Source organism: Cyanistes caeruleus, chromosome 2, assembly GCF_971803275.1.
Source record: "Cyanistes caeruleus chromosome 2, bCyaCae1.hap1.1, whole genome shotgun sequence".
Lineage (NCBI taxonomy): Eukaryota > Metazoa > Chordata > Aves > Passeriformes > Paridae > Cyanistes > Cyanistes caeruleus.
Window position 1 is genome coordinate 31,250,277 of NC_141702.1, and position 545,410 is coordinate 31,795,686.

General features: G+C 37.7%; 5 protein-coding genes and 6 long non-coding RNA genes across 55 annotated transcripts; 6 read left to right on the forward strand and 5 right to left on the reverse strand.

Moving 5' to 3' along the window:
• Nucleotides 1-3,160: 3,160 nt before the first annotated feature.
• CDC50A (cell division cycle 50 P4-ATPase accessory subunit A) lies at nucleotides 3,161-15,861 on the reverse strand. 2 transcript variants are annotated; one of them, XM_086876347.1, is made up of 8 exons: nucleotides 15,685-15,861; nucleotides 14,797-15,190; nucleotides 9,401-9,517; nucleotides 8,658-8,765; nucleotides 8,307-8,394; nucleotides 7,694-7,837; nucleotides 6,344-6,550; nucleotides 3,161-5,455 (listed from the first exon to the last, which is right to left on the reverse strand). In XM_086876347.1, exons 1-8 carry the CDS (start codon nucleotides 15,813-15,815, stop codon nucleotides 5,262-5,264), a joined length of 1,383 nt encoding a protein of 460 aa, XP_086732473.1. In that variant the 5' UTR covers nucleotides 15,816-15,861; the 3' UTR covers nucleotides 3,161-5,261. The 2 variants fall into 2 exon arrangements, with proteins under 2 accessions (XP_086732473.1, XP_086732475.1); XM_086876349.1 differs by having other exon boundaries at nucleotides 15,532-15,832.
• A 669-nt stretch (nucleotides 15,862-16,530) lies between these two features.
• Nucleotides 16,531-18,141, forward strand: LOC111925802 (uncharacterized). The gene is made up of 3 exons (XR_015282968.1): nucleotides 16,531-16,757; nucleotides 17,282-17,425; nucleotides 17,863-18,141. It is a non-coding gene; the product is annotated as an uncharacterized LOC111925802 (long non-coding RNA).
• A 1,631-nt stretch (nucleotides 18,142-19,772) lies between these two features.
• On the reverse strand, nucleotides 19,773-156,740 carry FILIP1 (filamin A interacting protein 1). Of its 18 annotated transcripts, none has more exons than XM_023922344.2 (9): nucleotides 156,321-156,484; nucleotides 142,189-142,271; nucleotides 137,230-137,280; nucleotides 80,778-81,056; nucleotides 63,019-63,192; nucleotides 60,860-61,038; nucleotides 34,537-37,342; nucleotides 28,415-28,472; nucleotides 19,773-20,594 (listed from the first exon to the last, which is right to left on the reverse strand). In XM_023922344.2, exons 3-9 carry the CDS (start codon nucleotides 137,266-137,268, stop codon nucleotides 20,554-20,556), a joined length of 3,576 nt encoding a protein of 1,191 aa, XP_023778112.1. In that variant the 5' UTR covers nucleotides 137,269-137,280; nucleotides 142,189-142,271; nucleotides 156,321-156,484; the 3' UTR covers nucleotides 19,773-20,553. The 18 variants fall into 18 exon arrangements, with proteins under 18 accessions (XP_023778112.1, XP_023778107.1, XP_086732448.1 ...); XM_023922339.2 differs by having other exon boundaries at nucleotides 28,249-28,472; nucleotides 156,321-156,411; XM_086876322.1 differs by lacking the exon at nucleotides 142,189-142,271 and having other exon boundaries at nucleotides 156,321-156,706.
• On the reverse strand, nucleotides 40,403-42,195 carry LOC147654711 (uncharacterized). Of its 2 annotated transcripts, none has more exons than XR_015282969.1 (2): nucleotides 42,127-42,195; nucleotides 40,403-41,537 (listed from the first exon to the last, which is right to left on the reverse strand). It is a non-coding gene; the product is annotated as an uncharacterized LOC147654711 (long non-coding RNA). The 2 variants fall into 2 exon arrangements; XR_015282970.1 differs by lacking the exon at nucleotides 42,127-42,195 and adding an exon at nucleotides 41,730-41,820.
• Nucleotides 156,554-230,642, forward strand: SENP6 (SUMO specific peptidase 6). 17 transcript variants are annotated; one of them, XM_086876328.1, is made up of 26 exons: nucleotides 156,854-157,157; nucleotides 175,906-175,999; nucleotides 176,704-176,736; nucleotides 182,275-182,338; nucleotides 182,793-182,935; nucleotides 188,408-188,509; nucleotides 193,836-193,856; nucleotides 198,779-198,849; nucleotides 201,013-201,152; nucleotides 203,532-203,934; nucleotides 204,778-204,948; nucleotides 205,067-205,299; nucleotides 207,733-207,903; nucleotides 208,772-208,814; nucleotides 210,503-210,682; nucleotides 212,578-212,804; nucleotides 213,394-213,500; nucleotides 213,587-213,703; nucleotides 214,611-214,733; nucleotides 214,967-215,059; nucleotides 218,106-218,539; nucleotides 221,520-221,623; nucleotides 223,690-223,778; nucleotides 225,895-225,963; nucleotides 226,117-226,267; nucleotides 228,644-230,642. In XM_086876328.1, the coding sequence occupies exons 1-26, from the start codon at nucleotides 157,106-157,108 to the stop codon at nucleotides 228,842-228,844; spliced, it is 3,636 nt and encodes a 1,211-aa protein (XP_086732454.1). In that variant the 5' UTR covers nucleotides 156,854-157,105; the 3' UTR covers nucleotides 228,845-230,642. The 17 variants fall into 17 exon arrangements, with proteins under 17 accessions (XP_086732464.1, XP_086732465.1, XP_086732457.1 ...); XM_086876329.1 differs by lacking the exon at nucleotides 193,836-193,856 and having other exon boundaries at nucleotides 156,841-157,157; XM_086876330.1 differs by lacking the exon at nucleotides 176,704-176,736 and having other exon boundaries at nucleotides 156,850-157,157.
• Nucleotides 230,643-237,534: 6,892 nt separating this feature from the next.
• LOC111925800 (uncharacterized) lies at nucleotides 237,535-243,026 on the reverse strand. Of its 3 annotated transcripts, none has more exons than XR_015282967.1 (3): nucleotides 240,607-243,026; nucleotides 239,012-239,119; nucleotides 237,535-237,796 (listed from the first exon to the last, which is right to left on the reverse strand). It is a non-coding gene; the product is annotated as an uncharacterized LOC111925800 (long non-coding RNA). The 3 variants fall into 3 exon arrangements; XR_015282966.1 differs by having other exon boundaries at nucleotides 240,556-243,017; XR_015282965.1 differs by having other exon boundaries at nucleotides 240,431-242,985.
• A 41-nt stretch (nucleotides 243,027-243,067) lies between these two features.
• On the forward strand, nucleotides 243,068-345,677 carry MYO6 (myosin VI). 7 transcript variants are annotated; one of them, XM_086876307.1, is made up of 35 exons: nucleotides 243,068-243,214; nucleotides 271,809-271,947; nucleotides 277,911-277,980; nucleotides 282,573-282,646; nucleotides 284,644-284,773; nucleotides 285,785-285,890; nucleotides 287,760-287,815; nucleotides 290,015-290,112; nucleotides 291,970-292,134; nucleotides 296,353-296,433; nucleotides 299,033-299,213; nucleotides 301,341-301,485; nucleotides 307,197-307,354; nucleotides 307,880-307,971; nucleotides 308,450-308,522; nucleotides 309,397-309,524; nucleotides 310,585-310,680; nucleotides 312,726-312,899; nucleotides 316,587-316,625; nucleotides 318,277-318,370; nucleotides 319,687-319,817; nucleotides 319,935-320,012; nucleotides 320,938-321,067; nucleotides 322,467-322,557; nucleotides 323,744-323,894; nucleotides 325,213-325,421; nucleotides 325,800-325,878; nucleotides 327,610-327,770; nucleotides 331,053-331,082; nucleotides 331,616-331,654; nucleotides 334,853-334,956; nucleotides 336,231-336,362; nucleotides 338,517-338,543; nucleotides 340,643-340,861; nucleotides 342,260-345,677. In XM_086876307.1, the coding sequence occupies exons 2-35, from the start codon at nucleotides 271,831-271,833 to the stop codon at nucleotides 342,457-342,459; spliced, it is 3,858 nt and encodes a 1,285-aa protein (XP_086732433.1). In that variant the 5' UTR covers nucleotides 243,068-243,214; nucleotides 271,809-271,830; the 3' UTR covers nucleotides 342,460-345,677. The 7 variants fall into 7 exon arrangements, 6 of the variants coding, with proteins under 6 accessions (XP_086732433.1, XP_086732434.1, XP_086732436.1 ...); XR_015282964.1 differs by lacking the exon at nucleotides 338,517-338,543 and having other exon boundaries at nucleotides 331,053-331,143; nucleotides 342,260-344,864; XM_086876308.1 differs by lacking the exon at nucleotides 338,517-338,543.
• A 1,089-nt stretch (nucleotides 345,678-346,766) lies between these two features.
• Nucleotides 346,767-401,038, reverse strand: IMPG1 (interphotoreceptor matrix proteoglycan 1). 2 transcript variants are annotated; one of them, XM_086876345.1, is made up of 19 exons: nucleotides 400,894-401,038; nucleotides 388,665-388,898; nucleotides 385,724-385,890; nucleotides 385,499-385,527; nucleotides 383,025-383,092; nucleotides 381,944-382,029; nucleotides 380,768-380,914; nucleotides 379,393-379,451; nucleotides 377,659-377,679; nucleotides 376,018-376,271; nucleotides 374,478-374,554; nucleotides 373,151-373,652; nucleotides 357,169-357,734; nucleotides 356,184-356,403; nucleotides 352,815-353,025; nucleotides 350,940-351,116; nucleotides 350,659-350,840; nucleotides 350,263-350,346; nucleotides 348,046-348,134 (listed from the first exon to the last, which is right to left on the reverse strand). In XM_086876345.1, exons 1-18 carry the CDS (start codon nucleotides 400,958-400,960, stop codon nucleotides 350,315-350,317), a joined length of 3,099 nt encoding a protein of 1,032 aa, XP_086732471.1. In that variant the 5' UTR covers nucleotides 400,961-401,038; the 3' UTR covers nucleotides 348,046-348,134; nucleotides 350,263-350,314. The 2 variants fall into 2 exon arrangements, with proteins under 2 accessions (XP_086732472.1, XP_086732471.1); XM_086876346.1 differs by lacking the exons at nucleotides 350,659-350,840; nucleotides 350,940-351,116 and having other exon boundaries at nucleotides 346,767-348,134.
• Nucleotides 381,474-390,598, forward strand: LOC111925799 (uncharacterized). The gene is made up of 3 exons (XR_002862461.2): nucleotides 381,474-381,619; nucleotides 382,218-382,280; nucleotides 386,841-390,598. It is a non-coding gene; the product is annotated as an uncharacterized LOC111925799 (long non-coding RNA).
• A 16,691-nt stretch (nucleotides 401,039-417,729) lies between the features above and the next one.
• LOC111926079 (uncharacterized) lies at nucleotides 417,730-423,649 on the forward strand. The gene is made up of 5 exons (XR_015282971.1): nucleotides 417,730-417,846; nucleotides 418,570-418,664; nucleotides 419,044-419,070; nucleotides 423,032-423,078; nucleotides 423,503-423,649. It is a non-coding gene; the product is annotated as an uncharacterized LOC111926079 (long non-coding RNA).
• Nucleotides 423,650-502,982: 79,333 nt separating this feature from the next.
• On the forward strand, nucleotides 502,983-515,858 carry LOC111925796 (uncharacterized). Its single transcript, XR_002862459.2, has 3 exons — nucleotides 502,983-503,047; nucleotides 511,396-511,456; nucleotides 511,895-515,858. It is a non-coding gene; the product is annotated as an uncharacterized LOC111925796 (long non-coding RNA).
• The last annotated feature ends 29,552 nt before the right edge of the window (nucleotides 515,859-545,410 follow it).

Consider the following 545,410-nt stretch of genomic DNA (forward strand, 5'->3'; position numbering starts at 1 on the left):
CGTGTCCTGGGAGAGCAGCACCCTGCGCTGCGGCTGTCCGTACGGACTCGCTGGCCATCCCCGGGGGCCGCCGCTTCAGGCGAGGACGCCGAGCGAGGCAGAGCTAGGGGGTCTGACACCCCTGGGTGCATGTGGGTGCTATCCTGTGCTGAGCCACTACAATCGGAAAACCCCAAACTATCCCATGGAGGGCCTGCGCACTGCCTCAAGCTCTGTTAGTAGCGGGGATACAGAGCGCTCTGCATGAGAAAACCCTTCTTTCCCCAACTTCAGCTTCGTGTTTCACGATGTATAATTACATAGAGTGAAGCAATGCCGCAATTGTATGAAACCATACAACTGTATGAAATCAAACCTGCTTGATTACCAAGGAAGAATCATTTGCCCTTCAAGAACCTACTCTGAGAAGCCTTTTTTTTCTGCATTGCAGATTTAGCACCGTAATTGCATCTTCTCATGCCTCAACCTTCAGCTGAAATACAGTGCTGTCGGGAATGCCCTTTCCCGGCTTTGCTGCAGTTGAAGTGCACTTAGTTCTTGGCATTACAATGCTTTTGCACTGGTGCCAAACCTCACGATGAACAACATGTGTCAAACACGACAAATCAGTGCTCAATTCAGTATGAAAATAACAAGGATCGTATCTCAAAGCACTACACTTCTCAATCTGATGAGCTGTCCCAGAAAGAAACTAAAAATGCAATGGTGAGGAAGTATTTATAGGTACAGCCTTAGCTGTGCAGAATATTAAAAATAGCACTTAGAAAGCACAGTCATGGACAAACAGGTACTTTAACAGAGGAAACTGGATGCATTATTTAACAAATGGTTTTCAAACATCAAGCAGTGCTATCACAGAGTAACACTTAAAAATACACTACTACCACTGCAAGACAGATTTCCATTCATTCTTCTTGCAATCTTATGACGGTATACAGTATTTTATTCTGATTTTCATACACTCAGTTGTATTGAGATACTAGTAAAAAGGATTATAATTAACTGAGAAATTATTATTCCTGATTTCTGCTGGGTGGGCTGCTTTCTGGTATGTCTGAATCTAAGCGTCAGGGATATTTTCTGTAACAATACACTTTACAACAGAAAGGCCATACTTAAGGATTGGCATTTGAGTTACCTACCCATCAAAACGACATGACTGCTCAGAGCAAGCACAGCTGGTCTCTTCAGTGTTGAGTAATTAATGAAGAAATGAAAACTTGAGGGAACGAGAAATGGCAACTTGCTGCTTTAGGATGAAGATGTTTCATTAGAAACAAACACATTGCTTCTTCCTAACTGAATAGAGCAACTCTTGCATGTATTGCATTGTATAACAAAGTAGTTTATCAAAAGTCATTGTTGAACAGTTTTGTTTAAGCCAGAAAGAAAAGAGGGCTGTTAATTTAGCTGTTTAAAAGCATTCATCAGAAAAATGTATACTACCTCTTCAACCAGTAATACAAGGGTACATAAATCTAAAATACATAGGTATTTTACTTAGGTAAATGCTTTAGGTTATGTATTTTATTTATGTAGGTACATACATCTTACTAAAGTGATGACACACAAAATTAGGCCTCAGTAGGCAACTCTGGAGACAATCATATTTTCCTTTTTTCCAAGACTATCACAGTCCAGTCCTTCCCATTTTCATAATAGAACTAATGAAGTTATTAATTACATTCTTGCACCTCTAACACTAAGCATCTACCTTTTTACTCTGAAAAATCTGGGCAAAGTCCTCAGGTAAAAATTCAATTAGATTTGCACATAACTAGTATGCCATTTGCTCAAATTGTTTATTTTACATGATCTTTATCCAAGGTCCAGTGAGCAAGACCCCCACATACTTCAATTTATACTTTTTTAAAAACTTATTTAGCTTCCTTAATGATTGATTTATACTTTAATTCCTCTTTATTTCATCCCTATCACAAAATGAGAGATAATCCTCCAACTTCAGACATTATAGCAGCAGTTGATGTAACTCAAGTGGACAGTATCACTTTACTCTCAAGCACAGGCTAAGGATGTTCAAAACCGGAGGCTTATGGGGAAGTAGTTTCTTACTTGAGACTCAGGTCATGCAAGGACCTGCTAATTCTGATCAGGCCATTTCGTAATGGTCTTCAGTCTTAATTGAGACTGTCAAATAAGATTAGATTTCACATGTTAGGCACAGAAGGCACACAGTGATCAAACATTCTGTGAGCTAGAAGGGAGGGAATTTTTACATGAAAATACTCTTGGTGCTCTCAGGAAAATTTAATACTACTATTAGACAAACAAACAAAATCCCAAAACTTTTCACAGTTGGGCTTTCTGAAAATAAAGCTCAGTCTATTTTTACACTGACAGAAGCAGTCAGCCTCTTCCATGAATTGGCCACATTGCAAAGAAGAAAGCAAGAATAAAATTAACTTAGATTTTCATCATTTTTTCTTCTTTTGAAAGAGAGCATTTTGGGCAGGTTGTTCAATACATGTATGTCTTTTATATGTAGAACATTTTGGGATACTGGAGAGGTTTTATGTTGAGCTATTGAATAAAAAAAACAACTTAAGTAATACCATACCAAGGGTAGATCACATTTTCAGTAAAGATCAGAAACCATTGTCTTGTCACAGGAACTTTGAAGATCAGATTACTCAGTGTTTATGCAATGTTCTTTGTTTTCAGCAGTTGCATTCAAAAGTAATTTCTTTTTTTTTAATTTACTCTAGGTATTTGATTTAGACTTAAGTCACCTTTTTCCACTAAAAGCACTCTTCAACTCAGTCTAACTGTTCTTTTCCCACTGCAAATAAGGCACATGAGAGAAGGATGCAGTCAGTAACATTTCCTGTCAATCCAATCCAACCAGTCATGCTCATTGCTCTATTTGCAGACGGTACTTGACCTACACTGGCATGGCCTTTCCTCCCTCAGAGATTTCTATTACAAAAAGACAAGACTTGCATCCTTCAAGGTTTGATATTCATAATTCATCCTTGAAAGATTCCAAGGATCCTCCAAGGATCTCCATTGTTATCAACATGACATCCAGACAAATGAGCATGAGTGAAGGAATAGTTTCCAAATGTGACCAATATTTTAAACTCTTACAAGTGTTTTAAGCTCCAGGGGCACACTGTCCCATGTATTTACTGCTACAGAGTCTCAGAGAACCCATTTATTTGCAACAAAAACCAGACAGCAATTCTCACCCTGGTGCACTTCATTGAGATTGAAGATATATTGGCAGCTATAGTCAGTAAAAGAAAAAGGCATTGAAAAATATTACAAGGTGAAGACAGAAAAAGACTTTTTTTTTAATTTTAAGCACAGCCCAAAAAGCAACCTTTCCCACTTGGAAAAAAATAGGAATTACGAATGAAGCAGAATATATTTGCATTTCAAGTGACAAACACAAAGTTTAAAAATCAAAACATTTTAATCAGTAATTGTGAGACATCCCCTCGCTCATTTATCTTGGACTAGCAGCTAGTCTACAGCTGAATGCCAGTTTAACATGTTCTTCAAGTTTTCGAGGGTAACTGCCCTTATTCTGTAACTCCAGAAACATGAACATAACACTAAATAAAATCTTGAAAGGTACTATTTGAAAGCCATGTTCTGCCAGGCTGTACTATGCAAATAAATTATTATATGGAGTTACAGAAAGCTAGCACACTGGAAATGCTGCCTCATTCCACAGTTTATCCAGACTTACATATTTAAACTCTTAGGCTACACAAGTAATTAAGTAAAACCAATCACGATTATGTGATAAATTAATAATTTTGTTTAAAGTTGCCTGCAGATTAAGCTATTGGACCATGCATTTTTGTAATAAATATGCAATCTCAAAAATACAACTCATTTAAAACTGCATTTCCACTTAATGATGTCTTTTTATCCAGATAAAAATAAATGTATGTTCAAAAACAAAACCAAGTATCTAACTAAATGGTTTGCAGAATTTATTAGGTCTCTTTTAATATATTCCATACTTTATCAAGCTAGTTGCATATAAAGTGATCTCCACCATATACATTACAGTTTCTGTGCATCATCTAAAAAAAAAGTCACCAAAAAGTAATACTTTATAGGGTGCAGTTAACTTTTAATTAACCTAAAGGTGAATCCTTCTGTAATTTAAGACTCTAACCTGCACATTGCATCTATCTGCAGTATTTAAATTATGTTCCACAGCAAGCTAAATCTGCATTTCAGGGAAAAATGTCACTGCCATCTAAACTTCTGAACTTTTACTTCTTTAACACCTCAAAAAATTAATGTGGTGTTCACTCCAAATAAGGAAAAAGTAAACAATTCCCTTAAAACAAAGCCTGCTCAGAATATGTATGCTTTAAAAAAATTAGGAAACTCCTCCAGTAAAAGGAATTCACCCCAGTAAAAGGAATTCACCCCAAGGTATTACTGGGAAAAAAAATCTTTTAAGTTCTTCTTGATTAATGCTTGGTGCTGCTCATAAAAAGCAAAACCAGCAAAAATTGAACTAGTATTGGATATGACTTAAAGCGAAGAAAGAAATAAATTATACCTGCAACAAGTATGTCCCAATTTAGAACAATCTTTTAAAGGGCATCACGCAGATAATTAAGAAATAGGTTTTCTGGTATTTTCACAGAATGCTCATTTACTGGCCAGGCACATATATTGTAAATATACAAAGAATCCAGAGTGCTGAAGTTTACAGAGCACTTAAAGGATTTAATATAACAGAGGTGGGACACAAGAAAAATATTTAACAACTTGTATAAATATATTAAAATCTCAGCAAGAAATGTAGGAGCCCATGCACACAAGACAGTAAATCGAAGAAAACATTTAAGACTTGACTTCTTCCAACAGCACTGACACCTGAATTCTGGAAAGTCAACAATTTACAGTATCTTATAACCATCTTTCTCCAAACAATCTAAATGTACTGAATCATACCGACATTACATAGCATGTGAACAAGCAGCAGATGCATCAAGGGAACAGGAGCTATATGCATCATGTGGCCTGCCCATTTAGATGCAAACATCAGAAAAATTGTTTCTGACATAGGCAGAGATACAATCAATTGAGCTAATTGTATACCCATAATTTTCAAGAGTTTATCCACGGTATGAGAAAGGGCAGCTTTAGGTAAAAATTATGCACCCAGTCTCAGAAATGACAGAAGCAGAGGTTTGTCTTTCAAAAACTGGGCCCATTCTGGACTGGCCTTGATGCACATGCAGTACATTTATTTTCCGAATGCAAGATTAATTGGGAATGTCTGCACTCGTGTTCCGATTGCCGTATTTGTGATGAATGAACAGCAATACCACTCCTAAGAAGAAGCATATGGACCCAACAGTGATGTAAGCAATTCCCAGGAAGGGATTTTTGCCTCCCATCCACGAGATGGTGCTTAGGATCATCCTTTTTCGTCCATCAAAACTGTGTACAGGATAATCTGAAAAGCATTTAGGAAAACAAGAAGCAAGTTTCCAAACCCAGCTTGAAAAGGTCACATGAAAAATTTTGGGTAATTTCATTCAGGTTCCAAATACTAACTGCTGCCTTTGGAACTTGAATTGCAAATATGAAACATTCAGCTGTTCTTTTTGGCTAAAACTAATCAGGGCATTGTCGGCTACTTCAAAACAAAAGCCATGTTAGGAGACACTAATCCTGAAGAAGAGTAAAATGCATGATTTTGTGGGATTATGAAAGTAGCTTTGATAAAGTGAGGGAAATAAAAGTATCAGTCCTTGTGTCTATTTTACTACAGAATTTTTCTTTATGTTCATTCTGTTTTATATGTACTCCCCAGTTTTACAGCAAAGGAAAACACTGCAGTAGCTATATAAAAAGTATTGTTACTTGCTTTTGAATTTTAAGAATTCAGTAACTATGACAATCTTCCTTCTCTAGTCTCCTGTACTTCTACCCAATATTTAGTCTCCACAAAGAATAACAGACCTTCACCTGACCTACAGCTCTGTCATTTTTGTGACCTTTAGAGTCAGTCTGCCTTTTATTACATAATGTCATTTCACCTTGAAGTTACAGCTCATAAATTCCTTGGCTACCTCTGTTCTTACCTTTTTTCCTATGCTTTTCTCAATTCCTTCACAGCACCCAACCAATCTCATTTCCCTGTCTCTATGAAGCTATTAATGCTATAAAACTAGCACAGAAGTAAAAGATGGTAGCAATCTATCTAGGTCTCAGTGCCAGCTTTCAACCACAGCTCAATACCATCGTTTTTTAGAGATGGTAAGAAGAAAGGCTAGTTCAATCTGATAGCTTGCAAATCTATGCTTCTGTAATTCAGCTAAGGCCTGCTTTCAAAGGATACTGTATGCAATATCCAAAGAGTATTTTCCAGCCTGTAAGGTAGGCTGAAAGTTATTCTTCCTTTCGATGAGACGATAGAGCTTGCGAAATGTTGGCAGAGCAGCTGTGCGCATCCACACTATGAAGTCCTCATTGATAAAGCCGTTGTTGTCAGGCTCCGAGTCCAGCATATACACTGGCTTGGGCCAGTTCACAGGTTTTGTTGTGCCTAGGATTAAACAAAAATAATAAAGTATTTCAAATACAGGACTGAGTAACACACTGGCTCATCAAAATCCATTCTAATATCACAAAAAAACACATTAACTTTTAAACAGTACAAACAGGCTGACTCAATACTATTGCAACACACTGTGCTGTTTATAAACTTTTCATTTTGCAGTTCAAATAGTTTGAATTCTATAAATAAATAACAATTCATAACAGCACTGTCCATTTGTTTAAACAATTCATGCAGGTAGAAAGTCATGTCTCAAAGCACTGCTTGGTATGTAATTCTCCATTATGATGATAGGTTCTCTGCTCACTTGGTAGAATTTGAGAACCATTTCCTGAACCATGAGCAAGTAATATTGTAATCATCATTTCAGATTATGTCCAAACACTTTTGCTACTGTTGTTGGAAATACAATTCCACATTGTATTAGGGTAAGGGATCTGCTTTTCCAAGGGTAGCCATCACACTGTAACTTAGCTGTGACTAACAAGAAACCCACAGCAGGTTAAGCCTGAACTTATTATATATCTTGCATAAACACACATGTTATTAGAGCCCTAAGAAGATTTTTTAGACATAATAGCCAAAGGAAACTTTTATTTGCCAAATTGTAGATAACCTAAAAAATGAGACACATCAGTCACTTCTAATAACAAGAAAAAAAAAAATCAATTTTTTTTGAGAACAGCACAACCTAGCCACAGAAACATTTAAATGAAAACTCTGTATGAAGAGTTTCATTTAACAACTGCACGATTTCTTTGTAAGTTAAATCCAAGCACGACAGCACTTGTACTGGTCTTGACTGCAATAAAATTAAATTTCTTTACAGTGGCTGGTATGGGACAATGCTTTGGATCTGTGCTGGGCACAGTGTTGATAAAGAGTGATGTTTCTGTAATTGCTAAGCAGTATTTGCCAGCATTAAAGCCTCTTCTGCTCCTCACCTCACCCCACCTGTGAGGAGACTGGGGGTCCAGGAGAGACTGGAAGGGGACACAGATGGACACATTTATTTAGCACATTCAGTAAAATGTGAGTGAGGCAAAACTCTGAAATCAAACCGTGTGTACAATCAAAAGGTGTTTGAAGCATTTTGCCATTTTTAAAATTTCACTTTTTTCTTTTTTTTACCTTGGAAAAGTGCAGTTAAGTTGTTTCCATCTCCTGTAGGATTCCTGAACTTTACATTTTTATCTGTCCACCATGCAATGCCTTTTTTGATCAAAGTAATCGGAGTCCTTGTGTCATTATCAATGCGGTACAACTCCAGTGTATCTAAAGACAAAATCAAATTAGAAGACCAGCTGCAGAAACTTTCATTAGACAGATGGTCTTGATAAGCACTGAAACAATTATCTCCAGGAGAAAACAAAACAAAAATAACCGGGCAAGGCATTTACTATCTGCCTGACACGATCACAAGCGGTTCTGTAAGAATCAGTGTATATGAGATAGCAGTTTATTTTACATATATGGTATCTATGTTTCTACATCACACCAGTACCAGATTCTCACAACAGGTATTTCCATCCTTTGTGTGCTATGAGATTAAATTCATTCTCCTAGCAATTTTGAAACAAGTACAAGCAGTACAAGACATTTATTTTATTATGAACAATGAAAATGTGTCAATTCAAAACAAAAACCCCCATGGTATCTTTATTTGGAATAATGTGCAACACAACAGAAAACATACACTAGATCACAGACCCATATAAATGATAACTTAGAATTGTTACCATACCATTAAACATACTGTTGGCAATAGCTCCACAAGGAGCAATGGGTTTGTCCTCATTTGTGCGGTAAGGCTCACATTCCTTACTCGGATTCTGACAGTCAGAAAGAAAAAAGGCAAATGAGTCTGTGCTAGTTTATACAGCTAACCTGGTTTTTACTGTATGATCAACATGAAATTTTATATTACTTTATAATTATTTTCAGTAACAAATTCACAAAATATCAATTCCTTAGGTTGCCTTCTGTTATGCAAAAATTCTAGTACCTCTTTACAAACTGACTTAATACTCTATGTGGTGATTTATGCAGTAGTCAGAAATGAGTAGCTCATTCACATCCAAGCATGAATACCTACAAGTAGTGAACTGTTGTCTCCATTTAGCTGGCTGTCATCTCGAGATTTCACGTAACGACGGTGGTTTTGATAGAAGTTGGAAAGTCCGTAGTACATGAATACATTGCTCTACATGAAGCAAGACAGGGAGAGATTTTCATTCACACGAACCTTTAAGAGCAATTTTAATCCCTTAAACTCTATGTTTACAGCAACACTCAAAACATAAGAATGTCAATCCTTTCTTCATACTGAGTACATAAAAGTACTATCCTAACAAGGCTGAAGTCAAACAATACATCTGTGCCAACAACGACCAGAATGATATTCAACAGCACTAATCCAAATACCTATCTTGACCAATGTAGAACCCGCAAGACTCATTTGCCTCCAATCTGCCAGAAAGCAGATTTCCAATTTCTGGTATTTCCAATTCCTGTTGAACCAAGATTTTGTGAATCATGCAGGAATAGCTGATCTACTCTCCAGCTATGTGATACATAGGTAATTCTGAATGTGTAAAACACAAGCATTCCACTTAATGTTGCACATTTCCGGATAAAAAGTGGCATTAAGAAACATCTCATCCCTGCTAATGAAAAAGGGGACACAAAAATCAGATCCAAGTTCAAAAGAAAACTAAAAATAATCCTCTAAAATAGAAAAAAAAAAAAAAAACTTAAGGGACAAAGCTTTCATTCTCAATATGAAATAGATCATATAAACCATTCCGACTTCTTCATCCTGCATTCAGGGCAGCATACCTCAAATGAATGTTCCAGTGTGAAGTTGATGGTGCATGTACAAGGGGGTGTGCTGTCCCAGGACACATTTAAGCATTTGTTGCAGGGACTAGAAGGTTCTGTTCCCGTGTAGTCAATCTGTAACAGGAAAAATAGTCATTAACTTACAATGGGAGAGTTAAGAAAAATTACTATTAAGCCAAAGAGATGTTATGACATTTATTTTGAAATTACATCTAGACACCAAGAGCACATTCAGGCCTATCTGACAATCTCAAGAAGCCTTAACCGTTCTATGATTCTGTAAACCAGTTTTTGCTTCTGACTATATGCTTGATTTCAGATGCAAACAAATTTAACAGAGGTGAAATTACTCCTGGAGCAAAACCAAACAAAACCAACAAGCCCCTACAATGGCCCAGACTCCACCCCAAACCAACCAACCAAGAAAACACACCGAAACAAAACCAGCAGACACTCCAGACAATATGATGTTTCCAACCACACTTTGACATGCAGATCTCAGTTTTCATATGCTTTCCAGAGAGATTAAACTTTTAAAAGTCTAGGTATTAAAAAAATGAATTTATTTGCATTAGAAAACTTGCTTTGTTGACCATTTTTAGCCACCTAATTAGAAGATTAAAAAAAAAAATCACTTAATGCCTGAATTGTCCTAAAACAGGAAAGATTAATGCACCAATACTGTTTTGTCAGGAATGGTAAAATAACCCGTATATGGACAAGAAAGATAATCACAGTCCACACCAATTTGAGGAACTTGACCACTTCAGCTCTTTTTCACATGTAGCTGCAGGAGTGTGGCAGAAGAAAGCTTCCATCTGCCTATAAAAGATGTAGTTCCACAATTACAAATTACCTATTTTAGAATTTAGAATCAGATTGGTGAAATATATACCTTATACTTATTGCAAAAAAAAAAGGTTTAGCAGTAGTAGCATTTACAGTACATCTATACAGTTATATGAAAGGATGCTGCAAGTGGTTTGTCCTGATTTACATCTGTAGTAAAAGGAATAAACAAGAATTAATGATTTATGATCAGTCCTAATAACTTATTTAAGGTTAGTTAAAATAAACACACAAGGTGTGTCCAGGAAAGAACTGAAGCCTATTTTCCTCTGTATCTTCTTCAGGGTCTCTCTTCCTGTGATTTCTCAAGTATCTAATAAGCTGCAACCAGTTCCCTCAGCAAGCACTTTTATTGATTGGCATTTGCTCTGCTGCCAGATTTCTGACAGACAAAACCTACACGCTAATGAGCCTAGCTGAAACTAGACAGCAATCAGAAGCTCTTAGCTGGCAGAGAGAGAGGGAGATTGAGAGGGGATCACAATCTTTGTTCTTCAGCTGAACAAGATATTAAGTTTATGCTGAGCTAGAAATAGCACTGCTGCGGCAGCCATCTCTGTTTAGCTACAACGGACAGACCCACTGCTGCTCTCAATGAACAATGCAGATCATTTGCTGAAGGCTAACTCAGGGGTGGGTGTGTTCTGCTAAAGTAAGCACTTCCTTTAGAAAGAACCTGCCAGTGTGAGAAGTTTTAGAGAAGAGTGCAGGCTAAAGACTAAGGTTGCAAAAGACCTAAAGACTCCACTTTAAAAAACGTAATTGACTAAATTCTGTGGAGCATGAAATTGATGTACATTGATGCAGGACCACGCTTTGATGCACTGTTATCAGCTGTTATCAGCTTGCATGCTATCCTGTTACAGCTTTCCTGTACAGTTACACAAGTGATTTTTTTCCTGCATCCACATTTACAGATTACGTTCAAGAGAGAGCTCATTTAAAAGGATGAAGACTTCTACATTCATCTTCAACTCTTGACAAAGTAACACGGTAACTGGAAAAGCCAAGGACTTACTATGGAGCCCACAGCAAGAACCAACCTGACCCCACAGTTCTGTCCCCTGGGATCAGCCAACATCTGACAACCTGACACAGTGAGCCCTTCCAGATTTAAGGACATTGGGTATATCCAAATTATTCCACACTAATAGTTTTTCTGGCTGTTGATGTCTGTCAGTTGACATACACCTACAGAAATAACATAACTACTGCATACACATATTCTCCAAGCTATTTATGATTTTGCAGACTTCATACCTTGTCACATTTTTATCCTACTCTGCTTGACCATTTCTTGTATAAAAGGCAATCCATAAATCTGGTCCTCTTTGCTGTTCCTCTCTGTAGATTTTACTAATTTTTCTATCATTTCTGACATGGGACTACAGGAACTGTAGTAATGATGGAGGCAACAGGAATGCACTTACTTTCAGTTCTCCATTCCTAGCCACGCCTTAAGTCGATCTGATTTTTTACCTACCATTATGCATTTCACTGCAGCAGTCACAGCACAAAGATCTCTTTTCTACACATTTAATACTGTGTATATTCCTCAAATTTTATCATATATTAATATGCTCTGTCAATGCTTCTTATTCACTCTGTATATATAAAAAAAAAACAAACACAAAAAAAAAAAAACCAACCTCCAGGAAACACAGAACTCTCTCAGCCTTTAGTAACAGGCAAAAAGAAATTTACACAGCTGATTAATTTTCCACCCAAATGAACTATTTTCATGACAGACCCAAGATAAATGACTGATTAAACCCTTTCGAAACAATGAAAAATTGCTAGAGAAAACACAACAAAACCCCAATAATTCTAGCATACTTAAGTTTTGTTTTAAAAAAACTGTTGGAAATCTTCCACATTTGAATTCAAGACATCTTATAAAGGAAATCAATGGAAGAGGTACATTTTGCTGCTTACAAACAGTTCTTGCACCTGTAAAAGAACAGCACAGTCCACAGAAATACTAATGGCTACCATACCTCATTTCAGGAGTAACTTGAATATGTATTTAGGGTCACAAATTATACATCCTCTTCAATTCCAATACACTAAGTCATACACACACATTTAAGAGACACTGCCTAGGAGGTAGAGGTAAATAACCACCTGTGCTTCCTCCCCCGCTTACATTTCTAAAAAAGCTTAGTCACTGCATATAGCTTTTGGATGTCTAGTCTCCTACAACTAAACTTACAGCTGTTTGTGAGTAACTTTTGGAGGTTACAACAAAAGCCAGCATTCTAAGCAGGAACATATGTCATCTAAGCATATATGTGATACCAGTGTCTTACACTGCACCCCTCAGTGGTGTGTTTAGAGCACAGATGTTGGTCCTAATTGGTAAAATGCTTTATCTGTGTTCTGCAGCTGCAACTATAAAGCCTTTTTTGATTTAAACTTGCTTTTTTTCGAGATTGAGCTGCCTTTAGGATGATAATCTCACTTGCAGAATGTCACTGGATAAGCACTTCATAAAACATGTATAAGGATTAGGCAACAGAACACAAGATTCCCCCTTCTGACTTACCACAGACTCCAAAGTCCCTCCTATCCTCACAAAAAGCCTAACAATTTTTGAGAATTTCAAAAGGTGAAAGAGTAAATCCATACAACAAAACAAACAAATTAAACTATTTCCAGTGCTGAATATCTTGAAATGAGAGAGGGTTGAAGGCCTGTGCCTGCCAACTGGTCTCCAATACAAATGGTTACTGCTGCTGTATATACACAACCTGACTGTGTAGGGGAGTGTGGGCTGTGCTTCCAGCTAACCAACAACTTTTGTGCCAAATGTTAGGTGGGCACAGCTGGTTTTTGGGTTCTACTGGAACTTACCAGGAGTACTTGACTGAGCTGCTTAAGCAACAACAGTACATAAAAATCCTGTATATGCATACAGCAGCAATACAGGCAAAAGAAGACACGTACATTTTTGGACTCATGAAACATGCATTTCTTGCTCCCATAGATCAATGCAGATTCAGTCATAATGGAAAAAGGATATATTTGTCCAATAATGATCTAAAACTTCGTACTGCTTCACTACAGAAATGGCTATTTTAAATGCAGTTGCCAACAAAAATCAGAATTAGCAAGGATTTTTTTTTTACTTCTCTCCGTGGAGTGTTGAAAATGTGCAATTGTATTTACCTTAAATATGCTACAACATGACAATTAAAAAATCTATGTGCACATGACAAGTTGGCCATGTTCTCTGAAGCACTTGTGCCAGTTTTCAGATATTCAGTGTAACTCCAACACTCCATATAAAAAACAACTATTTTCTAAAAAATATTCTTACACACTAATTAGGATGCTCTAAAATACTCTTCAGCTTTTGGGTTTTTCCCTTCTGCCTTTCTCCTTGACTTTAACTGTAGATCTTAACATAAAAGGAAGTAAAACTGCTTTTATTATAACCTTATTTGCATTTTAACAGAAATATGGAAATACCATTAATTTCCTAGCTCATGATTTCTTTACTAATTTGGCTTCATGATAACTTACTGCCACCAGCCAAGCTATTGTCTTAAACACTACTGATTTGAACGTGGCAACATAGTCCAGTAACTGGAGTGATTTCATCCACAAAGACTCATATCCTCCAATAAAACAACAACGAACAACCACACACCTTCTTCCCCACAATCAATCTCAGTCCTATTAGCTCACCGAAACTAATAATAGCTGTCAATTGCTTCTCAAGGCTGTCCGTCCCTAAGCCCTGCAGGTTATTTCCTTACAACACAAACCGGTTCTGTTATCAAATGGATACATCTGTGATACAGATGATTTCTGTATCTGTGTACAGATAAAGAAAACTGAAACGGTTCCGTTTGCAGCTAACACTCAGCAACTTTTCACAGCAGGAGAATGACTGATTATCAGATGTAAATGACTTGAGTTTTTTAAGTATTAACTAGAATAAACCATACTCTTCAACCTTGTTTCCAAGTTTACTCTGGACACCCTGATCTCCCACACAACACCTGCGACATTAAATTATCGGCGCAGGTAAGAATTACAGCAACACATTCACCACAGAGCTTTGTCCTGAAAATACAATTACTCTGGAACATTTGAAGATAAATAATGGACTGTCACAGGCTATCCCACGTATGATGCGCACACCTTCTGTACTGCTGAGGGGAAAAAACGTGCACTGGGCTGTGTCGGTTAAATGCTAGCAGTAACTTCCCTGGAAGTTCCTGGAAGAACTCAGAGAAGGGCTGCAGCCTATGCGGAGATGACTGTCAGCTCGGTGTCTGCTCAGGGTAATTAATGAGCGCTTTGCTGACAAGCACAGACGTTAGGCCGGATCGGATCCGCCCGGGCGCCGTGTCCGCTCCTCACAGAGCCCGCCTGGGTCCCCGCCTGGGTCCCGGCAGGCCGGGAGGGGACCGGATTTCCCCGGAGTCGCAGCCGGCCTCCGAGCAGGCGATCCCCGCTCGCCCTGCCCGGCCCGGCCTCCCCGAGCGGGCCCCGGTGCTCCCAAAGCCCCGGCCTGGGCACACCGCCCCGCGCACCTCGTACTCGCGGATGTTGTTGGAGGTGACGAAGATGCCGATGCCGATGGGGATGAAGATGAGGCCGATGATGAAGAAGGCCGGCAGCACCGTGCCCGCCGTCAGGATGGGCTGCCAAGCCGGCAGCCGCTGCTGCTTGAACGCGGTGTTGTCGGGCTTGCGGGTCTTCACGGCGCCCCCGCCGCTGCCGCCCACCGCGCCGCCGCCCGGCACACCGACGCCGCCCGAAGGGTGCCCGTCCGCCTCCTCCTTGGCGCTGTAGTTCACCGCCATGGCGCCGCCGCCGCCGCCGCGGGACACGTGACCAGGGACACCGCGCCTGCGCACTCGGCCGCGGCGGCTGAGGGAGGGGGCGCGCCGGGCGCGCGGGTGGTGACGCGGCACGGCCGCGCGCCTGGCCAAATCATGGAGTCAGTCATAGAGTCAGTCACGGAGTCGTGGAATCGTCAATATTGGAAAAGACCCGCAAAATTATCTAGTCTGACCATCCACCCGGCACTGCCACTGTGACCCCATAACCACTAAGCTGCGTCACCCAGTGCCAGATCCAGTCGCCTCTTGAGCACCTCCAGGGATGGTGACTACCGCCTTCCTGGGCAACCTATTCCAACACCTGCCCACCCTAACAGTGAATTTTTTTTCTTATATCTAATTAGAATCTCCCTTGTCTCAGCTAAGGCCATTTCCTCTTGTCCTCACTGCAGGCACGGAAGAACAGAGCACTCCCCACCTCACCTCTCTTCTCAGAGAGTTGTAGTGAGAATGATGTCCCCTCCCAAAGCCTCCTTTTCTTCAGTCCAAACACCCCCAGGTTCCTAGCTGCTCCTCATAGGATATATTCTATGTGCTGGCCAGGCAGCTCTGCTGCACTTAGGGCAGGGGTCTTACCACCGTGTGCCTGGGGTTGAGGTAAGACCTGGGCCCACAGCCTTGTTATCTCCGCTCAGTGCTCCAGGACGGTCTCCCTGCCCTTCATCCTCCCTGTTGGCATGAGGGGCAGTGCTGACCCAAGGCACCATCCTTTGGGTCAAAAACTGAAAAGTCAGCTTAGGCTTCCTGCCCTCATAAATAGGATCAGTGCCACTGTAGAGATGTAATAATGCACAAGAATTTTGAGAGCTTCTCTCAATGGAGCCTTGTGTGCCAACCACCATTTTTGGGAGCTGTTCTGCTCTGCACTCCTGCTCTGCTGTCAGGAGGCATGAGTGAATCAGTGCAGTCAGTACAGAATCACAGAGTGGGTAAGACTGGAAGACAGCACAGCAGGTCATCTAGTCCAACCCCCTGCTCAGGGTCATCCCAGAGCACATGGCACAGGACTGCATCCAGACAGTTTTTGAATATTTCCAGTCAGGGAGACTCTGCAGACTTTCTGAGAAATCTGTTCTAGTCCTCAGTCATCCACACACTACAGTTCTTCCTCATATTCAGGTGGAACTTCCTGCACATCAGTTTCTGCTTGGTGCCTCTTGTTCTGTTGCTTGGCACCACTGAGAAGAGTGTGGCTCCCTCTGACTTGACACCCAGCCTTTAAATATTTATACATAGGGATGTTGTTGTTTTCCCCTAGGAGCTAATCTGACTGCCCTAAATAGAATGACAGAATCAGTTAGGCTGGGAAAGACCTCTGAGGTCAGAGTCCAACCTTTGACTAAACACCACCATGCCAACTACACCATGGCACCGGGTACCATTTACAGTCTTTTCTTAAGCACCTTCAGGCATGAGGACTCCACCCCCACCCAGGGCCACGGGTTCCAGTGGTTAACACCCTTCCTGTGGAGGAGCAATCACCGCGTGGAACACAGAGTGGGAGTATGTACTTGTGTTAGCAGGCACTGCTCAAGCTAATGCAACATTGAAAGTCCATATTTCTTACTTCATTGGCACTTCTGCGTTAAAGTCTGTTTTGTGAGGAACTCTCTAGTCCTTCCTATGCAGTCGCTCTAAATTTACATTCAGTAAGTATCTATGTATTTACTTGATTTCAAGGAAAAAAAGTAATTAGAACTTTTTAGTTAAATAACTTTATATTCATGTAGTCTAATCTGAAGACTTTTTAGCAGGCTGTGGAAGAGTTTTTGTAAAATAAATGGTTTTTAGTTCTCTGGAGCACCGAGAGTATCAGTCAAGACCACTGGGGGGAGCACATGACTTGTGCAAATGTATTTCACTTTGGAGAAACACAAGGCCTCTTTGACAGACAGCATAGGAGATTTGGATATATATATATAAACATCTAAAATGTAAGTATTCATTTGGTGCCTAAATAATTATATGGGTTACAATAGTTTATCATATTCCTTATGGCATCTGTGCTAAAACTGTATTTCATTCCTAATTTATCTTTTCCACTATCTCGTGGACCCCAACTTTTGCTGCTATTCCTCCCAGATAAGCCCCTTGTCACTAGTACCACCCTTCTTTTTTGCAGCTGTAGTAACCTTTTAACCTTCTACAGCTATAGTAACTTTTATTCCCACAGCCTTACAGAGAATCCAGGGAGATGCAACCTAGGATCCCAAGGGAACAAGACTGCTTGTAAACCTGTGATGAGAGATGACAAGACGTTCCTCTGGCAGCAGGATAACCAAGGGGCAATATTGAAGCTGGGACCTGATGCTCTCAGGTGTGAGAGGACTGGCAAGAAAGGGCATGTTACAGTTGCCCAATTATGTTTCACAACAAGACAGAAAGAAAACTCACAGGCTGAGTTTATCTCTAGAAATCTAAGTATTTGAGATTTTTTCATGGATTGAAACTATATATAAAATATATTTTATCACTCTAATTATAATACACAGGTCTTTCAGTTCTCTTTAGGTAGTAAGATTTTTAAGGGAAAAGTAGATCCTTCACTGGTTTTCTATTGCTTAAAAGCTACTGATGTCTATAGCCTCTACATTATCTTATTGTGAAAGCAATTCCCAATTACCTCCCTTAAAATTACAGTACTTGTAGAAATTAATCACATCATTATTCTATATGAATAGATTTCTTCCTGAGTGTCCCCAAAATAGAGGTTAGTTATGTGGCTAATGCACTTTTTTTATGTATTTGTTGTAGATACACATCCAGGTTGGGTAATGTAAAAAATTGACCAGGAACATAAATGCAAGATGAAATCACCAGTCTCCTAAGTGTTGCAGTTCATGAGAAATATTTTAAAAGCCAAATTATTTCAATATACCATGCTTGTATGTATGCTTTTAACAATGCTTTATTTTGGGAAACCTAAAGACTTAATGCAAGTGCAAAACCATAAATGTTTCTCTATTTGTTTATGAATCATAAACTTACACTCGTACTGAATTTGCTTTACATTAAAATTTAGACAAGGAAAAATATTTTCTACTTTGACTGGGGCTTTTTAAATCTAGACTCAGTTTTGGAATAAGATTTTACTTGTGTCCTACTCATATTTAAAAGCTGAAGTTTATTTCAGGCATGTCACCGTCACTTTCAAATAGCCAGGAATTTCAGTCCAGCTGAGCTCAGTGTAGATCTTAACATGGATAGGTTTTGATTTCCAAGTAATGTTTTGAAAATAGAAGATCTAGGTCACTACAGTGTTCATTCTGCTGCGCAGTAAACTGAAATGTGGCACACACTAGGCTTTATTCACCTCAGCTGTATTGCTCTCTAAAAGCTGGAATTCTTCTCAGCTTGCACTAAAATATGATCTACAGACACAGCTATGTTATTGGCAAACATTGTCTGCTGTACAAAAAAAAGCCCCACTCCTTAAGAAACATGGTGTACCAACTAAGTATATGCTATATCAACGAAATTACTCTGCTGCCAGGATATGCAGCACTTAATTTTGACTTCTCAGTATGGCTATATTAGTAAACACTTCACAGTGGAGATCAACTCCAAGAAAGTTCATATAGGTCCCAGAATATCCTGCTTCTCTAGAGTGTCAGCATTTCCTGCAGAACACATACGTAAGAGGAAAAACAGCTCCCGTGGCTCCCATGAAGACCAAATTGACTATGCAGCAGTGTGATACTCCAGCTTCAAAGATGGACCAACCTAACCATCCCAGTGGGATGCTGCATTAATGCACTCTTTCTGGCATCTTGCAGCACATCTCCTGCAAGCAACACTGTTTTCCTTTCCAAAAAAAGTAATTTCTCCCAGTAGCTTCTGCAGTTAAAAATCTGCAGTATTTTAAGTATGTGCCAATAACTTAGATTAAAAATCATTGGTTATGAAATGTGAAAAAAGACCCTGCCTGGATTGCATGTAGCTTTATTTATCATTCATTCAAAAATCGTCCTTAGTATAGCTGCCACAGAACTCTCTGGATGCTATTTGAGAAGCTACAACCACCAGTGTAAAAGGGGCCCCTCTCAGCATGTGGCCAAGTGCCTGGTGTTTAGTCCAGGTACTAGTCCCGGACTAAAGATTCTGACAATGCCAGTTGAACATCTCTGCCTGTGCTGTGAAAGCTCAGGGTTGGAAACAATTAAGTCATTAAGGGCTTGGTGATTGATCCATCTCTGTATCTTAACATCTTCTTCTAAAAGAAAGATGGAGAGATTTGCATGGGCATGTAGTGACAGGACAGGGAAGAATGGTTTCAAACTGACAGTAGGTTTAGATTAGATTTTAAGAAGAAATTCTTCACTGTGAGGGTGGTGAGACACTGGAACAAAATGCCCAGAGAAGTTGTTGAACAGCTTTCCTGGAAGTGTTCAAGGCCAGGTTGGATGAGGTTTTGAGAAACCTGATCCAGTGGAAGGCATCCCTGCCCATGGCAGGGGGATTGGAACTACATGATCATTAAGGGCCTTCCAATCCAAACCACTCTATGATTCTATGGTTCAGTTTCACCCTGTACATCACTGTGACACAGTATGAGACACCAGTCAGAAAAAGGAACTTCCAAACCCATATTCTGTCCCCATAAACAAATACATAGATGAGCACTGCCAACCCTAAGAAACTGGAGTTGAAATGCAAACACTTGATTATATTTGCATAGTTGTGAAAATTTATTAGTTACAGTGTAATGAAAATCGACTTTTTTGGTACAGGCAGAAGTAAAAACATACTTTATATAGAAAAAAAATCACAGCTTTAAAAACTGACTTACATTGTTTAAAATGAGTAAATCTGGTTGTATTTCAAGGCATTGGACTTTAATACTTAATTTTATGCCAAACCATCACACAGTGCAAGAAGTATTCTGCAACAAATTCCATACAGCAGTCTTCAGAGTATTTAGTCTCACAGAATCTCATGGTGGCAAAAAAATGTACTGAATACTTTTCCATTTAAAAAGAAAACATTGCTGAAGTTACATTTTTCTTTCTTCACATACTCTCTATTACAAAAATATCAAATTGTAAATTTGACAGTGTATTCTACAAATAAATGCATAATAAGCAACAGGAATTGCAACTTTGGCACAGCTACTTTACAAAGTGTATTATAAAAATAAATTATATGGCAAATATCAAGCAAAATCAAGCAGGTGCCTTAGGCTTTGCAATTAAAAGTGAAATTCAGCTGGCAGAAAGATTGCTGCTCTCTCTCTGATTAGATACTTTTAAAATACCAGCAAAGCCATTCATTTTTAAATCTCTACCAAGAAGAAAAAATATATAAAACCTAATGGAAGCACTAAAACTTCCACAAATAATCAGTAGCACAAGTGACCCTGGTGTTGCTGGCAGAGAGCTTCTACAGTGATCCATCCACAGGCATGGAGGAGGGTAGTGCACACAGAGAGCTCTAGCGGGTGGTAACTCATCTAGAGTTCACGCGTAACTGGTGAATGATGACACTCTCTAAAAGAAAAGAGAGCAAAACATTCGGGTTTATGAAACTACAAACGCATTGCAGCTTACTTTAAAGAAGAATTACAATGGCAGTGCAAGGCATTTTTCTAAAAAAGTCTCACAAACTTACTTCACTGCTTGAAAAAACTGGTTAATGCCACAATGGGAAACTAAATTAATACCTGTCGAGGGCTCAGAGGACCTTGGCTTCCACTTCAGTGTCAAGACCATGATTTGGTTGTCCATAGGAAAAAGGAGTAATACAGTTGAATGGATTAAAGCAGAGGGACACCAAAGTTCCAGTTCCACACCCAAACTAGGTAGAGAAAGACTTGGAGTTGGGTGTCTGATATCTTGTCTAAGTAACTTCATCATAAATCTGATGGCAATTCATAAATGAGGAAGAAGTATGGGATAATTTGTCTTTTTTTTAGAAACCTATAGAAGCCTATGCTGTGTTTATTCAGTGAGTCTTCTTGAATTTTGCTATTGACTTTAATGGGGATAAATTTCAGCCACAGCGTGCAAAACTATATGTTGGCATTTTCTTTAAAAGGCTGGATTTAATTTTGCCCAGTGTGTAGTGTCAGAGGTGCCTGATCCTGATTAACCCCTGGCCTCTGCTGAAGTACTAATGGCCTGATCTTCTGTTCTTCTACCTATATATACAGCTCACAGGCAACTTTTTTAATATAAGAATAACTTTTTAATATAAGAATTTACTGTCAATTAACATTTTTCTCTAAGGTGTATTTTATGCATTTCAAATAATGTAACTGTACCAAAACTAATTAAAGCATACAGTTATACATTTTCAGAAATATTCATCTTAATTGAAATTACTTTTGTTAACTTCCTTTTTTAATAGTATGAAGATTTTTCAGAATTTACATGACCCAAGAAATTACACTATTGGTATAACTTTTGCCTTTTACATTTGTATGGACTTTTGCCTTTATCTGCCTCCTAGCTAATATTTTCAAGGTGTTTCATGAAGTTAGATTGTAGAAAGAAAGAAAAATGAAAATATTTTCCGTGTGCTCTTATTGCCAGAACTTTGCCACTAGATGGCAGATCCCAGTGCTGCTTTTCATACGTGGTGAAGCAAGAGCAGGGCCGAAGCAACGTCCAATAAAATACATTAAGACAAATGAAATAATAGAATTTCCCGAATTGGAAGTATTTATTTTCCACAAAATTTATCAATAACAAATGGTTTTCAACAAGAAACGTACACCAGTTCTACCACATTTGAACAGTGAATGTGAAAGAACCAACTATTGTATGATTTTACCTTACAGCCAGTGCTGTTCTAGCTTGAAGCTCTTGTGGAATATGATGTTAAAAGCTACGTTTAGAAATTATTTTCTTAATATTAAAAATATTATTTTTTAAAGAATAAATATTTTCTTAATATTCACTGTGCACATTTAATAAGGAGTGTAGACACAAAATCCTAAAACAATGGGCAGCAGAAAAATGTCACGCTCCTTGTTAAGGCTTAGTCACTGAATGAACATCAAAACTGCAGCCAGTGTCTGGATTAAACACCTTTCTCCTACAGACCCAAACAGTAATTGTGCAGAAAATAGTAGGAGAAAAAGTCATTTTTAAAGAAATCAGATAGTTTCCACTGATATTTATCTTCCATTCATTTCTCACACACCTAAAAAACACATGCTTCAAGATTGTCTCAGTTGTTTGTATTTGAAATGCTTATATATATGTATGAATATATATATTACACACACACACACACACACACACACACGTGTAGTTACTAAAAGAGGTGTCTGAACAGTTACTAAGCTAAAATTAGAGTAGGGCAGATTTTGTCAGAGTTCTTTTGGGCCACCCTCTGGGGAATGGATATGATGTATTCATATCCATGGAATATGGTAGGAATATGATTCTGTTTGAAGGATATGATTAAATAATTTTTTCTAGGGTTCTAGATGGGAATCTTTCAAGGAGCTATGTATTCACTTAAACAAAACAATTTCTTTTAATGACAGAAAAAGAAAATTAAGTTAATGTAAAACAGCTAATTCTGCTTTCAGTCCTACTGATGTAAAGCAGAACTTCTTGAGGAAACACATCAAGATACCAGTTCATATAATGAAGCACATCAAGTGACATTTTAACATATAAAGTTTAATTTCTCCTTACAATATATACAAGTATCACCAGATAATACAAAAACAGATGTACCACAATTGCAGACAATGGACACCCAAGCAACAGAAGAATTTTCTATTTTTAAAATCCCAAGGAGAGGTTTTTCTTTTGTTTGGAGAACCATTCACACCTGAGTGTTTCATACCTGAGAGCTGATAGCTCTGCACCTGACAGTAGTTAACCCTGGTTACATTTTAAGGGAAAAAAAGAAGCCAAGGTAAGAGCAATGTGTAGGGAGTAAGATTCAAAGTGAAGTTAATATCTATAATGAAAAATATTGCATATAATTTTGCCCAAGAGCAAAATTAAGAGAAAGAGGATAACTCACACACAGGGGAGAAAACCATTCCCCTAAATAAAAACAAGTTCAAAAGATGAGCTCACAAAAACTCCTGCCAGCTAACTACGTGTTTCAAAGCAACTCAGTGAAATTGGCCACTGATGTGTGATGGGAACATATAATTGGTCTGAAAACTGTCCTGACTGTTGCAGCTTATGCCAAGTACCTGAAATCCAGCAGGACAGTAGCAAGCTCCATTTGAAGACATGCTGTTCCACATCTGATCAGAATTACTGAATATTCATGTAAACACCGAGTGTATTTTAGAAAGTGTTTGGCATATTTCAAGCAGGGACATATGACTTGGCGTCCTGTTGGCACGGATCAACATATTAATGTGACTTTAGAGATTACTCCCATGGTGGTAATTACTAAGAGCTTTAAGTGGTTTGAGGTTTAAATACAGTGATGTGTACTCTATGGGCCTACTACAAAGAGTCACAACATGTTTGGTTTTTGAAAAATCCCACTAACAGGTGTCACAAAAGGAAAAAAGGTGAGCAAAGTAAAGCAAAACCTCTATTTTTCTTCTGCCATTTACCTAGGATGTTTACTAATCTGAGAAAAATCCCCCCAGGCATTACAGCTGAAACTCTGTGCTCCTTCTTTTTCACTGGCACTTACTCAAATGTATTGATCTACTAATGACTACATTAGCAATACCCCTATGTAGCAGTAAGTCTGGTGATGGGCTCTAATTTCATGAACACAGTAGAAAACTTGTTAGGAACTAGACTTAAAATCAGGGAGATCATCTGGAGAACTAAGGGTGCATCTTCTCAGTCCACGTGTGCTGCTCGTGAATGGGCTGGCATTTTCCCTGCCCTTCCCCCTCTCTGCCTTACGGCTGGTGCTATGCCATATGTTACTGCTGATGGGCTTGAGTTATCACAACTGTTTATGTGGCCATGTCATCAGCCAAAACAGGGCTTCTCTCCAGCTGACACTGAATATGACTAAAAGTACAAAGATTGGTCAGTCATCTTAGTTCCTGACAAAGCACTGTAACTCTCATTACGATTCTGAGTACATTATTTTGCTACTGAAATTGTTCCACTTCATTATGAAAAAAATCCCAAACAAAATGACTAAGAAAAAAGGTAAGAGAGAGAAAGCATGAGAATGAGTGATTCCAAATGATCACTTAGTAAGGCTTAGTTTATGTATTATAATCCAGTAATGTAGAATACACGAAAGCCCTGTAAAAAAAGCCCTAATATTTTACTTTGGATTGATGTATCAGAGTTTAATTCTTTGGTGCCTAGTAAATTCTGAGGTCTGAACAAAGCTTGTCCTTATGGTATTTCTGACATCACTCTTGTGTTCATTCTTTGATGCTGTGTGAAGGTGAGCTCATGCCCTACTCTTCTACACAGTGAGGCACTGCTAAGGTCTTGCTTCTTTGCTCTGCCATCCTTTTCATTAAACTGGAACAACTTATTCTGGAGTCCCCTATTGCTTTGTCAGGTTTGGATGAAATTGGTTGGTGTGTTCGGTGCTATTCATTAGGGAAGGAGAGATGGAAGGATGGATGAACACAGACACTTCAACTTATAAGCCTCCTTTTCAAAAGGGCTAAGGCTCAAAGGCAGCCTTGGGAACAGGGACATGAATCTGGGGAAGCTCCCTCCTAGGTCAGTATCCTGACCCCTCAACCACTCTCTTGTTTCTGCTCAGTGAATACTGAAGCATTCCATGCAGAACAGCACAGTCTTTCCAGGAGGGAATGAGAATGCCACCTTCATCCCCCTCAGCTGCCAGTGCCACTAGTGAACCTGCCTGCAGCTGAAGTGGGTTTGAGTCTCCTCAGGTACAGCTGAAAAGGGGAACTTGTCTCCTACCTTTGAAAAAAGGTTTCAATCAAAACCTTTTGACAATAAGCAGCACTACCCCTGTGTTTGTGTGGTATTTGATGTACTAGAAGACATTCATGATCCTACATTCACTTTAAGACACCAACTGGTTTCCTATGCCCTCTGTTTTTTTTCTGGCCTGTAAGCTTGGCACAGAGTTATATTAAAGCCAGCCTCTGTGCTTTTTTGCCAGATTCCTTTTAATTCAGATCAGTTCCCCAGTTAAGTTCAAACACTTGTCCCACCACATAGTCAGTGACTACTTTCTTGGCTGGAGGTGACAGAGACAGGACTACAGCTTTTCAGTCCAGTGTGGAGTTAGAGCCTGACTTTAAGTGACCATGAAATAGTGGCTTGACTTAAAAGCCTCGGAGGAAATACAAGAATACCTGCATTACGGATCTCACTGAGGTACAGAGGCTGCAGTGCTACGTTTAAGTCATAACAGAAACACTGACTAGACAAGGGCTGTGGAAGAACATCAAGAAGATCTTCAGGATGCCTCTTGGGCTTAGGCACTGTTTTTAGATTTCATTGTTTAAATTACCTTTTGGAACTGACCTACTGAATGGAGAATCTTAGTGTAGTCACTAAACATAACTGTCTTCAGATTCAGAGGAAATTTCAGTGTCATACAAATAGTTAGCCTTGAACTTTTAAGATTTCTGAACTATAGGCTTTCTTTTCAAGTCATTTTACCCTTCTTCTACCTTTAGGAAATAAGAGTATTACATCAATTAAAACAGATGTCAAAAGTTTTGAGTATAACTAAATACCTGTTTTTAGCTAACAGTTTAACCAGCTGCCCGATTCCAACCCTTTAGACTTCTGCTGCAGAGCAAAAGTCCATTTTTGATGTGCAGCCCCTGGGGAAAAATAACAGGATCCTAAGTCTGACCTCTCTGGAATTTCTGAAGTTTGTCTCATCAAATCCTACTGACTCCACAGGAGCAATTCCTAGCCTGTGCCTGCATTTGTGGCTCTAGCTTTGCCAGTTTCTGTGCCCTAGATATCAGGTACTGTGAGGCTGGCTTGTTTCTTCAGGTGAATTAGTTTCTTAGACCTCAAACAAACAAAATTTTCAACAAGCACACATAGGATATTGAGCATGGTGACAGTCATGTCATTTTCTTTGACACAAGGAAAGCTTAAGACAGCTGTATCAATCCACACTTGATGCTTGGGGATCATGTTTGCAATGTTATTTCACTGGTTTGACCTTACAACTTCCTTCAGTAACAGTATTTAGGGTGAAAATCCAGAAAAAAATCCTGTTTGTTCTTTTAAATAGCTGTTAAAAAGTCTATGTTACAGTAAGAACAGTAAGATCTCAGCAACAATTTATTGACATACTGAGGCTTTTAAGTGATAAGAATTACTTGAGAGGATCTGATGTATTTCTGACATAGTAATTCACATTGCTTGCTAATTCCAGTTTCCAAGTTTAATCTGAAGTACTGGGAATAGGAGTTACAAAAAAATGCTACTAATACTAATCTGATTTTTGGATGTCATAGGAACAAAAACCTTAAAATTAACAACCATTTTAGGGGCTACACATGTGACAAACCAAAACCTCCTCTTTTTTTAATGTGGCAAAGAAAAAATCCCCTTCATGTGAATGATAAAATGTCAGCTTTACATTGGGAAAATTGCTGTATCTGGATTTAAAATTCTACAGCAATGCAAAGCAGACAGAAAACTGAACACTGCTTGGACTGAGTCTAATTTTGTTGACCTTCAGTGACAGAGTCTTCCATCAAATATCTTCTCCCACGCCAAATTTCGTATTTCAACCATAGGTGCATTTTCCTTTCTGGGAATTTTGTTTGTAATTTATTGGTGGATTTCCCACCTTTCTTTCTGTTTTAACCACTGGGCCCTTCACAGCTTGCTGAGGTGGTTGAAGCATTATACAACTTTAAACCCGTCATTTATTAGTCTGCTCAGCTTCATTTCTTTTGATTGTGACTTTCTTCTGTGCATATTGATCACTGAATGGAAATGTACTTTAATAATTCAACTGTCATTAAATAAACAATCATAACAACCATCGGCATCCACACTATTTCCATGCTGGAAAAATTCCTTAAAACATGCTTAAAAAATGCAAACATACAGATGAGGAAATCACAAAGAGGGAAGGAAAAATGATGAATCACCATGGTGTGTTGTAAGGTGGTCTGCATTTTATGACAAAATATTTTAAACAACTGAAAACTGGGAATAATTTCATTACCAAATCCTCTCTCTTTCTACCTGAGCTGTGCCTTTAGACAGCAATTCCTGCCACCAGCAGTCTATGCTGATTTGCCCTCTAAGACATAATAAGGATGCTTGGCAACTAAGGTTTAAATGTAAGACCCAACCAGGAAAACTGAAAGTCTAGTCAGATCAATGGAATGAGTTGCTTCATAGCCTTTAGTGGTCTTTGGAGCAGGCACAAATGGATTGTATCAATTTTTGCCAGACAGTGTTTCTCAAGTTTTTGCTGAAGACTAAACACCTTCTGGCTCACAAGCCTTCATCTGAGCCCTGAGCTGGCAGCATTCCAGTGTGCGTAAATCAGGAACCTGGTTCTAAGTGTTGTCTACAAGTGTTAACTCTCTCTGGAAGAATTAAGTTGCTGCCAAACATTATGCAACATCCCTATGCCCTTGAGTTTACTAACTATCTTGAGAAAGCAGCTCACCACTGAGAAATGGTGATTTTGATGGGACGCTCCTAGACAGAAGGCCACATGGTCACATGGTGCCCATCATTCCTCTCTTCCCCCCCCAAACACACGAGGTACTGACTTTCATTAAAACAGGACCTCAAGTGCACATGGCAAGTCTTCTGGCATTGCTTCCCTAGGCCATGTGGCATTTCAATAATGTGATCAAGGCAGGAAGGAAAGCAGACCATGCAGCAGCAAAAGTGGAAAGTGATCCGTTAAGGTGGAAAAACAATCTAGTACATGTGACCAAACTTCCTTTGATCTACTAAAAAGTGACCAAGTCTATCATTAAGAATTCCTGAACTAGATTAATAACCAGTTACCCCATTCTCACTTCCTAGACTGAAAATCTTCCTGGCATAAAATTGCCTTTTTGACAGCTCTATTTTTTTATTTTTTTTTTTTAACTTGAGTAAGGAAACAAAATGGTTTGGTTATTTAAGTAGTCAGTGCACACACTTATTAGTTTGTTGTTAAGTGACAGCTGCAGGACTTCATTAGTACAGGCAAACGTGAACAACTACAGACAGGGGAGCTGACTTCCATGGCAGCAGTAAAACCTGCAGAACGTACCCCCTGAGCCACGGCCATCAACCCTGACCCCCGCCCAGGGAGGCAGAGCTGCTGGCTGAAGATTTCTTCAGTTCTATTTTCATAGACTGAGTCTCAGCACGAGGCTCGAATTTTGTCACATTTCCTGCTCCTGGGGCTGCCACTACTGGCTTTCCTGCTTTCATACCTTTTGACACAGGAATGCGGGTGGGTGTAGGTCTCGGGGATAACCCGTCCTGTCCTGTCTGCAAAACAAAGAGACAGAAAAATGCTGTGAATTTAGGACTTCTTCTCATACATGCTCATCTTACACTTTTCTGTGGTTCTTCATTTATCTCTCAAACATCAATATCCCAAATAATACCTATTAGCAAAGTGATATTCACACTTGGAATATGGCCATGGCACATATTGCTAGAGTAGGGCCAAAGGCACAGTTGGGATCAAATGAGGTTCCAGAGCTGAAGTCCAGTGTTTTGAATCAAGGTGTCATAAGGATGGGAATTTATGCAAATCTCCCATTTTACAGCATGACACAGTGGAGGATGACCTTAGAGGCTACTACAACATTGGCTTGGCTGTCAAGACAGGTACAATATTAGCATCAATATTAGTACAAACACTCCCACAGACCCTCAGAACAGCATAGTCAGCTGAGGCTAATGATGAACACAGAGTACCTGCCAAATTTTAGGAGCTGGGGCATGGTCACTGAGCATTATAAATAAAATGGAATTTTACTTCCCAAAGTATGCTGAGCTCATGTCTGAGGCCACTTATCTCTGCACTGGGAAGAGCAGGGGGCTGGGAGAGAAAGAGACAGAGAAAAGATCTGGATTTCCTTTTCCTGTGTCTGCAGCAGGAGGGATGTGGGAAAGGGCTCTCTCCCTCCAAGCCCTAACCATGACCTGAGAAACTTTGATGAAGGTGAAGCTGCTAACCCAGATTTCCAAGGATACCTCAAGGCATTGTGGACATGGTCATTTTATTATCTCTGCCATTCTTCTGCCCTGGACAACAGCCTAACAAGCATATTTATCCTGAAGTTTCACTACTTCAGCATTAAGAAAACAAAGAACAGCCTAAGTGGTTGGCTTCGGGCTGGCAGACCCAACACCTCTCGTGTGCCCTTCTGGAGCCCCAGCTGGAGACCAGGCCAAAGCTATCCCATAGCTTTGAAACTGCAAGCAGCACATATGCTTCAGCTATGGAACCTCACCGTGTAAATGCACAAGGAGTACTTGGATAGGATGAAAAGACTCAAAAGGGCCAACTGCTATTTTCTGTCTCTCTTGGCCAGATAATGATGCATGTACTCTTCAAGGTCAAAACTGGAGCTACCCCATATGAATGATGGCTTAAAGAAAATACTTATAAACATGACAATTCTGAAAGGAAAATGGGGTTTATCTCCTGCAGCGTACAATACAGATAATGGTGACAAATGATGATGGTGACAACTTCAGTGACTCTGAATTTCATACGTGACTGACATTTCTGTTCAGATTATGGATGAAGACTTTAATCACACAAAAGAGAACAATTCTCATAAGATCCTGGAGACTTATAACATATAAGCAAAATAAAACTAAACAGCTGAAATATACCAGATTGGGGGCCCATGTCAGGGCAACATGCATTGTAGATTTACTTGAAAATGCTCTACAAATGTTTTTCAGCCAGTGGCATAAGAGCTTTCTGTCTGCATCCTGAGCATGCAAAAGAAAACCATTCCTTAATCTTCTAAGAACATTTCAAAACCCCATGTGTACACTCAAAAAAAATCACAATTGGAAAACTTGAATGCTGTCTGCCTGACAGGAAGGAAGCCATTTTCAATAACTAAAAGCAACATTTACAATAGCAGTCCAAAGGCTAATATGGAACTCACATGTAGATGTCAAAACAAGTTAGGCCCATACAATTCTGTAGGGCAAAACATGCAAATGCATTCCATCAGCCTTGGAAAATATGTCAACATCCCAGGGAACCCAAATGACAAACATCTTGTACTCCCTGAAAGAGTTCCACAGTGTGTAAACATGAGGCAATCAAATGGAGTAGCTGGAATCTCAGGCATTTCTTCAGCTCTATTCACATGTAAATTATTAACTAAGGATTTGGGCGCCTTCAAGTTACTCATTTCAAGCCTAAATCACTCAAAAGCACTTTGAAAAGAACTCTAACTTGCTTTAAATTTCTTAGTTGCCTTCATTCCAGCACACTAACGTGTTGATCGTTCGGAAGCTAATGCCTGCTTCCCAGGCAGCTGCAAAAGCATTTTGTGTTTGCCAAGTGCGATGGCACAAAGGTGCCTCCCCAGCCGGCTGTCCCCTTGGGCGCGGAAAGGGGCAGCAAGCAGAGAACATATCCAGTCCACGTCTGTAGCATCCTGTGGCACCCACAGGACTGCCTGTCTCTCCATCGTTTCTTCCAAGAATTCAAAGTCATTCCTTCCAGCCCTGTTTGTCTGTAGGCTGCTGTCTTCTGGTTGATCCAGGAATGTGGCTGCAACCAGAAACCAACCCTTATGCAGCTGGACTGGAGTGCCCGAGATGTGGCCCCATGGGACACTGGGTGATGCAAGCTGGATTTGAGCTGGCAAGGCAAGACATGGTGCTGGAACAGGGACCCAGTGAAGTTACACAAGACGTTACCAAGAGTGAAATTAACATGTGCAGCTGCATGGTGCAGCTCTCTCTGCAGACACAGGTGTATTAACCTGTGAAGTTGCATTAAGGTAGGGCAGTCCCATTAAAGAAAAAAAGGTGAACGGAACATACAGAACATGTAGCACATTTGAGAGGTTTGTAATAGGTCCTGTTTGGTGTGTTTTATTGACACACCAAGAGAATGCTTTCATGCACAAACTGGCTTCTGGAATACTTTAATTACAAAAGTGCTTTTTCAGCATTTGTTCTCAATCTGATCAGGCCCCAGCTTGCCCTGGACAGAAATGGTTCAATTCAGTGACCAACAGACACCTTGTGCAATTTGAAATGACCTGAGCTACTCAAGCAATGTGCATGGGGCTGGTAGAGGACAGATGACCCAAGGAGACCTAAAACTTCTTATAAAGCAGCTGGAAGGCAGGTAGACTACTTGACACCACTGAAAATGGCACTAAAATAAAGTATGTTTAGGTAACTTTACCTTGAAAGGGTGGGACTTAAGTTCTAGTCAATATAGTCAGCAGAGCTAGTGGGCAATTCAGCTCACACAGAAACTATCCCTGTCTCATCTGGATCATCCCCCGGTCACCACAGAGCCAGCACACAGTGCTGACACGGGGACAGTGCTGACTACAGACTAACTCAGCTGTCCACACTGAGGCATCTTGTGCCATCTGAGGTGTCCCAGCAGCTGCCACTGCAGAAAGGTACAGGTCTGTTATCACTCCCAGCCTCACACGTCTCAGTTGCCACAGGCACACAGCCAGCACCACAACACCTCTGCATGGGTGAGTGAGCTGCCCTGCACCTCCAGGAGCTTTAGCAGCAGCTTAGAGCATATATGGGACACCTACAAAGAGCTACATTTAGGTGCCAACCTCAAACTAAGAACTGTCCAATTGCAAGTGGCCTTCCAGCTGCATAAACACTTGTCCTGTTCGCTCTGGCACCCGACAGCTTCTCAGCGGGGCCCGGTCACAGGACGCTCTGCATGGTTGGTGCTGTGCCACCGTGCTGGCTCTGCTGCAGCCGGGATTCCCTCTGCTCCCTGCAGATTTGCTCAGCCCTGGAGTCACTGTGTACCCTGGCAGCATAAACAGTTGGCACTCAATGCCAAGCTTGTAGGAGGTGGGGAGCACAGGGATTAAGTGATTATAGAACTGACACCCATCCTGGTAGCCAAAGATCCACATTCACCAGCAGTCCTATAACCAACTGTAAGGCCTAAATCAAACAGGATGTAGGCACCACTGGTTTGGGGTTTTCCACAAAGAATACTTTGGTTTATTCTGTGTGATTTTTTTCTGCAAACTATATGAACTGTCCTGAGAAAATAAATTTGGGGCAATGTGCTAAGGGAAGACTAACAAACAGGCTCGTTTTGGTCTCCATATCCTCTGGTCCACTTGCAATAAAAAAATCATATCCTAGGTCTGCTACGATAGTCCAAGTATTTTCCTGGGAATGCGTTTAACTCTAATCAAGGTAAGGAGGACTAAATACCATTTTTTTCTGTTTCTGTGGGAACTATCCAAATCCATAGGCTGCCATAGAAAAGGCATTAATACACTGTACAAAGCATCTTGTGTGAGGAGAGTTAGGACAAAAATTAAAAAGTGAGCTAAGAAAGCAGCTGTGTATCAGTTCATCTTGTTCAATTTTATTAATTTAAACCCTCAAAATCGTATCTGTTGGTTTCATCTAGGGTTACTGAGTAATGATCACAGCTTGGGTTTTCTGACTAGGGGTAGTGAAGTGCGTTTGTAAAGTTGTCATTTGCAAAATAGATGATGAATACACTTTTTTTTTCCAAGAGGCTAGGGAGGAAAAGCCATATTTGAGCTTGTTCAAAGTTGCCTGCTCAGCTGACTAGGGACATTAAAAGGGAAGCATAAGATAAAGTAAATCTTATGGCTGAACTATTTTCCTTACATTCCAAATCAGGGAGGATAAAGTGAAGAAAGATGCCTGTTTTTAGCCAGAGAAAAAAACAAAACAACAAAAAAAACAAAATTATTTTTTTTATGTCATGGTTCACTGCATCATCACAGTAGAGACAGACATCTAGTTAAAAAGAAAAGTTTTTTAAAAAAAAGTTTTCCAGGCTTCTGAGAGACAAAGGAGTTTGTAAATTAATTCAAGACTTTAAAAAATGAACAGTTGCCTCTAATATGCAAAGACTGTACAATAAAGTATCTACAATACATTATATAGGCAGAAGAGAGAACGAGCCCATGTGCAGTCCCAGACAGATCTGTGTGATGAATGCAAGTTTTCTTAATTCAGAAGCTTTAAATGAGAATGGCAGCTTCTCTCCAAAAGTGTGAAAGTGTATCTTAAATACACTACAACATTTCAGCTTGGGAAGAGATGCCTGACAAGGCGTGTTGAAGGGCTCTGCTGACTCCAGAGCAGCATGGACAAATGAGTAGGGGATGACTATTCAGTATTTGTCAAGATACAAGAAAAAGGCTGTAACCAATGAAGGTATTGCATAAAAGGTATCAAACAAAAGAGCTTTTCCTAAAGCCCACAACTGAATTCACTGCCCCCTGATGTTGTGGAAACAACAGTGTAAATGAGTTCAAAAAGCAATTAAAAGAATAAATAGAAGAAAACTCTGCTATGGTCTATTAAAGACAATGATGCGGCTACAGGCTCTGGTTCAGAAATACCCACCTATTGCCAAAAATTGGGAACAGATGCTGAGGAAAACATTACTGTGTTTTACCCACTCAAAATAAGCATCTGTTGCAGACTCTGTCTAGCTAAGTTTTTGGACTAATACAGTACTGCTGGTTTTCTGTTTTGGTTAAATTCTTCTTTCCCAGGGTATTTCCAACTAAAGCAATAAAAACATATGTCCAATAATACACTGGGGAAGGACTATCAATAAATAGTGCCCACTATGGTTAAAGACAGAGGTGAGAAGTTCTTAAGTATGAAAAAGAAGCTGGGATACCACCACAGAAGCCCAAAGAGAAAGCAAAAAATAAAATATGCCACAGAAAGCTCTGTTGTAATTCAGCACTTAGAGAAGTTCTGAGGAACAGAAATATCTCTACTATTCATGGCTAAAGAGTCTTGGAGCTGTAAGCAATGATAACATGTCTGCTTATTTATTCCTTTGGAGTTTAGAAATATAGCAGGTATTAACTGAATTATATGGAGATCATGGGATTATATCAAAGAAATGCCAGTCTTCATAATTAAAATCTAAACACCTGCCAGCTGGGCCAAAAAAACATGAGGTGTGTTTTCAAAATTCAGAAATTGCATTAATCAAAAACGAAAATACAGCTTCCTGCTCTGTCATCCCAATCATTCTCTGTCCTTCTGTCTCTCACCTGTGATTTTACTGGGTTGCCATTATGAAAATAACTTTGAAGGGACTTCCTCTGGAAGTCAACTGCTTTGGGAGATAATACAAAAAGTATACCAGCATCCAACACTGGTACAAAAATACATGAATTGGGCAAATTCTGATTTTATGATTAAGCTTGAGCCTGGAAGAAATGTAGGGAAGACAGGAGCTTCCCTTCATTCCTCCCATTTTCCCTGCTGGTGTCTCAAACCCAAGCTACAGTTTGTCCTTCTCCCTGCCATGAAGACCACACAATGAGACTACACTGCTTACCATTGATTGTGTTCCTCGTGTGGAAGATGTTGTAACAGGCGTGATGGTGATAGTGCTTGTCACCTTGCTGGCTGCAGGTCGCGGGGACAGGTTGTTCCGAGGTGATCGAAGGACAGTGCCAGTCACCACCTCTTTGTCTGCCGCCATGTTCACCGGCCGGACTGTTATCACAGGGCTCGCACCGTCAGGCGCGGCATTGGGAGAACGTTTGAACTGGGAGCCCAAGTGGATGTGGATTTTGTTGTCCTCTGTTGTAATAATGTTGGCGTTGGCATTGTACTTGCGGATTGGAGTCGGGACGGTTTGCTTTTCTGGCGTGACTTTGAAGACAGCCCTTCCCATGGTCATATCTTGTGACTGTGGAGAGACTGAGATTTCTGCTGGCGCTGCAGATGTCGATACTGTCATAATCTGAATTGGCGATGCAGGTCTGTCAGCAAAGGGTGCTCTCCCTCCCTCTGGGGACTTTTCCCTGGAGAATGTTGTTATAGTGACTGGAGACATGGAACGATCTGGGCCCATGGGACTTTCACTGCCTTTTCCTTTTTGTGGCATAACATTTGGAGAGGGAATGATGGTTATTCGTGGCTTCTGATTTCCCAAAGTAGGAATGACAGTGGTACTTGAAAAAAATTCCTCTGCGGATGGACTGGTTATCTCCAAAGTTGCTGTACTGTTCTCATGGTCTGGTGTCACCCGAATATGAAGAGGCTGACCCTGCTTTGGTGAAAGGACAACCTCCCCAGGATGTGCTGGACTACTGTGGGTTCGGGCTCCTTTATCAGGAGTTGTCTGAGCCCCAGGTTCCCTCTTTTTCATCCACGGTATCCAGGATTTCCTCATAGCAAGCTCATTTGCTGCTGGAGGATATCTCTCAAGCACTGAAGAACGCTCCATGGGTTTTTTCAGACCTACCTGTCGCAGATTGCTCATGATATGATTCTCCTCTTGAAAGGATTTCCTTATAAACACTGCTGGAGTTTCTTCTTCTGCTGCTTCATTGCTTAAAGCATCTGTCTGCACGCCAGTGGACGTCACGGGAACATCGACCATTCTTCTCCCATTCATGCTGGGCCTCAGAGCGCGGCTGTAACGCTTAGAAAGCTCCAGCTCTCTTGTCAGGTTCAAGACTTCCTGCCCCATGCTCTTGTTTTTGTTTTCCTCTTCCATAAACCTTTGCTGTAGAACTGAATAATCGACTTGGAGCTGAGAAAGCTGGTCTTCTTTGTTCATGAGCTCATGGATTTTTTCCTTAAGTGCTTGAACTTCTGCTTTCAAATCTCTGCTTTTGGCCTCTTCCAGACGAAACCTGTGCCTAAACTCTGCCTCCTGGCTCACTACTTCACCTTTTTCTATTGCTTTCGTTTTGGCAATCTGGAGTTTCATCTCCTCCAATTGCTGAGAAAGAAAATTAGCTTTATCCTGCTCAGTCCTAAATTTCTGTTCTAGCTGATCATACTCATCTTCAGTCTTCATCAAATCTCCTTCAACCACTTCCAGTTGTTTGAGACGTTTTTTCAATCTTTCGATTTCAATGGTAAGTTCCTTAATCTTGTTGTCCTCATGACAACCATGCTCTGCTCCTTTCCTAGCTCGACCTCTTGTAATTTCTCTTTCTACTTCCTCCATACCATCAATTCTTTTCTTTAACAGGTCAACTCTACAGCTTAATTCAGATGATTTTTCTTCTTCACTTCTCAGTTTGCCAATTAACTCGTCTCTTTCCTTTGTCAAACTAGATACTTTTTCCTCCATTTCAGATTTCAGTTTCAAAAATTTCTTACTTTCTTCTATCAATTTCTCTGTTACATCCATAACTTTCCCTTGTTCAACTTTAAAATTCTTGTTTAAGCCCTCAACCTTTTTCTCCTCCTGTTTTATTTTTTCCATCATATTTTTTCGTTCATCAACCAGCATTACAGTAAATGACTTCAGCTTCGTAAGGTCATCTTTTAAGCTTATTTCAGCCTTTTCCAACTTGCTTTCAGATGTCTCAAGGTCCTTCACTCGAGTCTTCACCACTTCCAACTCATTTATCAAATCCTTAGTCAAATTTTTTTCTTTCTCCAAGTTTAAGTGTAGCTGAGTGCATTCTGACTTACTTTTACTGAAAGCCTCTTCCAGCTTCTCTAATTCTGACATTCTTTTCTGCAGTTTTTCCACTTCAAGTTTCAACTCTTTGCTATGATGCTCTTCCTCTTGCAGTTTATTTTTCAGCTCTTTGCACTGGGATTCAGTTTTTGTGATCTCTTCATCTTTCCCCTCCATTTCAAGCACGTGCTTGCGGAGGTTTTCCACTTCTGCCATTAAGCTAGAGTTCCCACATTCCCCTTTTGCTATTTTATCTCTTAGTTCTTGAAGTTCCTCCTCAGCTTTTTGAAGATTTTTGTTAGTTTCTTCTAGCTCCTCTATTCTGCGAGTCAACCCCACTAGCCTGAGCCTTAGCTGTCTATTATGTGACTCTTGATTAGCCAGTTTAGCAGTCATCTCCTCATGTTCTTGACAAAATGATAATGTTTTGTGTTCAAGTTCTGCCTCTAATTTCATCAGTTTTTGCCCATCTTCTTTTGTTTTTGCAGTAATAATTTTAAGCTTTTCTTCTTCTTCCTTTAGTTTTTGGGTCAAGTCTTGTATTTTCTGGCTTTGTTGACCAAGTTGTTCAATATGCATTTGTCTTTCATCCACCAGCATGAGTGCAAATGATTTGAGCTTGACTAGTTCTTCTCTTAGTTTATTAATTCTCTTTGTATGCTCCTTTTCCTTACGGGCTTGATAGATCTTCTCCTGTTCAAGAAGTTTCTTCAACCTGAAACAAGTTAGAAGAGATACATTAAGAGTAAAATATATATATATGTCTATGTGTGTATCTCTCTATTTCTAAAATCACCTTTGTTTTAGCTTCTTTCTTTTATTAATGGTAGCCTTCAAGAAATAACTACCTACTACAGTTATATTCCCAAACCAAGTATTTCGAATTACACAAGTTAAATGAAAGATACATCAAATCATCTAGAAATCTGAAATACAGTAAAATTTTATATGTGTATAGATAACAAATACATCAGGTTTTAATTTCTTCACATTTATTTCTCCGTTAGAATGTTGGTAAAAGTGTATAATGTCCCAAGGGGACAATTATTATTTACTCATTAATTCATTTATATTAAAATTGTTTTACAAGGTGGATTCCTCTCTATGTCTTGCATACAGAAAAACATGTAAAATAAGGTAAAATATTTAAACTAATTGCCATATGCAGCCACACATAAACAGAGCAATCCTGGTTACAAATAAACCAGAAGAACAGAAGATTACAGTAGCACACAACTGATAACCATCTGGGCATCACAGGCATATGAAATTAGCAGGAAGATAAATTTTCCAGCACAGTGACTATTATGTTAAAAGGTTTCTTCTTCTACATTTCCACTGTGAACCACAAGGATCAGATTAGTCAAACCATTGGCTACAGCTGACCTCATCTGGAAAGTGCTCTTCTCTGTATGGACTCTAAAGTTGTGTTTGCAGACAAAAATAAAGCTTGCCATATACAAATTAGGTGTCTCCTCAGAAAGATAACAAAGAGATACATTACCCAGCCTTAGCCATGCAGCATGGAGTAATATAACTATTTTATACCTGTAATTTATGTTCAGGATATGTTGCCATCAACATAGGAAGTTCCTGTACATGTTCTAAGCACAGATTTATGAGGATGGTGATCCACAATTGACAAAGAAGTACATATAACATGGGGATGTATCCCTGACCAATCTAAGAGCATTATTGTAAAAGCAGCAGTCTGATTTAGAAAGACACAGGTATGCATGCTGAATTTACTGTGAAATAGTTTTTCCAAACCGCTGTCACAGCGCCTACAGTTCCCACATCCTTGTCAAGACACAAAATGATTCAAATCCACTTGCTTTGCTTACCCTAAGTCTGAAGCTTTTCAACTTCCTTTTTATAACTGAGACACACATCCAGGTGGTAATAGCAGAGCAATTAATGCCTGGTAATTAACTTGCAGTAGCTGGAACGTCCATATCTTAGCAAAGACCAACTTTTATCAATATTTTTATCTTACATGTTGGATTGTAGATGACAGCAGGTGGAGCACAGATATATGTTCCTCTCTGCTACTCCAGCAATGAAGTGGTGCCAAGGGCCCCGGGGCACAATGTCATACACAAAGGATGTCTCCCAAGCCCTCCCTTAACTCTGCGCTCCTAGCAAGAGCCAGATTAACTCAGTACTCAGCAACTATTAATGTTTCACTCCTTGTTCCTGGGGGACCAGAACCAAAAGGAACTGGAAAGAAAAGCTATAAGAAAAGAGAAGGAAGTCAGAAAGCAGAACACAGGATGCAGTAGGTAGGGAAGGAGAAGGCTGAAGAATGCATTTGAAAACAAGCCTCGGATAGGATGTGGGAGTAAGAGAATAGTAGGAACCAGCAGTAGAGAGAAAAACAAACAAACATTGCAGCCAGCCTTGCAGGGTCACAGATTATTCTCAAAAAAATAAAAAGTCTCTTTAGTTGTGGCAGCTCTTTGGAAAGGACTGAAAAGGCGTGCTGGTGGATGCCTCATTATTGGTCAAGTTAGAATGTCAAAAGGTAAAAAAAGACCCACTGTCACTCACAAAGCATGCACTTTTCACACTGAAGAAGGAACTTTATTAGCATGCAATATATTCCCTGGCTGCTCTATCACACTTTGCTTAGTGCAAATTTTTCAGCCAAGGACTCTTCCTCATCTCCCCCAGGATGCATTTTTAAAGGAACAGCATCTATCCTTCCAGAAAAATATGTTTGCCATGACAGAACAGGGTAGCTGAACCTGGTGGTGCTCTAAATGACTCATCTTCCAAAGTCAAAAACATAGGAGAATGTTTCCAGCCTCCCTTGTCCCACAGGAAAATTTTAAGGTGACCCCTAAATATTAAAAAAACCCAGAAGACAGTTTTTTAAAAAAATAAAATAGAAAGAAATCTTGACACCCAAAAGCCTAGAGATGCTTAGAAAACTGTCTATGATTTTTAATTCCTAGGCCTGCACATGTGATTTTCCACCCAGCAGTTGCTCCAGGCAGTATGCAGCAGCCAGGCTGTTAAGCAGAGTGCAAAATAAAGCACTGACCACACATTGCTCCACATGATTACATGGGAGTCTACTGGGGAATACTGCCGAGAAAGCCACTGAAAAAAACCACAAATACCTGTTAAACTAAGACAAGAAAATGCCAGTCATGAGGCTGAGCAACAGAAAAAATTCCATGTTAGCCCTGTCACTGCCTTGCAGGAGTGCTAGCAGTGGGGAATAATCAGCTTGACCCCTCTGGGAAAATAAAGCAACATTCAGTATTTTATTCTGCCTCACCTTTAGCACAGGGAAACTACATGTCTTAGATATGACAAGCCAACTCGCAGAGAAGGTACTTGACAATACTTCTGTTTTTCATGTATATGGGAACTGCTTCTAAAATTTCTTTCTGTGAGGGAGGGATGGGAAGGTAGCACACAAATGTGTGTGCTAATTGCCAAAGTAATTTAAAAATCCACACCTTTTCAGTGTTACTTCTAGACACCAAAATAACGCTGAGTTTAAGCTTGCTCCAACTTTAACATCTTTGTACAAATTTCACACCTCAGTGGTTAAACTGTAATTTCAGCAGGACTGCAAGGTGAGATTGTCCCCTCTTGACCCTCACAGCACATTTGCTGCTATCGGGCTTCTCATCTGACTCCTGCTGCTAATGTTTGCTGAGTAACACCGATCTACATGGGCTCCTGTGCAACACTAAAAGCCCTCCAGTCTCCCAGCACCAGGTCTTCAATGTGTTAGCCAGAGCAACTGCATTCTGGATTGTCAAGAGGCTGAAAGCACCTATATTCAGGATCAAAATCAAAACAAAACCTTTAATAATGAAACATTAGATACAGCCAAAACACTGACAAATCAACAATTTAATATCCCCCCAGCCCAATCCCTGCATGTGGTATCTTGGTTGGTGTTATTTCTAGAAATGGGGAGAAATGTCTGGATACCACTGGATAACCTGCATTCATCAGTGAGAGTCTCAGGGGTTTGACATCTATACCCCAGCAGGGAAGGATGCAGACGTGATCCAGTTCCCTGCTGACAGAGGGACCACACTGCCTGCCCCTCTGTGGACAGCACTGCTGCAGTCTGTGTGGCACCTCTTTTCCCCATGGGTCACCACTTGTACCATGTCAAAGCACGCAGCCCGAGTCAGTCCCTGAATACATGGTCTTTTGCTGCCATGGGGGTCCTGGTGGTCTTTCCCTCTCCTTACTATCTGTCCTCCCCACAGTATGTGAGCAACAGGTCCAGCACTCAAGACAGGCATATTTCCCCTTGCACTACTGTATAAATAAGCAACAAAGCCTTAGGTGTGATGACTGTGTGCAAGCTGGTAACTGCCTCAGTTAAAAACAAACACCCCAGGAGGATGCTGCTCTGATTTTGTTCTGTAAAGAAAGATGCCTGACTGACATGGTGGAGGATGCTGGAGTACAGAAGGTACTGGTGCATGACATGATGCACAGGGAGCTGCCTCTCCTGGATCCCTGCCAGCCTTAGGTGTTCACAGCCACACCAGGCAGCGTTGAGGCAGCAGGAAAGCTCTGTTGGCAGCTGTCTGGGGGAGGCAGGAGCCTGAAGACTTTCAACAACCAATCTCAGTTGCAGAGAAGGCAGACATGAGACTGGAGGAAGAGCAACCATGGAGTTAGTTTTAAACACTTCCATGAATGGCGTGCTGGAAGTAGCCAGCAAGGAGGAATGTAGGAGCGGATGGGCAATAACCAGGTTCTCCCTCTTTCCTTCCTTTAGGTTTGGTGCTGAAGTGTTTCACTGCAGTCTTTCTGCTTCCCCTTCCCTCCTCCAAGCTGGGAACTGATCAACAGAAGTGCAATGGGATGCTGATAGTTACAACTCTATCCCTCCAGAGATGTGGCTTCATTTCTTTCCTCATGGCTCCCTTTAGAAAAACATTCATTTCCAAGTGTTTAAAACAGAGCATGCAAAAGCAAACAGCCCCCCAAACATTTATTGAAAAATATAGCAGTGTGTGTTTCTCCCCTTCTGCTTGTACTTTCATCAAGATGAGAACACATTACAGGTACCCATACAACCTTTTCCAACTCTATTATAGAAAAGAGCTTTCACCTACACAAGGAAATCCTGGGAAAGCAGAGCAAGCTAGAGGATGCCCTGAAAGGCCATAAGCTGCTCCCATGGTCTGCATACATCAACATTTCAGCACCATGTTTCAGCTGTGTTCGCCTGTTTTAGCACCCTGCTTTGCAAACAAATAAAGCCAAGCTTCCCAAGGTGTCTCCCAGTGTTTAATTAAGCATCCACAGGAGGGGCTAATGTGGAGGGCAATCTGGAGAAGTGGAGAGCTGTTTCTCCTACTATCAAAACTGGCAGCAGGAGGAACAGCAGTTACAAGAAAGAGGATGGAAAGGAGGCAAGCAGATAAGGTCTCTAGAGGACCTTATTATTGAATAGTCTGCAGACCCACAGAGTTTCTCATTGCTGCACTAGCACAAAACCATGTGACTTACCATATCCTGTAGTACCTTATTTTGCCATTTACATTCCAAAGAGTCTGTTGCTATGCGGTGTAATGACTTCTATCCCATTTCATGGATGGCCAGTAAGTGGGGGTTAAGGCAAATACATAAATGAGGACTCGGTCACTCTTAGGATCAGCTGACTGAGGGCTGATGAAGGCTGCTTCCTCCTGAGGGGCCAACAGCATTTTTGTGCCACTTGCACAGCAATCCCAAGGGAATTTCCACTGGGAAAACAAATGTCTTCGCAAACTCATCTTTCCACTTCAAAACCAAAGTTTTCTACCATACATGCAGAGAGAAACTGGACAACTTCCTAGCGGTAGCTAGAAAGCTGCTGCCCATTAAGTGATGTGAGAGTTTGTAATCCCAGGACAATGAAAACCAGCAAGAGGTGGTTTAACTCAATAAAGGAGTTCCCTTTTTTTTCCCCCTGTTTAATGTACAACAGCTGATTTTGAAGATTATTTCTACAGCCACTGGGAAATCCTCCACATGTCAGGACTCTTTCCCAGTGCTTCTGTGTTTGGGGCCAGGCTGAGATACCCAAAAGGCTGAATTTTGCTAGTTCTGAGTACTTACAACTTCAGCTGAAGTCAAAGAGAGCCAAAAGATGGTCAGGCTCTCTAAGAAACAAAACAGTTGGGCCTGAAACTTAAATTAGGCAATTAGGTCACACTTTTGAATCATCAGCTTCACTACTTCCCATATATCCATCTCAACTGGGAGAAGAAATATGTAAATGAGATCAGATCTCATGGCAATAAAAATAATAAAGCACATCTGTGTTACTTTCTGCTTTCTATACATTACATTTTAAAGGTAAGGAACGAGAAAAATGTTTGAATGACCTTACTACAGAACTTTTCAACTTCTTGTTCAGTTTATCAGAGGGTCAACTCTGAAAACAAATACAAGCTTGTTAAAAAAAGTCATTGATTCTAGTAAACCTGAAGACATTTTTTTGTTACTACCTAATATACAAACTCAAAGTGTAAAAAAGTGCATGTTCTTCCTTGCTGAATGAAAAAAAAAAAAAACTATGTAACAAGCAAATTAATATTCTTACTACTTCTAAACTACATGATAGTTTCCAAAATATACTGACAGTATCGGAAATGTTTTCTTCCTTAGGAGGATACATTGATGTAATCTAAAACAGTCTGTCTTCTGTTTCTAACACTGCTTTCGTAAAAAATTAAATCCAGTTTGCTGAAATAGTTCATTTGCGTTGAAAGTGTCTTACTCCAACAGCACAGCGACTAAAGGTAGTATTTTGGAATGAGAACACTTACTGGATTCAGTGTGCCCCCACCTTTCCAGCACGCTATTCTTGTAAGAAAAACCCCAAAGACCTTTAAGAACAAAACCCGACCGACCTCCTTTCAGACTACAAAACAGTATCACCCGCATTAATTCCGGAGGTTAGCAGAGGTGAAAGGGGATGCACAGAAAGCAGGCACACAGTATCTGCGAGCGCAGGAGAAGCAGCGCTCAGCTGAGAGATGGGAATTGCCAAACCTGTCTCCGGGCTGCGGTTATCCTTCCCTGACCCCTCGGTGCGCGGCTCGGGAGGGGAAGCCGCACGGCACAGCCCCGCCAGATGCACCTTCCAGGGCTCCAGCCTGCCCGGCTCCTCAGCGCTGTCCTGCTGGGTCCAGCATCCCCGCACACCCCGCTCCAGCCTCGCTCCGTCCCGCCCGCGCCTACGCCACTGCCCGCTGCGCTCACTGAGCCAGCGGATTGCGCATGTACGCAGCAATTAGCGGCGCTCAAATTAAAAATACAACTAAAGAAAAAATTCTCTTACCTTATAGCTAGACCTATTTTTTACTTATTCTTTTTTTTTCTAAGCAACCAAGTCAGCCAGGGAGAGGGGCACTGGCGGGGCCCGGCTCCGCGCCGCTGCCAGGTGAGGCTGCGCCCCGCGCTCTGCGCTCGCCCGGGCGGGCGGGGCTGGGGCTGGGGCTGGGCCGGGCTGGGGCTGAGCCGGGCTGGGGCTGGGGCTGGAGCCGGGCTGGGGCTGGGGCTGGGGCTGAGCCGGGCTGGGGCTGGGGCTGGGGCTGGGGCTGAGCCGGGCTGGGGCTGGGGCTGGGGCTGGGCCGGGCTGGGGCTGGGGCTGGGGCTGGGGCTGGGGCTGAGCCGGGCTGGGGCTGGGGCTGAGCCGGGCTGGGGCTGGGGCTGGGGCTGGGGCTGGGGCTGGGGCTGAGCCGGGCTGGGGCTGGGGCTGGGGCTGGAGCTGGGGCTGGGGCTGGGGCTGAGCCGGGCTGGGGCTGGGGCTGGGGCTGGGGCTGAGCCGAGGCTGGGGCTGGGGCTGAGGCTGAGCCGGGCTGGGGCTGGGGCTGGGGCTGGAGCTGGGGCTGGGGCTGGGGCTGAGCCGGGCTGGGGCTGGGGCTGGGGCTGGGGCTGAGCCGGGCTGGGGCTGGGGCTGGGGCTGGAGCTGGGGCTGGGGCTGGGGCTGAGCCGGGCTGGGGCTGGGGCTGGGGCTGGGGCTGGGGCTGGGGCTGAGCCGAGGCTGGGGCTGGGGCTGAGGCTGAGCCGGGCTGGGGCTGGGGCTGAGGCTGAGCCGGGCTGGGGCTGGGGCTGGGGCTGAGGCTGAGGCTGAGCCGGGCTGGGGCTGAGGCTGGGGCTGAGCCGGGCTGGGGCTGGGGCCGAGCCGGGCTGGGGCTGGAGCGGAGCCGAGCCGAGCCGAGGCTGGGGCTGGGGCCGAGCCTGGGGCTGGGGCTGGGGCTGGGGCTGGGGCTGGGGCCGAGGCTGGGGCTGGGGCTGGGGCTGAGCCGGGCTGGGGCTGGGGCCGAGCCTGGGGCTGGGGCTGGGGCTGAGCCGGGCTGGGGCTGGGGCTGGGGCTGGGGCTGGGGCTGGGGCTGGGGCTGGGGCTGGGGCTGGGGCCGAGCCTGGGGCTGGGGCTGGGGCTGAGCCGGGCTGGGGCTGGGGCCGAGGCTGGGGCTGGGGCCGGGGCTGGGGCCGGGGCTGGTGGCGGGCCGGGGCAGCCCCGCCGAGGCTCCCGCTGCCAGCGCTGCCCTCTGCCGCCCCCAGGGTCTGCTAGGGACAGCCCCGCCGGGCTCTTCACAGGTACAGCTCATAGGTGAACGATTAAGAAATAGTGATTTGATCGCAGAGAGCCGCCGGGAGTTGCTTTTGCTTAACTGGACTGGGATGCACGAAGCGCTGCTTCCCAGTCCCAGCTGCCGATTCATTCCGCTGGCTCAACAAAAGTTCCCGTTGCTTTCCTCTTGTCTTCCCGGTGTTTGAAGTGGCAGTACTACTGTTGGTACGCTCTGGCTGATCTTAAGATCGGCTGATAAAGGCATGAATACATGAAGAAAATCCCCTGGGGATTTAGTATACGGACGTGTTTGTTTTTGAAAATCCATGCATAGTGGCAAGCCTAACCAAGTCTGGTGAGGTCTGAAAAGCACCATTCTGCTAGCTCCCTGCTTTAAAGAAGTCCTAAAGCAGCCCTTTTGTTCCCAAAACAGCATAAAAGAATTTGGGATTCCTTCTGTTTCCCTAATGATTCCCTGGATTGCTCACAGTCACTTTTTCAGACTTTGTGAGGGGAACTAGGAAAAAGTCTTCCCTTTCTCTTTTGCCTTTGCTTTCCTCTTCCCCTTCCTGTTCACCTTCCACTTTTCTTAGGAAGCTTTCAATAGCCAAAAACACTAAAAGCATATCATTTCAAATATTATTATCCAATAAAAAAGGACCGATGTGATTTTATATTTTTGAGAAACTGTCTAATTTCATATTCTTTATTTTTCCTTAGGACCCTCACTCAGCACACAGGCTGGACAGAGCTCATTTGAAAAGCAGGTGCTTAGAGGCTGATTTTATGCTTTTTATTCAAGACATTATTTACCTCACCTTCTTCAGACTCTGCTGAGAAGAGAATTATTAATTTCTGGGTGGGAGATATAAGCACAAAGGGACCAAGGTTTTGCTTGGGACACCTGCTCTGGGGTACATTAGATGTGGGTTTCAGAGTGCTGCAGGGTGGGTGATGCATGCACATCACCAATCCCTGTGATTTTGCCTGTGCCCAGGAATGGATGCTCCATCCTGCACATCTGAGCCCGGATCCAATATGCTCCCCCAAAATGAGAACCATTCTTAGAGTGAAAAACTCTAAGAATTATTTACATTCACAATCCATGTAAATAATCCATGTAAAATATCTTAACATGACTTAACATGACACCATGTAGGAAACCTGTCACACCAGCACAACAGTAGAGTCGTATTTTCCAGGGAAATCTATACGAGTCATAATCATTCTCTCCCATTTCATGTTCTTTTACCACATTTACTAAATATTTTTCAAAAGATGAAGCTGGGGTCCTACAGAGAGATTGTTGCTTCCTATGTGCAAAGCTGATGTATCTTGATGTGTTTCTGTTTTTCCAGTGTCAGAGGAAAGGTTTCTCTACAAAATGTGTCTGATTGTGCAATTACAAATGGTCACATGCATTGAGCAGAGCAGTATTCTGCTTACTCTACTTACTGTCTCCTTTGCAATCCCAACAATTGTTGGGTAGGGCTAAATATTCTTTAAAAAGAGGAAATTGCATAGACAATGGAAAACACTAAGATATTAACCATTGAAATTTAATGATGTGGCATTATACGGGCGCTTTAAGAGATCGTCAGAAGAGTTTAGATTCTTTGTATGGCCTGCATAAAATCTGCACTCTAAGTTAACAAAATAATTTATAGCAATAGCAGGGTGTCAGCCTCGAGGCAGTTTGATACTAGAAAGGCATAGAGCACTTTGCAAGCAAGTTTCAAAACTATCTGCTGACAGATGGGTTTGGCTGTGATCAGCAGCCAGGAGCAAGGCTCTGTTCCACCGGCACTGCTGGCTCGGCAGGAGGATATCTGGTCACACACCCCATCCCAGCTGGCTCTGGGCTCTGAGCTCATTGCACAGCTTGTTCCAGTCTCACTGCACCCGCTGCTGAGTCCCAGGTTCTCCTCACCTCTGCACTCCATTTCTAAATCCCAAACCAACAACCCTTCTAGGTGTCCTCTCGTATCTGCTCTGGCTGTTCTTTTTTCTATGTTGCCATGCTTGGGCCAGGCTGGAGCTGCAAGCAACACATCTTCCCTCATCTGTGTTTTCATGGTCTCAACTCTGAGCAGATAGTTCAGGGATGTCAGGAGGAACTTAGAGCAAGTGCAGTGTGGTAGTTGTGAGCTTACACCCCTGCACTAGTTGAGATAAGTCTATACCACCATAAGATTTCACAATTAAAGTATTCTCCCATCACCATTTCAACTGCTCTGCGTTCCCATCACTGCACCAGTACCAGACCTGTAGGGGATATCAGAGGATGTTACAGCTGAGGTCAAACAGGCCTTTAATATTTAGAGCTTTTCTTTTACTGCTTAGAAATCACATTATGTGTCTATATAAAAATATAAAGGTACTCCATATGTTGTTATTTCTCAAGAGTACCTTCAACTTTAAATCACTTCAAAGGCTGGGAAAATTTAACTTGCTCATGAATTTTTTTGTTCACGCTTTCGTTGGGATGAAGCAGTTCAAGAAATGCATTCCTGAATAAAGCAGCACTTGCAACATTTTGTGACCAGATAAGAAAAACAATAAATAAAAGCAGCAGAGGGAATAGACAGGAATCAAATTTCAACTTACCTCTGAAAGTCAGAAATGATACTTTGCATCTGGTACAATTGCCTACTACAGAGGAGAGTAACTGGGAAGCAAAAGATGGAATTGGTTTAAAAATTTAATGGTGTGCTAATAGACCACACATTTCTTTGATAAGCTGCTTTCTTTAAAAATTTCCTAACTATGCACAGCAATAGATTCCTCTTGTGGATCTTAGAGACTTGTAACAAATTATTGCCTGATTATAAAATTCAGAGCCTTGTAACCTTCTCAGGAGACTGCCCTGCGCTTGGTTGCCTCTGTACCTTCAGTGCAGAAACACATCTTAAATTTATAGTGAAGGCAGAGAGCTTGCAACTCTCTCCAAGTTCTCAAACATGTTATAAAAAGCCCAAATATTTCTGTTTGTGCAAGCAAAGCTTTTCCTAAATTTGTGTTTACTTACATACATGAAAAGGTACACTGTGTGCTTGCCAGACTTTTTTATTTTTTGTTCATAAAAGCTTCAAAGCAGTGAAAACCTTCCATCATTATTTTGTTTTTCTTTTCTTCCCTTTTCTTGGTTAAGTCAAACTCATTTGGTAAGTCAGACCTGACCTGCACTTTCTGCTTACAGTTGTCTCCACTGAGTGCAACAGATAAAAATTAATTCAGTAAAAATGAGTCTTGATAGAACAAGAAAATTTTGAATATTTAGGGAGGGAAGAGGCTGATTTTAATTTGCTGCTGAAGATATAGTGAGCAAGGTGATCTACTGTGCCTTTTGGAGAGAGAGAAACAAATAATGAAGATAAACGCAGTAAATTCTTGAAACATGACTTTGTAGGAAAGGCCTGAGAAAAAGACTTCAAGTTGGACTGTGCTGTTGTATCTCAGGCAGTACACTTTATATGGCATACGTCATGCACATTAAAAAACTTCATTTGGTGAGCTGCGCTGACAGCTGGCTTTTTTCACCTTTGTTCTTATTTAAAACAGGTTGTTCCATGCAGCTGTTAAAGAAACTGTGCGCACACACGCGTTTGCACACAGGCTTTTTTATTGCTCCTCAGATCTTTCTAAATAAGTCGTGCTGCCGGGGTTTTAAATTATTTTTCTCTTTACTGCAGCATGAAAATCACCCTACACTGGCATCTGCTGCCTTTTGTGGAAGCATGATTCAAAAGTTTAACAAAAGCATTCCTGGCTGTTTGGTTTTTTTTTCATGTTGCACTCTACCCCCTTCCTTTTGGTTTTCTGCTTTCTTAACACTTGTGTGTATCCTTTTGATAGCTGGAAAGCTCAGCATCTCCAATACTGCTGGGATTCTTTTAAGCAGAAGTGATTACAGCTGAAGCAGGACCTGTCTGTGTCACGGTTATTGTTTCATAGTATGACTTGGTCATATTTGGACAATAAGCACCAGGAGTCTCATAGAAGCCTGTTATGGCCCTTCAACAAGAGAGTCTTGGGAGCCAAGGGAAAAGGTGTCCAGGAGCTTGGACAGGTGCACTTGGCAGGATGCCACTTGCTGCCCTCTGTGAAGCATTGTTGTTAGTGCTGGCTGTTTCACTTACCTGTGCTATATCACAGAACCTCTCCAATGCTGTCTGTCTGCTCTGGGCTCCACCCATGTTTTTCTAAATTACTCGCTTTGGAGGTGCTAGGTGTTCATGGGGAAAAATTAGCTGGAAGAGTGAGCTTGAGGCTTTAAAAGCAGGGAGAACCATGCCTATTCTCAGTAACCCAGAGAGAATTAGTCTTTTGGGAGTGTCTTGGCCTCTTTTGCTCCAGCTGGGTCTAGGATGTGAAATTAATCCTGACTGATTTTCTCCTTTCTGTTGCTTTTGTTCTGTTGGCCTAAACCCATCTCTTTGCTATTCCTCATTCTTTACAATCCAGGACCATCAGTTCAGTTCTTGCCCCATTGCTCTCACTCCTGCTGACCGTTCCTGGACTTCCTTTTCTTTTGTGCTTCTTCTCACTGACCCTTCCTTCAAGCAAGGTAACACAGTGACTGACTGTGAGTGAAGGGCACATGAGTCCTGCACCTAAAACTAAAGGATGTCTACCTCACTGCTCCCCATCTGATACACCACTGGAATATAGTATTTGCTAGAGTGAGTAAAACTAGTAAAACTAGTGGTCAGGAAAAATGAGAGAAAACAGAATCCAAAGAATTCCTGCTTCATTTTAGCATCAAACCATAAAAGTGATGGTGTGTCTGGAATCACCACAAGAGAGTCACAAACATTGGAAAGTGTACCAAAAGAATGACAAAGTTTAAAATCTGGATTTAGGAAAAACCATCAGTAATATAATTGCACACACTGGGCAGTCAAGCATGGAGAAGCTCACAGCTGTACAACAGCAATGCAGCTTGAGAGCAAGTAACTGTTCAAGTGGAGTCAATATAAAAACTCATCTGTCAGTGCAAGGTCTCAGACTTTTTTAGAAATACAGCCTTTGTGTGCACATGTTTATATCATATTCAGCCACCTTGGTCACAATGGCATAAGAATAATACAATACACACCTATAAAAGCAGGGAAGAATAAATAGTCTAACAAATATTATTTCTTGATTTTTAAATTACTTCCTGTGAGTGTCATATTATCAATGATTTAGCGTATAATGAATACTCAGAAAAAATTTCAAATGCTGTAAAAGAGCAGTCAGCAGCTACTTTTATGATCTAGAGAGGGACTGACAGATTTTAACAACATCAGCATTGAGTAATCCTGGCTGTCACACCACATCCTAATATGCCATATCCCAACTCTCAGTCTGAAAGGCTGTGAAGATATTTCCATTATTTTCCATGCCAGGACCCTCAGTTCTTGCCCTGAACACACTTCCCACTGTGTGGGAGCACACGCTTGCCCACCACATCCATCCCACAGCCCCACATTTGCTAGTGCTTTTTGCCTGTGCTCTGGAGGTGCAGCATAAATGGGCACCTCTCCCCTCACAAAAAAAAAACCAAAACAAACCAAACCAAACAAACAAAAAACCCAGCCCCCCAAACAAAAACCCCAATCCATCACAACTGTGAAAAATATACTCCCCTACACCTAAACAAAGCTTTCTGATTACCACATAGCTATTTACTACAGCTATCTATCTGGCTCAGTTCTAAGGTTTGCTGATTGCAGTAAATTTGTGTCTATTAAGAGGTAGTTAGAGAAGAGTCTGTCTTCTCTAGAAGAGTCTGATAGAAGAGCTATCCCCAGCCAACACATAGGGCCTTGACTCACCCAAGGTTTGAGCTTGCTATTTAACCTTTTACTTCTAGTTGCTTAGAGCAGAATCCAATAAAGACCCCCATAAATATCTGGATTGCAACCAATGGAGAACTTCAATCAAGGAAAAGATAAAGAAAACAAACAAAAAACAACAATAATAATAAAAAAATCCACCCAAACCAGTACACATATAAATATGGATGTTCACAGGCATCTGATTTTTGAGCAGATCCATATTTTGGTTGCCCAGATTTGCCACATCCTTAGTAGTCCCAGCACCTTGCCTGAACTGAACATCATTCCTCACCTGAAGTTGTTTGAGCCTTATGAAATACATGTCTTTAAAAGCAAGAGCTTTGTTCTGAAGGTGAGAGGAGGACAGGCTGATCACAGCCATTGCACAAGAACAGGAGATGTCAGTGCTTCCATTCAAAGAAACATTTCCTTGCACCAGCCCCTGTGCATCCCTTGCCTCAAAAACTGCATGTGTGGTTTTATTTCTCTCCTCCATCTGAAATAATTCTAGTTTGCACTACCCCTTTCCAAAATCGTGTCCTGACTGTAGCCTGTTGAGTATATGAAAAGCAAAAAAGAAAGGCCAGGGAAAACTCAGGTTCCAAGATGGAGAGCAAGCAAGGAGAAACTGAGCCAGTCTTATACAGTAAGTGGGAATTAGAAAGTGCTGAGCTTGCCTTTGTCTTCAAATTTCTTTCTTCATGTCTGTATTACCCTCTGAATAACTGCAGGGCTTATGCAATCTGGCCCTGTTGTTCTCTAATCAGGTATTCAGTCATTAGCTGTTGATGTCCACTGAGCACCCTCACTTACAAATCACTCTTATTTTTTAAAATCTTCTAGTGACATAAGTGCAAATGATGCTTCATGCACAAGGAAGCAAAAACTTACAGCCTCCTTGGTAGAATCAATAGGCAGTACTGACCAAAAATAATTCAAAACACAAAGGCATAATTTGGCTGTGCAAATTATGTAGAAAATTATTGTCATTAAAACTATTGCTATTATTATTGCTGTTATTATTATTGATTATTATTGTTACTGTTATTACTATTGTTATTACGATTACTATGATGAACCAAAATGCATATATAAGTTATATAAAAATATTGTTTTACAAGAAATATGTACTGCTGACAAGTTAATTTTCTGGAGAGCAGACTCCCATACAGAAGCTGTAATTCCACCCAAGAAGCTGCTGTACGTAATACATTTATATATGCATGCATAGACTTCTACAGGTACAAGCATACACACATTTCAGAATTCCTACTCTGATTCTATTAATCCCATTAATCAAGAGGAGCTCTACTGACTTCAAAGGAATTGCAACAATGCCAGCTTTGTGCTCGTAAAATCCAGCATGAGGAATAATTATTTCCTAAGACGTGAAGAAGATGGATGTAGAAAGTTTGGGTGTGCTAATGGTGCGCTTGCCACTGAAAGCAAGTTGCACTTGTTCTGTCAGGTGAGGACATGAGGCAGTGAAACCAGGACAGACTCTCCTCCATTGCAGGATTAGCCATGCCCACGTCACACCAGCTGTCCTCCACACTGCCCTCCTGCCTGCCTTTCACTGGGATGGACACTTCTGGAAACCATGGTTGTATCCCAGGCAGTAATTGTCGAAATGAAAAAATGTTGAAAGCTATGTATCATTTTCAAACAAGTTAAGTCATCTAGGAAAAGCCTGACATTTAAATGATGAAAGAGAATACATCTATCCTTTTCTGGTTCCTCTGAAAATGAACTTCTTAAATGTACAGGAAGTTTCATTCTATGATATATGTACTTGTCACCAAGAGATACTTTTTCAGCTATGACATAATTGCTATCATCAGAAAAGCATTGCTGTCATTCTGCTATAATTTAGCCTCATTTTCTGCTCATTTCATCTTTCCTCATTAGAGCATTACATATTCAGCTACATTACTATTAATCATTCCCTAACATAAGAAATTGCATAACAAAGCTGTGTAAATGATTTTTCAGTTTCAAAGCTAAACCAAAAATTTTAAAAATATATTAAGAAAAGCTTATTTTTTTTCTCTCTTTCAAGTGAAAAAAGTGTTTCATGTGGATTTCAGTGAAACATTTGTTTCAGATAACTAATTTAATTTCCATTTTTGTCATTTTAAGAAAAGAAGAGGATAGAAAGGACTGTATCTTAGCCCAATTCACCAAACCAACAAGTGAAAAATCCTCCCTTTTTTAGTAGATCAAGTGATCTGCCTAGACCAGTGAATTCCTCTGTCTGAAGTGAATTTCAAATGAAATTTGAATACTCAGACACTGACCTACAAGAAGATTTTCATCTCTTTGATGTAAAGAACCCAAAATTATGTAAGTGACTTGTAAAATAGAGCAATTTTTCCCAGGAAGAATGGGAACAGATACCCCAAGGAACCAGTGATGTGACCAGGAGGGCCTCCCCTGAGAGGTGGATTCAGGTCCCAACAAATTGACAGAAGGATTAAAAGTTTACCATGGTCCAGGTGAGTGGCATAATCACAGGGTTATTTGGTGTTTTTTTGACTAGCTGGTCTTGTGAATTAGGTCGCCAGATTTTCTTTGTTGACATTAATAATAGTCTTACACCCAAAATGGTATGTCCTACTGAGTTTTTAAAAACAAGTTACTGGAAATACTAACTATGGCAACACAATATTATAATCAGGCACATACTCAGGTATGTTACAAATATCTGATGAATTATACATTTTTTATTTCTCTGCCCTCACATTTGCACAGGCCTTGGCAAATTTCACAAAAACGCTTTGTCTGGATATTTGCACCCCCTGAATTTTTTATTTCTGCCTTAAGATCTCTTCACATACAAGCCGTAAAAAGAAATGAAAACTGAAATGACATAATATAAAACTCATTATTTCTGATCTCCAGTGATGCTGGAGATACAGCAGGAATGAGAAGAGGTGCACAACTTGGCACCCTTTTGGGGAAAGAAGATGGAAAAAGCATTACCTCTGTTTAGGGTTAGGAAAGCTTCCATACAGGCTCACTGATTCAGAATAACCTCCCTAGTCAGATGATGCCTTGAGGTTCTTCATACAATTTGTGGAAGTTATCAGACCATACAGAACAGGTCTTGGACACTAGTAGGGCATTAGGGGCAGTAGGTCATACACTTTGCTAATTGGACTGTGAATCTCTGCACAGGTAAACTTTCATTTAAACATAAAGCAAATATCCAACACATTCAAGCTTGAGTGCCTATTGTCATGTATTTATACTTATAAATAAGTGGTATTTATTTAATTTTTTTATGAATTCACTGAAACCTGGCATTTCAACTGAAACCTGTTTCTAATCTTTCTGAATGAGGAAGCAATTTTCCCTACATGACCCTGATTCAATTCTTGTTTTCTTTGCCTAAAAAAATGACAACTCAAAAAGATGGCCTCAGTAGAGCTGTGAACTGATATTTATTTCAGTAGTATAATAACTCTGAAACATGCCAAAAGCCTCTTAAATGTTAAAATTGTTACCTATTGCACCCTGGACAGAGTTTGAGTTCGTGAGTAGATTTTGAATGAAGTAATTTTTTCCCCCTGTCTGACCCTGGGAGCATTTGAATTGATGATTTTAGCAAGTAAACTTGCTAGGAATAATGAAGTACATATAGCTTTGTATAATAATTCTCTCTCAAGGGCTGTGAAGCTAATGCCTACTTAGAAAAAAATTTGGAAAAGTAGCTGAAACAACACATGATGCCATTTTATATAATCCCAGAAGTGACTGAAAGACTGGACAGTTTTGAGGACTATCCAAGTGTAAAGAGATGGATTTGGATTACTCCCAGCTCACATTGTGTAAGACTTGCAATACTTTCATATTGTTTCTTCACAATCAGATGTAACTGTTTGTAGTCTCGTTTTCAAATTACCTTTGGAACCATTTTCTTGGAAGTTGGGACCAGATTCATTAGTTAAAACATAAACTTTGAGTCATTGCTGCCTTGCAGTCAGCTAGAGCTCTAAAACAGGACCTGCAAAATGGATGACCTTCATATTTACTTAACTGTGCAGAAATTGTATTTGTCATTGCCAGGTTTTTTAATTAATTTGTTTTAATAGACTACCCCAGAATTTCTGTGACCTTGTGAATATATTACATTGACAGAAAATAGCCAGCTTTTCCAAACCATACTGATTGCATGTCAGCCTGAAAAGAACAAAAATGCACTGCTGCCCTTGTCTTCTACATTATAATATTAAAAGTTTAGAGATGCACTGACTGAAAAGTAGACAGAGTAACTCATTGCTTTAGTAAGGCTGGTAATGTGTGGTAAGATGAGTAACTGATATAGGCAGTGGTGAAGCACCATTGGGATGGCTTTTCCCTTTTTATGGTCACAGTTTGGAAACCAGGACATAGAAGCAATGTCACCATATGAGAAGAAAAAAAAAAAAAAAAAAGCCAGAGTAAAAATATGGCTAAAAACTCTTGGGGGGAAAAAATTAAAAAAAAATTTAAAGAAATAAAAAAAATCTGTAAAATAGCTTTATTTCCAGACTTTAGAGGAATCACCAACAGATTACAGTTACAGGCCAAAATCTGTGTTACATGTTCGGATCTTATACCTCACCCCAATATTTCTGTATGGGCCTATTCTAACTACAGAGTTTGGCTTTATGGTGGTAAATCACAGAAATTTATTAGTCCTGAGCACTTGAACACTTCATATTTTTGGCTTGATTGTTCTTTAAACAAGTAATTGACTGATGGATACTCTGCCCTGCTGTCTTCCTGCCAGCTCCTTTATTTTACAACCTTCATAAAAATCGAGGGAAAACACAAACTGAAAAGGCAACACACACAAAATCTCTAAACTATATCACACTCCAGCCTTTACACTTGCTTGAATCCATGAAATAAATACAGGGAAACAAAAAGGCAAGCACTTCCCAATGAAAAGCTTGGTGCTGCCGTCTCGTGGGAAAGGGGAGAAGGGAAGCTTTGGTAATAAAAGCAGAAATGCAAAAACGGGGGGGAAGGGGAGTTTGAAAACTTGTTAACATCAACACTCCCATTTTTGTTTCAGGAGGGCTGTGTGCTTTATTGCTCACAGATCAGTTTCCTTTGCAGGTGATGTGGGCCCAGAATTACATCACCAGCAGAGCAGCCAAGAGCATCTCGGTGCCAGCATGACTGAAGTAGAGAGGAATGTATTATCACAGACCTCTGAGGGACTTGCCAGTGCATTCCTTGCTGGGGGTGCTTCAATGGGGGAGGCAAAGAAGAGACAATTTTACGTGAAGGCTGAAAGGGAACTTTGTGGAGGAAAGAGCCGGGGTCACAGTCTTGCTGTCTCCTCTAGGCAGATCTAATTATGGCCAAGTACTTCAAAAAGAGGGTTTAACTAAAACCAGATTTAGCAGGGCAATGCTTAGGAAGTACAGACTGAATCCTCAGCCTTGCCTTTGAGGAAAATGTGAAATGCTTCAGCGCACCAAGAACACTTGCCATGGTTGTAAAGAATAATTCGAAGCACTGAGGAAAGGAAGAACCAATATTAAATCCTCATCACTTCAGTGAAGTCTTACAATAAAACATATCTATCCTTTAGCACAGACAACACTGAGATACGGGCTGTATGCTTCCTGATCACTGTGTTGTGGGGTGACAGAGTCTCAGCAGTCTCAGGGGTAGTGCTGGAAATGATCAAATTACTCACAAAGCAGTCACACGGATCCCCCATAACAGAGCTCCAACAAAGCCTTTCTGCCACATCACACCCTCTGTTTAGCAACCCATATCTCATCCATATAAAAGAAGTTCCCTCCTCCTCCCATTTTTGTAGGCTTTCAGGCTATTTCTTCAATCCATCCTGGGTAGCAGGACTGGCTCAGTGGTCCTCACCTCAAGCCTCTTTCTGAACCATTGAAATTAATGGGAGCTTTCCAGTGCTTTTAATAGGAGCAAAATGTGCTGTCAACCAACAGGATTAAAAGAAGGGCACAAGAAAAATTTTTCAGAGATTAGCACCTGTAAAAATGTCAGCATTTTAAGTCTCATCTCCTAGGTCAATCAAAATGTCAAAGAAACGCTGACATTACAAAGGTCTCCACCCTTTGTAATTTCCACCAGAAAAAAAAAGCCCTGCTGATCAAATGAAAAAGTATATATTTGATAAACTAAAGATTTCCCCCCAGTCTTACCCCAAGTTCCCTAAAAGGGAAGGCAAGAGGACTGGGACTAGGCAGCACAGAGAACAGCCAAATACCATTTCATGTTAAGCCTGCTTTACACAAGAATTTTTGGGGTCATGAAGTACCAATAGCTGGTTTAGCTGTGCCCAGCTCAGCCCAAAGTCACGCCACCAGCTCCCTCCCAAAAGCACAGCTGAAGTTTATGAGGGAGCCTGTGCTGGGAAAACTAATTTTATCCCTGAGGCTGCTGATGCCTGGTCTGCTGCTCTCCAAGCGCCCACTGCAAGCCACAGCATCAATGCAATTCTGACCAGACCCTTCATTCTCCACCTCTCAGACCAGAGACTCCTTACAGCACCATCTATCATCCCAGTCTTTGAGGGGGCCTGGGGGCCTTCAGCTCTTCTCCATATTCCTCAGCCTCCTCAGGAGGCTCCAGGAGGGTGTCTGCTTCTGTATGTCCCAGAACTGGAGATACCCAAGGACAACTTGATGTTAGAGGAACAGCAGCTGAGGTATGCAAGTGTTGGAAAGGGAAATTTGATTGCACTGAAAAATAGAAAATACTATCCATAACTTTCAAACATAATTAGATACTATTATAGAACACTATAAGGAAATTTGCAAATTTCCTTCAGCCACCAAATCTGTAGAAGCACCTTCCACTAAAACTACCATATTTTTTTCATCTCCACCTGGCAAATGGTCATCACTACTCTTTTTCTGTAACATGCCAACCTTTTCCACAGTCTTTCTTCAGGTCAGTTACACTTGGTCTTGCAGAGCCAGCACCAATAGCGAGGCCCTTCAGCTTTCTCCATTCACCCCCACGCCCCCAGCTGTCTACATTTTGAATATCCCAGTGCACAATTTTCTCTTTCTTGTACTTTTGTACTTTTGTACATTCATCATTATTTTTGAGAAATCATGTTTTCCTGTTACTTCCTTCCCTTATGAGGCTGACCTAATAATTAGTCATTCATAGGAACTGTTTGCTTTTCTATCATGTTGTTGTAGATGGATTAGAGATAATGTATGAAAGCGCATGTAAAAAATATTCCAAAGTAAATACATTAAGAGAGTGTTAGACATACATTAGAACCGAGGGATATTTGTTTCTTAAAGAATTAATTCCCTTTTTGCTTTGTTCAAACTTCCACAAGACAGCAAAAACAGATGTGGCCTGTGAAAGTTGATGTAGACAACAATGGTTAGGAAAGATTGATAAAATACTGTGAGGAAAGAAATTACTGAAATTACTTAGATCCAGTATAGAAATGATTGCTTCTCTCATTGTAGCAGACTGCTGTGGGATGGCCATCCTGCAGCACTGTTCTTCCTCTGGCTCACCCTGTCTCATTAACATTATAACTGCAAGTGCAGCAGAGTGGCTGACGGGCAGAGTTCAACTCTGTGTCCCTTTTCTTTTTCATGGAGACTACAAGTCTGTTCAGCTCTTAATAAAATAACCCTCAAAGTACCACAGTAAAATGAATTATATGTATAGTGGTACTTATAAAACAAGAATGCCTATGCAGGACCTTAAAAAAATGCCTTTGGGCAGGTCAGTTCTCTATCCCAAAGTGCAGATTGAGTATGAGTTTCTTCTATGCTTTAATCTGTTGCAAATTAATTTTTTCATTTCAAACTCTTTCTTTTTGACAAAATCTATTACCACGTTGGGGCTTTTCTAAGAAGTCATCCTATCACCCTCTCCTTCTTTGTAAAAGGCCCTCAAACAATACTACTGCTAGTTTTTAATACCCACAAAGACATGGATGCAGCCTCAGTTTCATGTGCACTCATAAAACCAAGGTAAGAAATTGAGGTAATTTAAGACTTTACACTTACTAAGTGGTTTCCAGCCCATCCTGATTTTGCTAATCTGATCTGTAAGTGATCTGAGAGGAGGAACCTGAAGAGGGAGGTATGTGCATCTTGGTTTTCTATGTTTAGCTACATGCCATGTTCTCTCTGCTTGGTCACTACTATCTTGGAACAAATTAGTGTCATAGACAAACAAAGTGGATTAAATAGCAAACACCAGATTTCTGGTGTTAACATAAATCTGAAGGGCTTCAGCACTGCAATTATTCCCCTGCAGCCACCAGTACAGAGGTGCTGGTGACTAAAGCCAGTGGATTTAATTGCTCTTAAAGATCTGCTTTCAAGAGAAATTCAAATTTTCCTTTCCTTATTGCTGTTTTTCCGAAAATTGTAGAATGTAGAAACCCTGAAGTTTGAGAGAGCAGGAAGGGTAAGAGAAAATGCCCACAGGTATGGGACATGATATCTTAGCAGTGGTAAGACAAAAAGCTCTTTAATCACTTCATTAAAGGAAGTCATTTCAACCCAGGTCATAATAGTAGACTATTTAGTGGTCTTCACAAATTGAGAGGGAATAATAAGAAGGCAACAATTGTCAAATAAATGTGAATATTAAAATGCAAAGATGTAAATGGTATTTTAATACCACTTTTGTAGCATTTTAGTGGCTGCATGTCACACATACATGGATATTCAGCAGAGAGACAAAATGTCTTCTATGAGAATCAGATGTGAAGTTGCTCCTTATTTGAAAATACATCTTTAATTTCTTAGAACATATTTATTTTTACATTTTTAATTTTCTACTGTGAGAATCAATTTTCTAAGGTGCAGAAGCATTTTTGTTCTTTAAAGTTTGCCACTCAACCCAGGAAAGTAAAGACAGAACAAAGCCAAAACCTATTAAATCAGGAAATATGGTCACTGTAGCTCATGTGCCACCTACTCAAAGTTGGCACTGAACTGAGTTCAGGAAATACACTAAACAGTTTCACTCCTGCCTTTTCGCAAATGTCTGCCACAAGCCTGTGGTTTCCACAAAAGCATTTCTTCTTTGAACTTGCCTTAAGTATTTTTCTTAGAGGCTTTTTTATTTTTTTTTTTAATAAAAAGAAACACAACATGGATTGATTTCAAGCAGTTTGGTATAAGGACAAAAATTTCATATTGAAAAACTGAGGCTGTTTCTGAGTGCTCAGTCATAAGCTAAGGTAGGTGATCTTTGTCTTCTTAGAGACACAGTTTACTCGTCCAACAAGCAGGATAAACACTCAGAAAAAAAGAAATGTGGGGTGTATGAGACTGTGAAATGAACACTGCAGATAGTCCACCACAGGCTGGACATATTTTGAAATGCATGATAATATTTTCATCCAGGGGAACAGATAACTTGCCTGAGGCACGCATCTTCAAAATATGAAAAAGAATGCAAATGGTTTGTGACTTTGCAAGCCTAAATGCAAAGGGCACGGCAGTATCCTAATGTGTGTTGTGGTTTTGCTTACCCTGCCCTCCTGCTGTGACAACAGCGCTCTGTCCTTCACAAAACTTTGCGCTTAGCTAAGCAAGCCAGTCCCAAACTTAGCCAACATAAATAACATCTGATCAAAAGCTACCTGGAGGTGAACCCAAAATGGGTATGACTAATTCAAAACAAATTTGTTTCTTAATTCAGGCTCACACTAGAGGAACATTCAGTGGTATCCCTCCATCTCCAGACTCGCACAGTAACGTGCTCACAAATGACATGAGTGGACCAACATTTACAGATGTTTAGTGTCATTTAAGCTCAGAAAATACCAGGCCATGCCACTGCTGAAGGCACAAGCACTGGGACACTGGGGTAGTCTTTTACTCACCTCTCCCGCTCCTGTTCCAAGAGGTTGGTAAAGTCATCGCTCTTGTTCATGTAATCTGTATGTTTATGCTTCTCATTTTCTAGCTCGTAAACGGTGCGACGATGGCACTTTTCTGCCAGCAGGAGCTGTTCCAGCATGCGCCGATATGTCTCTTTCTGCTTTTCTTCAAGTCTGTCCAGCTGGATTGCAGGAAAGGAGAACAGACTGTTTTAAAGGTCGCCATGCTTTACTTCATCTGGTTTATTAACCAACAGTGTTGTGCTCGGTAAATGCAACTCCCGTAATTTTACGTCTTGGGTTGTACATAAAGCAGTGACTAGAAATAAGAATAACTGCCCCATGAAAGTATTGATTTATTTGGATGACATATTAGCAATAAATGTATACATAGTTTTCAGATACACAAAAGACAGAACTTCACTTGGCTTTAGGGTAACAAGTAATATTGTTGCGGTGCCATATTTCCCCTGTGGTGTGGTGCTGTGCACACTTTCTTCATTTCACAGAGAAAAAGCTGTAGCTTAGAACTCAGAGCCTGGGAGTCTGAATTCACACCCCTGTCTGGGGACTAGATACTTGTATGTGTGGCATAAAATGTAATCTGAAGGCTGAAATTTGGGTTACGCATCTTTAATACGCCTCTAAGTCTGCTGAGATAAAAGAGACAAATTATTTCGATTCTGTCCAGATTCAGTTTTACATTACCAAGTACAATTAATTATAAGCCTTAGGAGTTTCTCCTCAGCCTGTTTTTTGACAGAAATTCTCTTTATTCACAACCGTTTACCCTTTTGGTTTTCTGCATTTTTTTTTGGCATATTAATTTAATATGCTGTTTATTATTCAAACAAACATTAAAACCAGGGAGGTGTGTCTAAAAAGTTGCCAGGGCACTCCAAATCCACCACAGCTATTCATGTTGCTCCTTTGGTGCAGATGACCAACTCCAGCCTTCTCCTGCCTTGGTACTTTTCTGGTTGCCTACCCCCGGCACAGTGGCTGGCAGAGCCTGCTCTGCCCATCCCCGTCTTCACCCTGTGAGAATCTCATCCTCCTCAACCCCAGCTTCCCTGGGCTGCTCTTGTTTCACAGAGTATCTCAGCAAACAGGGAAATAAGAGAGCAGGAGAACCATGGCAATTTGCTCTCCAAAAGCTGACCATAGAAGTCAAAGTGAAAAAATCATTGCATTTTATAAAAGAACCAGGTTGGCTTCAGCTTTTCAGAGTAGATCTTTTGCATTTATTTTTTCTATTTTATTTCAACATAAGCCTTGTGAATCTGCACATGATGAAAGCCTTGCTAAGCTCTTTTAATCTTGTTTGAGAGTGTATTATGTATGCTCCCACATACTAAGGGTTGATTTGCTTATTTACTATCATCACAAAAATTCCAGGAGATGCTTCAATGAGGACACACAGTACCAAGATATCCCATGGTAGACACAACTCCTGGTGAACAAATGAAATGTTCTAATTGGATGAACTATGAAGATTTGGACAGGCACTACAGTATGTTATATTGAATGTTGTTGCATGCTCCTTCCCCTGGACTGTTATGGAACTGTGAACAGGAGCAAAAGCTGTTTAATTTGGCATTCCTGCTGGCCTCAGACATTCTCAGGTCTATCTGACATTCATTTATTGCTTAAATTTTAAAGCAAGGAGTCCTGTGAGTCTTCTTTAGGTGTTGAACTGACTTTGCAGTCCTAGAGTTTAAGTGATGTAAAATTAATACAGATTTATGATCCCATAAATATGGTCAAAGTCAATCTCCAAAGGTCTTCTTTTCTTAACTACCCTCATGACAGTGTTCTAGTATGCCAAGAAAATCAAAGAGTAGTTACCAGTGCTGTGAGCAGTAGAGGTCGAAGCCTATAATTGAAAGGAATTTAAAAACCAGAAATTTAACACTCAAAGATTTGGGTCTTGCTTAACAGCACCAGCCCTAGGAAGTACACAACCTCTTTATGGTTTGTGTTCAAATCCAGTGACTTCACTTACAAATTCTACATATAAGTGAACAAGATTTTGTTTTCAGTGTATAAACTTTGTGTTATCCTCTTGCATGTTTTGCAAACATCCAAAATATATATGGAGCCTCACTTCTGGTTAGGCTTGCCCTGCACAGACACAGTGCTGTCAATCAAGAAGTTGTTACCTCTGAAATTGGTTTCTCATAGACGTCTTCCCCTATAGACTTTTCTTGGGCAAGAATGGCATCCCTGTGTAGCACTCGAAGCACATTCTCTGGAGTTGCAGACCCATAATGAGCTTCTAAAACTTCAGGTTTGGTTTTCTCTGTCTTCAGCATGTGGATCACATCCTCCCTTGCCTGTAATATTGCAAATCACTATCATGAGTCAACCTATTAACAAGGAACATGGGGAAAATTAGGGCATTTCATATGTGCAGACTGAATACACAAAAATAAAATAAATTAGAAAAATGACAGGCTGTCAATGCAAATATAAAGATTTTGGGAGATAAGAGATTAAACGTGATCTGTTTTTACACAAATATTGTACTTTAAAGGATGAATTATTCTGTTCCTGCAGGACATTACATTTGAATGGTATGAATTTTTCTCTGAGTTGCAACTATAGCCAGGGAACATCATTATTCTTCATATACTGGATTTTAGTTGTTGCCCATGCTGTTTCCTGAAGGGATAAGGAAATGTGTAGAACAAGCAGCACAAGAGAGCTGAACTAATATTTCTCAAACAGCTACTTCCTAGTCACTCCCTAACTGAATCTGTGACTAAATATTCTTTTCAAGTAACTTTTAAAAGAAAATTTTCTATTTTTTTTTTCTTTAAACAAAACCCTAGACATGTTGCAGGCCCCAGCTAATGAGATGTGGAAAGTGGGAGCAAATCCTCCCAGCAGTGGAGGATGGCTGTGCTGCTGGAGCTGGGGCTGGGAGCAGGGGTGCACCTGAGGCTGAGGGCAGCCTAGAGCTCCCTGCCCCAGGTGGAAGCCCCCAGTTTCAGGCAGCATGAGCAAACATCTGGGCATGATGGGACAGCTCTGCAAGGCCACCTGGCTATGAATAAGGAGCATTTTAGGGCTGTGATGTGGACAAACACTTAAGCCGCGGCTCTGTTTCTAATGACACTTGCCAACACCTGTTAAGCCATCTGTAAAATGGGGGCAGGGCACCTGCTTGTCTTTCAAGGCATGTTTATGAGGCCATAGTCCAGGGAGGGACTGTAAAACCTACAGGTTTTTGGTGGGCAAAGGGGAGCTCCTGGATTTCCTTAGAGAACATCTTTCCCACAAGTGCAAATGGATGGGGGAGCAGAAGTGTATGGGCATTTTTTTTCTTGCCTGTCTTTCTGACAACCATGTGAGCTTGGGAAGTAAATTAAGCACTAAGGAAGGGTTCAGACATTTTAGGAAAAAATCCTTTACAAAGCCTGCTGCTATGTAAGCAATGGCTGTTTTAAGATTTATGATCTGACCAACTCTTCATGCTTTCCCATGCTGTTCATAACAGCATTCAATTCATCCATCCCTGTAGCAAATCTTAAATCTTTACCCAGAACCATAGAGGCATCACAGCTCAGCAAAACCACCTGATTTTAAAATGAGCAAGAAAATAATTTTGGGAAATGGCAAAGACATTTTATTTTTTTTTTAATTTAAAACAGTGTAACATGAAAATAAATAATGAACTTCAGGCAAAGATCATGCTGTCTAATTAAGAACTAGCCCAATTGCACTCTATAACATTTTGTAACCTTAAGTAAAGTCTTTGCAGTTGTCTGCAAGATACAAAAAGCAAATTGGAATGGTATTCACATTATTTCAAAATGATAGTGGGAAAGGTTCATCACTTATGGATATTGCAACTAAGTGAATCATGTGGGCTAGTCCCAAAGAAAGGCAAAGAGCATGTACACCTCACTACATTACATCCTGAGACTGTGTCACTCTCAGGACAGGAAAAATGTTATTTTTGGCAAGTTCTAGGCAGGTTTGCGAATGTATTACTTTTCTCTAGCCCTGTAGAAATAACTGATGTCTTAGTGTCTTCATCACCACGAGGACAATGCTTCTATATTGAAGAAAAACCCTTTGAAAAGTCCAGTAGGATAGCATGGGAGTATGGAGGGATTTCTAAATATCCAGATTTCCTGATGCATTGTCTTAAGCCCTTTCAGGAAGAGGCAGTTTTGAGGCCATACATTTGTCCTGTCCCAAAGAACTAATTTGGTGTCCCTCTGTGTGCCTCCCAGGAGGGTCCCTGTGCCACAGGCATGCTCAGGGAGAGCTCTGTGCAAAGGGAGCACCAACACGGAGGGATGGGGATGAGGGAGCAGCTCCCTTCTACCCTCTGCACCAAGGGACACAGCCAATCACGTTGAAACGACTTTTTGTTTTGATTCTGAGCACACAAAGCTTCAGGCCCCACACAGCCCATTCCTCAGGGAACACCTCAGACCGTAAACTATTTGGGAGGGGAGGAGGATTGAGTACATTCTCATGTTGTAGCTGTTGGGTCCTGGATGGCATAATTAAACACTGACAAGGCAGACAGAGACAGCTTGGGATTGGGGATTTAACACTGTGAATAGGCAGAGCAAAAAGCTGGACTCCAGTCCCTGCAATGGTTATTTGATACAAAAATAGATGGTGGAGGCAGCTGCTCTGCCCAGCAAGTGCCCCGGCCCCTGGTCGGTTGTGCACTGCCTGACTTTCCTCCAGGCCTCATTAGTCTGTCATCACTTACAATTCAATGGGGCAACTTTAGCACAAGGGAGCAGGAATAAGAGTCCCTGAAACAGCTAAAAGTGTACCTGCTAAGAGAGGCTTCTGAATGCTGCATGTTTGGGTCCCCCAAAAGGCAGAGGGAGTCAAGCCAGAGGGAGCCAAGCCAGGGGAGTGGATGGTGCTGACTGGAGGAGCTGACACCCCAAGAAGAAAAATAGGTGACCAAGCTCAGTTGAGAGCTTTGAAGAAAAAAACCCATGAATTGTCACCTTGAAAACTAAAGCCTTCTGATAATGTTTTCATAGTTTTAGTTACTTTCCTAAGAAAATTCTATAAACATAAGTTGTTTATCACGTTCCTTCTAAGAAACGTCTTTTGATGGATGTTTTGCATGACCAGTGTGATTGGGATGGTGGTAACTTAATTATCCAATCCCTGGTGATTGTCAAGAATCTATAAATACTGGAGTCAGAGAATAAAGGTTGGTTCCTTCCTGTTCTAATGCTGAAAGGTGGACTTGTGAATCATTTTGTGCCCTTTAGTGACAATGAATTACTTCATCTTCAAAGGGAAGCAGTGACACACACACCTATCTCCAAGGGAACACAGTAGGACAGTCAGCACTGACCGTCCCTTGCTGCAGCCCATGGGGAGGGTACCTAGCCCAGAATCAGGCTGGCTGGCACCATCCCCAGAGGCACACTCAGCTGCCCTCTCCTGTACCCCTTCTTGGGTATCCCACACTCTGCTGGCGCTCTGGATTTGGATGGTGTTAATGTGATAAGCTGCCTTTTGCCTTTTCTGGGCTCAGCCATTTCTCCTATCGTTATCTTTTCGAGGGTATTGGTTAATTCACCAAGTACTTTGTTTCAGTTGTGATAACAGTTTGTGAAAAACAAATGACAAACAGACACACGGGTTGCTAGGAAGCATTGAACCAAAAAGGGAACCTAATGCTAATAATAAACTGGAGACAAATTTGCTTTTATTTGGTCAGAAACAAGCTCCATCATAGGGAGATTCTGAAGGGCAGCTAACCTAGGTCAGAGAGACATCCAGACAATGTCCTAACCTTCCATCAGCCTCAGGGTTTGTGAATTCCAGTTAGTCTCTCTGAAGCTCCTCAGGATAATATAGAGGGAAGGAGCTGAAACAGCATGCCTTTGTATCTCATGATTTCATGTTTCTCCAAATGACCAATTTTCCCCTGAAACAACTAGAAGAGAGGTCAGATAGCGATGTCTTCTTCCAATGTGTAGTGATCTGCAGGAAACAGACAGAAAACAAGTCTCCAGAAAACAAGTCAGAATAATCCTGCAGTGGAACACTGGGGCTACTTCAAAATCCATACCTGTGAAGAGGCATGAGAGGCTCAGAGAGGGGGGCCCTAGCTAAGAAGAGGGGACTTTGCTGGCAAGCTGTTTCTACTGATGGACATCTACTGCTGGTGCCACCCTTGCCCCAAAGCACAATGCTGTTTCTCATAAATTGTAAGCTAGGAGACAAACACAAGGAAGATATTTCAAACTGCAAGTAAACTTGCATATGAATCCCAGAGAACAGTTTTTAGCTGTTTTGGTAGAAGGGACATGATGTTTGGCACAGGAAAATCACCTCTCAAGTCCTGTTTTTGTTTTGTTTTGTTGGTGCTGTGATGAGAAAGAGCATCCAGGCTTGAGAAGACCGTATATTGCAACAGCTTGTAATACAATGAAATTTATTTGCAAAAGTCCAGAAGACTGCAATTAGTCAGAGAAGCTCTTTAAAGTCAAAATATGGCATTTAGAACATTTACTTTTATTGGTTCTTCATTACTTCAATTGTTCTATGGAAAACTCCAAGCTACCTTTTTATCTATACTGTTAAGACTGTGAGTTCTTGAAAATAAAGGGACTTTTCCATTAATAAAGTATCCTAAGCACCTGATTGTCTAAACAGTAAGAGCAATAAAGAGAGATTAGAGATGACCTAATTTAACTCCTTCAGTTGCTCCTGCTGATAGAGGAACTACAAAGTAGAACTATATCTAAGCCTTGTTTTATGCTTTACTGGAGGTGCCGAAACCTACAGGCTGATGACTTCAGTTCTTGAGTACACCCAAGTATGGAGGTCCTGAGGGGCTGTGGGGCACTGCTGTCCCACAAAGTTTTGCCTGTTCTCCTTTCCCTCCCCTCTATTCCCCACTCATGAGTGCACTTACCGAAGATGTGTGGTCTGAGTTAATACCTGGGAAATCCAAGACAATGCTCCCCTTCTCTCATGAGTGCACACTACTTGCCCAGATGGAAGGCTGACATGAGCCCACTCCTCACAGGGCTACCCTGAAACACTTCTTGGCAGAATAAAGTCGAAGGACTTTCTTTTGCTCACCAACTTGAGCGGAGCAGGGGGCTCTGCTCCAAACCTCACTTTACTATGTGCCTAGTAAAATATTTAAAAGATATAGAAAGGATGTAAAGAGGTTCCTGCATAAAATTGAAACCATTTAGGAAACAATAGCATGACTCTGCTGCTTGTAAAAGGGGTCTGGCAGCCTAGCAACCAGATTCTTGGTCAATGGAAAGACTGTTACACAAGCCGGGCGTTCAGACGTGCTTCTTCCTTGTGCCCTGCCCTGCCAATTTACTACAGCCCTCTCTCCCCATTCCCACAGTCTTTGGCCTCTCCCATGAGCCTGCTGACAAAACTCAGCACCCACTAAACGGGGAATTTTTGCCACAGGCCATTTGTCACCTGGGAAATGGGACTGAACTGATCAAACTCGTTTCATATAAGGCATCTAGTAAATCGGGAAAAAAATTCAGTTGTATTCAAGATGGGCTGAATGGAGTAGAAGTAATCACTGTCAGCTAGGAGTGAAACCCAACTCAAGATCATGTGGCAGTACATGTCCTAAACTGTTCTCCTGATTTTTTTTTTCAAAAGTAGCCTTCCTGCAAATTCACAATTGCTCTCAAAATCAGTTAGTGGTAACTATTACCTTCATAACTCCAATTTTGGAGGCATCTAACTACTTTACACCTAACTACTTTAGAGAAATCTCAGTATTTCAGTAACATGACAACAATCTCCTTAATTATATGAAAGAAGTTTTTAAAATGCAGGAGCAGGAATAGTGTTTACAAGAAATGCAATTATGTAATATTTTGGCAATCTGATATTCCCAGCTTTTGAATATTTCTTTTCTGGTTATGAAGACACTTTATTATACCTACACAAGGAAGTGCACTAAGTAGCAGATGTTTAATATTTATGAAGTTGTATTTTTCTTGCCAGTGATTAATGACAAAAAATAACTATGAAACCACAGGCAGGAACCTTTACTTCTACTTCTACTTGTGCTGTTTTTCCTTGCATTGCACACAGTTCAGGTTATTTATAGCACAACAGCTGCTCTGTTCAGCATCCGAAACTAGATAAGGTCACAGGTTATCCATGTAATGTTGGGATCTTACCAGTGACTGATTTCCTAAATGCCAGTAGGCTTTACAAATATTTCACCTAGAGTTAATAAACATCACACTCGAGGCATCCTGAGGGAGATCAGGAGAACGTTCTCACACTGCTTTCTGTGTAATCCAGGACATGATGTATTGCCATCAGGGCAGGAATAGCCTTATTTCTGAAAAGTTCCATTAGAGACCTCAGAAAGTGGATATCACTGGCTTGGTTAATTGACTTTAATGAAAGAAAGCATCTTTAAGCAGGAGTACTCAAACGCCTGTATCTGAAGAACTTTCCTAACACTACTCCACTAGTCCTTGTTTAAGACCAGTAACTTCCCTACTTTCTTATCTTAGGCGGAAACAAAAATAATTAAAAGGAAAGTGTACTTTCTTAATTTTGTCTCATAATACTATAAATATCTATACAGAATGTAATAAGAACTACTCCTGACTGATGGACTGACACTTTTCCTAAAGGCCTGATTGCTCACTCTAACCCTTCATACTGCTGCAATGACTTATTCTTCAAATACTTCTTTGAAACTTACGTTTCAAAGCAGGGAAGTTGTTTCCTCTACTGTGTATTGCATTGTACAGAACTCCTTTTTGTTAAAAACTCAATAAATATTTTTCTCTCCTATACCAGATACCTGAAGCAGCCTTGTTTGTATCACTCTCTCAGTGATGTCAGCTATGCAAAATGCTGGCTAATTACATAAAATCACAGAATCATAGAAGTCCTGAGTTGGAAGGGACCCACAGGGATCATCAAGTCCAAATCCTGGCCCTGCACAGAACAGCCCCGAGTTACCCCCTGTGCCTGCGAGCACTGTCCAAACATTTCTTGAACTCTGTCAGGCTGGTGCTGTGACCACTGCCCTGGGGAGCCTGTTCCAGTGCCCAGCCACCTCTGGGAGAGGAACATTTTTCTAATATCTAACCTAAATCCCCCTGGCACAACCTTCAGGCCATTCCCTCGGTCTTCTCACATCACCACAGAAAAGAGCTCAGTGTCTGCCCCTCCTCTTCCCCTAATGAGGGGCTAAGACTGTAGTGAGATCTCCCCTCAGACTCCTCCAGACAGAACAAACCAAGGGGTCCCCAGCTGCTCTATGGATTCCCCTCTAATCCCTTCACTATCTTCATAGCTGTCTTTCGGACATGCTCTAATAGCTTTATATCTTTCTTATATTGTGGCATGAAAACAACACACTTGAGCCAAAGTAAGGCTTCACCAGCAACAAGAATGCATAGGTTTTTTTGCAAGGAAGGCTTTATGTATAGCAAAGGTTTTTTCACACCTTTCATCTATCTTAACTTAATTTCCTAATACTTGAAACTCTGGATTTCAGTTGCATGAATTTCTTTTAGCTTTTCTGTGTTCAAGTTTCAGTACACAATGTACTCTGGAAGTAAAGAGAGATTACTTCAGTGATGAAAAGTGACCGTTGTTGATTGTTGATTTTGTACAAAGGGTAAGTGAAATATATATCCAGAAATGCAAGTGATGCCTCATGACCCTGAGGATATTAAACAGAACTGTCCTGTTTTCTCTATACCATGCAGAATTTTCTGACCTTGTATGAAGCCTTTGGAACTCTACACTGTATTTAATTTTAATGGGCACTATCTTTCAGTGATAACCCAGAAAGCTTTTCTAAAATCAATACAGGAGAAGAGGCACATGATAGACCAGCTCAGCCACTACATAAATCTTTTGAAGTGGCTCCAGAAGAATTATATCAGAATTTGGCCTCTTATGTTTGAAAAAGTCCCCACTAAAGATTGCAGAGCTGAGGAGAAGCTACACTGAGCGATGTATTACTTCTTCCAGCAAGTTTCGAAACAGATCAAATGAGCACTAGAAGACATCTGTCTGTTATTTCCTGCCCACACAGCTTTGTTCTGCTTTATTGCCAGAGTGCTCCATGGATGATGTCACTTTTTTCTGAAGAAAACAGGCCACCAGAGCCTTTCACTGACATAATTAATTATCTGTAGTTTGGGCCACAGCCAGCAAAATTCCCATGGCAAGGCCCTGAGAAGTATTAACTCCACACTGCTTGATGTTTTCAGAATTATTATGGTCTGGGATACCCTGTCTTGTCTTTTCACACTGAAAGAGTGCTTTGCTAGATATTATCAAGCCGTGGGGCAGTTGCTGCAGCATATAGAATTACAGTGTCATGATCCAGTCAGCACAGAGACACCAAGGCAAGGGGGTCACTGTCAAGTTATGTGCATGACTCTGCATGTTGGGATATGTTCTGCATGCTCCAGCAATGCCTTACAATGGCTAAACCCACTGTTTTGGGTTTGCTATATCCAGTCATAGAGTTTTTGTGTCAGCCAACATTAACTGTATAATATTTTTCACATAGCCTGAAGCCCAGAAGCAAGCAGAAACCACAGATTGATCCAAGTTGACATGTTCCTTTTGTAACCAGAACTTATTTGTGATCTGTTAGAAGCTCTTCAGGAGGAAAAGAAAAAGTGACTCCTGAAAGGGCAGTAACAGGAAAAGCATTTATTTTCCTCTTTCTTCTGTTATCATCTGGCCCTATTAGCAAGTCTGGACCAAGACACAAGAGACCCACGGATCATGGACCTCTTTCTTATGCTTTACACATAAAATTAACCCCACCATACTCCAATTTCCATTCCATAAAGGAAATAATATTTCTCACGAATGAGATTTAATTCCCAAGTGTATAGAAGATCTATGAATGCTACAAAAAATATGGCACTCTGACATCAATATGATTGTTCTCCTATTAAATTTTTCCCCATTTGTTATATTCTTTGATTTCCTCCAAGTTCATGTTCTTCTATACTATCATCCAGTTTGTTGAAATCCATTAGAAGCTAAAAAGTATCTTCATTAGATGTGTAACTCATCTAAATTGCTCTTTGCAAGTGCTACCTTGACAGTGTAAGGAGCAGAAGCATCTGAAATTAGGTGCTCTGACCTGAATTTCAGGGATGCACTTCAAGCTGCTGCTGAGTACCCTGTCTCCAAGAGGAACAAATCAGCCCAAGCATTTTTTTTTTTCACAGTGAGCTTGCTGCCTTCTGGCAGGAACAAGCACACAAGGAGCAGGATAGAGCAAGACAAGCTGGAGCCAGCAGGGCTGTAACCACCAGGATGATGAAGTCAGAGGCAGTCCTACTGCCTCCTCTGTGGAGACAGAAGCATGTGGGACACTAACAGACCTAAGTCTGTGTACATGTGTAATAAACTGTATACACAACTTTCTCTTGTCCAAGCATGTTGCTGGCTTCAACAAGATGTTTTTGAGTACTCTGTGCTGCACAATGTGCATCCAAGTTCCTGGTGGCTGATGAATGGGCAAAAACAGTAGGACTGCATTATAGCAAGCACTCACCAGCACAGCCAATTATCTGAGCAGAGGAGTTGTCAGAGGAAACGAGGGAAGTGGCCAAATGCCACTCGCTTTTTTCTTAGTGTGAAGCAACTAGGGAGGGTGGGCAATGGAAGGCACACAGTGAGACCTCCCAGCCATGCCCACGATGCCCTCAGTTGTCTACAAAATCCCCCTGATTCCCCCCCAGTGTCTGTCCTTCCCTTTGCCCTCCCCAGTCCCCACTTGGGAACATCCTTTCCCCTCTCTATCCTCCCACTGAATTTCCAGGAATGCCTCTGAAGCCCTTCAAAATGCTATTTTACCTGAACTGCTGAGAGTGCCCCAGCCAATACTGGAGAATTGGGGTTTCATTATGAAGTCACATTAATACTGCTGTTTCTGACTTGTTTAAACTTGAAGGTGACAAATGTCTGGAAGTTACCACACAACTGTATTTGAGTTAATTCAGTTCCACTCATTTTTCTGGCATGGAAGAGTTGATGCTAATTTTTTTGCAAAGAAAACAAATAATTTCCAGGATAAGAAAGACATCACTTGCAAAATCCAAACCCTTCCTGTCTCAGGAAAGGACTTCCCTTCATACTGCCTCTCTCAGCAGTGCATCATTTTGGGTGCCACATCTGCACAACCCTCTGAAATAAGTCAGAGTTCACTTTATTTTGGACATCACACAAACACTTAAGGCAACAATTTTGTAAGATGTGGCAAGACACAGGATGTTCAGTAGGACCTGCAGTCTTCTATGTGAAAATGTTACATCTCTCTCACTTTAGTCAACCAATAGGTGGAGCCTTTAACCCTAGAAACGATGTTTTCTCAGCCATGTTATCACAGTTATTATGTAAAGACTTATATTTGCATTTATTAAAACTTGTTTTGGATGAAAAATATTCTGGTTTGCTCTCAAGAGCTTATCTGATCCTCAGCTAGAGGACAACAGACAAAAACTTAATAAATACACAACTGGAGCATCAAAGTTAATAAAAACACATTCATCTACCGTTGCACTGTTAAATTAATAACTGGTGACTCAGAGTACTAGACAGTATTATGACACATAAGACATATGCTCGTTGCAAGCTCTCCAAAGAATCACAGATATTTTAAGGTCAGGGAGCTCATGCATTTAACATTGATTGCAAAAAGATTGGCCATGTGCTCTCCCACAGAGTGAACCTTCTCTCAAGAAAAATGAGATAAGATACAAACTTCCTCATTACTGTTGCACTGAATACACAGTTTCTAGTAAGTAAATGTAAAGAAAGAGAAAAATAGTCAAATTATACTATTATTTAAAATTCATTTTTAAAAGTTTTCAGGAGAGGATCAGTTTGGAACACCAAAACTTAAAAAGCTGGTTGTGGGCAATTCTTTTCTGTTTTGAATAGAAAACCAAAAAATTTTGGAAAAAAACTCCAAGCTGTTCATACTCTTTCTTCTGCCCTAGATAAGATGTTCAATGGATCAGAGACACTTGCCAATTATTCCTCTCTCTTCTCATCCTTCAAGCCTAACACAACAGATATAGCTCTGTTAAGTGCAGCTCAGGCACTAATAGAAAAGGATGTTAAAATGTCTTTGTGAAAGAGGTCTTCTCCCTACCCAGTGACAGTGACATTTTATTGAGGATCATTACTTTGAAAAGCATACAATTCTAAAGCAACTTTAGTACTAAAGAGATGGATGACTAGCATCCCTATGGTTGATAGTACCTCTGCCCTTTATTTCAGAGGGAGCAGGAAATTGCCCAAATAGCACAATTTAACTATGTTTCAGTATACTGTCTTACCTTTTTTTTTTCCTCTCTCTCACAAAACAGCCGGGTTCTATTTTAAAATTTATGATTTTGGGACTTGCTAGACAAGTTCTTCTTACCTCCTATGGTATATCCTGCACTTTGCACAGCACCAAATGTAAGCTGCAGAAAATAAAGCATACTATTCTGGACAAAATTAATCTCTGCTAATAAATTATTTAATAAAAATAGAAGAGAGCATATGTGGTCTGAAAACTTTTTAATTTTTTTCTGCTGTAAAAGCATTCTTCACCAGGAAAACACAAACAAACCAGGGGTCAGTAAGAGAGGAGAGAATTTTTTAACTCATTGTACTGATATGCCAGCCATTTTTAGGATTTGTTTTTAGACTCTTATTTTGCTACACTGTGGATACCATCTTTCATTTTCTTGCTTTTTTTGTGCCCACTTTCCATGGCTCTAGCTTGGCTCTATGTATCTCTGTTGTATTCCCCTTTTGCTTACACTCTTTTTCTTCTATTGGCCAGCCTCTTTCCCCTCATTCCATTCTCCTTAAGTCACCTCTCCCTCCTCACATTAACCCTATCTTCTCTTTTTCCCTTGGCTCTGTACTTGCCAAGGTTTTTCCCCTGGGGAATTTGTATTTCATCTGTATGATATGCTCATAAATCCTAAACTATTTCAATGCAATCAACAAGACTGCAGATACCCCACATGCACTTTTCTCTGGCTTTACCTATTTTTTCTGTCTTGGCTCATCTGCAGCTTGTTAATCTGTGCTATTTTGCTAAGGACCATTTGAAAACTCCTCTTCACTGCTTTCTTCGGTGCCAAGGCAACTTTCCCCAGCTTTCTCTTTTGATTTTAGTACCTGCACAAGAAACACATCTGGTTTCTACCCATCTATCGATCCCATATTCCTTGCTTGAGCTTTCAAGCAGATCCATATTTATTAATATTAATGCAAGAGTATAAAGAAAAGGCACTGAAGAAAAAAAATATAGAAGTTTGTACAGTATTTTTTACTAAACAGCAACTAGGTTGTTGTTTAGTCTCTAGCCTTTCCCAGTGTTGTTACAATATCTTGGAAAAGTCAATACAAACGAGTTTGAGGCATTACATGCAAGTTTACACATTGCAGCAAGAGGAAAAAGAGACAGAAAAACTTCACAACAGCAGCTACAGAATCAAATTATCTTGCTTATACTAGTCAGGATGACAAGTGATGGGAGGGCCAAGTAATTCCATGCCTTAAGAGAAAGAGAAATATGAAACCAAATGCACAAGGCACTAGAGAGCCCTCTCCCACAGCAAGCACCATGTGTCCTGCTACAGACACCAAGAAAGGGGGACCCAGGGTGTAAGGGGGACCACTGCTGCTGGTCAAGGGGTGATGAAGACATGGAGACCCTATTTTGCCAGAGGAAACTGAAAGGAGGTGCTACAGCTAGCACAGCAAAAACAAAGGCTCAGAGGATGCAAGACTGTTGTCTACAAACACATCAGGCATTAAAGACAGGAGGGAGAGTGGTGGGCTTTCAAAGCAGGATCACCATATAGAAGGTTTCACTAGACATAATTAAAATTGCATTAGAAATTAAAAGGGAGAAATCAGCTAAACATTAAAGCTTTTCAGTTCTGGGACTATTTTCCAACAGGTATAGTCAAAGTAAACAACCCACCTAATCTTAAAACACAACTTACTAAGTTACCAACAAGGGTTAAATGGAGCATTTGCCTAAAAAATCAGATGCTGGGATTTGATATACAGTAGATCTACAATTTTATCTCCAGAATTCTCAGGTCAGTTAATGCATCTGCAGTATAAGGATGAGGAAAGCCTGACTTGGGAAATGACAAAAAGGTAGAGTAAGAAAAAAGGTTACAACTAGAGAAATAAAGAATGGAAGAAAAGTGAGTAGGGAAATTTAGATCTTAAGAACAGAACAGAGTAAGTATAGAATAAAATGTATTATATAATATATAGTCCTACAAAAGGGAAAGTAGAAAGAAGAAAGATGGAAACAGTAAAGAATTTTCCTTTCCTTTACATTTACAAAGCATAGTTTTCTGCTAGAAAGACAGACAGAAAAATACTAAAATACCTTTAAAGTGCTAAAATGCAATGGGTAGTTGATCACCTATACCCATGTGAGTTGACTTTGTTAAGAGAGAGGGCTCACCTCATGGCAGGATGTGCAGCCACTGATATCTAAGTGTTTCATGAGGACCTTACTGGAGAGAACAAAAAACAGAGTCCTCTGCTAACCTTTCTGTGATATGCCTGAGAGGAAAATCTTGCAACCCTCCTGAAGGTGAGCTCCTCCTGTCTCTGTTGGATGAGAGAACTCCTTCCCCCACAACTGTCTTGTTTCAGCAACCAGCCTCCCATACCTGCCCTTCAACAAGCTATTGCTCTGGCACCTCGTGTAAGCACTCAAATGAACCATTAAATGCAGTCTTGGATGAATATTTATGAGGAAGGGACTTCTTTGACAGCAGAGTGATTTGGTCTCTCCCTTTGAAAAAGGGATGCTATATAAATAGGTTTACCTCTGAATATCTGCTACACAGTGTTTCCCTTCAAATATCAAACCAAACCCATTTGGAAGTCTGAGGACTTGTCAGAACTTGTGTCTCATAATTAATTTATTTATCACTTGTATATTACACATGCTGTTCCTCAAGACATCACATTTCACGTATTGCCCATCTGCACCCTCAGGCCTGCAGCAGAGGAAATGTGCAGCTGACAACTTAGCATGCATTTCCTTTACACCCCATGGCTGCATGGCTTTGAGGAGCTCTGCTCCTCAGCAGTGCCAGGCTCTCAGGAAGCATTTCCCTCAGCCCTAAAGCATGCAAGGGACTTCGACAGGAATGGGGGCCTGAGCTGCAGGGGGTGAATGCCATGTTGGCACTGGAGAAACAGTCAAACATGGGCTACAAGAAAGGCCTCGGGTGGAAAAATTGCTCCTTTTTAAATTGGCATGAAATATAGGAAACTGTCTCCCAGGCTTAACTTGTCCTCCAGCAATAGGCACAGAATCTGGATAATGAACTTTTTTTTAAAAAAAAAAAACTAATGATTTGTAGTGGGATGCAGTCTTTATAAATATACTTTTATTATTGTGGGTTTTTTTCCCAAACATGCAATAAAAGAGTGAGTCGTAAACATGTAGGAATACTGCTCCTCATTTCCTTTTGGGCCCCCAATCAGGAAATGTTGAAAATCAGTGTTGGTATTGCTGAAGATTAATGGCTGCTGCTCAGAAACCCTACAGAAAGGGAATATATTCCTGCCAGGACAAATACATAAGCCATTGCACAAAAATCTGTGACACAGATAGTATTATATCATCATTGTAAAAATCCACACTGCCTGTCTTGCTCTGTAATTAATAATATTCACCTGTGAGTTTGACTGAAATCACTGTAACAACCAGACAAATTAATGCCATGCCTTCATGCTCTAATTTATTCTACTGGTGTTTGAAGTTTTCTTTTCCAATCAGCTTTACAGTATTTAAAAATGAGATTTTTTTTTTTTTCCCCAGGTATAAGAAGCAATCCTTCATGGATTTTTTTGCCACTATATGTTCAATATGAGTTTAAAGACCATGTAATCATTACTTTTTTTATATGAGCAGTTAGATTTCACAAGAGAAAATACACTCAACTGAGCTATAGGGCCATTAAAATAAATCCCTGTCATCAGTTCATTTGCTTCCCACTCTCCTTCAGAGAGGCTGTACTTAAGAGCTCTCCTCCATGTATATTGGGACTCATTCTCATCACTGCAGCTTCTGTAAACTTTTTCTTCCCTTTTGTTTTCTTACAGAATAAGGCATAGGCTACGGTGACCTCAGATGTTTATGAAAAGCTTTCCTTCTCTTTATTCAGTAAATGCACAGGGTCCAGCCAGAAACATGAAGACAGGCAGAGCTGAGTCCAGCTTGCTTCTAGAAGCTAAAGCACAAGCAAGCTACCTGAGGGTACTATAATTTTAAAAACTAATCAAGGTAAAAATGCGGACATAAACATCATTGCTAGGGCATCTCTCAGATTGGCTTCAGAATGAAGAGCTGGGGCATCAAGTAATGAAGTGCTCAATATTGATACCAAGATTAATATGGTGTGGGTCTATGTTATCAGATGATGTGAGTAGTGATCTAAGCACATGATTCATATGAATACATTACCAGTCTACCTTGCTAACACCATAGTTATCATAATCAGATTACCCCCCATGGCTTAGCTCACTGTTTGAGGGTTCCAAGGCAGTGTCACCCTGGTGGTATGGGCATAAGGTGCCCCTTGCTCATGGCTGAGTAAACAATCATGGTATTTTATCCCATTTTTTTATTCACAAAATAACGCATCTCCCTACAGGTACAGCCTGATGTTATTCTCAAAACAAAATCTTCTTACATATGCCTAAATAACGTTTGCTTTGCCAGTATTGAAAGGGCTTCAAAGTAAACCCACAGTGTGACTTGTCAGTCCAACAAAATACCAGCCAGCCACCAGAGATGTCTGAACAGATCTGAAAATAAAAAGCCATGAAATTACTCAGTGCATTAGGTCACTGTGACAGCCAGGAGGTAATACCAGAGTATTTACTTTGGCTGGAGTCTTCCTTGGCTCATCTTCATTTGTAGTGTTAAAGCCAGGCTCTCATCTCAAGCCAAAGTGCTGTAGCTTGCCCCCTTCAGAAATGGGCCAACACAGGTACTAAAATATACTGAAAATATAATAACTAAATAACTAAAATGGGGGGTTTGACATGAAATTAAAAGCTTCTGTGGATTAAAAATAATGACTCTATCCCCTGCCTGGCTGCAAGGAGCAGAAGAACAGATGCTCTCTACAGCTATCAGTGTGGTTGTACCCATACTCTCCTGTCATGCTAGGAAGCTTCAGCAGTGTAACATCTCTTTGGGGTCTGTATGTCTAAAAGTATTGTCCAGGATCTATTCCCATCATCCCCACAGGGATAATGACAATATGGACAGTTCTTCAAAGGTTGTGTAACTACTCCACAAAGTAAGACTATGGTGAAGAACAGGAGAATTGCTGAAGCGATAAAGACCACATTTATTGCCATGCAGGAAACATTAGTGACTTACTTCACCTCCCCTTTCCAGACCACAAAGGTGATTTCAGGGTAAATCTTTCTGAACAACATGAGCATGATACATTTCTTCTGAGGTTTGGCTCCATTCACTGCAGAAGCTGCACTCTAGCACCATCTCCAAGGAAATTATATATACAAGTTTTTGAATAAAGTGAAATGAAGCAAAATAAAAATGGTTACTTCTCTGTAATGTTAATTTCTTTTTTCCTCTGCAAAATTGCACTCAACAGGTTTTCTTCCTTTTTTTTCCCCTGCAGTTTTTCATTGTAAAATGACCATTTTCTGTCTTTGACATTTTTTTTTTTGAATGCATACTTCTTGTAACTTGGGAGTAGTTTCTGACAAGCCAGAGGTGAATTATGTGCAGAAAAAGTGATACTTAATGATGCTTACTGAGATGGAATCTCAGAGTAATGGTGACTCATGTACCAGAGAAATTAACAGAACAATTGCTTCTTGTAATCAGATAAGATGGTAACAAGTTCAACATTAAAGTAATAATGTTATGATGTGGGTTTCAGGGGAAAAGTAAAGCCCTCTATGAAAAGCTAAATAGTAACGGTTAATTGGAATAAAGAGGTTAAGAAAAAATGTTTTCACACAGGGTGGGTGCCTTTTTTCTGCTTGTCCGTAGATTCAGTGAAAAAGGTCACTAAAGTACAACCAAAAGAATATATGAATTTGACAAGCAGTCCTACTACAAAAGGGGATAAGTTTTGAAAAGCCACAAGTCTTCATACTGACTTTTTGAAATACCATATTTCAACTTCTTATTTTGAAATTCTTTGAAGGCTTAAAGAGTTGAGTGATTTATTAGCATTAAAAAGAATCTCAAAGCTGGATGGACATTTGGGGACAAGTGCAAAATCAGGTTGACTGCCATCAAGGATTTACTACTGGGCTGAATTAACATGCAAACCAGGATAACTGAGAAAGCTTTCAAGCAAGCAAGCACTGCTCTAAGAAATAAAATTAATGGATCTTTGAAAGAGAAGGAATGTGCAAAGCACCAGATTTTCCAGAAATCAGACATGACAGGCAGAGCTTTGGCTGAGCTCTCAGTAACAACTAAATATGTGGAAGTTCCAGGGGACATCCTAAGTCCATTTTCAATATGCCTGACTTGTATATTTGCCTCTTGAATATTTTCAATAATGATTGTAATTGCATTCCCTATATTTACTTGTCTTCCCCTTCTTCCCACCCACCACTTATTGCCCTGTGGTTGTTTTCAGCCTCATCTGCAGATCCACATTTGTTTGTCAGGTGTTTCTTTGACAGGTGTTTATGATTTATTTTGTTTTGGTAGCTACAGTGGTAAATAAAGCATCACTTGAAACTATGACTGTTAAACCCTGCTCTCTCCTTGTGGTCCTTTGCCTTAAATATGCATGCTCCTTTTAGTTGAGCCCTGTACTCTTTGGACAACCTAAAAATAGATAGGTACATAGAAAATATGGTTTAGAATATGGTTTACCTGCAATTCTCCTTCCATTATACTGAGTAGTTTGATCAAGTCTTCTTTAGAAAGCTCTATGGACTTCTTGTTCTTTCGCTCACTAGGACCGGGTGATTTTGAGTGCCGTTTGACAGTTGCTGAAACCATGACCTCATCTTCCTTCCGATGAGGTTTGTTCTTTTTCTTGGCATCCTCCTGAAGTTTTTCATTCTCTGCATGGCTGATGACAGGCTTGGAACTGGAGAAGTGCCCGTTAGACGAGCTTTCTCCACCTTGGTTTCGGGATCTCATCCCTGCCTAGAAAGAAACAAACATAAAGGTGCATTTATAAACAAAATTACTTACAAAAAAAGAAAGCCACAGTGGAAATACTGTCTTTGGTAAGAACAACAGTCTTCTAAAAACTGAAGAACACTGTCATGCTCAACAGACTGTGGTAGAAAGCTCAACCATTTCAAAAACTCCGTGTGTGGCAGGAAAAAAGTCCTGAAGTAAGGTCAGCCATCTTTTTCAGCAAGCCAAATGCTGATATGAGTTTAAATGTATGGAACTTAAAAGTGATGTGGGATAACATGTTCCAGTGTTTCCTTTTCTTCAGTTGACATTTTGATAATTCACAATTCAACACTACAAAACAAAGCAGGTTGTCAAATAAATCTTAGTTTAACATGTGTCTTACTTGAGAAACAAAAATTAAATTAAATTTTTGAAAAGCATATTGCTGGAGTATAAATTCCCTATGAGAGTGAAGTGCCAATGCATGACAAATGTCAGTCTGCCATTTCTCTGAAATAAGCAATGATTTTATTGCAGGTAACCAAGAAAAATGGAGAATGCAGAGTAAATCAAGTGGCAAATACTGCACAGAAGTATTAGACAATAAGTTCAATAAAAAAAGTTGAAAAGAAGTTTGAAAAATGAGCACAAAGGATATGAAATCACTAACGGGTAAATGGGCAAGATCAACATATTCTTTCCAGAAGAGTCAGGGTTTCTCCAAAATGTCAGGTCATGATTTTTCAATGCTCACATTTCTGTCTTCTTAAGCACCTACTCTGAGTTTTAGACTACAACAGCAAACGTTCCTCAGCTCTGTCACTTGACCTACTGTACTGCTAAATTTTTATAGCAATAAATCTAATGAAAAATATTCGACTGCTTCCAAGTATTTCCTGTCATTTAGATTAATCTCTGCTGTTAGTCTGCAGTTTGTTCATTAGTCAAACAGATGCTTTTCAACATCAGTAACATCACACACTCTTCTGATAAGGAGTTCAGAGCAGCAGTTCACTAGTGATGGAGCAAAACCTAAAATACATTGACTAATCAGCTTTGCTAAATTACACTGGGTCTGCAATGACTTGCCTACATACTTTACTCAGGCCAGTGATATAAATCCCTTGCCACAATTAGCCTTGCACTTTTGTAGTTTCACACTTAGCATGAACATTGTCTTTTTATTATGATTGGTTACTCATGTCTTCACTAATTCAGTGGAATTCATCCAGCATCATAGAAAGGGAGAGAATTAGACCTTGTATTTTGGAGTGAGGGAGTTTCACAAAGAGATTCCTTGCATTGTAAGTCTGCTCTTATCCAAACAATATGTGATACAGGTATACAATGGCCTTTAGCTTTCTGAATGCTTATACAGGGTGTTTTTCATCAAACAGTTTGGATTAAATACATGAATTACAATTTCTAAAAACAGATCTCCATTATAAGCATGAACAATACCTGAGAACCTCAGGAAATCTTTTAGGTTTCAGATTTATAATGGAAAAATAAACACAGTACTATGTTTCCTCTCAGATAGGGCTTTTCAATTTGTTTAACTTTAATGGGTTTGAAACTTTCCAACCACGCTTCCTCTCAGGAGAGAGCACTCGGGATTCAATCTGTCTCTGTTTTCTAAGTGTTTCCTTCTGAGTCCCTGTGGGTCACAGCCTCCAGCCACTTTCATCTCTAAACCAAACCTATTTTTTATGGCTTACACTGAATAGCTTCATGGCTCCAGGACATCCTACATGTTTTAAAAGCAAATATTTGAAGACTGTCTTGTATATGTTTTTCAGTGGAAAACAGATTCTTGAATTACTGTATATTCTGCTTAGTAATGTGCCATGTTAGGGATTTCTCTCTAGTAAGGTGACTCAACTTATAGACCTAAAGGTCTATAATCAATGCTAAATTTAACTTATGACTAGTTGAGACACATCATCAACCTGAGACATTGCATAATCAACCAGATGCACTTAGCTGAGAATGTTAGGCTTCATGAAAGGTGGTGCGTCTCCCAGTCACATAGTAACTCAAGACAGCCACTTTGATTGATCTGTCCTTGTGGGAGTTGACATAACAATTCATGAAGCCATGTAAAGACTGAGAAGTTGACTATAGGCTTATCAATCTGTTAGCAGAGAAATTAGGAATGCAGATCTCAAGTGTGCTTATGCTCAATGTAAATCAATAGAGGCCCACAAAGGGCAAATGCAAAGCTATGTTTTTTCAAAATTCATTAAAACAGCAATAGAGAGGTTTAACCAATTGACCCGGTGTTTCAAGTCATCTGGCTAATTAACATATGATTACTGTTAAAGGAGACTGAACTTGGCCTCTTTCAAAATTTCTTTTAAACTTGTAGATTTATTTTGCAGCAAGCCTTACCTGACAGTGAGTGTGGCAGGCAGTCTGCCACACTCAGGAACACTACCCCTAGCAGCCTTTCTTTGTGTGAGAGCCTGCCAAAATCAGAGTAACGCTGACACTTCCTCTGTCTCCCCTTGTCATGTTGATACTTTTTCAACAAGTTACCCAAATGCAAAGGTTCATGTACTGAAGCCAGGGATGCAGGTGACAGAAGCTTAAATGGTGACAGAGAGGGCCAAGGTTTTGATATTCACACAGTAATTTCCAAGGAGTTTAAGGGCCAAAATCAACGGCATGATCCAGCTGTTGTGCAGTGCTCTAGGAACATAAAGCAGCTGTAAGGATGACTGAGTTTTAATTAGAGCAGCGTGAAGTAGCCAGAACATACCAGTGATGTTGGCTGAAATACTGTGTGCTGGAGTGTTCACTATTATCATTTTGCATATCCGTCTGCATTTCTGATGGCATTGTGATAAAGAAAAGTTTCTGAGTATTTGCATGACATTATTTCAGTATGCAAATATCCAAATCCCAAAAATTTGCTTATCTGTTGTTTCACCAGGGTTCCAAAACTGATTCTGGGGATGCTGCCAGTCTAACACTGGTAACAAATGACCTCCTGCTGTCAGTCCTGATCACATCTCCATATCTTACAGCATTCCTGATCTGCTGAAGGGATTGTGTTCCCTGAAGAAATAGCTGATATGATTCATAACAACTTTAGCATTTAACTCTTCTTTTTTTTCCCTACTCCTTCTCATATTGCATATTAAACTGGAAACCTTTCCTAACAGTTTCCAGTCAAACAAGAAGAATTTGTGTGATCAGTCACCTTGATTTTGACATTTATTGGCTACTCATTTCAATATTTGCTCGCAGAACTGGTACTTGGCATGAGAACTCTTCAGCCCCTCCTCTGGTTCAGTCATTTGTTAAGCTTTATGCACAAAGGATAAATGCTATGATTATTTACTTGAGCCTGTATTGTTGTTCTGGGCATGGATCCTTCAGTATTCAAAAGTAAGAATCCACACAAGATTTTATGAAATAACCTTTATGTTAGTTTTACTGACATCAGGAGGAAATCTGTGAGGAATTTGCTGAGTAGGATGTCAGGAGAGGACAGGCTGCATGCTATTCCAAGTCTTTCCCCCACTGATGGCAATTTGTTCTCCCTAAAGCTCTTGAAATGGCAGGTTAGATTAGGCTCTGTTACTAGTGCTGTTAGAATCAGATAACACAAAAGGGTTCTTTGAACTTCATGTGTAGCCCCTCTTGCTAATTGGACATGATGATTTTGGCTCCATAGTACTTTCCCTTAAAATAATAGTAATAATGTTATAATACACAAACACACACAAAAGTTGATTTAAAGCCATGATATGGTTGTTGCCATTGGCAATAAATTTGTAGTCTGGATCTCAGTTGCAGATCTAACTGATTAGAATCTGACATGAAAGTGGTGGGTTTCTGACAGCCTAACAAAGTATTATTGTAGGGACAGTGCAATTGGGTTAGTGAACCAAAACTGGAATTTGTTTCACTGCTGTGGCTTTGGGAACTGTATCTTTCAGGGGCTCTGCTGTGCAGGAATTTGGAGTGGAGCAAAGTGATGTGAAAGGGAAGGGAAGGGAAGGGAAGGGAAGGGAAGGGAAGGGAAGGGAAGGGAAGGGAAGGGAAGGGAAGGGAAGGGAAGGGAAGGGAAGGGAAGGGAAGGGAAGGGAAGGGAAGGGAAGGGAAGGGAAGGGAAGGGAAGGGAAGGGAAGGGAAGGGAAGGGAAGGGAAGGGAAGGGAAGGGAAGGGAAGGGAAGGGAAGGGAAGGGAAGGGAAGGGAAGGGAAGGGAAGGGAAGGGAAGGGAAGGGAAGGGAAGGGAAGGGAAGGGAAGGGAAGGGAAGGGAAGGGAAGGGAAGGGAAGGGAAGGGAAGGGAAGGGAAGGGAAGGGAAGGGAAGGGAAGGGAAGGGAAGGGAAGGGAAGGGAAGGGAAGGGAAGGGAAGGGAAGGGAAGGGAAGGGAAGGGAAGGGAAGGGAAGGGAAGGGAAGGGAAGGGAAGGGAAGGGAAGGGAAGGGAAGGGAAGGGAAGGGAAGGGAAGGGAAGGGAAGGGAAGGGAAGGGAAGGGGACTTTATCAAATGTCAGAAGGAGAGGAGGATGGGGGCATCAAATTGACCTTGTTGGCTTATAAGTCCTCAGCAAGTACCACCCCAGATGGGAATGAATGGTTTTAGCCCCGTGGGATCTGGATAGCCACAACTAAGTTTACATTGCTTCAGTGGTATGACTTCCATAGGACAGTCGTGTAGATACAACTGTTCATACCACCTCAGAGGCTGATTAAAATTACTAGTTTTCATATTGGTTATTCCAGGTGATTTTCCTGGACTTTGCAGGTGTTCATTATTATTATTTTGTCTGACTTGAGGAAATTAAAAGGAATCACATTCCCAAGAGGTTGTGATAGGACCAGGTAGGAGCTGTGGCTGCGCTAAAAGAGCAATGCTGTGTGGTTGGACTCCAATGCTGTGTGAAGCAGACTCTGGATGTGACAGGCTCTGTATCTGACTCTGGATTGTGTCAGACTCTGGACTGTGAATGAACTAGACCAAGGGAATGCAGATCTCATTTTTGGTTTTGCTTTTGCAGATGACTCCTGTGTTTGTTCCAGTCCTGATGGTCAGAGGAAATAAACCTAATGACTAATACAATGAAAAACAGAAAAAAACATCTGACCTTACTAATCCTGGAGTTTCCTGAATTTCTAAATTTTCAAGCCTAAAGTACTAATCCACTGTGCTGTCTAACCCCAGTCTCTTGTCCTCATATGCATCATGATTTGAGCAAACAAGAAAAGGTCTTTGTTCCTTTTGACAGAGTTATACTTTGCTAATGTGCTTTTCTGAAAGCACATGTTTGCTGCTTGCCCTTCTTGTCGGACTCTTGGCACAGAGCTATGGATACTCTTTGAATCAAGACAATTCTCTACTCAGTGAACAGCTTGAATAACCAAACCACATGGCTGTAATTCCTGTACAGACTAGGAGAGGACCTGTGGCTAGTCTAGCTATGTAAACCACTGCTGCCTTCATCCTTTGGCCTGCTCTGCTCACTGCACTGGAGAAGTGTTTGTCACACAGGTGTTAGGAGGAGCAGCACCCCAGTGCCGAGCCTCATGCACTGAAGAATAAATATTTGTTTCATCCTGTTGACAACATCCTGCTGCCATAGTGAGGTTTGCTATTTGCAAGTAGTGTAGAAAAGTAGCATTACAGCAGACATACTTGCTGAGGTGCACCATGAGAATCAGCAAGGCCTTTTTGCTTTATCAAAGACTTATTTTTTGCTTTTAAAATTGATTCAAATTGATTCTTGTAACAGTGGCACACAGGACTACGTTCACCAGGGACTATATTAACAATAGTTTCTTTGTTTGGGGGACAAAAAAAAAAAAAAAAAAAAAAGAGAGAGGCATAAGCATAAATGTACCCTCAGGAAGAAAATAGATTTCTGAAAAGTCCATATGTCCAGGTGTCTTTCTAAATAAGTCTAATCTGCATGAAAGTAGAAGAGGATTTCACAAAATTAAAAGAGGAAACAGTCATCACTAAGGCAGATTTACACCACTTTAACTCCATTTTCTTAATTCCAAGATAAACTCTTCTCTAGCTAAATTATGGCACAGATTTACAAAGAACAGAGTTTATGCTGGTATAATTCCATTAATTTTGTCATTTTCAGGAAAACTTGTGGTTTCATCTGGAATACTTTTACATGAGTAATGCATGCTGACCAGCTAAGGAGTAACATAGACTTGTTTCACAAAGATTCATGTTTCCCAGGCTTCATCTGGAAAAACATCTTGGATGCATGAGACATGAGGAATGATAAGCTATTAGATCATCACTGAGTCAAAAAAATAAACTTTTATATATCACCCTATCCATGTTTTGATTACTGTGCTTCCCAGCTGCCAGAAAGTACAAACAGGAGTCACAGAAGAGACCGTTCAAGTAGCTGACACCACTAGACAAACATGCCACGAGGTCTGGTGAGGGCTGTGACATTTATTCTCTGGAGTGGCCATGTGGCTGAAAGGGACTAGCCAGGAGCAAGGAGGGTGGCAGCAGTGCCAGCTTCCTTCAGTGCAGCCTTTCTAGCCCATTTCAGCTGAGCAGGGAGACGTGGAATCATCCCTCTTCCCAGCCCACTGGGGTGTTCCATGCCCAGGAATAGCTCTGATTTGAAGGAAAATTAGTCTTTGGAGGAAAGTAATGATGCTGCTTTCTGGGGCCTTGCACCCAGCTGATGAAGCCTGTCTTGAGACCCAGCCACTCTCAGAATGTTGGGCTGAGCACTGTGCCCTGTTATGATTCCTCACTTATTGTTTTACAGCTTTCTTCTCTTTTGAGTTAACTCGCTTCAAATCAAACCGTGAACTTCATGTGAAGACAACACTAGTGGTGTCACCATTAGTTCCAGTCCAAACCTCCTAGACATTTGTTTTATCACTTGACAGCCAGAACGTGCCTGGAAAATGGTAAGAGAGGTGATGCAGATTAGCTGGCCTACCAAAGATTTTTCACTCCTGCAGTTAGGAAATCTCTGCTGTTAGGTAAGCACTGGTCAATTCTTTCTGTTGGCAGCATAGAACCAAGCTGATGACCCACAAGGTGAAAAACACTATGGACATAGAAACAACACTCTAGTATCTCTAGTAAGTAGTTTCTAAAGACCACTGCTCCTGTAACAATGCACTGTCTCCTGCCAAGATGGTAGAAAACTGCTGAAAGCAGCAGAACACAGGAGCAGGTTGAAAATCATAATAGATCTTGCCTTCTTTGTATCCTTATTATGAACAAAGAAAATGCCTAAAAATTTTATATCACTGAGGGATGTACAGCATGGAAACTAAAGTCATTCTGTGGGCCCTGCTTTAACCTAGGAATGAACCATGGGGCAAATAGCAAATACAATTATGAAATGAAGAAACCCTCAGCTTTCTACAAAATAGGTTTCAACTTTTCACTTTAAAATTACTTTTTACTTCAAAATTAACTTGTATTTCTAACAAGTATGAGATCAGACAAAAAGATGAATGTCCCAAAAGCAAACTCTAAGTTTTGGGTAGAGGTAAATATTTTGCTGTCTCTTTCTGACCTGATGTGGATCTTGAATCTGTCTTCTTTTCAGTAGCCATAATTTGCACAGCTCTGATTTTGCTGAAACCTATAAACTATAGCTATATTTTACATGTGACTAATTTATCTTTCTTTTGTTTTAAAAAAATGCAAAAAATAATAACAATGTAGATCTGTAGATACAGATTTTACAGCAAAGGAAAAAAAAATTAGACAGAGGACCTGTATCTTCTACAAATATAGTCTCCAAGAGACAACAGTGTAAAAAAGAAGCCATCTGCAGCATCTCAAATTTCAACTGTCAACCAAAGCAGGGAACAAGTTCCAAATCTCTGTCAGTGACTCCTTTGTAGGAAGTTTCAGTTTTGATAGACACGGAGTACCAGCTTGCACATGAATGCCTTGTCATCTGGTGAGACCTGAATTTAAGCCACTCCATTAGACTGGGCTGCCTTCCACCTCCCAAAAGGTTTCTCCTCTGTGAAGTTTAATTGGTTTAAAAACAAGGAGTTAAAAATAGTGTCTGATACTAAACCTGCCCTTGGGTTTCACTATCAGTTTTGGTGGTTTTACAATAATATTTTTCCCACTGGGAAAAAAAATATTCTCTGGCTACATATAAACTGGAGAATAACCATGCCCAGGACTCCTCTCTGTGAGGCCAGCTGTCCTGGAAAATACTTCAGGCTCTTAAGCCCTCTTAGCATCCATAACATGTTGGCTGCTTCCACACTGCCCACGGGGAATTGCTCCTAGCCCATGCTGACTCCTGAAACGTGCTCTCAAATGGGTCAGAAGGGTGTTAAGTGGCCTGGCCAGAAGTGTGCCAAGGACCACTCCAAGAGTTTAGCATGAGTACAGATGTTCACCTTCCAGTATCTGTGCTCATGCCCCGTCACTGTTTAATTTACAATCTTTTCTTTCCACAGCCTTTACAAACAAAGGAAATGGAAAACTAATCAGCCCTGCTAAGGGAAAGTGCAACTCACCATAAATACACAGTCTGGAGAGAGAAAATAAGCAGTGGATGGTGGGAAAACAGAAAAAAACTCGAATTTTTCAAGTTAGATCAAGGCACACAGAGCTCTAGTACGTTCTAGAGGCACCTTTTTACAGTCTAGAGGCATATTTTTAAGTTGCTACTGAGGGGTATTTTGGTGATAGAGAGGTTCAGCAGGAGTCAGGAAGAGACAGGGAAGCAGAAGCACAGAGAGAGAGGTTGCACAACATCCCCATTTCACACCAGGCCTATTCTGGCTTTTGCTGGTCTTGGTGGCACAAACTTTGAGCTTTTCTGCCTCCTATCACTGATAGGGGGACTAGCACTGTGAGGCTCCAGAGTGGCCCTTGCGTTATTCAAAGCCCTGGCCTTCACTTGTCATTACTGTTTGCAAAGAGTTGAAAGGAAAGGAGAGTCTTACTTCATTCCTGGCAGTGCCAGCCCAGTGACTGTCATTATTTCCCAGTAATCCTGCAGGCTTTCCACTGACTTCAGAACTTGTGGCAAAGAAAGTAAAGAAGTAAATGTCAGCCTAAATGATTTAAATAATACCAATGTCTCACGCTGACAGGGAGCAGCACAAAAACCTGCAGATACCTCACCTGGGCATTGAGAATGGCCTCAGCCACTTTAATAGCTTTCATTTTTAGAAACCATATTTGCATGCCTCCTCTAATGTCATGGTTTCAAAATCCCTAGAGAACAATTTCTTCACTTGAAAAGAATGAAGTTAAAGAGTTATCCTGCATGTACAGGTTGAGCTGGTTTTGATGGGGTTTTTAAACAGCCTTTCAATGTTAATCTGCTTAAATCTTCACCTGGCTTTTTAATTCAGAGCAAAAATTCAGGCTAAGCTGAAAATAGAGCATAGCTACTTTGAGTAAGGAAGGAAAGGAGAAAGAAGAAGCAAATAAATATTTCTGCATGGACTTAGTCTTGCATTAGCATTACTAAAATTACCTGTTGCCAGATTCTTTAATGTCTGTGACATCTTAAAATCCAATTTCAGCGGGGGTAAAATAAAAGCTAATTGTGTTTGTCTTGTTGCAACTAGCCAAACACCCTACCTTTCCCAACTTCATTAAAATGGTTTAATTTTCTTTGTTTTCCACTAGGATAGAGAAAAACTTTCTCAGCTGCTTTTCTGATTTTACTTCATTGATAGTAATTTCAGTTCAGAGCCATGGAAAGATATTAAAAAGAGATCCAACAAATGGAGTGGGTGTTTCACAAGCCTCTGTGATGTTAAAGTTGTCTGCACTGGTATAAATTCATACTGCTCAGTTTTAAGTATTTCACTTGTGTGCCTTAGGTAGAAGTTTAGGTTTCATCCATAATCTGCAGTGTCTTTGAAATGGAGTCTGAGCTCTCTGAGGCTATGTTAGGACTTCAGGTCTGTCCTCCTCCTCAGTCATGCAGTTCCAGTGACTGCTGCTAAAGCCCACTATGATACCTATTTATCAAGGAAAGCATCCCCCGATTATCTTCCCATGGTAAAAGGTGCTGGGCAGAGGTTGTTGCAGTCTGTCTGTGAGAGGACAAGGCTGGAGGTCTCCGTTTTGCCCCTCTGAATCAGCCCTAATCTGTCTAAAGAGGTTGAGCTCTTAATTTGGGCACATCAGTGAACTGACTGATAAACTGGGGCTGGATCCAGAAATGCATCATCACAAAGGCTGATTTTGCTGATGGGTGGGGAGGCAAGAGCAGGTATTTGGCACCTCGTTATCAGCATCTGACACAGTGCCACACTTGGTGGCAAATGTTAGGAGACGACAGAGGCTGTGGGACTGTGTCCACCCCTCACAGTCCCTGCTATAACCAACCCTGCCAATTTTGTATTAATCAAGTCACAAACTGAAGTGTCTTGTGCTGTTGGGATGGGTTTTCTACAAGGCATCAGACCTCTGCTGCAGGCACACTTCTGCCCGAAAGGGGCAGAGAACAAAGTATCTCTAACAAGCACTAGAAAGAGTCAATAGGTGACCCTTTCTGAGCTCCCCAACTTGGAAATGAGCTCATTTGATATTCCAGCTACAACCTCTCATGCTAAACTTTTCTTGGGAGAGTGGGGAGAATTTGGTTGCAATTGTACAAAACAACTAATTTAAGAAAGAACAATAAAAATGGACCTAGATTAGCTTTCTTTTAGTTAAGGAGAGTGAAACTAGAAACTAATTTTTATTAATGAAAAATCTAAAAAAAATTAATCGTAAAATCTTCAAGTTTCTATTTCATGTGAGGAGCTGTATGACAGAAAAGCACTGGGGCTCTCTGTTGCTGAAGGGAATTGGTGGGATCTCTCTAAATATTAAGACATCACTGGGTCTTGGAATACAAATTTAAAAGAGTGATTTGACATTTCACAATAACGGCAAAATTTTGGTCACCATCCAAAAAAGAAAAAAAAGAAAGGAGAGAGGTGCATATACAGATGGCATATTATTGATATATCAAGTAAGAAAGCAGCATATAAGTACATTACTGGTTTTCTTTATTTAGTGAAAAGCTGTCTGACCCTGCAGTTATGCAGTGTCTCAGCATTCCTTATTTGCTTCCTTAAATATTTTTCATCTGCCTTCAAGGAAGTTTAGGTGACTGATAAATTACTTTGAGCTGCTCCTCCTATGTGGTGGACCCAGGGCCTTGGCAAATGCTGTTGCTGCTGGCAGCTCTGCTGGCTCCAAGCTGGAGAAAGCTGTGTTTGGGAAAAAGAAGATTAGCCAGTTTTCTTCCTTTGAGGAAGCAAATCCATCTCTTGTCATATTAAAGGTGCTATACTTATTTAATCTTAAGAAACAAGATTGCATTTGCTGTTTTACATTTCACATTTCAGTTACTGTCTCACTCCCAGTGAGAATAAACTTCACTCAGGTTTATATGCCTGGTGAAAGTATCTAAGTGAGCCTTCACTTACACTGCTAGCTGTGGTACTATTCACTACAAAGACCACAGCTTTTCCTTATCGGCATTTGTTCACATGCAGACTGCATGAATTTCAGAGGTAAGTGAGTTTTTTCAGACCTGCCCAGATGAAAGTTAAAGTGCAGCTCTCCAGATCATCCAATAGCCAACTGGTAAGCACAGCTGTCCCAGAAAAGCAAGGTCAAACTAAACAGCTGAGCCTCCACTGTATATACACTGAAAATATTTCCCAAGGCTTTCAAAAAGTCAGAACAAAGTCATCATTTGAATAAATATTTCTTTACTTTTACTAAATAAGAATATTTTATATCTTTGATGCCTTGAGAAGGCTGATCTAGAACAGAGGCTAGACAGTGTGAAGAATAAAGCAGGTATTTATTGAAAGGCCTTAAATGATACACCTTGGGCAGTACAAGAGCTTGGCCAGGGCTACACCCAAGATGGGCCTAAAAATGGTCTCACATTTATAAGTTTTGGTCCATCTACTTATCAGGATTAATTGTCCAATCACAGCTCCCAGTTGTGAGGTCCCATCCTTCTTGTTTTCTCTCTTCAGTCCACTGTTGTTTATGCTTTTGGGCCTGCAGCTTGTAACAATTGTCCTTGGTATCAAGCTAGAAAAGGAATTGTTTTGTCTACCTACTCTGTGAAGAGAGTTCACTAACACTTAATATGAAGCTCAAAACTACACACCTAGGAAACACAGAAATGAAAAATATGAAAGCTAAAACTTAAGGCATCACCTTTAAACCTAACTCTGCTTAATGAAATGGAATTTGAGGAATACATACACCCTATGCCTCTATATTAAATTGTGCAACTAGTTTAACCAAAGTAAATTAAAAAACTTTATATCCTACTAAGTTTTTTCAATTCATCCTGTGCAACACTATTGACTGAAAAAAAAAAAACAAAACAAAAAACCCATATATTTAAAAACAAAAAAAATGAAAAAATCAGTCAGAAGTTTGTCAGTGAATTCTAGGCCTGAAAAACCACTCTTCTATGAAATGGCCAGAGAATTTAGAGAAACTCTGTACAGCTGGAGTACAACACACAAGCTCAACCTAAGGTAGCTGTCATGCTTGCAAAAAATATCTTTATTCTGACTGTACTTTCTGACACTCTTATTACTTTTTGCCACCAAGAAAAACCAAAAGCCTGCATGGAAAATTGCTCAGCAGCACATCCCAGTGTTGTAGGATGACTTGGATGCGGCACTGGATTTCCAGGCACTAGAATTCACCCATCCATACCCTCTGGAAGCAGCAATCACCAAGGATTTGATTGACAAACCTTGGACTTGTTGAAATAAGCATGCAAATCAAAGACAAAGGGTTACAATCAAAGGGATAGGAAAGCCTAGAAAAGAAAAATATTGTCAGAACCTAACATTTAGGATTATGGTACAAAAGTCATGAACCGGTGTGGCAAGTCCCCTGTCCTCTGCTCAGCCAGGGTGTGCCACAAGGTCTCACAAAGGATTTCTGCAGGTAGCCAAACACATGACATTACAATCTGAGTAAGAAAGAGCAAGGCTGGGGAGTTCTGTGTAAATACTTGTCACTGACTGATCTCTTATACCTTGAAGATGCATTCCTAGAAAGGAAAAAAACCTGAAAATTGCTCTTCTCATTGTACGTGCAAAAAAAGCTGAGAAGTGCCATTATATTAGTCTTTCTCAGACCTAAGAGAAACTTTTCCAAATGTCTATAAAGGCAAATATTAAATAAATGGCTTGCTGAAATAATGGAACAGTTGTTGGACTTCATAACACATGCATATTTTTAAAAGAAAGAAAGAAAATACTGTGAGGGGGCGTAATTTTTTTTTTGTTCGTTGCTTTGGAGTCTATAACTAGAAACACATCGTTACCAGTTTGTACTCACATCAACTTTGTATCAGAGAAAAATAAAGTTTTGTTTATATAACATTGTTAGATAAAACAGTAACTATATAAATTTAAGAAAGCAAATCGCTTACGCCAAGTTAATGTCAATTAGCATTATGAATGACAATTTAAGGAGGATTATATGATGTATTGCAGGTTTGAAACAACTAAAAATAGAAAAGCTATACAAGCCATAAAAATTGCACAATGTACAACTTTCAATTCCAGGAAGATTAGGTTTGCAATCCTTGACTACAAATGGAGTTTCTTTCTGATTGTTGGGATAGATCTGCTGAGGCCATTATTAATTCAGACAGTCCCAAGCTTTCCGAATGACTCAGACATTTAAAAATATGACATGATGTTTGGCTTAAAGTTGTGAAATTTTTATAAAATCATTTAATTTTTGCCTTCCATTTTCTGAGCTGGGCTCACAGTTTCCAAGTATGTTCTAGCACCTTGAGGAACTTTAAAACTGCAAACAAAGAATGCTGTATAAACAATGTGATACTAGCAATGGGGCTTTTAAAAGACAGGAAAAATCCAAGATGAATATTGTAATATGGTGATAGGATTCCATAGTGCCTGCTGCAGAGTTCCTGGTTACACTAAGTCCTTAACTCAGGGTGCTGATTTTTAACTCATTATACTAAAAAAATTCAGAGAAAAGAATGTACATTGAAGATGTCCTTGGGAATCATCAACAGTCCCCGAGGGCTTTAACAGCTCTGCAATTCAGATGAGCCTTTGAAAAACTCTTGATTTTCATGTTCACATTTTCTTGCTTTGAAATAAGTCATTTTGGTTACCTCCTGGAGCTGACATCTGCAGAAAGCTCAGGTATAGCTTTCCAGCCATGCTATTGCAACAGCATCTCCTAAATGTTATTTATTTAGGAGTGTGGCTCCAGCTGGGAGCCATGTGTCAGCAGAACAGCCCGTAGTGTGCAGAAATACCTGTGTCGAGGGATGCTCCCAGGGCAGGGGCTTCACTAGAATCTAGGTCCGCAGTGGGGAGGAGGGAGTCGAGGGTAGAGGTGTCCCTGTGCCATGGCTCTGCTGCTCCCACCTGAGGCTGACTGGGGTCCCTGCTGCTCCCTAGAGAAGAGATAAGGCTCAGGGGCCGCATGCCAGGACAAAGAGAGAAGCAGCATGTTCTGCTTGTGTACCAGCCAGCCAGCAGGCCAGCTAGAAAACACAGGCTTCCAGACTTAAAGTGGCTGGAAAATACTTGTATCTTTAATTTAGACATTCCTGCTGTCTTTATCCACGTGTTTCCATGACAGTGCACAGTGGCCTGAAGAATCCAGAATACACAAGGCAGAATACACATTTGCAGGTATGATACAGTAGAGCAACCAGGTAGTGAAACCTCACACTCCCTTTGCCTCCAAAGAAGTAATTACAGCTTTCTGCTGTAATGTGGCAATCAACACCAAGAAACCCCTCCAACCCAAAAAAAGCAGCCATAATGAGGGAAGGAAAAAGTTAGTAGGTGATGTGCTGGGCTCCTCATTGAGTAGAGCAGATCTGCAGAATGTGTGCAGTGTAATGACACAACATGGTGACATGACAGCAGAGTACTGGTGACACTGCAGGCAGTCCTGCAGAGCCCTGCCTGCTCAGTGGGAACACAGGACTCCCATGGCTGGCTGAGCCAGCCAACCTACAGCACAGCAAGACATGCAGACCGGCTTCTCTCACAGCCTACAAAGCAAACAAAGGTTGGGACATGGTGGAAACTCCAAATCCTGGAGGTATAGAACACATGCAGGGAGCAAGGAGCTTTGCTCAGGGAGAGCTGGGGATGTTGCTGAGTACATGGGGGTCAGAGCCATTGCATTGGACAAAGGCAGGGTCTCATGTTGATAAAATCTCATTCATGCATTTGATTATGTTGCATAAACAAACAGAATTGTGGATTCCCTCAATTCTGCCCTGACCCTCTTGACTGAGCAGCATGGTTATGGCATAAAAGAAGTCTTGCAGGTCAAACATACTCCAGGCACAGCTGGCATGGAAACACCATAGCCAGTGGGTCTGAGCAATGCTGTGTCGAGCCAGGCTCAGTGGCAGGACTGGAGGGGTCACAGAGATTCTGAGGGCTGACCATGGAGGTCTTTCCTGAGAAAGGAAAACAGGGTGTTTTGGGAAGCTGCAATCTTTTAAAATAAGACAGTGACAATACTGTTCAACTCTACAAAATGACTGCCATTTAAATAATTTATATAGTTCTAATAATACTCCTTGTATAGTCATACAAAGAACATTACCATTCAAGGAACAAAGCAGGACTACTGCAGTATCTAAGTCAGTAGCAGTGTATGAACCCTTTGCCTATTATTTCTTAACAAACCGTATGCGAATTCTTGCGAAATAGTTACTATCAGCTTGGTATTTGTATCTTTTTTTCTTGCTCTGAGTGGAAAGAACAAGATCTATTTGATTATGAACAATATAAGGAGGGATGTAGTAATGAAATCTTACCCAGCTATAATTCCTGCATACATATTAAGGAAAACTTAGCTTTACAGTAAAGTTATTTTACTGATATGTATTTTCATTTTCTAGAAAATTTGCTTAGAGAATTTCAAGCTACTTCTTGGAAAAGATTGAGCAATTGCCCATCTATTTCTTTATTTATGAATAGCAGAAAACATTTCCTACATGTGCAAGAATTCAGGTTATCACACTGCTATCCCCACAAGCCCTGAATCACATCTCTCATGACAATTTACAAGAAGCAGAATAGAGATAACTTGCATGAGACACATGGGATTTTCAGCAATTAATTCTTTGGCCTATGAAAGGTTTGTCCTTCAAAGAAATTCAGAGAGAGTTTTTTTTCATTCATTTGAATGGAGGAATGATCAAGACTACTGTTTTTAAAAGTTAATAAGCAACTATCTAGACCTAAAAAAAGAAAGTGAGTCATGTTTTTGCAATGAAGAGCTGGATTTTCAGTGCAATTCACACAATGTAAGAAACAAAGAAGAATTTGCTGTCAACAAGCACATACGAATTAAGATAAAAAAAGGGTGGACCAAGGCTTAGTGGGTCAAATTCTGACCTCATTTGCCTTTAGTCTTCTGAGTTTAAAGATGTTACTCTGGATTTTCATCAGCCTAAATGAGACTGAAGTCCAATGCTCTGTAAGCAAACAAAAGTGGCATTATTCATGATTTGCAGAAAACTTTTCCACAGAAGATATTGTTTAAAAATAGGCCCTTAAGGGTACTTTGTTTCCACCATTTTTTGTTTTAAAGTCATTTTACAAGTGTATTAACTACACCTTTCCAAGAAGAGACATCCTGCAACACAGATAGAAGTAATTTCTATCCTCTGCTACTTGACCAAGCAGCAAGATAAGGTAGATATGGTATACTCTTTGGAAAAGCTTTTTCTTCATTAAGCACTAAAATATCTCAAGATAATATTTATACCTATATATGTCTTCTTCATTTTAATTAAGTGATGACACAGTAAATATACTGAGCAAAAGAAAGAGCCAAGGTGAATATCACTGTAATAGTTTAAATATTCCCCATTATACAACACTGTGTTGTATTAAAAAATGGGATTTTGCTGCTGATTTGAATACAGCTGGTATTTCACACAGGAACATCATTCAGGTGCATCAAAATGCTCCTAAACCCCTGTTAGGCTAATGAAAAACAAACCTTTGGTTGCAGACTTTTCCTTAAGAGCAACTTAAAGCTAGCAGGGTTTAACGTCACAGCCCTTTGCACAGCAAAGATTCTTGGGCTGCCTCTTCCATCCCAGTTGTTGAGAGTTTTATCATGTGCACTAAACAGAATAATTTTTGTTTGTTACTCTCAGCAGAGTAATAAGAAGCTATTGATTCTCTGTAGATTTGTTTTGGAGAAAGCCTCTCATCTCTCCTCGTTCACATACACATGCTCCCTCTCCCCCAGTGAAGCATGGATCAGGAAACCAAACGTAGCAGAATGCTGAAGTTTTCTTTGGCAAGTTTGCCAAGAAGCCCTAATGAAAGGGGTCAGTGAAAGTCCCCATATTCCCACTGATCTACAAGCCACCATTCCCAGGACTTTCAAAGGAAAATCCAAGGAAAGCAAAGAGCTCTCAAAGTTGCTTTTTACTTCAAGCTCCAAGCCCCAGCAGCCACACTGGGGATAGTACAACAAAGGGCAGGTCCTGAACAGACAGTTTGGTGGGCCACTGTGAAGGGCTGGCTCTGGACAGCCAATCAGAATGGGACATAAAATTAAGGTGATTTTTCCAAGCACCCTACACCACACCAGCATCACTGGACAAGGCTTTGGGATGCATGAAGGGGCACCTCTGTCCCACAACCCACAGGCCACCACAGGGGCAGGAGGCATGTGATGGCTTCCACTCCCAAATCGACTCTTTGACTATCACTGTTATCATCAGAAGAGTCTGTCAGAATTACAGTTCCATTTAATTTATTATCAGTGCCCCAAGAACCCAGGACCCCACATCAACCCCCCTGGGGCCACCAGCCCTAGCCCCAGGATTGCTACAGCAGGGCTGGTCTCCAGCTCCACACAGCCCAGCCCTGTCCTGCCCATTCATGGAGGCCACCAAGCTGGGCCTACAGCCCATCCTGGGCTCCTCCTGTCTCCAGCACTGTGCCTCATGCCAAGGTCTGGGGCTGTCCCCAACTGTCTCCCTCAGGTCTCTGTTCCCCAGGGGAATTGCCACCCCCAGTCCTCAGAAAGCAGTCATTCCTGCAGTGCCCTGACATCTATTTCTTTAATTGTCTACTTAGCTGCTTGTATTCACAGTTGGGATTCCCCTTTGCTCTGCTTCAAGTATTTTAAAAGCTTTTTCATTGTCATTGATCTTCATATGTGCATGTAGTAGCTTAAATTTGTGCTTTCCTTTTCCTACAGTCTATTACAAAAGCTCTTTTTGCCTTCTGCCACAGGGCAGAAAAATGCTAAAAAGGAAATCAGCCTGCTTATTCCCGAGAAAAGGACTATAAAAAAAACAAATTCTCCCCCAGTATCTCTCTTTTACTCTTACAGAGACATCTGGTTCTCCAGTGATCTTGATCCCAAGCACTGGGATATCAGGCTCAGCAGGACTGGGAAAAGTTTCTCTCTGAAGCTCCCCTTGAAACTTGATTAATCAACTCGGTAAGGATTAGAAGTCAAACAGCTAAAAAAAGATTGCTGTCACAGTCTTAACAGCTGGCAAACAAGAGTCTTCTGGAGTTTTCCAAGAAGCTATGGCACAAGAGACCAGGGGATATTGGATTTGACCAAGCATCCTTTACTCTGTGGTCCTGGGAGGTGGTGGGATCAACTGTACCCACATCCTCTTCTGCTTTTCATTGGCTCACACCAAGAGAACTCTGCAGAGGTAATTCCAGGGAACCAACCCTCTGAACTCTGTAACTGAAATTTCTTAAGGGCAACCTGTGAATGCAATTGTGCCTTCTCCAGGAAAGGTTCATCACACATTATACAGTGTTCATAGGAATTTTCCCAGTCAACAATTGTCACACTTTGTCAAACAAACTTTCAAAATGCCAGACCCATTTCTTTAATGATTACTGTCACAAATCTAATGAACTGCATACAATGGTGGCTGAAGTTGTCAACCAAATAAAAATTTTCATTGACTTCCTAGCTTTTGGTTGAAACCCTAGAACTTTTCATACTGCAATTTCAAGCAACTTGAAGGGGGGAAAACCCACATTATTTCAAATGAAAATCCCCTCAGAAGATTCAAAACCTTTACTCAACCTCCTAAATATTTGGCACAGCATATCCTTGCAAGCCTGAAATTATTAGTCTGTTCGCTCTGGTTTCTTTTATGGTGCTATTATACAAGACTGTTGTACTTTGTCATTTGTAGCACATTACCTCAGACTTGTTCAGGTACAAAGATGGACTTCTGGGATGATCAGGGTAATGGAGAGCCTATCATATGAGAAGACAGAATGAAGAGCTTGGCTTGTTTAACTTGGCAAAATAAAGGCTGTTAAGGGATCCAGTTGCTGTGTACAAATATATCACAGAGAGAAACATCAGGCAGATGGGAGAGCCATTTCAGTTAAATGAGTGTTGGCAATGGAACCCAATGGCATAGATTGGCCAGAATTTAACCTATGTTAGAAACCAAAAACAGGTTCTCACACAGGGCAATGAGATTTGGGAACAATTTTCCAGTTGGAGAAACAGCAGCAAAACACCTAAATGCACTCACAGTGGAACTTGGTAAATGTATGAAGGAGATTATGAAACATGATTCTTGCAATATTATAACAATAAATTTGATGACCCATTAGATCAAGTCTTGTGTTCCCATATAAAGCTGTATCATGCAGATTCTGTACACTTCAATCACGCATGCTTCAAAACAAGATATGCCAGCATACTTTATATGCTTCAAGCTATTTAAAAACAAACCAAACCAAACCAACAACTCTAAACAAATAGTTCAGTTAAGTAAGTGTGTTTGTTCAGGGTAGGCATAAAACTTAAGTCATTTTCTCCCCCACAATGACAATAAATTCAGTAGAACCCAAATATATTACAAAATAAACATCTTTTTGTGGACAACAAACATTCAGTTGTCTACCATCAAAATTCCTAAGATTATTGATAATTAGTTCTACTTGTCATCTAGAACTGTTTAAGGTTTATTACAATTTTTATAAAATATTTTTTCCATGGATTTAAAACCATTGCAGCTGAAGTTCAGCTGTAATTTATGGTATTCTGCTCTAAGCTATAAATTAATTAAGGACAAGAACATTTTTGTACTAATGCATTTTCTGTTGGAGGGTATCCAAAAGATATAGCCAAGGGAACAGAATTATGATTGTTTCTAATTTATGTTGGTCATAGCATGGGTTGAACATATGAGAAGGAAGAATTTTTTTTAAAATAGAGTTGTCTGGTTTTGGAGATACTTCATTTTTTTCCATGCTTAAAAGGTTTCTTATGCTGAGCTTGAAGTAAAAACCCATGGATTTCTACAAAGAAGAAAATTTCTTGGGTAAAAAAGGTTTGTAAAAATCTACTTCCACCAAAAGCAGTAAAACGGTTACATAAAAAGTAATAATTTACAAAAAATTCTTCTTTCTAAATGCAAACCCACACACGTACACACAGAGAGCCCCTGTGAATGGGACCAAATTATAGCCAGGATGGTACTACACATATTTGCACTTTTCTGTAGCTCTTACTTGAAATTTTGATGAAAATACCAGCATGCTATCTTCATATAAAGTATACTAGCTCAGTGATGGCAAATTTTACTACAACTGACTAAAGGGGCATCCCATACCATATGGTGTCACATTCAGGATATAAAGCTGGGGGAGGAAGAAGGAAAGGGGGGACATTTGGAGTGATGGTGTTTGTCCTCTCAAGTGACTGATGCCCATGATGGGTCCCTGCTCTCCTGAGGATGGCTGAACACCTGCCTGTCCACGGGAATTGATGAATTAATTCCTGGTTTTGCTTTCCTTGCATGTGCAGCTTTCGCTTTACCTGTTAAACTGTCTCTATTTCAACCCACAAATTTCCTCATTTTTACTCTTCTGATTCTCTCCCCAGTCCCACTGAGGGGAAGAATTGAGTGGCTGTGTGAGGCTGAGTTGCCAGTTGTGATTAAACCATGACACCATTATATATGATTAAAGATTTAATCAGAAGAGATATGCATTTTTTAAGTTCCTGATTTGCCTCAGCAGTCCATATGACACATATACATCAAAACAGCCATGTTTCCTCCTTAAACTCCTACTTTTGTCTCAAGCAAAATTAGTTCTTGATTTGAACAGAAACCATCCACATGCTTTTGAACTCTTTCACAAACAAATTGGTCATGAGTAAATGAAAACTGATCAGTTTTCAGAAGACTGATGTTCTGAAATATTTTCTCTTTCAGGGGGAAAATGTCCTTGCAAATTTTAAGAGAAAACTCAGTCTATATTAAAAAGAAAATGTTATATACTGTCTGACACTAGATTCTAGATTTACACATTTTTACTTCTGAGAAATTCTAATACAATCCTCATGGACCACATTATTTTGTTCATGTTTGTTTGTCAGAAACAAGAGATAGTTTCACCAAGGAATTTTCAGTCCCTGTTGTGACTGGTCAAATTATATTATAATTATATTAGGGCCTCTGTAAGGACTGCTAGTTTCACTGCTCCAATGAAATACTAGTGAGAAAGAGTGTAAGGACGGTCAGAAAGTGTATGATATTAACTCTAGGTTTAGAACCCTGAACAACAATTTCATATGTTTTTTTTTTTTAAATTCCTGTGGAAGACAAATCTATTCTCAATGATCTCTCAGTTAGCAGACTATTTCTGTGCATTGCAGCAGCCAGAGAGCATTTCCTTGGCTTTCCTTGTTCATCCACAGTTCAGGGATCTGAGCTCTGCAGGGCTCTGGCACTGACTGCCTTCCATGGTTGTGACTGGGAAGAAGCCAGAAAGGTGAGTGATGCTGACATCTTTCAAACCCATAGAGTTCTGATAGAAAACTAGTCTATGCTCCTGTCATATTCTGGCACCTGCTGTCTTTTGCTGATTATTGTTGCTTTACATGGGCTTTTAAGCAGTGTCCACCAACAAACAGAATGGGATGGTTCTTACACACTGAAGAGCAGAACTACAGAATGCCTTCTCCACGGATGCAGAAGTTAACATGACTTGGAAGGAGATATTCATGGCAGAAATATTCACTTATGCTTGCTAACCACATAAGGTTAGAGCAACCTCTTGAACTGAAAATAGCTGGAAACAGAGTGCTCAGGGGAAGTTTCAAATCCTTGCCATGCACTTGCTTTCCCCTGCTGGCAGTTTTCAGCCGCTGGTTTGTGTTGGTCGGTTTGTTTGCTTGCCCAGAGTGGAGCACAAATGCAATCCCCAGCTGCCACTAATTATGCTGCAGAGTTCCTTGCAGCTGATTGAATTTCAAGGGTTCACACCCTGAACCTCATTTTGGGAAAAGCAGTGGTGGCTTACTACTAATTCAGTAAACATCCCTCTCTTCATCTGATTGCTTTTGACAAGACGTGGAAGTAAAACTAAAGGACTTGATGCTCAGCTATTTTACCTTACTGTGGCTTGGTTGGTACCCTTGAAAGCAGGCTTCTTTGTCCCACTGCAGTTCTGACATGAAAAACATACTGTTATCTCGCCAAGGATGGTTTATTGAACTGTTTTGTTCAAATACAAAAGACTTCTATTTTTAGAAGCAAAATTGTAATTCATACCCTACAACAACAAAAGCCAACTGTATCCTGAGCTGAGGTACACAAAAAATTATAATACCTCCCTGCAGGTATCTGGAGCTGACTTATGTTAGTCTTAAGCCACAAAAATGTATTGCCATTACTAAGTGGTTCAAATGTGAAAGCTATTCTCGCAAAACAGTAACTAATGGGCCCACAAATAAGAACAGAGCAGCAGGGAACTGCAAAACATTATCTCAAAAGTACTTGCCTCACCCTTAAATGAAATCCAAAAGCAATTCTTCCCATGGACAGAAAAGAAGGGCAGAGCATGTTGCTTGCTGCTGAGCATGTGAACAAATTGCATGCCATAGCAAAGATGTCACAGCACTTTTTCAATAACATTTTTAAGCTTTTGCTAATGCTTCAAGCACCTAAAATTAAAGGTGAAATATCTGGGATAGGAAGATCTTACATATATTTAGATATTTATATTTATTGATGTAACAGTTGCTCCCCAGAAACTGTTCTGTTGAATTCGTGCTGGAGCTGCAAGCTTTTAAACAATCTGTATCCAAATTTTTGTAAAGCCAAAAAGACTATTTAAGATAAAAGTAATGGAAACATAATTTATGTCTTCAGATCTACAATTTGAAAGTGTATTGAGTTGCTTCTTAAGTGCTGAACAACCTTATGTCTGAAATCATTAGCAATGTTCACGTTGCATGTCACAACTAAAATTCCATTTAAGCACATTTTTAAAATTATCTCTTCTTTCTTAGCCATTCTATTCAAGAATCCCTTTCTCATAGATGGGTTGGTAAAATATGCATCACTCAAAGCTCTGTAAAGAATGCAGCCTCTGCTCTGCTTTATGTCAGATTATTTCATCACCCTTGGAGAAGGATATGAAAGGCATGTTGGCAGATGAAAGTCTCTTGGTTTGCTTTAAAACTGTGATTTTCAAATTTTAACAAAACATGCATTGAACACAGGACATTGAAAACTTATAGAAGAAAGGGGGTGGTCATTTTTATTTCATGCTATCATTTCAGGATGGAGTTGCCTCAGAGGTTCTGCTTCACTTACAGGAGTGAGTAACTCCTGGGGCTCTAAGGCACCACCACAGTCATTTCGCAGGAGAGGAATGCCAAGGAATCCATCTAGTCAGTCCTCATGAGCTGCAAATTCCAGTGCTCTGCTTCTGCATGGAACAGTGTAGAAGGCCATGCAAGGCCTGATACCCACACAACATAAGAGTTGTATGCTCTATTCTGCTGAAGACAAGGGCTCAAAGTGGTTCTTTGAATTTGTGTTCGGTTTGTTGGCTGTTTACAGTTTAGTTGTTGATATATCAAGAAGTTTTGGGTATGCTTTTTTTCTGACAGAGCTTAGAATTGCCTTGTATGAGTTTTTTGTGTTACTTACTGAACGGCAGTTCAATAAAAAACAGTTCTCCAAAACCACATTATGGTTAAAATAACTTTCTTTGCTGTCATTATTTTTTCTTGCTTACATATTGCCTTTTGAAAAGGAGGTAGTCCTGTGAAATCATGTGGCAAATTGTAGCTCTAAGCACTGCTTGTCCATAAGGAACTAAGAAGACCCAATGAGGTGTTATTAGCTTTGACTCATCTGACTGAAGTATCATCTGCTGTGCTCATTAATGAAGGTAGTTCAGGTGGAAACACTGATCCCTGAGCTTTCTTTAAATTGTCTGTGTTGGTTTTTCTCATCTAATGAAAACAGAAAAAGGAAAGTAGGTAGTAAAAAAAGATGCACACAGAGTATATATATTAAAATAATGCCTAAGGAACTAACTCAAAAAATCAGTTTAAACACATGTCACAAAACTTTTTCCAATGCTAGAATTTTCCAGTATTACAAGTTCAAAATATACTTGGAAAACAGTCACCCTAGCTGTAACCTTAGAGAAGTCTGATTCAATAATAATAAAGTATAGCTTTATAATGCAGATATGCTTTATGTGATTGTTCATATGATCCCAGGCACTTGGTGTGCTCAGATAAGTATGACATGAGGATTACATCTAAAGTAGGAGATTAAGCAGTGCCAGGGCTTGGTAATTTTGGCATGGACTAACCAGGGGTCTTCTGAGAATGGTTCAGAAGTTAGCCCTGCCTGGGGATTAGCCTAGCCAGAGTTTGGCAGCCTGAACACAGTCAACCTGTTTTCAAGTCTACATTTAATAATGCAGGTATGATCAGTCAGTGACAACAGGACTGAGGGTCAGAGAACCAACACTGGCATTGTTTTGTGTCACCCATATATTTTTAACTATTTCTATGTGGCTGTCAAACTGTGAGAAGTGGAAACACAGATTTTTGCTTTACAGAACTGCAAAGCCCTGGCTTTGGAGAGGAGGGCAAGCAAGAAACACTGAGACAGATGGCACAGTCAGATGGAATGAATTCCTGGAGGGGGAATGCAGCAGGGAGAAGAGGAACAGTGAGCATGGTAAAAATATGGGAACAACAGCTGCCATAGCTGTTTCTACAAGGGTAAAGCAGGTTGAGCAAATTGCCTTAGGAGCCTGCCCTGTGCCCAAATCCAAAGGGAAGAGCTAAGAAGACAGCTTTGCAGGGAAGTGTGGTACCATACTGATGGGTGAAGTTGGAGAGTTGCAGCTATTAGAGAGGGATTGGAGACTGAAAATTCCAAAGCTCACAGCTGGATGAGCCTGAGGTGGATTCTGGGACCTAGAGAGAAGTCCAACTTCCTTGTCAGGCAGCAGTGAATGCCAAACAGTGCAATGGCACAAATCTCACACCACAGAAAGACACAGACTGAGATAATTCTGAGTCCAAATGTGAATCAGATGAAGATTGAGACAAATTCCTAATAAAAGCATATTTACTCTGGCAAAGTGTTAGTGTGATTTTGATTATTCTCTGCCTTCCCAAAGGCAACAATTCCATCCCACAGCAAAGGTGATGGCCAATATTTATTGCTGGCAAAGAAATCCTAACAGACAGGTACAAAGGTATCACAAAAGGGCTTGTCACCATACTATTCCTCACCAGTGACCCTCCCTAGCAGCAAGAGCAATCATGTAACCCACACATCTCCTGCCACCATGGCATAGGTTCTGCTGAGGAAGTGTTGTTGAAACAATAAAAACAAGGCCTTTCATCTCATTTTGTTCTGTGCTGTAAACTGAGGCACCAGATGAAGGAGTAACAGTGGGAAGAGTGTTACTTAACCCTGTAAGTGTGAGGTGGAGGTGCTCTCTGGAAATGGCATGTGCCTAAGTCAGCTGCAATAGGTGAGATATGAGGAACTGGGACAGCTTTCAGCATGTGTGGGCTATTCTGAGTTACAAATCTCTACCAGGTATCTTTCCACAAGATATCCTTGGTGAAATGCTCTGTTCTGAGGCTCTTGGACTCCAGCATCATTTCCACAGGAATGGCAAAAGTCAATTTGCTGCCACAGAGCAGTTTCCTGGCTGAATTTCAGTAGATCACTCTGGAACACGGAGACATTAAAGCTCTTCAGCAAAATGGTTATGGGATTGTTTTCACATGGGCAAACAAGAATTTTCTCTCAACTAATTCTTGGAAATGCTCAAAGCATTCTAGTTGAAACTTCCAAAACCAATTCAGACTCAGCCAGACGTCCAGCCTGAACAACTGAAGTTTGGCAAAGCTGTAAACAACTGGGCTTCATACAAGACCAGATTTTTAATGAAAAGTGTCAGGCAAACTTAGATAGGGCTTTGTTATCAAATTGTTCTGCAGTATGTGTTCTTTTCTATATCCCAGCCTAACGTTTCACTTGTAAATCCATTGTCATGCATGTTATATTACAGTGGTTTGATATAGCATTTCGTATCTGTTCACATTTATACTTCAAATTTTCATCTCTTGTGAATTCCTGGTTGATTAGATATATTTTACTAATAGTAAAGCAAATCTTCAAACTAAGAGAAATCCATCAAATGCCACCATTAACAGAGTTTCAGGTTATTATCTAGATAAATCTGTCAGATGCATAAAAGTATCTCATGGAATACCTTGATTTTTACCAGTTTTTTCTTGGTTTTAAGGAAGGACTTGCAAAGAAAATTTAAGAGAAAGCTACTGAAGAGACTCAAAATGTACCTAATGTTGGTAAGACTGTCTATCAACAAATCCATTCCCTCCCTTCTGTGTTCTAAAAGAAGTATTTTTAAAGATGCTAAAAATAAAACCAGAGCTCTTATTAAATTAATTCTTTTTTTTTTTTTTTGTAATCAAAATATCAGAAGGGGTGTCTGTTCTGACTTACACTGTCTTATTCTTGGTGGATTTTGTGGTTTCTCAGAGAATACATGAAAAAAGGACATGATCATGATCTGTGAGCTGACATACACAGCATGTTCTCAGACATGCTCTAAGAAATTTCTAAATATTCCTTATTATTTCAGCCAAACTTGCTACATTTTTTTTTCTGAATTTGATTGTAATGATGCCTATTTTGGCAGCACTCAAAAAATATGTAAAAATAATATAAGGTCTGCAATTTGTGTTTTCCTGCCTCTATGACAGCATTTTTAAGATTAACTAGTCTGACACTGCCAGACTTTTGTGCAATGTCCTTGGGAATTTTGACCTATTAACTACAGCAGATTTTTAATGCAAGCTGTTTCAGGCAGTCTTGTTTCCATAAAGAAAGGGCTTTGATTTGAGGGGTCACACAGATGAAATACCACTCGTCAGAGTTAGAACCAGATGATTCCACTGAACTGCAGGACAGAACTGAGAAGTTTTGCTTTCCTTGAGAAACCTGTGGAAGAGGACCAAAGAAGAGCATTTGATTCATTTGCACCAAAGAAGAGCAAATGAATCCAGTATAACACAACAGTACTTACACTAGCATTTCTAGAACTGCCAAAGACTACATAATCTAATATCATCACCTGGCATAGAAAACTGATGTTCGCTGCTTTCTTCATAGTATAGTGACACTGTACTGTTTATTTGCATTGTATGTTTTTCAGTAGTTGCATTGTGCTTAAGTTCTCTCTCTGCAGAGAAGTGGGAATATGAGGTTATTCCAGTACTGTCCAGCCATCCCACAGGCCCTAGAGAAGGGCTAGGACACCTTCACACCACCTTTAAAGGCTCAAGGATGTGCTTTTCACAGCCTCTGGTGTTATAGCTATGCAACCACCCTGCTGCCTGCCTCTTGTGGATTCCCACCATAGGGGAACTGGAAGCAGAGAAGTCTGATTAGACCCCACATCTGAAATTATGCTGGGCTATTTCTCCTAGTAAAAAATTCATTCTGCCCTAAAGAATGGGTCTGAAGCAGATTTAGGTCAAATTCAGCATGAAGTTGAAAAGAAACAAGATATGGAAATGGAATATATGAACTGCAGAAACAGTTCCTTTTCCTATTTCTGATACTTTTTTCCCCACACTAAGATGACAAGAAGTCAGAGGTACTATGAAAGGAAGTAGAACAATTTCAAGAAACTTCTTTCTCTGCCTTCTTTTACCAAAAGTCCCAGTTTCCTGTCAAAGCCCAGTATTATCTTAATTTCTTACAATACAGAAACTGTTTTTAAAATTGACTGCAGGATTCAAAAATGGGTATTGAACAAAAATGTGTGAATTTTGGGTCACAGGGAATCAACCAACTCTATCACTTTGCATGTAGCTTTGGGTCTTCCCAAGTGTTAGCTCTAGCTCCAGTGAATATTTAAATATTTCACACAAAGTTGACTTTTTTCCTGCAAATTGAAACAGTGAAAGTATTTTCCTGGGAGATGGTTTAATGTCTATATGGTAGTAAAAAGGTACTGTAACCTTTTCCTTTCTGGGATGTTTTGGTGGGGTTTTTTTCATGGTTCCAAACTCCCACTTGTCTTTCTGCTCTTTAAATTTTGATAGATGAGCCCCATAATAAAAGCAGTATTTTAAAGTCTAGTAAAATATTAAATCCAAACAAAAGCTAATGGATCTCACTGCAAATCCCAAAAAAACCCCAAACAACAGAAAAAATAGCAAAGCATTGATTAGTTTTTCTGTTTGTTTGGGTGTTTTTTTCAGTCATCAGTCAAAAAAGCACAGCTATATCATAATTAATTTTCCTGAGAATTTCTCTGAATGACTAACTGAGCAATGCCTCCTTCTCACTTTTCTCTGTCTCTCTCTCTTACATGTAGACTGCTTACCTTTCCTCCAGCTTCTTCTTTCTAACAGATATGGATGTTCAAGGACAGAACTGGGAGCACTGTAAATGTTCTTGTTTTCTCTCAGGGAGGAAAACAGTCCTGCATTTGTGAAAAGTTCCTTTTGTGGGGGGATGACCACAGTATTACTGAGTGCTTGATTATGACCTGAAAACTCCTATGGACCAAGAAATCAAAGCCTGTTTGCTAGGGAATTATACATTAAGATGGATAAAATAACTTTTATATTGTCTATGGTAACAAATATAACTAAAACAAAAATATAAGGTGACAATTAATGTAAAATGTAAAATATCAGTTGACATACTGCAGAGCTATATATGCAAAATTATTTTTATTCTCAGGCTCAGGTGCCTATTTTCTTAGGATGTGGGAGAAGGAATGAAGAGAAAGAAAAGCTGTTACTGCAACCATTCACAGATGAAAGATGACTGATGTGCTCCCCCAGCACACGACCTGACTGCAGCCCTGTGTCTGCTGTGCCATTGCAAGTGGCCAGGGAATAATTGCACACTTGCAGAGGTGCACTGTGATGCAGGTAAAGCCACAAGGAAGGCAGCGTTTTCAGCCTAAGGGAGCCTTGAGACACAGTTGAAGTTGGGGTGAACTGAAATGTTATCTGTCAGCTGTAGCTGTCAGCAAAAAATATTAAAGGAATAGCAGCTGCATCATGCCACAAGCAGGGGAGTGGAGCAGCCGTAGCTCCAAAATAGCTTTCAGAGTCAGACAAGAGTTTTCTTTTAATGAACTCAAATAATAGTCAAGTACCATTTCTTTTCTAAGCTGATTTTAGCCAGTTGATAATGCTACTGATTTTAAAATGTTTTAAACAAATGCTTGAGATGAAAGTAAAGAAGAGCTATTTAGAATGGGACATATTGAAAGGTATGTTACTAAACCTTAAAAATTTATTTTTTCCTACTAATCGTTTTCTGCCTCTTTAGCTTTAAATTTGCCCTCACCATTTCGTTCTGTAAGTTCCGATACAGCAATAAAACTGATACAATAATAAAAGATCATGTTTCTCAGCTGGAAGAAAAATTATTAGTTTCATATAGCTTCTGTAGCATTTATTCTTCCTTTTCAGATAATTTAATTAATAAGATGCTAAGTTATCCTGAAGGTATTTATGAAAGGATAGCATCTTACATTCTTCTTGGATTGTCATTAAAGAAAATAATAATAAGCAGTGGTCTCTTCAGGATCTTGAATTCCAAGATAAATGTAATAAAGTTTGTGGCAGTATGTTATTGTTTACTGCTTGGAAAAACTCACGCAACAGCGGAATATTGCTCTGATTTTGAGCTGCTGCTAATGAAGTACAACCAGACAGGGTACAGTTGCCATGAGTCAGGAAATGTTGATGTTCCTGGACCGAGGCCAGGGGGGCTTAGACACAGAGATGAGATATATATGCATCTTCTGGAGGAAATACACTAAGTTGTTTTGAAGCATCTCAAGCTGCCTGATCCAAGAAACAACCAAATGACCACCCTGAAAAGAGGTTATTACCTCTCAGTTTCTCAGCGTCCCTTGTTTTTACATCAGGAAAACAACAATGAAGTAGGCTGTCCAGGGGAGCTTAGAGATCAGATATTAGGTTCAGCCATGAGACAGTAGGTTCAAAACCCTGAGGGCTTAACTTTGTTCTTTCACTATGAAAAGAAGAAAAAACAATCCCACAAAAAATCCCACTAATCCCATACCCCTAAAATTACAAAAAACCAAACAAACAACCCAACAACAGCAACAGCAAGAAAACACCAACCAACCAACAACTAACCAAAAAAAGCCCCCTGATGTGCTACAATTTGCTGTGAGATTTTAAACAAACCTTTTGAACTCATATTCTGCTATACTATGGTATGAGTTTTTGGTAAGAGAATGGGTGTTACCACTGTACTCATGGGGAGAAGCTCCGCTCTCCGCAAGGACAAGGCATCTGCTGAAATGCTGCTACATTTCAGCACATGCCACATATACAACTCCCTTCCCTTCTTTTGAGCATTCTAAATGCTGTCACTGTGGGTCACTATTTTTTAAGTGAAATTAACTAGAATCATTTAAAAGAAACTACCGGTTTCTTTTCCTTTCCACACCTCTTTCTTGCATCTGAATGTAACTGCCCCAGAAAATTGATTTTTTCACTCTTTTGGTAGGTGTCTTCTCCTATCTTTCCACAACCTCTCCCTGTGTCATTCCCCAAAATGGGACTACAGCTTTCACTCCTCTCCCAGCAGAACAGGACTTGCAGACCATTCTTCTGTGCTGGTTAACCCAGGATGTGGGTGGGTTCTTGGACTTCCACATTTCACACCATTTTTTGGGGGGAATCCTCACAATAAAGACCTGAGTCCCCTTTTATGAAATCCAAGGAAGGGTAATTTATTACCCCATTCTCTCCCCAATCTGAAAAGCTCACAACTAAACTAAGAAATCATTTTCAGACCTTTTGCTTTGATCTGGGCTAGTTTTGAGGCCAACTGTGCAGTTGTCACTGCTGTTCCACATGGCAGGGCACAGTGTGCCAGACAAAAGCTGCCCTCAGCTGCATTTCAGCAGCCATAGCTTCTTCTGAGCAGTGGCTCATACCTAAGGGTGAGAGTCTGCCCTGCTCCCAAATTCACCATTCCTTCTGTCTACTGGCACTGCCAAGCACACAGATTCAAAATCTCAAGGAAATCTTCCACAGTTATTTTTCAGGACATTTTAAAGCATTATGGCACCGGGTCATCTAGTGATCCGAGACTTCAACTTCCTTGAAGACATCAGAACTTTATTTTTTTCTAATTTTCTCTGGCTTTATTTGAAGCTGAGCATCATGTAATGGCAACTTAATTCCTTGGTAAGTTGTTATCCAAAATCCTACTCGACAAGAGTCACTTGGGCTGCCACCATTGCTTTAACAAAGCAGGCATGACTGGAGACACTGCTGACCTGCTGAGCTTGCAAGAGACAGGCAGCATCACAGGGCATTTCTGTTTTCCAGGTGCTCCCTCTTCCTCCCTCCCCACAGCCCCATAGCGGCTCCAGAGCTGCCAAACACCAGCTAATTTGGGCAGTCACATTCAGCTCACTCCTTCTCTCAAAGGTTCTTTTTCCTTCAGGATTTTTTCCCAGCAGTCTCCTTCTTGTACTAGGGAGCTTGTCTTGGGCATTCCCAAAATAACAACATGCTCACAAGCTGACAGCACCCTCTTTGCCCCGTGAATTACTTCTGGTACAACTGAACCCGAGGGAATGGTTTTGATTTTCCTGAAACATCTTGGTACTGACATTAGTTTGGTTTCTATTCTGATATGATTTTGTTCTTGAAGCTTTCTCATCACATCCCTGGTCCTCCTCCTTCCTTTTTTTGCTGTGCTTTACCAGAATAGCTGATTTATTGTGACCCACAGCTCAGGGCACAGCTAAGCTTCCCTCTGTGAGCTCCTCTAAAAATACATATTCTTGTCATGCAGACTAATTCAATTTCTATTCCTACTTCTCCCTGCAGAATCTGGTTTCCAAGGAGGGCTATTTAAGTCTTCTTATTCAAAGCTGTTGACATAATGTTCAATACTGCAACATCTCAGAGTGTCAAAGTTACTACTATGTTTATTCTTGTAACATTCCAAGTTGTTATTAAAAGTGGAAAAGTAACTTGCTGAGAGTCACAGAAGGAGTCACTGATGTGAAAGTGAGCCATTTAACCAGCATTCCTCCTCCCTGGTATGACAACTACCACCTCACATTTTAAGGTAACTTTATTTTAAACAACAAAATTCAAACATGACATGAATATTTTGGAGAGGGAACCTGAATTTAGCAAAATGTTTCTGGTGAATAAAGAATCTATAACATGTTCTGCCACTTACAGCCTTGCAGTTCAATCACACTCTTGCAGTGTGATTTAGACTTTGTTTACACAACTAGTGCTGGTGGTAACTAAATTAACTCTCCTTGTGTGCAATTATGCCTGTCTTATTTCTAGACACTTGCTTCTGTCCTGAAGGGATTTTTAGATCTGACACAAACAGCCTGTAGAATTGTTCCCACTCTACTTAAACTGTTACAAACGGTTGTGTTATGTTGAGGGTATTCACTGAACACTTCTGTAAATTATTCAGTTTATTTCTGTTTATTTTCCTAGGCTTCTTTTGTGCTAAGCTAAGGAGAAACTCATTACACTGTCTATAGCTCTCACATACTTCTCTAGCACACCATTAGTTCTCAGAGACCTGTAGGGATAAAGGCTGTGTTGCTGGTAGTGATACAGAGCAGGGGCTAGAAACTTGCATCAATGCAGGGAATTTGTTTTCTTGGAATGAGGCAGCTGTGTCACTGTCACAGAGAGGCTCTGAACAATTCCTCTGGGCCCACAAGTACCACAGCAGTACAATCCTGTCATGTAAATTCTGTAAATTTTCATTTGCAAATAGATGGAATTCTATACCAAAGATACTTACATTGCACCCCCACTATCATTCTAATAAAAAGCTGTTCAAAATAATCTGGGGTTTTAGAATATGAAAGCAAAGGAAAAATCAGTTTAGGTAATTTTTCTACAACACATGAGCTACTTTTGAAACTTCTGCCCATATAGATACACAGCAGGGTAGTTAAAGATGTTTGTTTACCTAGTAATTCATAGTTAAGGGGTTTAGAGTTTATCTTTAAAGTACTCAGCTTCTTAGCCTGCTGCTAAAGCACTTCTTGTCTGTCCTAGCCTGTTCTGGTGTCTTTCAAAGCATGAACTCTTCTTCCTAAATCTCACTACCTTTCTCATTAACTTAACCACACTGAAGCTTATTGGCAGCTCTTTTTATTAAAAAGGCTGCAAGGGTGTATAACATTTTTGTGCGTGTCTGTATTTGTGCATGCAAGATGTACCAGCTCCTCCAGTTCCTCTCTGCAGCCAATGCTGAGTTTGCTCCAGACAAGTACAATGGGATCTGAGACCTCTGTACACTGCCAGCTATGAGAATTCCCTCTCTTTTTCCCTCCATATGTAAAGATGATGACAATATTCTAGTTAAAGTTCCAGTTCTAGGAACATTATTTATCTAAAGAGAAGATTACCTGTCTTCAGTTGTTATTCTCAATAGGTATAAGAAATCCTATATGGAAAGACTGACTGACGCATCCCTTTGAGTGTCACAAGGCCTCTGCTTTTTCCTTGTTCCATGCTACAATAGCCACTAACAGGTAAATTAAGATGCTTTCACATATTTTTAAAGACGGGCTTTTTTAAAATTAGTCTTAGGTTAATTAGAATTCCACCTAGGAACCCTATTTGCCATATGTGCATCATGCTCTGCTCCTGATTAGGATACAATTGGAAAGAGATGTTCAGTGAGAAAAGGAAACTCAGCAGTGAAAACAACCTCCAGAGTTTCCTTCCTCAAAAGCAGCATCTCTGTTATCCTTCCTCACTTAACACTTATTTTCTTATTATTTACATTCTCAATGCTAGCCTTGCAGCTTATTGGACTACCAGGATAGAATATACTTAACATTTTTTTGGAATTGTTTTTACAGAAAGATGGCACCTCAACAGTGCCTAATTCTGTTTGGCTTTCAAACAGAATGTTGTAGGCAGAAGGAAGAGGGTGTGCACTCTGAAAGCTGGAGTAAACTAAGACAAAAAAATTGCATTCAAGATTTTTTGTCCTTATTATTCCTATTTTAGGACATAACACAGCAGACATAACAAAATCAAACAAAAAAATGTTCCATTACAGGTGCGGTTTTTTTCAATTTTGAAAGTGCCAAACACTTGTGATTTGTTACTATCAACCAACTCTCAAGCCAACTTTAATTCAGTGTATTATGCATTTTGATACACTGATTATCTTTTTTTGCAAAATATTCCATAGCCAGCCATGGCCAAAATTTTGTAATCCAAAGATCACAAAGATGAGAGACCTTAGAATACTTATATATTAAAAATATTCAAGATATATGAAAAAAATCAAAGCTCTGAGCAACCTGTTCATACTCTGGAGATAGTCCCACTTTGAGGGACGCTGGATGACTTCTGCCAGTTTCTTCCACCTGAATTATGGTTCTGTAAATAAGTGGCAACCCTCATGCAGAGGATATGCTACTGTGACACTGCCTTTTAATATTTGCACTCTGATGCCTTTTGTGCCTCAGATTCCAGCCTCTGTCTTGTGCCACTTGGAGCAGCAGTGGTTCCCAGAGCCAGCTGCCTTGGAACACGAGGCTCCCCTGGCACTCAGGAGCCCTGCTGCCATGCGTGTCCCTCTGCGCACAGGGACATCTTGTTCTGCGCTATGTTTGACATGCTTGAGGACATCCAGCATGGCATCATTCCCTTCCTGCTATCTCCTGCCCAGAGTCAAAAACTGGAATGTATAGTTCTAATTTTCTCAGACTGAGGAACAGAAATCCTTATCTTCTGGAATAAAATGTACATTTCATTACAGAAGTCCATGTTGAAAAATAACAAGGAGAGATAACACACTATAAAAGAACTACTACAGCCTTTACCTTAAAAATTAGATCCAAGGGGCTTTGCAATTACAGAGAGTGACACAGCTGAGATTTTTGGGATAAGTATGAATGACAGACACAGGAATTTAATAACTTCAGCATGAGAAATATATGCCTAATTAAATTTTATTCAGCCCAAATGACTAAAATCAGTCATCATTAATCACATATTCTTTCCCACCTTTTTTTTATGCCCTTGCTTATGGCTTTTAAAGGGTTATTTTCTTGAACAATTTGGGCTATATATTTTAAAAGTAAGACTGTTCTTTGAGACACAATTATGTAGTGTGAGATTTTATACCCTTTCTACTATGTTCACCAGTTTGAACTTGAGGATAAATTGTGTATGTTTTTTTCAGTGTATATTTGTTGTCACAGTAACTGCAGTTTTCCCAATAAATGGAAATTGCATCGTTTCCTTAGCATTCAGGTTATTGCACTGAAATAGCACCATGAACTCACCATTACTTCTCCCTTCCTGTTGTCAAGTTAGATCTCATTTAGTTGCAGGGGCAGGCACTAAAACAGGTTAGTTTAGATTTGTGTGCATTAGAAAGCTGAAGCAAGTCTGCTTAGCTGCATTACATCCTATGACTCATGCCTGTGTGGGAAAGACCTTATTTTCACAGAGATCTCTTAGATAAACAAGGCAAGTTGGCAGCAATTCTGTTACACTGATGCAAGCAGTCTCTGCTTTCTGTTGCATTCATTTGCTTTATATTTTCTGAAAAATACAAGCAGGCTGATAAGCTCTAGTGAGAATTCTTCCACCAAGGACACATGAGCTTTCATTTCCAGTCACTTTTTTTATATATAATGGGATAATAATAAATAGCCTTAAAAACCAGTTTCTAAAAAAACACCTATTCTGTTACTACAATAAAATCCACTTTTTATCAGTTGGGTTTTCTTAGTTTGTTAGCGAAGCTGTAGCTCTTGCTGTTGACAACCGTAACACACTACTCAGATACCTCCCTCCTGCAAACATACAAGCCTCTAAATACTGTGGACTTCAGATAGAAAATGGATTTAGATTCCAAAATATCACTTTTACATATGCTCTGGTACAGACCTTTGAACAGCATAAATCACAAAACATTACACTCTTTGTCACCATTTCCCCAAAAAGGAAAAGTGAAGAGCGTAACCATTATTGTATTACAGAGCTCTGAAAGTGTTTAAATTAAACTGGACAAGTTTATTGCGAATTCATCAAGGTTTCTGCTCTTCTTTTGAAACCCCACCAGTTTATATCTGAATGACTTTGGCCACATCTTAGATAATTAAGATTCTAATTGTCATTTTATCAGCTTTGAAATGAAACTCACTTGGACAAAGTGCAGCGATCTTTCAGATTCACACCCCCCTTTGCCTCTGTCAGCACAGCAACCAGACGGGTTGTCCATTTAAGGGAAAAAGTACAAGCTCCAGCTTATTTCCCTGTGCTTTGGATATGTTTGTCCCTCAGCAAAGCATTCTGTTGCGCCAAAAAGCATTTCCTTCCTTGCAAAAGTCGTGCGCACATGCACACATATACTCCCATTTCTGATGAAGGTTTAATTAAGCTTTTAATTGTATTTCCTCTGCATTTCTGAGTCTGTAAAACACTGTGAGGGATGCCACAATTTATGTAATGTGACAGATCACCTTTAGAGATACAATTCGCATGCTTTACTTGTGGAAAAGATTTCGATAGATAGTCCAGAAAAAGCAGAATGAGAATCACACAGTAAAGCTATCTTGAATTTAAAAAAACAAAAGGCAAAAAAAGCACCTGGGAAGACTCTCTATTTGCACTTATATTAGTACTTATTTTACTATGATGCTGAGAATAAAGAGTAATATAAGAAGTACAGATTATCTGCAGAAGCAGGAGGAGTAGGTGCAAAGACCCAAAATAAAAGGGAAAATCTGAAATGTAGGATTTTCACAAATACATGAAGCATCAAACATTTTCAACACAGTCAGAGACTTTCACTGTCTCTCCTGAACAGGACAAAGGCACAATTGTTTCTGCGTTTCACCTCAAAGCATAACTATAGGACTGTATTACAAGTTCTAGTGTCACTAGCTTGGTACAAATACTGGCTACTAAGTACAAAAAGGTTAAAAAAAAATCTTAATATTTTATGAATTGATTGTGTTCTCAGTTACCCAATATGCTCCAAAATGAAGAAAAGCCTGTCATCCCCAAATAATTACCAATATTCTGTATAAAATTAGGAAACAACTTTCAGTAGAAAACAATGAGAGAAAGGAAAAAAGAAAATGCTAAAAATGAAAACTACTACAAAAAGATGATAAAGCTGAAAAGCTCAGACATTTGGGCTTCTTGTAAAGAAGTATTCAAACATTTCTGTACAGTAGAATACCCTTATTTTATCTTTCTAGCTTTCAGTTCTTATCCTAAGTTTTATATACTAAACATTTTTGGTGAAATAGAAAGTATGAATAAATGGAATTCCTTCTCATTTGTAATGTTGTTTCATCTGGCTTCTTCACAAATATTCACTTTATTTCTCCAGTTGTCATTTTAGATATGTAGAAAGACAAACCCCTTCTCCAAATTCACTTTACACACTTAAATAACATGGAAACCTGCAATGACAGACCTTGAGAAAGGAAAGTAAGAAACAGGAAATTGGAGGAAAAGAAAAATGTCTTTTAGAAAAATAAATACTTGGACAGGAATAGAGATGATCTGTTTTGTTAAATGCTCTTGAGGTGACTAGAAATTTATCTACTAATTCCTGAATACTAAAACCTGATCTTATTAAATTCAAAAGAAATCTAACTGTGAATTCAGTGGCATAAGCCTGACCTTTGACTGGCACAGCTCTGAAGCATATTCTTGATTTCTGCCTGGGGGTACCTGAACTGAGTTAGATAAGATTACCAAAAGCATTAAATTAAGCATGTGTGGAATCTCTGCCAACAGAAAGATCCTGTGTCAGGAATAGTTTCACTGATACACCTCTATCAGTGTAGGAGTTTCACTGATACACCTCTATCCATTTTATAATGGAAGTGGCTACAGTGGTGAAATTGTAACCCAGAGGAGAAAAACAGGGCATACCTGCAAAACAGAGATTTCCTAATATACTAATGCTTAGTCCACAGGCTGCTTCCAGAAAGAACATCCGTTTCTTCAGGAATCCTACTTTGGCTGACATTGTTCTATTAATATCAATGTTTAGTCTTTCCATTTGTGTCAGGTGTGACAGTGAGCAGCACTACAGGAAACTCAGATATCGTGGGGTCAACATCAAGCTCACTAAAACCAGCAGCATAAAGGATCAGTAAACACCAGAGCAAAAGGTCAATGGTCTACCAGATATAAGCAGGAAGAATTCAAGAAAATCAAGGCATATGTAAGCAGGGGCAGAACAGTGCTGAGCTTTGAAGGTGAATTTCAAGTCTTTGAATTTGGTGTTAAAAACAATCAGATCATCTATAGAAAGACTGAAAGACTGAGGTGATGAAAACAGTTAAGATGGTGACTTTAGCTGGGACTAGACCAGTTAATATTACAACAAAATTAATATAATAATTCATAATAACCATAACAATAAAAATATTATAATAAAATAAAAAAAGTGACAGAGTCTGGAAGTGGATTCAGATTGGAAGGAGTCTTTATCACCATGAAAGGCACCATTCATTCCAGTTATGTAAATATAAACAAAATCAAAATGATGCATAAGGGGGAAAATAGATGGTTATGCTATGTCTACTTGTCTTCCATGAAAATCACAACGGAGTGTATCATCTAAACATTAATTACTTTTTGATTTGATATAAAATTGACCTTGGTTTCACTGTAGTCATTAGAAGAATTGACTATCTTTCAAATATGAAACCATCTGCTGAATAGCCACATTATATATTCCACAAATTTGACTGGAAAATCCCAGAGCCTCTTTGTGGACACCTGTTGAAAAGAGTAATTTTTAGCCTCCTCCTCCATTTTGAAGAGGAAAGGAAGACAGATGTATGTAAAACCACAACTCCATGTGTTAGAGTTTGAAGTTGCTATTGGACTGTTCAAATGTCACTTCATTAGACAGTTATTAGGCTAACCATTTGCCTTTTGATTTAAAAAAAATCTTTGCTAAAAGTAAATTGTGCAAAAAGAGAGAAGTTGTATAACCCCACCTTACACTGAGCAGCAACTAAATCAAAAAAGGAGCCAATATTACCATAGCATTTTGCCAGATTTTGCCATCCCTATATTTTCAGAAGGTTAAATTTGTCATTTCTCCACAGTTTAATTTGCCAGATATTTCATTAAAGGAAAGAAGTAATAATTTTCATTCTAATGTTGAGATGACAAAGACTGTACAAATCATATTGTCTCAGATTTATTTCTCACTGTGTAGTCTTCTTATGAAAAAACAACTTTCTCAGGATATGTCCTTATTAAAAAGTAATTCCAAAGTTTCCTTTTGAGACTTAGATTTGGGATTCCATAGTGCTTGAGTAATTCCACAACAATGATTATCACATTAAATTATAGTTGCCAAGAAGTGTTTCTGTTTAGTGCTTTAGTGTGCCCCTTGCTATGAAATAAAATGGACACTGTGTTACTCTTTGCTCTAAAGAATTTTCTTCCATCCTTATTTTATCATTTCACAGGCAGTTACATTCTCAGTCTCCAAGTACAAGTTGCTTCAGAGTATTTTAATTCCATCCAATGCATCCACTGCTAAGATGTGGTATTGATGTAATTTATGTAATATGCAGTGATGAAACTAGAATTATTTAGCTAAACCAAGACATTCTCATCTCCCTGAGGCAATCCCAGAGTCCACAGACTAAGTGTCAAACACCACAGTCAGCACAGACTCAGTTAGTTCATTCCTTCTTTAGGACAAATATTTTTTGTCTGAGACAATTCTACATAAATCAGTGAACAGGGTTTTAGAACAGGGTAAGGGCATGCTTTAAATCTCTGCCTTCATAACTGAATTAACGTTGTATATGAACTTATAATCAGTATGCCTCTTAAAAATTCATGCATATTAGATTTCATTTGCAGAAAACAGCCTTAGAAGAGGTGGCAGGGAGGAGTGGAATTCATACTCCAATTGATCAAACAGCTTTTGTCAGTTAAGACAAATTAAATCACACCAAGCAATTCCTCCCCTAAATTACACGAACACTGTGGGGCCATAGTGTATGCATTTCCAACAACAAACAGGTTTCCATCCTGCTTTCAGGGCAAAACATCTGAGAACTGGTTTCTCATTTTGCTGAGAGAAACATAGACTTCTAGCAACAGCAACCCAGCTCAAGCACTCCTAGGTACAATAAACATAAGGTCAGTCCTGAGGACAGCTGCATTATGCTGCTAATCAAAGCAGGAGAGATCAATATTCATTCTATGTAATTAAGCACAAGGGAAAGAGCCAAGAGCAGATGTCACAAAGGTAGTATGAAAGGCACCAGGTGTGTCCTAAAGGTTAGCAAGGAAACAAAAGTACAAATTTGCTGGCCAACAAACTATTTGGTTACTTCTGTTACTGAATGTCTGTTTCCTTTTATTTATCACACAAGTTGTCACTGTTTTTAATAGCTGCTAGACTATCACTGGTCAGAGATGATATGTATTCTATTATTAAATGTTGATTTGTCTTCTGTCTTCATGTAAGCAGGTATAAACATGAAACATGTCAAAATTTTTTTCATATTACTACTAGCTACTTCATTATGCTTGTTGTCAGAACTGCAAAAGTTATTTCAGCATTGCTTTCTACCATGTAAACATAAAAAAACCCACTAAAACTTTCATGCCAGCTTTCATCTATTGACATTTCCAAATCATTTAGAAGATTGGTCAAAAAGGAAAGAGACAATAGACATTAGAAAATATTTTTTTTTGTAGAAAAGACACTTGAAAATAAAAGTTCCTGTAAAAAAAAAAAAAAAAACAACAAAACAACAGAGTGGTTTAACTCAGTCTTACCTGTCAGCAACACGGACTTAGGAATATATCCTTTACACTGCAAGATTGCAGTAGCCTGTCCCACAGCACTACCACAGGAGGAGAATGATCCAGCTCAGGAGAGTACAAAGATAGAAACTTTTCCCACTTTTCTATGTCTACCAGCAGTTGAAGTAATGAAGGAAACAAGGTAGAGAACAGAAGACCAGAGCTGCTTCTCGCAGAAATCCCAGGCAGGAGAAGTAGGAGGTATATTCTGTCTGTGTCTCACCCAGACTTTTGTTTAAAAGTTTTTTCAGCTGTTGCTAGGTGGTGTTAGGCTTTGGCAGTTTAGTTCTCAGATTGTATTTCCCCTCTTCTGGTCTCTTCACACAGTGTTACAGCAATGACTTTGTTGAGCTCAGCTCGCTTGTGCTATATTTAACCAGTGTTCTCAGCAAGTCAAGCCTGTCAACAGCTGAGAAGTTTGGAGCAGGCTTTCCTGAGTTCCTCAGCTGCTGAATTATCAGTGGATGTTGCACTGCACAGCCCAGCTACTACATTCACTGAAAGATTGTGGGGAAACTGTCAAACCCTTTTAAGGGCTTCCAGTGACTTCACAGGAGTAATTACTATTTAAAGCACTAAGTACAAGATGTGTATTTAGGCATATATTTTAGACTGCTAGAGAAAGAATACTAGTGTTCACTGCAGATGAGTTCAATTATTTATACAGTGAGAATTTTCCTAGGACAAGTAGGAAGTTTATAATTTGAAGGCTATGCACTTCACTTGAGGAAAAATTACACGTGGGAAGAACTTTTTGCAGCATAATTTCTTACAGAGTTTAAATATACTAAGATGACATGAAGAAATTAATGAAAGGCTTAGGGTGGAAAGTTTTCACTGTGATATTTATTCCAAAGACAACCTTTTTCTCCCAGACCAAGAGCTTCCCGCAGTTATTCCTACACTGTCTCTCACAGAAGAAAAGGAAAGCCACACAAATCAGAACTTGTTTGATAGGAATATTAGGTACACTTTACTCCAGGGCTGTATGCATTCTGATGTATCCACACTTGCTTCTGGATCTAATTACTGTTCCTAATCCTAAACCATAAGTGTCTTAATCAACAGATCAGCAGTAACACTGGACAGCTTTCAGCCCACAAACCATCATGATATCAAGACTCAAAGATGTTGCAGGTCTCAGACTCTGGAATGAGGTTCTAGCATCTCATGGCAGAACAGCCTCTGTAAATGTCCTGGCAAGGAAAATTCCCTACCCCAACAATTCTGCTCATCTGAGCAGCACTTCAGAGTTAAATGCAGAAAGAGCCTTCTTTGGAAAGCTTTTCTCTAGAGATGATTTGTTGTACTGATCTAGGGTTAGATGAAGAGGCAGGTAAGAAAGACAGGAAAGGAAAAAAATAAAATTATGCTAAAAAATTTGCTTGTTGATATTTATACATGAGGACACACCAATCTTGCAGAGTAAACAAAGATTCAAGCAATTTATAACAGTACCCTGTAGAGAAGCTGGGTCTCTGTGCAAAGAGTAAGATGGGGAGTGGAAGCTGTGGCAATTTCAACATGCAGGAAGATAATTGGCCACAATGATATGAAATACCAGAGGGTGAGTACAAGCCCTTATGGGAAGCAGCTGTGGGATTAGCTGCAGCCTGGTGCTCTAACCCTGTCTCTGGAATGACTTCTGCTTGATCTGTGTCATTATCTAAACAAGCAAGGAACAATGAAAAAAAAATACTTTCATTCCCAAGTTGCTCATAAAGAGTAAATGAAGTAAATATTATGTCAAGTAACTGATATTTAGACATTGGTGACACATTTATGAAAGCCGCAATCACCTCAATCATGTCAAATTTATTTTGTTTTGGAGACCAAGTAATAATCACTAATTTCCATTTGCATTTCAATATTTGACTTGGACAGAATCGTTACAATGTATAAAAAATAGGAAAACTTATGTTTTTCAGAAACAGTTACTTGGAAAATTATTTTAGAGATGCATAAGATATTGGCACAAATTTTGCTGGTATATGCTTCCACTTTGAAGTGAGATACAGACACCCACATTCCAAAAAGAATCTCTAGCTTAGTTCTCTCATATAAAATTTAGGTGCTCCAACCAGATGAGTAACGTTTTGACTATTCTGGCTTTAACTTCTTGCTCAAAGTGCACAATTAACAGTACTGTATTCATTCAAGTATAATAAATCAGGCAAACAAAACAATTAAGTTGGCTTATAGGTTTCAGAATAAAAACTTTTCCCAACATTTCTCTCTCATTAGTTACTGGCACATTCACTGAGTGGAAAACAATACAACTTCTTAGGAGGCTTTCTCTGCTGCCAGCCCTTGCGGGTGGGTTTCAATAGTGACCTGCTGGTGCGAGTCTGCTTATTCTTGTACACTTGCAAACGCACTCCCCAGCTGTGCACCACAGATATAATCCTCTAACACCAGGGGAATTTCAGAAAAAAAAAATTAGGCAAAATAGAATACATAGGTTTTGGCAAGTGAGTCAGAGAAAATATAAAGACTTCTAGTATGGGAAAGGGTTTAATTAATCAGCAATACTGGAAATGTAAAGTTTTTAACTTTGTACAGTAAGAAAATGGTTCTCATCTAAGTTTTTCCCCTACTGATTGATGGAAAAAAATAAATATTAATAGACAGGTTGTGAAGGATGGGAAATAAAAGGAAAAAGAAAACCATGGAAGAGACTTTTTCGTTTGGCATCCTAAGTGAGGTCCTAATGTCGATAAAGAGCATCATCTTAGTGACATCTTCCAACTAAGTCTAAAAAGCAACTTCCTTATAATTTCTGATAATTACATTACAATACAGTACAACTACAATTACAATTACAATACAACTGAGATAGTGGAGTCCAAAGTAAATAAATCTAAGAAAATTTGTCATGGAAGCCAAATATCTTACTATCAAATGTCTGGCCACCAAGGGCCAGAGCAATGAAGAAAAGGAACAAAATGTGGCACGAGAGAGAAGAGCAGCAGCAAGACCTGTTGCCATTTTCAAATATAATGTTAATCACAAATACAGAAGAGGGACTGTCACTCTTCACACCATCATATTTCTTTGTACATACATTGCTAGAAAATGAAAGAAAAAAATTTATGAGCTGTTCTAGAGAAATTCCAGAACTGAGGCAGTTATTACTAGCAGAAAATCTATGGTTCTTATAGAGAAGATCAAAACAGATGTCTTCTTCTGATCTTACTGTTTTCTCTTGAAATGTATGCCTGTGAGAGAGATTTTTTTCTGGAATACATACAATAGTATTACTATGTAATTTTTATCTCGGCCATCCATCACTTTGGTGTACAAGAATATCTCATTCTCTTAGTCATAGAGGCATTCAGAGATACAGCCTACTACCTTTGTCCTTTTCAAATGTTTTACATCAGCCTTAACTGGACCAATATACTAGAAACAAATCTATGTGAATAGACTTAAGAGTTTCTTAACTGTATGTCCTGAGGAGCTCTAGTATGTGTATAATTCTGTGTGGGCAACCACTGTGAGTTCTTCATTAAGCTGCTCCATAAAATGCATTGAAGTAAGTAATCAATATTTTAGTTTCTAACAAATTTTTTTCATTTGCTTGAAAGGAAATGCACCACAGTTTTGTGATAACCTGCTTTCATACCTATTGCTCATTTCCATAAATCTATTATTTTAGACTATGATAGTGCTTTTAGCTTTCTTTTGGCTTTACAGTATAACTTGTGCTTCCTTGAGGTTTGTTGGAAGGGAGGGTGTTGAATAATGTTTTGATTAATAAGATCTTGGCTGCACCTCCTCAAATCTTACTTATGTATTTAGGGAGGTATCGATTCTTTAAATTTTCCAGATACTATTGATATAGTACAGTATAGTCCAGATACTTACAAAAGCCAACACTGCCTTTTAAATGTTAGGTCTGCTATGTTTTCATCTCAGCACCTGCTTTTTTATAACCAAAGAAAGAAACATATTTCTGCATTTAGTTCATAGATTCAGTTTAGTTGTCTATTTTATAATCTTGCCAAGAGATCCCTACCACAGTCACAAACCTCCAGGAACACTGGGAACATTACAGTATTTTCTGTAGTAGTTTTGCATGTTTTATCAGTGAAATAAAACGAGGGTGTTTTTCATTTCAGTTCTTCATATGCTGTCTTATTGATCTATATATTGTCTTCAAGAAACATTTTTTACTTTTTTAAAGTTGTAATCTTAATGAAATAAGCATATTAAAAGGCATGTCCATTTCAGTTATTTTATATTGATTTTTCCATCGTACAAAGAAAAATGTTGGCATCCCATAAGGTGTCTTCAAATGAAGTGAGGTGCAGATCGAATATGGGGCAGTTAGATATACAGCCACATCAAGAGCAGCAGATGGCCCATTGGACTTGGGCACAACCCTGTCTACAAAAAATGACAGAAAAAATAATGATAACTTTAGAATCATGTTTGAACACTTCTGAATCCAAAGCCCCAGAACCTGGCTCTCACTACAGTTGGGTCAAATAGAGACAGTAGGAAGTACCAGTCTGTAGGAAAGAGTCAAATCTGACCTCTGGAAATGGAGTAAACCATATGATTAGCTTCACTGCCGCACCCCAGGAGTGGTATGCAACTTGCTTAAAAACTAAGATAAAAATTATCTGAAAATGGATTATTTGCTTTTAAGGCCAGAATAAACTATTTTCATAATCTAATACAGCCTCCTACACAGGAAAGACTATGGAATTTTCCTCGTGCAAAACAGCAAGTTGCAGTGAATTAAAGCACATCTTTGAGAACGGTTACATAGATCAAACATGGATAATTTGCCACAGCAATGTATAATGCAGTCCAAGAGTAAATTACACTTCCTGTTTCAAGCAATCCCAACCTTTGCAATCTATTTCCACTTTGATGTTGGCTGACTTTAGCTCCTAGACCATGATGGTTAGTCAGTTGCCTCCAACCTCTCTCCATTTGTTCAATTCTAAATTCTAAGTTCCTGTGGTTATTAACAACCCTGAAGAGGAACTCTCTTTACCAGCTCCCCGCCCCATACAAATTAATAATTTTCACGTGAAATGGAGCACTCTGAGGTGAAACATGGCAGCGTTTGTAAACTAATAGCATTACACAGCAAACACGTAAACCAGAAGCAAGGAGTATTTTCTCCAAACAAAACAGATCATCTGAATTTGTTATTAAAGCTGTGACACCGAAGGGCTAGCTGCCCAAGAAGGGTGGCTGTGTCCTCGAAAGCGGCTTTAGGCGCTGTAAGGCGGATGTAAGCTCTGCTCTGCCATCCCCGAGAGCACAGTGCCACCTATCTCTGTGTCTGTGTTAACTCATCGCAGGCGCTGCCAGAGGACGGGCAGAGCCAGTTCAATTCGTTTCACCCAATTCTACACCATCCCTTGCTTCCTTTCCTGGTTTTCTGTGGGCTAGGGGGAAGATTCTTCCACTGCACAGCCCCAGATTGAAGCTGTATTTCTATAAGACACTGGCTTCTGTCATCCACTCAGTGCCACTTATATGGTACAGTACAAATTCAGACTGGTTACATCCTTCTGTAATTCAGATATTGTAAGCCAACACTCATATCATTAGTGCTTCCCCAGATTTTACTGGCAGAAGCCTAAACTCGCTATTACCGTATCTGTGGATCTGTAGGACTTGAACTGCTGTGGAGAATGGAGTGACTAAAACATATATAAGCATCCCAATAGTTTAAAAATGGGTACCTGCCCAGAGCCTTCTCTCTAGGAACGACTAGGCTAGGAAGAAGTGGTCTTTCCTAGTTTTTTCTCCCTGGAAGCCTCAGGACAAGATGCCTCAGAAAAAAAACATAGATGTACTCCAGATGTAAATAACAGTCCAACTAACTTTTTCATGGAGAGCTGTTTCTAGTCCCATGACCAAACTGTACACAAACACCTCTCAGAAACAGTCACAGCATTGGTATGAATAATTTGTGTGCAACTTCGCAGGAGAACAAGAGGGAAGTGATAAGGTGTTTAGATTCAGGCACAAATCTATGCTCAAGGAATATTTCTGCAAGGGATCAGAGGTAGAGTTTTGAATGTCAAGGTTTTAATCCCCATGAAGTATCAAACACATGCCATTTTCAATGTAAAGAAAAAGGATATATGCAAAACAGCTTATATGACATAATTTATATTTTCAGGTTTTACTTTCACAGATGTGGGGAAGAGGAATCTGCTTTTTACTTTCCATTATTTAAAATGTGGTGAACAATAATGAAGAGGGCTCAGTTAAATCGGTGTTCCAGAAACTTGAGTATGAAAAGACATTTCTTGCCAGTGATAGACCAAAGCACTTTTTGTCAAACAAAAAGGACTTGTTTTTAAGCAGTGCTGTTTAGAACAGTTCCCTAAGCACAGGTTTACTGGGGAGTGTTAGGAGAGATTAATTTAGCTTTTTTATTGACTGTTGAAAAGGCAGGATAATATAGATAACAAAATATTGATAGTTACAAGCTCAGGTGAAAATAGGAAATTTGGGGTGAAAGAAGGTTTTATTGCTTTAGAGTTGGTTTTGCCCATAATAGCATACAAACTTTCTGTATATTTTGGCACTAAAATTAAAAAAATACTTTTGTTTTGATCTGATTTTGGAAACAGCAGAATGATTTCTATTTTTAAATCATATCTGTTGGAAAACATCCTTTGTGAAAAAATCCCCAAATGCTGCTCCTGTTATTACTGATAAGTCAGCAGCTGGAATTACAGAAAAAAGTTTGAACTATAACATGTTTGGACTGAATATAAAATCTGCCACCTTCTTTCTGACTACAAAGCACTATGCTGGACATCACCCATCATATGTGTCTTATTTAAACTGCATGTCCATAGTGCCAAAAAGCAAACTAACAAACCTAAAGCCCTTTCTTTCTCATGTAGAGCCTATGAAATATATCTGAACCAAAACTGGCAATGAATGTCTGAAAATCTCAGCACGGACTGGTGTCCAGTACCTTTCTACTAACACAAATTACTTGATGAAAACGCCTCTAAGTTAGAAGAAACTACCTGAGACTCTTTAGTCCTCATAAACAGAATTCAATTTTTTAGAGAAACAAAAATTGTGATAGGAGATGAGATGAATCCATAGGCAACAGGGAAATATTTTACTGCCTAATGCAGAAATCAAAAGAAGGGATGCAGAGGAAACTGAACCTACAATAGAAAGAACACTGTAGAAGCTTCCTCATAAGGCATCTCTTCCTTAAGAAGGAAAGGGAAACAAAACATATATGCTAAATACTCCTCATCCTCTAAACTACTGCCTTTCAGGGTATGAGAAACCTCAACAGAACAAGGTACTTACTGAGTCAAAGGTAAGCATCCATTACCAATGACAGCCATGTAAGTTTCCTTCTTTTTGACTAATTTAAGCAGATATTTAAGATATTTATGCTATTAAAGATATTTAAGCTTTATATTCAGTCAGTTCCTGGGGATCCCCATTTCTAGTAATCAAAAGCATAACAGCACAAAGACTGTTTAGCAGAGAAGCCAGAGATAGTACTGCCCAAAGAAATTTTTTAAAAAGCTATATAATAATATTCAATCTATTAGGTAACCTTTCTCTTTACAAATTAACATATTACAACTTTTTACTTACAATGTTGTTTTGTTGGGTTTTTTTTAATTTCTTTAACAGATGTCAGAGAATCAGACAACAGTTGAGATACAGAAGAACCTCTGGAGGTCATCTCATCCAATTCTGCTCAGACAAGGTGACTTATAGCAGGCTGCCTAGCACCATGTCCAGACAGCTTCTGAGTATCTCCAAAGACAGAGCCAGCACAGTAAATGAACAGTACCTCAGAGCAGAACTGTATCAGTTCCCCTAAACCAGCCATGAATTAGGTACACAGTGTGAGCTGCTTGGTGTTGCTCCCTCTGTAGTAAATCAACATCAGTCACTGAGAGGAGATGATTGAACATTCATTTTAGGACAGCAAAAATAATCTGATAAGAAGCTAGTTTGCAGCACAATTCCATATCTTGTATTTTTCCCAGATTAATGATTTGGGTTTTTTCATTATTGTGTTTAGTATTATTTCTCATGTGTTATTTTATGTAATGCATTTTTAAGAAGTAAATAAATTTAGGCTTCACAAGAAAGTGGAATAACCAGATAATTATTTGGGGTTTTTTCCCAGAAATTTCAGAAGTTTAACTCCAGAAGTCAGAGTATAACTCCCTAAGAGAAGTTCAAAGAATCTCTTGAACTACACATTTCAGTGATATGGAGAAAATATAAAATGCAATTCATATTCAGAGCTGATGCACTTTACTGTTGTATTATCCATAGCATCCACATTAAGTCTAAGATTTCTTTAACCAAAACCAGATCTCTTTTTGGCAAATATTACCCCCACATTCCTCCTTTACAGAATGTGGGAGGCTGAGTTTTAATATTCTGTGCTTCTCTCCCACATATATAACTCTAAAATTGAGGCTTACTGTATTTTGTCATGTTTTTCTCACAACTCTTTCATATTAAGCAGATTTTCTTTCCCCCTGAGGTCTAAGTAAATCCTTCTAGAAACTCAAGAAAACACTTAGGTATCTCAAACTATTCTGTCAGAAGAATGGACATCATCCACTAAGTGCTTCTGCATTGCTTGCTTTTTATTAGTGATGCATCTGTGATATATTGGGGTATAAAAAAAAATGCTGCACATAACAAATCTCCAAGGCATCATAACTAAGATTCTTTTAGGGACAGTTTACCCTTCAGAAAACAACTAATAGAAAAAAAACCAAACCTGTTAGTCTCCAGACCATAGTGACATATTTGGAAATTAAACAGAATAGAATAACATTATCATTTTAAGCAAAAACCAAGACAAATCAGTAAAACATTGCAAAACAAGTAAAAGAAGTCATTCTCAACAAAGGGTAATAAAGTACTGGAGCAAAACCTGAACATCTGAAAAAAAATATTAATTCTGCTGTAGCTGAATGATATGGCTGGTTTGTCACATATTGCTCTAGTGCTCTAGAAGACAAAAAAAAAAAAAAACCAACAAGAAAACACATAATTGCTTACTAGTCAAAGAAGCAAAAGTTGATGCAGAGGGCTCTGTATCCTTCACTATTAATATTAGTAGGAATTGCAACTTCTCTATTAAGCAATAGGCTGACAAATAAGAGGAAAAAAAGCTTTTTAGATACAGACAAATAAATAATCTAACCAGGAGAGGGAAGAAAATAGAAAACATGTCCTGATGCAAACAAGAAAAGCAAGCAGTGAAAAGATGGCAAAGACAGTTTGGTGCACCCAATATATTCTAGCAGGAGCACAGAATTTTCAGTGATGAGGGCAGTCTAAGAACGTAACTAGACATAAACAACTCTTTTGTGCAATCAGTTTGGCTTACCCTGCCAGCTGACACACACTGTGAAATGTCTCTTCAAATCCAAGATTAACAAGCATTTTTTATAGGAGTGTGAGTTTCAAACCTTTACCTGCATTGTGGTTTACTTCTACCATTCATAACAAAAACAGGAGATGTCACATAGAGCAAGAGGTGGCAACCAAGATAGAATTTGAGCGGCAAACAAGGACATTTGTTATTTTTTCATACATATATATAAAGACACAAAGCAATTTGCCTTTAAGAATTTAAATAAACTTCAACAATCATTAAAGCAACGATTATTGTAATGTCAGAAGGGAAATATAATGAGAAATAATGAAGTAAATGAGTAAGGGATTTTAACTAGCTTCCTGTACTGACTATATAAGTCAGTTAACCATTACATTTTAGAAAGTAATTGCCTGTGAACATTGACTGCTATAAAGACCTTAGGTTTCCTCAGGCCTGAGGGAAAGACTAACTCAACTTCAGATGCTGAAATGCATCTGAAGGCACCATTCATCTCTAACAGACCAAAATACTGAACAAATTATGGATGCTAACTATGAAGCAGTGACTAGGAGCTAACAAGGAGCACAGTGCCTGTGGAATAGCAGGCTGCATAACTTTCGCAGTCTTGTCTGAGAAAGTGGCCAGGGAAATCATAGGGAGGAATTAAAACAATCCTCAGAGACAGAAAACAGCCTTGCAGGGGCTGTTTGTCTGTTCCTTGTTTTCTGGCAAGAGAAGGTCGAGGGGTGGTGAACCCCACTGACCAATGATGGTGATATGTTAATTTACTAACCAATAAGAGTTTTCTTTTCTGTACTTTCATGTATCCGTCTATAAAAATGATCTGAAGTAATAAACCGGAGAGAAATTCTCCTGTTCAACTCCCTAGAGAGTCTGTGTCGTTCTTCTCACCGTTCCCAATAGAGCAACATACAAATGTTTTGTCTTCAAAACATCTTCTTGGAAACAAGCAACAGAAAGGAATGGGCAGCCCGTCTCCACTCCAGTAAAGGTGAAGGGCAGCCAGAGTGCTTTCCATCTGATGTCACACATACAATCACTGTGTATCTTGCTCCTCATAGGATCAGCCTAATCTCTGTGCTCAAACCACAAGGGAAATATTCTCTACATTCCTTCAGGAAAAAAATAGAGGAAAAAATACAGAAAATAACTATTATGCATTTGCTCATCAGCATTTTTAGGGTAGGTCTTTGGGATAATGGAGTGCACCAGGCAGGAGCACAAGAATCAGAGTAGTGGTAAGTGGGTACAGCAGCACATCACAGACCTTCCACACCCTGGGAAGACCTAAAACTGATGGGACAAAGCAAACCTGCACAAACACTGCTTGGATGTAGTTGGCAATCTATGCAGCACTCCTGGGCAATCAGATTGCTGATCTCAAATCATCAGGATGCCACAGGAGGAACCGAGACAGATGTAGTGTGAGATTTACATATGAGAAGTTTTATTAGGATGGTAGGAAAGGCTGCAGCTCCTCATCAGCTCCTCACTATTCATTTTTCCTCCTGAAAATAAGGGAGTTACCAGTAGTAAACTAGGAAGTAGTTGTAAACTAGGAAGGCAAGTCAAAAGATGGCCAGAGTTTGAAGTTACACAGAGACAGCCCCTACAGTGCTGGCAAGGACATAGGCAAGACTAGTCACCCCTAGGAAACCACTGCATTCTCAAGGAAAAGGGATTCACTTCCCAGTGATGAGCAGTATCCCCTTACTTTGAGATCTCTCTCCATCAAAACCAGTAAAACATTTATTTACAGAGGCACTGTGGGAAGAAGTTCTTCCACTACTGTCTTCAGGTCATGGGCAGAAGAGGGAGGGATTTTAGAGAATACTATATGACTGTGTAGTCACTCTTTTTTTGTTATCACCGATTACCTGTTTTTTATTTAATCCCAGATAGTGCATGCTCTTTTATTTTATCCTGGATTTTTTTTCCTGGATACCTGACAAGAATGTATGGAAAAATAAGTTACTCCACAAATACTATGATCCGTACTTTTGAGAGATGCCACAAATGACAAAATCTAGTCCAAAAATATGTGATTCATATAAACTCCAACCCATTTATAGAACTGAATATCAATATCTCTCTATTCTTTTATGTAAATTCTCTGAGGTCTCAGATCTCACCTCAGGTTTATTAAATGAATAAATAAATTCAAGAGAAGGCAGCAGAATAAGTTTGACATATTTTTAATAATTCTTCTACATCCTTGTCTTCACAAATTAGAATTTTATAAATATTATGAAATTTTCTTGTAACAACATAAGCACAAGTATAGCAAACACTATTTATGAAGAACTACTTCAGAAACAGACAAACTTTTTCTTCTACACTGTTTGAATAAAAGGAAAATAGATGAGATGAAGCATATAGAAAGAAAGAAAGGAGCACTGAAATGTTGCCCAGAAAGATCACTAATGAACAAACCGTCCCAAATTCCTCTTCTTTGACTTCACCATAATCATGACATTAATTTCTGTGGAACGTAAACAGGTTTGTCTTCTGTTACCAGCTACCAACAAAAAAAGGTCACCCTTTTCCTGACCTTTGCAAAAAATGGAATCACAGAGATACACATTTCCCTAGACTGCCCACAGCTTCTAAAGCATCTGATTTTTTCTGTGGTACACCTCATATTAAAGCAGCAATGCACTTTTTGTTTAAAAACCAGCATGACACTTCCTTGGTTAACTTTTGTCACTTCTCTAGTTCCATCAATTTAATAAACTTCATATTGCAGTTTTTCAGTGTATTGTAAAGTGAAAATGTTGCTTTAACTTCATCCCACAGCTCTTAATGAGGCTCACAGTGGTTATGCAGAAATACTTAATTGTAATACTGCTCAGAAAAAGAAACCTCACAATTACCCTTCATACAAGGAGTGTGTCTGTGAGAAATCTGATTAGATACTCTTGTCTAACAAAACTTCATGGGACGGTTTGTGACTTTGGGCTTCAGCCAATGAAATTTACATTAAATGGAAGGAAAACACAACCACAATGAGCTCGAGATAACTAGATATTATTTGGTATGTAGAAAGATGTCAACAAAGCAGGTAAAACCTCCCTGATTGATTTATTTGATACCAAACACCTATCAGTTTTAAAAAGTTTTGCAAACAAAGCTTGAGGAATTTCTACAGGAAGGAGGGTTAAGGAGGCTCATTCCCCCACACTTTGATTTGAGCTGCAAGTGATAGTCCTCATCATTATATTATGATACCCACAACACAGGTCATATATATTACAGTCACTTGAGGATTCAGTTGTACTAATGTGCTTTTGAGTTATTTACCCAGTCTCCCTGTGCTATTGAGAGAAACAAGCACTTCTAAAGCAGAACTCCTCTCCTGCTAATACAGTTGGTGAAATCACTCCTTAATATAGTGTTCTGTTCTCTCCACTGATCGTAAGATGCTCAGTTTAAATCAGGTGCCCATGACATCTGAAAATGGCTTATATGACTCTTACCCTTCCCATCTTAACTTGTAAAAGAGAAAGAAAAAAGAAAGACTACTTCAGACAGACCTAAGTTTGCAGTCTCGGTAGCAGACAGACTTACCTATGAAGGCTATTTGAAAAATACACTTGTATATTATATATATATATATATATATATATATATATATATATGTCCCAGTACATTAGAGAATATATATAGCTTATTATATTATACTATGCAGTGTAGAGGGAGTGAGTGTGACTGGTGAAATAACAAATTACATTTATTATACCTTAATTTGAATAAAAATGTAATAGATTAATCCTGAAAAGAATTAAGCTCAAAACAACACACATTTTTATATCTTCTGCTCACATGTTCTAATGACAAATATTAAAAGCGTACAGGATAGAAAGCTTTTCCTGATCCTGATCCACTTACAGGTTTGACTACTCAGGCATTCACTAAAAAAGCTGCCTGCAAAACTTTGAGAGCCTCCTGGATCTGGAAGAGACTGGTGCCATAAACTGAGGTTTTCCACCATGACCAGATCTGAAGACTCTCCACTCCCTGCTGGCACCATTACAGGTGATTTATGGAATCAGTAAAGGAAATTTAATGAAAGTAAAAAATAAGAATTTTTTTTTAATGAACTTTAACTAAAATCATGTCTAAACAAGACAAGACAGATAAGTGAAATTTGATTTTTTATCAAAATTCATGAAAGAAATTAAAAAACTAAATTTGCTTAACTTATGAAGGTGAATCAGCAAAAGCTCTATGCTTGTAGAGAAGTGGTCAGAACTGGGGCCATTACGAACAAGATGAGCCTTTGGGCTACAGGCATTGTCTGCAGAACTGCAGCACTGGAAAAGTGGCTTCTCATGGCTATTTTCTCTCATTACGAAGCCATCATAGCAAAGAGCAAACTGAATAGGCTTTGTCAAAAAACGTCCCAGGGGCCGCAGTGCTCTTGGTAGAGACACACTGAGGCAGCAAATTTTGTATCTGAGACTGGATTTCAAGCACAGTAAAAGTTATGAATAATTGGTCCCAAGAGTTAGTCTCATTCTAAACATGGGGAGCATTTGCAAAATTCCTAACTGGAAATGAGTGTTGAACATCATCAGACTTTGGAGTTATTCATCTCCAGGGTTTTAAGCGAAACCCATCTGTAACAGTAAATCAAGATTGGATGCAAATGGTGGCACTGCAAAAGAAATGTTAGATTATATGACTGCATTGCACTCACAATGTCTTTGTCATCTGTCTCCATTTTTAATATTATTAAATATCCCAGAGATAATTTTAAGTGTATATGATCTGAGTTAATAAACTAGCAATTACTGGCATGCTGCTACAAAAACAATATGCAAATACATCTTATGCCCTGGACTTACACTGATACCTTTAAAAGTTTTATGAGATGTTTTTATTATTACATGTAAGCAAAAATATTTATTGTGGTGGACCCATTTTCAATTTTCTACCGATTTTCAGGTAATCTCTATGGCTATTATTAGGTGCTCCTTTCTATACATCCTCAATGACTACAGGATGACATCTAGTGGTACTTGAGGGCTTCAGTCTTTGTTTACTTTAACTGCTAAATTTGCATTAAACATACGTTACAGTTTCCAGGATTGTGAACATATAGGAACCATAATTCAAAATATGAAAACAGTTATTGAGAAAGAGAAAAAAATCAAAACAACATCAAATCAAATAGATTCAAATCCTATTCAGTTGTGTGCTCTCTGCCTTCTTGTAAAAATGTATATTTTGCCACAAAATCTGTGAAACAGTGATAAAAATATCTTCCTAAAAATCAGAAGTGAAATTAATTTTTCTAACTGTAATAAATTTACTAAATATCTTACTATCATGCACCTTACATATAAGCATATATATATAGCATATATTGTCAAAAAATCCAAGTCAAACAACATAGCCTTTAACAACATCATAAATTACATCAGTTCTTCCTTCATACTGTGTTTGACATGAGTTCAATATTTGAAAAGGTATTAATCAGTAGATTATATTTTTCTACTGAATTAAGATTCAAAATTAATTTCATAACATTTTCATTCTATATATACTATAACATAAAACTGAATTTAAAAAAACACTTCCTTACCATCACCTTTGTCACTGTTTTCCAAAATTTTCTGGTCATTCTACTTTTTTACTAAAAGCAAAATCAAAGAGAAAAGATCAGCTACACATCCTGAATGAGAGTGCATAAGAAGAAAAAAGATGATTCACATCCATCCAGAAATATTTTAAAGGGCACACTGAAATTTGCAAACACAGTGTGCTGAATGTTTGCCATCTAGTCTGTATCTCTGGTTAGATTCTAGAAAATTTCTTAAAGAGGACTTTGATTCTGTTTAAGTGTGGGATGTACTGTCCACAACAACATTATGCATATTTTTCCCTTACATAATGTGCTGGACACAATGAATAAGGTCAGTACACACCAGATATACAAGTAGGAGTAATGGCAGCATGAAATAAATACTTGGCATAATAAATACATTTCTGTTTCTCTCATTAACTATAAACATGGGGCTCTTAAAAATACAAGAAGTAACATAACAATTACGGAAATGTAAATAAGGCTGCTCTAAAGAAGAAAAAGTCAAAGGCAAGTTGACATCTTGCTCTTTTAAAAATAAAGCATAAACTGCAACAAAAAGGCTTTGTAATTCCTTTCACTTGATCTTAGAACAATCACCACTCTGTACTTCATCCCACATACATATGACCTGCAGATTGAGAAAAGAGATCTATGGCATTAGCTCATTTGTACCAAATCCAGACACTTGAGGATGTGTATTTATATGTGTATATTTATGAAGATATGAAATCCCATTTATATAATTTGTGTTTGAATTTGTCAGCAGAATTTAATGTCACATTTTAATCAAAAGTTATTTCTTTTGATACTTTTTATCATTACATCTACATATTTTACACACACACACACACATGTGCACATGCAGATATATGTATATAAAAATAATGGCAAATTACCAGCTAGATTCTATTTCATATATTTTCTCGTACCTTAAACATCTGAGCTGCCATTTTCTACTTGTGAACTCCGGTTCAGGTTCAGGTTATTTTTATTTGGTTTGAGATGTTTTATTTCAGAAAAAAAAAATCTTGCCATCCTCTTGTAAAGATTAATTGCCACTCTCCTAAAAGTAAGATTTTCTCTTTTTATCTTGTCTTACATAGGGCACTCGATACTTCTGAACGTGGGTTGCTTTTACAGTGCAAAGCCACTATTTATTATCAAACTATAATCTTCTGAATCATCTCATTTTGCACAAGCTTAAGAGGCAAGTGCTTAAAACTGTACTTGCTTGCTGAGAGTTTTGTAGGTAGAAGATTATAGCCAACCTCCATACTGAGGGAAGACAGAGTATTTTGGTGAAATTCATCCCCAAAGTGCATTTGGATGTACTTTGATTCATCATCTCTCATCTATTTTCTTTTCAGCAGGTGTCACTGGTAATGATTCTGTTATATGTGTTTAGAAGTGGAATTCCATGGAATTATTACTGGTTTTCTCTGGTACACAAAGCAAATTTTTGTTGTTTATTTTCTAGGTCAAAATTCAGGAGATCCTTTAACAGCTTGTTTGATTTTGACACTAGCATGTACTAAGTGTTTAAGGTCTTGAGCACAGACTTATATTGACAAATCTGTAATCTGGAGCACTATTCCTTTCTCAGTAATATGTAACATAGTGAAGTCTAATTGTAACATAAATAATTTTAGATGCTGTTACTTTGAATTCCATAATAAGGTTAAAAGAGACAATTAAGATACAGTTTTTTAAGAAACAGGTTTATTTATGGAACTATATTTCTACTGGTTTAATTTATCTTCATAAATAAATCTTATTTTTAAAGGGTACTTCATAGTGTTAACATACGATTACCAGAAATTCTATGTTTGAAGTTTTGAGAACAAACTTTAATTAATCAAATCTTTCTCACTTGCCTTTTTTAGTTACAAAAGTTATAAAAAGTGGCATTAGATAATAATTTGCAGTGGTCGACTGAACACTGTGTGTGTAGTGAGTAGAATGGAAAATCCATGACAATATACTGTTTAATTTCATTTCTTGCTTTAGAAAGTTACAATCCCCCAGAATGAGCATTCATTTTATGACTGAAATATTTAAATAAACCTCTTGTCAGTAAATATTTATAAGGAAATCAAACTGTAGACAACAGTGTATTTTAAGAACTCCCAAGTGATAAATATTCTCGTGCTGTTGCTGGCTGGTACTGCAGTATGCTGAGGGAGAAGTCATAGAGTTCAACAGCACTAATTTGCCCCCTTGTGGCAGACTAGCAGAAATTACTAGATTAATAAAATCTGGAGTCCTCCCACTAAAAAAAAATTAATTAAGCATTCAATGGGTGAAAATCGAATTAAAGTTATCGGTCTATCTCAAAGCTTCTTCATGCTACTGTTGAAATATAGCATGACTAAATACAGACTGCAAAAAGTCACCAGAGCTATATCTCCTGATGCCTTATACCAATTTGGTACTTTTATCCTAATACTGTGGTCCTTTGCATCACAGTTTACTGATATGAGAGCGTATTTTACAAGATTTTTAAATTCTTCTGAAGAGTGAAATGTCCATACATACTTTCATGGTTACTTTCACCTATTTTTAAGATAAAGACTGTCAAGACTGGGTTGTAGGCGGGGGGTGGCGGTGGTTGTTCTATGTTAAAAGCACAATCTGGACAAAACCAGCTTCATAAAAAAGAGATATTTTCAGCAGGAATTCATCTGCCTAAAACTATAGTTCTAAAAGCATAATTTGAAAAGTTGACAAAGTAATTTTTAAGGAGCTTTGCTCTTTTATTATTGTACATATGTAGTTTAGAAAGCCAAGACTGTCTAGTTATTGACATATTTAGGAGCTGTTCATAAGCTCACGAATTAGAACACTCCTTCAAAAACTTGAAGGGTCATTCTTCAGTTTCAACTTCACAAGGGAATGAAAAATCAAACTAATGTAATCCTTTAATTTACTTTGTAAACATCTTGTGGAAGGGCAGTCTTCCACTTTACTCTGAAGCACAGACAAGTAGACTGTAAATTTTTATGTTTGCTTACAATTTTGTATTTATATTTTTTAAATGCATAGGTCAGCATTATAAAATATAGCCATAACAACATATTTTCATGAGTTGAAAAATTGTAATTCCAAAGATGACAAAATAGAGAAGCCTTAACAAAAGACTTAACAAAAACCTTTAATTAAAGGTGCTGCTTCCACAAGTAAAATGATATCTATATAAGGCAGGGTAAGAAAGAATTTGGTCTAAGTTCCCTGTTCTCAGGAGATAACAGTTAAGGGAAAATGTCATATAGCTGTTTCTGCAGTAAGAGATGAAGCTAATAAAAAAGGAGAATGATACTGTGGATACAATGATTATAGATGCAGACTGCATGAGGTGTAGTTGTCACTTGAAATTCCTGGGGAGATTAACACATCATTTTAGTAAAAGCCAACTCAGTGGAGAATTTCAAGCTTACTATACTCAATGACTGTACATAATATCCTTTGCCCACTACAGAATATCTTCTAATCTTAATTAGTCTAATTTCAAGTTTAAAAATAGCTTATTAGTTCCTTGTTACTCACACCAGTGTAACAGCAAATTCTGATTCTTCTTATCTAGAAAATTGGACACTCTTTTCTTTAGAGTTGTGCATTCAATCAGCTCTTATGGAAGAAAGAAGGAATAGCTTTAAAAATCCGTCAATTCCAAGGCATCGTTCTGTCTTTTCTATTTTACTCACGTGCAATGACCTACCCTATAACACAGACATAATCCTAATCAGGTGAGCAGCACACTGTGCAGCTGCTCTGCAAAAAAACACAGGGAAGTGTCTTGCAGCTCTGCCTACATGGTTATCTTGGATGGGCTTCCCTCTGCCTGTGTTCTGTGCTGATCAAGACACGTGTGAGTACAGTAAAGGTAGTGCCATGCCAGGGCTAAGCAGGCTGCTCAGACCAAGCCAGTCCCTGGACTCAGGGCGCTCTCAGCTGGCTCAGAACAATTGCAGTGAGGTTGACTCGACTTTCAGCACTGGCACAGAAAGACTCTGTCTAATCATGGCCTGACATTTAGGCATATTCTGAACATCAATTAGGGTGCAAAAGCCTTAGGGGACAGCCTGTTGTTGCATTAAGAGTACAGAAATACGGCAGAAAAACACTCTTGCTTTCCAGCTAATCCTGGAAGATTGAACGTGTTTGGGTGTAGCTAAACTTAATTTATTATCATAACCAAGATTGCGAGTGACAGATTCACTAGATCTACAAAATACAAGTGTACTGTGCTCTTTACAAGTGCTCAGGAGTATACTCCCACATAGTCAGAGATGCAAATTTTAACAAAGAGGCATCACTGCTTTGGAGAAGACAGAATAGCAAGACCATCAATTTGTCAGAAAGGTGATCATATTTTTGACCTCTGGCATGGAGGATTTTAAACGCTAATTCACACTTCTGGCAGAAGAGATTACAAATGCTATGGGTCTCACCCAAGGGCGTGTCTGTGACAGGTTAGTATCAGTCTGTCTTCCATTGCAGTGATAAGGGTCATCAGGCCTCAACCTGAATACCTATCAACCCATCAGAAAGCCATCACACCCACAGTAACCCCTTCCTATATCTCTACGGCATATTTCATGGCAGTATGCCTCATTCCTACAACTGCCCAGAAAAATCAGGGGGGAAAGGAATAAAAAATTAAATTAATCTTGAGACAATTGCAGAGAGCACAGAAATCTAACATTATCCAGTATTTTCTTTTTCAAGAGTAGGGATTTATGTGTGATTGAGGAACTCAGATAGCCAGCCTGTATTTTCTGCTAAATCTGTCAGGATACAATTCATCTATTCAAATAGGGACTCCTACACTATAGAAATCTACATCTGAGCTAGACATCTAGATACCCTTTATAGTAAATGAAAAGAACCAGGAGACTTAAGGAAGCGATTCATCTCATTCTAAACTAGATAGCTAAATATATCTCAAATGAGTCAAACCTTAGAAGTGCTTATTTCTCTCCATTAAACATAAAAGAATGACAGAGCTCCTGCTTAGATGTAGACTACAGTTCTGCATTCATCTAAAAACATGAAAGACAAAGATCCCATCAGGGTCTATGTTTCTTTATGTGAGGGTAACTGTATTTCTTAATTTTTAGGAAAATTTTAAGGCATTAGAAGCTGTCAATAGTTGAAAGACTGACTTCTCAGAGGTCAGCTAGCTATAACAGACTCTTACTTCTATAATGGAATTAACAGGATGTCGCGTTCAGCTCCATGACACTGAGACTGGTGCAGCCAGGGGTTGCATGGTAAAATAAAAATAGGGATGGGTACAACTGGGTTGCCCAAAAATAAAGAACTTTAATAATTCATAAAATAACAAAGGAACATAAACCATGCATGGTATTGGAACAACCTCAGAAGACAAAACAATGGGGCAAACACAGATTTTATAAGGTAGGGTTGAGGGTACAGGGTCCTATGAAAAATGAGAACTGGAAACATAATTATATATGAAAAACATAGTCAACCAACCAGAAACAAGAAGTAGAAATATTACTTAATATGGAATGACAACATTAACATAATAACTCTCATGATCCTGTTCTTCTTGCCATAACCTAACTAGATGTTTCCCAAGGCCTTAAATTAATATTTAAGTCCAATTGGTCAACTCTTATAATAGGAGAATTCTTACTTCTAAGGACAAATATTTTGAGATTACATATATGTGAGATATTTTGTTCTTAATACCTGGCTTCATCTACACATTTGACAAACATCAGTCAGTATTATCTGTATTATGCAGTTGTCTTGTAAGAACATAAAGAAAGAGCAAGTACTGATTTTCTGACTTCATCTTTAATTGCCCAAATAAATTATTCATTTCTCCAAAACATTCACTAACTTGTCCCGATGAAGGACTTAAAAATTTTATGTGGATCTCTTGGTCCTCTGTCGCTCTTGTTATACTTCCCCTCCCAGTTCAGGATCTACTGACTCCTTGCTCCCACTATTGAAAGAGTTGTTGCATTCAACCACTTCTATCTGAAACTTGAACGAATTACCTCTACGAACTTCTTTCAAGATTTTGTACTAGTGACAAATTAAAATTAAGCTAGAGTTAAACTGGATTTTCCTCTCCCCTGCTGACTTGGCAACAGTATTCTAAGTGTTAATTTATCTCATGGTGCCAGGTTAATTTAAGTTACAGCACTGATACCTCACTGCTGATCTTTAGTGTTTCGATCTATGAGAAAACACCTTATTTAACAGTTAAACCATTGTTACAAACAGAACAGTAATTATTGTACCAGAAGCTCCAGTTAAGAATTAGGCATGCCTCAGACAATCACTGATGGCAGATCTCTAGCAAACTAATCCTAACCTCCACCAAGTTTTACCTGTGAAATGTAAGTTGCCAGTTTCTGACTTCATCTAAGGAGAAACAATGGCTATTGCTTAAACCAAAGAGATCTGTATCAGGAAGCCATTACATTACATTATAGCTTGCTAATGTCCCGCAGATGGTACACCCTGCATGTAAAAGCATCAAGAACTTCATCAAGGCCTAAGACAGGCACATGATGACAATAAAGCTAAATATCTCTTTGCACTTACCCTTGGTGGTACATTCTCTTACAGGTACATATAAGTTATGAGAAATTCAAAATACTCTTCAATACAGTTTTTGTTAATGGGTTACTACTGTTTTATGGAAATTGAAATAACTGCATTTGTTGTTTGCAAGTAGTTTCATATACATATCTCAACCTGTGTGCTGGGAGGCTAATATATACTTATTTATAGTAATCTAAGTGCTATGACCAATATGCTTACAAATATCCTATACGATGAATAATGGTAGGGAAATGTTGATGATTAAGAAATTCGTAACAAATAGCTTGAGCAAAATAAGAATGGTTTAACCAGCTGCCTAAAAAAAAAAGGCCTGTGAGTTTTCAGCTGAAAATAATGCTTATGTTCACTAGATTTGCAAACTGCTCTCTTCAAGTAACATGGCAACCAGTAACACAGTGTCTATATTTAACCATAGCAGTAACGCCAGGTTTCATTAGACAATCACAAACACATTTTTGCACTCGGACAAGATCTTTCCATCTTTCCTTCCCCTTTACCACCACCAAGGGGCAGGCAGAGCAGAGCAATACCAGAGCCCTTCTTTGAGGGCTGGCCCCACTTTCCAGCATTTACAGGAGAGAAAGGCAGTGCTGTGCCCACTCAGGGCTCTTGTGCCCCACCAAGGCAGCAGATGAGGTGACATTGGGCAGCTGCCAGGAGTGGACATGACCTGGAGTTGCTCCAAAAAATCCCAACAGAAGGCTCTCCAAACAGGTGATTTTTGTAAGAGGCTTCCTTGTTTCAAAATTCACTTTCTCCAGGCGATTGCTATAAACCTGTAAAGTAACTATGTGTGAAGAAATTAAATAATATAACCTAAAACCCCGTAAGAAAACAACACTTTTTGCTGTGGACCCTCAGGGCTACTGAGGTTCTTGTCCTGGGATAGAGCCAGCTCACAAGTATGGCACTTCTCGCATGCTGACGGGGGGTGCTCTCCTTCCCAGTGACGAGCTGCAGTTATTCCTGTCATAGAAGAGGAAATAATATGCCGTTGGCTGTGGACTTTGTCATGCAGGTTATCACTAGACTGAATGTTTCCAACTGTTTCAGCCAGGAGGGAAAACTAGTTAGGAGGTCAAGTATGCCTGCTGGTTCTGCATTTACCCAAGAGAATTTCCCCGACTACTTCTCAGTGTATGTGAGGATTTAGACAATTTATCCTGTTTGTAGCATCAGATACCATTTCATCCTGCTCTCCAACATATAAGGCTTGACTTCTAACAGCAGTCAAACACTTGTACACTTCAAACTTTCAGGCTTTTTTTCCCCATTATGTTTCTATTTGTTGTGTTTTCATCTGAGCTATTCTTTGCCTTACCAGACTGTGCGTAGATGAAAGTTTCTCATTCTGGGCATTCAGATCCCTAGGATCTCATGCATTTGATTTTTTGTCTGGGTGGAAAAAAAATTTAACCTTCTCTCACTACTATCTCCAATGAAGATTTTACAATTAAATGTAATCGTTTCAACAAAGTTTAATCCAACAGAGCACAGTGGGATTACTGCTTTGGAATATTCCTGTGAGAAAGAGGATATTATTTGAATAGTTCCTCATTACTATATCTATGGGGAACTGTTCAATTTTTCAGACTGCTATCCACCTTTATTTGGACACATTGTCTCATTGTTGTCTATGTATTATTACAGGAAAGCAGATACTTCAGGGATTTGCCAGTCATCTAATTGTTGAGTGTCAGATTTCTTCAGAGCTAACAGTGGTTAAATGCCAGCAGTATCCACCCACTTCGCTTCTAACCTTCAAAACATTAACCAGGTCTTCTTTGTAGGTATTTTTATAATAAGAAACTGAGTATGGAATTTTGTAGCCCAACTTAGGAAATGGATGACATTTCTCTCTTTTGTGGTGGTAGTGTTTTTCTTCTTTGTATTATCCTTGTTTTAAAATCCTCTCCAAATTACCAGATTGTCATTTGGTTTGCCATAGTTTTATATCAGTGCCACACAGAACACTTCCAATTCCAAACATAAATTTCAAGGGCGCAGAAAAATTACCAGGGATCTCAACTTTTTACCTTCATCCAGATCCAACAAAAATTTAGGGTTTGATTACCTTTGAGTGGCAGTGCCTGACCCAGCACCCAGAGTAGAAATCTAAAATCATGAGCTGAGTGCTGAAGAACCTTATCCAATGCCTGTAAAAATATATTTCTATGTTCTCTGAGACAGTCCTGTATCAAAAATGCCACAGCTGAAGAATATAAAGAGTAGAGTAAAGGTTAACTGTCCCTGCTGGTTCAAACACACACATAAACGAAGTTAAATTCTTCCAACAGTCTTTATATATAAATCACAGGTAAATCACACAAATCAGGTATTATGGTCTGCATCACTTCAATACTAGGACAAATAACATATAATTTGTCTTTCTTCAGTCAATGTAAGCCCTGAATAATCAAAGTACTGTTTTGTATCTGCTCAAAAGAGGTAGTCTGTGTTGTCCTATCTAATCCAGAACACATCTGTATTGTCAAGTGAATGTGAAATCACTGATTAGACATTGGTATCAGTGCAGTCTGGGGAGACTCCTGGATCTAACTCATATGACACATTAGGTACTCAGAATTATCTCAAAATCTCACTCCTTTTTGTTGGACAAAACAGCTTGGATCTGTCCTACTGGAAGCAACAAATTAGGCAAGGAAAGAATCTTGATTGTTTCTCTGGGCCTACTGTACAGTCAGTGGAGTAAGACAGGCAGAGGGCACATCATATCTCAGGACTGAATCACTGTTTGGAGACACACTTCCACCTTGCTAAATTGTAGGAGAAATTGCGAGGTGTACATATAACTTTGGCCCCCTTTTTATAAGTGTTTACAGTTAAATGCAATGATTTCAAGCCCTGAAGTGTGCCCCTTTTGAATTCCTACATGCTTCTATGTAGCTCCCTACCCTGAAATATAATTACTTATAATTGACGAGTCTTCTTGTATTATTTTTTAAGAAATACCAACTATTTTCTTCCCATAATTACTTAGCCATTATATACAGGCAAGTAGATAACTGGGAAATTAAAAACATGCCAAAAATTCACTTGCAGGCAGGATTTATGTTAATGATGTTGTAACAACATGTTGCAGCTTACATAAATTTTTTTCTAGTATTTATATATGTACAGTAGCTCTACAAGCCACAATGCTATAACTTCCTTTGAAGACACAGAATTTGACAAAACCTTATGCAGTTAACTCACCTATTAAACTGATGTTCTATTTATGGAATAATACAGCCCATTCTCTAGCAATATGTGGTCATGTAAAAAAAAAGACCCTATCACACAGACACAGGAGGAGACAGAATAAGGTTGCTATGGGAACCTTAGCTCTAAATGGTCTGGCTTTTGTTGGCTTAAAATCTCAAACATTGTGTTGCATTAATTATGTTTTGGTTGAGCTTCTTTGCACTGAGTATGAAATTTGTTTTGCATGCTGTTTCAGTCTTACATGTATGTATGAAACATTTTTAAAAACAGAATTACACGTGTTAGCTAATAAATAAGAGAAGAATGTATTTTATTACCAAAATGAGTCATGGCATTGAGGAAAATATTCTCAAGAAATAAGGGCAAGATTTTCTTTTAAATCACCTAGCTAAATCTCAGATAACACTATCCTCCATTATTGAATATGGATCATGGATCCTAACAAACTAATATAGCAGAAGCAGCAGTGGGAGGGAACCACAACAAAAGACAAGAATGAGGTGGCAATTGTGGGACAAAAAGGATTGGAGAAGTCTCTGTTGGAAGCATGGGAGGGATTTTGGTATGGAGAGATTAGGTGGAAAGAAGCTGAAAACAGAAACTGAATGAAAGGAAAGAGACAGAGGAAAGGATTTTAGGGGAGACTGAGGGATGAATAAGCAATGACAGAAGTTGAAGGATTGCATTTAGTGCAGGAGCCACAGGGAGGAAAGTGGATAAAGAGATTCTGAAAACAAGGTTGAGCCTGTCTGTTGGGGAGGAGAAAATGGTAGCTGACAGGTTGCTGTAAAATAAACTAATTAGGATAGTAATACAACTCAAAATACCCCCAAATTATGAAAACTTTGTTAATCAATCCTACAAATGAGACTAGATAGCATATATATTGTTCTAAGGCATCTTAAGATTCTCTGCTATATGAAAACAAAATTTCATGCATTATACAAACTAGAAATATTCTACAACACTGAATTTCTTCACAGGACATTTCATGTATCATGTGGATGATTTCAACGACAATTTTCCTCTTGTAAAGAAAATCGTGGGTTGTGGGTCATGAATAAGATTTAGTTTTCTTTTCTTTAAATTATATTATCTATTCTTAAGAAGATTATATTTAACTTGCTAAATTTTCCCTAGAATGATTACAATCTTTATTCATCTTTATGGGTGGTACAGGATTTGGAATTTTTATGATGAAAACTGATACAGCACTTTAAAACTTTTCTATGCTGAAAACGAATACATTTAATTTCTGTACTACCAGGCAGCAAACAGGGCAGACATTAATAATAGGTCAGCTCCACTTTAATGTCCTCATATGGTAACCATAATTTAAACAGTCTGTTAAAAGTTTCACATTGTTTTAGCAATCATAGACCCTAGGTCAAAGTACATATATCTTCAAACTGATGGAAACTGTTTAGTTTTTCTATTTTTATTTTGTTTGAAAATAAAGAAAACAGTGCTTGTGATCTAGGTTATTTACTCACAAATTTACAGAGTCCCATGTATTAAAATAAGCAAATTTAATCACAAGTTATGGGGTTTTCTCAAAAAGAAATAGAGATTAATGTCTTCATGATATTAAAAGGAACATTATCTTTCTTCTGAGCACTAAATAATTTGAGTAATATGCTTACACATGTTCACAATATGCTTGCAAGCTGATGTGGACCTCAAGCTCCCAGAAAAGACAACTCCTCAAGCAACTCTCAAGCATTTTTAGCATAAAATGGACAATAACACCAAACACAGTATAAACCACTCCTGTAAAAGTCTGTAGGCCAGTCACATAACAGTTATGCTCGTAGTAGTTAAGTTCCCCTTAGCTTTAGATGAAACCAACAGCAGTAAAAGTGACATTTTAATGTGAATGACTGTGTTATTATAGGGGGCTCCAACAATTTGTGACAGGACTCACAGTGGTAGCAGCCATTCCTTGACCCCAACTATCTCTTAGCTTCCGGGCCTCCGACTTTTAACAGCTACATCTCCTTGAACATGACCTAATGGTACCCATTAGGAATAACACACCAATGGCAACCAGATTCATCTTGTTTTTATACAGGCAGCTAATGATAAGGATTACATATGCCTGGAATGAATCAAAGACAGACATTTAATGACTGACATCGTCATTTATCAAAGAGCATAAAGACTTGGAGAATCTTTAAAGTTAAAACAAATGCTTTGATAGGCCACTTTACAAATTGGTACAGCTTGTTAACAAATACCACAGATCTCACAAGTCACTGTGAGTTAGAACAGCCCCTCCCACTAAGATATCCTTAAAGTATAACTTTGGGCACACATAGGTAATTTTTAATTTCTTTAACCTCTGTCTCAGGGCTCATATTGCTTAGATCAATCAAGGTTCTCTACAGACTCCATCAGGCCCACACTCTATGCCACAAATATTTCTCATCTCTTACTTCATATGGTTTACACAGGGGCTAATTGAGTTTTAATTCTGGAGAAAACTTTATCTTGTCTGAGCCTTCCAAGCACACCTTCTGGCATTTGACAATTAATGCATGTATAACAGTATTTCATGTGGATTGGTGCTGTTAGGATATAACTTAATTAAGAACATAAATGACATCTTCAAAAATAGCAGTGGACATCCACATCCTCCTAACAGAGGGAAATGTCTCAGAAGGCTATTCTCATCTTGAGGAAAAACACTGGGAAGATCAAAGCATTCTGGACTTCTACACAGATGTGAATGTCTTCTTGCAGATCTCTGGGACTTGTATTCCAGTCTCCTGAGCATCACCGAAAAGCTCTGATGACATGCTACAGCTCTGTCCATCTTCACTGGAATAACTGGCACACAGGATCAAAAGGGAGAGAAAGCAAGTGATACTGACTCCAGTACGATATTAACCATTGTGTATGACTTCTTAAAACTGAACCAGGAAATAGGCTGGAAAAACACACTTTTGTGCTTCCCTGACAGTCTGAGAGAGGCACTTGATCCTACACAGGCTTATCATACACAGATTTATCCTAGCTGTATTTCTATTACTTTCACTGCCAGACCACAAGTACTGCAAACACCTAACAAGGGGTTAAGGACAGGATTAGAATTAAAAGAAATTACTTAAACCATCAAGATGATATGCAGCAAAGAAATGTAGAAAATCAGACACTTTAGACGGAGAAATAAAATTAAGTAATACAAATTGAGATATAGCTGCTAGGGAACAATACATAAAAGGATGGACGATTTATACTGGATTACAGACTGACCATGATCTGTGGTTTTGTTGAAAAATATTTTAGGATATATTGAAGGAATTGCAATATGTCAGAAGACTCATTCCACTCTTTTCAGTTTTGGAGAGAGCTATACTAGTACTGCATTCCATTTTGAATGCCCCACCAGATAAGTTAAAGAGACCCCAGAGAGATTGAAAATAGTAAATGAAAGACTGAAGGATCTATAGAAAAGACTGAGATACCCAGCAGTATCTACAATCTTACAGTATAGAGAGGTTACTAAAAAAGTGCACAGTGAATTCTAACTGAAGAAGAAACCTGTTTCTAGAAAAGATTAAGTTAACATGGACACCCCCCACTCCTCCCATTCTAGTGTACTATCTGTGGAGACTGAAGATCAGTCTTAAACTGAGATTTTTAAGGGCATATACTGGTGACATTTTAAGTTATAACTCTAGGCAGAAGGACAAATGAAATTATCCCTTTACGTCTTTCAAATCCTGCATTATGTGGATTCTATCATTTGCAGTAGCTATTGGTACGTATGCTTTAACTGGCTCCACTTCCCAGATGGGACAGAGCCAGTACAGTACTTAACCAGTGCACTAGCAGGAGCAGATCCATCTCCACAGTCCAGATCTCTGATCTCCTATGTATATTAGGTAAGAGGTTTCAGAAGTTCTGATTAGAAGGGGAATTTGCAAGCAACAAACCTGGTGTCTTCACCAGCAGCATGAGCAGTAGGGGAGTAAGTCATGCAAATTGAGAACAGGGAGGATGCTGTGACATTTTTACCTCTGCTTTCATTATGACTGCTACAGCCCTACGGATCATCTTCACAGGTACAGAAACTTGACCTTTTATAGAATGGGTCTGGTTGGGTTGGACAATAAAGTGCCTCTATTTGCATAAGCACAGAGCATCAACCTCTCGCCCTGGGAAACACCATGCTAGGAGGGAGAACATCAACCCTTAGGGCGAGAGGAGAGAAACAGAAGTTGCTTCATGGGAGTTAGCATATTAATCAGTTTGTTACAAATGAGGTTGTGTTCCTGGTTTTGATACATGATTGGCTGGTTACCCTTTACATGGTTATGTTTCTTATCTCTGCTCCTGATTGGATCCTGCACCCTCAAACCCACCCTATATATTGTTATACCCTCCTTATTCCTGGGTCCTCGAGGATCGATCCCTGGGGTAGTCTTTGAGATTCAACCCTTGAACCGTGCATGGTTTCTTCCCTTTTTTTTGTTTCCCAGATCATTCTTGTTGTTCCCATCCCTTTATTTTTGCCATGCACCTCTCCAGCTGGACTGGTCTTGGTGTCACATCGCTGCCAGCTGGGACAGACCTTTTTCTTTGCTTTGGAATGTATTTTTGCTTGTATGTATACAGATTAATATCCGCCATGTTATGAGCCCTTGATGTAGTTTATTTTTAGAAACATGCCTCCAATATATATAAAAGTTTCCTATTTGAAATATGTAACAACTTTTCCTAAAAGATTGCCTTAATTGCTGTGAAGTACAAGTATTCTTAAAGCTCTGGACATATAGGCAACTAATGAAACAAGCAAGGAAAACGTGATCCTCCTCTGAGAGGTGTGAGCCTGCTGAAACAGTATCAATTAGATATTTTCTATTTATTACACACATTTTTTTAAACACACCGTCTCTAGTAACAAAATTCTTAAAGCTCATGGTTATTGCCAAAGGATCTCCAAAGAATCAGCTACAAAACAGTTTCTCTTTCTAATGGTGAGACCATTTTAAAGAAAGGCCACCTGCAAGTTTTGCTAGATGACAATTAAGAACCTGTATTTCTCTCCACATGTGATAGTCAGAATGACTTCTATATAACTTCATACAAAAGAAGTTTCAGTATCTGTTAAACATGTTTAAACATACTTTGGAAGTTGACTTAAGGCATATTTCCCATTGATTTGAAAAGCAAGAGATTAGAGAGACAGGATCTGACCCTGTGCATAAATGCATAGTATGTTTTGTATGCTAGATATTTTTGGATTCCTGACATACCTTAAGTAACAGTCTGAGTCTTGATGTGCTTTTATTATTTGTGCTTAACTTTTATTGTAGCAAAAAATTCTATTATTTTATTTTCCTCATTACATAGTCTTTGATTTTGGCATTTTGTGCTGTAGATACATTTTTTTTTTTGTTAGTAGGTGAAAGACTATTGTGGTTATGCCATACTATTTATGATGAAAAATGAAACATTTTCTATTTTTCCTTCTTTAAATCAGTTAGAACTTCTGCTCTTATCAGTAAAATAATGAAAGAGTTACACTGAAAGACAAAGAAAAAATTTATGCTGTTGCCTAATCTTAAAGTTGAAATGCAATCAATAAACGTATTTCATCAATCTGTAGGCAAAACCATATTTCTTTAGACCTCCACCATAAAAATAATAGAAAGAAATAAAAGTTTATTTCAGATTAACAACATTGTTGCTACAGGAGACTTTGAGAAAAATATGATAAAGCAAGTTAGACATTTTGAATATACACTGGAAAGTATATCCTATATATCTTTAATGTATTTTTCTTGAGCCTTTTAGATGCTCCCTTTTAACTTAGAAAGCTATCAACATTTTAGTCTTCCGTTAGTTAAAGATGAATCATTGTCTCAAAGATTTAATGTACATTTACCCTATGTACATCACTAGGAAATAATTAAAATATGCAAGACCATCCCCTATTTTTCCAATAGAATATTTTATATTTGATTTATAACTGGATATTTCTTCTACAGCCTAATTTCATGCATATATTTGAAAGCATTCTCTTTCATAATGTTATATTTTTCCTCATTGATCATACTTATTTTTCTATTTAAGAGATGTAAATGATGTAATAGTTCTGGACTGTTCAACAAATTCTCTAAGTTTTTTTTTCTCTGTAAAAAATGATCTCCCAAATGTAGCCCAACAATGCAAAAAGAAATTTTTATTTCCAAAAGTAATACCTAATGCTATGTTGTAGATAACAAAGTTGGCATATCCCTCAATCACTCTTATACCTATAAAACTGATGTTTAATCAGTTGTTACTTTTTTTAGCCCATCACAGTTGTTTTATCTCACTGTCCAGTAAGAGAACTTGTGATTAAAGCAAAGAAGTTTCTCTTTGAATAATTCTAATGCAGTAATGACCAAATACAAAAGATACTTAAATGAATAATGGCCATTTTAAATTTTAAAATACCTATAACAGTAGCAAAAAACCTAAAAGGTATTTGTTTATTATGGTTACTTTCCAACAGCACAATGTTGAGTTTTGAGGTAAGTTAGTCAAATTCAAAAAACAGGTCTCCTTCAAGGAAGGAATTAAGAAAATAGTTTAGACAAAACCCCAATGATCTTAAGCAGCTCTTAGTTATTTCCTACCTACTTGACAATCTATCTTTGATACCACAGTTAAACAAAAAACCTTTTCCATATCCTGATGTATCACTCTAAGTCCTAGCACACAGATGAATAGTATTCTTCCCTTTGGGAACATTCCTGAAGAGCTACCTACAGTATGCCAGCTGTCCTGGAATAATATAAAAGAACCCCTAAAATTAAAGCATAACTATAATAACAAGAAAAAGATGTTGCATTTCAATAAATAGATCTGATTTTGCTTTGAAACTGCAAAGGAAAAAAACTAGGCAGCAGGTTATGAGGACAGCAACAAAAGAGTTACTTTTTTAAAACTGAGAATACAGACGGTGTTTCATTAATATGCTAAAGAAACATAAGAACGGCAATGGAAAACAGTGAAAATTCACTTCACCCCAGAACACTTACTTCCTGAAAGATGGGAGTGTTAAATAAGTTATTTATAGTCTACAGAGCAGGTTCATTGGTTGTAAATAACAAAACAATATTCAGGGTGCCTATAAATTCCCTTAAATGTCTATATGCAATTATATAGTACAGAAAACTAAGTAATGTACATTACCACAACAGAAGCTGCAAAACTGCAATCCCAATTCCATTTTATTCCTTAAGTAAGGAACTAGTGTTTCTAGGGAATAGCTACCCCCATTTTCTTGGCTAACCTTACAAAAACACAGAAGAAACAAGAAGTAACTGGAAAGAATCAGAAACACAAAGGAAAAAATACTTCTCTGTTTCTGTAATTTTCAGCACTGAATCATCTAAGACAGATTCATTAATAATAACTTTTTGATTGTGGGATGAAAAGGAAAAAATAGATTTCTAAGGTGAGACAAAAATTCTTTATCACGGCCTAATGTAGGATTCAGCTTTCCACCCTACACAGAGCTGTGCCAACAGAGCTGCACACAGACAAGTGTTTATCCGTTCTGGATATTACACTGTCCTGTAATTCTCAACTACCCACAGTGGGACTGGTCAACTTCTAGGGGCTACTAAAGGCCAGGAAGCAATGACCTGATGCATGACATCCATGGGCTCTTATTCTGTGAACACAACTGAAGTTTTCCTTCAGAGAAAAAGATAACTCAGTAAATTCTGTAAGATGTCCCTCAGCAGGATGGAGGATACTAATTTTCTCTTTCTCATTTTTCATTCTGTTACTTCTTATACATGAAGAAAATCCTCTGGTTCCAAGCAAAGTTAAGAGGATCTGAAAAGATTTTGTAAGACTTGAGTGCTCTCAGTATTGCATTCCCTCACAAATACTTCCCAAATGAAAAAACAAACCACTCTAAGGCTGAGAATAGACTACTAATAAAAGTTTAATTAGTAAGAGTTTTGACATTCTACCTCTTGCATCCTTAAAGAACTTCAAAATAAAGGAAAAAAGAACAGTGCAATGAGATGTAATTTTGGGCAGCCCTTCCCCATTAAAAAGTATATGTTAAATTATCAGTCAGAAAGTCTAAAACCAACCATGCATCTAGATTAACACTGATAGTTTATTCCCTTAAACTTTCTATTTTAAAAGGGTATTATAATCAATACTGTACCTCAGTTCACTAAAACTCCAAAGCTGTATTTGATACCTTGGTAAGTCCACTACTGTGCATCAACCATTTATTCAAATAATTCATAATTTTAATTTATAATCCTTAGTTTTCAAAAAGTTGTGTAGAATTGTGTAGAACTGGATCAGTCTAGTCTCAGCTGACAATAAGAATTTGTTTTTGTGGATTAATGCTGTAATCTCAGCGTAATTATTATTTACAGCATAATGCTGTAAACTCTCTAACTGGACAATGCTCCTCTGAGATACAATAGGGTATTTTTGAAAATCAGATTCTATTTTTTTATTTTTTTTTTTTTTTAACTATTAGGTTTCTATTGAACGTATGATTTTCTGGTTTCCCTGTAATTAGCTGGGACCAATTTCTCCTAATTGTTTCCTGTTAATCTCGTTACTCATGAAACAAGGGTATTTTGTGATCTCCCTTTCAGGAAGCCTTTTTCCTAAGGAGATTTTGAATATTGAGATTTGTAGGTTTGCCAGCACTGTTCCAGCTTTTGGGATTCTTTCTAAGTACTTGCTAGCTCTGGTGGTGTGATGAAGTACTTGGGGAGCAGTCTGCCATCTCCTGTCGTCTTCCAGACTCCCTTTTGCCTCTCGATTGCATAAAAATGGAGCACTCTCAAAAGTATTTTAAACACGTTAGGTGCACTCAGGAACAAAAATAACAAATTAAGAAAACTTAAAGGAAAACAACAATTTTTTCTCTTTCTAGCCTTTAATTTTCATATACACTGGGTGCTTTCATTTACCTAATTTAGGACTTTAGCCTACAAACTCTTCAGTTCGAGCATTTTTGGAAGCTCACTTTTCAGGGATTAGAAATGATAGGAACCAGGTACCTCAGAAATTAGAATTCCCCAAATCCGCAGTAAAGTGGGGGGAAGGGGGAGTCGATAAAACCCCAGATTAAAGAACCTGTCGAAGAAAGGAGTATCTGGTTTTCCCTAGACTGTCATAAATTATCCTCTAGTTTTCAAAGGATGCATGTTTTGTGTATTTCGGCTTCACGAGAAAGCTTTTTAAAACGTAAAATCATACATGCTAAAAGTCAAATGTACCTGAGGCCATGACTTGCAGTTTCACTCTAGCTGGCGTGGCAACGGTGTACATTTTGCAAAACCCAACTTTTGGATTCGAATATGATCAGGCTACAGAAGATTTTAAGATTAATAGGAATCTTTGAATCTAGCGAAGACCTTTTCCCCGAACTTGAGCGAGGCGAGAGGCCGGCGGGCCCCAGCTCTCCGCCATGGACTCCCGCATTCCTCTAACTTCATTCATTTTATCCGAGCCACCTCCTCGTCTCCCAGAAGCTGCTGCCTCCAGGCTGATCGAGGAGGGAGCGGGAGAGCCCGAGGTACTGCGGGGCGCAGCGCTACTGCGGCCATTTTATCGTCCCGGGGCCGAGAAAGCCGCGGCCCCCGCGGCGGGAGCGCCGCAGGTCGGCCAGGACAGCGCCGTTCACGGAGCGGAGGGGCGGCGGCGGCGCGCTCCGCTCCGCTGTGGGCCCTCGTCCTCCCGCGCTCCCGGGGCGCGTGCGGCGGAGTCCCGGCCGGGCCCGCTTGCCCAACGGGCGCCAACGGGCCCGGCTGCAGCCGCTCGGGGCTGCCGGCGGCGGGCGCGCTGAGGGAGGAGCGGGCGCGCTGTCGCCGCTTCCTCCTGCGCGGGGGCCGGAAGGCAGCGCGGCCCGGCAGCGGGAAAGGGCCGGGCCTCGGCGGTGTTGCCGCCGTTGCGGGTCAGCCACCCAGCCTTCCGCAGTGGGGGTGGGCAGGCCGGGGGAAGGGCCGGGCCCCGCCGCCGCGCTGGGCGATGGAGTGAGGGAGCGCTGCGCGGCAGCGGGAAGATGGCCGGTGGCGGCGGCGGCGGTGGCTGCAGAGACAGCTTGTTTCTGGAAGGTGCGTGCAGAGCTGCGAGGAGGGAAATGTGGCCCGCAAGCTGCGTTTCCCCTCTGGCGAGCAGTAAAGGGGCACGGCACAAACTAGGCAGTGGGGGAGGCGGGCGTGTGAGTTCATATGGGGTGGGGGTTATGGGTCCCTTTTGGGTGCGACGACAATGAGAGGTGGCTTCGTGGTGGGGGAAGGGTGGCTGCCGTGGTTAGGTATGGTGAAAAGAGACCTGCTTTTGAGTGAGGGCTTAGTGAGGGCGATTTGGTTCATTTTTCTTTTTTCCTTCTTTCTTTCTTTTACTGTTCTGAGACGTTGGGAGTGCGGTGTTTCTTTCCTTTGTCGGGGCAGCGCCGAGAGCAGCCCGGGCTTGGTGCAGCGGCAGGACTCGGTCGTGGCTCGGCGGGCGGTGGGCTGGGGGCGCCGGGCAGGGTTAGCGCTGGGTGAGAGGGGAGGCCAGGGCTGCATTGCTCTGTCCTCAGTCCGCTCCCAGGCCCCGGCCTAGCCTGTATTCTTTGGCCTCACCATGAAACGAGTCTTCGCCCGCTCCTAAAAGGCTCCTGTAAAGGTTTGGGACTGAGTTTCATTTTAGGAGGGGGGTAATGCTTATGATTGTGATACGAAGGGGATGATTACCCTTACTACCTACATTTGAAAGAAACCTTTTTTAAAGCCCTGACTTTTTTTTTATTTTTCTTTCTTTCCCTTTTTCCTTTTTTTTTTTTTTGTTATACGGTTTCAGTGTCTTGAGGTGTTTTTTTTGTCACTATAAAGCTTTAAATTATAATGCAAAAAGCCTCCTGAAATTGGAATATTTTTAACTGTTGAGTCTTTATAGTTTCATTGGTACATCAAAAAATCTACTACTGTAGTCTTGCAAAATTGCTAGGAGCACATGTACTGATGGCACAGACCAGTAGTCTGGTAAATTCTGCCAAATTACCATGATGATACTCCTCATAAGCAGAGTTTTTCAAGTCAGGAATAAGTTTAGCATTGGAGATTTGCAGTACCTGTATTACACAGAACATAACCTCTTGCAGATTTTCTCTTGCTGCAGGATGTTGGATATTGGCTTTTCATTACAAGATGTTCTGGAATAGATGTTCTGTACGAACAAAATACTGCTTGTTGTTTTGAATAATTAATCTGGAATTATGATGTTCAGAAACTCTGGTTAATAACAGCTGTCATGTTACCTCCCTTATACTTTTAAAGGATTTGGTGGTGAAATGCAGGCACTCCATTTTTTTCCTGAAGTCTCCACAGACTATAGTGAGGTTTGTGCAGACAGTGAATAAGTGCCAAGGTGATGACTAGTCACTGTCTTCTATGTGCACCTTGAGTACATGCTGGCTGGACAGGTGGCTAAGAGAAGATGGATTTCATATGTAATATCCACACTTTTTTTGCTTACGAATTCTTTTCCCAACAACAGGAGCAACTCAACACTGGGTAGCATCTCCATTTGAAGCTTTGGTGTTCCTTAATGGGTGAACTAAGTTATCAGTTGGTTTTGTGTTTCCCCATTGTTTGGGGACGTGTTAATTTTAGGACTGATTATGATTATAGAAACCCTAAGAGTGCAGCCACATGTGAAGAAAATCTAGTGTAGATGGTGGTGACAAAAAATTTATGGGGATGGCCCAAGTCCAAATGGGACAGTCATACTTGGGCAGATTTAGTGAGAGCTGGTAAAACTGGTACTGATTTGAAGCAAAGGAAAAGGGCTTTTGGATGTTATTTGATAGGTACTTATTAGAGATATTTATGGAAAAAGTACAGGCATAGAATATCTATAAATATATTTATATATATATAAAATCATGAGTTTTTTTGCAATCTGCAGTCTGGAAAGGTAGTGTATTAGATCAACCTAATGATGTTAGAAGCACCATTATCCAAAGGCTAAACAAGCATAAGAGTGCCAGATTTGTGAAACAGGTATAATGGGGGCAAAAAAAGGGATGAAGGTGTACAGAGTAGAAAATATTGCAGCTTCTATTGCTGGATGACGGTTATTAATACATGAGCCTAGAACTGTATCTATAACATGTTTGAGTATATTTCACAGAGTCCTTTGAAGGCTATGTAAGTAACAACCAAAAATTGTTTACTTAATGTTTTTGGAAGTGTTTTCCCAAAGACTGGCACAGGGGAGGGGCAGGACTCCTCTGTCCATCCCTGCCTTAGATGTGCACAATAGGAGAAGTCTGGGTGAAATGGACGTTAGCTCTATCACCAGTTAAACTCAGTCTGAGGGACACTGTGCTGCTTAAATATGTAAGTTAAATTTGTATCTGTGTGTATACATACATTTACACAGACATTTCTGGTGCTGTCCTGCTTATGTTGACTATCAGTCAGACTAAAGATAAATACACAGTTAAGTGAAATAAATTACTTTCCAGTATGACAGTTGTTCATAATTTTGATTTTGATTCCACACATCTGGTAAGATACTGCTTTCCTTTCATTTAGTGTAACAGATGTTACTGTGAAGAAATATGTCTGTTATTCTACGGTAAAAGGGCTTCCTCTTAATATTTTTATTATTTTATTGTCCAGTAAAAACAAAATGGTCTTTCTGGAAGGGTGTTCCTTGAATGATTGATTTGTTGCCTTCCTGGTAATGCCATTCTTGAGTGTAGTGATTCCTACCTGTTTTTTGTACAGTCCTGTGTATCTAATGTGCGTATTTTTTAATGCTGTATTGTATAGACTGTTTAATGGAAATGTGAAAAAGATCCCTAGGAATTATAATGGACTCTTTTTAAAGCTGCATTTGTTATCATTCTGAAGCAGAGATAATAGTTGATTACTATGATATGTGGATGTACAGGGCCTGCATGATTACTTCACTTGAAGTGGCAGGACTGTTAGAAGTGTGGAAAGTACTCTGTTTTTATTATTTCATTTAGATGCAAGTTAAATTAGTAAAACTGTTGGAATTTGCTTTTTTACAGTGATGGTTCAAAGTTATGGTTTGAATATGCAGAAATTTGCACTAACAAAGTATTTCTCTTACATGGGAATTCTTTCCTGATGTGGAGGAGGAGTTCAGTGATTAGAAATTTGTGTCTGCAACAGTTCCTGTGTTTTTTAATTGATAGTCACATTTAAAATATAAAGAATGGTAGGCAAATTCAATAGGATTTAAGGTAGGAGGCATGTTAAACATGTGGGAATGGAGAGTACTGTTGATCATTACCTTGGAGAAGAATTGTAGGAACTCGTTTTTTGCTTCCTTCACTAATACTGAATTGGAAGGAAATTGTAATTTCTGTTTTCCAACGGGAAATTTAAAGTTTCCCTATGTTTATGCAGTAGATAATAGGTAAACTTAAAAATATTTTCCTGAAGAAGGGAGAAATGTATTATTATTTCCTATTTTCTTATTTCAATCTCCTGGTGATTACATTAGTGATGCCAAGGGCTAGTATTGGATTTTCTTTTCGAGGATCTCCTTTCTAAGGAATGCTGCTAGTCCCTAGCTTCAGAGCTGTTGAGGTATTTTAGTGCAGTTGTGGCAGGAATTTGCTCAATTTTCATTCCTGTTTCTTGGCTATAGGTTTCCTAATAACAGTAAAGAAAACTATGTGGTCTACCTGTTAGCAGCAGTAGTATAAACTTCACAGTTGTCTGCCAGAGGACTCCAGAAGACTGCTTTGTTCTTCTTTCAGTTCACATGTAAAAAATTATCTTCACCAAAGCAAGAGTTGTAGACCTACATATTTTCTTAAAGATAGCTGAGATTCTAGGGTGGTACAGAATTATGCAACTTTTGTGTATCAGTGTAGAGTTACAGACCTACCTTTTGAAATGGTGGTAGGAGGTCAGCCCCTCCTCTCTTTTTTTGTTTCTGTTTTTAATCATACTGAGAAATCTCTGACTCGAATAGTACAAATTAGGAGAGAGTGGAGTTTCTGTTCAGGTAGAACACTTGAAAAATTTCAACCTGCCAGACTTCTCTACCTGCAAGACTCTTAATTTTTCTCTTTACAGTGAAATTTAATTGATTGTCATAATCATCTCTAATCAGTCTCTGGTGCTTTGTTTGTGATCAAATGGAGATTGTGGTTACCTTGAAAATGTGGGGAAGAGTTGTTTCAGGTATCATTGGTCTTCTGTGTCTATCTGAACTCCTGCTTTATTCTGTTGAATTTTTCTCTGGTTTGCATCTGTCCCATCAATGTCCAGACAGGTTCTCTTTCTTCTGTTTTTCTTGAGAGTGGGTTTTTATTTTATGAGAAGGTGTGAAGTTCGTGACTTCCATGGCTTGTTCATATATCCTGGTCCTTTGACCCATTCAGAATTTTCTTCCACCATTGCACAAGTCTTAGACTTGAAGAATGTTCAGCTGTCCTGTCCAGTTGTTTTAAGAATAGGAAACCTTCTGACTGGAGTAACAGGTTATTTTCCATGCATGAAACTCACTTGTTGAGAACTATTTCCCAACAAAGTCAAATTGAAAGCATTCCTTACTGTCTTATTTTTTTATATAGACAGACAAACTTGGGTGATAGGCAGCATTAAACATTAATAAAGACAGGGTGCTTCTTAAAGTATGTGGGAAGATACTAAAAATAAACCTGATTTATCTATTACTGCTCTCTAATATACGCTGCAATATGCTTGGGAGCACATTCTAAGGTAAAAGCCTGTGCTCCAGTCCTCTTCTACATCATCACCTTCTTAATTTTGAGACAGGATTCTAGGAGCCCAGGCTTGTCCCGAACTTTCTGAAGTGTAAAGGATCTGTTTGCAATTTCCTGGTTTTCATTGTGGAGGCATTTATTATTTGGTAGTTTTTTCTAAGTAAATGCTACTCTATTAAGTTTTCTCAGAGTGGGACATAGAAGCTTCTGGAGTAAAAGTAATTGTCTCGTTTGGGATTCCTCATACACTATTTTCTGGCTCTTGGATTTGGTAATAAAGTGCTATTCTTTCCTCAGAAAAAGTACATAATTTCTAGTGGGTTTTAGTGGCAAAAAAAAATAGTTAAATGAGAAATGAGTTCCTAAAAGAGATCTTTGCGCTCTTCTTTATGTAAGTATAAATAAAAAAGTAATAGTAATAACAAAAGTACTAACATTAATACATGGTTGGATAGCAAATATTAAACCCGCAGTTAGCAGATGTCATGCTTGCACAGATATGAGCCTGTTTAGATATTTCACTCTTTTCCTTCTTGTCTTATATACAAGGATAAAACAAAATAGATTATTTGTTTTAATGGTTTCAACAGCAATCATTTGGCTTTTATTACTATTGTTTCTGGAAGACTGTACATGGGTTTTGGTGCAATATCAGACTTCACCTAGGCAATAGGTTTAGCATTGCCTTCTAATTGAGGAGCATCAACGTGTGTTGTATTGTAGCAGATCCTATAATATGAGACTAACCACCAAATTTGCCACTTTTAAATATTGCTTTGTAAGAATATAAAGGTTTTTTGAGTCACCTCATGATTTTGCCTCTTTCTTTCCCAGTAATAGGATCACTGTAGCAGCCTGGGCCCAGATTAGACAACCAGATGCTACCTCGGGATGTCAGGGTGAAGGTTCTTTAGGCTGTGAGATAAAATGAGGAGCAGGCACGATCTGGTGACCTGAAACAAAAGCACTTTAATAAGGAGAGAATAACAAACCACCACAATGATGACCGAGAATGTGATCAAGGTGTGGAGTGCACTAGAAGGGTGAGGGCCAGGGGTTTACAGTAATTTATATAAACTAAGGTAGGGGCGGAGTCAGAGGGAAGGGTAACAATCAGGAGTGAAGATTAGGAATATGCAAATAACTGTGACAAATGTAAACCAGTAATAAGAGGGGAAACAATTTTCTTGTAACATTAACATAATAACTCCCAGGGACAATGCAGGTAATACTTTACTCTTCATAACAAAGGGAGTTACTCTATGGCTTAAAGGCTGAAGCCTTCATCGACCCCAACAGATCACCTATTTCCCATCCCTCTGCCATAGGCAGGGACACCTTCCTCTATACCAAATGGCTCAAGATGCCATCTAACCTGGCCTTGAGCACTTCCAGAGTTGGTGCATTCACAACCCCCTTGGGCAACCTCTGCAAGTGCCTTACCACCCTCAGTATCCTTGGCTAATGCTTTGTTGTAAGTAACAAACATGGTGGTGTTACTTTTTCCTAAACTTAAACCCTTTTATCTACAGAGGTGTAAAGGTCTTACAGGTGAAAATATATAAGTTTCATGAAACTTGCTCACTCCATTAAGCAGAGAAGTCAAAATTAGTGTCCCTGAAGCGAAGATTTCAGTGTTGCCTGAGCATGGCTCAGTTTACTGCTCACTGGTGTTAGTTCCTTCAGTGACTGAGCAGTCAGGGCAGCAAGAGGACTAGGGACATAGGACAGTGTATGCCTTCATCTGTGTGTGTTGCAAAGAGAGGAGTGGAAGCGTGTGCAGGATAGCATAAGATTCTATGAGAGGATGAGAAAGCAACTAAAAATGGAGCTGCTTCGGTGGAGGATACTGTAGAGATACCAAGAACAAATCTTGGTTTGGGGAAAAAGGGCAAATGTAATTCTCCTCTTGTCTGTTCTAAAAGGCACTTGCTTTGGGGGTGAGGTGAGCACATTTGTTAAGTTCCTTGCTTTTGGCCTATGTTTTGGCACTTACTTGGTTTCAGTTTAGAGGTTTTTTTAAGGTAGCGATATTCTTGCATAGTTTAAAATCTGTCTACTGCTCTGTGCTTACTTTCTATGAAGAAAATTAAAGCATTAGTAAAATATGACTGTTACATGAATTAAATTTGTTGGCAGCTTTATCTTACACATTTAATTTTTAAAAGCATGTGCTCCTAACTTCCTGTTTCTGTGTTCAGCAGCGTTGCATGCCTAATATTTTCAGGTTAAGCTGACCTTAAGCCGTAATTAAGTAAAAATTGGTGTCTGAATGTCACGTTAGTGGATGCGACTCCATTTTGGAAGCAGAGTTGCATGTGCTGTTCACCACCCTGGAGACTTAACCTCTTTCTTGCCAAAGAGATTGAACTTTCTCTGTTATGTCTTGCCAGATTGGCATTTTGCCAAACTTCTGTTGAATTTGCTCATTGAGGGGTAACAGGTAGATGGTGGACAATGACTTGGATGGGGGAGAGCATATACAGCCTCTCTCTACATGTGACAAGAACAGGACATTTCCTTCTCCATCTCTGCCTGTTCTCATCTGTTAAGTCAGGCTGAGGTGTAATACATAACTTAAACTTTGTAACAGATATTTTAATGTAAGAGCAGCTTTATTCTGCTCAAGGAAACACAATTATTGTAAATATCAGATTTTCTTCTGTGAAGAATAGGGTTACCGTGAAGGCTGGAGACTGGAGGGAATAAATTGACCGGCTGTGGTTATTTCTTCCCAGGTTGGTCAGCAGGCCTTTAAAAAGTTATTGTTAACAGAAAAAGGCTATAAGCGCTGCATGAAGCAAGGAAACATTTCTGCATATGTGTCACAGTAATTCCTATGAAAGAAGAATTTGGATTGAAAGACTTTGGGGTATCTTTCTCTGAGTAAATCTTGAGTAATTGTAGATAAAGAGCAGTGATTATTTAAAGCTCTGTGTTAAGCCCTTCTGGCTTTTTGTTTGTTTGTTTTCAGACCATATGAGTTGGAACAAAGTCTCCCAGCTCATATCTCCCTGAGATTTTGTTTGTTTATTTTTATTGTAAGACTTGCCACAACAATGTTCTGGGAATGAAAAATACCAATAATATTCTGCTGGTGTGGTAAAACATATTACTATATGACATGATTAATAATATGTAAACTTAGAAATTTATGTCTGTAAGAAACAGCTGCAAAATATTTATTTTATGAGTATATTTTTATTCAATGTCATACAATTATTTCATTTGTACTAAAATTCATCCTACTGATGTATTTTTATTAATGTCATAGGATATAATGTTGTATTTGTTTGACACATCCAATTTTTATGGATCACTTAGCAAAATATGAATATCCTGCTGACAGAATTTAATACGACAGTCTAACAGAAAGATTATTCAAGAGCCCATTAGATGAGAATTTGAACTATGCAGTAGATGTTAGGTTTTGTATTTACGATTGTAAATACAAAAAATGCCTTTGTAATTTCTGAGGCTCACTTCTAGAAACATTTACTAGAGTTTGTTGCCATTTTGCTTCTACCAAGGCTTACTGCTTAAGAGACAATATAATGATCCTTTACAGCTGGGAGTAAACTTTCAAAAGTGAACTTCAGGACTGTTCTGGCCCAGGCCATTGTGCTTGCATATACCTGGCCCCAGGACAGTAAAACTTCAATGGAGATTTAACAGTTCTGCCATAAGGCAAACATGCTATAGCTGGATCTTTACTTAATAAATACCACCAAAAACTATCTGTCATTGGTAAAGTAAAAAGTTCTTTGTCATGGGGCAAAACCTATGTTAGATGGAAAAGTCACTGCTCATTAGGTGGAAGAAAGACTCTCTGTGATAAGGAACTTAAAGATCAAGGTAAGCAGGAGTTTTGTGTTTGGAGGAAAGTGTCTGAAACTCTGCAGGATGGTCACTTAATAAGTTTGATATATTGCTTTAGCTATCTTTTGAGTGCTCTTTCTTGAAAAGTAGTTTATAACTGGTTCAGTTAGCAAGCTGGCATGTGTTATTTTACTACAAATGAGTTGATCAATAGCACATCATCTTTTTTGTTGCTTTATGAGTAATTACTGAGAAAACATTTGTTTTGCATGGGATGTTGAAGTGATTTTTTAGCTTTTTAAAAACAAAGCCTGCTTAGTGGATGTTAATAAACTGTGATATAGTTAGCAGTTCTCAGTGTTCCTTAAACTCATTACTGTTAGGTCTCAAGAAGCTTGATACTTCCAATACAAAGATTTCATTGCTTTTAATGTGGTTGCATTATTTCACACCTTGATGCGTTGATGATTGCTAATTGAAAGGGAGTTAATGTGTATGGTGTATCTAGTCTGGTCAAAAGGCTGTTGCTTATATTTGTGGTGCATTTCTCTGATTTTTTATTTTTTTTTTAGGAGACATAGTGTACGTGGATCTTAACTAAATGTGGCTTTGCAAAGTCATAGCAAGACCCTGTGTGTGGGACCATACTGCATGGCCACGCAAGGAGTTGTGCCTGCAGTTGGCAACACAGCCGTGTGCTGCTCAGAGGGACAGAGCTGCTGCCCCTCCCAGAGACAGTGTGCTCCAGCTGTGCTGCAGTCAACACTGGCACTTCCCTGGCTTCATGGCAGATTGGCTGACAGAGCTGAATTGACAAAAACTAATCCTCGGGGTGGGGAGAAGTATTGGTGGAGCTAGTCTATTCCTTCCCAGACATATCAGAAATCCAACTCAGCTGACTGCTGCCTTATATGGGAATGAAAGCTTGCCAGTGTCTCTAAGAATTGGAGAAAACTCTAGGTATTTAGCCTTTACAGAAAGGCAAATGCAAATATATTTATTGCCACATAGTTTAACTAACTCTTTCATCATCCTTTCCCTACCTAATTTTTTTCTGAAATGTGCTTTTTTGATGTAACCAAATTTTTGAGGTTTTTTAATTGAGGTTGTTGAGCATTTTCTTTGTACACTTTCTTTGCTGTCCATTTCATGTGAATTTTGAACAACTGACAACATCAAAGAGGTGTCTTGCTCTTTTTTTTCTGCTTTAATTAAATTTAGAGTTTCCTCTTATGGAGGAAACATTTCTTGTGGTAGTGTTCAAGGCCAGGCTGGGCTTGATGGATGAGGCTGTGAGCAACCTGATTTAGTTGAATGAGCCCTCTGCTCATGGCGGCAGGGCTGGAAATAGATGATCTTTAAGGTCCCTTCCAACTGAAACCATTCTATGAGTCTGTGATTCTTCTATCTTGCATATGGAAGTTAAGATCTTGCAGAGCTTGTGGAACCTTTATGGACTTTCAATTTATGTATGATTTAATAATGGGGATAGTATCTATCTGACATCACCTATGAAACTTTACAGGATAAAACCAGAAGTATTAAATAGTACAAATTCTTTATTTCTTCTTCCTCTTGGCATGTAGATACAGTACTTTATTTCAACCTCATGTTCCAATTACTGCAGCAAACGTGGAAACCTTCTTGAAGTGTCAGTTGTCTAATTTCCAGGTAGTTTGGCTGGGTTATTAATCTTACTCTGTGTGTAACTGCCTTTCAGCACTTTCTAAAAATAGATCTCTGTTTGTTTAGCACCACTGTATTCTCAGTTGCACAAGCTTAGGTTTTATATGAAGGTGGATCCCATGGTGCATAACAAAGTGTGCAAATCACATGCATAATATACTATAAGGTTTCCTGCTATGTTTTGCTCATCTTCTAAAACTGTTCCAGTGTTCAGAATTTGAAATCATCTGTGATTAATGTTATATACTGATTTGTGACAGAAATTGTATTCTGTATAGAATATTCTCTATGTATTCTTGTCTAACGGTCAACTTCCTCAAAATGTCTTGTTAGCTTTATGTATTTTTTCACATTTAGAGAGTGAATTGGCAGTTCAGAGATTGTTCTTAGGCTAACATCACCTTTTATCCTCTATTTTTATCTATATAATACTAGGATACCTCTCTTAACTTTCCTATAGAAACAAGAAAACTGTCTTCCTAATTTCAGAATTTTTGGTATATCTCCAGTCTAGCAATGGAGGTCTTAGGTAAGTAGAGAATTAATAATGCTAGGGATGGAAAAAAATTACTTTTTTGTTTGTTTTTCCTTTTTTTCACTGTTTATTGTTGGTTCCTGCTTTAGATGTTATTTATTTTGTAAAGTAAAAATTAAAAAGTAAATTATTTTACTTGTGTGGGAAGTTTGAGAGCCAGTCAGAATTAGTCAGAGAGGGGAAAGAAGAAAAGTGACAGAGGTACTCCTTTTTGGAAGTTTTTGTGATGGGGTGCAGTTACTTTAGGGGATACTTTGTACTTATGAATAGTCACTGGTTTTATTTAACAGCTGGTTGGATTCAGATCGGTTAGAACATCCTGTTCAAGCCTGTCCCATTTAGTGCAAGTTAATCAGACATTTGTCCAGTCTCTGCTGCCTCTCAGGTCAGTGTGGTCCACTCTTGAGCACACACATGGTAAAGAGTAAGTTCTGTCTTTTGCAGATTAGCCTGTAGTTCACCGGATCATCCTTGTTGCCCTTCTTGAAGGGCAGTGATGTTTTTCCAGTCTTTGGGTACAACTGGCTTAAGTGTTCCTTAATCACATCTTTCTTGGCAATGGTAGATAGTGCATTCCCACAGATTCTGCTGATATAGTTGAGGAACTGTGAGGTCAGAAGACAGAATTTAGCAGTGAAATCTGGGATGACAAAAAAAAAAGGATCAAGTTCTTAACTTTTTTTTCATGTCTTTTGTCACTAGGTTTCTGTTTCATTGAGCAGAAAATGCCCACAATTTTCTGTAGCATTCCTTTTCCTGCTCATGTAGACAAAGAAGGCCTCTTGAAATACTTCTGCATTTTTTCCTGATGCTGTCATAAGGGCTGCATCCTTGGGTGGGGATACCTTTACACCTCTGTTGAGAGAATTAGTAGAAAAGGTAAAGAGGTATTAGTTGCCCATTGTGTGGTTATCACTGCTGTCTTATCAGAAAAGCTTTCAAAGGCATCACAGAGAAGGTGTTTGACATACTTCAAAGCTCTGTCCTTTTATCCCCCTCTGTTACTCCTTGTTAATATTTTAATAATGTTAAACAGCAAATGATCAAATCTGCACAGTTCCATGTTCTTCAGTCCTGTCATCAGTGCAGTATCCTGCAATCTAAGCAGCCCAATGTGCATGCAAGCCCTGAAAAAACCCAGTCATTTACCAGAATATGCAGATGATTTCCATCTTTGAAGTAGAGAACTTTCATAAATGCTTTTGCTTTTCAGAAGCATGAGCACTTGTCTAGGAATGAATGCTCTGTATTTATCATTGGTTTTCTGTGGACATCAAGTTCTTGGAAGGGTGTGTGTGTTTTTGTTAGCCAGCTGAGAAATTGAATTCCCTTCACGTGCAAAGGAATGTCTGTGCTTGATATCTGTTGCACTGGTATCATAGAACTTCACTATCGAACTCTCTGCTTCATGTAATATCTCAGCTACTGTCAAGTTATGATTACTGCCTTTCACTGGAGATGCTTTTGACTGGTTTTTGTTTTTTTTTGCCTCTGCAGCTAATTTAGGGAGTGGAAAGTTAAAGCATCTTTTAAGCTTTAGATCTTGAAATTTATACCTATAAATGTAGATTAGGCTACAATTCCATGGAAATTTCCTTAGTATCCGTAGTACTTAGAATAGTTTCGGTTCCTGGATGGCTCTTACCTCTGCTGTGCTGTCACAGCTGCACTGTGTTACTGTGGTTGAACAGGAGGGAACTGGTATGGTTGAAAAATAACTTTTCACCTCTCCTGCTGCTCAAGGGGTTCTTGCCTGAATTGGTTTCCTTCCCCAGCTTTTTTGTCAGTGCTGACATCATATGCAGGTTGCAGGACAGGAGCAAGAATCTGCAGCTTTTGGGAAGGGTGAGGGGCCTGTAAAACTGTTCATGTAGTGCTGCTTCAGAATGTGAAAATGTAACCTCACTGTGTTTACAGTTGATATAGTATAGCTGATGGTATCAAAGCTGGAAGATAAAAAGCTGTTTTGCATAGAAGCCTGTCTGGAAGAATAATGAAGCAATGGGGAAAGTAAACCAAAAAAATATTTCTGTGTCAGAGTTTTATGAGTACTTGTATCCTCTTAACAGTATATCTGATGACTGACTCTAAATGAGCAACAGATTAGAAAGCTTAGAAGCATTCTTTTTCATTTATTTAAATATGAGTCTGGATGAAGGCAATGATTCTGAGTACATTTAAATTAATTTACATTTTCTGTGTGAGCACTGCAGTATCTGATAAGTTGGTTGCAGTTGTGATGGTGTAAGCATTTATAAGATGAGGCTTGCAGTGTTTCTTTACCAGCAACTGAGGAAAAAGAATGTAAACTTCAAGTCTTCCTGGAAATGTATCTGGGTCCTGAATCAAACCTTTGTTTGATCTAGATTGTGTGTTTAGGATGGTTCTTGTACACGCAGAAATAGATGAGATCTCAGCAGATGAGAGATTTAAAAAGATTCTGTGTGTGCAATAGAAACCTTGAAGTGTCTGCCTATTGTATTCTAGGGGGTAGGCTATAAGGAATTATTCTGTCAAACCAGTGATGTATATGAAAAGGTTACTTTCCTAGAAAAGTTGATCTTTGTGTGGACAGTAAATGCATCAGGCTTCTTTGGTGAGTTATCTTAGAGAATCATACAAAGGGTAGGTGTGAAAATTATCTCAAAGAGCATCTAGTTCCAGCACCCTTTCTGTGGACAGGGATACCATTCACTAGATCAGGTTGCTCAGTACCCCATCCAGCCTGGCCTAGAACACTTCCAGGGGTGGGGCTTCCACAGCCTCTCTGGGCAAACTGTTCTAGTGCCTCACCACTGTCACAGCAGAGTATTTCTTTGTAATTCATCTAATCCAAACCTGCCCTCTTTCAGTTTAAATCTATTGCCCTTTGTCCCGTCATTGTCTGTCCATATAAAAATTCCTCTCCTTCCATTTTATGACACTGAAGTTAGTGTAAGACTGCAGTAAGGTCTTTTCAAAGCCTTCTCTGTGCTGAACAATCACAGCTCTCTCAGCCTGTGTTTGTAGGAGAGGTGCTCTCACCCTCTGATCACGTTTTGTGGTCCTCCTCTGGACCCAATCTAACAGATCCATGTCTTTTTAGTGTTGAGGACCTCAAATCAGGATGTGGTACTCCAGCTGAGGTCTCATGAGGGCAGAGTAGAGGAGCAGAGTCACCTCCCTCAACTTGCTGGCCACTCAGCTTTTTATGCAGCCCAGCATACAATTGGCCTTCTGGGCTACTAGTGAGCACTGTTGGCTCATATCCAGCATTTCATCCATGAGAACACCCAAATATTCTCCAGAGGGCTTCTTTGAGTAACTTCTCCCACTCTGTACTCATGTCTGGGATTGCCCCAACGCAGGTACAACACCTTGCTGTTGGACTTGCTGAATTTAAAGGGAAAGCCCACTTTTCAAGTTTGTCCAGATCTCTCTGGATGGCATTATGTTCTTCCACTGTGTCAGCTTCATCACTCAGCTTGCATCTGCCAACTTTCTGAGGGTGCACTTGATCTCACCATGTCATTGGTGAAGACATGGAAGAGCATCAGTCTCAGGAGAGCCCTGAGGGACACCAGCTTGTCATTTGTCACCAGCTGCCACCTGGACATAGAGATATTGGCTGTAGTTCGCTGGCTGCATCCATCCAGCCAATTCCTTACCCACTAAATTGTCCCTCCTTGTCTTTCCAATTCGGCAGTAAGGACATAATGTGGAACCATATTAAAGGCCTTACAGAAGTGTAGGTAGATGGCATCTGTCAGTCTTCCCTTGTCCACCATTGCTGTCATTCCATCACAGAAGGCCACCAGATTGGTGGCCTGTGATTTGACCTTATTTAAGCTATGCTGACTGCCTTGGTCACCTTTCTTGTCTTATATGTGCCTTACCCTAGAAAGGAGGATCTGTTCCATGATGTTCCCAGGAACAGAGGTGAGGCCCTCTGATCCCCTGCAGCTCCCCACTGCTACCAAAATCTTGCCACACAAATCCAATACTGCATCAGTTACAAAACAGTAAAGCAACAGGCATGATTTTTTTAATGAGTTTTAGTATAGATTGATATGGAATGATTTGCCTTAGACCTGAAAAAAAAAAATCTTCCAAGATGATGTCTTTTGCTGGACACTAGCACTTTAGTAAATACTGTGTATGTCACTTCTCATTTAGTATTTTAGGCAGAATTTTAAAGGATTCTTTTTTTTTGCAACTGCAAAATTTTGCTCATATTTCATGCATATTCACTATGAACTTTTTTCCTTCCATTTAGGAATTGCTCAGCGACACTGCTGAATGAGAGTAACTCCTGCTGAAGGAGTTTAGAAAACAGTGTCCACACACACAAATTTAAAGGTGTTGATCTGCTGTCTGTCACTCTCCTACAGGCATATTTTGCTTTCTAATCCAAAAGGTGATAATTGTGTTTTACACAAAAAGACTGTATGGGATTTTTTAACAGTCTGGCTTCAGGGTGTCATTAATAATGACATAAATGTCCAAATGAAACACATTATTTTTTCAGGATTTTTTTAATTGGCTTGCTAGAAATTACATGTAACTGTTGTTTGAAAAACAATAGTTGTTTAAAGAAGCGCTGAAATGTGTCAGCTACACCTGTGTAACTTGTCTAGTTAAATTCCAGGTACTTTCTTGGGCTCAGAACTGATATATCCCTTAGTGTATCAGCAAAAGGGAGTTATTAGTGGTAGGTAAAATGAGAATGAAATCTGCTCCAGCGTGCTATCTGTCATGGGCAGAGGTACAGCTATTGCCTTCTCTTGACACAAAAAACACCTTAGGGTTAGCTCTGCTTTTTTGAGTACTTTTACCTCTGGGTATGGATGTGCCTTGCTGGTTAAAAAGACCTTGAATAGTGCACATAGTGAAAATTGCATCATAGGGATTCCAAATTTAAACCTTAATCCAAAATAGTCAGCAGTTTACCCTATGTAACAGATTGTTATCCCCTAAAAAAAATAAAAATTCCTGTATGGAATCAGCTACCAAGATCAAGTAACTCAGGTGAACACTCTGGCTAACATGATGGTATACTTCTAGATTTACATTTTTGTTAGGACCAAGAGTGCTAGAGAGTGAAAATTGATACAGAGTTGAGTGAGCAGAACTGGGATACTAAGACATTTTCCATGCATGGCTGCACTGATCAGTAGCAGTGGATGAACTGTCTAATACAGAAGTGTTTAATTAAAAAAAGAATTACAGAAAATACTAAGAAGCTTTTTGAAAAAGAAAGAAGATATTCAGCTAGAGTGTACAATACTAGTAGCCAGCTTGGGAGTTATTAAAAGATACAGGAGGCTTACAGCATGCGTGCTACTTGTTTAAGTAGATTTCAAAAGGATCCCCAAATGCTGGCCTGGCTAAACAGCAGACTAAGATATAATATCTGAAATAAAACATCATAGTTCTTGAATCAGATCTTATATCCTAGTAATGAAAATAGAGAATAATAAAGCTGGTGGATTTAACCTATAATTATAGTGAGGTGGGGAAAAAATTGATTAAAAATTCCCAACAGACATAAACACTATTGTTAAGTATTTCTTCAAACTTTGCAGGAAAGTTTGAGAAGTGTCTGGAGGATCAGTAGACGGCCCAGTTGTAAAAGGTGGCTTTGGAGTATATAAGGTCATAGCTGAATAATGGAATTGCTTGCACTCACTTTGGCAACACTCAGAGAGCTCTTCATGCCAGAATGTTTCTTAATAAGGAATGTGACAGAGTGTACGACTCAAAATGAAGCATCAGTGGAAGAAATTGCAGTACATTGAGCAAACTGTGAACAAGGCAGCATGATCAAATGGCATTCATCCAAGTGTTGTAAGAGAAACTGGGGGGTAAAGGAGTTAATGATTGGAGTGTGTTGCTTGTGGTTAGCATCATATTTCTGCTACAGGTAAGGAGGGTAGCTAGCCTGATATCAGCATTTTAAAAATGCAGTGGAAGTATTTGAGGAACTTTACATCAGTGAGCTTTATGACCATGTAACCTGAATTCATGGAAATTATAATGGACGCCAGAATTAATTTCATTGTTCCCTCTGTAAAGGGCTTGGGAGAGGCTAAATTACCTCTGAATACAGTGGAAAATTTTATAAGAAACAATTGGGAAGAGTTAGAAAGAGACAGCAAAAAAGGTGTGTTTTGTTAATAGGAGGAACCAATTGAAGTGCACAGGGATTTATAACATTGGTGCACAGTTATAAGGAAAATGGTGTGATAGCCAGGTGACTAAGTTTGTAGATGTTTAAACTATACTTGGGTTAGTATAATGGCTGGCTGTTTAAAGAAAGTTGTAAATGGTTAGATTTCAAGTTATGTGTTGAAATCATACATCAAATTCTATATAGGTAAATGTCAAGTAATCTAAGTGTATGAGAAGTAAAAAAGAGCATTTTTGTAGGTAACAATTGGCTCTGAAGTGCTTCTTAACCAATCATGAGTGCAAGATGGAACTATCTAGTACCTAAAGATCAATGCAGTTCTCCTTAGCAGTGAAAACAGCAAATCCAGTGTAAAGATTTACTAAGAAAGGAACAAAGAACAAACAGAAACAACATTCTACTTCTGTAGAAATTCATGGGATGTATGCATCTTGAGTATTCCTTGTAGTTTGTATATCTGCATCTCAAAAGGGGTACAGTAGACTAGAAGAAGCACAAAGAGAAGCATCAAGAGGGATTTAAAGGCATGAAAGAGCTTTCATGTGATCAAAAATTAAGCTGATTCGGTTTTTTTCTTTTTCTGCCTGTGAAAGAAAGACCATGAAAGAGCACGACAGGAATCTATTTAATCGTGAGGGAATAGGGAAGGGTTACTTATTACTGTCTTCCAGAGTACATGGACTGGAGAAGTAGAGTACTAAGAGCAAAAAGTGCCAGATTGAATCAGAATCAACAAAAGGAAATACTCCTGTAATTAAGCTGAGGTACTTTCTGCTGCAAGATGCTGTTGATTCTATAAAGCAAGCTTGATTAAAAAGCAAGCAGGGAGAAGAAAAAGGTAGGAAAAGCTATTAAATACAAAAATGTGTGTTTAACATATTCACCCATGGCTCAGGAAGCCTGCAGCAGATGCAAGTAGTTGGAAGCAGCGGTTGAATATGTAATAAATATTTCGGTGTGCGATTTTTTTACTTTATCCTAGACATATGTTGTTGGTTGTGATTTTCTTACTTTTTTCTCTCAGTATAGATCAGTTTCATTCATTATTTCTAAATGCATTTCCAACAATGTGAAGAAAAATGTAGTAAGACACAAAAACACACTTATATCAAACCAAAATCAAAGCAGCTGCATAGTTTGTTATACAGAATTTGTGCGAGACAGCTCTTAATTGCAGCATTTAGGGCCCAAGGGGAATAGTGCCTTGCTTTAATGAGTGCTGTCTCCATGCTCTAGAACACCTTCACTTAAGAATACCCCATGCCATGATATTATATGAAAATCTCCATAAGGGTGGATATTGTAGGAGAGAGATCTGAAATTTTATGTAGTATGACAGAAAGTTTTTACGTAGTTGATGCTAACGCTGAAATGTCAATTTGCATGGTATGTTAATTCAGGTCAGCATCAGATGTTGAATTAAAAATCTAGCATATTATGTTGAAACTCTACTTGGGACAGTTCAGAATTATTGCTTTTATATGGAAAAATTCAATGTATGTTTGGTTATTAGGCAGGAAAATAATGCATTTTAGGACCCTTTCTTTGTGGGGCATATTAGAGAAACTTTCTGTGGTCATATTAGAGAAACTGCCCTTAAATTAATGGGTATCAGTAAAACAATTGAAAACAGTTATTACCTTACCTCAGGTCATAATTTTTAATAGCTTGCTAACTTTCTGCTAATAAGATGTTGACAGATAATTTTATTTATTTAGGGAAATAATAATCACCACTGTATTGATGGAGTTACTGATCAAATGATAGTTAAACATTGACATCAATAAAATAAATACTGGTGGAAAATACATGCATCTGGTTTACTCCTCTAGTCTGTGTTGATTAATAATTCAGCTTGAAATCAAGACTTATCTTAACTTGTTCTCATTTCAGCTTTGGATAGATCACAGTCCAAGAGAGATGGAGGTTTTAAAAGTAATTGGAGCTTTGATCATGCAGAAGAAAGTGAAGGAGATGCAGAGAAAGAGTAAGGATGCTTTTATCTAGGCTATTAAAAGTATAAATGTGTATTTATAATTGAATACTTATTTTATAATTTATGAATAAGAAACAATATATAATATCTTAAACTTTCAGTGATGAAGAAAAATTATTTAAAATGAGTGATTATTTTAAGTAGTATTGCCAAATAGGAGTTCATTATAATGTAAGCTGTATTGTGAACATGGGGCTTACAACACAGGGCACAGTACATTTCACAAGAGCTGCAGTTGTCTTTGGAGGTTTTGTGTAAATCTAAAGAACATAGACAAGCAGTATATGAACTTGTAGAATAAGGAAGTTTATAGGTAGAGTATCCAAGTAGCTTCACCTTTCCCTTCCTTTAATGATGATGTTACTCAGTACTTGACTATTGAGGTTAAAGTACTTCAGGAGCATTAGGTCTCCATCAAGTTAAAACAAGCTTAAAGATTCTAGTTTTTTCTTCTTTCATGTTTATTTCACTGAATAGAGTTAAGGCTGGGGTTTTTTTCTTATAATTTAATTCTTTACTTGGCTAAAGTTTAAATCCTGTATGCATTGCTTGAATGCGTACCTTGTCCTTGTGACATTTTATTGTTAATATGTTTTCTTGATATTAATGTATTTATTTCCAAAATGACTAACAAATTGTTAAAAGAATAAGTGTCATGCACAAAGAATTCATGTTAGTTTATTTGTTGTTCTTAGATATTCGGAGAGTAGAACCTGCAAATTTAAAAGGTATGCTGTGGTTCCCTAGTAAGACGTCACTGAATCCTGTGATTAAGTACAAAAATAATTCATATATGAATCTGTATCATCTAATATTCTGCCAAGTGCTATGCGTTGGAAGGGAGGTAGGAAAATAGACATAACCACATCGGCTGCCAACAGCAGGCTCTGCTATGTAATCTTAACAAAACTCTAAGAAATGTGAAGTTTTAGTAATTAAAGAATGAGTGGAGTTCATGAAAGTCTGAGGTAAGCATTAAGAGCTCTTTTCAAAATAGAACTATATTGGAAGTTAAAAGCACTTTTTAAAGAGTTCACAAACTAAGGGCATTTTAATTGTATAAAATCAAGGTCGTGTTGTTCCTTAGCAACTTTATATCCATTCGTAGTGCACAGAAATATGTTTTAAGTATAAGGGCAGTACATACCATGCAGTTACTATTTCCATTTTACTTGCCTTCAGAAATAAGTCACATTTGATAACATAGCAGCTTTTTTTTCTACTAGTAATTTACTGCTGTTTTCCATCCGTCTCCAGCTGATGTTGACTTAAGAACATAGAATGAAAAATGTATAGAGTAATGATGTTAAAAAAAAGTTAGAAAAATTATTATGAAACATAATCTTTATGTAATTGTATCTGATTTTAAGATTGTACGTCTGGGTGATTTTTCATTTCTTTCAGATATTCTCTACAATAAGCAGTTTTCCCATAGCTAGAATTGAATTTTTATTGCCTACTTAGAACATTTTTTATTTGCTTTTATATCTATGAATTATGCAGAATCTTATTCTGAAGTATAGATAGAAGAGTAGTTGAAAATTGATTTAAACCGGAGATCTTGTCTTCTTCACTTACCCATTCTCTGATACCATTTGAAACAATTTCTTATTCCCTCCAAACAGCCACATGTTTTAAGCTGCCCACATATTTATTTTTGGTAACACCTGGCTTTCTTTATCTTAAAGACAGCTTTTAGCATTTTGAAATAATTTGTGTTTTTTACTTTTCTGATGCATTTTTATTTCATATAGCAACACACTGACAGAAGGGAATCTTTAGAAAACAAATAACAAAATTTCCTTTTTATTTTCTTAATTTTCTTTTCCCTTAGTAGGACATTCAAAGATTGGCAGCTTTAATTCATATAATTGTTCCAGCATAAAGCTTTATGTCCCCCCCAGTATCTTGAGCATATTCTGCAGTAAGTAGGTATTTGCTGTGGTGTGCTGATACTTAGTAAAAAGCTTGACTCTTGCATGTTTCTTTGTGGAGAAAGCTGTGAGTCTGAAGTAAGCAGCTGGAGGCATCTCGTGCTTGTTGTGGAGGCACTGGTGTTACAGTGCCTGACTTTATAAAAGCTTTTTGCCCTCTTAATGGCAGACAAACAATAGGTTTGTTTTGAACTAGCCTAAGAATAGCATCTCAGCACGTAAAGGAGTGGCTGTATTCTTGTACTACCCCATGAGATCTGTGCTAATGATGTTGGTCAGCACTGGATGCCTGCTTGGATGATCTTTTTTTCAGTGAGATGAACACAAAGTGTGTGTTCAATGACCTCCTAACACAGCAACTTTTAGAAAAGGTAGATTATTTTGAAAGAAGGGTGTCATTTAACTTATTTGGAAATAGGTGAGGTGAGTCATAATGGTTAAGATATCAAGTAATGAACTGAAAAAAAATTAAAAAATATTAATTAACTGAAGAAGGTTTGGAAAATTAATGATCACCCAACACTATATAAATTTAAACTGATTTAAGTTGATACTCAGCATGGAACAAGAGTTATAGAAATTAAGAATGATAATTAGCAAGTATCTTATCCCAAAGCAAATGCCTACAGATAATACTCAGTCCACTTGAAAGAGTAAAAGTATAATTTTTGATGTTCTAAAAGATTTGATCTACTCAGGATGGTAGCAAGTGATGTGAGACTTTTCTTGCTTTGTAATTGGAGATTCCATAGGAGATCTCCCTTTATGTAGAACAATAGAAAAAAAGACCAGTTGGTCAGCAGAGCACACAGAAACCTCTGTAGTTCACCACAGAATAAATGGTGGAAATTAAGCTGATCTTACGTAGCAGAAGATATGAAAGGACAGCAGACTTAAGCAAACATGGCCAAAATAATACATTCAAGTGATTATTGAAATTAACGTGTTATAAGATGCTTTCTGGTGTTACAGATAATTCTCTTGAAGTGTCTTGGATAATTTATATTTACATCCTTTGTAATATCTCTGTAAGTGTTTTTGAAATATATCAGTATACTTCACAGTGATTTTGTAAATGAATGGGCCCAGATTACTCTTGGCTGTCATACTGTTTTCTTAATAGTCTAGACTTCTGCCTTCCACTGAGATAACAGCAGTCTTATCAAAAACAAGGAATATAAATAAATGGGTCTAATTTATTTGCACTACACTGTCTTTATTTAACTATTGCTTTCTTTCAAAAAGATTTATTTTTTTGTCCCTTCCATTTAGGGGAATAAACCTCTTTTTTCCATGTATTGACAAATGGAAAAGCATTGTACTGTGTTATATATTTACATTGAGCTTTTTCCACTGCTTATAAAATTTGTATTTCTTTGTCAAAAAACCCATCCCATAGTTATATAGATGTTTCATACTTCTTTCATGAGCCTGTTAGTAGGGCATTATAGCCTTTTAATTGGTAAAAACTTCTAAAATTAAGGCTATTTTTAATGGAATGTCAGTGTAATTGGTTAATACTGGTACTTCTTTTGTGCCTCTGATAGTGCAGCTTTTTTAGTGTGCTGCCTACCGCTATGTAATTTAAAACAAAGAATGTACACAGTGTGCTGTCAGGGCAAGTACGTCAACCTCCTGGTTTTATATATAATACTTTTCAGAAAGAAATTCCAATTATGTTTGAAATGTGACTGGATCAGTTGGTAGTTGATAGAAATGTGCTTGCAGCTTAGAGTGTAATCTCAATGGTCAACAGAGGTTTAAAGTTTGGGTTGCTTCTAGATAGTAGTGAAAAGTAGCCTATTAATCTCAGCTGTCTAACTAACTATTGCATAGTTCTTAATGTTTTAAAACACTGAACAAATAGCAAGTGATTAGAGGTAAGTAAATAGAAATTTTTGTTTTCTTGTTCAATGCCTAAATTTGAATGTGTTATTATTAACTCCCCTTAAGAACTCTGTTTAGGTGAATTATTTCTGGTTTTTTTCCTTGATATTAGTGAAGACTTAACATTATTTATTATGAAATTTTAAGGAATGTATTGAAAAGTTAGAAACTAATGTTCCAATGTGAAAATAACCAGGAAACTCATGGTTCCCCAGTTAAAAGTGGCACTGTGGAGACATTCTCCCAGCAAGACAGCTGAAGTTTCATTTTAGGGATGTTAAAAATGTTACTGACTGGTATGTCGGGGAAGTGGTATAATGTTTGTTTTGGGTTGGTTTGGATTTTTTTTCCTGCCTGTATAAATTGCATCATTGAAGCAGGCAACAGGAAGCATGTGATACATGAGCAAATAGACATTGCTTGGTTGCTACGTACTCTGCTCTCTGAAAAAACAACCTTTCTGGTTCTGATGCATAGACTTCGCATTCCTTATGATCTAGAAGTATTGGTTCATTTAAAACTTCCAATTTGCTAATACTGCTGTAGTCATGCTGCATGATAAGGGTTACTCTTGTTAGTTGATTTAAGCCTTGGCTCAGTGTTTTGGTCATTTGCAATTCGTTAACCTTCTCTTACCTCCCCCCTCAGTTGCCCTTTGTTAAAATGGTTGTAGTATTGAGGCATGCTGAAATTGTAAAAGTGTTGCCACAGTACAAAGGTGTTTTGAAAATAGTCATCATTTTTATATTAATTGAACCTTAAGAACAAAAAACATTTCTAGAGGCGAAATGATGTGACTAGGGCAGCACCATAGGCAAATGGCAGAGCTGCAGGTGCTGTAGGTTGCTGCTCATGTCTGTGTGCAGGGCTTTGTTTATTTTTTGGAATGTGGAAAATTTCTGAAATTATGGAACTCTTTGTCTACTGATGAATGTCTGAGAAGGCTCCATGAGCCTCCCTTGAAAGGATGATTTGTTCTGAAAGAGAATTCTAAAAAAATGTTGCAGGATGTAAAAATTTTAATAGCTATGTGTAGTCTGTGCAAAAGTACAACTGTACTCTTTTGCCTTTGTTTGAAATTAGTGATGAATCTACTACACTGTTTTACCACTGACACCTAGGATTGTGGTGCTCTGTTACTAAAAGGAAAACACAACAGTGCCACTGGCTATTTGGATATTTGCATAATTCTTCCCATTTCAAAATTAACTGTGTGCATGATTTTATGTCCTCAAGTTTCAGAGTCTGCAGATCTCCCCCAACATTTTTATTTTATTTTTATTTGCTGTAGGGATGTTTGTATTGCATAAGATGAGAGAATAAATTGTAACATGAAGGGAAATATTATGCATGGAAAAAGTTGTTAGGAACTTGAGAGATGGGGCACTGAGTGATTAGTTTATTTATATAGGAAGAGCTAAAGGCACTATGTATTGTAAGCCAGCATGTCAAATTGACACAGCTAAGAAATGTTTGTTTCTTCTGTGTAGCTCTTCCTTTTTAACACCTGGCATAACTGCTTTTATTTTAAGGAATTTCTGCCTGAATTATCTTGATTAAATGTTTTAAAGTCATGCAATTTCAAATTGGATACAAGTTGTGTTGTTTTGTTCTAGTCAACATAGGAGTAACCTTAGCAGGGTTGATGAGAAGGGCTTGTCTGTAGGTTGCTTCTGGAAGCTAGAGTATGTTCGGCTAATCTAGCTGCTGTCAGTATGAAATGTGTGATTGGGGTTCCAATTTAAATACTTAAGATTACTTGAGGATAACTACTTGTTACTGAAAAGAATGTTTTTAGAGTATCATGGAGTGGCTTTCTTTTTTTTTTTTGTCTTCTTCCCCATTCTAATTGTTGGGGTTTACAGATGTTGAAAGTGCTAAAGAAACACATTTAAATAAGCAGTAGAACCAAACTGAATATATTCTTTTTAGGAATACATACTTCGGTAGAAGTTTCTGTGGGGTAGAATGTAGTTACATTAAGTTCTTCAAAGTACTATGAAGTTTGCAGTTTTAAACTACATACTTGAAAATTGATAGGCATAAAAAACCAAAAAAGATCATGTTTTATAGTTTAATGAAGTTTTTGACTCAATTTATAAGGAGAGTATAGAATCTTTTATAGTGTCAGTAATATTGTAACCTTATGAAGGTTTGATAGCATTTTCTATTTTGAATTAATCCTTTTAGTTTTGCTTTTTGCCAAATTATTTGATGTACACTCTTAAGTTCAGGTTCACATTATGCATCTGATCACTCTGTTGCTTATTTCATGTTCCTGTTGTTTTATGCATATTTTTACAATGTATACAATGTATAAAATGTATACAATGATGCATTTAAATGCAGAGGGAAGGGGGAATAAAAGACTTTTGCTTTTAAAATGTTTTGTGGGTACTCCGTTGGATTACAATATATGTGCTTTTCTCTCCCACACCTGTCTAGCGAGGCAAATCTGCTCAGTTTAGATGACAGTGATGGGTCTTTCAGTCCCAATGAAGAAAAAAAGGTAAATAATCAGTTTATCAAGTGGTGAAAATGTATCTTTAAAGCTTTTTAGGTTCTTAAACAGTATTGCATAGCCATGTGTGCAGTGTAAAGAAATGAAAGCTTCTGTTGTGTTTTAGGAACATATGCTCAAGCTGTTTATCTGCCTACCCTTAAAGTTTTTGTTCCCCTCTTGATTTCTATAGTATTCTGAAAAATATGACCAAGAATAACTAATTCTAAGTTTAGACAATTATCATAAATACTGTACTAAATATAAAATATATTGTACTTTGTTTAGTGAGAAATCATAGTATGGGTGTAAACAATGTATATTTTCCATGAAATTTGGTATAAAGGTAGTTTGAAAATGAAGCCGAAATAATATTTATATTCATCTTTTACATTAATTTTCTCCTTCCAACTTCTACCCAATCATACAATTGTTTTAATATATGTGAATTCTGTTGTGACAGTCAATTCGTTGTCGACCTGGAACTCTTGGCACCAGCAGCGATGCCATAAAAGCATATACAAGGCGAGGCAAAGCTGGAGGTTTCAAACTTTTAAAAGGGAACGCAATCGGCCTCAACATGATGGGAAATAGCAAGAAACTGAGGTAATACATTGAATTTGTGTGTCCTTGCTTTGATCATTGATACAAATCAATACACGATAAACAGAACTTCTAGTCCATTTACGTTGTGTGCTGTGCATTTTAATAAGCTGTACTGTACTGTGCTTCTGTGTAAAAAGGGAAACCTAGATTGTTAGGGTCTTTCCTACCCAACATGGGTACCTTACCTATGTTGTCTGTGTGTGTTATTGTTCCCTCTATACACTGAGAGTAGGCAGGAAAACATTTTTTACATCCCCATGCAGATTTTCTTCTTCACGTGACTGTGAAAGGTCAAGGCATTTTCTGGTTTTCTTACTGCAGGACATAACTTGATTTTGGAATCACAGACCTTTTGTTAAAGGATTCAGCAAATACCCATACTTGTTTGGGATAGCTTGAGACTGTCATTTGTGTTTAGAGATGACAGGAACAGTTTTTAATCATTCATTGTTGTACTTGCTTGTTACTAATGTCCCTAGTTTGTAAGAGACTGATTTCTTTATGTAGTGCATAATAAAAAGTGATATAGTCACCTAACTTTCTCAGGGAATGTTTCATACTGTTAAAGTGTGCTCAGTCTGGTAACCTTTGCGGGAAGGAAAAGTTTGTAAGATACCCACCTATAGATGGGCCAGTCCTCAACTATCCAATGTATATGTAGCTACATGAGGGATGTCCTTATCTTCATTTTGGTGGTTTATCACCATCTGAAAGCTAAACTCCAAATGACCCTTCTAGCCCCCTCCAGTAGGAGAGGGACATGGGAAGAGACTATGGGTTAAGATAACCATTTACTGAAAGCAAACAGCAGTGGAGTAAGAAATGCACAGTGACAGAGGCAATATTAATAACAAAAGCATACAAAAATAAAGGAAGGTGCTTTATGCACAAAAGGTATTTGCCACTTCGAGTTAGTTCTGTGTGGCCAGTGGGAGAAAGACAAGACGGTAGGCATTGGGCACTCCCCACACCTGGCTCTCCCCATTCCCAAGCCCGAGCCAATGGAAAACAATGACTGACAAAACCCTGAAAGTGAGATCATCTATGTTGTGCTGCTCCACTGCACCAGGCTTGTGTTCATGCTCAGCTCAGAGGCTCAGTTCTGCTGCTGCTTTGGGCCACTCTGCTGGGCTCAGTTCCACACACCTCCACCACTTCTTCAGAGCCACATCCCAAAGCCTTGTTCACTGCTTTTCAGAGCCACATCCTGCAGTCACATCTTGGAGCAGTGGGAAAGTGGTGAGTGGCAGCAGCAGAGGATGGGGTCTGCAGGGCTGATCCCAGCAGCTCAGTCCTGATGAAGAGAGTGAGACAAAAATGGCACACTTCTGGGAATATGGTCTTTATTCTTCCCCCTGACACCATGACCCCCAGCCATGATTTGAGAAGTGAAGAATAGCAATGTAGCTGTGCTTGCAAACTCTAGCTCCCTGCTGCAGTCAGGACATGGCTTTTGTATGCTGTAAGCACTATTAGTTAGTGGGACCGTCTTACCATAGTAATTTGAAAAAATAAATCCTTGAAGTTCATTGTGCTACATATTCTTTCCTGCTGTTCTGCTCTTTGAGCCTGATGTCTTGTGATAAACTACTGGAAAAAATTTGTTAAAGACAAGGGCTTTTATTATAGTTTATTTTTACATTTATACAAATTAGTATGGTCCTTCATTTTCCTTGATTTAACTGTGCAAATAATGTTTCATCTTTAGATTTTATTTTATTTTTTTTGTATAAACAACAGATCTATAAGATAATACCCAGTTTTCATCTTCAAATTTGCTAGTTCTTACAGAATCATCCTGGTCATTTCCATTCTTTAAGATTCTGTTCTTGAACATAGACATAAAGGTAAAAGTAACAATTACAAATCTGTCAGGGCTCCTTTACTCTGTTTTACTATTGAAGAAACCTGTGTATCTACATTACACTTGTTCTTTGTTCTTTGAGTACACCTTTAAAATAAGATTCCTCTACTTCTCTGGTAGCTGTGGACTTTTCCTTTGTGTGGCTGTGGAATTTATAGTGAAGTCCAACCTTACCATGTAATTTTTTTCTGTTAAAGCAGTCATACCTGACTGTACATTGTATGTTTTTATTAAGTTCCAGAAGGGTATGCAGGTTGTGTTTTAAGGTAAATAGTTACTGAGGGTTTTTTTTTAGATGGTCTAAGCATGTAGTTAAGACATTCTGTTACCTGGATTGGAACCCCCTTCTACTGACAAATAATGCAATGTAAACCTAGGATCTAGTAGGATTTATAAAATTCAACTACAAAAGTAAAATCTGTTGCATGTAAATCGGCATCCACCTTTTATCTAGTACTGAGCTGCATACTGAATTTAAATGAAGAATATAACCATCCACCCTCTTCTTAATAGACTATTATTGATGAAGGACTTTGTTATGAGTAATGGATGTGTATAGGCTACTGTGACTGCTTCTTACATTTTGGTCACTGCATTTTGTTGTTATGCTCCAAGTGATTATCTTGATTTAATTACTTCATTGGGATATTGTTGTACCTTTCATAATGTATATCAGTAAAAGTTTGTGATCTAGTCACTTAGTGATGATTGCCGGTTTGTTCTCTTTGATATGCAGAATGGAAGGGGCTTAATGTTGCTCTTTCAGTATTTAGACTCTTCATCTAGAGAAGATTCTGAAAGTTGATCATGTAGTTAAGATGCTAGATTAAATACAAAATGATCAGATACTTTATGTTCTTCATCTTTTCATGGTGATTTTTATCACAATGTTGGAGTCCTTTTTTTCCGTGTTATCTGCAGAATAGGGATGAAAAATTCCAGATCAATGGGGCTTGACTCAAATGAGTTATTCTGGTAGAATAGTCCCTAAAATTTAGAGAATAAGAGATAGAAAGAAGGGATATGCAAGGACAGTGAGAAGAAATATTTGCTGTACTTGTCAGAGAAATTTAAACCAAGCAAAAGGTCATGATCTGTTACCTGGTTAAGCAAATGCAGTATCAAACTTTTAACCTAATTAGTTTTGATTGTATTTTTTAATCATGAGGTCTTTAAATAGCTTTATCTTTGCCAGCTTTCAGTAACTTTTATTAAGGCACTTCTAGATTTTCTTTTTTGTTAAAAATGTTATTTGATGAATAGCATAATTAGTGTGTGTAGTGTTTTTGAAGTGTTGTTCATTTAGTTCTAGTTCCATCCATTTGCCCCGTGCAAGATTTTTTGTTTTGTCCCTTGAATATGTAGTGTTAAGAATTTCCTAGGATCAGCTGATAGCACGTGATAGTGAAACTTTGTGTTCGTCAGAGCCTGGGCTTCAAATCGTTCTGTGGTTTCTGAGCTAACATTAATGAACTATTTAGTGTTAAAATACTGTGAGTTCTTTTTAGAATATTTTTTCTTTCAAGGAACTTTCTGACCATTACAGACAGCACCCTGCTTTTAGTGTGTTATACTAATGTTCAAAAAATTGTGCTGAAACTTGTGAACTCAGATTTCAGTTCTGATGTGCCTGTTTTGCAACTCACTAGGACTTCAATTGTATTTTCCAGTGTTTCTGTCTGTGTTGGGTAAGTTCCAATCAGAGAACAAGATTGTAGAGCAGATTGTGTTTTACAGCTGTCCTAGTTGGAAACATGTCTGACACCATATGAACCATTTAAGTGTGCCATCTAGAACAGTCTGCTTTGACTCAAATCTGATCCCTGAGCAGTCTGCGATACTCCATTCCAGCATCTACTTGAGTTTTCACTATGTGAGTGTGAGGCAAAAACCAAAAGTGCTGCTTAACAGGTTTTTTTTTCCCTTCTGAGGGGCACAAGACAAAGTTTCACAATCATGATAATTTGGCAAAGGTCAGATCCAACAAACATGATGGTAAAACAGGAGATACATAGGTTTGCTTGCTTATTTGAAGTCCTTAGGTCTAAAGCATTTGAGAAGGCATTCCTGCGCTCTGCTTCTGTTTTTTTTTTCTAGTATCTTTTTCAAAGACATGAAATGCGAAGCCAAAGAGGATTAGAGACATTCTAAAGTATTTAGGGCAAGTAGCTGTCAGCTTTTTATTTCTGAGGTGGCAAATTAGACAGAAGGTTGACTCTAGATAGGTCTGGATGATGACTGACCAGCTAAAATTGCATAGCCTTGACTAAGAAGCATATGAGATGAGTGTGTTTACTGTCAGGAGGTTGGTGTTTGCTGGTTGGTTGGTGTTTGTTAATTTTCATGATGTTGGACTATTTACTCGGATGGGTTATGATGTTTTTAAACTTTGTATTGTAGAAAAGAGAATTTAACCTCTTGGGTTTCTTAAGTTTGTTCTCTTAACATTTGCGGTTATGTTTGGGGTGGTCAGAAATGCTCTGAAAGCTTCTAATCTTGGCTCATGTAAGGCTACCAAAAGGGTTTGTAAGCTAAACTGAAAATTAAAAAGCAGTTTTAACTAACAGTTTACTTGTGTTTTTCTTCTGAGGAAATGTAAAGGAGGGATTATGAATTGCTTGTCAGCTTTCTTTGAACTGTGGTACTTGGGGGTTCCTTTTCATTGTGCATAGCAACAAGGACAAATGGCATGATAATATTTCTGAGAAATATTGTTAGTACGAATGCTTTTTTGCATAATTTTCTCTAGTGTAATTAATTAAAACAATTTGAAAAGCACAATTTAAGCACTGTGTTTCCATAATTTGAAAGAGTTTGCATCATCAATGTGCTGTCTGTTAAAAGTTGTGTGATTTTTGAACATTTCAAGCATAGTATTGTGTGTCCTGTCACAGCAGCATGCAGGATAATTCTTAGGGTTTAATGATCTCTGAAGGAGCACTGTCTTATTGATCTAGTTAGTATAGAGGGTAATGGTAAGAAATCTTCTCTCTGTAATTACTGGTTTTACATAATAATGAGATAAAAGTCAAAAGGTAACAAATTAAGAGACCCTAGAAATGCTAAGATGTATTGGTGAATAAGAGTCCTGTTGAGATATGAGTACCTGAGAATCCTTCCTTTATTCTTTTTGAAATGTGTTGATTTTTTTCAGTTACAAGTCACCTTGAATCCATAAATTTGCTGTGTTTACTTTTTTTTATGAGGGATATTCTTGAATTCGGTGTGTTCACATTTTGCCCCTTAAGTCATATTAAAGAAGTTAATATTGTGCCTTAATAAAATGAGAGATGAAGGTATAAAATTAGTTATAAATGGTTACAAGTTCTTAAAAAAGGCAATGTCTTTTTTCAGTACAGGGTTGAGTAAATAAATCTTTACCTTCCTGGAAAAAAAAATTGTGTGTATTCTTATATGTCCATTTTAATATAAAGCTGAATGGTTTATGCCTGTAAAAGCATCCTAACAATGTGTATTATTGCTTCAGAAATACTTTAATACTTGGTGTTGTGTGGCTGGTTTTGTAAAATTAGGATGCCACGTGTTTTACCTAAGACTGTACAAACACACCAGAGTCTTTTCTTAAACATTTTTCTGTATGTTTGCAGTGAAAATGCTCAGAATATATCAGGTCCTGTGACTGTGGTACATGGCAGACGTTTTCACCACGCACACGCACAGACAACTGTAGTAAAAACAGCAGCCCAAAGGTAAGACTAATTACATTTGTTGCTCCAGATGTTTCAATTGTAAAAAGTCCTCTCTGGTTTTGTATGTCATGTATGTTATGCTTATCCTTATGCTATGAAGTGTTTTAAGAAAATGTAAGTAATCACATGAGTGCATTCTTGATTATGAAAGCTTTGACCTTAATTACTAAAGTTTCATAAAACCATTTAGGAATTATTATCATAATACTAGAATTTAGTAATTTTCAAGAACACTGGCAGGTAGTAGGAGGGCACCTGCTAATATGAATATTTTGAGAAAATGCCTTGACATAGACAAACATAGTTTGCAGTAGAAGTCCACATAACTGACAACGTGATCAGCAAATACAAAGTCACAGCAAGTCCAGCTTGTGTAAGATCCATGTAAACATTAAACCATAGATCTGAATATTGTGTATAGTCTGTAAATATAGTGTAAAACATATAAATTGGAACAACTAACAGAAGCAAAGCTTTGTATCTATGTAAATGATTTTTAGAAGGGATGACTGGAAACAAGGGAATCTTATGGAACTATGCTGAATTGAACTTCATTGGTTTGAGACTTAAAATCCTGTAAAACCTCTGTAAATTGCAGGGTTGATTCTAGTTATTTTTTACACCCAGTATGTTTCACAAACATGAGATAGCAACTGTTTTAAGGAATTTTATTTCAAAGTTTATCCATTCAGAGCTCTTTTTGTTTGTGAATTCTGTGTATTTCCACCATTCCTCATGAGTGCTGTATCCTGTCTGCATTTTATAGCTTCCTTCTTCTGCTGCCTTTTTTCTTCTCTGTTTTTTAGTATAGATTTTTTAGGGTGGTGGGATTTGTATACAGGCATTATAATTTTTTTTGTTTTTCATCCTGCTTCCCTCAGTTGGATTCGCAGACTTCAGAAAAAGAAAGCTCACATACTAATGTGAATGCATGATGTGATCCAAACATGTATTAATCTGTCATTGAATAAATAGAATAGATAGAAAAAGGAATTTTGCAGTTACAAAATAACAGTTTGGGCTGGAAGGGACTTGAAAGGACATCTAGTCCAACCCCTCTGCCATAAGCAGGGATATGATCTTCAACTGGGTGAGCTTTCTCAGAGCCCCATCCCACCTGACCTTGAATGTTTGCAGGGGTGGGGCAGCTACCAGGTCTCTGGTCAGTGTGTTTCAGTGTTCCACCACCTCATTGTAAAACACTTCTTTCTTCTATCTAGTCTGAATCTACCCTCTTTTAGTGTTAAACCATTACCCCTTGTCCTATTGCAACAGGCCCTGCTAAGCTGTTTGTCCCCATCTATCTTTTAGGCCCCCTTCAAGTACTGAAGTACTGTAAGGTCTCCCCAGAGCCTTCATTTCTCCAGGCTGAACAACCCTACTCATGCAGCCTTTCCTCACAGGAGAGTTCCTGTCTTATCTTGTCCTTGAGGACTTAGGTTGTTGCCTTTTTGTGTTTCCAACAGTGCTAAAGTCTGTAAATGGTATATAGGTATATGTATGGTATGTAGGAGGGACATTTCCTTCCTCTTAGTAATAGCAGATGCAGTGTCTCTCTTTTCAATTATTTACATTTCTTGCCATCAGTGTGAGGCTGATGACTAAAAAGGATTGACAGTTTTTACCATTCATTAAGCTGAAAGATGGAGTTTATGTTATCATTGTGGTTTAGGCTGAATCAGCTGTGCTTTCTCTTGCATGACGTCCCTTTTAGAATATTTTTGTTCAGTGTCCTATTGAGGAAAATGTGGGGCATCTCTAAGCATTCATGCTCTTGCCTTTCTGGTGGGTTTTGTTTGTTTGTGTGTGTGCTTGCTTTTGTTTATTTGTGGGGGTCTTTTGGGGAGTTGTTTGTTTGTGGGGTTTCTTGTAATTCTGAAATATTTATATGCAGTGCTAATGAAAATGATTTAAGCAAAATCATGCAAGACTGCTCTGAATGTTGATTTGATAGTACTCATCTACTTGATTTGAGTTTTGTTGTGAAATGATTTTTCAAACAGCCAGTCAAAATGGATTCATCTTACCAAGTTCAGTGCCATAGGTTTCTTAAACCTGCTCCAGAAATTCTTAATCTTCAGGGGATATTAGATTTGCCTACTTGCCTTTCTTGCCTGTGGAATTTACTTCTTTATAAGCCTACAATGTAATGTGAAGAAAAAAAAGGTAGTGACTTGGCATGTGTGACATGCAGAAAGAAAACTAATGCATAACATAGGCAAGCTGCATATTGTGTGAAGTAATTGGATAGTAGTCATCTTGAGTGTTCTAAATATGCTTTCTTTTAGGATTGTTATTGTAGTTCATTTTTATTAGCAACAGACAATTAACTCTAATGCTAGGAATATTTTTGGAGTTTTAAAGGCAGGAAATAGTCATAACAATCCCAAGCAGTGCTTTGTTACTGGAGGATATCAGAACCAGCATGATCTAATTGACTGAGGGTGAGCTTTACATAGGAACTTTGCAAATGGTGTTTAATTCCAGTAGCTTCTGACTCAACTAATTGCTTTTTAAAAGCTTCTAAATCTGTTTTGGAGTTAGAGGATTGAAAATTAATAAAATGCGGCTTCCTGACAGACTTTTTTTTTAATAAATAAAAAAGAGAAGTTTCAGGGCTATTTGCTGTTGAAAACATAGGTTTCTGAGTGAGAAGGCAATAGTCAGAAAAAAGCCAACTAAAATAGGACTGTTTAAAACTGACCATAATGTGAAATTCCAGACCTTCTCAGGTTGGTAATATAATATATTTTACTAGTGTAGGAATTTTTTGGTGTCCTTTTTTGACTAGTCTTTACTGACATTAGGCAATAGTTGAGTTTAAAAGTAAATGCTGGCAGTGATTCCTCAAAAAGGACTATTTGCAGAAAATGTGAGTGGCAAACCAAGAATAAAATTCTAGCTATATATCAAGACAGAAGAGCTGATACCATGGAAATTGAACTCTAAATTGATTTGTTTTGTTTTCCTATGCTAATTTGCAGGAGACAAAAAGTTATGTTCTGTTAATTTTTTGCATTTGTAGATCATGTTATGGTGTGGTGATCAGTAACAACATGGGGAAAACAATTTTATCTAACCTAATACATTGTACTTAAATCATGGTAGGTTCTTGAAAGGATAATTAAAAATAAAAACATTATTAAATGAGTTGAGCAATTTTAGTCTCTGGCACTGACGTAACAGATTCTGTTACTTACACTGAGTTCTTTGGGTGGGGATGGTGTCACATGGAGCAAGCTGATTATGAACTCAGTTACAGTCTCTATCACGTTTAATTTGTGTATGATTTGTACTGCATTTCTTATCTCCTGCAATTTTTTTGCTCATGCATGTTAATTTAAAGTCTGAGTATCTGTTGCACTCATTTGTAAAATGCAAGTTTCTAGCACAACAAAACTTGGTATTTCATAATAATATTATGATAAATATTCATGGGGTTTTTTTCAGTGGAATCTGGGGATTAAATTAAAATTTGTTCATTTCTGATAACGACAGATTTTCAGATATAGCTTGCCCTAGTGTTGTAGTTGGTTCACACTATTTTGCTTCATTTAATGGATGCACAGTTCTGTCTTATGCTATTGACTGACTGTTCTTCTAGACTTGGCATTGAAACAGCATGTATGTACCGCATGTTTAACAAATCTTATGCATGAGCTGCATGAAGCAGTTAGTAGGGACAGTAATCAGTCTAGAATTCTCACCTCTTAATCTTCCTGAGGTATAAAAATGAGAATTCCTTTAAATGCATTAGATTGGTGGAGAATTTTAAACCAAACAAATAAGGCATCTAATGAAATGACAGTGCATAATATCAGGCATTCTGGAAATTTTTTTCCTGCCTTTAAGTTTGCATTAAGTATGTGCCCCTTAACAGGCTCTTTGAAGTACTTGTAAACAGTTAATTCAAGTTATATATTAACTGTGCCAAGGATGCAAAGATACTGGATATAGCTTCATCCAGACATGGTTTGGATCTGACTGGATTGATAAACTGTGATGTGACCTGCACAAAAGCAGCATTTATTGCTAGCAAAGAGTAGCCCCAACTAGGAGCAGTTCTCCTCCACCTTCACACAGCACTGGCTCATTACCTCCCACCCCAGTTTTAATGTGACTGTATTGCCACAGTCACATTGAATTTTGAGAATTTTGAAGTCCTTTTGCTCTCTTCCCAGAGCACTATGGAGTACCAGAGCACTTTCATACTGCACTCTCTAGGATTATCAGGACTACATTCTTATCTGCTTTGCTTCCACTCCTGCTGTTTTCTGAGTAACAAGAGAATTAGTTTGCTCTGTTCTTGTGAGCACACTGTTTGTGAAAAGGAGGATGAGTTTTTATTACTGTATATCATTACTCTGTTTAGTTTGGCTGAAGTGAAACAGGAAACAATTTGAATTTGTTCTGTTTTAGAATACAGTTAATGTAATGTATGTCTGAAGTCTGTTAGGCTTTTGATATTTGGGAGGAACAGTCACATAGGTTAAAAGCTTACAGCATTCCATATTGTAAATTTTGAAATGACAGAAGACATGTAGATGCTATTTTCAAGTTGTCTGTGTGCTAAGCTTAGTTAGATTTATTTTTATATCAGTTTTGGTATACAAAGGACCAGAACTGTGAGCATCAGCTACATTCATTTCTATGTTAACTCGTCATAATGGAGATACTTGTAAAACTAGTGGCCCTAGTTCCTAGGTTCTTTTGGGAGATTATTTTTTTGCCTAAACCTCAGAAGGAGGTTTTCATTTATCCTTCTCTAGCCTTTCCATGTGCTTTCTTAAGTATTTAAGGACTGCTGATGAAATTTGTTTCTCAATTTAAACACATATTTTTTAATAGTTGGAAACAATTCCTTATATAATATTTTTCTCATTTGCATGGCAGTCAGGGATTGTTTTAGTGGTTGATCTCTGTCTTAGAAGTCTTTTCCAACCTACATGGTCCTGTGATTGGAAATGAGGCTTGATAATAAGTCATGTATTAGAATTCTTCTTACTGGCTTCTGCATTGCAAGTGAATTGAGATTCACCAGGTTAAGTTCAGAGTTAATAAAATTTTACTCATTGAAAAAGAATCAAGTAAATGTACTATTTAGACCACTGACTGTTGTTGTCTGTAAAGTAGTGTTTGTGCATTTCTAATTACTTTGACAATAATGTGGTGAAAAAAATTATAGTTGCTTGTTTGAAATCTAGACTGGTGAGTGAAAGACAATGAAACAGTTACAATTTATATTTAATAACTTTTGCATTTAGTGATGTGCAACACATGTGGGGCTTTACATCTTATGTGTTTTTTTCTTTTTTCATATTTTAAGCAATCTGGACCGAAAGGAAAGGTAAGCTTACTGTTGATCAAATGAGCATGGCAATAAGCATTATGAAAATTAACTGATTAAGTGCTGTATTAATGCTAGTTAAAGAATATTCAATCTAGTCAATCATATCTGCTCATGTGTGGTAGAGTTTGATTGTTTTTAGTTCTGTTTTTATGGTTCATTTACTTGCTTTTATTGAAAAAGGACCTTTACATCCATCTCTAAGTAATGCTGTGTTGCTCTGAATTTTGGATAATTTTCCACCAGAAATTTATTTATATATCTAATGCAAAATTGCATAAATATTCTCTGGATTTTAAGAATTCAGTGCTAATTCTTTTTGTAGAGCAGTGAACTTTTTATAATAGAATGGTTCTGAAGCACCTTAGTAAAATTATTCTGAAGCTCTTAGTAGGCTGTTTAACAGCTTTCACTCTATCATCTCAGCTTGGTTTGAAAAGCATTAAAGGTTTTTATTGTATTATTGTGTATATTTTGTTCACGAAGTGCATATGTTAAAGCTGTTAATAGAGAATGTATAGCAAAACCTGGTACACTGGGTTTTTATTGTTCATTTCAGGCTAATTTCTCACTTGTTTTGCATCTGGTTTACTGCTGTTAATATTTTGTTAGCACTATGAAATAGTATGCATTTATTTTTCTTCATATATAGCTTTAATTTATATAGTAGTGGAAATGTTTTCTTCGTAGTAATGAACTCACTGAGTTTTTGTAAATATCCTGTCTGTGTAGGTGACTTTTAGCAGTATGAGCTTGATACCAGGTTGAATTGTTTAAAAGTATATATGATGTTTAACTAATAATGACATAAATAGCACAGTTCTTAGTGAATTCAGGATTTTCTAGATTTATTTCAAATTCAGAAAATCAAGCCTTTCTGTTCTACTGCCTTTTGTTACTTCTTAAAAGAACTATCAAATAGATACTCATCAGCGAGTTAGTGTCACTGTATGGCATAGAAGAAAAGGTTTGAGTTCCATGCTGGTGTGATCTTAATTTTCTCACGGGGACACCTGCTGCTTCTTCATCCAGTACTACTGGATATGTTCCTTTTTCTTTGCCTGCTTTTTGTTGTTGTCCTAGCAGGGGAAGATGATGTAGGCAGGAGCTGCTAAATTTAGCTTTAATCATTACTGTCATGATAAGTGCAGCAGCAGCAGCTCCTGACTTTCTGGGCCAAATGGGGTTGCTGACCTGTGTTCTGAAAACCCTATTCCCTGTGCTGCTGCTTCTCTTCTCAGCCTTTGGTTTTACTCTGCTCCTGCTCTAACACATGCTGAAGGTAAATCTCACCTCAGCAGCTTTGTGCTTCAATCTTATTGTGCTTTACACTCTTTTTGTGTAATGATGTAGAAACCAACAGCCTGCCTGCAGTTATACATCTCCAAATCAGTGCATGCAGAAGTAGAGGAAAGGCTGAATAAGGCAGACTGTCAAAGAGCCAGGCTGTCCATTAAACACAGCTCTTGTGTAAGCCTGCACCTCAACAAAATTAGGGCTTGGTGCAGCCTTTTTGATGTGGCTTGTACCAAATCATAGCTAGCACTGTCTCCCAAATTCCCAGATCCAGATGTTTCTTTGTGTTTGTTTTCTGGCATAGCCAGAAATTGTGGGCCTGCCTCTTCCCCTCATTTCCCCCTTCCCTCCCCCACTTTTTTGTTTTCCTAGAGATGAAATTTTAAGTGAAAATGTCACTTTATCTAGAAAGTTTTATAAAGGTCTGTCTACCAGGCCAGTGTGAAGATACTAAAAATCCAATTCTGTCAACAAGAGAATATAGCAGTAATAATGAATGTTTGCTGAAAATACGAAATCGGTGACAGCATTTTGTCTGGGCAAAACATGCTTACTCAAGAATATTGTAGCATTTAGCAGGTAAAATATGTCAAAAGTTCATTATGCTTTCCAGGAAGTCCAGACTGCCTGCCTCAGTGTTTCAATCCTGTGTGTTGCAGAAAAAGCTTGATCTTCCTTGCTCCTGTAATTAATGTTTTTCTGTTTGATGCTTTACTACTTCCTGAGATTGCTTTTTATCAAATACATGTCTACTTCCCTTGTACCTAAAGATAGTAAAAGTGCTTATAATGTAGAGATAAACAAGATGCCTAAAATGGTTTCACCTCTGAGCATTGTTTTTTTTAACTGTTAGACACAGTATATAGCTAATCTTGCATCTTGATCAGCTCAGCTGTTTGATCCTTCAATTGTTCCTGTTGAAATGGAAGATATAGCTTTGGCCAGGGTTTAACAGCAAGAAGACATTTGTTTTGAAGTGCTGTATGTTTTTAAAACTGTTCTAAGATTTTTTTTCTTTTCCAAAAAGTCCTTTTAAAGGTGAATACAGTATTTTATTTAAAAAATAACCAGTTTGCTTTCTCTTTCTGCACTCACAATTAAATGGCTCAGTGTATTAAGTATTTTACTGGAGAAGGTATTAATGGATCTGCAGCTGTTCAGGCAGCAACAAACATTGTGCTTAGAAGGGCAATTTTGTTTTCTAGTCTGTAAAAACTTCATGGTGTTGTGCTCTCCCTTTCTCTTTGTGGGTTTTTCAGGAAAGGAAAGTCGTAGAAGGTGGCTAAAGTTGCTGCCATCTTGTGGAAGGGCTGTCACTGTCTCCAAGAAAGCATTTTTTTCCATTTTTTTTTAAGTTGAAATCTAAAATTAAATAGTCTTTAAATTTGTCTTCACTTTTCTTTCTAATTCAGAGCAACTTCAAGCCTGACGTTGAATTGCTAACCACACTAAAGTGTGTTGGGAAGCCTTAGTTCTCTTGAAGCTGGTTTTTGTGACTTGGGTTTGGGTGTTACTGGTTCATTGTGAGTGTATGAGTTCTATGTTGTGGGAGGAGAAAGATACACATTTTCTTGCTACTGCTTCTGTACACTTGCAAGTGTTCGGCTGTTTAAGAGCTATAAATATGAGTCTGTGATGCTAACATAAAATTCAGATGGGATAAATAATGCTAGTGTATTCTGATATGTTGTAAAAGGATTATTTAGCTTTATATGATAGATAATGAATTTATCTTAATAAGATAAATATATTTTGCATATTAAAAGGGTAATACTAGTACTCTAGTACTTTAGTACTCTAAATCTGCCATATCATTTACTTTGTTTGCTTTCAATTAAATGACCAATAGTTTCAATATTGTTTCTTTTAAATATCATGTGTTATACATTTTAGACATCTTACAGAAAATAATTTTTCTAGAAGTAATTATGTTCAAAATGAGACTTATTGTTGTGAATTACTAGTGAAAGATAATTGTGACACAACTTACTTGCACCCTTACTGCAGTGTTTGTGTTTTTCAAATCTAAAATGGTGTTAGAGGTTTCTTTACCCTTTAAAATGTCATGAGCATTGGTTTTGACAGTACAGCTTCTCATAATAATGAGTTTGAGCTTTGCCTTTTATTTTCACTAATTCTGCTTAAAGTAATTCCACGTGATTTGAATTTTTAAGGAAAACTATCTAAAAAATAATGTGTTTAATTTATGAATAAATATTCATACTTGAGTTTCCAATTCTGGTTTACTTTTTGTGTGTGTAGGTAATTAAAAAAAAATAAATTCTAGGGTTTCAGAAACACATTTGACACAATCAGTAACAAATACATTACCTAATCTGTCATCTGTGATATGTTTGCCAGCAGTCATGATAAAGTACTATGACATCTCTACATTCTGAATAGCCATGCTTGTTTCTCAGTCCTTCTTTCTGCCAGAATTTTCTTTGAAGCTGCAGCCCATCAACACAGTCAAATGTGTTTGGTATTAGGTAAGAAGTGTCCCAAAGGGCACTGTAGATTAATCTTGCTCCAGAGATATTAGTTAATAATGTTACCTAGAAATGCAGAAAATTCAAAGGTTTTATAATTTGATGCATTAGGAAATGCTGTGCTGAAAGAAATAAAATCTTACACCTAGAGCTACTTCAGCCATAGCCAAATTTTTGTCAGATGGGTCCTCAAAATTTAGCTGTTAGTGGAGATGTTACTGCCTACAGCTGTTTGCTTTGCTCTCTTGCTGTTGATGTCCTTGTAATCAGAGGTAGCAATATGGGACATGTGACCCATTTGCAGCCCAGTGCTTAACTTTCCAATAAAACCAGTTTCTGGTGAGTTTCTTGGGAAGGCTTCCTGTGTTTCAGATGTTTGCCGTCTTCTGTTGTGGCAAGAATAGTAATCTGTTGCTGCAAGGCTGAGAAAGAAATGTGCTACAAACAGTAACCCACATGCACTGAGTTTCAGGAATCTTAATTTGCTGTCAGCATGATTTGACACACATGTATGTAAACTGAAAACATCTTTCAGGAGACTCAAATCTTGCAATAATGCCATATAGTACATTAATTTGCACAAAAATATGTGATATCTGTATTATGCAAGTTATACCAGCTGTCTATATTACAGTATTTTAAAAACAAATATATAGTAACCATGCCTGCTGTGTTATTCTTTCTGGTTTTTGACCACAATAGTTTTTGACATTGGATCTCTTTCCTCTGTTTTGCATCTTCTCTTCCTGTTTTTTAAGTTGTGGAACCTGTGGAATCTACTTTAATATTAAAATAATAGTTGTTTCTATTCTTGGCTTTTGAAAGTATCTGTTTTGTATTTCATGAATGATGAGGAGGAGGAGATGCAGGCTTCAATATTTGGAAACCTAGGTCTAAAAGTGACAGACTCCAGACTATTGATGAGTGTAGGGGAGATGTAGGTCAGAAACACTTCCAAGACATTTACTGTGGCTGTTTCTATTGTTCTGGTAAATGTGTACAAATAGCATGTAATAGGAGAAGCTACTTATTGTAGCTTTCAGATACATTTCAGGTTTACTTTGTTCATGTGTAATTGTGGCTAAATTATAATGATGTCTCTTAAAAGAACAACCATACATTTAATTGGTTTTCCAGAAAAGAATACCCACCTCAGCTTCAGAAAGTGGAGGCAGACCACATTAGATTACCACGGTCTCAAGGAGTGGGTAAGTTGCTGTTGGAGTTTTCATTTCTTCTAAAGAGAATAATTTTTTTAATACCTGATCTGGGTGGGTACGTTGTTAAATCTCATATAACCTTTAGTATATCTACTTTTACAGCGTTGTGTTACTCTAGTTTTGTACGAGTTTGTGCATGAAGGGATGATTTTGCCCTTCTTGACAGATTTCTGCAACTAGTTCAGTCATGTAATAATTTTAAATTAGACTTCAGTTATTTTAAAAGCAGCAGAAATAAGGGAGAATTTAGGATCATAAAATTGGAGATGGAACAGATCTCTGGAGTTAACTAGTCTGAGCCCAAACCCCCAACTTATCTGTGAATTATTGATGAGGAACTTCTGTAGCAGTGTTAGTACAAGAAAAATGCGATGTAGTAATCAGCACTTGGTATGAAGTGTATTCATACACTGAGGGAGTTAATAAAAGAATCAGCGTCAGCTAGAACATGCTCTTACATCATTGTTAGGAAACGCGGACGGAAGTGCAGTAGAAAAGATATAGTTTGGTTTCAGGTGTGGAAATTGTGAAATTGGAAAAGAAAATACCCTGGGTTTTTTTAAGCTTTGTTAGTACAGATAGAGTCTGAAAACCTGCTGTTCAGCTGCTTAGTCACCTGCACTGGCAAGTTGTACTGCTGTGCCATATTAGGTTAGTGTTAAGTAGATCTTCAGCAGTACTACTCTAAAGTAAGTTAACTTAGGAAAACACCACCTGTTACTAATTCTTTTTTGAAAATGAGTCATTCTTTAGTTTTGAGATGTCTTCTCATAGTGGGATGTTTGTGCGACCATCAGTCTGTATACTGAAAAGGTGTTTATGTCTATTAAAAAAAATACAGTCTTAAAAAAAGTTCCAATATGCAGACTGCATTTGAAGGTATATAAATAGCATTTTTTTGTGAAACCAATTAAGGCACTGTTGTGCAACACATTCCATTTCTTAAAATGCACAGAGTGAGATTTAATTACCGAGTTTCTGTGTTCCTATACTCTTACAGTATTTAAATTAATGTCTCAGTATAAACCAGGACACGACAGTATAATTCACTACTACTGTGTCTTGTGATGAAGGGGTAGATCTGTTGGTTGACACTTGGCCATGTTCCTAGGTGGCTGAGAAGGCCAGTGGCATCCTGGCCTGTATCAGCAATGATGTGGCCAGCAGGACCAGGGCAATGATTGTCGCCTGTACTCAGCACTGGTGAAGGCCACACCTTCACTGCTGTGTCCAGTGTTGGGCCCCTTCATTTGGAAAGGACATGAGCATGTCCAGAAAAGGGCAGTGGAGCTGGTGAACGGTCTGAAGCACAGTTTTTATAATGAGCAGCTGAGGGAGCTGTGGGGGCATTTAGCCAGGAGAAAAGGAGGCTCAGGGGAGACCTTATTGCTCTCTAGAACTACCTGAAAACATGTTGTAACCAGGTGGGGGGGGTCAGTCTCTTCCATGTCTTAGGTAGAAGGTTGAGAGGTAAAAGCCTTATGTTGTGCCAGGGGAGGTTCAGATTAGAAAGCAGAAAAAATATTTCACTGAAAGAGTATTTAGGCATTGGAATAAGTTGCCTATGGTGGTGACAGGGTCACCGTTTCTGCAGGTGTTCAAGAGGCTTTGAGATGTGGCACTTGGGGATATGGTTGAGAGGTGATGATGGTGGTGCCAGGTTAATAGTTAACAAGATGATCTTGAAAGTCTCTTCCAGCCTTGATGATTATGTGAAATACAGATTACACAGAACATTTCAAATTGTTCTAAATGCACTCAGCAGTAATTCTGTGGTAAAGATTTTCATCAGCATAATCTAGCATCCCCTCCTATTTTTGGCAACAGACCCTCCACTTGATTTGCATTGAAGTTAGCCTAGATTGGCAAGTCCAAAGCCTCTTGCAAAGATATAAGATTAAAATTGACAGTGAGCATCTCTGCCATAGTATTACTTAAACTACATTTTTTAAATTACTTTGGGGAATGATTTTTTTTTTAGTTATACGACAAATCAATCATGAGCATTTGAAACAGTATACGTTTTTGAGGTTTAAAAATGTGTTTATGTTTGGTTCAAGTTAGTATATGTAAAGAAGTAAGATGATCATAATTATAACAGTATATGAGTGGACATTTCTTGTTAATGTTCTTGCATCTTTTCCCCTTTAGACAGTGTAATGGAGAATACAGATGACTCTGAATCAGAATCTGACATTAAGAGAAAGGTGCGACAGAAAGGTCATTGCAATTCTTATCAATCTGACTTGAGTCTTTCTTCTGCTCCAAAAAAATGCTTAACTCAGTCAAAGGTGGGTTATATTTTCAAAATATATAAACTCTTGTTGAACTTTAAAAGTTGTTGCATACTTTAAGGACAGACATTCAGGAGTAAAACAGTTTGATGTTCTAAAAATCCTTAGAGTTGGGAGTAGGATTTACATAATTTAAAAAAATTTACAGTGATAGAGATATTTAAGTGCTAGTATTGCTACTAGCTATGAAATACTTCTTTCCTGATTTGAGCAGACAGAAGCTACACTGAAAAGAAAAAGAATCTATGCTCTAATTGAATGGCTAATTGGTAAACCAGAGACTGATGATTTTAATTTGTGGAAATAGGAGAATAATATATTGCTCTTTGACAGTTTTGTGGTTTTTTTTAGTGTCATGATTTTCTGTACTCAGTAAAGAGAAAAGTACTGTAAAAGTTCAAGTACCTTTTATTAAGATGTTCACTTTTCCAGCAAAAGTAGCTCCTTAGGTATCCAAATGGTATTCTCTGGTCTACATGCAGCCAACCAGGATGTTTTTGTCAGGAACTTGTTGGAATATCAGATGTAAGATACTTTGGAAATTGCTGTAAAGCTCTCTTGTATTTTTTATCAACTTCTCAAGCTACTATGGAAGTTTCATGATGCCCACATACAGGTCACACTGTTCGACTAATCAGAGCAAAACTTCCTGTAAGGAGATCTTGGTTTAAAAAAAAAAAAAAACTAAAAAAATTATAGATCTATGATTTTTATATATGCTTAGCTTTTGCTTGAAACACCTGGTACTGCTCTTTGGCATTTCCATTGCTTATTTAGTTAATTAATAAGGAAACTGGTTTAAAATTTTAGGCATGTGGTTGAAGTAGGGGAGTGCAATTGCTCTATACTTAAGATCCTGCAGATACTCTTGGTGCCTTCTCTTGAATATTTTTAATGTTTGATAGAAATTCTTCAATGTGATAAGCAGTATATAAGAACTACATCCTGTAACAGTGCTGAGGCACAACACTGGTTTTCATATCACTTGCTATCTCATCCCATAACTCAGATTTTAAGGGTCTATTATATTTTATACACTTGGAGTTTTTTGCTTCTGTTTCTCTATGGTATGTATAGCCTTGTTAAATTGCAGAAACTTTGTAAAAATAGTATATTCTCATTGTATGATTTTCGTCTTAAAATTTGGGGTTCAGAATTTCTTCCCACATCTGTAGAAGTCCTGTTTTGGAGGTATGTCATGGCCAGGTATGGGGAGAGGTGTAAATTGTGAAAGCTGTGCTTTAAAAGTAAATTCTGAAAGTTCTTGGTGGGATATAGGTTTGTTGCCTTCAGTAGTTCACAGTACAATGGTTATGCCATTTGAGTTCAGTGCTCCAGGAGACAATAGCATGCACTAAATTTTCATCTCTAGAGATGTCTCATATTCACTTTGGTACTTGTTCTGTAGTTTATATGTTAGTATTGAATCCCTCAGATTTAGAAGTCCAAGTTCTACACTTGTACTACAAGATGAAATGGGATCTAGTAAATATGAGAAAAACAAAAGACATCTGTTTTTGCAGTGATAGGATGAATTTTCCCTTGTAGCCCCTGCTTGCTTCTTGAGAGTTTGGGGAATTCTTATTGTTCAAGTCCTGTTTTCTTCTCTCTGACACATGACTCTACAGCAATATATGTACTTTGCTTTTTCTTCATCTCCCTTGAGGCGTGAATTTTCCTCCATGCCTTGCCAGGCTGTTACAAGATACCTTGGAAGGACAACTAAATTTGACCTACAGGGTTTCTTCAAATTCTCTCCAGCATTGCTCTATGGATCCTTAGGTTACTTTACTTTTGTTCCATGGAACTGTTTTTACAGAAATGGTGTAACTGGACCATCTTGCTGGTGGATAGATGTATGCACTGAACAGTATGCAAGGTTTTGTTTGCAGAAGAAAATACAAGAAGGAAAATCTGAATTATCCAACAATAATTGCTTTAAAAAAATTGCCACAAATTACATTTGTTCCTTTTAGAACATTTTTAATTTGCTTAAATGAAATAAAAAATTGAGCTGTATTTTAATGTTTGCTTTCTCTGCTTACTGTAATTGCTTATATAGTGTTGTCAATCTCCACTGGATATTAATGAAATTTTTTTTCACCAAAAGGGTTTTCATGCACTGGAAGAGGATCCTTAGGGATGTTTTTGTGGCACCATCCCCAAAGATATTTTAAAAAATAGGTAGATATTGTGCCTGGGAATATGGTTTAGTGATGACTTGACAGTTCTGTGTTAATGGTTAGACTTGATGATATTAAAGGTCTTTTCCAAGCTAAGTGATTGTATGATTCATTCTGAACAGAAATTAAGTGCAAGATCTAGAAATTGTGTCATTCTACTTAGAATTACTGATTGTGTTTGTTTCTCCTTTAGCTTTCGGAACAGATTGATTATTCTACTGAATGCCCAAATTGTGGGAGGGCAAATGAAAATCAGACCAAATGCCGACATTGTGAAAGTGCTTCTCTAAAGGATTTGCAAAGAGTCTCCAGACAAACTGTGACATTAAGTGAATCTGTGGGACCTTTATCACGTTCTTCAATACATCAGAATTCAGCAGGGCAAAAATCTTCAGGTACAGGGTTCAGCACAAAGAAGTTTTACAGTTCTGCTGTTGGAAAAGGTCCAGCGGATATTCTGCTGAGTAATGAAGTAGTAGGACATTCTATGTTACGACAGAATGGAAAAGTTGGTCTTTTAACTGGGACAAAAAATCCTAAAATTACAGGAAGCTTAAGACAGAGGGGTACAAGACCATCTGAACTAAACGATCCAAGTAAGTATCTTTTTATGAATTCAGCCATTAGCTGTAAACCCAGAATAATGTGTAGCGAAGGAACTGTTCATGCGGGTTTACGTAACTGATGTTGCATGGAATTATTTTGTGTCTGTGTTCTTGGGGAAGAGGGACAGAACTTTTAATAATTTCCTTTTCATATGCAGAGGTACACTTCAAGAAAGATGAACACTGGGGAAAAAACAAAAATTATTTTGTGACTTTTTTTCTTTTGTTTGTTTGCTTTTAAAAATATTTACATTTGGGGTATTGGAAAAAACAGTATTCTTAGCAGAATTCCATCATTCATTCTCCCAAGTGGAAAGACAGAATTTGATTTTATTTTGTGTTTTCCCTCCTCTTTTCTTCTGAGCTCTTAATCTATTTAAATTTCATAATTTGTAAAATATTAATTTCTGTGCTTTCTCTGTGTAAACTCAATAATCAGGAAGGATGGAGTAAAGGAAAATGTTTTCGGTTCTGTGCTTAGTTTATTAGACCATGTTATCCTATTGGTTTGAATGATTTCAGTCAATTTCTCTTGTAGGTTTATAGGTTATATTGCTTACTGTCAGTTCTTGGCTGAACCAAGAAAAGTTCACATATGTCTAGAAGTGGACTAATGATACCCATTCTTTGTATAGTTAGTTATAAGAGATAAAAAACAAGGAAGAGAGTGCTTGCAAGCAAATTCCAAATAAACTTTAGTAAAAGCATAATATAATGATACAATGTTTTTGGCACTGCAGGACATTTACATAAATTACTTTTAAAGTATTACTTGAAAAGAAATTTCTGTTACAGAAAAATATAGTGGTTGAGAATGTAATATTTTCTGCTTAGTTGTTTTGTCTAGTGGTGAGGAAGAGGAGGAGGAGAATAGTAGCAGCACTAGGAGCATGGAAAGTGTTTCACCTCGTCCTGCAGATTCAGCCTGTTCCTCCCCAGCTCCTTCTACAGGAAAGGTGGAAGCAGCATTAAAGGAAAAAAATTGTGAAATAGAACAGAGAATAGGTAGTATAACAACAACAATAAAGAAATTGCCATCACACTAGCAAGAATAGCCAAGAATGAAAAGAAATTTCTGTTACAGAAAAATTTAGTGGTTGAGAATGTAATATTTTCTGTTTAGTTGTTTTATCTAGTGATGATGATGAGGACGAGAATAGTGGCAGCACTAGGAGCATGGAAAGCATTTCACCTCGTCCTGCAGATTCAGCCCGCTCCTCCCCAGCTCCTTCTACAGGAAAGGTGGAAGCAGCATTAAAGGAGAACAGTTGTGGAATAGAACAGAGAATAGGTAGTATAACAACAGATACAGAAATTGCAGTCACACTACCAAGAAAAGCAAGAATGAAAGATCAGGTACTATTTAATGCTTTGTTTAAAGAAAACAGAATCAAATAATAAATGGAATATGTAAAGGCTTGTTTTGCAGATGTTGGCTATATTTGATTGTTTTTCTTATTCAGCAGCTCATCAAGTAGTCTCTCTGCATACTTAATACTGGAAACATAAGAAAATGTGTTCATTACATTTTTACAAGCATTCACAATGATTTGAATTATGCTGTTAACATTAATGCTTCTGTGTTGAATGTTTACTCTGAGACTGGACAGGGGTTCTCTGTGAAGCTCAAGGTCTTAGTTGGCAGCAGAATGTTAGTTGCCTGTTGAGATTTTATGAAGTTAAACATCAAAAGACACATTGACCCTTTAAAATTAAAATGCTTCGAGAATTGTCCCAATTAATAGCACTTATTTTAGGACTTTCATGGATGGGGCTTGTGCTTTTTAGTTGAGTGCTGCTGTAAGAATTGCATAATCAAAGACAAAAAAAATACTCCATGGGCACACCTTAAGTGTGGCCGAAGGGGACAGTTTTCATACTAGGTTAAAAGTCATCTCAATAGTGAGCCATTGAGAGGAGTAAATTCCATGTGGCAATGGGTAGTGGAATAACAGTGCTGATTAAAGCAATTCTTGAGTCACTTGTCCAGTTTCACTATTGCGAGTTTGATTCAACAAGAGAATCCAATCAGATTTCCAGTTCTTTGAGTTAGAACACTTAAGTACTGATGCCAAAACCTTCTTGCTATTCAGAGATTCAGAAGCCAACATTCTAGTGCTGTAGTTGATGAAATTATGGGTGTTTATAATATGTTGTATAATTAGTCACCACTATCAATATGAAGCTGTGAACCCCCAGCCTACAATAAAGCTGCAAGGCTCAAAGCTTGGATTATAAATAGTTTTTAAATTAAGTTATTCTGGCAAGAGGTGCTGATTTAATTTGAAAGCATTGCATTGTGAAGGCACTGGTGTCTGACTTCTGAAACTCTCAAAAATGGGGTTTTTTTTGTATATCCATATGTTCCTGTTCACTAGTCTTTACAAACCACTAATACTATATGTTAGATTATTCTAGAATCTGAGCTTGCTTTTGAAAATGGGCGAAATAAAAAATTCTGCATTGACTCAATGAACCTGCCAAGATATCACAGCACTTTTCTTAGATACCATTGCAAATCTTTGTTCAGCTGTCTTTCTCTCAAAATACTCATTAATTCTGCACTGAAGAGGCTACTTGAATATAGCATCATTTCAGACTTTACTGTTTTATTGTTTGTCTGCGATTTGTTTTAAGCTAATAATATTTAGCCAGTCCAGCAGACAAAAAAGAAATGCTCTTTTCAACAAGAGGCCTAGGAAAACATTTTAATTACAAGGATTTAGAATCCCTACCTTCTCCAGTGTATAAAATGAAGGAAGCATCCAAAAGTATATTTTGAATTATTTCCAAGATAGACCAGTGATTTGTGACTTTGAAATAATTTTCAAGATTTAGTCTCAATAGAAACACTGAATCCCTTAGAATGTTTTTCTGTGGGAGTTTAATTGCATTTTGTAACCAAAAAGAATGTTTATTCATGGGCAGTTTTATGAACAATATAAATACCAAAGAAAAGACTAGTGTACAGAAAATCCTTCTACAAAATAGAGCAATATAAGCAATACAACAAATAAATATATTTATCTGCTGACTATTAGCAGACTTTATTTCATTTTAATAGTTTATTTTTGTAAAATTTTTCTGTTGGTTAACAGGATACTTTATTGAGATGACAGCTTCAGTCAGCATCTAGAGACTTTTCTTGAACTGGGGCCAAATGCCACGTGGCCGCTTTTCAATGTTCAGTCTTCTGACCTTGGAATCTATCCTAAAAACATCTTAGTTGCTCTGTAGAGATGTCTTTAGGAAGTTTGATTTGGCTTATTTATTTATGTTTCTTGAAGACTGTACTCTGGAAATGTAGTGGTGGATGCACTGTACTTCAAGAATTAGTCTCCAAAAGCTTGGATTAACAAAATTGAATGAAAAAATTAAACCACCAGCATCGTGGTGGTTTTACAGCATTAGTGTTTTTTTTATCTAAATAAAATGCATTAAAATTAACTTCGTTTTGCTAGACTGCAGAGTGTTCCCAAAAGGTAAAAATAAATTGGTTTTGGCAATTTAGAAGCACTGTTGGTGATTTGGAAATGTCAATAAAGTGTTCACGAGTGTCAGCTTAGCTTTTATTTTCTTCTTGAATGTAGCAATATTAATATCCTCAGGTGTTACAAAAAGTCTTTTAGGAACCATCTACCTTCTGTATATGTTTGAGGTGGATGCTCTAGTAAGTAATTCTGTTGACCAACAGAAAAGTAGCTGAAGATAGAGTCATTAGTTTTAACAAGCTTGATTTAGCAATAAACCTCAGTGAGACACTCTGAAACCTTGAAAATTACTTTTCAGTTTGGGAACATTGTGTCTAACACTCCAATAAAACGTCGCAAAGTTATTTCTCAAGAGATGATAACCGAGGCTGTACCTCTAAATTATCAAAGTTCCTGTGAAAGTGTCATTCTGAACTGCCGAAGTATACGAATAGGAATGCTGCGCAGAATGGTAGTGGAACCTGTGATTGTGAGTAGCCTTGCTCTTTCATAGCTCTCTTTTCATGTTTTGATGGGTATTATATTTTTGTATTTGAACAACATAATGTTTTGCCTTTGTCTGGAGAAGAGTAAGTTTGTCTCCAATTTCAGAGATTGTGATTTCCAAAGAACCTCAAATTACTGCTTCATTCAAATACATGCAGTCTCTCTGGTTCTTAATAGGAGTACTGTGCTGCAGCACTCTCAAAAAACTTGTTTGCATGCTGGGGGAGGTTATGGGCTAGCATGCATTTGTTAAAAAAATTGAAAACAATAGCTACAAGAAAGTCGATATTGATAGGTGTGGGGAAGAAGCATTGCCTTAGTGGTGAGTAATTCTACTTCTGCAGATTTTTTTTTTTGTTAGCCTTCTAAGTTAACATGGAGTTTTCAAGGAGACCCTGAATGTTACTTGCATGCAGTCAGCCACACAGAATGCATACTTCTTGCTGGAGTAACCACAGAAACAGCAGAGAGATGTTACTTGTTCTCTCCATCTCTCCACAGAACACTATTGTTTGATATGCCTAAATGCTGACAGATGACATTTTCTTTTGAAGAAATAGAATTTGTGAATTTTTCAGAGTACTGTAAATGTTTCTGAAAGCAGAGTACTTCAGAGCGATCTAAAGTTTTCAGTATGACTGAAACAGACTAGAATAGAAAAGAATGTGCTTGCCTCGAGTTGTGCTAAACTGTAGATTTTGTTTTTTCTTGAAACTCTAATTTTAAATATTAATTTTGAAATGTTTATTACTTAAATACTAAGTAAACTGAAATGTGTTTGCTAACAGTTTAAAGGCTTTCAGTCAATTAAATTTGCAGATGTGAAACCTTACAATTGTTTTGTCTTTCAGTTTTGCCTGGATTATATCAAAATACGCCTAGAGAGCCAAGAAGGTGTGTACATGTTTCATTTTATGTTAGTACTCAGTGTATTTATTTTGAATGAAGTAACTCTGTCAAAGGTATTAGCAAGTGAATCATAATTAAATGTTCATTCTCATTTTATCATTTGTGTAATAAATTATAATGGGTGTCTGTAGTTAGATAAGAGAAAAGAAAATGGAGAGTACAAAATTGGCCTGAACTGCCTAGTGAATTAAAACCAAAATGTTTTTTCATTATCTCTACATTCTACTGACAGAAAATTCACTATTTGTGACATGAGTACAGCTGAGTTATTAGCTCTGCTTCATCTGATCTGATTCTTCTTGATCTAATCATTCATTTAAAGATCTATCAATAATGTGTTGTTTGGCAAAGGCTTTCTACCCTTTAACAAAAGTCATTAACAAAAATCAAGAGTAACCCTCCTGTAAATTGTTAGCTTTTTAACACCTTATTAATTCTTTTATTTCGGTTGTATTAAATAGCAAAAACCACACTGATGTTGTAGACCTTTCCTGTCTAGATCTCTCTGGATAATTTTGTCTCTAGCCTGAAAGTTGTATATTTTATATCACTGAAAGAAATAGTGACATAATTTAGAAAGGGTGAGTTACAACTCCTGCTCTGGGCCCTATCTTTTCTTTTGTAGGGTTTAGTTCTGGGCCTGAAAAGCTTTGTTACCTTTTGTCACTCTTAAGTTACATTCTTAAGATCCAGTCCTGTTGGATTTTGTTGTTATTTGTAAAAGAGAACTACCGTATTTTGCAATTACTACATGCAGAATGGTGTCTCACAGCCTGTAAAGATAAGCGTAGCCTTTGCTAAGTCAAGTATTTAAGTTTATGTTACATGTAAAATAGAGATGCATAGAAACTGTGAGTTTTCATGCATTAAATGTATTTTTAAAAATAAAACACTGAAAGGCTTTGTGTAATTTGTAGAAATAGCTACCAAGTTTTAGTTAAAACAGCTGTGTGGTGAAATTATTTCCACAGCACCTAATTCATCAATAGCATAAAAATGGCGACTCATTAAATGCTGTGTCTGTTGGAGCACTTAGCACTTCACTATTTTTTTCTTAATTTTTTTTCCTTCTTTTTTTTGAGTTTTGCACGTATATCTACTTCTCTATCAAATTTTATAGTTCAGTGAAACCTGTAAAATACTCAGCATTGGCATTGGCAGCATCCAATGCAGTGTTAAAATTTTACTATGTTACTGACATTTCTTTTAGGGAATAAACTAGGAGTAATCCTTTGTTTCCTCAGGGAATCAGATAAATTCTCTGTGTGTGTTTATGCTCTTCTTTTTAAAGTTATTTTTCATATGGGAGCTCAGTCAAAGATAAATGTGCAAAGAAAATTTTACAAACTTACTGTAAAATGTGTTGTAGCAATAGTTGCAAATTTAAGTCACTGGAAATTATGGGGGTTGTTTTCTGTGGAATGAAAAGTAAAGTTGGTGGGCGGAAAACAGTTTGTTTCTGATGTCTTTCTTGACAGATGACATTGGAATTTAGCCTATCTTTTAAGATATGAAATGCCATCACTTCTTGCATGTGTGTTAATTTCAAAGTTTTAAAAACTTCTAAGAAATTTAGAGAGCACATAGTGATTACTTTTTAAAATCAAGAGGGAAATTGTAAAGGAAACTTATAGGTTTTTATTGTATTTCAATATGTCATTATTTTCTCATAGAATCAGAAAGTGATATCAGAGAGATTAACCTGAAAACTTCAGAGCTTACTAAATGTGAATGGTGTAGTGTCCGAAAATTGCCAGTAGTTTTCCTACAAACAGTACCTTCAACCTGTAGCAGTCTGAGAGAGCAACTGAAAATGAGTAAAGACAATGTCTGGTACGAATGTAAAGGAGACAGTAAGTAAAACAATTTTAGTCTGCTATTCACTTCAAATTGTATTTTCATGTTTTGGGTCATGAATGAGTGCATAAAGACTAAAAGGGTCATCACTAGCTGGGGTAGTTGTAGTGTTTTTTCAGACACTATTACCATACCAGGCTGAGAAAAGGTATAGTTCAGAGCAGCTGGGCATTCTTTTTGCAGAAACATGCTAGTTACAGCACTAAATCAATTTAGTATCACTTTTTTCACTAATATTTGTACCTAATGGAAGGAAGTTTGTTTGGTTAGCTTTTGTATACAAGCTGTTACATTTATATGGCAGCTTTTGTAATACTTCTGCCTTCAGTGCTGTACTGCTGACAGGCTTTAGCTTTAGTAGAAACCATTATATAGGTTGCCTTGGGATTTTTATCCCCCAGCATACTTCTCATGATGTGAGATAGACAAATATTTGCTTGGAGAACATGTGGATTATCTTCATGTATGTTAAGATTAATACAATTTCTACATAATTTTCAAGGTCCTGCCATCTTAATAGGCACACCTGTTAAATGTATCATTGAGTCCTCTTGCTCTTCAATAGGCTTTTCTTCAGGTTAAACTTGGTGGTTATTTGTACTTACACACAGTTTTGTATATACATGAATGCATTCAAATGGAGGAAGAATGCTTTCAGTAATCTCAGAGCTGAGTGCTCTCATAATACTACATAATAGTCTCATCCATGTCCTGTAAGAAGTATGAGCTGTAAGTAGTTTTAGAGTTACAGAAGTAATTGGAGAGCATGCAGGGGACCTGGACACAATTCTGGGAGCAGGAATCGGACCCCAGGTGGACACAGGTGTTCACCAAAAAGGAAAAAGCTTCCCAAGTTGTCTGTGTGAGAAATCATTCTCTTGGCATGGCTCTCAGCAGTGACCCTGCCCTGCTCTTCTCCTTAAGGCTGGGCCACTGACAGTTTTACATCCAACTGCTTCATTGCATTTGATATGCAGGAGCACTTTGTGATAACACAGTTGCTCTCTGCTTTGTAAACAATGAAATTAATTTTAGCCTGTATCCAGAGCTATATAAGCAATTGTGTATAGATACCTAGCTCCCAAAACAGGAACACCCAAAAGCCAGTTAGACATTTAAATTCTGTGTGCAGTGAATTGGGAATTATGCTGCTCAAGAGTTATTTTTCACAAGAGTTAGGATGCTGGGTTAAGAATGACCAAAGGGAAATGGTTATGCTTGTGTCTGAAATGCCTCTTACAGGAAAACAGGTCCTGGCAGCTCTGTGTTAGGCAGTGACGTGAGACTGGGATTTGCAGCCTGAATGCTATTCCTTTTTCTGGCTGTGTAACATAATTCCTTTCAAGGAAACTAACTGCTTTTTAATTTTCCAGATCATATAAGTGGATGATATTTATATAACAGCTGATTAATCTGAGTAATTCTCTCCAACTTCTTCAAAAACAGTGGTGTTTTATAGCATAACCTTCTAGGATCAGAGAGGAAATTGTGCTGAATATACACATTTTTGAAATTGTAGTGAAACAATAGGCTAGGAACTCCAGGAAGAAAAGAAGAAAGTATTAGTTACAAAGTCTTACTCTCAGTAAACAGAAATGCTATCTCAAAATATGTTTTGGCTTTGCATTAGTGTCATTTAAAAATTTATCAGATGTAGTACTTAACATTTCATCATTAAGGTAGAAGTTGAAGGCAATCTTAGCAAATTCAGATAAGAAAAGTTCGCCATTTAGTCTTGTCTGTTTGCTCACATCTGTATTACTGCTTGCATACATTACCAGCAGTGTGTACTCATGTTGGCCTAAAATTCCATGAAATCTGTTTATAATTGCAACATGTTTTATTTTATTTTATTCCAAAATGAATAATTTTCTCTCTGCTTTTTTTGCAGGTCAGGAAGAACAATACATAATTTTGATTTTTGAAACTGGTCTTGATCCTCATGCAAATTCAATATTTGAAAAAATAATTATGGACATTGGTATTAGAAATAATATTTCTGACTTCTTTGTGAAAATTTCCTTTGAAGAAGCCAATGCCAGGCTTGTTGCATTTACTAAGTGCTTGGAGGACAATTCCAAAGGAAGCCCATCTCACAGAGAAAGCAAACTAAAAAATGTAATTGTGTTTTTGTTTTAGAACTAAGTCATTATATTATGTGGGTTACAAATACACTAAGGATAGTGCGTTAGCCAAAAAAAAAAATTCCATCAACTTTTTCTGGCTTTTATATGAGAATTCGCAGACTGGTCCATGGTGGATTATGAAACTCTGGGAAATAGTCGTGCATTCACAGTGCTTTTTAGGGTGTTTAGTTTGATAGTAAACTCATACAATGGCCCACAAGTAGTGTTGTTATTTAAATATTATTAAGGGATGAGAAATCTTTACTATAATCAGACAACACACTTTTTTCCAACTGGTAAAATATGATATTTCAAACAAGAAATTAAATTGTACTGTTGTATTAATGTAATTAATGTTTTCATTGAACAAACTACTTTTTAAGGAATTAGAAAGTTTTACAATTCTGCAAGAAATGAGCAAAGACCTAAGTCAAATGGATGAGGTAGGAAAGTTAAAAACCTACAGACTTGAAGTCCTCAAAAAAACCAGATATTACACTGCTGAACTTCACTAAGTTTTATTACCATTTCGGTAAAATTTGGCACAGTATTCAAATTAATATTGACTCTATTCTCTTAAGGTTGCTTCTGAGTCCAAAATGCAGCAGCGAAATAAACAGTTACCATTTTTTGATGATGATGAAGAAATTGGCGAACCACATACAGTATTTATTGGTCCTATAGAAAAGTAAGATATTTATCTTTGCCCTGTAATAATTCTCTGAGGGGTTTTTGGCATTTCATATTTCTTATTGAATGTATTTTTCTTCTCAGGTTGATAGTTTATCCACCTTCTCCAGCTAAAGGTGGTATTTCTGTGACCAACGAAGACCTCCATTGTCTAAATGAAGGAGAATTTTTAAATGATGTTATTATTGATTTTTATTTAAAGTAAGTTTTATTTCACATCAGTTTTTAGTCGTCTTTTACTTTGAAACTTGAAAAGTTCTGACATTAAAAATTCATAGGTCAATTGATAACACTTGGCCTCCAACTATATATAGCTGTAATTTTAAAGGTTGTTTTGTGATCTTGCAAGAAAGTTTGGTTCTTTTTCTATCCTGCTTGACAGTGACATTATTCCAACCTGATAAGGGTTCTTTGAACTTTTTAACATCTCAAGAGCAAATTTAACTAAAAAAAACCAAAAAACCAGCTTTTTAAAGTTTAGTTGTTCCTTCCAGAGGATCTGTGTTTCCTGGAATTTAATTTGTTTTGATTAACATAATACATAAGTTAATGTTACACTGTCACTGATGCTGCAGATGTTAGAAGTGTGTTAAATTGTTACATGCTGCTGGTTTTATGCTACACATAAGGTAGCATATTAGTATATATTTTGAAAAATAGTATATTTTTCAGTCTATTAACATATTTTTAGAAGTAAAAATAAAACTAGTGTGTCACTCTTAAGATTGTTTGGAGATCTGATGGCTCATATACAAAGTATATGTCTCTTAGACAAGTTTTTATGTAACAAAAACTCCTTGAACATTTGTTTTCCTGCCATGAAACAAAAATAAATACAAGAGCAGCAGAACAGCTTGTTGATTGAGCAGAAAAATAATACTCTGAAATATTAATGCCTTGAACTATTTACATAAATTTTGCATTAACTAGTTCCTGTGGATAGTCAGCTCCAAATAGCGATTCTGTGAGAAGCTGCTACAATTTGGTGGGGAGCACCTGTTAGCAGTCCTTTTTACCCTGGTGCTGAGTACTTTGAGTTAAAACCTCCATTGTTTTTTCTTCCTTTCCTTCTTTTCTTTTTTTTTTTTATTTTTTTTAAACTAATTAGGTATTTGGTACTTGAAAAGCTGAAAAAAGAAGATGCTGATAGAATACATGTGTTCAGTTCATTCTTCTATAAACGCCTTAATCAAAGAGAAAGAAGAAATATTCATGAAACTTCAAACCTTTCGTAAGTGTGTTGATAAGTCAGTTTAACATAGAGATAAGTGCAGTGAAGACTCTTAAAAACAGATGCTTTACAGAGAGAAATATCAACAGAACTCTAGGAAATATCCAGACCTGTAGCAGACATAGAATATCCCTTGAAAATCTTAACAAGCTGTTAAGGTGAACATATCTGGAAAATACTCCCTCAAATAAAATAAGCCACCCTACAAATTGTTTGTTGGTTTCTTCTTGCAGAATACAACAAAAGCGACATGGGCGAGTAAAAACGTGGACACGGCATGTTGATATTTTTGAGAAAGATTTCATTTTTGTTCCCCTTAATGAAGCGTAAGTGAACATACCTTTTTATCACATTTGGTAAAGGCTTAAGCTTCATAATTCTGAAATTGAAAGTTACATTATAATTAGAATTGAAGTTAAAAAATTAAGAGAATAAACATCTTTTTCCAGCTGAGAAAAATTAAATTGTTGTGTAAGACGTTTAAATGTTGTAGTGTAAGAATTACCAGACAGTATAAAGACATCAAAAATTAACTTCGGAGTATTTTTGTAGGCTTTACCTCAATCTCTTGTGTTCTTTCTTCTAAGCTTTTGACATAGATAACTTTTGGATTTATCTTTTTTAGTCCTTTCTAATGAGATATCTCTGGTATAGATGAGATCTTCTTTTACATTATCTTTAGTTACAGTAAATGGGTATTGAAAGAAAACTTAACTGAAAATCGCTACTGCTTTGAGAACTTTGTTCTTTATATCCCTTTGTCCTCCTATTTGTTAAGGGTCAGGAAGCAGACCATTAGCTTCTAATGGTTGCTAAGGAATTCAATAATGCTTGCTTTCCTTAAGATCAGAGAAATTCGTCACAAACACATTTCTGTTTTTCACAAAAGTGATCTAAACAGTTCTTAAGCAAAAATATTTATAAAAGTTAAAATACTCTATTTTAAATGTATGCAATAAAAACAAAATAACAGATAGATAGGAATTTTCTGATGGACAGCTTGTAGGCATGCCTAGCTGATATTTCAAAAATTAAAAAAGATTTTTTTAATAAAAACAGATTTATCTAAGTACTTTGTCATTGTACAGTGGGAGGCAGATTTCTAAATCTTCTCATTTTCCTGCCTCTTCTCCAGCTGAATTCTGAGGCTAACAGTATAGAGGCTGTTATGAGATAACTGGCCATACACAGATCTGTCCTGTTTATTAAGTTGTATTTCCCCAACTAAAGTATTCATTAGCTAAGTTTAGTTTTTGACATACCACGACATCTGGCAAGACATCCAGGCCTAGGTGATTTTAATGACACTGCTGTAAGATCCACTGCAGGTCCCTGTCCACTGCAGACTTCATCCTTACCACCCCTCTCCCATGAAACTTCAAGTACCAAGACTTTGAATTGTCTGTCATTTAAATTTTAAGCTGCCTTTGCACTTGTTATATAGTTCACGTTCCACCATCCCCTCATGTGACATTCACATATGCACATGGGTTATGCATAGGAGAAAGGAGGTTGTGCAGAGGAGAAATGAGTATGAATTAGAAGCCACCTGAAAAGGAAAACAAATAGTTCTGTGGTTTTATAAGAATTACTTAAATTGCTAAAACACAGTAGTTTTCACTGTCTTGTTTATTTACTGACAAGAAACTAAAGCAATGTCTGTCTCAGCATGTAGATTATAACAGTTCATATTGAAGGCATATCATTCACACCATGTGTGAGTTGGTGATTTCGGGTTAGAGTAGCTTGGTCTCATGGACTCATCCTGTTGTGATTAGAGCATGAAAAGTGTACTCCTGGTGTGCATCTGTCACCTGGATATAATCTTGTTCACACTTTTCAGAACTGTCTCTTCACTGCAAGCTGAAGCTTGTCAGGTGGTGATAGTAGGACAGTTGATTTGCAGCAGTGGTTTCCTGGTAGGTACAGTAAGAAGATTGCAGAGCAGAAAAATAACCAAGTAGCCAGGGAGATGAGAAAGTGGTAGTTTGCTGGGGAGTTGCTGGGTTTTGGTGTCTAGTTTCAACAAGTTTTTCCAGACTATCTCGTAACCACTAGTTCAGAGAATGTAGACTCATCATCTAACCAGCTGTCAGACTGCAGTAACTGGAGGTGGGCAGGTTGACTCTAGGGCAGAATCATCTTCAGAACAGTGTGTTTCGATTTAACTGTGACTAAATTTGTGTCCTTCGGCTGTACAGTCCTTCTTGTTCAAGTCTAGTGAAAACAGGTTGTTCTCTTAAAAGTTACAAACTGTTCTCTTTTTACATCCAGGTTAGTATGCTAGTCTGCTGACGTAATTGGTACATAAAGTCTCTGTTTAATAGAGTACAGACAAATTCCAGGGTTGGGCAGTACTTAATACCTTCATTTATTAGGTGTGCTGAGTCATTCAAGACAAACCATACCACACATACTGCTTTCAGTGGCCATTTCGTTTTAACTGCCAATAAGTTTTGATGGAGTTTAGGCTTCATAACCATCTAATTATCTTTTTAGTATGGCAGTTAGACATGCATTTTTAGCTACTGCTTTTTCTTTGTCTCCTAAAACACATTGAAATATGACTTCACCTGTATAATACATAGCAAGCTTCTGTTTTGTTATTTGCTGTAGACAATCGAAGTTCCTTCAGAAAATTTAATTGGACAATCAAAATCCACTTGTAATGCCTCAGTCCCTGAAGTTGCTGTTGCTCTACTTCTGATTGAGTAGCAAATCAGTGAAGCCTAAAGAAGCAAGGAAATAGGGGAAACTGTTGAAAAACTTACACTTTGTGTTGGAGGATATAACTGGTTTTGATTTGGGAAAGTTATAATGTGAGTTCTGTGAAGGGTGAGGAAGACAGCAGAGTCACTGTGATGGCATTAAAAACACTCTTTTTCTCTTTCTTTAACTCAATGTTGACAAGTTTTCTTTAAAAATGTGAGGTGTTAAATACAGTTGTAAGATCTCATAGGTGGAAGAGTATGGGCAATTCAGCCATAGATCTGGCTACTTGTGTTGCTACTGCTGAACTACTAGAAAACTTCCAACAGCCATAAACATGAATTCTACAGTCTCAAATTCATGCATTAATGAAGAAAATATTAAAAAAGAAATAAGCTTCAATTCAGAGGAAGAAAAAAATGTAGAAAGTGTGAGCAAATTGAAATAAATGTTTAAGACAGCACCTGCTTTCAACATACTGCATCATATTAATTAATTTGTTGGTGATTATTTGCATGGAGAAGTACTTTTACAGAAGCCTGTGAAGGCTTGAGTAAAATCTGGTCAGAAAAGTGAACAGCTAGTATAGTTTATCTTTGAATAATTATGGGGGCATTAGTGTAATTACGAGTTTTTAATAGGTTTTTTTTTTTCCCTTTACAGTGCCCACTGGTTTTTGGCTGTTATCTGTTTTCCTGGTTTAGAAAAACCCAAATATGAACCAAATCCCCATTATCTTGAAAATGCTGCAATGCCGATGAAATCTTCCTCTTCAGATGGAGAGAGCAGCACACCTTCTCCTTTGCCAAATGAATTAGATGCACAAAACTCGCCTTCCAAGTCCACAGCAAAGAAGACATTTACCAAAAAGTACAGTACAGCTTTAATTGACCCAAACACTGAAACAGAGGACAGCGAATCTTCATGTTGTAGAAGAAGTCCTTGTAGGGGAAAAAGTGCTTTCAAAAAACTGAATCAAATAGACAGTGACGTGGAAGAACCCAACACTGTGGAATTGGCATGCCATAAACTAGACCATAGAACTCTGGATGAAAATGGTATACAGGGTGAATTCACAGCTGCTAGCCAGTCTATGGGTATGTAATTGTAGAAATATGCACATTTTAATGAAATATTTGGAGATTTCAGATCCGTTACTACTTCTGCAGTGATGTAAACTTCATGCTTCAAAAGTTTGTGGCTTAAGTTCAAGTGCTTGCAGTATAAGTAATTCATAGCCATTGCATTTAAAAGGTTTCTGTGGCTATTGACATAACTCTCATGGCAAAGGACTGGACATAAAATACTTTTCCTAAATCAGATTAATTTTTCAGTTCTGTGAGCTTTTTTTTCTAACAAAGTAATTTTGTAGATACCACTTTGCATCCCTCAAGATTGCAGTTGTTATGGAAGGAATAGTAATTGACCTTGGATCCTTATAACGTTGTGCAGGTGAAAACTGACCTAAGATTATGTGAGCAGACTTAATATCTTTTATAATTTAATATCTTTTATCATTTGATATTTTGCTTCAACACTATTCATTTCTTTAATGTCCTGATAAGAAGGTATGTCAAAGGAATAAGTAGAAAATAATTATAAAAAAAAAAAATCTCCTCCATGAGCACTGTGTTATATTTAGAGAGGCTTTCTCAATTCATTGCTGCTGTGGAGACTGCGCTCACCAATCTACAACAGTGTTTGTACCCAGGTGAACAAAGAAGCTGGCATACTTGTAAAGGCAGGTGAAGGAATTAGAAAAAGGTTATTTTTCTCTGTTCACTGCAACATTTGGATCTTCTTAAGGCATAGACTAGGAAACATCTGATTATGCAAAAGCTTTTACTTTAGTCACCAGTAGTATTCCTACTGACTTAGTTTACACAGTAAAGAATTGTATACCTTATAGTACAAGTTCTGAAAATATCACCAGTCATATGGTTTAATCTGTATTCTGCAGGCCATTACAACTTCAGTATCATTGTGGGTATAAACAGTACTAATTTCTATTCTAAATGTATTCATTTGTGGTAACATTGTCACTGTTCCTCGAAGGTCTGTGAGACGTTCTGGGGGTGCGCGTTCTGGGGGTGCACGTAGATATGTTCTTGTTTGAGTCTTTTCATTTTGTGTGTGATTGTTACTGTTTATGATATTGCTGCTGTATGATGTGGTCTCATGTCTTGGATGCTGTTACTGTTGCTTGTCTGTAATTAGTTGTAATTTACTTTATGACTGATTTTTACTAGGATTGCATTTCTTGCAGTTTGTTTCTGGTTGCATTGTATTGGCAGCTGATGATCATTTCTGACTTGAATGCTCAGACTCTTGCTCTGCTGTTGAAGATGATGCACTGTTTTATTAAAGTAGATGTTCTCAAGGGGCACCGTCCTGAATTAAGAGTGAGATTGATCCTAAGGATATGTTTAGGAAGCTAAATTTAGATGCACTGTATTTAAAGTCCCATTTCAACCACATGGAAGATAGGCATTCTGCCTTGGGTTATCTGAGCAGTTCTGGAAGGATGCGGATCTGGACTGTGCAAATCCATCCAAGGATATCTCAAAAGACCGCATGTGCCTCTGATAGTGTAGTCAGTGAAGCCAAGAGACTTCTTCTCATCCTAAAGCAGATATAGAGTAGCTGTTCAGTTAAGTAGCTCTGTGCTCTGATTATGGTTTACTAACATGGAGACCCTAGATGCTAACTATACACGGGAGTCTAAACTGAGATGGCTTGATCTCAGTCTAAATCCTGGTGTTGAACTCGTGAATCTGTAGAAGTTCATACCTAAATAACTTTGAAATAATCCAAAACATATTTATTTTTATTACTTATCTAATGGCTTTTTCATTGCTCAGTTTTTGAACAAAATGTGATTTGTCTCAATACCAATTTTTATTTTTTAGAAATCTGTCAGTAGTAAGTCACATTAGTGTATGACCTACTTCTTATGCTAAGGTCTTTTCAAAGGTATTGAGCAAGATTAATTCCCAAGTTTGTCCCTGTGGAGCTCTGCTGGTGACCTCTTTACAAAGTGTTACCTTAACATCTCTTTTGAAATATTTTCTAATGCAGATGTTCTCCTTTTTTTTTTCCCACTAACTACTTCACTGCCCTATTTACTGTTCTTATAGAAATCATAGTTTCCTGTAATAGTCAATATGTCCTCCAGTGACACCATAACCAATACTTTTATTTTTGCCATTGTTTAGACATATTACGTAGCCCCTTTCTAGGAAGATTTTGAGTTTTTCTGGCATGAATTACTTATTTTTAATTTATTTCCACAGTTTACTATTTTTCCCATCAAAATCTGTTTTGAAGTCTTGTATGGTAGTAGTAAGACTTAGTGAGCCTGTAGCAGTCTGTATTTGCTTCTTGTACAGATATAGTTAGAACATTTTTTTTTCCTTTTGATGATGTTTCCCACTAAGTATGAGACTAAATATATAAAGGTCATTGGGAGTGAATTTACAGATAATCTTTTTATGTAACAAACTGTGAAATATTTCTAAGCTGCTGCTCCCAGGAGAGCTGATCCTTCATTCTGTCTTGCCTACCAGTATGTTCCCAAGCTGTGCCTTTTCCCTTTTACCAACACAGGTCTTCATATGACTGCACAGTGAACTGATGGAGGAAATTATTCCAGTTAAAAAATAATAAGCTCGCCTATTTCAGTGTGATCCACTGTGTGTGTGGATGTATTTGGTGTTATGAAAGGAACCAGCTAGGGATAGGAATAGATGGTTATTTTAGAGAGCATGTCAGAGTGCCCGTTTTGGTAGCAGTACCACTTTAGACTGTTATAAAGGCTCCATGGAACTATGGGAAATTTCATAGTGGGTGTTTCAAATTTTTTTAGGCATTTCACACAATAAGAAATAGTTTCTGTTGTGCTACTTATATGAAGCTTTTCACTTTTGCTCATATGCATAAGTAAATTATTGTATGTTAGCTGTATCACAGTTACTGTGAGCAATCCTGAGGAAATCTGAAATATTTAAAATGAGTTTGGTCTTCAGTGAGGACACAGTATCTGATGTTTAAATATCCTGCTGTCTGTGATTGATGCAGATGGATTGCACAAAATCAGAGTAAACTATAGTGAAGACTCAGCTGATGGCAGTAAACTAAATGAAGATGAGCTTATAGATTTTTCTGAAGACCAAGATAACCAGGTAAAGAATTTAGCAATTTTATTTAGGAAATGTGAACTGTTGTGTTGTATTTTAATGGACAGCTTAAAAGCAGTATACAGATTGTGAATGTGCATTGTCTAAAGCTACTTATCTTTACAAGTGTCAAGTCCAAAGCACTGGTTACCTACAAATATCTGCAGGTTAGCTGACAGAGAGGATTATACATTTTTTTATTTAACTGTTAATAGAAAACTGCATGTAATTTTGTGAGTCTTTTGTGTAATGACAATATTACACAGTGGTTTTAGTGGGAACACTGAAAGTCAATACACTTTTATCTTTTGTTTCCCCCACTCCATGTTCATCTGTTAAACCCAAGAACAAGTTTCCCTTCTTTCAGCTGCATTTCCTGGATATAACCAGACACTTTTAAGTATGTCCTACTCTATTTTTTTGTTTCATTGGTGCTTCTCCTAATCGGATTTACACAGCATGGATTTAAAATTGAGTATGGTCCTTGTTCATTTTGGAAAACATTTAGATTTTAAAGCTATGGAAAGACTGAATATTAAAATGTCCCTGACTGACTCAGTGCTGGTTATGAGGGCATTATTCTGTAGCTCTGTTGCTTCTCTAAATGTAAGTTCAGTGCAAGCAGGACAGAAGTTACATATTTGCTCTTCCTATTTGGCCTTCCTGTTCAGGTTCCAGGTGTATGACCTTTTCTGGGCTTCTGAGTCCAGAACAATTACTTTTCAGTCTGCAGCTATCTGTGATGACTTCCAAGTAGCTATGTATATGTGTACACAGATATAAAAGCTCCAGTTGATGTTGAAACCCATCAACTGGACTTCGCCCACCTCTCCTGTCATGCCACCTGTGCAAACATTCTGAGTTTTGCCTGATGGAACTGCTTGTCTGTTTTGTAGCAGTTAGAGATTCCAGGAGATGGAGAATATGTATTACAGTATTTCCATGTATTACAGTCTGAAATACATGGCATGAAGGCGGGGAAGCAAAGACATGGCCAGCTGCATTCCTTGAGAAAAGGAACGAATTCCAAGCTCCTTAGTTGCCATGTAGCTTAGAACTTAATTCAGGCTGAAGCTGTCACTGATATTTTCTAGAATGCACAAAACAAGTGTAGAAATAACCATGACAAGCTGGGTGGACCAACCTTTTCATCTGCCAAAAAGGAATTGAAGCTGCAACAAAAACGAGTGTACAAGGAGCTAGGCAGTGGTTTCTAAGATGGTAACATGTTCATGGCATATCTTGAGGATTTCAGTGGCAGGATCCTGTGTGTTAATGAAAAGTACACAATGCACACAAAAACGTTAATAAATCATGCTGGTGCAGGGATTCCCATTTTTTGAAAACACATCTTTCCCCATAATGCAGTGATCTGTGGTAGTAATATTGAATTCAATGGAAGGGTAAGAAACTATGGATCACTGGGATTCTTTCAGGTACAACAACTTAGTGCTTTTGTTCATTAAATTTCCATAACCTTCATAGCAATTAAATTTGAAGTCAAAAGGCCAGAGGATATTTCCAGGCTTGTGGTATGACTCTTTTTGCAATCCTTAATCCTCTGTATCATAGTTGTTTAATTTTCCTTGCCCTAAGAATCAAGTTGTTGCATTTTGGAGCAAAAATACTATTTCTGAGCTTGTTGCAGATCTTGTCTCATTTCACCTGTCAGATAACATATATGAAACTGCCAATTAAGTTTCTAGTATTCACTGGCAAGGAAAAGTATTGATCATTGGCTTATAACCAAATAATCAAGATTCACCTTTTCTAAGCTAGCAGTGTTTTGAAAATATTGGTTGCATTTTTCTAGTTTCACAGTCCTTAAATAAATAGCAGCGTTCAATCCATGTCATTCCAGCATGAATTTCAGAAGAAACTGTGTGACTAAAAGTTGGTCAATTTAACAGACTGCGAATCATTTCAGATCAAAGCTATCATTTCTTTATTAAACTAAGTTATTGGTCTTGAATGAAAATGCTAAGTGTAACAATAGTTTCCATTGCATCTGTTTGAAAAAAAAAAAACCCAGTATTAGCTTTTAAACACCTGTAACTACATTGCTTCTGTAGGAAGACAGTAGTGATGATGGTGGCCTTGTAGATGATAACTGTAATTCAGAAATGGGACAGTGGTACCTGAAGCCAACTATCTGCAAACAGTAAGTATTAAAAGAGTTAAAGTAGAAATTTCATAAAAGTTTATGAAATATAAAAGGCAGCAATTATGAGAAAGTCATACATGAATCTTCAAATGCTTTAATCAGCATGCTGTTAGGGTTTGAGTGAGAACTTTGTACTTGATATTAAAAATCTTTAGTAAGCAGAAAATTTATTGAATGGAACTACTAGTGAAATAATAGCTTTTTTGGTTTCTGTTAAGCCTTTGTGCTGCATCAAGCAGATGAAGATTGTTTCTTCCAATAAGGCTGTTCTTTGGTATTTTGCACTCAGATTCCTACAAAAACAAGATGCAGAAGCATGTTCAAATGTATCCTATGTTAAAAAGCAGATTAATGTTTAACTGCCCCCTTCTCTTATCTAAATGTGCTGTAGCTGTTCCTCTTTATTGTCTCTCTCTGTACTTTTTTCTCTTACAAAAAAGTGTTCCACACTTTTTAAAAATTTTTTAATCTGTTCTGGATTTGAAAACTTTTTTTTTTTTTAATATTTGATGCGCAGGAATAATTTCTTTGTAAATACTGACTGCATATCTTTGCATTATGGTGTAACAGATACATTATTCAAAATCCAGAAATATTGTTACTAGTGTTGCTACCTTGACAGTTTCCTTTGTATTTTTCTCATAATTTATCTATTTTTGTATTTCCTTTCTTGTGGATACAAGGTTTGCTAGAAAGGTGAAGACTTTTACAGTACACTCACAGTACATTCTTTGGAGGTAGAATAGAATTACAGATGAAGAGGTGTTATGGAATATATGACTTAATACATTTTCAAGGAAAAGTCCATCTGTGTTCTGTGATTTAAGAATATTTATGAGCTTCTGCTTATAGCTTGCCTAAATGTGTCCCATTTTGATGGCAGATCATCTGTGCATAATACTTTCCAGCAGACAGTATCTTAATCCAGTGTGAAATTTCATAACATCTTTTATGCTTAAGTATCAAAAGTCATTAAAGGCACTTAAATACTTTACTATTAGAATATTTTAAAAATACTTCTCTATAAAACAGAAATTACTTTGAAAAGGTTTTCACTTCTTCCCCCTGCAAAATACATTTTTAGAAGAGCATTTTAAAGAGCATTTAATGCTTTTTTTAAAGAGCAACACCTATATAAGTAGTTGTATCAGAAATTAAAACAAGCACAAGCAAATATTATTCAAGCGATTATATGCTTATGCCTAAAAAATTGCATACATGTAGATTAGTTTATAAATGCAAACACACCTCTACATAAATGCATGCAGATATTTCGTCTGAATTTACTAGTTTGAAGCTTCTTCAGATGATGCTTTGAATGTATATATGTTATTGTTAGATAAGAAAAAGCAGAGATTTGTGAAAAGTAATTGCATTTATTTATCCCTTAAAATACATACTGCATATAATGCTGAAATTTTGAGCTCTGGTATGAGTTAGCTTTGATGTAGGAATCCAACTTGCATATAAAGAGGCATATAAGATTGTTGTGCTTCTGTCTTCTGAAAAGGTAGAGTGCTTTCGATCAAATGATCTAAAGCATCTGTAGTATGCAGGAGAGGAGTTGAGCAGACTTGGTTCTCTAGAAAATACTTGGTTATAGATACATTACTTTTTAAAGTCTTCCAAATAGAGTTGGTGCGTGTTTTGTGTGTAACTACCAGCTGCATTTCAGATTCAGGCTGGGATCACTTATTGAACGTGCTTTCCTAATGTCTTCTAGCGTGCTGTGGAGTGTTCCATCTAGCCTCAAGCTGCTACTCCAGCAGGACGTTTGAGGGCTCTGTGCCTTACTTTCTCTTGCCAGTATCCCAGATACATTGTGCTCTTAAGTAGCATTAGACACCTGAAGGTGTCTTAAGCAACTGTAACAAATTGTCTGACAGTACTGTATTTTCCTATGTACATTCCTAAGTGTACTTGGTGTATGGTTCAATATAAAGATAACTTGCTGTTTAGCTATCCCAATGAGGAGGTTACAGCAGTGCTGGCAGAACTTTGGAGTATTGATCTAGTTTTGTTAAGGCCACCTCACAAACTATTTCTGTGTAATGCTGTGTTTTACAAGCTGCTGTAAAATATTGTGTACTTAAAAACTTGTGTTCTCTGTTAGGCCCTGCATTTTGCTTATGGACTCACTGAGAGGCCCTTCCCGGTCAAATGTTGTGAAAACACTAAGGGAGTAAGTTTTCTATCTGATGCTTGGGCTTTAGTTTGGTGTTTGTTTGTTTGTTTTGTTTGGTTGGTTTTTTTTGGGTTTTTTTGTGGTTTGTTGTTGTTTTTAATTCTTCAAGGAATTAAAAAATATTTTAACTTGCATGGTCTTTTGTTGTAGATATTTAGAGGTGGAATGGGAAGTCAGGAAAGGCAGCAAAAGAAGCTTTTCCAAAGATGTCATGAAAGGTTCCAACCCAAAAGTGCCACAGCAGAACAACTTCAGTGATTGTGGAGTGTACATCTTGCAGTATGTGGAGAGCTTTTTTGAGGTATGTATGTTCTTGAAGCTGTTTTTGATTCCTGCAGCAAATACAAGCTGCGGAAATTATTACAATTATAAAAAGCTCCTAGTGCTGCCCAATACCTATTAATGAGATTGTGTTGCAAAGTAATTTATACATAAACATGAGTAACATTTTGAAAGTAAACTAATTATCCTTTTTATTTTTACATACATAAAAGAAATTGTAAGCCATAAAATTTTCTGTGGGAATCTAAGGAAAACCCATTTAGTCTTCCTTTCTGTTCATCTGCTGGGTACCCTTTAAAATCATCCAGTAAGAACTTGAGTTCAAAATCTAAACTACAAATGCACTACAAAAAGCTTGATCATTTTCCTGTGAGAACCGTGACTGGCTAAATTCAGAAATGTGACACAGGTAGGGGGTTTATGTTTCTTTTGGGGATATCTTTAACTTTTAAAAAATATGTAAGTGAAATCATTACAGCTAAATGCCAAAACTTGTTTCCATTGAAGGAATTGTTTGAATGCTTACTTACTCCCAAGCTGACTTGGTCTTAAAGTTACACCTCCTTTCACAAGTGGAGGCATTAACACCTTCTGGTCTAGTTTGGGAGGAGAAATGATGGTCAAGTGAGTTTGCTGCTTGCTTGGGACAGTAGTAACACTTTAGAATCCCTGGTGCTTTAGAGCATTGTTCTAAACTCTTGTGTAGTTTTAAACCCTGTTCTAAACCCTTACCTGGAAAAGCTGGCAGCTTTTCCATTCCTCAGCCCTCTCTCCATTCATACATTACACCAGAGCATTAAGGCTTTAGCTGAGTGCATTCATGCAAATGGAAGGCAAAAGCTTTGCTTTACCTATGAGTTCCTGAGAGCTTAGAATTATAACCAAGTGCCTCCTGTTCTGTTCCCTGGGAGTATGAGGAGCAGCCAAATTTTATTAATCCTAACCCATTGCTTCTTGCAAATTGATGGCTGGATTATGTCAGGCTGAATCCCTTGTCCTGCCTGTCCAGCAGTGTGCAGCAGCTTTGTCTGCCAGAGAATGGGCATGACACGTGCATGTGTCAGAGAGCAAATCATAGGATATTCTCAGAAGTAACTCCAGTGGGGACGGAAAACGTGAGCTGGCTGCACAGTACTAAACTCTCTTGAAGTTACTCAGCAAACTATTTCGGCTGCTTTGTATTTGGAAAATTGCCCACAGTCTCATTTTGCACCAGCTCTACAAACTTGATGGAGAGCATGTGGGAGCAGGTGCTTAATCTGATGTTTGTGAACAGTTCAGGCACATATTTTTGTTGTCTGCGTATTTATTTGAAGTACTGAAATCACGATGTGTATCTTCCGAAAGCGAGGATGGCTTGTCAGGGCGGGGGAGCCGCGAGGAGCGGCCCGGCGAGCGCTCAAGGCCGGGGCTGCTCCGCGCTCCGAGCCGGCCGTGCCCTTGCGGGCCGCCAGGGGCCGCTGCGGGAGGGGCAGCGCCGGCTCCCCCCGAGCCTGCGGGGCGAGGGGCAGCGCAGCGCAGTGCCGCTCGTCCTCCCCGCACTGAACAGAGACGGAAAAATGCTGCTGGTGCAACATTAGGCACTGACATGTTCCGGTGCAGAACGTCACTAGTTTTTTTTCTCACAAGCAGCCTTGCTGATCTTCCCTCAGTGATGAATGTAATTCACTCTTAAAGAACCCTGATGATGTAAACTGGAGTACAGAAAGGGAGGAATTTCTTTGAGACACAGCAGTGTTCCCCAAATTGTCATTTGGTTAGGGTGGAATTGTTGTACGGTATCACTGAAGAGGAGTAGATAATGCGTCGTAATAATAATTATCGTAATTATTTGGATGAATGATACCTAGCCAGAAAACAGAATGGAAGTATAAAAAGCACTGGCAGTAGGCAGGGGCTTTGTTTTCTAGGGTGAAATCTAAATCTCTCTTGCCTAGTTGGTCATGATCCTAAAGGTTATTTATAAGAAGAGGAATGTTTTGGATTCCTGATCAGCTCTACATTTTAATGCTAGTGATTCTTAAAAAATGTCCTATATCTTTACAGTAGTTTTCTCCCTCACTTGCTGGTTTTTTTTTTTTGGTTTTTTTTTTTTTTAATTAGAAGAGTTTTACACATTTATGCAGACAAATGCTTAGTATAAAAGATGTAGCAAACACAGTAGATTGTTCAGGCATTCTTATAATCAGGACTGTGATCTAGTTGAATTTTAGTCTGTAACACACTGAAGCTTGATTGATTTTACCATAGTCATACATGTACAAAACAGAGAAATTGTAGAAATTTTGTTTGATGCTCATGGAATGAAGTGAGAAAACATGTACTTTTCCTCACTGTAATTTCCTTCAATCATTTAGGCTATAACTCTTTAATATCCAAATGATCTTTTTTCCAGAATCCCATTTTGAGTTTTGAACTACCAATGAACTTAACAGACTGGTTTCCACGCCCAAGAATGAAAACCAAAAGAGAAGAAATACGACAAATAATCCTGACGCTCCAAGAACAGCAGAACAAGGACAAGAAGGGACAGAAAGACCCAAATTCAATTTTGCAGGAAAAGACAGAACAACTTACCAACAACAGCTCAGACTGAATGTTGTATCTGTTGCATGTTAGCTCCACAATCAAAACTGAAACCTACATTTTTGTCTGCCCAGACTAAAGATTTGGCGTGTTCTCTGCTCAAAGTTACTTGGGAATGTTTAATGCCTGTATAAATGTGTGTCATAAAATGGTTTAATTCCCACAAAGATGTGTATTAAGTGAGTCTGTACATATGTTAATGAGGCCAACTTTTTCAGCATTTGTAATTACTTTTTTTCCACTTGATAGGGAGCTTTGGTTATGTATTTCTGTTAATAGAACTTAAATAGCAACTTCTAAACATAAAGGAAATAAAGAAAATATAGGTTGAAATGGTTACCTTTTTCTCTTTCAGTTAAGTTTTAATGTTACATGCTTAAGTAACACATAGGGAATGATTTGGTAGTGAGATAATTAATTCATATTTTGCCCCTATTTAGTTTCCCTTACAAGATTATTCAGCTTGCGCTACAAACAATAATATGGGTAAGTGTCTCAATGTACCATGGCCTCTGAGAGGGTGATTCCCATCCTCCCAGTATCTAAGTGTAGGCAGTGTCATAGTTCATAGGACCGCTTCAGATTTGGGGGTTTAGAAGATATGCATTGCAATTACAATTCCACCCTTGCTTTAGTGGGACAGGCTAGGGAAAGAGGGAGAGTGCTCTTTGACCAGAGGTAACTCTTCAAATAGTATTATAAAAGTGGTTTCAATTAAGTGATCTTGAGTGACTCTATTAAATCATATTTTGTGGATCCCAATTGTTGTACAGGTGTATTTTGAGACTTTCTTCATTATAAAATTGTATTTTGGTAAGTGTACTTGGAATAGCAGATTGCCCACATAACATTTTCTATGTTACAATTCTGAATGTTACATTCATATGTGCTTTATCTAAGTAATGAACATTTAAAAAGAAAAAAAGTGTATGATTACTATTTTTTCTAATATCCATGCAAAAAACCAAAATACCAGTGTTCATTGCTTGCTTGTTTGTTCTTGGCTTTAGGTAGCATCAGACTAATGTAGGGACTTGCTTGGATATTTCCAGTGTGTTTTGATTTTACAACAATCTAAAATGTCATTGTTGCTTAAACTGCAAATGTAGCCTTTTATCCCTCTTCTAGAAAGGCTTTGGCATTGAAATGAGGAAAGTAAGAAAAGATTTGTACAAGGATATATATCTCCATTTTTCTACTAATGCAGATATCTTTGAAGGGAACCAGAAAGTGCCACTTCCCAGGAAGGAATTTGTGGGAGTAGAGCAGGATCTTCTGTCTCTCCTTGCAGATAGTATTTTCTCTCCTGATTTTTCTACTGGGAGTGTCATTTACCATTCCCTTCTCCCAAAGAGAAGCAGCAGAGAGTTCATTAGCTGAACTCTGGGCCCCTTGAGATTTTATTTTTGTACACAACATCAAGTCTAGCCCAGTGCTTCATGGCCTCCATGAGTTTTGATTCTCACTAAACCCTGAAAATACAGCTGCTAATGACATTACTTCCAGGGCATTCCTGCACAGAGGACTCTCTGTGACACCCTTCGATTACCGGGGGTTTCTCTCACCAAGGCAGAGTGGTTGTACATAGAGCAATACAACTGTGGGCTGCTAATCTTTTGTACAGATAACCTGTGGGATTTTGGGGGAGTTGGACATTCCCTGCTTTCTCTCGCATAAACCCTGGGCCCCATGGAGAATATGTAAGCACCACATATATGTGTTCTGTTAGAGATGACTCCTGCAGTTTTCTTGTTGAAAGAATGTGGGGGCATTTTCCTGGACTATAAATTAAATACTTAATGTGCACATCTCCGAGTTGTTTCCTCCTTCAAATTTTTATCCAGTATTCTTGCCACTGGTGGGGAAAAATAGGGATAAAGTAGTTCCAGATTGTGGAAATGCAGGGTCTTGTGTATCTGGCTTCAGTGCAACTGACATATTGGAGTAGTAGTTTATACAAGAGAGGGAAGGAAAATAATTTCTTTGAAATAGAGGAAAGACAATTGCATATAGAATGTATTCCTTCCTAGTCTAGGCCTTCCCAATGATATGTTTTAATTATATGAAATATTTCCACATTTCATTGATACAGTAGTTTTCCTTTTTCTAATATTTGTCATGCAGGTTCATATTTTGATGCTGTAGAACTATTTTGTTCTCTTACTGGGAATGGCCTGGTGCTTCCTTCTTTTCCTTTCTCTTTCCTGTCCTCCCCTTCATCCTCCCTTTTACCCTTTTTCAAAGCTGTGAAGAAAGTGTTGGATTTGCTATCATTCAGTGTTAATGGTCTCGAGATCTTCAGTCACATACGGCAAGCTAATATACATGTTGAATATAGGAAACCTATTTTTTTAATAAAATGTGACGTTAATAGAAAAAAACCTACAGAATTAAGAATGAGTTATTTAAGACCTTCTGACTTTAACAAGTCACTATTGCATGTGCTTGGTAAGTGTTTTTTATTAACATGATGGTGGGCAATGCTGCAGTGTTTTGCAATCTTAACAAGTTTTACCAGTGCCTTTCCTGAATCAGATTTGTTCAGTGGAAGCTAGTAGGGTGGGGACCAGATGAGTGTATTTAATAATTACATGACAACATATGTATTCTATGGGAAGTATATGTTGTATATTTCTGTAGACGATTCAGGATTACAAGTGCTTTAAGAGTAGCCTGACTGCATTCTGCAGTGTACGGGATCAGATGGCTACCTAATTAAATGTATCTGTTTGTATTGTTTTTCAGGTTGGGTAGAATAACACTTCAGAATTCTTATTAAGGTTTTAGATTACTTAGCATAAAAAATGCATGTACTTGTGGTGCACATTTGCAGGATAGCTGCAAAAGCAGAAGAGACATCTAAGTAGTCCCTTGTGACATTTCTATTTTTCCTGCTGAGAAACTGAGCACACTCTTTAAAGACCAGAGACTTTGAACAGAATTGATTTTTGAGGTTGTAATAGATTCTTGTCTTGAAAGAATCTGACTTCCAAGACATTCAGTAAAAAAAGTGAAAAATCAAGCAAGCTTTATAGCAAGATGAGGAAACTATGCTGTTCATTTTCATTTTTTACAAGTTTTGCATAGCAAATGAGAAAAGCAGAACATACATGATTTTTAATTTCTCTTAATATAGTACTTCTGGAAACTGAAATACCAGACTTCTCTTATAAACAAACAGCAGGGGTTTCCTTAATTTAGTAATTCATATTTTCCCCTCTAATTTTTAAATAGAATGGAGTTTTGGTTGCTGGTTAAAGCTTTACATTGATAACATGACACATGTATTTTAGCATATGAACAGAAGTAGATGCTTGTTTTTTGCAGTCCTGATTCCTGAGAATGATGAGAGGTACTGGAGTCTGATTTAAAAAAAATTCTTTTTATTTTGGTACAACACTTTTTATAATAGTCTTTCTTCAGTGCTGCTTATTCAGTACTCCTAAAGAACTTTGCAGTGAGTTGGGTTCACAAAGGTGCTTCTCCCAGTTTTTTGACTTTCCCCATCTACTTCTGGAAATCAGAAGGGAGCTGATGTTGCAAATGACAGCTTTGAAACAATAAGAGTGAGACAACAGCCATTTTATTTACCTTTCACCACCATTTCAAAGTAAATCCTTTCTGCTTAACTCAATAATGCCTGCTCAGAGCTATGATGAAAATGTCTGTTTTCTAGGCTCGTCTGGTTAGGGGAGGCTGTAATCTAGAAGATGATTGTTCTGTCAGTTGTGGTCTGATGTAGTTTTTTGACAGGCTTGATTTTGCTTGTTTTTAACAAATTTGCATTTGGAATTGTGCAACCCTGTGGTTACAAAAGGAAACTGGGTAATGTACACCATTCCTTATGGATTCCTTATTCAATTTTGAGAGTAATTGCTAGCCACAGCCTAGATTCAGACAGCCAGCTTGTTTCTTTGCTTGTTTATATTTTCCCGTTTGTTTTTTCCCTTAGGTTTTTATTTCCTTTCAGACTCACAGTTGATGTTCCTGTGGGAGAGTAAGCTGTGCTATTTGCAATGCATGATGCTTAAAAAGATAGATAAGCAACGTTCATACATGAATATATATGAACAGAAGATTATCTGGATTTAAAAGTATCCAATTTCTAGCAAATGAGACAGACTTGACTTACCTGCCTTTTTTATTTTTTGTCTTCCCTTCTTTCTTATTTGTTAATGCTTATTAGTCAGTATATAACTCGCTAGAGTTCTTTGGGGTATGACTTTACCCAAACAATCATTAGATAAGTAATACAGCAGTGGCAGGAAAGAAAATTATTGCCATTTTTAAAATAAAGGGTTCTTGTATATCTGCAGCAGTAGGGCTGAATGTACTGCATAAACAGATGGTTTATTTTAATAGAATAGTCGAATCCACATCGTACAACTGTCCATTTGCAGTTTCTTGGTTTTAGATGATCCTTAAAAGTTCCATTGTCAGGACCAGGGTATCTTCTACTGTAAGCTGATTGGGTAAGGGTGATGGGAACCAGACTAGTTTGCTTCAGCTGAGTATTTATTATTCCCCATTAGTTGTGAGGATCCACTTAGAGAAAGAGCATCATGCTCTGGCCAGCCTGAGCTTCCTGCCTGAAGAGTCTGTGTAGACTCTGGCCTAAACACAAGATTAAAACATGTGAGATTTCCTTAGTGGTGTACCTTAGGGAAATTTATCAACTATTTACGCAAAACTGTATCTGTTTAAATGTATTTCTAAGTTTAGGAACTTGGTTTACCTTTACATATATGCTCATGTCAACTAAATATTCTGTAACTAAAGATACCAATGCAATGTCTCACAACAGTAATTTGCAAACTGTTAGCAACCTGTACCCCATTGTCCTCCAGATGTAACTGTTTAAAACAAGCTCTGTGACAGTGCCTGTTTACATCAGACTTCTTCCTAACTTCCATTTTGAAAAACTAGCCTGTTTCCTGTATCTTTATGTTTATTTAAGAAATGCAGTGGTAGTCTGGACAGAGACATTACTAAACATTGTACCAAGCCTATGACATTAATTATAGGAACTCTCAGGAAATGCTTCAAAGTTTCTAGGATCTAGAGATTTAGGATCATAGAATGGTTTGCGTTGGAAGTTACTTTTAAAGATAATCTAGTTCCAACCCAGCTGCTGTGGACAAAGACACCTCCCACTAGACCAGCTCAGAGACCATCCAACCTGGCCTTGATGAATGCTACACTGTTTATGTGGCAGACTGAAAACAGTAATTATTCTAGTTCTAGAGAACTTCATATTTGCCTCTTCGGGCCAGGAAATTTATTTTATACTATATATATAATCAGTAATATGCCAGATAGTGTGTCAATTCTGTAATACAAAAAAGTCAGACAGGCTAACCCCAAAAGAGCACTATTACAGGATGACATGTTTCTCACAGAAAATAGCACTAAATAGGTCATAAATTATACTGGAATGCAAACAAGTGGAGTATGTTTTTTACTTAAATGTTCCTCAGTCCTGAAACCTAAACTGCTTTGTAAACAATATTGTCATAATATCTCCATGTTACAAAAGGGCATTGAAAGGCCGTGAGAAGTTGCACAGCTTCCTCCCATCCTATAAAACCACTGAAATTTCTAGATTTCAAACAAAATTTGCAGTGCAAATGAATGTTTAGGTTCCAGAGTCAAGAAGACATTTTTAAGCAAATGTCTGGAACAACGTGTTGATTATTGTGTTTGTATGGACAGCTTATGATGCAATATTTAATTAAAAAGTCATATAGCTTTTAATTTTTTTTTTCCTTCTGTGAAAGCCAGGTGTTTGTTTTGCAAGGACAGTGTTCTGTGGATGAATTTATTAGCTCATTTTTGGCTCTACACCTTACTTATCATGTACAGTCTTTTTTATGAGTTTATCATTCTGCTCTCTTTCATTCTCCATCTTTCATACACGGTTAATGAACTTGAATGCAGTAGTTAGTCTGAGTTCTAACTTGCCTTCTCACTTGCATCCCTGTATCTTTGTTCTCTGTGTAAAACAAGTAAGTTTGTGGAGTCAGTGAAGGTTCCCTATTTCATAGGGACATCGTTGAATTCAAATAATTTCTTGAAATTTTTGTCAGGCCAGTTAGATGCTAGGTGGGGTGAACTTGGTTTCATTCTTATTTTGTCCAGTCAGAATTGCCCATATCATTATCTCCATGTTGCAAGTTGAGTGCTGGTGTTCAGGGGAAGACATTAAAAGCATTTTAGTTTAACTAAGCTAACTACTCTAAACTGCTGAGATTCATGCTTCAGCTACTCTCAGTTTTGAGCATTGAAAAGTAAGCTTAAAAAGATGCTTGCTGTTTACTTAGCTACTTGAGAGAAACCAGATTTGCGGTTAGAACTGTTTTCCTAGTCTGAAATTCTATTGACCTGAGATTTATTTGAAGCCAGCGGTTGAAGTGAGTGTTTAATTCTGTCTTCCAATTTCTTGCTCTGTTCTTCACACAGTGCAGTGCTTTCAACTGTGCTTGTATAGAGCTGTTGTTTGATTATTCTGGGTTTGGAAACTCTGGCAAATCTGACCCTAAACATCAAATTGGGCACCTGAAAATGAGAATGTAGGTAGGTAATGACAGCTGGAAAATTTTTGTAAGTAAATTGCCAAATGGATAATTTTCCTGTAGCAATAGGTCATGTGCTTGTGTTTGAAAAACATTATTCAGATGATTTTAAAAATTATACTTTTTTCATTACATTGTCATGAACAATATGAATCATATAGCTTGTAGTTGTCTTTACTGTAAAATTTTAAGTTCCCTAATCATTGACTTAGCATCTGTTGCAAGAAGTGGTATCTGAAGAACGTGTGATCACACAGACATTTGTACATGCAAGGGGACTAAATTAAGACTCCTTATACAATTTAAAAATTTTTGGATGCTTCCAGCCTTCTTAGTGGTTATGTTTGTCTTGCTTTATGTGTATTTTGCATTGTGTACACTTTGGTTTTTCTGACTTACATTGTCCATATATGATGGTCACTCCTAGAACTAATGCCACAGTTCTCGGGTTTGTTACTCCATAAGTGGTCATAGTGTGTTGTTATTTTCTTGCTTACCTAGATGAAAGCATGTGAGGGGAGAATTTGTTCTGGTGATTTTTACAGATTTTACCCAAGCATCACTTGTCCCTTGCTGTTTTCCCTCCTTCCAAACCCCTGATGAGATCCCTTGCGTACTGGTTCTTCTCTCTTGGCTCTTATATCTGTTAATATTTTATTGTGTCTCTGAGCTCAGTTCTTCAATCTACACTCCAGAAAAATGGCCACTATCTTTTTCCCTCTATGATCTTGTGTTGCCAACTTCATCAGCAGAGAAGCTGAGGAAGTATGGGCTGGATGAGCAGGCAGTGAGATGTATTAAGGGCTGGATATCTGAACCTGGAGGTGGTGATCCATGGTGCAGTATCTAGTTGGAGGCTGGTAACAAACTGACCTGAGGCAATGAGGCAAAACAGAAGAGGTTTTCTCTGAGCATCAGGAAACACTTTTCTGCCGTGAAGGTGACCAAGCACTGGCATGGATTGCCCCAAAAGGCTGTGGAATCTCCATCCTTGGAGATACTCAAAAGCTGTCTGGACATAGTCCTGAGCAGCTGGCTCTAAGGGTCCCTGCTGGAGCATGGGGTTGCACCAGAAAACCTCCCGAGGTCCCTTCTGACCTCAGCCACTCTGTGATTTGAGAGTTTGCTCTGAGTTCCTGTACTCGGTGTGACAAACCTGGCTGATGCTGCAGAGGAAATACTGGGCAGTGCTGCAGTGGGAGGGCTGCAGTTCCAGGTGTGCTGTTCTGAGAATGAAGCTACAGGGGTCGAGGCCAACCCACAACTGATGCTTGTCAGAAGTTCACAGCTTCACTAAGTTTGGTTGTATTTCAAGACGGTTGGCAAAAGGCACAGCTCTGGCATAAAACACAACTTGCTGCCAAATTTAAAACTATCCTACAAGTCTCTGGGCAACTTCATTAGAAAGTATAATCTGTGTTACTGTTCTTTAACAATGTGAGCAGAAACATTTTAGCTAGCATTCAATTTGCAGCAAATACCTAGTCTGGAAAACTTTAAACTGAGCAGCCAAAGGTTAGTGAAGGTATTATAAGCAACTGAAAGCAAAATGCAGCACTTTTTTGGTACCTGCTATTTTTCTGGAATAATTTGAGTAGTAGTGCAATTCCTAGAACTGTTTGTGAGCAGATAAGTGATTCAGATTATTAGCACATTTAGTAACTGAGTCAGAACTGGACGATTTGGCATTCTCTGGGCCAAATAAGCATGCCAGGAGAGAACATCATGCTACAGTGAGTGTTTAACTTCTCAGTGAAGTTTGCCTTATCTTGCACTTAAAGTCCTACCACAAGAGGTTGAAGAGCTGGTGGTGGAATTTAAGTGTGGGTGTAAAACCCAGTTCAAGGGCTGCTCACTAGCAGGAAAGTACTCAGGGTGAGGTTAAAGATAATCTAGTTATCCCACATATGGGAGGGGTATGGGGAAGCAACTTGAGTCTGCCTGTGCTTTTGGTAGTGTTCAAGTGCATGTGTAACCGCTGCAAAGGAATAGAGAGCTGAAACAACGTGCTTCTTTGGCAGACTATTTTTCTGGCAAAAGAGTATTATTCCTTCATACAGCAATCAGTGGTCCCCCAGCAAGCTTCTTAAGTGGTTTTCCCAGATGGATAGCAACAACACAGTTCACATCTTTGAGAGTGGATTTATTCAAGAAACAATGTAAATTACACTCTGTCTCTTCTGTATAACAACCCCACAGTGATAAGTGAAGGCTAGACAGGAGGGAGGTGTCTGCAAGAGCTTTGCATTCCTACCTTAGCAGCATTAGCAGTCTTCCTTTTCAGTGTTTTTCTTGTGTATATTTTTTCCTTTCTTGCTTCTTACATCAACATGAAGCATAGGAGAGTTACAGCTGGACCCCCATTTTGCCAGACCTCCTCTGGTCCCTGCCTAAAGGTGTATTAGAATTTCAAGGGGATTACTTACTCCTCTTAAATTTTTCTTTCCCAAGACTAGCTCAAAAACTAAAGCTAAAAATACCTAAGATGAACAGTCTGAAATGGGATGGAAAAAAGTCCTCAAGGTATGTTTAACAGGACGTAATTGTTCACAAACACACTAGATAAACTGTGGCTTTTACAGAAATATTTACAAATCAGTTAATAACCCCACAGAATTCCCTTTGCTAAGAAGTGTGGGAAGCTCTCAGTACTGTGATCTCAGTATTGAATCCATACTAAAGTTCATTTAACTGCAGGTGAGTAGCCCCTGCACCATGAAGGATGGACAGCCCTATTCCTGATATTTACAGGTTACCCCTTTATTGCAGGCTACTTTTGTTTTCCAAATGAGCCTATGGTTATTTTACTGGCAACTGCTGTTCATCACCGGAAAGGAATTCCAAGTAGGTGATCACAGAGTGCATTGAAGGGGAAGGGGGGCAGGAAGCTAAAATAAAAAAAAGCCAAGTCTGTGGTAATTTGTATTCCATGTTATCTGTGTGTCTTTTCCTGGGTTCTCTTTCCTACACTACAGCTCCTCCCTGTCCTCCAGATGATGTATCTAAACCAGTGGGGCCCATACTCCTTTTAAATATGCATGAGAGTGGGCCCATGATATCTTTGCCAAAGAGGAGCTTCAGCAGAAACAAAAGAAAATTCTTTCCCCAGAGACATGGGGCGTGTTGTACCAGGAATGGAATTCATCTGTCTTCAAATACTGGGATGGCTCCAGGAATATCTTCCAGCTACCCTGGGGTACGGTAATCTCATTTTCCTGTCCTCACCATTTGTGTTTATAGAATGAATTCACTCACAAAAGTAAAACAAAAAGCAGTGGACTTGAGAAGGATCGCAAGTTCACAAGTCAGGGATTCCCCTTACCTCCTTTCATGCTATTATTTATGTGAGCCTTGTTCTCTGGAGCTACCCGCAATTCAAAATAATCTATTTGCTTAATTGAATTATCCTTTAAGGAGAGGAAATTGAAAAATGGGGCCAGTTCAAGAGACTTAACTCTCAGTTAAAAAACAGCTTCAGAAACCAGTCACACATTGCTAGCGGTGAAAATGCAAAACCATGGATCTTCCTAAACTAACATGTTGTCAAAGAAAGAAGTACTCACAGATTGAAATGAAACAGGAAGACTTTAAATAGGAACTCTTACCTTAAAACACAATGTCTGTATTGAGCTGTTGAAATACAGAAGGCCTATGGAAAAGTTAGGATATTGAAAAAAATTCAGGTGTAGTCAAAATAGATGTTCATGTAAACTCTGCAGGAAAGAGAAAAAAAGGATCATTTCACTACTGTCAAAATTGGAGAATTATGTACGTGCACATAACATTAAGTAAAAGGGAGCAGATAAAACTTACACATTTATTTCCAGTAAATAATTTACATGATAAGGAAATGAATGGTGCTTATCTAGAGTAAGCCTGCTTGGAAAAGAACCAAAGATTGATCCTGGAAGGAACGTCATCTACTACTGCTAAAATCCCAGCAAATTTTCTTGTTCTTTCTCTGAACATAAGCTGCTCAACCTTGAGCCAACTTAGAAAGGTTCTTTTGCAAACATATGAGCAAACTATTCTTTATCCAGATAAATAATAGATAAATTGTGCTGGCAGCTTTGATAGCCACATTTGCAAACTCTGCATGGGTAATTCCAAAACTGTTCTATAACCAGTGACTTTAGTTTTTATCAGAAACTGACTGTCAAACTATAAAACAATTTTTAGGGAGTGTCTAAGTGCTAAACCAGAATACTCAGCTGTTAGGAAATGCCGAGAGCTGCTGCTGGCAAGCTGTGAGGTATTTTACCATGACCATGTTACACAGATAGTGTCCTTACATCTCACTCATGTACACTTAGAGTATGCTAACAAAAGAGTGTAAAGCAAATGAACTTCCGGCCTCACATTAAGTCATCAGCTATGACTGAAGTCAGTGCCCATGGACATTTTTACAGGCAGAACTTTATCCATTGCATGCAATGTGTAAAACAGTTGTAGCTATGTGTAATCCACAGGGAAAGCCAGCTATTATCAACATTATTCAAACACAAGCATTACAGCTGGAGAGATGCATACAGTAAAGGCTTGAAATCTATGTCAAACCAGATTTTTGTATTTAATTTTTCATCATATAGTATGGGGAGATAAACTGAGCAGTCATGATACAAAACACTTAAGAACAACCATCTCAGGAATGAAATTTTTAATGTAACTGTGAGCACCTTTGCCTTTTCCTATTTATATTGAATAGTCTGAAGTTTGATCCGCTGAGTTATACAGAAGAATTCACTTTCATTGAAATTTAAGTAGGACTTTGTATGGTCTTTGAAATGAAAACACATGTGATATCCTCTCAGGGTTTTCTGAGAAATCACCTGGAGTCCTTTCCCTGCCCCTCCTTTCAAATTACCACTGGGGCTTTGAGCAACCTGGTCAAGCAGGTGTCTCTGCCCATAGCAGTGGGGCTGGAACTAGATGATCTTAAAAGTTCCTTCCAACCCAAATCATTCTGTGAACAAAAACCTAATATCCTCTCGGGGTTTTCTCAGAAATCATCTAGGGTCCTTTACCTGTTCATTCTTTCAAACTACCATTCAACAGCTCTGACAAAATACAGTGGTTCCTGCAATTACACATCTTTTTAAAAAATATATGGCAACTTTAATGACAAAAGCTGTTTACTGTCCATAACAACCTGGATTCATATTAAAATGTTCGATTTTAATATGTGGGTGAATGGAAACACCTTGGACATCCGGAGTATCGTCAATTCTTTGCGGCAGTGCTACAGGAGGTGCAGGTCCATGTCAAGTGTCAAAATGTCGTGCTGCCTTGTACTGTTGATCTTTCTGCTTTTGGAATGCTTGTGGAATTCCTGGTAGGCCATCCAGAACACGGAGTTTGCACATTTAAGATGGTGCCTATTACAGCTATGGTTCCTCATGAGAGACTCTCTTGCTGTGGTGTGCACAGTGTGAGGCTGCCCTTGGTTCCAGCAGCGCTGACACGCCACCTCTGTGCATTGCCACTTGTGAATGGAAGCTTCTCCACTGCTGCTTGCCCCGCCTGGTGCACCGAGGTGTGGGAGGAACAGGGTGATGCTAAAGGCATTCAGCCCTCCCTCTCAGCCTCAACCTGCATCTGCTCTTTATACAGCTATTAAACAAAGACTGCTTGGCAGCTCCAACCCATCCACACTGTTCCTGTGCACACTGTTCCCGTCTTCTGAAAAGTCTTGGTTAGGCTGAAATTACTGAGGTTCATCCAATTTTCCTAGGAACGAAACTGGAAGTGCTCTTTACATACAGACAGTGGGTACAGTAAAACATGTTTTCCCTTGTTTTCTCTTTCCACTTCTCCCCCCCTCCCCCGTCTTTGCTTAGGTTGAAGTACTTGCACTCCAATTTCAATTGTGAGTCTTCCTGTATTTTCCCTGAAGATTCACAGAACAGATGTTGCTGTATCTTGGGTTATTTTTAAATTTCCCAGGGAGAAAAGAGGGGAGAAAGTAGAGACATACTTCTTCCGATGAGGGAGAGGCACATCAGAGGATGAGATAGTGCTCAGCACTGCTTGGATTGTTTACACTGAAAGTATTTTGTTGATCGTTCCCTGACATTATATCCTGTTTTGCTAAAAGAGGTGGTTTCAGCCAGAAAATTTACATTTTCATTTACTTGTCCATTAACTTTTTTTTCCCCAGATAACAGTTACCCTTATCTCTCTTTTACAAATAAAAGTAAGGCTGATTGTAAAAAGTACTGCCCTGAAAGGTAATGCCAAAGACAAACTTCTGTGCTCTAGGAGTTATACAATGTTTTGATTGTCCAAATTGTTCCATTCTAAATTATGTCAAATGAAGATGCAACCATCAAATTCACCTTGCCACTTTGCAGGCATTTGGAATGTTTTAAAAACCAAAACAAGTTCACAGCATATTTCAGGAGCTGTAGGAATGTTCATCTGGACACAGGATTCAGCTCCACCCGTGCTCTGCCCAGGATGCAGGATTACTCATGCACCTAATGCACTGCCATTTTCCTTCCGTGTGTACGTCCAATCTGATCCTCAACAGAACCCCTTGAGTTTCTCTAGGTTCCCCCGAGAGAAGCCCCTGGGATTTCTCTTTGTCATCTAAAAGAGGCCAAGGCATTGTTAGGAGTATCATATCTACATGGGCAGCTGTGGCTTGAAGAAATTTATGTAAATTATTTATTAGCTAGCGCCCGTACCCACGATGTCCCCGGTGCTGTCCAAACACTCAAAAAGGATGCAGTGAAATACACCCTGCTTAAGGAAAGGTAGCTAGGGCTACAAAATCAAGGAAAGCACAAGATTTTGAAGTATGGTTTGTTTCCCTTTGTCACCAAAATACATATGAACAAACCATAAGGTGGAGGACAAGGAGGCTTTGCACGGGGTCATTTTGCTGCTCGTGAAGTATTGCGTGGAGAGAAGCACAGCGCTATGGGAAAGCTGACAAACCAGCTGGCGACGCCAGGAATGGATCGTGGTAAAGCCAAGGGACAGGGAGTTGACGGAAAGCTGTCGCACGGGAGGGGTGGCTGTGAGCAGCACCAGCCGTGTGACACCCTGGCTGAGCACGGTGCAAGGCCGTCCCTTTGGGCCGCTCTCCCGGCCACAGCAGCGCAGCAGCCGCAGAGGTGAACGGCTGGCTGTAGGCACAGGCCAGGGAAATCCCGCAGAGCCCAGCCTGGCCCTGGGCTGCCTTGCAGCACATACAGGGCTACAGGGGCGGGCGATGCTGTCCTGCCATCCATCGCTGCTCCCACCCGTCCAACATCCGCCAAGGCAGGACCCTGGGGACGCGGCAGGGACAGGGGGAGCCTGGGAGAGGAACCGGGCTGAAACAGCCTCTGACTTCCAAGGTTTGTGCAGCAGGAGAGCCGCCACCTGCTCCGCACCTTTCTTCATGGGGTGATGGTCAGTAAAGACAAAGACAGCTCCCAAAATGGTCCTTTATGTAACCGCGTCGGTAAAGAATAAAGGAGGAGACCCAACTCACGCAGAATAACCACGGGTCAGCCCCTCAGCACTTTCGCGCAGGGCGCTGGCTGCGGGCTCGGTACGGCCGAGGGCCGCCGCGGGCCCGGGGCCCCCCGTCAGGCACCCCCCGCCTGTGGAGAAGGCCGGCCCGGCCTCCCCAGCCGCCCCCGCCCCCGCCGGCGCTGCCCCCGCCCCCGGCCGGCCCTGTGGCGGTGACGTCCCGGGCCGGGCCGGGCCGTGCCGGGCGGCGGGGGCGGCGCAGAGCAGCGCAGCAGCAGCGGCAGCAGCAGCAGCAGGGCTGGCAGCGGTCGGGGCGCCGAGCGCAGCACCACCGCCTCCGTCAGCAGGTAAGGACGCGGCCTCCCGGCCTCCGCCGCCCCCCGCCACCCCGGCGGCAGGCGCCGGCCCTCCGGCCTGGCCGCGGCGTTGCCCCTCGGCTGCCCCGCCGCCTCTCCCGCCCGGGCAGGTGCGATCGGGGCGGGCGAGGCGAGGGCCGGGCCCTCGGCGGGTGAACGCTCGGCGGGACCGACCTGCCGGAGCCTCCCGGTGAAGTGCGGTCAGAATCCCTCTGGACTGTGCTTTACTTCCTTAAAAAAGTAACTGTCATGGAAATTCTTTCCTTTGTGGGCTTGTTTGGGCTTTTGTAGTATCATCCTCTGTGAAATCCCATCCCTGCGGAGTTACAGCTGAGCTCCACTCCTTGCTCCAGAAACATTTCTGTGCTGGTGGGATTGTCCTTCTAAGAGAAAATAAAATTTCTACAGCCTTTACTGGCCGGATACGGTATGACTGGTAGTTCAGTGGAGAAACGTCTTCTGGAGTATTTCTGCTTGAAGTACTTTTGCAGGCTGCGGTTTGGAGAGCAGCGAGTGTCACTGTGATGTACAACTAAAAACCAATAACCCGTTCCTGTAACTTGCATTCATTACTGAGTAGGAAAACTTGAAAGGATTTGTCCCCTTAGTGGTCCAGAATAGGACTTGCAGTGCAGCAAATATATTGTTGTATACTTGGCTCTCAGGTTCTGAAGTAGTAAGTGCCGCCAGAGGCCTGTAGGATGGAGGTAGCTGGTTCTCTAAAAGGATGGTTGCTATCTGTTGTTTCAGCGAATACTGCTGACTGTCAGCCCTGCTTTTACAGAGGTGCAGATAAGTAGTAGTCGTGACTTGTGCCCTATGGTGCTCCCGGAGGGAACAGACCTTTGAGGCGACCTAATTCCTTCCAGTTCAGTTGGCATCGCCGGGCTGCGGGGCGGCCTCTGGACTGGGTTACAGCCATCCGAGTACAAAGGCTGGCCACGGGACTGAGTCTTCCTTCTCTTGCAAGTGTGACAAATTAACAGGGTGGAGATGAACTCGTGAGTTAAATGTCATCTGCGCTTTTTAACTTTATTTTTAGTGGGGAAAAAAAAAATGCGCCTAACAAAAATAGTAATATTTTAATTTTAAATATGTTGGTTTTGAAAATTTGAAAGCATAAGCCAATGTCTTGCAGGACTTGTTTAAATATAATACATCTACTAACACACAGCTGAACTTTTAAATGTACGGTTTCATAATTGCAAAAGAAAGATCTCAGAGTTGTTGAGGTGGGAGAGTAAATATCAGAATTATCAGAACAAAAGTTCCAAACCTTCGTGATGTTGTTTTTAACAGCATAGAAATGAAGATTTAGCTTGACAGCATTATTAGTGGATGTGTTTTTAATGTGTCTCAGTTAATAAACTATTTAGTGAAGGCACAGTTATGTCTTTGACTGTTAAACTATAAAGGCATTAATGCAAACATAAAGGCAGTAAACTTTCCTGCGAGGCTGAATAGCTTTCTGAATTAAAACCATGTCAGTATTAGTTTGCAGAAATTCTAAGTAGAACTAATTTCCCCACCCCCATTATTTCTAGTCAGAGGGGACATTCCTCTATAATCTGCACTAAGTACTGCGTCCTTCAGCCTCCGGCATTGCCATGTGCCTTTGTTTTGATAATGGGTCAGTATTTTGACCCATTAACAATAATGTTCTCATAAGGAAGGCAAAATAGTGCTTCCTTGTGTCTGGTCTGCCAGGGTGGAGAAGGCTTTGTGACCCAATCTAACCTTTGTATTTTTGTGGTATTTGATAACACCGGTCTGAGGAAAAATTTCAGGTTTTAGAAATTTTGACAGTCTTACGAGTGATGTGGCAAAGTTGAGCAGGGACTAGGTTTTTATCAGTACAAAATGTGAAAGCATGCGATTAAGCTGGCAGGTTGAAAATGAACAAAAGGGGTGTGTTTTTGGTTTTGACTCAATGTGTGGTTAGTTAAGCTTTGGAAATCCTTTCTGAAGCATGTGGATATTGAAAGTTTACAGGGACTTGAAAAGCAGCCGGACAAATTAATGGGAGAAAAACCCACTAAGGCTGACTTGTGCAGAGTACCTCAAGTAGCTCAGGGAGTCACCAAGCTGAGCACAGAGCTGGGACAATAGACTGGGAAAGTACCATCCATTATTTATCAAATTTTTATATTAATTTCAGGCATTGACATAGTGCAGACAACAGACATGCCATCTGACCCAGTAGGGCTGCTCTTAGGAAAATTGTTCAACTGAAGTAAGTTTTTGAGAAAGCTGAACCAAAGGGACCAGGTCTAGAGATAACAACTTTAGGTGATAATTCTCAGGAAATGATTATGAGTCACCATCAACCATCAGTTTAAGTGGTGCTGGGAGCAGTTCTGGCACCTTTGTACTTGTTGACATTGATGTCTTTGATGAACAGCATTAGCGCACAATCTGAAGGAGACTGAGTAGGGCTTTCAGACTATGTTTTTGATGCTCTCTTTTGGAGGACAAGAAGTTTCTGATAAGTTCGAAGACAGTATTTGAGTACAAGATACTATTTTCAGGAGGAAGATCCCATAATGCAGATGGGTAAAGTCGACTTGGCAGCGGCACCATGGAAGCAGATCTGAGGGTTATGTGGGATCACAGGAAAGCACAGGGATCTTCAGCTACTGTTGAAGTTCAGCATTTAGCTTTTCGTACTAGTGCAACAAATTAACAGAATAATGTGTCCAGTTTTGGCCACAGCCTGTTAACAAAGATAAATTCAATTATTTCAATCTACCAAAAATGGTTGCCAGGGCTTAGGAAAGTTTTGGAAAATATATCTGCCAAGAATGTGTGTGTTTGGAAAGTGTGTTCCACAAAGCTAGACAAGCTAATTTCCTGCAGAAAGAGATGAGATGAGGGGACAAGGAAATGCTAGAGTATTAAAATTATTAAGAGGTGGTCTGTGTTCTTCTGTCAGTCAGTGTACAGAAAAAGATGAAACTAGTTTGCAGTGAAGACTTGATGAAGTTCTTAAAATCTGTTATGCCTTGGGGAAAGCTGAAAGAAACTAAAACTGTGCAGTCTCATTTCTGTGAAGGTTTTTGAAAGTCAAATAGCATTTGTGTTAAGGATGTATTAAAAACATTCCTCAACACTCTTTTACTGTTTTCTTATGCAGGGGCTTGAGCTTTATGATTTTTTCAGGTGCTGTCTGTATTTGGTCTTGAGTTTACATGGAAAAAGGTAATTCCAGTCCTCAAAAGATGAACAGTTTCTCTTTCAGTTGCTGGTCATCTCATGTTACAGCTTATGGCATTTGGTTTTAAAATAATTAGTGTTGAGGCAAACTACTGCATTTGACAGCAAAATGTTGTGGTTTAGGAGTATAGCCTGTAATACTGTAGGAAATGTAGATGTACAACCATGTTGTGATTTAAACCAGGAAAATCAGAGGGATAAAACCTGAGGTATTCATCTGCTCTAGAATATACTGTGTGTGGCTTTGTAACTTGTGTCTCAGTGTTATAGCATCTTTGGGTCTGAAACATTTTTTAAAAGGACTTTCTAAAGTCCTAATTTAAAAATAAATTGCCAAATATCATATGTTTCTCATTTTGTATTCACTTTTTAAAGTATGTATAGGCATTTTAAAATGGCAACATTTTGACATAGCTGTTTAAGTTTCTACTTTCATATTTCTTGGAATGGCTGACTGCCTTAGGCTTGTAGTAAATACTAGTGACAGTGACTTGTTTTTCTGAAATATTGATAGATACTATATCAATATAAAGAACACATAAAAATGTAGTTTTTGAACTGATGGCTGTGAATGAATCTTCCCCTCCCCCCAAAACCCAACAAAACCAGCCGTTTTGCAAAGCTGAATGAGAAGCATCAGCTGCCTTTCATGGTTTTCACTAAGGCTCTGATGTCAAGAAAAGGGCAGATAAATCTGTGGGCACTTCAGTCTCTGGTGGAATGATTTCTGTAAGCAATGACCATATAAATTTAATATATGTATTTTATTTGGGAAAGCGTGCTAAAGCTGTCTTTTGGTAAGTGACCATCTTAAAATACCTATTCAAAACAACTGATTAAGCCAAAGCAAGTTGGTTTTGTGGTGGTGGTGTTGAAACAATAACAGAGAAACAGAGCAGAAACAGGGCAGAGGGTGATGAGGCTGAGGAGGGCTGGGTCTGTTCTGTCCTGCTGCTGTGCCATGCTGCTGCAGCTCCAAGGCAAAGCCTGTTGCCACCTGTAGACAACATAGCTTGGCCTTGAAGAGGTGGTTTAGGACTCCTTGGTGCACCTACACATGCTGACTTCCTGCTGAAAAGGGAGTTGCAGCCAGATGACATGTAACCTGCAGATACAGTGCTGGCTGCCGCTCCTGTAGGCATGTGTGAGCTTTGCGAGCTAAATTGCAGCTACTGTCAGTAGCAGGGCATGCATGAACGCTTGATTAAGTGTGGGCTGGTGTCTGGCTGCTGTGGCTGTGCTGCAAGTCATACCCAGGCATTGTGCCATTCCTGAAGCACTTCCGTCAAGCCAAGGGACCCTCCTCATACAGTGAATGCTTCTCCCTCTGCAAGTGTGTGGATGAAGGGCAGTTTCTGCTTGCTCCAGGGAACGAGAGATGGATGAGACACCTGGAACTAAACTTCACTTTCTATATGCACAGCTTGCAGCACTGCTGTTGTGCGGAATGTGGCCAATCTCCAAACTGGGATCCAGTCCTGGCAGTGCCAAATGGAGATGCCATGAGCATTACCAGAGCTGGGGTGGCCACATCCGTATCTTTTAGGGCTTGACCTACTCTTAGAGGAATTAAAGAGAAATTCTTAGTCTTGAGCTGATAGTCTGAATGAGCCCTGGATTTGTAAATGCTCAACAGAAGGCCTTATTTATCATAAAAGATATATTTTTTTCTTTTTAAAGCAACATCTCTTAAGAGAGCTTGCTGAATTTATTTTGCAAAGGTAGTTAATCAGACAGTTAAATTAAGAGCATTATTTACATAGTGGATAATTTTTTCACGAGCAAATTTGTTTTCCTTGTAATTAACAAGACTTAGCAGACTGATTTGAAATTCGTGAAGAAAAAAAAAAAAGAGTAGAGAATTTAACAAAGCCAGTTGTTCACAAAAATCTCTTCAATATTAGCAAGATCTCTGTGTTTTACAAAAATAGCAGCAACTTTCTTAATTGTATCTAAATGTTTCTATGGATACTTCAGGCTGGAGCTGAAACTATGGAAATCTTGTTGCTTTTTGCATTTTGAGCAAGTTCAGATTTGTGTGGTCCAGAGCTTCGGCCTCTCATCTGCTATATTGTCTTTGTTGTCATGCACTCAACAAGGTTTTGATCATATCAGGTGCATTCTCAGTGGTCCAGATCCAAAAGAGGCCAGCTATAAGGGGATACTGCAGTAGCCAAGTTTAGGAAGAAGCTGTCTGGGAGGACAGCATGTCCTTCTCCAGTCCTTAGGCGTGACCTGTGCTGGAGGTCTTGCCTGTGGTGGGCTGATGACACCCCCTTCCAAGTTCACATCTGTGCTTCGCTCTTCCCTAATTTCTTCAAGTGCAGTCCATCACAGCTGCTCTGTAGTGGGGAAATTGATAGCAACAAAACTCTTTCACTGAGTCCTCTGTGCCAAAGACAGTTTTGCTGTGTCTCCTTTTGTCTTGTCTGGGTGAGCACTGTGTGCAGGCACAGCAAACCTGCTTATCATGGAACTATGCTTGTTTTAGGGGAGGCATTGGAGAATTTTGGGGGAGGATGCTTTGTAGCTGCTCATCCAATTCAAGGTTTAGCAGTGTGCAGTAAAATTTTGTGATGTTTGCCTTGCTTATGTACTGCAAAGTTTCCAGGACAGGGAGCAGAGCATTCAAGAATGAAGAATCTGACAGACATTTTTAATGACTTCAATTTTAGCATTTCTGTTGGGTTGCAGTTTTGTGAGCAGTTGGGTTGAAGTAATTGACTGCTGGACCCTGAAAGGAGAAAATCATAATGGCTGCATCTTCTTCACCCTTCTCAGCAGTGTGAATGGTCATGGGGCTCCTTCATACCCCAGTGCAAACTGCTGGCTCTGCAGAAAGCAACAAATCCCACCACCTTTCTCTTTTCTGTATCTGTGCTGCAGAGGCAGAGCAGCAGAGATGAGGGGCAGCAGCCAAGAGGTGATCAGTCTTTGCCTTTGTTCAGCTCACCCTCTCTCAGGAAGCTGCAATCTATTTTGCAGTCTCTTAGACCTGTGTAACCTTCATTGTCTCTACCAAAAGTTAAGACAAATGCCTCCAAAGCCCTTTGCAGAGAGAAATATGGACATAAAGAGTATATGTAGGGAATTTCATAGAATCACAGAAAAGACCCTAAAGATGATTTGGCTCCCTGCTCGTGGGCAGGGACACCCAGACAGTCACACACAAGGACAGTCATAGAGTATGATGGGAGAGGATTGTAAAAGATCATGGACTTCAGAGGGCCCTAGGATAATGGACTTTTATTACTATGTAAAGATAAAAACACTCGGGTTTAGTACATGTGGTGGCATTGGGGGTGAGAATGAGTTTATTTTGTGGTTTTGAGGTTGGGTTTTTTTGTTTGTTTTTTTTTGGGGGGGGGCTTTTTTTTTTTTTTTTTGTTACCTAGAATCCTTCACAAAGATAGGAAAACTGGTGATACAGATTGTTGTCTCATTTTCTAGTCTCCTATTGAGTTATTTTTTCAGTGTTTAACACTTGCTTTAAAGCCTTGACAGTGTTCATGCAGGCAGCCTTTGTGGCAGGTGCTTGTGTACACAAATGGCATTCTGCATTGTTTTCTGTCTCTCTGATATACAGCAAGGAGTGTTTCTTCTGTGCACAAGCCAGGAATGATGCTGTTTCTCCTCCTCTCATACTTGCTGCCTTGCTTTTCAATGAGTGTACTGCTGGGCCTGTCAGTCCTCCTCTTCTGTTTTTTTCCCAAAAAAGAGCCTCTAATGTTTTTTACAGATTTTAATAGCTGACCTTTTTTTGGTTGTGGTTAAGACCATTGCTTTAAATTTCAAAATTCTCGGGAAACAGAAGAGAGATGGGCTGTTGTAGTTGTGTTGAATTTGAGCTGTTGGGAACAAAGCACTCCTGTTTCCTCTGTACACATGCGGTTTTGCAGACGGTGGGATGATCTCTGTCTTTGGTTGTCATCCCAGTGCAGTACTCTTGCATCTCCTCAACCACCTGAAATTAGTTATGATCAGACACTTAATCTTGGATTATTTGGACCTTGAGATAGTGTTTGGTTCACTGTGTGAATGCCCGCTATTAAAATTTCTTCCCTTTGGGTGTTTGGACATGCACTGTGGGCTTTTGAAAAAGTCTTACACCTTAGTATTTTTTTAGATCATTTATGCAAAATCAAATTTTAAGCTTTGCTAAGGGGAAGGATGTTTTTTGAAATACCATATTCTGATGGTCATCTGAAATAAACTTTACATCTTGTTTTATGTTTTGCTGTAAAGTTCTACATCCTTTCAAAGGAAAAAGATTATTTCTTACTAACTCAGCGAGAGGAATCTTAGCCATGAAGTTTCTTAGCCTTTTATCATGCTGCACAAGTCATGTCTTGCTCAAAAGGTCAACACCCACAGAACATGTTTTTTTACAGTTCAGTGGTCTAAGTAGCTCCTTTTCTTGTGGCTGTAGGAATCTTTCCTATTGTCAATGAACATGCTGTCTTTTGATGATATGACATCTGATGCTATGGGTATTTCTGGGTTATGTACTAAATTATATATATTTAACACCAAAGCAGCAGTGACAAACATAAATAATGTGTTGACCATATACTCTTAGAGATTTTTCTCTTTCAGTTTAAATTCTTGTAGCTTTTTTCAGTTTTGCATACATGTATGTATTTTTTAAAAATATTACACCAGATTTCTTTTAATTTGGGACTAAAAAAGTTTATTTCAGCAATTGTTGGAGTTTATGGAGTTTAGCTTCTTTGTTTCTGTTGCTGCAGAGAGTTCTGAGTCTGTTCATGTAGTAGTCAGCCTAGCAGGGGTTATAATATATAAAGTTGGTCCATAGATTTTTTTTTTTAATTACACTTTGCAACTTCTGTTACAGTCTGGGATCAGTTACTGATGTCTTCAGAAAGAGATTTGTTTTTGTGACTTTAAAAAATGCATTTATATTATTTCCTGATTTTTTTTGTTTGTTTTTATTTAATAAAAGCTTGGGATTTTGAGTGAGTAATAAGTACTGACTGCTTGAGTACATAGGATGGAAGTGGAAATTTATATGGTTTTAAAAAAAATCCAAAATAGCTGTTTGAGACGGGTTGTTTTCAGTATTAATCCTGGTCTCTATACAAATCCCTTTGGGAGAGAAGAGGGCAGACAAAAGGCACTTCATGTCAGTGGCATGTTTACTGAGTGACTGCTGCTTTAGCCCGAGGGAGGAGGTGGAAGCAGGGGAATGGGAAACTACCACTAGGAAGAGGGAGAGTATTTAGAGGTGAGCTCCTTCTTAAGAAACATGTGAAGGCTGAAGGGTGGGAAAGTCTGAGAAGCTGAGAAGACCAAAGAGACCCCAACAAGAGGAAACACTTGAAGACTGTAATAGAAGAAAAATGCTGTTTTTGACTGCTTTTGTGTAAAACAGGTTAGCATTGGGGGCTGCCCTTCCTGCCTTGCCTGGGCAGGACTTTGAAGCCACATTTTCCTCATCAAATGTAAGATGCTCTCTGATCCCTGTACATGTCCAGGCACTGACCCTGGGTGTGCCTGCTGTGGGTGGTAAGACCATGAGGCCTTGCAATTTGGGCTAAGTATTTCACCCCAAGACAGGTAAAGATTTTGGAGTGACATCTGAAGATATGCTAAGGTGTGGTTAGTGGTAATTAATGAAAGCTAATTGGCTTATGTAGGACTCATCATGTTCTCTCCTGCAGCTTCTCATTTCCATTGGTCACCTTGTTGGAAATGTCCAAGTAGTTTTTAGGAGATCCAGGTAAGACGGAAGCCTTCTCTAAAGGAGCTGTTACTTCCTCCACTATACATGCTTAAGGGAGAAATTTGAATGGGCCAGATGCAGCTGTGTGTGAGGCTGCTGTAGCTTTGTTTTGTTCAGTTTGATCAGCTGCTTAATTTTAAATTAATGGCCTAATTTTCTGAGGAACATTTTATAGGCATGCAGACCAACAAAACTCTAACCAGTAATCTCTAGTCTGACAGTGAAGTAGACACATCTGTGTGAGGACTTTGTTCCCAAGCATTTAATTTTATTTCATTTCAGGCCTTTGTGTAAGGAAAAGCTGTGTAATTGTCACACATGTAAAGAGAAGAGAACTGAGTTGAACATAAATAGCCATATTTTCAGAAAAAACAATTTTATGTAGTGACAAAGTACCCTAGTAAATATTAGCAAGCATTTAAACAATGTTTGCTGATTGGTAAGAGTGCTGTTTATTTTTGAAGCTTGTGTTTTAGCAGACTTCAAGTTACTTCAAGTTACTACTGTTGAAAAACAAGGGTGTTTTTTTTTCCTTTTTTTCTGACAAATCACTTCCCTCAAGCACCTCCTGCAAGTGTTCAGACTATGCTGTATTTCTAACATGAGGTAAAAGCGTGTACTAACACCAAGGGAAATAAAGAAGAACTATTGTGGCTTCTCTATTACTATACTCCTGTCAAGGTCTTAGCATCTGTTTCAATACTAACAAGAAGAAAATGTGGGAGGAGAATGAAGGGTTTTTAAAAGTCTTCCCTTAGCTGAGGAGCATTTTCCCTTCTTCAGGTACCAGGCTATCTTCCAAAGGCTTCCACCCAGCTGGGACAGGAATGGCATGGTGTGTGGAGCTTGGGTGCTGCAGGCTATAGCAAGTAATGCAGACCTTGGTTCAGTGATAGCTGGTATCACCTCTTTGCACTGTTTAATGTAATGCCAGTCAAATTTTGACCCAGATGCATGTGATAGCATTCATTTGGAGCTCAGTGGAGTGTAGAACACAATGACTGCTCCACTGGATGTTGTTAGCATGTCACCTGGATTGGCTTCCTGGGTTGCATTGTGCCTTGCCTGTCATTCATCTGCCTGAATCACTCTGGTGCAATCTGGATCCTTGGTGGTGCTTCATGTGCTGGTATTTGTTGACAGCTTCACAATGTATCTCCCTCTGGATCAGACTTCTTTTTTAAGGATCAGCTGCTGCCTCTAAAGAATCAGTGTGTAAGTTATTCCCAGGACACATGCCTTTTTTTTTCCCATTTATGTTACACTGTTTCCAGGATATCCTGCCTTTTGTGTTTCACAACTTGCTGCCAATGGGAAGGATTTGCATGGCGTCAGTCCTACAGATGAGCGTGCAGCTTCACATGCTCTTTGTCGACTGCCTTTACTAAGGCAGATTGCAAATGGAGTTTGTACAATAGAGCAAGTAAAACTGGCTGCATCAGTGTGGTTTTCTGGGGATGAAAGAGATGCTGGTTTTTGCTTTACTTATCAGCCAGGCTTGGTGTCTAGTCAAAAGGATAGTGGAGAGATGCAGGGCAGAACATCTGGCAGAAGCAGAATTTGAAGACTGGGGGGAGAGTTTAAGCAAAATCCATGTTTTCTTCTTTGTTTTCTGTCTTCCCTAGTGGAGGATGACCAGTGTCACACCAGTTAGCACTGGACTGGGAATGGCTGTAATTACTTGAAAGCTGTCAACCTACAGTTAACCCTGCTCATCAGGCTGAGGTTTGGAGAGTGATGTGGAGGACACATTTGCTGCAGGGAACATTCCTGTCGTGGCAAGCTTTGCTCATGTGTGCCCAGCACTGCCTGGGAAGCCCTGCAGTAGAAGGTGCTGGCTCTCCATGCCAGTCAGCAGGAAGGAATACTTTGTGTTGTCGCAGGCTATTGTGAGTTGCTGCTCTGCTGGGGACTCCTTTGGCTTTTTACAGTGGTCCTTGTACCAGATAATAATTTCCTGAGCTTGTTCTGGGTCAGCAAAGCCCCTTGTCACCATGCCAAGAGCACCCTCTCAAAGAAAGCCCTATGCCTTTTACCTCCTAAAATGCATGGGGATTCACTACATTCCTGGACCAAAGCAACAGTCAGTCTTCCTGTTTTGAAAAAGTGGAAGTGGGGAGAATACTATTGCTTTGAGATGAAGATCTGCTTTTTAGGCTAATTTTAGGTGCAGCTTAATGTGTAAGGAGGAGGCAGTTTAGAGTAGAAGGGCTCAACAAGGGGAGTAACTACCAGACATCCAAAACTATGAATGCTGGTTTTGGGCAGGGTGGTGTAGGCAGAAGCAGCCACATGGGAAAGCATGACCTGGAGCAGTGGCTGCTGAGCTGGGTGATGCTGGACAGGGGAGGCTGAGCAGATGTGATTGACCTTCCAGGCTGAGCCTTGCTGGCTGGCTGGGCTCAGCACAGGGCAGGATTAGCACAGCTTCACTGGCAGAATGGGCAGCTCCGGGTCTCTTGTGTTCCCCAAAACAAAAAGCAGTCTAGAGCATTGGACTTTTTAGGAGTTGGAGCATTGGACTCTAAAAAGGAGTTTTTTAGATGACAGTTTTAATTCTAAATGAGAATTTATTTCTAGAAAGAAACTTTTATTTTTTTTTAAGGCATTTTGAGGCTGGGAGAAAAGATAAACTAAAGGATACCTAGAGAAAGGGTAGAAGAGCCAAATATCAAAGAAGATTAAAATAATTCACTACAATCAAAGCCTATGTTTTATTCCACTGCTACAATAGAAGAACAGGTCAGGGAAAAATCACTCCTCTGTCCTATATCTTTCTGATCCTTTTCAGTATAAATGTAGTTCAAGAGACCCTTAGTGGTAAAAGCTTACAGGAAGGCTGGTGTAGTTATTAGAGCACTTCCTGGGTGGCTCAGCCTTCATCTCTGAAGCCACACCTGGTGTATTAGGGTTTCCTATGCTGTTATTAGTTGTATGTTGGACACGTTTCCAAAATGCTGTCAAAAGCTTCTGTATCAAATGAGGGTCATCACATAGCACAGGCTGCTGGATGACTGGAAAAATTAGGTAAACTACAGCATCCAGTAAAACTTGAATGAGTTTTATAGAGTGGAAGCTGAAAAAGTAAATGCTTTTTTGATAGCCTTTGAAATATAATTGTTTCCCTCTTGTACTTGAATGTCAGCAACTTTTGCCAACTTGTCGCTTCTAAAAAAAAAAGTTTATAATTTCTTAACAGACATGCAGTGATATTTTTATTTTAGGAAATTTAGATCGGTATTCTTCACAGGTCATAACACTGGGAAATTAGCCAGCATGTTTCACCCTTGTGTCTGAAGGCAGCACAGAAACTGGATATGCAGGCATTTGATTAATCTTGTTTCCTTTATTGTTCTGAAGTTATTGGAGTTATTCAAGAGGCATGCATTTTTTCTTTTTTTTTGAAGCTAGAGTAAGCTATAATAGCCAGCAAGTCCTTTTCATTAATCACCCAAGTAAAGCAGAAACTCTGGAAGCTGTGAATTTCCTCTGAACAGAGCATTGATACCAAAATGCAATGTCATGGTTTTTATTTATTAATAGAAATAATAAGATAATTCCTCAGACCTTGTGTCCTTCAGTCAATAAAAGGAAGCACATACTTTCCTATAATTGAAGACGGGTATGCTGTTGTGGAGGGTGGAACAGGACTCTGTAAAGAGAGGTGGAGTCTCCATTAAGGCGGTGTGACGAGGGTAATGATTCATATGTTGATACATTTTGCAAAATAGGTCTGTTGGTTGGTTGTGTTTTGTTTTGGATTTTTTTTTAGTTCAGTGAGTTGAAAAGTGTATCATTGGGCTGCTCTGGACTACATTTTACTCTTTTCAAATTCAGCTGTTCTTGAGTTCTTGGCTCAAGACTTCATTTAGGTCACTGGGAGGTGGCTGAACTCCATGTGATTGTTGCTGTCTCAGTATGAAAAGAACTGGAGTTTTCTGGGCTCCTGAGGAAGCACCTGACTTATAATAATCCTCCAGGATCTTCATCATACTTACATTGTACACCATTGTTTCTTTTACACTGTTTTGAATTTTTTCTAAGATGACCTTAGAAGATCTCTAGTCATATGATGATGTGAAACAACTGTACTTAAAAGCTTTTAGTTTTCTAGTTCCCATGAATATTTCAAACCCAAAAACTCATCCCCAAGGAGGACTTGTTACTCTAGAAAGGAAATACAGGAAATCTATGAGGAATTTACTGTTAGCTTCCCCCTGCCCATCCAAGAAGATGCTCAGGTCATTCAACAGTGTGAAGAAATATCCAGCATGAAAGCAGATTTGAAACATTTCTATTTGCAAGGAGGAATTAGAATTAATCATATCTAACTTTTGTGTTGAATTACTGATCATTGTAGCTTAAGTTCCCATGGAGCTCAAATTTTGGGCGAAAGAAAATATAAAGGGAAAAAGAAAAAAAAATCTATCTGAAATAAAGAATATATTTGCTGGAATACAGGAATTGCTGAAGACTTCCAGAGTGGAATTCTAAGTAGAATGTTTGAGTGAACTTGGCTTACTGCACTGTAGACCACAAGTCCAGGAAGCTGAAGAGGATGCTTTGTAAAGCCTTGAGAAGGGGAGCCATCAGGTTATCTTGTTGTGGGGTCACTGATGATAAGTTTCACATGACCTCATAGTCTTTCCTTCAATAGCAGTACAGGCTCTTCTGCATCGTATTCCTCATCTTTTAAAAACCAATTATGTATTAATTTTCCATGAAAAAAAATCAGGGACTCTTTTGTGGTTTGCTATTTTGTAATCAACAGGGTGAGGGTCTTGCTTGTAATCAGGAATGTGTCAATTAAATGTTTTTAACATGAGGACTTTGCATCTGACTTTTTGAATTGTTTTCTAGGCTTTTTGATCAACATCATTAACATTTGAGTCCATGAAATATCTGCACATGCTGAAACCAGCCAGGAATTGAATTTCAACTGTTTCTGTCAGATGGCACTGGTGCTTAACTTTGGCTGTGTCTGTGTGTATATTAAAAAAAAAAAACCCAAAGCAGTTCCTTTGCATACTGGGTGTGATATCTTGCAAATCAGATAGAAAAATATTGAACTAGGATGAAAAAAAAATTTAGACTTAAATTAACATCTGTATTAATGGTTAAAAGTAATTCTGCAAAACATTTTCAAAATTGTTCAAAGTGTTCAAAATAGTTCCTGTTTCTAGTCTGTGTGGTCTCTGTTTCCATCAGCTGTGTATTACAACTTTTTCTGCTAGACTGAAGTATTCTGTAGTTTGTTTTCCATGTAAATATCACATGTACTTAACCTGTCATTACGTGACCCTTTTAGTTTTTTATTTGGCAAAGAGTTGTTTAAAACCAGATAGAATTTCTGTGTGGCTGGCACTGAGCATTTAGAGGAAAGTTTTAAAGATGTGCAAGGAGATGTCTTGCCGTACATAACCTTGGAAGAACAAAGGGATGTGTCTTTGAGGTTAGAAATCAGTAATAATATATTTTCAGTAGGAAGAATTTTGAAACTATTTAGATTGTTCAAGAATTGAAGGAAGGCTTTAAACATGCTTCTTTTGATCACAGAAGGTGTTAGAATTAAAAGAAAAAATATAAGAAGATTTAAGTATCTTTGAAGCGTGCTTAAGAACTGTTTCACGTTATCCTCTTCTCTAATTGATTAACTGGATAATAGGTTTAAATGTGCCAAATAACAAAACCCATTGATTTCACAGCAACTGATCTGAAATGATCTAATTAAGTTTGGGTTTTCCTCTTGTGTCACCTGGGTGAATCCTAACAATGTATAGCAGATTGCATTAAATTGGGTTGTGCCTGTTTCTTGGAAATTGTGTTGAGAAAATCAGAAATTTCTTCAAGGATGTCAATTAGACAAAAGTACTGAGTTGAAACATCTGTTTCATGCTTTCTGGCCCTCCTGACTCATATAGACAAATCTATTTGATTACCTTTCTTGATGGTTTTGATATTGAGTGTATTGACTGCCCATGGTATATGTAGGCATGTAGCTGAGACATGGTTTGAACCTGTGATGTCAGTTTTGCTCATTAAAAAAATCATTTAGTCTTCTTGGTTTCTGGACCCCCTGAAATTTCTGCTGAGCACCATTCTGCTGAATTTCTGTCATAAACTTCATATGTGTGGGGTCTTTGAAATACTCCTTTTATATAATCTCCTTTTTGGGGATTGCCAACCAGCAGTTATTTTTAACTGTTCTAGAGGAGTGTTATTTAAATCCTAAATTTTATTTGGGCCAAACCTCTGTGATCCACAAAAAGTGCCCTACTTTTACAGTTGAGAAACACAATGAATGTGAACCATCCTTGACATGAGATAGCTCAAGGAAACTTTGGTGGTAAGTTCCAGAAGGTTTGCTAATGGAGGTTCTGTTATGTTTTCCTTTTTTTTTCCCCTTTACATTGCACAAACACAAGAACAAAAAATATGGTTGTTTGGAAAATACTATATGTACATTCTTCTTTGTGAAATGTTAAAAATTTTGTATTTATTTTCTGATGATCAAAGTCATCATTTTCTAGATTGGCTTTGAACATCTGAAGTGAGGTTGTACCCAAATAATTCAGGCCATGCTTGTATGTATTTTAGACTTATTTTAAAAAAAAATTTTCTTTTTTTTTTTTTTTTTCAAAATGTTGCAGATAATATCTTGTATTTGGGCACTTTAAGCTTCTGTGTGTGAGCCTTTTGCACTTCTCTTAAGAGTATTTTTAATAGTATCTTTCAATGTGTTTTTGAAATAATTTGGATTTGTGTTTTCTATATTGTCCATAAATGAAACAAAAGTTTACTTTTTATAATGTGATGTTGGAACAGGAACAGAAATTTTGATACATGGTTAGGTCTGTGCAATTGTAAATACTAGCTGTGCTTTTGAATGAAAGCCCTAATTCAAATCTCTCCAGTCTGACAAGCAGCAGGAAGATTAATTAGCAGAGAGAGGAATCTATACCCTGGTTTTAGATAAAACACAGTGATTAAAGTTATTTGTAGGCTGAATAAGCACAGGCTTTTGTTTGGACTGCTGAACAGGGTTATGTCGAAACGTGCAGGAACAGGACTTACTTGCATTCCTGTTGCTTTTGCTTCCACATTTCAGTCCCCAGCATCATCTGGTGGGGAGCCCGTGGTGAGTTACCAGCTGAGCACGCAAGTGATGTTTTACTTTGAGACTTGTTTGATTAGGCAACAGGATCTCTGTGTGTCCTTCCCAGCAGGGTGAGGGCTGCTTGACAGGCACTTGGAGTAAAGTGTCCCTGGATGGGCTGGGGAGAGCTTCCTGCTGGGGGCTCACAGGAGCTTCTTGGGACAATTGAGGTGGAACTGAAGGTAATTTTAATCATACTTTGTGTTTAGAGGGTGAGATCACTACAACTGTATAAGCTCTGAAGGGTGGAACTTGTGTTTAGCTGGTGTTTGAACTCTAAGAATTATATATTTAAAGTATTGAACTTTGGAGGTCTAAGGCAGAATTGTTGTGTAGTAATAGCAATAGTCTGCCCTTAAGAAGGAGAGAAGGAAGAAAAAACTTAGTTTATGTTATTTAAAACAACTATCTTAGGATTGTTTTAAGGCTGTTTTTCCTGGTTAAGTCATGATGTATAATTGGTAGCTATATAGTATATGATCACTCATGCTTGGTTATAAAGAGTAAAGCCAAGGTAAAGATGGTGTTAAAGTTGAAGTGCAGATAAAAAAAGGGGAAAATGTACCATAACACGGCTTGTCACTATATTTGAACAAGAGTCTTTTCTCTTGCCAGTAACCATCAGCAGCTGGATAAAGAATGAGTAGAGGTGTTTTAGTGTTTTAGTTTACTAATGTACTGAATCTCCTGGCTGTCTGCATTTATGGCACTGCAAGCCCAGGCGCCAAACTGGATCCTATTTGGATGAAACCAGCATGGAGGATGCTCTTTAGAAGAACACCTGATAGTCTGCAGCTGTGTATTCATATTCAGTCAGGGGGACCAGACTAGAGATATGTGGTACAAACTAGAATTAATAAAACCCTCAACTGAGGGCACTGGACCCTCAGTACTGCTGTTTCATATGCAGTTACTCCTATTGTACTGTGTTATTTGCTAACAGAAGTGTATCCCTTGAGTTTAAAACTTATCTTTCAGATTTATGTCAGGAAAAATAATGACCTGAAAAAGATGTGCAAATAAATATGCTCTCTCTCCTGAAATTCTCCTTTTACTGTCACAATGGCTATTGTTAAAATCTTTATCATTAGTAAAAAAAGAAGAAAAAAATCCAAACCACAAATATCTTAAATTGACCATTCAAGTCTTCTATAAATCTTTGGTTTTGAAAGCATAATATTTTGTTTGCCCTACAGTGTGTTCAGTTTAATTCAAAACATTGTAGGAAGGACTAAAAAGCAACAAAATGAAAGAAGTGTGTTATTTAGGGTTGAAAATAATATTTTTGAAATGAAAATTTTTGTTATATGCTCTTAATCCCACCACAATGTTAAATTCTTGAATATTTGTTATGGAGAGGAAAATGAAATTGAAACGTATATCTATGTAATTGAAAAAGAAAAAAAAAAAACACCCATGATAATTACAGTATCTTTTTATTTAGCAGAGCTTTGCTGTGTTGTCTCATCTTAGATCTACTACTCCCTTAAAAATGTCTAATCGTAAGATTATCACTGGACTGTTCTTGGACATCTAGAATGAAACCATTCATTGCAGCTGAATTAAATGAAGACTGAATGGGCAGGACTTGTGACCTGGTGTTATTTCTTAGATGAGTTTTCAGCCTCTGGAGATGCATTTTTTGTATAAAATATTTTGCATAGTCTGAAATTAAAGCTCAAGTGCCATGAATAAATGCTTTGAGCTGCTGACTCCAACTGGGAAATAGCAGTGGCAGCATGACAGTGCTCATTCTCCCACATTTTTTTTTTCCAGCTGTAATTGTTCAGGAAGTTTTGAATTCAAAAACACCTGAGCTGCATTTTGTGTCTGAATTTACAACCTGACGAAAAGCTTTCCTTGACTCCACTTCTTGTTTCTTTGCCAAAATAAATAGGCTGATCTTAGCATGTGACGGTGGTGGTTTGTCCTCTGCCTGAGCTTCTGTGTAGAATTTGTAATTATGCTTAAGGGCTGGTCCTGGGAGCCGTGATTCTGCATAAGTTATTTTCGGTTTACTTTTGTATCAGATATATTGAGACTATGTGTGCCTGTGGTTGCCATGCAGTTCCCAGCCTCAGGGATGGTTCTCTTCTTCTGCCTGTGAAGGGAGAGTGTGCTTGCTCTGTGTGTGTCAGAGTGTGCTGCATGATGACACCTGCTATTGAAAACCTTAAAGCTGTTCCAGATTTCTTCTAAAATATGCATTTGGCCTGGACTCTTGTAACACTTGGGTAGAAAATTTATAACCATTTTTGTGGTGTTGCTCTTTGGTAATTTTTACTCATTGTTGACTTGAACAGAATTGTGAGCAGGGATGCACTTTCTTGCAGCATGTATGTTAAATTAATAAATAACATTTTATACATGATGGGGACAGGCAGTAACATTCAGGTAATCTATCTGAGGTATTAAAATCCAATTGAGGCTGGAAAAATGCAGTTGGACTTTGATCTCAGTCTTCTATTTCCTGAATGAAAAGTGAGCATAATGTTCTTGAGCTGGATTTCTTATAACTCATGGTTCTTAAAGGTATTTGGACTGAGGGAGCTACATCAGTCAATTTCTGTGGCTCCCTGAGATACTATCAGTAATAAGAAAACAGCCTGTTTGTCTTTAGCTCTGGCAAAATCTGTGCAAAGATTAGTACAGAATCTGCATGACCCTGTACCAAGGTTTAGGGAAGCCTAGAACTTTCTCAAACCTTGCAGAGAGCAGTGTCTTGCCAAAAAATGAAAGAGCTGAGCTGTGGTCAGGATGTGGCTAATGTGGAAGTTGTTATGGCCTGCAGTTTTCCCTGCTGCCAAAATCCTGTCAGTGCTAATAGCAGATTTTGTCTGGTTTGTTACTGGTCAGATGCCAAGTCTTTACAGTACTTGGCCTTCTGTGAAAAGACAAGCTATTCATGAACAGTACATGAATTAAAGGTTATTTTAGAGTCACAGAGTGGCTTGATTTGAAAGGACCTTTAAAGACATCAAGTCTTACCCCTCTGTCCCTCACTAGGTTGTTCCAAGCTCCATCCCAACTGACCTTGAAGGTTTCCAGGGATGGGGAAACAGCTTCTCCAGGTAAACCTGATTGTAACAAATTTCTTTTTTACATCCAGTCTAAATCTATCCTTTTTCAGTTTAAAACTGTTACTAGGGGCCTTGATAGAAAGTCTCTCTCCGTCTTGCAGGTTTACTTCATTTATGTAAAGGCCACAATAATGTCTTCCTGGAGCCTTCTCTTCTTTATTCTGAACACCCCCAACTCCCTCAGTCTTTCTTCGTAGGGAGAGATATTCTAGCTCTTCAATAATTTTTATGGGTTTTAAGTGTATTTTATTCCTAAATCATATATTCCAGGTAATTTTTTTGAGATTGAGATAGAGTAAATGATCTTTATCTTTTGTGTAATTACTATTTTTTGTCTTATACTAATGAGCTCACAATTCTCATCTTCCCAAGGAAACGAGTCAATTTGCTGACAAAACATGTTCTGTGTTACTTCTTGGAGTAGCTTTCTTGTCTATGCTGTTTAAAATTGTCTTAAATGACTCTCATGATCTTTTACATTAAAAGAAAGCTTTCAGTCACCTCCTTCACAATTACTGTTATCAATGAGGTCTAATAACTTGGCAATAGATTCTATTATTTATTTATTTATTTATATTGTGTTATTGTAAATTTTGACAAGAATCTTCCTTTTTTAGTTGTGTGTTTCTGAAGGGAGAGTTTCTCCCGAGTTCACTGGTCCGTTGTGGATTGTCTGTGTTTCAGCTCATTGCCTATAAACTACACCCATACTTTTTGTAATAAGTACAAGCTGATATGGAAAGAGAAAAAGGAGTTTGAAACAGGTAATGTAAGTGTTTTTGGGAACTAATTCTGTCTCTGAAGGAGTTATGGATTCTGTACAGAGAGGGACGGCAATAAACAGTTCCGGGATTATACCTGGATAATTCGCAGATGTTGATTGTCATAAGTTCCTAGTATTTTCTCCTCGAATAAAGTGGCCAAATCAAAGTTAGTACCATTTGAAAATGTATGATTTACTTGCTATTTTTTATACTGGTAGTAAGTCAGAAAGTACAAATGTATTTTTTCCCAGCCCAGGCTCTTTGTGTTGGTCTGAGGTCAAGCATCTGAAGTTTCCTGCACATCCTCCAGCAGCCTTTGATGCTGCTATCTGCAGTGCTTAGTTTATTTGACTTGACTTGGCTCCTGGCTGAGTATGTATTCTTATTTTTCTGAAGTATCAGTTCCATTTTCACTGATATGTACCAGGAAGTGTTTGGCAATTTTTTTTTATTGTTGGACTTTAAAAAGAAATTATCAGGCAAATATCTCTGTTCAGTTACTTATGCATATGCATTTATTAAACTGATAAAACTCAGTGCAGGTTGGTTGCTTTCTTATTTCTGTATTTACTTAGTTCCATTTGATTATTCTTCAGTGAGAGGGTTATATAGCTGAAGTTCAAAACTTGACAAGACATGGGTTCAGAGAAGAGATCAGAAGGTGTGTTGGTCACCCTCAGGAGTCCCTGGGGTATTTCAGAAGCATTCACGGAGGCAGCCATGGAGAACAAGGTTACTGATAGACTCCAGCTTATGATTCAGCTCTTGACTTTCTCTGGTAGAATGATGATGGTGACTGCTTGAATGTCAAGGGCTTAGCATCACTCATTAAAAATACAAAATAGATGGTATTGTCACTGGGTTGTAGGTTTTCTATTTCAAATATTTTTCTGAAAAAAAAAAAAAAAAGTTGTGCAGATTTCTTGAATTACTGGTAAATTAACAAAAATTCAAAAGCACTCAAAAGTGGGGTTTGTTTTGTGGTTTATTTTTTTCTCTTTGGCTTGGGTTTTTCCTCCTTAAATTGGTGGTTAGGAATATTTGTCTGATTTTTTTTGGATGGTGGGTATGAACTTTTTTGGGTTTATCTGTGTTCATATGAGTTAGAATAAATTACTGGATTCAGTCTACCTCAGCCTCTTTTTGAATCAGCTGGAAAAAAACTGGTATAAAATGCAATATATGCTTTCTTTAACTGATACATGGCCCTGCTGGCTACACCAAGATGTGCTTTAGCCAGCATTGATGGTGGTCGACAGAGGATTAAAATTCTTGTCTTGATTGCTTTTCATAATGGGCAGCTTCTGCAGTTCAGATTATGGAAGTCAGTGACCAGGTATTGGTATTTATATGATAAATAACTGATACTTATAATAAGTGATCCATTTCTTTTGAAGTATTTGGGAATCAAATTAAGGACTTTAGTGTTTGTTTTTCATTTGCCTAATTAGATTTTCTACTCTTTGTGCTGGAGGTGAGGTCCCTTGTATTTTATAGACTTAGGCCAACTGGTTGCTTTTGTTTCACCTTTTATACGGAGCTCAAAGAGAGACTGATGGATGCATAGATTTAAAAGAGAGTAAACGTATCAGTTCTTGTATTAGGTCACCTGAAGATGAGCAATAGCTTGGCAGCAGCACACGCTGGGTGGGGAAACAGGGCACTCTAATTTGACAGTAGGAAAGTATGAGATGTAGAAGATGAATGGGTGGGGGAGGCTGAAAAATGACATAACTGGAGGAGAATTTAAAGTTCATTAGCTTAGAGAGAGTCATCCTCAACCTTCAAGAAGTATTTGCTCTTTCTCATGTTTACACTTGGATGAAGTGGCACATGAGGATATAAACAAATACACCGTTAAAGTGCTAGCTAAAGGGGTTTGAAGTTACTTGACCTTGTTGAGGCTGCTTATGGAATGTAATTTAAGCCATTGTGCTTGAGCTGCCATATGGCTACTGCCATAGGAATAGTTAACTCCAGAGTTCACCTTGTCTACTTGAACTACTCAGCTAGATCTTCAGGAGTGCATCCTCTGTGCTGTTTATAGATTATGAGATGGTTTACGATACTTTTGATTTTGCTTTGAAGTCTTTGTCTGTTTGGTTGACTTCTGCCTTGGTATGTCTTTTCTTCCACTCTCGCTGCCTGCTGAGACTTGCAAACAAAGCCTGAAAGAGTTAAGTTGAACAACCTCTTTCAAAAGTGTTTTAGTGGCCTTGTTAGTTTTCTTCTGTTTTTTCTAATCCTAATTTCTCTTTTGTAATGCTTCTAGTGTCCAGAAAATAACTGAGGAGCTTTTTCTTTAATTTTAACTTTGCTGCTCAGATGTGACACTGTGTTTTGTGTTTTACTACTTTTCCTCTTCCTTATTGTTGCTATTATTGGAGTAGGCATTGTTGGTTGAAAATGCTTATGCAGAACCCCTTGGCATATTTAATTCTTGGTTTGTCAGGAAGCTTCACTCAGGTTATTCTAATGAACAAGAATTGGGACAAAGACCTTCCTATTTACTTAGTAGGAACTAAAATAAGAATAATGTTCTTCAGAGAACAGTAACTTAAAAAAGGTGGCAGAAGAGCAGGAATTACAGAGGAAATCATCAGACCTAGCTGATTCTAATACAAAATTAGTTTTAATTTCTCAGTGTCAAAGTCAAAAGACCACAACCTCTGTGGTTAGAATTTTACAAATTTATGAGCTGTACAAAATTCATCTTGGTCTCATATAGCAGTAGTTGAATTGGACAAATATTTGCTAGTTAGCATGACATATATGCTGCTGTCTTCCTTTGTTAAGTCTCATTCAATATTCCATCTTCCCCACTCCTTGACATCTTCTCATGTGGTACAGTTCATGAGAATGTTTGCTGTTTCTCCTCTGCTGGTGTGCCACAAGTGATCTTTTACTGTGTACAGCCTCTCTTGTGGACTCATTTCCTCTGCCATATCTTCAAGTTCGGTATGTTTCTTAAAATTGCCTAAACTCTGCTTCCTCTGGATTTCTTGAAGCTTCACTGTAACCTCCAGTGGCAGATCTCCTTGTTCATGTGAGGTTTATTTTTATTTCTGCAGCAATACTGAGAATTTTTCACTTCGTAAACAACACCTGAAAGACACTTGGCCTTACAGAAATCTGTTCAGTTGATGTACAAAATATTTTGGATTAGCTTCCTACAATAGATGCTATTTTAATGAGCTATGTTTTTGGTGTATGAAAGGTGCATAGATATACAAAAGTGCTGATTGATTCAATACGATGTATTTGAAAAAAGCATAAAATACATGTATTTCAAAACTGAGGGTTCTTGAAAAATGTCTGCACCACCTCATTGTCAGGATGGTGACATACATGAAACAGTCAGTTGTTGTGGGGGAAATTTCCTACCATTAATTGAATTCCTTCTTTTCAACAGCTTATTTTGATGCAATAGCCATTTAAATATTTGCAGATAAAGTAGTATGGGTTTTTTCAAAGTACATGTTCTTACTCAGACCATCTCCTGCCCTTCATCAATACTTCTCAAGGTGGTCAGGAGGGGAAGAGGCAGAACAGGGAGCAAAGCCAGGAGGGTAGCTTGGGTGAAATGGCTCAAGTAGCAGTTAATACACGGGAAGGTGAGATAGTTTACAGGAAGCTGTACAGGTGTTTGGTAATCCTGTCCCTACCACACTCCTGCTTCTTAAAATTTATTCTTTCAGGAGCATGGATGTTCCAGGCAAATGTTTTCAGAAATGATACAAAGTATTGCAGTTGTGCTTTACTGATTGGGAATTGCCAGTTTAATGTAGAGAAAGTAAGATTTCTCCTTTGCTTAAGGAATGAGGGACTGTCTTGTGTTTTCTTATTAAATAGTAAACACAACAGCAGAGAAGGTATTTCCAGTGTGAATGTTAAGTACAAGTGAATACAAATACAAAAGAGTGGTTCATCTGGAGATACTACAGAAATCAGTTTCTGGTTGCTCAGTATTGAAAACGTGCTGATACATGCAAATACACAAGAAAATGAGTATGCCATAAGAAGAATTTCATCAGCTGTTGTGTTCAAGTTGTCCCAAGCAGTCAGAGAAGGTACCTTTAAAATAAATTTTTATCTAGTAATTCTCAGATGTTGAATGATTACTCTTTGTTTTACATGCATACATCTGCAAAAGGTAGTGACAATTAACAAGGTGGGGTTAAGATTTTCAAAGCAAGCTGGTTTTGAAGGTACTTCTGTGCTGTGCTATATTCCAGTCTATTTCTTCTTTTCCAGTTTGGCAGAAGTCCCTGCTTGACAGTTACTTTGCTGATGTTATTTTAGGTATGAAAAAGCTGCAGTGTGACATGGATAAACTAGAATGTGCTAGAGCACAGTTCTGTAGTGAATTGTAAAAGGAAATAACAAAAATGGTATCAGTTTAATACTCAGTTAAACAGTGCAGCTATAACTGTATTGTAATTAGCTCAAAAATAAATCTCAACTATACCTGCAGTTCATTTGAAATACTGTGTCACCTGCAGTAAAGTGCTGCACGCTGCCTGAGCTTTGATTTAGAGAAGTTTCAGTTGAGCAGTAAACTAGGGTTGCAAAAGTAATTTGTCTGACAATAAGGTACCACTATGTATGAATGTTTCTCTGTCTAGTCTCTTCTGTACGTTTATAGGACCTGTCCCAGAGCATTCTCTTGTAACTCTCTTGCCTGCTGTAATCAGCAGAATTTTCAGCAGCTCTTAAACATACAATTCCAAGGTGGTTTTACTATTAAAAACCCTGTGTGTTTTACAGTGATCGTTTACAACTATACCTATTCTAATTAGTTTATTTTCCTTGGACTTAGCCATTTTAGTGAGTTACTGTTGGTTGTTTAATGAAGTCTAACTTTTCATTTGTTTTAATTAGTTAATTGAGCAATCAGTACAGTGCTTTGGTATAGCAGACTGTTCATAGGATAGTAAGTAGGATCAGATCATGCAAATGCCTGCCTCTGGGCTCTGGAAACATGTTAAAAATTGCATTAGTTTATTTTGCTTTTGTAGAATTCTTTCATCAGATGGTAGCATTTGATTTCCTTTTGAATAGTCTATAACACCCAAATGTAGTTGTATTACATTCTTTTAAAATCAATTCTACTTAGGTAAACATAAGTGGGAGGATAGTGTCTCAACTTTAAACTGAGAAATTTTTTTTTGTTCCCTATACTCAGTGTGTTATGCAGATAATTTTTTTGAGAAAAAAATGTTATTAAACATTAAACATAAAGGGGGAATTATAGTGCAGAAAAAAAGTTAGACATGTTGGTGGGTGTTTTTATTGGAATCTGGGCAGTGATTTGTTTTGCAAGTTGTTTGAACACTAGTTCTAGTGTTTAGACAGTGCTGAATGTGTTAAGTACTCTTACTGATAATTAAGGTAAGGTCTATTACTGCATACCAATTATGAAGAAATAAAATCTAACATTTGAAGGAATAGCTATTAAGTTTACCAGCTTCAGGCAAAGGCTTATTTTATTACTATCCCTCTTGTGCTCAACAGAGATAAAAACTCTAGTACTGGGTTCCTGAGGTCTTTCTATGTAGAAAGAGGAAAGGGCAGCTGGCTTCCCATTTCTGAGCCTAACCTTTGCGAATTCTCTTCTTCATTTTAGAGATGTCTTAATTGTGGAGACCAAAATGATCCAGCAACTTAAAATCAATTAATATATGCTGAGTGTATATATACAAATGTGGGTGACAACTTCTTTTGTCTCCTTTTTTGGAAGCATCATTTAGGTTACTCCTTGTATTGGGTGATGTTGCTATCAAATTTGTTGCCTTAGAGCTTTTAGGCGGGGCCTGAGTCTCTTTGCTTTCACTGTTTTCAGAAACAGTATGCTCTTTTAGCAGTGTGGTGGACTGCATATAGATTGGATTTCAATGGATGCATATTGGCAAAAGAAGTTTGTTCCCATTGATAGTTCTTGTTCACTGTAAGATGCATGTCTGTAAACTGGCTATTCAAGACCTTGTTCAGGAATAGGCTTCATGCATCAGTCTCAAGTCAATGGCACAATATGTCAGATGGGGGTGTAAATAATAGAGCAGGTAATACCTGGTAGATTTTGATATTGCATTTCAATGTGCTCCCTGCCGGAGTTCCATCTGACAGAGATGGAGTGGTGCTAAACCCAAAATGTTACAACTGGTTTTATGTTGCTACTCAGCCTGAAGACTGTATTTATTAAAATTCATTGTCCCATTAATAACTGACTCACTTGTATTTAGATTGCATTCATCCAGTGGTGTCTTAGATGCTTGAAAAGCCTCAGGTACTTTTCTCAAACTTGCATTTCCTGGTGGTGGCTGAATTCAATCACTGCTCTGTCCTCAGCTTGTGACACTCCCCTGTCATAATTTAATAATAAAGTATGAAGTTGCCTTAAGAATAAGTAAGAATGTGAAAAGCTTTGTTCAGTGAACAAAGCAGAAGCATCTGGATGTGAACTGGGAAGATTGGATTCTAAGTTTTGCTGAAATTTTGGCAGTAATTTGAGGGTTTGTTTCTTGTGCAACATGGTTATGTCCGGAGCCCTGACCATACTACTTGGGGTGTAAAAGACAGGCTTGTTTTTAGTGGTTGTGTGACATACCGTTTAACTACTATTTTGAACCAGCATTTTAAATGCAAATGATAGGTTTGTGAAGAAATGAAGGCTTGGTTATGTCCAGAAATAAACTCAGCTATTTAGTAACTATGCCTATGATGGCAGCTGGATCTAGAGGTCAGGTCTGGCTGGAAAAAAAATTCCTTTTTCAGTATCATAAAATAAAGAAAAAATGGCCAAAAGCCAGTTGGCTGAGCAGTTGAGTGAACACAGATGTTTACAGGATTTATTGTAAAGTGATTGCAATGCATGATGAAGATGCTGTTTTGTAGAATTCATGGACTGTGGCAAAAGACTGGAAGTAAACAGAAGTAAATGTGATACTGGAGGTTTTAGAAAATAACTTTCTGTGTGTAGTTAAGAGAAGTTACTATGTTCTGTTCATGGGAGAAAAGTAAATCACAAGTTTCCCAGTAATTTCACATCAAAGTTGCCAAGGAATAAGACAGCTTGCTGTAACTAAGACCAGCAGCATTCTCAAAGAGATCGCAACCAGCCTCTTCCTTCGCTTCAAACTTTTCTAATCTGTTCTTGGAGGCAGAAAAAAGCAGGTCATGTGCAGCATATGCTGACACATCCTCTGAGGTGCAAGAATGTCCTTCTCTGGTTGTAGTTGTACAACTTTCTGGCTTACAGCTGTCCTCCTTTTCCTTGCTGGTGCTTATGGCAAAGGGATCTTCAGCTTTCATTTTTTGTGAGAAATTTTGGTTGTTTTTCCTTCAGATAAGGGGAAAGAAAAAAGTGGGACACTTCTAGGGACACAAGTTTTCCCTAGACTTCTGGTGTTTGTTGCGAGTTTTTTCTTTGCTGCTTGGTAGTCTTATCTTTCATGCTGAGAGAGGCAAGTCACGCTTTGGTGGTATGAGATTACTTTTTACAAATTTTGGAATCACTAAAACATGTCAGTTTAGTATGTGGATGAGTTTTGGAGGGGAGTAAGGAACAGCCAGGAGAAGTGAGCCTTTTAAGCTGAGTGGACTCTATTCTTATTAGGGTACTTTATATCTATAAAGTAGGTTTAAAAGAAACCAAAACCAAACCAACAACAACAGCAAAAAAAACAACAACAACAAAAAAAAACACATGAAAAAAGGGACCAATTCAGCGTATTTAAAATGGCACCATTAGCCATTCATAGTGTGCCAACCTTGGCAACTTTCCTTGTTAACTCAATGACTATTGCGTGCAATCAAATACTCCCTTTTAATTGGGAGCCTATTTAGCTCTATAACTTGAGGAGCATAAGGTTTGGGTATCTTGGCTTTACATCTTTTTCACTTCCAGATCAAAATTATTTCAAAACAATTTTCATGTCGTTTTTCAATAGAAAATAAAGTTCCTTAAAAGGAAGATCTGTAATGTTACAGTATCAGGAGGGTCAGCCTTTAAAAGACTTACAGGATGATAAATCAACTGAGACTAAATATATCTGTGGGTTATTTGAAAGCCATATGCTCAGCCACACAACAAGAGTGTACACATTCGTCTCAAATGCCAAGAAGCTGGATTTCTGCTCACGTCTCAACATGTGTTGTTGCAAAAATACAAATATTTGTACACTAAATCAAGTACAGGTAAGTATCAATTAGTCATGACCCACTGCATGCACATACATATATATCTGTGTCTTTACATGTGTCTCCATATATGTATATATACACACTCCTAGCATAGTCTTGGCTTTGAATCTATCTTGCACTTCTAATTTGATCATGAGATAGACTCCCTTCTTGGTTCACAAGTTAGGAAAGCTGGATAAAGAGCTTCAGGGAGCAGTGTCTGGATCCCACAAAAAATGCTTGTGTTCTTCAGTCTTCTCCATGCTGAAGTCCAAGGGGTGTCCTCTGTAGGCAAAGCATTGTGAGTTGGAGAAAGGCTGGCTCCAGTCTGCACCGGCTGTCTCCTTTCATACTGAATAATAGAATAAAGTCTGTGTAGTAAATCATGATGGTTGATTCCATTTGTAAATAAAGTGTTTTGATTAATTCTATTTTTTTTTTCTTGCAGGTAATACTGGATAGATCCCACAATGGAAGACGGGAAGCCTGTTTGGGCTCCACACCCAACTGATGGGTTTCAGATGGGGATGATTGTGGACATTGGACCCAACAACTTAACTATTGAGCCTTTGAATCAGAAAGGCAAGGTAAGTGTCTCACAAAGGAAAAGAGAAAAAAGTCTACAAGAAACCACCTTACCTGTAGGCCGGTTCTTTGCCACTACCTTCAACTGCACAGAGCCTGAAGGAGTGGAAAATCACTTTTCTCTTTGAAGTTTGGCTAAGGATCTTTCTTCAGCTTTAGCTTGTATTGCAATGGACCTCTCACACTTAAAAGAAGTGCATACTTTGTCAGTTATCTGCATGTGCATTTAGTACGTACCCATGAAAGAGAGGAGGTTTGAATCTCCATAGCCATTTGATTCAGTACTGTATACTTTATTTTCCTCAATTAGACACTGATTAAGAGCCTGCTGTTGAGGTTAGCTTCTCTCTTTTCCCTTCCTGCATAGGAAGGGTCCTACAGGGATGTGCTGGGCCCTGGCTAAGATTAGATACCATTAGACTGATGAGGACTGAGAGATGAATCCTCTTAACTCAAGTACCCTGAGAAGTAATATGATGTCAAACAAAGGTCCTATGGAATTGCTACATCAAATTAAAGTCAAAATAAATGTAACTTTTAAAATGAAGACCTAATTCATCCTAATTAGAGTGTTCCAATGTCTTGATTTATCATGACATCTTTCAGACTCACTATGTTGTAACTAAATGTCAGTTTTTATAGAAAGCACCTTGTAGCTTTCAATTAGCCTAATTCAAGTGGTCAGATTCCTGGGTTGTACTAGCTAGAATAAGATTAGCACTGCCTTAGAAATTGTAATTTTGGTATTTTTGTATATATTTTTGTGCCCTTTCTAATAGTTTTGTTTTTTCTTTATATTCAAGGATGTAAAAAAGACAACACTGTTTTATAACTTCTTTTTTTTATGTCAGCAATAGGAGAGAATGCCTTGTCACAGGTCAAAAGGTTATGCACCAGTCCTTCCTTTTGGGGGAATGTTTATAGGCTTTCTTTTTTTTTTTTTTGCATCTTGGAGAGGAAGTTGATTTTGTCTTCCTTAGAAATACAAATCAAGTGTAGCATCTGATTTTTGAGTGAGAGAGATAAAGTCTATAGGTTTCGTAGTAGTAGTATTCATTTGTCAGTTTGAGGAGGAGCAGGATTATTCAGTCAAGGATATTAAATATTCCAAATGGCTAATATTAAAATGCCTTAAATATATTTCACCCCACTGCTGTTTCTGTTTATATTCCCCAGTGGTCCTGATGCCATAAAGAACAAAAGGCTTTACACTGAAACAGAAACGATAAGAATATTTCTGAGTCACTATTTATTTCTAACATGTGTTCATTTCAGGGACCATATATCATTAAAAAAAAATAACAAAAAACAACAAGAAATGATCCTAAAGTAAAAGTAATTTGTTTCATGCTTTTCTCAACAAAGATATCTCTTTTGTCTAGGGAGTTTGTTATTCTGCTGTTGGCTGTTTTGAATTAAGCGGATCAATTAAGAGCCTAATGCTTATTCATCTAAGGGAACAAGCACTTCACGGTCTAAATGCTGTAGAGATTATGGTCCTATATTTTTGACTATCAAAATTAATTAACCTATTAAAAAAGGTGGAGTAAAAAGTTTTCTTGGTTACCTTCTCAGTCTTTTCAAGCTGTCACTGATTTCTTTTTAGAGAAACATTTCTCATTGCTTTTTGACTTTTTAAGACTACTCTGTCCTTGTGCACTTACACATTTGAGGTAGTCAGCATTAATACTCATTATCACTTTGTTTTCTTAAAATGGTAGTTCAGAAGTGCTCTTCAGCAAGAATGCATGATCCAGCAGCTCCAGAGTTGCCTATGATAATTACAGGGAGGAGAGGAGTAACCTGATCTTGTAAACATATCCGGGCAGTGTAACTTATTATTATTTTTTAATCTGGGTCATTACCATGTCATATATATTCTCTGTAGGTACTGGTAACTAACCAGAGGTCACAGTATGAAAAGGAAATGTGTATGCATGTGTTTGATTATTGCCTTTTATGACACTGTTGTCAATAATTGCTGCAGTATAGGCTGCAAGGCAGCAGTTTCACCATGTCTCAAACCCCTCCCTCCCATCCTTACCTCTAGCCAGCCCTGGCACTGCAAGGTGGCACTTCCCAGCTCAGCCTGCCGAGCTGTGCAAACGAGGTCAGAGAACAGATCCAGTTGAGGCAAGTGGAAAGTTTTCAGCATGGCAGCAAGCAGTGGAAGGGGGGCAGAGGAGCTGAGGCCATTGTGGTGGCAGGTTGCTTCACATTATGAAACCAAGTTATTCAGTCCAGACTCTGTGAAGGTCCAACACATCAATTCACTTAAACCCCAGCAACAGCATTTTTGGGCACCACAGCCCATCCCCAAGTGTTTACAGTTCTGTGCAGAGGCTGTGTCTAAGGGAGGTGGGGATCTGAGTCACCCAGCGTGCCCTGCACAAAGTACTGCAAGCCTCAGGAGAGTTTTACTGGAACAGAGGATGAATGTGTTACGTGATGGGAACCTCTTCCCAAAAAGTAGATCATTGGCTTGCATGGCTCATAAATGCCAAGACTGGAAAAAAAGCCAGAGAAACTGGAGAGTGCTTTGCTAATGAGCATGGTCCCACCTAGAGTTGGAGTCCTGCCCTGAAAACGGGCTCCAAACTGGATTTGGGGTACCAGAGCTGGCAGTCCTGGCCCATAGCCCACCAGCAGTCACATGCTGGTGGTACAAGGAATGAGGCAGGTAGAAAGAGAACCAACTACTAAACTCAACTAGTATTACACTGTCATTTCTTCTTAAAGTGTTCTTTTCTAAATGTACTGGTATTTGTAATCTTGGCTCTTGTTGCATATTACTTTTTATTCTTTGAGGCTAAAACGAGGAGAAGGTAGATGACAATGAAATTTCAAAATGGGGAATTTACTCTTTTACTGGAGGTAGCAAATATAAATAAGTGATTAGGAAGAGATTCACTGGGGCATCTTACAGGGCTTGTACCCTGAGATGCCATTCTGGGCGCCATGGGACACTGAGGAATAGGGGGCAGGCGCCTCTTACAGCTTCAGCAGTCATGAGTTTCTGGCAGTCACTGGGAAGGTGTGAGGTGCTGCCGGCGCTCACTGACACCTATCCTGCCATCGAATGAGAGACACCTTATGGCTCTGTGCCACCTCTGAAGGGTCATGGAAGGCTTTATGGGCCACCTGCTCTGGTATGCTGTGAATAACCAGAAAGGTATTTTTCCCAGCCAAGTATAAAGGAATAAATGTACTTTGAAAGTAAGGATCAGAATGTTCAAAGTTCAATGCTTCAAGCTAAGGTGGTTTTGCTGGGTTTTTTTTTAACAGTGAGGGCAACTTGCTTGCATGAGACATGCTTTTGTCTGTCTTACACACGGTTTGTACTGCTATAGGTTGGTTTGTGAAATACAGCTGAGAGTAGGGATGTCTCCTGTCTATATCTGGAAGGTAAAAAGGAAGGCATGGTTACACATATTAGATTACATGGTAGAAATAAGATCCTGCTTGAATGGAAAGATATCTTTTTTCACTCATCTAGTTTCTGGGAGAATAGTTAAGATTGCCATTGGATTTCAAGGGTTGCTTCATTACAAAGATGACCAAAAAACTCCTTCAGAATGCCCTAAACCTTGTTTTGCTTCCTAAGACCACTTTATTGTCTCGTAAGATTAATACACTCTCCACTGTCTTGGAAAAAACTTGTCTTAAGCTACGATTAATGCAAAAGTCTTCCCTCAGTTATCTGAAGTTTTATTTCCTTAAAATAATTGTTTAAAAAAAATAAAAATGGGACAATATAATAAAGAATTTCTTTAGATATTTTCTTATTGATAGATCTGATACCTGCCTATTTTTCTGTTTAAAATACTAGATTTTAATACTCAGAGCTCTGCTCATCTAGCTATCATACTTACCTACGTAACAAGTACCTTACTTTACATAAAGCAGTATTCCAACTGTGACATACAGCAGTGAATTTTTTTTGTTGACCTAGTTGAAACTATACCTATATTCTTATCTAAAAAAGTCCAAGAGAAACACATTAGCTTTCAGATAGGAGAATGATACAGCATGAATTCTCTGAATTCTCTTTTTTTTCTTTCCTTTAAATTTATTTTGAATCAGAAGGCTGAGTGATGAGGACATTGAAAAAGCCCTTCCTCTTCTGGAAGAGTTCTAGCATGGCTGACTTTAGCACTAGAAATGTTAAAGTATCACAAGTTTATGAAGAGTCTCACAGAATAGCTGGGAATCGTGTTCATTCTCTCCTCTGTTAGTGGTTAATGGGTTTACACATCAGCAGACAAGAACAAGAAATGAAGTTATATTTTTGTGAAGCTGATCATATTATTTTTAAACTTTCCCACTGTTTCATGCACAGGGAACTGATCATGGGGGGAACTGTTGTATTCAAATACATCTTTACCAAACAAGATTTACCTTTACTCTTGACAAACTTGTAGAGAAAATTATGAGGATAATATATAATTAGAGTAATACTGTGAGAGGGAGGAAAGGGTGTGGTGAATCTCTGCCCTGTTGAAACTCTGAATATCCCCAGGCATCTTTCTGAGGTAGGTAAAGACGTTGAAGCCTTCCGTGGCCCTCACAAACTCTGATAAAGGATATTTTGGAGGAAGTTGGTGTGATGGATGTTTAGATGTTCCAATGTCATCGAGCAGCTTTGTTTCACTTAGGAAAACATCTTGTACATATTTTTTGCATTAGATCCTGATAAAGGGATGACAAAATATATTTTATTATGGCTACAAATTGCATACTTTATGATAACTTGGTAGGGAAGGGACATTGTAGATTTAATGTTTTCCAGCTGGCAGCGATTAGTTCTGCTCTGAGACATTTTTAACCCTTCCCACTTCAGAGAAAGTTGGAATTTGCAATTGTTAATGATGGTGTAAGCCCCAGGACCCCTCATATTGTTGTGCTCAAGCAATTATGAAACAAGTTGCTGTCTTTCTCCTAAATTTTCCTGTGAAGTGTTTGTCATGAGACTACCTTGCTGAGTACGATGTTAAACAAGCAAACGTGTTTGTTTATTAAGTTCATTCTTTAGATCCAGTTGGTTGCCTTTTCAAATATTAGACTAGACTTCTTGTCTCCATTTCCATGGGGAAAAGGAGCCTGTGCCTGCAGTGGCATGGTGGCTGTCATGTTTAATTGGTACAACAGGGGTTTTGTTCATTCATCGCTAGCTCAAACAAGCTGTTACTACAGCAAACAAAAAAATATAATGAAAAATCTGCTTTGTACAATAGATATTTTTGTGCAAATGCTGTAGTGCATGTGTGCTTGAATGTTTTTGCTTCCTTTTTACAGAAATATAAATTATGATTTCTGGAGATGAAAAAAGAAACAAAGTTGCTTTTGTTATTAATTTTCCAGTTGGGTGTGAACACTTGATAAATGGCTGTTTTGTATAAATGGAATACAAGGGTTGAAGGAAGATCTTGTTTTACTTTAGTATTGATTTATTGAAGAAAAAACCCCAATAAACAACAACCAAAGCTACAATATTTGGTGATACAGAGGATGTTATGTTTTGAACATTAATATTTTAAGTAGTAATATTTTAAACCAGCATATCATAATGACAGCACAGTCCTTTGACTGAACTAATTATTTGCATTTTATTCTTTCTTCTTTGCAAAACAGAGTAAATTGTGTGTCATTTATAATGATGTTATCTTTGCAGTACTTTTATTAGTCTTGTCTTTTGTATTGCACAGTACGACATGCAATTTTTGACCTCAGAATCAAATATTATTGCACTAAAATATATATTACAGTGAATTCATTTTTATAATGTAGTGTAGTAATATAAATGCAGCAGCTTTTTGTCTGCATCTAGTAACTCAGTAAAATTTCCAATTCTGAAGTATAAAGCTGGTGACTTCATTTGAAATCATGCACAAGTTGCATGAGATGTCTTTGAACTATATTTCTATTTTATAGAATTCTGACAATGTTAATGTTTCTTATCTAACAGACTTTCCAGGCAGCTATCAATCAAGTGTTTCCTGCAGAGGAGGATAGCAAAAAGGATGTGGAAGATAATTGTAAGTTATGAATTTAAAAATAAATTATGCATTTGAAAAAAGTATCTGCAATGAAATGAATATTGTTTCCTTACAAGCTTCCTGTTTCTTCCTTGTTATCTTTGTTCAAATTTATGTATGACCTTTGCTAGTCCTTTAAACTTCTTAAAGGAAGCCCATTTTAAATATAGTTTATTGTGGGTTTTAGTTTTCCTTTAAACACTTTAGAGGAATTGACAGTTACACAATTCCCATATAGAACTGTTGCTTGACTTCAGAAATAGTCCATTCAGCATTATGGATGTAAATGTACTTTTTATAGTGCGGCAAAAGACTCAGTGTCTTTATCAGTACCTGTATTTGTATAGCATTTTCTTGCATTTAAGGAATTTCTCAGATAGGATTCCTGTGGAGGTAGAGGTAATGGAAAATAAGTTGTAAGATTATCTTCCCAAACCCGGGAATAGGAATCTGGACCTATCAGGACCACTGAAAACCGATAGATTTGAATTGGATACAGGAGTGCTGGTGGAGGAGGAGTTTTAAGGTGAGCTTGTAGAATAAATGTCACTGTTGATCTGCAGGGTTTTTATTTTGTTAAATATATACTTAGGTGGATGGAAACAGTTGTCAAATCTGGGGAGAGGGGGAGAGAATACTGAGAAAGCTGAGTTGAGTGCTTTGATCAGCTTTTGGACAATTGTTAAATATTTTGCTATTGCTGCTCTCTATGAGCAAATCACAGAGCCTTTCCTGTCTTAATTACCGATGAAGGCAAGTCTTTTAAACATTTCCTATAGTGTTTACTGCTTGGTGGAAATACTGAAGACTTTTTAAATAGTGGGCAAAAATATCTTCTATTGTTCTTCGTTTAAAATAGAGACTAGAGGTCTGGTCTAAATGATGTAACCTCAGTTCCTGTCCTGGAATATTTACATCCCATGACAGGAAATGCAGCTGTTACAGCTTCTCCACGAGAAGCAAAAAGATGAGATCGGAGTCTTACGATCTGATTTAGATGGTGCAGTGTAGTTAGAACCAACCTGGTAGCCTTAATTCCAGCTGCTTATATTTTTGTAAAAAAGGATGTGGGTTTAAACTTTTCAAAGCTGTTACCTGTATTCTCTGTACATGGTGATTGTTAGGGAAATCCACTTAATCTGTGCATCTGTCCCAATGATTTTGTGATTTCTCTTTATCCTAGTCAGAGAATTGAAATCTGGAATGAGATTATTGAAGTAATTTAAAATTCCAACAGAATACTGTTCAAGTAAGTTAATCAGATAAAATATCTTCTTTGGCTTCCTGAGAAGATAAAATTTAAAAATACTTTGTTCAATAATCCTTTCTGTATCAAACATTTTGTTAACTTTCCTGACATATTCCAATTTGCTGCTCATAAGTTGCAGTTCATTTGCAGGATGTGTGAATCCCAAATTCAGTTTCCTTCTCTGTCAAGAGAGTATTTGTGCTGGGTATCATTGATTTTTAAGAAAACCTATACTGTTCTAAAAAATCCTGAAAGGTGGGTATAAGAACAGGGTATCGGATAAGATTGTTAAAAAACCCCCAATTCTACAGATGCAGCACCTTGCAATTACTTCATAAAATAATTTTCAGTAGAAATCCTGCTTTGTGGTATATGCAGAAGAGGCACTGTAAATTTGGTATTAACCAAACTTCCTAACTTTTAGTGCCTCACTTCATTAACGTGAACTTTGTGTGTGTGTAAGTAAATATATGCACAACTAAGTGCACATATATACAGTGGTTATATTTAGACATGAGCCATATGAATATTCAGAATTCTCTCTCTCTAGTGACTTCCTTTGCCTTTGGATATGGATGCCTCTTCTAAAGGATTTATTCTAAAGAAGATGCATTTTGAATTTGCTGACATAAGCCTTTGTTTGCATGTCTTGAGGTGGTGGCATTCTCCATTTGCACACTGAGTCTGCAGGTGTAGCTGCTTTAATTGCAGTGAGAACACTGGGGACACAATAAAATCTGGTCTTGTTTGCTTTTTAGATAAACAGCCTAATAAAAAGTTGATGATTAACTGCTTCCTTTAAAATAGTGCAGACTCTGAGAGGTTCCTACAAAGATAGGGTCAAGGATTTTTATAGACAATTACTATGTAATAGTTTCTCATCTCAATATTGAGAATCCAAATTACTTCAAGTTTGCTAATCTGTCACCATGCTATCCCCTCCCAAGAGACATAAGGGGCTCCCCTACATACAGGGGCTGGAGGAGACTTCCAACTTTCATTAGAGCAAGAAGGAGTTTCTGTTTCCAGCCCATTTCCTTTTCTCTTGGGATGATGCCAATAAAAGAGGCGAAGGCAGACCTGCAGTTTGTGGTCCCAGTGCCATTTTCTCAGCCATGTGAACCGAGAATGCCTGGGGAGGGGAGGACGAGTCTTGCTGTGCAGCACCGGGTGTTGTACTCGGTACTGCAACTACCAGTGAGTGTGGGGCTGTGCAGGAATGTGTGTCTGCTATGGTGGCAGAGGAGGAACTGTGGTGATGGGGGCCAGCCTGCTGTTTCAGGAAGGAATTGTGCACAGCCATGATTTCAAGGCTGTTCTGATCAAAGGGAGAGTTTACCTAGGGTAAAGCTGAAGCGTGCCTCTGCCAACACATTAATATGAGTGCGAGGGATTTTGTGCAGGAAGGTTGTTTCTTCTGAACAAATCAGAAGCTATAAGGTCATTTGAGAAGTGTGAATGATTCCAGGTATTTGGAACAAAGCTGTATTTAGTCATGTGATGGAGGGAGGGGCTGTTACTCAGCAGAGCTATGCAAGCCAAAGGGAGGCTGCAGTTGGCTGGTGAACCTGACTTTGCATCAGGCCAGTCTAGTGCAGGTAAGTAGGGGACAGAGCCACAGCCACTCCTCAGACCACTGCAGGAGGAAGGGTAAAAGATGGAAAACAAAAACAGATGTTTTTGAGAAGCTCACATTTTCCTTTGCCAGTATATTGTGTTTCAGCAGGAGGAGTGTTAAAAGAGATGTTAAGAACTGCTTACTGAATTTCAGGTATCCTTGTGGGGCAAGGTGGCTGGGCAGCTTGACTTTAGATCATACAAACTGGCAGCCCTTTTTGCACAATTGTGTAAATAAGTTAGAATGCTTTTTTGCTGTTGCAGCCCTTGGGAAATGGTGCCAGTTCAACGTAAAGCAACTTTGTTGGTCATTATAGATGAGAGGTGTGTATGTGACTCTTGTGTGAGGTGTAAGGTAGCGGTTGCTATTACAGAATCACAGAACCAATCATGTTGGAAAAGACCTCTGAGATCACAGAGTCCAGCCTCTGACCTAACGCCACCGTGTCAACTACACTGTGGCATTAAGTGCCATGTCCAGTCTTTCCTTAAAAAGAAAATACATTAATGGTACAGTGCTTACTCCATCCACAAGTTGGATGTATACATCCATATAGTTGGATGTATACAAGTTTTTATACCATATTAGTGTAAGGTTTATCAGCATGGCAGTCTGTCAATCACTACACAAAATAGTGTTGTACATTTGATTTTAAGCGGTGAGATAAAAAGGACTGAGTATATTTGAAAATGAAGGCTCTGTAATGAGTAGTGCCCTCATTTGGTTTAGGGATAATATTTTTAACAGTGTTACAGTGGGAACTGGTAATTCTGGAATTAAGGCTGCTGACACTTTCCAGTGCTCTACAGCAGAGCCAGAGTGTAAACCCATACAGTCTGAAGCTTTCTGTGGGTGCTACCACCCTGTAACATTTCAGCAGTTACAGACTCACAGAATGTTCTGATCTGGAAAGGACCCACAATGGTCATTGAGTCCAGCTCTTAAATGAATAATAGCCCATACAGGGATCAAATCCACAACATTGGTCTTAGTAGCACCATGCTCTGACTGAGCTAATGTCAGGGTCAGGTGTTTTATGTTAAAAAATAAAAGAGAAAAATACAGCTAGTTTTTAGTGTGTTAGCATTTTTTTTTCCCTCTTAACAGTTTCTCTGAGGAGGCCTAGTACTCACAAAATTCAGAATTGAAGCAGGGAAGGCTAGGTTAGTGCCTGGTATAGTGATGCTGCTGTTGCTGCCTCCAGATCAAGATTAGATGTTTATATTCATCAATTCAAAAATCACCAGGAACCAGCTGTTACTCCAAATGTCAGTTGGCTGGCATTACCCTGGGGACACTGTTGCTGAGATTGGAGAAGGGAGCTGGAAGAAAGGAAGGAAACAGTCGTTGGTAAGGGATTTTGTTAGGCACCAGTTTCTGCTCTTAGAGGCTGGTGTGAAGGCAGACACACCGTGTTTGACTGACAGACTGGTAAAAGGAGCTACACTGAGCAGAGCCTGTTTTTGAGGCTCCTGCAGTCTGACTCTTTGTTCAGCGGTTTTCTCTAACTCCAATTGTACAGTTAAGAGCAGGTCTGTGGTTTTTAACATGTATATTGAGTCAGTACTCCTGCCTCAAGACAATGTAAAGAAATGATAGGATTAAACTGTAAACAAAGAGAGGGGAAGAAAATTCTCCTTAATTCAAGATTTAGTTTTTTGTCTGTACTTAAAGGTAGTCCTGAGCTCTTAATGGTATGTGATTTTTTTTTTTTTTTACTCATAGGTTCCCTGATGTATTTAAATGAAGCCACTCTCCTTCACAATATCAAAGTTCGGTACAGTAAGGATAGAATTTACGTAAGTATTGTGTGTCATGAAAACCAGTCTAATAGAGATGTCCTTTCAAAAATTCACCAGGTGTTTCCAGTTCTGTTTTTTTTCCTATAACAGAACTGCTAAGAAGGAAAAGTCGAGGTTGTAGGCCTATTTTTTTTGCCTTTTTTCCCCTTACATTATACTTTTAGATCAGAATCCCATTTGATTTTTAGCAGGCAGAGAAATAGGTTTTTATCTACACGACTGTTCATGTGCAACCATAGCACAGCTTTGTATCACAATTGTTCCTACAGGTAACTTATTTCATTGTTAACAAAGATGGCTTTCTTTCTTCATTATTTTTGAACGAAGCAAACAGGTGCCGTCTTTGACACCTCCTAGCTCAGATGTCCATCTTAATCTTTTATATTGCTATCAAATTGCCTAATTGTACTTAATGAATTCTGACTAAATTACATTTTGTCCTTGCCATCTGCCCAGACACTGACAGCTGTGAAACAGAAGATAAGGGTTTTCTTTCTTTCTTGTTTTTTTTCCCTAATACAAAGCTGGCTAGGGATAATACAAAACAGTTCTACATATTTTTAAGTGTCTGTGTTAAAATAATCAACTTTTCTTTTAGCATATATTTTAGGATTAATTTAGCTCAACCCTTTTATATAAATGTAAAAAAAAAAAAAGGTATAATTGTATTCTTCTGTTGCAGTTAATTTACATAGCTTTAAATTTTTTATGTCTCAAGATCTTGTCCCAGCTTTAAAATAAATAAATAAAAAAAAAATAAAAATGGCCATTTGATGAATGATGTTGTGGAAAAATAATCCTTAAAGAAACCCAACCAAACAGTAAACCCCCCAAGGAAGTAGAATTCAGAATATGAGCTAATCATGAGGTAGGATAGTATTTTTGTTCATAAAGCCTTTCTTCAGTGTAAACAAGTACTACTAATACGTTGTCCAGAACATGTATTTTCTGAAGGAAAGTTTATAATTTATGTACATTTCCCTTGTAAACAGTTTTATGCCTTTATATATATATCTATATATTTATCTTGTTATTAACAGGAAAATTAATATTAGGCTTTCAACTCTTGAAGAAAAGTTTTCCTTTGATGAAATAAGTGCGGAAAATAGAACTATCTAAGAAATACCATTTATTGTGTGGTCCAGCCTTCTATTAATGTATTACACAATAGAGTCCAAATTTCACTTTCCTAGGGACATTCGCAGTAACAACAAAGCAAATGAGTTATTCAAGCTGAAGATCTACCTCACTTTCTTCAGGTCTTTTCCTGCAAATCTGATTTTTAATTTGATTCTGACTTTTCTTCTTCCTGGTATGTAACCTGGAAATTATAACCAAACTATATGAGTTTCTTTCAGAAACATTAAAAAACCCCTCTCTTCAGTCTTCCTTGTCCTATGGAAAGGTAAAAAGCAGCCTTTGTCTGAGGTTCTTCTCAAATACTTTCTCTGTGAGAGAACATTTGCATTCTGTATTTCTCTCTGTGGAAGCAGCTATAGCTAATTTTCTTTTGGCTGAATGCTTTTATTGCCTGGCTTGAATGCATTCCCAGGCAGGATCCTGTCAGTCCTTCCTGCTGAGTTGCTTCCATTAGATACTGAAAAGCTATCCTCCTCACTGGAGGACAGTGTGTTATGCTATCCATGAGCTTAGTTTATTCGCTTTTGAGCAGGAGGTTTTGGCATCCCACCCTTGATCCAGTATTGCAGACAATAGGAAATAATTTAAAAGAAGATAGGGAGAAAGGTCAGATTCAGGACATACTCCACAGCTCAGTGGTTAGGAAATTTTCCCAGGATAATTTCACAGAAATGCTGAGAAGATAATTAAAGGAACTTTAAAAATATATTCTGTCTTGTATTTGCGTTAGCTGGAGAGAATCATAAATGCAATTGTTATATGGAGGGTATCATCTGCAATAGTAATAGACAACTGCTGTTAACCACTTGCTTGGATACTGCCTAGTAATTTGCTGTTCATGGTTTTCTTCACAGACCTATGTAGCCAACATTCTTATTGCAGTGAATCCATACTTTGATATACCCAAGTTTTATTCTTCAGATACTATTAAAAAGTACCAGGGTAGATCGCTGGGAACATTGCCACCACATGTTTTTGCAATTGGTAGGTACTGAGCCTGTATTTGTCTCTTAAAAAACAAACATTGAATGCTTCACAGTTTTCTGTAAATTGCTACCTGTAGCAGTAATTAGTTTATTTTGAACTATTACACAATAAAACTACTAATGGCTAAAATTGCAAATCTTCTTATCTTTGAGATGCAGTTTGAAGAACTTGGAAATGTACAACTGTAACAACTCTGTTATGATTATTCTGAACTTCCAGTGTTTTAAGTTTAAGCAGTTTAAATATAATTTGCAATCATTTAAAAAAAAAAAACCAACTAAAAAATAAATAAATTCACATTTTATAAGTTAAAAAGGCGTAATAATGATCTGCTCTGCCTTTCAGTGTAGTAATTTTCTTTGCCCTATATTATATTGCCAGAGCACATACACTGTTTCCTTTTTACATGCTTGTGTTACAGACAGAAAGTACATTGAAATGTTATTTATGGCTTAAATCTGATTCCAATCACTTTTGAAAATAAAAAATAATTGTAAACTATAATCAAAAGTCTGACATGTTAAAAGTCTTCTTACTGTTTTGTATTTTATTTTGAAATCAAAATTAGAATTACCTGGGGTTTTAGTACATATTGAATCATAAGAGAGATTTTTTTCAAATTTCCTCAGATGTTACTTGTTGCAAAGTAGAACCAAAAGTTTCCCTTTTAAAAATATATAAACTTGACATTGATTGCTATTTTGTAAATATGTTTAATTAAAAAGATTTAGTTCTAGATTGTTGGTTTTGTTTGATTCTGGATATAGTTGAGTAGGCCTTTGTTTGAGTTCTTTTCAGTGTTGAAAGAATTACAAAGAAATAATTATAGTATAAATGAAAGAGAAACAGAATTTAATTAAATAATTAAATTAATACATTCAACTGTAAAGACTTAATTTCTCTTCCTGAAAATGTTAAATTTTAATTTTTTCATTGAAGCTTAACTTTATCCTTGGAACTCTGCTGAGTATTGATTTTTGTCATGTTGACCATATTCTTCTTTTTAAGCTGATAAAGCATTCCGTGACATGAAAGTGCTTAAGATGAGTCAATCCATCATAGTCTCTGGAGAATCAGGAGCTGGCAAGACAGAAAACACTAAATTTGTTTTGAGGTTTGTATGTTTGCACCAAAGTTAGTACATGTATCTCTTGTGTTTATGCAGTTGGTTGCGATAGAGGCAGACCTAACTAAGGTAATCAGTGGGCTTAAGATACAATTCAGTAAGATATGTATTAACTTCTGCATTCACTTTATTACAAGAAATTGAGTTAAACTTAAATGCTGACATGATAATGTGCAGAAACAGCTACATAGAGAAATTTTAACTCAATTGTTCTGACATTATGTAGTTATTATGGTTTATGATGCAGTCATTTTGGTATTGCACATCTGGTATTGTGGTTGATAAAAAAACGTAAGTAGACATTTTAACTGTATCTCGCAAGACACTATTGGTTGTGCCATGAATGTGTATTTCTGTGTTCTCCCTTAGGTGTTTTTTTAGTTACCTTGATTATCTTTTAAACTTGAATATACTTTACCCTAATTTGCTGAATAAGCCTCAATAGTGGGATTTATTTATTGATGTGCATGTACAACCAGTACTTAATCAAGTGTATTAAACTACATGGAAGCCATATTACTGATATATATCAGCCATGCTTCCATATCTACATTATCTCTTAACAGCTTTTTATCCCTCTGGAACACTGTAACTGGAAAGAACTGCTCCATTAAATACACCTATGTCATAGGTGGCCCAATTATGCAGGGAAGCACAGTGCAGGCAGTGTAAATACGCTCCCTTGCCCCGCCTTGGACTTGTTTTCCTTTATAAATATTTAATTCTCTTTTCCCTAACATCATGTATTTTCTAGTATTTCTCTACAGCAGGGGTATTCTTTTCCACATGGCGTGAAGAATTATCACAACCTGTCTGTCCTTCATACTGCTCTGCTCTGGGCAACCTTTCATAGAGAGCTGTAGGAACTGCAAGGTGCATGTAAAGATTTTTTATAGGGGACATTCTGATTCTATTCCTGAGAAGAGTAACAAAAAAAAGATAGCAGGCATTGGAAGAATATCTCACAAGAGATATTCTTGGAGATATTCTTTTAAATATATTAAAGGAGATTGTTCTTTGGCTTCTCAGCAAAGGAAGAACTCATTACACAACAGGCGAATATCATTGCTGTTGCTTCTCCCCACCACCCTCCACCACAGAGTCCATGTACAAAACATAACAGAGTTCTAAAAGCTGGAAGATTTTACCCTAGTGTGATTAGAAAGTTAAAGGTACTAGTACAGCTCTTTTAGTGCTTCTGAAGTTTTTTGGAAGGTCCCATTTTCAAGAGCTGTTTTTAACTTGTCCCAGATTCACATGTGAAGTTCCAGAAATCATACCCTGTGAGCAGGGGAAAAAAATCTAAAAAAAGACTGGAACTTTGAAGCAAGTACATTGTGGTTTTACTTTCTAATTATTTCTTCAATTGCTAAACTAAATCTTGCTTTAAACATACACCTGTAATTTCTTATCCTCACCATCTCCATGTGGATTTCTATTAACACTGATTGATTTGAATACAGAAACTGTATGGAGGGCAACAGTATTAAATTCAGGAAACAGACATGAAACCTTACGTGTTTAGTAAGATTATTAATAAATACAGATAATAAAGTAATAGTTTTATTATATTTCTATTAAACTGTTTTCAATTTTCATATGCTTGTTGAAAAGAAATTTCTACCAGGTCTTGGGATATTGAAAAAAAATTGAAGTGTGCAAGAATATTTTTGTTTTAACAAAGAAAAAAAGTTAGAAGTTTAAAGTTTATTTCAAAGTGCATAGGTATTTGAAACTTAAAATCAGAATGTTTTCCCCATAGTAATTAGTATTTGTGCACAGCCATGTTAAACCCCGCTTAACTGAGGAAACCTGGCATGAGATGAATGATACTGATATTTTTATCTTGCATCACAGGTATTTGACAGAATCCTATGGAAGTGGCCAAGATATTGATGATAGAATTGTAGAAGGTATTGAAGTTTCTTTCATTTGACTAAAGGTTCCAAGGTTACTTTTTTTTTCAGAAATGTGACTCAATAGCAAGTGAATAAAAGCTAGCATAGAAATATTATCAGACTTTCTAGAGCATAAATTACAGGTAGTTGATCTTGATCCTAGGTTTTGAAACTTTTTTTTTGTGATTTAATTTATTTTTATTTATTATAGTCTCATACAGTCATTTTATCTAGAAAATGTTTACGTGCATGTTTGAATTGCACTTTACACACATAATGTACTAGAGGTGATACCCAAAATGGAATTCTAAATGGAATAAAATCTGCAAGGACAAGATTGTTTTTTCATTACTATTTGTTCGTACTATGAAAATTTAACTCCCCCTCCTCACTATCAAGTTCTCAAAGTCAAATAAAGTAGGGAAGTTCTTTTAAATTATGATTCTGGTTCATTTTTCTGTTATACCATTTTTTGTCAGAAATCACATAATATAGAACAGCAGTTTGACTGTATCTATCTTTACAGTAGACTCCCAGACAAGATGAAGAGAGACTGTTGATACTTCTCATTAAACCTCTTTAATGTTGCATGTACCTCCTAACTGAACAGAAAATAGCTTTTTGAGAAAATAGAAGTATCTGAAAAAACCCCAACTTCAACCAATCTAATAATTCCTCATACATCAGTTTTAGTCCTTTATAGCATAGAATAATTTATTTTTAAAATTCTTGACTCTGTGTCCTTTTCTTTAAAAAAATATTTACTTTTGCTTTAAATTTTCCTGTTTTCAAATTTGAACCTCTTATTCAAGAGGAGTACTGCAGGCTTTAATCTCTTGTTGCTGTTTGTCTGCTTCAACCAGTTCCTTAGTGAAATCCAGTGTGTGCTAAAGGAACTCAGAAAGTGGGCAAGAGTTGGATAATGCCTGATGCAAATTAATTGGTACTTGTAGATATTCCTCAAAGAGTTTGGGCTTTTTGATTTAGAACAGCATCTGATGCACAGATTCTGAAGGTTTTTGGGCATGATTTTAATGAATATGCTTGTGGCATATGTATTACTAGAAGAACCTTCAGCCTAGCTGGAAGACCTTGTACAATTTGGTTTTATTAATTTTCTTTACTTTCTTTAAAACTTAGTATTACATAAAATAACCTGAATAGTTATAAAGATCATGTAAGAAGTCAGATTTGCATTTTTATAGACTTCAATTGTTAAAAAAATGAAAATAAAGCCAAACAAAAAAAAGTTAATTCTTATGTCCTATTACATGAGGCATTATCACACATATTTTATCCAAATATTGATGTCATTCCTTCATTCTTTAATTTTTGTAGGAGCAGATATTTAAATGGTTGTCAGTGGAGTTTTAAATCTGAGTTTCTGCTCACTTAGCTTCCAGGGCTTACTTTTAGCTAGAAGCCTTAAAATATCTTGCAGATATTTTTAGTGGTTTATTGTTAACTTGATTCAGTAAACTATTTTTCTTTGATCTTCAGAGCTGGTAAAATGCAGTCTTCTAGAGGCCTTCTACTTTGTAACTAATTAGCAGTTTCAAACTGCTTTAACTGTGTATGATGTTTCTGTGAGTGTGTATATATATATGTAGATGAGAATTAGATTGCTTGCTGCCACTCTTTCTGTATGGGCTTTAACATGCTGAAAAGCAGCAGCCAGTAAAACATCAAATCAGTCAGTCACTTAATTGACCTAATTTGAAAGGGCACTGTTAAGTGGTTTTTGAAATCAACACGCTTTTCTAGTATTATATTTATTAATTTCTGAATCAGTCTAATACACTGCCTTCATGACATTTAAGTGGCATTTTTGTCTGTGGAATAAGTGGGTAGTTTAGATTTCATGAATAATAAATAATTGGGAAGTGTCTTGTCTCATGTAATTTATGTACCAGTTATTTACCTACTTCCTATAGAAGAACATCAGTGAATAATTTTTGGCATTTGTCTCTGGATTTCTTGCAGTATTGATTCAAGTACGTTGCAGTGTTACGAAACACTTAAGTACTTAATTTTATTTTCCACCACAATATATCCAGTATAATTTGCAAAATATATTATTCCTAATAGGTAATATTTTTCCTTTGATTTTCAAACCTTATTCCAAATAAGTCCCCTGATTATAATATATTTGTTCTCTCTTTTTGGTAGTTTCTTGATTGAATTTTAACTCTACAAAAATTTATTTTTAAACAGCAAATCCCCTATTAGAAGCTTTTGGAAATGCAAAGACTGTTCGCAACAACAACAGCAGTCGTTTTGGGAAATTTGTTGAAATTCACTTCAATGAAAAGGTACTGGAATTTTGTTACAGGTAACCAGTGGTGATTTTTTTTGCCGTATAATGGAATCACTTGACTGGCAGAAGGCTGAACAGACATGCTAGTCTTGCAGCAAATAGCCACCATCCCACTTTACAGATTCAATTTGTATTGTGTCACCTTGAAAGAAAAACCAGAGCCACACTGTACTGTATCATTCCTGGAAGGCAGTAGCAAGTCAGTAGGAAAATTGCTTCCACCCTCAAAAGTTTAAAAACGTGTCCCTTCGTTGCATATGTGAGTCTTCTCACATGAAGACTAACTCACTTGCTGTTAGGTATTCATGCATTCCTTTAATGCTCAAGTAAGTGTGAGTTGTGTATAAGACATAAATGTATTTCAACTTCAAATGAATTACTGTTTTTTTATGTATTTGTATGAAATTTTGGGACCTCACATAGTAATTTGTGTGTGACAGAAGTTAAGGAATTGGGTTTTTTTGATAGAAATACTAGTCAACTGTGTATCATAAGAAAAATTTTTTTTGTTCGGGTGTAGTTTTGTTTAGGTGGCATATGTTTACACACGTTCCACAATTAAGGATGACTGTTTGGTTGGTATGTATGTCTGAGTTGAAGACTCCTGTTGATGTTCTCTGGAGATTGTTTCCTCATCTTTCTGACTGAGGACAGACCAACTGCAAGAATTTGTTTCTTTTCCTGCAGACTTAAAGCTCATTATCTAGTCTTGAGCTTGGGGTCTTTTCCTAAGTTTTCATCACTTGGTTTGTAATTTAACTTTAGAACTTTTGTTAATAGGTTAGATAGTAAATTACTAAATTCCTTTCTGAGTAGAGTACTTTATCTGTTGGTCTGGTTCATCTTAATAAAGTTACTGAGAAATCAAAATTTTTACTTAAAATGATGGATTCATAATCTGTTGATGGATTCATGATTTGTCCATCTACCCGTCAACACTTACATGGTGCTTCAGTTTAATTACTTCAGCTGAGGCAAATAGCCCTCTGAGTATCTTCAGAAACTGCTTCAAAGGTTGTTTCAGCTTTCTGCTGCAAGATCAGCCTGCTTACTTAAGCCCCTTTTTTACAAGACATCACGTATCACTCTGTGGTCACCTTTTTAGGTCTGGTTTCTCAAAGTGATATGAGTACAGATCTGAGACCTCCTGCATAAGGGAACGATTGCATAACTGCAGTCAAGTTTGTCAGTCAGTCAATCCTTCATAGTTCCTGTACTGGCCATTAAGTTCAGGAATTTTCTTGCTATTAAGATTTCTCTAGGCATGGGGAATTTTATCATAGGCCAGATAACAAAGAGCTATCAAAAATCTGTGTCAGAATGCCTTCGCAATAAAGAAGTGCAAGTGTTGGAAATAAAATGTTGTGTCATAACTAATTTGCCTAAGATGTTGTCTAAATATGTACTCTATAAATTTAACCCCTCCTTTTATTTTACAAGAGTCTCAGTGAAATGCAGCTAAAGAAGGTTGTTGTAATAGCACTATCATCAAAAAAGTGTAAGGATGGCTGTAGCAATGCTCTTTGCTGTAACTCCTGAGGTTCTGCTATGAATTTCTTATTTTTGGGGTGAAGAAAATCCTTAAGAAGAGTGAATATATCTACAATACATGAGCTGGGAAGAGAAATAATGGTAAAGGCAATAGTTTCTTTTTCTAGGCTTAATATGTAATAGGTACAGACAATGACGTTTTTTTCTAGGGTTAATATGTATTAGGTATAGATAGATTTTAATCTTCTTTGGAGCAGTTTCTATTGAGTGCATCATGATCAGTCAAAAGTAAATTGAAAACCTGAATCTCAAATAATGTAACAAATATTCAGATAATCACAAAAATATTTCTTCTTCCTAGAACTCGGTGGTTGGTGGATTTGTGTCACACTATCTTCTGGAGAAATCTAGGATCTGTGTGCAAGGGAAAGAAGAGAGGAATTACCATATCTTTTACAGGCTTTGTGCTGGTGCTCCAGAAGACATTAGGGAAAAGCTATATCTAAGCTCTCCTGACAACTTTAGGGTGAGTATCAGAGTCAGCATCTGTCTTAAAACTGAGGAACCTGTGCTGTTCCAGAAAATGTACTGTTGTATACCCAGCTGTTAGTAATATTATGGGCTCTTCTAGAGTTGTAAAGCGTGAATTTCTGCAGTGCAAATCTAGTAAATACTAGTCAGTTTGCTTGTGTTCTGTCATTTGTTTCCATCTCTCACCATTTCTTGCCTTATATTTGGCTTGGAACATCGTGGATGGGGAATTTTGTGTATTCCTAAAATATGCCGACCAAATCTCTTGGGTGTTTTGAAGGGTTTTGTAGCACAACAATATGGAATTAAAAGGACATAAGCTAAATTATTGTCATCTTTTAGACTTCCTTGATCTCAAACGAGATGAGAAGCACTGCAAACAAAGAATTAAGTTACTGTGCTGACTGTTTTCTTTGTTAGTTGATCTTCCTACTTGGATTTCTAAATAAAACTTGCACTGTGCTTATCTGTTGCTTTCCCTTTTGCACTCAGTTCCATCAAAATTCAGCAGAGGGCTAGAAGCTTTAAATACACAAATGTCCTACCAGTTTTGTGCAAGGCAGGGGTTGGACAGGCAAGACCTAAATCAGTGCATTCACTGTGGGGAAGGTGGGGGTCACCAAACAGGCGGCTGCTGCCTCTTGGCTTGGCCAAGTCAGTCCCTCCTTATGGATGAGCAAGGAAATGGGCACAGAGCTGCACTGCCATATTGTGTGCACTTACATTTGTACTGTGTGGTATCAAGGTGATCTTGCTCTCTAAAAGCCATGGCTGTATTCTAGGACAGGTTTTCTTACTTTCTCAAGGCATTCCTAGAGGTCTTCATGGACCTTACATTATTTCTTTAAATATTTAGTTTGTATCTTCTTATAGTTTGTCTGCTTGTGCTCAACTACATGATGGAAACTTGTTCTGATGCTTATTAGGAAAGAGCTGCTTCCATTCCCTAGAAGGAAAGCTTTTATTTTGAAACACCCAACAAATAATACTGAAGAACACCCAACACCATTTATATTTGTAAAACGTGGAGCTATTTTTCAAAACTTTCTTCTTTACTCTGCAGTTACTCTGTGAAGTATTCTCTTGTATGTTTTAAAGCTAAAATGTTGAACAGAATTTCAATTATGTTTTTATTGTGCAGCCACTTTTCCATTAAATTTTATTTCTTGAAGTTAAGTGATTTTTCTTTCTAGAATATATTGCCTACCTACTCTTGGGGATTTTTTTAAAATCAAGAATTCTCCTCATGAGAGCACCTAAGGTTGTAGATGTCAGGGTCAAACTTAAAACCTCCTTAAAATCAGGCTGGTGCAGGACAGTACTTAACTGTAAAAGCCTGAGTTATTTTACAGAGGACACTTTCTTGCATATTTCATGTATAAAGAGTTTATGGCTACACCAGCCTTATCACACCTTTTTTTTTTGACTTTTACTAAGATTGTAGCAGGCACTTTAATTTCCATTAAAGATTTTATTGCTTTGTCATTAGTTACTGTTTGAATTCTGAGTTCCTTGCATGTGAAAGGTCCACTCTGCATGTTAAATTAAAAAAATTTAAATGTAAATTAAATTTAAAAAAATTTAACACAGCTTTTTGTCGCCCTTAAATAGATTATCTTTAATTAAAAATCAAACAAACAAAACCTTAGGATAATTTTCATCTTTCTAAGCTTGTAAGTGAATATAAATATTCTTAAAGTTTATTGCCCATATTGCACTAAATTTTCATCAAGTTTTATTTTTCCCACTTTATGGGAGATTTTTAGGAAAACAAAACTGTAAAAGATCAGATTTCCTTCTAAATTGGCATTTCTTTTGTCAAGATGATTTTTGTATTCTTTATTCTCATTTGCTACTTCAGTTTTCATCATAAAATGGTTTTGAATAAGCACGCTTGTGTCACTTTTTTTTAATTGTGCATAGGTGACTGCATGTCTGGTTCAGAATTCATAGAAATGCCGTCTTTCAAGCTTCTGCTAATAGACTGTGATATTACATAAGGCAAAGTTTGATGATTGTTCAGCGTTTTCCTATCAGTACTGTTTTTTTACAAGGAATATATTAATAAAAAAACTAAAACTCTAAAATTGGTTTAGAGAAGCTCATCCCTTAAGTCACAGTTTTACATTGGCTCTCTTGTGCCCCTTGTCTTGAGCCTTATGGTTTATTGAGTCAATATGGCCTCCAAATTAGGGCTAGCTTGTGTTCTAAGACTCAAACCTGGTTTCCTTAAAGTACACTTTGTTGGAAATAGCACCATCTCAAATTTATGGTGGGTTTTTTTAGTTTGTTTTTGTTTTTCAAAGGGAAAAAAACATTATTAAAAGATAAGGGATAATTTAATTCTCTTTACTCCTTGATCTTGCTTCCCTTTGACTTACGTGATCCCTTGGAATCTCCTCCCCATCCATTTGACCATCATGGCATAGGGACACATTGCTCTGGGCATGTAAACCAAGACCCTGCATTGGCTGCACCTACCTGACCTGTCTTCTGGATTGCAGCAACTCTTATGGCCATTACCTCTGTATTAATTGCTCCTTACCCTGCAGGTTCCTTGGGGAAGTGAGAATTTACTTGGCCAAGGATTATGCAAATAGCCCTGCAGTTCTGCAAGTTTCTTACACACCCATTCTCCAGCACAACCCACATGAAAGCATGCAGTCCTGGGTGTTCATGTTTTAGATTGCCCTGCAGAAGTTTTCAGAAATTCAAGGTCATGAGGAAAGCCTCTGCTGCACCTTTTAGGTCTTTGTGCCTTGGACTGAATCACATGGCTGTGAAAGTAAAGCTACACAGTAAATCTGTACCTGAAGTAATTCTGTAGCTGAAGAGCAACAGATGGGGACGAGAAGCTGAACTTCTTTCACATCTAAATTTCAGGAAGAGAAGTCAGATTGCCTTATGTTTGGGTTGCTAAAGTTACAATGGTGTGCTGTACTACACTTGAAGCAAACAACCATCCAAACCAAACCCCAAGTCTAGTGGTATTCAGATGTACTGTATGATAACCTGAAATTGAACTGTGTTCTTTTAAAAATATAATTTCTCCCTAATTTAATATATAAATTTATTCAAGGTTTTAGCTTTCAAATGACAACCATTATCTTGTGATTAAATGTCTTTTATGTAGGTTATCATTTATTACCATGCTGGTTCATGTTCTCAACCTGTCAGATAAGTTTCCACACTCTCTTTTTGAAAAGTATGACCTTTCTCAGTTCCATCCCCAGTTTCTGGGATTGTGTTACTAATGCTGTAATACAGGGATATACTGTGTTTAAAATACGCTGTGCTTTGCATTCTTATTGGCTGATAAAGAAAACTTTGTTAAACACCAAGCTAGCTTTGAACAGTTGTCACTTTGTTTTAATACTAAATTTGTCACCAGTTTTTCTTCTGCTGTTAGAAATGCTTCAAATAATATTTTGGGGTTTTGGAATTTTGCATGTAAATTTTAATCAGAGAGAAGAATTGTCTGTGTTCACCTATTAGAAAACATCTTTGTTCAATCAAAGAGCAAAGAATCAGTTCACTTCCTTCAGACAAAGGGCTCTGTCCAAGCTCTTGGACAGAGTTCTTACATTCAGCTGAACAAATCAGAAGGAAAAAGCTGGCAATCCCATTTTGCTGGAAGCAACAGTAATTATTTAAATCTAAACTCAGTCTGATTTACCAAACAGTAAATCTGAGATTACCATACAACATGAGGGGGATATCAGAAGCCAGGTTCTAAATAAGGCTTCTGCTTAGACAATGCTAAATATTCTTCAAGCTTTTAAATACACTGTCTCCTACTACCCATAGGAATATTTGGTGAGGAAAAATTAGTAGTTTCATATTATATGTAGGCCAGAAAATTAATGCTTTTGGTTCCTATTTTGGTTGTCTTTTCTGTAATCGTGGACTCCTTGAATAGGCTTAATAGAATCAAATAGCAAGAAAATATTATGTGACTTAATGAATATCCCATTGTGTCAAAAAGTATTTTAGTTGTCAAAATAAAAAAATTGTCAGAAGAAGTTTGGTACTGTTGCAGTTCTTTAATTTTGTAGATGTAAGTAAATACATTTTTAAGGAATGAATTATGAGCATTTTCCATGTTGTTTATATCAAGTGGTTGAATCAAGCCATGTAGGGCAAGCCTTAAATAAAAGCATGTTTTCCTTACTTCTATCTTTGAGTATGTATTTCCACTTTTTTATTGTTACAGTATTTAAATCGAGGCTGTACCAGATTCTTCGCTAACAAAGAAACAGACAAGCAGATTTTGCAAAATCGCAAGAGTCCTGAGGTAGGTTTTTATCTTCAGTTAGTTTGTATTGTTAAGTAATGGAGATACAGTTGAAAGTGATGACAATTTTACAGTGTGGAATGAAATGTTCATTTTACACATCTTTATAGGTGTAAGAGGGTACTCTCAAAGCTGCTGAATTTAGAACTCTGCTTTGGAGTTTAGTCCTAGAAATACATTTTAACATGCATCATAAAATCCCAAATGGAACAGTGTATATAAAATGGTTTCCTCTTCATTCTTACAATAATGTAACACTTAATAATGCAGCTTATCTTCTGTGGAAAACAAAAATCTAATACTTTTGTAATTTTCTTTTTAAAATATTAAAAGGGACTTAGAGATAGGTGAGAAGCAATGTTTTTTTTGGAGCCATTTTTACTACCTGGAGTTTTGTAATGATGCTCCAAGCTGTTCTGTAAATCAGCAGTGCAGCCTCACTTCTAGCTATGACTATATTCTCCTCCTCGGTGAACTTTAAAGGTTTTTGTTTTCCCCTTGCTATTAACTGCTAGTTATGCTAGAACATTGCATTTCCTGGATGAAAGTCTGAAGTTTCAAAACATTTATATCTTCTTGCTCCATCTGTGTTTATGATTTTTAGAACTGGAATTACCAGAATTTGTAGCACTTAAACCTTTGAGCTGTTCACATGAGGATACTAAAGAATTTGTTCTGAATTAATAGTATATATGAATTGGAAGTTGTTAAAACACTAATTAAACTTCTACTCTGTTCTCCAATAAAATTTTCATCTACTCATACTTAAAGTATGAAATTCACATTTGTGTAGCTGGAGGATATTTCAAATATTAATCAAATCAATATTTGTGATTCAGTAGCAGGGTAAGCTGCACATATATCTGACAAAAATAACTTTACTCGAGAGCCTCTTTCCACCAAGTGGCCATGCCTCTCTTTCACAACTTGGTCTTGAAGCTCAAGAGAGACTGTATACATAGTTCCATTGCTCAAGTCAACATTGTCAAGTCTACCCCATGATTCCTAGTGGTTGTATTATTGTAACACTGAGCATGTAGTCGGGACTTCAGTTGTGAAATGTAGGCTTTTTTCTATAATGAGGGATGGTGGAGAGGCAGATACAAAAATACTTGCTTGACATCACTGTGAGGCAGAAAGCTGGTAGATACTCCATCCTTGTCAAGCATATAGGCTAGCATTGGGGAATTTTGCCTCAAATTACCCAGTTTTCCTTTCAAGAATAATTGTAATGAGTAGGCATAGAGTATCAACATTGACTTATTTTTGCTACTGGAAGGTGAACCTGTTCAATCTTCTGTTATTGATGTGATTTACAGGTGGGTGTTGTCATAAAACTTGTCCTCTGATGGACTTGAACTAAGAGAAGACTTGATTTGAAATAAGTGTTTGTCTAAGTTAAAACATACTCGGAGAACTGTTCTGAAAATTTATATAAGATATGAAGTAGCACAACATATATCATAATACTTATATGTGACTGCCATATCTCTTTGAAGGCTCAATAAGAGATCAAAGTTAAATGATATTTAAACCTAGCATAGCTGTTTAAACAGGAAATATATTGCCTTGTTCAGGTTTTTAAATTGGAAATTTAGTATTTGCTCTGTCATTTTATAAAAAATATTAAGACTGTTTATTTGAATAAAAGTAGCTGGAATAGTCAATTAATACTTCAATTATTTTTGTGTTTTCCTTATCAGGAAGATGAGGTGATCATTTTACATAATTAACATGTAGTTTAATGTTATTGATGTGCCTACATGTTGTGTGAAGTGAATTTTTCAGATGCATGTGGTGTTTTGTTTTGATAAAAATTGTGTTAGCTTATTTGATATTAACAAGGCTCTTAGTTAATTATTCTTTTTAATTGAAAACATTTAAACATAAGTGTAAAAATGTAGCTCAGTCTGTGCATGTTCATGTAGTTTATTGATTGCATGCAGATGTGTTACTTTCTACTATTCAAACTGGTTTATAGCTAAAATAGCTTTCAATTTATTTAAATTAGAAAAATCAGAAAAATGTTAAATTAGTATTTCAGAACATTCTGAATATTCTTTTAACCCATAGACCAATGCAAACAACTTTTCTCTTTCTTAATTACCAGCAAAAGTCAACTAGTATTATTTCTCTAAATAAGTCTGTTTAGAATAAGGATAACTCTCCTGGTTCTGATTTGTCCTATACTCCTATCCTTCTGTCATCCTATTGTAAGGACCTGTATCTTCTTTCAGCTGCTTGGGGCTAGAAGGACTCCTTTGTATTAAATACTCCAATAGCTCCCTTAGCCAAAGTCTTCCTCCCCCCTGCTCACTATCTCATACTCCTCTGTCCTTAGCAGTCATATTCTCTAGCTTCTGCTTTCTGAGGATAGTTTGAAGTTTGCTTTAAAATTTAAGTTTGAAGATCATGCTTCCAAGTATCAACAATTTAAAATAAATTAAGGTTCTTGTAAAGCCTATGAAGAACTCGAATCTCTACTTAGTTTGGCATGCTTTTGTATGCTTTTTGTTATGACTTATTCTTGACTTGAAATATTTACTTACATTTACTTTAAAGCACTTACATAGAATTGTTGGTTTTTCTTGTTTTATAGTATCTTAAAGAAGGTTCCTTGAAGGATCCATTGTTAGATGATCATGGAGATTTCAACAGAATGTGCACAGCAATGAAAAAGATTGGATTGGATGATGAGGAAAAACTTGACCTTTTTAGAGTAGTGGCTGGTGTACTTCATCTTGGAAATATTGATTTTGAGGAAGCTGGGAGTACTTCAGGTTAGATGAAATATAAATTGTTTTTTGTAAAAATACTGAAAATGCCTCTTGATTAGAGATGGTTCCTTTCCATGTGAATTACTGATTTTGACAGCTTCTTTGTTTTCATGGGTAATTCAGTCTTAATTCACCCCATTTTGAAGTCAAGTTTACCTGTTTGTGTTGGAATTGTACTTCTTTACTTGCTCTTAAAGCAGATAGGCTTGCACTGAAATTGTTCAAGAGCTTGTTCAGTGAAAAGTTTGATATAAAGAAAAGAGCCATTTTGTGTCATAAAACAATACTTGTATTTTAACAATAGCTTTAAAGTCCAAGTTCTTGCTAATGCCACAAAAATATATTGAAATTAGTGATGAGCAACTCCACCTGTAGGGAAAGGTATTATGTCCCTTGGCTTCCAAAAAGTAACATCATGTTAGTATTTTGAGAGGTGAAGAAAAAAAAGTTACAGCAAAAACTTAACTAAGTATAACTTCCTAATTTTAAGATGTTGCTCACTAGATGAAGCAGTACAAGTGTAGTTGGGACTTAACTGCAGAATATGAATGAAGGTTGATGAAGGAGAGTTAATGATTTGGGAATTGTCTTTAATACCTTACTACTGAAATCAGCCTCTCTATATTGAGAACTGCTGTTCATATATTCCTGAAGGTCTGATTGCTCTGGGTCTGGATGTACAATTATACAATATACTATACTATAGTATATATACAATTGTACTATAATACAATTATAGTAGAAAACATTTAAGTATGTAGGTTTATCTTGAGTTGCAAGATAGAGTGAAATTGTTTCCCCCTGCTCCTACTTTTCTAGTATGTATTGCTGTTGGTGCAATTGTTTGGAAGAGCAGACCAAAGAACATTTTAAAAGGTGCTCTGAATGATGAATTAAATGAGTTCTAACTTTATAGGTTCTCTAGCTCCTGACCCCAAGTACAGAATCAGCACAGAATGTACAAAACATTCTGTTCAGAAGAGATCATGGGTGGGCTCTAGTCCCATGTGTCAAATCAGGGCCAGTGCTGAATTCAGACTGGGTAGCTTAGGGTTGGCACAGAGGTGGGGTTCTTTTGGTCGTTGGTTTTTTTATCTCTCCCTCTGCTCTGTAGGTCAGATCAGAACCTCCCCAGTGTCAGTTCATGCTGTCGCCATCTTCATGAATATAACTGAAATGACCATGATTAATGAGAATCAGTCTGGGAAGATGCAGGTGTAGAGATGAGTAGTGGATTTGTGTATCTCAAAACAGTGAGCTTCCCAGAGAGCTTCCCTGTTTGGGCCTTTTGGGAGTTGTGACTTAGGCATTGACAAGGTGGAACACTGAAAGATGCATAAATGTGGGTTTGAGAAGGAAATGAACAAGAGTGGGAACCACAGATGGTAAGGAGAGTCAGGGTTTATAGAAGGGAACGTCATCAGGGAACTTACATCCCCTAAATACTGAAATTCAGGCCCATTTTTTTCTGGAATAAATTATTGAACTTCTAAAATATAAGTGAACTTCTAAATTCCAAATATATGTTTTGTTCTTTCCTCACCTTGTATATCTTCACACAGAGTGTGCATTTGAACTGCTCCAGGCAGTCTCTTACCAGAGACCCTCTGAATTTCTGTTGCTGGTCTACTGGGAGTAACAGGAGATACATGTAAATAAGTGCTAGATTCGACTGAAGTGTGTGGTGTTCTAGTTTGAGGTCTCTGCTGGCCGAGGCAGGTGCAGAGCAGCAGGGAGTGCACTGTCGGCTGTTTATCTGGGACATCTAGAGCCTTATCTCAAAATCCAAGTGCCGGGAGTCTGCCCTGTCAGGCACTTCTGCTGCATAGCAAGGGAGCCTGGAGGATTACAGAAACATCTAAGTTCAAAAGTTTTAAGTCATTAGACTTAGTTTGTAGGGGCTACCACTTTTGCATTTTAGGGTAGTTCTTCCCTGCAAACAGCCTGGGCAATGTTGTAGAAATGCAGAATTTCATGCATCGTTTTTGGGCGGGGTGCTATGTTTGTGTTTGTTTGGAGGGGGTTCCCCGGGTTCTGAGGTCTGAGTGTCCGCACTGAAGTGCTGGGAGGTGGTTTCCAGAGGCAAAGGTCAATTCCCTGACGGCTGCTGCTGCCGGTGTGTGTCCGCAGGGGGCTGCACGCCGCGCGCGCGGAGCCAGGCGGCGCTGGAGCGCTGCGCGGCCCTGCTGGGCCTGGACGAGGACGACCTGCGCGGGAGCCTCACGTCGCGCGTCATGCTCACCACGGCAGGGGGCGCCAAGGGCACGGTCATCAAGTGAGTGGCGGCAGCCGCGGCGTGAGGGGCCGGGGCGTGAGGGGCCGCCCGCCGGCACAATCGGCCCCGGCTCCCGTTTAACCAGCTGTAGGACGGAGCGCGACTGTCTAAAGCGCTTCTTTTAATGGTTTACCAAGCACAGGTACACCCCCCTGGTCCTGCAGAAATCGGAGTGCTGAAAGGTAGCGGGCTTACAGTTCTAGGCGCTTTGAATAAGTACCTCCTGTGCTGTATACAATCTCATGGGTCACTGAGTACGCTGTGTGGCCAAAGAAAGTATAGCAGCCAGCCAGTTAAATTCACAGCCTGCACAGCAAATTTGATACCCTAGAAGATTTATCAGATGTACTCTATCAAGGAATGTTATTCTGGTACCTAAAGTCCTTCAGAAGACACTTGAATCTTTGTCATGAGAAGTGCACAATGCTCCCGTGAGTGCTGCCTTGTAATATTTAGGGCTGGGATGCTTCAATTAGAGGGCAGTATATATCCACCCTCCTTAATGTCTGAGTAATCAGTGTCCTTGTGTTTGTCATATTTAATTCTTCTGAAATCAAGTTTTGACTTCAAAAACATCCCTGCAAATGATAATCTGGAAGTGTGCTGGTTTTTGCTGTGTTTGGTAAACACACATTTAATCTTGACTGTTAATAATGTTTCAAAAAAAAAAAACCCAAAAACAGATAGAAAGTGTGCTATTTTGTTTTTTTCTATTTGCTTTTTCCTGAAGCTATTATCAAGGTAACTTCCTGGCTACAGGAGCAAGATAGTGATTTCTTTCTGTATGCACATGGAGAAGGAAGAAGGGCAAAGAACATGTACAAATATGATATACCAGTGATAACATTTCAAAACCATGAAATTTATGACTCTTGCAAAACTGTGTTTTATGAAAATGACAATACACTTAGGTTTTATTTATGAAAATCCTCTAGCTTCCACCACAAATTTTCTCTTGCTGAGACTGATCCTAGCATGCAAGCTGTCAGGGATACTAGCTAAGATGCCTACAACTGAATTGTGTGTTTTAACATTTAGGTTTCTATGATGAGCTGTTTCTGGAGTTCAAGGCAACATCACATCAAATACTGAACTTTTTTTCCAGACTAAGCAGTTTTGAGCACATAAAAAATAAGTTTCAGTGTTCAGCTAAATGTATCAATCTTTTAATTAGGAAGCTAATGAACACTCACTCCTTGGAAGAAGCATGTGTGTTTTTTATTGACTTATGGAAATAAGAAGATTGTTTTAGTGAATTGGACCACATTCCACCAAAAGTTTAGTATATATATCTCATCATTATCTGTATTAATGGGATTTATTTCAGTTCCTTGCATATTTTGTCTTTGGAAATTTATTACAGAAATTATTATTATTATCATCATCATCATTATCATTACTATTAGAAAAGTTCTAATGCACTGAGAAATGGTAAGTAATGTTGAGGGGAGTGGGGGAGCGTGATGTGTTACTCTGCATTCAGTTAAAAGCTCAAGATCTACACCTTTTAGTTATATGTTCAGTAGTCCATTTCTGGAGAGTAAATTCTTGTCTCCCTGCCCAGTGTAAATTCCTTTTCTCCCCCACCAGTTACTGGAAACTTGGGACTTTGAGTTGTCATCTTGCTGCCTTATCAGATGATATGAAGTGTTATAAGTAATTTTTCCCCTTCAGTACAAGCTTAATGTGTAGGAAGATGTTGGTCGTGCAGGAAAAAGTGTCTCCAGTGGAAAATATATTGACCAAGTATTTGCTATTTGCTCTTTTCCAGACCATGTCTAAATTGACAGCAAAATCTTTGATATATTCATCCAGGAGAAGCTTTATCAGTATTGTGGATAACGTTGGAGTAGAAAATTACATATTATACAGTACACATGACACTCATAGTAATGCATGGAAATATGAATATTGCAGGTTTTGAAAGTCAGTAACATTTTTACTTAATTCAGGTTGGGCTGCACAGTAATTGCTGATCTTTCTCTGTTGGCTTACTGCTTACCTGGTTATTTTCCATCTTGATTTTTTAATTCTCCTCAGCTTACCACCACTTTCATTTACTTGTATCTTGTGGATTTTTTACATTTTGAATTTTTTTAAAAACAATTTTATATGCTAATCTTGTTACCAAGATTCTCTGCTTTCACAATTGAGTATTATTAGAGCCCATTTTTTGAGAATACCTTCAATTTCACTTTCCTTTTAAGTGATAATGTTAAATGGAAGCTGAAAGGCTTTGAACAAATCGTATCCATGTCAGATTCAGATGGCACCCCACTGGAAATGCTCTCAGTGAGCTGCCGATTCAGATTCTGAGAATAGATTTGTTTTGGCTGTTGCACATGTAACACATACATAAGTGTTGTCTGTTTATTTTCCTTTTGAGAATGTTTGGTGGGACATATCAAGCTACCACCATTATGAGGCTCACCATGTCGTCACTTCCCAAGTGACACTGTCAAGGAAGGTTTCTTAATTTTTGTTACAGCTCTGAGTTTACTCTGGATTAAAACTGTAAAGATTTTCTGGTCAGCAGATTTATCCTCATAAGCCTGGAGCATTATTAGCATTGTGCAGTTTCAAAAGTCTGCAAACACAAGGAGCTATGTTTTTATGCCAGCAGATCTTACTTCTCCTGTGTTTTATTTTGGGGGTGTCAAAAATGACTTCAGCAGACTCCTCAAAACATCTCAATGATGAATGCATTAAGCCTCTCTTGCTAGCATTTTCTAATCTTGTGCATCTAAAAGCAAACATACTCTAATACACCAATATCATCTTCTCACATGGCATGTACAAGGAAAGTGGATTGGATTATTTTAGTTATTTGTTACATAGACACCATTTTTTCTGTGGTAGTGTGGTTTAGAAACTACTTGACTGCTATCAGTATTAGAGTTTTGACAAGTACATTAGTGGTGGGGTTTTTTTTGGTTGTTTTTTTTTTTCTAGCAACCCAAAGAGCCAGTCAGTTCTCTCTCTCTTAGGGACCTTTTGTGTGCAAGTAGATCATGTGAGTCCTAATAGGTCACAGTGAATAAATAGCTCTGCTGAAATCACTGTGCTCAGAGTATAACAAAGGCTTTGTTCTGCTGAGCACAGAGGAGCCAACAAGGAACAGTAGGAGGGTAATGCTAAATGCAACCCCTCTGAATTTTATTAAATACTCATGTGCAGTGAACTGCCTGGGGGACTTGACAGCTGCCCTACGTCTATCTGTCCTTGTCTCCCAAAACCCCATAATAATTACCTTGTTGGATGATGTTTTTGCCATCCATCTGAAGTGTGTTTACAGAGAGGAATAATGTGTTAGGATTCAAAATCTGGTGCTTCTCTTAGACTGTAAATGTGCTACTGTGCTTCTCTCTTGCTCAATTTCTTCCTTTCCAAGAAGACTTCCACAGAGGACTCCATCCATCATCACAAACCGCATTATTTTACAGGGTGAAAAAAATTAACTTGAATCACTCCAGGTACTCCAGCTTCTTTTGCAGTACATTTTCTACCAAAATGCATTTTTTTAGTGATGCCACTGAAGCGTCCACTGGAAAAACTTTTTCAAAAAATACTTTACTACATTATTTTGAACTTCAGCTTTTCTCAGATTACAAATGTGCTGCTTATATTCTTTAATTATGTGGAGTATTTAACTAGGTAAGGTTGTTCCATCCACACTACTTATGAACCAATAACCGTATTGGATGACAGTAATTCATGGATATCGCTTCACCTGCTCTCTGCCTCAGTTGTCAATCATGGGCAAATTATATATGCTTTTAATTAAAAAGTTAATTTGTTATGGAGTACATTTGGGAACTGCATGGAGTTGTCCACAGGCTAAATCTATCCCATCCGTGCCTTCCCGTAGATCTCAAACTCTAGATCAGTGTAAACCTTGCTGAAGAAGTTGGCACGAAGACCAACAAGGGTTTTTCTTTCACCCGTACCAAAGTGCTTAGAATTTGGAAAATTTTTTCTTTACTCCATTCAAGTAGCTGATAAAGGGAGGAGAGGGAAAGAAGTAGTGGAGGAAGGAAAATTTGTTATTTTGTGTTCAGGCAAGAAATGAGAAAGAAAGAGATCAATTTGTCTGTGTGGATCAAAGAGAGGAAGAGCTGAGGGAAAGCAAGATTGCTAGAAGAAAGCTACTTGTTCTGAATGTCAGTTTTGTGATGGGGCTCTTGTGTATTTACTGTTTAAGTGAATTTTCAGCATTTTTTTAAGTTATGAGCTGTTTTTTTAAAGTGTTTTTTAAGGTCTGAAATTCAGTTGTGCAAAATGCATTGCAGGGTTACATTTTCTTTCTGTGTGTGTTTGCTGCATACCATGAAATTCAACAAGTGTTTGTTCAGTTTTTAGAATTGTACTTAATAGTGGCAGAATTTGCTATTTTGAAAACTAGGAACATTTTATAAATATATGCTCTAGAAGTACAACTATTTGTCATGTTGTTTAAAAAAGTAAGTGAAAAATATCAATGATTTTAATGTATTATGTAATAGGTCTGCAGCTGACAGGAATTAGTATTCTGATCTCTTAAACGTATCAGAATAGAATGCAAACGTACCTTGCTTCTATTTATAAGCCGAGATTTCTGCCAGTACTCATTACCTTAAGATAGATACTTAGTGGAAGACAAGACTGTGTGTTAAAGCTTATTACTATCAAATGTAATGTAGCTGCAAGTGTCCTTTGGGAATGGAGACTCTGGTTCTGTGCCTTACCAGTCACAGCAGAAAATGAAGTGATCACCACCACTCTCATGATTCTGCATCAAAAGTGTTATCCTTGAAATTATTATTTTTTTTAAAATTATTACTTAGTTTAGTTCTTATGAATTCTGGGAAGTGAAGGAAATTATGCAATATGGGTAAGCTGTTGTTGTGGTTTAACTCCAGCTGGCAACTCAGCCCCTCATAGGCACTCACTCCCTGCCAGTGGGGTAGGGAAGGGTAAAAACAAGAAAGCACATGGGTTGAGATAAAGACAGTTTAAGAGGTAAAGCAAAACCTGCACATGCAAGCAAAGCAAAACCAGGAATTCATTCTCCACTTCTCATTGGAAGGTCAGTGTTCAACTCCCCAAGATAGCAGGACTTCTTTAAGTGTAGTGGTCACTTGGGAAGACAAGATTTCAAACTCATAGCATCATTTCCCTATTCTTCTTCTTCCTCCAGCTTTTATTGCTGAGCATGTTGCCATATGATAGGGAATATCCCTTTGGTCAGTTGGGGTCAGCTGTCCCAGCTTTGTTCCCTCTCAGCTTCTTGTTCACTCTCAGCCTCCTCACTGATGTGATGGGGTGAGGAGCAGAAAAGATGTCAGAGTAAAAACTAAACTATAGGCTTTATTCTAACAAAACAAGTCATAAATAAGTAGTTGAAATATTTTTTGTAGATGGTGATGTATATATTTCAAATATCTTCTCTGGAAATTGTCAGTAGAGTTTCTAATTATCCAGTAAACAATTAGGAAAGCATCTGAATCTCATTTCTACTGATGGTAGCAAAACATTATTAGTTTTTACAGGTAAGATAGTCTTAACTTGGCAAGATTGTTTCCTGCTTTGGCTTAGACACCAGGGATTTTTTTTTTTTTTTTTTTACGTCCTAAATGATGGTATTGGAAAGGCTGTTTTTAAGTTTAGAGTCCAGTCTCAGCATTTCACAGTAAGGAATTCTGAAAAATAAGATCTGTATCTTGTTTTATTAGGGTACCCTTGAAAGTGGAACAAGCAAACAATGCTCGTGATGCCTTGGCTAAAACCGTGTATAGTCATCTGTTTGATCATGTAGTGAAAAGGGTAAACCAGTGTTTTCCGTTTGAAACTTCTTCTTTCTTCATTGGAGTTCTAGATATAGCTGGTTTTGGTAAGTATACTTTAAATAATTTCTAGCTGTCACTTTTTCACACCAAAGATTCAATAACAAATACTGTAATGAAGAGTGGGAGGGTTTCCTGTTTGGTGTTAATGGTTATTATAAAAGCTTTTGCCATCTATGGCTCACTGAAATTCAAAACAGGGCATGTCTTGTGATGTGCTCTAGTCCTGGCAAGGTTGTCCAGGGAAAGAGCCTTTGGTTTTCAGGTCTTTAGAGATTTGGTATCTTGTGCCAGCCTGTCGTATCGTAGATGCATGAGAATGTATTGGTACAAATTCACTGTATGGCAGCATCTGGCTTTGGTTTGCTGCCAACTGTCTGTCAGTTGCTGCAGTATTTTTAGATGCTTTGTGTACAACATGGAAATCTGTAAAATATGTCACTTTGCTGAAGGAAATGATTATGGATGTGGATGCATCTTTAAATATTAGCACTGTCAAGCTTCTTTTGTTTACTATTTAATATAAACTCTTGGAACACTTCTATCATAAAAGTTTAACTTCTGTCTTTCAGAGTACTTTGAACACAACAGTTTTGAACAATTCTGTATAAACTACTGTAATGAAAAACTGCAGCAATTTTTTAATGAAAGGATTCTGAAAGAGGTATGATATATTTAATGTTATATTTGAGGGTTTGGTTTTTTACTGTTATAATTGAGGAATTTTTTTTTTCTGAAGAGATATTTAAAGTAGCACTGCTTTTCATAAGATTAAACATTATGTTTGAATAAAAAAAAAATCCAGTTGACATGCTGTTTCTTTCCATATTATGTGACATTTGGTTGTATCAGAAAAGAATGTGGATTTTTGAAAACCAGCAGTGAGGGATCCAGAGATTGGATAATCGCTAATACCTGATGGAAATATTTAGTTGAACAGGCTTATCATTAAGGTGCTAATGCTGGAATATATTAAGCTGTATAAGGGAATTCTGAAATATGCATTGATTTCTGCTATATTTTAAAAAATTACTTAATGTTTATTTAAAAAAATATTTTTTTTTTCTTGATCACTAAAAAAAAAATACAAAAAATTAAGAGTGGTGGTTTCTCTTTTCAATTACTTTTTTTTGTAACTTTAGGAACAAGAACTTTACCAGAAAGAAGGCCTGGGGGTTAATGAAGTTCATTATGTAGATAATCAGGACTGTATAGGTATGTACTTCTTGAATTGTCAAGCTTTTTGTTACTGTTATGGGGAAAAAAGCTTCAAGCAGAAGAGGCAAAATATGCATAGCACTAGTAATTATATGGTTTTATATATAGCCTCATTCACTTCACAATCATAAGAATTCGTAGGCATTGCTGCAGTTACAAGCATGAGCAGTTTCATCCTTCCCACAGGAAAAAGTTGGTAGTAAAAATTCCTCTTACAAGAGCAGTTTCATAGAGAATGGAAAAAAGTTCCAAAATTGAATTTGTGTCTAATAGTTTCAAGAGCAAGAATTTCTGTGTCAGTTTTCAAGGGCTTTGGTATATGTGTGTGAGAGGTCAAGGCAATGCAGTTGTGAAACCACTACTGTATGCTCAAGTCTGGTCTGCCTTTCCTAAAACAAATTCCTGTTTCTCACTGGATCCATTATTAAATGGAAATATTAACCTTTTAGTTTTGATGTGTGATGAAATGTGGATGAAAAGCTTAAAAATCTCCCCCAGCAATTGAAGCAATTATTGCATAAAGACCTATGATCATACTATAACAAGACTTGGGCAGCTTTTGAATGACTAATTTCAGCTTGAGACCAAGAGTTGAAATCAAACAATTGGTTCATGATCTTTTTCTCCCATGTTCCACAAGAGTTAGAACTTCTAGATTCTTGAAGAGTTAGAACTTGATGGATGTCCTATACATACCTATACAAATTAAGATATATAGAATTGATTTGCTATGATTTTCTGTATTTTGTTTAATGGCTTTCCATAGGTACTTTTGTGGAGAATCAGATCAGTATTTAGATGTGTAATAATGTTCAGTGGTGATACGAGTTGATATATTCAATTTTTGTAAATATATGTTTTTTATTAATAGATTTGATTGAAGCAAAATTAGTAGGTGTACTGGATATTTTGGATGAAGAAAATCGTCTTCCCCAACCAAGTGACCAGCATTTTACTTCAGTTGTGCATCAAAAACACAAGGACCATTTCAGGCTCTCGGTAGGTTTATTTCTATTGTCTATCTTGTTTTAATGAAACAAGTTCTTGGAACAGTTGATAGTAACACTTCAATTTAATGAAAATCTTTCGTAAGAAATCTCATACCACTCAGTCTGCACAGTCTGTACCTCTTTGTTAAGGACAGGTTTGGTTATTAGATTTGATGAAAAGTTCAGTGAAGGCTTCAAGCAATTCTAATATCCTGCTGAAACTAAAGCCATATTCTTCACTGATATTTGAAGTTTGTTAACATGTAAAGCATGAAAAGGAAGTAAAAACACATTTTAATTTAGATTGTTTCATATCAGATGAGTTTTTTTGTTCTTTTCAGAAGTTGCTTGCTTTGGAGAACATTTGACTCATGTCTAGTGTCTAGCTAGCACTTCAGAGATGAAAATAGGAATCATACTAGGAAAATGTTTTTGTTGTTTATTTTTTAACATACAGCACTGTGTGGAAGATTAAGGCAGATTGCTGCAATTTATATCCATGAATTGTGTTGAAATTAAAAAAATACTGAAAAATTGCAAGCAAAGGAAGCCATCCTTTATCATCCATTTACCAAAATTGTCTTCCATTTACCTTATGTTGTTTCTGCTTAGTCCTGCTTACCTGAATTGCTGTGCAGTGAAACATTTTGGTGGTATGTGCATGATCAGCTGTGTGCTTGCCTGTTAAGGTATACCATCTAAAGCCAGATCTTAAACTTCTGTCTAATGCTATCCATATAACAAGGCTATTCATCAGCTGTCAAATGAATGATACAGAAAGTTTTGATTACAGGCAAAACCAAAGGCAGCTGGCTGGTATTAGCAATCCTGGTGACTTGTATTTTGAATGCACTGCATTTAAGAGTGTGGAAGAATTTGAAATTAGGTTTTTTGAATATCATAGTGTGGATAGGAATGGTAATTATCAGCACAATTGTACTTACAGGAACTGTACTTCTAGGAAATGTGATTTTGAACTGTTCCTGGGAGTTCATGGTGGTGTTCTAAGAATAAACTTTTTCTTAGTCTCCATTGCAGTACTTCTTTGTAATTCAACTTCTTAATTCCAGATTCCCAGAAAGTCTAAATTGGCTGTTCACAGAAATATCAGAGATGATGAAGGCTTTATTATCCGACACTTTGCAGGAGCAGTATGCTACGAGACGGTAATTTTACCTATGGAACACTATTTTTATTTTTTTTGTAGAACATTTATATTTTTTCAGTGCATATAGCTAAAATGGCAAAATTTCCTGTGATCAGAAGAGAAAATCAAATGTTGATATGTCTTAGCTTTGAAATTAATTTTTTGAGTATTTGACAGAATTGACAGCTTCTTTTAACTTTGCAGGTTACAGCCTGTTTTAATTATGTGTGTTTTGTGTATAAGTTTGTTTCAAGTCTATAGGTAATGGTGCCAATATCAAATATATTGATTCACAATCTACTGCAGATTTTGCATCAAAGGGTTTTTACATCCTGAGGAGAAGAATAAACCACGTGGCATAAAAGTATTGTTAGTGAAGAGTACCTTTTTGGAAGCATGATTATCCTCATACACAATCCCATCACACTTCGTGTTTTCCATTTCTACTGGCAATGGACTCATTCATGTAAAAATACAAAATACCTGAAATTGCTGCCCTCAAAATACATTCCAGATTCTTGTGCCTTTTTGACTATTACTTATTGTACAAAAACACTCCAAGGCCTGAAGCCAATATCTAGACCAATATCAATTTTCAAAAACAAAAGTTTAGGTTGAAATGAAGATCCATAATACTTTGTTCTTCTGTATAACTCCAAGGACGCTACTTGCAAAGAGGTCTTTTTGTCAATTGAAAAGAATGTGCTTAAAGGATTTGTCTTTATGTACTTCAAAATACACCAAGAATAATAATGATTGCTGTGCTTCTTTGCATTCTATGAGTTATTTTAAAAATAAGAAAGTTGAAGCCTCTGTGTTACCTACATGATTTTTCTGAGGTTGCTTAGAGTAGATATCAAAATAATAAATGAAATTGGAATTCCAGTAAAATTGGAGCCAATTTTTATTTATACCAGGTCTTCTATTTTTAACTATATACCTCATCATGATGCACTAATAATGCCTTAGAGTGTCTTCAGGAACAGAGGAGACAGATTTGATCACAAAAACTCTGCTGTCAGATCTAATCAGATGTGAAGTCCAGAAACTGTTAATATGCTTGGCTTTATCCTCTTCCTCAGAGGGACTTTCTTAGCTTGGGCCTTAAAACTTTTGGACAGCAGCTGCCTTTTAGTACTTCTGTTACTTGTTTTTTTTTTTTTTTCTCACTGCACTTTCAGCAGTTTTCAGTTTCATTTGTGGTGAGGACACTGTGGTGGTTTCACAGACACTTATTTGGGTGCATTCATATCCTTATCTTGTGTCTTCACAGCCCAAGGAAACTTTGGAGGCCTGTGTTTGTCTTTTGATTCTTACCACCCTTTTATGGGTTATCTGGCAAACTGGCATTTTCTTCAAAGTAGTCTTGGCCTCTTCCATTCATTACTATCAAAGTCTCTATTAAGTTGCATAAAAAACTATTGAGGATTTCATTAATATGAAAATGGATACTAATGTATTGATCTCTGAGTTTCAATGTAATGTAATGTTCTTCTGAAAGGTGGTGATTTCATTTCAAATAAATGAGACATAAAGTTTGTAGGAAGGGTCAGTATGTTTTATTAAATAAAGTGTTCATAAATAGTCATAGTACTACTAAAATAACCTGTTTTCATTTCATTTGCCGAGCTTTATAGATGTACCAATTTAAGCATGCATGTTAATTCCCATTTCACAATAGATCTTAAGTGATACTACAAGCAGTGAAGAATTAAGCTTCTCAGAACTCCCAGGTGATGATGACGTGCTGAGTGCTGGAAATGGAAGGAGGATAGACATTGACAAAAAAACAACCGATCTCTTTAAAAGGCACCAAACCTTTCTTTGGGTTTCATAATTCCAATGACACCCTTCAAATTTAAGAATGTCTTTTCTCTCTGGCACTAGGGTTTTGTGTATCCAGCTGAAAAGTTGTTTGAAGTAATATATGAATATTTACCCCATGTATTCTTGCTGATTTTTGAATTAAGTAGGGTAACTATGTTTCCTTTAGTTTTCTAACTAGACTGAAGTAACTTGGACAGTAAAACAAATGTGCTTTTATCTCTTGGGTTGTATTTTCAGATGCAATTTGTGGAAAAAAACAATGATGCTTTGCACATGTCCCTTCAGTCTCTTATATGTGAATCCAAGGACAAGTTTGTTCGACAGTTGTTTGAAGCCAACACTAACAACAACAAGGATCCCAAACAAAAAGCTGGGAAACTCAGTTTCATCAGTGTTGGTAACAAATTCAAGGTAAAATCATATAGTAAAGAGTCCTGTCTTCTATAATGTATGCCAGTTTTATGTTACTTGAATGAAGAAGAACCTAAGGTTGGGACAACTAGCAGTAACTTGAGATTCAGAAGAAAATTTGGTTAAATAGATTGTTTTCTTCTGTTGAATTATAAGAAACTGGTGTATTTAAGCCACATGCTATGCATTTCTGTCAAAAGTATCTTCCATAATAGTCCTTACAGAGGTTGTTATACAGTGATTTTTAGGTCAGAATCTTTCAAAGCCATATGGAAGATTTTATTCAATAAGTGTTGAGAATTAAATTTGGATTCTGTGGACTTTAAAAGGTTCTAGATGTGATGAAATGTATTCTTCCATCCTATTGTGTTTATGCCTTCTAGAAGGTGTATTGATTCTCTACAGTTGGCCAAACTCAAAATTCAATACCTAACCACTGTTTTTCTTTTTCTGAAATATATACTTAGTCACAGCTTACACAGGAAGATATTCATTGTGCTGAATGTTTCCTTTCTCAATACTGAATCTGATGCTTCTCCTCATTTTCTCCTTTCTTCTGATACTATAAAGCTGACCTTCAAACCTTGTCTTCTCCAAATGTTTTCTGCATCCTTTTCTCATTCAGCAGTTTTATTTTAGCTGGACTATTCCAGCTCAGGATGGCTAGAAAGAGAACAATAGGGGAATTAAGAGATGAAAAGCAGGCACATCGTGGGCTGCAGGTAAATTTTTCAATCTCATGGATTTACAGTTGGTAGAGCTGCAGCAATTTCAGCAAGAGCTCTTTTCAACACGTCTGGGCCAGATCCAATGAAGGATTTGTATGCCTTCAAGTCAAGTGCTGAAACAGTTTTGGTATGCTACCTTACCTAGGGCCACCAAAAACCTACCTCATGTTCCTAGCTAGACTCCTTACACAGTCCCTGGGGAATGCAAGTATCTTGGATAATCAAAAAAAAACTGCACGTAGAGTGAGACTGCCAGTAGCAGAAGACTGTTTCTGCATTTCTGCTTTATATCAAAGTTAAGTACTGGATCAGGACTGCAAGATAAATTCTTTCCTGCATAATCATGTCTTGTGGCTAGCATTTGGAACTATTCTCTAAAGACACAGGGGCTGAAGAACCGGAAGGATATGGCAGCAGCACGCTTGCTTTTCATAGCAATAGTATGATCTCCTTCAGATCTATACTGTATTCAGTGTTCTATGGCTATTTTATTTTCTGTAATGAGCACCAAGTTATTTGTCAGTCTGACAAAGGGTGTTCTTTTTACAACCTTCTGCAGTTGTTTGGTTGGGTAGTTCTTGTTACAACCTTCTGCAGTTGGTTAGGTAGCAAGAAATAAAATTTTCATGGGCCCAGGGAGAGTAGGAGGCCAAGTCTGGCTTGTAAGTTAGTGGTTTTGGCATTTAACTGGGAATTGGACAGACTGCTGTCTTGAGTTTTGCTCTGATGATTCTTTTTAACTCCTTCCTATTCTATTGTGATTGTTGAATTAAAGTATAGCAACTGATATAAAATACCATCTGTAATCTAAAATACTACCTGACCATCAGGTAGTCTGAAAATTTGCATACAGATAGGCCATGTCCTGAGCAAACCCTGCAGCCATGAATCTGCTGTAAATGAAGGTAGGATCCAGAGATTTTAGAACTGTATTTTTAAAATGAAATCAACTGGCAGATCTTTTGAGATAGTTTCCTCTTCCTTCCATCTGGATTTTCAGTTTCTCTCGGATTTAGCACCCCACGTTCAGGACTTGGGCATTATACCACTGCCCAGTGAGAAGTGAATTAAAAGGGATGCATTTTTAAAGTGAAGCAGAAATTGAGTGGGGAACTTTTTTGGATTTCCTTTTGAACTTTGGTATTCACTTCTCCACCTAGAACACAATTAATGTCCTCTTTGGATCTGGCCCATCAATCTGTAATTCTTTCAGTGTTTTCAAGTTTCATAGCATTTCGAATGTATGTGTTCCAATAATTCATCTAGTGTTACCTTCCCAGACACAGCATGTGATGCTGATGAACACTAATAGCCTTGAAAATTTCACTTCAGATGACATCAAAATAAGGTCTTTTATCTTACTAGATATTTCATCTCTTTAAGAATAAGAATTCTTAGTGCATTAATTTGTAAGTCAGTTTTCTGAACTACTGAAATTAGAACTTCTTCTAATTATATAAATTATTAGATGATGTTGCACAGGCTTCTTTTTATGAAATCCTTCACAGATCCCTTCCTTATAACTAATTAAAATTAATTCTCATAAATCAGTTGAGAAAATAATGATTAATTTATTATCAGATCTTCAAGATGAATTGAGATTATTTTACCTTATGCTGATAATGAATTAAATTGTGACAATTCAAAGAGCAGTAATTTTATCAATACGCTTTATTCATATCTACACATTTTGTTGGAGAAATTCACCTGAGAATGTCTCTGGCTTATTTCTTGTCAAATCACAGAGTATAAGGAAGGGGTATTTTTCTTCATGCAGAAATGTACTTTGTTGATGGAAATTGCAAACTTAAGTGTTTTCAGCTTGAGAAAACATAATTATTATGATCAAGTTGAGATATAAAAAATATGTGTAAGTAAGAACTGAGCAGAAGGTTATTAGTGTTTGTCATGCTTCTTGTGGCACTCTTTCTAACCACATCCATGTTAAGTTAAAAAAAATCCCAAACCAATTTTATCTACATGAGGGACAACTGCCAGCTGTAGATGACGCACACTACCCATACAAATCTTGTTCCTGGATTCAAGGTAATTGAAAGATCTGTCTAAAAAAAAATATTCACAGGTCAGTTTCCAGTGCTAAAAATGAGTACGTAAGGACATACTGAGTTTTGTATTGCTGCAGTCTATATACTTAAAGTTTGCTAATGAAGTAGAAAGGGTGACCCAGCAGTAATTTATGTGGTGAAACAGACACACCTCTAAAGTAAAAATATTGCTATTTTTATGATGTGGTTTTGGAATATTTTATGTACCAGTTACTTTCAATAGCAACTCTAAATTGCTTTCTCTGATTGCATTAAGTCTCTGGTTATCCTGAGGAATTGACTTCAAATAATAGTAGTATTTCAGTCTTATCACAGTATATTTAAAAGCAACATCAGTAAATATAATTTTAAAATTGTAGTTTTTTGTCATCAAGAGAGAATTAAAAAGTCGGAAGTTTGGAAATAAAAATAGATTATTGCAGGTAAATGTTGACATGACTTCAAAAAAACACAGAAGAAAAGCCTGAGAATATACTTTCTGTATTAATTTTTAAACATTCAAATAATGCTTATTATAGATTAAATTTGGGATTTCACAGATTTTTCAGTGTAGTTTTTAAAAATGGTTGCTGATTGGTCTTATTTTTTTTTATATAATCTTATTACATCGTCATGACTTTTTATTTTCCCAAATGGACGTGCATGGTTTTTCATAACTATGTTGTAATAAGTGACTAGTCCATGCAGTATTGTCGTACAATTAAATACAAGCAATTTCCTCAGGGCCATTCATGCATACTTGCATGATTTTGTCTATTAAAATTTGTGAATGGTTTATCAGTTGTGTCTCACTAACAATGAACATGCATGCAGTAATTCTGTACCTCTGTTTGGTGTTTATATTTCTGTCCTTGCCATGGTAAGGCTCTTGAAATACCTGTTTTCTTTTACAGACTCAGTTGAACTTGCTTCTTGAGAAGCTTCACAGTACTGTAAGTATACATACAGATGTAGATTCACAGTTTTCTGATATAAGGCAAAATAGATTATCTGAATATTATGGCTTACAATAAATGTAATTAGTAATTGCTCAACAGGTTGCAGCTACATGGCACTTCAGAAACATCTTCCTGTGCCATGTGATGGTTATCGATTTCCTTTAAAAAAGGAAAATCCACCACCTCCAAAAAAGTTGTAGAATGAAAGTTAAACAATTTGAATAACCAATATGAAATCTGGCTGTGCTGCAATCTTCTTTTCTTGTCACTTTTAATTCTTTCTGTGCATTGGTTATCATTGATGACTAATTTGCAGAAAATTTAGAAATGTTTCTTATTTAAGAAGTAATTTATTATTAATTACTGTTTTCAGATTCCATAAAGTTATTAAAAATATATTTTTTCATTTTGCTTTTTTGACATGCTGTAAATGCACAGGTGGTCAAAGAACCTGAATCCCCTAATGAATATTTGTTAATTTGGCTGATGTGATCATATAGTTTGTGAAATTCTCCATGTAGTAAAACATGCCACTTTTTTTTAGAACTTGGAGTTGTAGGAACACAGTGTTGTTTCTCTTGCCACATGTTCTAACCAGTTATAAATATTAGGGTATGCTCTGTCAAAAAAAGAAAAAGGGTGGAAAACCAAGGGAAACAAATGAATGAGGTGCTGGAGTATAGCCAGCCTATAAGATTTTACTGTAGTCATGAGGCTGGTCTGAAGGGTGATCTATTTCACCCAGAACATTCTGGAAATGAAATACAGTCCAGGGAAAAAAGTGTGGGGCCAGGCTTCCAATTTGAAATGCTTGAGTTTAGCTAACCCATGATTGAGGAGATATTGTTAATGTGGAGCTCCCTTGGCAAGTGCTGTCTCATTCTCAGATGGGAAATGGCAAAAGAGAGAATATGCTACAAACTGGGATTAATACTATGTTTTCTCAGTCCCAATTTTGTTTTAGTATATGCAGAGTTGTCCTTAGCAGTCACCTGTTACAGCAAAATCTGAATAATTGGATGCTGCTTGGCAAAATGTTATCCTTGATGAATGTGAAATGATCAGAGAGAGTAGTGGGCAAAACTGTAGCACCCATGGTCATAACAGAGGACCAGAATGGAACACCACCAGGAAAGGGAGACTAAAGCTGTGAGCCAGAAGAAGTTGTAAAAAGTAGAGTTTAAGGAAGGTCAGGTTCATCTGGCATAGTTCTGATATCAGGAGTCTGTTAGCATGTTTGCTGATCTGAACTTTGGGGCATTTTAGTGTTGTTCCAGGGCAGTAGGATCTAGAGTTATAAAGCATAGATTGTATACATGTGAAGGAGAATAGTTGAGTGAAAATTCAGCAGAATTGAGGATCCAATAAATAGCTTTAGCATTGAGATCAGTTACATCAAGACCAAGGTTATAGTGCAAAACTTGATATATGAGAGAAAAAGAATGGGGCTGGGACTTGATTATATTTAAGGCCCATTCCAACCCCTTAACATTTTATGATTCTATGATAATGTCAGCATTTCTCTTTTAGAATACTATTATTTTGTATTTCCCTCCCCCCCCACCCATAAGTCTTAAATCATTAACTTCTGTTTTAGGAGTTTTAAAAATCTGTGGATTTTGCTAACTTCTTGCTTTGGTCATAGGGATCGAGCTTTATTCGCTGTATCAAACCTAATCTAAAGATGACAAGTCACCATTTTGAAGGAGGACAGATCCTCTCTCAGCTTCAGTGTTCAGGTAATGTATGCCTCTTGTATATTTCAGTCTGATTTTTACTTTGGTGATTATCTATTACCCTAAGTTTGAAATATGTGGGATAAAAGCAGTATTTCCTTGCTTGAACTGGTTTCTAGAAGGTGGGTTTTTTTATGCCTTATAAACAGATATTTAGATTTTTAGTCAATAGGATCGTAGAAATAATTCATCTGAACTGCCATTAGGACTCTCCTTGCAAAGAGTTGCCCACAGTATTAATAGGGCACGTGTTCAGTCTGGAACAATAGAATTTTAAATTTCTATGGCAGTTGAAGTGTTAGAAATTCCTGTGTGCATTTAAAGGCAGTCAGTGTTATAGCTGAGATATCTAATAGCTGAAGCACACCTCTGGTCTTTGATTTTATAGATAATATGATGGAGTTCAGTTATACTGGTTTACTTTCTCAAAAGTTTCTTTATATCACTATTAACTTGATTTGGAGCTAAACATCCAACATGGATAAAATGCTGCATCTTCGTTATTCTTGAAATACTAGATGCTTTCCAAATTTACAGCTTTATTTGCTCATGCCTCATTGAATATTTGAAAACAAAAGACAGTATAAACAAATTAAATTTCTACTGAAAGCAAGTACACAAAAGATTAGGTTTTACAACAGCAACCACAGGTTAAGGTCTAACTTGAAAACTTAACTGCAGCCTCTGTTGATAGGATAAAGTAGTGGGTCAATGTAGTGGGTATGGCCTATGCTGCTGAAATAATTTGAATCTTACTTGACTGTGTCTGGACTTTACTGATGTCCTAGTTGTGGCCAATATGTAGTAACATTATCCAGGACGTTAAAGTTGCACTTTAGCAGCTGACACCTTGTATTTAAGTACATTTTAGAACATTTAAGTACACTAAATGTTCTAGCACTGCATATGTTTTTGAGGTTGCATCTGCAGCACATCTCACAAATACCATTCACATGATTAAAATAAAAGCCTTGGTTGGGCATTATTTGGTGGTTTGGGGTGTCGATTTGGGGTTTCTTCCCTTTAAAAATGCAAATGTCAAATCTCCTGAGAAATAAAAAAGTTTTTGGAAGAAATATTAGAAAAAAAAAATTCTATAGATGATTGAGTGTCACTTGCCTCTCAAATAGGGAGAAAACTATATGGGCTTTTCTCATGTGTTCTACAGGCTTGATCAAATCCCAGCTGAACTTTGTGGTTTAGTCTCTGAACGATGCCTTTGAGTCTTATGTTGTAAACCTACTGGTTATCATAAAATTCACTGCTTAATTTCCGTGTTATTGATACCAGCTTTTGTGTGCGTGTCTCTGTGAATTTAGGGATGGTGTCAGTTCTGGATTTGATGCAAGGTGGTTTCCCATCACGAGCTTCATTTCATGAACTATACAATATGTACAAGAAATACTTGCCTGAAAAATTGGCTCGACTGGACCCTAGACTTTTTTGCAAAGTAAGAAAGAAAATAATTATTCTGTATAATCCAGGAGAGGAAATGTATTATGATGTTAGTTTTTGTGTTTTTTTGAAGGTGGGAGAATATAATCCTTTCTGTTTTTCTCTGTTTCAGGCCCTATTTAAAGCCCTGGGACTAAATGAAAATGATTACAAATTTGGGCTAACCAAGGTGTTTTTTAGACCTGGCAAGGTAATCTTTTTTTGTAGCTCATTGTTATGAATCTTAGAATAATTTCAGTTTGAAAGTACCTTTGAAGGTGACATTGTTGGCACATTGATAGAAGTGTGGCCAACCTAAATAAGGTTGCCCAGGATTTTTGTAAATAATTTTGTTCATTTTCCTTGAATAAACCACAAAATTAGAACTGATACAATTGGGTTTGTATTCTAATTCTTGATACTACAGTATTTCTAATGCAATGTTTGTATTCCAAGAATTATGTTGACTATTAAAAAGAGGAAGTCAGAGCCAAGAAGAAATATTTTCTAGTAAAATCTGTTTACAGCTGAAATCTCTTTCTGTGATTCTGAGCATTGCTGCTTCTATTCAGTGAAAGGAGATGAAGTTGAGAGCTATTGTGATGAGAAAGGAAAATTACTGTAATCCCAGAAGAATGTTCCTCCTGTCATGCAATTACTGAAAAGCAGAAGCACAGGATTTTCAGAAAATGTTGCCTTCAATGGGAACCATATACAAAGGTTAAAAATTGAGAAGTGCTTTCAGCTTTAATTTTTTTTTTTTCACAGATATATATAATTAGATGTGTCTTGAAGTTGTGGAAGGCCAGAGTTCATTTCCAGGATGTAGAAAAACAATTGATTTTTAAAAATTTTAGCAATAAATATTTTTGGTGATTAATGAATAGTTAGATTATTCAAAATGCCAATTTTTAGACATCCATAAAACAAACATATTAAAAAATCTGTAATTTCTGTTACCATTAAACAATGAAGTGTAATAAAATTTATCTGCTGGCTTCAGTTGAAAGCTTATATAATGACATAGAGTTTATGTTAAAAACATTTTAACATTTTAACTCAGAATGATCTTAAATAATAGTGTCAAACACTCTCTGTCCTCCTAATATGTAAAATTTGTTTTAATTATCATTTAGTTTGCAGAGTTTGATCAGATAATGAAGTCTGATCCGGATCACTTAGCAGAGCTGGTTAAACGAGTGAATCGCTGGCTTATCTGCAGTCGTTGGAAAAAAGTTCAGTGGTGTTCTCTCTCAGTGATTAAATGTATGTGCTTTATGTTTTATTAAATCCAAATGTTTGTTAAAAATACAGCAAAGCAATTATTATTACCTTGAAATGTGGCCAAGGACATGTATAGCAGGTGGTTACATACTGAAGTCTGAGTAATTGATTTCAAGGTTGTAGATATTTTTCTTGAAGTTTACTGTGCAGAGTAGGAGTAACATGGTGTGGAATAGAGATTGGCACTTGTGATGTGCTTCAGTAAAGGTGTCTGGGAGATGGGGAAAGGTCTGATGCAGAATGTCAGCAATCTCTAATAACACGGAGGGTGGAAACTGTGCATTAAAATAGGGAAGAAAAGCTTAAAGGCTTTATGCCAGTGCACACATGGCTGTGCATTTGGGCCAGCATAGCCATGGCTTCCACATCTGTCACTGAATGATTATTATTTGTTGCTGTTTACAGTGGAGCAAATGGAATTTCTGAATTCTTATGATACAGATTTCAAGCATCAGAGATTGTAACACTAGAATCTTGCATTTGACCTAGACACTTATGCCATTCAGTCTATTTTTTCCAGAAAGACAGGACAGAAAGTATGTCACCTTGTGCAAAAAGTAGAAACACAGGGAAATAATAATATTATTTCTTCGTAGTATTTAATGGGAAACTGGAAGCTAATTTTATTGCCAGTAAAAAGCTGAAAAGAGGTAAACAAGAAGTAAAGTTCATCTTTATGACCACCTAAGTCCAGTAGTTAAACATCAGTGTATTCACAAACCTTGTGCAAAAGGCAGTCTAGGTCCACAGACATCTATGTTTTCTCTAGTAAATCTGTAAAAACTCATTTATTGTTGCACTTCTAAATTACTCGGCACACATGCATATGCCAGTGCCTTGATTCTCTGTTTAACTTGCCTCCTGGTCTTAACCATTTAGTTTGAGTCTTTAGATAAAGAGTATTAGAACAAAAGTTAGAGGTTTTGTTCTGGGTTTTCTTTTTTTTTTTTTTTTTTTTTTTTTTGTTCCAGTATTGTAGAGAAATGCTCAGTGAAGTTGCAGCCACTTTATTATCTGTATTTATTATCTATCTATGTATTGGCTACTTGAATACTCTTCAACCCAGGACTAAGACTTCAAGCTGAGTGTTTCCTGCTTGCTTGAGCCTGTGACTTTTAACTGAGCTTACTGATATCCGTGAATCTGGAGGGGGGTGTGAGTGTGCATATGTTTCGTTGTTCCTGTTGGTTTTGGGTGGGAGCCTCTGTGCCTGGCCCAAGATTGTGAATACTTACTATTCTGTTTCTGAAATATTGTGGTTCCAATATAGAACAAGCTCTCAAGCACACATAATCTTCACACAGACATCAAATGTGTGAGGAGGATAGAAGTTGTGTTAAACTGTATAAAACGTTAAGATTCTGTCTTCTGTTGTTTACAGTGAAAAATAAGATAAAATATCGAGCCAGTGCCTGCATTAAAATACAAAAGACTGTTCGTATGTGGCTTTGCAAGAGAAAGCACAAACCACGGTAAGAAGATAATCCTTGGTTGAAGAAAATATGTTTTAAACAGTATTTTCTTGTGCCTGTACAAACAGGTTTACTTAACTAAATCTATCTGAAATCATAGAATGATGCAAAGTACAATTTAAGGAGACTGAGAGGTTCTGTGTTATTTTGCTATTTCCCAATGATGAATAGACTAAATTTGAACCTTTCCTAAAAGATGTTTCTTCAGCTCTTTGTTCATAAAATCCTACAGTGACAGCCTTGTTTTTAGAAATCTTTTATTAAGTATGTCTAATTTAATTTAAGCTCATTAATTTTTGTCCCTTACCCATTCACACCTTCCTTTATAGGCTCCCTTTCATTTTTATCTTAGAAATAATAACTGTCTTGTCTCCTCTTGAAATTAATTCCATTAGCTGATTGCAGGGAATGCTGATGGAAAAACTACTTCAATCAATAAGCTCTGCTGACACCTTTTTGTTCTTTGAGATGCAGCTCTGTTCTGGTGGCGGGCCTCTCATAAATTCTTTTACATCCCTTGAGAATTATGTTTCATTTTGAATCTTGGCATTTCTGACATTTTTATAATTTTTGAGCTAGTTGGTGCTCATCTTTAATGATTTGATTTAGTTCCTACTTTTGTGTGTTGATTTGTGAATCCCATTACAGTGATTTCCATTTAGGAAGGTTATCTGCAGAGTTGTAATTTCTGTGTGGGGCCTTCAATAGTGGTTCTTAAAACTCTTCCTGAACTCTTCCCCAGCCTTGTTTTCTCACTCCTTCGGGGTACAATGACTGTTCCCTGCTGTGTAGTTAAGTTTTATCTGATTCATTCTGTTATTGCTCTTTGAATAAATGGCACTACTCAACTTTTATCCCTTCTAGTTGAAATCCTCCAGTGAATACTAATGATTTATTGTTGTAAAAAAAAAACAAGAAACCAACCCAAATTAATTCACAAAATAAAAATTCATTTTTCAATTTTGATTCACTATCTGCTAGCAAAGTAATTTTAGTTACTGCTTGGAAAAAGGCTCCATTACTTAGTTACTTGATGCGATAATGCTCAAATTTCAAAAAAGAGGATGAGTTTTGTCAGAAGGCATAACTTCTCTCCCCGTTTTTTACATGAGTGACTACTGGAGTTTTAAAAATACCACCTTCCAAAATCATGTCAAGATAGAAATAAGCTGTCTTACCTTCACAGCATTGATGGCCTGATAAAAGTACGCACACTGAAAAAGAGACTTGATAAATTTAATGAAGTAGTAAGTGCTCTCAAGGAGGGGAAAGCAGAGACAAGCAAGCAGGTCAAGGAGCTGGAGGATTCTATTGATGCTTCAATGACCAAAATTAAGGTATGTGATAATAATGAGAGAAATAGTGTCTTGGTACTGGAATCTTTAAAAATCTTAATCTAAAGGATAAGGCCAGTGTGTTTTCCTTAATAGAAAATATAATATAGTGGTCTTCATTTTCAGTCATTGGGTAATTCCTGTTTAAAATTATTTATAAATATAACTGAAGCAAGTCCTGAAAATAGGTGCATACATCTAGACTTTGGTGTATATGTGTCAAAATCAGCACTGAAGGTTTTAAAGAAAAAATGCGTGTTGGTATTATGAGGTAAGTGTTGTCAATAATTTGTTGTTGCTTTCATTATTGGAATAATGCATATTACCAATACTTTAACCTAATAAGGGCTGAAACAAGGCATTTATCACAGAATAAAGACATTTCTTTTCCAGTTACGAGGTTTCTTTAGACCTTTTTTCAGACTCTTGATAGTAAAGAGAATTCAGGTCTGTAGTCATCTCTTTCTTACCACAGAAGCAAAAAGACAAAATGAAAGCGCACTGGCATTTATTAGTGTTAGAAAAAAATTGTTTCCTTGAATTCTTGTTTCATGCAATATTATAGTTTTCTTAGTGTACCATATTAAGACTTCTCTATTTAAAATCACTATTGAAAAGATGGTAGAGTTAACCTGTCAGCTTTTCTAATAAAAATCATATAATTTGATTATCATCATGATACGCTATCAGAAAAGGTCAGCAAACCCCCTATGTTGCAGTTTTATTAGTAAGATATGAATTGGAAAATGAAATTAAATTGTACCTGTCAATAAGGTTTGAAAATATGTGTAGCAAAGGCTATTTCTGAAGCATTTTCAACCTGTCATTTGTTACTAATAACTTCTTAGAAAAAGTTAGTCGCAACACAGTACAATGTTTTTTCTGAGTCCTAGCAGAAATACTAAAAAACCTATTTTATGCTATGACATAAAAGCAGAGCTGTAAATAACCACTAAAGAAGATAAGAACACAATGCAAAATACACATGGGCATGCCTTAATTTCCATCCTAGCATGTTAAGAATTAATTTCTATAGCTAAAACTGCAAGATTGAAAATATGAAGGCATGTTTGGAAAAGTCATGTTTGATTTCAGTGATGAAATGGAGATTACTTTGTAGTTTTATAGGAGAGAGGAGAGGAATGGGTCCTCAGGATTTTAGAAAGAAAGGAAAGAATGGACTTAAGCTTCCCAGCCCTGAGGTGCATATATAATTTAAGTATAGTACTCAATGATCTTGTTTCACTTAATATTTTCATAGTATATGTTTTCAAAAGTGAAGTACAAATAAAAAAGAATAACCCCCTTATTATTTTTACAGACCACTATAATGACTAGAGAACAGATACAGAAAGAATATGATGCTTTAGTCAAAAGCTCAGAGCAGCTTCTGAATGCACTGCAAAAGAAGAAGCAGCAAGAGGATGAAGCAGAGAGGCTACGACGCATCCAAGAGGAAATGGAAAAAGAAAGAAAGAGACGTGAAGAGGAAGACCAAAAACGAAGAAAGGATGAAGAGGAAAGACGCCTGTGAGTTTTGAATTTGAATAAGTTGCTGGTTATAGAATGGGAAGAAAACAGGCAAGGCTTTTTAATGAAGTTGTTTTTGATATACTTTCACTTAGAAAGTCACTTGGATTGTATGCTGGGTGTTCTGTGCAGTGTTGAAACGTTTCCTTTTCCAGTGATTTGTAAGGCAAGTGTCAGAAGAGCATATGTAAGAAATGGTATGATGCAGCTGGAAATACAGATGAACTTGAAACATTTCATGACTTACATGTAGGATCTTGTTATCAGGACTGTACTGATTTCTGGATTACCAATTTTATGGAAGAGACATTTTATTTCTTACTATTTCTTGTTTACTTGTGTCATACTAACACAATTTCATTTCCTTCTATGTAATAGGAAATCGGAGATTGAGGCAAAGAGAAAACAAGAAGAGGAGGAGAGAAAAAAGAGGGAAGATGAGGAAAAGCGTATTCAGGTCAATGCTTTAGCTGTGTGTGGCTTTGGGGGATTTTTGTTACTGCACTAGTTTTGGGATTGTGTGTTTGTTTTCTTGTATTCATTTACTTATTTATAAATATCTTTTTTGTAGCTTACATTCTCAACTGAGTCTAGTGGCTTCTTTCCATAAATGCATGTCTCAGAGTCATTCACCAATGTTTCTTTATTAGTAAATATAAGACAAATGTTATGGTTAGGGCATCCCAAAACAGATCGGCTATTTCTAGTTCCCATGCAGCTTCAGGTATTCTGAGTGGAGGTGCATCTGTTTTTAAAGGATTTTAAAAGTTATTTTAAAAATACACAACATTGGAGAATCCTAGTTTAGCCTTTGAAGGTTTTGTGGGTGGTCCATGTCAGGCAAGTTTGGCATTCATTTACTAAAGTCACATCTTGACTTGGACTGTGTCATTTACTTGCTTAACTCCAAACACTTTCAGAATATTGATAATAATGAGAGGATGCAGGACTGTCCTTGGTAACTCCTTTGGCTACATCCATGTACACTAAATACATGCAGTTCAAACCCCACTCCCACCATTCCCCTTGATTTATGGCAATTCTTCCTGATTTCATAGTGAGCTATCATTCTGAGGTATGTTTGGCCCCTGTATCCTTCTTTTCTTTTTCTCTTGGAGATTGCTTGGGTGACCTGGGATAACAGTATTCTGAGAAGAAAGAACATCTATAGTGATTGTCTTTATCAATGTTTCTTGGTTTCTGAGCTGCGGATATCCACAATTCAGAATGTAGTTTACACTTTAAAATGCTGTGTTTGGATTGAAGCGGATACATAATCCTGTAGGGTGTTTCATTCTCCCACATACAGTTAATTTCTTATTATTTCCTCCTGGTGGTTGGGTTTATCAGCTAATCTAAAATGAGATTCATAGGGTAAAGTCACTAGTGTAACTGTACAGTTTTTAGTGTTTTAGCGGTGCAGCTTCACAATGATGAGTGGGAAGCAGCTTTGTTTCCTTTGTTAATTTTTGGGCACTGCGTAAAACTTGGTGTATTTGCCTTTTGAAGGTATGAATTGTATGGTCCTGTTTTACTTACTGTGCGTGCAAGGCTTTTTGTGGAGTAATGATGGTAAACTGCTGCTGTTGTTTGGCTCTGCAGAGGCAGTATATTTGAATTGCTCTTGCACTGCACTGTTTTAGAAGTTCTACCATTTGCATAAATTCAAAGTCAGATCAGTTCCACAGAGAATTCCAGTGTCTGTCTTAATCCCTTTTCAAAATGAACTACAGACCTATATCCAAAGCAGTGCCTATTACGATGTCCTGTAATGCCAAGAGCAGAATATCAAGGAAGTATTGTGTTAGGCCTGTGGAAGAGTGGCTATAGTCTCTGCTTCATTTGACTTTTAATGATTCTAAAAACTTTTGAAGACTAATTTTTATAATAGTGAACAAAATATTTCATATATTTAAAAAAAATAAGTAAGAATTACTTTGCACTTTATTTGAAAAGGTAGTATAAGTGGTGGACCATATTTGATAAACTGTATGAGAACCAAGATTCAGTTTGTAGCTGTTTCATTTTTCTTGTGTCAAACTAAATACTAATGCTGTTAATTTTTCAATTCTGTAAACTGTGTGTGTTTTCAAAAGCTAATATACTACTTGGCATATTTTTCTAATACTGCTTATGTAGCATTTTGGATTTGATTGGGTAAGGTTAAAGATGTCTTCTTCTAAAACAGGCTGAAATTGAGGCTCAGCTAGCTAGAGAGCGAGAGGAGGAAACCCAGCACCAGGCAGTGCTTGAGCAGGAACGTCGTGACCATGAGCTTGCAATGAGAATCGCTCAGAGCGAGGCAGAACTCATCAGTGATGAAGCTCAGCTTGATTTAGGTTTGCGCAGGTATGGAGTTAAGTAGTGACATTTTCCTCTCTGTAGTTTTTTTTTCTCCCTATCCTGATCCCTTTGAGAAGACTGTGCTCTTGTTGGATTTATGGAACTTTGTGTTCATTAAATAACTTCTAAGTCAGTGTATTAGAAGGTTTTTCAAATTAACTTTTGAAATTTGTTAAACGTAAATTGCTTCTGCTTAGACTTTCTTCATTTTGCATCTTGCTACATCAGTAATTTTGTAGGTGCTTGTGAATATGACTGCAGTTCTCTTTTTTTGAGTTCTAACAAGGATGGCAAACTTAAAATTCTGATTTTTATGACTCATTTAAAGTAGGGAATGGAATTTCTTCAGTGGTAAGTAATAATAAAATGCATCTTTTCTAGGACTTGATGGTTCCATTTGTACAGTGAATTTGTGTGGGATTTTTTTTTCTTTTAAACAAGAAGCCCTCTTTGAATGCAGAAATAAAAGTAATTTCTGTGCCCTGACTGTTTAGTTTTTTTCTAGTGGAATGAAAATATCTAGCTTAGATGGGTTCAAATGTTAAGTGGTAGTCTTGTTTTGTGTGAATTTTTCATATGCAGTAAGAAGAGCTTAACTTTTGATAAACAGAACCACACTGCCTGTCTGCAAAGCAAGAGCTCTTCATGTGTAAAAGGTCATGCCTTAGAAACAACTTAAAAGTTCCAGTAAAAATGGTACTTATTGGTCAAGTTGCATAAAGGGATCTATGAACATGATCACCTAATTGTTGACTTCATTAGTATGACTCTACTCAGTTTGTTGTTGTTGAAATCAATGCAAGAAAATTCCTGTTGCCATGAAATTTCAAGCTCCCAGATACATTCTGTTTGCTACCCAAATTAGATGTATATTATTTTTTTAATAACTGTATGCCTGCTTGAGATAGGTAGGTAACTTTTTTGTCATGTTCAGTAATGACTTTTAGACAGTTCCACTGAAATAGTTGTGGTTTTTCCCCCAGTTCTACAATAACTATCATATTATCCCTGATGAGACTGACATGCCCCATTCACAGAATCAGCATGGTTTGGGCTGGAAAGGGACCTTGAAGATCATCTCATTCCAGCCCCCTACCATGGTGAGGTACACCTTCTACTAAACTAGGTAGCTCAGAGCCCATCCAAGCTGGTCTTGAACACCTTCAGGGATGGGGCACCTGCAGTTTCCCTAGGAAGCCTGTTCCAGTGCCTCACCACTTTCCCTGTCTGGATTTTGGTGCAATACTTTGAAGATAAACACAAAATCACTCTAGTGTTGCAACCTGGCAGAGTTCTCTTAAATATGAAAGAAGGGAGGCAATAGAAAAGAAGAGCTCAGAGAATTCAGTACATTTCCTGACAGTGAATCTCTAATCTCCACTGCTTTCCTACTGCTCATAGATGATTTTGGCATTTGTATGTCTTGTATAATCCCAGAATGGATGATGAACTAATTGTCATCATAACTCTTTGACTGCCAGTTTCTCTCTGCTGTGTAGCTAGCGCAGTTCTGCTGTGTGGCTGGTAGGAAACTGAAGACCCTTCTGAGTGATTGGAAAGTGCTAAATGGTCTGAACATGTTAGCATGGAGATGTAAATCCTTTCTTGAGCAAGATAATACCTAAATCCAGAAAAGAAGTGATATATTTTTCTGCTTATATGAGATCTTTTTTATCTCATCGGTAAATTTATTCCCTTGTTTCTAAAGTCTACTTCAAATAGTTAATAGTATGTTCAAAACATTAATAGAATGCTTTTAATTTAATATTTTATTTTGGTTTGTTTAAAATCAAACTAAAACATTACCCAGGCCCTAGTGTCTTCTGCTGAAATCAGGGGCTAGATTTTCACATAGTTTCTGGAGTTGCCTTGAAGGTAGCAACTATAGAAATGCAGTGAAATGAAAACTATTGGTTAGAACAAAATATGTAATTTAATAATTAAATCATAAATTCTCAGAATTTCTTTTACATGATACCAATCAAAAATTTTATAGAGTCTAAAGAAGTTATAGTCTTCTACATTTGAGACCGACATATTACCATGTGATACACTAAAATCACTGACTTTTCTATAAGTTTGTATACCTTTCCTGTTAAATTTTGCTGTAGTGAGATAAAGCATGTATGACTTTATACTGAATTCATGCAATGTACTGGTTCTTCAGTGTTTTCACACAGTTTTGTAAAAAATGGTTTCATGCTTACATATTGACAAGAATAAAAGGGTATTTTCCATTCTATGGTGGTAACTGTGGAGTGAAAAGAGGAAGAAAAAGGCAATTTTACATGCTCAGTTTTAGGAAAGAAGCAACACTCTTGTGTTGTCATATTTGAACATGAGTCCCTCTAGTTTATTTCTTTTCTTTGCAATACCTTGCTGTTCACTTTCTTAGCTTTCATAGATAGTTCAAGGGGCATAAGTACTAGCAGTTTCCCTGAAAAATATATCTGTTGGATTCTATCAAAGAAGAAAAATTGTTTATTCTGGCAGCAGATCCAGCACTTTCATTTGTGCTTATTCTGTGCTGGATCTGCTGGACCTCTTTTAGTTCTGTTGAATTTTACCACTCATCCACAGTTTGAAATGATGTGTAATACATGATTTATTGCACCTGAGGTAAATTAATGGTAGAGATTAGCACTTAAGTGAAAAAAAACAAACCAATTTAAATAATAGGTATCTGCTTTCAAATGGGCAATATTTTTCATTAATGTGGCTTATTGGAACATGCAGTATGGCATATAACACCGAGAGCAGCTAGTCTTAGAGGTTGTTGTGAGTGTATCTGTTATGGGTGTTGCATCAGAGCAATCCAAACAAGTCCTGATGTAGCATATTTAGCATGTGTGTACACCTGTGGGTTTCCAGTGTAACCCCCAGTTAGACCTGGGATATGTTCACAGCTTTCATGAAGAAGCACCTGTCCTATACCCAGAATAGCTTCAGGAGGATTGCTGTTATTTCTCATGATATGCTTATCCAAGCATGAAATAGATCAGTAGCATGTCCCTTAGTCTCTGATTTTGAGATTGAACAGGGGAGAACGGCTCTATGAAGCTTTCACTTGTACATTTTTTTCCCCAGATTATAATTTAAGTCATGATTGAATGAGAAAGTTGGGGGGGAAAAAGGTCTATATATTCAGTTAAAAATAATAATGAAAAAATTCATAAGATAATGAAGAAGAGAGAGCAGGAAATGCTATGACCCAACTTTTCTTGCTTCAGATTATTAGAATATTAACTAGGCAGTAGTCTTTCTAACATAAATGTCTTCTGTTTGCAGAGCCAATGGAACAAAGCCACAATTGACTGCGTATGGCATTTTTTTCCATTTGAATGCTCTAATAGATAAAAGCTGCACTAATTAATCAAAAGTAATTGATACCATCCTCTTATATACTAATACCCCATAGTAATCTTTATTACTTTGTATCTGTAATGTCTAAATCAGTTTGTAATACTTTATATTCAGTACTTTGCTTATGTCTAATAAATCCTTTAATAATCAAATATACCAAATAACATCTATTCAAAAATTATTATATAATTGCTGTAAGTTTTTCACATACCAGCCATTTTTCAGTGCCCTATGTGATTTATTGCTCTTAATAGAATCAAGACTCTGTGTGTGTATAAATATATATATATATATAATATATATATATACACGTGTATGTATGTATGTTTGTGTTTGTGTGTGTCTGAATGGAAATAATTAAAAATAAGTAGCCATTTCCTGCGCACTTCATTTAACTTCAATTTGATTGTCAAGACACTTCCACAGTTATAAAGGCTATTTTTATATCAATATATTTGGTTTATGCTGATTTACCAATTTTCTTGTAGGGAGCAAATGGCTACAGAAATGTCAGAAATATTGTCTAGGTAGGTGAGAAGGTATAACACCAGTGAATCAATAATTTTATAAAAACAAATCACACTTTAAATGGGTTGAATTATTATGGAATTAAAAGTACTGGAATCTGGGTTTTTTTGAAGTGATAAGCAAGTAAGTAAATTATTTCTTTCAGAAAATTTCCTTTATCAGCACCATTTTTTTCAGCAATTATTTCTTTGCTACTTTAATTGATTATATTGAAAAATAATAAGAATAGTTCACATACCCTGTAATTTTGTGTAATTTTGTTAATGTTTCTTCATCTTTCTTCTCTTCTCACCTTTGTGATAATAGAACACAATGCTCTACATCTTTTAAAGGAGTATTTCTACAGGTTCAGCACAAAGTTAATGAAGTCATTTAATTGTAATATAATGTAATGTGCATTTAATAAAATATTCTAACTAGAGTTCCTTAAAACAAAAGCAGTTTTGAAAATTACCATGGCAAGATCATATTAAAAACCCTCTTAAGGTATCCATATTAAATACCCTTCTGAGATTTCTTGAATGGTAATGCAACATTTTATGCACAATGCAGAAGGAAAGATAAATACAGGTTTTGGTTGAATGTAGTAGTTGACAAAATACTAGTATTTTGAATATAATTCTAGTAGAATATAATAGAGAAAATAATTCGGTGTTCAAAGACATTTTTGTGATTGTCTTCCATATCAGCAAGTAATTAGAAAATGTTCTCTTCAACTTGAGGGCAGAAATAACCTTCGACATTGATTTTATGAAGCTTACATAAGAAGAAAAATTGTTTACAGTTTTTGGAAGGGTATCTGTTTTTTAACAAGTTACTAAGCTGTAAATATATAGTGTGAACTTGAACAGTCTCACATGTTTGATGTTTTTTTAGTGGTAGCATGGATGATTGGATTGCAGCTGGTAACTGAATTTTTTCATGCAGTGTTACTTTAAGAATATGAATAAACCACATTGTTTGCAATTAAGGTAGCATGTGAATTTAAATGGCCATGTTGTTTTGCATATATTAACATAGTTCCAATGACAGTGGCCAATATGTAATGTACAAAAAAATGAAAAAAATGTTGGGACAAAAATCAGAGAATCTGTGTTTTGGTTGAATTTAAAATGCAATACCTCTCAGTACCTACTTGTTTAACTAAATTTGTCTCACTTTTCATACACCAGAAGCTTTCAGCGTGAGACTGATCTTTTGCATTTTTGAATTTGAATATACTGTTTGGTACATAACTCTCATATGGAGCAGTGAAGATTGAATGTCAAGTGTGATGCTCCTCTTACTGCCAGACTCTTACGCTTAAATTCATGTAGAAAACAAGCAAGTGATCTTCAGAGTGCAGAGCAGTACCCTAACAGAAAGACTAAGCCATTCAATTGGATTAGCATTCTTAAAGATTACTAGTTTACCCAGAGAGGGTACAGCCTCACTCTGCTGTGCTAAATTAGGCAGCAGACTAGCAGAGTGGTGGGTAAGGTTGCTAAATAAGGAAAATCCTTAGGATTTGTCATATTAGGTTCAAGAAGGTTAGATACCAGGCAGTGGAAATTATTTATCAGGACTCCTTAATGTCCTACAGGTATGCCAATAATAACAAAATATTAAAGTATATATTTTGAAGGAGTTTGTCCAGTTATTTATTTTACACTCATGAGTAGTTCTAAGTCAGAGTTAATTTTTTAAGTTTGACTTCTCACACTCTGACTGGGAGCTGTGTGTGGACCCGGATTAGTAGTATGAGTAGGCATTAAGCTGCTACTGCAAGAGTAAGATTCTATAGTTTTAATTATACTGAGGAGATGGTTCAGTTGTTATTGAGAAGTATGTTAGGTTTAGTCAATGAAATTTAAATTGCATTTGTTATCTCTGCTTTCAAAACTCATATAATAGTTATTTATTACTGCTATAATTAAAAAAAGAAAAATAAACATAAAACTTCACAGTACCACATGAGACCTCTAAGGAAAAATACATGTTAAAATAATTTTCACTAGATTGTACCTATTAATAATGTGCCTGTCTCACAAAGATATTACTGCACAACAGACCTTCTGATGCAAAGGACTGGTTTTTTTCTCATTGCATCAAGGACTTTGCTATCTTGTTAAAGATCTAGTTCCTTTAGAAGACATTCTCTCAGATCCTGAAAGAATTCAATATTTGTTCTTGGTCATGAGCAGAGGCTGGTAAAATCATGTGTCTGTTCTTGAATTCCTTAGAGTTTAAAAGGTATGCTGATAATCACTGAATGTTGCAGTGTTTTGAACTTGCAAGCAAATAATCCACAGAAGTTTGCCATTCCTGAAGGAGAGTTCTCCCACTTAGTTAAGAAATATACAATATATTTAAGAAATGCCATATTTCTTGGGGAAAAAAATAAATTCAGGCTTATCTTTAATGTTCATTTTGTACATGGAAGCCTTGGACATTTTCTTATAGATGATTGAGATTTTAGTAATAATTTCACTTGCATTTGCTGTTAACTTACTTGTGTAGTATCTACATGGTGAAAACCTTTTGCCTTTGGAAAACTCTGGGTTTCAATGAGACTTTTTTACTGGTCAGCCTTTTGTCTGAGTGGTCTTTTTTACCTTGGTATTTCTTGATGATCAATATCATCACTCCCAGTCCCAGAATAAATATTGGTGTTATTAGATAGCCAATATAGAATTAATTTGGTTTCTTCTCTCAGGTTAAGTTTTTGTCAAAGACATAATATTTTCAAAAGCTTTGGAACAAGGATTTTGTCCTAGACCAATTTGAAATAGCCTTTTCTTCCGTTTCCTTGCTCTACTTTAGAAATATTTTTCCTTGCCTGTTTTTTGAATGGAACTAACAATGTCTGTCTGTTTTCTGCATCTTGGTTGGCACTACGTAAAATGTACATCAGTGTGGGATAAGATACACAGAATATGTGTCTTTTCATGCATGGCAGTATTAATGCCACTTCATTTTAATCTCTAGGAGGCCAATCAGATTAGGATATGATTTTGTGAATACAATATAGTTTCATTTTCTCTTAATAATTTGAACATCTTGAAAATATTATGGTATTTGGTCTTAGAATTCTGCATGGTAATAAGTATGGTACATTATTGATCATGAGATCTTCTTTTCTTCTTAAATCAATTCCTGTTTAATGCTTAAAAAAATAAAATAAAATTTTAAAATAAATATTTTAAAAATAATTTCAGGGGTCCTGCAGTGCAAGCCACAAAAGCTGCTGCTGGTACTAAGAAGCATGATCTCAGTAAGTGGAAATATGCAGAGCTTCGTGATACAATCAACACATCCTGTGGTAAGTGGTTTTTTGGTTTTTTTTCGGAGAAAGAGTTTGAAATTGTAGTTATATAAAAAGTGTTACTTTCTTCCTATAACAAAGATAAAAAGTTTATATAAGTTTGAGTGAATAACAAATTAATTAAAAAAAAATCTCTTACCTCCCAAAGAAAAATGCATGAAGCTATTTCCATATTATGGAAACACAATTTCCATTGTTATGTCTTTTAGGGATTATTTCTTTATGATAATAAACAGCTTGGGCCATGAAATACATGTTGTAACTTCTTAATTAAATTCACTCAGTTTGATGTACTTCCACAGGGGGAATAATAGCTTTACCTACAATTTGCATGTTCTAAGAATTTTTTTGCTATCACTTATTGCTGTGACCAGATCATAAAGAAAGCAAAAATGTCACATAAAGCACAGCATAAAAATATGTTCTGTCTTAAATATTTATATTATTCTTTAATTTTCAAAATGTGCAACTTCTTTTTGGAAGTTTACAGTGGGTCATTAATCACTTGGCCCTCAATGCTGTAAAGATAGAAACAGATAACAATAATTCCTTTTTAAGGTATTACTGTTTCTTCCTGCTTCTTACTGAAAGCAGTTGGTTAATCTGTGATTTAAGATCACTCAGAATTTCTTCCTGGATGTAGAAATTGGAAACTAACTCATTCTCTTTTACTGTTTTAACATATGCAAGACTGGAGCAATGTTCCCAGCTGCAGAGATGATGCAGTAATAAGTGGAGTTCATTTCTCTTGAAGCCAACTTGGATGCACTGAGATGACTTATGAAAAAGCCATGTCATCATTCAGTCTCTTAGTATAATGAAATTCAGAAAAATTAAAATAGATTCATGAAAAAAGAATGCAAATCTAAGCAGTCAAATTGCCGTATTTCTTTTCCTTTTTTCAGTTGCAGAAATATTGTTCAGCAGTGCAATTTTATTTTTTGTTTCTGTGCTGCTTGTGTTGTGATAGTGTCAACAGAATTATTTGTAGCATTTCACTGCTCCAAAGGTCCCAGTAAAACAGTACTTTGGGGACTGCCTTTACTCTAAAGCAGAAAAGGATTCATCCAACTCTGAGGGACTTTCTGGGCCATAAAACACAGGCCCTCTGCTGCAGACAGAGAATGAGGGGTTTTTATATTACATTTTATCATATTAGTGTTACAATTTGATCTCAAATCACGTACCTTATCAATGTAGAAAGACATTCAATAAATACTTTTTCTGACTTTTCTCACTCATGCCTTCCCCTTCTCCTTTTTTTGGGATAGATATTGAGCTCTTGGCAGCTTGCAGAGAAGAGTTCCACCGAAGGCTAAAGGTGTATCATGCTTGGAAATCCAAGAATAAGAAACGCAATGCAGAAACAGAACAGCGTGCTCCCAAATCAGTCACAGACTATGGTAAGGAGAGAGAATTTTGTGTTTATGATAATTTTGGTGATAATATTCTAAAGAAAAAAATTCTGGAATGGATTTTGGGTTTGCTAGGTTGAAGAAACTTGGAGTTTTTAGGAGTGTTTTATGCTGATTTGAGGTAAATATTTTGGAAAGATTGAAACTGGCAAATTCTTCACAGAAATTAAAATGCTTTCAGTAGACCCAGCTACTTGTGCTGAACAGCTCTCTCCTAAAACATTTTCTCACATCCAGCTGACATCTGTTAAAAAGAGTTTTTGATCTACTGATGCAGGTGCTGGCATTTTTGTTCATTGCTGTGCTACTTTAATATTTCATAATATATAGCTATGTAGACATAGATGTAGATACTTTTAAAAGGTGCTAATAATTTTGTTGTTTACATCACTGCTTACATGCATCATGTTACATTCTCTTTTAAAAAATCTGTGAGTGTTGATACTGCAGTTTTGGCTCATGGGGTGACAAATTTTGCATAGACTTTTTTATTTAGACTATCATTCTACTGATTTCACAGGCAGGTGTTTATTGACAAAGCAACACACTAATCAGAGTAAGTGACTTTCTTTTTCATTCAGCAAGAAAGTGTGGGAGTTTAAGACTACCAGACCTGAAAATTCCATACCTGGTTTCTGCAGTGATATTTACAGAGTAGACTGTTACTATTTTCCCAACATCCCACCTCAAAAGTTTGGTGATCATCTGTTATGAAAGGAATCTAAGAAATTTATAGAGTCATGGAAAATGCATGTAATAATTTAGTCAGATCATTCCTTTTGTCTTTTGGCTCCATGATATTTGATATTTTTGTTCCTGCCACACAGTTCACGGGAGAAACAAAGGAAAGGGAAGATGGGGAGAAAGTGCTCTCCCCAAAGTCACATGAGCCTGAGAATAAGGCATTGTCCCGGGACATGAAGAACAAACATCCCAGGGAAAGCAGGTGCCCTAGATAATCTCAGTCCGTGTACAAAGACACTTCCTTCCCCTGGATTCATTTACCTGTGTTAGGCATTGCTTGAGCATTACCTGAGTTTGAGGTTTTCAAGGAATTTCAGTATGGATACGTGGCAGGCAAAATCTGGACCCCTGGAGAAGATATTGTCAAAGAATGTGTCATTGTGTCTGAAATGTGGTTTTAGGTGCTTAAGAAAGCTTATGACTGAAATGGTAGGAGAAGGCATTTGAAGCACTTCTGCAAAGTGGTAAATTGCTCTAAATTTGAGCTCACACGTTCTCTCTGGAGCTAAATGAATAAAATATTCATACACGGTATTGCTGATGGGAAGTGTCAAAGGGCAGATGATCTTTGGATTTTTGCACACAAAGCTGAGAATATTCATGTTCTTAGCACTTTTATTCAGACATTAGCTGCATTCTTTTCATTGTATTTTTTCACCTTCACTGAGATATGGCAGCATATTTCTGAAAAAGAAAACCTTGCAGTTCTCTCTGAAGTGACCTTTAGAGACTCTTAATGTTAACACCAGTATAATTTTTGATATTGCAAATAATTATATCACATGGGCATTTCACACACATATATATATATATATATATATATATAGTAGTGATCTGAGAAGTTATTACAAAGGAATTCTGATTTCTTAGGTGGTTAAGCTAAAAGTCTTCCTGGTGTCAGTGGATGTGTGCTTCAAATGATGTAGTTCTTTCATTCCATCTCTTCATTGATTTAATGTAATTTTACACTAGCCTTAATGTAATTTTACAAGTATCCTTTAACTAAATTCATGCATTCAGTATAGAAGCTAAGCACTGGTTTATATATTATTATTGGTACTGACAGAGATCTGGCAGTTTTCTTCTAGCAGAAATGTCAAAAAAGAAAAGTGCTACATTAATTAGTAGATTTGATAGAGCAGTCTGTGCTTAGCATGTATACCACTGAGCCTTTGTAACAGGAATTGCCAATTATTAAAGTGTTAATTTTGAGGTTAAATCCCGATGAAAATAAAAGTAGACAACGAGTAGAAATACTTAGAATCTGTGTTTATGTTGTAACTAGAATTCTCATTTGTCTGTTATCAGCATTGGTGAAAAATGTTGAGGTAATGAAACCATAACTTAAAAAGGATCAGCACTTTCATGTTTTGTTCAACATGTAATATTTGTTCACAGATTTTGCACCATTTTTGAGCAACTCAAGTAAGTGAGGAGACAGTTGTTTAAGCTAACTTTGAAGAGTAGGAACACTTGAGAGCTCTGTACTAACACTGATTGATCCAGTGTTTTGCTACACATGTACATAGAAATTAATTGTAAAAAAAATAATTTATAATTTGACAATGTTATTCATATGATGGTAATTATACATTACTGTAGTAATTTACAAATGTACTTCTCTCCATGAAATCCTACCCATTTAAGGAGTCATGGGAAGGGAGAATGAAATAACCTTCTTATGTAAATTATTGGAAGGTATAATCTCCTATTTTTTTCCACACCCTCCTGAAATAATGTTCTTGTTCTAGAATTTTATTTTATTGTCTGCACATGGCTTTTTGTTGTATCAAAACTCTGGACTCAATATAACAACTATTTTTCTAGCACACAAACTAACATTCAGGTGATGGTTTCTTCTGAAAAAAGAGCCACAGTTCTAGAGCACCAAGTAGATGCTTCATTGGCTGCTTAGCATTCCTGTTCTCTAGATTTGCCCTTGGATTTAGATGTGCTTAGGGGTAGAAATGAGCCTTAGCAATTACCATTGCAGTGCAAAAAGTATTTGTCAATACTAAAGCACTGATCTGCTGGGATAAATATTCAATTTGTAGAAAATTTAATTAGTTTTTTTGTAAACTCTGTCTCCCTATAAAGTATGTGTTTTATCAGAGTTGATGTATACAAGTAGCATTCACCTGTTAAAGTCTGTTTTTTTTTCTTCTATGTTTATTTTTTATGCACACATAAGGAAAAAAGGAAATCTGATACATATAACATGTGGGGTTTTTTTAAGGTTCTGCTTTTCAGGTTTAGAAAAATTATTTTTGTTTGAATCTAAGCAGAAGATATTTCAAGGTGCAGTTGCTAGTCTATATGAGTCCTGTTCATGACTGTAAAAATACAGTATTAAAAGTAATTGTCATTTTTCATGTTATTAAATATTAGCTCAGAAATTACCTTTGTTGCTCAATAGACAAGTTAAAAAAAGGAATTCACTTTTAATCATTCCTTTTATGCTGAAACATAAACAGTTAATACTGATTTTCTTCTATAGAGGTGGTAAAGGTTCTTAAACAGGGTGTCTGTAGTGGTGGTGTAAACCACTAGAACAAGGCCAGTAACAAACTTTTGCAGGGGCAGTTATTAAAGGAAAGGATCTCATTTTTAAGAGCATTTACAATTTAAAACTAATTATGACAGTGCATATGTAAGATGAAGAAGGTTGTTTATTTGATGAATTAAGATAGAGAGTATGTGCTTTTATTTGAAAACAAGTTTCTCTCCAGAGTCTGAAATATGGTGTACTCAAAAAGTCCAAAAATGCATGTGAAAAATATTTAACAAAAATATATATGAAAACTGAAAAAAATTAATGTAAAAAATTTCTCCTTTAGAAGTTCAGTCAGTTGATATTAATGGCCTGAAATAAAAAATTCCTTGAAAAAAGAAAGCAGCCAGAAATTAGTTCTAATGGCAGATTTTAACATAGGCATCAAATTTTTTGTTGGCAGCCTTGTAATAAGCAGTATTTATTGTCAACATTTCTATTAACAAATTAGTAATTTCTAACAGTATTATACATACTTTTGTGTTGACTGTCAAACATCAAGTGATGCTTTGTATGTTTGTAACTGAAAATGCTTCAGTGCACTGTTTTCTTTTTAACAAAGAAATGTACTGTACTAAAGCAATTACTGATTAATTTTTGTAGTTGGTAAGTAATTTCGTATTCGTGAAGTTTTACCTTAAATATTGATTTAAAGCAGAATATGTTATTTTATGTACTTTGTTTTGTTTAAACATGCCATTGGGCAACAGGTAGATACAGCAGTTAACCTTTTCTGACCAGTGTTTTAGCTGTTGCAATTAACAGAATGCTCATTATATGAGATGGGAGTGCTTTTTAGGTTTGCCAAGACTACAGGTGACCTTGAAGAAAGAGAATCTTTTCAGGGGGAGTGGTATTTGTTTTCTTGTTTGGTTAGTTTGTTTTTTAATGCACTGATTAATAAAGCAAGTAATACGGCTTTCTTGTTTTCTAATTGCTTTGTTCACTTTTGGGGGGATTTTTTGTATGACAGCACAACAGAACCCCACAGCTCAGCTACCAGGCAGACAACAAGAGATTGAAATAAACAGACAACAGCGCTACTTCCGCATTCCCTTCATCCGCCCTGCGGACCAGTACAAAGACCCCCAGAACAAGAAGAAGGGTTGGTGGTATGCACACTTTGATGGGCCCTGGATTGCTCGGCAAATGGAGCTTCACCCTGACAAGGCACCCATTCTGCTTGTAGCGGGTTGGTATTGAAAGCAGAATTGCAACTTGGAAAAGGTTCAGAGTTGATAGAACAAACAGTAGAAAGAGAGGGTGAGGTTCACAAGTTGTATCACTTTTTTTTTTTTTTTTGTCAGCAATTCTTGTCTGGGCAGAATTTGAGGATTCAGGACTGCTGTTGATGGTGACGAAATGTTTCAAAATATTATTTGGACATGTAACTGGTCCTGTGTTTTACTTGTACACATATTTCAATTTGGGAAGCCATAGACAGAGTGGGAATCCAAATGTAAAGGGTTTTATTATTACAAGTTCTCAGATTATTCATTGAACTGGAGACAGTGTGAAGATAAAACATCACAATTTATCTGGGAAAGGTCTACTCATTATTATACTGGGTTTTATTTAGCTATAAAGAATTACGAGCAGTTTGCATCAAAACAATTTGTGCATGTTACCTTGTCTTTCCATAGCATCAGGCTAAAAGCAAGCTGATGCTTTTATCCTATTTATGCTACTTAGTATGGGAGAATAGCTTTTTAATCTTAAAAATTTAAAATTAGTGTTGCAATGGATAGGTGGAGATTTATCTGGTAGTGAAATGTGTCCTCCTTTTCTGGAGGGTAATGAGCAGGGGAGAAAACACTGCAGAAATGCTGCTTACAATTCTGTGTTTTGAGTTTTTGTATTTAACTTAGACTGAAGAAAAGGCCATATCCAATTTGTTTCACTTCAGAATTATGCTTTACTAGCAACAAAAGTTTGTTTTTTGCAAATTATTTTAAGTAGAATTCCTTATACCAACTGTTGCTGTTCAGTGCCAAAGCCCATAGCTAAAAGTAGCACTGCTGTCATGAGTACCTGTTAAAAATAAGATTAAAATTTAGTTTGTGAGCTACACATATAATTTCATTGGATTGCGTATGTTGGTCCCATTTGGTAAACAGTTTGTTTTGGGTGGTAGGCTGACAGATTAGCTATACTTACTCCAAAGTCTTGAATTCTTAGTTGCTTTGCTACATTTAACCAAAAGTAAAGCAGCTCACTGTGAAGTGGCCTGAAACTGAAAGTATGTATAATCCAAATGCGTTTATCATCCTGTAATGGGTTTCAAAAGAATATATCAAGATAATGATCTTTCTGCTTCTTTCCTTTATTCCTTTTTGCTCACTGTTTAAGCACAACTTTGTCAATTGCAGCATCTGATACTAACTAGTTCATTCTCATACTGCTTTAGTGTTCTCTGTGTAACAACAACCCAGGAAACTGAAAAGTGCCTGTATCTGTGGACTTCCTCATAAGCTCTGAAGTCTACTAGCAAACCAGATCTACAGAGAGGAAATTAACAAGGATCAAATCTTTATTGATGAGACCTTTGAATGATGTAAAAAATGTTTTCTTTTTCCCTTTACCATTTCAGGTAAGGATGATATGGATATGTGTGAGCTTAATCTTGAAGAGACTGGCTTAACCCGAAAGCGAGGTGCTGAAATTTTACCAAGACAGTTTGAAGAAATTTGGGAGCGCTGTGGAGGCATCCAGTATCTCCAAAATGCGATTGCAAGCAGACAAGCTCGCCCTACCTATGCTACGGCGATGCTGCAGAACCTGTTGAAATAACTGAGCATTTGGCACAGGAGTGTTTGAGATGAGAACCTTGCCCACAATACAAAGGGAAGAGTTCCTCTGGGCTACAGAGGGCCTAAATGTTCTATAATCAGAGTAGAGATGTTTAATATAAAGTGAACAGATTTTATTAATCATGTGGTTTGTTAATTTTTACTTCATGATGTTCAATTTGTGTAGTGAACTTGATTAGGTATGAAGACCCTGAAGAAACTTCAGTCAGTGTAGGTTGTTGCATTTTGTTTATATGTTGCATTTTCTTTAACAGCTCCTGTTATAACTCTTAACACTTTTAAGCAATCTGTCTGTACTTGGGTTCGTATTGCAAAGAACTGCACTGCAACCACCTTTTTTTTTAAGATTCCTTCTTTAAAACACTGAGTAGTTGGCTTCAAGTGGTGGCCTAGTGAAGAGAATATGCTGTTTCTAATAACTGGAATTGTGAGGCCTTAGCTTTGACTTCTGTTACGGAGAAGTTGGAGTATACTTTTATATAATCTGAGACATTTTATGTCCTGATTTGCAAACTGGTTAGTTCCTGTATTTAATGATTTTTGTTTTTTCAGAACCTGATGGGAGATCCTAAACTTGAGACCTATAAACTCCTGTTTAGTGCATTGTCTGTCTTGGTTTAAGAGAAATGGTTTTCTGTACATTCCAAGAAAAGCGTTCATATATGTCAAAATAGTGTAATATTGGAGGTTCTTAAAGAATGTACTGCTCTTTAGGGCTTATACCACTTCTCTTGTAGATTCTTTTTTTTTTTTTTTTTTCCTCTTTAGTACAAATCTGCTTTAGACTTTATTTTTCTGACCACATTTCCATTAGCAATTCTTGGACAGTTTGTTTAGCCAGATAGTGTAATTTCAATATATTACACAAAATTGTCCGAGCCTTGTATCTGAAGGTATATAAGATTAAGGATAGCATTAAGGGAAATATGTTCAGCTTTTTGCTGGCAGTATAACTTAACTGCATATTGAGGCCTGAGCCTCAGAAATCCTCTTTATTTTAACTGTAACAAGATATACACTGTTAGACTGTGTTAAAAACTGGTCCAATAAGATAGTGCATCTTAATACTATGTGCTGATGAAGTAGCTACAGTTTTTAGTGTAATATCATAGTGATTTGGATGCTGAGCTGTATATTAATCTCCTCTCAAGTTTCATGGCTTGTAACAGTACTCTTATTAAGCAGTTTGTCTGGGGAGTTTTTGTGGGTGGGAATCATTAATTTCATACAGTTTTAAGATGCATCTCTTTTACTTATGTGAACATTGCTTTACCTTGCTGGCCATTATTCCAACAAATTAAACATGACTGTTTGTTATCTCTCTGATAGAAATTCAAAATATAAGTAGCTTGATGTCCAATTACATAACCTGATTTAAAAATTAATTCTTGCCCTTTTTAATTGACAGTTTGCTTACAGTATAAAATAATTTCCTCACTCCTTACTCAGCATGAAACCTCTTGGAAACTTTAGTTTTTAAATGTACAAATACGCTTAATTTTCAAGAAGGGTGGTTCTGTAGCACAGAGAAAGCTTCTTGCTGACTTTAGACTGTGGTTGTGTGCCACAGTCTGCTTTTACAAATGCACTCCTTACAGGAATAATGTGGAGATATTCAAGTGGTATTTAACTCTCTACACACCCACTGTGTCAGGGAATCTCAGCTTCTGCTGCAGACCAGCTCTACTTCCTGGTCATGTGATTGCAAATGACAAAATTGTTTTAATTTTACCCAAATTCTTCACTGAAACAGTGTTTTTGGCTGGAAAATGAAAGGAGAAGTGCATCACAGTGCTGGCTGGAAAGTTCTGTGCAAACCTGTGTGAGCTTAAAGGTGCAGCTTACAAAATTTAGATTACTAGTTTAATGTGTAATTAATGTGTAATGTTTGTGCATTGGGACCAAAATATGACAACTTCCAGTCCCTGGACACTTAACACTGCAAGAAGCTGTGCTCACTCATGTGATCCAAGGAAGAAAAATCACTGACCTGACCTGTGTTTGTTTCTGTCTGGGTTTAGCTGCTTGACTTAACACATTTCATCTCAGTGTACATATCTTTAGAAATCCATGGATCTTATGAGACTGAACATAGTATGCAAAGAACCTCAAATGCTTATGTGTGTGTAGGTATATACACATATATGTGCTTAAATACTGTAGGATGTATGTGTGTAAACATACCTGCAGGGAACTTCAAAATCAACTGAATTTTTCCACTCTGTTCCTTTAGTTATATTAGGATTTCCTTGACTTGCATTGGAAAGAAATTTTTTTCTTCTGAATGGGGTGTATGGAAAATTTTCTTTACAAAATGATTAACAAATAAGAAATATTTGAAAATATGAAATATGAAAATAAAATGGACTTGGATATAGTGTAAGAGGATCTGGTGTCTGGACATCTCAAATGAGATCATCCCACCTCAGCATTGCTCCAGAAGTATGCCTGAGGGAAGCAGAAGATACATTCCAGAAATCAGGATGTTCTAGTTTGCACAGTAGCAGGCTGCTTTATTTTCTCCTTTTTTTTTTCACTCCGCACCAAAAGCAGCTTCTGCTCTTAGTTTTACTTACCTTTTTGTGAAACAAAATTAATTTTCAGTTAGTTTCAGATTATTTTATTTTTTTTACGTGTCTGGCAATATTTAACTGCTTACCAGTTGTTTCCATGGTCCCTTTTACTGTGTCAGATAATTATAGTCGGTTGATTTGGAGAGGAAATCTAAAAGGAGGGGAGAGGGTTGTTCTTTAGGACTTAGGATGACCTGATGCCCTTCTGATTGCAATTACAGAGAAAATTATAATCAGGTTTTTAAAGCATATTGGCTTGGTTCTCTGCGTGTTTAATTAACAAAAAAAAAGAAAAAATAAAAAATCTTCCTGCCTGTCAGTGAAGCTGTCCATTATAGTTGAGATCTGTCTAAAATGCTCCACAAAACAAAGGGGAGAGGAAGAGAATCACCACACTAAGCTACATTTCTGACTAAGTGACCCAGGATATGCATTTTCTTGAGAATGCTACTCTGAAGATCCTAAGGTCATTGAATACATGTCTTTTATCCATTGATAAGATTGTGTTTTTATTTACCTAGTTAAATCCTCTGGGTTTTTCTCAAAAATCTTTATTTTAAGTATTTAAATGACCTCCTAATACTGTACTGAAAATTAAAAATAAACACATTCCATGTTGAAATCATACTTGTATCTTCTTACTGTTTTGTCTTTAAAGAGTTGAAGCATAAGGGTTAATTAAGTTACTAGAAAAATAAAAGTATTCCTTTGCTGGTACTGTCTGCTGCTTTTCCATGAGACATTTTTGATGCTTTAAAAACTTTTTAAAGCTTTATTCTAGTAGAGATTTTGTCATTACTTTCTAAGGTAAGTGTTCCTTCAGAATAGCATTGTGATATTAGAAAATTTTGATTTTGTTATCTTAAATCTCATACTTAATTTCTGAGTATTTATTGAAACAAATGCCTTTTTGCTTTTATTACTTTTTTTAACATTTATTTCTATCACTTCCAATATGTCTGTCATTTGCTATGCTGTGTACTCTGCATCCTTTTAATTTTAGATTGTGTCAGTCAGTGACTGGTGACACCAACTGCTGCTTTGAATGTTTGTGCTGTGGGGGAGGCTTTATGTTTGGGATGGAGATGTAGTATTGTTTTTGTGGGGTTTTGTTTGCTTATGTTCCCCTTAGAGTCTTAGGGAACTTTCTCATCTTAAGGGCCAAATCAGAGTGGTAGTTTTTTAATTTAAAAATATTCAAGTAATTCATACTTTATCTAGGAAATGTAATTTTGTTTCAGTTTTCTTATGACTTTTATCTCCAACTTTACATCAGTTTTAAAGTAACACGATGAATTTTAGTGTAAGATTAGGTACTGCTTCAATTCCCTGTGAAATTTTCAAGTAAATAATTTTATTATGTTTTATTGAAATACAAAAGGTTTACGTCCAGCAAATATATTTGGTAATTAATAGTTGAGAGTGATAAATACAATCATGAATAACCATTATTAAAATACACATTTTAAAATTATTTTTTTTTAAATCTGGCTAATGATAACTAGTTTAAGTTGAAATACACTAAACACATACAAAAATACATTTGTAATGGAAAAAAATGGAATGCTATCAGCATTCTTAATGCATTCTTAGCTTACATGAGCAACAGTAAAAAGCTAGCATTTGTAGGCAAGGATGACTTCCAGTGCCCTGCAAAAAGTACTTTTAAAGTAATTTTATTCTGAAGTCTTACTGTGTAGAACCACATCTTATGTTTCTTCTTTATTTTTGTTTCCTACTTAAATAAAGTAAATAAAAAGACTATTTCAGCTGTAGAAACTCGACCTTGTATTCTTGGTGCATTGCCTTCATTCGTACGCAGTCACCAGTTCCAGTGGTTTTGCAGGCAAATCTGTGCAGTTGTTGGGAATTCGTAAACAGTTCTTTTCAGCAGACTTGTGAAGCTAAACTAAAGTTCAGTCTTTGCTGTGGTAACTGCACATTACGAAGTAAGAATTGTCACTAAAATCAGCTGCTGTCCTGAATACATGAAAGTTTCACATCTGGATAAGGAGTTGTCATCCAGGATAGTCATGAACTTTGTCTAGAAGCTCAGTTTGAGCTGTAAATATGACTTCTGGTGTGCACCAAGCATCAAACCAGTGCCTGAACACAACACTGGTGCAGAATATAAATATAAACTCAGGAAAAAGATACTCAAGGTAAAATAATGCTTGTACTTGAAACAGGATTGTGGATTCATAGTGCATAAATTAATAAGCCTACAAAATACTTAATGGCCACCTGCTGTCTGCTTGGATTTCTCCTACAAAAACCTAACAGTAGCCTCTCAAAATTATTTGTGTGGATACTGAGTTTGAAGTGTAGGTGCTCATGTGTAATTCTAATCTACTCACTACCAGGAAGGTGGTTGTGAATATAAATCTCGTGTTCTGAAAAGATGAAACTTCACATACTGTACCTCAGCAAAAAGTTGGAAGTCTTAGGATATCCTGATAGTTTCACTGTCACCAGAAATTAAACAGTTAAATGAATATGTACATATGTAAAAATGATGTATTAATTAACAGAAAAATAGGAATCTGATGTTCATAGAAACCCTTGAAAAATTCAACTTCTGTATGATTTGAAGTGTGAGCATTCAGGGAGGGAATGAAGTTCCCAAATGCTTTGAATGTAGCCTTTGGTCAATGAGAGTTCTTATTTTCTTTCACCATTTGCATCAGTGTGTGTAAGGAAGGTAAATAAAGGGCTGTAGAAATGCACTGAAGTTCCATTGACATTTTTTACCAGAATGGTTGTAACATAAAATATTGAAAAATGTCACATCTCAGCAAAATCTGTTTCTAGCACTCAGCTCTTAAATAAAACAATTAAGATGTGTAAGCACCAGAAGCTTAACGCATGCATCTTAATAGTGGGGACTTCCTACCAGGCATTTTAGACATGCTCAGAAGCTGCTCAACTTGGTCATTTTCTTTCCTTCAGTAAAACTATTTCTTTTAATGTGCACTGATTTTAGAGCCAAAATATTGTATCTTTAGGAATCCTTGATTTTTTTTTTTTCCATACTCATCCTGCAGTCTAATCTTGAATAATGCAGACCTTCTTTCTTGAATACCTATAAGAGAAAGTCCCGTAAGACATTTGAAAAGTATTGTTGAATTTGAAAATGTACTATTTATCTAATAGCTAATAAGCAAGGTCACACTTATATCTGTTAAGAGAACTGTAGTTCATTTTAAGAATCGTGCTTCAAGAAGAGGCTTCAGGCAGACCCTCTAGTGGCCTTTCAGTACCTGAAGGGGGCCCAAGAAGGAGGGAGAGACTTTTTGCAAGGGCAGTGAGTGATGGGACTAGAGGGAATGGCTTTAAACTGAAAGAGATTTAGCTTAGATGTAAGGAAGGAATTCCTAACTGTGAGGGTGGTGAGGCATTGGAAGAGATTGCCCAGAGAAATTGTGGATGCAGCATTCTTAAAGGTTAAAGGTTGTTCATGACTAATTGGGTAAAACTCCACCCAATCAAAACCCCCTCTGATAAGTAAGTTTTGCAATAATTTTCCATGCAGTGATTCTATAACTAAACTGGAGACATTTTTTCATATTTTGGAAGGTTTTTGAATGTTATTTTAGCTTCTACTGGAACTTTATGCCTATTTTCATATATGCCTTTATAAATGCAGAGCTGTACTTCTTCTAGATAATACATCCCAGAAAGCTGTCATTGCTGTCACTACGTATTGCAAACCAGAATTTAAATACTGAATTTTCAGTTTGGCCTATAAGCTGTAGATAGCCACATCCTCCTGAAAATTCAGTTCAAGAGCCACATTCTGTTTTAAAAATTTTAGCCCTGAAGGAATTTTCTAGATTGTGAAATCAAAGTGTTCCTCTTGGTTTCAGCTAATGAAAGCCGTTCTACTTTCATTTTCTTCTGCCATTTTGTCAAATCATTAAAAACATCTTGAATCTAAGAGTGATGTAAACATTCACGATGACCTTAAGTAGAATAAAAGTGGAAAATAGCCACCTAAATTTTTAAAAATCCATTTCAATTTTGTGGTTGCTGGATTTCTCACTAAATTAATTTATTTTACTAGATCTTGAGAAGAGCTTTGTCAATGTACTTTTGACAGTTCAAATATGGCCTAGATGACACAGACCTGGTTTTCTTTAACAGATGTGCCATTTTATTACTTTAATAAAATATATAATGCTTTTCTATGTAGTAATTTTAAGTAGTCTAGCTCTTATGAAAGTTGATTGGTCTACAGTGCCCACAGGCACATTTCTTTTAAGGTGTATGTAAAATAGTAATTGCAAACATCTGTGCTCTTGCTTTTATGGACAGTGAAACGAGTTCATTCTTGAGCTTTTCCAAACTGCTACTCCCTTCTGCTTAGTCCATATCTGTCTATGTCCATCTCTGTAGTCCTCCCATTTTCAGCACAGTCTGTAACTGTGGCCACAGGACTTGAACAGACCAGACCTGGGTATGATGAAGATCAGTGACAATAAATCTTTCTGTATGCTATCTTTGCTCGTTCCTTTATTTACATAGCAATAAACATGTAAGGAGCCCAAGATTCACGTAGTTGGTATCCTGTCTTCCATAATGTCCGGCTCTAGTGCCAAGGGCATTCCTGTACTGATACTCCCTCTAATAATAATGGGTGCTAACAGCTGTAGCAAAACCGTTTTGTTCCTAATTGGGCTGTAATTCAGAAAATAAAAATGGCAAAGTCAAAGCTTTTTTTTGTACCTATCAAGAGGACTCAGATACATCAGAAACATCTGCCAATTTTAGAGGAATCTTTGACTTGGCTTTTCTCCTTTCTGTCTTTCCCCCCCGCAAAGTTACAACGGGTTTGAAATTGCAGAGCTTGAAATAATACTTGAGATATGAGCAGTATTCTGCTCAAATTAGAATTCATACTTGTCAAACTGTCTGTAGCTTAACCAGACTGAGTGATCTGAGATTTTAAGTGATCTAGTACTGCTATTTAAACCTCCCCTTTGGACTGCATTTTGTGTTAATATGTCATTTCAGGTGTTTCTTCTTCCTTCACATGTCCAAGTTTTCATATAACCACATTAGCACATGGTTATGCAGAAATAGAACTTTGTTGTCATATCAAGCATCCAAAAAATCTGAGCTTTTCTTTGTATGGAATACAAAGAGGCTCCCTGGTAACACTGACAGTGGGAAATAACAGATTTTTAAGGTTCTTGAAAATAGTCACAAACCTTGGTTTTGTCTGGCTGATGCTGGAAATGAAGAATTCCAGAGACTAACTTGTCAGTCTTGGTTTTGTAAACTCATCTGGTGACCTACAAGAGTAAAAAAAAAGCCAAACCACTAATTATTTTTCTAAATGACTAAAAGTACTCAGGTAGGATAGACTGCCAGAGCCATGCAAGAGAGGTGTAAGAAAAAGCAGTTCTACAGTCCTGTGATGAAACCTACACTGCCGTAAATGTGGAAAGGAAATTAATGCATTAGTAGTTTCAGTTCTGAAATTGCCAAGCAAGAAAGTAGCTTTGAGTTTGATTTAATTGTGGAGTTAATACATGGAGGTGGACCTGTTATTTCAGGTGGGGCTTTTTTGTTAGGGATAAGGAAGGGATTTCCATGCAGTTTACCTCCAGGCTGAATTGTGTTTTCAAGTTCATGTAATGCTTCGTGATCAAGGATCTCTGAGGAACTGAGACAAGCACTTACACTGCAAGCCGTGTGACAAAAACTAGATAGGGGCTCATCGTGTTCAAAAGCAGGATTAATCCTCACAGCATTTTCTGAATTGCAGCTGCTGAGAGTAGGACTTCTACAATGCAGAACATTTTTGTTTAGGTAAGATTTTAAATTGCAAAAGAAACAAAAGGAATAGTTTGAAATGTGAAGGAAAAGATTGTGAGCAGCTTACTGCAAATTAGAGTTTCTTTTGCATTTTCTTCTTATCTTAATAATTAAAATGATGAAAAGAAAACCAAGGCTTCCTAAGCCAAGAATGAGAGGTTTAAAAGTGAAGGGTTGTATGGGTTCTGGACCAAATTTTGCACAGCGCTGTCCTTGGTAAAGCTGGTGTCTACGTACGGGGCATCTAAAATAAGGAAAGGAAGAGAAAAAATGTACAGAACTTCAAGGCAAAAAATACTGAGTAACTTAAACAAAAAAGAAATGTAATATGAACTCATTATTTCCACTACAAATAATTGTTATGTGTCTGCATGAAAAAATGTGATTGATGATAGGGAAAGATAATATTTTTACATTTGTGAGAGTGAGTTTTAAATAAAAATACACTGGTATATTCCTTGCTGACGTACAAATTTTAAGGAAATAATGAATTTTAAATATCTCTGACAAATTTCTAACCCCATACATAACATTTGTGGTTTAGAACCTTAGAAGATCAGGTGTGTTTTTAGGTAACGTCTGAACACATCTTTGAAGCCTATGTTCTCTTTACTGGTGATTTCACTCTGGGGAGCAAGGTCTGGAAATAAGAGTTCTATTACAAATAGCAGGATTCCAATCTTCTTTCAAAACAAGGAGAAAGTGAATTTACATGGAGCACAAATGCAAATAGTAGGCCACTTGTCTGACTGTACAAGTTTGTACAAGCTGTCAGTCTGACACTGGTGAGAATTTGTGCCTTGCTATAGTTCACAAAAAAGTTCATTTATTATTTTTAATATTTTTATAATTCCTCATGACCGTTTGGTTATACCTGTATATCTAGTCAGGGTTTTTCTGAAAGGGAAAAGGGTTATTTTCCTTAGTACATCAGTCTTGGAGGAGTAGGTTGGATCCCTGGCTACCTCAGGAAAGTTTTGAAGAGGACCTTTCTAGCTCACAGGCTGATTTCTAGTACTAAATGCTGCAGCTGCTCTACTTTGTCTCTGCAAGTCAGGAATTTGGCAGTAATGTGTTGAATTCAATATAATTTTTGTGATGCCCATTGAAGAAAATTAATTTTGGTACTTGAGCTGTTACAATGAATAATTTGAATAATTTGTCCAGTGGTCTTATGTTTTGGATGCTAACCCTAAGTAAGGTAAAATACCTATTATTAATCTAATCAAAGTATTAAGAGAAAATAAACAAATGCAAGAATTGTAACTTAATTCTTGCTTTATGTACATGGCTGCTCAGCTACTGTGTGCCAATCTGGTATACAGTTTCACATAATGCTCTGAATTGTCTAGTCTTAAAATGAGAAGAAATGTGATACTTTGTAAAAGAGAGTTAAAATGTTCAAGTACTGTGTAGTTCTCAGTACTGACCCAAGATAAATTTAAAAATCCTTAAGGAATATATTTGCAGTGAGGAAGAGCTGCTAATCTTCATGTCTTTCCCAGAAAGCCCTGAAAGCAGCTTCAGCCTTCATGTGCTTTATTGGGTGGCCTGGAATCACAGTCTATAGGAATAAAGATTGCCTTTTTAAAGCATCTTAGAAAAATGTAATTTCTTAAAACCATGTAATCAGTAGCAAAACTGTGAATGTGTTATTTAATTTTTCAAAATGTGTTTGGAAATTTGAAAGGGAATGCATGTTTTTGTGTGTGTTATCTCTACCAATGATGCTGAATTTCTAATAAATTTCTGAAGTGTCTTTAAAAATAACTAGATCATAATGTTCTGTGTATACTAGACGGCAGAAATGGATTTATCCATGGTGAGGCTATTTATACTTCAGAAGGGTATTTGCAATGTGACTTACAGCATCTGAATGGCGAGGTTTTGACTTGCTAGCAGAGTTTATGGGGCTGTTAACAGAATTCATCAATCTATTTACCTGCAGACAGCTCCTCTTCCTGGAACCAGCTCACATTTCCCACCATTGACACAGAGATGGGGCTCCAGCTCGCACAGGCTCCGGCAGGGAAATCCATCCTGGCTGGCATAGCCAGGCTTGCAAAGGCAGTCGGCTTCTTTTGTCCACTCGTTCATTACGCACTCAGAAAACTTGTCACATGCCATGAATTTGCAGGGGTCTGCCTGATCGGCTGTAAAGGATGGGTAAATCATTAACTGAAGCATTACCCCAAAGGGCCTTGGCAGGGCTCGTGGCAGCCAGAGAGCACAGCTCATGTTTACCAGCCTGCCACGTGGGCGTGCTGATAGGAGGATGTTGTCCAGTGTGAAAGGACACACCAAGCATGCAAGTTCATGTTGACATCTGCACTGATTTACCCCATCACTGTTAAGCAGTGGGTTTGTTTTCATCTCACTGACAAGGAATTTCACATTTGGATGTTTTTACCCTGTTTTTGCTGTGAGTGCTAGCATCATACAGATCCTGTGCTACAGCCTTATTTATATGTGAGAAATAATTTCAACTGTAATGATCTTAAACATATAATTTAGGACATGACAGAGGAATGGAATTAGATTATTGAATATTGCACAATACTAAGACTTGCAATGTAGAAACACTGTCAAATTCCTATGAAAAGATATGCTTACAGGCCTTGCAGTGTAGGGTTTTTTTGTGTGTGGGTTTTTTGTTTGTTTGTTGTTTTGGGCTTTGTTTGTTTGTTTTTGTCTTGTTTGTTTAAGTTTTGTTGTTTTGTGGTATGTTGACATTGGAAAGGCTTGCTGGGTTTTTGCTTTGTGTTTTGGGTATTAGTAAGAGACGCCTCTGTGAGATTAAGGGAAAAGAACCCTCCTGATGTTCATGGGAAGGCCCAAATCAGAGACAGCTGTTACTCAAGCCTGCTACTCCTTTCCCATTCTTTGCTTCTTACTAGTAATGAATTAAAAAAACAAGACCCAGAAAGAGTGATTTTAACCCAGTGCTCAACCCTCAACCCAACTTGAGCTGATTCATGAGATGAGGAGGAGGAGGGCTGCATCCACCTCGTTCTTCTCATGGAGCCTATTTCCTGTGTACCACGGGGCAAAAACTTTAGAAGGCAAAATAAAAAGTCTCGAAAAATGTGAAGTAGCCCAGGGGATAAAAATCCTGTTCTTGATATCAAACAGCCCCAGTAAGATGTATGAATCCAGAAAGGAAAAAAAAATAAAAGTGGACCAACTAGGAAAAGAGAGCAGAGCAAGAAATGAGAATAGATATATAGGTATGAGTTGGGCTATGTGGCCCTTTATAATTATGAAGTTTAAAAGGAAGATTTATGCTGGATATTGCAGCTTATAACTGGGCTAAAAGTTTTCTTCTGCAGCTATTCATGCTCTCTATACCAGATGCTCAATAATACTAATTTAAATGAAAAATGAGGATTGCATTTGTTATAGAGGAAATCTCAGACACACACACTGGGATATGCTGCAGTGGTAGAAATGAATATGTCAGAGCTGTCCATTTATAATCCCTTCCCTCTATAATTTCATGGCTCTTTCCTGTTTTGAATTTTTGACCAGTGGGTTTTAGTGTGCACCATTCCCCTTTGCTATAAACAATGTGCATGTTGGTTTGATATGTCCTTTGCTCCTGGGCTGTGAGTGTGTGCACATCTGAACAAGTAGAGCTTGGCTTGAGCATTTGGCTGGGCTGAGTTTTTGTGATAATATTTCATCTTCCTTTACACATATACGCATACTTTGTTATATTTTCTGGTTTTGCTTCATTTAGATTAAAGAAATATTTCGTATTTTTAAAAGTCCTTCTTTATGGTATTATTTATGAGCAGTGCAGTCAGCCCTTTGCACTTGCTGACTCTTGATTTGGATTTTGGACTGTTAGTTCCCATCCGTGTTTTCACTTTGGTAGAGCATCATTACCACTAGATGGCTCTCAGTTTCACAATATAGAGGGATTTGGTTATATTGCCTTAACTTGCTGCACAGGTTGGGGTTTATTTTTTTGTTTGTTTTCAAAAACGAAAATGCATCAGGCTTTGAAATACCTGTACTGGAATATACTGGCTTTGTAAACACAATTTCTTTTATTTTGACTCTATGCTACTGCTTATAAGCCTTGAAAAAACAACTTTCTCTACAAACCCTCTGTAATAAACTCTGTTTTCTTGAATTAATGTTGAAATACCACATCAGTAGAGCATATGAGATGAAGATGAAAGGTTTTAATTTTTTTCTGAATTTGAATTTTAGGATCTTTCTTATTTTAGTTTTTATTTAATTAAAATTTATAACTAAAGCAGGGCATGTATCACAGCCCAAAGTTCACTTTTCATATAATAAACTAATTTAATAGTTTATTCATCAAACAGCAGTTTATCATGGCAGTATTTGAAGGGCAGAATACTGTGATCTTGTTTACTTTCTTTACCACAAGCTACCCATTCTTTTAGTGACTACAAAGACATATGTAAAATGAAAACTGGTTAGAAACTGTCTGCCTGAATTGTAAATGAATGTTTTTTTGTTCCAGAATTGCCATAGAGCTGTACATAAACAGACAGCTTAACTAAAACTCCTGAAGGCATCTGCATACCCTTGCTATTGTTCTTCTCCATGACAATGAAATTAAATTCAATCCTGAAAAAATTACCAGAGCCTGAAAATAGATTCAGGCTTCAATTTTATAAAACAATGTAGTTTTTGAAAACACTAAGCTGTTGATATAAGAACAGTGTCCAGATGTGTAGTTACTGACTTTCTACTGTTTAACAAAGACTACAGACGTATTTGAAAGATATAAATCCAGAGAGATTCTAGAATTACAAATCTATGGAGTACTACATAAAGTCATGCTCCAATTAGTGAGTATCTGTAGAATCCAATTATTCCTAAATATTGTCTCCTTTTATTTTGAATGCTGTATCCCTTTAAAAAAGATTTAATGATGCTCTAAACCATTGTTTTCTTACAACATTGCAATAATCATCAGAAATTATGTTTCCATACTCCAGTGCAAGGCTTGCATGTCACTCCTGCAAACTGCACACGAGTTTTTCTTATACCTGTCTTCACCCAGCACTTGTTCTAGAGATCACTCTGTCTCTGAAAAGCAGCTGGTGAACATGCACAGCCCGACAGCTCCACCCAGCTTTTCATTACAGTATGAAAATACCTCTGCAGAGAATTTGCAATATCTTTTTTTGTCTTATTATCCCCTATCACTGGGAGACTATTGCTAATGTGTTTATTTCCAAGATAGTTATACTTCTGAAGCTGTAACTGTCTGAAAAAAGATTGTCTGTTTAATTTTGATTTTACACCTACATTGGTAATGCAATCTTACCTGGCTCAATGTCCAGGGAATAGCTGTCAATCTCCAAATTGAGGTGTTGGGCTGCAGCATCACAGAAATCTTCCAAAACACAGTGTACTGCTTCTGTGATATTGTATGGCACTGTCTTGGCAAATTTCATTTTGCTGTTCACAATCACACTTCCGTTCCTGAAGTTGAGAATTTCCAAGTGCTTAAAACCCGTAAGGTTGGACTGAAGGTATGGAAGGAGCTGCAAAACAGAGATTTGCCTTTATTTTAACTTACTGTCAGTGTCTACCTGCTATTAATTTCTCTTATAGTCAATTTTCATTATCAAGTACACACATCACAGATTTATTTCCCTGAGTTTAATACAACTGTTAAGCTCCACCAACAAATTAACTTTTCTGTTTAGCAGTATCTTCTTCTTGATTTCTGCTCTTTTCTTAATAATATGTTGAGATGGATGGGCAGCAGTTTCCCCTGTAATGAAATGCATAGCAGCTGGGAAGTTTATTCATCTGGAAGAGAAAAAAATTACCTCATTCAAAAGCCAACTTTAATTATTTTCAAACATTCAATCCAGGCAGGTTAGGGCATAGTATAATAGACATGTTACTGAGCTGACCTGTGCCCTATTGTACCAACAGGGAAAATCCATATCTAATCACAGCCTATGCTATGATATATTTTTAAAAGCCTATTTTTAAATGCAGCAAGCAGACACAAGCCTCAGATATAATCAGTTGACGTGAATCTAAGAAAAAGCCAAATAAATTATATGCTAGGCGTGTATCTGAGTTCTCTTGATCAAGTAAAATCTTTCATCACGGACTTCATAAACTCTGTCTTCATACTCTAAAAGAGCATCCCAGGCTTATGGATCCTTTAAAATACAGCTTATCAGATTGAGCCCTAGTAGGGTTTAGTATTGTTAAAATAGCGTGCACTTCAGTGTATTCCTTTAAACTGCACCCAACTACCACACGTGTTGTTCCAGTTGATTCTCACCCACCAGCTGCATGAACTGTTGCTCCAGTGCTTTGTATTCCGTCGAACTCCTGTTGAAGAGGTCATCAGAGAAGTGCATGTTGGTTACCCTCAGGCTGAAGAAAACCACGAGCTCTTTGCCTTTGGCTGCAGTTGTCATGGTGCTGGTAGTTACATACTTCAGCACCGGTGCTGGGGTGGTTTCTGCGGGCTCGGTGGTCAGCACCGAGATGAAACCACTGCCCTGCTCGCCTTCGTCCAGCGCTGCCGTGCTCACCGCGCCCATCTGGTCCAGCTCAGCAGCGATGTCCTGCACTCCCATCCCGGTGCCATCCACAGGAACGCCCTCAGGGGCTGGAGCTGAGGAATCTGGTGACTCGAGGGACTGCTCGATGATCTCAGAGGGGCTGTAGGATGGGCTGGTGGCTGCAGGCAGCGGTGCTATTGACGGCAGCACGTCTGTAATAACAGCTCCAGGCTGCACGGTAGAGACATCACTTGGGCCAGTAAAGAAAGGCAACCTTTCGTAAGTGCTGGCTGTAACAAAAATGTCATCACCTGATGATTCTGGTTCTTCCATGATCTTAACTGCTGAGGTAAAACAGGATAAAACCAAATTAGCTATGTTGAAGCAAGCATAAAAAACATCGAACATGGAAAAAACCATATATATAGTATTTCCACTGAAACATTTTTAACAACAAGGTTAACACTATCTAAGTATGAAAATGTTAATGCCATCACCAAGAAGGACTACTGGAATAAAATACCTCATACACATGCTTGAGTGATAGGATTTCTGAGGGTTCTATGTTTAATAGTTATGCTTGGCAAGTATTTCCTGAGCCTCTAAAGCACATTCTTATTCTGAAGGTACATAATCACACTGTCAGTTTATATTGTCTGAAAGGGGAGATTGGAGCTCTGAGCTCTCTGCTTGGAACACTTGTATGCCAGAGCAATTCTCCTTCCCTCTGCGCAAAGTTAAATCTCTTATTTGCCAGTAATCATCAAAATGTGATTACAAAAAAATAATTAAAAAAAAAAAAAATTAAAGCCCCGCCCCCATGCAAACTGTGTCAATTTACCCAAAAGACAACAGCAGCAATGAAAAAATATTCAAACCTTAAGAAGCCATCTACTGCACCTAAAGCAGAACTTTTATGATATTCCCATTGGGGCATGGCATGGATCTAGGATATGTGATAACTGTAGCTGAAATCCAAATCTAAAGTGCCAGGAATGTGGCTCTTTCAATTTGGCTTGCAGCTACCTGGCCACAATGGCTTCACAATAATGATGTGAAAAAATGATGGCCTCCACCATCAGCCACCTGCCCAAACTGGTGACTTTGTCCTTTCCCAGTGATATACCATTCCTCATGTGGAACTTTTAGCAGCCCCCTTCAGGCAAAATCACCAGCATTAAGAAAAAAAATTTTTCCCCTGGTGAAGAACTCTTCCTTTTCCTACATCCTAACTTCCTCCCAGTGGCCGATGAAAATATGAAAGGAGAGCAAAGTTTTGCAATGGGAATATCACTGACTGAATGAGGTGGCAATTGTCCTGCCACCTCATTTCATTAGACGCTCTTCTCTTGCCATGTCCTCATGTTTCTCGTGTGATTAAGGATTTGGACAGATTACAAAAGCAAGGCCTAGTGATGTTCTCTGTTTACAAAGCTCTTGCTATTACTTGTTATGCTGATAAGGAGTGAGAGTCACTTATCAGTTAAGAGAACTCAGAACAGCTTTGCTAGCATTAGTGCTTGAGGCATTAATGCAGGATGATCTACTGATGGGATGAGCTTGCAGCTCCACAGACATCTCTCTCAGCACGAGAGCACACACTCGAGCCTATGATTGTGATGGCATTTGTTAGGCAGATTATATTTTAGAAAGATAACTGCAGGAGAAAGATGTACTGAAGTGGCTTTGAAATTGCAGCAAATTTGAAGGAGATGTATACATCCATATATATACTGCATGCCTGGCACATAGCTGTGTATATATATCCACATTTGGTCTATACATAGACTATAAAGGTCTTCTGGCATCCTCTTATTACAAGCAAAGTAACTTATAAGGCCTTGAGGGCATAGCAAGATGATCTCTGAGCATGTATCACCTGTTTTCATAAGCTGCCAGTTCTTAGCAATCGCTGTGTCTCCAGCTGAAAGAGACAGACAGCAAGTGACCCAACAGTTTGTGTTGGTTCCTGTTAGTAAATGGGCTCACATCAGGGGCTGCTGAGCACCTACAGGGGCACAGCATCCGTCCCAAACCCAGGGATAACTGACCTGTTCTTTGTCTAACAAGTGTTGTGTTACTGCTGCAAGACTTGCCTACACAAGTGACATGATGAAATCAGCAGTACAATGATTTGCAGCTGGTTTTACCAAGATTTTCCTCTGTCTATGCAAAACTTCAATAAAATTTAATCCTAAGAAGTTAAGAACTATGGATGAAACATGGAAGACCTAGACATTTCACAGAATCATAGAATGGTTTGGGATGAAGGAAGCCTAAACACTATCTAGTCCAACACCCCTGCCATGGGGAGGGACATCTCCCACTACATCAGCTTGCTCAGGGCTCCATCCAGCCTCCTTCCAGGGATTGGGCATTCACAATGTATGTTCCCTAGGTAACCTATTCCAGTGCCTCACCACCCTCACAGTAAAGAATGTCTTGCCAATAGCTAACCTAGATCTACACTTTCAGTTTAAAGCCATTCTCCCTTGTCCTGTCACTACATGATTTTGTAAAAGGTCCCTGTCCAACTTTCTTGTAGGCCCCCTTTAGGTACTGGAATCTCCATAAGGCTCTCTCCAGAGCTTTCTTTTCTCCAGGCTCAACAAGCCCAACTCTTTCTTGTCTCCATAGGAGAGGGGCTCCCACCCTCTGACCGTCTTCATGGCCCTCCTCTGGACTCAGGTCTTGTCTTTTTTGTGTTGGGGGGCCCAGAGCTGAACAGAGTACTCCAGATGGGTTGTGACAAGAGTGGAGTTCAGAATTGAATTACCTCCCTTGACCTGCTAGTCAGTGAAATGAAAAACAAAATCCCAACCCTTTGCATTTAAAATGTTGGGCTTATATATGACATCAATATATATTGATTTTAAGACTAGATGTAAAGAAGACACTTTTTTTTATGATGAGATTGGTGAAACACTGGAACATGTTGCCCAGAGAGGTGGTGGGTACTGCATCCCTGGAAACACTGAAGGTCAGATTGAATGGGACTCTGAGCAATCTAATCCAGTTGATGTTTCTCTTTACTGTAAAGAGGTTAAATTAGATGGCCTCTAAAGGTCCCTTCCAATCAAACTTATTCTATGAATCTGTGAATTCATATGCACATAAAAATATGAAAATTTATGTGAAAAAATTTGTCGCAGAACACAAAATACACTTGTATTTTACATCATAAAGGAATTGTTTGTGAAACCTCACCAGTTTGCTTTGTAGATGAGATTTTCACATCAGAAGACAATTATTTTATAAAACCTCTACAAGTACAAACTCTGAAGATTGAGACACTCAATCTCAGCATATTTAATTTCAGCATAAAGTTTAGTCTACAGCACTATCATTCAGGTGTTGGGAATCCAGAGAGGGCACAAAATAAGACACTGAAATGAAATATACCCCCAGAGTAACCACATTGAAGGTTAAACAATGCAATGGATTTAAAAGCTGATGTCTGCAATAAAAACTGCAACTCAAATTTCAGCCACCTCTTATCCTCCCACAAAGTTTTTCACTAAACTCCTCAGATGTTTTTGTACTGCATAGCCAAGGCAGGGGAGTATTGTACTGAGAGTGTTGTATCAAAAATCGAACACCCATTGGCAAAGACATGAAAACACTAAATTAAGAGGCAATTTCCTGTGCCCATGTTATATTAAATCTTTGTAAAAGGAGTTTTCCATGTAGGCATTTATTCCCTGCTGAGGGAATGAAATACATAGATTTGACTTATCAGAAAAAAATCAACTGTCATTTCAACAACTTTATTTTAGGTATGTGATTAGTTGGTCCTCATATTTTTTTAAGTGAGGAAAGCCCTTCAAATTGACCATGAATAAGGAGTAAATGTTTGGGAAAGGTCAAATTGCCATGAGACATTTTCCTAGTGGGTTTGCATTAATGAGCAGGCTCAGAATGTTATACATTAAGAGGTCCTGGCATTTCCTTTCATTCATGAGCATAATAAGCACTGGCATATTTTCCAAGTCCACTGGTCAGTATTCTGGGTATGTTCTGTACATGAAAGTTATAGTGGTACAATATCTATGTATATATTTGCATACTTGCTAGCTGACAGAAATAACCAAAGAAGGGAAAAGTGTGCAGTTAAGATATTGGTTCATAATACAGAGTAAGAATCACCTCGTGTGCAGCTCTGCTGATACCAGTACAGGATACAGGAGGTAATGTTGAATTCAAATTTACATGTTTTCTTGGTGCCTGAAATGTCACTAAATCCCTGGATGCAGGACTGCTGTGTACAGACAAAGTGCTGAATTTATGCTCAAGGCCTTTAATTTTTAACTAGGACACAAGTAATGTGAGGATTAAGAGAATTAAGAGAAGAAGATCGTTAACCTAATGTGTCACAAGTGTCTCCCAACACATGATTACTGCTTACATTCATCTTTCTCACTGTAAAACCAAGCCAAAAGAGCCACAATGATCTAAGACTCATTCTGTCTGTCTGTATGGACCCTACAGAAGGGAGGTTCAATGTCCAATAAATCCATAGAACACTTTCTCCACTGGCTCCAGAGAACCTAAGTTCAGTGGGAATGCACAGCATCTCTCCTCCATCTCCAGTCCTAAAAACTCTTTTCTCTATTAACTTTTTTCCTGAGTATTGACACTGGAGCTCTTTGATAATCTACCTTTCCATAGGACAGGCTGAGAGCTCAGCTCTAGCTCTGCTACTTGCCTCCACTACTGTGGTGTTCTGTGTAACTTATAGAAGCCTTCATCTTATTTTGAAAATTTCCATACCTTGCAGCTGTGCTTCATTATCAATGTTCTCAGCATCAAAGATGCAAATAAATATTATTCTCACATGATGTCACAAGAGTATTTTCTATCTTAATAAAATGCCACTTAGTAATGATAATCTCCTCTCGTTATTCTCAGGAATATTCACTTCTACCTGACATTGAAAACTTAAAGAGTAAGACAAAATTTGTGAAATCAAGACCTGAAAATCTAAACCACTACAGAATTCAGGGCATTGAGAAACTTTGCAAAGTGAACTTATCCTGTCTATGTTCATTATGAACAAAGGATGCTTCTTTTGCTATCTCCACGTGGGTATCAAGGCCAACCTTCTGTTCAGTACCCAAAGACCCTGTTTTATTGACTTTCCTGCTTAGCTAAGTAATTTGTGCAGGGCAACAGACTGTGTGTTTGATTTGGGATGTGTGCTCCCAAACTGAGTTATGACATTGCCCTCATCTCATTGGGATCTTAACCATGATTTCTTTCTGGGAGGTCAGTAGTATTATTTACTTCTGCAGTGACTAAAGAAATAAAAAGCAAATGACTCTTCACTTGTTCCTTCAAGATGCATAAAGATTAAGAGCAAACCATTAAGAACAAAGCCAAGCCCTGACTATTATTGCTCTGCAATTTTTCTCTAACAGTAGCCAAGTGCTCCTGAGAGCAGCAGAATGATGCAGCTCGCTACAGTCTGACTGTCCATAAGCATTTCACTGGTGTAACTTAGCCAGTCTTACTCAACCCACACAAAGTTTTCAGTACAGATAAAGAATTATTTTTATGTAATGCCTGAGGGTCAGTATTTTGGTTGATCCATCTGTCCATGGGAAATGGAAGCTCCCCTAGACTTTATGGAAGTCAGTTTGTTGCAGAAGGGAGTCACATCTGCCTTTAGCAATTTCCACATTTGCTCACTGTATCTGTAAGATCCCTCTGAAATATCAGTTTCTTGCAGGATTAAAATTTTGTTCTTTCTATGATTATTGTTTTCACATGCATTGGCCATAGCATGGCTGAAAATAGTAATTCAGATTGCCATTTGCTCCTTTATAAAGCACTTCTGTTACTTCAAGCAAAAGGTTTCTGAAAAAGACTTTCTGTAAAGGTTTGAAACAATGAAAACAATACATTTAATATTTTTTTAAAAAACTTTCAAGTTAGTAATTTAAGTACAACAGGAGGACATATGACAGATAACTATTATCTGAGCAATCTTTATAGACCTGTGTCAAATTCATGTGCTGATAAAACTGATGTTGAGCCTTAAGAACTGTCTTTGGCACTCTCATGTTTCAGCAGTTCTAGAGGATTAAGCATTTCATAAATGCAAATATAATTTAAACAATACAGGAATAGCTGGTGTTTAAAGAATACCCAAAATTCTGAGTAGAATATAAGAATATTATACAGAGAGGTGAGGTGTACAATCAGATACCTTGTATGGACAGTAGGTCAGTGGTAGGTTATTTCCATAAGGTGACAAGTGACTTTCATAATTTACAGAACCTTTACCTCATCTGCTACTGAGATTGCCAGATAAAATTACATGCTGGTGCTCAAGCACTCTGAAAGTCAGTTTTCTGAGTAAAGTCCTTGCTAAAAAATGATGCAACCAAGATCAAAATGCTCTTGTGAGTAAGGGGATTTGTAAGTACATTTACAGGAAAACATGTTAAAAAAGGCCAGGGATACCATGGCTGTTAGGTATTGTAAGATATTTTGTATTGCAGTTCTGCACTATTTGCTACCATAGTAATATCATATTAAAATATGAATTAAACAGGAAAGGTCTTGGAAGCACTTCTACAAAGGAATATAAGAATCAAAACCAAATAAGAAACTTCTTCCTTAAAACAATAGCTTCAGGAGGATTTAACATCTCTTGTTCCCATGGTTGAATGTTCTCAATTAAATTTGAAACATATCTTTCATGAGTTTAAAATAATGAGATCTGTGTGAAAACAGCCTGGGTCTTTACAAACGCCTGAAAACACAAAGAGACATCCATCTAAATGCCTCAAACACTGCTGCATGACACTGTAATAGCTTTAGAGCATCCCAAATGGAGAACCTGGAATACTCTTTTTGATTTATTTTACTTTGGAATGCTGGAAACAAAATCTGAGAAGTTAAAATACTTATCCTTTGGAACTTAATCTCTAAATTCCTGCCCATTTTCTCTATTATTTTCAGTTGTGCAACAGGAAGAAAATCAGAGCAAATTTTTGTAGATTATGGGACCATCAGACTGTTTTGTGGTATCAAAGTTTATTGGTTTACAAAATGGTAAAAACAAAAAACAAAATAGAAGTTACATGATACAAATTCAAGTAATGTGTTGACCAAGGACCTAAAACAGAAAAGAAAAAACATGAAATTAGAAAGTTAAAACCAGTGGTTCTCTTAAAATGTCATCATCAGATGAGCACTTAAAGACTTGCCAAGAAAAATTAAAACACTAACTATACTTTCCCCCCCCCACCCTTGTATAATGTCACTTGTATGGGAAAACAATTCATGGAATGAAAGTTATAGAATGAGGAGTGTTTTGGTCTTCTAAGTCGTGCCTTGGATGTAGGTAGCCTCTTTTAACCAGCAGGGAGGAAAATAATCATTATTTTTTGTTACTGCAGCTGACTCCTCTCCTCTCCTCTCCTCTCCTCTCCTCTCCTCTCCTCTCCTCTCCTCTCCTCTCCTCTCCTCTCCTCTCCTCTCCTCTCCTCTCCTCTCCTCTCCTCTCCTCTCCTCTCCTCTCCTCTCCTCTCCTCTCCTCTCCTCTCCTCTCCTCTCCTCTCCTCTCCTCTCCTCTCCTCTCCTCTCCTCTCCTCTCCTCTCCTCTCCTCTCCTCTCCTCTCCTCTCCTCTCCTCTCCTCTCCTCTCCTCTCCTCTCCTCTCCTCTCCTCTCCTCTCCTCTCCTCTCCTCTCCTCTCCTCTCCTCTCCTCTCCTCTCCTCTCCTCTCCTCTCCTCTCCTCTCCTCTCCTCTCCTCTCCTCTCCTCTCCTCTCCTCTCCTCTCCTCTCCTCTCCTCTCCTCTCCTCTCCTCTCCTCTCCTCTCCTCTCCTCTCCTCTCCTCTCCTCTCCTCTCCATCATCTGCCTTGATGCTTTCAGGTCTGCATTGTCCTCAAGCCACACTACTTTATTGTTTAAATTTTTTATTCAAGCTTTTTGAATATTCATATTGTGAAACTCTTCAAGACTTATTCAGCATAATTTTGATTTTTACTGTTTCACTTTGAAGTGTCACTGCCTGATTTTGAAATGATGAAGAAGATACAGGGATGTATCTACTAGGTGTAGATATAGTTGTAAATGGTATGGACTAGGGATGAGAATGGAACTCAGAGCTTAGTTTAATTATTTAAGACAAGTTTAACCAGGGCTTCAGCCACTGCTCTAGGCTACATATACATTTAGGAGAAATGACTGCAATATGTTATTTTCCCAACTTCATTCCTTTCAATCTCTAGAAAGACAAACTGAAACTATGGCCATTGTTATTGAAAGTTGGACCTCAAGAAATCCTCAGCTATGAAGATGCCATTTATGAATAATCCTTTTTGTTCTCTCAGTCAATCCCAGCATGCCTTTCCGTGTCAAAAATTCCCTGCTCCAGCTCCACTTGAAAGCCCATTCATTATTATTATTATATATATATAATTATTCCAAACTGCATGGCAATAAAGATGGCTATTAAAGGAAAGTTTGACCCTGTATAAAATTTTGACTGTAAATCTGTGTTATTGGCACCAGTATTCTACAAATGTTCTTACTGATGCATGTAATGATCTAACCATTCTACAAAATGAAAGTGAAACTTCTGTCTCCTTCTAATTTACACCTGGATATCATTGCTTGAAATTGAATTAAGTTTTTTCCTCTACAGAACTTTAAAGGAAGTTTAATTGAGAAAGAAATGTTAAGGTTTTATGGGAAAAAAACTGCATGTTATCTTCAACCAAGAGTTAGCAATTACTTTCACGTTGCAATTAAAACCAAAAAGTATATGACACCCCTGACAGGAGTTTAAGTTGTAAATATTCGTAAACATGAATCACATTAAATTTGGTACAAAAAATAATGCAAATACATCTCCATTTAAGATTTTTATGTATTTTTGTTTGTTAGTTTTAAACACTGTAGCGTTTTTCAAACTAACAAGCAGCTTAAATTGATATTAGTGTCAGTGCTGTCTATGTAAGGCATCTCAAGGTGGCTGAGAAGATTAAAGTCGGAAGGCCAGGCCCTCTCTATGGACAGAGACACAAAATTCCATTGAGATATTGAGCAGATGATGGAGCAGAGATGATTCAGAGCACCCACGTTACAACTTGTCTATAACAGGCCAATGCAGGTGGCACGAGTTTTTCTCTAACAAGGAACAGACTAAAAATATTTCCAGACTGAGGTCAAGGTGACTCTGCTATGCTGGAAGGATATTGAATTCTCCAAAGAGAGGAGATTAATAATTTAGAAAGTCAAAGTTTTACTACCATTTGATCATAACACAATTTTTTTCAAATCCAGCATTTTTAGCAAGACCAAGGATTTTTAATAACTGAGGGAAATGCATTATTTAGGGTGTGTTAGTCTCAGCAGTGCAACTTTGCCTAATATTTGTTCCAGCTGGACTACACAACATGTAAACTTCATTAGTTTCATTCATTTATGATATGGCAAATGTTAACCTTACACTGCCAGTACAGAAATCTGTATTATTTGTTTTAAAATATTATTCTGATTATATTACTGCAAAGGCCAGGGGTTTTAAATTAATTTTATTCAGGACATTTTATTAAAATTTCTTATTTAAATTAATGTATTGAAATTATTTGTGATACTGGCTCTTCAAATTCTGAACTTATTTCTGCCTTTTATATTTCCCCTTTATTAGACAATTAGAATTATTGCAATCATGTCTAAAAACTGTAAACTGCCTCAAATAAGTTTTTAGCCCTTTAGTTCTAAAGAAAATTAATTTTCTGGAACAAAGTGGATGGAATTAGACCACATGCAGCAGCACACACATATCCCTCCTGGAGGGAGAGCTCCTTCAAGCACTGTAACAAAGAGGAAGAATTATGGGTGGTTTGTAGGTTTGACTACAAAGTGTGACTGATCAAGTGGTGGAGCACTGAGGTCTGTTCTCCTGCTATTTTCATAGGTGCACAGTGAGGTGTTACAATTTTTCATTATACAAGAGGCTCAGAAGATTTGCATCTGGATAAGCAAATTTTCTTAGCAGCAATATAAATTGTTTTCAGTGCTTCACACAGTCATTTAAATGAGTCACTGGAATTACCAATTGAGTTTAAAGAAAATTATCACTTGTTTTGGTTCATTTGTATTGTGTATTTGGAGGGTCATGAATAAGAAATAATATTTGAAGGAAGAAAAGCTTAACCTTAAAGTGAAACAGAAGTGGTTGGATAGCTTAATAATTTAAACAAGTCATGTGTTAAATTGGAAAAATAGATAGTGCTCACTTTCTCTCAAACTTTTTCGCTTGGATTAGTAATTTCATTTCAGCATTTTTAAGTATGTTTTGAGGACGTGATGTAGATTTTGTTCTGTTCCGATTGCTCCTGCTGTTCCCAGCACAGAGACAGCTGGGCAGAATGCTATCATTAAATTCTGACCAGGTGCTAATAACTTATTCTAATTTGTTTAGGATTCTTCAGGAACTCTCTGGGTAGGCAGTTCTAACTGATCAAAACTTTTCCTTCAGTCCAACACATCCTAATACGAGCCTGTTGAAACTCTTCTATTCAGCCTCATCTTCAAGTCACAGACAGCTTTCAAGACTGCTGAATATTGTATAAAGTGCTTGAGAAAATGACATTGCTAGACCCACCTGTTCACTTCTCCAAACATCAGGCAACCTTCACAAAAACCATTCTTTGCTCTTCTGACACAGCAAGAGACAAGTGGAAGGGCACGGAGAGAAGCTGATGGGGAAAAATGTCAAGAAAGTCCTGTCAGTTTATGACCCAAAAAAACATAAGGAAAACATAAAAATATCCAAAGGAACAAGGGAGCTCTTACCCTCTATATCCATCGATGTGAAAAAAATGGTGAGCATTCCTGGCACAAAGAATGGGTGAATTCCAATCCTGGGAACATCCGGAGAGGTTCTTGCAAGAAACAGCGGGGTTTTCTTTTCTGTGACAGTGCTGGCTATGCCAAATAGAAAATTGTGCTATGCAAAGACAGTGCTTAGGCAGCTGAGGATGAACCAGAGACGGAAAGAATCCACAAATACACAAAAACCTGAGGTTTTTTTTCCTAGAGATTACTAGGAATAATACTGAGAGAAGAGTGTGCCACCTAATTAACTGTTGGGTAGCAGGATAATATTAATGGGGACAACTTACAGCAGGTTTGTGTGAACATGAGATTAATTATTAATGAGGTTTTTATCAGTTACACAAAAGGAGATGTGACCATCAAGTAGTTCTTATCAGTGGTTTCTTCTCACAGAAAAAATCCCTGCAATAAACCCTGCAGTCTTTGTCCCTGAGATTCTTGAGAGCCTGAGGATAACCCAGGCTCCTCAAACAGAGATGCAGAACATCTGAGTAGCTGAAGGATTTTATTGATAGCTTTGTTTTCTTTTGCAATAACTTCTCCAGAAATAATGCCTCCTCCATTATGGCCAGGATTTTGGGATAAACATTTACCTGGACTGTACAATTTGTTAGTAGCTACAGTTAAAACAAACAAAATTAAAACGAATTCAAAATACATTTCTTCTTACTGTTTAGTGAAGCCAAATATTATTATTTGTTTTACTGCTGAAATCTTCTTGTTTTTTAAAATAATGTCTGTCTAATAAATTTAATACATTACATAAATTGTTTCCCTTTTGAATTATCACACTGTTTTAGACAGTCACAGGAGGACTTGAAAGGAAAGAAATTTAACTGTACAGATGAAATGTTAATGACTTAACTCCAGAAGGAAGTTGAAATACGAAAAAGAAAGAAGAATGCTAGAGAAAATTGATCATGTATCTTCTCAGACAGTAGGGGGAAAAATGCTTTTTTTTTTTTTTTTTGCACTGGTTGTAAATGGAAAATAGAAATAGACAAGATTTTAAAGGTGCTATAGAAAAAAAAAAAAACAAGACACCTTTCTGAAGTGTCAGATGTTGAAATAGTGATATCTGATGCAGGCATTTCAGAACTTTTCAACAAGTGCTCTGGAAATTTGTGCCACAGGCTTTCTTCTAACTCTATAGTGAAATCTCAGAACACTAGGCTTACTTTAAGGACAGTATGGCATCATCCTGCTGGTTCTGGACTAGTCAAGGGGTGGATTAGCTGCCATCACCATGTGGCCAGCACGGTGCTCTAATCCCGGACACGGTCACTGTGCAGAACTGTGCTATCACAGCACTGCCTGACACAGACCCCACTCCTGCTCCTGGCTCATCACTCCCACTGCCTGCCCACACCCCATTCTTGGGCAAATCCCATTCTTGCATGGCTCAAAGGGAAACCTCTCATGGACTCTGCATCCCTCACCTGTTTTTGCTCACCTTTATTGTGTTGTATGCAGAGCTTTCCCTATATTTTTGTGTGTGAGGCTGAGGCTGATTATCTTTTGGGGAGCTCTGAAAGAAGTGTTTTTATTACTTTCTGAGTGACCTCAGGCATGTACAATTAAAGTAGTTGGTGCAGGACATGGACATTCAATATTCAGAAGGCTCTAGTGATCTCCAGTCAGCAGTGCACACAAGTGACAGCCAATGCAATAAAGTCCATCTCTGAAACAGAGCTAATACCTAAAAGAATCTCAGACTACGTTATTTTTGGTAGCCAGTTTTTCCTTTCATGATAAAGAAGAGTGAATTTAAATTTCTAATCATATGATGAAGAAAATGTGCTCCATCTTCTGTGCAGTAGGGTGGGGAAACAGCTGAAAACTAATACAGTAGAATTTCTGACAATTGTTTAGACCTTAATCCTCTGTCCAAACTTTTACAGCACTGCCTGAGTTGTTCCTGCCATTTCACACCAATAACAGTTTAAAATTTGTTGTTTGTTTTTTTGGGCTTTTTTTTTTCCCATATTACTAAAAAGAGCAGCTATGAAATGAAGCCAGACACAAAGTGTGAAATATTCTGTACCAGGTAGATTCCACTTGCCATATTAAAATTAATAGTACTAACACTGCTGACTTTAATAAAACCTGAATTTCCACATTGAATTCTATCAGTTCCCATGAAATATACAATATATCAGGGACTAAAAGACTACAGGAAATACCATACACACAGGACTGCCAGAAATGAAAAAAGCTTTAAAAAGGGAAAAAAGTTTTAAAGAGTAAAGAGTATACATTTTAAAAACTCAATAAATAAGTTTTCAACAGCTCTCCTGACTATTAAGCATGCAGTATGCTTTGTGTACTATAAGCTTTTAAGAAAATAGCTACAGCTTTGAATCATTGCTAACACAGCATCCCTACTTTTTAGACAAGGAACAATTATTTTCTTCTCCTGCTACTCAGCTGCAGAAGTAATGATGGAATTCTTATACTCTGGTGCTTGTTTTAGACATAAATTTTGTTCAACAAGGAGAAACAAGATAGGAAGCCTTATTTTGGGGGAGGCTTTTTTTCACAGCTCTAAATTTTGTTCTGTTTTGCAACTTGGCAGGTTCTAACCTAAATATGCAGCAAATAATTTCTTAAGGGGTCAGTACAGGTGAGGTAAAGACCCTCTGCTTCTTCTCTTCAGCCATTTGGAGCTCATAGGAGAGAGATATTTAAGAAAATGGGAAAGAGATATGTGACTTTATGCAGTTTTTATGACATCAAGTCCCTAATGCAAAGAGTGAATAGAATGAAAAATGCATGACTTTCTTTTCCCTGCAAATGTAACACTTTTCCACAGTTATAATGAATGTTATTTGAAAGTATGTTATGCTTTTATCAGTAGCACTACAAGACTTCTCAGCATGCATTTGAAAACAGTTGCATGTAAAACTTTACATCATAAACATTATTTTCAGGAGCATTTGACAACAGATTCTTGTAAGAAGTGATTTTTCTAAACTTTAAGTCACTCTGCTAATCATAAGGTATTTGCTTTTCTCTCATTTCTGAACTCTGTGTATAAAGGCAAGATTATAGAATGAGAAGTTTATATTCAGTGCATTAACTACCTTGCAACAGCATGACCATGAAATATGCTGTGCTCTTCCCAGTCAGGAACTGATGGCTGTGTGTTCCCAGCTGGCACCTTTTACATCCTTTACTCTCTAAAACGCTGATGTAGTTATTTTCTGTATGCAGCCAAGCAGTCCCACAGGCTGTAGGATGCTTGGATGCATTCCCCACTCCCACACTTCTGCTGGGCAGGTCCATTGTGAAGGATGTTATCGCCATGCAGGGAGCGTTCCCAGTCAGCTCTGCAAACATTGCCTCTTTGCCTTACAGGACATGGCCAGGCAGCAGGGATGAAACCTGCTGGTTTTGGACATGCTGGATAAGGAGGAACATCTTGAAAGGGGGAGGAGGGTTCAGTATTCTTAAGTACAGAGTACAAGTCAAGAGACTTCTCAAGTACAGGAGGGACATGAAAGGCCAGGGTTTGGGCAGAGAGAGAGCTGGTTGAACTGGGACAGGATAGAACCTCCTGTGGGAACAGGGAACATACCTGCAGCTGGGAGCAAGCTTTCAAGCTTTGAGCATGACATTCTTAGAGATGCAGAAACACCGAGTATTGCTGTGCAAGCCACTGCCTATTGTTGGAATTTTGCACTGAATTTGCCTTTTGTTTGTTTTTCCTCTGCAGATTTTTTTAGTATTGCTTAGAGACTATGTGGGGACATCAAAGATTCCTGCTGACTCCCATGATGTGCTTACCTGCTCTCTGCTTTTCTGTTGAGAGAGTCAGTCAAAAATCTGAGACAAAGCACATATGAATATTCATCCAAGAACTAATTCCTCCCTTGTGCCTGTAGTGACCTCTTGCATCTTACACAGAAAGTACAGGCTTTGAAGTGTAAATAAAATTTACATTTACTGACCTAACACTGAGATGGTAACACCAGGCCAGGGAGCAGGATTGGAGAGGGAGCGGACGAGAGCTGGGACAGATGGAGTGTAACTCCTCCAAATCGTGGCTTTTGCTGCTTTGCCAGTGGAGGCTGCTGCCCTGCACAATCCAGTTACCTGCACACAGTGGCTCGTAAGGCTTTGTAGCTGCTGGTGGAGGTGATGGCAGTAGTAGCCTTACAGATATTTTGCCGTTCTGGGGGAAAGTCTAAATTGCCTGTGCCACAAAGCTGACCCTACTATCTTTGTCTGAACTTTCTTTAGACTGCAGAGTCAGCTGTGGGAAATTTGTCTATCGTTATTTTCATTTGAAAAGCTGCATTATCCAGACTTTTCTCCACATAAGTATATATATCCTTTTTTTCTTTTATTATATACTTTTCCTCATGGAGATGGGTGCCTCCTTGACTACTGCATGGATAAAATGGAATAAATAATACAAAAAATAGAAATCTAAAAAATTTTTCACATTAATCAGACTTGTATGTTTCTGATCCATGGTACTCTTTGCTTGGAAGAAATTATGTCAGGTTACTCTCTCTGCTATCATCCACAACTGTCTGCAGAGCCCAAAGCAGTTTACTTTCCATGTTTTAAGAAACTATTTTTTTATGTTAAACTAGAATTCCCTTTTTTTTTTCTTCCTGACATGTCCTTTTGCTCTGCCTTTTTGAAATTTTACCATAATACTCTGTACTAAGTGCTCCTTATCCTTAGGCTTTTGTTGTTTGGTTTGACAACCTTGAACTAAGGTGCATTAGGATTTTGCTGAAGAGGCCACCAGAAATGTATATTTTCACCTTTGGTTGTGAAGGAAAGTTTTCTGTCACAATGGAAAGGAATGATTATTGCTCTGACACGTGACTGTAGGTGTCACAACGAGCTCTCCTAGTCTCTCTTACATAAAATTCTCTTGTGCCTTACCTTGTTCAGACAGACTGTCTTGGTCTACCTCCTTGAAAGGAGGTTCTGCTATATCAGTCAGTTCTTGCCCCTCTTCAGCTTCACTCTCCACCTCTCTGGCAGGCAGGAGATCAGGTGTGGTGAAGCTTCCTGCTGTAGCCAGCTCCACTGGGGGCTCATAGCCATCGGTGAGCAAGTCTTTGCCAGCAGAATCATCTGCTGGGGGAGGCAAATAGGAATCCTCTGATTTTGGAGGACTGCTGGTGCTACCCAGAGCACTGAAAGGCACTGTGAAGCTTGGGTGGTCAGTAGCAATAACTTGGGTGTATGGGTATCTGTCCTGGAATGGTTCTCTAGAGGGTTTGGTAGGAAAATCAGGTTCAGATGTAATAAAATTATTAAATTCTTCAGGGATGCTGATCTCTTCACTCAGGGCAGGGCTTTCAGTTGTAAATTCATCAACAAATACATCTCCTCTTTGATCCACTGTTGCTGGACTGGGATAACCTAGTGGGAGTTCTTCCTAAAAAAAGTTTTGAAAAAGCAGCTTTCATTAATATGTTTGAGTTTCATTGCTAAAAAGGCAATAATCTTTAGCCACGTGAGCTAGAAAATAGCTAACATGGAATCATATTATGGGTTGGGTTGGAAGAGACCTTAGAGCTTATCTAGTCACATCCTGCCCGCCATGGTAAGTGACATCTTCCACTAGACCAGGTTGTTGGTCAATGCCACATCCAGCTTGTCCTGGAACACTGACAGAGCTGGGGCATCCTTGACCTCTCCAGGCACCCTGTACCACTGTCTCACCATGCTCACTGTAAAGAACATCTATTATACATCTAACTTGAATTTCCCATCTTTCAGTTTGAGCCCATTATCTCCATCCTGTTACTACAGTTCCTGAGAGAGTCCCTCGCCAGCTTCCCTCTAGGACCCTTTCAGATACTGGAAGGCTGCTATGAAGTCACAGGATGTGTAAAATGTTTGGCATGTAATGCTAATCACATGGCCTGTAATTTAAAAAATGAGAAAAGAAAGATGACCTTAACTAGCCTTGTAAACTTGTCTCTGTCTGTAATTAAGATCTGCTACAGACCTGATGATATACTGTTTACTTTGTAATTAAACCTGGAAAAGGTAATCAAAGCAGTAATAACCTGTAAATGCTCTAAACATTATCTCTGTTGCAGTGTAACAGCACAGCATTCATCCTTACAGCATGTACAAAAGGCATATATGTTATTCTAGCATAATGAATTTTTTGTGTGTTTATGTACCTCTTAGCACTGTTTAATTTCTTTTCCTGTGGAGAAATAAATAAACATGAAAAACATTATTAACCTACCAAATCAGGGCCTGCCAGAGGAATAGTGACCACACCTTGGATATCATTGTCTAAATCACTAGGTGGTATAATAGTTTCTGCAAAAAAAAATCAAAAACGTTACAGAGAGAGAGAGAGAGGTAGCACAGAACACTTCAGCATCATCAGCACATTGAAAATTGATCTAAACACATAAACTCAATAAAAAACCCCAGTACTTAAATGATCTGCATCAAAAAAATTACTTTTAAAAATCCATGTTAAGACAAAAAAAACATCAATTCCCATTCAAAAGACCATTATGAAGAAAACAATTTTTTTTATACACCATTCTTCATATGGTTTATTTAGCATAAATGAGATAGGTCTGCAGAGAGCTGAACCAAGGAGGAATGCTTAAAATCACCTGAAGTGTGAAGCCCTCAGTTAAAGCTGCATGGGCTATGATGACTCATTATATTGTGTTCATTAAGCCTAAACTCATTCCAGTTTTACCCTGAGTCCACACCACTGTTAACGTCAGTGTTTTGGCTTTAGCGCTCAAGTTGCTCCTTTCATCTCTCAGAGATCTTAGAAGTACTTGCATGCAAACTGCTTTTTCTAAAATTGGTTATTAGAATTAACTACTGGGAGAAAGTTGATTAAAATATTTATTATTGAAGTGTTCTTTTTTTTTTCTTGGAACTTTTAATCTACATTAAAGCATGACACTTTATTCTTACAGAAAGTATTAGTTCAACTGAATAAATTTTTTTTAGGGCAAGAAAAGGCTGCTGTTTGCAAATGAAACACTGTAGCTAAAATTCTGTATGGGTTTTGAGGCTGTTACAGTAAATGCACATACAAAAAAATATTTTAAATTATTTTTCCCTATTTTTTAACGCATCTCCCCAAAAGTAGTTTGTTAGCTTTGCAAAAATCTTTGATAAACTAGAAAGGGATATTTATTAGCTGGATTACTGAACAGGGTGCAGACCTTCATCTTCTGCTGGAGGTTTTCACACCCAGCTTGTCATCTGCACTCCTTCTGTGTTTCAGAGTGTGAGTGAAATAAATCTTTACTGATTTTATCTTGGGTTCAAATGCTGTGTGCCAATCTCCCTGATGTTTCTGAGAGGTTAGATGGTTTGCTTACAACCAAGACAGAGCTTTCAGAAAGCTAGTTTTATGTTAGGGGCAGATCTCACTTTTTTTCTTGTTAAAGGAAGGAGACTGTCCATACTGGGAAGTTAAAATGATACAGTGAATATTCATAGTATTTATTTTATTTTTCTCCTCTTAATGATCTCGGTGTGCAGAATATCCAGATTTTCTAAACAAAAAAGCCAAGAAAAAAAATCTAATATGGTTGCAAGTTAGGCTGTATAATTATAAAGACTCATTTTACTATAAAATTTAACTTATTTCCCTACGCCCTTTGGATGCTGTACAACACCAAGGAGAATGGGCTATGTCAGATGAAAATCTATTAAAGAAGCAAAGGACACCTTACTGAAATTGCATTAGTTTGGGAAGGCAGGATTCAGGCTTGTGCCTGGCATCTGCCACCTGCTTTACTGACCATCAGTAAACTGAAGTGTTCCAAGGTCCACTGGCAGGGACTGGTCTTCATGGAGTGCAGTGGCAACCAGCTGCTGAAGGTCTGTTACTGTCAGTTTAGTTGCTGATATTTCCCTCTCTTCAACTGGAGAAATTGGTATTTTTTCACTTTCAACCTTATTGGATCCAATAGTTGAGATGTCATCTGCTGTGCCTTTGGTTTCTGAGCCATCTCTCTCAAAGTTCACCACGTACCGTGCTACTGTGCTGCTCGACCTGCAGCAGGGAAAGGTAGAAACACCCAGAGCAGCAAAATCAGGCACTGGCTGAGAAATGATTTTATACACAAACAAACAAATGTGCAATCATATTATCTTCTGTAAGAGTGATGCAAATGTACTTATTTCTAATGAGACTGTCACCTTCAAACTACTTTTCCTTCACCTAACCCTTTTTTTTTCCTATGGATAACTTTTAATAAGGACTCTCACATTGAAGGAAACTGGAAAAATCTTCTAACATAATCTAATTTCGTATGACTACTCAGAAATCTGTAGAACTTCTAATGTAGTCTGAAGTCCTTGACTACTGATTCAAATAGCTATAAATGCACACTGGGGTTATTAGAAGCCATAATTGCATTAATTATTCAGGAACCTATGAAAAGGGATTAGATAGTTCATAAAACTGCAGATAAGCAAAAACCTTATCATAACTGAGACAATTTTTTCATTCTTTTTCTATGAACAGCAAGCTAATGTGGCAAGCAAAGCACTTTTTCCACAATGGGAATTAGCTTTTCCAAGTCCAAGTGGGTGTGTATGGCCTCTCCCTAGATGTTCATGTTTAACAGAAACCTCAAATATTCACCATTTTTAATACATCATACATGTTAAATTCACCTAATTAAACGAAAAATAATGAGTATGTTGTAAACATTTCTATTCCACTATGTTATTTTTTTTACAATGTCAAATAACTAGAGAGAAGAACTTCACTTTAGTATGTGCCATGCATTTGCATTTATATGACATTGCAAGAATTCAGGGAACACATTAGACAATTCTTCCTTCTAAAGCATGAGCAAAAGAAAAATTCTGGGAAATTGCTAGACAAATTATTCCCCAGTAGCACTTTTAAGTAACAACAACAATAGACTCTGTAGCTGTTTGTATTACCAGTGAAAATCTCTCTGCCTTTTATCAAGCAAGTAACTGGTCTCTTTGCTATTCTATCTGGTTTGATAATGGAGACAACAAATCAAATTCTACATCCTTATTGGAAATATTGTGTACATGGGAATACAGCTAGGAAACAGCAGATCAAAAATGAAAATTTGAATATAAAGTTTCCCTACTTATTTTTCACTTTCAGTATATGGCTGGTATAAATCTTTAGTCATATAAATGTGAATTTTCTTAGGTTAAGCATTTTCTTTCTTTAAGAGACATCCTGACAAAATTTGATTACATGAAAAATTCAGATTAAAGTTAAAGCTAAACCTGACACTTTATATCACAGATTGTATACTTAGGCAGAGCACAACCAATTCACTTTGTCACATCAAGATAAAAACATTTACTCATTTATCTATGTGCTTCATAAAATTATTAATAACATTTTAATTAGTCTATAAAACGATTATGAGTTACAGAAAGATTACCCATCTTTCTCCTTCTTCTGTCTTCATTTCATCGCAGAATAAAGAGTGTGAGAAGGGATTGCAAAAGAAAGAAAAACAAAGATTCATGTATACCAGTAAATCATTTAGTCACACACATCAAAACCATCTTTTGACAATTTATCTTATCTTCTATGTGTCATCTATAATTTTTATCTCTGTTTCAAAATGACAGTCTACTCTCCATCTGTTCACTTTTTCCCTCCCAAACAATGGGAAACACCATGGTTTGTGTGGGGAAAGAGGAATTTTACTTTACCATGGCAGCTTGAAACATCAGCTTTCCTGCTCCTGTCATCAAATGGTGCAGTTTGAGCCCTGTCATTGCTGCTCTCTGTGGTGGCAGTGGGCACTTGGGGCAGTAATTTCCATGATCACGGTTACCACACACGATACCTACTCTGACTGTAGTCACAGGGGTAACTTGAACCATTAATTACCTCTGGAAGACATGTCTGTGTTGACCTTCTACATATAACACCCAGTTATTTTTCCTTGGTGAGCTCTCCAGAATACCTGTGATGTTGTCTTTCTTCATTGCCTTGTGGGAATTGCTGCTAAAATATGCAGTACTGTGGCCAAGGGACAATGGACAGCAACAGCCATCTCTGCTGATCTGTAGCTCCCAAAGCTGAATAAATTACTGGATAATGGGAATCAATCAAAATTTTCACACTGATAAATGATCTCTCATACCAGCTAAGTCCAAGGTATGAAACTAAAATGGATCCCAGACCTCCTGGAGTCACAACTGGAATCAATTAGGTATTGCAAGTTGTAACTATGAGATGCTACTACAGATTTTCTCTGCTTGTACTGCAGCAGACAGCTTTTTGGTTTATTAATTTCAATATAAAAATGTAAGGAACTAATTTTCAGACTATTTTTCTCTTCTCTCTCCTTTTCCCCAGCAATTTTTTGCAGAAAGAAATGCTAGGAAGAAGGATGTTTTTGTCTAAAATTGCATTGCAATATGAGTGTTCTTCAACATGTATTAAATATTGCTACAAGTACTGAATGTTCCTGATGCTGTGCCATAAGACCACACACATTTGTCTTTTTTCCCCACTCTTTTTCCCTTTTTGCAGTTTCTTACTATTAGTTATTTGTTTTTCATTTGATTTTTTGTGCAATGTCCTACCCCTCCTGTATAGATTCTCTACTGAAAAAGTACACTAGAGGTTGTGTTAGTAGTAAACACACAAAGAAGCTAAAACTAAAAGAAATGTCAAGACAGAACACAAATTTACTGAAAAAGTGAAACTTTTAAAATTGTTTGAAAAGCCTGAGAAACAACTACTGAACAAGTTTTATATGTGTGAACATGTATCCTCCTGCAACCCCCTCTTGCCAAGGCACCTTCATTGTGGCTTATGAAGGGCAAAAGCATTGTCAGCTAAATAATCATCCTGCTCTATTTATCTTCTCATTTTAAAAAGTCCTTAATACAGGGCTGTTAACAAACAATTCAAAGAATTTATTGTATCCTTCAAGCTTCAGGGAATCAAGGCTACTCTTACTAAGTAATTCAAAACCTCATAGTCTCACTTTTTTGCACTTCCTGTCATATTGTCCCTATGATATTCCCATAAAATTGCTTTCTGTTTACAGCAACACACACCCCACTGCTCAACAGGTCTCTTACTTTTTGTAGACAAGAAGAAAGAGCAGAACCCTAGGAGCCAACAAAAAAGAAAATCCCCTTTTCTTACTTACTTGAATCCTAAGACACGGATTTCTTTGAATCCTGGAAGTTTCTCAAATATTTTTTTCATCTATAGAAAGCCATAAAAAATTATAAAAGAAAATCAGCATAAGATCTATGAGTAAAAGGCAATCACAAGTTGACTGCCTAGACAACTTTTTTCGTATTTCAGACAGAGCTTTAGAAAACAGTCTCAACTGTGCTCTTTTGGGTATCATAATTGCTCAGCTTAAACACAATATTTGCTTTGCATATACTTGTTGTATTACCTGTCAATAGGCAAAAAGAAGCACAAAATATTGCTTTTCTTAGTAATGTAATTATGCAAACAAGTGATAATCTATTTCATAGCACAGTAAGTAAAACAACATGAATCAAATGGTTTTCTCATTTTCAACATTTTTGGTTCATGAATAATTTTGTGATTCAAGTCACCTGTAAATTGTTAATTATGTAGAAATATTAAGCAACTGCAGATGTGCTTAGATTATTTGACAAATCATTTAGAAATTAAACAGTTTTAACTGTCTTGTACAAACAGAATAACAACATATTTTAAATTCTAATGTTAACAATAGTACAAGGTATTGTAATTGTAATAGTACAATTACAAGGTTTTTAATAGAAGAGGCATTTTATGTGTAGTAAACAATGTCTGCAGGCACTTTTGTCTGAGGGTAATACTGAAAAGCTTCAGAGAAACCATTTTTGCCAGCTCTGCCAACTCATCCTTCACCATTTCACTACACATATCTGGAAGTGAACCAGGAAAGTGTAAGAGCTTCCACTAAGGAGTACTCATGAAACTGATGAGAAGCTTTAGTTAATTTTACTATGAAAACCTTTTGGGAACCTCAAGTCATTAACTGCTATCAGTTAAACTGATAGCTAAACATTCAGTTAATATTATTAATTGTATGAAAATACCACAGATGTTCCAATTCTTACATAAACCATGGTAATGCGCAATTAGTGTATGTCCTTTGAAGAACCATTCAGACAACAGCAGATAATTACTTTTAACATTTATATTACGTTTCTCATTAGGTTTATTGTAGAAATTAAATTATGACAAAGTGCTGTCCATGAATTCCTGATTAAATCTGAACAATGTTCCTAAAGTTATTCTGTTCATCAGTTATCTGAGGCTTCTGCTGATGTCACAGATGTTGGCCTGTTAGCTTGGTGGCTGAATAAATGGCTTAAATGAGGGGATAAACTGATACTACACATGAAGGAAACGTGAAGGTCTTTAGAAAACAGGAATGACCTGTTTAAAGTGAGGGCAGTAGATTCTAATCCTATTTTGTGGTGAAGGTAATTTCACAGTATGAACCTCAGCTAAGGTACATAGTCAACATTTTTGCATTCACTAAGCGTCCCTACCTGTAGCTGAAATTTGGCAGCCAGCTGTTGGTACTCCGGGGAGCTGGGGTCACTAAGTTCAGCTGTGTACTCCTGATCAGTGAGAGTGACACTGAATTCCACCATTTGCTCCACAGGCAGTTCAGGGACTGCATTTGTTCCCAGCTCCTGGGAAAGAAAAAGCAAGGACAAAAAGAGAAGAAATAAAACTAAGTGATTTTTTCCCCTCCACAATTCAGTATTTAATAGGTAGAAATGCCCCCATTTAAGCCCACTCCCAAAGTAGCTTTCTGAACTGTATTCAACAAAAAGGTGAAAGTACCTAAGTGTATCTGTTGGCTTAATTCTTGTCTTTGCAAACAAGCTTCTATTACTTAGAGGCAACTTGACAGTTACCTCTTTCATATGCATAAACAAACATGAGGAGAATTTTCTTGCACAGAGGCTGTTACCAAGTCTTGGTACCATCATCATAAAGTCATACAGCTTTTTCATGTTCAGAGGTTTGCGTTTGTTTTTTTTTTTTTTCTGAAAATAAAATGGCATTATCCCTATCCATGATAGCCCTTTCTCATGCAGTTGACTTTGCTGCTATGAAAAGTTGTCTTATTTTGATTGCTGTTTCCCAACAGTATTTGCAGCTTTTCCCTCCACTGTGAGGCCACAGGTGTGTGCTGAGACCACAGCAGACAGGACAGGGAAAAGAGCAGCCCCTCCCAGCACCCTTCCCCTCTCTCAGAGGCATCTCTTGCAGGTGCAGAGGGATACTGCTGCTCTGAGGAGACAGCAGTGGAGAACCCTCCGACAGCTGGCTGGTCAGAAAAAGGCAAGGCAGGCGCCATCCTATCTCCTCTGTTGTGGAAAGCCCAGCAGGTACGCTTTTTTGGCATTATTTAATGAAGAGCAGTGTTACAAAACAGTGCAAAGTAGGCAGCAGGCCCCTCCTTAAATGAATTAAAGCTGCTTAAAAGCTGCTTGCAATGCTTTTTTACTTTCTACTATATACTCAAAAAATGCCATGCCCTACTCCAGTATATAACAGATGCTAATAAACCCATTTAGTCCTGCTAGCTGAAACAGAGGGGAGCACTCGTAGTTTCTAAGTGCTGTTTGTAAGGTTTCTCCCTGTTTCCTGTCAGCTGAGCTCAAAAGGAAAAGGTGAATGAAGAAGTGGGTAGGAGCACAGGCTGCCCTCACCTTCACAGGAGCCTTTGTGTCGTTGAAAATTTCGTTGAGCAATGTGCCATTAGGGGCATACGGAGAGAGGGGTGTGCCAGGAGAGCCTGTGAGCAGGGGGGAAAGAAAGAGAAGTCAGGAAAGAACAGTTTGCACATCAAAAGTCTTTGTGTGCTGGTCAGGGGCCAGCTCACTGGAGAAGCTTGATCACAAGCCTGTGCCAGTGGAAGGTGGCCATGACTTAGGGTGTGGGTAAAGCCACTGCATTTTATACAACAGAGAATCTTTCTTCCAGGTCAAGCATTGTGGTGTGGGTGTGACTGAAGGCAAAAACGGGACTGTGCATCAATGAAATTGTGTGAGTTAATAATATTTGGTCATCTCCTGTCATACCACATTGTATATCACCAAGTGCCTAAGCTTAATTTTGCCAATTGAGATCTTTGTCCCTATGACAGCCAGTTTTTTTAGGGCTCAGTTTAAAGTAACAAGAGACATTGTGACAGAGTTTTCCACCTGGAGGCAAAATTACTGTGCTGGAAGTCTTTCCTCATAAGATTCTGTTATATTTCACAAGAAATATAACAATGGATTCTCCTTGAACCAAAATTATCATATTTACAGCTTTTTATCACTGCGTGCATTGCTAACATAATTTTAAATAAATGTAATGCATGACAGGGTTGGTAGGCCTAATTGTAATAATCTGATAAATTTATTGTATTGGCATCACTCTGAGTTTCTTGCTTGTCAGTCTTTATTTGCCATTCTTGCTTATTTTGGTTAACAAAATAAAGCAGCTGACATTCTAAATGATATCTTATAATTGAAGAAAAATTAACACTATATTATCTAAGTTTGAAACTAGGTAAACACATGCATTTGAAGGCAAAATTTGAGTGCAACATTTGAATAGCAAATACATTGTAAAGTGATAAAAAAAATTCTTCTCAAAGATTATTTTTCTAAAACATTTTCACTCCACTGAACTTGTCGTGCTTCTAGAACATTCATTAAATTATAGCTCTCTAAGACCTAAGAATCATTTGCCTTAGCAATTTTATTTAACAGGCAGACACAGAGCAAACAGATTTGATTTTACCTGTAGAAATGGAGGGAATGTCTTCCACCTTTTTTCCTCCTGTTTTCTCTGCTGATATTTCATCTTTCCTATCAATCAAATGAAAATGAATGATTTAATTATCTGCATATTGTACCGGCAATGACAAAAGTGTAAAAAACCAAAAAAATATAGAAATGATCCCTATATTAAGTGTAGTTTAAATGAGAGAAATTACCTCCAATAGAATATTTTGTGACCTGATTAAACAGGCAGTGGAGCAGCATGAGGACTACCAATCCTGTCAGCAATCTGCTCATGAGGTTTTGTGACAGATTTTATCAATGCCACCAGAGGGATGGGATCACAGAGATTAAATCAGTGCACTGGGTCTGATTATTTTTTACTCTTGGAAGTCAATGAAGGGTTGACTGCTGTCTAAAATGGAAGCAAGGCTTCTTGTACATCACCTAAATCAGCCTTTGTCTTCTTTGCTATTTCTCATCCTATCAAGGCAGTTCAGTGAGAGCTTTGGGATTCTTCTAATTTTAGAGCCAATGGACATTTCAGTTTCCAGGTGTGTTTCATATGGTGGGTGTGGTGTGAGAAAATAGTGGGTGGGCTTATTTTCAGCTGTCAGGCTGCATTAGAATACCAAAAGGATGCTTCCAAATAGTCATAGTATCAAATCAGATTCCTGAATCCAGATTATTTTGACATGTGGAAATGTTAGTGCTTGCTTCTGGATGTAGTATTCATGGTTACTGCCTACTATGGTTCCCAAGGAGGACAACTAAATCTCAAGTAATAATACGGTGGGTATGATGTATCACAGGATTTGGTTTGGTTTTGTTAATAATTATTTTCTGGTTTGAGTTTTACAGTCATGTGGTGATGAATAAATTTTTAATAGCTACTGTTAGCTTGCTTGAAAAACAGAAATAGTATCTATCTCTAAGTACATTTAAAAATACATAGATGAATTAGCGATTATTTTACTTGGAACAGAAATTATTCTATAGCCTTAAAACCAAATTGTTATTCATTTGTAGCTTTTGGGAAAATTTAGGTTCTTAGATAAGGATCTTCTAAGGGAAATTTTGGGATTTTCTCTCATGAAACTGGGGAGTCAAATATAATTCCTCAAATTTTCTACAGTGCAAACAGATGGAGTATTTGTGAAAACTGGTATGAATGAAGGAACTAAGGGCAGTTCCTTCACTGCACAAATGTGCAGTGTGGTTTTAAGAGACAGCAAAAAGCTTGTAACATAGACAGAAAAGGTGCCTGAGCTGCATTTCTGTACAGGAAGAACCTAGATGTTTAATAACATAAATAAAGAACATGAATGAATGACAACTGATTTACCACATCCTCTGAATATCTCGCTTGGTGAGAACCCAAGTATTATTTGTAATGTTTTCACAATGTTGACTAGTTATGTGTTGTATCTGTACCTGGAGACTGATTTCTCTACATGACATCTAAAGAACATAGAAAATATTTTCTAAACCATACACTAGTAAAGACTAAGTCAAACCATGCATAATCATTGCTGTCTGCATTTCCAGCTAAAATAGAAGCTATTTCATGGAATTTACTTCACCTTCTTGTGTCTAGGGAAAACAGTACTGTTCATGAAGAACCTAAGAACTCTGAGATCAGTCACTTCACTTAATGCCTTGCTGCTTGCACTAGCAGCAGGATGAATGAAAAAGCCTCCCTTTGGACTTCCAGGGGCATTCAGTTAGGCCCTACATTATTAAAAAATGCGTCAGATCTCCCATGTCAGAATGAATTAAGGTACATAAGACCTCTGCGATCATGAGACGGTGTAAACTATGAATGGAAAAGATTATTTGCCTGAAAATCTCTTGAAAATCAGAGAAAACGTGAAGGAAAAAAACCAAAATATCAATCAGAAGTTGTGGACAATGATTTATCTGGCTGCACTATAGTATTAATATACAGAGAACCAGAGTTCAGCTTTAATCCTGCCATTCTCCAACTCCTGAGCATTGCCAGGAGCATATGTTTTCAAAGAGTTTACAAAATAAAGTATTACATTAATTAACACTGTGATGATGTATAAAAGTACAGGAGAAATCTTAAGTGAAGGCATAGAGTTTTCATATTATTGTTTAATGTAGCCTCTCAACTAAACTTTTATTAAGCTGACTTTCCTTTTGAGAATTATAGCAACTTTTGTCACACTCCCAATCAGCTCTAACCTAATGCAAAGCCATGTCTCTGTCAGGATTTCATGCTCACATTAGTCTGAGAAAACACTCTGTGGTGTCTCAAAATGAACAGGCAGCTCAGATATTTGGCCATATCCATTATTTGTGATTGAATTACTGTGTCCTGTGATATATCCAGTACACACACCTCTCACAGCACACACCAAATACGCCACAACACTATCTGATTATCTGCTCACATCCACGCACATCTACACATAGCTTTTCAAAGAAGGCAGTAACATCAAGTGGCAAGGTTCTACTTGTGCTACTTACCTTTCCTGGAAGGTTCTATGTTTTACTCGCTGCAAAAAGATTAAGAAAAACAGCATTTTACTAGTGGGTGTATCCAACCATTGAGCCTGTTAGTTCTTTTGTTTACTCTACTTTAATGTTTTCCTTCTAATACATGCCCCCTCCTTTTCCTGAGTGATACTTTGCCCTTAAATAAGCAGGTAGGGAGGGACTCCCAGTTTCTAAACAAATGCCAGTAATCCTTACCCGTTGAATTATTTCTAGGTGCTCTTGGGAATTGCTGAAGTTTTTGCCAATGTCGAATATGCAAAAGGTTTCCTTCTGGCAGGCAGTAACCCAGTTCTGATATTCAGAAGTATCAGGAATCCGATCCAGAAAAATACGAAAGGCTTCCCACACAGCTTCCTGGCAGACTGAGTAAGAAGAAAGGGGCTAGGGATAGATGCTTGGTACCAAATAGTAAACTTGAAAGCCTTTTAACAGTGATTTGGTTACACACATTCATCACTCAAGGTGAAGGAACACAAACTTCTTCAAAATGTTGTTTAAAAATTCTTTCAGAGAAGGGGATTTTCAAACTTATTAGAAAAGCCATTTTAACCAAAACTTGCTAGTAATTTAAAAGCTGTTGCCTTTAGCACTTTACTTTGCAAAAATTCATTACTGTGAGATGGGACATTTATTTTCAGTACTTGATACCTGCTTTGGCTTAGAGTGAGTTCATTATCTGCATTATCTAAAATATCGGTGTCTCTGAAATTAGTGCAGTAAGTATACTCTAAACTTGCTGTAGGGGTGTACTCACCTAGCTGTGTTAGGGCCCCTCAATAATACCTCAGGAACGACCTGCCCTCCCAGTAGAGCAGCTGCATGTGGAGCAGATGTGGTCAGGTTATTAAAAAGGAACAGGCTATCTTTTGAAGAGATTTATTTATTATGAGCTAGCAATTAAAGCTACTTTCTATCTCCTTTTTCTTGCAACTCTCTGGTATTTGTTTTTCTGAGCAGTTACTGCTGAATAAAGATATACCATCTGATGATAAGTAATCCAGTTACCAGATAAATCTGACACATGACCAACTGTGGAGGCATTGTAGTGTGTTCTCCCAGTTTGCCCCACATAAGAGACTGTCCTCATGGTGACCTAAGCTATGATGTATTACTTCAGAGTTGGTATAAGGTCACAGTAGGCTCAAGTATACAACAGCAGCTGTCTGAGCTCCTACATCTGAGCTGTTTTGTGTTGTGTACTCATCCCTGGAAGAATGGAATGCATATATATGTAGAAAAGATTAGAATTGTCTAAATATTCTTAGCAGAAAAAATCTCTAGAGGACTGATAGGATCCACAATTTTTTTTCAGTTACAAATATGTCATGGGAATTGAAGGAGGGGAAGTCATCTCCTAGGCTTTAGACACAGAAAAGAACCTGAAAGTATATATCCAAAACAAAATGAAGGTAAGATTGTTCCACAGGTGGGTACAGGCTCTCAGACTCCAGCATGGCTACCAGAATGCCTTTTCATGAAGGATTGTACTGTGGTTACAGATTCAAGGATGATGCTTGTATCACCACATTTGCAAGTGTACCTTTTTTTTTTTTATTTATCAGTTTCATCAGATAAATTAACATGCTCAGCTGGGAGGGCAGAAGTCTTTGCCAGAAGTTTTGATCTTTCCTTGAAGGATTTTTTTTTTAATGTTTTGATGAAAGACATTGTAATGGGAAATATGCAGTTGTTCAAGGGAGCAGAAACACCTTTTTGTGAATGAGTGTACAAATTATTCAGCTGCAGAGGGTGTTTTGTTGCTTGCTTTTTGGGAAGTACTCCAGTTTCAGTTGAAGAACTGGATGTCACCTGCTTAGAAAATTTTGCAAATGTAGGACACTGCTGGGGAAAAGGAGCATAAGTTTAAATCTTCTTGCACTACAAGACTTACGGAGTCCAATATCCCAGCTGATGTACTGCTCTCCAAAAGGCTGGTACTACTGTCATATTCACTTTTTTAAACCAAAGGGTCATAGTTACAGTTTTTTGAGTTCAGATACCTGTCTGCTTTAGGATAGCTAGTTTTCAGCGCAATCAGGGAGTTTAGGGATTTTCAGGATTAATTTCTATTTAAGAAATGGTTTTTGTGACACATTTCAGATTTCTGTCTAATGCCCGTCAGATGCTACAATGGATACCAAATATTTTTATATCTATATACAGAAGTGTAGTTCTCCCATGCTGCCTGTAGCTGCTCCATGGCTGCTGGAGTAAAATTTTTGCAGCTCTACATCCTAGAGGGAACTAGTTTGCTCCCTGAAAGAGAGCTGAGGAGCAACCAAGTTACACAGATGGATGTGAATGGATGGTGTCTGATAAAGAGGAAAAATAGATAAGTAAAGGTGATTTAGGGAGTAGATGTTGCCTTAGATACTTGTATCCCAGAAATCTGACTAGGTTTTAGAATTAACTTTGGACTGTCCATCTGCAGTGCAAACACACACATTTTTCTAATACAAAATAGAGCAGCTAGAGGATGAAAGACTGGGAGGGGTAGATGAAGGAAGAGAGAAAATTGGACCAAAAATTGGAATGATTACTCGATAGGCTTTCTGTAGGCAAGGGGAGTAACAAAAAAGCTGGGAAGGGACTGACCTAGTTGAGAAAGTCTTATTTTTAAAATGTCTCCAATATTTCTCCTTCCCTAAGCTTTTTTCATGACTTGCTATTTATTATCTCAGTGTTTATTGTATACCAGCACTGCCATAGACTTAATATAACTACAGATACACCAACACGTTTGTGCAATGACCATTTAATATTTCCAATGCTTGTCTTAAATTGGTGCTATTGATTTTAAATAGCAATGATGGTACCTGCTCTTTTGAGAAAGGTGGTACCTCTTTTCAACAAGCACAATCTGTTTTTCATGTTCAGCCATGCTAGAACACCCTGTAATTACTCTGAGTTCATTAGCCCTTTCAGAGCACTGTTTTATTTTTCTTCTGGTAACTGTCTATCTTGAACCCTGCTTGTGCACATGTAACATTTGACTATCTGTGTAAAAATAAAGCATCAAGTCAATAGTACATACACTGCTCAAAGGTGAAGAACAAGATTCTGGAAAATTACTGTGTTTCCTCACTTAAAGGAAAGACTTTGAAGGAGGAAGTATATACTACAATAATCATCTTACCTCTTAATCGATAGTAAGCTTGGTGGCTGGCTAGAATCTGCTTCACTGATTCTTGTGGACAAACTTTCACACCAGTTGAGAAAAAGGATGACCTCTTTGTTCGGTGTTTTGCCATGTCAAATATCCGCCTTATGGTCGATATCCTGGACCTCTTTGTTGTTCTTTCTGTTTTGTCTGACCCTGAGGTGACTGCAAGATGTTTGGCATCAGCACGGTTTATTTTATTAGGAATTTCTGTAAAAAAAATTAAAAAACAAGGAAGTGCATAAACATACTTGAATTATTCTGCTGAGAAGTGGCCTCTGACCATATGGGGGAACTGAGGCTCAAGTGACTTGGTAACTAATTTCCGTGTATTTCAACATGTGACCGCAGGACACACAGGGTAAAAGTTTCAGAAGCTCCAAGTCTTGTTTTCAAAAGTGACTTTGGATTAGAGCCACAGAAGACACTTAAGTGCTTGAACTTTGTGCTAGAGCATCTCATTTGTGAGCATATCACCCTGTAGGGAAATTTACAGTACAGTGATAAGTAATGCCTACAATAGCAGATAAGTAAAATTGGAAATAGTTGTACCTGAAGTCTTTAAAATCTTATCTTTCCTTTGGGCTTCAAGGAACATCTCCCTTCAAATCAGGTCCATAACCTTGAAGCTATCTCAAGAACAAGACCCTGAAACTTCCAAAAGTTGAAGAGGAGTTTTACTGCCTTTGGGAAAAGAAAGACTTCTTTCCAGTCTCTCTTTTTCTCTGCAGTCCACTCCTCTATCCTTCCCTCACATAAACTGAAGTATTAACCAGAACAGTCTATGATTTTTTGCAACTGGATGATAGGTGTTGTGAATACTCTGGCATCATATTTCAATAAACCTTTAAATGTTCCTGGCAAAGTGGAACAGCTATAATAGAGAAAACTGAAATCAGTGACTAAGAATTGAAGACTTAGGATTAAATTTTATTTATGAAGCAATTCAGTTATGAAAAATGGAAAAGCTTCTAGGCTGTCAAGATAACCTCAAGCGTAGGAACCCCCATCATGAAAATTCAGGACTCATCTGGTTCCACTTCCTAAGTATTTGTGTTGGATCATTACATGACATAGCAGCTAAATTTAATGTGAGAAAGCTAATGTTAAAAATAATATATAAACTACAGATTTAAATGGGCTGAAATACAGCTTTTTTGCAGGATCATGTGACAGGAGCAGTGAGTATCTTTTAGGTTATCTTCCAAAATTTTGTGTACATATTAATAAAGATGTTAAAGCAAATTTGGAAACACCCCTTTTTGGTTATAATTTGATACAGTGATTACAAGTGAAAAATAAAGAAAAATATAATCAGAATAGAAGACAATTTGAAAGAATTAGAAAACTTTAAGCAAAAGTATGTGTGTTCCTAAATCCTGGTGAATCAAATGAACAAATTACTGTGAAAAATGGTTTAAAAGTTTCTAATGGAAGAATAAGGGGAAATAATAGGGTTAAAAAGGAGTAAGTTCAGTAGGAGTAGCACTATCAAGAAAAATAAGTAAAAATTATCAGTTTTCTAGAGAAAGAATAAATGTCATACTGAATATAACAAACATTAATTATCCTGTTCTTAGGCAAATCAAGAGAAAAATAAAGAAGGTTAAAAACACATTATCTTGACACTTTGGAATTATGTTAATTAAATGTTTAAAGAAAAGTGGGCAGATAAACAATAAGAGAAATAATTGAAAAACATATTTTTATAAAAAGAATAGCATGTGTAATGAAGAATGGGGAATGTTCTACCATGTGTGTCAGTAGACATATATATTTATGCCTATCTATATATCTCTCAGTTCTTATTTATTTCCAAATGAACATCCATTTTTTACTGTGTAGAAATCATTGTAGTAATGTCTATATTTTGATATAAGTGATCCTCTGATATAGAAAAGAAGTTGACTGCTTGATTGTGATACATATTGTCTGGAAGAAAGGAAGTTATAAAACAAAGGCAGTAGGTGATTGTTATTACTTTTTAATGCATGCCAGAGACAATGACCTGCAGCCCTATAACTGCCTAATTGTCACAAGATAATTTAAAATGATGATGCAGTCATATAATGTTTGACGTGAAATGAAATGGAAGCAATTTTTACACATTAATGCCAGGTCATGAACCATAAACTGTGTAAAGGGAATTTCCCCTGTGAAAACACTTCGTTGGATTCAACAGAACCCACAAGTGGCCAAACCCTGAGTAAGCTGAGACACAGAGTTATTTGAATGTTATAGGGGATGAGAGAAGACGATCCAATGCCATTGAGATCTCAAAACAGATTCCTGAAATCCTCTAGAAGAGAGAATCAAAAATGCACATGGAAAGCAGCCAGTTGTAAGTCTGTTACCTTTCACAGGGTATATCTATTAACTGTGATAGACCAGCTGCCCCTGCAGCCCGACCAACTGGGGCAGAGGATTTTGTCACTAAGCTCTTTGATAGCTTTTGCATGGAGCAGAGGCCTTTCTTGAAGGATTTGCTGCTTCTCCAGGATTTACCTCTAAGTCTTTAACTTGAATTAAGAATTATACTATTTGTAAAACTGAGAAAGCATATTCTTCTCTAATGATTGTTTTAATGATTTCAAAGTCTCTGTGTTAGAGTTCTCATTCAGAGAAGTGAACAGATATTTATTTTTCAAATTTTTTTCTTTTCATTCTTTCCCCTTCAATTTTTTTTTCCTTTTTTTTCTTGGGATCTGCATCTAGAGTATATCTATTGCAGTAGGTTTAATTTAATTTATATCTTGTGATTAGTAAATTTCTCTTACTAGAATAACTTTTATTATCATAATTATTTGAAATCATTTTTTTTACTAAAGCAAAATTTGAAGTGGAGAAAGCATTAGCCTTTCCCTGCACATGATTGTCCAGTATGAATTTCCTAATATTTGCTAATTGTGAATGGAAGAAAACTTGCCCTCAGGCATAAGCATTTCCTCATAATTCTTCAAATCTGTGTTTTCCCCTGCTTTTGCAGAAATTCTGAACTGAGAAATTTTTACCTAGGCCTCACAGATGTTTTAGCCATATATTTTACTAAAATATTCCTCCATCTATACCTTTTTAGATGCCTTGATTTCATGCCCTGGGCTAAAAAGAAAAAAAAAATCAAAAATACACACACTGTTATGAAATTGAATCCACGGTTATTATTTGATCCCTTTTCTTTTTACTGTGCAAAATAGTAATTGAATAAACTGGAGCAATGCAAATTTTACAGGTATATAATTTGATGATGTAAATAATATAAATAACACTAGGTTGGTTAACTTTTCTTAAAATAAATAACATTTGTAGTTTTTATAATTATTTTTTTCTGATAAAACCACATACAATTAAAATATTCAGTGTTTACTGCGAATATACCCTGCCTGATTTGACTTTTTATTATTTAAGCTCTGTTTTTTCCCAGAGGTGACTGTCTCAGTTTTACTTTTAAGAGATATGTTTAAGTTTTTTACTTTTCTTCAATAGTTCTAGGGCAGAAGAACAGATATTTGTAGAACTCTGATAATGCTTTACTCTACAGCTAATCTCCAAGATGCCTTAAACAAAGTTCTAACTCTCCTTTATTCTCACATGAAGGAATCTACACCATGTCCAAATTTTCCAAGTGATGTATTTGCAGAAAATATTGAGGTAGTTTTACCAAAGTTGTCTACAGAACCACTGTTAGCTGTCATTAAATTCTGGAGTTCCTGAGATCTACTCCTGAACTTAGACAACGATAACAGAATTTTTTCAAAATACCATAAAGCAATTTTCAAAATATGATACAGCAATCTAATTCATATGGGATCTAATCAAAGTGTTTTGAAATCCATAGCAATCTCTCAAGTACTGCTCTTCAGGTTTGGTTTCAGGCAGATAAATGGTATTCATTTCACATATTAAAAATCTGAAATTCTTGAAATTAGGCCAGGTCTCTCCTCTGTGTCTCTTGAAACCTTCATTATCAAATTTATACCCTAACTAAAATAACAAGACAGGAGGAACAGATTTCAAAAGTTCCTATATGTTCTTAATAATATGCATGTCAAACAAGGAAAAGTACATCATTATTAAAATGGATTCTAGAAAAAAAGAGTTTAAAGTTATTCAGATAATTGGTCAGCTTTTTTATTATTATTATTTTTAATTTGCTTTATAAGCACAGGAGCAAGAGGGTCTTATATATTTTTGTGCAAATGAAGTGGATGCTTCTCTGTTTAGCTTTATTAATTTCTCTCTTAATAGTACTAATTTGGAAGGCCTCAAATTTTGAAGTAGTTGTAGTTGAAAAATTGTATTTTTCAGCAATGTGGACAATCTCTGTGTAGGAACATTTATCTACAGCATTATTTTGCTGGTAAATGTTTATTTTTATTTGACCTGAGAAAATTTGGATGCTGTTGAATATTAAGAGAATAATTAAAAATATGGTAGCTAAAGATTTGACAGCAAAATTCAAGGTGACAAAATCTTTGTAGTCTGAATAATTCATCATTAAATCATCAAAAGGTTTGAAATGTGTGAAAAAGTAGATTAGTCTGAAAAATCAGTGGATCTTCTTAGGATAGAGAGGAATTTGATTAACAAATGAGACATTGTCTGCACAATAAAATAATAATTAAAATACAAGGCTTATGTAAAGGGAAATGTTGAAATACAATGAGAAAATCTTATCAGGAAGGTTAATTCAGCAAAGATCCATGAATATGTAGAGGTTAAATTCATAGTGGGGCCAACATATTGTTGATAATTGAGCCAGTAAAAAAAGCATGGCTGACTAGAAGTTGATCTTGAGTTTTCTTAGTGGGCTGATCACTGTAAGCACCAGATGGAACATAGAAAGTACAAGAAGGTAAAACCTGGGCCCCTCACCTAGAGGCACTCTCCTCCTGTCCTGGCAGCAGTGAGCATCCCACATTCTAATGGCACCTGCCAGTGACAGACAGGGTGCCCATGACATGTCCTCTCCTTATATTTTGAAATATTTTTTTCCATGGCATGTCTCCTCAGGTCTGTTGCATGGGAAGAGCCTTTGTAGGGTCTTGGTTGAGCAGGGACAGATTAAAATATGGCATGGCTTTATCACCAAATGATACCTACATCCTGTGTACAGCAATCTCTATCTTCCCATGCAGGTTTGAAAGTGGAGGTTTTACTCTTGCTGATGTTCAGGGCTGCTTTGTCAGTGCTTTGTCAGATACTGTTACTTCCACTGTGTTTGCTTTGCATTTCCATTTCCACGTGTGTTTTCACAGCCATAAAGGCTCACAGTTTTGAAAAGTTCAGGGTATGGAATTCCATACTAGAAAAATTAATGCAAATATTTAACCTGCTCAGGTCTTGTCTGAGATCTCAATGCCCTTAAACCCAAAGTTATATGGCTTGCTTGAACTTGTCTTCATGTCCAATATATTATTGAACTGTTTTTAATGCACACAGGGAAAGAACTTTGAAAAGAATTGCTGAGGGTCTCAGCCATGATGATTGTTGCATCCTGGTGGGTCTTATCTGGGCTGTAACTGGAGTAGCTGAGGCACAGTGGGGAGTTCACTTTGGATCTCACTATACCTCCATTTCCAAAAAAGAAAAGAGGGCTAAGATAAGATATATATATTAAAAGTAAGTAATTTTAATTTGTCATAATAAATATGGACAACGAGCTTGGTAATTCTTGTTTGGTACGTTTTCTTTGAAAATTCTATTCTTAAATGTGACTAAACAGTAACATTGCCTGTGGAATGAGGCCTGGATCTTTAATTGTGGCAATTCTGTATCTATAGAGGACAGGTCCAGGCTTCCAGTTTGGAAGATCCTGCATCCAGCTAGCTAAAATTCACTCCTGAACTTCCTGTACAAGAACCCCAAAGATGATGGATACACACTCAGCACTATAGAACTCTCCTGTACCTACTAATATCTCATATTATGCAAGACTCAGCATCACCTTTACGCGTCAGGGAGGTGCCAGGCTCTGTGTGTGCAGTGGAGACTTCATACAAAAGACAAAATATGCCTGATCCCTGTATCTCTTGCTTGGATTCAACATGACAAAACATCACCTCCACATATCGAGAAGCTGTACTCAAGCTGACTGTGACACAGGAGAGGAGTTGCAGTCTTCTGCTTATAAAGCAAGTTCTATAATTTTCAACTTTTAAAGGCCATGTTCATTTTAAAAATTAGATCTGTACCAAGGGCTTTCCTTCTCAAGAACCCAGAAAAATAGGGGGGGTTCCATAAATCCTGCTTCTTTTTCAGAAATGCAGGATAATGCTTCTTTAAATGCCTATGAAAGGTGAAGAATCACATATGTTCAGATAGTGCCCTAATAAGATAAGTTTCCATGAATTTTTGTGATACATTCCCACTGTAACCCTTATGTTAATAATACAAAATGTTTGTTTATAATGAAATAGCCTACACCTCAGAACACATATGGAAATAAACCTGAAGAAGAATGTGATAAATTATTCTGATATTATCAAATTATATATGATATAAACAATGACATTAATAATGTGAAGATTTTAATAAAAACTTGATTTTTTTTATTTTGTTTTTTGTTCAAAGCTAGGCTATGGCATTAGGTAATTCTTCTTGTTTAGAACCCTTCAAATTAACCTGGATTTACATTTTGGTAGCAAAGATCATGGCTGTCATCAACCAGTATGCTCTTGGATTTCAGAAAGTGTGAAGAATTTAATTTCTGCAACTAGGTAACATGGGGAGCTAAAGTAGATATCAGAATCCTCCTCTGCTCATAAATATCTGTGTGGCTTTCTATGCCTAGTGGAGAAATACAATTGATAACCACCTTCAGGAAGAAACAAATAATTTGGAACAGTTTTTATGAAATTTATGCTTGGACCTTGTAACAGACAAACAGTTTTGTCTCCCTCTCTAAAGCAGATAATTTAGTAACTTCTTTGAATTATACAAATTATACAATTAATGGGAAAATAATTGTAGTGAATTATCCACCTATTATAGATGAGAATAGGAAGCATCACATGCAACTGGTAAGAGTTTCCTGCTTTCGTGAATATAGTTGTCATGTACTAATGATGAAGCCACATTCACAATAAATTCCATCTGTACACACCACACATATTGCACACACTGAAATCTTTGCCTTAACGTAAGATTTTGACACATTTTCTTACAACTGGAAAAAATAGTAAGAGGCTCATGTTTTCATAGATGTAATATGTCTCATTAAAGGTAGAAATTCTTACATTCTCTTTCAGACAGAAAGGTGAAAATTTTATTCATCAACTGTGCTCACTTCTGCTGCTGGAATTAATAAAAAGTATCAAAGGCTTTCATTGCCAGTTTGTGAATCTTGCAACAGTCTGCTTAAATTCCAGAACCTGGATGAGAAACAGCACTGAAGAGTGACTGGTTTTAATGTCCATGTATGAAACATGTATCTATTTCTATTTTTTTTTGCCATCTTAGAAGCATTTGACCTGAAAGGCTGTTCTATTAATTGATATGGATATGATATCAAAGGATGCAAGAAAATGCCTTAAATGTTAGTTCTTGGAAGGATGCATCCAACCTGCAGTGATAAAACACTCAGTTGAGCACCTCTGCTCTCAGTTTTCTGATCAGTCATTTTCAGAAGTCAGGTTTATCTGAGAAAGTCAGTGAGACAGCATAAGTCCAAGTTCCAGTGGTGCTTTGCCATGTATATCAACATTTCAACAGTTTTGATGGTATGAGTCAAAGAGCTGCAGTGCAGAATGGGTTTATTGAGGTAACTGTATTCACATATGATAACAGGATGTCTGCTGTATGAAAAGGTGCCAGAAGCCCCAGTGTCATCTCTTTACTTCAGCTTGTGTAATTGGAACTGGTCAATTTTCCTCGCAGTTTGGGGTCACTCATTCTGCAGTACAATCTATGGTCTCTGGCTAATTGACTACACCTTGCTTTGACAGAGCATGACTTGCACTTAACCTTACTTAACTTCGTTATGTATCAAGCTGCATAGACCAGGTTTGGTTTGGAGGACACCTAATCCAATACTTGATCTAAGCATGAAAACTTATTCATCTGGTTTTGAGGGAGGAGAGGGAAAAGAACTTGAATAGAAATGTCTTCATTTTGTGCCATCACCATGAAATCACAAAATTAGAGATGAGTGCATTGCTGTTCAATGCCAGAAACTGCTGGGGTTTCTATGATCTGTGCTGAGTCATATATATCAAAGGTATACCTGCAACACAGCCACTAAAACTGGTATTTCAGCTAACAGAGGTACCAAGATTGTCAGTATAAAGTTGGGTAAAGTCTGAGGGAGGTTTTGAAACATTTGAGAGGCCAGAAAGAAGATAATCTTGGGTCTGCACTGAAGCAGAACTTTAGAAGCCAGTAGAACCTCAGCAATGCAAAGACAATCGTGGTGGCCTAAATACAATTAGTTATGTAGCTGTGAGTCTGGGTCCTACTGGTTTGCAGGTGTCAGGGTACTCCCAGATGATTGTTACTCTTATGTTTTCCAGACAGGTTACTGTTCTGAAGTCTCTGTCTAGTAAATCGCAGCTGACAGTGACTAAATGTCAGCAGACATGTATGTGAAAGCAGATAGATGTTTCTTTTTAAGAAGTGTGTTATTCAATATCGCACATTCTGAAGGGGAAGAAATTGAAATACAGTTGGCCTTACAAAGTACAAACCTCATGGAATTTACAAGACAGTGCACCTAATTCCTGATTAATATGGAAGAATTATATGACAGAGAATGATCAGAAGACTAATTTTAATCCCAAAAGGACTAGGTTGGACAGAGGTAAAAAAAGAAGGAAAACATATTTAAGATATTTCAAGGCATCAAAATGCAATAGAATGCATGCAGAATTTTCCTTTGGGGAAGAAAAACTGTCTTTTGGAAAGAAAACACCATGTTTGCTATGTGATGGGTGTTGTCCATGTCACTGATTAAACCACAAAGACTCCAAAATTAGCTGAGAAATGAACAAGAACCATCTGGATTTCTAGAAGGTTACGACTCCCAGTTATTTTATTGTCGCCTGTAAATTAATGTCCTGTAGATGGAGAAAACTTTTGATTATTAATATTGATCATCTTGTCCACAGGTGTTTTCTGAGAAAAAGCCCACATATCTTGCTGTTCATTCACATGCAGTTCACTGATCCCTATGGCACAGGTGTGACTATTTCTGGAATTAATCTTTAGGATTCAGTGACAATGGTCTAGTATTTATATTAAAGTTTGGCTTTCAGCCAGAAAACAGAAAAGATCAAATCCCATATATAGTGCAATGTTACATCTGTTTCAGAAAGGAGAGAAAAAAGGAAAAATATTTTCATAAGTCTATAAGCCCAATCAGGGAAGTCAACTTTAACATGTGAATTCTTATTTTATGGATGAGAGTAGAAGATAATCTTAATGCAAAATCTTTGATATTCTGTGATTTTCCTTTTCCTTTTGCACAAATTTACTTAAACTTTTTTTAATTTTTTTTTTTTCATTTGGGGGGCACAATTATAGTAATGAAGATCTGAAACATTTCCTGCTGAATTAGAACAGCCTAGCGGGAAGGGGTGAGTCAGAATGAATTAAAATGATTTCATAGAGCACACACAAAGCCTTTGTGTCCTAAGGAATGGCTGAGTAAACAGCAGATATTTGCTTGCTGAACAAAAAAATGCCATAAAACAGCCTTGAACGCACTCTGGCCCCCCGTTCTCAGTATCAAATGCTAGGATGTACCCAGCATCAAGGAATGGCTTTGAGAGTTCAAAGCCCCACTGCATTTTGGTATTTACTCTGGCTGTTCAGTAGTTTACTATCCAGATTTTGTGCACAGATTTTTTTTTGCTGTCACAAAGTTTTTAATCCCTCTCATTTTCCCTTTCCATGAGATTTTTCCATGAGACAATTTTTGTCAGGACAGTGGCAAAATTATGGCCAAAGTTAAACACCGTAACTCTTACTTTGCCCTCTACAGTTTCCTGTAGAGAAAACTACGGGAATTTTGTAGTCTACTACAAAATTTTGTTTACTGTGGAATTGGAGGTGCTCCTGGAGAGCCTCCAAATGGCTGGGAGGACTCTATGGATCCTTAAATAGGGACAGGGAGGAAGGACCAAAAAATCACAAAAACCCAAAAGTTGCTAAGCAAGCTCCATACTAACCCACTTTTTGTTAAATATAAATATTTATATGAGAAAGTAAAGAATTTGAATTTAGGTTTTCATCAACTGACTAAACCTTTAAATATTTAGAAATTATCTCTAAATTTTTTTGTTTAAGATGGAGCTGTTTTATATCTTAGTCTCTCATTTCCTAGTCCTTCACAGTTTACATGTACTGCAAATTTGAATAACCACAAAGGTCTCAAGACATCTCTGTTAGGAGCCCTAATGAGTGATTCATGCAAATATTCAGACTAGTGGGAGACCCTATATACTTGAAAAAAATATTTTCTGTAAGTATCTCACTCTAATGCTAAGTCATAAAATAACAGCTCTGGAAGCATCTCTGCTCTGCTAAAGAAGTTTCTTAACACAAGCATTAAGTGTTTTGAGATCTGTGTGCATATATTTGAAATCAAATAGTTTAAAAATATTATGTATGGCATGACTAAAAGTAAAAAAAAAAAAGTTATCATTATACATATACCACATGCACTTTAGAGAACTGGTGACAAGGAATATTTCCAGTTATTTAGTATGCCTCTCTGTCAAGATAGCCCCCCATCATTTTGCTGGTCTTTTATGGAAAGTATATTGTAACATACAATTTGCAATTGGTGAAACTATGGGACACCACTTTTACCACTACTGCTTTCTAAGTTGTAATTATAAATAGGGGCTGCAACAAATGCCATCAAGCATGCGTGAATAGCCTGAATTCATTCTCTTTCCATCACAGACTATGCAATTTAAATACAAAAACAATGCATCTTAATAAAACTCGTTTTCTTGTCAGACGTGAAATATCATCATTCTCTCATTTTTTGCCACATTTCCAAAACATCATTTGTGATTATATGAAACAATTTGCATAGAATCAAAAAGTAAAATTAAAGAGCCGCAAAACATAATTCTAGTGCTAACTATATATTTTCCCAAGGACTTTTTCAGTATTTAATTGTCTGCTAGTGAAGATTTACTTAATTTAACTGAGATACAAGAACTGGGTTTCTGTATTTCTTTAAGAAAAGCAGAAGTTTCTTAAGAAAACCCAAATGTGTAAACAAAACTTTCCAAATAGTATTGACAGCAGGCTATATTTCATACTGTCTCCCTAATAAACATTTAGATTATGTTGAGGAGACTTATCTTTTATAATTTTACATTCTTTACATTTAATTAACAGGCCTGACATAAAAATAGAAGGTCATTGACTTGAGCACACATAGCAGTTGTAATGTTAGCTTTTAATTCAGTTATGCAAATATTAAAGCATAGATGGAAAAGCTAACGAGAGAAACCTCCTCCAAAATTAAATGCATTCCCCAAAGCTCTACATCTTTTAAATATGGGACTAACCAGGGAAAATCACATCAACATCTTTTCTTTTTTGTCGTTGAAGTAGCTTTATAAATGTTGTGAACTTTTAAATGATTTTAAATAGAGCAATAGTTAGCTGATGCACTAAGTACAGAGCAGTTCAGTGTGTTTCTATTTTCTTGCAAATAATTTTGTAGTTATTACATTAATCCTTACTGGTATTGCCATTTTTTGTATATTTGGCCATATGGTATATTCTTGCAGAATTTGTCTATCCAGAAGTTTTTGAAGTTGTTTTTAATAATCAGAATAAGTTCTTCACTAGTAAATGCAGATATATTTTGCTACTTTCTCTTAATTTCAGTGATGAAAGACCGTCTTTAACCACGTCAACACTTCAATGTTCTTTCAGCCTTTTTCACTTTCCATATATTTGTCTCACAGATATTTTTGCATAACAGAACGTGTTCTGCTAAAATGAAGATAAATGCATCTCTTACAGATATTTTAAAATCTGCAAAATGCACATAAGGAATAATGCCAATATTTCCTTTTTCAGCTTTATGGCAGTATCATTAACCATCGTGTCTCTAGCTGAATTGTCAAAACACCACATTCTGAACTAATAATTCTGTAATATGAAAGCCCTTGATCTTGAAAATATTTTTTTTTTCAACATATGCAAAGTAAAATTAACCTAAACCTTTAATATATGAACTTACCTCTGCTTCCCTGAACTTGGAGAGCAAGGCAAATGATCAAAAATATTAATCCAGTCTTCAAATGCATGCTGTCTATTGATCATTCACAGTTTTCAAGACCAGTCATGCAGGAAACAAGAATATTTTGGTTGAGTAGAAGAATTCCGTTTTCTTAGAGAACAAAAATCCCCAAATATCTTTATTTTTCAGGTGTCTCCAGCCTTGGACTGCATTGAACTGCACCTAGGCAGAGTGCAACAGGGGCCAGAGTGCAAGAGCTGGGCAAACCCCTCCAACGCCCACACTTCTAGCCTGGGGAACTGGAGTGGTAAGACAAGGGTGACGAAGTTTTAAAAAAAAGCAGTGTCTGTTTCTGGAATAATCTGTTTAGCTGCTGCTCAGACATAATCCCTCTTACGGTCCAGCTGGAAGAGCTTTCTTCATCTTATTAACCTTCTGGAGCGGCATCTGTCAGCCCCAGAAGACTTCAACAGCACCATGATAAACAACAGGAGTCTCTTTTAGTTCCCACTGCCTTTGAGCACTGATCCTTGGGGCATTCTGGAGGAATGGCACGTGAGCACAGGGAGAGATAATTGTGCTGTCTCCAAACCAGTGACCACGAACCCCAGGGGACCTCCTTAAGATAGCTTGCTCCTGAAAGTACGTACAGTGCTCAGCTCCTCCACCACCCGTGTCTTGCAATCCCCTCTCCCTTCCAGTACCACAAGGCTGCTGTTGGAATATTCCCATCGGAGCAGTGATGATGATGTTCAGTGACAGTGGTGAAGAGATGACTCAGCAGTAAATTGCAGCAGGGCTGGCACAATCTGATGCCAAACTGTGACTGGGGCAGGGAAAGTGCTGCATGGTGGGAGGAAAAGAGAAAGTGGTGGGAAATGGTGTGTCAAGCACACAGCTCTAACTAGGCCACGAATTGGCAGTGACTGAATACACACACTGTTCAAACAGCTCTGCTCCAGTTTCACAGATAACTATTCCAGTTACATATTGGCAAGTGTAAGTGTTCCATACTCACCCTTTTATTTTCCAGTAACTTTTTTATTGTTGCTTTACACCTGAAAATGCTATCAGGTAGGCGTTTCTAGCTGTCTCTCCCCTCAAAATTTTTTGTCCAAGTGCTTTAACGTAAGAGGTATCTAGACTGGCAGCAAGCATCTGTAAGCACAAGTTACTTTAAGAGCAACCTTCATTTGAACCCAATCAGTATTCTATTTTTACTTAGGATTTAAACAATGGTAACCTCCCTCCCTTTCCTAGATTGTCTGATTTTAACAACTCAGACCAGCTACTGTGCAGACTGGGCTGGGACAAGACAAGATTTGCTTTTTTTCCCAATGTATAAACTTCCATGCACATTGTTTTATTGTTCCAACAAAAGAAATTAAAAATACCTTGCCAGCAGCACAGTACAAAGCAACAGTTAATGATTAGGATTTCTACTGAAGAAAACTTTATTATTATATAAGGATAGTTCTTTAGAAGTACCAATATCTGTCTTTACATGTTTTACATATAATAATCATATTGTATATAGTGTAATCATAGAAGTAGTACTTGTGTGAACCAGGTAAACTTTAGCAAACATTTATATGCATGTTATATTTGAAAGATGAAGCTCCCCCCATATGTTACCTTATTTTTAGTTACTTCAGCTTTAAATCTGCAACAATTGGAAGCAAAGAGAATTTTTCTCAGGGTGGTGGAATCTGCCATTTCTGGAGAATTTGGAATAGGTGAAAGGCAGATTATTTCCTAGAGCACTCTGAGTACCAAACTCCATATGGAATTTGGTAGGAATGTGATCCTTTAATTCCATTAGGAATCTAATTTGTCAGACTAGATTTTGAAAATGTGCAATAAAGAGATTTACTTAATTACTCTAGAAACTGGTTAGTGAAGCCTGGGCCAGGAATCAGAAATCCTGTATCAAAGCTTTCATATAAAATTGTATTTTTGAGCCATTCACACGTTGGGGAAGGCAGACATTTAATTACACATTCTTATCTTTCAGAGATAAAGGAACAAGAACAATCCTAAAATATGGCACTGTTTTTAGTGTCAAGATATGACTTAAGGGAAAGATTGAGCTCTACAGGTAAACTATGATTAAAAATTTGTAGGGCAGGAGTTTGCATACTTTGAGATTATGCTTAAATCATTAATATTTCAAGCTGTTTTCTGCTAAGGCAGTACCTTCTATGCAGTTTCATTTAATTAAGAAATTTTGTAACTAACCTTGATAACTGCCACAGGGGAAGCAAACAAGAATGATAAACACTCATTAAAACTAAGGCAATATTATCTAGGGACCACTCCATCTCTAAGTACTGCAGAGTTTAATTATAGGTCACTGTTAATTAATCTAGAAGTGTTTCTTCTAGTTGGTTTGCTGTCAACAATAATTATATATTGTTAAAAAGGCGATTAAAAAAATTCCACTGAAATTCAATAGTGCATTACAAATATACTACCAAGACATGGGAAGGGCAAAACAGGATGCCAAAATGTCCATTCACCCAGGATAACAGCTTACAAATGGGTTAAATTCAACTTGTTACTGGTCATCTGTGTGCATTGCTGCACATACCTAGACTAATCACTGATATGTTTTTTAAATAGAACTAAAGCTGTTTCCTTTGGTTGTAAAAGGAAAAAAAAAAAAAAAAGAAAAAAAGAAGACAATTTAGGCCTGCAAGGACTCCATCCAGAAGACTTTTGTTTGAAATTATTAGTGAGTCTGGGGCTCAGGATGCTGTCACATAAAGATGGCCTAGACGTTGTTATGCACAGTGCTGAATTTTAGGTACCCTACCTAGGTATGTAAATCAGGGTGCCAGCTAACTCACGTTACTGATAAAAGGAAGTTGTATTTTATACCATCAGCCAGAGTCTACACCATCTTCATTCCACTTCAGGTAATTTCTGTATCCTGAGTAATTTCTCTGCTGGTCTAGCCAACTCTTTTCCTTAACATTTGCACACTGCATTTACCTGAGAGATGTTTCTCACCCTGGGGAAGAGGAGATACAAAATTTTGAGGTTTGTTTTAAATAACCTCAGGCCTTTCTCTGGTATTCATTATTTCCATAAGAGCCAGATAGATGCTTAGTGACCAGGGCACACTGGGCACAGCTTCAGGCTTCTGATTAAAAGAGAGGAAACCTGGATTCTTCTGGTTCCTTCTCTGCTATTGAATTTGGCTAAATCAAGCCTTGTGTCTCAGCCTCCTGATCTGCAGGGATAAACGGAAATGAGAATTTTTGAAAAAATGAAGTTCTGTGTCATGCTCTTGTCCTGCAGTAGCAATATTGCCTAGCAAGACTAGAAATTTGAATGAGATGGTGGTGAAAGTTATCAGAAGGATGGGAGGGTTTCCCTATGGGGAAATATCACCAAGCCTTGAAATCTTTGGCCTGAAAGGCCAATGATATAAAGGTCGAGAGAATGATTAAATGACTCAGTTTTTCTTGTAAGATGGAAGAAAGAAGAGGAAAATACCCAATTTCATTTTCAGGCACCTATCGCCTACCTTCTTCCTGAGCTTTTATATTTTTGGTCTTGGCAGCTTGCTGAGACAAACCAATTTTCAATTTAAAATTACCATATTATAAAATTTTTTCTTCTTTTGAGAAGGAATTTGAGACATTTTTGAACAGTAAAACCATCTGGGAATGGGATACACAAGCTCTTCCAGTTGCAACAAAATCAGATTCCACAAAACCAGTCAAATACACTGAAGGCAAGCTGGGAACTGGATCACTTTTGCTTTCCTGCTCTTTACATTATTTCTTTATCCATTTATTTGCCATAAACACAGATAAGATCGTAGATTAACTGAGTCTTTGATCTCATCCATGACTGCCTATAGGCTCTGAGCTGTAGTCCCTAACTCAGACTAACTTTCCCTTGAAGTCAAGCTTACTGCCCAGGCTGAAAGCAAACTTGTATATTTTCTGTGACACCTCTCTCCTCCAAAATAAGCAGCTTGATGTTCTGCTGTTCTGTAGTTGCAGAGACCATGGTGGAATTCTAGTCTGAACACAAAATTGAAGCATGAATGCATTTCTTCATCGCCTTTCATGAACATAACCCTAGACTACTTCTGCAATCAAAAAATACCTCCAGGTTTCTCTGGGGCCTTCAAGAATCTTTGCTGTTTTGCTGTTGCTATCACAGATGTGAAGTCCTAGAACCCCTTATCAGTTCCAAGAGGAGAATGTATCATGTGCATACATTTACAGGATGAGTTACCTGTCAAAATGTTTCTCACGACTGCTCTACCCCATTACCTCGACTTTCTTCTGAAACTTTTTCAGACTGCACACTCTTAAAAGGATTAATTGCTTAGATGCTGTTTAGTGTGACAAGGGAGATAAGGGTATGAAAAAAGCATGGTAATAATTGAGCAATTCAGCATGATTATGAGGAAAATACCTCAGCCTGCTTTAAGATGATCACTTATAAACAAACAACGCTCGTGTTGAAAGTGATAAAACTTTTCTTTGGTATTTTCTAACATCTAAATGCAACTAAAATAATTTTTTTTTCTAGTAAGCAGCAAAACAGCAAGCTGACCACTAGATTCCAGTCAATAGGGATAAAGACTAGAGTACATCTGCTCAAAGAGATTATCCTTCACTTGCTTGCATACCAATACACAACCTTCTGTTACTTGTGGGGCTGCCCTAAGCTTCTATCATGGGTAGTCATAAGGAGCTGAAACATGTTTCTTCTTATACTTGTCATGTTGTTTTTCTCTTAATGCTGGGAAAGGATCTTTCTAGATTTAGCTGATAGAGTAACTGATAGATTTACTGCTCAGAAAACTGTCCTCAGCAAGGTAGCAAATTAAGTTGAACATTGTAGTTATCAGCTCTAAAAAATGAAGCTATCAAATAAGTCTCTTTACATGAAGAAAGCCTGCAGAGATGGGACCTTTTGCTATATATTTTCTCTAAACAGAAAAAAGCTGGTAGTTCAGTTTCTTTTAATGGTAATAGGAGATGTTTACTCAAGTACTACATGTGCTTGTATCTTTACACTAGCTTAGTTTTTCCTCCATTGAGTCTAAGATAATAGTTACTCTTTCTTGCTTAGCCTAGCAACATTCAGTTGTTTTTTTTCTTCACCATTTGTAGCTCTTCCTTGTCATTCACAGCATCTGCATTTGTTCATCGGGGTTTTACTTTCTACATTTGCCACGTGAGTGTGAAGTATGAAATGACTGTATTTCCTGTGCACAGGACTGATCTGGTAGGCAGGAGTTTCTGGAAAAGTCTTGCAAAAAACCCTAATGTGTGCTCCAGGGTTGTGTGCCACTGAAGCTGTGGGTAGAGGGAGAGAAATTAAAAACCTACACAGAGAGATAAAAATATATGCATATATATGGAAATTTATCTTTACTGTGTAAACAGTATGTATTTTTTACCTGTTTCTTATTATTTTTCAGGAGGGGATGGGTGTTGCTATTGTTTTCTGAAAGGAGCAGGTGACAGTCAGCAGGACTCTTAAGGACCTGACCTGAAACTGGTCAGTATGTGTGGTGATAACTGTCATTAACAAAGTTAGTGGTTGTCATAATTTATAATTCAGCAGAAGTAAATATAAAAATTTAATTCCAATATTTTAAAGCAAAATATAGGAAAATAGGTAATAGCGTGGAGATTGCATTTAATTAGGCCTGGCAAGGTTTGGAGAATTTTTTAATAGTTTAAACACTACTATTATTGTTGGTGTTTTTGCTTCAGTTGCTTTCAGTAATCTACTGTGTAGCTCTGAGCCAATGGTACTTTGTCTACATCTCTGAACTGCATTTTTCAGAAATGTAGCTGAGGCAAAATATGGTATACAAACATTTTCTCTCTTTAAAACCATGATATAGTTCTTGGTTTTATTGCTCAGTTGCTCTCTCTCATTTTGATATTTTGGTATTGAAAAGCTTCAAGGGAAATATCAATCAGATGAGTTCTTAGTTGGTGTCCCTTACAAAGAGAAAAATTTGGAATATTTTTTGGCTATTTTATGTGAAGATGGATGTATTTTTATTGTTTCCAAAAGTAGTTATTGTCAAGTTGTTCCCATACTTAAAAATTGCCTCTTCACCTTTGTTAAGCAGCTTGAGAAGTTGTCATGTATAATTTAATAAGGTTGTGACCTTGCTTTTCTATGAAGATGTCAGTTACCTCTCACTTCCAGTTTTTGCAGTTTTTTTCCTTCTTGCAGATTTTTATGTCTGGAAGTGTTTGCAGTTCTAGTGTACTATTCTACAAGGCCAAATGTATTATACATGTATTACTCTGCATGCTGAATAGAGCTGGGATTGTTTAGCATCCAGAAGAGATGACTCAGGAGGGAATCTTAACAACATTTAAAAACACCTGATGAGAAGGAGGAAAGAGGCAGAACCAGGCTCCTCAGTGTTGCCAAGCAAAAGGATATGAGGCAATGGGTACAAACAGAAATATAAAAAATTCCATTTGAACAGACGTTTCAGTATAAGAATAATTGAACACTGGGACTGTGGTCTCCAGAGAGATTGTAAAGAGGTTTCCAAATTCTTGGAAATATGCAAAAACCCAATTGAGCAGCCTGTTCTAGGTAACCCTGGTCTTCTGGGGGTTGGACAATGTGATCAGCACAGGCCCCTGGCTCCCTCAGCCTTTCTGTGACACTGTCATAGTGAGCAGCACTTCAGATTACTGCAGAGCATCTATAAGACACATTCAGCTCCGAACAGTATTTTCAAAGGGATTCTTTGATGCGGCAAATATAATCACATACAAAGATTTCTGAGTGTAATACATACAGAATAGGAAGAATTATTCCATGTACAATTAGGAGTCTAGGAAGATGAATTACACTTCAAAGAAAGAAAAGTTGAGTCTGAATAGAAAAAAAAATGTATAAAAATTGTTCATTTCTGGAACTGAATTCTGAAGTTTGTTTATTGTTAGAAATGGTGTTAATAACCTGCTCAGATTTTTATTTTTTTATTGTCATTCTTTCTGTGATTCCTAGAATAGGCTTCAAAATTTCAAACAACATTACACATACAAATTCTCAATTAAAGATGACCCTTCCCCAGGAATGAATGCAAGAATTGATCAAAGCAATAGGATGGGAGTTAAAAAATATTTTTGGAATATAGGGTTATTTGTGGTTAAGGTACTTCCAGTGTAAAACCTGCATCCTGAGATGCACTGATGGGACATATGGTTGGCAGGAATGGAGAAGCTGAGAAGAAAATCTGTTGTACATAAATCCCATTTTCTTTCCCATTCAGTCTAGAATAAACCCCAGGTTCTCAGTCTTTGATTGATATTTTGTTTCCATTTTTTAAAATCACATTTTCCAACCAATTATTTGTCCAAGTACCATTTTGTGATTTTTTTTCCCCCTGGTCACCATCTGGCCTCTCGTGTGGTCTCTTTTCCCCATGTTGCCATCTGCTTTCTCTGCTTTCTGACCTTCCTATTTCATTCCATCTCCTAATTCCATTCTGCTTCTTTCTGCAGCTTTCTCATCTCCTTTATGTCTCAGCCTGAAGTTGCTTTCCAGCCCACCGTGGTATATTATTTTGAAAGCTAAGAGCGGACTGAAGGATTTTTGTGTTTGTTAGCTACCCCTGGTAGATAACTGCAAGGTAAGAAGTGAGAAACTACTTCTTTTATCTTGTACAATACCACCATCCACTGGCAGTTCCTCCATCTTTCCCTCTGCATTTCACTGATGGCTACAGCAACATACAAGTAGCTCCTGTCTTCAAAATTTACCAGACAATTACAATTTAGGGAGCCAAATAGCTTACCTTTTATTAGGAAAAAATTAGTAACTGCAGTCTACCTTCTTTCTACCTCCCAGCAGATTGTGTTAACATGAGGGTTTATTTAGCGCCTTTTCAGACATCTTTTTAATTTCAATTTCTCATTCATCATTACTACCTTCAGGCTCCCACTGTGGCCCCAGATCCTTCTTGTCTCAGTGCAAGGAGGGCCAGAAATAACCAATGAGGGCTTCAGAAACCAGGCTCTGTTGTCGGCTGAGCTCGATGCTCTGCTCAATGCTGTTGGAAGAGGATGTGTTATGTGGGTTCCTGTCACCTTACCCCTGAGATAACTGAGCTGTGAACTGGGATTCCTCATCATTCTAGTCTGAGACAGCAGAGAATAGGCCCCCTCTCCCCCTCTGGGACTCAGCAGATTTTTGCAGCACACTGATGATCAGCCAGACAAATGGTTTTGGAAGAGCCAGCTCAAGGCTGATTCTGGCACAGAAGTTGTTAAAACCAGCAACTCTTCTGTATAGCCTCACACCTATGTGAGACACTGTCTGGCTGCATGTCCTTATTACCAATTCAGGGCTGCCTCTGTGCTATGCACTTGTTAGAGGCAAGACAGGGTAGTGCCCCTGTCCCCATGCAGTTCACACATAGACATCTGACTGCTTTCTACAGTACCAGTTAGGAACAGCGCTTCCCCGTGCCTTTCAGCCACCTTCTGCACTCCCTGAGCTTCATTTCTTACTCTGAGCTCAGCCTCACCCCAGACTTTTTCTGTGCGTCTCTCCTCCCTCCCTCTGGCCATTTTTAATATCTATCCCGTCCTCTGTCTTTTTGTCAAGTAATCCCTTACTAATTAAACTCTGCCCAAAGGACAAGTAAGCAAAAGTAGATGAACTGACCTGAAATTTGTCAGCTCTTGCTCTGTTTGTGTGTTTAATCCTCGCTCTAGCTTTTATCTGCCTGTCTATTTAGATAAGAAGCTGTTGTGGAATAGGGACACTTGTACAAGCCAAACTTTGATAAACACTGGTAACAAATAAATGCTACTACCACTCTGTATTTGAAGGTCATCAGAGGCTGCTCTTGCCATGTCTTGAAGATGTCAGTGGCAGCTGTTTTACTGCTGTTGTTTGAGATGTATTTGGGGTTCTGCTTCTGCAAAGAGGTATTTTTTGTGAAACTGCTCACAATCTCATCAGACTGGAAGCTTTTTTTGGGACTCAGATACTTTTCTGGATGCTAGATTCCTTGGAAATGTTCCAGGAGAATTTTCTAGACCAGCACTTTAAAACAAACAGGTCTCTTTACCCTATCTTCCCATGTGAGGATTTGGCATTAGCTCCAACTTACTGCCTCAAACAGCTTGAATAACTTGGGATGAACGAAAAAGAACAGTGTCTTTGGAGGGATGTCAGTCACTGCCCTGTGTTTCCTCCATTTACCACAGATGCCTCTGTTTTCAGTTTGAATGTGCATTTTTGAGAGCTTCTGTAATTTGTGTAGCAGTTTCAAAGTCCATCTGTGTTTATGTGCAGCTATTGTTGAAGCTGTAGCAGCACACACTCAGCATTGCTCAGAAAAGAGAGACAAGAAAAAAAAAAAAGCAGCCAGGGATTGGCTTTTTACTTTTTACTAGTGACTTAATTATCAAATTTAAAACAAGCATGGTCATCCTTATTTAATGCACAGAACACATGAAATCCAGGTTAGCATCTCTCACTGCAAGCCCATGCAGGATTTTAGAAGCTCTCTTGTCTTGCCCCAGAGTCTCCCTATGATTGTGGTCATGACAAGTGAAGAAGTTCCTGCTTTCCTGGCACCTGAGTTTTCTCTGAAAATTATTTGTGGGCTCTACATGGAGCCCATTTATTCACATACCTTTGAGACATTCATCAGTCAAATGGTCTTGCTTGTAGGAATTCTGTCGATAAGATGTTGGCTTTATCCTAGGAAAGTGGTAAGCATATTATTGTCTGAACTTACAAGAGCAGGGTGAAAACAACAGTCTGTCCTACCTTGACTCTCAAGTTCATATAATTCCCTTTTTTCTTTCCATATATTTTCTCCATTTTTTCCTTCCCATACATGAAAAACATGTCTTTATATCTTAGTGTTGAAATTGGCTCTCTGTTCTTGGCTGGAAAGAATTAACTGTTTTGGGAAATCCAACACCTTAGGAACAATCCAAGAGAATACTTCACTAAGCTAAAACTCCTGAACTGGTATTGTTGTGTCTTAGCAATAATGCAAACTAGACAGCTGATTTTAAAACAGAACAGTACTTATTAAGCAACTTTTTTTGGTGTGGATTAAGGGCTTTCATGAATATGCTTGTGGGATGTCTCTGGATGATCCAAATTCCAGGTCAGGGTTTCAGGTCAGATATATAGGGTGCAGTACAAATTGTTGATATTCAGACTTTCTAGATGGCAAGAGGGGCAGTTTCTCATTCTGGTATTTCCAGGAACATAGTTTCAGGAATTGTGCTGTCTGGGTTTGGATGCAGACATTTGTCACAGCTACTCTGACAACAAAAATGTGGGACAATCTTTATGGCAGAGAAAGGATTTAAGGGTGACACGCTCATTTTCACAGAAACTCTGACACTGTTAGTATATGATGACATCAGTGGCCACTTTTGAGAAAAATTGCATATTTTTTTAAACTCTGTGCTAGAAAATATAACTTACCCGTCGATAAAATTTCCAAACAAGTTTGGACTCATAAAGGTCAGAAAAGAGAAATTAATTTACATAGGTTAAAAGAATGAGTACTTGGAGTTATGGAAATGATTAGAGAAAAATCACACTCTGATTAGCAGAAATCCCTCATCATGACCAGATTTTCATCCAGAAGCATAATATAAAAGCAATGTAAAAACCCCAACAAACCTACAAAATAAAAAGAAGTTGGAATGCAGATATTGTGATGAAATAAAAGAAGTAGAGACAGAAGAAATAAGAGGTCCACTAGTAGCAAACAATAGCAACAATGAGAACAGCAGAAATTATAGAAAGCAATGGAATATAATGCTATATATAAGCACTCAGAAAACAGACATAATTTTAACCTAAAATATCCTAGAACTTTACAAAATCAGGAAAGAGGAATGCAGATGTGGACTGAGTTCCAATCTTAGATATTCTTTAGAAAGTATAGGATAGGATATATATTTGCATATTCATTGCAAAATGAATAGGACCACTGTCAGTATTCCTACATTAGCTATGAAAGGGAGCTAGTGTACTCCAGGCTCTTACATAATGTAGATTCTTGAAATGTAGAATCTAGAAACTGGCTTCTGTTTTGCTGCCATATGACAGTCTGATCAATTTTTTTATCATCTGTAATAGTCTCTTATCAGAATTCAATTTTCTAATGCAGTAACAAAGTCTTATCACATATGTGACAAGATTCCTGATTATGAAGGTAAGCTAGATTAAGCACCATGGTAAAAAATTTCAAATGCATTAGAATTCTCCCAGCAAGACTTTTGACACTGATTTCCTGATGTACCTTGGAAACAGCGCTTACCCAGCAAATTTCACAGCAAAACAAATAAATAATCAAAACTGGTGAATAAAAACGTTTCACTACTGGATTTGTAAAGATGCATGTGTGTTGCATGCCTCACGGGAGCAGACTGGATAAAAATGGAATTCACTGTGAGGAAGAATACTGATTGCATATACCTAGACCTAGGTATAAGTGATTTACCTGGCAGAAATAACACTTTTATGTAAGACAAAGTATTGGCTATCACCATGAGGATGATTGAGATGTATAAAGCAAAGATACATAGGTTCTTTTTCAGTATTATAGAGCCTACCAAAAAGTACAGAAATTTTTCTGTAATGCATCATCATTACTTCAAAATTGGGTCTTTATTCACAATGGAGGAGAAATGTTTTCAAATTATATTTTGCTTTTCTGCAGGAAAGCAGTTAATGGCACATAAATTTAAATTGCTGTGAATTATGTTACATGCTTAATTTTATTGCATTCATTATGTTATATTACTTTCCACAAAGAACAGTGTGCTGTAGAATGGTTGTCAGTTTAAGTGTTTTGTAAAACTAACTGAAAATTCCCACATGGGACTCAATAATTTTCTTCTATAGAACTGAGATATGAGTGCCGACAGTTCTTCTGAAAACTTGCAGAGACTGAAGACAGAGCTTCTGCTGAACGGGAAGAAAGCTGCTTTTTCCAGAAAATTGCACAGATCCAGCAAGAGCAGATAAGTATCTTATATTTGCATTACTGAGTCTTCTTGTAACCGTCTTAGTAGACTGGATTTGTGCTTTTTTAGTGAAAGTGCATTGCCTTTCAGCTCTTAAATTAGCTTTATTCTAATTCCCATTAACACACAACAGATGGAGAGCTATAATCTGAAGGGTCCTGTAACTAAGTCTGCCCAGTGTGCTTGTGTACAAAGGACTTGATTCCATCATGGTTTTGGCTTGATTTCCACAAAATGATATATCATTGACTGAAAGTATATGATCAGTTTCATAAAATCTACTGAATCAACTTTTGAGCAGAGTGTGGCTTACGTGCATATGTTTGTCTGACTGAAGCTCTGGGTACTTTATTATGTTCATAGTTTTCCACTTCAACATGTATCAGATTTTTTAGATTGTCAGCTATGATTTACTGAGGTAGAAATCTCAGAATGATAAGTGGCAAAGACATGGTATAAATAGCATGCTAAGACAAACTAGTGATTTGTTTTGGATTCACAGCTTGTATTTGTTCTGGTTTGTGACTGGATTGTAAAAGCAGGTTGTAGTTCAGAGACATCTTAAATTTTTTTTACACAAGAACACAAAAGCATCTGAACTTTACAAGGGTTGGTGAAAATTTAGAATGAGAATGTATCATGACTCTTATTCACTTTCTCAGAACCTCTTCTATAATATATAGTTTATTTATGTTCATATTTTACAGAATGTAAAAATAATGTAAAGAGCAGAAAGTAAAAGGTTCACTAAAAATCTTTTTGCTGAGGTGCTTGTTCAGGGTGAGGAAACTGACACAGTCCTACGTGTTCACAATATGTAAAACAATATAAGTGAAAAAATAAGAATACATATATTTGTTAAATTAACTTCCCATCAAAGCGCCATAATTTCTTTCAGTGTTATAGGAAAGCAATTAGAATAGTTTCTACATTGTTGCTTTTGTTACACTTACAGAGATTTCTTTACAGAGAAAAACATTTAATATCAGGGAATTCTGATGCTTCTGAATATATCTCCACTTCATAATGCAAAAGGACTTTGTGAAATTAAGTGACAGCTACTGAAGCACTAGGGAATATAGCAATATTGTACAGCACTCGTTCAGTTTGACACCTGATAGACAAGAAAAGCACCTTTTCTCCCCTCTTTTTGTGAGACTTATTTCATATCCACAAATGCAGAATGGATACTTCTATACTGATGGTCAACTCTGAAAATTCCTGTTTGTTGAGTGCATTACAAAAATGCATTCCTTCTGTTGATAGAACAGATAATATCAGTTCTTTTAATGTAAAGCAAATGGGCTTGTTCTACTTTAATTGTGCAGTTGGCGCTCCTGTTGAAGTTATTCATAGTCTCAAGGGAATCAGTGTGTAGTGTTTTACACTTGAATTTGTATTTTAAGATTTATTCTTAATTAATTTGTAGTTAAATTTGAGAGAAGATTGGTTATAAAATTGCTGAATCCAGAAATCCCATCTAATGAGAAACCACAGCTTCTGAGGAAATCAACAGGCTTTCATCCCCACAGAATCTACTTTTGGGAAAACCAAAAGGTTTTCTTCCCCACAGAAATGACTTCATTATTCTGGAGACTGCATAAGGAAAATGAGTAGAGAGCAAATGCCAGAGCTGTACAAAGGCACGGACTCTAGTGGAGATGGAAAGTACAAATATGCTGATGGCACATGAACAAGTCAATTGCATCTTTAAGTGTCATTAGCAAAGTTATTAGTCTGAACTGGACAAACTGCAAGAGCTGGCTTAAAGGACAGTCGACAGCATCTTGTCCTACTGAATAGAGGGAACGATGCTATTTAACTGGGATTAGCTAGCTGATATTTCTGGATATGTAAACACCTGGATTACATCTCAAAATGGTAAACAACAGGCCTTCTTAAAGAGGAGACCTGTCAACAGGATAGTATCAAGCATAAATACAACAAGCAGACTTCCCAGAACTGACCTAGTTCAGCTCTGTGTTGTTTACCAGGGACTACACCTCATGCATAATCCTACCAAGTGTGCAGGGACATCTAATGACCAAAACAGAGACTGCAACCAAACACATTTAGGCCACCTGAGCACACAAGAAATAAGAGGTGTACACAGGAGAGAGAGGCTGGGATGGGTGCAGGCAATGCAGGTGTTCAGAAAATATCCTAAATTGCCTCAAATGCATGAAAATATCACCTTATAAAATACAAAGAAAATTGTTATCTGAATAGGAATGCTGAATGAGGCTTTAATTGAAATAATCTGGACCAATGCAACATTAAAGCTAATTGAAACAAACTAAAACTGACCAGCTCTCATCCCCTGTAGTTTTGCAACTGAATGGTGTTAAGTTTTAAAGTGACAGGATGTATCTACATGTAAAAAGTCAGAGTACTGCTTATACAAGAAAATCATCTCAGCAATCTACTTAAGGCATAAGGATTTGGGGAAGTGTAATTAGACAAGTATGCTGGGAATTTAGAAAGAGGGATTGAATTCTGTGTTCATCTACAGACAACTGTATGACCTTCAGCAGAGTCCTTGGGTCAGATTGCCAAGGCTGCAGTGAGGGGGAGTTAGAGGCTTAAAAGCCTTTGATGATCTGGAGCTTTGTTGATAAGTCTAGCTCATTTCCATAAAACTTTCCTCTCTCAAGGCAGTACTTGGAGGATGAATTTGTTAAAACTGTGCTTTTATGGTAGTAAGAGAAGGACCACAAACAGTTCAAAACTGAAAGGCTGTTCTTGTGCACTGTTGCTGACCACACCTCTGTCTTCAAAAGGTGCATGCTGGATTGAATCATAATGGTATAGATTTTCTTACTTGCAAGGGAGAAGTACTTTTCTTGTGTTTTGTATTTTGTGTTTTGGTTGTTTTGGTTTTTTTTCCCCTAGGTATCAGACAAGACAGCTTCAAGTCTTGGTTAATGATCTGAATAAAAACACCAGCAAAGGAACTTTAAGCTGGTCTGTTCTGTTTTCATCACGAGATGACTCTACAGCTAATGTGAATTGTTATAAAAAATTTAATGGTACTCTGATGTTATTAAGACTGACTATTATTACCTGCTTAAATATTTTTATAGGATTTATAAAACTCCTACTTTCCACAAAAATAATAATAATTAAAAAAGGAATTCATGACAGATTTTTTCTGTGTTGGAAATGTCAGTGGTGTCTGGGGACATCTCTTATTGTTTAGGCCTCTCTGTTGCTTTTTAGTCATTGTTTCTCCATACAATTTTTTTTTCTTTTAATAAAATCTATTTGAATGTTTCCTGAGGAACAAAAGCAAATTTCTGACTTTAAACAGTCTCTCTGTATCTTTCTCTTATAAAGTAGATTTTCAGGAATCATTTTTATCATATTTTCAACAGTTCCTGAAGCATAAGTGATAACTTATTTGTAGAAAAGATGAGGAGTGTTTTAAGTTTGTTTACAAAAGACTCCAATAAGAATCTTACATTTGTATTCAAAGAGATTGTTTTAATTAACCTGCACTGTTCCAATTTGTGCTTTTTAAAAAATCTGTGCTTTTTTTAAAAAAAAAATCATCCCTCTAAAATTATTAGAACCTTGCAAACACAGTTCTGTAGGTATAGGCAGCAGAAATATTATGGAAATGTTTTTATGCCCTGGCTCATAACTATCAGTTTGTCTACATTGTTGATTTTTAAAAGACAAGAAAGAACTAAAAAAAAGGAAAAAGAAATCATTCAAAAACTTAATAACAATTATTTTCTACAATGAAAGGTTGAATTGATGGCAGCAATGATGTGCTCCTTTCTTGATTAAAGTTTTAAAATGTTTAGTTCTGCACAGTGATAAATGTGTTCAGTATGTTTGGCATGAAAGGAGTCATACCATCTTATATTATAATACAATTTGTCCCAAGGTATTTATATAAAAATAAATATTTTATATTATTATTATATTGGCCACTGTAAAGTGTTATTACTCACACCTGATTTGTTTGTGTATGATTCTAGAAGCAACCTTTAGGGGAACACCTAAAGGAATTAGTGAGATAGTAAACATAATTCATGGCTGATGTATGCAAAATAATTGTATTAGAAAAGATAAGTGGAACTTCTCCTGTCTCTCACTAGGGTCAGAATGCAGAGCCACAAAGAGTCAAAGACCTGCCCATCTCTGTTGGTACCTCAGTGAAAATTAAGACAAGATTAGAGAATACCTTAAATAGAAAACAAATTATCCTGAATTTATGTAAAGTTTTAATGTAACTTAATGGGATACATTCCATTGGAATATTGTGTCTGATTCTATCATCTTTCATATACAACATTTCTTGTATAATTTTAGAAAGAAATTTTCCTGGTTTGGGTCTTTCCCAGCAAAATAATCTAATGTAACGATGATTTTTTGAGGCTTAATTTTTAGATGCCTGTATCTTAACACCGCTAGTTGGAGGCTGATATAATACATGCAGAGCATTTTTATTACAATGGGCATTTACAATAGATCAGGCAAAATATTTTTCTTGATTTGTATGTGTCTTATTGCTGTAGCCAGTGGCAAATGTTTAGGGGAAAAGTAGAAAAACAGAGAAAGTAGCAGTAGCAGTAGTAGTAGCAGTAGTAGTAGCAGTAGTAGTAGTAGTAGTAGTAATTGTCCACAGAACTTTATGAACCCCCTAAATTACATTTATGGACTTTCACTTTTTTTATTTTTTTATTTTGTTGAACAAAACCAAAAAACCCAAAAAACAAAACCAACAAATAACCAAGGCTACTTTCACAGTTAAGCAAAAGATTCAAATTGACAGATGTGACACAGTGCCTCTGCTGGACCTGTGAGGTCCTGAATCACCAGCTGGAGGCCAGACAGATAATTCTGGGTCATTTCAGGCCTGAGACCTCAACCATGGTGTGGCAGAAGCATTCTGGAAAAAGTGTGAAGCTTTGCTGAGGTAAAATACATTCAATAGATTTCATTGATGTCACTGTTGCTACTTCAAAATGATTCTCCTTGAATCTGATTGCCCTGGAGGACTTCAAGGTCTTAGCCAAGGCCTGGCTCGCTGCCTTTCCTTAAGGGAGCACCAACAGTGCCATCTCCCTTCCACTGGTTATCTTGTAGGTAGTTCCGTGGGCTAATTACCTCTCTTGAAAATATCTGGGAAGAAATGCCTCAGTTCTGTCTGTTTTACTGGGGATTAGCACTGATTTAATTAAATTTGTTTGCATTTCTAGCATTTCACAGGCCACATTCCACAAGGGGAATCAAGACTTTTCTGCACTCTGGCTTCACTTGAGTTTCTCACTGAGATGTGACACTTTGGAACTGCATTTAATCTGAATCGTGTCTATGCCTATAATAAATTACTGCTTTTACAATCCACTGTAGCAGGGGAGTAGCTCTGGAAGCACCAAAGCTTTGAAGGAGTGCTTAGACACTGGTCCAGCTGGGTTGCTTGGTTCCTGTTAAAGAAGGATTTAGCCTGAACTGTTGGAATGTTTAAGCAATATGACTTGGAAGCAATTTAGCTGAGTTTGTTATGGTAAACCTCTCATTTGTTAGATCTATAAAAAGTCTGCATATTTTTCTTGTAATCAGAGATTTTCAATAACATATACACAGGTTATATAAATACATTGAAGGAAAATTCATCAGACAAATGTTTCTCTTCTAGCATGGATAGACGTGATTTCAATCATTTTTTGAGTTTCAAGCCCTGGAAAAGTTCTTGGCTTCAGGCTGTTTATTTTCTTGCATTATACATTCAAGGTAAGTGAAAACATTTGCACATTCTGGAAAAACTGAGAGTTGGATGAAGTACTTATCCACATTTTGTGGCCTCAGAACTGCATTTTAAAAAATCTTTTTGATCATTTTACAGCAAAGTATATAAGTAAAAAAAATATTTTTATGAGTAAAATTTCTTTATGCATTTGAATATGGAAAGTGTAGTTTTTGTTAATGTAATATCCTTGTTTAAGCAAGAAAGTAAATTCTAACTTACTATGATAAGTAAAAGAAACACAATTGGAATTTCCTTTTAATTTACAAGGTTTATGTTGCAAGTTTCATGTGAGAGCTCTATGGGAAGAAGAAATTTATCAACTCTAGTCATGTTTGTCATATGTCTTTCTTATTTTCTTTCCAGGGCCAGCACTTTAAAATCCTCAGATATGTAAGTGAGCACTGAAATAGCACTGTTTAACATTTCTTATGTTTGGGTGTTGTGAAACACTGAGGTGATGAGGCATTTCTCTGTGTTATAGAAAGGACCACTTCTATGACATTCCAGATCAGTTGAGATGATGATTTGGAAATTATTGTCCTTTTTCTGAACTTAAGTTCATGAAATAAATGGAAGGGACATAGAGACTGTGATGCATAAATGTGATACAATTTTAGCAGTATGCAATTTCCTCAGAGAAAGAAATCATTTAACCTGATGCCTACTTATTTTGTGCCACATTTGAAGTTGATTGCAGGTTTGCAGTTTTGGATGGCATACAAATTATCTTTAACCAAAGAGAGCTTAGCACTTAATACATAAACTGGGAAAATGAATGATAGGCTGTAGAACTAAAATCTACTGTCCAATGTTTTTTCAGACATATGAGGTGTGTTTCTGAATGCTGACTCACACCTCTTAAAATTTACTTTAAATGACTAGCTTTTGTAGGCTTGTCAGCTGGCATTTTAAAGTGATGTCATTCATAGTGCAAAGTCAATTAAACTTTTTCTTATGAAATAAGAAAAATTTAGATATTTTATAAAAAGATTCCTTTGACTGATATGGGAAAGACTTTATATTGCTGGTCATATATAGGACCAGCATTGAAAAACCTCTTCTGTGCCTTCTTTTCCTAGGGCTATGCAAGTCCATTTCTCTCAGTCATTTTTTGTTGCCTCTTGTGCTCTGGCCCTTGACCACCGTGATGGCTCTCACTGGACTTGCTCCAGTGTGTTAATGTTTTCCTTGTTCCCTGGGAGCCCATAACAGGACACAGGATGCTGCATGTGGTCACACAAATCCTACACACAAACAGAAATTCTGATGTGTTCAGTGTCAGACGGAGCTCACATTTGCCTGTACAGGGCAGTACATCACCCTAGTGGTGAACAGATCCTGCACATCCCACTTTCCATCCCATGGTGCTGAAATACTCAATCAGCATCAAGCCTAGGCCAGTAACTACATCAATCTCTAGAAGTTTTGGAGGACATTCTTAACACTAATAATTATTTTTTCCCTTTCTCTTTGCTAGCACAAAAAGAAGCCAAGTCACTGTCTAATGAAAGATCTTTTCTAAAGTCAGTATCACAAAGTGATAGTGGCAAAGTGCTTTGCTATGGCCTGGACCTAGCCACTGCCTAAGGAAAATAAACCTGTGAAAGAAATCTGAAATTTTCTAAATTCAGAGTAACTGTCTTGTTTAATAGTGGTGGTTGCAATTTTTATAGAAGGATCAATTTTATGTCTTCGTCTTCATAGAATAAGCCTATGTTTTTATTTTATACTTGCTTGGCCCTATTGGCTTTCATCTTCTAGTTAGGGCTATCCCCCATTTCTCTCAGTAATGTCAAATTTGTTATTTTATGCCTTTTGATTGAGCCTTGCTGTGGACATCTTTTCAAAGCCATCAGAGAAACTGTTTGCTGAGGAATTAGTTCTGGGATGTAGTTATAAAAAGAAATTAGGCTGTGTCTTACAATTTTTTCAGTTCTAGGACAATAACATAGAATTCCTGTTTTTCATTAGGACTCATGTTTTATTATTTGGTAATAAATTAGTCTCTGTTTCATGTGAAGGAGCTATTTTCAAACAATTATTTAGTGACACCACTATAAAATAGATTTGACTTTGCAGCAATCATGGGCTTGTTAGAAGACATTCATATTGACATTCTCTGTGTTAAAATGACAGAAACCACATTTCAGGTATTTGCATAATCATAGAAGGTCATTGAAAAGAGTAATAAATTTATTGGTCACTTAGTAGCAACCTGAGAATTGACAGAACCTCACTGTTATCCTCTCAAGATGGTAAAAGTATAGTTTTATTTCTCTCTAACAGTTATTTTATCCAAAGATATTTAAAAATTCTAGGAGAGGAGGAGGTCCTCAGTGGTTTCTAATGCTGGCATTGTGTCATATTTTTTATTTTCAAGTCCTTACACTCAGAATTACTTACAAATTGTGAGCTTTAGATAATAAGGATCAACCTGGAGGACTTTCTGCCTTTCATGTGTAAACTGCTCTGGGTCAGGGCTTACAACAGAAGCAGTGATGTTATTATCTGCTAGATAAAAATGCATTCTGAACCTAAATGGACCTGCTTGAAAGTAATAAGGGTTCAGCATGGCATTCAATACAATATTGTTTGAAAGCTTTCTGTTGAATATGTTTAACATTGTCCAGGAGACACAGAGGCACAAACACATCTCATCTCATAAAAAACCAGACATCTTCCATTTCGTTTAGATCACTAGCTTGCTTTTGAAGTTTTGTTCAATTTGTTAATCTGAGAAGATATTTATTAGAAGTTAATTTACACATTTGTATTGAAGGTCAAGTGTTAACATGCTATGGAGGATTAACTGTCCCTCTTTCTTTCTTTTGGTGATTTTATACATTAAGGTACTCTCACTTCAAGAAAAAGCTGTCAGAAAAAGAAATTCCCTTTTTCTTGTGTTCCACTTGTGCTTATAGAAGAAATGTGTATTTGAATGAGGAATTTTTCCTCCTAGATACAACTTAATGCAACTTGTCCTTTTGCTGTTGTTTGAAAGGCAAAGGAAATTCTTTATAATATTACACTCCTCTACTAGAAAAGAATGTATCTTCTCAAATAACCTTGGATTGGCTAGGGACGTTGCAGGATTAGTTAGAAAAAGATGCTGACTGAAAAATAAGGAAACACAGAAGCCTTATTCTGAAATTAATGGTTAAAATAAGAACCTTGAAAATCATAGGTACGTTTCTACAACTTGGTGGCAGAGAGAGAAGTAAATTTCAATGTCTATTATTTCATTATGAAGCTATTTCTGTGGCTTAAAATATGTTATTTACGCACTTTATGTGTGAATTTTTTACTTAAGACCAGTTGTGGTGAGGGCTAGAATTAGGAAAATTGTTGCTTAGAAGAAAAGATGAAACATCAGTTTTACTGTTTTGGGTTTGTTGTAACAGGGTGTACTCCATCTGCAGGGGCTGAGTGAAGCTCTGCTCACCCCAGACATAAAAGAAAAGGAACAAGAGGGATAAAGAAATAGTCAGAGGTACAGGACTGTTGCTATGAGAAAACACTAAACATGGTGATTTCACAGCCTGTAAAAATAATGCCTTTCATGCAAGTGGGAAGAGATATCCAGTGAAACCATCAGACACCATGCTCAAAACAAACAGAAAGAAGAGCTGCTGTTCAAACAGAATTAATCTTTGGTATCTACTGCATTGGGATGCTGTGCAGACCAAAATACTACACAGGTTTTAATAAGAGATGAATTTATGGAGTCACAGATCTATCCACATATTTCTCCATGCAGCTGCTTCTTTCAAAGACTTACTGCAATAAACACAAAGCTGAGCTTAAATATTGTTAGAAAGACATAAGATCTAGAAATCATTATAGTGTAAAATATTAGCATTGTTTTTTTATTCTCTGCAGAAGTGTTTTTACAATTGCATTTAGCTGAGAAATTTTGTATAGAAGGAGGAACTGCAGAATATTTTAAAGATATTCTTGCTATTTTAAAGATATTTTTGGTTTCTTCTTCTTTTCCTCATCTGTCCACCAACAATAGTTCAGTACTGTCCTTTAATTAGAATTTAATCTAGTTTTCCTTTGCCTTAGAGGAGATGCTGAACACCTGCAATAGCAAAGACAAAAAAAAAGCTGGAAGAAATTTTAAAACTGGGTGGATATAAAAAAGGGGTCAGTGAAAAAACATTACAGTTTGGAGGTTTTTCCTACAGAGAGAAATACAGAAACAGCTAATTGTACAGAAAATGCAATTGAAAGAAATTAGTTGCTTAGCTTCCCATCTTGTTTTACCCAGGAATAGACAGATATATAGGGAGTCTTCTTTTCTGTAATGCATTCGGGTGACATGTCTGACTGTGTGACTTTTCCTTCTTAGGTCCCATTCTCCTGTTCTGGTTAGGAGGCAAGAAGCCATGTCAAAAGGTAGTAGTTTAAGTGTATTATTTGCATTTACATAATAATACCTGTACATCATACACCTGTATGTCTATTATTTATGTTTCTCTGTCCTTTCTTAAGCCTTTGCTGTCTACTAAAAAATCTTGGTAAAGCAACTGAAAACTTCTTGATTGAAGTAATGCTCTTTCCTGTAACATACCATGATAAACTATTCATCAGGCATCTGGTATTAGGCTGCAAAAAATAATTCAGTGGCAATTATAAAAAAAAATTACCTGTGTTTCCCCAGGCTTCTCACATAGATGTTAAGGACATTAAATACTTTCTTTTAATAAGATGGAAACTGAGGCTGGAGAAAAATCTACCTGCTTTATAATGACATAATAAGAGATGCTGTATTGAGGGGAAAAACTGCTTTTTTTAAAAATGTCAACATCTCTCTTGACAGAAATGTCATCAGGAAAGGTATCATTATGGATATTTGCAGATACCTGGATACTTTCATAAAATCTCATTTGAACAATGCAGAAATATAAAAGTGAAGATGAAGCTGGGTGAACTAAAGATGTGTATGCCTGTAGCCTTCATTAAAAAGGTACATATTTATTTAAAGTGTTTTTTTGGCCTCATTTCCCTAGTATCTGATTGTTTCTTAGCTAGTGATCACCTCTGGAATTAATACAATTTTTTTGTTTATAACATACCTAGGAAAAAAAGAACTATGCCTAAAGTTTGTTCTGCCTGCTGAATAACCTCCTAAATATTGCAATGCCTAAGAGCTAAGTTTGGAGCCCAGCAGCATCAACAGGTTGCTAGGTTCCCTACTTGAGCAATTAGGAAATTGTAGTTATTTTAGGTCAGTCTCAAAAAGCCACAAACTGAGCTAGATGAATGCAAACACTGCATATAAAACATATAAAAATTGTGTATAAAAATACTGGGTTTGAGTTCTTTGTCTCTGAAACTTATATCTTATCTTCTTTAAAAGCTTAGAAGTGAGTAGGAATCCTGGCTGAATATGTTAACCATACTCTATGTCAATGCTCTCTAACAGCAATGATGTGGTACCTATCCTGTTATAGACCTGCCTAATGGTTGGACTTCTCCAGACAACTCGAAATGAGACTCTCTGCTCCCTTTTCTTGAGGAAGGCCTAGCATTTGTATGGGGATCCATATCTGAAGCATGGATCCAATATGCAGGATTATGGCCAGTCCATTTTCAGCAGTGTTCACATTTGTATTGATTTTTTTATTATTATTTATTACATGATTTGGGTTGTGCTGAGTGATCTCAGTATTTTCTGTTTGTGTTATGAATGACCATACATGCCCAATATATTAGACAACTGTAGTGATTAGTTGCTTTATCTCCAGAATTTGTGATTTGAGTCCCAGGCACTCTAGAAGTGGTCATGAGGGCTGTGTCTGGCCTGTACAGATTATCTAGCTCTTGACCACATTTGAGGATATCATGAGGTATCCTGCTTGTAACTTTAAAGTAAGACAGAAAAAATAAAACTGCCACCAATTTTTAAAACTTTATTTTCCCCCCAATTTTCCAAGTTCCCTTTAAGCATTAACCTTATTTAAACTGTATTCTGTGGCTGAGGCCATACAGGGAACTATTTTTATTACTGTGGAGAATGAATGAGGATGATTTGGGATAAATGTTTGAGATTTTCCCCCAAAATTTTACATTATATGTGTATAAAAAAGTCATATTTTTGCATGAAGTATCATTTTCTTTCTTTTTCTGGGAATCATTTCCTTTTTCTGCCAATGTCTGATTAAGCAGAGGGATATAATATCCAGTGAAAAAATAAATGATATTTTTTAATATAGCAGCGTTTGAGGTTAAAATATACTCTAGCTGTTTGTCTAGGTATTTTTTTTCATGCCACCCTTGGAGAATTTTAGCAACTGTGACATGTATGGCTAAGGAGAAACACCAAGGAATGAAGAAGTAAAATACAAAGATTGAAGGATCAGAGGTTAGATAGTGGGAGCTATTGTTTATCAGATTTACTTCTGGAATATTTTGAGATGGAAAGGAACAAGTAGCCAGCAGTTTTCATTATCTAGTAATCTCATTTTTCAGATAGAACATCTCTCAGGAACAAAAATTTCAACAGTGCTTCCACCCACTTTTTATATAATACATTAATCACTTCTCAATCAGAAAGGGTAATCTCCTGCCCCTGGCCCTGGTACACTAAATCTCCTCTTTCAGCAAGTTCCTAATAAGAAAATATGTCTTTAGTGAGTCCCCTAGATTAAGATTTTCCTCCTCCTTTACTAGATAACTTCTTAAAACAAGAGGGAAGAGATGCTTGTTTTAAGTCATGTTATTATTGCATGTGTACCATTTCTTTGCCCATGGTGTCTCTGACAGTACTCAGGGCTTATTCTTTAAAGTCCATTCTCTGCTTACACATCCTACAGAGAATTACTGACTTGTAGCTAAACATAGTCACTGTAACTCCAGAAAAAATTCTTGTGATATTTTTTCTACAGATGGTGTATAAAATCATGCACTTTTGATTTAGAGATAAGCAGTCAGCTGGGATCTGATACAATATTATTTGCTGAATGATGCCATTGTGCTTAGTAAAATGTTAGCACACCAGGTTCATCAATGTTGGCCAGAGAAATTAAATTGGTCTGGTTCCATTAATATTCAGCACTGCAGAGTCAGGACAGACTCCATCCTTAGATCTAAATAAGACAATTCATCTGGTTTCGGAAAAAAACCCAGCATATTATTTCCTGTCTCTCTGACTCAGTCTTGCAGTGTAATAATGCAAAATTAGTGTGTCCTTAGGTCTGCACATGGGTTGGGAAGTCACTAGGTATGTTGCACAGAAGTACAGTGAAAATAAGTATGGGTGCCTTTGATCCCAGCAAAGAAGTGGTATCAAACTGTGCTGTGTAGCCCAGTAAAAAGAGCAGAGATATAAAAATTTCTTGCACTGTTTTGTCATCAGTGCCCACTGCAGCTTTTCTGGCTGAAGTCTGGTAATAAAATTTTTGATATTCACATTGTTCATGCCTGGGTTTATACATCTTTCATTCCATTTCTCTCTGGATATGTAGAGGGTAATTGCCATAGGTTAGGTAGAATGGAACCTGGCAATCTAAGCAGGAATTAAATGGCTTTGTTAGCTATTCACTGCAAAATTATAGCACCTGCCTTCTCTGGAAGCGGAAAAGAATTCCAAGGATTAGTCACAAAATATGATTGTGATTTAAAATGTATCTCTCAGAAATGTATCAGTTTGTGTCAGTTCATCTGTTCTGACTGAGTTCACTAACAGCCATACACAGGGCTGTAACTGGAGTATTAAATGCACTTGATTCCTGTGTACCTTCAACACTGAAGTTTTCTTCATGTAAGGTGTCTATCCAGTACCATTTGGTATAACTGAAATAAAGTGCTTGCATAGAAACTGAAAAATACTACAGAAAATGTGATAAAATCCTGCCTTCCTTCTCTTAGGGATCTTTATCCATGCATCTTTTTTCTTTCAGACTTTTTGCAGTGGACACCCTGGGATGCTGCCTAGAGCACCATTGTCAGCTCCATGGTCACTTGACTCCCTTTCTTACCGTGCAAAAATCTTTCATTGTCTTTTCTTCGCCCGAGGTTTTTCTGTCTTTTTTGTTTGCTCTTTGCTCTGTTGTTTCGTTGATCCATGCTCCAGCAGGTTCCCACACAGAGAATTCCCACCATTCCCACCACCACCTATCATCCCCATTCCATAAAAAGCATCCAAGTGATAATATGGTCGTTTCCCCTGTAATTGATACCACTTTGTTGTGCTTTCCTTAAGTATGAACTGCTTAAGACCTGTTTATTCTGTCTTGAGAAATGGCCTGCAGAATAGGATCCCATATATATATGAATTTTAAAAAGGACCAAAATATCATGTTACACTCATGAGATACTTGTTAAGGCTAATTCTTAGCTGCATGATTAATTATGTAAGGTAAATAACTAATTTATAAATTAAACATGCATGCAACTTTTTAATGTACATAAGTAATTATTTAATTTGTTCATGTATTCTTTTAGAATTTCCAGTTAAACTATTATAATTAATGCTATTTTAAGAGCAAATGAGTGTAAAATTGCAGATGTCTTTGAGGGAACAGACTTCACTTAGGCAGGAGGTGGTAATTGAAATAATTGAACTTCACATTGTAGTTAAATTTGCCTCCTGCTTCTTTCTTTAAACAGTCACAAAAGAATATGGAATTAAGCCCTTTAAACTCTCAGATGAGATTAATTTCATGTCAGTGTACTTGAGACAAAGATAAAAGAAGAGTGCTTCAAATGGGGCTTCCATGTTCTTCCTCACAAAACAACTCCTGCTATAACAAATCTTTCTGACAGGACTTTCTCTCTGGATATATAAAAAGGCAAGGCTGCGTACTGTCAGAAACTGGCAGGCCTCAGGACTGGTTTTTCCATACATTTCAAAATGCTGATGTGTCTGTGGGGCCTTTTCCTTGGAACAGGAGGCACACAGCCCTGGGAGCCAGACACCCTTCCTGTGAATGCCCCTCACAAGCTGAGGGGGCAGCCCTGGGTGCAGGGAGGCTCTGGCTGTAGCTGTCTCCAGCCACTACCCCATCCCTGATGTGGCTGCTCCACTCTACAGAGCAACACCCAGGCAAGCTAGATGGGTATTCCCATCTGTCTCTGGCAGCAAAAACAGCTGAGGGGGCTTTGTTCTTGCCTTTTGCCGTGCTTCAATCACATTCCTATGCCTTAACTCAGTCCCCATTGCTTTGCCAGCTGTGCTGAAGTGATCTGGTCTGAAGAAGTCTTTTAAAAGGGAGGGGTTTTTTTCTCCTTCAAACCATTTCCTCTTGCTGACACATCTTGAAGCACTCCAGCAGCACTCTCTGCCTACTGGAAATAGTGGATTCAGTGGTTCAGGGTCCTGCTGAGGGCTTGCAGCATGTGGCTGACCTCTCCTGCAAATGAAGGAGTCACAAGCAATTGTGCAATCATCATATCTGAGAGCATGTGGCTGAGCCTAAACACATAGAGGGAGGGGAGAAGGAGCAAAGGTTTGCTGTGGCTGAGCCAACAGCTTTAGAAGGAGATAGGTTTTGGAATGAAGTGGGGAATATAGAGGTTGCAATGAAAAGGAAATGAAAAATGGAGCCATGCGGTAGGAACGAGATCCAGCAGACTAAACAGGCATTAAGCACTATTGTGCTTATTGAATAAGTTCCCATTTGAGTAAGTCTCCATTTGGACAACACTGTTACCCATTTATCTTCTCTTTCCTATACTGGATGAGGTGTTCTTCACTTTCTGACTATCTTGAGATTAATTAAACCACGTTCTTGTAATACAAGTTTATACTGTGACATGTTGTGTAACACTTTGCTTCTTTAGTTCATACACCACTCAGTTCTTGCCATATAAATAAGACCCTGACAAGTTCCCCTCCCCTGGAAGGATGACTTCTCCAAAGTTATTGAGGTTTAAGTGTGAAACAAGAAATGGTACCTTACAAAGAAAATAATCCCATTATTTTCCGTTGCTTTTTGACTGGAAGGTTGTTCCAAAGACAAAAGAAAATAATTTTTACTAAAATGAGACAAGAATGGTTATGGTAACTATGATGACAAACTTAAGTAAACTCCAGCCTGTGTTTACAAACAATAGTGTGCCTTATGACTGGTTTCACAAGGGATAACCAGCCACAACCCATTGGGAATGTACATGGAAGGTATTTGTAACTGTCCCCAATATTAAATATCTCCTTTTGCTCACAGGATCCTTCAGATTAGAGTCATGCTGACCTAGAACCATACCAAGTGCATCTGAGACCGCTTTGTCAGAGAGCTTTTAAACAGTACAGTTTGTACCATTCTGTTTCACTCTGGCTGACTTTCATGAACACATTCTCCTTAGTGGCAACATATTTTCTTTTCTAGTTTGACAACTTAGATGATCAGCCATAACAACATTTTGCCTGTTTCCTACATGCAGTCAACAGTTTGCTTACATTTCTGAAACCTTTAATTTAAACTTCTGGTAAAAAGTGTCGCTTTGGAGCTCATACATAAAAATGGTTTGAAAAGCTGGGCAGTGTTCAGTAGAGAAACAGATTTGCTGTCTGGGGGCCCCACAGCTGGTGCAGGACTCCAGGTGGGGGTCTCATGAGAGTAAAGTAACAGGATCACTTCTCTCAACCTGCTGGTTATGCTTCTTGTGAAGCAGCCCAGGGAATGGTTGGCTTTTGGGCTGCAAATGCTCATTGCCAGGTCATGTTGAGTTTCATCAACAGCCCCAAGTCCTTCTTCTCAGGGCTGCTCTCAATCCCCTCTTCATCCAACCTGTACTTCAGTTTGAGATGGCTTGGACCCAGGTGCAGGACCTTGCACTTGGCCTTGCTTATCTTCATGAGGTTCGCATGGGCCCACCTTCTAAATCTTTCAAACCTTTGTGGCAAAGACAGAATTGCACCAAAGATATAAGATTGCATCTGAGATCTGGATGAATAATCAATTTCTTTTTGCTAGACTGACTTTAGCTCACTGAATCTGAAAGACAGAAAACCCAGTCATGGAGAAAGAATCTGAATCTTCTCCATGGTTTTTTTTTCCCCTATTTTCTGAATACTGTTTTATAAAATTGCAGGTCTTGATATGGGATTTTAATTATTTTATTTCATTCTATGGAAAAGCAGAAAGAAGAACTCTCTGAAACCATGTAGTGTGCTTTTCTTTGTTAAGGTCAGTAAGGGTATACTTCAATGAGGTTCTGCATAGAAATAATGATCTGCTTGAAGTTTAATGTATGCTAGAAAATTCAATACAGAAATTATACTTATTAAATCAAACAAACAACTCCCCAAACCATTTCATGCCCACACAGGTCCCTTTACCCACACCAGATAAATAAGCAAAGAATCTCCCTTGCTCATCAGAAGAATTAATTTATATGCCTCATTTGGATAAGGGTTACTTGGCCTGAAGGCATTATAACAACAACAATACATGTGTTTACATCACAGTTCCCCCTTAGATTTTTAGAATTCAGCAATAAAAGAGACTTCTGGGAATATAGAAATTGGTAACTTCTGCCTACTCTGTAAGAGTCTGCAAATGCCTCATGTCACACAATCCACAAAGATTCTCTGTATCTAGCCCTGCATGATCCCAACAAAATGTAAAGCAAGTTTTCTCTTCCTGTAGTCTTATCTGTTCAGCTAAGATAGTAATGAATTTACAGGCTTATCCAGCTAATGTACCAGTTCCTGGCAATTCTTTAAATTGTTGATGAGTGTCATCTCTAATTCACCTGCTGAGACCTCATGCTGTCTGCTTGCCCTTGTAGGCAAATACAAACATTTGTGCAAGCCTTTGTAATTCAGCTTTAAAGCTCAGTAATATTGTTCCAGGATCCTGATTTGGATCTTGCTGACTTCCCTTTGCAACACTAATTTCAAAAGGGTCAGTCTTGGTTTGTGCTATAGCTTCATAAACCTCATTGACAAGATGTGCCTACATTAGGGTCCTGGTTTGGGGCAAGAGTGCCTTTTTGAAGTGAATGTCTCAGTTAGAGAGACCAGAGATGAATTAAATTCCTTCTAATAAAATCAAGGAAGAAGGTGCTGGCTCCAAGAACTCGCCTGCTCTAGTCCAGCAGTTTGCAGGCTGTCTATGGGACCAGAGTAGGGCTAGTCTATAGTAAAACACCCAAAATATGTATATTTGTGTATTGGTATTGCTACCAGGAGTAGGTTGTCAGAACTAATTGTTTTACCTATAAAACTGCTTCTATTGGCACCTCTACCTCTTGCTAATGGCAATGTAGCCTCAACAGCCCTCAGATGTTTTAATTTTTGTGCTATCTTTGTGTGACTTGTAACTAAAATGGCTAGAGGCAAAATACTCAGTTTGATAAATTTAGCTGCAGTTAACATAAGGAGTTACTGCTTCTCTTTATATATTGCTGATGTAAAAGGGTTTTTTAGGCTACTGATGATGTGAATGCCCATAATTGTAGTTCTCAGAGTGTGTAGGTGTAGGACTTGTAAAAAAGATGATGTTAATCTGAGAAAATAGGTTTAAAAGAAAAGTTAGGAAAGCGTAAACACATCCTCCCATCCCAAATCAAGACTGACTGCATGCAAACATTCCTGGTCAGTATTTGTGGAACTTAGAAAGACCTAGACTTTCTTATTCTATGATCTAAATTGTAAACACAACATGCAAAATGTTACCATTTTTTCCTAATAAATTTAATTTCCATGGAAGCACAGGAGTTAGAAGATAGAGAGTTATATAAATGCTTTTTCAGCTTCCTTATAAGAAGTGGCAATTGGAATTTTTTCTGAATAGGAATCCTTAATATGTATGCAGCTTTTAAAATTTTTATTTTACATGTTTGAAATTTCTTTTGGAAAATTTCAGCCAAAGTGATCCAGTAATTTTTTCTACAATTTCCTTTCATCATTCTCTCTCCTTTGCTCCTCACAAACAGTAGTACCATCAGGGGAAAGATATTTTGTTCTGCCCTTGCTATAATGTTCTGAAATTATATCTCTAAAATTCCCTGGTCTTCAAAGATGTCTGAAAATTTGTGGGTTTTTTTATTTGTTTGCTTGGATTTTTTTTTTTTTTTCCATGGGCAACCTCTTTCAGCCTCTGTGAAAACTGAAATTGGTGAGTACTTGGTAGAGAATTTTTTAATTTCCATAATTAAAATGGCCAAAGGAATTCAAATGCCATTTTTTTTCAAACAGGCTTTCCTCAGACAGATCCCCAAATGATGCTCAAGCTATATCTGTACCATCCCTACAGAAAAATGTGATGTGGTTCTCGTAGCACAGAAATAACCATGCTGAATAACTGTTGCTGCTGCAAATTACATGAGTATGCTTGAGGTCAGGGCTACAGAAGCTTCAGTAGCTTCCCCTAAATTGATTTCTGGTGAGCCTGGTCTCTTGAAGAAGAACAAGTAATCTTTTGCTGTGGGGAGAAGAGTAAAAGCAGAACGGGGAAATATAATAAATTCAAAGTGTGGTTATACAGAGACTGGGTGAGAGTCAGAAAACTGGAGAAGGATCTGGTGAAAGCATTTGGCAGTGGATTAGAAAGAAAAGAAAGAGAAGAAAATATTGGATTTTGCTGTGACATTTTGGTGAGGAACAGAAGGTAGCCTATTGTTTGGATTGGAGTAGGGGGAATAAATGGGAAACTGGAAGTCAACTGTTCAAAAACAGAATGATAAGAGCAGGAATTAGAATAGAAGAGTTAAAGAATAATCTGGGCTGGTCATCAATAAAATATTTACAGAACAGGTTAGGCATCCCTTGAATGAGGCAGAATCCTGGGCCTGGAAATCATGTGAGAAAAACTGTGATTTTAACACCTGCCTCAGATTCAGCCATACACAGCTAATGCCAATGCCATTCACAGATATATTTTGGGAAGGTGGCCCATGAAGACTTCAAAAATTCTATCGAGGACCTCTGTAGAAAAAATTGTGAGAGAGTACTAATAATCATTTACTGCCTATGTAAAAATATTCCCTAAGAGTGTGCAGGAAAGAGGCAAGCCCCTTAACTGAGCCCAGTCCGTTCTGCACATCAAATCAGGCAGGTTGAAGGAATGATGTGTGCCTCATGTTTTTTTCCATCTCGGTGTTCTCAATCCCATAAGTGTGGACACTATAGCATGAAGTGGTGAATCACCAGGTGGCACATCACCTACCACGTGCAGCTCCTATCCCAGTGCTCCGTCTGTGGGCAGCACACAGACTGACTCAGGTCCACGTGCTCTGGGAGCCTGATGTGAAGTCACAGGACAAGAGCAAGATCCCAGGTTGTGCTGAGAGGTGTCGAGCTGCAGTGGGAGAGAACGGGATGTGGGCCCCGTGTGTACCTGTGAGATTTGATCAGTCTGCACGCAGAGTACGATTATGCAACAAAATGCTGCGGTAGTTTATATATTTCTGGAGAGAATGGGAGGTGAATGATCATGTCTCTACAGACAGTTCTGTCATTTCCTAAATCTGAGTTCCAGCAGCTGAATGGCAGTTTTAATAATGCTCTTTTAACATAAATTCTTCTATGTGTCATTACTTTGTAATTTTGCAGACTAGCAGTAATTTGAGACATATGTTTATTGAGTTTGCTTCAAGAGGATGGAAATCTGCTTGCGATTAATGCTGTGGCTTTTGACTTCTTCATTCAGTGAGAAGTATAATTTGCCCCAATTCTTTGCTTCTCTCTCTGCACCCATTTCAATACATTTCTATCTTTCTAGATATTGTGACGTGAGAATTAATTCTGTAGGAAGTATTCCCCTCTTTTCTCCAAACCCTCTCTTTTCCACAGCAGGCCCTGACAATACAGATAGCCAAAATAGCATATTTGTCTTTGTGCAAGTAAATCAACAGCTTGCAAGGAATATAGGTCAGAATATGTCAGATTCCTTTCTTCTTCCTGATGTAACTTGCTCTCTTTCCTTAAGGTAACAGTTCTTGGGTGTGGAAAGGGAAGAAATAAGGAAATTGGGTTGCACTCAGTCTTGAAAAAAATGAAAATCCTCTTAAATTCAGAAATGTCTTTTTAAATTCTTTACACATAGAGATCATGAAGAGCTGAAAATGTTATAGACAATGATGAAATGATAGGTTGCAAGTTTGGGTTGCATTCCCAAAGGCACTTGAGATAGGAAGCCCAGAGTTTCAGGGCCAAAGTTGGGAGGGTAGTATTAGTAGTGGTCCATGACAGAGTTTACTTAGGGCCTAATTAAGTTGGTACTATCAGGAACACCAGCTATTCAAGAAAATTCTGATAATCGTTTGGTACCATTAAATAGGATTTTTCTTTCAAATTCTTCACCTCTTTGGACCACTATGCTGAAGACTCTGTATCCTGTACAGTGCTGCACACACAGGTGCTTGGGAAGCTAAATGCACATCCTCTGAATTGTCTTTATTAAACCTTGAGGAAAATTTTTAATTTGTTGTCTTTGAATACTGAGATTTTTAATAAAAGCTTTGAAGAAGAGATGTTCACATCCAGTGTTTCAGTCAAGATGTCATGTAATGCTTTTTTTGAAGGCATCATGGTTTTAGCTAACTTCCTTGGTACCTGATCATAGCCCATAAAAGAGAATCAGCATCAAAAAATATGTAGCCATTTGAATTTCATGACCTTGAGAGACAGGATAAGTAATAATGTATTTTACATTATTCCCATTTTTTTCCCCTTTGTACACCTCCTAGAACCTTAGAAATAAATGCCCTGTAGTGATATACAGCAGCTGGTATAAAGATGTTAGTTTGCTGTATATAACCAAAAATGTGCAAATATGCTATTTTTACCCTTGTAAAAGTTCGTGCAGCTCATTGGCCATGAGTCAGTTCTGAGTCCAGGGATCTGATTTTGGAACAACAGTCTTAGAACATCAGTTAACACCTTTCATTCATTCTCTTTCCTTCAAGCAGTGGTGTTGGCTTTGCAAAAGCAAGGAATAATTTGGACTTCAGCTTAGGACATAGGGTAGTACCTGCTTTTTCATGAGACTCCTGTCTTTGCACCTTCAAGCACCTATTCTCAGGCTGTTCCATAATGCTGTTTCAAGGCTGAGAGCTGATCCAACCAGTGTTTCCTCTTAAATTTATAATCCGATCTGCTCCAGTGGGCTTCCATGACCAGTTCCCGAAATCACTTCTGCAGAGCTCTGTGTGGATAATGTACAAGGCCTTTCTGTAGAACAAAAGGTTTTGCTTCTTTGAAGGTTCAAGTTTATTCATGTACTATATCCCTTGAAGTGTTTGAGACAGAGGTGGTGAACTACTATAATTCTGATCCTCATGCATTCTAGGAATATGGAATGTAACTTTACCATTTAAATATTGAATGTTACTTTGCCTCTAAATTGCTCGATAAATTTTCCATCATAATCCCTATTTTTGAGAACAAAAAGTGTGTTTTAGATAGTAATGGAGTTAGATATAAATATATGATTCTGTATGGAAAATAGTATCTCAATAGCTATAACATCTGATCAGCTGGCAGCTGCTACAGGCTGGCTGTTGATTTGGAAGTGCTGTGGACTTGCCAGCTGGCTGTCTTGATAAGTTGCTGTAGGTTTTTTGGGCACTCTTGAATGATTCCCTAAAATAATTTCAACAGGTACTGCTTACATTTTTGTTTTCTAATACTTGCTCCCGTTCTGTGAGAAGCATTCTTTATTAAATAGGGTGTGCATATCTCATGTGTTCCATCTAACATGTTGCCATAGCAAAAATATGTACTTTTAAGTCACACCCACCTAGAAAACAAGGGTGGGCTTTGGAAACTCAATTGAAGGTTGTAGGGAGCTGTGTTCATCAGGAGTTGTCCATCAGCTCATCAGGAGCTGCCCGTGTCACACAGAGGAGTACAGTAGAGACATCCCTGAACTATATTCATCTGACTCCTTCCACCAAACTGGAGCTGGAGGCAAGGCAGCAGAAGTGAGCTAAACCTTGTTCACTTGCTAATGAAACACAGTTAATTCATTTAACCAAGTGTCACTGGGATAAACCTGTACTTCGTTGGGACCACCAGCTGAAAACCTATCTCTGTGTCTGCCCCGTGCCATTTTGCCATACAGGGAGGCTTGGGGCTATCTCAGGGATTTTGCTGCCTTGGATTCAGCCCTCATAGGCCTGCTTTGGCAGTTTCAGGACACTTTGACATCTGAGGTTTATCATGAGATTGAATTAGGGTTTACTCTGATAGTTAAAATATTGCCTGCTAATTCATGCTGGTCAAAATAGCAGCTCTTTCAACACTTCACCAGAAAAATAGAAGTGATTATTTTTGGTTGCCTGTGTGGTTATACAATTGAGCTGGAGGTGCACTGCAATCTTTTCCTAGTTTCGTATGTTGACCAAGATTTGGGAATGTTTCTTGTTTGTTTTTGTTTTGTTTAATATGGGCCTACTAGGAAAAACAAACAAGAAAAAAACTTATAGCAGAACATAAGACAGACATCTGCAAACCCTTACAAGCTTTTTCAAGTGCAAAATTTAACTAAATCCCAGTGATATTTTCAGATATTGGAACCAGTACTGAGCCAAATTGCTATTTGAAGACATTTCTTAAAATCCAGCTTTGTAAGTGTTTTGCTCCAACTGTCAAAATAATATTTTTTTTCAGAAATGTCTGGGTGGCCTTTTGATCTATGGTATAAATATTTTAAGGCTATTTTGTTTATTTAAGATATTAAAAATTATTTTTATGAAAAACTATGTGAGTTTTAAACTGTACTTTTCTGATTGTTTAGAAGAAGAAATATTTCAGGAAAATGAGAAACAGACAGTGCTTTCCCAAACTTTTTAACCAAATATTCTTGTGTGGCCTATTTTTGACCAGATTTTCCATAGACAAAGTGAACATGTCATCCTTCATGGTCTGACCTGTGATTTCACTTTCAGAAAATGCATTGTAGGTGAGGCACAGACTAAAAACTGGGGTTTGCAGTACAAAAACCCAAACCAAGCCCCATTTTTTTTTACTAGCTGTATAATAGTTACTGCTCCCTTTCCAATGCAAAGTATAAAACACTTTCTATAGAAAGTATTGGTGTCAAGAAGAGAGAATGAGAAAAATTTACTGAGAAATATGCAGAAATCTGTTAGTAAAGTTGCTCTCCTTGGAGATAATGTTTGAATGCCATCAAAAAAGAACAGATATGTGTTTGAACATGAGTCTCACAGGTGGCTGAAAGACTCTACTTTTAAGCTGCTTGGATTAAAAAAAAAAAAAGAGACCACACCTTCTCAATCAATTCTAAAATTTTCTTCTTAGTCTATTCCATTAATTATAAATACTTAGGTGCTAAAAAAAAAAAAAGAAATGGGAGAAGAGAGACCCTTAATTCATCATGAAGTAAAAAAAAACTACCTTTTTTGCTTTGTTCCAAACCATGAAGATTTACATTTCTGATTCAAATACATAATTTTTCCACCTGATTTTTAATTGTCATTGACATTAAAAATAATTCACTTGAACTGAGAGAATCATGGATTTCCAGGCTTTTATGGGAAATTAATTTCTCAATAGGAAGAATAGATAGCACAGCAGATAGCCCAGATTATGCCTGACTTCAGAATTAGCAGGAAGAAAAAATATGGGAATGAAACTTAAAAAGAACCGTGCTTCTTCCTTCATTGAATTTTGCACTGTCCTCCGGGTGGCCTGGGCAAAAAAAAATTTCCCATCTCATCCATCTATGGTAATAATTAGAAATTTAATAAAGAAATTGGCAGCTTAGAAAGTTCCTTTATAAATGCATTAAACAAAACACATATCTCCACCACAGTTACAAATAAAGCAAGATTATTCAATTTCTAATTCTTATTCTGAAGGGTTCTGAAGGATTAATAGCACCAAAACCAAATAAAAATGATTTAACCCATTTAATATTGGAGATTGAATGAATTATTTATTAAAGTAATTTCATCTAGACTGTGCTAAGTAGCAGAATTGTGTTTTGCTTTTTGTTTGTTTATCTCTTTTTTTCTCTTTTCATAGAATAGCTTATATAAAGTAGTTCTAGAGGAAGTTTTAAAAGCAGTCTTGACTTTGTGCCACCATCACTGGTGAAAAGAATGGATGTGAGTATAAATAAGGGGATTTTGACTTTAATATACTGGGAAAAGATGGATAAAGACATGTGGTGTCAGGAGCATTTGATGTCATAAATTAACCTTCTGGACATAAACTTAAGCTCTGGATAGTCTTGGTTCTCAAAAATTAGTCTGAAAACTTGTACCAAAATTGAGTTAATAGATGAAGACCTCATGAGTTATAATTTTGATTGCACATTCAATATTTATTTGAAATGCACGCTAATATATGAATAATTTTGCTTTTTAAAAATTTTAACTGAACTCAGAAAGATTGATTTTTGTCTACTATTTCTAGATGACCATGGATAAATAAGTTCCTCTTTTATTCTGTGTGTTGTGCTTTTGTAGCACTATCAGGTTAGTCAAACCACATTTACAGTTATTTGCTGCAGAATGAAGAGGAGAGTGCTGTTTCTCCTTGAAAACTTCTGTATCCTTTCAGTTTATCTGAGAGGAACCTTCTTTCCTCTCAACAAGCCCATCTTGCTGAATGTTCCTCATGAAAAAATTAACAGGGAGTCTAAATTGCCCTCTATTTTTGTGAAACAAGACTGACATCTAATCACTTTTTGTAACCATGCTTCATTAATGCACCTCACCTATGCAAACTGCAGTTCCAAAATGGTGCTTATCAATATCAAATCTGGTTAAATCAAATGTTAAAACAAATCATGGGGGTGCTGATATTTGTCTTAGCATTTGGAGCTAAGTTGCTTGTGCAAGGAAGACCAAAAGACAAAAGAAAATGAGGAATTGAATGCAAGTGTTAAAAGGAAGATAACCAACCAAGGCCCACTGTGTGCAGAATATGGACAGACATACAGCTGTACAGAGTGCACATACAATGCTATACAGGCCAAAAGGTGAAGGATAATTGTAGAAATTATGTAGCTTTGCTTTGAGTTATTTTATGTGATATTTAGTGGATGGTATTCCTTGAAAGAAAAGACTCCTGGGCTTGGTGGAAACATCAGCACTTGAAAACAAATGCACAATAATTGACTATTGGGAAAAAGTAAATTTTGAAGCAGTCTGAGGGTGTAGATGCTGTTAGCTGAACTCACTTTCCAGAACTGAAGGGTGATTTCTCAGTCCTGAAACATTCTTCTGTGTGCACCATGAGTGAAAGGACATTTAGTAGCTGGGGACACCAACAGAGGTAAATACGAACTAGTAACCTGTAGTTCATATCTGCAGTTCAGTATTTTTGAGAAATCAAATTATTGTTAACTGTAGGGCTTTTGTCAATTAACTGTATTAAATTCATACTTATTGCCAGTGAACATAGGTATGTCCTAGGGTTCTATTGGCCCAGGCCAGTAGAGAGCTCAGGAAAAAGAAAGGTCAACCTTGTCCCCAAAAGTATATGGTTTCACCATTGGGGTAAAATGATTATAAATCGTAAAATGAAGAGTATAATTCATAAATGAAGAGTATAGTATATTGAGACAAAATAGCTTGTAGATGCTAAATGCAAAAAGGAATCAGGGAACAGAGCCTGTGTGAAACTAAGTCACACAAGCTTCTCACTCTGGCCTGAAAAAGCATAAGAAAGAATCCAAACAGTCCTTGGCAAAGGACAACAATCTTTGCAGGTGCCGTTTAGGATCCTTGTTGTTTACTTGTAAGAAACAGTCAAGGGGTGGTGTTCCACTTAACCAATGATAGTGATGTGTTGCTTTAATGACCAATGAGAGTTTTACCTCTCTGACCTTCTCAAACATGTCTATAAAAGAAGATCTGGAATAATAAACCTTGCTCTCTTGGACAATGCAGCTGAGAGTCATGTTGTACTTCTTGCCGTTCCTAATATAGTGCAACAACAGCTCACCAAGAAAGGAAATTTTTTACAGAGCATTAGCAGACTAAATATTCTCAAGCTTTTTGTAAGCATCCCAAATGCAGGTGCAATTTCAAAGAAGGCAGCAGAGTGGCTGTTGAAAGCTGCTACCCTCTACGGGGAAGAATTTACAAGAACAAGCTTTGAAAATCACACTGTGCATAGTAGCAGAAGATTTTGTTCTTGGATGGTCAAAGCAGATATGTTTTTCAGACTATTATAAGAAATTGTTTGATTAGAAACAATCTGCTGGAAGTCTTCTCTGCCTGTGAGTGCCTTACACCATGTGCTTCAGGTCTTGCTGTTGTCTGTTGCCTTTGGTGAGTCCTGATGCTGAGTTTTGTAACTCTTATGATGTCTTTAGGAGCTAATCTTTGAATACTGAATATGACAGGTTCTGAATAGACAGTGAAGAACTATGAAATGTAATCAGATATTGTTCTAGATGACATCCACTTGAAATATAGGGGAAAATTAAGATGTTTTTCCTGGGGACTCCTTTTCTTTAAAACAAAATAAAAATTAACCATGTAATTTGACGAATACTCAAAGTTCCATGAATTTTAAAATAAAAGGTGACTGTTATGTTCATTTAGTGACAGTCCCTAAGCTGAGCATTATTTCTGCATAATATATGGTATATGTTGAAGAAAGGTATAACTCAGAAATACAAAAATGATTGAATACACATCTGTCCCTGTATTTTCCCAGTGATTCCTTAGGTTCACAGCTGAAATGTAAACCTGAGCCAGAACTTCTTCTTTCATTGTTTTCTGAATTTCATTATACATTTTAAAAATTATTATCATACACAGATAAAAGCCATGAATATTTTACTTACATGTATTTACAGAAGCTGAAAAAGTAATATCTTAGCCTTCTAATTAATAAACTAATTAAAGCTATTGACACTTTCACAGATGTATTTTTCAGGTTGCAAATTATTTTGAAAACATATTTAATCTTTTCTAACTTGTGACTCAGTAATTTTTAAATTGTGCCCTGCACAGCATGACATAATATTCCAGTAATGGTCTCACTAAAGCTCTTTACAGAGATAAATACCAGCTCTTCAGTAATCTTCGTATTTTCTGGCTTAAGCATCCAGGAATCACAGTCATTTTCTTATCTATAGCACTTTGCTGAATGTTCATGCTTAATTAGCTCATTTACCATGACCCTGGGATCTTTCTCAGTGTAAATGTGTTTCAGAACATGGTCTCTACGCTTTCACAGGATTGCAGGATACTTAGGATTGGAAGGAAACTTAAAGAAGGGTTACAAACTCACCTTCCATGAGAGGGATATCTTCTACTAGACCAGGTTGATCTCACATCCCATTTTGCCCTTAGATCTTGTTTTTATGTTTGCAAATTTCACAGTTTCCAAAACAAATACATCTGGAGCAATCAGATTACTGTGCTGAACATCTCTATACACTGTGACTTGGCACTCTACTGATTTTCATGTTATTTCAGACTGCATATTTATAGCATTTACCATTTGTTCATCTATTAGATATCTTCACTGCTTGCAGCAGTAAGGGAGAATTTGTAGACATTTATTGAGGTATTAATGAAAGGCAGACAAAACCAGATGGATTAAAGTTGTGTGGCTGAGGCAGCTGGTGCTTTCTATTGTTTGTTCTGTAACAGATCTTGCTGCAACAAATGGCAGGACGAATTGAAGCAAATATGAACCAGTTCCTGAGCTGAAGCACTTCCAGTCAAGCACAGTAAGGCAACTGAAAATGAGTATCAGGGAATATGACCATGCTTCAGTGGGTTTGGTGCTATTTTTTGGTGCTGTTTGGTGCTGTCTAGCAACAGCAATCAAGGAGCATATGGTATCTTGTGGCAGCAGCCTCTTTAGCTGCTAAGTTGAATACAACAACATTCACAAGTCAAATCTGCAAAATATGGTAACGTAGTTTCCATATTTTAGGAATGATAACCTAAGGTGCATCCTTAACTGCAAATGCTCCTTCTATCTGGAAAGTTTGCAGGATGGTAACAGTGCTTCATGTGTTTTTGTTCTGGATTTTGCTGTTGAGTTGTGCTGCAGAAAGAAAGCTGTTTCTGTGAGGAGATAGCTGGTGTACCGTGATAGAACAAGAGCTAAGGGCATGTGATTGTTTTTGAGTTCTGCGGATGAAAATAATGTGTTACTGTCAATGCACCTGGCTTTGAATGCTCTCTGCATATAAAAAGACTTTTTTCTGTTTCATTTGAGGCAAAGACTGTGCGTGCCTGAAAAATAATGCGTTATCTTCCAGGTGCAAATATAGGATTTTGCTGCTTGAATGTGTTGCCATTCAGGTGCTAATGGAGTGGGCCTCAAGGTTTCATTCATTAAAGACTGTTTAATTGCTAGGATGTAACATGGAGTTGCAGAGGAAAATCATGGCCTTGGAAGGCTGGCCAGAAAAGCTACGTGATCGTGTGTGTCTGCATACAAATGCTTTAACAGCCCATGTGACCTATAGGCTGCATTTTTTGCAGTTTTCTGTGCACCAACACTTGGAATATTAAACAATGAACTTCAAAATAAGAAAATGAAGATTTTCCACTCAAAAATAATATTTTGAAACTGGGCAGCTAGATGAAGTCTAATTTAGAACCCTGGTGACCAACAGTGGTGATAACCAACTGCAAATATATAGGTTAAAATAATGCAATTAGAATAAATGTGGCATATAAAGCTGCATGTCTTCAGTGAATTAAGATTAAGTTATTCATACACCCATGTATGTTATGATTTCATGGCATGATAAAGATGTCCCTTAAAAAAATTATTGAATAATGTCTAACATTATAATTTAGGGGACACTATTTAATTTTCAAAACATTTTAAAGGTTCTTTTTAATGTAACACCTATCTGATGTAGTACTGATGTGGCAGTTTGTTTACAGCTGTTTTTATAAGATCTGAGTTTAAACCAAAATATTTTAGTTTGCACTCGTAAATAAATTATCACCATCTTGTCTGGGGTTTCTTGGTAAACAGGCTGAGGTACTTTTTTTTTAATCCTGTTTGGTTTTCAGTAATCAAATGGAAACAATTAAACAAGTTATTTATGAAAAAGTAATTGCAACAACAAAAGGCTAAATAAAAGAAGATGCTGAAAAGATGCTAGGGAAATGTTTTGCTGGTCTGTTTGTTGTTTTAATGAGACATTCTAGCAGTGTACAGACTTACATGAGTCTTCCATCTCTTACTGATCTGCTTTATCAACTTTCAGAACAAATCACTTTTCACTGAACTATTGGTATCTGCTATAGAATCTATTTGCCTTACCCACTGATACAGCTTTTTCCCCTGAGTATTAAAATGAATCAGGTAGAATGCTGACATATACATATTCTTCCCAGAGGAAAAGTCTTCACATTCCCTCATTTAAGAATGAGCTGTTAAAACTCATTCAATCTGTAAATGACCTATCTCAAACTAAATGGAAAACAATACCCTTCCTAGACTAGCCGGCTTGAGTTTTCAAGGATAAATCTATCTTGTGCTTTTTCATGTAGTACTTTATTCTCCTATTTACAATCCCATTTGCCAGATATTTTCATGCTGACTATTGCATGATCTCAGTGGCTCAGCAGTGGAAAGAACAAGGCTGAGATTCCTTCCTCTGGAGAATGTTTGTCTTGTGGTACCCTTTGTTTAGAAGCACAGCAGTTGTGGTGACAAATACAAGTTTTCATACTGAATGAGTACAAGGCTTTGACCCACCATGCTCCTTATCTGGGAAAGTTGACTATGTTTTGCAAGAGGAGAGAAGAAGGTCATGAATGTGTGAAGTGCCATGCAATGCAAAAAACTGTTGTGCTGGGTTTATGAATACTTCATATGGTGTTGGCTGTGAAGTGAAATTATTGAACACAGTATTACATTTTCATTTATGAAATGAAATAGAGAAGAGAAGCAACAGCATGTGAGGCCAAATAACAGAAGGTGGCATATTTCCAAACTAATCTGTGAGTCTGGAGGTTGGGAAAGCTAAATAGTTGAAAACTCTTCTATAGAGTTTCAAGGGAAGTTTCTCACACACCATTGCAGAGACTTGATACAGTTGTAATGATGGTAAGTGCTGCAGGAGCTGGTAAGCCTTGAAGAATTAAAAATGCATATAGACTGCATAGTCTTAATTTTTTTTCAATTAAAAGTTATGGTTCTTAACATAATGTTTAGCTTTAAGAAGGCCTTTATGGATATTTGTTGTTTGCTATTTGCCCAGAAAAATTCCTCTTAAAGTGGTGTGACAGACTTGTGTTTTGCTGTGAGGATGCTAACAGCTTTCATTCCATTCTTGCATGGCATGAGACAGGGAGGGTTGCCTTATGCAGAACACACACTGGAAAAAGTTGTTGGCCCATAAATAACATCATTTCAGTAGCAGGGGCATATTTCAAGTCAACTGTGTTTCTGTGTTACTGCCTGTGTTTCTGTTAAAAAATGAAAGAAATGTTAAATATAAATCTCTTTAGAGATATGCATGGTAAATATAAATTGATGTTGTGCATCAACAGGAACTCTGCATGTAGACATAAAGCAAGTAAAACAACTAAATCATCTAAACAAACTTAAGCTTGAATTTTGTCATACTACTCCAAAGACATTACCCTTTTATTAGGGTTCCTGTGGTACCACTATAGAGGTCAGGGAAGGAAAATGAAGCTCTTAGAAAGAAACTGAAATTCAAGCTCAATTCTTGCCAGCAGAATGCTTATTTTTCTTGCTTTCAGATGGCAGCTGCCCTAAGTGTGTAGCCTCTATTTTCTGCTCTTAGAGGTTTTAGCTGGCCTTTCTTTCTTCCAGCTGACTCCTGTTCACTCTCTTCATTGCCTTATTCCTAGCAGCTTTTTTAGCACTTTGAGAGGCATCTCTTCTGCTCTTTTCCCAACGCTGCCATGTTGTTCATCTTAAATGATCTTTTATGAGGCAAAAATGGGAATAGGTGTATGGGAAGAGATTTTTGGGGTACTTCAGAATTATAGAATTAAGCTTACTGTATTTAAATGAGTAATATAAAAAGAAAATGGAGGAAGGTTTGAAGGCAATTTTGAAGAGCCAATCAACGTGGTTTTTCTTTGTCAACTTTTTTTGTTTTTTTGGTGTTTTTTTCTTTTTCTGTTTTAGTTATGTTTTGCTATATCTTCTCTTTCAAATGCTGTGTTCATTCCCTTTTTAGTCTCCAGATCAGCATTTCCAATAATGAATATGTCATCAGCTAAGATTGTGGGGGTTGCCTGGTCCTTATTTCAGCAGGAGAAATGAGACTCAGTGTGTGTATTGGAATTATGTGGCATGTTTTTGGTAGTGGGGCACTATAGGGATGTAGATCTCTCTCTGTAGAGAAATCACTGCCAGAAGCTTTCCCCATGCTTGGTGGAACCAGTAAGGTGCAGGCTCTGGTAAAACAGAGTTTAAGAAGCAGAAGAGAGAGGAGTGAGACCATGTGAGAGGAGCAGCCCTGTGGACACCAAAGTCAGTGCAGAAGGAAGGGAAGGAGATGCATCAGGTGCCGGAGCAGGGATTCCCTGGGAGCCCATGGGGAAGATAATGGTGAGGCAGCTGTGTCCCTGCAGCCCACAGACATCCACAGTGGAGCAGAGATCCATGTGCAGCCCCTGGAGGGTCTCATCCCAGAGCAGTTGGATGCCCAAAATATGCTGTGACCATGTGCAAAGCCTGCACTGGGGAAGGCTCTTGGCAGGACCTGTGGACTCATGGGGAGAGGAGCCCACACTGGAACAGGTTTGCTGGCAGGAATTGTGACCCCACAGGGGACCCCACACTGGAACAGTTTGTTGCTCAAGGATTGCACCCTGTGGACGGGATCCACAGGGAAACAGAAAAGTGTGAGGAGTGGAAGAGACAACCTAATAAACTGACCACAGTCCCCACTCTCCATGTTCCCTTCTTTCCCTGGGGAAGAGGTAGAAAAAATCAGGAGTGAAGTCTGGGAAGAACAGAGGGGAGGGGAGATGGTTTTGAGGTTTGGCTTTCTTTCTCATTATCCTACTCTGATTTTATTGGTAATAAATTAATTTTTCCACAAGTCCAGTCTATTTTGCCCGTGGCAGTAACAGGAATGATCTCTCCCTGTCCTTAATTCAATCCACAAGAATTTTGTTATATTTTCTCTTCTCTGACCAGCTGAGGACAGGAGGAATGGTGTGTTTTTGGTGGGCATCTGGCATCCAATGAGGGTTAGCAGGTGTTTTTTTAAAAACTACAAACAAGAATATCAGCTATCCAGGCTGACTTTTCCTGTACTAACTGGATCAGTGGATCTGTTCTTTTTAGACTTGTCAGACTATCTTTGTTGCATCGTGGTTCAACCACATATTTGGTGTTTTTATCTTAAGACTGTTCATTAAAATAATCCCTGAATGCAGATTAACAACTTCTTATGATTTTGGCCTGATCAACTACTTCTGTCTATCACAGATACAGTGAACATTGGAAAAGTAATAAATATATCATAAATTGCAGGATCATAACATTAACTGCAATTTTTATGTTAATTTTTAATATGTTATCTACTTCATCACTCTTCTGTTTACAAACCTATGAACCCTAGCTAGAAAAAATTTAATGCTAAAAGCCTCTAAGCAGCTTTAAGTATCTGCCTTATCTTTCAGAAATGAAACTAGATTGTTCCTCAGCTAAGGAATTTTGGATCCAAAGCAAGCTGGTCTTAGTACAGGGGGGCATTTTTCAGTCATGCACAAGGGATGGCTTAAAAGCTATTTATTAGCACTGCAGGGTAAAAAGTGTGGACTTCATATCTCTTGACAGTATAATGTTCTGGATGTCCAGCAGGGCCATCCAACTCAGCTTCTTATTTAACTGTTTGAAATATGGAAAAATAGGCAGTGTTGCTTCTGATTGGAAAGTTTGGTGGGTTTTTTGGTAAAAAAAATCTTAAATACATCTGTAATTTTCTTTCCATCAAACCTCCTCCAGGTAGAAAAGCCTAATAATTTTTATAAATCATTTTGTCTCCAAAATATTCCAGGATTTGAGCATAGGTTTACCTTCCCTCCCCTCCAAAACACATAAAATACTGCAGCAGAAGCATTTTTAATGCTTTCTGGGACTGTCTGCAGAATTCCTAAGCAGGTAATGTTCCTCTCAAAAAATTATAGTGATCAAAACCCCCTACATTTTTATCTTAAGAGTACATCTATATGTGTATTACAAAGTTTATATGTTATATATATATATATAAAATATACACACACATATAAAACAGTATAAAATAGACTAAAAACTATGACTGGAGACACATTTCTATATGTTTGCATTTGCATATTGATAATGCATGTAAATATATATTATTTACTCTATGCTAATGAAACTCATAAAATAAAAAAACAAATATTTTTTTCTCGGTGCCTTTATGGTTCATCATGTACAATCTGTTTCATGAGTATTTTGTAGTGACCCCACTCCAGAAAGTGAACATATCTATTTTATAGGAAAATTATGTGATCCAGAACACTATATTATATTAAATTTTTCTCCTGCTTTGTGGTTCCTAGGTCTTGAATTTTGGTGGTTTAGGTTAAATTACACTTCTTTTCACAGTGAATTCAGATGTTGCTTTGAGTCATAAGAATTTTTTAAAAGAATCTGTGCTGAAGATCAATGCAAGTCAGAAACATTTCCAAATTGCTGTAGTTTATCATGCTTCTTTCCCTGGATGGTGTTCTTGGGAATATGGATTGAAGCAGGAACGTTATGGTAAAAAACTGAAACCGCTATATCCAGGAGATAGGAAAGTAGCAGACGATGAATGATGGGAGAGGTACTGTAAGGGGAAATTTTTCAAGGTGTTTGAGATGGAGATCAGAGCAATGCCTTTTATTTCAATAAAAAAAATTAAAAACCAGTCAAATTCAGGGGCAGGTGGAGGTGGGGATCAGAGTAGGTAGATGGGACAATAGGAATAAGGGTGAGCTGTTCCACTGCAGCTGAAAACCTTGAAATGCTCCAAATAGATTTCCTGTCTTGATAATGAGAGGTGGGTAACCTTATATCAGATGGAAGACTCATGATATTTTGAGGGTGTTGAACTGAAGAAAGTAATAGAAAATCTCTGGACATTTCACTTCTAGCTTACATATCCTCTATTAATTTCACTTTGCAAACCGAGTATTCAAAAAGTGAGAGTTCAGTTTAAATGTGAAATCACCTTTCTTTTTTAACTTAAAAAGGAGTCTTTTGTTTGAGCTGTCACTGCAGCATAATTTATCCTGCATTTATTATAATGTGCATTTAGTCACATTTCATTTTTTTACTTCCGAGAGTTAATTACTGTTTTAAAGTCTTTTGTATACTTACTCCCCCATGGCTGCATAATTACAGTTTATAATGAATAATCTCTGAGTTTTGATTGGCTATTCTGGCTTTCAGAGTTTAACAGATAAACCTGAAAATAGAAAGTACACTATTCCCACATTGTTTAGGAAAAAAATAGTTTCACCTAGTTTAGCCATCTAAAAGCTAAGTGTCTTATCTACCCGTCTTGACAAGGCACCTCCTGTGGCTGAGGAAAGGTGGGTAATGGATGGAACAGTTTACCTCCATCATCATCATCATCATCATCACCTTTCACACCTGAATCAGAGCATCATGGGAGAGAAGACCCTCCTGTCTAATGAAGAAAGATCAGTAGTCTTCAATATCAAAATCATATCATTATCATATCATTTTACCCACTAGTCCTGAAAGGGACCTTTAACTTCTTCAGATTAGATCTTATTGACTACAGCTCCAGGTATTCTCTGTTCTACTGAAAATACTGAAACCTTTAGTTGTCTGTATACATCTTGAGCACATAAGTAAATACTTGCTAGAATATCTTCCTAAAATAAGGACTTTCAAGCATGTATTTAGGTGTCGGGTTTTTCTGGCTTAAGGTCCAGAGTGGAAGCGGTGTGTTTTTTGCAGAGCTCCTCCTCAGAACAAGAGAACATTTTAATATTCATGCCTAAATAAAGGAAGCCTGATTTAGGAAGTGTCTGATTTTAGGAAGAGCTATGCAGGGTGCAGTGCTATGTGCAGTTCTGCAATGAGAAGTGCTGTGCTAGATGTCACATTTTATTCCAATCTGTGTGAGGTAGATGTAGTTTCTGGCCTGAGACTGAGGCTTTTAGGGGCCTAAAATCCATTGCTTTTATCAGAGTAGTGGTGGATGGACTGTGATTTCAGTCTGTCTGGAAATGGGGTTGTTTATATTAAAAGGACTTCAAGAAGAATTTGTAAATAGGTTTAGGCAAACCAACAGCAGTTTTTCTTCAATATTATGAGTTTTATTCATGTGAAGGCTATAGCTTTCATTGAGCACTCTTATTGCCTTTGTGTCATACATGGAACTTATTGAAAATAGTGCTAGCTGAAAATTGTTTAAATGAATTGTTTGAGACAGGAATTTGTAATTTGTTTTATTGTGAAAGCATTTTAACATTGTTAAAATGTTAAGTATACATTTATTTTTTGATGGGAATGCTTAGGCATTAATTTTATTATTTTTCCTGGAAAAAAATGAATTTAATTTAATTTAAAATTACATTCTTTAATTAAAGCAGTTTCTCTTTAACATATTTTTATAGAAGGTTTAAAAAATGAAATTGAATATTTAGAATTAAAATGTTTTTAAAAAGCTTTACAAATCTGAGTGGTACCCTTATCTTAAACAAATGCATCACTATGCAAAGAGAACCAATAATTTCAGCCTTCATTTGGAGTTGTTTTATGTTCTTAGAGTTGTGGAGAAGGTCCAGCTTAGTTCACACCACAGTTTATGCTCTAGAGGGACTATGAAGTTTTACATTTGGCTGCTTCACCTATTTTTTTCTTCTTTTAAAAAATATTTTAGTGGATGATACTTTGGGAGAAGAACTAATTAAGAAGCAATATATTGATAATACTGCTTATTCAAGTTTTATATTTTACTTTTTATTAGTAAACTGTGAAGAAATTTAAAAAAAGACTGTATTGTGGCTTTTGGCTTTTTTAATTACCGATAACCACGTACTCAACTGTCGGTTGTAATGCGATGAAGACCTTAGCGAGGGATTGTGAGGTTGAAAGACCCTTACTTCTAAAAAAAGTACACCTGTTCATGTAGTAAAAAAATTACTGCCACTTCCAAACCTTGTTTTTCCTATCACCTTAAACTTGTATCACCATAGATACAAAAATGCTGCATGGCAGAATATGTTTCTACACAAAAGGCATAAAACTACATAAAGAAAAAAAATGAAACAATGTGGACATCTCTGCCTCTCTTGAAGACAAACATCGAATTGTCCACAATAGGAAGGATATGATCCTATTTCCAGTGCTTCATCAAGTATCCTTTTAGCAGTGAAAGTCCACATCGATTTTCAAGCAGGAGCTGCAAAAAATGTTCATGTTCACAAAAGTACTACACTGTCAATAACAAGATCTTGACAGAATTGACTCCTAGAATAATATGGTAGATTATCCTTAAAGACACTGCATGTGTTTCTCCCGTACACATTTATTTTCTCCAGATGAGAGTGGAATAATTTTACCCTTACAATTTCACCCTCTTATTTTATTACTTTCAAATACCAATTATATGCATAGTTCTTTATGAAAAATTTTCTGACATGACTTTTACCCGTGGTACACAAGAGCTTTTCCACTTGCTGAAGCTTATTCTCTTTGCATAATGAAAAACAATTGCAGTCTTTTTAAAATAATGATCTCTTGTACTGAAGAAAATGTTATGAATGTAGTTCTGACTTATTCTAAATTAAAAGCTATTTTAAGCTATTTCAAACTTATGTCTCTAAAACTTTAGTACTTGTTCAAAAACATACCCAAGCAAAATTACCATTTTTTATTACTTATTCTCTGGCACATAATTTTTCAAGTTTATTGATTCTTAATCCATTTAAAAAATGTTATAGTTTCCCTCATCCATGCTATTTTATTGGAAAATAAACTGTTTTCTTTGTATCTAAACCCACATATGGATCTTTTTTAATCAATTAAATTTTGAATAATGGTTATTGTAGGTGATCACAGTCTGCTTTCTGTCTTGAGCAGAGAGAATGTGGGGATCTTCTGAGGAGATCTGAGGGAATTCCCACTGTTCCAGAGCAATTAAAGTGTTAAGTATCATGAACAAAGTGAAATGTTTTAAAATGGGCATTTTTAGTGTGATGCTCCCCAGCCACAAAAATTATCAACAGAAGCCTCACACAATGTGACAAGATTGACTCAAATCTCACTTTGTGCCAATTCATCTGAATATTAATGTGTTCACACCTGACACACAGAGGGACTGGGACCTCCTTGCCAAAACAGGCAAGTTGGGTCCAAAGTGGATTTCTCACACCCCAGTGAGTGCAGTAACCAAGGACAGTCCCCACGAAGATGCAGTGCTGTCATTTTGTAGTTTAAGAGGTTGTCTGCTTCTTGCCAGAAGGACTAGAAATCCATGTAAGAAAGGGTTCTGTTTTTCATTTTGTTCATGACTTCAACATAGTGGGCTTTATCACCTTTCTGCTTGTTTAGCTATGAGGCTGCTAAATGTTCTAGTCAGAATTGCACCAGAGTGGCACAATGCTTTTCTGCTGCTGCTTCAGAATGACTGCAATGGAAACTTCCTATGTAAAATCAGCTCTAACACTGAAATCAAGAGCTGACATATGAAAAGCCTGTTACTTTTTTGTTTTGTCCCTGCTCATTGCTGGGGGACTGAACTAGATGACCTTTAAAGGTCACTTCTAACTCAAATTATTCTATAATTCTACAATTTTAAAATTTTATGTACTGAGGTATTTGGGAATATTTTTGCTTTTAATTTAGATAAATAATGGTCTTTATTTTTTTCCATAGGGATAGAAGGACAGAAAAAGCTGCTTATATATTTTTTAATATTTAAACAATAGAAATAGTTATTCATTATTTCTGAGCTTTTGTTCATGTTTTACTAGTCCAGCCCATCTGAGCACCCACTGGATTACAATCTTAAAAAAATTACTAAAACTCTTGAGAAATGTTGTGTTCCAAAGCAAATTCTAGAAAGCTATTCTATCAAAGCCAAACAAATAATTAAATGAATCATTACTCCCCACCTAGCACTCATTGCAGTGTTATTGCATAATAAACCCATCTGAGTGGAAGGAGAAAGAATAAATCCAGAGAGAAATCAAGTCTATATTCTTGAAATGACTAAAATTCATTTGAATAGAAACAAAAGCAAGAAGGAATTATGGTGGTTATCAATATCAGCCTAGAAAATGTCTTTTATTACACCTATCCTTGCTGCTGTATTGCCTTTCCACAGCAATTTGTGATGTGAGGTTGCACAAATCCAGTAGCTGGACTCCTCTAGGAGATCATTTTCTTCTACTGCTGCTACTGAAATCTCTGCCTTTAGCCTCAAGATCAGATAGAAATAAGTATTACTATGCAAAAGAGGCATGAGATAGGGAGCTGTAGCACCTGAACTCTGAATCCTGCTTTCTAACATGCTTGTTCTTAAGACCAACTTTTTATTTTGCTCATCTGTGCTAAAAAGGCCATCTGAGGAGTGGTAGGGTCATGGTCACAGCTCTTGGTAGACTTGGTAGGACTGGGGGTGCTTGATGTCTTCCAAACCAAGCTCATGGATGGTGGAATTTCAGGCTCCTGAGCACAAGGGGAGAATTCCTGGTACCATAAGGCCCTGTGTAGTCCTGGTCATGGAGCAGGATGAGGCCACAGTTCCAGTTTCTCAACTTCAACCTTGTAGCTGTAAAGCGATGCAGCAGGAGGCTTACAAATGCTGCCTTGTAGCAGATATTAGAAAACTGCCACTTTGCCTCTGACCTTCACTGGGCCTATCACAGCCTCCTTATTTCTCATCATCTCATTAACCTTCAGGAGAGGCAGGGCCGGACCTTGCAGTAGGAGAACAGGCAGTTCCAGCAGCACCTGGTGGGAAGGAGGGAGAAGTGAAGTGTTACCAGGGCAAATAGCAAAGGACTACACAGGACCTGGAAGTAACTTGTGGCATGAATCTCTGCAGTGGAAGCGAGAGCTCTCTTGCTTTGCATCAGGCTCATTAATAGGAATTTTCAGTTGGCTGTACCACAGTTCATAATGGAGGGAGATACATTGAGACTGAACAGAACTAAAATTAAAAATTAGGCACTTGAACATGCAGTAATGGCAAGGAGGTTTCTAGGTATCTGAAATGATGCTTTGTATTTGTATTTGTAAAGTATCCTACCAAACCAAAGCAGTTCTTCCTCACAATGGAAACCTGAATTAGTGCAGCCATGCAACAGCTGTCATTTCCATACAAATAACTGCCATAAGCCGTGCTTCCAATGAGAGAAAATCAAGCCATGTATGGTTGAGGTTTTCACAAGATCAAGCAAAAGCTGATTACCTAAGTTTTCTATGGTTTTGTTGTACCAGAATGGTGCAAAATGACACATCAAAACATATAACATTATGTACTCTATTAAGTAATAAGTGGTATTTCTTAGCCCTGTAGCTGTCACAGCCAGTCACATAGCCACCAGCTACAGACATATGAACTTAGAGTTCCAAGAGTGGATAAGACATGCTGTGCAGCTCCAACATGATTTGTGGAATAGAAGCACCACAGAGATAGCATATATGTTGTCATAATACTTATCAGTAAGGGGAAACATTTGTCCATTTGGACAGGGGTGACTGGAAAGGCACGGGAATAAACAATATGTGGCTGGAGGTAAAGAGTAGATGCACTCTGAAATTAATTAACAACATAATTATTTTTATCAGCCATTAAACTGGAAGCATAATGAAGTCTTTGTAAGAAAAAAATACACGTCTGAGCCTTAATTTTTGGCTGCTGTAATTTTACACAATAATTATCTGCATAATAAGAAGTACTGTAATATTCTGAATAGTTCAATTGCAAGGTAAGAACTATTTCATAAAGTCTAGTATAGAATATAATTTCAATAATAGAAAAAAACATGAAATATGAGTAAAGGAGAGGTTTGCTACATTATTTGCCAGTAACTTTCAGTGAAGTACAAGAAAACTTTTGTATGTAGAAACAAAGTGAACCATTTCCAGCATATTTCTGTTCTGGATAATGTCACATTTGCCTGAATAAGTTACTATTAGGCTCCCTCTGGTTTGGCAAATGTATTTCAGCTGTCAGATTGTGTCTAAAGGCAGACATTCAATTCTTTGTTTTTAGTCCCAAATTATACTTGACATTTATTGTTAAACTCAAGGTGCCTCCTTACAAAACCGATTCAGGCATTGCAATTGTGCATTTTCTACTAACTAATCAATAGATAAGCAGTTTACATGGACTTTGGCTTTTAGTTCAGTCACTAGCTTTTAACAAAAATCACTGCCTTGGAAGCAGTGAAGACCTTTAAAGGATTGAAACAGTCATAATTAAGCTTTTCTGCCTGTATGTTTATGCTTTGATACCAGCACACAGAGAAAAAATTAAAATCTGCAGGGATTTTGCCTCTTTCATTTAAAAAAACCCCACCTGTTCTCAGTTTATGTATTTTCTTTACTCAAGGACAAAGAATTTCTGTGCTACTTGGCAAGAGAGAGCTAGGACAAAGAGAGAAATCAGTGGAAGGCTTGTAGAAAATGTAGTGGTAACACCTCTCTGTAATTCTCTAGACATTTTGGAATTTAATCTTGCTGAGAGTTAATGGGTTTTGAACTGAGAGGTTGGCTAGAATCCATTGGCTGCAGATGCAAAGAGTTGATGACCACTTCCTACTTCTTGTTTGTGGCCCATAGGAAATTATTGTGTGAGAGTTCACAAAAATCCTAAAGATATATCTTTGATAAGAGTGGAGGAAGAAGAGAGAAAAGATGAGTCACATTCTCATGTTTGGTATTTCCAATTGCTGACAGAAGACTGAAGAAATTTGTCTTTCATACTCAAAGGACTTAGTGAGGACTGCAGAACACTGTACTGCTGGTAAGTTGTACTATGCCATAGTCATGATCTTTTAAAATAAAAACATTATTTCTAGAGCACTGAAATTAGGTGAGATGTCCACCTACAACGTATTTGATTTCTACCAGAATTACTGATGTTAAGAGAGCCTTTTGCATGAATTGTGGAGTAGCAGTGTTTAATAATTTCCTTAGCATGAGGGTGGAAAGAGTTTCCATGAGTCAGCAAATACGTGTTATTGTGCCCTTTAGAAAGACAAAATACTTGACAATATCTGGTTGAGTTCAGTAAAAGCTGAAGCTTCCATATACATGAGATGAATAAAAGCAGATGGATAAAGGGAGACATCTTTGAATTAAAGAGCTGTCTCACTTTGTGAAGAGGATATTTAGATGTCCTGTTTCAGGTCTCGGAAACCTCAAGTATCTATTCCCTGGAGAGATCCAGGATTAGTGGACCCTTTTATGTTTAAGTCTCTGTGGCTTCCTTCCTGTGATAAAATTTAGAGTGTATCTTCATCACATCTGCAGATTTGTCTGCAAAGGCAAAATGTAACTGTAAGTTGGACATTGGAGCAGTGAACACTGTACAATGTACACAAGTTCTTTCTGTGTGCTCTTCCCCCATTGCTTTGCAGTGTTGTCCAGGCTTATTCACTGCTCCAGTTTAGGACTTTTTTTTTTCTTTTTATTAAAATCTTCAAAGATTTTCCTGCTTTGCAGTCTGTAGCCTTGACACGTTAGACATAATATAAGGAGCTCTTGGAGACCAAAAGCTCTCATGCTCCATAAATCCTTTGGAGACTTGTTACCGTCTGTCAATCATGAGCCTGATAAATCTTCCTACTCAAGGCAGTTTAGAACTTTTCAATAGGTCACTTGAGCTTACAGCATCTTTTAAAAAATTACCCGAAAGGAAAAAATGTTGATGATAAGGAGAAGACAAATAACTCTCATTCTAGTGGGTGTTTTTTAAGCAGTTTTTTCTGTCACAGTTTCTGTCTTAAAGCCACTGGGCATATGCTTCTTTGCAGTACGTTGGATGTTTAGTAACTAATGTAGGCACTGTGTTTCACTGTCTTGTTTTTCAAGCTGCCAAATTCTGCACTCTAAGTCTGGTCTAACAAAGAAGGCAAATGCTGATCTAAGATGGACCAACAAACAAGAATGTCTCCATGAATGGATTTTACATTATTTAACAGAAGCATTGAATCTGCACCCTATTGAGTTAAGGAAAAACTAAGTCATGTTAAGCAAGAAACTAATGGTAGTTGATATCACTCAGTGAAGTATTTTATACTTGTTTCAACCAGATGTTGGAGGTGGCAGGTAATTGTGTACATAATTATTACTGGTGAAAACTGAGTACATGGAGATTTATGGCTGCAAGATATATTTCATCTTTAACCATCAAAGCTTTTGACAAATATGTAACCAGCTTTCTGTCTATTAATTGTATAGAACTTTGGACATGCATTGGGCAAGAACAAAACCTGATTACAAAAGCAGAAATAAACACTTTCATATTTGACTTGCTCAGAGTACTACAGAAATTTTACCAGTAAAATACATTTGAAAACCTGAAATCACTGAAAACAGATAGTGAATAATTTCTGTCTGAAGTGATTTCAGGTGATGACCCTGCTAAAACAGGAGCCTAACACAGTGCAGCTTGCCTTAGTGTCTCGAAAGAACTAAAAGTGTCTGCAGTGGAAGCAATCATCATCCAATAAAGAAGATGTGGTAAATTTTATGTAGAAAAATGTGTATAAAAGCTCAGGGTTATTCTTAACAAAATGACTGGCAAGTACTTTTTATCTTTTCTACCCTCCTGGAACCACAGTCACGCTGTGTCATTGGTTAGAGGTGAAAACCAAATGTCTAGAACAAAGTATCAAGGAAATATAAGTACTTTTGGCTATTTCTGTCATTCAAATAAACCCAGACTAATTACACTATCAAATCATTTGGTTGAATATTCACAAGAAAATACAGACCTTTCTTTTATCGGAGGGGTGGTTGAGAGCATGCACAGCATCACATCAGAGTACCTCTGGGGCTTCAAAATAATGGCTTGCAAGTTACCAAGGATCCTTTCTGAGCTCAAGAAATCCTAGAAACTAATCCAAATCCTCTTGCTTTGAGGTAAAAAAATGTATCCATATTTATTTTTTCTAAATATTTTGGTAATTAAGAAAATGTAATCTGAAACAGCAATCCATTTGTATTTCAGGAATATTGTACATAGTTGCAATGTTTCAGAGGGAATATTTTCCTTTGCAAAAAAAATAGATGTTATGAGGCTTTGTTTTGCTTTAGAAAAGTAGATTTTACAGAAGTATGTTGACATGTCTAGCATTGTAACAATGTGTGTTCTAGTTTTGATTTGGAAAATTGTTTGAGCAATGAAAAAACTGAAAATTAGCATATAGGGCAATAAGAGCTGAAAATTATATTAATTTTGTTAAAGGGACAAAATAAGCCTCCTGTAGCTTAGCATTGTTCTGAGCCTTGGAGTGTGGGGTTTTGGTAATATTTAAGCAAATAATTCATCTGCAAATAGGAATTTCATTTCACTGTTTCCCCACAAGAAATGGAAATGGGTATGGGAGTTATGTGCTCCCCTAAAAGTTGGGATAATGTGTAATATATGGATCAAAGAGTGGTGGATTTAGGCCAAATAGCCATGAAATGTTGCATCCCTGTGGTTCCTAGAGAAGGAGTTGTGCTTTCTTTGCACCTTGTCTCTGTTCAGATGGCTAATCCTTCGTTATCAAACTGCAGCTTGTTCTTGTATCCTTTCCCTCCTCCCAAACTCTCTGCTTAGCTGCAAGATTGGTTGGACAGAGCTTTTTCAGTGTTTTTGGACCACGGTAGTTTATCTTCCAGACATGGGGATGGGAGATGCCATTTCCTTCCTAGGCACAGGTTGAGTCTCTGCTGTTTGGAATTGACTTTTGGATTCACAGAAGCAGGTACTGCCATGAGCACCAGTCTTCTCTTTTCAGAGAACTTACTCTTTTCAGAACCACAGCAGGGTGGTGTCTGTGGTTCAGTGTGCTGTTGTTGCTGATGACTGGGATTCTTTGACTTGTGTTTTTCTCGGGAAAAACCACCATCAATCACCTAACAAACCAACAAAGTTTTTTGCTTATGAAGGTGAGGCATCATAAGTGGTGTGCATTTAACCCTGTACATTAGAGGACACACATCATTTATGCTCATTAAGACTCTCCCAGCATTTGCTAAGAGGGAATAAAAGCACCAAAGCGTGGTCCTTCTCCAGCTGCATGTTAATGTTGTCATTAAATGTTGTCAAGACAAGCTCAAAGGTTAGATAGCATTTCTGCCTACTGTGACGTATTGATCTAGTTTTTATGTTGTTAAAGTAATTAAAATTATGTCTGTGACAGTTTGTAATGTCTCTCAGTTATAGAAATGAACTGCCTTTAGAGAAATAAACAGTTCTGTAAGAGAAATAGTGAAAAAGAACATGAGCCAAAAAGAAAATTGTATTCACAGATTGAATTATCTGAAATAACTCCTAACAATTATACACAGCCATTCTTAATTCCAAATGGCAGCAAAGGTGCTGAGGTAAACTTACATATTTGTGCTTTTTTGGATGACTATTTGACATACTCATAAATAAAAGACATTTCACATGCTGGATTATGGTATCTTGCAGTGTCCGGAAACTCACCAGTGGAAGGGGAGGAGGGGTAGGTTAATTGCAGGAGTTGGAGGAACTGAAAAGCTGCACTGCTGGGATGGACAAGATGATTGAGCACATATTTTCTCAAATTTTCTCATATTTTTTCTCCTAATAGCTTAACTATTTACCATTATCCTTCAAAATTAACATACAGCTTTACTGTAGTTTTAGAATATCCGAGTTATGTTTTCAGATATTTCAAACAATAAATTTAGATGGAAGCAAAAGCTCTGTTTTTATCACTTGGAAATGCAAATACTACCATGTTTGTTGGCTTATATGACAGGTGACAGCTACAGTTATCTCATGCAGTTACTGGACTTGTTCATCAAACCTACTAGATAAATTTCTGTATTATCATATAGCAATGTGCTGTTCAGATTGCAAAATCAAAGATATACAAACAAAAAAAAAATAAATTCTACCCTGCTTTTTTTGTAAGTTTGAGTGTTTTACAATACATACATATATACATACAATATATTTCAATCTTGCATTCCGTGATTATGAAATATTTGTATTATAACCTTTTTCAAGCACAGTATGCTCACTCTCAGTATGAGAGAGACATGAAGCTCCCGCAGCGGGTCCAGCGGAGTGCTTTGGAGATGATTGTGTCTGGTTTGGGAGAGCTGAAGTTCATTTTCTCTTTCCAGCCCTCCCTGTGCTGAGCTTTGCTTGGTAACTGGAAAGGTGTTGATAACCCACTAGTGTTTTGGCTACTGCTGAGCTGTGCTGGCACAGCAAAAAAAAAAACCCAAAAACAACCCAAAAAGACAAAACATCCCCCCTCACACACATAGGAGGGGTAGAGTGAGTGCAAATGTTCTGATTAAGAAATAGGATCCTAAGAGATAAACCAATTTGCAGGTACTTCTAGGTGCTACAAGAACCTTCCTTTTCAATGTCTTTGTTCTTACTTGCTTACAAATAGCAAACTCCTATTATCAAATGAAAATATAAATGAGCAAACTAGAAGCAAAATTTATGCCTTCCTGGTTGTTCTTCCTAAAATGTTCTTTATTCCAGGACAAATGTAAATCAGTATATTAAATACAGGTATAGGAAACAATAAATATCTGGTAACATTGTGGAAGGAAAAGGCTATGTCAGATCAAAAGGAAGACAGATCGTCATTAAAAACTGAAAAGATGTCTGAGGAGCAAAGAAGTATTCATCCAGAAGTACATCCAGAAGTATTCAAGAGCAGCAAAAATCATCAGTGAAAGGTGAAAAAGTCTTCAAATGTTTAAGATTATGAAAAATATTTGATAAATGAAAGCAATGAATATGATGACTGTAATTTAAGAATCTGATAATTCTTCTTCTGACATAAAACCCTTAGTCAAGGAAGTTTTCTTGGTACTGAATATTTCATTGCTCTTGTTTTGCTTTTTAGTTCCAAGATACTCTTAAAAATAGTGAGTCTTACTATAACTACTGAGCACACTTTCTCAGTCCATGATAGTTGTGCATTACCTTCTTATTGCAGTTAAAAGACAATAATAATAATAATAATAATAAAAAAGTAGATCACTGTTATTTTCACATTACTTGCTACTTCCTGTCCCTGGGAGAATTCCTCCTTATTGCTTGTCCCATTCTATCATAAATCTCAATTTCTTTCCTTACCTTGGGCGTCATACTTTGTTTTCCTCAAGAAGTTTGTTTATCTTATTAAAGGCTTCCCTGTTATAGAAGAGCATAGCTAAGCCACAAAAAGCAGCCTCTCCTGAAGTGGTTTACCAGTTGAGCCAGGCTTTCAGTGGGTACAAACTCCTGAAGGCAGGGAAGGTGCTGCATGTGAGCCTGTGCTGAAGTGCTGACAAGGCAGGGGAAACTCAGACCCAAGATAGTCACAAGTATCTGGGTTCAGAAGGCATTCTGTCTGTGTATCATTTAAATAAAGCCTCAGTCTTTGGATTGCTAGATAAATTGAATTAGGTCTTGGTAATTATGTCTTGCAATTATGTCTTGCAAAAGGATAGACTGTATGGTGAAGAAAAAGCAAAAAAATGTAATTATTGTCTTCAGCCTATGCTCATTGCACATTGTTGGGAAAGATGTGAATGTGCCTTTCTGAAAACAAGAGAGACTTTTTGCTCTCTTAGCAAACTTAGTGATGAGTTGAAGTCATTCATACAAGCAATATTAGTTTTAATTAATATGTAATGCAGTGTTAGGAAATCTGTTGCTGTAATGATAAGATTTTTCTTTGCTGATCAGCATTTTACCAAAGCCCACCAATTCCAATTTTGTGGTTGGAAGACTTTTTTGTTTATTATCAGATGGCCACAATCATTGTGAATTCAAATAAACTTTTAAATGTGTCTTTATTCCTCTCTGTACTGTTGTTTTATTTTACTTTGAGCATCTTTCCATTACTGTAAAACAACATCTCATTTTACAGACCAGGAATTGGTGCTGCTGCATTGCAAGCTGTCTGTTAAGTGATTGTATTCACCTTGGAAACCATAGATAAACAATGGTTCTGAAATCCAAAACCAGTGCAGAGAAGGAATACAAATTTGATTATTTTCATCATACTCCTGTTTTCAATATTATAATTGCCTGGATCCAATCAAAAATCAATTGATTTTTTCTAACCAAATTTAGCTCACCCTTGCTTCTGTCTGTGCATATGAAATGGATACAAAAGCATCTCCATGTAGGATAAAAAAAATTGACTTTATTCTTTTCAGGTTCTTTTTGGACACTAGTGCATTCACTGCAATGTACCCATCTAGTGAAGGGGAAAATGAAACCTTCAGATAAGCAGTTAGAAACTATTATTAACAGAAAACTAAACAGCTTTACTTTAGTACTTGCATTATGTTAGGAGCAAGTACATGGAAGAAAGAAGCTTCTGTCAGTGAATAGCTTAATGGTACATGACATGAAGTTGAGGATTTTATGGAGCTATTCTCTATGTCCTATAGTGATAAAGAATAAAATCAAGATGTCACAGGAAAGTCAAGGTTTTGATGGTCCTGAAAGGAAGAAATTTTTTGTTTTCCTTGCTTGCAAATATTAGAAAAGTGAATCATTAAATAGAGAGGGACTTTCTTTTGTGTTAGCATAAAATAGATCCTATTAACTGCCACTAAATGGGTGAACACTACTTGAATATTACTTGAAATTTCTAAAACTTTTCTGATAAGGAATTCATAGACAAACAGAGAAGAGAGAGGTGGGAGAGGCACTTAATGTCTTAACAGCACTTTCTTTTTCAGAATTGCAGGCAACTCTAAAAGTTGAAGTTCATAGATCAATATGTTAATAAATGAAGCACAAATTAGAAAGATTAATCATTTAAATACCCACCTACAGTAAGCAGGAAAAATATCTGGTATTAGGGAGGACATTAATCTGGCCAACATATTCAGGAAGTTTTTTTGCTGTCAGTATTTAGTTTTCTAGAAGGTGAAACAAAGAAAAAAAATTAAAAGACAAGTTCTATAGGCAAGAACTTTGCCCTCAACTTCTGTTCAGATGAAAATAATAATTTTCACAGAACTAATAATAGGTGATAATTTAAGTGCAAATGATCAAGATTAAATTTATTTTTAAAAAAGCAAACAAGCAATATTCATGCTCAGAGTTTTAAAGACCAAACTTCACACGGCAGAAAACAACATGCCAAATCATTTGGAAAAAGGATTCAAACATAAAAATGGGAAATACATTAGTTGTAGCTATTTTTTTGCATTTTATTCCAAGATAATTTCAACTCCATGAAGCATTTGTGTGTGCTGACAGGCTACTCTACATTTTCTTTCATAAAGGAAGGCATAACTTCATCATGTTGCTATATCATTAGTAAACAAATCTGCAATAGGTTCAACATTTGCTTATGGCAAATTTCTGTGCTCCTTGTGACTACTCAGATCCCCAATTACTTTACAATAAATATTTGCCTTTTGCAAGTGTGATGTTTACCTTTAATCCCTATTGAGGCAAATAAAAATTTCAGCTAAGATGAATTCATATGCCGAAAAAGTGTTTTCCTCCAGTATCAGTACTTAACAATCAAATCCTTTATATCTATTCTATCTATGTTTGCTCCCTAATCACTGTCTGATTTGATGATTAGACAAATGCTCCACATAGTAGTAAGTGCATATTTAATTTTATCATAAGAACTAATAATATTTGCCTGGAAGGATTTATCCATCATCATTTTGCACAGTTTAAGAAACACAACTCAATTAGTTTTTGCTTACTTACTGATAATTCAGCTCAATACCTTCTAAACCATTATATTAAAAGAAAAAGATATGTATACAATATGAGGCTTTATCTTCAATTGCTCTTGAAAGTGAGTCTTACTTTTACCTTCCTAAAGTCCTCATGTGAGTTGAAGCTCTTCACTGGTCATATCATAACATAATAATCCAAAGTGCCATGGATTGCTGTTTAGGCAATGGCCTCATGAAAACGTGTAAATATCTTGATTTGTACTACCAACTTTATTTTAGCTATTAAAATACCTTAGACTACATATAAATTTTGAAAGCTTGTAATATTACAATCTACTGGAGACAATAAATTTATCCAAATCCATATCCTAATAAAATGTAAATATGCCATTGTCAAGCACTCCTAGATAAATCTCAAATCTGTTTCTCCCTGAAGAACAGATTTGTTCTTTTAGTTTACTGTTAAGTTGTAGGAGGAAACCTACAGGCTATGATGAGGGAAAGAGAGAGGTTGTAGAAGAGTGTTAATGCAGTGGGTTTTTTTACCTCCTGGGAATGTCTAATAAGACAATGGTCAAATCATGTATATTCACATTTTTCAAGATTTAGCAAATTTTCTCATGTTTTGAAATAAATTTCACAATTCTTTTGTTTCTTAGCAGACTTTGACAGTTTTATTATGTTCTCTTGCTGGACTTTCGACTTTTTTTGGAATTTGGAAATTTTTGCCTTTAGGGGGTATGTTTACTAGGCAACTTCTGCACAGCTCTATATGAATTCCTTGGGGTAACACCGAAGCACTGTTTCATAGATGATTCTCTGAAACATGAGGGATAAGTGGAGAGAGGGGAAAAGATTGAAATAAATGAGAAGTAAATATCTCAAATAAACAGCAGTGGGTTTTGTCTACAACAGGTCATTATATATATAAATAATAATCTAAAAATTTTTGTCTACTCTCCATGACATCCTTTTTCTTAAATGGCGAGAGACAGATTGCTAGAAAATCTGCAAGATCTTTATTACAGACATCAGAAAATAAGGAAAAGCACTTCCAAAATTGGTTTTAAAACATTTTTAACACTATATCAATGCTCACTGTGGATCATGCCAGTTGATTAAAGTGAAAGTAAAATTTTGTTTCCTTCCCTGAATATCTTATGAAGAACAGTAGTAGAAAACCAGACCAAAGCCTTTTAAGATGATACTTCTGGCAGTTCCAAAGATAAAATTTCTCACCAACTGTGTGAATGTTTGGAGACAGATAAGATAGCTGAAAATTACCTTGTTGTTTTGTGTTTTCTTTTCAAATAGACAATACAGAATTTGTGAAAAAGGCAGTATAGCTGTATTTCACAATAAAATGTATGCTAGCACATAATGGCTCACTCACATTTTTCTTTATACAACTTGAATGTCAAGACTGCAAGCTGTTTTCCCCAACCTGTAAAAGCTTTATCAGGAAAAAATATATACACAATGTTTCTTTATTCATTAAAATTAATAAATAACAAAAACACTGAGAAATTTTCCATGGAGGGCAGTGCTACCAGCAAGATTTTCAAAACAGGAATCTATGGCAAATGGGTACACATGGATAGTACTGGAGAATCAAGTGGTCTCACAGATACAGGGCAGACCATACAAGAGGCAGGCTGGAGCTAAAACCTTGACTGCAGAGAGCAGGCCTGATTTCAGTCACATTGCAGCTGAACTTAGATAAGGGAATAAAGAAGCTTACCCAGCAGGGAACTGTATTATTGCTTCCATGCAAAGTCTTTTTCCACTTTCTCTGCAATGCTTGTACTTACTCCTGTGTCCTTGCCCTCCTGATTTCACTGATCAAAGCTACTTGCTGCAATTGCCTGAAAATCAATCAGCAATTGCTGAAATTGCCTTCTACATAGGTAGAAAAGTGCTGTAAACCTCAATGACTTAAGAGGTTGTTTTTTTTATCCCTGTACCCCTGCCAGTGCCCACAAGGAAGCAGTACTTATGTTGCTACCTCCAGGGAAAATCTACACCACGAAAAGGAAAGTGGTACAGAGACATCTATCTAGCAGAGACTTTTGCTGGGGAAATATTGCATGGAGTCATGATTGTGCATGGAGAGGTTTTGTTAGACATTGCTACATCCCGTCTAACTAATCATAACCCATGTGCAGTCTTGTAGTTGCTTTTATGATGCTCTTTGGGAAGGAGCCATGACAGAATAGAAAATTTGCTTGCTGGTTTATTCCTCTGGAAATTATTCCTGAGAACTCCTCTGGGAGTAGTACATTTGGAAGGTCTTCCTTGCACCAAGGCTTCCAAAAACAGGTGGACAATGAGCCTTGTCTTGAAACATCCAGACCAGTGTTGATTACCCAAATTCCTCTTGTCATTTAAAGTACTGTCTCTTTGGGGAGTAACTGCTTAGAGCTTCACCTGGTGCCTGTTGGAGGAAGGCTGTCTTTTGCATTAGAAAAGAGACCACAACATTAAAAATACAGACTATTCAGCAAACCAAATCCTGGTTGGAAATTTTTACTTGTGTTTACATTAAGATTACAAGGTAGATTATTAAAGTCTCCATCCAGATAAAGTGTCAGTGTGCTCCTTGGTTTGGGTTTGTCTTTTGCCTTTTAATAGCTTCACAAAGGATATCTAGGCATGTCTTGGGGAGTAGTGTAATGCTTTAAACTGTTCATGTAGATGAAACCACCATGTGTTGGGTTGGAGAAATGTTTAGTTGCAGGGTACCAGCTCTGCTGTGCCAGTTGGCCTCAGCATCAGAAGATGGTCACCAGCTCATTTTGCTTACTACTGTGTGCCTGTGTTGCCTTTGTGCAACTGTTATATCACCTATAATTGAGTTAGGTTACCAGCATCTTTGGAATAAGACAGTTCTGTAAATTATTTTGTTTTGTGGAAAAAACCTCTGCTTTCCTGTTTTACATCAGATAGATGTAAAGTGTTCATCAAACACCTTTCCAGATCTATTCAGCCATCCTAATTAATTCAGTAACACAAAAATTGAGTCTTTATTTAAAATCTTCCTCTCAAGCAAACCCTAAATAATGTGGTGTCAGACTTTAAACCAGGGATTTTCCTATTGCTCATTTTTCCCAGTAAACTTTAATAAGAATATATAGTATGCCTGGATCCCAAAGAAGGAACTGGAAAATGGTATTTGGTTCTTGTTTTCTCCATCCTCTACCCTTACAGAAAACAGACTTTGACAGCAGATGTACTTTATAGTACTGGGCAACTTGCAAGTTTCTTTCTGTAGAAGTTGCCAATTGTGACAAATTATGTTCAGTTTTATGAGCAGTGGCCACTGGAGACTAAACTAAATTGGATTTGCACTCAAATCCCACAGCCCATGCCTTCTTAGGAGCAGCTGCTGCTAGGATGATGGTAGGATTTAAATATGTTTATTTATGATATGCTAGAAATCTACTTCTGTAAACAAAAGTAGTTTCATTTGGAAGAGGAAAAACAGGATGCCAAGAAGAAAAGCTACAGGGACTGATGGTTGCTGCTGCAGCATCCATATTTTCTAAATAATTATATTATTAATTTAATAGAGCTTCACAAAATTCTGACAGTATTGCAAGCTGATGTTCAGATTGTATGAATTGATTAAGCACATGATCAATAACAACCCATGTCTTTCCAACTAAATTAAAAATTCAGAGTAGGTATCCTGCAGAAAATTGAACACCTAGGAGTCAGAGAAGTAGTGCTGAAGCAAAAGTTGTTACCTCTTTTCACTCCTGTTTGGCCAAAATTCAGGGATTATTTCTGTTTGGATGAAGAGTTCCACCTCTCTTTGATGTGAATTTGTTGATTCACAAAGAGAGTGAAAGGTCTTCTTTGCCTGAATGCAGAGGATCTAGTTTCTTTCAGCTCCAGGGATCTTTCAAGCACTCTTAGTTAAAACGCATCTTCAGAAACTTTTGCTTTTAAACCTCAGAAATATTGGCAAATTTATGCTGGACTTACTAAGCAAACCCTGACAGATGCAGAGGCATTGACTGAAGCCATGTGGGGTGATTTTCAGCAGAGTGGCAAAAGGCATATTCTTGCTAGAAAAATTCAGCCCTGAAAAATGTCATGGTCTTTTTGCAGTCAGAGGCCAATGGAACTTCTGTAAGAAAGGATAACAGCTTTTAACATTTAATTTTTATTTTTTATTTCTGGATGGGTTCCTAGCTGAAATATTCTGGAATTTCTCCATAAAAGTGTGATCTCAGGCAAACATCTGGAATGAAAAATTTCTGCTCATTTAGTTTTGCAAGCTTAAAAGTATTAGTAAACAAGGTGTTACAGTGGAAGGTCACTGACAACATTAGTAATGGGTGGTGCCAACCAATGTGCATAAGGGTCAATAATAATTCTATAATGCATACACAAAATAAACTCAGTGGCAGACTCCCAAATGGAGTAGTCACATGATTTGTAGAAACTCTTGAGCATGCCTAATCAGAAGCCTTGCTCTTTGAATAAGTCAAATTGAGAGCTTTTACCACTATGTGTAATATTTGCTGCTGAAGGGATTCTCTGCAGCCGGCTGTCTGCACTGTGCCTACAGGGATTTCTAAATCACTCATTCACTGCTGTTGAGAACATGACAGTCTTCATCTCCTGAAGGAGGAATTTTTGGTTTTTTTCCTCAAGTTACTGACCTTGGAGACATAAAAATATGTTAAGTGAAGCTATGGCACATTATGGACTTCTGTCCTTTTCATGGTTCTTGGCTTCCTTTGGTAACATTGTCTATATAACTATATATGTATATGTGTATATATATATGTCTGTCTCAGAACCAGAGAATCATAGAGAATTAATATGCTGAGTTTGAAGGGACCCACAAGGATTATGGTGCTCTTAGCCCTTCACAGCACCATCCCCAAGATTCACACCATGTACCTGAGAACATTGTCCAAATGCTTCTTCAACTCTGTCAGGCTGGTGCTGTGACCACTTCCCTTAGGAGCCTGTTCAGTGTCCAGCCACCCTCTGGGTGAAGAAACTTTCTCTGATATCCAGCTTAAATCTGCTCTGTCACAACTTCAGGCTGTTCCTTTGTCCTATCACTGTCACCAGATAGAAGAGCTCAGTGCCTGCCCCTTCTCTTCCCCTCACGAGGAAATTATAACTGAAGTCTCCCCTCAGTCTCCTCTTCCCCAGGATGAACATATTTCCAGTTCTCTTAAAGTTTTTCCTCCTTTATTGTCAGCTGGGCAATGAAATGGAACAAGTTCCACTTCATGACCAAACCTCTATCTATCACAAATCCATTTATCACTTCATTTGAATCTAAACTTTGCTTTGAGAGTTGTGACAATGGAATAGGAATAACTTCACCTTCTATACAATTTCTCTTGTCTGAAAGAAAGAAGTGAGATGAGAGAAGAAAAAAGAAGTTTTTTACATGACTTCATCTAAATTGGTACTTGTTCTGTAGCTGTCTTGATCAAATGGTGTTAGTACAGTACATGGGACTCCAGTACTTGGGGCAATGATCATTTTTTGGGCTCTTGTCTTAAAAGCTGTTCAGGAAGGCTGAATACATAAAAGTCTCTTCTAAATTTGCATGGGCTTGTTAATGGATAATGACCTGATGTAACTAACATGAAGGCATTGTAATATATCTTCATCAGAAAACCACAAATTTAGCAATGATAACTTAGTGAAGTTCAGTTTGAACTCTGTAATTTTCTTTGCTCAACATAAAAATTAAGCAATCAGCTCTTAACAACAAAGTCCATTTCACAATACCAAAGTCTGATTTTGTAAGATATTGTTTCCTATAAAACAACCTTTAGAACCTGATGATTCTCTGCTGAGGGCTGTAGCTGTAAGATACGTTACTCTGACATTCTCTTCTGAAAGAAGCTTCCCAATTTTATTCAGAAAAACCTTGTTTATATCTATCTATCTATCTATCTATCTATCTATCTATCTATCTATCTATCTAGATATAGATATACAAACTTTTTCAGTTTCCACTGAAGACTTGCTTATATGGTGATCTCACTGAAGGTGGGTCATGGCAATTTTATGAAACATTATGTGCATACCTACAGTCTTGCATATTTCTTTCTTCATGTTTATGAATATACTATTTTCTTGTTAATTCTCTCCACCCCCCCCCCCCCCCCCCCCCATTTAATAAATTCATGTCAGTTAGATTTCAAATATACTGGATTGGAGACTGAAGTGTGCAATTACTTGTTTACCTGAATATGTATCTAAAAATCTCAATCCTCAATCATCCATTTATCTATCTGTCTATCATCTATCTATCTATCTATCTATCTATCTATCTATCTATCTATCTATCTATCTATCTTTCTATCTATCTATCTATCTAATCTCTCTCTCTCTCTCTCTCTCTCTCTCTCTCTCTCTCTCTCTCTCTAAACAGAAGCACAGGTAGTGACAAACCTAAACTGAAAAGTGAAGACTAAGTTTCTTTTCAAGGCCTGCTAGTAGAAAGCAAGATGTTCGAGTCCAGATCCTGGAATTATCTCAGATTTACTGTGTGACCTTGGACAGGTCAACATGGCCCTGAATTAACACAAAGGGCTGTAGACCGTCCTTTTGGCGGTAATGCCATCCTGAGCAGCAGTGAGATTACTCATACATGTGATTAAGGGTTTTACTGAACAATGCCCTTAATCTCTCTGTGCATTAGTTCCTTGCCCACACCAGCATGTAAAGACAACACTGCCGCTTCCCAGCCAGCCCTGCCCTCTGATTTTCATTTTTTTATGGTCTGGATTGGTTATGCAATGCCTTTTTGAGGCATAACACTGTAATCCAGCATGAACAAGGGAAAGTGCTGAATTCTGCACTTGGGATGCGGCAATCTTGAATGTATGGACAGACTAGGAATGAGATGCTGGAAAGCAGCACCTGGGGATCCTGGTCAATGGCAAGTTGAATATGAGCCAGCAGTGCCCTGGAGCCAGGAGGGCCAACCCTGTCCTGGGGGCATCAGGCCCAGCAAGGCCAGCCGGGCAAGGGAGGGGATTGTCCTGCTCTGCTCCACTCTGGGGCAGCCTCACCTCCAGTGCTGGGGGCAGTTTTGGGTGCCACAGTGTGAGAAAGACATTAAACCATTAGAGAGTGTCCAAAGGAGGGCACAAAGATGGTGAAGGGCCTTGAGGGGAAGCTGCATGAGGAGCAGCTGAGGGCACCAGGTCTGTTCAGCCTGGAGGAGGCTGAGGGGAGACCTCACTGCAGTTACAGCTTCCTCATGAGGGGAAGAGGAGGGGCAGGCACTGAGCTCTTCTCTCTGGTGACAGTGACAGGACCGAGGGAATGGCCTCAAGTTGTGATAGGGGGATTTAGGTTGGATATCAGAGAAAGTTTCTTCACCCAGAGGTGGCTGGGCACTGAACAGACTGTCCAGTGAAGTGGTCACAGCACCAGCCTGACAGAGTTGAAGAAGCATTTGGACAATGTGCTCAGGCCCATAGTGTGAGTATTGGGGATGGTGCTGTGCAGGGCCAGGACTTGGAACTGATGATTGTTGTGGGATCTTTCCAACTCACCATATTCTGTGGTTATGTGATTCTCTGATTTTTTTTTCTGCTTTTAAACTTCAGTATTGACTGGTTGGTTGGTGACATCCTATTTGGAATCATCAAGGAAGAGATGCTTAAAAAAATGTGTAAAGTACAGCCACCAAGATTTTTTTTTATGAAGCCTTTCTGTTGAAAATTTTAAATAGTCAGCGTCCTAGCCATTTCAGGGGAAGGACTTGGTTTAGTGTAATTGCTCAGTGATGTTCTCTTACTTTTGCTTGCAAATTCTTGATGTCTCATTGTTTTGATAATAAAAAAATAAACTTTTTTTAATGATTCAATTAAAAAAATATATTCACATTTAATCTATTTTATAAAAAACAGTAATCAAAGTCAACAGTTACAAAATAAAATAACTTAATTGGCCTAAAGCTCTGTTTCTCAGATTTTTTTTGTCAGCATTTCTGGAAATTAATTTCAGAAGCTGATTTAAGATGTGAACATTTTTCCAGAGGTCATTGTAGTTTGAAACTTTTTTCCAGTAACCTACCTAGGGATGTTAGAAAAGCTAAGCTCTTCCAATAGAACTTAACTAGGAACTGATGATGCACCTAGAAGTAAGAAGTACAAGCATATTGTCTGTACTAACCTATTCCCAGGTTATCATCACTGTTAAAAAGGAAAGGTATTGCTAAGAAAAATAAGAAAAGAAGCATGATAAGTCTCAAAAATTACATCTGAGAGAGTTACAAGTGAGAGGGAGCAGGAAAGGAACTAGATCTATCATATGTTTCTTTGTGTGACCATAAGCCTTAGGTAGGCCTTCGTGTATGAACTTCTGACAGGTGAAGGATGAGATGTATTTGTAGTTTGGCCCCACTAGAAAGGTATCCTTGAAAAAATCACTAAACCAGCATCAGAATAAGAATAAATTTTCTTGCTCAAAGTTTTTTCTTTGTTCACCATGACCTGAGTGTAATACATCTAAACCAGATAAGAATCAAGTCATGCTTCAAATATTGTGCAAAATTTAACTTCAAGATTAAAAGTCACCCATTATTAATTACCTACTAAAAAGGGGTTAAATTGGATTGCTCACTTACTGATTAAACAGCATCTGACTTAGCTCATAGCTAATTTAACACAAAACATGTCCTACTTTTTCTGTTGGGTTATTTCTACATTCATATGGTATTTCCTACCATATGCTGCACCTATATTTCCTTTCTAGATGCTCTTTTTGGACACTGCTGTAGTATGCATATACTTGAGCTGGCAAAATCAGCTGCTGATTTACTGGTGGGGAAAAGCAGAGTGCTAACTGAGCTTTTGTTTCTCCTCATTGCCCCGGCTCAATTACAGTCTGGTACTATGAAATATTACAGCCTCTGCTTTGCAGCTGCAGTCCACATCTCCATTTTCTATTCAGTGAGGGTTGCAAAGTTTAGCAGCCAAGTAAGACTTGTAGCACCCTTTTGTAGGTAATCCAAGTGAGACAGTAAAGTAGTGCTTTAGTCTTGATGTCTTTCTGCTGGGGTGCTCAAGTAACAGAACTTCAGGTTTGCCACTAAAAATACTGTATTTTAGAGGAAGGTCTGATTCACAGTGTGCTGAGAGTAATGTCTCTCCTCTGTCCTTGAGCAGACCCAAACAAAAACAGAGAAAAAAATTCTGTGCTTAAAGCATCTCAGCCCCTGAACCTGGGAACCTGCAAGCCCACACATGAAGCTCTGCTACTCAAGCTAAGAAAGTAGCTATGCCAGATGGTAGATGGAATAAACTGCTCTTCTGTGGAGTACTCAGAACACAGGAATGAGATAGAGGGTTAGAGCCTCCTATTTTACAAGCATACTACAAAGACAGGAGATTAACACACACATTTTTTGAAGGCCTCACTGGGTATACCTTTGCTGTTCTTCAGCTGTGGGATCAAGAGAAATGCAGAAGTGTGTGCAGGTAGTTTACAAGGCTGCTGCATGTTGCCAACTACCTGCTGAGACACATAATACCACCTGTGAGCCCAGGGAAGCCTCAGACCACAGCAGGCTCAATGCTCCTATTGTTGCCATCAAATGGTTGATCAACCTGTTCTTGAGTGCCACCTGTGTGCAGACTAGAATATGTGATATTCCCTCCCTCTCCCTGAAAAACCTTCATATATACAAACAGTTAAATGAAACAAAGAAAGTCCCCAACAATACTTTCAATCCCTGCATCTGCTGCAAGAAGGAAATAATGTTCCAAAGACATAGGACATCTGAGAAAATGATTCTTGATTTGTTTGGATCAATTTGGCCTTGAAGTGAAATTGCTCCTTATTCAACTGACAAGAAAACACTAAGAAGATTGCTGCAGAGTTTTTGTGCTCTTGGTGTCAGCTGACCCTGTAAGATTTTCAGAAACACTGGCAGCTATTTTAATGGAAGAAATGAACAAGTGAACTGAAATGACATCACAATCACAAATAAATCTGAGCGAAAATAGTGCTATTCTTTGCTATCTCACAGACATTTAATTTCTAGAGGAAAGGTAGTGTGCTCATCTCTGTGTGTTGAACAATGTAACCCTTATAGTGATTGATCAATTTGTACAGGGTGCCACAGCCTTCTTAAGCTGGTCTGGAGAGTGTTTGATCTCCTAAATCTGTGTCTAGAATGTTCCTTTCTAAAATGAATTGAGATTTCTAAAACATATTAGGTCTAGCATGAATAATTAAATGAATATGGCTTTATGCAAGACAAAGTCCATTGGACATTTTGTATATGTGCTTGTGTCATCCAGAGCTTCAGGACCCTATCCACTTTAGAAGCTCTTGCATTAGATATTAGTAGGAAGCAATGCTACAAAACAAGAACTGACAGCTAAACCGTGGTTTATTTGTCACGTTAATGTTTTGTTTTGTGTTGTTTTTGTGCAGATTAACTGCTTTCTTTGCTGTGTTAAAGTACTACCAGATTTCATTCCTTGTTCTTCTCTAAAATGTGTTCCTGTTATCTCACAGATGCTGCTGCCTGTACATTGTACCTTGGCTCGTGTGCACCACCGCATGTGAAACCGTGTAGGTCAGTGCTTGTCTGAACAGACACCACAGCAACCTGCGTGAATCTGCAAGGGTTTGAAGCCTTGTTCTGATGATGACACTGCACTGCTCTGTGAATAAATTTCAGATGAAGGATTCTAACAGAGCTCACTGGCTGTACAATGATGAGCCAGTGAGTTTGGGGTAAGAAGTTTCTGTTAGATTTACATAGAGCAGGAGTGCTTTGAATCACAAAGACTATATCCTGGAATAATAAATATGCATAGGTATTTAATGAAAGAACTGAAATAGCAGTGCACTGTCTTAAAAGTAGATCCAACTACACAGTTTGCCAGGGTTCAGTTTTGGGGGCTGGGCTTGCTTAGAAAATGAGTTGGAATGGGTGATTTCCATCCATAGGTCTCTCCCAGCCTACAGATTCTATGACATAAATAACAACAAGTTAGATAGTTCAGTCACGAAACACTTACTAAAAACATGTTCTTGCTGTAGTCATCTCTGCACTTCTGTGGGAGATAGGATTCCCTGGGTAACGGGAAGGCTGGTTACTCTAGAGCTGTCATGTGGGCTGCATTAATGCACTGTCCTGCAAGCTACCCCTGAAAAGTCACTTGGGCATCTCTGCATTGTGCTCCAGACAAGCACAAGGAGCCACTGTAAGCTTGGCATTGCATTCAAGCAAATGCACCCTGCTGGAATCTGGAGCAATGTGGGTGTGTGGCACAGCCTTAACCACAGGGCTCTGCCCAGAATTCTCTGGATGTACTCAGTGCTCTGGTTTCAAGTCAGTGCCAGCCTTGCAGACTGGAAACTGACTCTGCAGAGATGCTTATGGGCCTCCCTGCATACAATTTTCTCCAACAGATCTGGGGACAGCATGAATACAAATGCCATTCTGTGCTGTGGTGCAAAGCCAGCCTTGTTCTTCAAGGTTTATTGGCACAGGACCTGCTCTGGGCAAACATGGCAATACTGCTCATCAGTGGAAGCAGATGTGGCTGTGTTCAGCACTGAGCAGGAATCTGCAGAGAGCCAGGTTGTGATGTTTGTGGCGTAATGAGTCTGTGCTGCAGATGACCTGTCCACGATAATTAGCTGCCTATGATAAAAGCCTCAACTCCTTCATTTAACATTTGTGGCAAAAGGAACCCAGGCTCCCTGTTCATCCACAGTGCCCCCGTGCTGGCTGGTCTTGTGGCTCAAGTCTAGTTCCAGCTGACTTCAGGCAAAAGAGCTTGTGTGTGGGGCATGCGGAAGGCCTGCATTGCACTAGGCAGTGGCCACTGCAAACATCACAAACTGACTTGGAAAGGCAGAAATTTCCAAACATATGAGTCAATTGAAGTAAGAGAGAAGGTACCTAGTTGCACTAAAATCTTGAATTACACATATATGTGAATAAATTATTACACTTCTTAACAGAAAGAGTGATTGATCATTGGAATGGGCAGTCCAGGGAGATGTTGGAGTCACCATCCCTGGAGTGATTAAGGAAGGATTGGATGTGGTACTCAGTGCCATGGTCTAGTTGACATGGTGGTGTTGGGTCATAGCTGAGATTTGATGATCTCAGAGGTCTTTTCCAACCAAGTTAATTCTGTGATTTTGTGTAATTCCAGTGAATACATTCCTAGTTAAAAAACTGGCTTTAGGTCTAAAATTTGTCCTGAATAACATAAAAATTCTTTTAATGGTAAAAGTGCAATTCCAATTTCAACTTCAAATGGAGCTTGACATAAATCACAAATTGATCACTTCTCTCTAATTAAGTTCTTCATTTCTAGTCATTGGACTGAACAAAAGCTAAGGGTTTGAATGATTATATTATATTATATTATATTATATTATATTATAGTATATTATAGTATATTATAGTATATCATCAATTATATTATATTATCAATTATATTATATTAGCAAATTTGCCATGAGAAGTAAATACAAGATTTAAGATAATTAAGTGATAGCTTTGCTTTTTATTGATACTCTAAACTGTGCTTGGAATCATTATAATTGCAACCAATCTCCTCTGATTCCTTGCATACATGGATAGTAACAAGTTTTTAATTTGCAGCTTCTGTAGATCTTTCATGTTGCAACCAAGGTAGAATTCTAAAACATATAAAAGTTGCTGTAAAAATCCCCAGAGCTCATTGGAGAGCTCAGTAATGAAAAGGCAGTTACAGGCTCTAAGACTAACTTTGTGTTAGAAGATAATTTTGATTTCAAAGTGCCAGCAGTCTTTTCAATTTGCATTTATTGGATTTCACTTCTGTTTGAATGCTTGTGTCTGAGGAATCTAACTAACAAATCTTGTTTGCTTTTGGTAATTTTATTGCCAGATTGCCAGATGTTCCAGAATCGAAATTAATGAATATTCTGAAATGTGTTACAATGATATTAATCCTGAATAATCTGAACGTGATCAAATATAGAAAAGATAATGATGTTATAAAACAAAATAGTTTTATAAGCATTACTGTGGCAGTAGTAATTTCAAGGAACACTTTTTCTATGATGTAGGGAAAATATAATTACATAAAATAAGGATATTCATGTTCAAATGTGAAACAACCAGTGAAAAACAAAATCTTAAACAATAACACAATATTTATGAAAAGTACTCAGTAATTTTGATCTGGATCTTAATCCCTAGAGATGTTAACCCTCATTTTCCTCCTCAAAATTCAAATGACATGTAAATAAAGAGTGCAATCTCTGTTGTATTGATTATTCTAATACTATTGTTTGGCATAATTTGGCTTTCTCTGTAGAGAAAACGGTGTAAGAACTAATGGGTCCTGTATTTACTGACTTTACACCAGACTGATAAATGGAGTCAGAGTGACTCCACAAGGAGCTTTTTCAAATGTAATTATGTGCTGGGAGCTTATTTGCTCCTGTTTGTAAGAAGGTATGGTGAGGCAGACCTGACCCAAAATTCTCAGAAGTATGAGGAAGCTTAAATTCTGTCACCTCAAGGATGATGATGATAAGGCTTTTTTCCTCTATCACAAATGTCAGCAAAATCAAATGTTATGTTGATGGCATAGTTGAGGGAAGCTGGGAAAAGACAATGGTGAATGCAGGACAGATGCAAATGCATTACCCAGCACCTGGGTAATGAGGAAAAGTCTTTCTCCAAGCAGTCTGCTACCAGAGGCAGCCCCCTGCCCTGTGTCTGTCTAGGGCAGGCCCTATCTGTACGACAGCTTTAAATGTTTATTTGAAACAGATTAATTCAGACTGGTGAAATACAGATGTTCACATGTGCTGAAAAAAAAAAAAAAAGCAGCTGCAAGTAATTTGCTACATATTTTCTTTATGCTGTGTTCTGAAACAGGAAAAGAAAAACGCTGAACAATTTCAAGAATTATATTTAAAGTTATCAGTCATGCTAAATGCATTTCTCCAGTGTTAGTGCCTAGACATATATTTCTGTGGAATGTTGTAACCAGAGCTGTTCAGCATTTTCAGTAATATTCTTCCATCATTGAGCAGGAAAAAATAATTGGAAGACTTTTTTTTCTTCTTTGAATTCCTAATCTTTTTTCTTCCTTTAATTCTTAATTTTCTCTCCATTATTTCCTTTGTGATTAATATGTCAAAATATTTTAAAGAAAATAAGATGGGAACTGATGCCTAGAATTTAATTTTCTGTTTTTTTCTTGGATGTAGGACAGTAACAAGCAAGGAAGGTGGCAGCAGAAATATTTAGCAATTTCTTTCTTCTCTTTGCCAAAGTATTGTTCTTTTTCCCTATTGATTTTCTGTCCCAGTCACTGCTGCTGACCTGATTTGCATTAAAAGAATTTTCTTGTTTAAGTAAATATACCCAAAATGGTCAATGATAACTATGATGGAGGAAAAAAAGTTTACATAAAAGAAAGAAATATATTTTTTATTAGTAGTATTTGAGCTTTGGATGAAAAAGATGAAAGGTTTGTTTTTTCCCTTTGCTTAGAGAAGCAAAAGATAAAGCATACAAATTCATTTGTAGGTGAAAATAACAGTGAAGTCTCAGACATTGAGCCTCTTCAGCTGCTCATTTCCCCAGACTTGGGAACCCTTGGGAGAGGGCAATAGAGAATATGTCCTCTGCTAATAAGGCTCTTGAAAGTACTGGCATCTTAGACACCCAAAATTTACTGAGCTCATCATTCTTTTTCAAATCCATGTCTTGAGATACAAAAAAAAAAGTATAAGGGTCCTTAAAAACCTGTGTAAGACAGTGTAGTTATTATCTTACTAATTTACAATATATACAGAAAAAGATCATAAACATTGTTGTGATAAACCTTAACTTTCTCTATGTATTTAACCTTAAAAGTTTTGAACTACACTATAACCTTCGATATTTTCTTTCTTTCTGTTTTCCCTTTTTGCCAATTTAATTGCTTGTTTGTAACTTTCCTTCTCTGAATAGCTCATACCTTTTCCCTTTGCTCCATCACTTTTTCTGTTCTGGTGCATTCAGGCGCCTAGATATGCCTAGAGGCGTTATCTGTTTTTGCAGAATTTGACTGTATTTTGCCACTTTGCATAAAAAAAAGTACACAGTTGGGAAACTTGCAGCATTTTAGATCTTCATATTATCTCATTAGTTTGAAGTTAAATTTATTTGTTGGTATTAAGGTAGCTTATTTTGTATTGTGTTAATAAGCACAATATCTACTGTGGGATATGTGCAATGCAAGAATATTTGGCAAATACTAGTGAAAATAAGACTGAAATCTGATTAAATCTGGCATGTCTTGTTCTTTTCATGCACAGGCTATGGAGGTGACAACTGCTGCACCTTCATTTTCATGCCCATGATTCTGCTCTTTTCACACCAAAATGGGTTTTGGGAACAGGGCTTAGGGAAAAGATAACTCTGTGGTAACGCTGGAGTAGGGATAAAAAAATAAGTTGAACAATTTACAATGCAAGGTAAGGGATGGAATAATCTTCTAATGTTAAACTTGAAAGTCATCAGAGAGAGTCCAATGCCAACAGAAAGCAGAATGAGGACTTCTATTCTGGCAAATGTTTTTAAATATAAAATTCTACACTAGCTTTCCTGGATGTTACATTTACTGATAGTAAGATATCTGAGGGTATATGCCTAGAAAACCAGTTTAGTATTAGCATTACTTGTGGCCATAGCTACAGCATTTACAGTGCATGAGGCCTACTGAAAGCCAAATAATCTAGAACAAAATGCTTTTGCAAAATAGTATAGTTTGTTGCAGACTAAGGGGGAGACAGAGTGCATTACCTGTAAGTTCACCATTTTATCACAGGCAGAGCTGCACAGTTTGTATTTGCAAATGCTTGGAGTTCTGATGATTCCATACACTTTCTGAATAATTCATAGACCTCTACATTGGTGAGTACAGGTTACTAAATTGAATCCTTAATATAGCAGTGTAATTTTAAAAATAGAAACATGCAGTATTTATCAATAAAATTGTAATGATATATGTTGTTTTTTTTTAAAAAAAAGAGACCTTCAAATAACTCAGAACTAAACCATGAAATTTGAATTCAGGGATATAATGTACAGGTTTTAATATATAGGCTTATAGTAAATAAGTGTCAAAGGATATAATATATAGGCTTTAATACCAGAAGGGTTTATGAGGTTGTAAGCAACATTAAAAATGAAGTACAGTTAAATAGAATTTAAACTTCATCTCTCTTGACATGATGACTTTAAAAAGGGAGAAGTCAGATATTCTGGTGCTGGTGCATAATGATCCTCAATTTAAAAATGTATATACTATTTCTCATTTCAATGTCTCTAGTTTTATTTTATATCACTACCTCTAGTTATATTTTATCTCTTAATTCTGTCTGTCTGAGCAGATGTAATTGCTCCCCTAAAACATTTGTATTGACTGAAAAGACTTTATCATCTAATGAATCAACAAAGCACTAGCCCAAATGTTTAACATAAAGGATCTTGAAATCAATGGGACTTTAATTAAATGAATGTTTAAGGGCTTCATTGAAGGGCTTGAATTGTCACAACTCATACACTTTTTGTTACCTATTGGGACAGTGACCTGCTCATGTCACCAAAGGCATCAACTAAGAATCATAGTTTTTTTTGTGTCATCATTACAAAGCAAGAAAATTCTGTGTCTGTATCCCATTTTGGAATTTTTTTCAAGTGACAAAATGTACTGCTGGATTTTTATTGAGTTGGATTTTTAAAACTATGTGCAGTACTGTATTTGTATTTGATCAACTGATCTCTCCTTCAGATCAGATTCATAAAGGCTAAGCTAGGTGGTTTTTGAGCCACGTTGTGAGAGGACAGTTTCTGAGATCATGGTAACTTCCAGTTTTGGTTTGTTGTTTTTTTTTTCATGTATCTTTTGTTCTATGGAGTAACAGAAAACCCTACCAATGTAGAGGGAACTCTGATACTAAAACAAAAGTTTTACTTTGAAATGGATTTTAGAGAGTAGAGAACTAATGTGAAAAGAATTGAGCATGATCAAGAAATGTGAGTGCCTAAAAACAGACATACAGTGGCATTTTAGACAATGTAGGGTATCTGAGAGACCTATATTAAACTGACAGATGCTATTAGCCCTACAGGAGATCCATACCTTTCTTCTGCAGTAGATGGCATCCACATTTTACCTCTTGCTGATATTGGATTGACTTGGCTAATATGCTTCATAGAGATCTTGTCTCAATAATTATTTGTCCCTCAAAAGATCAAGTTTTTTTCTACGAAAATATTGACAACAGGATGCCAACCCTTACCTGAAACTCTCAAATTTGACACCTTTACCACATTTGTTCATATGTAAACTCAGTTATAGACAAGGTCCTCGTAAAGCCTTGATGCTGTCAGTAAAATAACAACTGTCTTCAAAGCATTATTGATGTATTAGAAAGAATAAAACTGACACAAGAACCTGTTTAAACAAAAGAAAGAAATATAAAAAAAAAACTTTTATAGACTAAAAGTTGTGTGACAACTATTGCTGCTCAACTAGCTCTTTGTTTTCACTTCAGCTAAATGTCATATTCAGATTGACTTTTAGCATCACTATTTGTTTAGATGTAGCAATTTCCAGTAGCTGTCCAGCCTTATGCTTACCCTTTTTCTCCCTCCTTGTGTTCTAATTTCTAGAATAATTAATTGTTGGCCTTGATTGTATCCTCCTACAATTTTATAGATTGTTTTAGTACATCAGTACATAAGTCCAAGCATTGTGCCTGCTGATTATGAGCACCCTCCCCTCTTTTAACTTGGAGTGGGTTGTGTGAGTAATGTGAAGTTGCAAATTTGTGTACTTTATGCCACATACCTTTCATGCACTTCTACTGGGTGTTCATAAGTAGCTCTCTTTTAGATATCATAATTTAGCGTCTCTGAGTGCTTCCATTTGGTCTGAGTAAGGAGTGTTTCACAGTACAAAAATGTCAGACAGAGAAAAGCCTATTCTGATATTTTACAAGGAAGACTGCAGTTATTAACCATGAAATAAAGCTTCAACCAGGAACGAACAGTCACAGTTTAATTATTACGATTACTGCAAAAGGAAAGGAAGAGGGAGACTCTTGTATCTGTGTTTTCATGTAACTGGGTTTCTGACAGAGAACAATGCTTGATTAAAAATCGCAGATTCCATGGATATCTCATATTCTATTTTTCTTTGTCCTTTGTGCTCATTATCTCTCAGTTAGGATATTCCTAGGTACTGTAAGAGGATCCTCTTAAGCCCCTGCTTGTGCCAGTTCAATGAATGGTTGGATGAATGGTTAATCACTGAGGGAATGACTGGCCACAAAACAGTAATCATAACTAGTGCTGATGCAAACTTCCAGTGCACAATCCACCATTATTTACAGATTAGCTCAATGAGACAGAGGGAATATGTATCTGCAAAACTATCCTTCAGTAAAGGGGTGAGTGATCCAGTGAGAGCACATTGTGAATATTCATAATTTGGGCATGATGAACAGCACAGAAGCTGCCAAATCATTTCAAGAACCCAGAGAGCTTTTAGAAAACAGCGAAGATTAGCTGCCCTCATCTCTATTGTTACGAGGTGACTAGCTGGAGACAAGAGGTTCCTTGTTCTCTTCACAGTCCCATGAAAACACTAAGTTCCAAGGAATCTGTTCCAAGGGAAGCTGAATTTTGGTTTTAACTTTCCACTAGATAGTATCAGGTGCATCTCTTACTTTAGGGTTGTTGTTTTTTTAAAAAAATTTTGTGATCGACATGCCTTCTTCAGGTTGTGCAGAAATCAATATTTCTGGTTAAAATTAGGAAGAATGATTTCCAAATTTGAGCTGTGTAACAGATCCCATGTGGTCTCCTTAAGCCTGCATTCAGACAAAGCAAGATTTGGGGCTAGAGATTCATTCTTTCTGCATCATCTCATTAGGTGATCACCATTCAGAGAAGAAACTGAGTCAAAACCAGGGGTTTTTGCAGATGGAGACACATTGTCTGTCTCAATAGTGACATGCTATAGTGGCATAATGCAACAGGGGATATTGCAAACCTGGTACAGACTTTTATAGTAAGTAGCTTATCTCCTGAGATGTGTGCATTTTAAATAGCATGCTGCCTAATTCTTAAACATTTGTGTTTGCAAGGTCAGCATGCCCTGGGATCTCACTGGTCATCCTAAGCTCACAGAGCTGGACATATATCAGCCTAAGCTGAGCTCAGAAAGGCACACAGGGGAAAATAATACGTTCCTTTTCATGGCAATAGGCAATTTTTCTGTTTTTTCTGACATTCTTGTCTTGTTACTATTACTTTGGTTGTGACTAAGCTGTACTGATCTTTTGTACAATATAGTTTCCTTAAACCTCTGTTGTGTTATGGGTGTGGGCACACAGAAGGAGACATGAAGAAATTTTCTTTTGAGGATTCTGTGGGTAATAAACACTAGAGCTGCCACTGCAGCAAGCATTAACTATGTTAACGCCAAATTAGTTTTAGAATGAAGAATGTAATTATGTCAGGTAGGATAGGAGTAAGTAGAAGAAAAAATAAAAATTTTGGAGAGACTTGAAGGAAGACAAGGTGGGGGAGAAGGTGAGTAAAGGAGCAAAGGATGTAACACAGGAATTCTCCCTCTCTCAAAGGAGAAAAAGACAGTAGTCAGCAGGTCTCATTGAAAGAGCTTTAAACTAGATTTGAAGAGGGAAAAAACAGGTTTGCTAGAGATAAGCTCACCAGTGGGTGGCACACCAGTGTTTGAGGGACAGTGTTGGTGAGGCCCTCCAGTCTGCTGTCTCAGTGGAGATACAAAGTGAAGATCCATGCAGCAGCAAAGCTGCAAGAGGTATTTAAGGGCTAGAAGCAACAGATACACCTGAGAATGGTCACATTAGCAACTATGTGGGCTTCTGTAAGAGACACTTCGGGGTGTGGATGGTCTGAGACACGGCAGAGACCTCTATAGTCGAGTTAGGTGTTAGTAGTTTATTTCAGGGTGTGGGAGAGAGAGAGCCTGCTAGGAGCCAGCAGATGAAGCTCAAAGCAGGCTCAGAGGGAACAATACAAAAGGGGGTAAAATATGAATACATAAGTTCAAGACTTAAGATAGCTAAGAAAGAGAGTAACAGAACAGAAGTAAGAGAGCTGGGAAAAAAGAGGATAAAGAAGAGCAGGAAAGAGCAGGAAAAAGAGCAGCAAGAGCGTAGAAAGAGCAAGGCAAGAGAGACAAGAGAGCGTAGCAAGAGAATGAGCTCTCCTTTACAATTATTTATATAACTTATACATTTGAATATTCTATTCTTTCATTAACCAGTCTTTCTAAGTATTAACATTTGTGTGCGACCTATAGAAATCGCTGCATTTGCATATTTTTAGTTATCTCAGGGTCCTTCAGACCTTTCCTTATAAGGCTGGGATGAGGGGTCTCAGCTTGGTTTTATTGCAGGAAAGAATGTGTTCTGGCATACCAGACCGGTTTCTTTGAATTATTCAAACTGTGCTTTCATTTGTATTTCTTCCTTAGCCTTTCTGGCTAAAGAGTCATATTTATAATTTCTTTCTAATTCTACCTTCCCAACAGGCTTCTCCACCCAAAAAAGTAGTGGTAGCAATCACTCAGCCAAAGTGCATCTACTCCAATGCACGCAGCACGGGCAACAGACAAGAGGAGTGGAAAGCCATGGCACAGCAGGAAAACTGTGCCATAGCTGTCATCATGGAAACATGGTGGCATGACACAAAACAGGAGTGCTGTAATGGATGGCCATAAACTCTTCAGAAGGGACAGGAGAGGAAGGAGACGTGGTAGGGTAGCCTTGTGTGCTAGGGAGTATCTGCATTGTCTGGAGCTTAATGATGGCGATGATAGAATGGAGTATTTATGGGTAGGAATCAGGGGGAGGGGTAACAAGGCAGATATTCTGGTAGGGGTCTGTTCAGACTACTCAGTTAGGATGAATATTTTGTGAGCAGCCAGGAGAAGTCTCACAATCCCTAACCCTTGTTCTTATGGGGAATTTCAACTTGCCAGATGTCAGCTGGAAAGTCAGCAGAGAGGAAACAGTCCAGAAGATTCCTGGAGTGTGTGGGAGATAACTTCCTGTCACAGCTGGAAAAGAAGCCAACTGGGGGAGGTGCCCTGCTGGATCTGCTGCTTGTGAACAGAGAAGGACTGGTGGGTGCTGTGATGTTTGAAGGCCTCTTAGTGGTCATCAAATGAGATTTGTCCATTCTCATATGGAATGGGGATAGCAGAACTGTCAGTTGCCTTGGACCTCTTGGGGGTAGACTTTAGTCTCTTCAGGAGTCTAGTTGACAGAGTGTCACCATGACAGTGGCCATTTATGAGAAGGTTCAGAAGAAGGATTTAGGGATTTACAAGTCTGTTGGGCTGGCCTGAATGCTGGGGAAGGTCATGAAGAGGATCATCTTGAGTGCCATCACACTGAACATCCAGAATGACCAGGGGATCAGACTCAACCAGCATGAATTTAGGAAAGACAGGTCCTGCTTAACTAACCTGACTTCCTTCTATGACAAGGTCAAATCTCCTGCTATGCTCAGTATCCTTATTTTCCAAATTACAGAAAAATGAGCAGTGAGGATCTGTGGGACAAGGCACACCGGTGCTATCCTAGATGGGTCACATCTACTTTTCATTTGAGCTTGGTGAAGGCAAAGATTCCTCTAACAGCTCTCTCTGACTTAATATCTAAGATATTAAGCAGCTGCTGACATGATTTGCAAATTATTTTGGTCTGCCTTGATTATTTAAAACACATTGTGAGCTATTCTGCATATTTCCAGTTATGATAACATTTGTGCACTTTGAAAGTCTCAGCTCAGTTTTATTTTCAAGCAGTTTGATTAGTCACTCCTTTCAAGCTACTTGCTTTTGTTTTATATCTAGTTGCTTCAGAAATCATAGTTTTTTGCTATATTGAAAATTAATTTTACCTTAGTCCCACTGCTGTATTTAATTCTGTTGTGAATTATCTTATTGGAGACAGAACTTGCCATCTTTTCTGTGATTGCAAAGCCATACCTCTATTTACCCCTTTTTATGCATGCCTATGGTTTAATTTAATTTCAGTAATGTTATGCTTTGACTGGAGCAAGTTCAGGCTTCTCAGCTCTCCATGCTGCTCCCAGCCTGTCTGTGCTACTAATGCTCTTGTCTTGCCAGGGCCTGGAACCCATGGCTTGTTCAGCTGCTGTGCTGAACTCACTGCCTCTTGCTGCAAGATGCAGAGGCAGTATGGCCAGAAGCAGGAGGGCATTTTTGAGGGAATCTTTCATTCTTGCATAAGTCCATGCATCACAGAAAAGTGAGAAAAGCAGTTCCTAAGTATTCTCCTGGCACTTGTGGGTATCAGAGCTCATTGCAGGCCTGAAATGAATTGGCTGCATTTCTGCAAAAGACACGGCAGATGGATCATGGCTGTGGATGAGCCATGGCATATATAATAAATACTTATTTACCATAGCATTTTTGTGCCATGAGGTTCTGGCAAAAAGTCACCAGAAACATCTTCCATTCTGGCAGCAGCTGGTTGTGGGCATAAAACTGTGAGACATAAAAGCCTGGCTGCAGTGCTCTGTACCAAAGGCTGTGTCATGCTCAGTGTTTCTTTTCCCATGAGGACACTAGAGCATGATTCCCTGAAGTCTTTTGAACAAAAGATAGTTACAAGATGTCTTTGTATAGGACAGACTCCCAAGGAATTCTGCTGGTGTATTCAACAGTCGAGGGGGTAGATTTCCCTTTCCTTTCCTTGGAAAGTGAGGTGTCAGAAGCTGCCCACTCAGCTTGCTCAACTGCCTAACCTAAGCATGCTCACCATGACACCCAGGCTATCTTTTCTCAGCAAAAATTCTCCAGACCACATAAAACTCAGCAAGAAATCCTCTACTGCTACATTTCTGCTGGCATTCTTAAAGTAGGATTTAGACCTGATATTTTCCTCTAATGCATTGTGATGAAGAGACCAGACCAAAAAAGAAGCCCTTTCTTTTCTACAGACCAGAAAGGCCAAATATGCTTGTCCAGCTGCAGATGAGTTGCCATTAGAGACTGAAATATCTCATGCCTCAAATATTGATGTAAAGACCTAAACTATATAAGGAAGGCCATCCCTCCCTAAAGGATGCCAGACTGGAACTTTGGACAGAAAGTCAAACTACTGAGATTAGATAAAGGGAAACCCATTCTTCAATCACCAGGCCTAGGAACAAACAAACAAGGCTGGGGAAAAGGAATGTATCTATAAGAGAACCCAACTCAGCAGCCATGCTGGGAGTCACCTCTGGCTGAATTTGGGGTGGGGGAGACCACAGCCTGCAGAAGCTGGGTTTATGCAGACTCAACCCCTGCCCCCTGAAACGAGGAGGGGGGGGAGGAGGTTTTTGTTTAACCTCTGGTCAGAGGTGGTCCTCCCTTACACAGACTGGCCCAGCTGTGGAACTCCCAACCCCACAGACCACATCCATGGGACATTCATGTGAGAGGCAGATGAGGGAGTGTCATAATCCATCAAAGACCCCCCCCAAAGTGCTCCCCAGAGGCCTTGCACCACAGGATTGCAGGTAATGCAATCCAGAGTCTGCTGGAAGAGACTTCCCCCCTGCCCTGGGAGAGTGGGGGCACATAACTGGACATTGTCACCTGTCCTGAGCGCATATTAACCCACAGGATTCTGTTCTTTTGGGGGACCTTCACCACCAGGAAGACCAGGTGGAGTGGATCATCAGGATGTCAGTGGGATCCATGGAGTGGTGTTAGTCTCTTTATTCTGTCTCTGTCACTCTCCTTCTGTCCCAATGCCTCCTTTCTATTTCTCCCTTTCTCTCTTTTCCTCTCTCTCTCTTATTTATGACCAAATAAAACCAATACTGTTGATGTTGGCATATGGTCTTATTTTCACCTTAATTCAGGCAGAGGCATTTCTAATAACCTTTTAATAACTGGACTTTGACAGTTGTCTACCTGGCAAATATCATTAATTCCTTCAGAAAACGTGTCTGACTCTGTACCAGTAAGTTGAATGGTACCTGAGTCAGGAATGTCCAGGCACTGGATAGGATTACACATGCTGCAACAGGGCTTAGACAGCCCCTAGGCATGATTTTGTGCTCACTGCTTAGGGTCACCAAACTTGTGCTCACTATTTGTGCTCACCAAACAATTTCTGACATAGTCCCGGAGTCATCACAGGTCAAGCAACATTTCCATTTGGTGTTTTGGATCATTTCGCACTTTTGAAGTGCACATTATTTATACATTTAACTGTATAGATAGCTAATGTTCCACTCCGGGCCACCATGTTTTAGAAGCCTGACTGTGGCCTAACTTCACTGAAGTTAGGTGAAGAATGGTTTGGGTGAAACATCCTATTTACTATCTATAGCCTCTAGGTCCAAACAGGGTTGTTTTGGGACTAATGTGAAGCTAGAACAAATGAGAAATTGTCATATATTCTGAGGAACCTACCATTTTGTGCCAGAGGCAATTCTGAACAAAAACAAGAGATGGACATTGTGAATCCACTAGTGTGGCAACAAATACATGACCTAGAATAATTATTGTGGTTCTTGTTACATGAGGGTCTATCAACTTGGCTTCAAAAGTGATCTTCTCATGCAGTGTAGTTAAAGCTCCTGGGACACCTTGGTCTGAATATAACTGTCCAAACTCTTGTACCTACAACTCCAGTAACATGCAAATGTTCAAAAGGCCTTGGGTTGCACAAGCTTTCAGAGTGTTTTAGAATCATAAATAAAATGTAATAAGACAACAATTACCTCAACTGAACTGTCCTTCACCCCCTCTATTCACATGTATACCTCCAAGAAACTCACTTGACAGTCTTTGAATACTTCTAGGGACCCAGAATACAACTCAGCTTTTAAAATAAAAGACAAAAAAATCTTTTCTTCTAAATATGCATTCAGAAATAAGTGTTGCATATAATATTAATCTCTTGTTCCAGAAAGAATCAGAGTGCGTTGGTGGGTTCGGCCTTTTAAACTTCCCTTTACTTGGCTAAATATGCCACTTTAGCCTACAGAACTCAGTAGGGATCTTACTAGCTTCCAAAGAACTGGAAAACTCTGCTGCATGTTAATTTCCCTTGTGCTGATAAGAATGTGCACCCTAATTTGGAATTTATATTTGTGAAAGAAGAAAGCTGTATTTAGCAAAAGAGATGAGGGGCATCAATGTGAAAATTAAGCCAGGTTTTAACAAGAGGAACTAGAGCTTATGATAAACTGTATAATTAGAAGAAACTGTGAATCTCATTTTTAATGTAAATGCCAAGGAGAACCTTTTTTCCTTTGGAATCAAATCTCCACCCTCAATCTACAAAAGCATATATTTATTCTGAAAGGGTTGCCATAGATTATTATTTAGAACCTTAGGTTATGAACTGGGGACAACAAAACTCACAGCAGTGTCCCCAAGCATTGCATTAACCACTGAAAATCCCAGGTAACATACCATTATTTGGTAAATATATACTCTCACAACCACTGACTAGAAACCTGGGAAGGCAAGCAATTATTACTGTGATGGCAGTTTGTGTTTAAAGTGTGTATTTATCTCTCCAACTCTCTACACCAATGTGTTTCACTGTATTTTAAAAGTGCTTAATGAACATTTACTGACATAAATGAAATCCAACAACCATTAGAAAAATTCAGAAAAATTGTTCCTGCTTCTATATTCATAGAACCATAGAATGGTTTGTGTTGGAAGGGACCTTAAAGATGATCTATTTCCAACCCCCTGCACCATCCCTAAACTTTAATCTAAACCAAAAGAAAAATAATTCTAATTTTTCTACCATTATGTATAAGTTTTCAGAATCTTTATGATACTTTCACTACATAAACACCAAGCATATAAACATGGACTAAATACAAGATGAACCTTGAGGGTTCACATGTTATTGGTAGGTATCTTAGAGTTTTTTTCTGTAGAGAGGAGAGGTTTTTTTGGTGAGATTCAATTCACAAGCTTACAGAAAATTTAAATAAATATTACTTTCCTTTTATGCTTAATGAAACTAAGTAAACCTCGGGTTTTAAATTTGAATGCTTCTATCTTTTTTGGTATATCTTGTCTATGGCAGGCCAGAGAAACTCAAAGCAGAAATCACATAAGTAAGAAAATGGCAATGTTGTAAGGATAATGTCATATTTTTATCATGGATGCTGAAATGGGTTTGAACAAAATAATTTTTCAATAGTCATTCAAGAACTACTTAAAAATTTATTAGCAAACTTTCTAGCACATTCTTTATTGCCACAATCATCACATTATTGCCAGATAAAATTTAATTTAGATTCATATCTAAGCCACTTCAGTCATTGTAATTAAACAAATTCAGCAGAAGTTGTTAAAATGTAACTTTCCTTGCATTTTCCCAAAATCTAGAGTAGAATTTGAAAGTGTGTTTTACCATCTTTAACCATGCTGAGTATTACCCTTGTGTAGAGTACCAAAGGAGTTCCCAAGATTGCTTTTGAAGGAGAACATTAGTTGAATAGAGAACAAGCAAAACAAAATCCTCTGACTTTTGTCAAAATGTATAGGCTTTACCCCAGTTTAGAAAATAAGGGAGGGTCCCATTCTCAGGACACATGAAAAGTGTGTTATAACCTTATGCTCATCATGCTCAGCAGGGTAGCAACTTGATTAGCAACACACTAAGAAGAAAGACTGACATTAAAAGTGTGATTGCCTATTATATGTTGAAATGGTTACTGTGAGAGCTCAGAAATTATTTCTATTGAAGAATAGATCCGAGCTTTGCTTATTCATGTTTAAAAGTAGATTTTTGAATGTATTGCAACACTTCAAAAATATTCATTGCTCAAAAGGAATTCATTGCTCAAAAGTACTTATCAACTTATTAGGCATCTTTTTTTTCCTCACTTGAAATCTGGTACTGTTTCATTGTGGTTAAATGTTCTTTGTGTTTTACAACAAAGATGGAATTATTGTTTCACTTTTCATAACAGACTAGAATGTCTACCCCAAGAACTGAAAATTAAATATTATTATGTTTTTTTCTGAGAAATATCCATAATAGTAAAGTTCAGCTGCCTAAAAATTCATCAAAGTGTATAAAGATCATGAAAATAAAAATTAGAATTAATGTGATCACATTGTTCATTATCCAGCATAGTGGCATACTCTGCAGTGTTGACAGTGAGATACAAATTTTAAAAAAAGCCTGTTTTCCTTCTGTTTTCCTCTCCCTTTAACCTAGTTCTATGGTAATTTTAATGCTATCAATATTTTCTGCTGCCACACAGCGTTTGGGAAGCATCTGCAATTAGGCTCAACATCATAAGGAGTAGGCTTGGTCCTATACCACATTTCAGTCAGGAACATTCGCTGTGAGTTCAGTGCTTCATGAACTTAGTCAGAGTCTTGTAACCTTTCCCATGCAGGCTGGTCTACACAATGTAGATTTTGCAATAGAGGTGCTTGAGCCAGAAGGCTGCAAGAGACTTCTGTGCTAAAACAGAGGACACCTGGCTTTTCTGATCCTCTCTTTTGGATCTCATTCTGCCTAAAAACCTAGGTGATGTTTACAATCCTCTCTATTTGAAGCCAAATTCATGTTGCATGACTAAGCAAAAACTAAATTGTGGAGGGAGAGCGAGCTGAAGTTCTGTGGATAGACCTTTGATTTTCATTGTAACCTAGAATTCTAACCCTTTGCATTCAAAATACCTCCTTTTAATCTATGTTCAGCAAATTGTACTTTATATGATCATGAAATAGCCAGCTATGGTAATTTTTTCTGAATTTGCTAAGTGACTGTTGGCCTTGTATTCCTAACCACGGGCATGTTTTCAGATGACTGAGAATTGTAACTGCTGATAGTCACATCTATTTTGAATGCCTCCAGGTAGATGCATAAAATTGCAATGTTCTCAAAATCACTAAATACACCAAATCACTTAAATATACCTGGGTATTTTGACAATGCTAATGAATAGCTGGCAGGCAAATATAAAGCAGAAAGATTATGCCAGTGGAGAATGAATAACATTTTAAAATAAGGCTGTACATATTTAAAAAGTAAAGGGTGATAAAATATTTAACTCATTATGTATGGTATGTAACATATGTATGTATGGTATGTATGGTATGTAACGTTACCAATTTTGTTACTTGAGAAAAAAAGAAATTAAAAATCCTTAGAATGTGACTCATTTACAAAGTACAGAAGCCAATGATAAGTTGACACAACTTATACTCAAGAATATTTTAAATGTCCTCTATTGTTTAGAAATAGCACTTTACAATGATTTTATCTAAAACAATCAAATATCAATCAATATAAATTTCAAATGATTATCAACTTGGTTTCTAATTATATTCTTATAATGTAAGACTAATTACAGAATATACCCTTCAACTTTGTTATAAGCAATTAAGTAACTGTGATCTGTGTGTACATAGTTTGAATGTTTATATAAAGAAAATATAGGATGGAAAAATTGTGGATGGAGCTTGTTATATTTTGAACATATAATCCAGTACTAGAGCTCACTAGTGTATTTGCTCTGCTTATTTACATGCAAAAATACAAGTGGCGGCAAAAACATTATGTAAATGAATTTAAAAAAACCTGGCTGACCTATTAGAAATTGTAGATGTCAGTATTGTGCAGTCCAGCAGCATTGCAAGAGAACAGTTTCAGGACAGGCATATTTAAAGATCCCTGGAAGAGCAATCAGATTAGAACAACTACTTAGAATGCCTTGTCTTGAGCATCTTTGTTTCACAAAAAAGAAAAAGGCTTTGCAACAGGATATCCATTTTAAAGGCCTCTTTAAATTTTCCCAATTGTCCTGATTTTTGTACTTGCATTTAGTCAGATATTAAGCTGAACTAAAATTTGTTTTTTTCTGAGAAAATGGAAACTGAGCTGGAAATAATAGATGAAAATTCTCAATTGCACAAGCAGTTAATTGTGTTTTGTGCAGCAATGAGAAGCAGTTTAAACCTCTGGAGACCCCACCTGAGCTGCAGTGATGCAGTGGTGAATTTGCTGGGCAGTGGGAAAGTCATTCTGTGAGACAGTCAGTCCTATTGCATCCATTCACCATCAGAGGGAAGGAGTTCCATGTGTAATGGACACTGACTCACGGTGCATGGCAAAATTATACTCTGATAAGGTTTAATTTCATTTTTGCCATGGTGATTCGTTTCACTTTGTGAATGAAGTAGAACTGATAGAAGTTTCACAAGCGCAGAAATCCTGCATGGAATGACTTTCAATTTTCATTCTCATCATTTTCTCTCTGGAACGATTTTCACTGAGCCACAGTGAAAGAAGGAATCTGCAGTACCATTCTACTTTGACTCTGTCCCTCCTTCCCTACTCTTTCCCATGCCTGAAAGCACCCATTGTTGGGGAGATACTCTGAGTTCACAGCCTCCCTGGAAGGGGTTCCTATTTGAGACAAGGTGTGCAGGAGCCAGGAGAAAAATCAGCACTGACTCTGCCCTTTCTAAGCAGGCCTTTTACCTTTTTTCCCCTTTGTTGTATCTGTTCTGAATGGTACTACATTGTCCACGTCTGCTGAAATCCTAATCAAAATTTATTGTGCATGAAATTCACTTATAGAGTATTAGGTGCCCAACTGGGTGTGCAACTAGATTCTTTGCCTGCACATCTCTGGAAAAAAGCCCGGGGTCTGAGGAAGATTTTGTTCAGTTTTGATGATTTCCATCAGAAAAAGGCAGTGTTTCTTACAGTGGTGGATGATAGAAAACTACCCTCCTTCAGCATCAATCCATTATTGCCCTGTGCTCCAGTTCCTGCCCAGCTGCTGCAGCTGACATGTAGCCCAATAACTGCTGGGTGCCAGCCACAAGACTGCTTTAGGATTGGTTTCTAGTAGGAACAGGAGTCTTTGCTTTCCATTCCTGCTGTGAGGCACCTGCAAAATATGACCAAAAAAAAGGTGAAGCTGACTTTTCCCATTTTATTAGACTATGACCCACAGAGCTCCCTGGAGCATGATTTGAATGTTGAATTTTATCATCCAGACAAATCTTTCTCTTACATTTCAATCGCTTGTCCACTGAGTGTGTTGTGTTCTGTAATTGCTAGTTACTGCAGTGCAGCAGGGTCAGGTTGTACTCTTGACACATAGAACTTTTAATCCTTTACAGTGCCCCTTGAAATCAATGTAGCACTCACGAGAAGTAGAGGTAGGCACTGGAGGTACAGATAATTGCCTTTAACCTGTGTGCTTAAAACTTCTCAAGCCTTATCTCAGGAAAAGGTATGAAAGCACTGACACCTCCATGTCTTTTCTTGTATTGGAAACTGCCTGAGTTTTTAGTGTGTTTTCCTTGAGATCCCCTGTGCACCACAGTCACAGGTGTTACATTCCTTTTCACCGCTGCTCTCCTCAAACTACAACCTTTGGGGCTAGAAGCACTGCTCCAGTGAACAGCACATGGAAATGCTGGAGACAAGAAACACATTTTTAATTTTGATATTTATAATCTGCTTACAAGCATGACAGTAATTTGCAGAAATATCATAACAAAATGCATGTAAATTCTTCCCAGTTCCCCACAGTTGTGAATGATTAGTCAGACCCAGTAATGTTGCTGTCACTCCTCAGAGAAGGTCTTCAGGTTTCATAGGTTTTCTTTTGTCCCAAGGGTAATATTCTGCAGGCTGACAATGATGGAAGGACCTGCCCTTCCACCTGTAAAGAGTGACAGGAAGAGGGTGGAAAGGGACATTCATTTATGAGAGATGCTAGATGGTGGAACAAAGAGATAGGGAGCGTGATGCATGTCATGAGGCTGTCCGGATCTGTTCAGAGGAAATGACTGCACACACAAGGAAGGTACTGTACCTTGAGAAGTGTTATAGAGCAGTGTGTGCTGGAGAGATGCTCTCACAACAAATCTGACTTGATCTCTCTAAAGCTTTCCCGGTGACAGGCACATGCTCAGCTGTCTGCCCAGGTCTGCCTTGGAACACGCAGGCTGTGCTGTTGCTCTGAACAAACGCGAGCAGGAGCAGAAGCAGTCAAACAAATAAGACGGTGAAAATGCATATCCAACTCTGCAAAAATATTGTCTGGGGGAATTATTACTGTGCACTTCTCCAAGCAGAGACTTAGTCTCAATTAAAAAAATGCCTCTTGCAGAAGAATTACTCAAGTCTAATTATTTATAAAGACAGATGATAAATCTGTGTGGAGGTTTGAATGCATAAAAATGTATTGTAAGATATGTGTTTGACTGGCTTCTCTCCAACTAATGCTGCATTTCTAACATTCACCTAAGATTATTATTCTCTGTGTGACTTTCTCTCTCAATCACATTCCTTCTTCATAACCTTTGCTGTCCAAAATTTAAGTGCTCAGTTTAAGCAAGTCATCAGTCTCCTAAGGTCCTTTTTAAGTTGGTAAAGTTATCGTCCTCTACAGATGCCTTAATCCCACCTATTTTACAGAGGGGTCTTGAATGGCTAGGCTATAATATAATTTGTTATAATCTGTTATAATAGATACCAGTTATAATACTGGTAATATATAATAAATACCAGTTTTTGAGGTAATAAAACTGGAAGAGAATGCTACTTCCATTTTTCTCAGGTATATATATTCCTCTTATAGTGTTATGAGCATTGTCTGTGATGTGTTGGGTTTTGTTCTTTGTGATTTATTCCCCTCTGGGACATCTAGTTTATCTGCAAGCATGAGATTTGAGGTGATAGTACTGGATAGATGAGCAAAATAATGTATTTTTCCAAAGGAAAATGAACTTTCCACAGAAGGAAAAGGTTTGCACACATTATTACATTTCATTTGCATTCTGTGCTTTCTTGGTTGACCTGCTTGCTCACAGAATGGCAGAAGAACAGTATGGCTGAGTTCAGAAGGCACCTCTGGAGCTCATTCAGTCTGATCACAAAGGGTTAAAAAGAATGTCCAGTCGCCTGTCCAGTGAAATTTTTAATGTCTCCAGACTTTATGAAGGAAAGAAATATTTTTTTTTCAGGATATATACATTACTGGAATGCCATCTGAGCTGACAGCCACCACATTTCTTCCACTGACCCTTTCAAATGGTAAATTATCTGTTTTCACCCATTCTACCTTTATGTTGAGTGGGACCTTCATTTAACACTGTATTTAGTGGCAGGGACACACTTAAAATGTTGTTAATTAATACTTCATGCACTGAGCAGACCTTTGCCTATCGGCTGCAGCTCCCTGCTGGGTTGTGTTTTGGTTTCGGAATTAATTGAGAGTTCATGTCATAAAAAATATTAGAGCATCCAAACCAAAACTAAATTTTATTTAACAACATTTATGATAACTTTTCAAAGTGTTATGAAAAATTAAGAAATATATTTTATTTTTCCATGCCCTAGGGAAAGTAATTATGTTAATTGCATATTGTGTATAACATCAGTTATAACTTATGAAAGACTGATTTGTGTGTGTGCCCACATTCTCACACAATTAAATTTAATTTAATAATATCTACACCACAAAACATAACTTGTACTAATTTGTTTTTTAAAATTATGTATTCAGCTTCAAAGTGAGGTTGCTATTAAAGTAAGGTTACTAATATTACAGCACTATAATAAAACTTAACAAATATAAAATTTATATACAAATATATCAAATATTAGATATATCAGATAACAAATATCTTCCTTATTCATAGAGTCTAGTTAGAAATCTCTTTATTGGTATCAGGCCCAAGATGTCCCTCTAATCCATAAGGGTTACCATTTGGAACTTTTCTTTTCTTGAAACTAGTATTTGCATTCAAATGTGCATTGGTTTAATTTTGTAATGAAATATTGACAGCAATTTAAAAGACTTTGTCAACCTTGTTGAAGTCAGGAAAGTTTTCTTCTAGTCAAAGGCACACAGAAGTATCACAAAGTGCAGAGGACAATGAAGTGGTATAGCTGGAGGGTTAGGCTTTTGAATCCAGCCCCAGAGCTGAAGAAACAATCATATATTGGTTTTAGAAATTGTTTTGCATGTCTGCCTTCTGGAAGCTCCTCTTTTAACAGTCCATCTGATTTGAATGTACTGACTCATAACATCACAACCTTCTTCAAATAATCCCTGTCAAGTTGTAAAACATTGCAAATATAACTAGATATATGGAAGAAGCAGTACCCTCTCAGCATGACCCCTAAAGCATATTTGATCATTTACACTGGTGCTATTTAATGAGTAGTGTGATATGAATTGAGATGCAGTTACCATTTCCACATTAGGACTGCTATTTGTTCCTTTCAAAATCTCTTCATTTGCTTCGAGGCTTATCTTGGCAATCCGTAGAAATACTTGTTTAGTTGATGAAGCTCCCTGTGCTGCCAAAAGAGAGACACATACACAGTAAACAAATCACCTTGTTTAATTTAGGCAGTAAGAATAGGGTAAATTCACCTTAAGAAATGTTTTGCATCTTAAAGAAGGAGCCTTATAGTGCCTATCTAACTTTTAGATGTCAAAAGTGAGCTGATATGTATCACAAATTCTAAAATATAAAATAGATAAATAGATGAAATATTATGGTTCTTTCCTATTGATCATGATCAGAGATTTTTTTTCTATACAAAAAAGATGCAAAGCCTTTTTCAAGCTTTCTCTTCCAGCAGGGGCAGTATTCCATCAATTACACATAACAATTACAAATTAATTTAAACATGATGCAACCTAAGGTTGCATTTCCTTACAAAATTGTTGTGTGGGAAGAACACTCTTATCTGTATGGGCATCATAGCACAGGACCAGCATGAGACCCTCAGTGGGTTCTTCTGCTCCATGACAAGGGTGATTGGGTCTTGGCGACTCTTGTCGGACGTTTGATTAAGCAGTTCTCAAAAATCTCCATCGCCAGAGCCTCAATGGCTTCTCCAGGTTGATTCCAGTGCTATACTACACAACATCAGAAAAGTTTTACTTGTATTTAATATAATCCTTCATGCTCATTCAAATCAATTACTTCCTCTGCAATCCACCACTGGCATGGCCAATTTTATTTCTCCTCCCAGCAGCCTTTCATGCATTTGAATAACGATTCAGGGCTCTTTGGCATGCTTTAATTTAAATGACCCTCCAAGCTTTCTTTATAGATCATGATTTCCAGGCTTCTTCATTGCTCTCCTAAGCATTCTGTTCAGCTGGTTCACAACTTTCTTGAAGTTTCTTGAATGCCTGAAACTAGAGAGAGATGAGTCCTTTCTAATGCTGATCAGAGAGAAGGGATTTCTTCAAGTGTTTTGCACCCTGTATATATTTTATATATTCCAGTACAATGCCAAATTTTTTCCTAAGCTTCTATATGAAAATAGAAAAATGCAAAGATTATGATGCTGATAAAGCTGAAACCATGGAAAAAGTGGCCTCATTTTTCTGAGACTCCTTGTTTTCGTGGTATCAGGAGCTATCTAGCAGTAAATGCAGATATTGACAGATACATATATAAAATGCAACCATGAAATTTCCACTTCAGAAACAAGTTTAGGGTTTAGACAGTAGATATCTGTCCTTTGGTTGTGATTATTTGACAATTTGACTCCATTTGACAATGGAGGCAAACATATTTTCCTTTCCCCTGTATTGCAGGCAAGTCCTAAGCATTAGGGGTTCAAGCAGACCTTCACTGTTCTGCTTGGTATCTTGAGCTGTGGCTTGGGCTCCCTTCCTGAATGGAAGTGCACTGCTGCCATGACTGCTGCTGACATTAGCTGCCAGGCAAGCTTGCCTTCAGTGGCTCAGTTATAATGACAGTAAAAACGACCAGAGTCTAAATGAGATGAAGCACTTATGAAGTATATAAGCGATTAATAAGTATCAACGTGAGCTCAACATGATCCAGCAATGTGCACTTGTAGCTTGGAAAGGCAGCTGTGTCCTGGGCTGCATCCAAAGCAGCATGGCCAACAGGCTGAAGGATGGAATTCTGCCCCTCTGCTCCTCTTTAGTGAGATGCCACTGGCAGTGCTGCTTCCAGTTCTGGGACCCCATATTAGTACAAGGACCTGTTGAAGAGAGTCCAAAGGAGGGCCATGAAGATGATCAGTGGCTGGAGCACTTCCCCATGAAGAGAGGTGGAGAAAGTTGGGGCTGTTCAGCCTGAAGAATAAAGCACTCCAAGGAGAATTTACAGCAGCTTCCAGTACCTGAAGAGGGTTGAAAGAAAGCTGGAGAGAGATTTTTTACGTGGGCATGTCATGATAGGACACTGAACAGAAAGAGGGTCAGTTTAGATGAGACATTAGGAAGAAATTCTTTACTGTGAGGTAGATGAGGCACTGGCACAGGTTGTCCAGAGAAGCTGTGGCTTCCCCATCCCTGGAAGTGGTCAAGACCAAGTTGGATGAGGCACTGAAAAACCTGGTTTAGTGTCAGATGTCCCTACCTCTGCCAAGAGGGCTGAGGCTAGATGATGTTTAAGGTCCCTTCTGACACAAGCTATTCTATGATTCTATGATCAAGTCCAAAGTCCTTCAGCCTTTCTCTGTTCTGTAGACAGTAGTTTTGATCTCTGATGGATAAAGGAAGAACCCGTTACAGAGTCCACCCTTCAGATGCTACACAGATCAGTTCCATCTGTCCCATTAATGCCCTGGAGCTGCTGGAGCTGCTGGAACTTCTGGAGCTGCTGGAGCTGCAAGAGCTGTGGTTTTATGCAAGTACATATTTGGAGTTCTTAAACCATTTTTTGAAGCGTGGTAATGTGCTTTGGTAACTAAAACCCCTGCATTATAAATAAATAAATTGATTAATCACATCCCATTCATCTCTACATATCCACATGCCATTTAATTGAAAGTGGTTTAACAAAACCAAGGCCAAATCTCTATTTTTAATTGTGTGGGTACATACAGATTAATATATTATATAATGATTTATATTTATAATTATAAATGGTGAAGATAATATTTAAATGCTTACAAAAGTGTTTTGTGCAGATAATGGACTATATCTTCAAAAGCCTGTAGATAGTATGGTACTTTAGAACTGATAACTGCATAAACTACAGAATAAAATAAATGAGTGAGTTTTGCCATTCTCTGGCAAACTTGACATTTTTTCTGAGTTCTCTATATGGTAACTAGCTTCTAAGGTGATTGTAATATAATTCAGAAACTACATTCTACCCTTGATTATGATCTCTATGGGTCTTCATGACCTGTCACTGTAGAGGTGGTTGTCAGGGCTCTTTTTTAAACTAATACTTACTTTATGAAGAGAATAAAGTTAAAACTTGCTTTACATAGTACCAGAAAGATACTGGGGTTATATTTAATTGAAATAAATTAATGATGCATTAATTATAATTTGATGTGTCCTTTTCTCCTGAATTTATTTTCCTAAGCAAGACAGGGACTTCTAAAACTAGATGTTATTTTCCTATTTAGATAAATTATTTAAAATTGCCTTGAATTTAATTTATGTTTGGAGCTCACTGTAACACATTCATGCTCGAAGGTAACTTTTGTAAAACTTTGCTCTATGCATTTATCAGGGTTCCAGCTGGCAGCTGGGCACTTCTGGACCCTCAGCAAGATTCAGCCTCTGTGGAACCTCAGTGGTAAAATGTTGGAGTAATGGAAGTGCAAGACATCCTTTTCCAACTCATTAACAGAGTTCAGAAGGTTTCAATAGAGAGCTCCTGTTAGCAGGAAACCATAAAATTGCTGTAATGCTCATTTGCTGCAGGCTCTGTCTGTTAATGACAAAATTATTTTTTTATGCATAAATAAAGAAAAATCTAAGTAACCCACGAGGCAAGCATTGTCACTTAAGGCATGCATCTTGCACTTAGTGAAGGGATTAGAACTCTGCTGTGCCAGTGTGCTGCCTGCATTCCAGGCTTTGGGGTGTTTGCCTGGGCAATATATTATCTATGTGCCCATGGGTGCACACTATTACTCATGTGCAGTAGATTGAAGGAATATTTCATCAGATCTGCTGCTTCTGAACTTGCAACTGAGGGGAATAAGAACTTATTTTCAATAATGAATCTTTTTATCATATGTCATTGGTATGGTAAATACAATTCAAATTTACAGAGAGGTCTGAATATACTTTCTCTTCAACAGAAATAACTGAGAGAGCAAATTTAGGTCTTACATTCAGATGTGCCATTCTTGCACAAATCAAAAAAAGGATTTAAAATGTATGATACAAAAATGCTTTTGTTTTCTTGAAAAAACAGGCAAAATTCCTGAAAACTACCACCAAGTTATTAACATAGAGTATAAAAAAGGCTAGCAAGGAAAGCAAAGCTTTCTACACCAACAAAAGGCAATTTTTTTCTCAAACACATACACAGATTGAGAAACCAGTCGAATTGCTGTCTCTCCTCTTGATTCTCATTGCCAAGACCCTGGAGCAGTCAGTACTTCATCTTAAGCAGCAACCTCAAGTCAGGGATCTCCTACAAGGTTTTTCAGGGCTCAGAATATGTTGTGGTGCTAGAGGAGGAGGCTGGGAGGTCAGTGGGAGAGGCAGGCCAGAGGCAAGGCTGTGCTGTCTGGGTGCCTTTGAGTTTGTGTGGCAGCAGAGACCCCTAGGGCAGTGCAGACCTGGTGATGTTGGTGTTTTCTGCACAACTGACCTCATTTTCCTTCTGTCTGTGTGCAGGCTGGAGCTGCAGTGGCCCTCTGCTGAATTAGGACTCCTGGCTTTCTGAGTTTATGCAGTGAGGCAAGGGGAAGGATGCAAAGATTCTTACCCTCAGGTCTTCTGATAACCTGGCTGAATGCTATGAAATGTGACTTACTGTTCCTCCAGATAAACAGTGTTACAAGGAGTAATTTTTTGGTGGTTTTATGCTTGTTTTTTGGTTTTTTTTGGGTTTTGGGGTGTGTGTGTGTCTGTGCTTTTCTTTCATTATTTCTAAGGGACCTTAAATTACTTTTCAGTCAGGATTATCAGAAACATTTAAAATATTAAAAAATGGTACTAGTTGCAACTTAAATAAATGAAATAATTGATGTTTCAGAATATCAACATCTAAAATAGTGTATTCTTGTTCCAGATATCCTTCCAATTTTGTCTTTTTTTCTGAAGGAAGATACTGAAGTGAAAAAACAGATCTAATTTCTTCTGTGAGCTGAAATGCTGGGATTTTTTCCTAAAGTCTTCTTTTAGCTTTCAGGGATATTGTAGCTATGGCAAGTAATCTGATCTTTTATCCTTCCATAGCCTATGAGTAACATATGTGTCCTAGAGTGTTGTCTTTGGTTTTGCCCTCACACTTGCTGATGGCAGACAGAGTCAATTTTTAGCAGCAGTACTGTATTTTTACCACAGATTAGCTTAAACACAGATTATTAACAACCTTTCCACTTGATAGGCCTTTAAGTAAAATGGGACCTTTTCTTTGGTCTGCTTCTACCACTCATTTCCTCAGTGGTATCCTAACACTATAAGATAAAATTTAAGGTTTTTTTCTTGTGAAATCTTGAGCACTCAAGTTAAAACATTGCGACCTGAACTCTTTTTTTCTTAACTGCCATCAGAAAATTATTTATTGCTTTCTGCTGTAGGACTGAACTCTGATACTAGGTGCAAAGCAGCATGTGTGGTTATAATTGCAGAATTGAAAATCTGATTGAGGAAAAACTGGTTACACTGTGGTTGCATGCCCTCTAGCTGAGGAAACTGTCCTTTTCATCTCATGTTCACACAAGCCCCTTCCTCTGGAGATCTGAATTTGCAAATTTCAGGATGTCTTAACTACCGTGTTATCCTGTATTTTGTGTACAACACATTCCACTGACTCTCTGCCACTTGTAGAGGCTAAATATTCTCCAAGACAATAAAAAAGTTAGGTGCAACTTTCTTAGAGTACATTCCTGAGAAAAGAGAGACCTTGATTCTTAATTCTGCTCTGAATCAAAACATGGACATGAGCCAAGACTTGTCACCTTCCAGGAAAGTACTTAGGAAAGTGCTTTAATACTGAGTAATTTTCCTTCTCATTGGCTTAATGAATATTTAAATAGTCCATACAAGATGGAACAGAATCAGTGGGAGAGACTGTGAACAAACCTCTCTAGAATATCTTACAGTGTTGCAGCTAGGTCATTGTTGAGGAGACGTGGCTTCAGATCCTGTCAAGAAACAAAGAAATTGCATATAGTTTGAGTGAATATGTTTCTGTTTCCTTAGCTTGCTTTTTGTCTCCCTCTCCCCCTCCCTCCTCCTCCCACAGGTGGTAACAAATAAAACATTTAGAATACAGGGAAACAAGTAACATTGGTTATTTCAAATATGAATTCTCTCAACACTGCTGTGGAGGAGAAGTTTTATCTCCATCCACATGAAGGACAAAAAGGAAGCAGAGGGATAGCTGATGTGGTTTCCTGAACGGTTTTGTCAGTTTATGAGGCATTAGATTATACACAGAAAGGTGATTTTTTAACACCAGGACATGGGCTCATTTTTCCTAAAGGGTGTGGAAAGATGAAGCAGATTGGGCTTTCTGGACAATTTAAGCTGACATAATTCTGCTCTGAAGCTGAACAGTCTCATCCTCTTCTAGTCTTGGCGTGGTGTCTTCTGCTCTGACACTAGTTAGTCATCCCACAAACATAGTTTGAATATGACTGACTCACTAGTCTGAGAGAAAAGCAGGGATTTTTTTTTCTTCTTCCTTTTTTTTTTTTTTTCCTTTTCCTCTGTGCTGCTTCCACGTTGGTTAAACAGTCTTGTCCATTCAATGGCTGTCTGATTCCTAGAGCCTTTTGGCAGATTTTCTGTCTTCGACTTGCTTCAGTCAGACACAGCTATAAGGTGAGGGATAAAAGAAAGTAATTTTTAAGAAATGGATACCAAGAATGGGCAGTTGATGCTGGTAGAACTGCATTATAAGGCAGAGACCTCCATATATCCATCTGTGAAAGCCTTTAAAAAAGGCAGTACACCCCCTTTTCTGTGTTGTAACTTTGTGGCTTGCTGTATTTGCATAAACCTTAAGTCAGACTAAAATTAGACATTATTACCCTTTCCTAGCTAGAAGTCATGAATTTGTTTAACTGCAGCTGTTCTACCCAGGTGAAGCAGATCACTAGGATAAGCTGACCAAAATAAAATTTGCCTTTCACATCCCTATTTACCACAGTGGGGTAATTCAGACTTTCTTTTCCTTTTTTTTCAGGTAGGTCCTGAAGAGATATCTTTTAAAGAGTTCAACTTACTTTTTAATTTTGCATAATTAAAATGATTCACTAAAATGTTTCTATTAGGATTCATAGTTTTTGCAGCTGATACATCTTTAGGAAGATAAATGTAATGTTTCAGAGTCTCTGTTCACACAATTTTATAGCTTAATCAATGATGAACAGTGTGAGATGCACAATATTGCTATTTCTTAAATCATTCAATTATATTATTTTTTGCATTCATCTAGTACTTGTGCTCAAACTTTAACATCTATACCTAAACAATAGCAACTGTTGCTATGGTATTGTTCTTGCTTACAGAAGGACATTTTCAACCATTAACTGTATTTCAAGCCTTCTCAGCTATTAAAGAAGGTAACACCTCCTTTCTTTCTGCTGCAATTGTATTATGTCTCATGATGGATATTGTTAATTTGATTTTCAGGGCTAGAGTGGTTCCAGAACTGATGAATCTATTTGCATAAAAACTCAGTCTTGTGCCTGTCATGGATGGGCTGTGTTCATTATTAAAATAATGAGTTTTGGAGGAATCACTTAGTGCTAAAAAATTTCTTCCTATACTGTTTCTGCCATGCTTATTTGTTATTTGTATTGTGATGGCAGGCACATCAAGCTGGATATTGGCTACACACTCAGGATGAGTTTGTCTGTAAAACAACAGGACTCACAACCAGATTCCAACCTCTGCTGATTCTCTACCAGCACAGAAAATTTCCAGTATTTGGACAGTCATATTGGAGTCAATGTTTTGGTTTAAAATATCAAGCTAACAAAATGCTCTCTGAAAAAGAATAAACATATTCCAAAAATGTTGACCTTAAGAAAAAAAAAAAAATTTCCCAAGTTGACTAGGTCTTCTTCTGCTCTTGTTGAAGGCTTTATTTTCCAGACAAAAACCCAAAGGATAAGAATGAAATATTTGACTCAGACAATTTTCTGTTTTCTTTATGTGATGTGTCCTTTTTCAGTGCATTCAATAATATAATAGATAATAATCTAAAATGTCAAAATATCTCCATACTTTTGGACTTCATACAGCAGACCATAAGGCATGGGTAGAAATGGGAAAAAACCTGAACAGAAGGAATTTACTAGTTACTAAAGCCTGGGGCCAGATTGAGCTCTTAGGCATGTAAGCATAAATCTGGTGTTATGCCCTCAGGAGCAATCAGATTACTCCAGATTTATGCTTGGCTACCTGAGATCAGCATCTGGCCAAGGATTTTTTCTCTAAGTACATCGTTGTAATTAGTACTGTCAGTAAAAAATATTAAAAATGTCAGAATCTCCAGGTTTTGATAAATACCTTGAACAACTGTAAGTCATCTCATCAGGCATTCTCTATTTTGAATTAAAAGGGACAGAGCTGCATGGCGGACTCAGTCTGTGCTTAATTTATTTCAAACTGTATCATAAACACTGAAACAATAATTTGAAACAATGTCTAATGCTGAAATAGAACCTTTCACCCTCCTTACCCCACAAGATATTTTCTATTACCTTTACAGGAAAGGTGGAACAGCAATTGTATGGAGACTGATATACAGAGAGATGCACTTTTTCTCTAGTTAACCATTGCGTATAAATAATATTTACTGGGCTAATCTAATAGTATGTCTGCAGCATCATGTCTGAAATGATTGCTTTAATTCATAAAAATGTCCTTAATACATAAAAATTAATTCTTTAAGCAATATAAACACATCCATTTCCTAGCTATATTTCCAGGTAAACTCTACTGCTCCCTTATAAAGAAAATCCCCACTGGTACGTTTTCATACCAACAGACTAATATTTGGACAGAGCTTTTGTGTTCTTGACCTGAAAAACATTTCCATGTTCTCTTTATTCTCTTTTATTTTAACATTTGAATTTTAGGAATTAACCAAAGTGTTGCTGTGATTTTCTTCCTGATACAACATTATGTTCCCTAAAATCTTAGCCCACTCAAAGGCACTGCATTTCTTCCTTTAGGGTAGCCTTAATTTATTTTTTCACTATTGTAATTTGATTTTCCTAATAGCACAGCTTTTTTGTAGCCTTTTCAGTCTTAATAGCAAAAAATGACTTTCTGATCAGCCATGATAATTTAGTTTCTCTTTCTTAGTACACAAGCAGGGGAAAAAATTTCTTCTAGGCTTCCTCATGTAGGAATATAAATTTAAAAAAATAATTCTTATATGGGAAATATTCCCAAATTATAGAAATTTCCTCAGGGAAACTGATCATTCATAACAAATTCAGGTAAAAATATTGGATTAAAAAATTTCTAGTATATGCTGTATGGTTTTTGCATCTCTAAAAAAAGAGTTCATGGTCCTTGAAGGTCTGCTTCAGATGACTGATCATAAAGTGGATTTTTAAAAGGGAAATTACCAGCTTAGGAGCCTTAGGGATCTTCTCAGAAAAAATTCCCCTCTTGAGGACTGCGGAAGAAATTGTGGGAGGAGGCAGGAGGCAGAAAAAGGCCTCGCTTTATGTATATACACTAGAACAAAATATAAGTAAAGGCTAGAGTGGTGATTGATATCTAAAACAAGAGTAGGTAAAAAAAGAAAAGTTATTAAGAAAGGGTCCTGGTGTTTGACTTTGGAAAGGGTCCTGGAGACAGCAGTGAGCGTATCTTCAGTGGAGCAGAAATACTGGAAGCAAAGCTGGAAGGTGACCACGTGCAGAAGAGGAAGCTCGTGCATTTGTTGTAGGCAGTGCATCTCATGATTTTAGAGACTGGGGGGATATCTGAAATGGAATGACTGTTTGAGAAAGGAGTCAAAAAGGAGTACAGAAACTGGGGAGTTTTCCAAAGAAGAAAAAGGAAATGTAAGACTGTGAGAGACTGAGAATTGTGATGAAGGGCAATACAAGGAAAGAAGTCAGACTGATGACTGGGGCAGAAGAGAGAGTTAAATACAGAGTATTTATGTTAAATACAGAGTATTATTATGTTAAGCACAGAGTTGAAAACTACTTGTAACTGCAGAGACCTGCCAGGACACGACTGAAACATATGGTGTTCTCAACTAGTCAAGTTTGAGCAGCAGTTCGTCACATTTGGCAGTTTACACTGAGAGAATCAGCTCTTAGGTTTATTGTTATCATCGTGACAGAGAGAGACAGTGTTTCTTTTAAGGATACTATCACTGAGGAATGGATTAGCTTTAACAGAAGTCAGTTTGACACTGGTGCTCAAGTGAATATGATAGTCAAAAGGGAAACAATGCCAACAGAAAGAACAAGATTATTCTTTTTGCAAAGCATTAGATAAACATGTTCATTGGCTCATATGATGAATCAGGAAGTCTTAAAACTCTTGGATGTAAAAGCTAAGCATATCATACCTCATTGCCATGCTGTGCAAAACCTGAATTTTTTAGCAGTCTGTTCACACAAGATGAATTAATGATTGGCAGAGAAACAAAGAACACAGAAAAATAATTCAGATAATTAAAGGATCAAAGCAATTTGGCTCTGGTGCGGCAAACAAATAATTTAAAATTTGAAGGGGAAAAGGAGGAGAAGAAATAAGGACAAACACAAACATTAACTTTGAACATAACTAGCAAAATATGTTCTTTTTTTCCTAGTTATTCTCTCTTCAACTTATAAGTAGGTTGAGGGAGACTTCAAATTTTATTTAATTTACTTTGTCTAAGAGAAATCAAGGCTACTATATAAGTAAAAGCTTTTTAGAGTAGGGTTGTTTTATCTACAAATGATTGTTTCTATACACAATGACTGAAATAGAGTGTGTATGCAGTGAACCTGAGAGTGCAATTGAAATGTCTTATAGATGTCATAACTGTGCATAAAAAAGTTAGTCTCAAGGAATCTCAAGAAGAAATAACAGTTGATCATAGTGCAAAGCAGATTCCCATCAAATTTAGTTTCTGGTAAGAGGCCTATAAATGACATTGCAGTCAATTTTTGAACAAATTTTTGAATTGATATGATTACCTTGATCTCTGTTTTCAGACAGCTTGGCATTCACCTATGAGAAAGAGATATGTAGTAGAATTTAAAATATGAGCTGACATGAAGCCCACTGTAGATGCATCTACCTTTCAGAAACGTTTTTTACTCAATTCATACTTTCAAACTTCTCTCTTTGAAGAACACTGTAGGATTTTTGTCCTGCCATCCTTTAGTTCCGTCTTAACTCCCATCATGGGAAAATGACACTGTTGAGTCATTGATGTTCTATTTCTGTTGAGAGAGCTGTTTTCTTATCATTACTTCCTTACACCATTAGTTTGTACCTCAGAAAAATGCACCCTTCTGCTTTCATTTCTGTGCTATGAAGAGATTTCTAGGCAAAACAAATATTTTCTAGTTTTAAACTCTGTGCCTTGCAATGGACTTACTCTATTAACTGAATGTCACAGCTGCAGTGTGTTGAGGAGGGCTGCACCCTTGATCTTCACTGTTGTCTTAGGGCCTAAGTCTTGAAAGAAACATCTTAGTTTTGTTTTGTACAAAAGATGAGCTGCCTTGACTGCATCCATGGGCCACCAGTGCAATCTTGGTGAGTCTGATCCCTCCCATCAGGTGAGTTGTGGCAACACAGAAAACAAAAGTGTCCCAGAAGAAGCCAGTAACCAAGTACATAATAACCCAAGTACCAGGGGATGATATTCTGGGGAAAGACATTCAGTATAGACCAAAAAGACCCCATAAAAGAGATGAAGTCATCTTCTATACAGCATGATCAAAGCATTCTCAGCTTTGTATCTCACCACTCTCATCTCCAGGTGGTGCTGGAGGGTGACTTGGTTCTCATGAGGATACTAGAGCAAATAATACATACAAAGAGATAGTAACATTGGTCTCAGCTGTAGATTTAACAGTGGCTATGAAACTTGGATTTCTTTCTGTTAGGTATTTCTGTACCCAGAAATGTACATTCTCCCTTAGTTGCTATTACTAGAAAACTACCCTTTTTTTGGTTAGAAAAAAGTAAAGCTCTTCCCAAAAGTGTGTTGACTTGCACTCTGTGTTACAGAGGATTTTTGAAGGATTTCTCTATAACATAATGCAGAACAATTTGAATGTGAATCTGATTTTTCCAAATTTGGGAGTATTTGGATCTCAGTTCTGCATAACTACTTAGTGAAACACAGAATGACAGAAAGTTACTAAAATGAGACTTGTTTTTTTTCTTTAAGCTGTCACAGATCAAATTACAAGTTATGAGTGGGAAGGAGGGGAGAGGGAAAAGAAAAACAGAATTATGATATTAGACCTTTGAAGAAAGTGGAGTGTTTCTGACAGAGAAAGTGGAAGACGTTTAGAGACAAGTTAATGAAAAAAAAAAGATTATTGGGTGATAGTTTCTCTCTCAGTATGTGCTTCAGTTGATCAAAAAATGGCTTGCAGTAGAGGCTGTTAAGAAAATCAGTAACAGTGACCATAAAAAATTGATTCCTTAGATATAAGGAGTGGCTTTGGTCCAAAAATCAAATTGAATATTAAATTACAGAAAGCGGTAATATAACAAGATAATTGCCAGTATGTTCAGATGAGATAACAGATAACAGAAAATTATTCGTTTAGAAAATGGCAATAGTGTATTGAAAAACACTTTTTAAAGTCACTATTTTTATTGTCTGCAGGGAATAAAAACATATTTTAAGAAAATTACCAGATTTTCTGGCATAAGAATTTAATAATGGTTGGATAACAACGACCTTGCATAAAGACTTATTTAAATTCCTACTGCATAGATTTCTTTCAAGGTGACTTAAATTATCAACATTTAGTAGTTTTATAATTTTTTGCTTTACAATACCTGGAAGCAGATACACACGAAACAACAGGAGCACTTTGGGACAGAGCTCAGGATGAGACTGAGCCCAGACCTGGTGAAGGTGTGGTGAATGTCATGACTCCAGCAGGCTGAAGCCACGTGACTGGGATGAACTCTCTCCTGACATGGTCCAACAGATCTGAAGAGAATGCTGTTGCTCCATCTTGCTGTAGCCACAGGATCTGTCTCTTTCTCCTTTGCCTCTTAGCAATTGCTGGGGCTACATCTAGAGACTGGAGAATAGGGATGATAAAGGAGAGCCAAAAGAGGTCCTATCACTTTCTGTCGCTGTAAATCTGCCTCTGACACCATAGCTGGGTGAGATTCAGCTACCTGAAATTCAGCATCTACATGGGTGCTCTACATCTAACCTCCTTTTTAAAACAGTGAAGATCCAGCCAACATCCAGAAGAATATCTGCCCAGGTTTCTTTGGCTGCACTGAGGTTTCACCATATGGACATTAGCTGGAACACAGGGTCTTCTAGGGCTGTTTTGGATGTTTTGTGTAATGTTCCCCCAGTGTGTTGACTTGTTCAAGTGAGTTTAAAGTATGCAAGCAAGAGACATAGTACAGTATGTTTAAAGGCATAAAGAAGTTCTTCATTTGTTGAATTTGTGCAATAGATAGTGAGGACTAATGAGCTCCTAGGGTAGGCATTACTATGCTTTTCACCTCCACTAAGATGACAATGAATTTTGTTGATCAGAAATCATAAGTCAGGAAGGGAAGAGTGGGCCTCTAGTGTTCACGGAATGCCCTGATCCTTGTTGCTTCTGACTTGTCATCTTCTGACTCCCAGGTGTTTCACTAAAGCTTCTATATGTTTCCTGATCACAGTTCTTCCCCTTGAGTTGTGGTCTGTACACATTCTCACAGTTCTCCCTTATAATTTAGCAGTATCTTCAGAAGTCTGAGCTGCTCTTATTCAGTGGGGCTCATTCAAAACTAGAGCTGAGTGTAACTTTTCTCTAAAAAATTCTTTTTCTCTTTCCCTGATTCTGCTGCACTTCTTCTATATTTTTCTTTCTCTTCCTGGCTTTCTCAATCTCCTTTGGACTGAATTCTTTTGGGATCCTCCCTCGTGGGGAGCTCTGCTTATCTCAGTTCTCTGGTTTGAAGAAAACTCCTGAGCTCATTAGGATCTTGTTTCTCATGTTTATTAGAAGGTCATCACAAAACTTGGCAGGTTTCTCCAGACTGTCTGCACAAGCCTAATTCTTTACAATCTGGTACGTTTCTTTCTTCTGATGGTACAACAAGGCTTGTGGCTCACTTGTGTTTGATAGCACAAAATGGCCCCGAACAATGCTGTTCTTTTACTTTTATACTTATTTTTACCCCATTAACAATAGACATGTATATTATTTTTCTTAATGACCCAATGACCCATCACCTCTATGATGCACTGCGGCATTTTCTAACCAATCACTTACTACTACCCAAAAACCTCTAGAAGAATATGAAGAAGAAAGAAGGACAAGAGACAACACCCTAAATCCTCCATCTTGTCTCTGGTTTTCTAAACTAACTTTTTCACCCAGTGACTTAAGAAAACTCACTAATCTACACACTTACACTTTTAGCTTTTTCTATCTAATTTAACATTTATCTAATTTTCATGTATCATCATGAAAACGTGCTCATGAATTTAATGTTGTATGAAATTCAGTGTTTTTCTGGATCTTAGAGTTAGGTATCAGAAACAAGGGCACACACTCTGTATCTCAGACTCCAACACTGAGTGGACAGACAGAAAGCTGAGGAGATAGGTAGGAGGAAGGAAACATCTAGGTGACCCAGGAGAAAAGGCAGGCAGACACTGGTCCTTTGGGGAATTGCACACTCTGTAGGCCAGGCAGAACATTGGAAATGGTTTTAGGTGTCAGGCAGGAGAATTAAATTCTACACAAGGTAATGCTTAGTGTGCCTGCAGACACCTACATGTGCATGCTTAAATGTAGGGATCTGAATCTTGCCCTAGATGCCTAGCTGAGAACAGACATCCGGATGCTCAATATTATAAACTGGGTGAGAAGAATTTAGGCAAGTGTCATAGGGTGACTTCATGATGCTTGTATCCCCAGTCATCTCCTCTCTTTATGCTGGATATTAAGTTCTGCACATTTAAGACTGGTTTGGAGAGCAAAGGGGAGAAGTGACTAAGTAGGATTTTCTGTGAAGAGCCTATACTCCAAAATCACTAGCTCAATCCAAATGTACCACTTCTTGTCTGTCACACTTACTTTATGCATGTCAGACTCTGCCTATTTCATTTATTCTGGAGATGCTGGCTATCCATATATCAGACTGGCATTTCCACAGGCTTTCTAGGATAATGGGGAGTCATTCCAATTTAGGCAGTGCAAGATGATTTGCCCTCTCTTTCTGACTAACAGCTGCTGTCTACCATAGCTCTGGCTTTGGGGTTGTTATTAGTCAAACTATATTTTCTTCTTTATCTTGAAAAGATGTCTTAGTGTAAGATTACCAGTTAAGATGCTTGCAGCTGCCAGTAAAAATCCACACCCAGTAAAGTTGTGAGTGCAATGGATGTAGACAAAGTGTGCAGGAGGGATAATATAGATGTGTCAATCGTGTTTTCATGTCAAATACAAAAGAATGGGTTTGGGGCAGAAAACTAGAGTAGTGTAGGTCCCTACAACTGTGAATAGAAGAATATTCAAAGAATATTCAAAGCTCTTCAGAATTAAGGCTTGATGCATCTTTATACTGAGTTGGGAGGAAAATGATAACCAGTAAATATTGAACCTGACTAATTTGAATTTAATTAACTGCATAAGGGATTATTTATTTCCAAAAGAATCATAAATTTAAAGATAACTTTGTGTTTTCTGAGTTGATGACCTAAGGGGAGCCTCTTAATTGTTTTGTGCAGATTGCATGGATACTTAAAACACCCTGACATAGCTACATTTCTTGCAATGGAATACGAAACAGTAAGTACTGAAACAAAACAGCTTAAAAATATGTAAAAAACGTTCAGAGCCCTGGCATTAGTTCCACTGACTGCTAACAAGAAGCAAATTGAATTTTGCACTGTTAGATAATGTACAATATAAAAAAACCTTATAATACTAACTGAGCCTAGACTATTTATAAATTGCTCAGGAACCAACTGCCTGGAAAACTCTTCCTGATTTTGTTCCTTTCCAGTCTTTACTTTCATCTGCACAGGGATCAAGGGGCTGTTTGTCTGTATTTGAGGCTTTCACAGAATCAGGTGTGCTCATGCTTGTACTGAATCAAGCAGAGAGGTGTGCCTGAAAGTCCATGTGGGGATTTCAGGGGTTGGTATCAGTCTGAGTAGGTGTTTCATTGCTTTTTGGTAGTGTTTGCTTGGTATTGTCTGTGACTTGTTTTCTTTCTCCTTGCAGCAGCACTGTGTACTCAGGTTCATGGAATGGAGACTGTCCTTCAAGATATTTGTTTGTAAAATGTGCTTCCTCCTACCCATGTCATACATGGCAGAACATTATTTACAGTATTTCAACCTCTATTTTTGAGCCTGATTATATTAGTGAGATAATGAACAACGAGCAAGAAATAGGTTGTCACAACAAAGGAATTATTTGAGGTTTTTCTGTCTTTAGTTTTCCAGAAATAAAAGATCTTACTGGAGGTACAGTGTAATTTTACTAAAATACCTTTAGCTTGCTGCAGGGGAGGTTTTTTCTTTTAACTTTGTGTTGTCCCACCAGAAACACTGATATTTCAGCAGCATCTCAAAAGAAAACATGGAATCCAGCCTTTTCTGGATGTATGCAAAGAAGATTTAAAAAAAAACCTAGCACAGGAGGTCAGAAAAAAGAGGCTGTGTCTTACCATGGAGGTGAACCAGAAGCTGGCTGTTCCTGACAACCTATGGAGAAAAATTCTTCCATATGGCTGATTTGAAAACTCTACATCACAGAAGAGTAGCTGAAATTTGGAAAGATGGTCATAGATGGCAGAAGTGCAGCTTGACAGCTAAGCTGCAGACCTGTGACATTATTGTCCCCTACCTGCCTCCTTGAAACTGGAGACCCACTGAAGTGAAAGACAAGGACATTGTCAGCTTTTCCCCATTGCTGGAATAGGCAGTTGTCTGATACAGGAGCCTTGAAGTACAAACTGGACACCACTCTTAAAGAAATGAAGGAAATATGAAATTCTCTGTCACAGATCTACATCTACAACCTATCTCATCCTCCTCTCATACCCATTTCCCATCCCTGTGACATTATCCCAGAGTCAAGGAACTGATTTCTGGCTTACAATGCTTATGATGTTATTTACAGAAAAAATTGTTTGACTTGTAACAGACACACCATTCTAGTTTGATGTTGAAGTACAAAATGCGAAAGGGAGGCCGTTAAGCACTGGGAGAGTTTTTTTAAATAGAAAAACCCTTTGTTTTTATTTGTAAGAAGTTCTATGGGTTGTGGACATTTGTGATCAGGTCAAAACAAAGTGATTTATTCCATGGGAGAAAGAATAGCATAAAAAGAATGTCATGGATAGATGTAACTTGTGATGAGCTGACCATAGCCTACATTCCCCATCTCCCTCACTGCTGGGGACATTGATGTAGACCTGGGAAGGAGGGAGGGATAGGGGGGAGGTGTTTATAGGATTTATTTTACTTCTTATTATCCTGCTCTGATTTTGCTGTTAATAAATTCAATTAATATCCTCAATTCCAGTCTGTTTTGCCCATGAGGGTATCTGGTGAGTGATCTCTCCTGGTCCTTATCTCAGCTCATGAACCCTTTGTTATATTTTTTTTCCCCATGTCCTGTTGTAGAGGGGAGTGATGGAGTGGCTTTGGTGGGTGCCTGGCATCCGGCCAGGGTCAAAGCACCAAAACACCTGTTCATTCATGAAAGCTTTTGTTTTGCTTTTCATTTTTATAGCCTAGCTGTGGAGATTTGAAAGCTAAGTCTGCACAACTCAGATATAGTCCAAGGCTTTTTATTACATTAGAGAGAAAGCCAAGGGACAGTTGCAATTCAGCTTTATTTTCCTCTGAGAGTAGAATGCAGTTACTACTTTTTTGTTCTGTGAAATTTATGAAAATGTGAGTCTGTTTTGTCTTTTTGAGCTATGTACTTGTCCTGAAGGTAAGGACTGAAGACTTTCTCAAAGTCTATCTCCTTTAAGCATGCAAACTCCATACAACTGCTAAAAAAAAAAAAAAGTATACCTTTAAAGACTTTTTTTTACAATAGTGCTCCTTTTGAGGAGTAATTTTGTTTATGAACCTTTTGACTTACAATGTCCAGCTTTTCACCACAGCCAAAGTAGTGGGAAAGGTACTTAAAAAGTCTAATAAAAGTGAAAGCTGAATTTCTCTTGAAATTGCTAATTTAATCAGCTGAGTACAAAGCCAGTAAATACAATGGAACTAAAACCAGAGAAGCTGACAACACCTTCCTTTGACCATAGTTTGATTTTCTTGATCAATTCTTTTATAGCATCTTGTTTGCTGAGAGTTGTAAAGGCATGAAGAATTCACATTTAGAATTTAGGTTTTGTTTCAAACAAGCAAAAATTACTTTTTTCCACATGAATACAGCAGGAAATGGCAAACAGTAAAGATTATTTCTTTACTATATATATATGAATCCTCTATGGCAAGAGGATTCATATATATATATATAATAATATATAATAAGGAGTTAGCCTTCAGATCCTCCAAAGCTGAAACATTAGTCTGTGTACAGTTTTTGATGGAACAAAACCAATCAATTTCACCTTTAGAGAGAGAAAAAAACCCCAAATTAACAGTAGTAGCAAATGTATGGGAGTTCAATGGTCTCTGTTGGTTAAGAATGGATATAAATATTCATGTCCAAATATAAAATAGATCAGAAAAAAATTATGTATTTTTATTTTAAAAAAAAGTATCTTACAGTGTAAATAATACATAAGCACACATTTGCACACTCCTTAGAAATGACATGTGCTTAAGCATTGAAGTTAATCTATTTTCTGACTCATTTTGGTCAGCAGTTGATCTTGATTTGTCCCCTTAGCTGAAAGTTTAATACTGTCAGAATAACACTTTTTGTAGTATTTTGAAACTCAAAAGCTACAATGCTGGCTTGCACATAGACCTAGTTTTAGCTCCAGATTCTAGCTTCACTCAGCTCCTCTCTGAGGGAGTGTTTTTCTGCCCAAAAATGCAGATATGGGGATATGTCCTGGTGGCACCTCAGTGGAAACAGGATGGTTTCTAAGTAGACCTGATGATCACATCAGCATATTTTCTGCCACTTTATCTCACCCCTAGAACAGCCCACAAGACAGGCATTCTCAAGACTCAACAATTTGCTCTGGGTTACCCCTGGTATGCAAAGTATGAAATTAAATTGCCCAGGTGGACAGCTGGTCATCACTACATTGTGTTTGCATTTGGCCAACACTGGGCTCTTCTCCAGCAACAGGGGAAACAAATAGGAAGATTTGTACTAAAATATAATTAAAAAATAAACGAAAAATTCAGGCCACCCCAAGTCTTGGTAAAGGGAGAAGGGTAGAAGTTACATTAATGTTGTTGTGTCTCTACAATAATCAAAAGATTTAATCCTAATTTTGTGTTATTTTAATCTTGGAATAGAGCCTAGTAAATTTATAGTGATTTTTTAGTCAGGCTAAATTACAGTTTGAGGTTGTTCTTTAACTTGCTAGGCTAGTGACATTCACAAACTGTGTTTACAGAAGAACTGCCCTTATTCTGATACCAGTGACCTCTCCTTTTTTTCCCAAGAGATACAGTATGTACCTTTGAGGGAGGACTGTGAATGGAAGTGGCTGGGATCATATATTTATACCAGTGATCTGAAGGATGACATGAGCTGATAGCAGGGAAGAGAAGGAAGTGTAAGGGAAAATAGCTCTACTTTAATTCAGCACAAGGTCCTAGATTTAGATGTTCTGTGGATGGATTTGTTCATTGTAAAACACCAAGCAGATAATTGATACTAGAAGAGGAATAGGGGTTTGTGTTGGCTATTTTTCTTTCTTTCTTTCTGCCAGTGGCCAGCACAGGCCCCTCAAATGCAGATTTATTGCCATTGCATGAAAACAACCTATACAGGCTATGATTGCTTGTACATTTCCATTTCCAGCTTACCAGAAGAAAACTCTTGCAAGGGCTAAGTGAGATACTGCCACATGCCTGATGTTGATGTTACTCACATGACTTTCCAATACCTTTTTAGCCTTGCTAAAATGCGTATTTTCAGTACTATCGACTGACAATGGGTTTCACAGTGTGATTATACATTGTATGGAAAATTATTTTTGTATTGAATTTCTCTTTTCTATGCAACTTTTCATTTCTTTGACTAACTGATAATCTCGAATTCTAAACAAGGTTATCATGTTCATTTTTGTTCTCAGTGAAAAGACTTAAAATTTTCATTAAAATACTCAGCAATATACTCTTTTTAGTTTGCATTGTGTGTTTGTGGAAAATTCACTTCTGCTCCATTAACCATAAGACTAAGTGATGGCAGTCCAACTGAGGGTGAAACACTGGCTGTTATTATTTTATTAGAACAATTTTGGAATTACTTTTTATCCCATTCTTCAGTAATCTTGTTAAATATTTCCTTTGCCTCCAGTTACTGCTGCACAGTGGGTGGAAATCTTAATTAACTAGAGTGCAATGACATTCATGTCTATTTCCTGACCTGAAATCATTACTTTAAACCCTAAATGTTGTTAAAATATTTCATTGTTTCACCTCAAATGTTTGTTTTTACTGGTATGGATGTTCATTTGTCATTATGATTCACTGCAATTTTTCATGTCCTGTTAAGGTTTTTCATGCTGCTTTCTGATTCTAACAGAACTATTCTATCTCCATACAAACTCAGCTGCCTCTTGCCACATTCTAAATCACTTGCATAGGTATTAAATATCAAACCTGGTACAGAAGGTAAAGATACATCATCACAAAATTATAGGGAAGTAGGAAATATAATGCTGTTGAATCCTCTGATTTAATCAGCAGTTCCTACCCAGTCATTAATTGATAGGGTTTTTCAAGATTTTTTGCCTTTTACCTCAAGATTATTTAGCCTTTCCCTTTTCTTTTTTCCATCCAGCATTTTGTGGATCACCTGTCAAGGTTTATCAGAACAAGAAAAGCTTTCAAGAACTTACTGACACTAAGGAGATGGAACACATTAATAATTTTGGCTTAGGTCTTCCTCTCCTTTAGTTAGCATAATCAGAAGAAAAGGAAAAGATGATTTTTTTAATGAAGAACTTAATATATCAATAAAACATGACACAAGTCAGTAAGTACTGTAAACCAATGAGTTGTTTTGACAGGTTTGTAAATATACATTTAAAAATAAATGTGTGTATTGACCTTGCATATCACTGCATATCTGTAGCTTCTTACAAGCATAATGTTAAATCTGAAAATATGTCTGTACTAGAAGTATCTTCATCAAATCCATAACTAAGAATTGCACCTGCATTTATACTGTATAAAGAAAAAGAACAGGTCTGAAAAATTTGTTTAGTCTGTTTTCAAATCCTTCTGTCACTCTTCTAAGGATATAGTAGCTAAATTCTCATGGTCCTTTTTGAAATTATAGATGAGATGCTGGTACTAATGAAGTCAGCAAGAGTCAAGCTTTGTTGATTTCATTTGGGTCACTGTTTCACTCTCAGCTTAAAAACAGTAGTTTTTAATTTATGTAAATATTATATTATCAGTAAATTTATCATTTTTTTAATAAAGGAACGGACATCAGTAAAGTAGATAAAGGGAGTATTACCAACCCCTGGAGAAGAGGGAACAGTTAATTAAAAAAATAATAGAGAGGATACTCGTAAAGAAACAACAGAATGAATTTATACATTTCTGTGTACACATACGCAGCTAGAAACGTTACCAGTATCTGAAATGTAACAAACACAATGTACAGAGAAAGCTAAGAAGACATGAACAAAGACATTCAAGGTACCAACCCTTCCAAGATATTTATTTTGGAGAAGTATCATTAGGAACTGCAGACTGAGTAAGGTTGTGTGAACAGAAAAAGAGAACACATGCATTCCTTAGCAGCTCTGCATTTTTCCTGTCTAACAATTCCTATGGTGCAGAAACCTAAGAAGTTCCTAAGTAAGTTGCTGCTTTTCTAATGTTAATGTTACTTTAATTTGCTTTTTACACCATATGACATAGAAATTTTTGAAGAGAATGAGAGGAAGTTAATAATCTCATATGCTGGCATGAGTTTTTAGACTAATACAAATAATAAATAATATTTTTTTCAAGAATTTCAGAATATAAATTAGGTTCGATGAAACAGAGAATGGGGAAAAGGGGCAAAAGAAGTGGGTACATAGTAGAAGAGAAAAATTGTAAACTAAAATAGACATGTGTGATGAATATACCTTAACACTGAGCAACTGTAAAGTTTTCTACACTGATAAATACGGTTTATCTGTAGCATGTTCTCAACCTCTGTTACTTGTAAAGGGATCTAGCTGAGTTGCCTAAAATACCGCACTAGCATCACTACCTCTTCACAAGTTCCTAGTTATGAACATAGTGAGGATTTGATTTTTCTCCTTCACTCTTTATTTTGATTGAATTCATTTAGGAGTGTACTTTTTGCTATTCTAGATTTATCGATGAACAGAGTTCCCAGTCTCCATCCTTATCCTGTATGTTTCCTATAACTAACAAGCTTTAGAAGAACTTTCTGATTAGTTCTCATAACTTTTTAAAATGAGTCTAATTGATTGTGCCTGCATAGTCACTGCTTAAGTGCAACTGGGAAATGATTCAGCTGAAGCATTAAGATTGCTTAGTGATTATTTTTTTTTTAATACACACACTGTTGTGCTGCAGATTTGATAAAAACAGAATTTCAAATAAATCTGTTAAGCACTTTCCTGGTCCTGAGGCTTTTCTCTTCCTGCACTTCCTTCAGGTCTTTACAACTAAAGGGTATTTGCTCTGAATTGTTCCCATGACTCACAGCTGCCGAAAAGCACTATGACCGGGGAGAAAAAACAAGAGAATCAATTGCACAGGATTGTATTGACCTCTGAAGATAACAGTGCTAGCAGAAACCTCTTTGAATTCCCTGCGAAAGTGCATATCCTCCAAAGGCAGGTAACTTTGTTAGGATTTATGCAGTCCTACATATCAGCTCTTCAAGAGAAGAGAGAATCCAGTTTGCTGGTGATTGACATGGAAAGGAAGCCTCTAAAAAAGGAGGCTACCTAAAGTAGATGCTCAAGTAAACCTTCTTGCCAGTCTCTCAGATACTCTGAGAAAACTGGATCATAAAGGAAAAGTTCTGGATCCTGTTACCAACTGGTTTGGTAAAACCTCTCTAGGAGTGATGGAAAGATGGAGCAGTCAAATGTAAAAGATTTGATGTTTACTAGAAGGAAAAAAATCTTGGGTGGTCATATTTATCCCATTCTGCTATGATTGTGATGTATGTTCCACTAGAGGGAGAGGGGATCTAGGCTTCAGTACTTTGCAGAACAGCAGCAGGACTGTGGAGAGGATCATAAGGGACCTCACCTGATGACCTTGATTCTGGAATGAAGAACATTCTGGGAGATAGGAACCTTATAAGGCCAAAGTTGGATTCTATGTAGTTTTACACTGCCAAAAGTAGAGTGCATTTCATTAAAAAAAGAGGAGTGACAGAAGCTAAGATAATTTCTCACCATTTGAAAGTTTTATGGGACAAAAGTGATATGGCCCAGAAAGAACAGTATGATTTGTCTATACATTTATTAATGTATAGACAAAAATGACACCATTTCATTAAGCATTGAGTGGCTGGTTTTTGGGCCAATGAGGACTTCTGATTGCATTCTGATGGTCTGTCATTTTGCAGCAACAAAGGTAAAAAAAAAGGTCATCTTTATTTAATACGGAAGAGTGGAGGGGAGGATGATGACTGGATTTATGCTGGTAATTAACAGAGTAGTAAAATAACTGGCCAATGTCCCTTCAATGAAACCAGGAGTTTTTCTCACCTTTCTTAAACTTGATATATATTGTACTATTCAAGCAGTTTCATTTTCTCACTGTAGAAATGAGGGAACTTTACTCAGTTTTGGAAAGCAGTTTCATTTTCTGACTGTAGAAATGAGGGAACTTTACTCAGTTTTGGAATAAAGACAAAGAAATGAAGACAATCAGAACTAAAAATAATGGACAGGAATCAAATGCCGTACTGTGGATGCTGTGAACATCAATTTCTAACCATGTTGATGTTGTGCCATTTATCTAATATCTGGACTAATTTTCTTAAGTATGCAATGTATTGTGCCAGCATGATCTGAAATCAATTCATGTTGTTGGTTTTGCCCTTTTCTTACTACTGTGAAGAAGTCCAGTTCTGTCCAATATTAATGAAATTTGTACTTTCCAAGGGATTCTGAAAGGAAGCCACTACTCGTGTACAATTAAGTAAACACTGTCAGTGTATCCTTGAGTGAAAGCTGACATGCTCGCTCTCCAGTTCTGGTGAGTTATCCATTTTCACTCACACCCACCTGATACCTCTTTTCTTTCCATTAGCAAGGCCTGCTGAGCTACACAAAATATGCAGGCTAAGAACGTGCCAGGACGTACTTTTCAGTCATCATTTTGTAACTCTTACATATAAGGTTTATAAGAATTTTGATCTATGTTCAAAGTCATAAGTAAGTACACATAATTGCTCAGTATGACAGCAGTTGATGCTGGCAAGGACTGTAGGTGTTTTACAGTACTATAGGAAGTCTTCTAACTAGTGTCTGAGTTTTTCTGGTTGCTTCCCATACAAGCTTGTATTTTTTTTTACAACTAAAATAAAACTGAATTTTATATTTGAAAATACATTAAAAAATAATGTTTAAAAATGAAAGCTAAATGTCACACCTTGCAGGAGATAAGGCTCTGTAAATTAAAAAGGTGTTGCTTCATTCAGGAAACTACTGGTGTGTAAAGCTGACACCCTAAACAATAGGTACTGTATTGAGAAAAGAAACATTCTTTGCACAAAAGGACCCAAGAAAGCTCTGGCCAGCCTAGGAAAAGAATGAGTAGAAGTGCTACATGTCTGAACAGTGCTTCTGTGCTTGCATACAGCCTGTCCTACCAAGCAACAGAATTAATGCCTTTATAAAAAAGTGTTTTGGAAAAGGCAGGTCTTTATCTGACTACTCAAGTATACCTTTATCTCCTACTCTGCCCAAGAGATGATTCAGGATCAATTCCGAGGTGCTTGTCATACAAAACACAAAATATTCACATGAATTGGAAGTTACGTGACTATCATAGTACATAACTTTTTTGGTTTTTTTCTGTATCTAGAGGTCTGGCACAAAAAAACCCCACTGAAGTGCCGCTAACATCCAAGGAAAACCAAAGAAATAGTATGTCTTAGTAAAGATACTGAGTAAAAAAAGATTGGCTTTGTGTTTGTGGGAGGGAATTCAATTAAACCAATACTCAATTAAAGCAAAAGAATAGTTGAAACAAGCTAAAATTAAATACATTGGAAGGGTGTAAAATTTCCTACGTCTTTATGACAGGGGCATTGGTGTCTATTTAAGTTAGTTAAAGTATTTTTTTCTGTGAGAGACAATGACATCTCCAGAACTCTCTTGAACATGCTCTACCATTACTCAGTATCTGACAGATACACTAGTGTTTTTCATAAATTTCCCCCCCAGATCTGATTTTTATTGCTATTTGCCAAAGACTGTTTTCCCCAACAGATCTCATACTTGCAGTGTTGAACTGTCACATCCAAAAGCTGTGTATTGCAGGGGTGATTCTTGTGTAAATAATGTGTAAGTGAATGTCCTCTTCAGACCAATCTAAGACAGAGGTCCAAGTCTATCCTTCTTGGGAACTTCATTCCTTTTCACCTAAAAGCAAGCACATAAACTCCAGAAAACTTGTTTTTTCCTACTTAGAAGGAGAATGATATAGTGAAAAGTACCTGAATGACATGTGACTTGAAGAGTGTTGATGCATTCTTTTACCCTGTCATTTGAAAACAACAAATAAAAACCTGAAAGATTTTAACTCAGAAAGAGCACTCTTGAATCCTAGGACAGCTACAATCTTGAATCCCATGATTCAGCTTGTAAGTGTATTCAGAATTAGAATCTTACTGGCATTGTATCTGTCTGCATGTTGGCAAATGGTTGTGCAGGCATGCTTGTATGTGAATATTCCTAATTGCTAGTGTTTCAGCCTCTTTTAAAGTGCAATGTTGTAGACAGATTCAGCTGAATTTGTGTACTCTTTGTTGTAGTTTCAAAGATCCATCAATCAAACTTCAGAGGTACTGACTCATTCTTATTCCAACCACTTGTCTCTCATCTAACAGTGGCTGAGGTATTTATCACTAGGGAATTTTGATTTCATCTGATGTTTAAAGAGTTGCTGGAAATAATAAAATGAATGCTAGTCTGATTAAAATGAGTGCTGGTCAAATATGACATTTTTATTGCCTATTAAGCTTGACATTCTTCTTGTTAGTTCTATTCATGCTTAGTATATAACCAAAGATAATAATTATCATACATCAATATAAAAAGATAGTATTAGAGGAGGGTTACAATGCAAAAAGAAGATAAAATGTGGAAATCAAGGATAGACAACTAAAGGAGTATCTAAAGGAATCGTTCAAACATAAAGGGACAAAGGAGAAAGTTTAAAGCCCATTTGCATGTAAAATTTCTTATAGTTAAAATTTCTTATAGTGCAATGTATAAGAAGGGATTTTACACATTTCTTAGCACTGCCAAACATTTTGAAATGATGAAGAGTGACAGCATACAGTGTGTTATAATCTTTCTTGATGACCAGAAAAGCTTTTGAGATCAATCTGGACAGCTTTCAAACAGGTCTTTTTATGATTTAACCTGAGATAAAGAGGAAGGATTTACCTATTCAAGCCAGAATCCATTAAATACTATTACAATTTGCACAGAAGATGAAAGATCCACTTGAATGAGAGATAATGGCCGACTCAGATATGTATTTCCTTCCTGCCTTCCTGCCTTCCTGCCTTCCTGCCTTCCCTCCCTCCCTCCCTCCCTCCCTCCTGTTACTCCTTTTAAGAGAGAAATTCTGATTTGTGAGTGGTGTAATTGACATAGCAAGGAGGGTCCCTCTTTCCAGCTTAAATCTACTAAACCCAGGCAGTAAGACATCACACATCTTCCTGATAAGTAGAGGTCGTTTTTGGTGCTGCAGGACTATATAAAATCATATCAGCCTTATTGTCCTACAGTGCTGACATTGGTCAGAAATAGCTGCTCTAGAATTTTTATGAAGTTGTTTTTCTTCTCTTCTAGCTTATTTATCTGTTCATAAAATTCTGTCTTCCCCATGCACTTTTTCAAAATTCCTTTTAAAAGACATTTTCTAGGCATAGAAAATGTCACAGGTCTAATATCTTTGTAGTTCAGTGATAATTTTCATGGAGTACTATACAGAAAAAATTTGTCTCAACTTCATAAAGAAAGGTATTCAGAAATTTTTCTGTGTTGGAAATAACAACAGCAAAACCAGGTCTTATTGAGCAGAGCAGAACTTGGTGCTTGGCATTTGTCAAGGATTCATTTTGCTACAGATTTTATCAAAAATTTTCCTTAACATACTGGTGCAAATATTAGGAGTGTGCTGATGACTGATAATGACACAAATTTGGACCACTTTTTATATAGTGAGGAACTGAATCATCATAGGTACAGTATTTGGAAGAATGGAAAAAAAAATAGTTGTATGGCTATGGGTAATACATGTTTCTTAAAAATTACAAGACCTCATTAGTTTGAACTGGTGAAAAATCCAGTAATCTTTAGTTCAGAATGCATTTGGGTGACTAAGTGGACAAAAGGAAAACCAAAGAGATCCTAAGACAATTAATTTCTGTACACTAATAGTGTCAGTTTGCTCACTCTTGTAAGATCTCATGTAGAATGTTATAAACAAGTCAAACTCTGGACAAAGAAAATGGTTACTAAGACAGCAAGGAACAAAGACCCTATCTAGCAGGAGAAGATTAAAAGAGTTTCTCAAGTTTCACTTTAGATAAGTTGTCCAAAAGTGGATATGGTTGCTCTTTCCAAATACAGTGTAACATAGCACCAAGAAAATATCAGAGTTTTTTAAACTGAATGGCAGTGCTACCAGTAAAATGCTGACTATAACCTATTCACAATTTTAGACTAAAATGCATGTAAATATTTCAAGTTATTATATTATTTAAATTATATATATTTTATAGACATTATTTATATTTAAATATATTATTTGTATATTTTATAAATTATTTATATATATATGAGGCATATATTATACTATACATACTATGTATATGATTTGTACAATAATAACAAATGAAATTGTCTGCCATATAGATATATACACACATACATATATTCTTAACCTTTAATATTCTAGTTATTGTAATTTAAGTACACAGTAGAATCTTATTGCACCTTTAATACGTGAACTTGCTTAATGTTGTTGCAATAAGAAAATATCAGAAAAGTTTAATTTAAAAAATAATACATTGTTGAAATACTTTATTTGATACTTGGCACATGCTCATTTTGAATAAAAGTTTTTATTGTGTTATTACATTAATCTAAAAAAATGAAAAAAAAAAAGGCACTATTATCAAAAAACCTGCATATTAAGAGTGGTCCTCATCCTCCTAAGCTTTCAATTATGAATTGTTTGCAACTGACCATAATTTAATTTGGCCCCAAAATGGCCAGGGACCATTTCACCAATTTGAAAGTTGGAAATGATCACCCTATGGGACCCAGGACTCTCAGCTGTGGCTAAGGTATAGGTACAGCCAGAGTTTTATGGTGCTGTTTAAATTGATTCTGTCTTTTCATGTCCCACATAAGTTGTCAAGTGGTGGTTGATTTAAGTGACTTTTATGTTCCTGATTGCACTGCAGCTAAATCTAAACTATCTCCTTATGTCTTTAAGAACGCTTACCTTAGTCCTAATGCAGCCTCTAGGCTCTTTCTCAGCTAAGACCATTCTATTTCATGTTAATGGCTGTAAATTTTTTATAGCAACTGGTTCACAGAAGCATCACATATTCAGTTGCTAATTGTTACACCGTGCTTACTGGAGTGATTTATTGGAAAATATGACTTGATTACTGCTGCTGACTTACTGTCTTCTGCAATGCTGCAGTGCTTGAAACTGGAGCAAGTGCAGTGGATAACTTTGTCTTCTGATTTGGATAATGACATATATTAGGTTCAATTTAACCCTCAAAAATACCAATATAATTAAGCAGATGCACTCATTTCACTTGGTATTTCCTACACCAATAACACTGAAGCAAAGAATGCTTACAATATATACACTGAACAAGATTGTATCACTACTAACAAAACACAGCATGCAGTTATTAGGTAAATTAACCTAGTGGTAAATACTGTAAAGGGACACCATCCATGTCACTCCTCTCTTCACTTGTGTCAGAAATCCCCTATGGGGATGAACTTGAATTACACTCCTGTTATGGAATTCTTTGTGCATACAATTAAATATTTTCCCTTTCACCCTCTATAATTAATTTACAGAGGGATTACTTCCCCTTCCCCCCACAGGTATATAATCCTGACCATCTGCTTCCATCACTGTGGCTGAGATCTCTTCTCTGACAGAATAAGCTCTAACAAGGGATTGCTAATAGCCTTAGTTTCTGAGCAGCTAACTGACAGAAACATTCTTTTACTGCTAGCAGTCATTACTGTAATTGCATGTTTGTGCTCATATTGTTGTTATGCTGGGAAGAAGGGTGGTCTAAAGGCAAAACATAAAGAGACCTCATAAAAGTTTCATCATAAATACTTGTGTCCTGTGTAGCTCCTGAGACTGTGAACTGTGCTGACTGTAATTCTGCCAAGGTACGGCTGCATGCAGAGAGGTATGGGGCAGTGTCACTGCAGCACTTCCAGGACTACAATTTCACTGCAGTGAAGAACTTTTCTTCCTTGATCTTCTTGTTCCAAGAAAGGGGATTCACTGTCACAGCTGTCACAGCTTAGCCCTGGGGATGTAAAGGGGAAAAGAAGTAGATTTACTTCCTAGCTCAGAACTTACATCCTTGGTGCCTACATTTTAATTGTAAAGTTTCTCATGTACTTAGCGCTTGTATATGACAATAAGTGTCTGTCTTTCCTGAGTTGAACATTTTCGCACATACTTCAGACAAAAATCCAACCAGCACTTCCAGTCACTGCCTTACTTAGTCCCTCACAAGAATTTAAGGAATTAGTCCCAGAGTTTCTGAAAGTCTCTCATTGGTTTTCAGACAGTAGGGGGAGTAGAGATGGTATTTACCTTTGCTTACCTAATAGTAAACACAATTCTTTGAAGAGAGAAACTCCTTCTTCAGCTTGAGGGCGTGGTACAAGATCAGCTTGGAGGAGGTCTACTGGTTGAGCAAGTTAAGAATGACCACAAAGGCTCCCAGCTCCTGCTGTCTGTTGCCCACATGTGCATTGGTGTAAATGCTCTGCAGTTGCACTATTGATGCCAACAGCTTTTTGGGGAAAGAAGCCCTAATTCCTATATGACAATTCTCAGCCTCTTCCATGATTTCTAACATATCAGTAACTCTTGGGTCTTTGTTGCCACAGGAATCTCCATCCCCTGACACCACTGAGATGGCAAACCAGATGGCCTCGCTGTCATGCCATAGCTCATACCTAGTGAGCCTGAATTATTTCCTTTCCCCCTTCAAATCTACTTTAAAGCTCTTTAATGAGTCCTACTGATGCCTGTGCAAAGATCCTCTCCCACTCTTTGAGAAAGTTGCACCCTGCCTGTTACCAGCAGCCCTGATTTCCTGTAGAACAACCCATGATCAAAACCCCTAAAACTCTACCAGGCTCAGCCAAGTATTGATCTGTTGGCTCTTCCGGTTTCTTCCCTGGTCATTATATATATTATGGTTTCTTCCTTATAACTGGAAGAACAGAGGAGAGCACTATCTCTACTCCTGATCCATTAAACATTTGTCTCAAGCCACTGAAGTATATTGTGATTGCCCCCAGGCTTGTTCATCACTGCCTGCCTGAGAAACCCAACAGTGAGCAGTAATCTGAGGGCTGTGCCAGGGCAGGCGCGTTTCCTATCACATCTTTAACCTGGACCCCAGGAAGGCAGCAAACTTCCCTAGGAGATGGGTACAGTCTGCACACAGGGTCTTCTTTCCCTTGAGAAGGGAGTGTCCTATGGCAACCTCCCATCTTTTTTGCTTTGTGGAAGGTTTTGACACAGGCCTTGACCCCGGTGACACCTCCATACCAGACAAACCATTGTCCTTGCCACTGCTCAGCTCTGTGTGCAGAGCCCCAGACCAATAATGCAGGGGCAGTTCTGAAGAATGATGGATAAGTGCAACAATAAGTACAGCAGAAACATAGAAAATTTGACTTGAATGAATAAATATAGGTAAAAAACAAGAAATATTAAAATGGGAGTAAAAACATTGTCTTAAATGTTTTTATACATTGCAATCCAATTGCTTCTACTTCTTGCATAATCTGAGTTGGTTTTCTTTTCCTAATACTTAGGTTTTTCAAGTTAATTAAACACCAATTTAATTTTATTTTCTTTGGCATTTTATGGCATTCAAATAAAAAGTAGGAAAAGTTCTCAACCTATATAATTATTTTGGTATTGATGAAATGTATTTTCTGAGGCTTCTGAGGCAGAAGACTACAATTCAATACCTGTTTAATCATTGTTTTACAGCAATAGAACAGTAATTATTATTTCAATACAATCAGATTTATGTAATCCTCTTTGTTATTCTGGGTGTCATAGAGATTTTATCTTTCTAGATAAATCATCCTGAATTGCTAGCATCTTCTAATAAATTATCTCCTATGATTGAATTATAATTTTATTATAAAATGATAATATAAATGGGACAATCATACACATCAAAATGCTTTGAAAAACTCCTGTCAATAATTTTTATTTATTGAAAGAAATGCTAGTGTTTGCCTCACGAAATCTTCAATTCCTGAGTATTTATAGCAACCTTCATCTTCTAAAAATCACGTGCTGCATAGGCATTTCATTAATAATGCAATAATAAAAATATCAATGCAAATCAAATTCAGAAAATAAAATAGCAGATGGTGAACTATTTATTTCCTTGGCAGAATGGCATTCTGAAGTTGCAGGATGTCTGCATGTCTGTAATCAATATATTTAACTGTGTTTGCAACGCCTTTTGATACTGTAAATATAGCTGCCTACTTTTAGCAAACAACAGACGCATGACAGTTGCCAATGCATGATTGTATTGGCTTACTTATATATGATGTATATATGAATATTCAGAGGATTAAAAATAATTTTACTTAAGAGTTACTGATGTGGCATGAGCAGAATTTGTTGGAGCTATTACGTACATCATTGTGAACTGACTCAGAATGTATCTAGAACTGTCAACCTCCCACTTTTATGTAATTCACCCATTAAATAGCAAAAGAGTTACTTATTTCTTCTTCTTTCCAACCCTGTAAACATTTGTTGTGTTTCAGTTCAGTAAAGGTGTATAAAGACAGAATGAATCTAATCCAGAAAATTCAAATATGGTGATTATCAAGAGTGTAAAGTAGCCACACTTCAAGGCTGAACAGGTTTTTAGAATATTGCCTGTAACAGGGACGTGCAATACCTTCTTTTAACCAGATTACTGCAGATTACCACAATCACCATGTGTAGAAAGCTTCTCAGTTTGAAATGGAAGCAAAATTAGTAACTTTAATTTAGGGTGCAGAGGAAATCATGGCTTTCTTTGCTTCTAATTCTTTTAAACACTGGCATGGTCAGTTTTATCAATGATAAATGCAACACTGATAATAGATCTAGACAAGTATGTCTCTTTACCTACATTCACAGTTTGGATAATCTCACAGAGCACTTTTGCTATTAGGTATTTTTATATCTTTATAAGAGAGGTACCTATAGAATAAGCTGTTCTTTCATGTGTCAGCATTATTAATGGACTCCTGTTGCAAGAAAAAAAAAAAGTAAAAAAAAAGTGAGGGGTTTTTATCATCTCTCTTGATGCTTATTAAGGATCTGACCCTATCTGCAGAGGGTCCAGATGACAAGTAACTAGGTAACTTAAGATTCTAGACGGTACAAAGGCTACACTGCTTAGTAGAAATTTTAACTGAAAGCTATGATAGTTTCTTGAAATTCTGTATGGCAGAATTACTGCATTAACTGCTAGAAATCACAGATAACAATAAACTATAATGATAACTAAAACTTTTATGTAACAAGAAAGCTCTAATTTTAAATACAGCCCTGTAGATATTTCTCATTCTACCAAGGACCCCTGAAAGAACCTGCCTGTCCCAGTAGTGCTGAGCAGTGCTCCCAGGCTAGAGGAAGACCCACTACTGGTATTGCATTTCTACTGATTCATGCCAGTAGCTATTGCTGTTTTTCCTTTACCATCAGTGCCCAGATCTTCATCTTCTGATATGCATCTGTGAGCTTTCAGATTCCACTGAAAAATCTCTCCTGCAGCTACTTTATTGCACATTCTTTTTTCCTTCCCAAGAGTTAATTGGTTTATTTTGAATGTAAATATTCCCAGCATGCTCTGTTCTCAGTCCTGTCTCCTTCGGTACCTGGGAACTGTCACAGAGGATCAAGGTAAAGCTAAACATCAGCTGCATCTGAAAGATGAAACTTTTCAGCAGGTGTTGCATTTTACATATTTCAAGAGAATTTGCTGGAATTTTCAGTGTGAATATTCATACACTGAAATGGGTACAAAACCCATTGTATAACTACCAAAACTCTGGATGTTGGTATCCAACCTTTTTTAGGATTTGATCTCATTAATATTTTGACCTCAAAATATTAATGGTAATAATATGGTACATGGTACATGGTAATGAATCTCATGAGTTAACATTGCATTACAGGACATTTTCAGTGATTTTTGTTTTCTATCACATGCTTTGTATTTCTTTATGCTACCGGGTGGTGAGATTTCTCCTATTCCTCCCATATTTCCTTTCTTAACTTACCTCTTTCCAGTTCAACTTCATTCCTTTTCAGTCTTCCATGCCCACATGTGTGAGGTAGGTTGTAAACCGTATGGTCTGGCAGCGAATTTTATAACATGGATCTAGACTTTTTTCTCAGGTTATAATTGCTACATCAAAACCAGTGTCAGTGCTGTATAAAGCATCTATTCCTCTTTGTTCCAGAAAAAAAAAAAAAATAAAAAAAAAAATCAAGTATACTTATAGACTGGCTCTGGCTGCTCTGCACTGTTGCTTTAGTACTTGCATACAGCAGTAACACCTTTCTGAGCTTTCTCTTCTCCTGGCTGAAGAAACCCAACTCTCTCAGTCTCTCCTCCTCTGTCCTGTGCTCTGCACCCTGTCGTCAAAGTGTGTTTCCATAGGTCTGTGGTTTCAGCTTCTCCTCTGCTCTGGGGAGTCCAGATCAGGACCAAACACTCTCAGTGCCTCACTGGAGGGAAGAATCACCTCTCTCAGCCTGCTGGACGTGCTCTTCTTCATACAGCTCTGGAGGCTGCTGGTTTTTGCTGTCTTGTGCTGAGCTTGCCCACAATACCTTCAGGGCCTTTTTCTGCCTGACTGTCCTTTAGTCAGTTGGCCCACAGCCTGTACTCCTGCATGGAGTTATGACATCCCAGGTGCAGGACTTTGTCTTCACCTTTCTTAAGGTTCATGAAGTTCCCTTCACAGCCCATCAAGTCCATCCTGAACAGCAGCCCTCGCCTTCAGCTTACTGACATCTCCATTAAATTTAGCTTTGACAGCAAACCTGCTGCAAGCTGAGATATGTTAGTTGTGTTAAGAGGGAGGAGCTAAGGATTGACACAGGATCAGATTTAGGCCTAGCTCACAATGTTGGCATAATAATTTCTAAATGTATATTTTCATGCTATTGTGAAAAACTTCCTCAACTCTCATCTGCATAATTTTCTTGCTTAATCAATTGAAGAGCAAAGTTTACTTTCCTGCTGTCAAATTAATCTCCACCAGTGTTTTCTGTTCAGATTGGCATTCACAGTTCCTTTAATTGAAATAGTTCTTTTTCTAAATTTTACACCGACCTTCCAACTAGTCTTGCCATTTCCTCTTTATTGTAATTGTCCTTTCAGCCACCTTTTATAAAACAAGAGTGGCTATGAAAAAAATGGAAGGGATGTGAGCAGTGATTGCAATTGAGAAATGAGCATAAATCCCCAAAACATTTTGAGTGTCCCCTGAGAACTGGTAGCTCAACTAATGTCATAATATATATGATAGAAACTAATTCTGAAAACTCAAGCCATTCAGAAATCTGGTGGGTATGTTGATTTGTGTCATAGTACGTCAAGCAGCTAATTTTATCCAGCCTGGAGATCCAGTAATTTTTTCTCATCCCTTCTGAGCCCTCAGAATGCAGGTGTCATGCATTAAAATCTCATTTGGGTTTTAATGCTGTTATAGGCTTCCTTTTAAATTGCTTATGAAGGGTACTCATTGTAATTGAATCATTAAAGTGGACTTTTTATTAACGATTGTGTCAGGTCACTGGTTTTGCATCAGAAGCTCTTTTCCTGCAACGTCAATGCTACATCTTTCATAACGATAAAGTTTTCAGAACAGGGTCAGATTTTGTATCCAGGATGGAGGCTAAGATCATGCAGAGTTGGATGACAACTTCCTGGTTTTCTTCATTGTATTACCAAAAACCTGCAGCAACCTTTATGTATTCAGAATTTTCAAAGTATTTCTATATAGCTCTACATATCTACACTGTGCAGTTCAGATAAAAAAGAAGGAAAAAGAAAAAAAGCTTTATTAATACTTTATTATCTAGCCTCAGTGGAAAATTGAGGCAAAACCCTCTGATACTTGTGAGTAAAAATACTGTATGTTAGAAGCACACAAAAACCCCACCTTCTTTAACCTCTACAGAAAGAGCTCTTCTCTGAGCCAAGTGAGGAAAAAAAGATCATATGTCTTATCAGAGAAATTCAATAAAGCAGTCAATGACACTTTTGTTCATATAATCCCCAAACGTTTTTAGATGGATAATCTGTCATTATTCCCTGCTGCTGCTAGTAGAGAATTCCTTGTTGTAGTAGCCTATGATGGCATTCATCTCACCCACTACCTAGACATATTCGTCTGAGCTTGTTCCTATAAGATCTGTTTATAGTCAGGAGAAAGAAAAGTGCTTTAAACCCCATTTCACCTGCTGTATTTTGGGTGAGATATGATCAATCATTTTTTGGAAGAACTTATTTGTAAAGGAAGCATTAGCCAACTAGTACAGGTGTAGATACAGCAGGTACAGCAACAGATGTGTCCCACCTTTAATTGCTATTATGCAAAGCCTAATTAGTTTTGCATATGTGTAGAACACTAAGTAGTCCTTCATGGAGTGGATTTGAGATGTGAACACCTCAGTTTCATGCCATTTCAGCTGCCTCTACATGTGATAACTGTCTTTACATTCAAATGTGAAATGTCATACATGGCTGGTACCTGAAGATTTCCTTCCTTGCACAGGTGCATAAGGTGCAAAGACACAAACCACCCAGGACATTTCACCATGTAAAATTTATGAGATGAGTAATTGACACTCAGTTCAAAACTTCTCAATCAGCAAACCTTTCATTGTAGGGAAAGCTTTTTACTTTTTATTTCAGCATTTTTTTGTTGTTGTTGTTACAGTTAGAGTTTCCCAAACCTTAAGATGTCATCAATAGCAGCACCTCAAAAGTTAAGCTGTGTATATTTTGCCAGTAATTGTTTTTTTTTGAGACTTTGCAGAAGAGACAGTATTGCCACAGATCTGAGAGGCCTGTTGCAAGAAGGAAAATTTTCAGGTACAGAACACAGAGGAATTTTCCATCTTATTGAAATTCTAAGCAAATATAAGAAGCACTACTGTGGTGGTTGTCTACTCAGTCTGGTGAAAACATATGTTGTAGGAGGTGTGTGCACCCTGTTTTAAAGATCCTCAGAAGAAAAGGCCTTTTTTTTTTTAACATAAAAGATCTTAGTGAACAATCAAACTATTGATTTCTCTCTAGGATATTTGCAAGGTGACCTCTGCTATGGACCACTGAATGGTTTCAGTTCAATGGGTACAATATATTTCTGTGTTCTACAGTTTTTCAACAATTCTTTTTATTTACGAAACGATTAGGGGGTTTGGGGATTTCACACTTCAATTTCTCCCTGGTTTTACAATTTTCTGCTTGAAAAAAATCCACATAACTGTGGTAATTCAGAAAAGACATCACTTTTGATTAAATAATATTAGGTATTCATTACCTAGTTGAAAGTTCCTTTTTATTTACTACCCATTAATATTAACACGTGTTGCGCATGTTGGGCTCTGAACCTTTTGAAGTTATTTGTCTCTGATTCTGTTACTGAAGGAGGAAACAATTTAGAACAGTTTGTGCTTGGGAGACTGGAAGCAGAAGAAGTCAGATGCTAATGAGCCTTTTCAGACTGTGAGGCTATCTGGGAGGCAGCCCAAGCCAAGTGGAGACTGCAGCGCAGCAGAGGCGGGGTGCAAGGATCCATGGGCTGGAGAACAAAGCTGCCCTGTGCATCCTGCACTTTACACATGTTAAAGATCTTGGTTTTGTTCTGGAAGGAAAACAAAAGCAAAGTGTTTACACTGTCATTAGCAGCTTTATCCAAATCTGCATCTATGAAATGAAGTGAGGTCCTATCACCATGAGTTGAGGCAATAAAACAACAGACCAAAGCAGGCAGTCAGGGTTTGTGGAGCCCAATAGCTCAGCTTCAGGGCACTCCCAGAGGAGCCTCCTCCTGAACCCAACTAGCTGCATGTGTGTTTATCTTTCCGTATTCAAGAGCTGTTTCTGGGGTATATGACTGGGAATCAAATAAGGCACCTAAAAGAGTTCAGAGAAATTTGGCCCACAGACTCCAGAATGTCAATGAAGATGGGATTCACACCATAGTGCAGCCACTTCAGGTTTGCAATGCAGCCATCAGGGAGATGTGCACCCCCAGGTGCTCACATAGATCTTTGTTGGACTCTCCTGCATTTTCTACTGCAGTGGTTTTTATTCTTTTAGTATAAAGAGGGGCCAGAGTAACTGGTTTTCGTGTTGAAGTTAGTTGGGATGAATCCTGGCCCAAATTATTTATTTGGCTTACTATATAAATGTATGTTTTATGTTTCAATGAATTTTGAGCTCTCAAAGGAATTTTTAATAATAATATGAGGTGTAGTGTGATGGATGGAACATAATCTTGAAGAATTGCTTAGAATATGGCCATTTGTTTTCTCATAACAGTCTGTGGGCCTTGGTAATGGCTGCAGGATCTCCTTATTGCTGTTCATGGGGAAAATGCAGACAAGACTGCTCATGCCAGTAAGACAGACAGCCATAATTTAAAAAATCTTTTAGAACCATCTGACATATACACATGCGTATATATCTATAAGTCTATAAATAATCATGACACCAGTAGTATTTTCACATTCGCCCCTTAAGGATTGTAGCTGCTGACTGCTGATGCAGAATTCTTGTTCCTATTCTGTATAAAATTAATTAGTGCTTTTATATATCTATTCTATCTTCTCTGGGTAATTATCACATCCTACTGCTGCATATGTACTTTTGCACTGCATGCTTCTGTTGGAGACATATGGAAAAAACCAGCATGGATAAATACAAAGATAATTGTTCCTTTGCCATGTATTTCCAAATGGATATAAGCAGGGTTTTTGACATAGCATCCCCTGTAGCACTACACATTTTTGTTTTACTTCAGTTTTTCTGGAGTCCTGTCTAATTTAATTATTGTGTTCTGGAAGCTACAAAACTCTTCTGGCATGAATAACAGCACAATGAGGTTTTCACAGCTGTCTCACAATGTCAGACTAAATCTTTCTATACAAATAATTATACCACTTTTGTACTGCTCTTCACCTGCAACAGCTTCTCTATTAAGATTTGCACCCTTTCTTGTTCTGGCACCATCTTTACATACTGCTCTTTCTCTCTTAAAATGCTTGTCTGAAATCAGGTGCAATTCCTCACAACTATAACTGATGGGCATGTTCAAATACTAGGAGTAATGTGCATCTTACAGCTGTCTTTGTTTTTGTCCTTTGGAGAGGGGCATGCTCAGCACTGCTGAACTGACAGTGAATGTTCTATATGGTATATTTCATGTTGAAGAGAGAGCCTAAAACACATTTCCAAGTTTCATATTGTCAAAAAAACCCCAAACCAAACAAACCCCACCCAACATCATTTAGAGTTGATGAAAATATTTTATTTTGACAAAAAAGCTCTGATTTTTGACAATTTTAAATGTTATGTTACAGTATTCCATACAAAATAAAACAAATTTTTAAAATCACTTTATAAGAAAATGACAAAATATTTTGACAGCGTCTGAACATTTTCCCCTCTTCTTGCCACAATAGGATTGCAACAGAATCTACAAGATTTCCTTATTTGATGCATTTATATTTCTTGGTGAAAAATATTCCAGCTAAACTTATTTCCAGCTGACTTTTGCCCAAACTGAAAACTGTGAAAAGCCAAGTTCTATCAGCAAAAGACATGAAAAATTAATTTATTATATAACTTGCAAATAAGCAAGAGGAGCTGCCAAAGACATTTGCAATAATTTCATACTCAAGATCTGTGTCAGAAGTCCAGGAAAAAAGTTGCCTTGCTTCCTAGGCAGAAACCCAACCTGAAACTGTCACAAAAGACATCACTTCATGTGCGTATTAAGCACTTGAGAGCATTTGGAGTCAACGTACTTCATTCTGTGTTATTCACTGGACATACTGAAGCAGGGATTGCCACAGTGCAGGCATTGGGACGCTATCAACTTTATACAAGAGTTCTTTATTCTGTAGTTTAGTCTTGGCCCAGATGTAGTGGAAACTGTGGGAGAAGTTTGGGTTTTTGCCCTGCACTGCCTGGTTTCTGGCCAGCAGGGAGTGAATTGGCACAGCAGCAGCCAATAGTCTCAGATATCAAAGAAGGAGTCCAGTGAATTTCTGGCAGACTGCATGGCAGCTGTCCTAGCGTGTGGCATCTGTACTGTTATGTGAAGCTTTCAGTTCCAGACTTAGGATCTCACATAGCTGTGCTGGAGAACAGAGGCAGAGACTGTGCAGAGCTGGAGAGCAGGGAGCCACAAATGAGGCCAGATCCCATTGCAAAGATGTTGCTGTGCAAAGGAAGAGTACAAAGACATGGAGGTCTTCTGGGACTGCAGCCACAGCTGTTTTCCCTGTTTCTACAGCTAAGTGCATGAAATCTCAAGCTGTTCCTCTCTTAAATCCATCAATGTTGAGTCAAGCAAGGAAGATTGAGGGGTACAATGCAGGAGTCACCAATGGGAGGTTTGCAGCCACTGTTTCTTTAGTGTTGTGCTATGAATATTAGTCACACCAATATTGTTGTTAGTGAAATTCCACTTTCTCTTTGCAGTTGTTTGAAATGGTCACATGGTTGTCCATTTATTCACATCTTCTGGGAGATTTTTAACCCCCCATAAGGTGAGGTGTCATCACAGGGCACCACACACAGAAAATCATACTTAAGTGTGTCCTTACTCATTTCCAGGAAAGGGTCTGACTTCCCTTGGGATTCTTTACAATGGTGGAGGGCTAGGAGTGGCCTAGGTCATTGCTCCTTTCCTCATGAAGCTGGACTTTCAGCTTGCCTATGGTGGGTGGCACTTGCTGCCTAACTAACTGTATTCACAGGTTTCTCCCTTTGGTGTGTTAGAAAAATAATTAATCTTTTTACACAAGGTCATATTTTTCAGGTGTTCCTGCCTGAAGGACTTTTGGGAGCCAGTATGTTTCATGCAGCCTGGAGTACTCAGTGCTCAGTGCAAACCCAAACCAGCTTGTTGTTTGGTCCTAGTCTGTCCTCGTTTTCAAGAGGATGAGATTCAAATGGCCATCCAACAAACATCTTTAGTGCATGCTGAGCACTTTTCAGGCCCATTAACTGCACTGAGTAGCAATCCATTCAGACTAATAGGTGCTTAGACAGCTAGTGCATATATAGGAAACTAATTTCAGATGCCCTCATTCCAAACTGGATCTCACCCAGAGTTTTTCGGTAGCACATCTTCACATCTTTCAGCTTCCTGCCTTGCCCTGCTAATGATCTGGTTCTTCATGTTTGTTGGAAGAGCATTCATTACAAGATTGGTGACCTATGTTTTGAACAGGTACAAAATTATTACAGCTCTTGACACTTTTTGGTTTTGATCTGTTAATAACTACTATGAACCCTGCTGCTGCTATAAACATCCTTATCTTATATAACAAAAACAATAACAAAAAAAAGTTTCTGCACTAGCAGACAGCTGATAGCGATCAGATGGACAGAATAGCAGCTGATATTTACCAAAATGGAATTTTTTTCCATATGCTTTATATTTGTGTAATAATTCTATATCTCCTTGTGTTTGGAAGGAGATAATGGATAGAACCAAAAGGCCAATAACTTTTACATGAATTTGGATGAATCTGAGTCAAGCAAAAGGGAGAGATGAAGACTGAGTGAAACCATCTGTCAGTTTCTCTATTAAACTAATGGGTGTGAAATATTTATCTGTGTTTACATATGCACCTTAGGTTTTAAAATATTAGGTTTGAAAAAAGGATAATGGGCAGAAGTTAGTAACTTGAAGGACCCTTGTCTGGCAGCAATTAACATCACACCAAATAGTCTCATCTCTTAAAACAGATTTATGAATAATTTAAGGATGTTTCATAATGACAGCACTTCAGAAACCAAGGAAATTAATATACATCTCACTAAATGTTCAGTTAAGGCTGTATTACCTCTGTGTCAGTGGCCCAACTCATTCTAGTAAACCAAGGAGTTTCTTACATTAATATCCTTAATATTTGGAGAAAACAGCAATTTTTATGTGGAAGAACCCCATGGAAAGAATTACAGTATAAACTTGACTGACCTGTGATAATTAAAGTCAAAGGTAATTCAAAGATATAGATATTTATGGAGATATTTTATATACAGTCTTCTTTTTAATTTATTAGATATAACTAGCAGAATTCACATAGTCACAGAATGGTTCAGGCAGGAGAATGTCTCTGAAGATTATCCAGTTCAATTCTTCTCTTCAAGTGAACCAGTGCAGGTAATACAAGACCATGTTCAGCTTAGGTTTGAATATCTTCATGGAGGCTCCACAGCCTTTCCAAGCAACGTGCTCCAGGTGTTTTATACCTGCAGAGTAAAACAAAACAAAACAAAACCAACCAAACAAAAACACACAACCAATTTTTTTCTTACGTTTAAATAGTATTTTCTACTTCCTGTAAGTAGTGTCCCTTGTCCCTGCCTCTGAAAAATGCCTGGCTCCATCTTCTTTACTATTTCCTATCAGAAATTTATAACTGTTGATAAGATTCTCCTGAGTCTTTTCTTGTCCAGGCTAAATAGTCCTAGCTCTCTCAGCCTCTCCTCATGTGTCAGATGTTCTTGTACCTTAATCATCCCCATGACCGCTGATGGACTCAGTGTGGTGTGTCCATGTCTCACACCAAAGAGCTCAGAATGAGATCCAGAACTCCAGATGTGCTTCACTGGTGATAAATGGAGAATAGGAATCGTCTCCTTGACAATGTTTTCCATCATGCAGTCTGGGATGCTGTAAGGCCTGCTAAGATAAAAAGGCATCTTGCTGGCTCATGGTCAACTTCTTGTTCACCAGGACTCTTGGGATATTTTCTGTCAATCTGCTTTCCATACAGCTGGCTCCAGCATATATGTTGCATGAGTTTTTTACTCCCTGGATGCAGGATTTTGCACTTCATTTGTTGGAGTACATCAACAAGAGATCAACAATGATTTTCCTGTCAACTAATTTCTCCAGACCGTGGGGTCCCTCTGAATGGAAGCACAACCCTCTGATGTATCAGCTACTCCTTATTTTTCTATCATGCTTCTGAAGGGTGGCCTTATTCTCATCATCTAGGTCATTCATGAAGCTGTTGAACAGTATTGGCTCTAGTATTGACCTCTCACCACTAGTAACTGACTTTTGGATGGACTTTGTGCTGCTGATCACAGCTGTTTAATAAAAGCTACATTTCAGACCATTTTCAGTCTGTCTTACTGTCCATATGTCTAGACTGTATTTCATAATTTTGTCAGTTGGGATGTTATGGGGACAGTGACAAAAGTCTCCTTAAAAATCAGGGTAAACAGCATCTATTTATTGCTCTTAACTCATCTATTGAACTCATCATGTCATTGTACAATAATATCAGTTTGTTCATACGCAATTTTCTCCTCCATAAATCATGTTGAATATTATAAATTGCTTTCTTACCTTAAAAAATATTTGTAAATGTTTTCAGGATTATTGGCTTCATCACCTTTCCAGTGACTGAGGTGAATTTACTACTCTCTAGTTCCCTGGATTCCCTTACCTGCCCTTCTTGAAAGCTGGAGTGATTGTTTTCTCCCAATCCTTAGGAATTTCTCCAAATTACTACAATCTCTTGAAGATAATTGAGAGTGGCATTGCTTCCTCAGGCAGCTTTCTCAGCATTTGCAGGCCTATCTCATCAGGTCCCATCGATTTGTGTGCAGTTTATTGAAATGTTCACTCACCTGATCCTTCTCCACCTTATTTGTTACAAACTTTTTCACTGTTCTCAAGGACCTGGGATCCCTGAAGGCTGGTACTCTGTCTGTAACTGGGGCATGAAGCCATTGGGTACCTCAGTCTCCTATTCCACTTCAGCATCAGTCCACATTTCCCCTAGTTTTCATTTTGCTGTTAATGTACCTGCAGAAGCCACTCTCTCCAGATTTTGGTCTAGGTGGACTTTGGCTTTCCTACTTATGCATGCAGAAAATGTGTCTGTATTCCTCCAAAGTCATCTCTCCCCTCTTTCACCTCTATTGTCAGGAGCTCCTCACTCATACCTGCAGGCTTCCCGCTACCTTTGATTGATTTCCTGTTCATCAGGATGTGTCACTCTTGAACTTGGAGAAGGTGATCCTTGAAAATCCTTCCTTAACCTCTCTTGTCTCTGGGATCATAACCCATGGGATTCTTCCAAGTATGTCCCTGAACTGAGCAGAAGCATTGCCACACATATCAGATATGGGTCTGAATCAGACACAAAATGCCTTGCACAGTATTAAGAAAGTAGAAGACCATGTAGGATTCCTTTAAAAGCTAGTAACTTGAAAAGAAAGTTGTTGCAAATACTCAAATACTCAAGAGACAATATGATATTTAAAATTATCAGAAGAACCTTAAAACTGCCTCTTAAAAAAACATGTTTTCTGATAAATATTTATACTGTAAATACATAATCTCAGAGGAGTCAGTTCCTTAAGTATCCTAAAACTGTGCAGCTTGGCATGTCACTTTAATGAAAATTTTATTGAAGCCATCAGTGTGAAATGTACAGAGTAAGTTTCCTATAAATTATCCCACAGATACTTTAGGAGATTGTGGGGAGAAAAAAATGAATCTGATTATATTCGAGTTGTTAAAATGATGCAGACAAACTAAGAAAGGCCCTTAAAAGGCAACAAAATTTTGTGGACTTTGAACCAGTTCCATGGAGAAAAATCTCAGCATGGTTAGAGTCCTTGGCTTGGAAGAGAAGGACTAAAGATGTGACAGCAGACCATAAAATCATAAAACATCTGGAGGCATTGTATCTGGAATGCTGACTCTGTTTATTGCGATCCAAAACTTAGGGAGTACCCACTGAGATTTTTCAGGTAAAGGATGCACTTTGCAAGCAATGCAGAGTGAAACTGATTGATAACTTTTTGGACCACTGGACATTAGGGACCTTAAAAGTAAAAGTGAAAAATAATAGGCCTGTTGATTACTCTCCAGACATACTGGTTTGCCTCAGGAAAGCCATGGACTTCCTCATACAAGGGAATAAGCCTACTTAATATTTCTCCCAGTTCTTACACCCCTCCTACAATTTTCTGCTCTTGACCACAGTGATAGACATGAAACTGGGCCACTTCTGGCCTTTTTTTGGCCCACCATTGCACACCTTAGCTTCTTACAACTTTTACCCAGAGAAATGCACTTTAAATTCAGTCTAAGTTGGTAACTGCTGTTTAGGTTGTGTGAGAGCAACATTTCATTTTATATTGTATTGGGTCTCTCTGGAACAGAGTTAACTTTCCCCAAAGCAGTTCTCTTAGTGCTGCACTCTGTGTTTGTAGCTAGAAGGCTGTTGATAACACACCAGTGTTTTGGCCATTGCTGAGCAGCGCTAGAGGAGCATCAACCTCCCCCACAAAGGGGCTGGGAGTAGGCCAGAGGTTTAGGGGGGACACAGGACAGAAGACCCAAACTGTGTAAAGCCATATCCCATAGAATGCATGATCTTGTCTTGAGCAATAAAAGCTAAAAGAAAGGAGAAGAAAGGGGACATTTGTAATTAAAATTAATTATTCAGATGTTTCTCTTCCAAAACAACTGCTATGCATACTGGAGCTCTGCTTCTGAGCAAGTGACCGGGCTTCACCTGCTGGTGGGAAGTAGAGAATAAATCTTTTTATTTTTGGCTATGCTTCCATGTGCCTTAGCTTTCCTTCACTAAATTACCTTTATCATGAACCATAAGTTTTTAGTCTTATTTTCTCCTCCTAAACTGCCGAGGACTGGAAGTAAGAGAGTGCCTTGGTAGGAACCTGTCTGGCAGCCAAGGTCAACCAAGGAGCTCAAGAGTGGGGCTCTGGAGGAATTCAGTATAATGACAGTAACTGCAAGATGGCAAAATAAGGACTTGACATTGCTGGATTGTGGAATTATTGTGGGGAATTTTGGTTGCAATTGTGATGAGGGGATGAGGGGTCAAGAGTGTGTAATTTGTCTTTGAAAAGTTTTTACTGAAGACTGTAACCTTCAGGTATGTACTGGAGAATAGATTCTTAAATAAATAGGAGGCCAGATTTTGTCTTGATACAACAGGTGGAAGGTCTATCGACCAAAAGAAAGCCTGATCCAAGGAAGTGATACCCCTTTAGACTTGTCTTTGGTCAGTAGTTAAGACAATAGAGAAAACTGAATTTTCTTGGAGAAGAAAATGAGTTAAATCTAATTTTCTTCATCATTAGAAGACAGTAAAACAGTATATCAAATATATAAACATATATACATCTATATAAAACATATATGCAGTTTATCAAACAGTAAAATGTTTGATTCAACTGGTGCAAGAAATATTATCAGGTTTTCTTAAGAAAGAGAAGCTGGAGGTTAGCAGAATAATTGAAGGCTCAGGTTTTCACACAGAATATCAGATGAGCCCATACCAGTTACTGATTTTACAAACTTAAAAAAGTGTTGTCACTTCAAAAGAGAACTGGGTTAGCATTCGGGAGAAAATGGGTGACCCTGAAGAGTGAGGAAATTGAAGCACTCAGTAGTGCAAAACAAGATTTTTTGTAGGAAACCTAAATTCCTAAAGATGAAACTTGATTTGTTTAGGGAGTTGTTTATTTGGTGTGTTGTCTACAAAAATTTGCAATAAATCTGAGGCCTTCTCTGCTGCTGCTGAACAGAGCCTTTCCCTTTTTATAGGCTTTGTTTAACCAGCAGAGTCACAAGCATGGATAAGTAAAGCTGCTATTAGTGCCTGAGAGGCTCACACTGTGTTTTAGAGAGGGAGTCACTTCTATGGGTCCTGTGAAAGCTCTGTGAATTTACACTTAAAGTAGCAGCCACAGAAAAATAGGCAATAGCAACCATCCCTTGGCTGATTAAAGGTCAAATGTTTAGTCTTGGTTAAAGATTTAGGCTTTGGACAGATTGGCTATTGCGTGTTTGTTCACAGCTCATAGGGAAATGAAATGGAAAGAGACAGTTTGCTGTTAACACCTCTACTGACCTCCTTTCATACATGATGTCTGCCAGCACATGGCTGCTGCACAGGGAGCACCCTAAGCATGCACAGGTCAAAAACTTTTGTGGCTTTCCAGATTCTAGCTTTGGTAATTTATCACTTGATTTGAAAACACATTTCTGGACAATAAGCATATGCAGCTTTGGATTCATTTGGCAGCTTTGTCTAGCCTCAACATCGCCAGTACTGCTTGCAGTCTCAACACTGTGATTCCTGACTTCATTTTTGTATTTTGTATTGAGCTTCTGTGGGCCAAGTCAGACAACACGTGCCTCTGTGTCCTGACATGCCTCTGTTGCTGTATTTCATGTCTCACTACCTCTTCTTTCAGTTCTCTCCCTTCAAATATCTGGGTTCATAAGGTATAAAGACATTTTTTTGCTTTAAACTTTCTTCTTTAGATCAAGTATCAATCAGTTTCATGGCCACACCATAGAGGATTGTAAGTTTCTTTTAATGTTCAGCTCCCAGACCAAAGAGGAAACTCGTATTTTTTCCCTGTAAAGCAGGACAGTCTTTACATAAGATAGTGGAAGGGAACTCTTGCCCAGCCATAACATAATTTCCTTTCTCCTTGAGAAATACTGGGCATGAACAGAAAATTGTCATTAGTTTCTATTTTGCTATCCATTTTTTATGTTGAATCTGCTTCAGGTTACAAACATCAAATAAAAACACTACTGAATTACTAGATTTTTTCTACAATTACAATTATGACATTTATTACAAAATTTACTACAATTAATTTCTTACATGCCATATCAAAGAAGAGCTAAACAATTATGCAAAGATGTTAAATATATTTATACATACCCCTGGTTACTTTCCTGTGAAATTTTTAAACCTGAAAACTTGCATTAGCTTGTTTTGGGCAGTCATGCTGAGGACCCCTCCTGCTCCCACTCCTTCAGCATGGCTTCCCTGTGCTCACTTGGGCTGCCTGCACAAGGAAGTCTGAGGCAGTGCCCAGCATAACCTCTGGGTTCTCCCAAAACATCACTCTGTCCATTGTACCCTCTTTGCCCCCTCACATAGAAGATCTGTTCATTCAGCTTCCTCCGGCATGTGTGGAGGACTTATCCCTGCTCCTTTTATAACCAGAAGAGGATTTATTGGTTTGCATGCATTGTTCAACAGAAGTAGATATTTGTTTTATTCCACTGCAAAAGTCATTCAAGAACAGGGATGAAATAGGATCATCATCTTTAATCAGGCAGAGCTCAAAATCAGAGCAGTAGATTTCTTATTATCCATTTCAGAAAGCAAGGGCTGAGGAAAAGCATCAGGACTGAATTATGGATCATGTTTCCAAGACTGAAATGGTATTCCTGAGAGTAAGGTGCTGTGGGTTAGCATAGTTTGGATGATGCTGCAGCCACGCCTTCTCAATTTATACTGGAGTTTCTGATCTTAATGCTCTTCTTAGATGTATTTCACCATTCAGCAGAGTGACCGGGTCCTAGGGATGTTGGGACACATCACAGTGAGAGAAAGAGATGAGAGCTCTGTCTTTTAACACATCAGCAGCCAGTGAAATAAGTCTGAGGCACACTGTTAACTCACCTTTATTTTAACCTCTTTTTGTAATTTAATTCTGTGAAAAAAGACATCAAGATCTGTCATGTTATCCAGCTTTCCAAGGACAAGCTGGATTCAACAAACTTGTGTAGTTTGTGGGGCTTGCCCCTCCTCTCCTCATTCTGGGACTCGGAGGCTGAGGCTAAATAAAAGACCTGAAGGATTAGAGGATCACAGTGCTATGGGAAGGATCTCTCTGCCATGCTTCAAACTGATTTAATTAATAAATTTTGGAACTTAATCAAAGCAGGATTTCCTGAAGTGGCTCACTGCACTGGGCCAAACACAGACTTTTTTAAAAAAAATCTTATTTAAATGAAATATTATTAGTGAGAAAATATTTATTTTAACGTTTTATCTCTGGCTCTCTTCATATGCTTCTCTTTGTCTTGATGCAGGCTCCCACTTGCCTATTGTGCTGATAAAAATGTCACACTGACCTTCAGAAGTGTACCTGCTGTCTGGAGACTATGCCTTAAGAGTAGTTCTGATGCCACTGCACACTTTGGCTTGTTTACTGAGCCCTTAACTCACACAACCTGATGTTGTGTCAGATCATCTGTAGCTAATTGAAAACACCACCTGACAAGAAGATTAAAAGGAAACTTTCCATTCTTACTGATGTCTGCTGGATATTTTATATCTTCACGTGACTTTCACAGGATAGTTTCTGCTGTGCATAAGAAAATATATCCTTTTGTTGATTTATTTTTCTAAAATTTGAATGTTTCCCTGCCTCTGTTTCTTCCTGGAGTGTCAAAAAGAGCCAGACCTTTTTGATTCTTTATGGTCTGAACAAAAGTCACAAAGATCAAATTGATTAGGGAGGGATTCTATAGAAATAGTACTTTGCAGTGACGCACTATTCACAAGGAGAGGGTTTAGGAGCTCCAGAAATAGCAATTAATGCTTTGGATTCCCTTGATAAAAGCTCCCTTAATTCATAGATAATTGATCTGCAGAGAACTGCAGAGAGAATTTCTCCTTCTCTGGGGATGAAAGAAAAATAAGATTTCATATAAGTTAAGTTTTTTGTTATTTTTTTTTAAAAATTATTTTTCTGTGCTTGGGATATTTTTTTGTTTGGGTTTTTTAATCAGTGAAAAAAAACACTTTGTGCTTTTTTTCAAAAAATATTTGCAAAAAATAGTTTGTCTATTACATTTTCAGGTTGATGGCCATCGTGTACCTGCATATCCTATCCTTCCAACCCTTGAAAAGAAGGAAGCTGGATTTAAAATAGGCTAGCAAACAGTGGCCTACCTAATTTTCATTTTTGAGATCTTCAAACAGTATGTATGTTGTGTATGCAGACTCCAGG

Bases quoted from the DNA above. Each gene is read 5' to 3' on its own strand.
- IMPG1 (XM_086876345.1), bottom strand. From the start codon at position 400,960: ATGCATTTGAAGACTGGATTAATATTTTTGATCATTTGCCTTGCTCTC. The intron at 377,680-379,392 runs GTAAGTAAGAAA...GATGAAATGAAG, and splicing joins ATCCGTGTCTTAGGATTCAA to ACAGAAGAAGGAGAAAGATG. The intron at 373,653-374,477 runs GTAGGTTAATAA...AACTTTTTTTAG, and splicing joins CTCTGGCAGGCCCTGATTTG to GAAGAACTCCCACTAGGTTA.
- CDC50A (XM_086876347.1), bottom strand. From the start codon at position 15,815: ATGGTGCCTTGGGTCAGCACTGCCCCTCATGCCAACAGGGAGGATGAA. The intron at 8,766-9,400 runs GTATGCTGCCCT...TGCTTCATGTAG, and splicing joins CACTGGAACATTCATTTGAG to AGCAATGTATTCATGTACTA. The intron at 6,551-7,693 runs GTAAAAAAAAGA...GTTTAATCCTAG, and splicing joins CTTAACTGCACTTTTCCAAG to GCACAACAAAACCTGTGAAC.
- MYO6 (XM_086876307.1), top strand. From the start codon at position 271,831: ATGGAAGACGGGAAGCCTGTTTGGGCTCCACACCCAACTGATGGGTTT. The intron at 271,948-277,910 runs GTAAGTGTCTCA...CTTATCTAACAG, and splicing joins CTTTGAATCAGAAAGGCAAG to ACTTTCCAGGCAGCTATCAA. The intron at 282,647-284,643 runs GTAAGTATTGTG...TTTTCTTCACAG, and splicing joins ACAGTAAGGATAGAATTTAC to ACCTATGTAGCCAACATTCT.
- SENP6 (XM_086876328.1), top strand. From the start codon at position 157,106: ATGGCCGGTGGCGGCGGCGGCGGTGGCTGCAGAGACAGCTTGTTTCTG. The intron at 198,850-201,012 runs GTAAGTTGCTGT...TTTCCCCTTTAG, and splicing joins ACCACGGTCTCAAGGAGTGG to ACAGTGTAATGGAGAATACA. The intron at 205,300-207,732 runs GTACTATTTAAT...ATTACTTTTCAG, and splicing joins AAGCAAGAATGAAAGATCAG to TTTGGGAACATTGTGTCTAA.
- FILIP1 (XM_023922339.2), bottom strand. From the start codon at position 137,268: ATGACCAGAAAATTTTGGAAAACAGTGACAAAGGTGATG. The intron at 81,057-137,229 runs GTAAGGAAGTGT...GTTTCTTTCTAG, and splicing joins AAACAGTGACAAAGGTGATG to GCAGGGATGAGATCCCGAAA. The intron at 61,039-63,018 runs GTAACAACTTCT...CCTGCAATCCAG, and splicing joins ATGAGAAACCAATTTCAGAG to CTGGACAGACTTGAAGAAAA.